This window comes from Anser cygnoides, chromosome 2 (assembly GCF_040182565.1).
Source record: "Anser cygnoides isolate HZ-2024a breed goose chromosome 2, Taihu_goose_T2T_genome, whole genome shotgun sequence".
NCBI lineage: Eukaryota > Metazoa > Chordata > Aves > Anseriformes > Anatidae > Anser > Anser cygnoides.
This window is the reverse complement of record NC_089874.1, coordinates 54,341,673-54,917,251: the sequence shown is the minus strand read 5'-3', so window position 1 is coordinate 54,917,251 and position 575,579 is coordinate 54,341,673. Positions and strand designations below refer to the sequence as shown.

Below are 575,579 nucleotides of genomic sequence, written 5' to 3'. Positions count from 1 at the left end.
TGAGCCTGCCTCCACTGAAGCAGCACTGGCTGGGTGGAGCTAGCAGTTCGGAGAAGAAAGGTCTTTGGTGGCTGGTGGTACTCAGGTCAAGTCCTTGGCATGCAGCAAGAGTTTGGCAAGAAGGGTTATGCCTAGAAAGTCACCACAGAGTTTGGGACAGTGAAGTAGAGTGTTGTCTATTCTATGAAAATTTGGCACCCAAAAAGATTTTTTCAGGATTATTTCAACCAGAAAGAGGGAGCAGGCTCTTGTTTTCTGGTAGCCAGGACATTCTTCAGGGTGTGCTACTTGTGATTTTCACCTAATGACTGCTTCATGTGTCAGGTGCCTGGTTATGGACACCTTCTGAGGGCAGTAGCCACTTACGGGTGATATTCTCACAGGAATGGGCCCAGACCACCTCCAGCAGGGGCAATGAACCCATCTGAGAGGTCCTTGATAACTGCTCTGCTTGCTAGCACGTCATGTAGTCAAGTGCACATTAGCTCCAGTTGTCTGTGAAAAAAAGTGGCAGCCCCTTGCACATTTTAGAATAGCATGGAAGGAGAGTGCATTAAGGGTGAATACTGAGTTGAGACCCTGAAGGATTTCAGATGGACAGGTGTCTCCAGGAAGGAAATACGATGCACAGATCCATGAAGATGCATTTAGTACAGTAACACTGAAGGAACTCATGCAGATCCAGAAACAGCAAGGACTCAAAAAATAGTAAGAACTATGAGTAACAGCTATGGCACTGGGAAGCCTTAACAAATACCTAATTCCCTAGGACACTGACAAGTATTCAGATTTTCAAATGCACACTTGAAATAACTTACCTTTTAATCTTCAATAGCTCTGCTAAATATTAGTTTTATGTTCAATCAGGTATTTTTAATGAGATGTGCTTTTAGTGGAAGTATGATTAGTGGCGTTCAAAATCTTAGATTAATCTTTCGTAATGAGTAGATAGTTTTTCTTCTTCCTTATTCATCCCACTCAAGCCTTCTCCTTGTACCGAGATGATCATTCTAAAATCAACGTAGTCTTTCAATGTCTTAACAGGGACTTTTGGAGAGTAGGATTTCCCAGTTCCTTGATGCACGGTGTACACGGCCCCTGCAGATGGTGTAGTCCAGCACTTTTTCATTGACGGTAAATTTGCGATTGCCAGGGCCTCAGCTGGTTTCTGCCATCTGGTGGATGCATGGAGTCACTACCTCGGTGCCTCTAATTTCCAGTAATCCTCAGTAAGCGATATTCTGATCAGCTAAACTACTGTCACAGACCCACAGACTGGCCGGGGAGGGAAGGGACCTCTGGAGGCCATCTGGTCCACCCTGCTCAGGATGGCCACCTCGAGCAGGCTGCCCAGCACCATGGCTTCTGAGTACCTCCAAGGAGGGAGGCTCCATAACCTCTTTGGGCAACCTGCACCCGTGCTCTGCCTCCCTGGTAGCAAAACATTGCTTCCTGATGTTCAGAGGGAGCCTCCTGTGTTTCACTCCATGCCCCTGGCCCTGCATGAGGCAATGTATTCAGCCTCACCTGTGCTGAGCTGAGGGGAAAGATCACGTCCCTCGATGTGCTGGCAACACGTTGCCCTGCTCTGTGGCAAGGGCACGTTGCTGGCTCACGTTCAGCGTGGTGTCCACCAGGACCCCACGGCCCTTTTTCTGCCAGGCTGGTCTACACGGATGGCCTGGTGCCGAGGGCTGCTCCTCCCCAGGCACAGGACTTGGCACTTCCCCTTGTGGCACTTCATGAGGCTCTGTTTAAGGTTCCGTTTCAGAAAGTATGAGATCTGTGGAAGCTTCTCAGAGGGAAAATGCTTTTTACATTTGAACACAGTTAAAATCTCCTGCTCTTTTTTTATGTATTTTACCGCTGATTCACAGCCTGGTGAATATCTGACCCATGCAGGCTTATAAAAATGAACGGGATAATTACACCAGACACATTTGTTCCATAACAATATATGCACCAAAGGTACTGTTTTCTGTTTTGACAGATTTAGAGCACAAGCACCGTTTTACAGCAGTGCAGAACTGATACAGAACAAGCCGAAATAAGCGGCATATCTTGTGTGAGGGCATGCAGTAACAAGAAGTGACCATTCACTCCTTGCTGGAGTCAGCCATTAAACACACATGATTATTTCTAACTCATGGCATACTTGATTTTTCAGAAAAGGGGCTTTTAACATTTAATTGTACACAAATTCACGTGGGGTAGAACCAGAGCCTTGGATTTGTTTTGTTCATGTAGAATTCCTTTATATTTTTGAAGACAGGTTGCAGAGAACAATCTACTGAAAAAGTATGGCAAATATTTTTCGTGAGGATTGGAGCTGACAGAACATGGTCACAGATTTGTATCCCGTAGCTGACTATGCAAACTGGATAAAAGATGTTTGCATATTTACAACGTCTGTCTCCCATTCCACTTTTCTGGTGTCTAACACTGCATGATCTCATCAGCCTTTTCTCCAGTTGCCAGCAGTTACCTTTATGCCTTCTGCCTTATCTTTTAAAGCCGTGCTCTCTGACCAAGCTCTAAGGTGTGTTCAGGCTGTCAGGCACACAGTGTTACTGCATGAGACTTCCTCCTGGTAGCAAACCAGTCAAAAGTTGTATTTGGGTCTTGCACGTTGCAGGAGTGTGAGCGTTAGTGAGAAGGCCTAGCCACAAGGGAGTTTGCTTTCAGATGTTTAACAGAAGACTCAGGCAGGTAAACCAGCCATCACGCAGCTTGTTCGGGAGGGGGGCAGTCTTTCTAAGTCTTTTAAGTCTTTCTCAAGAACCAAAGGAATTTGTGTAGTAAGGCAGAGCTGTCTCACTGCTTTCTGTTTATCATTAAACCTTTGATACTCGTTTTGTATCACACCTGCAAGGCAGCATGTGGCTTCCTGTCTTTGTGATATGACTTCGTCCCTATTTGAGGCTAGATAAAAACAGAGTCAGTATTTCAGGTCAGAAAGCTCCAGAATGAGATTATTTTATGGAGCAAATTATGATTTCAAGATTAAACAATCCTTCAACAATCCTATTATCACAACAAGTATGCAATGCCCTCTTTTCAGATATGAAGCACATTCAAGTGAAATGTGGAGTGGACCGCTTGTGGAGTTTGTTAACACAGGAGGGACACATCCATGGCCACACAGGGAAACAATGGGAAAAGCAAAAAATAGAATGCAAACCTGATAAACTTGCACCAGGTTATGACCATCTCCCTAAACATAATATCTGGAAAATACAGGTGTACCTAAAAACGAGAATCATGGAAAGCTGGATTCTGTGGTTGTCACTGAAGTCATATGCACGAAATTCCAGGTTTATCTGCTAGCCTGCAGAATAGCCGCTATCCACTGCCCGGTGGATTATGGCAGCAGAAGTGACAATGTTCAACGAGACGGGAGGAGGAGCTACTTGTTCTCTGTTAAGCCTTTGAAGCAGCATTTAAGAAGGGGAAATCATATAGGACCAAGAGTACAATACGGCAAGCTCTGAACAACTTTGTATTTAAACAAGTACATTTTCCTTTTTATTTCATAAGAATTTTACTGTTGAAAAAATGGTATGTACTAAAGCAAACACGTTATACACATAGATTCAACATCAGATAGCAAAACCTTGCGGAATGTGCACTACTGGTTGTTACATTGTACTGGGTTTACAGTCAAAGATACTGAAAAACCCTCAAGGATTAATGTACTTTCAACTTAAATTAGGCACAAAATTTAGCTTGTAACTAGCTCTGCAAGCATCTTACTGTGATTTCACCATTACAAAGTATTACAAGTGATCAAAAACATATGCTGACTTTAAATTTTTAAAATTTTATTGGTACTATGTGCTGAAATAGTACAAATGTATACAATACTCCACCTTTGTTAAAAAAGCATGTACAGTAGGGACTATAAAGTAGAATCAAAGGGCTAAACAGGGCCTTTATTGGGGCTCAACTACTGACATAAATTCCTGGCTTTGCTTCATGGCCATATTTGAAACTAAGTAAGGCTTACAAATGCAGGGAAGAAACAGAAGGATATTTTAATGAATAGGAGCCACAATAGCAACACCTTAAAGGAAGATTATTAGCAAGCAAATTAAGTGGTATCTGATGTATGCCTCTCTCAGTTTTCTGAAGAGGATGCGAGATACAATGTGAAATTTTAAAGAATGGGAGACTGTCTCAAAAACAAAAGAAAAAAGATACCCGAGTATCAAAAAACTTTCAAGTGATCTGCTGCAAGGTTTTAACTTAGATGAGGCTTTAGTTTAGAAAGAATTACTGATTTGCAAGAAATGAGAGGGCAACAGCAAGTCTGTGTGTACCATAATAAAATCTGTCTTCACTGAAAACATAGGGATCTTCTAAATATACATATTAGAAAAGTGTTTGATTAAAATATCACGTTTTTTCATCTTCCATTAGCAAAACGTATGGCTGAAGGTTGTTCTTTTTTGCTTGCTTAAAAAACAAACCAAAAACCCATTATGATTGCCAAAGAATTACGAGGAGCCAGTAGTTCTCTCTAGGGGAACATTTTTACTGCATCGTACCGAAATAGCTTAACAGCTAAAAATAAACGTCATAGAGTCTTAATGCTGTTTTTGATTAGCAAAAACATAAAAAGGAATGCACTGAAGCAATATGATAACAAAGTGTATCATGCAGAATTTCGGCTTTAAGTATTTCAAACCCATGGTGTGCCTGGAGGGTGGGGGCGTTACTGCATTGCATTCACATGACATCATTTAGAATTAAAATAGGAAGTGAAGGCAAACTGTGGAAACCTCAAAAATACTGGGATGCCTAACAAAAGCGTGCCAGATGAGTTATTGTTTCTAGCATGCAGAGCTAATGCTTGAAGGCCTATCACAGCAGTAGCAACTACTGCTGTTCCTAGTTCTTTACATTACTGCTTTGCTTATGCTGGCTATGGTCTGATCATGGTCAGCAAGTGCTGCGTGGTGTTAGGAAATTAACCCACAATCTCTGCAGGTTCAGTGACCAGCTTAGATCCATCCCACGCTGTCTTGAACTGTTCAGGAACCGGAAATTCTTTCTGGTAAGAAAAAAAAGCAACAGCGATGGTTAGATAAACAGTGGATACCTCCTGAAAACTGATGGAATACCAGTTAGTGCTACATGACTGACAAAGCATTGATAGCTCAGACATGCTAGGATTACAGAGAGGCTTTCCTCATTATCCTAGGAAGCTATTTTACAATGCCACACAGGAAAAGGCCTTATTGCTACCCAGTTTCAAATAGCCTTGGGATGGTGCTGCTTTGTCATAAGCCCTCTCATGCCATTATTTGGAACAACTAACTAAATAAACCTCATGCCAGAAATGACCTTAGACTCCATCAGTGACTGACCTGGAAGACAGTAGAAAGGATTTCAACGTGGAGATTTAGTGAGGAGACTAATTTTAAGGAGGAAAACAATAATATGATACAGAAGAAAAATATCTGAAAAAAACATCCTATCATTTTACATGGGATATACTTCAAGAGACACGGCATCCCTTATGGGATACACAACACAAAGCAGAACTTTGAAAAAAGTCTCCGTCCATTCCATGTGTGCAGTGAAAGCAGAAGAGATCCATGGGTCTTCCTCAGATCCCAGTAAACGGAAGTGTGGAGGGAAGGACTTTTTCTTTCAGATCTCATGGTGTTTTGATAGCCAGTAAATTCATATATTACTGGTGTTTTGGGGAGAAACTCATCAAAGAGACCTTTCTTCTATTTAAGAAGTAGGTGAATATGGACCCACTGAAAATTGTTCCCTTAGTTGTCTGAAGACAGGCATCCAATAGTCACTTTTGGAAATGGGGAGCATCCAAATTCTCATCACGTATTTTCTTTTATAAAGCCTAAACTCTTCTACTGTAAATATTCCAGAGTGAAAGATTTGTGAGAAATTCTGTCTACAGCCATTCAGTGCAATTTTAAAACTTCTCTTGTTAAACTATTATGAGTACACTTTACCTCCGTGATCTCTTGCTGGTGTGTGAAGCAACAGAGCATGACTTTATTAGAAATGCTGGAGGGCTGAGGAGGAAAGTCTCACTAGAACAAAGAAGGAGCCTTTGCATCGGCAAATGCAATCCTCATGTTTCAGTGACTTCTGAGAACAACATTTTGAAAAATACTAGAAAAAGTAGGACAGATGCTACCCATATAACAGCTTTAGAAAAAAACGAGTATATAACACTATTATTTCACCTGTAGTAGTAATATATTTAGCTTAGCTTTAGCATCATCCTCTTCAGGCTTGAGTGCTCTCATATTATGTGTGAAGTGAGTTTCTTTCAAAGATTATGTTTAGTTACCAATTTAAAAAATAAAAATAAATGGACAGGAGATGAAGCCATCACCTGTCAAAATGGGAAGAAATAATGTCTAATCTTTGAAATTACTTTGTAACCCAGAAAAAAAAAAAAAGACATTTTCTGCACTAATCACTGAGATATTGGTACATAGAAATTCAATTGTTTTGAACCATTTTTTTTGGTGAGGTTAATACATGAGGTATGTTAGCTCCTGCTTTCCTAGCAGTTTTAGCTACCAAGGCAAGTTGGGTAGGGGGAGAAAATCTTCCAAAATAATCTCACTCACATAATCACCATCTTGGGGGATGAGGATGTTCATCTCAGAGGATTTGGCACTCACAATCTCACAATCTAATGATTCCTCACTGAGGTAGATGTGGCAGCCTTCTGTTTTGTTAATAGAAATGGTCGGCACTTTCCCCATCACCTGCAGAAGGAAATATTAACAAATCTTGAAAAGCAAACACAGATACTATTAATAAAATCCTTACTGCCTGCAGGTCTAGTTTTGGCCACCAGCGTCTCATCTGTATGTCAGCTGCCTGCACGGTGCTTATATTTGAGATGGAAGCTGTCCGTTTGTTAGGCAATGAAATTCCTGGCGGTGGTGACAAAGATCTATATGCAACAGCAAACTTATAATACACAGCAAACTTTTAATATATGGTTGGATGAAAGTGATTTCTCCATTCTCTCTACTTCCAGTGACATTTTTCTGCTGAAGCTTAGGCAGTGTTCACCTCGTTCATCAGTGAGACTGGTAAGAAACCAAACACGTCAACTCCAACCCATTCTGGGCAAATGAAAGATCCCAGCCTACAGCACCACTCACAAGTGTTTTGTGATGCATTCTAAAGACTTCAAAGCTCTTCCAGGTTTTACAGCACACAAAGGGTTTTAGAGCACACAAAGGGTTTTTATCCCCTTCAGGCAAGATTCAGTTCTAAAAAAAGTACCGAGATCAATTTAATTAAATCTTTAAAGATGTTTCTTATGTCACCTTAAAAGCAAGCAAAGGATTTACTTGAGGGGAGAAAGGGAAATAAATCTTCTCTTGTTTACAGTTCTGCAGATTAAAAGATTTCTACCTGGCTAACTGGCTGCCTCACAGTTGTCAGTAAAAATTCCTCCTCCTCCTGCCCTCTCTGGCAGGAGCCAGGCACAGCAATACACTCTGGATAGTGTATCAAAAGGGCAAAGGTTATTTTGAGCCATAAAGCAGAAACAGCATGTGATAGATACATACTTGCAAACAACAAAAAAAAAAGAGTCCCTCATTATTCAAATTAAGAATATAATTTCAGCTTCAGTTCCTTAAATGTGACAGCAAACGAAGAGCAAGTCGTCTGTCCTTTGCATCCCACCTGGATCCCAAGTTCTATGTCTGTTCTATGTTTTAATGCATCCTAAACTGATCTTTCTTTTCTTCAACAGGATGTCATGCAACAGTGAGCAAAGGGAGGGTGTGTTTAATGTAACAGTTTTTGCAAACATCAGGCAAGAAATAAAATGGCACTGGGAAAAAGGGGAGTGAAGCAGAATGGCATTGAAGTTACTATAGCAAAATCTGTAGGGTGAATTTACTGAAATTTGTTGCATTAATGGATCACATATTTGCAATTTATGAGCTCAGGTCTTCAAATACTGAGAAAATTGAGGTTCTGAGCACTTGGCATGCTCAAACCCTGCAAAAGCTGGCTGATTCAAGCAGCTTATAGCCAGACTTTTAAGTGGAACTCCACTCCGCTCTATGGCGTAGAAGCCTTATGCAATATTCATAGAACCTGCTTAATCAAAAGCATTTTTGTTCTTAGAAAAGATATTTCCCCTTTGTTTGAATATTAACAAGCTGTGTTTTTTCTATTCATTACATATGAATTTTTCATCTCTCATGAATAGTTCTGGCGGTAATGATAAAAATTATTTATTTTTTTAAAAACACTCAAATGCGTGGGATCTTTAACAGCCTATGCCATAAGAAGACATGTAGTGATCATGAATAAAACTGCTTGTTACAGTTCAGAAAATGATGCACAGCTGGTAGCAATGTCAATCACTTGCAAGAGTTTCAAAATATGAAAAAAAACACCTTGCTGTTTTTTACCGTGGTGGCTGTGACCAGCATTTGTGAAGCATGGAGTGGGATTGTCTACATTGAAAGTCATACAGCAGGCATAGCCTTGTAAGCAAAAGACCTCACCTTTCATCATGACTGGCAGTTTAATATAATTTAATTCACATTTCATTTCCTTTTCACCTAAAATACATCCCAGTTAAGTGAAATACATCCTAAAGATGTACTTCACTTAATACATCCCAAAGGCCTTTCCTGAGACTAGATTGTGTTGGTTGGACACAGCCCAGTATTAGACCATGTATGGTCAGTCCTCTGGAACTGAATGAGTGAAGTGCCATAAATGTCAGGCAGGCTGCCTGGGAATAAATACCTTAAGTGTGGGAGACAGAGGGATTTGGCCAACCTCTTTTCAGTGGTTTGTGTGGACAGGACAAGGGGTAATGGCCACAAAATGGAGCACAGGAAGTTCCGCACCGACATGCGAAAGAACTTCTTCACGGTGAGGGTGACGGAGCACTGGGACAGGCTGCCCAGGGAGGCTGTGGAGTCTCCTTCTCTGGAGATATTCAAGGCCTGTCTGGACGCCTAGCTGGGCAGCCTGCTCTAGGGAACCTGCTTTGGCAGGGGGGTTGGACCCGATGATCTTTCGAGGTCCCTTCCAACCCCTACAATTCTGTGATTCTGTATTGAATGGGGCAATGTCCCCTACAGAGAGGGCAATAGATGGATTAAAAATATGTGTATTTTCATTTCACAAGAACCACAAAGGAAGATGATCCCTGATGAAGCTTTGCTCACTGGTTGTCAAAGACGAGATCAGTAGAGGTTCACAGCCCATTTCTAGGCAAATGTCTACATTATCTACTCCTGTAATGTGTCATGTTGCTAGCAGGGGAGATTCTCAAAATCCCAGTGCCTACTTTCACTTTCTGTCATTTAGCTGTCCTTTAACAGTCCATTTGAACATTTTCCTTGAGAGAATAAAAAAAAAAGAAAGAAAGAAAGAAAAATAACCAGCTTCTAGGCTTAAAAAGCAATTAGCTAACTGCCAGCATTTGTTCTGTGAAGCACCACTAGACTTTCAAGTGCCAGGAGCTGTTTACCATGAAAGCAACAAAATTAGGGCCAGAAGTAATAACACGTCTAGTGTATAGATCTCTCAGCTTCGCTGGAACCAGAAGGTGCTGGACTAAATGAGGTTTATTCAGTAATGCTCAATAGTTTTCATAGGCACTTTCTAATACCTCGGCAAAATTTAGTGCATATGAAGATAGGTTTAGATGCATCAGTCTCTTATTCTTGGTGTGCTCATTCTTGGTGTGCTCATAGGAGTTTTTAATGATCTCTTGTGGCTACATGTTGGGCTTTTTCTTTCTGCTTGTTCTCTTTCTCTTCCTATCTTTGTTTTTCAAATAGATATTTACCTGAATCTGAATATCCCTGGAATTGATCACTTCCACGATTCCCACAACGTTGTCAAACACAAGGCCAAACTTTTTACAGTTGTCTAAAATAAAAACAATCATAAATAGGAAAGGTGAGATAAAAGCAAACATATGCACACCTGCTGCATCAACTACAAAAATTCCCAGTCTTGTACTGCATAGCTGAGCACTGGTGACCAGTCCATTAAAATGAATGGAATGATTCAGATGCATTATGAATCACATAAGTCAGTTTTTTCAAGATTGGCATTTCAAGCCCAGCTGAGCTATCCACTCACCAATAGTAATTGAATTGATTTTTCCTTTTATCTGAAGAGTAGATTTGTTACACTTAAAAATGTAGGCCACTTGCTTGAGTTCAGTGTTGGTAATGACCAGGTCATTCTTATCCTCTTGATATTCCTATTTCAAAAGAAAGTTTATTTATTTGGTTGCCTTTAACTGACTAACAGTCAGACAGAGTTCAGCACAGCGTATCCTCAAGTCATTGCACCATTACAATAGAATGATATCCTGCCAGTGGCTTAAAAATCGGATCTGCTTGGTGATGGGATATTTCACCTAATTCAGCCTCAGGTGGCACCTGTGTGTATTTTAGAACTGAAGAACTTGGCACAGACCAAGAGAAAAAAACAAACAAACAAGAAAACATTAGTTTTGTAGCAAAGATGTCATGCTGCCAGCGATTTAAAAATGCACTCACGAAACTGTTGCCTGGCTCCCATTAAGCATAGAACTGGCAGCCTGAAGAGCAGACCAAGTTTCCATGCCCCAAAATGTGGTCTACATGGGGTATTGCGAACAGGTGCCATAAACCGTTACCACATAAAATAAGGAGCAATACGTGGAGAAGTTTTCTTTCATTGTGGAGATAAAAGGGACATTTACACTCGATGGATGTGAAGGAAAGCCTAGGGATCCACAAGGAAAGTTCCAGGTGCTATAACCCTAATGTGAAATAACCCCGGCAAATTGTGACTGCACCTTGTGCAAACTTAACTCCGCGGTGATGACTGTGTAAACTTCTGCATGACTACACTGCGTATTGTTCCCTCCCTCTTTTAACCAACACAGCGACGTGACTTTTCACTCAGATGCTTTGGTATAACAAACAAATCAATCTTTTTCCATCTGAAGACTGAGCAAAAGGAAAACACTTCTGTCTGCACTTTTAAGCACGGGAGAGGTCCTTGCATGGAATGGGTGATGAAAACAAATCTGTACTTCCAACAACTCTTTGTTAACAAAGATGGAGAAAGTGCTCTGTGATAATACTGTTCTTTCATAAGAGTGGCCTGCAAGAAGGGATTTTAATTGAATTCTCCACTGGATTTGTTTCTGGGGGACCGTCTGATTTTGACATGGAGCTACTAGAGAGTCCAGCAGAGGGCTACTGAGGTGATTAGGGGCTGGAGCATTCGCCACAAGAGGAGAGACTGGGAGAGCTTGGCCTGTTTAGCTTGGAGAAGAGAGAACAGAGAGGGGATCTTACTGATGTGTATAAATATCTGAAGGGAGAGCGTTGAGAATATGGGGCCAGGCTCCTTTCAGTGGTGCCCAGCAACTGGACGAGAAGCAACAGGCACAAACTGAAGTGCAGGAAGTTCCGGCTGAATATGAGATAACACTTCTTTACTGTTGGGTGACAGAGTACTGAACAGGTTGCCCAGAGAGGTTGTGGAGTCTCCTCTGGAGATACTCAAAACCTGCCTGGATGCCATCCTATGCAGTGTGCTCAAGGTGACCCTCCTTGGCAGGGGGCTTGGACTAGGGGTCTCCAAAGCTCCCTTCCAACCTCAGCCATTCTGTGATTCTGTGACCCTGTGACATTCTCCTGTTCAGACGAATTGTCTCAGATTCTCAGAGGCAGATGAATTAACTTTAGTTTCTAGAGAATACTAATGGCTAAACTGCAGCAAGGCTGAGCAATACAGAATTAGCCCATTTTTAGCTGCAACTTTGATTAGTCGCATCTTGATCATGGACAACCTTTTGCAAGACGTCCACTGCTCAAGCAGGTTTGCAGTGTTCAGGTGCAATACAGAGGTGTGGCTGGAACTCACCACTCTCCATTTCTTTCCCTCTAGCTCCAAGACAGGGGCATGGCTCTGCTGCGGGGAATTCTTGGGGGAGGTGGGACTTGGAGTATGGCTTTTCGTGGGAGAACGAACGGATGGACCTTGGGCACGTAGGCTGGGGTTCTTGTGAGTCTTCTGGTCATCAGAGACATGTCGAAGCCCTTAAAAAAAAAGGTGCTTGTAAAACAGTCTGTTTTCTTGTCCTAAGGGTATTCATATTTAAATAAGAAAGATACTATCTAAATCATTTGCGGTTGGGTTAAATTATCCCATGAATTTACATTTTTGATTTCCTCAAGATTTGCCTAGGTAACCACCTAAAATGTAACTGCACACATATTTTTAGCAATTCACATAAAACCTATTTAAAGCCTGTGGATGGCTCTCTTAAAGCTTTAACAGGAAATGCAGCAATGTCTTCTAGTCCTTCTCCGTCTGTAGAGAGCTCTGTAAGCTTGCTATTGCATAATTTTACATCCATAAAACCGAGATTCGTTTTCTAATCTGACCTATTCGTACCGCATTAAAGGCTGATTTATCAATTGTACGTATTTAAACTCACAGCCATCTGCTTTAATTACAACTGTCCAGTATTAATACAAGAAGCATTATCACACTGCTCTGTGAGCCGTACCTTCTCACTTAACATGGAACACATTTTGTCACAGGTTGGTACACTGACTGTGAATCAGAAATGAGAATACACTCTGATCACAATTGCAGCTTCGAGGTTCACCAGCTGCTGGGGATTGAAGAAGTCTAGCTTGGTTGCCTTAAAATTATATGGAGACTTCTACATAAATGGTGTGAATTTCAGGAATGCTGAACAAGTCTGAGCGCTGTTACTTCTAAAGGAAGTTTTGCTCTGCAGTCTCATCTACCAGGCTCAGTGCAAACCTCGAAAGATCTGAGTTGCCTAAACGTAATTTGAAAACACTGGTGCAGTTTGGGGCGGTACATATAGCAGCTGTTGATGTAGTTTGACTCAAGGGTCAAAATTTGTTTTCTTTTCTCCTGACCTTTGGTAATTGCCTCTCCTTGGTTAAGCTGTGCAAACAGGGCTGAGCGAGATGCCGTTCCTTCATCCTTGGCGGTTTCTGCATCAAAGATGGGAGGAGGTCCAGGTGGTGGCGGCGGCGGTGGAGGTGGTGGAGAGAGGCACGGCCCACTGCTTAGAACGGATCTCAGGGACATGTGTGATGCAACAGGGCCCTGTGTCAGATAGATGGAAATTATTTTTAAACAGCTTTTCAAGGAACATTGTATGATGATAGCTCTTACTTATTAACGTCCGAGGGTAACTGTGGGTTTCAGTGACTCCAGGCAGCCACAGGCTCAGAAGGTCTGGCACCGTCACTGAACTTAATGCTATGAATCTTCCCTGCAGCAATGAAAACAAGGCCGGAAAGGCTGGTAGACCACACTGCTACTCTGCTGCAGAACCCCTGCACCTAAAATGTTTCTACAAAATGCGTGTGAAGACTATTGTTAAATATCTTTAATCATAACGATTCCATGATTTATTATATTTACATACGATAAGTGATACATAAGCACTTACCATATGTAAAAGTGAAAATGTCTCCTTCTTTTCAGATACCATATTCAGTAAACCATAACTTGATGTGCATTCAGAAACATACAGAAAATGTTCTGTCCAACAAATAATTGGGAGGACGATGAGCTGTCAGTTATACATAAGAAAGGTGCTAAAGTGTATAACAGATGTAAAATGCTGTTCTTCAGACTGTTCAAATGATCTGCAAAGATTCAGATTGTAGCAGAGTGCAAAGCTATGGTCATTCAAGTCATTTATTTATGAAATTCAGTATTTTTTTGATTTCTCAAATTCTTTTTTCTTTTTTTCAATTACAGAAGATCACAGCAGCACATGAATTATGAGTGAGGGGCCTCGATAAAGTAAGTAAACCAATCATTCTATTAGTTTGCATAATCAAAAGTACATGTTTTGGTTTGAATTGTAATGCTCATCTATAATATTATCAAACAAACAGGAAATACTGATAATAAGCCGATTAAAATTTTATGCGCCCTACTAATAGAAAAGACAGAATGAATCTGAGAAACTGAAAGTCACTTTTTCCGTCCTGCCACTAAGTGTCACTCTGATTCCAGAAACTGCTCATCTAGACAGCACCTCTGCAGCAGAGCAAAGGCTGTTTTAGAAGAATGGTTGTGAAAAATTAGATTGGTTCTGATGAATTTAGCTACCTATACAGGTGTTGTGCATTGAACTAATACATATTCATTAGGTGGGCAGATGGAAAAATGACAGGGACTTACAGAGTCACAGCTCCTCTAACTGGCTACCTTTGTTAAGAGATACAGCTTGTTAAAAATGCATCCCTGGTAATCAATACTGGAAATAAATATTGCTTAGCTGGACTCAGAGAGTATTATTAATTTTTTATGATGCCACCCCTTTCTGCTTTCCTCTAAACTGAAACATCAAAGTATTCATCCAGTTTATGCATCTCACAGGAGTAAAAACTGTAGCTATTTTTTAAAAAGTAGACTAGTTTTAGCCTGTGATCTCAAACTGATGATGGGAGAGGAGCTGAGTTGCACATGTTTTTTATTCTTCAACGTAATTTAAATAAAAATGCTTGGCACATTTGAGTACCTAACTGCACGCACACCTCTCAGTCAGTATGACCCTAGTTGGAGTAGCACAGAGGGGTAATAATATCATTAATTAATGTCTTATTGTAACCCTTCTCTTGGCACATGGGTCTTCAGGACTTAGGTTGCATTTGAAGGAGCTGCTTACGAAATATATTAGTGATAAATACATTGCAAGATTCTTTGTCACATTAGCGGCATTAAAATTGTACTGTACAAGGAAGACTCGTTGAATTCCTGGTACTCAGGTGAGTGGTGAAGCTGACGTAGTAGCACAGTCTTTTGTTCCTGAATGGATCCGTGATCTCTTAAGGCAATGAGTTCTCTTCTGTGCTATTAAATGTTTTTAACCAAGTGTAAACAAAGGAGAAGAATCCCCTTTAGGAATGGATTATAATTTTTGTCAAGATATACCAGAACCAGATACTGATGTCTCTTAGAGACATGCCATTGTTTTATGGATAAGTTTGAGAATTTCTGCATACATGCCTAGTAATTAAAGGTTATTATTTTAGACTGGGGGCATCTTCCCCACTGGACCCTTGATTTACGGTGCCTGTCTTCCTGCTGGTGCTCATACCAGTAATGTTACCTGCAGCAGAGTCAGCACAACTGTGAATTACTATAGTAAAAAATGAACGTAAGTGGATTTAGCGGCACAATCAGTTATTGCTGCCTGAGGTGCATTAGAGATCTTCCCTGTCTGTTGCCTGCAACCATAGCAACTGTATTCACTATGTCCTGGTTATCCAGAATTATGAACAGTGCATTCGCAGGGCTTTTTAAAATACTTAGCTATCTAGAAATGGCACTCACCTTTCACACTGTAGTGTGAACATGCAGCTGTGAACTCTATATGCTCTATGTGAGTAGATTAATGGTAGTACTGGCAGTAGTGGTTAATAACTTGTGGCTTGAGATAAAAATTTGGACTTCTGATCTCTGAAAGACACTTTATGGCTTCAGTATCATCTGTACTGATGCATAAAGTGATGCACTTTATGCATCAGTACAGTGCTGTGATTTTCCAGAAACTTGTGTGTGAAAGAGTCATTGTTTGAGGAGCAAGTGTCACCTGGAAGCAGAAGCAGCTGATGCTCCTTTGTAATTAACACCAAATAAATTCTGCAAAGGCTGCAAAGACACAGTAGAGAAAAAAAAAAAAGTGGGAATTATCTGGGTATTCTGCACACAGCATGGAATGGTGGGTCACTCTACCAATCTTTTGCTTCAAGTGTCAAGTTAAAGGCCATCACAGATTCATGCAGTAGACTCCAGGCTCAGATGCTGCTGCTGAGCAGTGTATCAATGGACAGCTTCCCAGTTGGCAACAAAAGTATTGGAATGTCTGGTAACAAAAGTGGAAGGAAACTCAGGGAATTTAATTGTGAGGAGTGGATGATCTCTCTCCCAGAACTCTGAGAGAACTATCTAGCGAAAACACAAACAAAATGGAAGGATTTTAAATACATCGATCAAATTCGGATATGATTTTGTGCAACTGGAGAATGCCTCATTTACTTTTCAAGAAGGGGCAGAGAGGGGAAAGGATCTGGGCAATTAGAAGCATGTTTTACTTCTAGAGCAGTACTAGAAGAGTGGCTCGGGGAAGCTCTCACAAGGGCACAGAAGGCACAGGAGTGAACTGGAAATGCAGCAAACAAACGCTTTGCACTTCTTGCATTCCCTGCATGCCAGGGAGATGGCATCTGTGCTGTGCTCAAACGTGCTGATGCAAAGGACAGTTTTAAAACCGGATTAGAGGAGTGGCTCCAGGAACTTTCTTTTTTGATTAGTTTTGACCCCAATTAATGCATAGACCTCCATGTTATCTACCTAAGTCACAGGCAAGTGGTTTTCTTTTCTTAGTCGCCTTTCTAAAACCACTTAGAGCCTCAGGCTCTAGAATATTTCTGAACCAGACTCTTAAACTGTTCTGGTATCTGGCAATACTTGTGTATAGTCCTATCCAATTTCAACTAAAGTGCCCTTCACAAAGTCCATTCATTTCTTTTCTGTATAGGGTGGTGTTTGTGAGAGCTGCTGGGAATAAAATAGCACGTTACATGCCCGCAAAAGTTCATCTTTCCTAAAGCAGCAGGTGCTTACCAGCTTTGCTATTTGCAAACAACTCTTCAGATTAGCTTCAAGCAGATGTTAACAACAGTGCATCTTTATACAATGAGTATTAAGAGCCATTTGGACCAGCAAAGGCGGTTATTTGCAAGCCGCCTTTCTTCCTCTTTTATTTCAGCTGTTTGCCCTGGTAACAGCTGCTGTTCTCAGTGCTGTGGTGTCTGTAGACATCACGTCAAGTTCTGCTGATAGCCGACTGCTCTCATTACCATGTTGGTGTGGTCATTTCTTCATCATTTGCACATAGGCCCCTTGTAAGAGCTCTGTGGGCAGTAGAGAGCTTCAGCCTCGGTTGGTGAAAATGTAACCCAAAACTAAGCCATTAATGTTTAACCTCTTAGCTTTGTATCACAGTGGACTTGATGGGGTATAAATCTTGTTCCCGGGGCTTTCTGAAATGGGAGGAAATGTAATTTTCTGAGTAAGATCCTATCAAGAACAGAAGATGCAGGCCCTACAGCCATGCAGTAATAGCTCTGTAAAGGACAGAATATTCCAGAAATTTTATCTCAGGGAAAAAATTTGTCTTCAGCCTCCTACTAAATGATGATCTAAAGGGGGTGACAGGAAGGGGTTGGGCTTTGCTCCTTGCTGGATGGCCCAGAGCCACCTGCCAGACGTTCAAGGCCCTCCCCTTGACTGTGCCTCAGCGGCTTCCCCTGCAGACAGCGTCTGAAGCTGCCAACAGGCCTGGCTCTGATGAACACGTATTATCACGGTGCAAGGGTGTGCAGGATTGCAGTACCACCTCAAAGCATGTTGTATTTCTACCTGTGTCTTGTAGGACTGGCAGAAGGGTGAGGCACTTCTGTTTTTCACCTTGCTCTCAACCCAGCTGCCTCAATAGCATAAAGAAATGACTGTTTATGTTGAGGCAGGTGGCTAGATAAAATTCACCTGTGTCGAATCCCATTTAATTCCCTTGAAGTTATGGTAGAGATTAATGAAGCCCTTTGCTCTGGGGAGCTGGGCCTTGCTTACTGCACATTTCTCCTCTGGAGCACAGTGCAACAGCCACTCTTGTTAGGGAAACAAAATGAAGTCTGTGCACCATGTGAGTGCTCTGGGTGCCATGCTGTGTAATTTTTGGTGGCCCTATGCAGTTTGTCATGTCTTTAGGTCTAAACCCAGCTACTGAGAGACAGTAAGAATTTCTTTTCATGTCTTATCACAGATGTTAGTATTTCCTGAACGATATTTACTGAGCTATTCCCTGGGTTAGCCTTCTGTATCACTATTGCTGTATTGTATTGGGGGGATGAGAGGGGCTTATGTGCCAGGCCCTCTATGAACAGCGCCAGTGTTTCTCTGGGTTTATCTAGTTTTAGGCTGACACAGTGCAGCAGAGGAAACAGGGGAACAAAGTTCTTGTGGTAGGAACCTACTGTGGAGCATTTGAGTGGACACCCGTCTCTTGTAACTGTAATGGTCATTTTTATGGAGGACAAACAAATTACAAATATCTATACAATGCATATATATGTTAGATATATAATATATATATATATATAGCCTGTACATAACATAAAGTACCTATGTTATTAGTCATTCCTGTGAAGATGCAGGTACCTATTTGTGGCTGAGGCAACAGGTGGCTTAGATAGAGGTATAAAATCCTTTCCTTAATTTCTTGAAAAGCCTCCTTTTCAAGGCAGCAGGTAAGCAGAAATCCTAACAGTGACTGCATTCTCCTTAAAAATAAGGTATCTCTGTTTTCCATCTCTCCCCCTTTTTAGTAATCCTGGTTTCACACCTAAAATGATTACAGCATTCTGTGTTGTTTTTCCTACACATATGCACAGCCAAAGACAAGAATCACGAAGCTCAAAATATCATGTATCAACCTCTGGGAACAGGTGGATTGTGACTTAGGGGCACAGAGCTCTCGTTAAGGTGTGTTTTGTGTAAAAGTAGCTTAGCACGACAGTTCCATTACCTCCCGTATTTAAGCCACCTGTCTGCACGGGGTTATGCTGCCCTCAAATTTACCAGACGAAACAGCTGACTTGCAGGGCCTGTAATCTTTGAGAGTTAGAATACAAAACAACAAAAAACAGACTAGGCTCTTTTTGCTTGTTACTGGGTCTCAGCAGAATTACTTATCTGTTGAGTTTGCAAACTTTGAAGCCCTTTTTAATACACTTCTGCCAGTTGTCACCTGTTCAGGGTTTAAAACGGTGCTTACATCTTCACAGGTACCCAATCAAAACTGTTTTACCCAGCCAAGGTCTTCTAAATTGATAACAGGAGGCTTTTGCTGGCAGGAGTTGGTCTTTTCAGCTTGTTCACCGCAGTACTTAGAGAGGTGATACGTTGCAGGAAAGTATTTTGATAGCACAGGAGAGAGGCTATTTTATAGGAAAATGTGTGGAGGTTATTATTTTAGATAAGCATGAAATGGCCAAGGTCTGTACTGAGACTAGTATAATTGCACTCAGACAGGCTAATGTAGGAATTATGATGGCTCTTCTCAGTGGTTCTGAGCCATTTCTGCAACCTGTGGATAATTTCAACTTTTAAAGAGTGTTTTTAGAATACTATATAATTAGTTGTGAATATATATATATATAAATGGAAGGAAAAAAAGACTTGAAGATACAGTATTGGCTTCAATGAGAACAGGTTATAAATAAATCTCAACTGCTTCAACTGCATCAACTGCTGCACAGATGCAGGTTTCCTCTTAAGAGTTTATTTTGATTTGTAAATGGGGGCGGGGAGGGGGGCATAATATTCATCACTTGAGTGAAATTCTCTATTAAACCAAACACTGTAAAGAAATCCACCTCTATTTTCTTTGTATTTCTTCAAATCCTGCTGGCAAAATTTGTCCTAAATGACAACTTTATGCAAAGAGTGAAAACATACTGCAGCTCTACTTGCAAGTGAGAAGAAAATTTAGGACAATTATCCCTGAGTAAGATTTGTTTCTTAACACTTATTTGATGTGCAGGAAACTACAGCAATCTCTCCTTATTGCTGGTTGTTTTCTTGCTGCATAGTTAACCTACAGAAATAAGAGCAGAAGTTTCACTTCCCCCAGCTTACTCATGCAGTCCTTGTAGCAAACAAACTTTTATGAGGCATTCTTGTGAGCTTATATTACAGCTGTTCATTTCTTTGCACCACCAAAAAAAAAGTAGCAAGGGAAGAAAGAGTTATGCTTCACTAGAATGCCTTCTTTAGGGAAGAAAAAAAAAAAAAAGCACTTGCTATTTATTAGTAACAAACTAAAAAAAGACATAGCTCACTGTTAAAGCTGTAGATTTCAAGTTGAAGTCAGAAAGTTGTAGCAAGCAAACCCAACAGTTGCTGCATGGGAAAAATGCAGCACTGGACATTTAAAACATTTTGTTATAATAACACTTTTTGCATAAACTCATTGACATCTGAGAATGTCGTATCCAGTGGCAAATTAAAACTTGCAAACCTCCATTAGGTTAGTAATTACTATCGTTCCCATTATCAAGATGGCATAATTGAGATAAGTGAGTAGAGTGAACTGCTCCTCACCACAGGGTATATTTGTGGCAGACGGAGGCACATACTTTACAGTCAAAATAATGAACTCCAGAATTACACTTTTAATGAAATCCTGTAGATCCATCTGACATCCACTGACAGGAACGTTTTCCCTGACATATGCACAATCTAGTTAACATTAATTAGAAAGAAAACTTCAGATTATGATGGAAGTATAGAGTGGCACGTTTTATTCCCTGGCATGATCCTACTCACAAACACACACACTCTAAAATGTAATTTCTTCTGAGAGCACAAAGCCAACAAATATCCTACCTGTACCTATGATGTCTAGAAATGCCTATGATTTATGTAGGGTCCAGTTTTGTACTACCATTCTCCACAGGTAGCAGAAGAGGCTCAGGTAGGCAAAGGCCTTATGGCGCTAAGCTCTGATGATTTCTAGGCTTTCTCCTCAGACAGTCCCATGCATTTCAATAGGATGGCCTCAAGGAGTAAGCTATTGGTACACGTCTTGGCAGAATCAGAGCCAAAGTGAATAAGGAGAGAGAACTGTGGCAGATGCAAAAATCTGTAAGCATCTGTTTTTATCACCAATTTATTATAAAGCTAAAAAAAGTACCTGTTATTATCAGAGTTCATTGCTTAGCCATTATTTCAACTTTTTGCACCCATTTTAGTATGTGTCTTGTAATTTATTAAGACATTTCTTTCACTTTCCTCTAAAGTGTCTGCCTGTGTGCTGTTGCCAGAGCCAGGAACACTACTGCGTGCACTAATGAGCTGTTCCAAGGCTGGCTGCAGCCGCCCCGTGCAGCTTGATGGACGGGTACATGGGGGTTGGAAACTGCCCAGCTTTGTGACACGGCCATGCAGCATGGCCAGAAACATGCGTGCCACATTATGCAGCACCTATAGATAAAGGGGCCAACTGCCCATTAGAAACACTCTCCCCTCTATTTTGGGAACCCAAGCTTAATCTGATCAGGCTGATGCTATCAGGGTGATGCTATCAGGGTGTTTCAGTTCAAGTTAGGAGAATACAGCTCTAGGAAATGCAGTTGTTAATGTTCTCCCTGAATCTTTAGTCTCTTTAGAAATACCCAAATATGTCACTTAACAGCTTTTTGTATAATGCTTCCAGCATTGCTTTGTTGACTTCTACAGATATGAAGGCTAAATTACTGGTATAGTGTACTTACAAATGTGTACTTATACTGGCCAAATACTTTTTCTCTTTCCATCTGTAATAAAATAGCTTTTCTGTATCGTCTCCCTTTCATAAATGTACCACTTCCTTAATGCCTTGCCAAACTACTGCTTTTTCCTTTTATGCATATAAGTGGAAGCTGCTGTGTGCCATGATTAACAACTGTGTCTGGAATACTTTTACGGCTCTTATATATCATATTTCTGTCTAGGCCCTGATTCTGCAAACCTTTATGCTTAACTTCACACAGCACAAATCTGTAACTTTCATTCTCACCTTAATATGTATAACAAAAATTAAATTATCACTTTAGTAAGTGATTTCTTTCATTGCTTTCTGGAATGTATTTGTTACCAAGCTTCATAAAAATATTTAAGGAAGCTATTTAAACAACTTGCTAACTTACTGGATTCAAATTTCCATACACTCACATGAAGTAAAACTTGAAAAAATTATACATCCATAAGAAATGTGTTTGTAACTTAATCTTTCTGGCACACATTACATGAATGATAATTTAAATGAGCCATATTTCCAACACAACTTCTTTCAAATCGAAGTGATATCCAAACTGAGTTAAATCAATACTTCAGAGGCAGTAATAGACTCATCACTCAAGATGTAATAAGCACTGTTTGCAGTAAACTATGTTTAATATGAATAAACAAGTCACACCTAAGTGTGTATTCAGCAATTTCCTGAACAGCTAAAGCAAGGGAAATAGAGAGATGTGATGGCTGATATGCTTTTACGACCAGTCAAATATAATCTGCAACAGCTATACATCTGTATGAGATTACCAGTACTCAAAGCACTGAGGTTTCCTCCTATAAGAAATATAACAAATCTCTATAACACTACTTCCATACCTGTAAAGTTCCATTAAAGTGAAGATGTATTCATATACATGTATCTTTCTCTGTATGAACAAAACTAAATTTGTTCCAGATTCTCAGGCTAATTCTGCCAACTGGGTGCTACGATTTCTTTTCCTTTTCTAATAATCATTTAAAAATCATCACTCGTTCTCACATTCTTTAATTAAAATAGAGTAGAATGCAGCAAGTGTGAAATTTAGTACTAAATTAAGAAAGAGAATCATAATTAATATTTTAAACTTTTCCTACAGAAACCTACAGAGTAGCAGATAATTCCAGTCCTTCCATTTATCAGGTTTCAACATTTTTGCATTGCTTCAATCTAAAAGGTACACACAGTTCATAGTTTCTCCTGAGGAAGGTGCAAAGTCCCTTGCTGAGCACAAGTGATAGACATTCTTTCTCATGATTATCCCCTCCACAGAGGGGAGACAAAGTAACTTTTCCAGATACCTTGTTAAAATACAGTCTGTTTCACTTCCTTAAGAGTTGTTACGGTGGTCTGGGAATTAAATTATCTGGTGGTCTACATCAGTCCTCTTAACAGTCCTTCAGTTTTTTAAAATTTTATTTGCCTATAGAGAAGAAATGTAGTCTTGGTGTGAATGACTGTATGTGCAAGTATGTGTGCGCACTGGTAGATTTAGGAAACGACAGCAAAGAGCTTAACATACTCCAGCAATTCTCGTAACTTGGTAATAAACACAAGCGCATTATTCTAATCCCATGTAGAACATCGCATTAGTGTAGACAGTGGACATAAACTCTTACACTTACACCCAACAGAAAATATATTCTTCGTGTTTATACCTCTCTTTAAGAACAATATTGCCATCATCTTGCTATGCATCCCAGATGTAACAGACAGAAGATGTTTATAAAGAGAGCATAAATAGCACACAGTCATATATACTAGCTCTCTGTGTATACATATATGAAGTATGCATTTCAGAAATTATCTGTATGTATAAAATACTAGTTTTATAAAGATGGCTATCTATGGAGTAAGAACTCGGTATGAATTCCTTGTGTTTCTGTTTCCTGTTATTAAACCTCTCTCTTTGTTCAGACTTTTTACATCATCCTTTTCCTTCCCCCATCACACTCACCTAATTTTCCTTCATTCTGATGTGCCCTTTAAATTCTTTGGTTTTGCCTTTGCTCCTACATTTTACCGTATCAGACCCAGAGAACTGTGCCTTTCCTCACCCTCTGCAGCTAGGGATTATGGTTGTAATCATCTCAAATAATTCTTCTCTCTTCCTCAAAACCTGTACCACAGTGGCCTAATACATCTTCTCTACCTACCTATCAGCTGAGTGGGAAGTTCATTGAGCATGACTTCTGTTCCTGGCCTAGATGTGTAGGTAATGACCTACATTAAAAGTCAAATTGGTTACTGGCATTTCATGGTTCTTCATGAACAAGTAAAGGGTACTTACAGTTTTACTCCAGGTGAGACCTGTGGTATGATGCTCTTTGATATAAGCTTGAAGCTCAGACCAGATGTTCAGATATGACTTCACCCAATCAACATGGCGTGCATCACTGTAAAAAGAGACATTATTTATATGAATGGATGTCTGTACGTAAAGCAGAAAGCACTGCTGTTCATGCTTAAAGCAGGTAAAGCCCAGTGTCTGCTCTACAGCCATGGACAAATCATTTAGCAGGCAGCAAGCCAGCCCAGTGCTGAAGACGCTGAGGCCCACTACGCTGGAAAGCTTTTGAGCCCTTGCAGAGAACAAACAAGGGCAAAGGTGCCTCTAGCACGGACTGCTTCTTGCTGGAAGGGTTGTCATCATCCTGCTCAGACTCAAAATCAACTGAAGAAGCACTAAAGCTATTTGGAGCTCTGTAGCAGCTACTCACACTCGGAGTCCTGAATCCTAGAAAGTGAAACACCTGTGGGTTCTGTAAAATATTCTAGCTGCCAAGTTCACATGTAGCCAGCATAATACTGGATCACGTAATAGTCATCTGACTAAAATATTTATACATCAAGTATTTCAAAAGTACAAGTCAAAAGCTGGATCTGGAATGATTCTTTGGGAAGCTTATGTCTTCTAGTGGGGCAGTAAGTGAGAACAAGAAATATGTAAAGAAAGAGAAACTGCTTGTAAGATGTGGTCCTTACTTATGAAGCTCCAAATAAGAATAGTTACTGAACCATGACTGCTATGGACTGGATGCTCACAAGGGCTTGGGTGCTTACCCTCTATTTATTTCCCTTGGAGACTGACGTTTAATACTGATGAGGATCTGGGTCAATGGGTTTAATCCAAAGCCTACTGAAGTCAAAGAGACAGCCTTCCACTGCTTTGGAAGACATTAAGATCTGGTCGAATATTCAGTGAAAAACAGGAAAAGAATTCTTATTAGGAGAGGAACTAATTTTATACCTAACTAATGCAACCTGTTTATACCTTTTTGTGAGACTTTATTTTGCTTCAGAGTAAGTACTTCCAAAGCTACATTGTAAAAATCTTCAGTTACCTCGAGCAGGTAAACTAAGGCTTCAAGAATAATATATAATATGTATTTAATATATATATATATATCTAATAAGATACACATATAAAATAAATAGAAATGTATACATAAGGTTTATATATATTTATATATATATATTTATATAAAGTTTTCCTCACTAAAGAGGAAAAACTCAACTGCAAGTACTATTTTTCATTGAGGATATAAAAATAAAAATCCAAAATCTGGCCTCCAAAAGCACCGCATCAATAGGATTTATACATGCCTTATTTTTAGAGGGCGTAGGAAGTACCTATATTTTTTCTCTTTCTCTGTCAGCTCACAGATCTTGTTCATGGGATTGTTCTATGAATTCCTTGTGCTCTTTAAGAACAATGCAGTGGTAGAGAAAAAAAAAATCACTTTGGGAACTATGGAAGTAGATGCTCAGCTGTATACACCTTGCACCTAAAACACGTATTTTCAAGCAGAGAGCAAGAACAGCAAAAGTATGAGTACATAAGTGAGACAAGGACACATAGAAGCTAGCTGGCCAATTTTCTGGCACCCCAAAAAGTTAAATATAGTCTTGTAAATGGCACAGAGTGAAAACCAGCATTGCTAGTGCTGCTGCCATTCACACTGCAACACACCGCAGGTCAAAGGTGAGGAGCGGAAAATAAACTATTGCAATCAGATCTTGTCAAATGCTCTTTTGTTTACAAAATGCTTTTTGTGGTGGTGTTCTGAACCCTATTATTATAGTTAATGCTCTCATCCTCACTGTGGCTAGTAGACACTGGGGCTTGGCAACATACCTGTGCTTGTAGTCCTTTAATACCCTGTTAGTATAAAAGGTAGCAGCATCATTCATCTCCTTGACATAAGGGCCTGGTTTAGGAGACTAGGACCATCAACCCATGGTAGCAGGAAACAATAGAAGGAGAAAGGAGGTAAAACATTAGTCAGACACCTTCCCTGATATATTAGGTATATTATAAACACCTTCTTGGGTGTAGTAGACTAAAGAGCTATGCAGATGAGACTACAAAGTTCTGCAAGATTTGGACCTATACTGGGCCACACCATCCAGAAGTAGATTTAGAGCCCTCCCGACTGCCCTGGGCATAACTTACCACTGCTATCCAACCAAGTGCAGGTATGCTTTCGCTGACGGCTGAGAGGTGGTTGAACATTTTACTTCCTCTGTTTCTTTCTCTGAAGTTCTGGATTTCCTGAATCTTCTCTGATATTGGCTTGAGAAGCATCGCCACCTCATTCTGAAACAAAAAAAAAGAAAAAAGAAAAGAAAAGGAAAAAGAAGAGACACTGCTGTTAACAATGGACAGTCGAAAAACACCCTGCGGTTTAACATTGTCCTCCCTGCCCATTGTTTTAACACTTGGAAGGAAAGGTCAGCATATTCTCCACATTAAAGTAACAATTTAATTACCCTGCTTTGGTTGTAGCAGCAAAATGCAGTTATTAATAATGTGTTGCAGCAAAAATTGTTCTCAGCACTGGCAGCACATTTACGTGCTGTCCTGGTTAAGACCCACAGAGACCCCGTAACTTGGAGTTAGCAAAATGTTTGCATTTTTCATGTGATCTTCCTGGATTTTTTTTTTTTTAGGAGTCTTTACACTGCCTTGAGTTTTTCATGTTATTAACCAAGCTGTTCTTTCCATAAGAAACAAACTACTTGTTCGGTTCATGGCCTCTTATCATCTGGCAACAAGACTGAGAAAGTAGTACACTGAAGGCAATATCCATTTTAGCTTTCCCTTTTGGTAAGTTTTAATGTTTAAATTTCCTTCGTCCACGAGTAATGTGGGAACGTTTCATGGGAAACATAGTGCCTGCAAGGCATGGCTTGGGGAAATTCCCCTGTGTTAATCAGAAAGGAATGGTATCCAGGGGAATGACTGCTGAGCGGAAGGAATAGTGTCTGGAGTGAAGAGAAAAGCAGAATGAATGTTGAGGCTATCCAAGCTCTTCTCCTCTGCAAAGTGAATGTTAATCGCACTGATCCACTGTTGCAGAAAAACTAATTTAGAGCATTAACTTGCTGGGAAAAATTCTTCCACGCAGAAACAGCACATTGAGGGAAAAGCAGTCATTAGTTTACATGCAGAAGAACTGCTGTATACTGAATGTTGCAACTTTATGAAACGTTTCTGTAAAAACAGACTAATTCTTTATTGCAAAAGTATGCCTGCAGAACCCATGCTATGTCCCACCGAAGAGAGTGCACCAGTCTGATTTTCCCTGCCACTCGGGGTGCACTCGGGGTACTTAAATATTTCCCTGACCATGTGGCAGAACTCCATAGCTTTTACTCACCTTTTCTCAGGCCTACTTGTTCAGTGGAATTAAGTGTTTGCAGGAGAAAAACAGTCCTCATATTCTCAACGACAAATGCTGTCATGACACACACAAAACAATGTGTGTGTATGTGCTACTTGATCTCTGTACAATACTTCTTTCCAGGCTCCCATGAGACCTCGGCTTTACAGAATATTATGTCACGTTAAAATAAGCATGTTTGCTGTGGATCAACATAGCTCAAAAGACACCCTCCAAAACAGGACAAAGATGGGTTCTGAATTTTTAAAAGAATTTTGATCCAGCAATGGAGCCTTAATATTTTAGTGATAATGTAATTTTGAGAAAGGCTTGGGCATCTGACATGCAGGGGATACTTGGTCTTCTCCTGCAACAAAGTGGGCTGGGAGAAAATGAATGTTTACAGTATTACTAGGAGATGAAACTATTTTTTGTTTATGGCTTAATGACCAGCATAAGTCATTACGTCTGAAAAAGCCCTAAAACCTCCAAGATTTGTAGTTCTGAAAAACTGATTTTGTTGCCATAACATGGTATAGTCTGCAGGAACTCTTCCTTCTAATTTCTGCTTGTTTGCAGCATACTGCAGCTGGTTGGTTCTTTCTTATTTTTCAGGGAAATCTTCTAAGTGTGACAGTAGCTAACAAAACTGAAATTTAAGAAAGTGCTCGTTCTGCTTTGATATTATGCCAGTTTTCCTCCTATACCGTCTAAGGGATATTTACAGTCTTTAGCTTACTGTGAATCTTCATGGCCCAGTTCCAGCCAAAGACAATATCAGGGCTAAAAATACAGCTCGGCAGATGCCTGGTGTATCCAGACAGCGCTGGGAGGCAGCATGTTTCTGCGGATAGGGCACACAAGTGGGAGTCCGTAAATGGGGGTTCTGTTTGCAGCTCTTCCGCCAAATTATCGCTCAATTTTAGGAAACCTGTGCTACCTTTGTGTCCTCCAGCTTCCTCTGTATGAAACAACTTTAATGTAGCTGATTTTCTTTGTAGAACACATTGATATCTACAGACAGGAAGGCAAAATCAGGGCCGAACACTTTCCCTGGTGGTAACACAAGACCTGCTCCTCCTCCTACTCCACTTGCATTGGTGGAAAAACTCCCAACCACTTTTGTGAGGGTTTCCTGTTACTGGTACAGGCAGAATTTCTGTCCCTCACAACACAGGACTTAACATGTCCAGTGACTTGACTGTTTGTAAAACTATAGTGAATTTAAGTAATTCCACAAAGTCCACTGTGAGAGCTTTAAAGGTGAAATATATGTTGCTAAGGGAAGTAGCTCAAAGCAGCCATTCACTTGGCACTGTAGTTACACCAAAACAACCCACAAATGGCTTGAGGGTATCTTCCAGTCTATCCTGTCTGCTTTGCACCGTAAGAACTATCTAGCCTGCCTTCCTTCCACTCTGCATCTGTTTTATTCTGCAATAGTTGCTGCTTGTCTGTATGGCTGCACAAAACGTTTGTGAGTGCACACAAACTTCTTGTGATCCCAGCTTCTGTGTCACGGTCAGACACAAAGCAATAGAGGCCTGCAAGGAATCACTTCATTGAGTCTTGTCTCCCTCCCGTAAGTTCTAAATTTTTAGTTAGTGATTAAACTGCGGATGAATTACGGTGTATATGGCATCTGGATATGGAAAGGCTCATTAATTCTGGCACTAATCAGTCTTGTTTGGCTCCACAATACAGAACCAGTTGTGCTGAGAGTTCTAGAAGAATAATCTCTTTATTGCAATGAATATTAAAACAGCTGGTTGTTAATAAAATGATTGTCTATGCTGTATCTCCAAGAAAAAATGAATTCAAGGAGATGAATCAGAGCTGTTGGAAGAATCTTCAGCATGTCTTTGGCATGTGCTAGATAAGATTTCTTGTCATTTAAGACACAGCACAGTTGTTTAACAGAAATTTAACGTCTTTGTATAAACACCATTCCTATTATAATATCAGTTTTGCTGAAATGTTTAAAAATGCAGAAATGACACAACTTAAAAATATCAAAAGTAATTCCCAGTATGCCCTTGTCCTTTTAAAATTATTATTAAAAACAGGTTGTCTTTTTAAATATTAATACCTAAACAACCAGTCAACTCAGATCCATGTCTTACAATTCTTATCCTAAAATCAGGAGTAAGACTACTGCACTGAGGAGCAAAAGCACTCAAAAAAAAAGTTAGAGCATGCAACAAGAACTGCCTTAGGCTTTGGCTTCAGAGATTTAACAGCATAGGCCCAGCTTTATAAAAAGGCCTGGCATACCAGTGTTCCAACAGACCCCATTGAACAGACTTTTCTTTTTCACATTTTTCATAATACTCCCAGGAGAAATTCCCCTGATGACAGGTTTAACAGGACTGGGGCATGTGGATTTAATTCATAGAATGGGCAAACTGTTGAGTGGGTTTTTTTGTGTGATTTGCCTATTAAGGCATGCTAAAATGGAGCAGCTTGCTTAAACTTTGGTGCTTGAGCAAGCAACTACTTGAAAATCTCAGCCTTCATTTGGGAAAACTGTTTTTTTCTCAGGACCACTGTTGTTCAGAAACCTACCAGCAAGGCGCAAAACCCAGCAGGTAAATAAAAATACAGCTTTTAAAGATGTTATGCATTTGAAGCTAATCTTATATGGTTTTGAGGGCTGAAGATTGTTAACTGAAGAATTTTTATGTTGATGGGTGGCAGCACAATTCAGACCTCACTATTAAAGTGTTTAAGCCAACCTGGCCTATTATGAAAAATCACGGCGAGAGAACAAATACACTTTCAAGTTATGCTAAGCGAGGGGGTGGCAACCTTTGGTGTAGGAGCAGTAAAAGAAAACTGAGAGCATTTGGGATCAGCAGCCGCTTTATTTTACTCAGCTGCAGCCAGAACAGCATAACTACAACCTTAATTCCATGTTGTCCCCAATCTACATTTCTGTTATTTTCTTTTCTTCCATCAGTTCAAAATCTCCATCATATTTGCATCGTATTTTTCACAAGCAAGTTTGAAATATAGAGTTGATTTGACTCAGCTGTCTTTGTGTATGTTGGCAAGTATAATGGGAATGGTTCTGCAGTGCAAAATGGTTGGTGCTGAGGACCTGACATTCATACTACACATGTTTGGGGGTACAAACCAAAAAAAAAACTTTGCCTGCCTATGAACTAAACAACTTAATGGAGACACAGTCATTACATCTGCCAACAGCCTGGTGCAGTTCCATCCCACACTTCCAAGGGGTGCAAGATGTCATGGATGGCATCCACCACACTCGGTTCTAACAACTTAAAGGGTGAGCATGCTCTCAGCTGAGACTTAATTCCCTCCACTGTAAATGTAGGAAAAGATGTCCCTGAGGAATTCTTTCCATCTTTAATAGCTGTTACGGTATGAAGACTGCACTCAAAATGTGCTGCCATTAAGTGTAAAGAGAGCCCAGAAAGACACCTTATGCAAGATGCCTGCCTTGGCCGTTAAAGCTGAAGAGCACAGTCCCATTCTGTGTCTGTAGGACTACGATACCGGTAGCTTTATTGACCACCAGTGAGATGCACTTCTATGGGTGGCTCTGATTTTGGGACTAAAATAGGTTTAGATTAACTCTACTTTCCCCTGTTTTGTATTTTGTAGAAGGCAATCTGCAAATAAGTCTTTAAAACTGGAGCTGATCCTTTTTTTTTTTTTTTCTTTCCATAGATGTGGTATAAGAAAGGCTTGTCTTTTTTATTGCAGCTGTGTGTCAATTTGAATGGAATCAGTGTTCAAGTTAGGCTGAGGAATAATCTTTCTATGAAGTATATAGAAAATATTTTTTTTTTCAGATGTGAATCTAAGCTAGTTAGTAACTAAGCTAGTTAGCCTCCAAATCATACTGCTTGTGGTGAAAGTCTGGACTTCTCAGACCCTTACATTTTTTAACTTTCCTTAATTCTCCCACAGTGAAGGACTACCAGTTCTTTGTTGGCAGTTGCCAAACTTCTTTTATCACTGCTCATCTCCATCTCTCCTAGCAGAAGGTGTTTCACATTTGGTAGCAGGGTTTTGCTCTTACAATTGCAGTCTAACCTACTGCACCCTAATGCGACGGTTTCTCTGGAAGCACTAACGGTTGGCAGAGGCCATCAGCGAGATCTTTCTGTATGATGACCACATTCACAACCCTGTAGTATTCTGACATTTCCAGGGTTCAGAGGTCTCCTAACTAACTACAGAGAGACATGAATTTATTCCGTACTGATTTTCTTAGACTGTAAATCTTAACACAGTGGTGTAACAACTATTTGTCAATAGCATGGGTTCGGCCATTTCAACTCACTGCCACGCAACAGCAGGACCATGGCGCAGGGAGACAGATCTGCAGAAATGTCTGGTCAGCTTCATCAACACAGAAGCTTACACACATTTGTGTGCTTCCAAAGTGACTTAATTGGTATTTGGCATTTATTCCTCTTAGACTGCACATAAACTCTCAATCTGATATTAGCTGTAGCAGTTTTGTGCTTGTGAAAAAAATGGGAACCCCAAACCCCACATGACGAATTATTAATTTAGTCATTCACGGGTTTATTTTGAAACACTGATTCTTACAAAGAACAGATGGAGAGGAATTTTCACATTTTCACACACAGCTGCTGACCAGTGGAGAACTCCAGGGCCTGGTACAAACTGCATGCATCAGTTTCCAGCAGTGTCGAATCACACCAATACTTTTGGCCAGGACTGTTTGGCTGTTCTTTAAATGGACTTGAATGCTTTACCTATTGTTTTCCTTTCCGCTACAGCTCCCCACGGGCAGCACATTCAACAAGGAGGGGTTCTCCTGCTTGAGGCACACAAACCTACAAACATCCCTACACCAACAAACCTACACCTCATCAACAAGAATAACTACACAAATGAACTGTTTTCAGCCTTTTGATTTACTCCTCAACTGTTGCTGCTGTGATTGTAGTCCATGCCAGTGCACCCCTGAGTTTGAAGTAACAAAGTTCTGTCAGAAAATGGTGTTCTGTGGAGCCACAAGTGTTTTGTGCACAACTTGTGAGATCTGAGAAGTTTTTGTTAAGGGCATCTAGGTTTCACATGGATATGTCCCAGGACAGGGATGTTAGATGGTGCAGGCTTTCAGCCCTGGACACTCTAGTAGTTCACCTGGGATCTCCCCAGTGAAAAACTGTAAGACTGCTTTCAGTTCAGCAAGAAGCCCTGGAGTGGCTTTGGTCTGATTTAGTCCAAAATAAAAGCAGAAAAATTTGGAATAAACTGTCAACTTGAAAAGCCCTTCTTTTTAGTCAGCTGTAGCCCCAGTGCTTTCCCTTTTAGCAGATCATGCACGGTCCAAAAATCCTGGGAAACAGTTGGGTAGCACAGAGAAAGGAGCATATTGTTTTGGATTTGTGTTTAGCAGAAATAAAGGATATGACGCTTAATGGGAAAAGGAGTGTCCCATCAGTATAGTTCAGTGGGTTCTCACATGGCACAGTTTGAACATGAACATTGCTACAGGGATTGAAAAGTAGTCTGGTGATTTTAGGACATTATTTTAGGGCACCGCAGGACTCCAGTAAGAGCCTATGCAATCCCCAGAACTGCTCAGCAGGTTATGTCAGATGTGTATGCTGGACAACACGTGGAGTGCCATCTTGGATAATGTCTTCCTTACAGGGTGATTCTGTTCTTAGTCCAAGTGTAGGTGTACTGGGCTAAAATAATGCAAGGAGCCCTTGCTTACTGGAGCCTGCTTCTTACACAGACCCTGAAGCACTGGAGAGTCTCTGCCTGGTGGTGCTGATGCGAGCCAGTCTAGACGTGTGTGCTAACGTTCATCTCTGCCTCTGTTTCTCTTCTGCACAGGCTGGGAGATGATCTGGTCCTTCTGTATTCCCTGGATCCTGAGGTGTCTCTGGGCCTTCTTACAACCTAGTGCGCTGCCCTCAGGGCAGAACCCAATCTCAGATGCCTCAACCTTTTCATTGCAGGGGCTATCAACCTGGGAGTTCTGGCAGACACAAATGAGGAAGGAGAAATGGTGCAAGGATACCTACACAATCAGAAAATATCATGAGCCTGAGGCTGGTTAAATGCAATCTAACACCTCTGAGACAAAATTACGAGGTAACAGGTGCCAGGGGGCTATCTAGAGACTGAAATACGCTTCCAATGACGCAGTAATCAAGGACTAAAGTGGACCTGAAACTAGGTAAGAGTTTGCAACAATATCCAAAAATGAGCCTGTGAACAGTGCAAAGCAACAACTGAAAACTGACAGTTGGTCCATCACTGAGGCTGTGACCACGTGTCGCATGCAGTTGTAGGCGTGCTGATAACAAAAATATGTCAACAGTTTGGCAAGATTTCAGAGGGCAGGAGGGGGGAAGGGGTTCCCTTTGGAGCTCAGGATTCTCAGGCTCTGTCCATGTCACTCTTTGGCACCCTCTGTAAATTGGAGACCTGAGGACCTTAAAAGGACTGAACCAAATTCTTCCTTAAGCTATTTCTAGATACAAAGGTGCTGGTTTGCAGCAGTCAACTAACTTAAGTAGCATGGCAGCAAAACTTGTCTCAAATTCTTTTGCATAAGTAATGAGTTAATGAGATAAGGAGTATCCTAGTCTTTATGTTTTTGGAAAACAGTAAGGGTGACTCCAGTAGGTATGAGGAAAAGTAGTGGGAAACGGACTGATGTAAGACAAAAAAAAAAGTCAAGGTAATAAGAAAACAAATCCTGCTAGGATGCAAAATAAGAAATCCCAGGAGTCCTGTTACTGAAGTAATTTTAAAATAGAAGAGAGAAAAAAATGAGCAATCCCAAACTAACAGAGAGTAGGGAACTGTAAATCTCCATCTTTAATTTCTACATAAAAATTCTGAGAATGACTCTCCTCAGAGAAATTACAGAACTATTCCGTTTCTACAATGCATTTTTTGCTTGACTATGAAGAAATCAAAAACTTTAGGATTTGTTCTTATGGTTCTCATTATAATTTCAAAAAGCAGTTTCCTGGGTTTAATTTTTTCCCCTTTTCTAAGTGGAAAAAAAGTGAAAAAGCAAAAGAAAAGCCCTCCCTTATCTCTCACTTTCCTATGTATAGACTCCAGATATTCAAGCAAAGTATTTAATTGGAATGTGTCTGCACAATGTTAGTAATTAAATCCATGCATTCTGTCAGTCATATGAAGTCAGCATTTTAGTTTAATGAGAAATTATATAATAATTTACAGTCTGAAATGCATCTGTAATTTAAATCTCTTTGCAGTACTTGTTATCATGAGTTGCTTTCATTCAGTTTTGCCTACTTACAAGGGCATTTTTCTGTTTGTAGGAAGGCTTAACTTCAAACACACTTAAATACAGCCTCAAGTCAACAATGTCAACAGACATACCATGACTTCATTAACAAAAACCTCACCCTCTTCACGTAACAAGTCTGAGGAATAAAGTGAATGTGAGTAGCTCCTGATAAACACAGCAGCAACTTGACTTATTCTAGCACTATTTATTACTGTGAGCTTTATAATTGGTAACTAATATTAACACACATAATTAATATATAAAATAACATATAAGTACATTTATGTATTACATATAACACTATATAGTTATCAACACATAAAGTTAATAATTAAAATTTTGAACACTTAGAGTGAAATAAAACAACACATAAAGAGATGATATAGAAATCACCATTCACAAGGAATTCAGTGCCGTGCCTTTGAGCAGTGATCTCATATGTTAGTATTCAAGATCATTAAAAAAAAACAACTTGATAAACAGATAAAGTTGTTCAGTAAGACTAATAACTTTTAAATTATTGTGCAATATAATATAATAATTTTTCAGTCCGAGTTGTATTTGACTTAGACTACAGGGAGAAGAAAATTGAGAACCAGACTATATCATATTGTTTTGTGAAGGTTTATGTGAAAGGTTTCTTTAACATGTTATATTCTGAATTGCCCAGGCAATATGCTCTCAAAATGCCTTTTAAACAACTTCTCCCAGAATATAACAATTGTCTAATTTCTTTCCAATTCACCATCTTGTTTCTGCTATCTCTATATAATAAACAACTTATAATTTTTTTAGTTTTAACATTTGAAGTTTGGCGTCAGCAAATAATTTCTTAGAAGTGGATAAACTCAAGAATTCCATCTTGCTGAATGAGCCTGTATCCCTCAGCCATTAGCTGGGACATACACAAACAGGAATATCAAACAGTGGTTTTGTCATGTGATCTCTTCCCCTGCACACACAAATATAGAACATGACCATAAAAAGTAACAGAACATGCTCTCTGCTAAGTAATTTATTGCAGTTGATGCTAGATCGGTATGCCAGCTGGAATTACCTTCTCGGCTCCTACTATTTTCACATATACAGATAATAAAGGCTGTGCACTGCGGCAGATTCCAAGTGAAAAAATATCAGCATTATTATCAAGGAGCAAAACTCTGCAAAAGCAACTTAAACAAGCTTAACTGTTTGAAAATGTTTGCTAGTGAGTCACAGAAGGAGTTAAAGACCTAAATGAATACTAGAGCCTTCAACATTTTCATAGAGGGGAAAAATACTGCTTTTTGTATGATAGGTATTTCTCTTCTCCCTTTGCTAAGCAAAAAAAAAAAAAATCTAAGGATTATTATACATATAGGAGCTTTCTTTGTGTGTGAATTCCTTGTTCATTAGTTTATAAGCTGCAAGAGCTGAGCTAATTTATTTTTCCAGGGCATTTTCCCCACCCTCATTTTTTTTTAAAGGCACCATGTATGACATCCCAACATGACAGGAACTCAGTAAATCCCCTCAGTCTCCACACCGCTGTCTCTGAATGTCTGCAAAGCTACTATGCCATAATCGCAACTCGCTGGCTCATTCACAGCTTTACATTATAAAGCAAACAGTCTAGACAGCTGAATGACAGAATTACTCTCTTTTCTGTTGCATTTATAGATATGCTGTCATCTTCATTTGCTTTTCTCTACTCTGTGCATTCTGATACACTAATGACTAGCTTTCCTGTTTGGATTCCACACTGACTCTGTGGCTCTAGGCTGTAAATACAACCCGAGCCCAGAGGACATCACACCAATAAAATCCTGGGGGGTAAGACCCCCACTGCTTTCTCTCCCTAGGGTTATCTGGTGCTAACTAGCTTTTTCAAAAATGTTAACCAATATGGCTTTGCAAAAGGATCTGTTTTTTTGCCAGTGAGACACAGATATAAAGAGCCTGATGCCTGGAACTGTCACTCTCTGCAGTGGAAAATACTATTCAAATTGCACAAAAAAGGTAGCCTTCAATTAGTTTCAGGTTGTCTATAGTATAGCTGAATGTAAATCTGAACAAAAAAATATGTGCTAAAAAGAATTAACAACCTGTTTTTGGATGCCTATCAAAAAGTATACCTGACAGTCTTTATGCTGAAAAAAAAAAGTAATTGGACTGGGTTTGTTGTCACTGGGGAAGGAACCTTAACCTGTAATATTCCTGGTATTTTAACTTCGGAATGATGTGCACACACTTATATTGTGACACTTCTTCTGTGCTAAAAGATAGTTAAATGAAAGCAGAGAAAATCATACTGATACCACATTATCACAGGAGGCCACATAAATAGCGAGCCGTAGCTTTCTCGGTCACCGGAGCAGGGACACCAACAATTCAGAGCACTGCATTACATTATGGGCCACTGGAAACTGTTCATTGGCAAATATTTTACCTATGAGCATGAAGAGTTTTGTGGGCCGCTGGGTGCAATTGTATTCACAGCCAATATAAATGACTGCTTGAGGCCTGCACCAGTGGGAATTTTGCCTGTTCTCTGTGAGTCATGACCCACTTCTACTCTCCGAGATCAGGGACAGCTGCAAAAACAACTGATCCCTTCTTACTTGGAACTCTATAAATCTGAAGTCTCACCTGAAATATCTGTGGTTTTTCTTTTTCTTTCCTTTTTTTTTTTTTTTTTGGTTTTTCCTTGAATACACTTGCCATTAAAATGTACTGATTGGAAAAACTTTCAATCTGTATCTCAAAGATCCATAATGACAGCGAGGTTTCAATAATTCATACTAGTAGCAGGGAGTTCTGATTTGAAAATACAGATTTTAATAAACTATGGAGCAGGGAGCTGAGAAGAAGACAGAACTGAAGAAGACAGTGAGTCTGTGCAAGTGAAGTCTTGATCCTCTGCACACTCCCAGAAGGAAGGGTCAAGGGTGATCCCACAGAAGGGGCTACCTGGTCACCGTTCCCAGGAATGATACAGTGCTACTGGGCCCTACAGAAACCACAAATGACATTCTATAACAACTCCACAGCTTCCATGAGCTTTCTAGTTGTGAGGGGTTACCACTAAAGTAAATAAACCAACTTGATATAAAATGCTTTTTTCTTTTGTTGACAAAAAGCCTTGTCTCTCTTCCAAAATTAGCCTAACCTGGACCTCAGCCTGGAGAATATTCAGTCTAGGGGCTAGTATTGATTCTTTTTCTCTCAATAGCTTATTCCCTCACTTCAAGGTCTATCACGCAGCAGCCCTGTGGGGCTAGCAAAAAGCCACTGTATTGCATAGCATTTCCAGCTTCTAGAGAAACACTGATCCCACTTATAGCCCTATAAAGAAAACCTCTTTTGGTTTCTGCAATGATCTTATATGTATTGGTACAGGAAAGGTTCTTAACTCTAAACCATGTCTTTCTGATTACAACAGTATCATGCTAATAACACTGAAAGCTAGCCCCTAAGTGCACTACATAAATAAAGTAACAAATAAAAGCAAATTCAGGGACTGATACAAAACATAAAGGAACACCGCCTTTTTAATACAATACTCGAAACCCTAGGTTAATTTTCTTACCTCTTGAGGCTCTTGACACTGAGATGCTAACACCAGGAAAGATCTTTGTGCTTGGAAAGCAGCACGTACCATCTCCGCCTGTAAGAAAAGGAGAAATATACATTAAACCTTAGCCTGTAACCTCCAGTTTTTGGCAGCACAAAGTCAAGTGTAACAGATCAAATCTTTCTTGCTGCTTCTCATCTAAATCACAGCAAAGATGACTGGAAAAGAAATGTATTACAATACTAGCTTAGCTATAATTTTTTTTTGAAATCTAAGGTTAGGTTTCCTATCTTCTTCAGATAGGAAATAAAATGAGTTGGTAGGCAGTCTTTTGACTTAACATGTATAAGATTAGTCATGGGAGGACTTACCTTTAACACATCTAAGCATTTTAACGGCAATATTTATACTCTGAGTGCATGATAACAACTTATTAGTGCTGAGACCTGTAACCTGCAAACTGTTGAACTGTAGGCCAGCCTGTAGTGATGTCTAAGAAGAATTGAACTTAGCATATTTGCTGAGGGACTGTGCTGTAATTCACTCCTTGCCTGTATCTCTGTGAAGACCCAAAGATCAATGACTATGAGGGATGGTGGTTGAAGCTTTTTGGGCAATCTCCTCCCACAGAACTCTAGAATTTGGGTTAAAGCTGCATCTGACAAGCTTTTTTGAACACTACACATTTTCAGTATATTATGAATGATGTATATTGATTTGAATCCAATCAATATTTCAATATCACCTCACTCAAGTGGATGAGTAGTGACTAGAACAAAGCATTAGCGGCACAGAAGAGAACTATTCATGAGTAGTGGATATTGCTAAATAAAACCAAGCCAAACCAAATGCAGTTAAGTTAATCTAATATGAATGGGTATATTTATAACCACTTTGTGAAAGGGTGGGGAAGTTCATGCTGTTTTTCTTTGGGGTTTCTTCAATCTAAAAAGAAAACACAGAAATTTTATATACAGGCCTATGTGGATGCAACTTAAAATACATAAAAGTCAGGAAATTCAAAGTTGCAGCAAAGTAAAACAGCCAAATTGTGTTTATCCATCTTAAAATGTGATGGCATGAATAAAACATTATCTGTTAGGATGAAAATCCCTGCAAGGAAGGATGGTAAAAGAGGCCCAACCTGGACAGTATTTTGGTAGAAGGTGGTGTTATGATCTGACAGGCTGAGATTTGGAAGAGAGCAATCATTTCTATAAATGGATAAAGAAATAAATTATAAGGGAAATTGTATGAGCATAAGAGACGTAACTTCTCCAGACACAGACATAAATATCATCAATAATAGCAAGGTTTAGGTATTTTTAGACATTTCACGAGACTGACTTTTTGGTACAGAAAATTTTAAAATAACATGCAAGGTTATTTTAAGCTTAGTTTTTGTGTGTGAGGAGGATCTTGCAGAACAGCTGACCAAAAAATAATATTCTAGGAGGAAGTGATTATGAATGGATTCAGTTCTTCCTATATTGCAAGGTAGACAAAAATAAATCTATAGATTGGTATTTTAGAATGGCAAGCTTTTAGAAAATAGAAAAATAATTGAATGAAGATGACTGGCCTGAGGAACTTAATGAACTGAATGCAGGAAAGAATGGATTTGCATTAGTAATGGAAATAATCTATGCATGCTGGGCAGGAGGGAGAATTTGTGAGAAATGGCTAGTCTCTGGGTGAATAAATGACTGAAGCAAGATACTAAGAATAAGTATAGAACCTACAAAAAGTGAGAAGAGGCCTTGATTATCAGGGAAAACTTTGTTTTAGGGATTATAAAATAAAGAAGCAAAGGGATGAAAGATAAATTCCTTGTTGAACTACGTCTAGCACAGAGCTGTAAAACAAAGCCCTAGTTTTGTTTGTTTGTTTGTTTGTTTTAAATCTACTGGAATGATAAAGAAATCAAGGGATGAATTGAGGCCATGACAGTGACCTTAAGGATATGTTGGGCATCCTTATGTTATTCTTGATGTCTAACTTACCTATTGTTGAATAAATACTTTTCCCCAATCTTCAAGGAATTTGATGTATGTGCGGATAATTAAAGGATAACTAAGGAGAATGATAGATCAATGGGAATTGCCCCAGTTGAAAGGGAAGTCAAATATATGCAGCTTAGAGTGACAGAATCATAGGGCCCGTATCATCTTTATTCATTACTGCAGATCTTGTTAGATGGAAGCACAAGTAGAAAAGATTTTTAATATGTATCATTTACCGATAGTACCAAGTGACAGAAGTATGCAATGATGGATTGGGCAAATATACCCAAGAAACAGGGAAAAAAGTACTCCAACTGCTTTCATGGGTAGTAGTTTGACTTCAGCACCATGCACATTTAGAACAGATTCAAAACGAGTGATTAAAAACAGAGATGCAAATTAAAAATGGGAGAAGTTGCAATGTGTTATTATCTGTGGTTAAAATCATTACTGTTGGGGATTGTTTTGAGCTGTCAGTTTCTTAGACAAGGATAATAGACCAGATCTAGTATATAAAGATATTACTTAAAATGCTTATTGTTGATCCTCAGGGGAAATCCTTACTTTAGATGGAAATAATGCAAATTAGTATAAAAACTATATGTTAGATAAGAAGCTGGAAAAAATGGAGACAATTTTCTAGTAGGGTATACTATTGAAGGTGTTATTTGAGAGGAGGGAAGTTGCTAGCCATGTTTCTCAGGGATCAGTTTAAAGAACTATCACTACGTTTATTGGTGTTCTAGGAGCAAGAATTAGGTGTACACTCATAAAATTTGGAGGCAACACAAAGTTGGGAAGTTTAATACTATTGAGAATGGCTTATTCATCACTTGAGAAGAGTAAGATAACTTTGTTGTCACAGGTAATATGAACAGGACAAAATTTAGCAGTTCTGTCCTCCTCCTCCCCCTGCAATTTACAACAATGCTACATTTGGGGTGTAAACAAGGAACTGATTGATTAGAAATGCTGAAGACTGGAAAATGTAGGTAGAAAAGCTGGGGAGGTGGCTTTGTGAAAGGAGTTTATGCAGTTCTACAATGTACGTGGCAAAACATTTTCTGGTAGAGCTACAGAAGTGTTAGTACCATTGGAGAGGACCCTGTAAGACCCTCTGTGGAATTCCGTGCCAAGCATCAGTCATTTGTGTTAGATAAAGATGAGCTTAAAGCAGAACTGATACAGAGAAACCCTATTTGGATGTTTAAAGCAATGGAGTAACTATCTTACAAAGCTAAATTTTAAAAGTTTCACTTGCACTTAGTAGCACAGCAGCTGAGGAATCTGTTGTTTCTTTCTCGTATGGCAGGTATTATCAAAGAGAAGGAAGAAAAGGTCTGACCACAGGTCCGTAAACTGGGTGATGAATAATCATAGTCTCAAATTCAAAAGATTTCCAGCTACTCAAAGAGTGAAATTCAGAAGGGTTCTTCCAAATTCCTCAAAGAACCAATGTTATTTTAAGATAGAATTTTGCAAACTGATAAAACAGAGCATAAAACAAGAGCAAAGTGCTCTTCGATAGAGAAAATTAAGCCTGTTTTATGAATTTTACAACATATACTGAGATGGTAGCATCAATGAGATTTAAAAAAAAAAAAAAAAGTGTCTGTCATTTTGCTTACATTGTATTAAATCCATGCTTTTGGATTCCCACTGGTAACTCCTGGAGAATGAGCAGGACTTTTTTCGCCCCTCAGACTACAATGTCACAACTGGTTTCTTGTCAGATTTTTACTTCTTTTCTGCCAAAGCACTGGAATTTGATCATAACTAGAGACAGACTGTTGGAAGATGTACACTGATGTTCCTAAAGGACCGTCATTGCCTGGGTATGCCTCATACACATGCCTTGCTCATCTGACCAATGTAAAACTGTTGTTGGATGTGGCATCAGGATATACTTCTCATCCAGACATGTATCACTCTTTCATATTTATCAGACTGTGATTAAGGCCACTTTCTCAAACTGTCTGGGAAGAGTCTCTAATAAATCTCTTGCTGTTAAGGGCACCCAAGACATTGGTAACACTCCTGAGTTATTCCTCTGTAATAACTACACTAAAATTGTTTCACATTTTTTTATTACCTCCTATTTGTTATAGGACATTGGAAATATTCAGTGGTCAGTGGACTACATACTACTGGGGGATACTGTATCTCCACAGTATATCCAGCCCCAAAGGCATTTAGTTGTATAAAAACCCAAGCACTCACAACTCACACCTTCGAATTTAAATTTTAATGAAAAGATTGTGCTAACACATTTTGTGTGCTTTTACAAGCACAATTTTAGAGGACTTCAGCCACAGTTACCTCCTTCTTTCTTCAACAACATTGAAAATGGGTTTCTGAGTTTTACTATATCCGAGCACGCAGTATTTCTTTCCATGCATCCCACTGAAGTATTAGAAGAGCTTCTTCTCATTATGGATGCAGTAGCTCAGTCTATCGCCATCCCAGTTCTTTCTCTGAGTCTTTGAAGTGTGACACTTCATTGCTACTTCCTTCTATTTAGCAGGCAGGCTGTGTAACTAAGCAGACAGCACTTTTTTTTTTTTTTTTTAATAGGGAGCTGACTCTTTCATTAGACCCCCATATCCATTGAAGACTAATGAGTGAAAATGGATTTCACTCATTTCACTCAAATGGATTTTCAGAGGGGATTTTTCTCAACAGCTTGTGATACTTAGCCAAGAGATTGCCACAGAATAAATCAACTGAAACTCTTTTATAATGAATGATCGTAATGAGGCCCAAGTGTCAAAAATGCACGGGAATCATGAGTAAATTTATCAGAGTAGACTGGAACACAAACTTGCACACATTTATCTGCAGATAGATATGGAATATTTAGGAGCAACAGATACTTGACGTCTAAAAACTTTGCGTAATCTTTTTGGGCTTCTTAGGATTGTGCATGGATATAGCAATCATCAGACAGATTCTGCAGCAGAGGTGAGCATACTGAAGGAAGCAAATTCCTCAAAACATTTCCTACTTTGTTTTAACAGCTTGTGCTAGAGGCTGGAGGAGATGGCTGTGACCGGGCCTGAATGCCAAGGCTATCTGGTATGCCATTCTCCTGCTCAGCTTCCCTGTCAGTAAACTTGGGTATGCTTGGTAGTTGCCTTAGGTTGTTGATATGGTTGGAAGAGAAGAATTTTGACATGTATTCAATGTCAGCCCAGTTCCACTCCTGTTGAAATCTGAGACTGACTACAGTGAGTAGTCACCTCCCCATCCCTATCACAGTCACAGCACAGACAGCCCTCTTTACAGTTAAGCCTGGAGAAGTTAATGGAGGAATCACACATCTCTAGAAACCATCTTTTTAATGACAACACGTTTAACCTACTCCGTCACAGTACGGTGCTAGGTTTTGATATCTCCCAGAAACCACTGCTCAAAAAATTGCCAGAGACTGTGAGAGATGTCCAAGGGCCACAATGCTCCAACCCGTTTAAAGCAGCATGAGGATGGATTCCACCCAAACTTGCAACGTTTCAGACTGTGTTGACATAGCTGCACTGAACCAGAAGCTTCAACTGCTACCAGCCTGGTTTGGGAAAGTTCAGTTCTCCAGAGCAGACATGATCTTAGGATCTGCCTCTTTCGCATTTTAAACATTTTATTCAGTCTAAGTTGCCCATCACTCTGGTATCCAAGCACTAATGAATACAAACATTATTTATGTGACAGCAGTTTGGCAAACTACAAGAGGAAGACTGGCACATGCATTCAGATCTCAAGTTACACGTAAATTCAGTCTTAGGAAAAAAAAATCAAAACTAAATAGAAGTAAGAGAAACAGACCAATGATTTCCTAATGAAATTTAGTCAATAAAATTAACCTATTGACCTGATAATATTAAATTTGACAAAGGTAATTATATTTAATAACATATTTCCTCAGTCATAGCACTGAAAAGAATAATGTAAATATCAGAATCCACTGAACTTCTGTTGTTGGAGAATAATACACATCTGCATATATATCCTCAGATATTAGAATTGATATTTGTTAATCAAAACAAAGATATGTATACATTTTGGATTTCTGAAATACACTTACTGACATTATTCTGAAAGAAAATATTAAACAGGACATGGGGGAAAAGAATGGGGATTTAGTGGTCCAGAGTTTTAATCATAGTTTCTGCAGAAATAATTTTGGGTCCTTTAGGTCTAAGAAGAGACACAATGACTGATGGCAAATAACAGCTACAGACAGAGCTTCACCGCTATGGGCAAATACCCCAATCCTTCTGTAAAGGGAACAGTACTGCCAGAGGAAGAGAAGCAGTTTGCCTTTACGTTCTGCTTCCAACAGCCTCTTCAAAGTGAAGTGGTGAAGTGGCTGGTGGCTTGAAGGGCAAGAAATGGAAAAAGAACGGAGTTTAGATTAAATATGGGGCTGCCATAGAAACTATCCAGGCCAGCTGAAGAGACAGCATTTATTTTGTACAGCTAAGTGGCTGATACGGATTTATTTAAAATTGGGCCAAATGCTGATGAGCCTGTGGCAGTTCTCCAGACAGTGCACTTTATACTGGAAAAGAAAAAGGGAAGAAAGGAAAAAACTGTCACCTTTCTCTTACTGGTCCATATAGAAAACAGGGTTGAAATTGTTGTAAAAATTGAAGTCAGTGGGAGATTTGCCATTGATTTTGATGGAGCCAGCCTCCACCTCAGATATTTTCTATTTTCAGACAGATACATTTGGCTACCACCAATCAGCTGTCCTGCGTTTTTATTTATTTATTTATTTATTTATAGTGTTTTTCAGCCTCCATAGTAATGTCTATATTAGGGAATTTTTGCTAAAATTTCTCAGCATTGCTACTGCCAGTCCAGTACCAATGTAAGGTTAGAGCAGCGCTGGTCTCTCTAACTGTTTCTGTCTGCCAGCGTGTGAAATGCTGTGTCATGTAACTGTGCACGGCACCAGCCAGCATTATTTATTTGTTGTTTCGGAGTAGCATCTGTATCTAGGTTCACTAGTTTGACCTTTCAGTAAGCAGGGCTGTGACATAAAACACTCAGAGCTCTTACAGCTCGTACGTCTGGTGAAGCTCAAGCCATATTGGTCTTAAAGATCTTTCAGTGCTAATGACCTAAGACAGATGGATAGTTACTGTTTGGGCTAAACTGTTACTCACTTGTCATTTTATTTCTCTGTATTACACAAGCTGTAGAGATGTAGGGGAGTCTCACAAAGATCTCAGGGATCTGCATGTCTTGTTGGCATGTGTACAAATGTGCTTTTGCCTGCACTGGCTGCAGGAACCCCAGTTATTTCTCTGGTGGACTGTTTTGCCACTGAGGTCTGCTGCTAAGCATTCCCCCTCTCCATCCCCAGCAGTGGCCTTACAAGCTCTTCTCAGTGGAGGTCCAAATACATGCTGAGGAAATATCTGAAAAGCTATGATTAACACGCTTTAGGATGGCATTCATGTGTCCCCAGTTTAACAAATAAAAGTTCTAGGAACTCCAGATGCTTATCTCTGTAAATTAAAAAGGCTACAGCACTTGTTTAGGCATCACTTCATAAATAATCTTTTAGCAGTGTTCACTGGGTACTCTATCACGGACCTTACTTCTTGACTTTCTGTGTCTGACAAATACTGAATATAAAGACTGGAGATTCATCCATTTCTAAGAAATCCTGTCTTCAGCGAGAGAGCTTGGAGAAACAGGCTCATACTGAAATTGCGTTGTGCATGTTCTGCCTCTCACACACTTCAGGACAACTTCTGACATTATTATCCACTTTTTTCTGCAAGCTGTCCCACAGAGCTCCTTAAAAACACTTCAAAGGCTAAAAATGCCAGAATCCGTCTCCTTGTAACTGCACTTCCATTTGTATTGCCTTGGAAGAATCCCAGACCCAGACCAAAATGTAGTAATATGGAAGGAAGTTCATATATATGAACTACATAAGGAGTTTTATAATATTTAAGGTTTCTTCCCACCTAGAGCATGCTTTGCTTTACAGAGGTGCTAAATACCGAAAGGCCAGATTTACTTGGAGGTTGGGCCTCAGCCTCTCTGAAAGGCAAGGTAGTTATCTACATGCATGTTGATGGGATTGAAAAACAACTCTGACCTAAGGTTGTTCTTTAAACAGAACATGTACTGAAACAACAAAAAATAAACATTTCAGCCTGGAAGAACTACTTCAAGATCCTAAACCAATCTTTTTATTGTAGCTCTGAGCTCTAGAATAAAACACAGTTAAATGTATGAGACAAAATAGCAAAGATTGAACTGTTCTGCAGTTCAGATTAATTGTAGAAATATATAGTTCAATTTATGGGTGTCAGTAGACTAACTGAAGTGAGCAGTGACAGTGACATGGTTTAATTTCTCCCAGTGGACTCTTCAGCATTCAGAAATCTTGCTGTATTGATCATGCAATTCAAATTGTATAAAGAGGCCATACACATCTTTAGCCACATTTTATCCTCATCACTCCTGACAGCACTCCCAGCTTATTTAAAACAACATTCAAACTGTGCATTGGTTTCCCTTGTGGCTTAATTCTCATTATTCACTGAACTCCTTTTTACTAGAAACTGACTGAAGAGCCAGATTCTGAGCTCATTGTTTGTTTTTTTGCTGACTACAATGAACAGCCTTCTCAGTTTCCAATCCCAGCATTTCTAAACACTCATAAACAGTTGCAACCACCAACTAACAAAATAAAAGCAGGTCAGGGATGGGGAGGCAGCATGAGTGAAAAGACTGTGCATGTGCTTTTCGGAAAGAATGGGACCGAAAATTAATAAAAGACTCGCTCGTAGCCTGTAGCAACAAATGACATCAATCAAGCACGGGAGATAAGTGTCACGGTGTGGTACTCAAAACTCAAAAGATGTTTAAAAAAAAATCCATATTTTTCAGCTTGAAAGATATGGGTTTAAATAGTGTTACAGCTCCAACCTGAAAAATCATAATTCCTCATAAAAGAAATAAGAACCATGAGCATTGGTACCAGTAAAGAGTTTTCAGTCATGAGAAAATCATCCTGATATTGAAAGCAGGAATGTTGTCTCTCCGCTTCTCTTAGTTTTCCTGATGGACCGAGATAGTTTCATCTGCCAGTGGTTCACTGGAAATTACTGTTCTAAGTAGTCCAGACCTCACTTTTCAGAGGTTGAATGGCTAAGATGACTGTCACCTATGCTCTAGCAAACCTGGACCACTTCAAATCAGAGGGAAAGGTATAAGTCTGATTATCTTACCAAGGCTTCTGAAGACCTCCTTGTGAACCTGGGATCTCCGCCAACTCCACATCTCACATCATCCCTAACTGAGACACAGTCACACTGTGTTTGTGGCTGTGAGTGCAGCTGGTCTATACCTGTTATTTAGCTAACTAATTTAGTCATGTAATTGTATCACCTCATGATTTTGGGTTAAGCTGAGGCAGTGTTTTTCAACCTGTGGGGCACTTATGCCTCTAGGTCTGTAGACTTCTTGTAAGGAATCCATGGAAAACCACTGAGAAAAACAGGTTTCATGTCAGTAGGTTCAAATTTGCTCATAAAGGGCTTCACTAAAAGATTTTTAGAGGCTAACAAAATTAGCATGAGCTAGAGCATATGAACAGTTCTTATTTAGAGACTTAAAATGGCTGAAAATTAATTGTATGCCTTGGTAAATTGCTCCAATCATTAATTAAATTAATTGGTAAAAGATGCACCTTAAATCTAGTCTGAACACTGGGTATCATTCTGAATCCATATGGGAGATTAAAGAGCCCTTCACTATCAGGTTTTGTTTTTTTTTTCATATGTGCAAGTTATCTTCCAACATGTTCATGGGCAAACATGATGGAGTTTTCTTTTGGTTCCTGTTACATCTAGGGCTTCCCAGTCATATCATTCTGATCCTTTTTTTCTGATTTCTTTTTGAAATCAAAACCTCCTGTTTTACTGGGTAACCACATACAGACATAATCCCTGCTTTAGGGGCCAACAGTTTTAGAGCCTTATCCAAAAAACTGCCCCTGATCGACTCCACTACTTTGAAACAAACATATTTGGATTTAGATAGGAACTATTCCCTGTGCAAAGAAGCAAGCCCCGTGAAAACAGGTTATGAAGACTGTTGACAGCCTTTACTGTTTGTGTTTCTGTTTTCTTATGCTTCTGACTGAGAAAATGCCATATGGACTGTTCTCATTATCTATTCCCACCACCACTACCCTAAATTTACAGGTGCATGTTTCTTGTGCCAGCAGTACACAAATAAAGGCACAGTACTGGCTACCATCACACATTTTTCAGGAGGGTCTGTGAGAATTTTGTGTCTTCCTTGCCTTTTTCAGTAAGAGGAAAAGCAAGTGGCATTTTGTGCAACGTCAGTATCAAGAAACAAACAGCTTGATCCAGTTTTCATCAAAATTAATGGAAAAACTCCCACTCTTTCAGGGGGTGTTGGTCTAGACTAGCCATGGCCAGGTTCTTCATGCTTAAGAGCCATTTTTCTTGCCAGCCAGGTGTCTTAGAGTTAGACGAGCGCAACCAGGTCTGCAAGCCATCGCAGCTGACCCAATAAATCCCGCTTGTTTTAAAGCCAGATCCAACCCTTAGGCCAGGAGTGAAGTCATCCCTTGGAAAAGACCAATCAAAAATTGTAAAGCACCTAAAAATGATACTTGTTCTGGATTAACCACTTGCCTACACTGTGCATATTGTATTTCCAGCTTGCTTGTCATGATAAAGCGAACATTCTTCATTGCTTATGTTATGAAATATCTTGTAGACATGTAAGGTGAGAAATATTACTGAATTATCATTAAAAATCAATACTAATATTGATACATTTCCAAGGTTGCTTTTTTATTGCTGATTATTTGTCGTTGTTCTTTTTTCTCACTTTGGTGGATGGCAGAACTGTTTTCTATGTTTAATCTCTTTCAGCTGATTATTTTGTAGACTGTAAAAAATATTTGTCATTATTCATTTTTTTTTAATTTTGTTTTTCCCAGTCCTATGGTAGCTACTTGGTTTGGTGTTTATTTCATCCACCAGAAAATACCTATCACAGAAATGCAAAGGCAGCCTGACAGTGAGCTTCTCTTTGGGCATGTTGACATCATCCTCTCCTCTGAGCTCTAATTCAACTTTCAACACAATGCCTAAAACCACACAGCCTCTGGGCACAAAAGAACAACATGGAGAGTACACTTGTGCATTCTGTTGCCCTGTAAGCAAATTGCCTTGTTAATGAGGAATCAGCCAAATAATGGGTTTGATAGTCTGTGCTTTGATTAGGTAATATGAAGTGCAAAAGTGTGGTTTTTTTTTTTGTATATCACAGACAGAGCATCCGGTTCAAAGTTCAGGGCTGTGAATGTCATTGACTAATTCTTCAACATCTTTCACAAGCAAAGACAAAATACAGCTATGCCATGTTTAATAAATACTCTTTGGAAGAAATGAGAACGCTATGATTTTTTAACTTTGCTGATGGGACAAACTGGAGCTGCACTTTGCAGAGTGCGAATATAAAGATAACTTATAAAAGATACCTCATTAAAGATAACTCCTGCCTTCAGATGTCTGTGTTCACATGGACTGTGCCTGGAAGGAGTAGAGGAGAATGTCATAGCTTTTGAGTAATAGATTAAGAGAAGAAAACCTTTGTGGGTATGTGCATACAAACAACATTTCCATAGTGTGAACACTTCTTCCTCTGCTCACAATGGTAACAGATCAGTGTGCATGCACACAGAGAACCCCTACAGGTGGGATAACGTGCTGTGTTTTTTAATTGCTGCTCCCCTGATATGTTGTTTGCATGGTCATTAAGGTAAATGAGTTGTATCTTAACTCTCTCCCAGTAAGGAACAAGCTAACCAACAGCCTTTGTATTCCTGAGCGCTCCAATCTATGCTACACAGTGTAGTTGGTTGTCTGTCTGAGCTCTGCATTTCAGCAGCTGGAATTTGATGGTAGAGAGGAGGAAAAAGAAGTCAATATTTCTCTGGTTTTCCTTTCCAAGCTAAATAGCTTGGATGAGAGAAAAGGAAATATAACCGAATCACCCAGTCAATCTGTTCTTTGAACTGCTGGGGTTTGGAGATTAGAGGATTCTTACAAATAAACAATAATAAAAAGGCAAGTATTAGTGCATGTGTTTGACAGGAAGGCTGTAATTCTTCTCTGTTCCACAACACATGAAATATTATAATATGGAAATTTTATGTTATCTGTCTTTTTCTTGTAGAACTAGTACATTCTCTTCTTATCATTATGTCTCATCTGGTACATTGTTCAAACTTGAGCCAAAGTATCCCATCACTTGAGATATCACAAAAACAGAAACAATGTGTAGAAGCTCATCATAAACACATCACAAAAACCTGTTCTTGCTCTTCTGAAATCCTGCTTGCTTTGCTTTGACATGGCAAAAAGCCCATCAAATCTGCCTGCCGAGTGTTCTCACTGGGACACAATCTGAAGGTAGACTGTCTTCCTCAGGCAGTTCTCCATAACCCTCAGCACATTTTCTGTAGTGGTGGATGCATCAGGGCAAATAATGATAGGACTCGCACCTCTGTGGTCTAGCAATCAGCCAGTGCTATCGTATCTGCTGGACATAAGAGAACTGTCTATGCTGTAGGCCCGCAGTCTATGTTTTACTGCTTTTGAATTCCCTCATTTTGAGAGAAGAATGGTCCAGTGTTGGCACACATGGTCCATCAGCTTCAGGGCTGTTCTAACCTTTAATAGTTGGTGACAGCCTCCGAGGCACTGGTATGTCAGGCCAAGGACAGCTGGTTGGCAGCAGTCCTGGCCATGCTCACTATTCACCGACTTCACATGCTCTGTCATTATGACCCAGACAGCATACAGGTCCTTCATAAACTCTATGCCTCTAGGGGTCTTTGTATGCCACAGAAATACCCACATAATCACCAGATTTTTATCCCACAGTGATAGGACAGAAAAAAAATCTCATCCTAGCCATTTAGGATAATTTGTTTTAAATAGACTACGTAAAAAGGCTAGCCATTTTATCTGTCGTTTAAAATGTGGTTAGTTTCTTTAATGCAGTTGACCTCAGAGCTTCAGTATTGTACTGTAATTTGAATGAGAAATATGTTGCTCTCAAGATTGAGTCTAAGCAGAACACTTCTTTGATAAACTAATCTTTGTAAAATCCACTGTGCTGCATGGAGCCAGGAGCTAGCTGTTAGTTTTCTTTTTTATTTTTGTTCCCTTTCAATAGACTATTTCAGCATGCTGAAAGAACAGGCGTGGGGCGCACAACAGATCCTAGTTATGGCTGTGTTCTTCCTTTCATCAGAAACACAAACTGCACAATCCTTACAGCAATCAGCACGAAACACATCATGTTAAATCCCTTATTTCTGTAGCATAATATAAAGTCTCTCTTTCATTCATATTACCATTCTGGTCGGTCAGGTATGTGAGGTTTTCTAGGCAACAGGTGTTTTCTGAAATAAAATACAACCTTCCCTTCAGCTAATTATGTGGCAGAGACAGCAGCTGCAAGTATAATGCTGAGGACACATGGTCTATAAGACACCCAGAAGAAAAATACTCCTTGTTCCACTTGTTAAGGTAAAGCACAGATGTTGCTGCAGTGATAAGTATGAGCATAAGGCAACCACAGTCTGCTTCATGCTGTAAATTCAGGATCTAAGATTTCAGAATACTTAATAGGCTGCAATCAGAATCACCAGTTTCTTTATGTAGAGGAAAGTTGTTTATGTATAATCTTGTAGTCCTAATACATACTCCTTATTATGGTTTACATTACACTATCATCAACAATATGCTGGGGACTATCCACAGACGTGGCAGATAAATTATACACCTTATTTTATATGGACTCAATTATATGTGTCAAATAGTGACAAATGTGCAAATTAATACATTTACTGATTTTAAACATTTATAGATACTGTAAATTACAGAGGGTTTAGTCATTTACAATGTTAAATGCAAACTTTTTCATTGCTTAGTGTTGGGGTGCAGTACTAAGGCTAGTTCTGTATATCAGTTTTACACTGTTGAGAAATCACCTGCAAAATAATGGTGCTTAATGAACTTCATGACCAAAGCTAGAAGAGATCCTTTCCAGGGACCAGTTCTCTGCTCTGTTAGGTGTACAGGGTTTTTTTCCCCAGTTTATTAGTTTTTCCCTTATTTATTTTAAGAGCAAAGTACATATATAGCAGCTTACAGACTAGCTGTTAATGTAAAAAGACTTTTTACATATAATTTCATTTTACAAATAAAAAGGATGTCCAGCATTTCCTTAAAAACACAGGGATCCTCTAGAACCATCCAGTCTCCTTCTAGTTCTTCAGGCCTAACCAGCTCAGAATCTCTACCCTACTCAGAAGAACTTTTAACACCACAGACAAAACACAGTTCAGATAGTTCACAGCTCTTCCTCTGTCAACAAACTGGTTGCTTTGGCTGTCTTGCAAAGTACTTACACTGTCCTTTCAATCCCAGCAGCTTGCAGGGCTGCATGCTTTTCTGGCTACAGTGCTTGTTATGTGGGGCAGCAGCTGCAAGGAACTGGGAAATTATGAACACACATGGAGATGGGTCTGATTGCAGGGATCCACTAGATAACATCAAAAGCTTCACACTCCTTCAGACCTTGCTCAAACTGACCCTGTGTGTATCTTTTGTGGGTGTTTTTTTGGCGAAACCTACACTGGTAAGCTGTGGTAAAAATGAGTCCATATTTGTCCTTCTACCACCAAGTTTACAGAAGGCAGGCTTAAAAAATAAAATAAAAAAAAAAGCTCTGATTACATGGTTACAAAGTAATTTCATCATTTCTTCCTATTGTTTGTTGCTCAATTGCTGACTCTTGTTCTTAACTATGTTCCTGTCCTGCAAAGGAACCTTAGCAGCCAACAGGACAATTCAAATTGCTTGCAACTGAGAATATTGATATATTTTGCATGCTATAATCTTCAACCTTTGGTGCTGTAGTAGAGGAGCAGCCTCTTATGAATCCCAAAGCCCTTCTGCAACTAAATGCCCTCAGTGTGTTATGGCCATGTTACCAAGAACTAATAATTCAGGGAACTGCTGTTAAAATTCTCCTCTGTCACGCAGTTTCCAAGACTTGTACATTTATAATGGGGGTAGAAAATTTGAGTAATACTCACATGTGTCTTCACATCACCTTCAAGAATCTTGCTATGCCTGAGAAACTCAGCAACACTTCCATTCAGCAGCCTATCAAACGCTTCGACATAGGGTGCTATGCCTGCAGAACAAGAGCATTCCATTATAATGGGCTCAAAAAGCACGTAATGTATAGAGCTTCTATATTCTTCCTATGTAGTACATGGAGGAGAAATAGCATAGAATCAGGGAAAATTGCTTTAACTTAATTTCTGCTTTACTCACTGATTTGTGAAATTGGTGAAAAACAGTGAAAAATGATGCATAATTTTTTTTTATAAATAGAAAGAAAGAAAACAAAACAAAACAAAAAAAAACACCTGCTCCTGGTATAACCTGGATAGGAGCATGAAGGGAATTGTCTTTGTATACTGTAACTAAGAAGCCTCTTTTGTATTAAAATAACAGGTGCTATAGTAAATATTTCTCAGCCCTTCAAAGGCCTGCTGGCCCGACAAGGGTGATCATCATAACAAAACTGTATTACTGCACATAAAACAAATACCATCCCCTAAAAAGAATCTGCTCTGTACTGAACAACTATTTTTATACCATCCACCCATTCCTGCAGCTCTCCGTATTGTTTGGCAATCATTAATAAGTAATTCACTTGCCAGCAAGGTAGAGCCTCGAGAATTAACTGACAGTCAATTGATGCAGTGAGATGTGGTAATCTCCTTACTTTGTTGTGTGACCTTACAAAACTGTCCTCGAAGAAAGAAGGCTCAAACAATTCTTCTAGCTAGCACATCCCACTGACTATGTATGTGCTATATATGCTGACGGAAGAATAAAAATGCTGTGTTCTGTATGGTGTACAGGGCAGTTTCCTGATCGAGTGGACAATCAGAAGACTAAGATGAGACTCAGTTTCTTATGTAACTGGCTTTCTAAATGGCTTTATGTGATAAGGTTTAAGATGGCAAAAGTAATCTTTCTTTGGATGCTTTCCAGCCCACTCCTTCCTCCCTGACATATCCTCATGTCTATGCCTCAGAACCTGTACCGGGTCCAGCATGAGCAATGCATGTGTGAATTTATGGCATCTGTAGGATCTGAGAGACCAAGGTTAATATTCTTCCCAGCCTCTCTCCCTCCTTAATGAAGCCTGAAGGCTGTTCTGAAGAGGTACCAGGCTTTCTCCAGAGAGTTTGCTTTAACCTTTTGGCACTATATGACAATTGTGTCCAAATTCATAATCTTGAAAGCCCTCTTTATTTCATAAGAGTCATCTGGCTCCTTGACAGAAAAAAGAAAGGCTTTGGCAATTGGAGTTCGCAATGGCCTGTGTGAAAAAAAAATGTAGTTAGACAGCTAGGCGGGATTTCAAGGCTCCTTTTGTTCCCTTGATGTCACTCACCTTTAATTCTGAGGAATTTCTGGGCTTTCTTCCATATTAAGTGTTTGTGTGTAAACCCCTCGAATGACCTAGTGTACAAAAGGTTTTAGTTGTGGAGATGCTTTCCAAAGCCCATTTGCCTTCTTTGTCAAAATCTGTGTGTGTCTCCAAGAGAATCATTGTAACCTTTTCCTTTAGATCAGACTTCTAAATAGCAGTTCACCAAATGGCAATTGTGCTATGCAAAACTAGAAAGCAACTGTGCTATTTTTTACTATTCAATACAGCTAACTCCCAGGAGAATTTACTATAGTGGGCTGTGCAGAGCCATTGAATGATTTGTTTGCAATCTTGTCATTGTAAGAAACAAGTAAAGGTACATTCCTCCCATGCTCCCCACTATTTTGTTGTTTCCAAAAACGTATTAATAAACAAGGTAAGCTTGCTTTTTGTAATGCTTCCAGTTATGGAATGGTCTTTTAGTGGGAGGGGGCACAGTAGAAGATAGCAACATACCTCCATTTCCTCTAGAAACTTAAAAAATGTCACACTCTTTGGCGTAGCGTCAGTTTTAAAGTAGGAAAAGAAAGAGAGACCTGCTCTGTAAGACTGATGGCTCTGCAATTGCTGTGGAGACTGAGTGAACCTCTCCAGAGACACAGTAACGCAGGCATACAGAATTACGTTTGTGGCAGTCTATGTGCATCCATCACCCAAACTGAAGAACTGCTGCAGTCTTTCCTACCTGCATCAGCAACAGCTAGTTCCCGAGTCCCCAGGTGAGCCAGCTCGGCCTGGAGACATGGTACAGGCTGGGAAGTGCTCTGTGGTGCTGCTCATATCCGTTTCTGCTGCTGTTTCTCCCAGTGGGTGTGTTTTATAATCTCATTCCTACAACATTCATCAGTCGGTTTCTTCTGAGGATCTGCTGGGGATTTAAGGCTCTGCTTCCCTGGGGGGTGGGGGTAGGTGAAGTTCTTCACCTTATTCAGCTCTTACGCTAGGGCAAGGATATAGTAATTTTCATGAGGGCACTCATGGTGAGTTGATCTCTTTTTGTAATAGCGACCCTGGTTCTGCAGTTCTGAGCTCTGGATTAGTACAGAGGTTCACCCAAATGGGTTCATTATAGGATCGCCTACATCTTTAAAAAAATGTGGGCTTCCCTCTGGTGGTTGATTTATTTGTCAGCTCGTACACGGGTCATGTTTCTGCATGAGTTTGCTAAGGTTTACTAGCTCTCTAGATTTTCTCCAGACTGTACACATTTTATTACTGAAGCTTACTCTGACCAGCCAACTCATCTGCTCTGGGAAGCCTGCTGGAAGCTGCTCCCCTCCTGCCACAGAAACACACTGCTTTAAGTCAGCTGCTCCACAGCAACTGCCAGCACACAGGCCTATGGCACACGGAGCTGGGCGAAGGTCCCTCACATGCCTTGCTGGGCGAGGGTTGGCATACAGTTGTGATAAAGCAGCTGACATACAGTAGCTTGCTTCTGCCAATAAAGAAGATGCCTGCCACTTTCTGCTTGTTCTGCAGCGCTCTGTACAGCAGCTGAGCCCAGACTGGGATGCGCTCTGCTCTGGAGAAGGCAGGGAAGGGCTAAGGAATATGGAAAGCGAAGGACATGAAGTTAAGAAAGGGATATATGCAGGGACTGTGGGTAAAAACAAAACAAAACAAAAAACACAAACAAACAGCATCTCTTGAGAAAGGAAAGGGTACCTCTATTCAGTCAACATCGGAACTGCCACATTTATAAGGTTATTTAGCCTGTAAACTGCAGGAACAACAAAAAATTTAGTGAGTGAAAAAATATGATTTGGTGGTATGACGTGAATAAATGAAGACGTTTCTTTCATGTATCTCCAATGCAGCGCTTGGGAGATCCACTTGAGAAGGGACGGCTCAAGAGAGATCAAAGTAAGGCCAAGGATGTGTAGCAGCTCTTGGTGAGCAAATGCTCATGAACAAACTCCTATCTGATTAAGGATGTTACTCGATTGAATGATGCAGGTCTGCACTGTGAAATTCAGAGAGTTGGAAAATAAACTTGGTGTTTGTATCGGTGACTTCAGGAATATTTATGCTGGAAATTTTTGGGATGTCTCATTTCTTCTGCTAACTGGGCTAAAGCAGACATTTTCATCTTGTGAGTTATCTACAATATAAATGCTAAAATGGAAAGAGCAATAACGCTTGAAATATGGACAGTATATTTAAGAGACAAGACAAATCATGCATTTTCTAGGCTATATCAATTTATAATCATGCTTAGAAGAAAAACACCTGCTCTTCTTACAAGTTGATTTTTAACAACAGAAGGAGGCGGTACCTCAAAAAAACAGACTTACTTCCATTGACACCATTAATGGCATCGCACTCCATTCCACCAGATCTATGTGAATCTGAAAATAACGATTCAAGTCGAGTCACTGCCTTCTCCAGTCTCTCCATCAAGCCATGAGTCTCTGCCATTCTGAAAAAATCATTCAGGACAGAAACAGTGTTAGTTCCCTTTGAGGAATACCCATGCTTCATGTTACAGTTCTGCTCATCTGGTGGCTTTACCAGCTTTTATGGCAAAGCTCATGCGTTTTAAATATTGTCTCTCTGGCTTATAAACAGTTGCAGGGAAGCAGCTGACATAGGGGGACTTGCTTCTGTGACAAGAAGGGATATGATCAGCCCTTGGTTTTCGTTGTAAATAGCAGATACAAACCACTGCTGTGTAGCTCTGGGCAGCCTATATTTGGGCAGTTTGTGACAAATATATGTGGATACTTCTAATCAGGTACTGAGATGGCTCTAGTGTTTATAAATGTATTTGGTAGAAAATTATGCCTACAGTGACTTGCAACAGCCATTTACTGAGGCAAAAATACAGACTTAATACTTGACTGAAAGCCAGACTTTAAACGTATACCTCCCGATTTTTCTAAAGGTACATGCTGAAATTTGTCTGGGTCTTTTATGCTTTGTAGTAAGATTTAGCCACTTTATTAAATGACTACACAAGAAGCCATAAAGGTTTTCTGTTTGTTCTTCTGATGTGATTTCCTATCACTTTTTTTTTTTCCTTATGAAAGTACCTGATACGAATCAGTGTTTCTCAAGCTTTTTAAATCGAGCACTAATTAACCTTTGGGGAGAAAAAAAAAAAAAAAAAAAAGCCAGGGCCTACTTATGCAGTGCTGCAACAGTAATTCTTGATGTAAAATGAAATAGAAACGTGGCTAAATTTTGAGCAACTCACATATCATTTCATTGCCCCACAGTGTGATTATCTGTTTTCTTACATGCGAGGAAGTGTAGGCACTGACACTTTTGAACACGGGCCAATGTCTCAGGGAACACAGCGCTCTATACACTACTGACTGAGAAACAGTTACATAAGCTAAGAGAAAGCTATGTTTAACCCGCCCCCCGTCATTTCATATAACGAGCTGAACATCCATGTTCCTCACTTAGGGTTGTGTTTCATTCTGCTGAGTGATGTACAGGAAGGGGGCTGGTGGTGACCCTGATGAACATGATCCTCGTGGGCAGCTCAAGCAGAGCTCCCACATGAAGGCTTGTATCCCCTGCCCTGCGCTCGGGTGGTGTGGAAGTGGGGACCATGGGGGAATCTGCATCCCCAGCCAGGGGAAGCTGGCAAGTAGCAGCTCTGTGGTCCCTGCCCTGTGGCTGTCAGGCACAGGACATCGGTGTGTGGCTTGTAGAGTCAGAAAGGTTAGACAAGCCTGGAATATACGTGTAAATGCATCAGCTGCTAATGAACAGCCTGTTAAAAGTGTCTGTATTCTTGAGATAGCCAAGGGTAATACTGGATTGCAATAACCTGTGCAACGCTGTGCAGCACTAGCAACCAAAGCAAGCAACGCTGCTTCAGTGTCCCCTTACCCTGGGGAGAAAATCTAAATGTTATTATTAAAAGTAGGGTAATATAAAAAGAGGGCTTTTGATTTCCAAATCAGTATTAATAATCCTAAAGAATAAAGATAATCCTTTTTATTTTGAAAATTTAAGTGTGAGAGAAGCTACTAGGATTGTGGAAACACATGCAGAGCTCTCTCAGTGAGTCATGCCCTCTGTCAAACAAGGTGGGACCTTCAGACTTTACCCTATAAATATATGGGGGGGGGATGAGTTTGACCTAAGAGCGAAACAGAAGATTTTACAATGAGAAAGTCTCAGGAGAACCATTCTCATGAGAAAGTTTTGTCTGGAGTTTATGCTTTTTTTTTCTATTTACATTAAATAAAAAAGCAAACCCCCAAAGGGGGATGACATTAAACAGTGTGCGTATAAACACTGTCCAAAATTCAGAGGGGGGTCTCTTCTGCTTATATTGAAAATGTACACTGTTCTGTTTGAAAAATCAATGAATTCTCTAAAAAAAAACACCTTAACTTTTTGTAAGGTTGCAAGTATCTTGGCAGGAGTGATATGAAGGTATCAAGAGAGCTTCCAAAATGTGTAAACTTTCCTGAGACTATTAAACCTTTTCTTAAAACAAAGCACTCTTATTCCTCAAAAGTATTATAGGCATATTCTTTTCACATTGTATCCTACTTTGTAAAGGCTTAAAAACATGCCTGTTTTAAAAGTTATGTTTTAAAGCAGTCTAAAGTCAGGCTGGTCTAATGAAGCATACTAGCAGTCAATTCTTTTCATTAGTATTTTAAAGTATATTTCCAGTATGTTTCCTGTTTGTCTTTACTTGAAGACATGGTCTGTTGGTAACTATATTAGCTTCCATCTGCCCTAAAAGTTTCATTGATGACATGTACAAAACTTCTTTGGAAAAGCTGTTCCTTTTTTGCCTCTTTAGCCTGATTTTGCCTGTCGAAGGATCCAACTCTGATTTGACTACATGCACTTGGACTAATCTTACAAACAAACAGCGATGGATCACACTTGTAATGCTCTACCCAAGAAAGTGCCCTCTGTAAGATGCTAAAAATATGGGTTACGGTGTTAGAAGCTCAAGGGAATGACCTGACTTAATAAACCTGTGGACATTTTTATCCAATACTCTCCAACTGCAAAATAGACTTTTGTTCACTGTATTCTTCACAGCTTTACTCAGTTCCCATCAGCTGTAAAACTACAATGTTGTTCTTCTAAAATCAGATATCAAAAGCGAGACAATTACAAAATGGTATATTGTTCTAGTCTCTTTAGACAGAAGTCAGAACCATTTATACCAAAAAATCAGGGCTGCCAGGTTTTTCCTTGTTTTTATGAGAAATGTTACCCTTAAGAACTCCTCCGTTGCTATGTTTACACTGAACCCATCTTTTTTTCTGCCTACTTTTAGACTCGATTCATGACTATGTGGGATTTGTATCTATACGCATATACATGTGTGCAGGATACATACAGTTATCCTGTGTAGGAATAAAGTATACTTTTGCCATTACTGTATATAACACTTCAAGAGTAAATTGGTCATACATCCAATAACCTTACATTTACACTTTGCTTTACTATCAGTCAGCTAGGTTTCTTACAAACAAGACTGACATTAATGTTACTGATCTGAAGTAAAGGCTCCACTGAGCAATAGCATGACAAATCTCTCGAGCCATTCTCAGTATAAACATTGACATCTTTGCCCATACTTAGGGATTCACGTATCTGACTCATATTAGGACAGCCTTCAGCATTTTCTTGGCCTGTATTCAGAGTCCCTCTTACTAGTTACCATTCCACACTCCACCGTGCGTGGTGAAACCGATACTACAAACCCACAGCTCAAAAGGAGTCAGAACACAAGTGGTACAGCTTGACTTTTGTGAAGATACTGTCTGTGTGATGTAGCATCAGAGCTTATATTATAAATAAATAATAAGATCAGTCTATTTACAGTGCCAAATAAAATCTTTGCATGTTAATAAAAAGTAAAGAGGATGTAAATACATCTGTGGGATGCCTCCACTCCCATAGAGCACATTTTTTACATCAGGACAGATTCTCTATCTTGTTTCCACCAGGATTTTAGTTAAAGCTTTGATCTTGATATGGATTATCAAGGCTAATCATATACCTTTCCCTAGAGTTGATGCTGACTACCTGTAAGGAGTTGAAACAACAGTACTTCAACTCCAGTGTGATCCTGGATCCTTAGTGGAGAAGCACAATGTTCTTCACTGAAAATAAGGTCGACTAAGAGCTAGGAAAGGTGTTAAATCACATCTAATGACAATTACTTAAATGTCGGCAATGCTAACTATCTCTTGAACACAAAAAATAAAGAGGATCCATAGAAATGCCCAGTTTACTGTTGGTGGTATCTTTTTTGGGGGTGCTAAAGGCATGTGACAATACAGCCACCTGTCATTTCTTCTCCCCCAAAAGTGAAGAGGGGCACAATGAAGGCCAAAAAGCAGACTTTTTATAGACAGGCCCTGGGAGAACAGCACTGTTTTTCTCCCTAGTTTGGCATCTGTCTTAAAGCACCATTTATCAGTTATCAAGGGAAAAAACTAGTCAGTAGACTAAATTGCCTGACACATCCATCCCAAATAGCAGACAAACTGGAAGCCAAAACATACAGGTATTATGCTTGTTATCATTGTATGTAACTTACGGCAGAAGACCATATTGCTCTATGTCAAGAAGATACAAGCTGTAATGAGCCCAAAGGGAAAAACAGTGTAGTAGCATAGGAGAAAAAATAAACAAAAGAGATGATGACTTGTCAGGCATGTAAAAATGACAGGTTTGAACACAGGAATGGTGCCACCCTGTAAAGTATGATATTCTGACAAACATCATCAAAAGATAGTATGAGATTTCATTGTTTGTTTTTATTCCTAATATTCTTTCAATTTAGAAGAAAAAGAAGTGATTTGTTCATTTATTTGTTTTTTTTTTTTTCTTAGAACCAGTCCTTTCAAATCCACTTGGCATCTAAAAAATGAAGCCTGACCTGACTCATTCTCATCATCTGAGATGCTACAGGTTAGATTTTGCTTTTCTTCTCTATTCCAAAAAAGGGCAGTTGCCTGTACAGGCAGCAATTTGGTATTTTTATTGTATCTAACGTTCCTACACTGCTTGGAAAAACACAATCTTATTCTTGAAAGTACAGCAGCCCGTACTTGTGCTTTCTCTCATAGTCTTAACAAATTGCTACTGAGATATGCAATAAACAAAATATACAAAACCCCTGACTGCCAGCTGGTACTATCTTGAAGCCAGTTGTGAATATGTTACAGATCCAAAGTGCTGTCTCCTCTGAGTTCTTCTGTACAATATGTTTCAAGGGAGGGGAAATGCATACACATTCCTGAACATCCCCTCAGATAACAAAAGCATCTTACAGCACTTTATTTCTGAAAAAAATAATAACAAATAAATAAAAAATAGGCAGTTTGAGGCACAGCTGGCTAGCTTTCCTGCACTGTCATTCAAATGTGCGTACCAGCTCCAAGCTGAGTTAAGCACGCAGTCTTTTTGCTACCTGGGGCATCAGAGCCAAATTCCTGCTGCACCTCATGCTAGTCCAAATGATGAAAACCTACTGGCTTGGCATCTCAGGGGCTGCCCATTACCAGGAGGAACTCAGACACGGCCTGTTATCAGCTGAGTGGCCAGCGAGGTGCTGCTGAAGCTATCTGGGTTACTACCATAAATGATTTTGGGTGGAGACTGCAGAGCAAGGGAGTATTGGTTAAAAGAAAGTGTGTTGGTAGACAGACAAACATTACCTTGTATGGCTTGTGTTTTGTTTCCCATTAGCTGTATGGGAGGAATGTAAACAGAGGCTTGTCAAAGTGATGTCAAATTGTATTAAACCAGAAGACCTCTCAGAAAAGGCCCGCATGAGGAGAATGATTCAGGGGACAAATCAGAGCTTTTGGTGACCTTTTTTTCTTGTTTTGTCCCTAGATCTGCTACAAGCTCCTTTGGAATGCTCTCAAGTATTGGTTGAATTTCTCTTATTTTTCCCAGTAAAAGATATACTATTGTATATGTAATGGTTCTTAGAATTTTGAAAACTTTTGTTTTTTGGTTAAAATGGACAAGTGTTATAGCTGGAAGAGCAGACAAAAATGGGTGACGTCTGCCTTTTGTGGTTGGTTATGCCATTTTGACTGATAAATTGGTTTGAAGTCTTGGCAGGCTCTAACAAACTCATCACAAAACACTTCTGTCTGTAGCTCAATGTGCATGTTAAAACCATTAACACACTAGAAATGAGTCCTCTGTTGCTATGTGCAAAAGTGTGCTACCTAAATCACCTTGTCTGTAGACTTCTGTCTTTAGCATACCCTTTGTGTTTTTAAAGGATTATTTTTTGTTAGCAAAAAAGACTTTTGTGTAGAAGAGGAAAAAGCATGTGCATTCTGTACCTCTTCCAACTAAGCTTTTCCTTTGTCTGGCTTTATGCTATTGGTACCACAAAACATACTTTTCTGCTTATATTCTGGCTCTTCCCCTGCTTCTCTCTCTCACAGTGATCAAGCTGTTGTCTACAAAAATAAACAGGCAGGAGAGGAATGGAGGCATTTTTGTATCCCACTATTTTAAAAATATTACAGAACTGCTTTGTAAAACAATCTCTATTTTGACAAGTACCCCTAAGACTGTTGACGTATTTTAGATTTCTTATCACAACCCATTTTAGTCCCATAATTATGGGTGAGCAATTGCACATGTCAAGCTGTGTGCTTACAAGTCAATGTAATAATAGCATGGACTGTGGTTAGGCCTCTGATAATTTAATATAAATTCTTTAAAATATGTCATGTGTTCATGTATGTGTTTAGTACCTCCTGGAATATCAGTTCACTTCTAATTATATGTAAGTTCTGTGAAGAGCTCCCATCCCTTGCTGAATAATTCTGGCTGTCTTACCAATTTTGTGATCACAAAGAACAAATACATTATTTAATGATATACTGAAGCAGTCAAGACTTGACAGTCTGTGTAAGCATGATTGACTTAAAATAACCAAGGCAACCCAGTTCCTAAGTACATTCTCCTATTCTTTTTATGCTCCCTTTTTATGTTACCACTGCTCATAGTCCTTTGTCTTGTTTTTATTTTCTTCTTTCCCTCCAATGAAGTGTAATTTTTTGTGTCTCTCCAATCAACAGATACACAGTGTTCTTAGCCACCTCATTTACTATGTATTAGCACAGTGCTTTTCATGTAATCAAGCATCCTAAAGACCTTACAAGCCATTTAATTACCTGTCACAAGTCCAATTACTGTATGTAAGCAGACTGCTTTGCTGAACTGAGAAAACACTGCGTGCAGGCATTGATTTTATTAAAGTGCTTCAGTTCAGTTCATAATAACTGAACAGTAAGATTCTTTACGCTATGGTTCCAACCAAATTGAATTTGCACTGCCCAAAAGGGTAAACTCCACAAAGCACAAAACCTTACATTGTGGTGCAGTACTTCTGAGATGTGGCAGGAGAAAAGTGAATGCAGAAAGTTAAAAGTAAACAGACAGTGTTTCAAACTCTAAAAACACAGATTATGATTTTTTTTTTTTTTCAGAAAAGATGAGACTGCTGAGTTATTCAGTGCCAGGGTTAGTAACAGTTTGCTCTGCTGGCGGCTTGGCCTTTCAGAACACCACCACATCCTAGTTTGCATGCAGATCCATATTGCTCCAAAGCCCGAACTTCTGACTTTCTGATTATCAGGAATTTTCTTCACCATCAATGTTGAAGGATAATCCCTTCTACCCATGCAGGTATTTCTCATTTAAACCTGCAAGAGTAGGTGTGACAAGTCAACTCTGGAACACATCCATTACTTGAGCGCATCTCAGTTTGAATTTGAAAGTCAGAGGAAACATTCCTCTGGCCGTGCAAAGGAAGTCACTCTGATGCAAACAATCACATGAAATGAAACAACAGCAACAAAGAGTACTACACACTGAAATGTCAGTGGACATCTGTCAGATGTCAGAATAGGTGGGCTTAATTTCAGCCAAGTTAGCTACTGTTCTTGGTCCTACCAGAATGTCCTGCTGCAATTATGAGCTCAGGACTCTGTGTCTGATGGCCTCATGGCTCCCTGCTCAGCCTGCAGCCCGTGGCCCTTCTTCCAGCATGGCAGCAGCCCTGAGGGCTGAAGCAAACTTTGTGCCATCTGCATACTCCCTTTGCTCTGCAACTGCTGTGGCTTCATCTGTGATCTTCACTGATCGCAAAAACTCAAGGCCTTGGCCCATCTCCCATTCTAAAATTCAGGCCACTGATTCTGCAATACTGTTAGCAACACAATGGATTGTGCCTTTGCTTCTGATTGAGGATGAAATGGGCCACCTGCTACTAAAAAAGACCTTTCTATTTCCTGCTCTAACCTGGTTACTACTGAGAGGCCCTAAGTATAAGGTCCATGCAACCTTGCTCACTTACAAGAGTCGAGACATTCAGCTATTTATCCCTCCTGTTTAGTGTGAGGTATCCTGAAGCCCAGAAAGATCAAATTGGACCCATCTTAGATGCTTGTGTTAGCCTCTTCTGTGCTGGTTGCTTTAGAGGACCCAAAGCTGTTAGCTGAGTTATTCAACTATTTCTTCTCTGTAAACAATGACAGGTTACACATAGAAATGTAAATCATTCTCTGCATTCCTTCCAGAAAGTAATTAATTATTTAAAATAATAGAAAATACAACTTTAATGCACAGTATCTGAGCACTTCTTCCTGGAAAAATAAGACACTATGCAATTAGGGACTTGACCATTTACCTGTTTTCTTACTATACACCAAAAAAAAAAAAAAGCCTTTGATTCCCAGCATAGTGCTACTGGTGTTTGGGATTTTACAAGCCATTTCTCTACTGTGTTCTTCTCTGAAACATGTGGGTCAGACACAGCAAGTTTCAATGGGACCTTTTTTGGTAATAAAAATACCCTGAGGTTTGACACAGCATACCTGAACCTACACAGGTGAAATAAAGACAACAGTACTAAGAACATGGACTAAGGCCATATGTATGCCATAAAGTCTTGCTATCATGTTGACAAAAGTTGGAGGGGTTTAAAAAAAAACACAAAAACATCATTCCCTTGCTGAACTAGCTGAATCAGCAGAATCTCTGCCATAGATGCAGTTGTGCTCATGTGCGGTTTTGTCATTTCAATGTACACTGCTTAGTGAAGGTGTTGATATTCTGACATAGTTCTAACAGTGACACTCTCCAAGAATATTTGAGCCTTTCAAGTTCAGAGCATTTCTTATTTGGAGAGTCAGTAAACCGCATCTGCCAAAATGACTCATTTTTCAAAAATATGAGAGCAACTGGAGCTTTCTGTATACCTCACGAAAATGACACTGATGACGATTTCCCAATTGCTCTCCCTATTTCAAAAGACATACTAAAAATTTTTGAGAAACAAATTATTATTTTTTATATATTTTGAGAGTGCTTAATCAAGCAAAATCTTTTAACCAGTTCATAATAAAACAGCTGTCTGAATAACTGAAGTGATTTATACCTGATTTATTGGAAGCATTTGTTTTTGCCCAATAAGCATGATAATAAAGAATCTTCTCTTTCATCAAGTCAGATGCTCTAGAAGATAGCAACTGCAACTATTGAGTTTGCTGCTGTTGCACACAATGTTAAAACACATGCAGAACAACAAGGAATATTTTTAAAGATACTCGGTTGTTTGCCATTTTCCTCTCTAATGTTCAAACCTCTCACAATGTTACTGTCCTTGACAGGCTACAGATGGGAACATGGAAAGATTGTGTGACTTGCTCCAGGTAATGTCAGAAGTCAACATCAAGGCTGTGAGCTGAACACAACTCTTCTGCTTCCGGCCCTCCTTGCTGCACTGTACTTCTTTTTCTACTATCTGCTAATTCCAATTCCCATGAATTTTAGTACTATGGGAATATTAATTCTATAGTGGTTTTTTTTTCTAGTTTAGGCTCCCCTTGGTATTTTAAATGGCTAACATAGATTATACACTGAGATTAGAAAACCTAATGATACAGAGTTTTCTCAATATATGTAATCTTAGTATTTTTGCTAAGATTATATCTATCTTGACATACCTCTTTATGGTATATAAGGAATCACTTTTTTCCACTGAGGCAAGCGCCATAGGTGATAAAGAATAATGAAAACATGTCATACAGTTGCTCTACTGTAATAGTAAATAATGCACATCCTCTTTATTTTTATTTAATTGAGAAAACATATTTTATTCATTACATTTGGAGTTGTGCCTCTCCACCTTCCACATCTCAGCAGCATTCGTTTGAGGGGGAAGAAGCAGAGGAATCATAAGAATATTCTGAAGACTAACATTTTTGTTATGACCAAGACCTAAAAGGTCCTATCATTCAATGTAACAGGCTTTGCTACAGAAGGTATATTGCTTTTCTTCTTGTGCAGACTTGCTCAAAATAGAATCAACCGGTGTTATGAAATCCTTGTTTCGAAAATGTATAGAATCAGAAGACAGTTTATAATCATTTGCATAGTAAGCAATTAAAAGGAAATTACAGGATTAAATTTTCATAAAATTGGGAAAGCTAACTATCAGTAAAGTCTTAAAAGGGCAGCTTTGAGAATACTGTATTGAGTTTCAACTCATTCTAACGCTTTTCCTATTCTAAATAATTTTTAAAGTTACATTTCTGAAATAGGCCTAGTTTTCTGACTGCTGTTTCACAGAACAATGAAACACAATAGTCCATCAACCATTGCCACATTTGTCAGACTTAGAAAAAAATAATTAAAATCTGAAGTATTGATCCCACCCTGCTCCTCTGAAAAACAGACTCCTTCAAATTATTTCCCAATGGACTGGCCTCTACGTAGGATTTTTTTTTTCCTGAAAATATTTTCCATCATATGATAATAACCACACTTCGGTAATGCATATAAAGACACCTTTTTTTCCCAGATGGTCTTTGTTTTTAAGATTGCCCCTACTCATTATGAAATCTGAGTTTTACATGATGAAAATCATCACTGTTGATCCCGTAATGCTAAGATACAGATCACTAGCAATCCTCAAAGCAAAAGACAGATTTTACATTTTTAGGTGGGGTCACAACAAGTTCTTCTTGGCTTTGTGCTGGCTGAGCCTCTGGGGGAGTACTCCTTTCAAACGTCAACTTATTGCAAAATGCAGCATCTCAGCTTCACAATTCTTCATTTCTGTCTTCCTCCTGCTCCCCCAGAACGTCCTTCTGTATTTGCAGAATCCCTTATACATATATATATATGAATATAAGTGTATATATATTATTTCTTCGGATCTTTCTCCCTAAGATGCTGTTTAACTCCATGCTTTCCTCAGAGCTAAGCCTGGGTGCTCCTCAGCGGGCTAACTCCCTCGCCACCTCCAACACATACCTCCGGCTTTAGGCGTGCAAGGAGCAAGCACTTCGGAGCCCAGCTCGCCAGCTGCCTCAACCAAAATTAGATCACCTTACGCTGACGAGGAGAGTTCAAGACCGGCATCACTTGACACAGCCGGGTCTACACGAACGAGCAGAGGGGCGTTTCGACAACCTGACAGCGAGCTCGGGGCTCGGGCTGGGGGCTGAGGGGCCGCCACCCGCACCCCTCAGGGAGCCCCCCAAGGCTGCCCAAAGACCAAGGAGTCTGGGCACACCCCCGGAGCGGCACTGCCGTTTGCCTTGCCGTTTTGTCGCCCTGCCATTACTTCGCTGTGCCTGCTCGGGCCCGAGCCGGAGGCACCGCCGAGGCCTCTCCCGCGGGGGCCGAGGGCGCTGCCCCAGCCCCGCGCCCGGCCGCAGCCCCGGGGCGTCCCCTCCTCGCCCCACAAAATGTCCGCCGCCGCCCGGCCCCTCCGCGCCGGGAGCGCACCCACAGCCCCCGGGGAGGCCGGGCTGCTCCCCGCATCCCGCCCCTCCCTGCTCTTCAATTACCTGTTTTGATGACCCGTGCAGCCTCTCTCTCTCTCTCTCTCTCTCTCTCTCTCTCTCTCTCTCTCTCTCTCTCTCTCTCTCTCTCTCTCTCTTTTTTTTTTTTTCCCCCTCCTCTCTGCAATGACAATCCGTGGCCGGCCACTCGCTCCCCCCTCCCTCGCCTCGTCTCGCCTCGCCTCTCCTCGCCGCTGCTCTCCCTCCTCCTCCTCCTCCTCCTCCTTCTTCTCCTCCTCCTTCTCCTCCTCCTCCTCGTCCTCCGCGGGAGCCGGTGTCAGTCAGGCACATCAGCTGCCCGGGCAGGCAACGACAGAAATGCCCAGCGGCTTCCGGGAGTGCCAAATAAAGACAGGTCCAGAGGGAGAGACGGTGACAGAGATGGAGAAAGAAAGCAAAAAGTGGGTGGAGTGTGAAAATGGAGGGAGAGGGAAAAGCAGAGGTGTCTCTCGGCGGCGGCGCAGCGCCTGCGAGGAAATGGCAGCGGTGCAGCATCACGGAGGAGCAGGCACAGACACCCCGGGTAGGGGCACCCCACCTGGGGGCACCCCGGCTAGGGGCACCCACGGCCCCTGGTGCAGCAGCCCCACTTGCCCACCTGGCACAGCTTGGGCAAGCGGGAAGCCCATGCGCCATGCCACGCAGGCCTGGCCAGCACTGGGGAAGGAGAGCGGGGCCAGCATGCGAAGTGCTGTCTGCAGGCAAACCCCTCGCATGGCAAGCCAGGCGTGCACCGAGACAATCCAAACCTGACTAAATTGGGCCAGCCCAAGTGGGGTGACTGCCATCTTCGGTACAGCCACAAAATCAGGGCTTCTCCGTGCCTAGGCCTCATTCGTCAGGCTCTGTGGGCTTCATGCTAGTCCCTACCCCAGCCAAATGGAAGTTGATGGGTTTTGCAATTATGTGGTGCTTATCACCACACCGTCCCAAGGGCCGTCTGATCATCCACCTGAAATCTGCTTCACCTCCAAGTACTGCTGACCTGACTTTCTGCACAGAAGTCTGGGGAGAAGACCATGAATTCACAGGCTTTAAAGAAACTGTTCATTCTTGCAATGGAAAAGGACTCATTAGTCAATAATTTAAAAAAAAGACCACATGCATTTTCCCAAGTCAACCATGTGGCTATGTAAAAATTGGTGGCAATTTTCTCTGTTAAATACATAGTTTATTTTAGAAAAAAGTACGTTTCACTTATGATGACTTGACAACAACACTGTAAAATATGAAATATAAGCATTTGTTCTAATTATGCATCTGTGAAACAGGGAATGAAGAAAATTGTATTTTAACAAGGACACCATAGCCATAGCAATTCACAGACCTCAGTATATCAGTACAGAAATGAGATGAGCAGAAAGTGATAAGCAAAAGCAAGCTGAGGACAAGGATCAATCTAGGATCAAAATTCACTAGTGTGGACAATGTAACTGGCGTTAGAACTTGGAAGAAATTGGTGCTGCAGCCTCTTGCATGCAGTAAAAGGAATTACTTCTCCTTGGCATGTATAGAAATTCAGACAAAATCAACAGAACAGCACAGGAACTGAAGACCTGATTGCAGAAATGCACAGAACACAGAAACTACTTAAGAGAAGCAATAAACAAGCCCAGGGATCTCCTTCTGGAAAGGAAACCCAAAAGGATAAAGAAACACTGGAATGACTGAATTAAAGCCCAAGGTCCGTATTCCGTAGTACTCAGAGAAAAAAAGCATCCCAACACCTGTGTTGTGTCAGTGTCATAAACAGAAAGTTTGGGATGGTAAATGCAGATTTACCATGATTTCTGATTTCTGCAGAATACCAATTTAATTTGAGGAAAATGTAATGTCATTAACTTAAGAAAAGTTTTAGAAGTTCGTATTGTAAGAGCACAGTCAAGCACTCTACATCATTCTTCCACATCACAGGCACATAAAAAGGAGGGGAAAACAACTGGGCATTTTCTTTGCATGGAACTGTTTATGAGGCTACCAAACTGGCAAATGCCCTGCATATTTAAAGTAAATTCCCTGTAGCACATCTTCCCTCCTGACTTCTAGTGCTTTCTTCAAGCATAGGAGCTACACCAAACAATCAAGTTCTTTTGCTCTTTTCACTTCCCCAGGGGAATGCTGGCAAATGTCAAAGGCTAAGACTAAGGTAAAGGGAACATAAGAAGTAATAAATTCAGCAAGAAGGGAAAAGCAGGAGCTTCTGTAATTGTAAAATGACCTCATAATACAGAGGAAACACAGTCGCAAGGAGAGATGTAAGATGTAGATCCTGAAAACATGGTATTAGAGAAGAGAGCGTTGCCCACTTCAATTTCTATATAAATAAGGTCAATCTCAAAAGGCAGTTGTTCTATAAAGAACTTTGTAGTATTAACTCAGGCCTAACAACAGCCCCCTAAAGAGAAGAAAGAAATGAGAGATGTACAAATTTTGGACTTTCCAAAACACTGAATGTGTAAAAATATTGAGTAGATGACATGCTATTGTTCTAAAACATCCAGAAAAAAAAAAAAAAGAAAAAAAAAAGCTTGGACAGCAATAAAAAATCTGTTTTGAAACTGCTTGGTGTTGACATCAAGTACAACACTCAGCAAGGAAAGCCTAGAATATCAGATTCCAGTGCTGAGTACTTTTCTTTCAGTCTAACAATGCATTCGTATAATGGCTTAGATTTATATGTAGAAAATATATTAATGCCAGTATTTGCAACATAAATTGGTAAAGGTTATTATTTGTATACTTCTTTGGCAGGGAAAGGATCACCAACTTCAGGATTGAAACATTCAGTCTTTTAAAAATGTAGACAAAAATGTATTAATCCCAGAAATATACATATATGATACTAATTTATGCCAAACTCCTCCTGAAATTCTAAGGAGCTCTTATACAAAAAGTGTCTATACTAAAAGCCCTCTTGCTGGAAGATATCCAATTGAAATATAGTGTGTCATGGAGTATAGTGTATGGCATTTAATATAACTTTTTTTTCATTTTACTTTTTAACTTTGCTGCTGCAGACAATCTGTGCCAAGGCTGGTATATTTTATTGCCTTTTATAGAAGAATGCATTTCTGAAGTTGCGTGGGGATTCCAAAGTGCTTGTCAGAAGCTGCTGTAGAGATAGGCTATCAAAATCTCTATAGAATGACAGAATTGTAACCTACTTAGAAGAAAATAATCTGGTGCATATTTTATTTACAGGCATGTTTTTACACAGAATAAAACTGTTGAAAGTGCCTACCTTCTCAGTATTTGTTGAAAATGGACTTTGAATATATATGGTTGTTAGATATCCCTGTTGCACCTAAATGATTCATAGATGAGTTTGGAGAAAAACACAAATGTTGTTGCTCATTTCCTTGATTTAATGAGATCTATCTTTGCTGGGGCAATGCAGAAAAAATAATATGAAGTAAAATTGCATAAGGACATATTGAGGTGAAAACAAATTGGAATATTTTGTGGAAATCTTGGTAGTGTCACTTGATAGATCTGCTTAAGTAATATTTGAGTGCATTCAGTACTTCTCAGGATGTCCTTTGCTTACCAAATCTACAGTTTAGTCTTCAGAATTTGAAAAACAGCACACAGTTGATTAACTAAATGGATCAGTGAGGAATGCTTTGTGGGTATCTTGTACAGATCCAGCATCAAGACACGCAGAAAAAAAAAAAAAAAAGAAAAGAAAAGAAAAGAAAGATTCTGCCAAAAAAGTGGACTCTCTCCTCTCTTGCTAGTGTGAAATAAGGCTGAATATGTCATCATCTAATCAGACTACCTAAAAATAAGATTAAGGCAGATTCAAATTACATTTGGCTGATAAGTTGTCACTGTACTGCTTTTGTCTCTTCTTTGTATTCTCTTGTCTTTTATACAGTAAGATCTGGGGGTGTGGACTCTCGTAACTGTACATTAATTAGACAGATGCTTCTCTTTAGGCATGGCAACATAAAAAGTTAAATAAGAAGCACGTGCTTATCACTAAATATGTGAGTAACAGCATCCCTGTGTAGCAGAGCACTTAGGCATTCCAGTTGTTTTTGAGCAGCTTGTAGCACAGGGATGGAATTACTCACTTGTTTATAATTCTGTAAATGTTTAGGGGCTTTGCTGAATCCAAGGGGAAAACGTCCTGATCTCACAAATACTAATCTTTGTGACTATTTTCTCTAATGGCAATTTGATGTTTTAATTCATTTCTATGGAGCTGTTCTATTGGGAAAGCTACTCAGTGAGTATCATAAGCTTGGGCTCCAATTCTGCTACGTATTTACACTGCCCTATCTATTTATTATCATGAGATATAGGCTTCTGTGGTACTGCTTAAAATCCTGTTTTAAACAGTGCTAGGTTTTGATACAGATTTCAAGTGAAGTTTCATGATTTTAATTACAAGCAGAAATTTGTAAGGAATACTTTTTAGGAGGGTGATTTAACTGAGAATCAGAGGAAGGAAAGAGCAGGTGTGTGAATGCAGCATTACATCACCTGCAACTACTCTTTTGTCACATATGAAAACTATGGAAGGAGCATACTGATTGGCAAAGTCTCACTCATTGGTCAATGGTAATTTTCCCATTTTAGAATCACTAGCATTTCTGCTCGAGCTTCTTAGTTGTTTCTTTCCATCTAGGCCTCATGGGATCCTCTGAAAGACCAGCAGTGTCCTCTGGCTATGCATCAGTGCCACTAAACAGAGCGAGGTACTGCGTTAAGCTTTGTAGTTGAATATACGGTTCTGCTTTGGGTTTCAGGACAGCTTCACCATGGTGCTGGGACACCGTGCCAGCCCCAGAAATGAGCTGTGAAGCATCTTGGTAGGATAGTTGCAGCTTGACCTCGTCATTGTCAGTGCTTGGTAATCCAGCCATCTCTGAGGAAAATGCAAGTGCACCCAGATATTGCTGAAAGTCAAAAACTACCAAAAATGTTTCCTGACCTTCTTCGTGCCACAGCTGCTTTGGCTCATCCAAAGTGTCTCAGCATCCTCAGGAGTTCCAGTCCCCTTCAGGACTTGCAAATGGGTCAGGCATGAAAATTTGGTGTTTTAATCTGTTTTCTTGCAGCTGCAGTTTTTTCTTACTAGATCTTTCACATTTGTCTTACTAGTCTTTCACATTTGTCTCCCACTCTGTCTCTTTACTTCACCATGCATATGATAGCACCAATGTTGTGATCAGGCATTGTCTAGACTTGCTGCTTCTACATCATCCGTGAAATGCATTAGTCCTCTTAATGCAGTTTTACTAACAATTTAAATCCCCAATCTAGTGTTTAGTAAGAACTATTTCAGCTTATTGCTGAATATTGCTTATTATCTGCTAGCTTATTTTTTCCGTAGGAAATCCAGATTACAAATACTTTTTTTCAGTCCCTAGAGATAGAAAGCATAGGGCCAGCTCTAAAATTTGTCCTGGAATGATTCCCTGAGATCAATGTTCTTGAATAAGAAAGCCCAGACAGTCTGTATAGTAGAAGTATTAAAAAATCCAGACACAGAAAAAAATTACAGACTTTCTAAAGAGGTGGGGATATTTGAGATTCTTTTTGTTGCTGTTTCTGAGTTTGGAGGAATAACCAAGTCATGAATCCAAGGCCTACTGTATAACCACTGGGCTAGAAACTTAATTTTTATTTGACTTCATTATGTCAAATCACCAGATTCTAGGAAATGATGCTTTAAGTAAAACAGCAAGTCATGCAAAATACGTGGTAAAATCACATGAATTGAGAACTTGGTTATAATTTTTACAAACAGAACACAGGAAATCAAACAGCAATGTGAGCAGGTAACTAGATGTGTATTCTGACAGGTATTATTTAGTGTTGTTCCAAACACTTTACTAGACTGTGTCCTTATTCAGTGAGTAGTTCATAAGAGAGGACGTGTGTGTCAGAGAAGCCCCCTTAGAGACAGAATTCCTTTGTTCTTTATCTCAAATTAACTATAGTTAATTTGCTGCTGAGTAACATTTGCTACTCCCTTCTACCAACAGTGTATTTAGCTGGTTTTGTCCATCTCCAAGCTCCTTTGCTCTGGGTGGGTGAGAAGTGGGGGAAAGTGAGATAGCCACTCAGTCCCCCCATTAGAACAGTTCACTCTGCTAGAAAATAAAGACCTTTACCTCACTATTTACACCATGCTTGGCTTTGTCAAGGCTTAGTATGCTTACTAATCCTAATATAGAAGGTAGAGGCGAAGTTCTGAATGTCAGTCTCTGAAATCTGTGATTTATTCTTGAAAGGTACTGAGGTGTTTTATGCTTTTCCAATACAGAAGTGGAATGCCAGGAGTGACAGCAGTGTGAATTTTCTTCTGCTCCTTCAACCTCTCCCTCAACCACGGACTTGGAAGACTGAGGATATCTCAGTTTTACATCCTCCTGGAAAATGAGACAGCTGGCATGGATCCCTAGGTACAGTACATTACTTATATTAATATGCAGTTTTGTCAGCGTAAATTATTATTTTACAAAAGATGACTGCCTAGATTAGGTACAAGTTGCTGATCAGGCACAGCAGCAAAGTGCCTAGCAGAGTCATTTACCCTACTTTTCACCTTCTCCATGGCAAATGGAGAGCCACCCTTTTATTTTGCAGTACTCTGAGAGCTTCTTGAGAACAGCCACCTTTTCTGAAATCTGTCCTTCTCAATGTATGCTTTTCTTATTCAGCTGTTGCAGAATTATTTCTTCTGTTGAATTTAGAAGGGCTTTTAATTTTATAAGGACCTTAGCCTGATATACTTTGTACAATGGCTGGCTTTTTTCCCTTACTTTTTGAATTACCGTAATCTATGAATTAACTTCTGCTATGAAAATAGAGGAACAAATATAAAGCCAAAAACAATTTTTGCCTTTTTAGCCAGATTGTTTTCCAGTCTACTTATTTTTTATTTTTTTTCCAAGAAGGGAAGGAGGAGCAAAGAAAAGGAAAACAGCATATATAAGTTTGATGCCTAAAATGGATTAGAAAGAACTGTAAATAATTCACACTGCTGGGGTGAAATCCTGTTCCCCCTCAAGTCAGTGAGTGTTTTGCCAGTGACTAACGGGATCAGCACTTCACCCTACATTTCCAGGTTGATGTTTCACTTGAATAAATGTGGGCCAATGATTTAGGTATGAGAAACAATCTTTTTGTTTCAAAACCAGTTATTTATTTCATTTTTATTTTCTTGCTTCACTGTATTTACTTGGGCTCTGTACATACTGCACCATATTTCTAGAAGCTATCATTTTCTTTCAAGAAGAATATTGTTTGCTCTCCTGAATAATTCATCTTGGAGTTCTCTTTTAATCCCCCCATCAAACATGACATTCTTATATCTTCCTAAAGGAAAAGAAAGGAAAACATCACTCTAAAGCTGATTTATGAATTAGATCATGATCATTAAAAATATATAAAGTGTTGGTGTAAATAAGAACTTCAGCTTAGATTCTGGTTCAGTTATATCAGTAACTCTGAAACAATACCGTTGGTTCTATATAAATTTCCACTATTGTAACTTAGAACTGGCCCTGGCTTATCCCTAAGTATGAAAAAATGAGCATGAGAGAAATACAATGAAGATTTGATATTTCAATATCAGCTAATATGGCTGACAGTATACTAAGATTTGAAGGAAAACAAAACTGCTTAGAACACAATATAAATTCAGCAGTAAATAAAATACCATTTATAATATTGTGAAACAACCAAATAATAATAGTTAATAAAAAGATCATTTTATCCAACATCCCACATATCCTTCTAGGATAAAAAGTAAAAATTTTCAATGTAAAAGAAAGAAACCAGAAACATCTTCATAAAGAATCTGTGGCCCAAAAGCACTTTTAAGGTCTTCCATTAGATTTACAGTTATGCATGTGTTGTAAGCAGCTCCAAGTCATTTCCCAGTATAAGATAAACTCAGGCGTTGCAGCTTATGTAGTGTTGTTTCAATGCTGTGTGTCTTGTTGCGCTTATAAAACATTACAGGGTATTAACCAAAACAGTTGTATATCGCCATGAAGGAAGTATTACTTAAAAAGTCAAACCAGCATTAAAGGCGCATATTGACCCCACAGTATATAAAATGTTGTTGCTTGCATCTGAGCTGACCAATCCTGAAATGTCAGCCTCTTCCAGCCACTAGCTTCATTCCACCTGTAATAATCAGCCAAACCTATCAGCTTGATTGAGTGGTTTGACTGTGGCTTCTGTGATCTCCTGTGTATGTACCTCAGGGATAAGAAAAGTTATGAGCCGCACTGGGGGACCTTGGGTTGCATTTTGTCGACAGTTTGTTGAGAGTTCTCTTGTATAGCACTTAACAAAAGGAAAATAAAATACACTGGAGAAACAATAGAGTGAAATCTTTTAGGGAAACAAAAGAGAAGAGGGTTCTCACATTAACATACTTGGAACCATAGGCTGATCTCCATCATCAGTTCTGGTGAGCAACGCATATAATTCCTTCTTCCCAGTCATCCATCAATAGCTATAATGGTTCACCAGTGTTAATGTGGTAACCTTTCAAAAGTTGAAATATTTCTGTAGTGTAGCTTTCCCAGGAATCCTCACTAGCAGATCTTCCTTAAATCTTTTTTGTTTTCAGTGTTATTAAACAAAATTGGAAGAGAAACTGATGTTCCACATAGGGGGTTTGTTCAAGGTTGGTTTGTTGAGTGGTTGTCCTGATTTTTATTGTGATACACGTCCCCAGCCAAAAGGTTGCATATCTTGTGTGGTCCCTGACAAAAAGCAGATTAACAAAAAAAAAAAAAAAAGCAATTAACAAAAGCAGAACAGAAGGGCCTATTATTTGTTTGCTTTCACTAGTTACTTTATTTTTCACTCTCCTGTTGACATTTTGGATATTGGTTCTAGGACATCAATCACTTCCTATTTAATTTCTTCATTTTCAGATATGTAAATATTAATTTTGTAAAGAATACAAACAAAACTTAGATTCATAGTTACAATGCGTATCTGGCTGTTGGCTGAATGCCAAAAAATAAGAGCATGAGAACAATTAGCTTCATGTGTGAGTTAAAGTACGTATCTACATATTCACGTTTCCTAATATTGACCAGGAAGAGGATAACGAATGAAGGCTCAGATCCTCACAGACGTTCAAGTCTCTTACTCTTACAAGAATGCATCTCAGTATAGACACTAAGTAGAAGATTGCCAGTGCCAATGCAGTTTTATCTGTCCTGGGGCTGTTTTTAGAAATTGGAAGTTCATACAGGAACCTTTCTGAGCAAAACACCTGCTGACTTTAGTCCGTTGTTTTTTTTTAAGGGAGAGCTCCAGGTTTAAAGGTCTGTTTGTTCCAGGATGATTGAAGTCAACACAAGTTTAGCCATTGATTTGAAAGAGCAGGTGGCAGTCCTTATGGGCCTACTCCTGTTCCAGCTGAAGTCAGCCGAGCTGCTACCCTTATTTGATAGGAGATAGCTGTAATTCAGCAAATAATTAGCAAAAATGTCAGCAAGAACCTCCTAAAGCCCTTGTGCAGCTGAATCAGCTTACCTCTGAAGAAAGCTCGTCTCCTTCCGATATTGGGGGTATTGACTGGTGCAGCTGCTGTGTGGGTGGGTATGTGTCTTGCCCTGCCACCTCATTCACTGCCTGTGGATTTCACCTCCCACGCTCCACCTGCACAGGGCATGATTATTCAGTTTCTGTATGGCAGCAGAAAGTTCTGCCTGGTGTTAATACTTGGTTGAAAAGCAATCACATTCCCTCTTTTTTTTAAAAAACATTTTTGGGTGCTAGGGGTGCACTTCTAGCTCCCCTTATGCAGTATTGATGGACATCAGACTAGCTGGAGAGGTGTGATTACGTGCAGAATGATAAGAACAAGTGAAGCAGTATTGTATTGCAACTGGTTTGTCATGTATATGACATGTATATGATGCTTCACATATGAGTGATCTGGTTTGTATAAGGATTGCAGTACTAGTAGTCATAATGGTTTCATCTCTGTTGTCGTTATACGCATTGAATTGCAGTGTGTCATTAAAATATCTCTTAGAAATTTCTCTTTTTCTCTTTTACTGTTTTTCTTTGCTAATACTTTTTCAGTTTGGACATCTATTTAAAGCAAATAATCAGTTTAGTTTTTCTTTAACTTCCCTTTATTTACATGATAGACACAATGTAAATTATATAGTGTATATCATATGATATATGATACATAATGTATGTATAAATATCTGTTACTGAATAACAGAATTGGTCATATTGGAAGGGACCTCTGGAGATCATCTAGCCCAACCCCCCTATTTTTGCTTATCTTCTTAATTTCAGCAAGGGAGTCCTTTCATGCAGTTCCTTCTGCCTTATTTAAATCTAATTTTTTTTCCTGATGTAACCTAAAAACATGAAACCAGGGAGCTATATCTAAAAATATATAACATTGATAAAATAAAAGCACATTTTACAAATTTTAACATAATTTCATCAGAAAGTTCAACAGTGCAGCAACTATAGCTCCTTTGAAATTAATAATAATATGATTTATGTCATCTACAGCTCTGTATCTGAGTTATTCTATGATTCTTTAAAATCATTACTCTGAGTTTTTCCTCTTTAAAAACTGGTTTTACCATTCTGTATGTGAGCCACACCCTGAAAAACCGAAAGACTTTGCACACATAATTTAAGATTTAACCTAGTATCAGGGTTAAACCTGTTTCAGTCTGTCATTCCATTGCTTAAAGTGCTGTGGAACTCAAGGGTTTCTATTTGCTTGTTTAGCAAATCAATTTATTATAACCTGTCATGGCTTAGCACTTGCTTCCTGCAGTTGGAGGTGTATAGTGTGCTTTTATTCCACTAAAAATACTTGTTAAAAAAATCACAGACTATTTTTTTTTCTTTTCAAGTGCATTGAATGTGGCAAAGAGAGCTGCTTGATAACACTGTAAGCCACACTCTCTTAGTTATGCTCAGAGCAGACAACAGACAGTCAGACCTCCTCCCATAAACCCCAAAACGTGCAGCCTTTCACCCAAGTGCACCTGCTTTTATGTGCTCTTTCTGAGGCTTTCAGCAATGCTCACAGTTGCTGACCACTGAGAACTGGACTGATACCACTCCTGATCGCTCCTAGACTCCTGAAAAGGTTTTGTGGGAACTAAAAAAATGACTTATTAATTCATTTTGCTTTAGGCTGTCATGATGCTATAGTCTGGAACACCCCTAGCTTTAGAGCTGCAGAATCCCTGGGAAGTTCAGGAACCTGACTCTCTGGTGACCTTTTCTGAAAAAAAGGTCAGCATGCCACATGCAGACTTGCCAAGTCGACTGCTTTTCCCTGTAGCCTAGTGTTTTGTGGTCTTATCCGCAGATCTGTTAGGAAACTTGGCCAAGCTACTTTTTGTTGTTTCAGGCACAATTTGTTTGTTGAATGGAGCTTCAGACTAAATAAGAGTGATTTCAATACAATGGAAGTAAATGTAGAATTGAAAGTGCTTACAATTCATCCTGTGGCTCCCTCTACATTATCTTCAAATTTTTACAATTTTAATGCAGATTTCCTAATTAATTCATAGGACTTAATTCTGTAAAAACTTACTCTCCCATTTCTTCCTTCCCTTCCTTCCCTTCCTTCCCTTCCTTCCCTTCCTTCCCTTCCTTCCCTTCCTTCCCTTCCTTCCCTTCCTTCCCTTCCTTCCCTTCCTTCCCTTCCTTCCCTTCCTTCCCTTCCTTCCCTTCCTTCCCTTCCTTCCCTTCCTTCCCTTCCTTCCCTTCCTTCCCTTCCTTCTTTCTTTTCTTCTCTCAAAGTTGAAAGGGGAGTGGGACTTATTTGGTATATTGGTACATTTTGGTACCTCTTCCAAGTGTTTGAATTAGCTTGGGATCAAAACCCAACCTCATTACTGCCACCTCATTATTGCTACATAATTGTTTCCCGTGCCAAAGATTTTCTGAGCATGTTTTTTACTTCCTTTGTGTCTGGGGGCCATTTTTTTGTGGTACAAAATCTGGACAGGCCACCCACTAGGTATTTTAAATACAATCACAGATTGTTTTGTCAGTTGGGGATGGCTTTGGGTGGCAGTTTTGCTTTGACAGTGGCTTGGGGCTTTTTGATTTTAACTAAAAATTAAATTTGGGCCAGAACAAATGTGTTCTTCCCATCCTCTTCAAACTTCTGTTTGTGAGATAAATCATCGTTAATATTGAAAACACTGCAGAATTTGAAGATAGTACTGTATTAAACTTCTCTGCTATTGTATTTTTCCCTTCTTTCCTTTATCTCTAGATGAGGTTGTTACCTGTTTAGGGCAAGGATTATGTCTTTGGGTAGTATTAATCAGCTAATATATTTTTGGAGACTGTGATATAAATATTTCTCTTAATATTTTTGAAGTAGACTCTTATTTGTAACAATTATTTTTACCTATTAAATGTTTCAGGTCAGATTCTCAGTTCTTCTAGGTCACCAGACCTGTACAGAAAGCTTTAGAGATCAGCTGATTTATAGCTGCTACATGTCTGTCACAGCATTCATGCAATTGTTTGAATTATTTGAAATATAATCTCCAACTAGAAATGTGCACGCTGTTAATGATTTAAAACTTTATTTATGTGACTGTAGCAAAAATATATGACAATCAACAGCGGCTTCTATATTGTATATTGTCAGGTCATTGTCCAGTCATGCCCACAAAGCCTCCCCAGTAGACACACAATTCAGATGCTGGACACAGATGTGCCATTGGGAAGCAGGGGCTCTGAGGCTGTGCTGGTAGGCATCGGTGAGCCATGGACTGATCTGAGTGCAAGATGTTATTCTATTAATTTTTCATTAACCACATAGGAAGCCTCTGTCAAGATACTTACAGCAAAGTCTGAATGTGTCAAATTCCTGCGTGAGTCACAGACCAAATGCTGTGGATCAAAAGCTCAGTTGTTGAACTTTGCATTGGGCTTTATAAGAATAACTTGCACTTGAGAGCCTCAGTCATACCTGTCATGCTGTGGGCTCTGCATTCAGATAGCTTTGCAGTGTTACAGCTCAGCACAAATGGATGTATTTAGAACTTGTTACGTGCTTTATGAAATAACTTGCTATCAAACCTATGTATCAGTAGCTATACAGGTAGTCTATACAGGTAGTGAGTAAAGCTCACATCAATGGTGAAAAAGCAGTGGAATACATGCCAGTTGGCTCTTCAGTTGTTTTATGATAGAGCTGGCTCAACTGGCTCAAATCAAGTTTTATGATACAATTGGCTCTTCACTTGTTTTATGATACTTTTCCCAGTGAGTTCCGTCTGTTTCAGAAGGGTGACGGATCTGAATTTGTGGGCCTCCTGTCCTTTGGTATTATCAAAAGGACATAGTGAGGTATTTTGAGTCTGGCAGCACTACTGGCTATTTTGGCTGGTGGTGTGTGGGATAAAATGGGATTGCCCGTTACCAGCTCCGTGGGTGTGTTGTAGCAGCAAACATTTGGTCGTCTCTATGGGTTGTACCTACTGACAGGACACTTGGGGTGCTGTCCTAAAAAGAGGAAGGAGACTAGTAATGATGCATAGCCTAATGCTCGTATTCACACAAGTGCGGCGTTTGAATAACGGAGGGAATGTTGGACGTTACAGCACGATCCTTGATTCTCAGGCTGTAAAATTCTGGTACAGCTTTATGAAGAACTGAGACTTTCTAACAATCATTTTGTTTATATGCAATAACTTTTAAAACATTTTCCACAACTTTTTAAATAACCCACCTTTGCCATGACTACTGACTTATAAAAAGCCTGCTGCCTTATTTTGTCTGCATAACAGTCATTTAATAGACATTCAGTATTGGTCCACTGTCTTAACTAGGTAAAAATGACCATTAAAACTGCAATAATTCCAGCTCATCACTCAAGTATTTTGAAAGAATTTATATAATCTGTACGTCTCTTAAAACATGAACTAATATCTGTATTTTTCTAGCTTTTTTTCTTTTTTTTTCTTTTTTTTTTTTTTTTACAAGAGCACCCACCACACAATGTCATTGGACAAACTCAGTGAAAGCTACAAAAGGATAAAATATGACCGACTGATACTAAACTTATTTGAAAGTCCCCTCCTCTACACAGTCCTCTGAGGTGTTTGGGTTTGCAGCTTTGTGGTACCACACCTATGTTTGTTCCGTGGTGAGTGCATCTTTTACATTCCATGCGTTGTCTGGCTTTTAACCAACATGCAGATGCATGCACATTTATTCACACTGCAGTGAGCAAAAATCCTCATTAAAGAACTGATAAACTGTGCAACACCTTCACAGAGAGGGTGTTGCACAGTATATCAGCATTGGAATGGGCTGCCCCGGGAAGTGGTGGAGTCCTCATCCCTGGAGGTATTTGAGAGGCGTGTAGACATGGCACTAAGGGTCACAGTTTAGCGATGGGAATTGGTAGGTCAGGTTGATGATTGGACTTGGTGATTTTGAAGGTCTTTTCCAATCTGGATGAGTCCATGATTGTGTAACACAGTAGAAATGTTGTAGGAAATTCTGTGTAGGGAAAGGCTTTTAGACAGCTGTGTTCATTGAAGTGTGCACAAGTGAAAATAGACAATTTTGTCTCAACACTAAAATAATTTGTTGATGAAAAGAAGATACCCAATATGCAAAAAATACTTGTGTTTTATGCATAAAATAAATGTGTTACATATGTGTTTGGTATTCCATAGCATATATGAGATAAAATTCAATATGCAATTATGTGAAATTGTTTACTATATTTGGTTAATTCCTCCCATTCTCTCATACCTTAGTGTTCAATGATAGGGATTCAAGTCTGTGACATCTGTTCTTCACTTACAGTGTGTGACTTTTAGAGTTACAAATGTTCATTTGCAAAAGCAACATGGAAATATGTACCACATGTAATATAAACATTGTACAGCATCTACACAGTGTCAGCTCAGTTAACTAGATGCTGACACTAGATTTATTGGAAGATGAATGTTGAAAACTAATCTAAACAAAAATAATAGTCCTTCCCTCCAAGCCTTTAGAAGACCTTGTGCACTTCATTCACCCTTGTAGATGAACATTTAAATGGACTACATACTTATGCAATTTTGCTGTAAGGATTTTTTTTTTTTCAGAGAAAACATCATTTCAAACAAGGAGAAATGTGGTGGAAGATATTCCTTCCATTTTCATCTCTGCTTAGACAGTTTTTCCTTCTTTAATGAACTATTTACAGGAGATGCCACTCTTTACAAAAGACATATTTTGATAATTTCAATTACAAATTTTCACAAAGTAAATCCATCTTGATCCTTCTGAAATGGAAACTAGTTAAAATGTATCTTGAACATTTTCCTCCAGTGGTTTCAAATGGTCTATTTAAATGCAGGCTATTCTTACTAATATTCCTTACTGACAATCTCTGATATCGTAATCTAAATTTATATCTTTCAGGCTGCAAGAGATTGTTCTGTGAATTAGCAACAGAGTACTATTGCTGCTGATAAAATACATTCGTAATTTATTGTGTTGCTGTATTGCTTTTATGATAGTCTCTATGAACTATCTTCAGGACTTAGTTCAATTTTAATCAGAGATGCAAAATCTGGCAATCCCTGTCTTATATTTCTCTTCAAAAGCAAACAAAAAAACAGTGGAAAACTTTTTACATGTAATAAAACAAAGCTAGAATCACAGAATATCCTGAGTTGGAAGGGACCCACAAGGATCATGAAGTCCAACTCCTGGGTCCCCAGGGGACCACCCCAAAATCTGACCATGTGTCTGAGAGCATTGTCCAAACGCTTCTTGAACTCTGGCAGGCTCGGTGTCATGACCGCTTCCCCGGGGAGCCTGTCCCAGTGCCCAACCACCTCTGGGTGCAGAACCTTTCCCCAACACCCAGCCTGACCCTCCCCTGTCCCAGCCCCATGCCGTTCCCTCGGGTCCTGTCGCTGTCCCCAGAGAGCAGAGCTCAGCGCCTGCCCCTCCGCTCCCCTGGTGAGGGAGCTGCAGGCCGCCATGAGGCCTCCCCTCAGCCTGCTCTGCTCTGGGCCGAACAAACCAAGGGACCTCAGCTGCTCTTCATACATCTTTGCCCTCATGACCCTTCACCATCTTTGTAGCCCTCTCTTGGATGCTCTCTAATAGTTTTATATTCCTTTTATGTTGTGGCACCTGAAACTTTACACAGTACGCGAGGTGAGGCCTCACCAGCATGGAGCAGGATGAAGAATCCCCAGAAGAGAGCTTTATCTTAGCTGAGCTAGTCCCCCTCACCTCCTTTTACAAGCAGCCAGAAGAAGCTCCTTCCACCAGTAACTCAGAGGTTCTACGCGTCTCTTGGCCAGGGAGCAAGATAATTTTCCTAAAATAAAGTCAGGCCTATGGAAATGACTTTGCATTTTCTCTGTTAGACACGATTTCTGCTTTGTACCAGACTACAGTATTCAGCACTCATAAAATACCATATAGAACTGTAGTGTTTGTCATCATCAGAGAGTGCTTGTCTGATGACTGCAGGAATGTGACAATAAGTGGGGGATTTTTTGTTTGTTTGTTTGCTTGTTTTATTTTTGTTTTAAAGAGGGAAAGTATTTGATCCCATTCTTGCCATTTAACTTGATGCAACCCTAGATATAGAAAGTGATTCTGTATTTTGCATACTGAATATATAATCCCATTCTCATTTTTCACTATCAAAGATATCTGGTGATCTCATGTGGAAGGTACAGTGTTGTGTCACAGTCACCATATTTGGTTTCTTTGGAACTAGGCAACCCCATCTTAGTCTAATCCATATAATATTTCTTATTAATAGGGTTCTTTTTTAGAGTATTGATAGTACTTGGCAAGTATGGAGAGCTGCATGTGCTAGATGACTGCCTAGTTAATTGTGGAATTTGATTCTCCTTTATTTCATGAGCCGACTTGCAGATTCTTTCAAGAGCATTAGAGAAGCTTTTTTGAAGCACCAGAAACCAAACTGGGGAGGAACTTGGGTAACAATCATGTGTGTTCTGAAGAGCCCAAAGCTGCCCTGACTTCATCCACACTCATGCTTGTTGGAAAATGTTTGTTAATGCATTTTATTAAAATCATCTAATCTGAAGGCAAGACCACAAGAACTGATGCAAAGTTCTTTGAAGGTATCTGAAGAACTTTAAGTTATTTCCCTGGACAGTGGAGATGGCCACTGTGGCAGGGGAACAGTTTTTAGGCAGTGTGAAAATGTCTATGATTCTCTTTAAAACCTTTCTTCCAGCCCCTCTTCTACTTTATCCTGCCAATTTTATGCTTGCTCCTATCCTGACCACTGTAGTGACCAAATCAGTTCTTAAAGTGCAAGCTGCTCTTGATGTTTTTCAAAGCCTCAATGCACAATTCTTTTTTCATTCTAGCGATTCAGAGCAAGCACATCCAGGAGTCCTTTTTTCCTCTCCCTGTTCCAGGAGTTTCAGAGGAAAAGAAAAGAGGATGAGGAGGGGAGCCATCCTCCACAGTGGCAGAGGAGGGTTTCTTCCTTAGGCAGTTTCAAACAGGTGCTCCTTTCTGCAGACTGTTTATAAATGAGATTTTTCTAAGTTTGTGACCTATTTCAATGTAAGTGCTGGATGCTGACACATTTTGCTTTTGCTCAGCTGTGGACAGTGCACGCTTGTTGCTGAGAACGTGCTTCACCCAGTCCACTCCAGTGGGTAAATCAGCTTCTATCTGGATTTTTAAAAAAGGGTCTTGAAGAAAAAGGAAAAGTTCTGGGTAAATCAGATAAAAACTTACAAGATATGCAGATAAGATCTTTTGCTTTGTTTTGCTTTGTTTTTTACAATTCTTCCCTGAACCTTCAAGCATGGTTATTCAAATGACATTGTTGAAAGGGAGCTTGTAGAAGACCGATTCCATGATGTTTAAGTACCTCCCCCTGGCCAGATTTTCATTTGACTTTTGCCAAAGTTAGGAAGAAAAGGAAGTCTAATAACTTTGAATTTAGTTTTGAATAAATTTAATTAGGTTTCCTATAGCCATGTAGGTTTGGTATAAACTTTTGCAAAGCCAAGATAAAATGAAAGCATTACCCAGTTCTTAAAGTGCAAAACAGTGCATGAGAATAACCACCGAATGTGTGTCTAAACAGTCATTTACACGGTGTCTACAGTTTACTTCTTGACCATGAAAGTCAAAGAATTCACATATACTGAAGTATGTTTCTTAAACATACATAAAGCCTTTTCTGTGTCAGTTCCAGAGACTGCAGTCTACAAAAGCAATGTAACAATCAGGACACCATTGAGCAAGTGATTCTGAACTGTAAGTTGAAATTTCTTCTAAATTTCAGAACCTTTGCACACACTGTAGGAGCTTGGGCACTATTTAGAGGACAGAGAGCAAGATACATGAGATCTGTGAAAGGGTAAGAGGTGAGATTCGACTATCTGATCATTGACCGTTGTATTTTTACCACCTTGGGGATTTAGCAGCATGATGTCCTCCTGTCCCCTTCCCAGCATTCACCAATAGCCACAAGAAATGATCGGTTTGGTGCAAATCTTGAGAGGATTCGTATGAGATTCCTATTAGAGCAAAAAGAGGCTTTGGAAATCTGCTGTCAACCCACTAGCCCCCAGAAACACTCCAAAGTGACGTATTCTAGGGGAGAGAGAGAATGAAAAATATCTAGAGCACCAAATGTGGCAGCTGGAAATGATTTAAAAAAAATACACAAGATGAGTAGGCCAGTAATGTGAGGGGTAAGAGAGGCAGCTGGGAGATTTAAAAGGGAAGGCCTGAGAGCAGCTGAAAGATGCCAGCAGTCTGTTAAAGAGAATGTTGGAGAGCTAAGTGGCTGTGTGTGTGAAGAGAAAGCATGCCACACTGATAAGAAAAACAGCTGGAGAAAAACAAAATCTCAAAGCCTCTGAAACAGGAATCGATATGCAAATTCTCTTAATGCTATTGAAAGAATGAATGAATGATTTTTTTTTTTGTCTGCTGCCGTACTTTCCTTGCTTTCTCAAATGAACCTTTCCTCTAGAATCCCCAGGAGTCCTTTGCTGCTGCCTCCTCCTCCAATTGATCTTTGGGTTTTTCGTTGTTTCCTCCACAGAAAATAGGTCGCTCTGAAAACTCCTGTTTACTTGTTAATAGTCTCTTAAACTACTATTTTAACAGTTTATCTTTTCACTTCCCAACCTTATCAAGACTTTCCCTGCCTATTATTCAGAATGTGGAATCCCTTCAGAGGAATACCATTCTCTGTGAAGAAAATGTGCTGGTAGCAGTTGATTTGAATAGTTCAAAATCTCATTCTGGGTAGGACCTATTAGATTTAGATGGCTTTGTATTCCAGAGAGCTAGCTGGAGGAGGCAATTTTGGCAGGCTTGAATGGTCTGACAAACAGTCTCTAGAATTTGGCAGGGTCTAAAACAGGCTTGTAATAAGAACTTGGTGACTTTGAAAAATAAGCTATAAAAATGCACAATGGGGCAGATTTTCAAGGCTTTATGCATTACAATTGCACATGTATTTTATTATACATACAGCTTATAATTTAATTCCATACATAAATAATAAAGCACCTGGTCACATACTTGAATTCAATTTGGGCGTTTGTATCAGTGATGTAAAGGCATCTGCCAATGTCTGTATAGAGTAGCATGTTCTTTACCTTTGAAATTGTGGCTCTGCTGTTTCTCAGCTGTGAAAGCAAGAAGCAGTATGTGTATACTTTTTTTTTCCTAGATCATAAGGAGCAAAGAGCTTATGTGAAATGAAGAGTACTGGAGTAGATCTTAATACATTCTGTCCCATCAAAAACTGAAATACAGCAACATGAAAAAAGCAAACATGCTGTCTAGCCTCTCTGAAGCTGTTTGCTAATGACCTCCAATGAACTAGAAAATGTTAGAGAGCGTAGTCTCAGCTTGAAGCCTGAGAGGGGGAAAATAGCAGGCAAAGAGAAGGATGGAGAGAAAGTGAAAGAGGGAACAGAGGTAGTCAGTAATTATTTGTCAACAACAACAAAACCCTGATCAGGCAGCAAATTTTTGATAGCTTCCGTGCTGCCTGACCAGACCTGCTATGTCCAGACCAACAGAAAAAAGAGCAGCAACAGCAGTTTTGGAGGGCATGAAAGTAGAGTCACAGAATAAGAAAATAGTAGAGCAAATTGAAAGAGGTAGAGGCTATAAAATGCATAAAAATATATTAGAAAATGCATAAAATATATTAGAATGATCATTTTATGGAAGACGCCTGAATGATTACCATTTATTATTGGTGAAATATAACTCATAATACAGCATATACTAAATATTTTAAATAAGGAAAATAATAGGTTCATGTCAGATGTCTTACAATCCAATCTGATAAAATACCGAATGAGACACAGAGAAATAGAACTTTTGGCAGGGAAAGTTATGTATGTCTGGCACAAGGAAATGTACTTGGAATGAGTGTGAAGAAATATTCAGGGTGCAGATTAATTGTTTTTAAAGAAAGTATTTACATGAACTTTTCAGATACCTGAAAGCCTTTGACTGTGTATTTTAAAAGTGAATCTTTTGTTTTAGAAACCCTTGACATTACATTCCCCTAACAGGAGCAATTAACAAAAGCATAAACTTATGAGAAATTTTACATATATTCTAATGTTGCACTTTTTATGATTAAGTAAATTTTTCTCTTGCAATAAGAAATTTCAGCTTCTGTGTGTGATGAACTCCTTATTTTCTCCATGATTAGTAGGAAACTGGGCAATTTATTATTTCACATTCTGGTGTAAATATAGATGGCCTCTATTTTTTTAAAAAATGAGTTTATGAGAAATGAGTGCAGGTGCACTTATCTGAAAAGAAGTGAGATAGTGTATTTGAGAAATAATGGAGGAGGCACTGTCTGTCTGTTTTTTTCAATGCATCGCCTTTGATAGTTGAAATAACTCTGCCTTTTAAATGCCCTGTTTTCCAGCCTGTAGGTTAAGAAGATCTTTGCCAGTGGCTTTGCACCACCTGGTGACTTTGGAGAATTTCCCCTCAAGGAGGCTACCCAGGTTTATGTCCCCATGGTGCTTGAGAGAGAGGGGGGATTTCAGTTTTGGAGAGAAAAACAGTTCAGTCAGTTATATTTTTAATTGAAATGGGGCAATGATGGAGAGGCTGAATTTGCAGAACCTCCTACAGCAGCAGGATGAACCTGTAAATCTAGACAAGCTGCCATGAAGTCTACAAACTAGAGATGTGCCTAGGTGTCTGAGTTAAATGGATTGCAATCCTCCAATTCCATCGTTGGCACGGTTCCCCCACATGCTGCCCTTTGAGTGATTTTACTCCTTCTCGTTTCTCAGAAGATCCCTAGGTGGGGTGCTTCCTACCACTTCTCAGGAATGAGAACACTGTGAGAAATTTCAGTGCGCAATTTTTCTTAGACTCTGGGGAATAACCTGAGCATCACTTTGACATTTCTTTTTCCCCTCCACACCAAGTCGTTATCAGAAGGGGACCCAAAGCTCATCACAAACATTAACATGTACCTACCCATCCCATCCTTCCTGCATATCACACTGAACAGCAGAATTATCCTACCGCTATACACAAGCAAATGTTGGAGTGCAATGCCATAGGATAGATTTTGGAGCAAGTCAGTGCCTAGCAGAGCAAAGTACTGATTGTAGGATTTACCTGCAACTTGCTCTGTTCAACAAAGACTTTGTGAATAGGTCTCTGGAGTTGCCAAATATTCTTGCAAAGATGAGTGATCTCCTAAATAGCAGGGTCTGTGAACAATGAAGAAAAATAGTTCTTTTTTTGAGATCCTTGCTGATATAGGAATTAAAAGCACGTTAGTACCATTAAGTCTTTTACCAGGGCGACTGGCAGAACTTGAGCCTTTGCAGGTAACCCTGCCTAGATTTAATAACATCCCACTGAAGAACAATTTGTTCTCATGTTGGCATGTTTGTCTTTGGGAGCCACCAAATGGGGAATAACTACCCTCATTCTCAGCCAGTAAAGACCTGGAAAATCTGCTTTCAGTTTTAAAACTCTGAGCAATTGTACCATCCTCATAAGCACATTAAATACCATAGTAAATGTCAGGAATCCATGTAAATCTTTTCAAATTTGCAAGCAATAGCACTTTCACTGCCACTGAGCAGCCTGTACTCCTGACCCCTTTAAAGCAAACCTCTCAGGCCTCCAGCAGTTCTCTCAGGGTGATTCACGCAGATCTGCTCGCAGTCTGGGCCTTGGCTGCAGTTCCTGGTTATCAAGCTTAGCTCCATTGTGCCCAAAGCTTGCTATTCTGTCCTCTCTGCAGACGCATCTGTGGTAATTAGGAGCCAAGCAGTCTTTCTGAAACAAAATACTGTTAATACAGTGCAGCTGCATTTCAAATAAACCCGATCTTACATGCTATAGAAGACACAGCGCCTGCTTCTCCCTAATACTGCCATTCCCTGAGTTTAGGAAAGCTAGATTCCTTGAGGCTCCTCCGCAGACACTGTCTCTCTGCCAACCTGTATTCTTAGCAAACTGCTGGCAAGCGCCACTGCCATCATCGGAATCAGACCAAGGCGCTGCATACGGTCTGCATTATACAGAAGACGTGATTCAACGTCTCTGAAGCCAGCTTGGTTCTTTGAAGTTCCAGTGGGCACCAAGATTTTCTTCCCCAGAAAGGTACTACGGGGCTGCTTTGTTTGCCCTTTGCTTAGCTTCTATTAAGCTAAACCAATGCATGCACACAAGAAAGCCTTTCAACTGCCAGGTGCCCTTCTCAGGCCCTCAGCTGAGCTACAGCAGCCTCGTGAGGGCGAGCTCCCTTCGGACAGAAGCCCTCTAAAGGCTGAAGGACACGCTTCTGTTTTCAAACTCTGCCACTGCTCTTGGAGCTTTACTTTAGATTCTGATTTCTTCTGGCAAGATCCCAGGTGCTGTTAGACAGGAAAATTGCTGTTCTTGATAAGGTCAGAGGAAAACCAGTTTCAGGATACAGTAGTGTAAGTGGAACTGGTGACATTTGCAGAAAAATAAAGCCTGGAGATCTTTGTACTCTCTCTTACATTAAAAACATTCTGAATTATGATGGCGCTTTGGTTAGTGAAAGGGTGCTCTTTACAGAATATGTGAAAAGAGTATATATATTTACTTGATAAAAGAGTTCACTGATGGAAAAACGCCAATATTGATGAAAATCAGGAAAGAATAATGCTTAAACTTGCATATTGTAATTACCTAGTATTTGGTTTATGAAGACCACATTTTCTGTAAATAGTGTTCATAACATATATTCATGCCAAGGAATGTGCACTACTTCGTAACCATGCATTGAAAAACAGAATGTGGATGTCCCTTACTGCGCTGATGTGTTACTTACCATCTTCCAAAAGTAGGAAGAAAGCATACTGGACAGAGAGATCAGCCCATTTTTGAGGTTCTTTATCATTAGCATGATAAAGAAATTATATTATAATTGAGACTGACCGTCATTTTAAAAGGTTTTGAACACACCTTCAAGAAAAGCTTGTGTTTCAATTTGGTTATGTTTGTGGTTTTTCCCTTGCCAGTGTTTACTTATCTGCATAAAATATTGTCAAATTGCCTGACTATCATAAGTAGTTCTAATGGAGTTGCATTCTTGTGCAAATAAGCTTTGCCTCTAGACTTTCTTTCCTTCTGTCTTCATTCAGAAATATCGCTAGTGATCAAATTAGAAGATGAATTCCAGTGGTTTGAGCAAATAGCCAGGGAATCCCAATTTTTGGCAACAATATGTCATCCACAGCCTTGAGCAAGTAATCAGGCCTCCCTTTGAAACAGCTGGAAAATATACTGATGCAGTATTCTTTTGGAAACTATTCAATTGTAATAGTTCATGTCAGCAAAAAATCAGAACATTCAACTCTGATAATTTCTAAATGCAGGGATATTTTGTTTTTAAACAATTAATAATTTTTAAAACTTTTTAATGAACAAAACACAATATTTAAAGAAAACTTTTTTTTTTTTTTTCTGGGAGGGAATTGTGTTTAAGCTTTAGCTTATTTTTGTCATTACTAAAAATCAGGACCCCCCAAAAAAACCAAACCAAAACAAGTTTTTGGTAAAATCCTTTATCTGCATTGCTGGGTAAAAACATTTCATGTTTTTCAAATGTGTCATAAAGATTGATTTGTGCCCTTTGCAAATGCAGTGACAAAGCTTTTTTAACAAATGAATGGCAAGCAGTGAAATCACTGAGCTTTCCTTATGACCTTTACCTTTGTCAGTTTGGGCATTTTGTCATCTTTTTCTCTGGTCTCAGATGAAGTAAGTGGATTCAGAAGAAGGTGAATTGTGGATAGGAAGGGTTCTTTTGTAAAGATTTTTTTCCAGATTTCATGACGTTCAGATAAATTTGAGGTAGAAGACTATAGGCTTTTCCTAATGTGACTGAAATGATTCATCCACTCCTAAGCAGGAGATGAGCAGGCACCTGCAAGAGCCCTTGCCCTGTACAGAAGTGCAGAGCTCTTGACCCACAACAGCCACATCTAGAGAGGGGAGAACAAGCAGGCACACCTATGGAGCCTGATCTAAGGATTTAAAATGACTGTACTGAGCTAAAAAGAGCGTATCTATCGCAGAGAGCTCTCACCAATTAATTTGGATTTCTGTATCTCTTGACTTTCAGATGCTTGGTGATGAAGCAGACTTTGGGGGGTTCCTCCCTAATCCAAGAGTGATTAGGTCAAAAATAATGATACTGTAAGCTAGCCCAAATTCATGGCTTATCACAGCAGAATTGGCATGTAGAACTGGGAAAAGTTTCAGAGCTAGTTTTCTTCATGTTGAGAAAAGCTGATAATTGTCCTGTGTGCATATCTGCATGTTTGAATGCAGTCATAGTTGGAGCTTTTCCTTACTCTTTGACACTATGTCAAGCTTATTTGTTCTCACAATTTTTGACTGGGCTTTGGAGGGAAAAAACAAACAAACACAGCAAACCCCCAAGGCCCAATCATTGGTCATAGTAAGCAAAATGTAGATTCACTTACAACTGTACTATTTTCAAAGCTCTTAAAAACCCTTAGTTGCTGCTACTCTAAGATATTTTCTTGGCTTTACTAAATGTAGTATATAACAATATAACAAATCTGTGCCTTGGGATTCTTATGCCTAGTAATATGGTGGTGTGAAAGTAATAAACTAGTTTAAAAGAGCATTTCCTTATTGTTTTCAGAATGTAGTTGGAACAGTTGGATGTAAGCTTGTAGCATGCATTTTTTATAGACTTGCTAGTCAATAGGGTGTAATATATACTCTTCTTGGTAATAGTAAATGTAGTGTCATGCTGGGTGTTTATTTTTTTCTTTTCTTACATTATCTTATTCTTCCTACTGTATCACAGGACTGGATATTTAATGAAAGTTACAAAATTCCATCATAATCTTCAGTTTACCCATAATTTTTTTCATAAAAAAATTTCCTATAGGTCTGAGCTTTTTACAGTTAGACTTTGCCCAGAGCCTGTTTTATTGCTAGTAGTTTGAGGAAGTATCACCTAAAGGTTTGAAATTCAAACACACAGGAAAAAAAAAAATGAAGTTACATACCTGGCAATTGGAATACAATGCCTAGAGGTTTATGTATACTAAAAAATGGAAAATAAATTGAAATTGAACTGAAAACAATTTAAATCAAGTGTGCAAGCAGTTTGAAACTTAAAATGTAGGTGCAGAATAGAATGCTTTTTCTTACAAAGTTTTGAGCAGAAGTAGGGAATTGTTTAGTTTGAAGAGGCTCAGCATCTGAATAGCAAGACTAAAGGATGCTTTGAATGGTTGCATCGTGTTTTAATCCTAGTATTTTCATTTCACTTGTTTGAAAAAATCCCATAAAAATTAGGTGCAATGAACTCTAGTAATGCCAAATTATGTTCATTAGTTATTAGGTAAATGCAGACATTCAGAAAAATGGCAATTCTAGCAGCTTCAGCTTATCAATGCAACCTTTCAAGGTATGACACCTCTTTGATCTACACATTCCTGAACGAAGGTGTTCCTGATTTCAGCTTCTCTCCTCCCTCTGCAAGAAGCTTGGCACCAGTCACTTTTCCATGTAAAATGTGTGTTGAAGGTTTTGGAAACACAACTGAAAATTGAAAACAACACAATTGCAACTTGTTACTTACATATATGCCATCTCTCAAGTAAAATGCTAACATTTTTGATGAGTATTCACATTTCAAAATTAAGTACTGCTGTTTCTCAGTTATTTTATATTGGTCTTGGTCTATGAACTATTTGCATTTCATGTATGTGGGGTGTTATTGAGATATACTTTATACACAGAAGTCTGTTCAGCTACACATTTAGCAAGAATAAGGTAGTGTTCATGTTGCATGTCCAAAGCTAGCTTTGCTAGTGGAACTTGCACATTTGCATTTCCACTGAGGTTATTTAAATTGTCAAGTTACAGAGCCAGCATGCAGTTGACCTTTATAAACTGAATCATAAACTTACTCTGTTCCTGTTGTGGCTTATCTCAACGCAACCCCGCTCCAGGGCAGAGAGCATTCCCCATCACACCACACCCTGGGGTGTCTGTCACCTCCATGTGGAAGCAGGGGAGGGTCCCAGGACACTGGCAGGGGTGTATCCATGTAGGATGAAGATGTTCTTTATCCTAGATCAAATAATAGGTTAACATGCCACACATTTTCCTGAGCCGTCTGTGCCCTCCATCTTCCAGTCAGAGAGACATCTGCTTTTAATTACTACTTGATACCATGTCCTGTAGACAGAACTTCTATGGTGAAGATCAGGAAGGGGAAATGGCAGAAGAGAGTATAAAAGAGCATTTATTAAGGGTTTTCTGCTCACCTCCCAGATGGGCTGCAGCCAAGGGTACTAAGAAAGCTGGCTCCTGTCCCTGTGAGGCTGCTTACTATCATCTTTGAAAGGATATGGAGATCAGGAGAGGTTTTCCATTACAGGAGAAAGGCAAATGATGCACCCATCTCCAGAGAGGGCAAGAAGGACGATACAGGGAACTGCAGACAGCCAGTCTCTGGGACAATCGTGGTGCAAACATCTTAGAAGTCATTTCTGAGCACATGAAAGAGACAGCGGTGTCTGGGAAGAGCCAGCACAGATTTTCAAGTGTAAATCATGCCAGATGAACCTGATTACCTCCTGTGATGAATTGACTTCATCTGTGGATGAGGGGAAAGCAGAGGTTGTTGTCTACCTTGAGTTTAACAAGGCTTTTAGTGCAATATTGCACAGAATCCTCACACTCATTTCTGGGTGTTGCAGCCTAAATGGGAAAATCCTGACCGGGGTGTTATTTAAATGGGCTCACACTCTGTCTGGAAGCTGGTTACAAACTGAATTCCTCAGGGGTCTGTCCTCCCTGATATCTTTATCAGTGACCTGGAGTAAGAGACGGGATGCAGTATTATCAGGCTGTGGACTGATGATACTAAATGGATGGCATAAGTTGGTATGCTCAAGACCAGGCCTGCCACTCAGAGGGATTCACACTTGCTGGAGGACAGGGCCAACAGGACCCTCATGAAATTCTGTGGGGACAAATGCAGCATCCTCCATCTTGGAGTGACTGGCCCCCTGTGTAGGCTGGGGCTTGACTGGCTTGGCAACAGCTCTGCTGAAACACACGGGAGGCCTCGGGGTGGGCTGAACCCTGTCAGTGCAAACCCTGGCAGTAGCGAAAGGACGCTAGACTGTATCAAGAGAAGCACAGGTGGTAGATCAAGTGAATTGATAATTCCCTTTCACTCAGCACTCACTAGACCACATCTGGCAGAATGAATCCAGTCTGGAGTCTCCCAGTGCATGAAAGCAGTTGATAAACCTGAATTAATCCATCGGAGGGCCTACAAGATGGCTTGGGGCTGAAGCATGAGACTTAGAGGCTCAGGCAAGGGGGCTTGTTCAGCCTACAGAAGAGAACAGCAACTTTCCAGTTCCTAGAGAGGAGGTTGCTGAGAAGATAGGGCTGGGCTCTCTGCCAAAGAATGAGCAGCGAAGATCATAAACGAACACGGGAGGCTTGGGCTAGATATAAGGAAAAAAAAATGATACCATGTGGACAAATAGGCAGCGGAACAGATCACCCAGAGGGGTTGTGCTGTCTGCCTGGAGGATTTTAAGACCCAGCTGGACAAAGGTATAAGCAACCTGAGCTGGATTAGATGACCTCCTAAAGTCCCCTGCACTCTCGATTACTTTATGATGACTCTTAGGGTGGATGTTCTCTGTAGAATTTCCTCCGTTTAGTACAGTTTACATCTATCTTTGCATTTAAAGTCATTGCATATGTTTCCTCCATGCACCAGGAAAATTACATAAAAGGTTGCCCCCCTAATTTTAGCTGGACAAGATCTAAGACAACTTAAGCAAAAAACTTCAACAGACAGGATGCGACAATTTTTTTTATTGTTTTTAATACGAGTGAATAGATTAAAAGATCTGAAATGTTTTAAAGCAATATACATACTGAATAAATAATATGCACAGGAGAGTCATGTCTACATTATAACACTGGCTAGTATTCAGAATACTTAAAATAAATCCAGTGACATTGGATAAAGTCCATAAAAATGCTATCCTGTCTTCCCTTGTATGAAATTGTTCAAGTATAAAAAAATCCAATACAGTGTAAAATACTAAATTCCATTTCGGTCAAGAATAAAAATTGCAAGTATTGTAGTTTCACAGGACAATGTAAAGCAGCATTTCCTAGCAAAGGGAAAAATAGTCAGTCTACATACAGATGAGTGAGAAAACTGCGCTAATGTATTTGAGAGGTCTACATGGACATCTATCAGAGGGAAAAAGAATGAACTAGCAATATTTTATGTAAAAACCTAAAAAAGTGTTAATTTAAGAGTACCCTCATACAGTGCACTTACTGAATTTAAATAAATCCAAGTCAAAATCCTTAGTTAATTAGGTTAATATTTAATATGCTACATCTAACCCTACTAAATAATTTATGCCATGAGATGAATACATAATTTTACAGTGTCACATCTAAAGTTGCTTTCTTTAGAGCGCAGCATAGTAAAACTTTCAAAATAAATATTTCTTTTTAAATAGCATAACAATTAAGGCACAGTATAAATCACATACCATTAACCCTTCAAGAACTGCAGTCTTGATAACAAAAGTTGCCTTGTGTACTGTATGTTCACTAATAAATATTTTAAATATAATCCTGAAATAGATATTAAAATTGTACAAATGGTTTCAGAAAAGAAAATTCCCTTAAAACAGTTCTTAAAGGTTTTAATTCATTAAGCTTCATCCTGCCTTTATTCACAAGTTACGAACAGATGCAATAAATAGAAAGAGAAGGCTGTTGTAGTAAAGGGCTGATCCTATTTTAGAATCAGAATAGCTGACACCAGCAGTTAAAGTTTCCCAAAAGTGAAACAGGATGGGGCGAGGGATTAGGATGTGACAAGCTCATCACATGAGCACGAGTGATGTGTTCTGTCCAGAACTGTCTGTGTTATTGATTGTCTCTACAGCTGTTGCACCCCTTACTTCCACATCACTTGCTCCATAGTTCCACTCATCCAGAGGACAGATAAGAAAATAACTTTGGTGCCTGTCCGCCATCTTACTAGCAGGCCATCTTCCTCGGATTGTTCGATGCCCATTAGTGAAACAGTGGGAAGATGCTATCTCACGAAGACAGCTTCTGAAAGCTACAAAGGACGATCAGTGCTTTAAGCTTGTTTCCTCTTAAAATGGATAAAGGTTACATATTGCTGACTCAGTTTTTTCCCCTGGTTCAAACTTTTTGAGTACCATATTCTCACTTATAAAAGGCAGTTTTGCTTCCCTGATACTGTAAAAAATACACCTTTGCTTTTTTGGTTCTCGTTTCTTTGTTTGTTTGTTTTAAAATACGAAGTCCCATTGCTACTCTGCCACTCTTTCATGACAGTACAGTATTTTTTTTTTGCCATTTTCTTCGGGATTGCTACTTGAAACTAGACATGCCACGCTACCCCTCCCCTCTAACAACATGATTTGGATGCATACTGTATGAAGACAGTGGAACAAAATTCTTTAGTTTCGCAATAGCATCGCTTTCCTTAAAGCTCCTTAGTTAACATCAATTGTCTCTGAACAACTACTTATACTGGAAGGCCGAAAAGAGGAAGAGAAAGAGCGAGCTTCCTTCAGGAGTCCATCTGCTATTGCATACGGTCTGCCTGCAGCTGTTGGGGTTGGTACTGGCCAAAAGCCGCAGCGGCCGCAGCGGCCGTCCCCGGTGCTGCTGCGGTGATGGGCTGCTGCACCGCATAGCCGTAGCCCCCCGCCGCCACGTACCCGGCGGCAGCTGGCGAGGCGGCGTACGGGTACTGCTCATAGGCGGCCGCGGCGGCCGAGTACTGGGCGTACGCAGCTCCGGTGTAGTCGATGTAGGGTGTAGTGGAAGCAGCGGCTGCTGCGGGCTGCACGTGGGGAATTACCACTCCGGGCTGCACAAAAGCCTGTGGATAGACATAGTGAGCAGGGATCCTGTTGAAAGATGGGAGAGGGAGTCAGAGGTGGTAGGCGAGTCAGCGCCTAAGCGTCACATCCATACTCCGAACTAAAACAAACTCAATTTAGTTGTTGTTATGTGCATAGGGTTGCCACAATAACAGGGCTGAACGGACCAATTATCTGATCGCTGGCCCAAAGAGGTGTGTTGCTCCAAAGCACAGCATTCTAGCTGACAAACAGGAGTGTTTAATGTCGCTTGAGGATAATACAAGTAATGCTATTAAAACCTTTAGAAGGACCAGGATTGCTGATGTCACTTTTAAGGCAACTCTAAAGGAGTAAGCTTGATTGCAGTATGTTTTTCAAAACACCTACAAGCGTGTTTTTTTTTTTATGCTGCTCCTCACTGAACTACTTGACTCTTAGTGAAATTATTTCCTGTGAGTACTCTTATTATTAGTAACTGAGCAGTTTGACAGCGTCACCGTAATGAGTTTGACAATAGCCAATAAGGCAACAAAACGGTTTAACCCTGATTTTATGTAAAGTCTTCTCGGGGGGGCAGGAAAGACAAGTGTATTGTGGCAACCCTACTTAAGTTGCTATGCAGACTCAGCACACATTAATTTCTCTGCAACCTCAGTCACCCTTATTAAAAATAAGAAAAAAAAAAACAACACAGGCGACAAAGGAGTTTAAATAAAGTTCACAAGTGTGGTAAACACAGCAAGAATCACACTTTCCAAACGAACTATAGTGCAGCTCACTCCGTCACAAGAGGCCATTGAGGGGAAGCTACATAGATGCTATTAAAATCCATAACAGTGACTCCTAAGTACATGTGCATCACACTTCTATAAAGTTCATAAGGACACAAGGGTCAAACCTGTTTGATTATCAGGCCACTGATGTTCTGTTTTGTGCCAGCTTGTTTATTTCTATGCAAGACATACAGCATAGAGTTTTTTGGGAGGTGGGCATAGGATTAAGTCTAAATAGATCTGGTGCTTAACAAAAGCAAAAACAAAAACAAAAACACAGATTTATGGCTTAAGCAATAACCATTCTGAACAGATCAGTACACACACTTTCCCGTCTTCTCCAAGTCACAAAACTTGCTTCCTTGGCTTGTTTACTTAGCCCTTCAGTTTTGAAAACTGGTCATATCATTGTTTTAGCATACAAGAATACATATAAATTCATCTCATAGTCGTGTATTATCATATAATACAATTTTTAGAAATAACACATCTAACATAATTTTCATTTTACATTCATAGTCCTGTCTCACATCTGAATTTCCACAGGGAAGTCCTTCATGCATGGAACTCAGTGCCAGAGAGTGAATCTTTATAAGTCCATGAAAAACTGCTTGTGCAAATTTACTGCTATTTGATACTGAATTTTTTTTTTATTTACCTTTACACAGAACTCGAAAGACTGCATAAAACTTTTAGTGCACTGTAAGCACAGATGCAAATTGCAATGGTACAATCTGTCCTCCAAATGCAAGTTTTAATTGAAAGGTTTTTGTTTGTTTAATTTTTAAATTAACTTCAAGAACTACTTAAATGGTCAACAAGGAAACATTTCCATCAGAAGGGACACTGACAACTAGATTCGCAGCAAACCACAGTTAAAAATACGTGATAACCAGACTTCGGAACAGCCCCGTTTTCTTTTTAGGAGAAAAAGAGCTCAGTGGAGTGAATAAGAGCGCTAGCAGAGAGGAGTTTGCAGTTGCCGTGTTTCAGAACATGACACCACAACATGAACACCACAATCATAAAAACCCAACATGTCAACGGAATTCATGTCCTACTGTGTGAAGGGAGAAATGAAAAAAATGAGAGTGACAAATAGGGGGTGGGGAGGGAAAGAAAACATAAAACAAAACAGTAAGTTGGGTTTTTAAAACTCACCTCATTTATGAAGTGATTAGCCAGAAGTGCATTTGAAGCATACTTAAGCTGGCTCTGTGCATTTAAATATACATCATTACCTGAGCTCTCCATCCGAAATGGATGAGCAAAAACAAGCATTTTGCATTGGTCACCAGCCAAGCACAATCCTAACAAATAAAACACCATGTTTCTTAAGTATTAAGTAAAGAGGAACAAGAACAAATTTTAAGTCAGTGAGAGCCTTTTCTGCATCATGTAAGAGTCCATTTAACATCACATCACAGTACTTGTTACATACGGCATTGATGAGACAGAATAATTCCAACAGAAGGGATACAATAAGAGAGCTTATCTAGGTGCTTGTGTTGTCTCGAATTGATGTTACTAAGATTTTCTTAGGACATTAGGACACTCTACCGTATCCTTGAACAAGACGGAAAGATACATGTGCTCCCACTTAAACTCTTGTGACTTGTTTTATTAAGCCAAGAAAATAACAGGTGTTGAAGTTATGAAACATTATCTGTTTGCCACGTCTTACCCTACAATAAACATAAACCCTGTGCAGGCTCCTCACCACCATGCCATTTCACACATGGTGATTGACAGCGTAAGCTGCAGTGGGGCTATTTTTGATCATCTGTCATGCTGCAACTGTTTTGAGTCGAGTAAAACGGCTTTATATGGCCAAAGTAAATTTCTACCTTCTGCAGAGGCCAGCACATGTAGACCTCAGCCATTCAGAACCTCACTGCTTTTAATGCTCTGCCAGGTCAAAAGTTGAAAAAGCAATTTCCAATTAGGCTGGATATCCTTAGACTCATTAATTTTAAATAAAAGCTGCTGCTTTGTTCTTGAAATTAAGTGTGTGAGAATTGTATGTGGTTTAAGCATTCTTTCCTGGCTGTAGTTTTTATTTTGCAACATATATTTGTTGTTTTAAGCTTTTGCACTAAAAGCAAAGGAAAGCCACATTTAACTTTAGCAGTAACTGTAGCTTTGGGATATTCAAAATGAAATGGCATACGCTCCTGCCACATGCCTTAAGACTTTCATTGTTGTTTTAACAGGTTTGTGTTTTACTAAGACCTCCGAATACAATCCTGTAAGTGATAATAAAATGACAGCTAATTGTTTCAAAGGAAAGAAAGGACTTTCTAGACTAATGCAGAAAGCTGTGTCATACAGAAATTCATCGGTAGTAACACATAAGTGACTCTCAACATTACATTCTTGAGAAAGAAAAAAAAAGTATTTAACTTGGACAGAAATGTTTTGCTCTGGACCATCATCAGGTTTTGTAAGCATAGAGAGTAGATTTTAGTCAATGAACAGGTTTCCTGAGTGCAGGAATAGGATACAGAAGCATCAAGAGATACAAGACCCTTGACATCCTTCCTTTTAAATTTGTGTCTGGTAACAGTAAGAGGACATTTAGCATTCTGCAGGTTAACTTTTGACTGTTGTGGCTTCATTCCCTAGCTCCAGATTATCAGTAGTCTAATATTATACAGATCTTTTGATCACAAACTCAAGAGAAGGCATTTCCTTCTCTCTTAAGGAAGGCTGAATTGCCTAATTCATAGAAGGCAGGTAGTATCAGCTAACCATTTGATAATAAATTTATTAACTTGGGATTTAACTTGGGTCTGAACTAAAAACTAAGAGAATGTTCTCATTTTGAGTGAGATACACGTTTTAGACAATAAAAAGAGGGGAAAAAAATTTCCAACAGGACAAGTCATCACCTGCACCAGTGCCTCTGCATAACCTTGTATTTTTCCATCAATGTTAAAGTAAAAATTACAAAAGCAAAATGAGAAAAACTATTTTAGGAGGCAAAGTCATCCTCCCCCTCCATAAATTCCTATTGAATTCAGAGATAGTATTTTAATAAACAATCCTGAAAACAGAGCTGTATAGATAACCAGTCCTGTGATCAAACAGCTTCCTAGGAAACACACCAACAATAAGATAGATGCTGAATTTAAAGAGCAGGGTGAAATGTTAATTGGTGGATGAGTTGGTCTCTGCAGTACTGAATAAAGAAGAATTCCCAGAATTTAAATGCTTCGTGCATTGAAGCTAATCTAGTTGCTGGCTCCCTCCACCTCAATAATGTTGTACTTAATTCAGAATATTGTCCTTACTGTATCTTCTCAGTAAAATAATGTAACATAATCCAATTATCTTCAGTTTCTTGCTTGGTAGGTAGGAAATCGTAACAAAACACTGCTGACCATGCCAGAGCATGGCTGCACCTCACTAACTTGCACTCTGGTAGGAAAAAAATAAAAACAAAATGTTTGGTGCTTTTATGTATGGATTAGCAGAGTGTTGGTAGTGATTCATCACTACAACCTGTTTAACACAGCGTATTAGTAAAGTGTACTTTTTCAAAGTGCAACTGCACAGGAAGAAGAAAGGCTTTAAGGTGACTACATATTTCAGTGCAATCCATGCAACATCCTCTACGAGTGAACTCTTAGATGAAATAGATGAAAGTAAGCACCGAAACAACCCCACTTTATTCTCAAGGAAAAAATAGAATGAAGGTGTTAATTCATCCTAACAAATGCTGTTCTTCCTAATCCAAACTGTATTCTTTAGAAAAGACACAGGTTACTGGAAATTTTGAGGGGGAAGCAGGGTTAATAATCTCCTTTGTTTGCACATAGCAAAAGAATGGCAGAACCCAAGAATTAAAAATGACCAATTTGATATACACACTACCATGGGACTAATGTTCCTTTTCTTCAGATTTATATACATTGCATTAGAAATAAAACCTTATTCAGCGTGCTGGAAGAATTTCCCTGACCTGAACAAGATTTAAGTGACCTTAAAGGCTCAGGGTAAGTAAAGCAAGAAGGAGCCCTATATTTGCACAGCCCTTGAAGCAAGGGAGTGCACAGGGTCTCCTTCTTTTTGCTGTGCTCAGAAAATAGCCTCTCCACGGCTGATCCCCGGGCAGTCCACTGGGTCTTCTGAGCACCAGTGCTTGAGCAGCTCTGCAGACAGCACACTCCACCTCCTGCCTACCTTAGTGCAGGCATCATAAACTGATCGCTGCATATACACTGTTGGTTCCTCACGCTTCAAAGCAGTCAAACAAAATACAGCAGAGGAAAATTATAGGAAGATGAAGAAGAAGAAAAAAAAAATACAAAGTTTTCCACAACCTCTCCAAGTGTCTCCGAAGAACAAACATTCTCTTTTAAGAGTACATAAAGTATTCAGGAAAACTTCTTCCTACAGTTTTGAGGACAGGAACTTTACCTATAGATGAACTGAGAAGCTGTTCTTGCTTAGTAACAGCTAGGTGCACTATTCTAGCTTTTCTAGTCAAATAAACAAAATACATTTGTGACGCATTTTCCCTACTTTATTGTTAGCTTACTCATTAATTAGCAAAATGCATTATTTTGCGATGTGCCTCTCAGCCAGTGTGCATTAGTGAAGTGACACTGTATGGGAAGTTTAAAGCAGACCTCACCTCCTAATTATATGCCTATAAGAAGCAAGAGTTAGAAATACTTAGGGATAGTATATTCGAGTAAAGGAGAAATATGCTATTTATTAAAGTCAGAGTGAAGAAAAAAAAATCTCCAATTAGACAGCCCAAATGGACGCACATTGTTAATAAGGAGCTCCACACCCCTCCCAAGAACAAAACCCCCAAAATTATGAACATGCAAGCAATATGTTGATTTACTTAAAAATCAAGAAGTCACACGATTTAGCACTCACTACAAAATAAGGTTAAAAAAGTCACAAGCTACAGCTTGAAAGCAAGGAAACAAAAAAAGGCCCTTTGCTCCCCATGGCAAAGTCACTCCTCAACAACAAAAACAAAATTAAAAAGACCCCCCCAAAAAACTTTCACTACAGCTCTTTCAAGTAAATAAAAGCACACAGTTTAGCTATCAACACCACTTCATTACTGTAATAAATAAATAAAAAAGCACACGGAGGTCTATTGACTATATGAAAAAAACATACATGCATCGTTAATCACCATTTTAGCTTGTTTGTGTTTGAGTCTACTGGTTACAGAGTTTAATTCCAAACAGAACTATTCCACCTCTTATCATCATATCCTTCTGATCAGTTATCTTAACTGTAAACGATCCCTGTCAGATTAGAAAGAGATAAATAACATTGAGTCAAGCTGAAAAACGAGAAACGGGGCACAGCAATCTTGCATAAAGTCATACCTCCTTGTTTTATCATAGGGTCATACGGGACTGGACTGCTTAGGTGGAAGGGACACGTCCCACACAACTTGACTCGGCTACCGCATTCAGAACATTACCAACACGGTGAGCACATCTACGGGCATACGTTTGCAAGTCTGAGAGCTTCAGTATTGCTGGTGAGTTTATAAGGCTGCTACTGCAAGAGGCCTTCAAGGATCATACTTTTTCTTTCTATTTTTTTAAAAAAAGATTTTTCCTCCCCTGTTTGAGGTCCCATTGAACAGACTTACCCAAAAGGCCTCTGTATAAGAGCTGGATGAAGCTGCTGAACACCAAAGGCAAAACCTACCAACAAAAACACATCACATTCTCTGTATGAGTGTTCTTCTGCTACTTGTTTATGCTGTACACGCACACGCACACAAACACAGAGTAACAGCCTTCACCAACAACCTCCACTGACGATGCCTGTAAGGCTGTAGAACCACAGATTAGAAAGCAAAATATATCAACCCATACACACAAACACACACATGCATACAGAAATTAAAACAGTGATGTGCATTTTCATAGAGATGTTCAGAAGAATGACTTTGGCTAAACAATGAGCACAGAGTTTTCATTAACTTCTTACTTTGTGCTCCAGCCTGGTCCTTAATGCCAGCCCCCACAGGATGATACAGTATTTGTGTACTTTCAACAGAATCAAATTTGAGCCCTCTCTGCACATGACGACTGAACATGGGGGTCAAATCCTAACTTCATTTCTCTTCTTCAAATGCTGCCCAAGCATAATGAACTCCCCCCTTTCCTTTGTGGGCACTAAATTACTCACAAGAGTGTTCCTCGGGCTAAGCACGCAGGAATTCAGAGCAGCTTCCTTTAGAGCAACAGTGTGCACACACTCTGCGTTCCCAGCTCTCTCGGTGCGAAGTTTGGGAACTGGACAGGACATCACACTGGCTCAGATGTGGGCTTAGGAAGAGCCGTTTCATTTTAAACTTTGCCTAACAGCTCCCATCTGCCTCGGGACTTTGCTTTAAGTTACTGTTTGTATTAATAAGACCGCACACATTGGAAGCGATTCATCCCTAGGCCGATCGTTCCCTGCAGCGATACTGTAAATGGTCAGCGCCACCACATTCCCTGCAGTGGGAATAACCACTGAAGTGTCCGAGCTGTGGAAATCTTCCTGGAGAACTTCAGATATGTCAGTCCTGATTGCTTTTGGCGTTTAAACAGGGCTTGTGTAGCGAATAGCCAGCAAAGTGCCTACACGCTGCCTTCAAAAACCGAAACCAAAGCACACCCGAGGGACATGCAGGACGGCACGACCTTTTAAAAGCTTCACTGCCTGCAGAAACCTCAGGCGCACACAGACAAGCCGTGGGGGGCCACATCCTCACCTGGCTGCATTATCCTCGGCTTGGCGCCCAGGTACGCCAGGTTGACATTGGCTTTCCTGCCGTCGATGATGGGGTTGGGGTCCTTGCAGGCTCTCTCTGCAGCGGCTCTGTCAGCCATGGTGACCTGGGGAGGGGTGGGTGCGTGGGTTATGTGCACGGTGGGTGGTAGTGGGGCAGCCCCCAACCCTCGGCAGCCCCCGGCCACCCTTAGGGGAGTGGGCTGAGGGGCTGAGGGGTGGAGGGCACGGGCCGGGCGCCGCTGGCGGCAGCCCGCCGGGCAGATAACCCCCGGAGCGGCCGTATCGGGGAGCAGCAGGCGCCCCGGCGGGGCAGCCAGGAGCCAGGAGATTCCCCAAGCTTCACGCCTCGGCCGGGAGGGAAAAAGAAAGAAAATGAAAGAAAAAGAGAAGGAGGAAGAAAGAGAGAAAGAAAGAGAGAAAAAAGAGAGAAAGAGAGAAAGAGAGGGAGAGAGAAAGAGAGAGGGAGAGAGAAAGAGAGAGGGAGAGAGAAAGAGAGAGGGAGAGAGAAAGAGAGAGAGAAAGAAGAGAAAAAAGAAGAAAACTAACAGAGGAGGGGGAAGCAAAGCCCCCCGCAGCTGTGGCCCCGCTCCCCGTTGCCCCCCCGCAGCCCGGCACTTACAAAGCCGTATCCCCGGGACTTGCCGGTCTGCCGGTCGGTGATGACCACCGCCTCCTCGATGTCGCCGAAGACCTCGAAGTACTTGCGCAGGCTGGAGTCGGTGGTGTGGTAGGGCAGCCCCCCGACGAAGATCTTGGTGTAAGTGGTGTCCTTCTGCGTCGTGTGCATCTTCCGCCCGGCCCCGCGGGGCGCCGCGCTCCGCACCCACGGGTGGCCGCCGGGGCGAGCCCCCTGCTTGCCGGTGAGCCCCTCTCCTCCGCGCCCCCTGCTCCCGGCTCGTCGGCCCCCTCTCTCCCGGCCCTCCCGGCTCCCCCCGGCACCCGGCTACGGGGCCAGTCCCTCTCGCAGCTTCCTCCTCCCTCCGGATCGCAGTCCCGCAGCCTCCGGGGCTCCCGGGGTCGGCAGCGGGAGGAAAAAGAGGAGGAGGAGGAGGAGGAAGAGGAGGAGGAGGAGGAGAGGCACCGGGAGCCGGCAGGAGCAGCGGCTGGCAGGGCAGAGCAGCGCACAGCACAGCAGCACGGCAGCGCGGGGCCTCCCCCCCCTAAAAGCCACCGGGTCGGGCACTCTCGGTTCCTCCTCCTCCTCCTCCTCCTCCTCCTCGCAGGGGCGGGGACGGCGGCAGGCCGGCCCTCCCGGGGCTGGCACACAGCTGGCGGCAACAGCTGGATGCCCCCCGCACGCCGGGACCCCCGGGCGAGGGGCTGCTCCGGGAAGGGGGCGCCCCAGGGGGGGCTGCGAGCCGCCCGAGCGCGGCTTGGCTTCGCCCCGGGCTCGGGTGGCTGAGGGGGGTCCGGGGGGGTCACCGCTGCGAGCATCGCGTGGTTGCACCCCAAGCTGCAGGCAGGGCTGAGACCCCAGCCCCTCGGCCCTGTGCCCCCAGGGGGGCAAAGCTTGGGCGCTGGGGCGGTGGTGGTCGCTCTTTGTTGCTCCGGGCACAGGGCGAGAGAAATTGGTGAAGCTGCTCCCCTCGTCTTTCCCTCCTCTGGCTGCCCCTGCCCTGTGCAGCGGCTGGGAAGGACACAGAGGAACAAAAACTGGGAAGGGCACAGAGGAACAAAAGAGAGGAGGCCTGTGTGACATGGAGGACTGTGGGAGCTGGGGGGGAGGGAGGCTCACAGGGAGGCAGGAAGGATGGGAGGAAGGTTAAGGATTGGAGAAAACAGATGTGTACATGTGTATAGGCTTCTGGGCCATTCCCTTGTGGTCACAGAGTCTTGATAAGTGCTCGTGTCTCTTTTTCCTCCTTCTCCTAGTGCTTCTGGCTGTTGGACTTTTTCCTGTGGAGTCCCTTGTAAAAAAGAGTGCACCAGTTTGCAGAAGGGGCTTTGACAAAACTTTTCAGCCCCTCCAGTACCAAACCTTAACCACAATGACAACACTTACCCCTAGACTCGGGCCCTGCTTGCCCCATTTCTAACCTTGGCCCATCTGATTTTTTTCAGCAGCCTTTGTCCTAGTTCTAAGGCCTGTACAATACCTAGGCCATGCTGTCACTAAAACTAGCCCCAGACCCTACCTGAGCCTTCAGATTATCCAGATTAAATCATTGGGGTTAGTATGTTAACACTAACTGAGATTCAAGCCTAGCAACGCTAGCAGGATCTTGAGATATAAAAGGCTGAAAGAGCTGGGATGTTTCAGCCTCAAAATGAGGAGGCTCAGAGGGAATTTATCAATGTGCATAAATACCCGATGGGAGGATGCAATGAAGACACAGCCAGGCTCTTTTCAGTGATACTCGGTGCCAGGACAAGAGGCCAGGGGCACAAAATGGAGCACAGGAGGTTCTGTCTAAACACCAGGCAGCACTTCTGTGCTGTGTGAGTGATGGAGCGCTGGCACAGGTTGCCCAGAGAGGCTGTGGGGTCTCCCTTCTCGGAGATCTTCAAAAGATGCCTGGACATTGTCCTGGGCAACCTGCTCTGGGTGGCCCTGCTTGAGCAGAGGTCTTGGACCAGATGACCTCCAGAGGTCCCTTCCAACCCTAACCATTCTGTGGTTCTGTGGTCCAGATGTAAATGTTGCTTTTCGGTTCCTGCAATGCCAAGCCCTTAACCTTGGCCTGAATCCAGTTAGGCCAGCTAACTCTGCCCAAAAACTTCTCCCAGCATAGTTCTCATATTGGTCTGGAACATTGTGTTAAACCTGACACTCTAGCCACTTCTGCTCCGAGGGCTAATCGTAACCTTAAACTCTGTCCCAGTGACCTGAACTTAAACAGTAGCCCAACTAAAGGTGTCCGTACTCCCCAGAGCACTACAGCACACACCACTTACGAGTACAATTAACTTCTCAGCCCCTTGTGGGCCCAAAGGATGAACTTTGCCTAAAACCAAGCACAGCCCATCACATTCCCTGTTCCTTTCTGTGCCCAGCACTCCTGCTTGTCTTGTGGTGTCTGCAGGAAAGGTGAATAAACCTCGTTTTGCAGTCATTACACAAACTCCTGCATTTAGGCCAGAAAAGCAACTCTTGGCTATCCCAGAACTGCATTGCAGCTGTATAGAGGAATTTGCCTCTTTCATCCCAAACACATTTTTATTCTCTTGCCCAGCAATCCTCACTTGCCATAGCTTGATCTCTTATGGCTAACTACATCAGCCGTTTACCAAATATCATCTGCCTTCTACAGTCACCTAATGCTAGCAGATCTTCAGCCACAAAGTTTCCTTCTGGCACAAAACACATCATCATATCTTGTCCAATAGAGTGGCTTTCAGAAATCAATTCTCAGATTAACTTGCCCCTGGAATCCAGTAACAAATACAGTTTGTTTACCGTAATTTATGAATGACTTCATACTGTCAATGGTAAGATGCTCATACGAGACCTGCAGACTTTATGGATTCCAGGGATAAACAGAACATCTGAACTGCCTTAATATCTTTAATCTTGGATCCCACATTGACAGCTAAGTCCTCTTCCCATCCCCCGTGTCCAAGTTCCCTCTCCAAACCCACAGCTGCCTGCTGTAAAACTCAGTAACCTATGCCTACCTCTAGCATAGTCATTCAAGAAATTCTTCCCTGCCCACAGTTTTAAGTGTGATGCATCTACCCAGGCTGGTGGTAGTCCTCTTCCCAGTCTTCTAGCCCATAGATCCTGCGGCAATAGATAGAGCTGATCAGTCCCACCAGTTCCAAATTGTATCCACAGACCAATAAAAAATTGAGCCTAAGTGGAAGATTGGTGGTTTTGACTGACCCAACCTAAAACAGTCTGTCTTCCAGGATGCAGAAACAAAACTTAACTTTTCATATCTATATCCCAATAAAGGGTGTACTTCTTACATTTAGCTAGGGTTCATCAGGCAGACCTTACACTAGCCTGAATCCTTATGTTGCAAATCAAAACACAGCCGCAGTTACATCATTAACTTGAGGTCCAGGAAGCATGTTTTAATGAAAAAAACACAGCTGATTTCCCTCAGATGTCACCAATCTTCTTACAATTTTGGCAGCTTTACAGGTTCCTGTAATGAACAAGCCTTCTCTGGTCCTTCTCTCCTAAGGCGCAGATGTGATTCCAACCAACCAACCACAGCCTTCAACAAAGAAGGGTAGCCCCCACGGCAATTGACTTATACTGCCCTACAACTCTACTGCTGCAGACCTACAGACTCCACAAGAAAAAAAATACATCTTCAGCCTGTTGTGTCCCACACCTGTTTTAATCATGACTTTAAAATTTAGTCAAGCAAAGCTTTCTTGATTTTTTTCACAGCCAGTACTGTTTCTGCTTTCTCTACTCCATCGTCTTTTCTACTCCATCTATCTTCCTAATAGCTGAATCTCTTCTTTCTTCCTGATCATACCTTAAATCCTAGGCTAATTATCCTCATTTTCCTATTCTCATCCTTGGTCTGTTTACCTAGAGTGCAGCGATCCTTTTCTAGACCCATACAGCCTTTGCAGGAGCTGTCTCCCAGCCAACAGTAAACCTAGCTCCTCAAGCCTCTGCTTTTCTGCACAGTAGCTGTAATTCTCCTCCATTCTTGATTCTGTTACCTAGCTTAATCCTGCGCAGAGTTCACAAGGATGAATACCAACAGGGGCTGTTGATCAGAGCTCGGTTAGGGTTAAGGAGAACTGGGGATGGCTTTCTGGCTGTCCCTTGGAAGAGTCAGGGTGTGTGGAAGGGCACAAATACTTTCAGGAGTGATTAGGGTATGGGCACTCTTGTCTGGGCAGAAGTGATGGGCCTGACCATAATTTTGGGTATTAGGGTTCTGGGCAACAGGTGTTAATAAGCTAATCAGCATCAATACGAAGAGTGGTGCTGTAATGAGTTTAAGATATTTTTGTGGCAGACAGGACACTAAGGGTTTGGTCAGGGTTAGCTTTTGGTGGCTCTTGCAGACAGAAGAAATGACAACAGATCTTCAACTGCTTGTGTCCTAGAAAGTAGCTATCACCCATTCCATATAACCTCTTCCTTTCAAGAACAACAATCAACTTAGTTTATAGTTCCCACAGAATTCTGAAATAAACTCAGTGCTCCAACACCTGCTCTGTCGACTCTCAATCCTAACACTAGCCTTGACTCAGGAGAGTCAGCACAACCATCCAAGACCAAGCTGTTGCCCATTAGATTTTCCTGTGGACTAGCCTCATCCTATATCAGTGGCTCCTGCAGGATTCATATACAATATCAGCAGTCCTTGCTTTTCCTTTTTCTAACCTTAAACTGAAACTACCAACAGGACCACAGCCTTTGCAACCCAGTGGTTGTAGAATGACAGTTCTGTAAACTCATTTCTCACACACCTTAATCCCAATCTTCAATCTAGCCACAGTTTAATTTAAAAGTGTCCAATTTTACTAGTACCATCCCCCTTCTTGTTTGATATTTCATAAAGGATTAAGATGGTCATAATTCTCCATCCAGTTCTCCCTCAAACCTTAGCTTGCCCCTAAAATGAACACTAACCTTAGCCTTAACACAAGAATTATTACTGCTGTGATCCAAAGCAGGTTTTTTTCCGACTCTGTCAGGCTAACACATTCTCTTTTCTAAAACTAGGAGAGGTGTTAACCCTGGCCATTAACAGATCAAAATGTATCCTGTTAAGCTCTACTATAGCCATTTTACTACTGTATTAGCATCCTCAATTTAGGATGGCAATTCCAGTAAAATTCAGAAATAAATACAATACTCCAGAACATTCTTTCCTCTAACTGTATCACTAACACAAACACGAGAGGAGAACCCCTACTATCAAGGGGCAACCCCTCAAAACTCAGTTTTACCCTTTCAGCCCTGTCTGCATCAAACCTCTTCCTACTTTGGTGGTCCTCACAGAATGTAGGGTGCAATTTTCAGCCTTAGGATACCTCAGGAATTCTAACCCAAATTCCAGAGAGGTGATCCCTGCCATTCTGCAGCAAACTCGAGTCCATTCAGTATTGTCAACCTTTATTTTATGTCAGTCTTTATTTTTACATACCCTATGAAAAAGAAACACAGACCTCCAGCTCTCAGCTGGATGGTCCTTACTATCCTGTGACCAAAAGAGGGCTGATGTGGCACTACAGCACCCGCCTATATCTTATTCTTTCCAATTCTTTCTCAGTCTTAATTATCACTTTGACTCTACTCTCATCCAAAGGGAGGCGATCTCTACTGTCTGGATGTGAATACAGGACCGTTATGAACGCTTTGGTGCCCAGGAATAAATTGTATGCTGCTCTCCTAAACCGTACCCTAACCCAAATATTAGGCTAGCCTTAACGCAAGGGAGGTGACCACAAAGACCCCAGAAGGGTAGTTCCTTCAGATTATACCCACCTCAGGTATGTTCTGGCCTGATTAGGGCTTGTGGTTTTGCGCTCTGGGTCAGGGTTCAGCACAGTGAAGCCTGAAGGGCGAAGTTCATCTGTGGAGCCTGGAGGTGCCACAGGAAACTGAAGAAGCCAGATGAATCCTGAGATGAGGATATATGACTAAGTTTGCAGTTAGACTGTTGGGTTTGGAGATTTAAAGGCAAGGACTCTACAGCTTTTATTGCCCTGCAGTGAGTTCTGTGGGCAAGTACACCACAGTGATTATCTCAGGTGCTTGTGATAATATTTGTTTTGTGTTTTGGAAGGGGTCACTGGGTTGAATCACTGCTAGGGATCAGGTTGTGGCTTTGGAATGCAAGTGTGGAAGAAAGATACTTATTCCTATGTCCTCCAAATGTTGCAGTAGTGATGCCACTCGTGGAAGTCTGACAATTCAGGCAAGCAGTGAGAACATGTGGAAAGAGGGGTGTATATGTAGAGCATTCCTGGGAGAGATGACAAACTAAGCCCATAAAGAGACTTGGAAACTGAAGCTGGGTCAGCCATGCTCCAGTAAACACCACGAACAGTAGACCACTGTAAAACCTGAGAGAAGTATTGGTCCAGTAGGTGGCTACTATGCTAGTTTCAGGATCTCAGTTCTGAATCTAAGTAAAATGTAGGCACCTAGGTCCCGCTTCATTCTTTGATGTAAGTGTGAATTTCTACCAGGTATGTAGTTAATTGCTGTTAAATGCTACTGTGGCTGACGATTGCCTTCTACGTAAGTTTAATGGCTGTTATAAATATATCTGAAGCTGTATGTTAAAAGCTGATCTAATTGTTATTTTGGAACCTAGTAACGTGACTTCATTGGAGGAAGCCCCAAAAGCTATCAGTTACAATTAATTGTTTTTACTCAGAGATTTCTGTGTTCTTACTGTCAAGGCAAGATAGAGCAGACAACTTGCCAGCTTACCAAATGTTGCCACTCACTGGTATCAACGTAACTGTATCATTGGGCTTTTTATTTATTTATGAACACCATATGCCTGTCATGTCAGAAACCAGTGGACGTCATGTGTTCATTCATTAGGTTTCTGAAAACAACAAAGACCCCTGATTATATTACACACCATTCATTCTTGCTGGTGCTTTATTTCGATGAATAATAAAGGCCCTCAGAACATTCCGTACACCATCACGTAAATGCAGTTGGAATTTCTCTATATATTTACATATACATTTATACACACACTTGATTTGCTACTGCTATTATCAGAATGCTTAGGGCCTAAAATTCCATGTTTTTTAGGTAGGGCTGAAAAGAGAAGTAATTATTTTTCTGTTAAACTAGTAAGACAATCAGTTTGGTCAGTGAGACTTACGTTTCTGCTGAAGTTCCATAATGCCATAGCTCCGTGAAAGCATTCAGCTAATAACATCAGACACGGCTTTGTCTTCTAATCTACCAGCCACATCCCGTTACAGCGAGGAGCAGAATGTCTAACCAGTGCTCTGCTCAGTGTACGCATTACTTGGGCAATAGTTTGACTGCATCTGGGAAGGCATACTCTACAGTAAGTAGTAGGTAGTAGACTCTCATGTTCTTGAACAGATCACAGCATGAGAAACTTAGAAACCTTACCATCCTCATCATCTTGTCATTATTGCTGATGTACGCTCTTTATCTATGATTAGTTCTTGAATTGTCAATTTCTGCTAAAAAATTCTTAATTGGGAAAGCTCCTACCACTGCTCTTCTGACAGTGTGTTCCTGTTCTAACAGATTTCATCACAGATTTTTTTTCCCCAAAACCTATTAATCTTACTGTTTTCCGAAGTCCCTTTTGCTGTGGTATCTGGGCACTGATCAGCATGATGACTACTGTAACCTCACTATTCTCAATTAAATCACCAAATGTAGATCACCAAGGGTAGTTTCAATCTGATGTGGACATTATTCCTTTAAAAGGGCAGTGGAGGAGCTAACACAAAATTTCAGTGATTCAGCAAACAAAATTCAAAGCTTGTGAAACTGTGGATAAAAGACATATTGCCTGTATATAGGGAAGTAATAGGTATGTCAGATGAAGCAGGCGTGAATGATAGCTGTACACAGAAGGTTGAATGCATCCATAAAGGGTACTGTGAGGACATGCTGTTGGTAGGGGAACGTGTGGGAAGGGTAGTAGAAAAAAGAATGGAAAGGGCCTATGAATACCAAATGATGAATGCCATACTGAATAGCACTTCCCAGTGCTAGAACAGGTCAGAAGAAGGTAGAATGAGGCTAGTGCCTGGCATGAACTGAATTTGTCCCACGATGGTGTAATGGAGGGAGTGCTGACACTCAAGGCTGAACCTGCAAAATCTCAAAGCACCCACACTTGCCACGTGACACACATAGAGTCATGAAAACAACGATTCATAATGTTAACAACAAGCAAGGCAATTGTGCAGGGGAAGGAATAAATGTGGATTTGCAGGCTAGTTGAAGCTCAGAAGTTGGAGTGTTAAAGACCAGACTCATGTGTCCCGGTCACAGGCAACTAAGAGACAGACATCTAATAAATGTGCAAAATCCCACTGATGTTGATTTGTGCGGCATAATGGCTGGATAACTCCAGGAGAAGCACAGCCCTCTCTATCCAACTCCTGCACATCTTTAAAGTGTTTTACACCCACCCCCATCTTGACACTTGGTGGAAGAACCAGTGGTCAGAGCTGCCTGCTAAGCCATATACTTGTAGCCTGGACTGATAGACCCACATGAATCATTGCTTGCTTATATTTTGGATGTAAAACAAAAAGTCCTGGTCCAAAGAATATCACCGTGCAAAAACTCTCAGCCAGTCTAAATTGGTGGAGCGCTGCTAAAGGCAATGAATCTAAGCCCAGTTACATCAGGTTGCATCTGGATTTCAGTCAAGATAAGCAGGAAAAAAAAAGAAGCAGAAATACTGGGATTCTGATGAAAGACTAAAGCCACTAAACCCTAAGTAGTTATTATTACATGGGATTAAACTGACAGTTGACAAGCAGTATGCCAGACATTAGCCTCATTAGTGCTCATCTGTTAGTGGGCTAGTAGAAAGGAAAAAAAAAAAAAACAAAAACAGAACAAAACAAAACAAAACAAAAAACCTGGATAAGTGGAGAGAAACGCAGAGAAAAGCTCATTCAAACACACTTCAGGTCCCTCTAGTTCTTAGCCATGTTGGAGGAATGTTACTGGGGAAAGTCCTTAGTGAGCAACTAATTACCTGTCACACGAACATCCCAGTACTGCAGCTCTGGATCCAGGAATTGGCTTCTGTGTGGCCTCGTATACTCTCAGTCCTCCAGAGAAGTGACTTGCACATTCTTGTCGGGGAGCTGAAAGGCTCTGATTTACGGCCTGGAGATACCACATCCTCATTTGCCAAGTTCAAGCCAACACTTCTTTTAAAAGGATTTAGTTCCTCTTGCACTGCTTGTCCTGGGGAAACTGAGTTTGCAAGCAACCTAGCTTTCATCGAACCACTGAGGCAATCAAACAGGCTCCAAAATGTGCCCTTACCTACTTTACATGAAGAGAAAAAGGGAGGTTTTAGTGTTTCTCAGTCCTTGCCCAGCGACGTGACTGATAATCCCAGTGCGAAGAGAGAAAGGGAGGATGAACTGCTCCACAGAACTGCCCTTCCCTTTCCCTTGAAGGCATCCGGGGCAAGAAGGAGGAAGAGGGGATGGAGTAAATTTGTGCTCTGTCTTCTTCACCCAGTCTTGAGCTGTCAAAGTGGAGGAGTCCCTCATAGACTGCCTCGGACACTCAGACTAGGGCTTGGCAAGGGCTGGAAGAGAGAGTTTAGGAGAGCACATGGACTTTACCCACAGGTCATCCTATTTACACGCTGTCCTCTCTCAGGATAGACAACGTTGCTAGCCTCACCCATACCGCTCTGGTGAGGTGTGTTGTAGGAGTACATAGCTTGTTTACTAGCTCAGCCATGTTTTCCAATCCAAGGTATCAAATGTTGCTGTCAAGTATTTTTAGTCTGAGCTTCTTACTATCCAGTTTACTTTACGTGGTTTCCTTGACTAAAATTAGCGCTAACACAACAATAGCTTTTAGGTGACTCTACTCCGGGATGATTTGTTTAAAAAAGTAGCAACGTTTGATGGAAGTTTGGTGCTTCCATTCCAGGAGGATCTTACAGAGATTTACTGCCCTGTGCTGGGTCTCACTCCTGCTGCGGTGGTACGGTTGTTCTCCACTGTGACACAGCATTCCCCTTCTTCAAGGGCTGTCACAGCAGGCTATCTTTTCTGTTTCAGAGAGAGGCTTTTTTTTTGTTTTGTTTTGTTTTTCTGGGTGGGATTTTTTTTGTTATCATCATCATCATCATTATTTTTTAATACTTTTTGGTAGGTAGAATCAGCTAGGCTAGGATTTGGCCAGAACACTGGAGTGGAACAAGCTTTGTGGTGAGAAAGACCGCAGAGGTTTTCTTCATTCTCCCACAAAATGTCAGGATCTTTGCAGCACGCTCTATGCTGTGCCAGGACGGTGACACCTGCAGGTCTCCTGCCTGTCTTCCTGCCACATCTGAGCAGTGACTCAGAAGGGAGGAGCTCTGCCTGCACTGAATCACCACTGCTTTCTATATTTGTGCTACAAATTTGAAAGTCAGATTTTTGTCAAATATTCTGTTTAACCTGTAAGATCCTAGCCCTGAGGGCTACAGCTTCAAAATATGCAGTAAGTTGTTGCCCTTTTTTTTTTTTTTTTTTTTTTACAGTACCAGTGGAAATTTGAGCATGTTAACACTTTATTGGTGTAGCATCTACATACTCATTGCTGCAACCCAGAAAGATAATGTGGGGATTTCAAGCATTCCTGTAGCCTTCATTGCCCTCAGTTGGAAAAGGCATGACTTTTGTCTTTAAAAAGAAGAAGCAAAAAACCCTTCGGACTTTGTAATGAGAATAAAAATAGTACTGTTTGGCTGGCTTGTGATGTTAGTCCCCTAGTCTTAATTTTCACAGGTCATCTAAGGTGTGAGGTTATGAAGTAGGACACAGAAAACGTGTCATGCTCTAATGCCTCCATTTTCCCCTCTGGAAAGGACCTTTGCTAAGATGCTGCAGCTGTGAGTGTGTTAACAGTGCTGCAGAAGAGCTATCACATTGCCCTTTGGTTAGCCATGTATAAGGATCAACTCGGATTTAATTCCTCCGAATAATTTTCACAGCTTTGAAAAACAGACCCTGTCAACACGAAACAATTTAAATTTCCTGTTAATTGCTTATAAGGCTCAGGTACAGTGCTTGGATTTTCTAAGACACAAAATGTAGACTCTCTTCTGTCCTAAGACATCTAGTCTACCCAGTTAGCATTGGTCAAGGTCTGTTAATTTACACTGTTTACCAATTCAATACTTTTTGAAATCACAGTCTGAGCAAGAATTTTTCTGCGATTTGATCATTTTACCAAGATCTGCTAGGGAGTTTAGCATGGTCAAGTAAGCAAGAATCAGTCTGCTCTCTGACCTGATCTCACACATAGTCATTTCTACAGGGAACTGTAGGTATGTTGTGTTGCAGGGTCTCTCTAGGGAATTTAGGAATAGGCATGAAATGCAAGAGTGTATCTGGGACCTCGGTGAGGTGTGTGCAAAACTGACCTGCTGCTGATCTGTACATATTCTGCCACAGTTCAAAGCACAATAGTAATTTAGGGGCCTAGACACCAATATCACTAAATCAGTATTATGAGAGTAGATTGGATTCCTGCACACTGAAAAACAGGATTTTGCTGCTCTGGCTCTCTAGCTACTGTCATGCGCAGACTGTCATACATTTCATATTATTAGTTGTATTAAATGAAATAATGAGATAACAAAAACTTCATATTAAAGCATATATTTTTTTACATCCCTGGGAAAACACATGGTCATTTTAGCCTATCAGCTATTTCTGTGGTATTTATTTTTCTCTGTTCATCTTTGAAACTCAGTAAGGAAATAAAATACCAACATAAATAAATGAAGAAGAAGGTTTCTCAACGCTAATAAGCTAGACAAAAGAAACAGAACACTAGATAATGTTTACTTATTCATGATATCTTCATGAATGCCATACTTCGGAGGGAAGGGGAGATTTTTGTTCATGCTCGTCTCTCAAGCATGTTAATCATGTTTTATTAAAATGGGGGTGGAAGAAGCTAGCTTGAAAAAGCTAGAGAAGCTAAATGCAACCCAGATTAGAAGTTCATGTGAAATACTGGAGAGTAAGAGTAATTGTTTAAAGTTGGTATTATATGCAAGGGGATAGGAAAATATTTTCCTATTCTTATTTAAGGAGAGGAAATGTTTTTGAAAGGATGCATGCGTGTGTGGTGGGAGTAGAGATTCTGTTCTTGGGGGCACTTGGTTCAGTTCCCTGTTCTGTAAAAATGTCCTGTGTCAGCTTTAGTGGGTTTGTCTGTGCTGTCAGCCTGTGTAATACATATCTTCAACATGTGAGAAGGACCCTAGAAAATAACTGAATTCTTTATAGTGAGTTAACTATGTGTGTAAGTGTTTTTGAGATTTCAGAGTATCTCTGCAGTTCAGATCCATGCCATCTGCCTCTCGCTGCGTCTCTTTTGCATTAGCACGTAGCACTGGGAGTCCTTGCTTGGGGTTTCTCGGTGCCACCGTGACCCTGGAAGTGTCAGGAAAACATTCCTGAAAGTGAACGCTAGGCACCATGCAACAGTTTTCTTGCCTAATTCAAATTTGAGAGAAAAGTACGAAAAGAGAGACACGGGGAAAAGCAACCCCCTGCACCAGCAAGGGATCAGCTGAAATGTCAGATCAGCCCCAGTCAGATGAAACTTCTCAGAGCCCTGTCCCTGCAGCACACCGCGTAGCTTCTCTTAGCACAGATGTCCTAGGGAGTCAGGTTGTGTTTGGCTGTCTTAAAGGCTACGTGTAGCAAAAACACGCGGCACCTCGTAGGAATAGATTCAAGCATACAGCCACTAGAGATGTTTGTACCACCCAGCTAATGTCAGTGCAAGTTATCTGATAGCAGCTCTTAAAACAATGGCAGTTTCCATGCTGTTAGGCAAATGAGGCTTAGAAGAATTAACATATATATATGGTCAATACCACAATATGGAGCAATAGGTGTTTATTTTTCATGGAATGGTTTTGTTGATTTCTTGTGTCCCCAGGATTCCTTTGCATTTATTTATGTTTTCATTACTCTTTTTTAAACAACGTGTGCATTATAAAGCAAAATGTCAGATAACCTTACATTGTAGCTGTCACCCCATTAACAAACAGCTGGTAGTGCCTTTCAGTTCCCTGTCCTACTAAGCTGTCCGACCTTAAAAGACTTCAGATTTTTATGAACCTCTTACTGGCACATGGAAGAAGCTCCTTCTTCAATATAGGACAGGTCTGGTAGCATTTAATTTTACTAGAAATACTTGCGTTTTAAAGGCTGTAAAATAAAGATAATCTATTGCCAAGAGCCTAGCCGTGAGCTCGGAAACCAGCAGGGGCTGATGTGCTGGTCCTGCTGCCGTGGGGCCGATGTGGGTGAGAGGTCACAAGTTTCCTTTGCTCTCTCTGCTGTCCCCAGAAGGTGACTTGGGTCAGGAGGGGCTTGAAAGCTGAAGATCAGAGGGAGGGTAGTCCTGGCAGCTCCAGCATTTTGCTACTCATTTTCTAAGCACCTTATTTCAATAGCTCTTTTGCTAGCCTGAGTTTCTTCCAATAGATTAAAAAATGAAAGAAACCACCACCAAAACCCACACACGCGAAAAACAAACAAACAAACCCCAAAGCTCAACCGTGAATGCAGTGAGTTTGCAAATCAGAGACTAACCATGCGTTTCCTTTCCTCTGGCATCTCCGTCTGGCTCTGCTGCAGTTTTGGTCACGTGAAAGGTGTGCCTTCAGGTTTACAAACCTAACGCATCTCTTGCCTAAACAGGTTCCTCTTTTATTCTCCAAAATGTCACAGAGTAATTGTAATAGGCAGATAAATAAATATACTTGGAGTGGGATCTCTGTCTAAAACCACATATTTGAATAGACATCAGAAACTGTGAAAAGGCATTTAAATGTGAACATTAACCATTTCGTTGCCCATGTAAGACTGGCAATGTCAGGCACAGGGGGTTCTGAAGGCTGATTTCATACAGACTCCTCTCTTCCAACTGATTGATACCAGTGCCTAAAAAAGGCATTATAAGCACATGTACTTTTCCACCGCCTACCCCAGCCCCGATGCGGATTCTTGTCTAACAAGACAGCGATCTAACTTTCCTAACAGTCAGGGCACAGCAAGGATCTCTTTTCCCTACCAGCAATCTGTTTTCATGAAATTTGTACAACCTTAACGGTGGGAACTGACCTCCTCTGCTGCATTTGGTTGACACTGACCAATGGATTTATCTAGTGATTAAAGGGAGGGAAAGAAGTATCTGGACAGACAGACACTCTGACAATATAGCTCTGAGGCTGCTATTTAAAAGAACAGGAAAGTAAAAGCAGAGGGAAACCATGGGCCTGCCCTGGACGTGCCCTCTCATTTGGCAATGGGCAAGACTGGTGTTTGTTTGAAACCATTTTTAAAATGTTGGTTTATCTACTCAAGAAAAGAAATGAAGTGAAAAGAAAGGAAGCTCATACAACCCCGTGTTATCTTTGAGCGCCACCAAAGTGCAGACAAGCTCAGGAAACCTTCTAAGATATCTGCAGCCCACCAAAGACTCTCAATCCACACAGCATGGCATTCGCAAAACTCCAAGGAGGTTGTGGACGCTTTTGGCAAGTTCAATGACTACGCGCAGACATGACTTGGATATTTCTACCGTGTACTGCACGTAGGGTCTCATTTTTGTGATTGACATGGCCAGGAGTGTACTTTGCAGATGGGGCCTGGCAAAGTGTCAGCACCTTTTTATTTTCTATTTTTGCCTAGTGTGGACACAACGGTCAGCCAAGACTGCCTGTTGAAAATATGAGGGTGTTTTGTGCTGTCATTTTTTCTAGTCATGCTCTCAGAGGTGAAGGGGTCACTTTAGTAACAAAATGCAGAGTCAGAGCCCATGGATCCTCGCAGTGTAGCAGAGCCTTTCACCACACCAGTGGAAGATAGGAAGGGGCAAGAAGATGGGAAAATCACGGATCCCAGTTTCAAATTCCTAATAATTTTAAAACCAGCATGAAATACTACTGGAAAGGAATCTTTGTCTAAAATACTCAGACATCACATTTATTGTCTTAATCTGTAGGAACGCATTCAATACAAAACAAACAAAAGAAGCCCAACAACTTTTGCCATCGTTAGGAATGTGGGGAGGCCATTGCTGATTAGCAGCAAAACTACATCCAGGAAATATTTGTTGCCATAGCGACCATACTAAGTTGATTCCTTTTTCTGCTGTACAGAGTTGATTTAATTAATTCAGATATTTATAAATAGCTTCCCGTGGGGCCAAAACTAATGGCTGCAAAGTGAAGTTGTGAAGACTTTGGATGTGCAGCTCTGTGCAGACAGATGGAGACCCTACTTCAGCAAAGCAGTCAGTGTGAGCACGCAGCTTTTAGCGTTATTCTGCATTCAACAGAGTTGTGTGCGCTTAGACTCACACATGTGCTGAAATAGTTTGCTGCAGCTGACAGCAGATCGTGAGCATTTCTGCATTAAAGAGCGTTTTGTTCTGATCTCATTTTCACAGACTCCAGTGGAAGTAAGTTATTAAGTTGTTAAACCATTAGTCATATTTAGGAGTGGCCAGTTGCTTATTTTGCAGTTGCAGTGAACATTACAGAAAATGTGGGCATGCACACCTTTCATGGTTTCATGTTTCTTCCAGTAATCCCCAGCCTCCGTAAGTTGTTCTCTGCAGTCCTTTCTTCCTTTTTTTCTTTTTATATGTATATTTTTTGTTGATGCTAGAGCTAGTGAAATTGTTGAAACACATGCAGTTTATAATGTCCTAAAGCAGTTTTTTAATCTCTTTTTTTTTTTTTCTCCCCTGGAAGTATGCAAATTAAGCATGCAGGATGTATAATTTACAGCATTGCAGTTCCCTTCTGCAGGAAATTCTCTTGAAAGCTTCACCATAGAAAGGTGCCAAAGGTCTTTCAGCTACACAGCATCATTTGCAGAGAATATGAGTTCCACACCCATTGGCTCTGTGTTGTCCCAAGTTTTAGTTCTGCCTTGTAAACACAGTCACACTGTCAGGTTGGGAGAAGGAGTCAAGAGGAAAAGGTTAAGGCATTTACTATTCCTGCTGCTCTTCTGAGGTTTCATCCCCTCCAGTAGAGCATGGCCTATGCAAATGGTTCTCTACACATTTGGCACATCAGGGAGCATTAGCCTGTTATCCAGCGTCAAGGTAGCAAGGGAGAGCTGAAACTGGAGGAACAGAAAGAGAAAAGTCCAGAAGCATCTCAGAAATGACAATGACACAAATGGCGATCTGCAAAGACTAACCAGAAAACTGGTTGTTTCTTTAGCACCTTTAGCATCATCATCCATACTCCTCTCACATTTCTTCAGACCATACTTTGTATCACATATTCGACACCTTTTTTGGCCTTCTTCACTGTCTTTTTTTTTTTTTAATATGGCTTTTGCATTGCAAATTTTTATTTATTTATTTTTTTAATATATAACAGACAGAATCCAGGTGGTACCTCTAAAAGAAAAAGATGATGTGTCTTTTTATTTATTTATTTATTTAAATTAATTTCTTATGCACCTTAGCTTCTCTGAGGTGCAGTTCTCCCTTTCTCCACCCAGAAATTACGTGGTCTTTGCCATTTTCTTAGGCTTACAGAGCCCCAGGCTCTGGGTGCCTCAGATGCATACAGAATGGGAGGACAAGGGAGCTGATCTTCAGAGTTCACTCTGTCACCTGCACTGGGAATCCACAGGTAACACTTAAGACATCCTCAGACTGTTTCTGCAAACTTCCTGTGGCAAAGTCTATGCTATTTGGGCCCCTTATTTCTTTTCACCAAGGCAACACCGGGTGAGGGAGGCTGCTGGTGCAGAACGTCCCCCTTGAAGCTGTGCTGCCGGGGGAGTAGGCCCAGTCAGCTAAGAGACTAAGGCCTCTTCCTGCAGCATTTACTGTGGAATATCCACCAGGTCTGGAGGCCTGGTATCTACTTCCCTTACTTTTCTGTGTCTGTGGGCAACTTCTCTTCATTTTCATGTGCCCAAGTGTTCTGGGAAGGGTTGCAGGGCTCCTCGTGCACAGAGGGGTTTTTCAGTGAGCAGCAGCAGACTCCCCCAGCGCTAGAGTGAAGGCTAGGCAAGGAGGGGCGCCAGGTCTGTCTCTGTCCTCTTCCTCATCCTGTCCCAGGGGAACAAGCACAACAGTGTCTCTCCCAGCAGGAGCCTTTCGGGATGGTCATTTGATAATTCTGAGCTTTTCTGTTCTGTAGTCCTCACTGTAGTTTCCTCTGAGTACAGTTGCATTGAACTTAGTGGGAGATTGTTCAAATAAATAAGTGTCTCAGCTTTTAACCCAGTAAGTTCATGTCTTAAGAGCAGCAATGTCATGACAACTAGCTGCTTCTGTTGTTGGTGCTGTATTTGTCAGGGATTTGGAACTTCTACACCCCAAAATACTGCAATAGGCATGGAAAGCAAGTCCTCCTCTCCACATCTCATCACACCTCTGGGTGAGGAGGGCCTTTTTGTGTCAGAAGCCAAACCAGGCAAAATCAGATGAAGGAGGCAGGGGCAGGCTTTCCTCTGCCTTGGCAAAGCCAGAAAAGGACATGTTGGAGAACCCCTCAGAGGAGGGCCCAGACAATCCCAGAAGGATTAAACGGTGATATACTGTACAGAGTAACCAGAGCCGAACCTGGAAGCATGCAGCCCCACGAAGCGTGGCTCCAGCGCTCTGCGTGCACGAGGCTGTTGTCCATCAGCTCCAGCATGACCCCGTGCACGCTGTTATGACAGCTGTTGGAAACTGTTATGTCAGTGTACCCTTTCGGTCTCTTCAGGAATAGAAGATGCTGTGCTCTTTGGGATTTTTTAATGCCCTGCTTAGTCTGGATCACAAGCTAGTGAGACATTGATAATTTTAACCACATACTGCACAGGCCTATTTGTTTATATTGCTGGCACATGCTCTCGCATTTTGGCAACGGCTTCCAGAGGAAGCCTATGCTGAAAGTGACTGGAATAACTTCTCCTTATTTACACCTTTATCTTCCCTTCTTCTGAAGAACATTACTGAATTATCACTGTTTTCTTTCAAACAAAATTTCTCTCTCTGAAGTTTCCTTTTGGAACTGTGTTATTTCTTCCCAGTGCGTTTGTAAAGAACTTTTGTAATTTCATAACAAATGCATTAAAAGCTGTTTCAGCTCCCAAACCTGCACAAATCTACAGCGATGACAATTTTACGATTGCATTCCGTGCTTTTCTACCCCTGTTGCTGTTTGATTTTCAGAGAGAAAGGGAGAAGCTAAATATTTATACAAGGGAAGCTGAATTTACATGATAAATAAACAGAAAAAGCAAAGAAATAATTCCCCCTCTGCTCTTTAAGTTTCAGTAACACTGTGTGTATGCTGTTTCAAAAAGAAGTGTGCCTCCTACCCTTGTCCCAGCTTCAGCAGACATCCCTTTAACTGCTCCTACTCCGTTTAAGTCCTTTGCATAAAAGAAAAAACTCCCATTGTGTTTCAGAAATTCAATATAATATGGAAGCCAGATAGGCTGTATTTTTTTCTTTAAAAAAAAAAAAGAGAGAAAAAAAAGAAAAAAAAAAAGAGAGATGTCTCCTGGTTAACTTTAGTATGGCACGGAAATTTGATTATCACTTGTTGACAGGCATGCAGGTCATGTCAAGTGTTTCTGATGTGTCTATTTTAAGTTAAACTAGAATTTGTATTTTGATTAAGAGCGAGTAAAAATACTTGGACAATAGATAAGTCTTCGTCTGTGAATGAAAATTGGAATATTCAAGTTATGGTCAGGCAGGCTTCTATTAGGGATGTGAGGCTTTGGTTGAGTCACTGCCCACATGTCCTAATTTTGTTTTAAAAAAAAGAAACGAAAGAACCCACACTATCCTCCCTCCTGTTACTTTGAAAGAGAGAAACATGATCACAGCAACACAGTAGAATTAATGTGAAGTTACTTGTGAAAGATAACTGGAGATTTTCTCCTTGCGCAATTTTAATCCAGCGGCAAAGTATCCACCTCCTTCTATGTAACCTTCTCTGTTTTCTATTCCACAAGCCTGCATTTCTGAGCCATCGTACCATGGCGTAAGCTTCAACTGTTAACTACACCACAGGTCGTGGCTCCTTCAGCTTGCATCAGGAACTAATTCAACCGGAGTCAACAGCTGAGACCCAGAATGGAGCTGATGTGTGGTCACGAGCAGCTCTCAGGTGAGCTTTCGTCATGCCTTCAGGCCTTCAGCAGCAGCAGGAGCATGGCGCAGCCCTTGTGAGCCTCCAGCAGCTGGCTGAAGCTCCACATCCCTTGGTCTGAAACTAGGAGTTTCGTCCCTGCATAGGGTTTGTAAGGTTAGGAGCGAAGTACAGAGCACAGTTAGAAGCCATTTTTCCGTGCCGATATTTGGGGTCAAGGGCTCACCAGAAGTGGAGTCCCAGTCTGAAATGGGGTCATGACCAGAAAACATTTGAAAATGGCTAACAAGGATGCTAGGTTTGAGAGTCATCCTTGGTAGAAGAAATGTTAAGTGTTGCTTTCCAAGCAATTGACATGTGAAGTCTGGAGGCACGGATTGCGTTGGTCAGTATTCAGCTCGCTCCTTTTGGAAGCAGGCTGGTTGCTGGAAGAAAAAAAATCGTCTGAAGATCTGAATGTTTCTGAAGAGGGGGATGCTGAGACTTTGCTGGATTCAGTGCCTGTTTAGTCTGCACCCAGCTCTGAGCTGAAAGGCAACACTTGTGACAATACGTTTTCTTCACCGCGGAGACAAATGCACCTCCTGAGGGAAAAACAGTTGCTTTGACATTTCAGGCTGGGAAACCTGTCCTTGACACATGCACAGGCCCTGATACATGATGTCTTGGCATCGCGTACTCATGGCTGTCTGGGAGGCTGGCACCGTCCCTGCTCAAAGGCAGTGGCATGCCAGCAGTGCAGTGGAGCAGGTCCCCAGAGGAGATGTTTGCACTGGGAAGGCAGCAGAGCCCTGCAAATGCTCTCTCTGTCATAGGAGATCTGTTCTCTGTGTTAGCCGGGGTGCTGTGCACTTGCTTACACACGGTAACATATTTATGTTAGGAAAAGCCCCAATGGAGCAGGAAAAGAAGAAACCGAGCTTATGTTATGTTGCGGCTGCCAGCAGTCACAAACTGCACCGTGGCAGGAAGCTGAGTGTGAGAATCAACTGTTTTCAGACTTCTTCTAGGAGCTGCAGTCTTGATTTGTAGAGCTGCCAAAGACCTGCAGCTCTCCTACTTTCAGCTGGATGGGGGAGTAGCCATTCTGGAAACACATCCAGAGGATTTAAAATCAAGGCCCTGGCTAGTAACAGCACCGCACAACTAAATATCGGTGCCCAAAGGACTAGGGAGCAGGAAGCGCAGAAAAAAGTGACTGGCCAGAGAGCTTACTATGCTGGAACATAAATCATTAATATGAGTGACAATGTGAAACACAAAAAAGGGAACATTCCCGTTTTACAATCTTACTATGGTGGTTCTGCATCCATAGTCACCGTTTCATAACACTGCCTGGCCAAGACTACGTTAAAACTCAATCCCAAGAAATGTACTCTTGGCTCAGTGGAGGCGATGAGGCTCTGATAGTTACAGGGAATTCAATACAGCCAGCTCTACTGCCTGTTTGTGCATCTTCACCCTTAGTAATTCTCCTTCAGCAAAATAAGTGCTTATTCACTAGCTGATCACAGAGCTGAGAGGTTATAGGCCCATAAAACCAGAGGACACTAAGAGATGATCTGCACATGTGACAGACGAACAATCATGTCCAAACACAAGCTATGCCATTAGTATTGCTTACTTTTAAAGCGCTATTCTCCCTGCATTGTTCTCTCTCCTTAACAATTAGTCATTCAGGCTCTTGAGAACTTTAGTACAATAATCCGTACAAGCTCATCAAGCAGATCTCACACAATCACAGTGTTACATACAAGATTTATAAGACAGGACTGGTTGGATGTGAATGTGGGAGTAATGGTCCATAAGCAAATGTGACATGAAAAGAAGTCAGCCAGGGAAGCAGTCTACTGAACTCAGAAAGCCTAGCTGTAGTGGCAGATGCTGTTATTTCAAAATGGCTTTCATCTTTTGAGGGGAAATTGAGTCATTTTGTCATAGGAGAAATAACTGCATAACATCCATGGTGTTTACATGGTAGTCAGTGAAATACAGCCCCTGGTTTTGAAATCATGTAGCTATATGCGTTTTCCATTTGAATGTGGTGTTAAGGGAGCCTGTGCTCCTCTGTTCCCTCCCCCTTCTTTCCCTTCTCCTTTTCAGCAGAGAGAGACCTCACCGACAAAGAGAAAATAGATTGAAAGCTCTTGCATGCAGACTCTTTCAAGCAAAGCTTGAGAGAGACTTTGGCACATAATGTCTCTGACATTATGTTTACTGCCCTTAGAAAGCAATAACCAAATACATTCTGCTGGCAGTTAGCAAGTGCAGTGATTTCAACGCAGATGAGAGAAGAGAGGACAAAGAAAGAATATGCTTAGAGCATCCTTTTCACTATGAACCTATGGGCCAGCTGGAGTGTTTACAAAGCTCTAAGGCCAGCCAGCAGGGAGTTGCAATAATCTAATTTTAATTATGTGACAAAAGCATGAAGAATCATTTCAAGGGCTAACAGAGGAAAATGGTTGCAGCCTGCCAATATTCCTTAGATGGTAAAAGAAGACAAGTTAACCCACAGAATTTAGTTGTTTCTCAAAAGACTAAATGGATCTATCAAAACTCCCAGTCTGTTGTTGTTAGAGAACAAGTTGGTTGCCAGAAAACGGCTTTAGATGTTAAAGAAAGTTCCCAAGAGTCATCTAGGCAGAACAGCAATACCTGTGCTCCTCTTCTGAAATAAAAAATATGCTCCAGTGGTGAGAAAACAAAGTCCCATAATCATATTAAACTAGCTAATATGAAATGCAGAGTGTACATGTTGCTAGGTACAAACTGACGGAGCTTCAGCCTGCGTTCTCCAGCATCACAGCCTTCTGGCAGGATCACAATAGTACAACAGCTGTTTTGCTCTCCCTAAGCAAAGCAGAGTTTAAAAAGAAAAAAGAAGAAGAAAAGAAAAGAGAAGCAAAGCTCAAATCCTCCTGCTTTGCACACGCCACCGCCCTTTGGGAGAAAAGCACTGTTGTCTCCTGACAATTATAGGACAGAGCTGACAGCAATCGGCCAAATCATTTTGACTCCATTGAGTAGATGGCCATAGTGAAAACATATGGAAATAAGTTACATTTCATGTTATCAGAAAATGAATCCATGGGTTATTTTAGTATATTCTTATTCCAAGATACACTGAATCTGTACTTTTAATACAAGATCATCATTACTTCGTTGTTCAGCAGTGTTTTATTCTGTCTTGTGGCTCTCTCTCACCTGCTGTTGCATGGGGATTTTGTACTTTGGTTTTATTATTGCTTGAGGAGGAGGAGTGGACAAAATTTCACACTTTTTGCAGTGGCATTATTGGAAATACTGCATTTTTAACCAATTCACATTTGACAATTATACAGTCGCTGGGGCTTCATGGAAACTTTCATGTAATGGCATAGATTGTTTCAAAGCTTGGTGATGTGCATGAGCTATCCCTCTTGCCACAGCATCACTTTGATGACAGCACTACAAAGGATGCCAGAAAGTGCAAGCAGCCTGGTTTTGCTTCTACTCTTTGTTATTCCACCAAGTGAAATAACACATTGCTAAATAAGTGCATGGCTTTCAAGTTCAAGAAATGTTAAACTTGTTCTTCATGTAGAAAAGCTTTAGTTAAAGTACCTTACCATAATTCAGAGCATCGCCATTTGAAATAGGAGCACACTACAACAATGTGTGTGTTAAGCAAACACAGAATGTGGTGTATGTTGTCACTGCGTTAGCATAATCCTGTTTCCATCTGGGTCTGCAATTTTGCAGACAAGTGATATCATGGAAAATGGATTCGTCTCCTGTATAGCCAATGGAAAAGTGGGTGAAAGTGGTTTGGTATTTATTGTGCATGTCCACAAAATTTGTGCAGTTCTTTCCATAAAATCAGCTAGGTCTTTCTGTAGCGAGACTTTGACGAAAGCCTCTATACAAATACAAATGATTATTAATGTGTTCTACAAATCATTATTAAAATAGTAACAAACTTAAAACTTCTCTGCTAACATCCTGTACTCCTCTCTTCTTTAGAATGCTCTCAGTGATTACCATTACTAAATTCAACCTCAGAGTAATTATCCTCAAAAACGCTACCAGTGTTCATTACCACCTGCAAGTTACTTTTCCCCATTATGTGACAGTGATGTTTCCATTCTTGATCAACACTGATGTTCAGATTTGTATAACTTGAGGTCTTTTTCTGTGAATCTAACCACTTCTGCATGGGATTTCCTTCCAACACCAAGTGCTTTTGGCGCTCAGGTTAATAGTGCTTTTTGGCATGTATCTGGAGTAGGATTTAAGGTGTGATGTTAGCATTCCTTTGCATATTTTCAAACCTCCCCTGGCTAGGTTTTAGCATGGATACATTGCATATACTACGAAAATATGTCTGCTGTCACGTTAGCATATACCGCCATCACACCTCAGTTCAGGGCCATCTTATGGGTACAGATAGAGAAGTCTATCTGTCTCAGCTAGTTTGTCCTCCTCAGTGCCCGTCTGTGGTACCTGTGCTGGATGAGCTATCTGACCGCTATATGCTGCCTGAGCATCACTTCTGCTGCTGTTGTTAGCCGTGACCACAATGGTCAGGGCAAGAATGCGAACAAGGTGAATGAGGCAGTAATTATTGTTAGGGCTGGGAATGACAATGTTAGGGCAAGGAATGCTTCCTTGCTGCAGAAATCACTGACACATCTCTTGAAAGATGCTGCTGGGGCTGGGGAGAGATGTAGCATGATGCTACATTGGGTCTTAAAATATAAAATAAATTGTTTCTGCAATCAGACAACAGCCATTAGCCTGCTGATGCTTAAATTTAGTTAACGAACAGCTTTACATGCATAAATGAAACATTTTTTCAAGTCCTCCTAAGCAAGCTGTAATCCTTTCCTGCCTCTTGGGAGCATGCACTAGGCATAAACTAAGACCGATGGATTCTAAGTTCATTGGATGAATTTAGGAAGCACGTTAGAAAAAGGGAAGAGTAAGGAAAAAAAACTAGGAGAAGAATTCGGGGTTGCCATCAGCTTTCTGATAATATAAATTTTTGTATATAAGTCTATACCCACCTGCTGACATGAGTAATTCTTCAAATTATCTCTTAAATAATTTTTTTATACTCTATCATTGTTTCCTTAGTAATCTAGCAAGGAACATCTTTAGTCTCTGGAAAACTAAAACCATTTGCCATGAATTTGGCAAACTAGGGTGCTACCAATTTTGATAAATAGTCTATAGGGGAAAAAGTGAGAAAGGGTAGGAACTGATAAGTGTAGTTTAGAAACAAACTAGTTTAACTTTTCATTTTAAAAGTGACCCTCTTTCATTTTTACAATGAGGTTTAAAATCTAGGGTCTTGAAGCTAAATTGAATAATTCCTTATCCAACCCACATGATCTTTTTTCATTTATCTGATGCAGACCCTGAAGCGAAAAGTCCATTATTCAGTCAGCTCCAAAGGGTGTTAGCTTGAGAAGCCAGAACAGGGAACAGAGGTGGGAGAGCAGGGCACAGTGGAAGGAGTGATAAGCTCAGTACTAGCTGTTGGTTGACATTACAAAGATTGTTTTTGTCAAGGGAAGAGGTGGAAATATCCTCTCTCCTTTTCTATTTTTTGTTCTTTAAAGAAAGCCAAATTTCACAGTGGCATTCACAAATGATTAAAAGCTATATACATCAGTCCTCACTCTCCCTCCAAGTTACCTTAAGAATCATGAGGCTGTTATCTAACAATATACTTTTTCCCCTCCAACAAGGTAACTTTTTCTCCAGCTGGAGAAATGCCTGGAACTCAAAACAGGTGCCTTAAGAAAATTTCCCACTGCCCTGTACACATTTTGAGTTTTCTAAAGTGTGTTTTTCAAATGGAAATCTTCAAACAAAAGGGAGGCCCAGAATCTCTGTAGATCACCAGCTATGACAAAGCTGCAATATTTCTATAAGGCAAACAAGGTGTGATGTACCGTTGTTAAACAAAAATGTCTTCTTTTGTTTATGTTGACTGAAGCTTCAGCAGTCTAATGACGTTGGAATTATAGATTTTTAGCGAAAATCTTGAAAAGGAGTATACCTTGGTTAACACTGTTAGGCAAAGAAGTAGGTACAAACATCTAAGAATGTGGCCTCCAGTTATTTATCAGCAGTAATTGTACTGAATCCAAAATGCCTTGTAACACAGCCTAATAGTTTCAGATGGGAGCCCTACAGAAGGCATGCCTGCACCTTTACAAAATACTGATCTGGAGTTAGCTTGACAGCTCAAATTCCATGTGAGCTATCTGGTAACTTCATGGGTTGAATATAAGCAATGAAAGAGTCCAGAAGTTTGACCGCTGCTCCATCTAGTGCTTGTATCTTATAGGATCATGAAGTATCTTTTTCTTCTGAACTCTAATATCCTAGGAGAGGCATGGATATGGCAAGGAGCAGCTTAACTGCTAGGGAGCACTTCTTTTCCACTGGCTTCCTTGCTCATGAGGGCTATCTGTTAGAAAGCTTTCTCTTTTACCAGCCTCTCTTCTGCCTGCCAACCTGCTGCAGCGAACAAGTGTTCCCAAAGGCAGGCTGAACTGCCTTTGCAAAGGGGTGATCCTTCAGGAACATTTAGGGGAAAAGGAATAAAAAGCATGAGACATATCGATCGCTAGGATTGTGGTGATGAAAGCACAGTATTTATGTCAAGACTTTTGGATCCAGTTTAAGGAATTTTGTATTTAATATGACTATTTTTAAACTAAAATAGCTTATTTATACCCAGTAAGTGTCAAATCATGGAATAATTAAGTCTCTTGGCAGTGTACTCAAAGGGACATGATGTGGAGGATAGAAGATGGAATATCGCAGTGGTCAGAAATGTGGGGAAAACATAGTTTCACATAGTGTCCACTCTAGAATTTTAAACAGTGGCAAGGAAGGTTTCTGAATATAAACTGAATTGTCAGAAATTACTTTGTCAGAATTGTCTCTGTTAGTTTTCACTTTGGCCGACTATCACTTCCCAGGCAGCTCCCAATCACAATTCAGAAGATATTCTGGATCAAGGACCACTCCCATGTACAGATGCACACGTGTTTTGGTGAAGAGAGAATTTAATAAGATGGTTGCTGGTGTTCCTTTCCATTTGGCCCAGGCATAGTTTTCCCAAAGTGTAGATGAAGCCACAGTGTGATGCTGTGTTACTGAGAATTTTGATCCCTTGCAGTCCTAGCCTGAGAGCTTTGGCTCTGTAACTCCTACTGTAATAGTTCTTGTTTCTAGCTCTAGGCATCCAGGCAGTGTAACAGGAAAGGTGATGGCTCTCACAACCACGTGAGAGTTCAACGTCAGAAAGAAATTTTTAGTGTCTTATATTACTTTCTACATTTTGCAATTCTGCAGCTGGATCTATACATTTGATTTTTAAGTATGACTCTAGTCTAAGTAGCTCATAGAGATGTCATTGCTAATAATCATCAACTTCTATATCACTAGCTGGCCTTACTATCTTCCAAAATATAAATAGGATCAAAACAAAGGGAGCAGTCATATCAGCATACTATAGTAGCCAGGCACTACGTGTTGCCACAACACACTAAATACTCTCACCTGGAACGGAGACATTTTTCTCTATTCTGTCTTTGTAAAACTCTTTCTGAATTTATTTGTTTATCTTCCTCGTTTTCTTTCTCTCACTTTACTCTCACCCAAAACAAAAGCAATTCTTGCCCTAAAACTGCCAGAGAGGAAGAATGGACCTAGCACCTGCCAGAGATGTCAAGTATTGAGAATAAGAAATGGCCTGTTAAAGACAAAACCCTGAAGAAACAAGAGAAAACAAAGTGGAGTGGGAAAGTGCTTGTAGAGAGGAAGCCCATTCTGCTGCTTGTATATCCGTCAGGTCTTTATTTCAGAACAAATCACTCCACAAAATAAAATCCCAGGCAGAAGCGTTAATGGGGTAGCCGTGAGTGAGGGCACTTGTGGGTCACGCAGCCGGGTAGGACATTCATACCCTGCTCTGTCCTCACCGTCCCCGAGATAGCCTCTATCAACTTGTTTGGAAACACATCTCCGGAGCTAGCTGCTTCATGGCAACAGGGAGGCTGGAACCGGAGCTTATGTACGCTATCTCGGCAGGAGAGCTCCATTAATATCCCTGACAAGATCTCTTTATCCTGTGCCTTCCTAATCTGCAAGACAACAGGGAAAGAGAGGGAATTCTCTGAGCTAAATTGAGTCCCTGCTGCGTGTGATTGTTACCGTTTTTACTTTGTAAAAGTTGTGTCTTTGTTTTATCAAATGCTTTGATTTTTTTCAAAAGGAGAAGGAGGGAAATATTTTTGTTATTCCTATTCTGGGAGGGGTTGCGCAGCAGAGACTTCTATGTCCTAAAGCATTCCAGTATCCAGCCCTCCCTCCTCATGAATCCTGCCCTCTCCGTTTTCCCTCTGCCCCCAGATTTCCCCTTATGCATTAAGACCTGGGAGTCTTCTACCACTTGGGATTTCTTCAGTAGCTGCTTATGCAATCACTAACGTCTCTTCTCAGTAGTTGCTGGGCCAGTGCTGGGAAGAGAAACGATGGTTTCTCTTCACGAGCTGCCTGAAATTAGAACTTACTGGCTCCTCAAAGGGAAACAACACTTCTGACAGCACTTGAAAAGCAGCCAAGTTGTTTTGAAATGTCAAATAAACGTAGAAAAAAGAAGAGAGGTTGAAGGGCCCTGATTCAAATTTTTCATTTAGATCCCTCTGTACCCTTAGTACTACCCTCAGTAACTAAATGCAATGTTCTGTATATGTAGGAGGTCAGATGACATTATTTAATGGCCCTTCCTGGCATTGAGATGTCTGAATTCATGCCAAAGCATCATGTTTTGTAGTACAATTTTACCCCCACCATGTAATAATTTGGCTTGGTCTTAGGTACATTTAAAGAGGCAGACAGCTACAACAAAGCCTGTATAAAACTTTAAGGACTGACTTTAGTTTCATCATTCCAGGTGGCATTAGAAGTGTGCATGGAGCAAATTAGGAAACAGCGCAGCTTCACAAGAGACAGCTTCTGAGCGCTGCTGCGGCATGCTGGCTGAGCACTACAGGCTGTTTACAAAGCAGAGGCTTATGCAAGATGCTACGGTTTGGATGTCGAGTTCAAACACTGCAAAATCGGAATCATCTCAGTTCCTGCCAGCTCCTCCTGTCTACTGAACACGAAGGGTTTATTTCAGATTGCCCCTCTTGGTCCAGGTGTGTATTTCCTTTCTCCCTGGAGTCATAGGGTGTAGTGGTCGGCTGTGCCTTCCCTTTTGTGAGAAAGCTGTTTGCCCCAGATGTTCGCACACCACCTTGAAATGGGAGAATTTTGGTGGTCCAGCAGAAAGGATCAGTATTTTAAACATAACATTCTCCTCCAGCATATAGAGAATTGCAGTGCAGCAGGGACAAGGTAAAGACTTGTGACTCTGTATGCTGGAGGGAAAGAGAACTGGGTCAGAGAGAAGAACAGCGCCCGAGGAACATGAGGAAGGCAAGATAAAGGTACAAAATCCTATGCTAGGGGAAAAGAAACATAGCCATGGAGGGAGCAGATCTGACCACATCAAAAAAGGAACTACAGCAGCACTCTTACCTGCCCAGGAATGAACTCGCCAGACAAACACAGGTGTCAGTCTCCAAAGGACCTGACTGTGCATTCACATGAACACAAACACATGTTATTTCCTTCCCCTCAGACAGATGCAAACCCCTGTCAGAGCAAAACCTGGCTGTTAGAGAAATGGCTAGTGTGGCTTCCTGTGGCAAAGAGAAAAAGCTAACTGGTAATATACCCATAATTTTATTTCCCTTTAATTTCTCTTCCTGATATTCTCATTCTTCCTTGTGACTGTGTAAAGGAATCCACATCTTTCTTTTAGCTAAGTATCTTAGGAAACTGTGACTGAAAGGGCCATTCATTTCAATATTGAAATTGATTGGTACGTTTTCCTGTTCAGAAATTCTTGGGAAAAACAACAACAACAACAAACAAAACAACAAAAAAAAGCACGGACAAATACATAAGTAAACACCTGATCTCTCCGCTGGCGATGCCGAGGCACCTGCTTAGCTCCCTTGCTCGGGGGCAGGCGGCCGGCAGGCTGCAAACGCCGCCCATGGCCGTGGCGCGGGGCAGGGTGACACCTGCTGGGGACGGAGGAGGGCGGTGAAATGGCGGCGCCTCAGGCAGGAAGGGCGAGCGCGTAGCCCGCATGGCGGCCTGCGGCTGCCTCACGAGGGGAGCGGAGGGGCAGGCGCTGGGCTCTGCTCTCTGGGGACAGCGACAGGACCCGAGGGAACGGCATGGAGCTGGGACAGGGTGGGTGTTAGGGAAAAGTTCTGCACCCAGAGGGTGGTCGGGCACTGGGACAGGTTCCCAGTCACTGAGTCAGCTGGAGTTGAAGAAGCATTTGGACAATTCTGTCAGACATATGGCTGGATTTTTAGGTAGTCCTGTGTGGAGCCAGGAGTTGGACTCGATGATGCCTGTGGGTCCCATCCAACTCAGGATATTCAGTGATTCTGTGATACGAAGGGCCAAATTTTAGTCCCTGCTGAGGCAGTGCATGGAGCCACCAACCTGCACACATGGCTTGGTTGGTCCACAAGAGCTGAGACTTGGCAAAAGGGACAAACCTGTCCACATGGCAGGCTGTGCTACCCTCTGTGCTTCCTCTGCCAGCCAGCATGCTGGCCAGCTGCCTTTCCTGCTGGAAGTCCAGTACAACCCTGGGGAAAACGCCTGGCACAGGGGCAGGCCTGGGCAGCAGGTGTGTTGCACAGGGTGGGCATGCTCACCCATTTCGGTTCCATTTTCTTGCCCCCCTGTAGTTACTCTCATGTCGTGTTGGTCTCATGACACCAAAACCTTCCCCCACATGCATTAGATGCAGGTAGCTCATCGCTGTGACATGCAGATCAGCTGTAGCTACCTCAGAGAGACCTGGAGCAGCAGAGGAGCTGCTGGGCTGTGCAGGGCTTAGCATATGCTCCCCATGGAGCCCTGCATGCAGAGGAGTTTGACTACGTGTTGCAGCTTCCTACTCTGACCGTTTATTGTGTGAGCCGGAGGCTCCAAATGCCTCCCTGCACATATTGCGTGAGACAAAGGATCATAACCTCTCACAGAGACATCTTGAGGGGTTTAGAGCAGAGATGTAGAGGTCCCTGAATGCCAAGGATAGGAATCATCCAGTTGCTCAGCCAGTTCAATCTTAGTTTCACAAAACGTCTTGCCCTCTGGAGAAGCTCAAGAGAAAAGTTCATCCTAGGGAAGACTCAGGATGTTACTCGTGCTGGTCTATCAGGGTGAGCCAGACAACACAACCACCTCTTGACAAAGCATATACCAGGCTGCCTACTGCTGTGCTTCTCTGTCTGTATCACAAGGCCTTCTAGGACTTTGTGCTGCAGGGAGCTAAATCCTCACCTGGGAAATAGTAGAAGAAATGGCATTGGCTGGGGACAGGCAGTAGTTTGACCTTCTGAAGCTGTGGGAAGGCTTTGGGTGACCATTAGTAATTCAGTAACTTAGTCTTTACATTCACTACAAAAGGAGGTAAATTAGCTTGGTAGAAGAGTCTGTATGGGTAATATATGCACATAGACAAGTTTTTATTCCAAGCCTGGCTAGGTAGCCTTAGCTTAAAGTACCTGAGACAAAAATCAGCAAACAGCCTGGGTTAACTGTGTGGTAAGAACATATCCTGAGATGTCTTACTTCTCCCATCTATCAGATTGTTAGATAATTTCAAGTCAGGTGAGCAAAGTTCTGTTTTCTAAATATTTCTTGCTTTTTCCTCTGTATTTTTACTGTTCTTTCCAGGCAGTACAGGATAATTTTCAGCTCCATTTTTGTTTGTTAAAGTGTCACTTTTTTTTTTTTTTTCCATAAAAACAACCAGCTTGGCCAGACCTGGAGCTAAACTGAAGTACTAGTCCCTTTCTGATGGGTTTCCTCACTCAGCTTCTTAGGTGGGATCCCAGCTGGTTAAGAGCTGAGCTCTTGCTCCTCCCCGTAGTGATTTAGCACGAGTCTAATAAGAGAAAAGAAAACAGAAAAACCTCTTTCTTCTAGTGAGTGATAGGGAGAACTACCATGAGACTGTACAAATTAAGGGCTACCTTCTCCTGTTCTACAGTACCTGGCCTGTGATTTAAGAGAAGAGAGGTCCTGTACTGCAGCTGAACTTCATGGCTTGGAAGGTGGAAAGGAAGATGTGGTATCTGTAGCTGGAGGTAAAATAAAAAAGCCAGCTTCAGAGCAGAGGTGAGCGTGGTGTGGGATTGATGAGGGAGGGAAGTGGGTACAGTCTCTGGCACAAATGGAAGTGGGGACTGGGCATATTTAGAGACAAACCAGAAGGGGGTGGTAGGGCTGGTAACAGGTAGAACACAAATGCCACCATTGTTTTACTTCCAGCTTTTGGAAGAGCTGGCTACAGTAAATGTTGTGTGCATGTTGGAGGTCGGGCGTGGGGCATTCAAAAGACTGACCAACTGCATTGCTCTGTTATGAAAATAGGCATCTTCTTCCTATACATAGTGATAACTCACGTGTACACTGTATATCTCAACCAATTAATTGTTTTCTCCATTGTATTTCCAGTACTTGTTCTGTCCTTTCCTTGTAAGCATAGACATTCCTGTGGCTTGTTGTTGCCTTGCTATCTGAAGCTCTCACCTCTCTGCCAGCTGCCCTGCACAGTGAGTTAAAACTCATTGTTTTTATGCTTAGGGTCCCATCATGTTCTTCTACCCCAAATCCTTGCAGCTGTTCACTTTTTTTTTTTCTTTTCCCCATACATGTCTGCCTTTCTGAGTGATTACAATGCATTTCCAACCTCCGGTTCTCTGCTGCCTAGGAAAAGGGGATCTTTCTATGTGGCCATCCAAGAAGTGAGCTAAACTTAATAAATTTAATAGAACCATGGTAATGTGTATGTGCTCAAACTTAGAGACTTAAAGAGCAAACAGGCTGGTCATTAATTTATCTCTTCCTTGATTTTCTTATTTGTTTTTTCTTTCAACTAGTGTGTAAGAACTTGAAATTAGATTCAGTTTCCCCAGATGAAATAGGTGGTAGCAGGGCTCAGCTGTCCCCTCGAGATAAATTGTCTACTTATGCTCCGGGAAAAGACAGTTGTAGGGAGCATAGAGGTTCCCTTTTTTCAAGACAGCTTAGATCCAGATTGTTTCATTGATGCAGTTGTAACTTATATCAGACTCGATGGTAGAGCCCTCAGTGTAATCATTTGTGGCTTCTCCTGCAGTTATTTCCATTATCAGTACACCAGGCTCCTCATCTAAAGGTGAGGGTTGAGGGTTGTCTGTCCTTCCATGACTTCCGCAACTTGTGCAGTCCTTCTCAGTCTGTTCACCTGTAGTTTGGTGGGCAGTTGCTGGGAATAATGCAGTGTGTTGTGCTGTATTGCTCAGTTCCTCTTCCCTAATCTAAAACAAAACAGAGAGACCCCATTGCTTTGTAAAGAGGGATGGAAGTACATGGAAGATGGCATGAAACACGTGCAATAGTATTTTATTTTTTTTTAACCCAAATGTGATCAGAATACTACTCCAGTTAGCACTGAACTTAGCCAATTTATTTTGGTGTCCATAGAAGATACATCGCTTTATTACAGGAAAAACTGCTCCAGAGGCTCCTCTCCTATGCATAGTTTTAGGATAATCTTTCAGCTTTCAGAAAAAGTAAACTATCTATATGGCCTTTTGACACCTATTAGATAAATACAGGATCCACTGTGCTGCCACTGGTCAGATTTTGGTAGTACCTTGCACGTAAACTGTCTGCATTAAGTCAGTTTATAAAAAGCAGAGGATTTTAGGTGGTGAAGCAAATGCTGGAGAATACGTAGCAGAATCAGATGACCTGTTTTTCTGTTCATTAAAATTTTCATGTCCTTTTCTGTAAAATCATCTACTTGTTTTCAAACCAAATTTTTTCTAGCCTAGCTGGTGGCTTCTTCAATGTCTCTTCCAGGGCATCTTTCTGTAGAGACATAGAAAGCTTTCAGCAGAGTGGATTTTGATGTTGGAATGACACTTTGCTGCTTACCTTCTGCTTTCTTTTCCCCTGCACAGAGGTGATGTACTCTGATACCAAAAGAAGCCTGGAAATAATGTGCTAATATCCTCAGTGTTCACTCATGAGTGAGTGTTTGCAGTGAGAATTCCCATTTTCTAGTGAGTGATGCGTCTGAAGCCTGCAATGTTGCTGTATGCCCACCAGATGTGGGAATTTGGTAATGAGGCCATGGGTGTTTAGGGAAGTTACTTTACTACTAATGAAGAGATTTAAGAATGATTTTGGTAGAGCTTCATAATCATGATACTGCTGGCCTCTACTGCATGCAAATGAGCAGCCCACTCCTAGATCTCTGCTGAGAGGGCAGCACTTACTGCTGGAAAGGTGCGGTGATTATTTGACCATCCAAGAAGCTGAAGTCTACTGCTGTCCGTATGATAAACAGTTTTAGTAGTGTTGAACTCAAACCAAGGACCTATGGTGAAATACTCACTGTCCTGTTTATAAGTCTCCTGAGTTACCTGCTCCCCAGACTTCTGCTGCCATAAATAACCCTAGAAGTCAGGCCTCACTGCCAGAAGTGTTAAGTGCTGCAAATAGTGTAGAGGATGACTCATTTAGTGAGATGAAGGCAGAGCATGAATCAGTAGGAAGAAACCTGATATACAAAGAAGACATTTTGGATGCAGATGACACACCAAAAAATCTGAACAAAGTAATGTTCAATCATCATAAAAAAGAAACAAAAGACTTCTTTTTTTTTCTTCCCCTTTGGGGAAAAAAAAAAAAGAAAAAAAAACACCACCTCTTTTCTAATGACAAAGGGCACTCTAATGAAAGCCCAAAGTGGGAAGGTATCGAATACTGAGCTTGTCATTTTCTTACCCAAGATAAAAAAGTGGACTGTACAGAAAGAAATATATTGAGAATTCTTCCCTATATGTCCAAACTAAACAGGGTATTTAGCAAACAGGCTGCTTTCTGGGTTGTTCTGTGTCTACATAAGCTGAGCAAATAACTTATCTTTGAGCTCAATAGTTGTGGGAGATCAAGGAACCCACACTGAAAGCTGACAGCAATGGAAAAGCTAGAATAACCTTTGTACATCTTTTGTAAATGCTAACTCATGGTAAGTGGATCAAATTCCTGTAGACTGCTCTATTTGAAACTAGCTTTGGGTCCTTTTGGTTACCCTCTAGCTTATACACATAGGTAGACTTGGAAAAAAGGTACTTGATAGATTATATGCCACAACTACTGGTACACTAATGAATTAAGTGTCCAGTGTTTATTAAAAGCTTAATCTGACATCAGCTAAAATCTTTTTGAAGCACTGGAAGAAAAATAGCAGTTACTGTGAAAAATAATTAAAAAAAAAAAGGACAAAACATAATAATTCAAAGAAACCTAGCCATCTATATTTTAGGTTGAAGTCTGGCTCTACTGGAAATTTTATTAAGAGCTACTGTTAAAATTGTAGAGGCTAGTTTATCCTGTGATGTGTACAGCTCTTCCTGGCTCAGTTAGACTGGACCGATAAAATGTTGCTCTCAGAAGTTCTGGTCCTTTAGAGCAGTGATGTGTAGAAACAGGCATCTTAGCCTATGCTGCTCGGAGTTCCTTTGTTCAGGACGAAGTGAAGGACAGTCAAAAGACTGAAGGCTGAAAAACTGTTTCACAGTTTTGGCAGCAGTAGGAAATCCTGAGAAGATGGGTAATGCTACCATGGCTTAAGGGATGCAAATACTTCTATGGAACAGAACTGCAAACAGGAAGGGAAAACTCCTGCAAGGATATCTCAATCTCCAATATTACTGTAAAAACAATCTCAAACCTGGTTGTACTAGTCTCTGGTAGTGTGGTGAAGTCTGAGTGTTTTTCTTCATTGGAGCTAGTGCTGGACTGAAATTCAGCACAAAGCCATTCATGCTTATACATGGTCAATTTTAAAATTTCAGGTGTCACTTTACCCATGTGTTAATGCTCAAAATTCATAGCTGCGTGTTGTAATTTGGGATATGTTAGGCTATAACTCTTTTCTACTGTGTCTGTATTCAGTACATTTAGCCCCTCTATTCATAGGTAATCTGCTGGATTTTTAGTTCTAATGTAATAAATTATTCTTACAGGAGGCAGCACAGGCCAAATTTTCTATTGCTACTAAGGGAGAGCTAACAGTTAGCACCTAGTGACAGATTTATGTTTTCACTTGTAGGCTGCCCAGCAGTGGGCCCAGCTTGAATGTAAAATATTTCTTGGAAAAGTTGGCTTTGTTAGTGAAAAAGTACAAGGCTCATTTTTTTTAAAGCTGTATTGATTTTTTTTTTAATATTAAAGAGAAAAAAACACAACCCTCCTTCTGCTGAGGGGAGGGATATAGAAACTCTCCAAGGAAAAATAGCTCAGACTGAGCTTCTGTCAATAAAATTGTGTAATTTAATACTAGACAGCTTTTTAATACAGGAGGAAAAAGGAACAGACACTCTCCTGTCTCAGAAGGGGAAAAATACAAAAACCTGCCTGCAGTATGTTACCTAAATCTAGCCGCAGAGGGGATAATCCCTTCAGGCACTCGAAAAATCTGTGGGGAAATAAGGCTACGGAGAAGCTGTACTCAGATATCCTCCAGCCCCATTTTCCAAAGTGATGGCAATAGGAGATGTGTTGTGCAGCACCAGTGGCCAGACAGCAAGGTGGCATTTGCTTGTTTAGTCCTTTTTATGAAGGCTTCCATGTTACCTTAATGTAAGTGGCCAATGTTAGAGATGTGTAAATAGGTTGCCTCAAACTGCAAAGCTACTCAAAATCATCCTTGGTTAGAGCTGGAATTGTTTCTGTGTTCACTGTGTCCAGGTAGTGCTAAGATCATACTTAGGACACATCCACAAATGGCATTAAACTTCTTGCAAACTCCTTATAGACCTCCTCCCTCCTGCTGTCTGTACTTGAAACCCTATCTGTAAGAAGCAACTGACCTTTAACACAAAGCTTGACAACAAAGAATAAGCTTGAATTCGGAAGCCAGAATAAATCTTAGGTTATTACTCAGAATAGTTTCTTAATCAAATACTTATTCTATAAAATGATTACAAAACGTTTTTTTTTTTTTTTAATGGTTTCTGAGTCTGAGATCAAATGCAAATTGCAAATTTCTCAGAAATGTGAATATTTAGGATTTCCGAGTTCTTCACTTAAGTGTAATTGTAAGTCCTGGAAGTGATATTTCTCCTAGTTTTGCAGGCTTGAGAAACAAGTTTATGGCTTGTAATTTCCCAGGGAGTCCTTTAATACTGTCACAGTCTCCACTGTACCCATTTGAAACAAGCCTGGAAGCTGTAAACAGCTAAAAGAAAACTGCTGCCAACTTCTGTTGTATTAACATCCCCGTAATACAGTTCTCTGTTGTTAAACAACTTGCCAATGAAATCTTAGAGGAGGTATGCCTGGATGCTTTGCATGTGCAGAAGGTCAGTCTCAGGGAGCTCACAGAAGGGTCAGAGCTCTGTAGCAGAGGTCCTGTGTTATACAATGATGCTTACCTTGTTTTCATACACCTCTTCAGTCCTGGCAGTAGTGCTTTGGCTCCTGATTATCCCCTGCATCCTCAGCTCCTCAAGAATGTCTGATGATTTTTGTCTGTCTATTTCTTGTAAGGGCCGTGATTGACTGATGAACTCACTGGTGAGCAGTGCATCTTCAAGAAGTGAAAACATTAGAATTTATTACATGTAGAGCACTTAGATCACAAAGATTTGTTTGAACGCTATTTCCAGTGCCAGAGGTTTAATTGAAGAGGTTGCATACTGAGAACATCAGTGGAGAAGGCCTGCTTGAGGCTCTCTTCACAGCTTAAACATTGCAGTAAGCTTTTTAGTGGTTGGAAAAATGGAGTTCAGTTTTGCACTGTGGCCAATTACACCTGGAGGGCCGTATGCAGGAAAGCATGGAAGCATGTGCCGAAGGCTTGTCAAGGCAATTCCTAAGCATGTTCCCAAACAGGGGCCATGGAGAGCGCTTTACAATTCAAGTTCTCTAATGTTCGGTGAGCTGATTAGAGAAAGACAATGTAGGATTGATAATACAAGCCTATTCATAGGCCATCTTGTAAGGATCACCGTGCTCTTCTGTTAAACAAGTGCTAACTTTCATATGCTTTCATTGTCTATGATTTTTGTCACAAAAGGACTGCGTATGATCATACTTAAATGCAACAATACAACAATTATATTTTTATAAACAGCAATTAAGAATAAAAACCAAGTTATTTTGGTAACCCTTCTGAGTGGCTGTTCAGTTTCCCCATATTAGATATGAATAAACAATGAATAACTTACTGCCAAGACACATCAGATCTTTCAACCCTCAGTTGACAGTTATACCATCTGCCCAACCTCTACTGGCAGAAAATAGAGCTTTTGTATGAAGAATACTTGGACTAAATCAAAGTCAGTTATCTGACATCTGCCACTCTTTATAAGCAGAGTGGGTATGGCAACATTGGCTCTTTTATATCGGGTAGTAAAACAAAAATGCAGAACGTCTACCACCTTGTATAAGTTGACTCTGTACCTCTCCTAAAATAACCAAAAAGCACTGGGGCTCAGCTGTCAGTCAGCACATGTAGATGTCAGAAGCCAGTATACACCAAAACATACCTTGGCAAAAAAATAAAAACTCACGATGAGTAGGCAGCATTGACAAGAGATGTGAAATTGTATTGGTTTCACTAATACATGCATTCAGAAAAAAAAAATGAAGTTGATATATCTTGGTTTTCTTGTCTTGAAACAGAAGCTTTAAGCATGATTTCAAAAACTTTGTTTAGAAGCTTCCTGTGAAGTTGTCTTTTAGCAAGGAGGAAGAAAAGGAACTCTAAATGAAACGCTTTCAGAGCAAGCAAATCATTTTTTTCAATCTGAAATGAAATCCTTTCATCACGTCCTTCTGTGGCACTGGGAGTTAAGTCCTCTGTAATGAATAGCAAACACCAGTAATTATTCCTTTTTTGTTCAATTTGGAATATTTTATTGCAACCCTTCTTTATGATAAAGAGCAAACAGCCACTTTAGATATTTGATTTAGTGTTTGAAATGTAAGCTGTTCGTAGCACTTGAAAAATAGAGTTAAACTACGAAACTGGGGACTTCATAGTCACCAAAGACTATGTTGCTTTTCCATTTTCCGTCCTCTTACTACATCAGTATCCTAAGGTTAGAGAAGAGTTTGGGTTTAAATGTTCCCTTGTTCTTAAGAAATTTAGAAAAGTTCTTGGCAGATCTCTGTTTATTACTGTGACAACTTCTGGGATTTTTATTATTTTTTCTGTATAATAACTTGCCCTGAAACTTTTGGTTGTAAACTTAAGGAGTAATGTGGCATTTACTTACTGTCTACACCTGATGCTAGTCAGGAGAATTGTATTCACTATTTTGTTGTTTAAGACAAACAACCCCCTCCACGTGATGGCAGCAGACCAACAGCACTAGCGTGGGCAGTGTGCGCTCCTGGTGCGCCCTAATCCCTGTTAGCGAGGGTGACCTGTGGGGACAAGGCTGAGCGAGTTTGTTCTCTTGGTCTGCTCCAAGAGTCTGCCAAGAAAAGTGTATATACCCTGCCGCCTGTGCTCATAGTGAGGGCTGAGTCGTGCTGCAGAACATAACCGGTGGTTAGGAAATACTTTCCACTACTATTGCATGGCTTTAAAGTAGTGCTAGGAGCTCAACCCTTGTGGTGTCGCAGGATGAACGTTACTGTGGATTGAAGCTGGCTGTAGCAATAGACTCTCATGATGATTCATTCCTGGGTCCCTGTGGAGCTGGTGTGACCTTCAGGTACTATTTACCTGTGCTTTGCACATTGCTTCTTTTTTGAGAAGGCGTAAATCTTTCTGCAAATTCCTCAGGGGAGTCTCCTTCTCTGGCCTTGTCTTCAACTTTGCTTCCTCTCTCTGAAGTGCCCACTGGCCAAGCTGCCCCATCCCATGAGGTGACAGCCCCTGTTCTAGCAATGCTGGCACTTGTAGTCTACAAGAAAATGAAAAAAGAAATGAGAGAAGTCCTTGAGGATTCATAAACGTTTAAGGAGAAGGCAATGTCTAAAATAGTCCCAGAGATTCCACAGGTTCAAAGTGGAGTGGAAGATAGTGGTTCCTGATACTTATCCGTGTTTTGTCACAGGTTGATGTTCATGGTGATGAAGGGTCTCTTATAGCATTTTGGAAAGGAAGCAACGACCTTAAGCCTGGATGTGTCCATAATCTGGTATGGCTGTATTGGGGTGTTGTTTCAGTACTTGTAAGTGCCATCTGTATGTGGGTCAGCGGTTAGGAATTTAAACTCCGAGAGTTTTAAATTAGCACATGGTAAGGTCTTAACCTACGTACCTTCTAAACAAGAGCTTTGAACCTACAAAGAATGCAGGATTAGAGCCTAGATGTACTTCTGTCTCTTCTCTGCGTGTTTGGACTTGATCCAGCTCAACTATGCAAACCACACAAAGTGGTCGTGCACATGTACCGTGGAGTATTTGCATATATACAAGTCCCCTGCCTCATAATAACATTTTATGGCAAAACCCACCTTGCTGAAGTGTTGTAATTCCACACTGGTGTGGGAGATAAGTGCCTCTAATTGCCTCTCTCATGAGGTAAGTGACAGAGACCGTGAAAGGCAGCTTTTCCAGTGCTATAAAATCAGGTCGTGCGTGTGACCAAATGGTGGGTCTACTTCCCCTGTAGTGTAAGAGTTGGATTAAGCCAAGTGATAACCCTTCTCTTAAAGAGCTCCCTGAAAGCATCTGAGCTACGGTTACGTCAGCAAAAACATGTCTCTGGATACACACATCCTTATATGCTCGCGTGCTAAGACATCTAGTAACATACTTTATAGAGAGTCTGGAAGAAGTCACTACCTGGCTTTTGGCTTCTTGGTTCTTCTCTAGTTCCTCAGAAGGCAGCTGTGCTACAGCGACCCTGTTAGAAGTATTGCAGCCCATGGCGAAACTGTGACCATCTGCTTCTCCTTGCTGCAGGTCCAGGGAGTAGGAATGCCCTCATCTCTTCCTTAGGAGCTTGGTTATTCATTATCACCATGGAGTCCAACTGTTGCCAGGGCCTGTTGCTATAATAAATAACACCACAGAAGGCTTTCTTCTTGTGTCCTGGCATACAGACGTCACCATCTTTGTCCAAGCACCCTCATCTGAAGTTGAGAGGGAGTGTGTTTCTTCTGTGCCAGCTGGGGATGTGGGTCTGGAAGCAGCAAATCTCTGCAGGTCACTGAGAGGAGTAGGGAACCTCCTGTGGGAACTCAGCTGAAGGCACTTGAGTGTCTTCAGCTTTTTTGCTTTTTTTTTTTTTTTATAGGAACAGGATACTGTCAGGTAAAATAAGTACTCACATTGGTGTCTGGTTGGATTTCTTAAGTATTCTTCATTAGCATTAGAAATTGGAAAAGATAAGCACTGGATCTGCAATTCCAAACAGCAAGGCAACCTTTAAATGAGAGTAAAAGTAGTCAGGAGACAAGGACTGGCTGTGGTTAGGGAAAATGTTTTAAATGTCCTCCAAAATCATTGTACGCTTTCTTGATTATCACTTGCTTCTGTGTGTGTCCTTTGAGGTAGATGTTTGTAGGAGACGGGGGATTGGAGATTTGCTTCCAAGAAGTTTTATAAAAGATAGCAGAGTTAATGGAGTGCTGTCAGTTGAAGATCATAACCGGTCGTGTCTCAGGTTACTTTGGCTGAGATCATCAATTGTTATAATTAAAAGAAATAAATTTTAGTTTTGCAAATGTTGACAGAAACAGACACTTTGTGTGAAATCAAAGTATTCAAAATACCTCATGCTTATGAGAAATTTTGTGTCCTGAGATCCTCGTAACAGATAAATGTCAGCTTGTGACTGTACTCCATATCAGAAAACTTACTGTAAAATTTGTCCATTTTTTTTCCGTGTTTGTGAAACTGAGATGTTTACATGACAAATGCATACTTCATGTAGTAAGGTTGATGAGCTTTCAGCATCAAATGAACCCCAGTGCTCGGAGAGAATGGCTCCAGCCTAGGAGATCATTCTGTAGGCATGGCTGCAGGCAGCCCTCTGCGTTCCTCTTGTCTGCAGCCCAAACTTGTCAGCTGGTCTGGCTGGAAATCCACACAAACTCATTTGCATGGCAGTGAGCCTGAAGTGATCTTCCCCACCTCAGCATGCCTTTTTTTGACTGTGCAAAACACTGCACTAAGGTTATTATACGACTTCCAGGATGCAGCTAGCATCTCTAGCCACGTGTATGCCTGTTCAAACCTAACTGTGCTGGCATCCTAGAGGTGCCAGGAACTCTCAAATGTGAATGTACTGTCTCTTGAGAAACAAGTGTCAAGAAATGTTGTTGCTTGTTCTCCCCCCACACCCCATCTCTACAAATAACCAACAGGGACCTGATACTTATGTCCTCTTTGAACTTGCACAGAATTCACGTCAACCTTTTGGTGCGCTGGTTTGTTGTTGTTTCTGTTCTGTTGCTCCTCCCCTCTTAGATGTTTGGTCGTATGTGGTAATGCTGAAATGTGATTGTTACTTGGTGCATGCCAGGATGTGATGCACAGGCTGAGTTTCTTGCTTGAATTCCTGATTAAACACTTGCAGTGATAGTGCAGTTCTAAAACTTGTTTATAAGTAAGCAATAGTGAAATTTTAGTCGCTGCTAAAAGGTGACTTTTGTTTGTTCCTTCAAACATAAGGGAATAAAATACTGAAACTGAAATTCAGTTTCTAAAGTAAGGAAATGGATTGAATATAAAATCACAGGTTGTAGCCTAATCAGAAACCAGGAAAGCTTTGATTCATATTTTACAAATTAATTATTGGTACAGCAATCGGTTGCCTTCCTTTTTAGGAGATATACAGGATCTAACAAGTAGCATGAGAAATGCACATGTTCATATTTATGGAATGAAAAGGACCTTCTTAGATCTCACAGTTTGTACGCTTAGAGCCTGACCCTTGAATCTCTTGTGCGTGTGGTTAAATTGACATGGTGACCATTGTTTTCAAGCAATAGGAGCTACAAGCTTTCAAGAGCAGACTGCTCTCATGCTGATGCTGACCGAGAATAATGGAAAGTCTTCCTCATTTTAGTAGCTTTTCATCAATCTGTAAAATTAAGAATAGGCATGTTTTACTACTAGCAATGCACCAGGACATGTGTTAGTTCCCAATGCATACAAATATAGGATATTTTCCTTCAAGAAAACCCACGGGATATAGCATATGTGAAGCGCAACACTGTAATTGGAGAGAGAGGAGCTGTGAAAAAGCTAATAGTGGTGGGAAGGGAAAAAGTGCAGGTCTCTGTGCCTTGTCTTGTGAGAATGAAAACCAAAAGCCAGTCACACGGATGTGCATGTTGGGAAAAATCACTATGAAATCAGAAACAGCTGTTTCCATAATTGCTTGTGTTACACGGAGGAAGTTGAAATGTATGTATATTTTAAAATGACCAGAGCTGTTTTTGGATCTTAAATCCAAAACTATTCGGTGGCTTGCAGGATGATTTGGAGAACTGAATGGCAGGCAAGGCCTCTCAGTGTCTGCAGCCTTATCAGCTGTCTCCTCTTTAAGCTCTTAAATTAGTGAGCAGCAGCGAAGGTGAGAAAAGGACTATCCACATAATGGCATTCCTGATACAGAGCGACTTTTTGTTGGTCTCGGTAAGTGGAAGTTTCTCATGTAGTATCACCAGCCTGATATGTACTGGGATAAAGAACACTTTCCTAGTGCTTGAAGGCTGGCTCAAGTTATTAACAAAACTAAACTTGGCAGATATGAAGGGGGAGAGGCAAATTTCTGAAATTTTTAGTCTGACAACATCCCTATTATGTTCAAACAGTAGGAAGCTACAGGGTGGATTTTTCAGGAACTTTTAGCATTGATGCTTCTCTTTGAAAATAGGCTGGAATAGTTAGGCAGCTGCGGAGGAAGTGCCCTGACTACTGGTGAACAAAAATAGCTGTTTGGGAGAGAGCTTGAGGCCAGAAGGATTCTGAAAGACTGCAGCCCATGACACGCCCGTGCCGGGAGAGAGAGACTCCCATTTTTCCTGTGCTCTTGTGATGCTGCTGCAGTCCTGAGGAAGAAGCTGGCTGCTAGAGACAAGGACCATGGAGCAGAGGGGAAAGATCCCCTGAAGGAGGGAGGTGGGGCTGCAGCTGAGGTTGAGGGGGCAGAAGACAGAAAACAAGCTGAGCTGTGGAGTGGGCAGAAGGAAGGGATAGGGAGAGATGATAGGCTGAGAAAGAGGAGATGGGCATCGCTGCATGAGGTGGCTAGAAACCAGAAACACTGGATGCAGACCGAAACAGAGAAATTTTGCAAATGAAGTCAAAGCCTCTGGAAACCACGTGAGAGCTGCTGTGCTTCAAAAACTGGTGGCTTAGCTGAATCCAAGGGGATTTTCACAGCCAGGGGCTATATAATGTTTCTTTCCCTGTAGTGTTCTGTTCCCAAGTTGAAATCTTACCTGGATGGAAGCAGATGAACTTGTCAGGGCTTCTGCCTTACGGGTGGGCCCAACTACAGGACTGGCAAAGAGCAGCCCTGTGTGAAGTGCTGGACTTCTGTACCACGTGTGCGCTGCACTTTCCCCATGTTCGTGCAATGGGTTTGACACCTGCCAAGAAATTCTTGCCCTGTTGCCTCCATGGAGCGTGTGCTGTGGAGGCACTTGAGGCAAACACTGGTCTCCTGCTGAATTTTGACCTAGAGCAATGGGACACGAGAGCTTTCCAAACAATGTCTAAAAACACATACGGATGGTGATGGTCATGGGGAAGTTTCAGCCCAAACAAGTCAGCTGCTTTCAGTAAGACAAGAGGAAAATCAGGTGACTTGTTTGGGCTGAAACTTTCCTCCAGAAGGGCATTGCATCAGTAAAAGTTTACCCCAGTGGTTAGGGTCATGCTCTAAGCACCTCCCAGATGGGCTGAACACCTTGCAGAGCTGGGTTTCCGTGTGGAGCCTGAGTTTTGGCATAAAGCTTAATATTTGGAAGACTGGGAAGGGGAAGATGGAGAAGGAGACCAACTGACTGGGTAGTCACCAGAGAACCGCCTGTTGGCGGTGTATCGCTAAGCCAGCTCCGTGGCTGGCTTTCTGGCCTGTGTTGTATTTCAGTGCTGCATGTGGTCCAAACGCCGTGCGTAATCTCTCCATGGTGACTGCACAGCATTTGTTTCTATTTAAGGAGAGAAAGAGGTTTGGGTTTTCTGCCAGAATTCCCACTCAGGTAATTACACTTCTGCCTGCAGAATTTCCCCAGAGCTTCAATTGTAGTAGCTGTTCTTCACTCCCACTCCTAAAAAGCGCCAGCACAGACCTGCTGCAGAGTTTCGGGAACACAGCAGCGGCTGCTCTGCCGAGGCAAGCAAAGCGACCCTGCCATGTGTTGCTTTTGCTTGATGTGCCCCTCGTAAAGCTTGCTGCATCCAATCGTGCTGCTCTGTAGCTCTCCTCTTTCTGTGCCTGACTTCAGCATAACAAGTTGGTCTTGCTAGTGATACTGCTAGATGATAGTGAGACAGCCAGCTGGAAGCCAATGAAAAGATGATTAAAAGCCAAGAGAAAACCATATGGAGAGAGCGGAATTTCTCTTTACAGAGTTATAAGTAAAAGTGTTTGTCTTTGGATCCTACTAGCTGTTTTTTCCCTTCTTTCCATCAGTTTTATGGGTGGGAAGTAGTTACAGTTGATTAGCAAATTCTTCCAAATCACTTTAGCTAGAACAAATGTTGTAAACAGGAGAGATTTCAGGCAGCTCCGTCAATATTCAACAGGCCAACCTTTTAATGGAAATAAATATTCCATAGCTATTAGGCTAACGTTAACTACAATACTGCACACAATACCAAAATTATATAAATCCAAGTTTTACAAAAGATAGGATAAATTAAATGAAGGATCTCTTGTCTCAAATTTAGCTGTTGTGGAGATTTTTCTGAACTTATGACAGCAGAGCTAATAAAGTCCAGCACAGTCTGGAAAACACTTCCACAGATGCTCCATTCCCTTTGAAGTCAAATAAATGCACACCTTGTTCACTTGGCCTTATGCAGAGATTTAACATGGATGGTGTCCAACGTTAATAAAATATTAATAAGTTAATACTCGGCAAACACCCTGTAGTAAACAGAACGAGGACAATTGAAACAAATTATCGATTCATGGAATTTAGTCTCTCTTCACAGACTGTTCACATGCAGATTGTGTTGCCATTGAATATATTTCTTATTCAGATTTACTAAATGAAAGTTATGGTGAGAGTGTGGGTTTCAGAAAAAAAATTCTGTTAACTAATTCTGTATAGTTCACATCCTCAAGTCTCAAGCTGCTTCGCATATGTTATTGTTTCAATTTCCCCAACTGACTGAATGCTATTCAGCTATAATAGCACCAAATCCCTCCTTGAGCCTGTATTAGGAGGAGGTGTACTCCAAGTGTCTCTTTGGGACTGCAACTTTCTCATGAACGTGTGACAGTTCAAGGAAATAGGAATAATAAGTAGGAAGTGAGAGTTTTGGACAAAACTGGGTGTCTTCCTTTCTCGTAAGAGAAAGTTTCTGCCTATTCCTGTTCCTAGAAGACTCAGGTATGGTGCTACTTAATAGATGAGAGCAGGTTATGCTAGGCTGTGTTTCTCTTGATACAGTGTTCACGGTGGCTTTTGCATAGTGCTTTTTTTTTTTTTAAATAAAAATTCAGGCTGGCCTTAAATGGGGTTTTATCTGTATTAGGGTGTGATACTAATTGTGTGTATCAGAGATGTTTTTGTCCAAATGCAGCAGCCTTTTCCGTCTTTCCAGAAATTGCCGGTGAAAGTTCCAGGTGTATCTGTTGGTCTCGGTAGGATCTGTGTTGTCACATTGGGAATTGGTGGGTATTTTGGTCTTCTGAGGAACCTTGTGTTTATGCCACAGTCCTTGCATATTATAGGGTAGGAAAGAGTCTCGTTCCCAGCATTAAGTAATTAAGCATTAAGTATTAAGTGTTTTTTGATCTGCATTGAACATTTGTAGTAAATGTTGGTGGAAGGCAGCCTCTGGGTCAGGTGGGCCGGGAACAGGTCAGAGGCACCACCTCAGTTTGCTGGGCTGAGCCTGCCTTCTCTTCAGACCCCTTTAGACCTGTACCTGCTCGGCTGGAGTAATGCCACGTCTTGTTTGGACTCTTTCCTTTAGATTTTGGGGGCTAAGCCAGAACTCGCTTTGCCAAGGGAGTACAGGAACCTGGGAGTGCGTACCCTTGTGCTGGGGTAAACCAGAATAGGGCAGCCTTTGTGTGTGTGTGGCAGGAAGGGTGAGCATAAATCAGGAGCTCCTGGCAATGCCTCCCCGTGCCTGGGAACAAGCTACGCGAGGTGCCGGTGGAGGAGGAGGTGTGGATGTGTACAGACAGCCCCACCTTGAGCCTTTGCTCACCACCGGGGTAAGACTGCAGTTAGGGGAAGTCACCCTGCAGAGGTGGGAAGCGGGCCCACGATCCCATGCACTTATAACTGCTGGGGCAGGCAGGGAAAATTCCAGGCGTCGGCCTCACATGTGAAGCAATGCTACAGCTCCTTTCCACGGGACAGGACGACTCCACTCCCGAAAGACAGCTGTCCCAAGGGAGCCCCAGCTGGCTCCAAAATGCTGTTGTCTGAAATCTAGGTGTCTGGCAGAAATGTAGAGGCTCTGCCTGACTTGACTGCAGCTTTCCTATGTTAGAGGTGAGGGAGATTTGTGAAGCTGGTTGGACTTCAGATTTGAACTGTCCTTGTGGGCATTCTGCTTTCAGCTTGTCTGCATGTAAAGCTGCTGCGCTTTGGGCTCAGGATGCTCCCGAAATGAGAAATGGGGCATGTAATAGCTGTTTTCCAGGGAAAGCCTTGCAGACTCTGTTTCATCTCTTTGCCTTCTGGATTAAATTGGAGTATTCATGTATTAGCTTTTATTTTTTTAAAATAGTTAGCTGCGATGAGGCCTGCGCTGTTAATTAGAGCTCCGCTGCTGTCTGCAGAATTCAGGGTGTGCTGAGCAAAGCTTTTCAAGAGCTATTTTTCTGAACTCCAACAGGCAAACACAAAGCAGCGGCCTCTCATGCTCCCTTGGCAGGCAGCAGGGGTGAGGTAGGGAACTGCTTGTTCCTAGTGGCATTTCTCTTCTGCTGGGAGGCTGGCCGTGCCACGAGGTGAAGCCGGCGCTGCTCATCTCCTTCGACTGCCAAACGCACTCCATCACTGCTGCGAGCATCTCGTCGTAAGCATGTTTCTTGCACAGTGACCGAATGCCGCTTTGGCAGGTGTTTAATACAAAATTGTTAGAGCTTCTAAAGAAGCTGTGCCACAGCTTTGCTCCTCTGCTTGTTGGCAACTTCCCTCAAACTCCCAGCCACTTCTAACCGTAGCTGGATCATGGTCATGTATTTGTGTGTTAACCTTTTGCAATCGCTGCTTCCACTGCTTCATTCAGCAGGCCCTTTCCCTTTATCGGGGAGTATCCCTCCGCTTCTGTCCCTCTTCCCTTCTACTGAGCAAGGGCATTCAGGCTGGGTCTGTCCTTGCCCAGGGCTGGTTCTGTTTCATCTATTGTCTTGGTTTGTTGTGGGATGTGGGCTGTAGCTTGCTTTGTTTGCATAAGTCTGCATAAATTGAGTGGTGGCCTGCTATGAGTTTTAGACATTCTTGTGGTGGAAAGTAGTATGTGGGAACAAACTTCATGTATCTGTAGTCGAAGAATTAGCTAAATAGTTCTTATTTAACTCTGGTTTGTGCTCAGTTCCTGAAGTCCTCTGCTATACTTTTATGCAGAGTCCTAATGCAAAAGCTGTTCAGAAATAGATCGATTCAACTGCTCAGTCTTAACGGGGAATGGTCTACGTTCACGTGACAGCTGAGATCAGAAACCTGTTTGCTTTTATTTAAAGTGTTTAAAAAACAAAAACAAAAACACAGGAATACCCAAAGAGGTTCCAAAATTGCTTCCAAAACATTTTTCACTCTTGTATGTTTCAGAGAAGATTAGTAAAAATGTGGAGCTGCTTCAGCAGTTGTGGAGATAGAAATTAAAAAAAAAAAAAAAAGTTTAAATACAACAGCTCAAGAGGGGAAAATAAAATGAGCTGAAGAGTGTTTTCTAGACACATACTATCTGCGTGGCTGGAATAACTTCTAGATTGGGGAAATACTACAAGTCTGTTCATTTTATGTATGGACAAGCGGTGATATACCAGAGTGCTGTATATCATGTGTATACACTGAGTGTAGAAGTGCCTTGCTCCTGGGAAGCCTCCATCTCTGGAATGGAGGCAGCAGCTATTTTTAGTGGTGTGCTGCGACATTACACAGGAGAGCACAGGATGGTGCCCTTTCCCAGCTCACTTCATAGATTAATTTTCTAATTTACTAAGGAGGGGTCAGATGACAAAGCAATACCAGCAGGTGAGCATGGACACAGCTTCATCCTTTTTTTTTTTTTTTTTTGAAAGAAGCTAGCAAGGCTGTGCTGCAGAACAGTCAAAAATAGATAAATAAAACACACACACACACACACAACAATAAAATAAAATTAAAAAAAAAAAGCTGCAATGAAGAAGAGCTCTTTAAGCTATGTACTGGACCTGTAAGCACTTGGAATATCAGCTGTAGAAGTGTGCAGTGCCTGGGCTGTTTCTGTTGTGTGCCCAGAGCAGTGGGTGCTGAGGTGTAAGAAGTTGGTAGGTCCTGTGTCAGGGCTGGAAATGTCCCCTGTGTAAAGGGACAGCAGGAGCCTTGATTCTTGCTTGAGTGCTCTTCAAACCCCATTTGATGAAGATTTAGCCGATTCTCGGACTAGGTACCGTCCTCTGTGTGCACGAGGCTTGTCATTGCACGTGAAAGCAGAATATCAATCCCATGTTTTTCTGACACGAATAGTCGATCTGAGGTGAAATTCTAATGTGAAATCTTACAATAAAAGTTTGCAGTACTGCTGTGGGTGTATGGAGACTTTGGTGAGCCTTGCCAGATTGCGAGAGTTTCTAAGTCAACATTTTGCTTGGGTGATGATAATAGGACCATAACATTTACTCTTCTGTTGACAGCTGCTCTGCTGATTTCCCTCTGCAAATGACTTTGGGTTTTGCAAGTATAACTGGTGAAGAGCCATGTGAGTGCGACAGAACAGCCTTTTACTGCAGTAAATGGAAAAAGCGAAATGCAAACACAGTCAAAATCTTGCCTCTTGTATCCTAATTGCTCGCTTTTCAAACTGGTGTGGTTGGTGTTTGGTGGAGTTATTTTATGCTGTCTCTTTTCCTGGTGTGCATTTGTGTGATTCTTCCCCACCCCAGACTAGACTTATTTTAACATAAAGGTTATTGTGTGCTGTCGTTGGGGTTGGTAACGCATAAAATTCGGTAAGGTATCTACTAAAGGATGCTATTTTGGCAGTCATCAGAGAATATATGTGCAAAATGTAGGACTGTCTAAATCAGCAAGCGCACACAGGATCTGGATTTTTCTGCTTAGCAGAAGTGGTAGAGTTATTGTAATAGCAAAGCATAATTGCAGGTTACTCTGTTTTGATGACTTTCTTCAGGAAAACTGAAATATTCACATGAAATCATGATTGAAAGTGACGGATTTCAATGCAGTTTAAAGACCTGTGAGGATCCCACCTTTATGCCTTTAGAAAGCTTGCAAGAATGTTTTAATAACTTGTCCTGCTGTCTTTATAACGATGCAAGGTGCTGATACTGGGAGGGGAGATGACATCTTGTTGTGTGTGTTGTGAGCAGACACCTTCAGCTGCAATCACAATATAAATATGAAAAATACATTTAAAATCATTTGGCCATGTTCTGAGCTCTGGAACCTGAGTTGCTGTAAAGGAAGATGGCAAATGGGTCTGAAATCCATTTGGGACTGTGACTTGGTTTGTGAACCTGTCACCAAAGATCTTTAATGCTGTATGTAGTTTAACATATGACCAACATAATGGTACTAGTAATGTTTTTCTTTAGTGTAAATTAAGCAAATGTTCAGCCTTCAAACATCCATGATAATTTCTCCTGTTGTTTACAAGCGACTCCCATTGAGGCCATCAAAGAAAAACGTATGGGCTTATTGATATAATGTCAGCTTCTCAAAGTACTTCAAGCTGTGCCTGTTCCAGAACTGATGGGTATTTGACATGCACTCTGCAGCACTGGGAAAGGAAAATATCCTTAGATGTCAAAAACAGTTCCCAGGTGGGAGCCTCACAGCCAGAAGGATTAAGGTGTCCCCTGGCTTTCAGCCATCAATTGCCCCCCTGCCCTATGCTCTTCTTCTCAGGCATGTTGACTTAGATTTAGCTTCCTCCAAAAGGAATTTCTAGCTTTCAGTGCTCCTTGTTCTGTTATGCAAACCTTTACAACATAATTTGCCCTAAGTTGTAGGGTGTCTGTGCTGAGTGGTGACAGACTGAGCACTTTGTCCTTCATAAAATTTATTTTAGCCTTTAAAATAATAGCGCTACAGTAAGTTTCACAATGTGGCATTAATAGTTTTCTCTGAGAGCTCTGACAGCTACGACCTGGCAGGTTTTGCTGTGATATCTCAGAGCATTGTGTTTTTGCGTACAGCCAGCACCTTGTCTTAGACTGCCTGTGAAGACTACATCTGAGAACGGTATTTTGCTGCTCCTGGTGCAGGAGCAGTAACTTCTGGCTGAAAGCAAGGTGAAGAAGGAAAGCTAACAGAGCTTGGATTTACCATTGCTAAATTCAGCAGTGCCTGTTTGAGTGTTTTAAGTTTCTTGGTGAGTTATTGATGAATTTTTGTTTTGTTACAGTTTCCAAATTCTGAGCATAATTTGGGATTTGCTTGCACAAAGGAGAGTTTTGCTGCTGAAGCCTGGGGAGTTGCTGTTTAAGACTGGTCTGAGACTAGAATCAGTTTAATAAAATCCATACTGCTGTAGATAACGGATAATGTCCCAGGGCTTTAATTACTGAGCTGTAGAGATCTTTTCTTGTTGTCACTGACCATATTAAAAAAAAAAAAAAAAGGAGAAGATTCATGCTCTATTTTTATTTGCACAGGTATTCTGGTGTCAAAGCTGCTGCTTCGTGCGAGGTAGGATCTCTGTGTAGTTGGTTCAAACACAAAACCAGACTGGTCTGCCAGGGGTGCGTGTATCATGGCACAGACAATGCAAACTGGATCAAAGAGCAGCCGTGGCTTAACCACAGAGCTGAAGTCACGTCAGCAGGTGTCAACCACCTGTTTTAATCGGGCTGAGTCTGGCACAGGAACATAGGGTGGGCTTGGCAGAAAGGCTGCATTTTGGGTCAGAGGGGCCCCATCGCGTAGTGTGTCTGGCAGCCCAGTCGCGCAGGGGTAAGCCTGCTTAGCCTTTTGGACTGGGTGTTCAGTGAAGTCAGCCTGACGTCAGGGTTCAGATGTTTCACTGACTGAAAGCTTTTTGGATTGGGAAATGAAACAGGTGGGCCTCGTGGATCTACATCCTGACTTACAAATTCACGGGACTCAGAACGGCACAAAGGTACCAGCCTGGCCTTGCCTGAGCAGTGCTCTGCACAAGGTAGAAGCAGTGTTTTCCAGAAGCACTGGCTCTTCCTTAAACCCAAGCAATTTTTTTCATTGTAGAGCATCTGCAGTGCACCTTTCTTGGGGCTGGCCCTTTAAAACTGTCAGACCTGGCTTAGCTGGAGCTTTTAAGCGATGGTCTGGCAAGTGTCTGCTGCTTCTCCTCTTCTTATACCTCGTGAGAATTTAACTCTATTTCAGCACGGTCCCAGCATCTCTTCAGAACATCACCAGAGAAAAAAGCTTAGCCTCTGATTTTGCAAAATGCCAGCTTCCATCTTCACTCCTCTGCTATGACTCAAGTCTGCTCTGGAAGGACAGTGTCTAGGGCTAGGGAAATAGTCTGGCTTGTCCTATCTTCAAAATGTTCATTCTTGAAATACCCCTGTAGGTAGGGAACTGCTGCATCTCTAGCAAAGAGTTGGGCAGCTAATCACATAGGAAGTCTGTGACAGATAGGACTCAAACCTGCATTTCTCCAGGGCAAAGCTGGCCCCTTGCATGGCACTGGCTGTTGTGGCTTTGCTTGTTCTTGCTGAAACTGCCATTTGGCCGCTGAGGAGGGGAAATGCTCACTTTTGGAAAGCCCTGCTCGCAGCCCTACTCTGAACATCCACTTCAAAGTGCTTTTTTTCTTGCTTAGTGTGTCTCCCTCCTGACTGTTCAGAGATAATGTTAATACTAACACCTCTCATCAAACGTTAATCTGTATGTCGTTTTTTGCCAATTGAAGCATGAGTAGGTTGCACAGATCTGTTCAGCAAACAAGTGTTCCTTTCAATTGCTGCCTAGGCTCTGGTCTCGCTGTTAGCAGCTGGCTGTTCGGGTTGTGTTTTTGTTAAGTAGAGATCCTATTTATAGGTGGCACAACACATGCACGTCCTTGTCTGTGCTACTGCAGATCCTGGTTAATCTCCTCTGCTACAAAAGCCTAGCCTACCAGCTAGCATACTGTGTATTAAAATTAGCGTGGGAGAGCCGTAGAGGGTTTTTTCTTCCTCCCCCTCTTTCCATCACTATCTTGAAGCTTTGGAGCAGACTGATAACGCAGAGACAGGCTGCTTGTCTAAAAGCTGGGGGCAAATGTTTCCCTTGTAGCTGGCCTCGTCCAGGTTACGGAGGAAGCAATCTGTGACAGTGTCACGAAATGTCATTAGTTTGCAAGCACTCTTGTGTCAAAGGATCTGATTTGCAGTGAGGTATTTAATAAGCCTGCGCTACACCCCGTGCTTTACCCAGAGGAGGGCAGAGTTGGATTTTGTTTGCTTCTCGAAAACGAGATGGCAGGCGAGCTATCTGTGGTGACAGGAGCCTGGCAGCTGCCTCATTCCTGCTCAGGGGCTGGGGGAGAAGAGGGTGTTGGTTAACACCCCGCAGAGGAAAACCTATCTGTATCTGCACACTGGGTGCTGCCGGTGAGATGGGGAGACGACCTAGTGCCTTTATAGTGCCTCTAGACACCCGAGGAGCCTGTCTGTGGCACTGTGCTATTTAGAGGCGCTGCTTGCTCAAGTCACTCGTGGCGCCGCTCGTGCTTAAAATGAAAGCACTGATCCTAGCACAGCGCAGAATGAAGTTCTTAATTGCAGAAGGGAAAACAAAGGTAAAAAGAAATGATTACAGCACAATTCCAGATGATGCTTAATGGCAGGTTTTTCTTCTTAATTACTTCAGTGGCTCTGATGTTTAAGGGATTATGAGGGGTTATGGAGGAGAGTAGGGAACCAGACCCCCCCCCCCCCTTTCTGTACTTGTTTCTTGCAGGGTTCACACAGCTCTGGGCTGCTTTTCTCTCCTTTTGTTTGAGAAAGAATTTCCCCGATCTCGCACATCTACATCTTCTTCACTGCTCTCTTCCTGACTCACGCTGTTATGTTTCACATGTAGAGTGTCATCATCTCCCATTGCTCCTGGCCCTAGCAGCTTCTCTGCTTTTATAGTCACGCTGTAATTCTTATTCAGCACTTTCTACACCGCTGGTTACAATATTTTCAAGGAGTGTTGCAGCATTTTAGGAATCCCACACCAAATGAAGCCTTTGGCGACAATTAAACCTTATTGAATGCCAAATCTCTGGCCTTTTCTAGACTGCAAAGACTGTCCTCTGATGCATGGCCTGAAACTGGGACAAGTGTGGTGCTTCTCCCACCTGTGCACAAGAGCTTTCTGCCCACGGAAGCCAAGTGTGAGTGTATGGGGGAGCTGGAATACGTCTGGATGTTACCCTGTCATGGCTAATATACGAGCACAGGCCCAACAGCTGAGCATCACTCTAGGCTACACTAGAAATGCAGCCATGGGCCCATAGCTGAAGAAGTTGTAATACAGGCTAGACACTTGGCATTTAGAGGGTTTTCATTATGTCCTCCACCTGTTTAACAGGTTATTTCTGTTACCTGGTCAGCATATGCTAAACAGGGAGCACTGGGCAGTTGCATCAGCCTATATTGGTGAACCTTGAGGTTCCAGGTTCTGAATGGACAAACTGTGGAATCTGAAAGAGTTCCTCCGTGTAGCCCTGAGGTCTGTGTCCTTGCTGGGGGCAGGCTCCAAGGGATCTTTCTCTTGCTCAAGTGATAGAGTTTGATTTGTGGCCCTGACATGTCTGGGTATTCATTTTGAAGTACAAAAGAGAGATTCCTGTAGTGGGAAGAGATCTGCTTTTGTTTGTGAACAGGGTACAAATTAGCTGGGTAATTAATAAATGTGCAACTGTACTTTGCTTGCCCAACTCAAAATGATTTCATCCACAAATGCTTAGGATGACAAGAAAAAAAGCTGGCAGTGTATCACTGTACTTCAGAAAAAGTGACTCGTTACTGCATGAGTTGTCAGGGGTATTTCTCGGGGTACTTTTCCGATCTCCTAGCCGAGCTGTGGGTGTGGGGCACGTGTGGGTGTGAAGTCTCTGCTCCTGTGTGTTGTCCAGGAACTGCCTTCCCTCTGGGAGGAGTGGCTGTCTTTTCCCACAAGAAGATTCTGGCTCTATCTCCAGCAGCAACCCACCCAGTCCCTGAACAGAACTTGCATTATGGTATTCCTGTGCTGAACAGGTAGGAGCTGAGATGTTACAGACATGAGCTTTTTAAGGAACTTTTTAGGGAAGGAGCATTTCTATACTGTTAGCCAAATCTTAGATAAATTCTTAGATAAATGTCTGAATGAAAGGCTGCTGTCTTTTAAGCCAAAAAATATTGCTGAATAATGTGCCCTAATAGAGGGAAAGAGAGAGATGTTCTGTCTGGCTGTCCCGCCCCTGAGAACAGTGCTGCTAGCTGTTCAGACAGAAAGCACATGGATGCTTTGGGAATACCTAGGGAGCAACAATGCTTTGGTAAGAGGATAAAGGAAAGAAATCTACTGGAGAGAATGGTGTCCAGAGAAATCCAATTATTAACCAGCTTTAGATAGTCTGGCTGTTCCAAACAGGACCTGAAGACAGCAAACAAACTGTTGGAACAGAAGAATCACTCTTTTCTATATTCTAAGTGTTTTTTTTCTGAAGTTAGGAGACGCTTCTGTGATGCACGTGTCAGAAGTAACAATGATGGTTCACATTGTTTGACATTCATGGGTATGTCTGTTTTAATTCCGTCCCAGAAGCTATGCTATGTGGCTGGGAAAAGAAAAAGACAGTTGTTGTTCTGCATTGTGCAGAACAACCTGGTTTCTGTCCCTTCGTTCTCAAGCAGTCTTTTGTCACACAACTTCCTGCTATATAGAGTTTAAAAATAGGCTCAATATGTGCTTGTGCTGGGAGATGTGTGTAAATTTCCAATTGTTTCAGCCACTTATACACAGTATGTACTTCTGTAAATATTACGTAACATCAGTCTGCATTTCATGCTCGGGCATGCATGGTGTCAGGTGTAAGTGTTGATATACTAGTTCAAACTTAAATGAATGACATCCATGACATCCAAGATTCGCCTACAGAATGCTAGATAATGCCCAGTGGGTATTGTACCATGAAGATCCCATTCGTACCCCTGGGGTATGTTCTGCACTGACCAGCAAGTGGTTGCTAGCAAAGGATGCAAAATAACGTGGGCTCTGGTGCTTTCTGCAGGACACCGTGCCAGTGTGATACAGGTGTTGAGAAGAGCTACACAGGTACTCGACACCTCTCTGCAAATCCTCCCTGGTCTGTCACAAGGGCACCTCATTTAAATAAAAAATTAAATAAAAGGGATGCAGTTGAATTGTTGCCGGTCACAAGGAAGGTCCAAAGACTGACTCTGCCTGCCTGCCCAGTTGTACTAGGCTGTTGAGGCTATGAAGCACATGCTTGTGTCTGGGAAGGCATATAACTCGTGGCCCATGAACTTCTGAAGGTCTGAGATGATTTCTGAAGGATCTGATAAATGGAAATAAGAACAGCAAGACTCTTGTCTTAGGGCTTAAATCTACTATGCAGAAGTCAGCATTGCTGTTAGAAAATGCTGAGGTTTGTGAGTGTGTAAGCGATCTGACTGGAATTTTTTCACTTTTTGAGAACTTGAAGGAATGCTCTAAGGTCTCTGGCATTTGGTGCCAAGACAGCTCTGCCTTCTCTATGTCAGAACCAACATCTGTGGGACCTGGCTTTGGTTAGTAAAAGGCCCACCACTCTGTTGGCTCATGTATTATCTCCTTCCCCAGTTCTTTCCTGATGGAGTTCTTCCTGCTGGGAGTTGATCAAGCTGCTGTCATTTTATTTTTTTTTTCTTGTGTTAGGCCATTAGAGTTAGAGACTGCTAGCAAACTCCAAAATGAAGAGCATATCTTCTTGCCTGGATCAGTTCATCTGAACAGCATTTGTTTGATTCTGCACTTTGGGAGGACCCTCTTGCTATGTTAGGCACGTGGGCAGCGCTCAGCAGAAAGCATGCAGAGTAAATCAGAATTGGGACATGACATATCACAGGTATTCTTAAACAGGTTGAATCAAACTGTGGATTTTCAAGTTGTACACAGGCAGTTTTTCAGTGCACCTTCCTTGGGAAGACCTTGAAAGCAGGAGATGAGATGGGTTTGTTGCAAAGTGTTTAGGTAGTAAGCTGTGCAAAATGGGGGTTGCAACTTCAGTGGTGAAAGCGTGAAATGTAGCCTGAAACCTGTGGCCTCGCAGCCATAAGGTGGCTCCCCAGTGCTCCTGGCTCTCCTGTAGGGAGAAACAGACCCAAGCTCCTTTAGATCAGGTTACAGAGGGGTTGCGTGAGCAGCTTGACTTGACATGGTTGTGGCCATGAAAAAGCACTGTTTTAATGAGAAAAATTAAGCTAAAGCAGAAAGATGAGCTCTTTCTAAGAAATCTGTCCTCTTCCTGAGTGAAATAAATACAGAGCTCTCTCAGGTATTCCAAGTGTGTCCTCGGATCTCGGGCCTGGGGAAGCGAGGCTTGGTCGGACAGCGATGCCGGCTGAACAGGAGGCAGAAACTGTCTGGTGTCGGCAGCTCTCTCTGGTGCTCAAAGGGGACCTGCATTTATTTTCTCTCTCCGTGCAGGGCTGATAACAAGTGACTTTTTGCTCAGCTAAGTGACCTCCAGTTTGGAGGTTGGGTTGGAATTTGGAAATCACTAGAAGTTTGTTTTTGTATTGTTTTATTCCCCTGCCCTTGAATTTCTTGTAGGAAGTTGATATTGTGGAGCTGTCTCTAGAGTAACCAGAGGACATTCTGTGAGGCTTGTGCTTGTTCAGACAGCTAAACTAAATTGAGGGGAAGCTATGCTCTGACATATTGGGGTGATGATGATGTTCAAATCTTATTGGTGGGCTCACGCCTCCACTCCTATGGGAGTCAATACAGAAAACAGCCAGGTAGCTAGTTCACAGACTGGCGTGCAGTGTGACTTGGGGGTGGGAGAAACACCTTTGGCACCAAACTGACCAAATTCCCTTACCATGGGCCCATGCAGGCAGTTCACGACCATGGGTTTTGAGGAAGAAACCAAGCAGTGGTTGGTCTTGGTGAGGAGGAATTGCAGGCAGGTGTGGGAGCACTCCCAGAACAGAAGAGAGCACCCAATGGCTTTCAAATCAGCCTGAGCTGAATTTCAATGATCAGAAGATATAAATTAAAATTAGAGCTGAAACTTCAGATTGAAATGTTCACTTTGACTATCTGGTTTTAACTTAAATGACTTGAATTTTCCTAGTGTTTTGATATTGTCAAAATCACTTTACGGCAACAGGTCCCAGCAGATTATAGTAACACCTTGTAATATTTTGTCTATTAAATTAAAGCTTTACGGTAGCAGGATATGGTTTGAAAAACTCTTTCAGGAGTTTGGGAGCAGGGAGGAGTAAGTGGGCTGTTGGTTCCTGGGGGGAAAGGAAAGGCAGGTAATGTCGTCGGTGCGGCAGGCTTGCTGGGAAGCTGCTGTGTGTCGTAGTGTTTCCTTCTGCAAGCCGTGGTGGAAGTGCAGAACAGCAGAGTCCTGCCGGTGCAATTTCTGCAATTTCCAAGAAGAAATTTCCAAGAAGAAATCGATGCCGCCTTCCCAAATGGTGCGAATGAAGCCATCCCAGTCTCACTTCCCTGCTTCCCCCTGCAGCACCTTTCCCAGATAACAATTTCCATGCTTTCTTCTGCTTCTCAGCCCTGCTGTCTGGCCCCAGCCTTACCCCTCTCACTGTTGTCAGGGTTTGTCTGCAGTCGGGGAAGGCCCAGCCAGAATGAGGCCTCGCCTGCCCCTCTGGTGGGTTTTTGGGAGGGGGTTAGTGAGTTGTTTGCTCAGAGTTGCACTGCAGCATGTCTGCTCTGAGTTGCCTTTTGTGGTAGGAGTAAACTCGGTCCTTTTATAAATGTTTAACTCTTTTATTATCTTGTTTATCCCTGATAAGCTCCGCATTTGCTCTCCACCCCGTCGGGACAGACGGGATGGTGGCTGAGGCAGCCGGGCCCCCGCAGCCTGCCCCAGGAGACGCCACCAGCCGAGATGGGTCGCAGCCACCAGAGGATGTGCTGCCGCTGCTGCCACCTGGGGCTGCGCTTGAGCCTCCCCACAGGGTGCCCAAGCGATGCGAGTGATGTCCTGAACTCAATTCCACCAAAAGGTAGCCCTCTTGTATTTTATTTTTAACTTTATTTTTCCGTGTGCTTGCTTCTTCCCTCCATCCGCTTGGGTCAGCACCCCTGGACATGCCCAAATGCTGGCTGGCATGGGTGGGCTCCTGCCTAGAGGCTGTGCTGCATCTTGCTCGGACTCCAGGATCCAGCAGGAGGAAGAAACAACTGCACTCACTAATGCAGCCTTTTGGGTGAAACAGGGGTTTGCTTTATACTGGCTGGTGCACACAGATAGCGTTACCTGTTTGTGCAGCTGAAATGCTCAAGAGGCCAGCTCTCTAAATAGTAGAAATAAGGACCTGGATAATAATTGCCAATTTGACATCTATCCAAGCTGTGAAGCACTGCTGAAGTGCAAGACCAGAGTGCCCTTCAGGAAGTCATTTAGTAGTACCTCACGCAGTTTTTAAGCAGGATCTGTACATAAACTCTCCCAACAGATGAGTTTCTAACCTAAAACCATGCAGTGAGAAGGATGCCAGGACCCCCTGAGTAGCCCATTCTACTGTTTAATTATACCTACTGTTAGAAAGGTTTTCCCCCTAATGTTTAACTAAATCCTCTTTACTGCAAATTATGCTCAAGGTAGTGCGTGAATAAAGTCATGTAAAGTCTTTTGTTTAAAAAAAAAAAGAAAACAACAACAAAAAACCCACCCCCGAACCCCTTTTATTTCTTGGAAATGTTGTCATCCCTCCTTGCTTCTTTCTCCAACTAAAACAATTGTTTTAATCTTTCCTTTTCATTAATGGTTTTTAAACCCTGTCAGCACCATTGCCCATTTCTGTATTTCCTCCAATTTATCTACGTTTCATAGTTTGCTGCACCAAAGTGGATACAAGTACCATGCAGTTGCCAGCATGACATGTAGTGATTATATCTACTCTGAATGCCTGCAGCACATGCTTATGAAATCATTGGGAGGATTTCTACATTTATTTACAGCTTAGTTCTTTCAGGCTGGCATCCTTACAGCAACATTTTAAATTGGAGGAAAAAATAGCAGTGCTTTTATCCCTAGATAAAACCTCTTCCTCAATCACCTTATTTCAAGTAACTATCCTAATAAAATTGAAGTGAATCTACATCCCTCGTGTGCTGTAAAGCATTGCTTAGGGCTTGAACAAGGCTGTCACTGTGCAATTAGTCTCTAACATGTTAAAAAGGAAATCCTGATGTACTTTTTTCCTTCTGCATTGATAGATTAAGCAAAATTTCTCTTAGCAAAGCTTACAACTGTGTGTACCTTTTATGTGACACTTGTGGGCAAAATTACTCTCTGCTTCTGGTGAGTGCTTCATGATGATCTCGTCCCGCCACTGTCCGGGCTGAGCATTCAGAATAGCACTTAGAGATTCCTCAGTCGATACGATCGATTGTGCATCTCGTGTGAAACAGGAGCGTCTGTATGCAGCAAGGGGAAGTAAGCTCCGTTGCTCACGGGCAGCAGATGTCAAGTTGGTGTGTCTACCGTGTACAGGGGCGGTGGGTGGGGATGTTAACTGGGTTGTAATTGGACTTGAGGATGGTGTGACAAGTCAGTGCTGCTGCTCTCTTTGGACGGAACAACCAGTCTGTGTACATCTGTTAATGTGCCAGTGCTGAGAAGGAGAAGCTGGCAGCTCTGAATGATGATCTGTCTCTTCTCAGTCCCTCCTGCCCACAGCTGCCCTGCAGGGCTCTCGGTGTGAGAAGGTGGAACTCATTTGCTGGCTGCTCCCTTCAGCTCAGGCTGAGCCTTTTGATCCCTGAGGGGCTCTTAAGGGCGTACAGTATGGAAAGAAGTCGGCAATAGGTTGCTGCTGAAACCAGAGGAAATAGGAGACAGAGTAAGCAGCCCAACCTACAGATCCCAGTCAGAGTTAAATGTTTTGTGGGACAACTGAAAATGGGCTTTTGTGGGCTGTCCCCTGGATGTGTAACTGGTATTTTGTTGTCCAGTCCCGTGGTTGTGAGAATGTTACAGCAGGCACAGAACAAAGCGCTATGCGTGATTGACCCTGCTGTGTCTACACACACACTTAAGAGATCGCACAGGAACAAACACTAATACCATACTTGTGCTTCAGCTATGGGTCATCTGCTGGCATTTTAGGCTGCTTCTGCCACCTCCGCTGTCCCTGTTCTGGTGTGCAGAGCAGGACTGCAGAATGGGAGCCGTGCGTCTGAACCAGGTCTTACGCAAGAGGACATAGGCAGCATCTCTGCCTTTGGCCCTCAGACTGAAGAGCCCACTTCAGTCTGCCAGCTATTCATGTGCAGAACTGAGCTATTTTCCCCTCTATTTGAAATATCTATGTACATATATACATCTTGGAATTTTACTTGGCTTGTCCTCTTGTCATCTGCTAAGTCCTGTGTTGAAGTTTTTAGCATCCTAGCCATTTAGATAGTTATTTCTTTTTCCTGTTGGCCTGTTGCTGTGAAACCCATCAGGCCCAACATTTAATCTTTAATTTTATCTGCAGGTTAAAAATCTTGTATTTCTGTATAGACTCTTTTAGATTAGCATCTGCCTGTTACATTCTTGTTGTGTAACATCCTTTACTTTGTGCTTTATTCTGGGTTTTGGTAATGTATTTTAGCAAATACAATTTCTGTAACATGGAAATGTCCTGTTATTACTTCTGTATTTTGTTCAGATACTGCTTTCTGGGACATTCTCCACTGCAACTGGCTTTTAAAACTTCGAATTCAGTTAATGTAAACTTGTAGTTTCCGGTTAAAATAGTTTTGATCCTCGTTGGTCTTCCATTTCTGAAATGACAGCAGATACAGGGTTAAGACCAACTAGTGTTAAACGTGGACTTGCTAAGTGACTACCTACATGGGTCAGATGCATTCAGCTTGAGACGTCTTTCAGCAGCCTTTGTTATATGGTCTCTAAGCTTTAAAGGAGCTATATGAGCCCCAGGGGAATCTTACCATCCACCAAATTCATACTTCAGCGTTAGGTTTGGTAGGCTTCAATTCTGCAGCCAAAGCAGTTGAATACACTGAACTCTCTTCTGTAAAGAGTGAGATTACCAATTAGGAACACTTTGAAATTAAAAGAATGGTAATAATCATCTCTCCTGACACATTCTTACTTTTCTCCTTTTGCCAGAATTTTTTGTAGAGGAATGTTATCAGTTTGTTAATAGTTTCTAAGTGTTTTGATTGAAATTTTAAAATACAATAAAGAAGAATTTACCTTTCAGAATGGTTTTGCTATGTCTATACTTTTTTATATTATCCCTATAGAAGAATAAGTATCAGAGAGTGTAACAGCAGTCCTCTCCTACTTAATTTGGAGCATTTATGAATAAAAATGCAAAAATTCTTCTGACGTACTAACTTTCTTGTTAGCTCTCTAAAGCATAAACTTTAAAACTCAGTTTGCTCAAAGTCATGTAAATCTATAATCCACGTTGGACATGAGGCTTTGAACAGCCATTATTTCAAGCAGTTCTAGAAAACACAGGGATCAATCATCACATCTAACCTCTAAAACGAGATTAGAGAATCACGAAAATGCTTAGGTTGAGACATCTGTCATATAGTCTAACCCATGCTCAAAGCAGGGCAACCTAGAACAGATTGTCCAAGGCAATATCCAGTTAGCTTTTTCCAGGGATATCTTCAGGGCTGGAGATTCTACTACCTCTCTGAGCAACCTGTCCCCTTGTTTGACCGCCCTCTGATTTTTTGCCTTTTTTTTTTTTTTTTGAAGTTTTGTGTTCAGATGCTGTCTTCTGTGTTTCAATTTCTGCTCATTGCCTCTTGTACAGTTGCTGGGTTCTACTGAGAAGAGGCTGGCTCCCTCCTCTTCATTCCCTTCTTCCAGTATTTATACACATAGATACAATCCCCCTGAGCCGTCTCTCTTCCAGGCTGGCCAGTCCCAGCTCTCTCCTTCTCTCATAGGAGAGTTTCTATATCCAGTCCCTTTATCATCCAGTCCTACACTATACTCATGCTAGAAATTCCTTACCTTTTTTTTTTTTTTTTCTTGTACTGGAGAGCTCAGAACTGGGCACACACTGCAGGTACAGCCTCACCAGTGGTGTGTAGACAGCAAGGATCACCTCCCTCAGCCTGCTGACAGTGCTTTTCCTGATGCAGCCCAGGGTGCTGTTGGCCTTTTTTGCCACAAAGGTGCGTTGCTGGCTCGTGGTCAGCTTGCTGTCCAGCAGGACCTCCAAGTCCTTCTTGGCAAAGCTACATTCCAGTTTGGTGGCCCCAGGTGTGCACTGGTGCCTGCTTTGAGATGCAGGGCCTTGCATTTCCTGGTGCTGAGCTCCACAGGAATTCTCCAGACCAAGGTCCTTCTGAAGGGCAGGGCAGCCCCCTGGTGTATCAGTCACTCCTCTCAGCTTTGTATTATCTGTGAAGTTGTTGAGGGTGTGCTCTGTCCAAATTTGCATGTCATTAATGAAGATATTAGCCAGTGTCAGCCCAAGTATCAACCCTTGGAATATAATACTGGTGCCTTGCCTCTAGCTGAATTTTGTGCCACCGATGCCAGGGCTGTCACAGTCAGTCAGCCAATTTGCAGTCCACCTCACTATACCCTTATCTAGCCTATACTTTGTCAGCTTATCTGTGATGATGCTATGGGATCTGCCTTTTGGGCTGTCTTGAAGACAAGTGGCATTTGCTGTCTTCCTCTCTTCAGGACCCCCTCCCAGTCACTGTGACCATTCACAGATAATTAAGAGTGGCCTCACAGTGATGTTAGCCAGATCCCTCAGCACACGTGGTCACAGCCCATCAGGCCCATGGATTTGTTCATGCCCAGTTTAAATGCTCTCTCTAAGCTGGTCCTTCTCCACCAAGGATGAGTTTTCCTTGTTCCAGGCTTTCTTTTTGATTTCAGGGAACGAGGACTGCTGAAGAGTGATAGTTACCGTATATAATAAAATTGCTTTCTCTTCTGTAGGCACAGAGTCATAAGAGGTGCTCTGAAGACAGCTTCTCCTAACTTACTTTAGCTATCCATTTCCTATACCCTTGCAATATGGACACTCCCGTGAACTTGGAGTTCCTCTATTACGTGAGTTAGAGTTGAAATCAAAGCGAACTCTGTAAATGCTATAATGTCACATAGCGTGCCAAAAGGGCAACGCGCTCTCTCTAAACCGTTCCAGAGAAACCTCAGCCTCCATTCACAGCTTCTTGGTGTACGTAATTAGCAGCTTATGAGGCTTTCAAAATAAAGGAATCAAAGGTGTGGCACGTTCTTTCCAATGTGCAAAGGTGCAAATTTCTCCTCTGTCCAAAAGACTCTGTGAACAACATCACAGAACTGTTTTACACAATCCGGTGTTTCAAAAAGATGGCAAAAAGTAGGAGCATAGTTTCTTATTGCGCCAAAGTCAGCCTTTGAAGGACAGTGCTGCACAGTAGATGGGAGGCTGAAAGATGTATATGGAAGACAAATTGTCTGCCTGTCCACATTCATTACCAATTTTGAGGTAAAGCTACTGGGATTGCTGTGATGATGAATGATTGTGCTACAGGTGTAAGTGCTTAGCTTATGATTTTGCACACAAATATAGGCAGTGCGTTAAATATACTGTTTTTTAAAAAGTAACATCAAATTAGATGTAATTACCTTGCTTCTATTGAAAGCTACAGTCAGGCTTCCAATGTATTGCTTTTTTTAAAAAAAATAACTCATTACAATGTTTCCTGGCATTCATTGACACTTCTAAATTACAAGGAAGAATGTGATTAATCATTCACTTCCTTATGCTTCCTACCAGACATACAGAGATCATTGCAGGCAAGTTGAAATAAGCCATTTCCAATTTTCAAAACATGCTGCAACTAGTGGAAATGTAGGGGTAAGCGCCCGTTTAAACAGTCTATCAACAGATTGCAGTACAAAAGGTAACTCAGTATCTGAGTGTAGCAGAGGATCTGATGACTAATGGTTGATGAGTTATCTTTGTGGAAGGATTTCTCCGTCACTGAAGTCAATAAAAATCCCGGGTAGGAGTTAATGGAATTCATTCTGAGTCCAGCAAAAATGCATCTCAAAGCAACTGAGAAACCAGAGTTCAAGTGTCAAAAGCCCCGAACTCTGAGCCAAACCTCGAGAGCTGACAGTCCCATGTTTGCATTGGGATTTATTTGAGTTTGCTGGATTAAATCAGAATTCATATAACGTAAAAGTTCTGTTCAGGCCAAAAAGAAACCGTAAACCAAGTAGACAAGTTCAAACTACAAAGATCAGAGTTTTCATCTTTATCCTACAAATATGGAACATTTGGAAACTGAACTTCTGTTGGATTTTCAGAAATAGTTACCATCCAGTGTGTCTGCGTTATATCTATTTACTCAGTTTTTGGAAATGAGAGCTTACCCCTGAACTGCAGCCTATAGGCACAGAAAATGTCTCCTCAAACACTTTGTCAACAAAAGCCTAAATTGGCTCCTGTCTCTGTCCATCCATGCTACTTTACAAACTTGCATCACCCCTCGAACGAAAGCACCCCCAGCAGTCAACAAGCAGCAGCCAGATGTGTTTAACGTGCTGCCCCACGAGGAGGAGAGGGAGCGTTCTGGCCAAGAAACTCAGGCAAGTGTGTAGCCTGATTTCTTCTGAAAGAAAGAAATGCTCCTTTTACGCCCTCATAGGAAAGTAATGTTTTTCTGTTCTCCCTCTGCAGTCTCCATTTCTAGAAACGAGTTCTAAGGAGTATAGTGCAGCATCACAACTGGACCTCCAAGATTTACAGCTGTGGCTATATGACTATTTTTGAGGTATTGTTTAGATGAACAACAATAATAAAAGCCACTCACTTTTTTTTTTAATTAAAAAAAAGCCTTGAGTCTTTGTCAGTTAAACATTATTATTATGAATAGTTATGTCACTGGTTTTAACATGGCAATCAGCTACCGTGTTTCACCCTTAATGCTGTGCTGTAAGAAATCCATGCTGAAATGTACATGCATTTGCCTCAGCAAAGGCTTCCAACTGAACACAAGTTACAGGATTCCTTTTAAGTTGGATGTGAGCTTTTTTCCCCTCTCCCTTTTCTCTCTACCTCTGAAGTTCTGGAAGCCTGGCTGCTGGTTAGGAACATGAATAATAAAGTCTCTTTACCATTTGTGTTTAAACAATGTCTTCTGAGCTGCTGCCACTTACATGAAGGGGTGTATTTGCTGAACCCTTCCTGAAGACCTGTTTTCTCACAGTTAAACGTGGGTTGGCATTAATACTTACAGACTAACAATAGCTTTCTTTTTTTGGGTGTGTGTGACTAGTTCGTTCTCATTAGTGCTTGATTATCCAATCTCATTAGGTCTCGGAGGTAAAACCTGCCATTCTAATGGAAGTGAAACCAACCAGAGGAGGGAGAGTGTCTGTCCTCACCTGGTAACTGACTGACTGGGGAAGTGTTTCAGGCTGCTTCAGGCTATGGGACTTCGACTCAGCTTGTCGGAGGCATTTGGCCCAAGCCAGTCACACCTGCACTGTGAAGGCTGGCTGTGGAGCCTTGGCAGGGCAATAACAGGGCACGTAGGTTCCTTGTTTAGTCCTGTTAGAGCCCAAGTACATTATTTTTCTTAGCCTGCACCCTTTAGAGTTAAATCTTCTTCCTTTATATACCTGATAATAAAGGAAGTTAAGTGCTTTAAGTGCTGCAAGAGTCCTAGAAATAGATCCAAGTGAATTTCCATATGGGGGAATTCCAACGAATTGGGTCCCATGGGCTTTTTATTTTTTTATTGAAAAAAAAGAAGAAAAAAAAAGTAATTGCTGTGTTGGCCATGATTCCTGTCCATGGAGGGCTGACTGTTGCTGGAGGGTTGCCTATCGGACAGAGCAAACTTGTAATCTGTTTGTAGTGGCAAAGGTAAAATAAACTGAGGCAAATTCCATGTTTGGCTCGTTGCGATACCTTAGTCTGGGATAATTATAGAAGAAAGACAGGAATGAGAACTTCTCTCAGAAAATCCAATTCAAAGGAAAGCAGAGTGTAATTCAGTATCTCTTCTTCTGTCCCATGCTTCGGCTGCTGGAAGCACCACACCCTCATTCACCCAGCGCGGTATGTGGAAGGTCCTATCACAACAATCAGATGAAAGCAGCCTATTGTTGGATGCCGTGCGGTGTTAGGTATGGTTTGGGGTGATAAACGCTACTGAGATATTCCAGCGTTGCTTATTCTCAGATCACTCTGATACTGATGCATTCCCTTGCATGTTCTGCTTGTGACCTATTTTTGATGAGTTTCACATCTGCTTTAGCAGCTCTGACAACCAGAAAACAGAGCTGTTTACTGAGTTCACAGCTGCTGCTAATATTGATGCAACTAGCCAGAAATGAGTGTTTTCTTGGTTAGCTCATCCTGTTGAATGAACCTCTCCGCAGGGTTTGTTGCAAGTTTGTTTCAACTGGAATGCTGTCAAAAGTCCCCACATCTGTGAAATTTTCATACTTCAGCCTTCCTAGAAACCCAGAAACATATACACCCTTGCTAATTCCAGTAACTTTCTTGTATTTCCCATGGCTTGACTACATCGGCTTTTCACAGGTAGTGAAAATGCGACAGCCTGCCATAAATAGGACAAAATTCCTAGTGGTGTTAGTTAATGCTAATGAAACCGACAGCTTCCCTCTTGGAAGTATGAAGGAAGTCGGTCTCCTGATCTAGGTTAAGGGCTTCGTTACTTGGTGTTTTACATTGCAGTGCTTTATTAGGGTAGCTGAAGTACCTTATTGTTCTTACTGTCTTTGTGTGCAGATGAGGGTTAAACTGGTAGGAACATAAAATGCTTCAGTGAAATGTGTTTCCTTGCCTCGTCTTCGGTGTTCTTGGTGACTGGTTTGCTCGTGTTGCATAATTCCTCAGTGAGGCTACGTCCTTTAAGGCTGAATTCCTGGCCCTGCTATGGGCTGAGTGTTTGTGGGCAGTTGGGTACTCCTGCACTTCATTCCTCTATGCGTTAGTTGCTCGTGGAACGCTTGTTCCTACAAATCAAAGAGATTATCAGACCTCTGGGGTTTAGGTGGAAGAAGTTGCAGCTGTGTGAAGGCTGGACACGTGTGTTTTTTTTGTTTCACATTTAGGCACTGATTAATAGCCCAGTACTGCAGGGAGTCTGTGTGCACTGCTGGAAACAACCAGAGGTTCCAGGCTCCACGAAGCAATGAGCTTGTGGGCACGTTGCTTCACTTTCAGCTACACGGGCTCGTGCCTGGAGGCTGTCCTTCCTGATGGTGAAATAGTGGTTGGAGGCATTATTGATAATCTCCCAAGTATGCTTGCTTTTTGTAACTGTAATTCTCGAGCCTCTCCTTGAATCTCAAAAAACATTTAAGCTTTTCTGTATCTTTGTAGGATAAATGTTGCAGGTTGTAACCTGAATTACAGATGTGGAAACAAAGGCACAGAGGTTATAAAAGATTTGCTGGAGTCAAGTCTGTGCATAACAGACAAAATCAGCCCCAGAGCTTTCTGACTCTAACTGGTGTCCTACTCTTCCAGCAAATTTCATGTTTAGTTCAATTTGGGAGCTTCTGCTGTCACAGTACCTCACAGGTAGTTTTTATTTCTTAATGGCTTTTTTTTTGTTTTTCCATTTCACTTTCAGCTGCTAATGAAACATATCTTGAATTTTCTTTGGTCCACTCTGAAGGTTGTGATGGTGACTCTGAAGTATTTTGTGATCCATACCTGCATTTTCTGAGATGATGGTGGAAAACGTGGTGACCATCCTTTGTCATTTCATTTTCATGAATGTCATTTCATTTTGTCATTTACAACCAAAAGCAGATATCAGAATATTTGTTTGCACTGTCCTTAGACTCAAGCATTTAATTGATGATCTGCTTTTTAGTTTGCATTGTTTCAGGCCAGAAGAAAAGTGTTGTGTGATAGCGTAAAAACATCAATTGGGACGGAAAACTCTACATGCTCATTTACACCATGACAGCAAGGGGAGACACTAACAAAGTGAGTTCCCATTGTAGGAAGTGCTGTTCCAAAAAAAACCTGTAATCTTACCAGAATGCCTTTTAATCATTTTTGGTACCTAAAATTCGCGTGTCTAGGTTGCCTTTAATACCAGTGGAGAACAACGCTCTTTAGCGCTCTGTTTATTCTACCTGTCTGAAATACTTATCCTGGGGAGTGAAGTCTTGTTCTTAGGAGATGTCTGTTTCATTGATTTTTTGTAAGGGGAGCCCAGATGAATAGCTGATGCTAAGCTTCTAAATTTTAGGTGGCTAAGTCTGTCCAGCACAAATCCCACCTGACTATAAGGCAAAACGTAACGGTGGTAGAACAAACGGATGTGGAGTTGCAAATGGACAGAGGTGCCTTATGTTGTCATTACACAAGTCTCAGAATGTCTTATTGAGAGGTATGAAGAACTCGAAATGAGTCCAGTCAAGATAGCTGTCTGTGGACCTACACATTCCTCACCAACACATTGCTGCTCTGAAATCTGAGAGCACCCGCTCATCTTTTTGTACTGAGCCGTTCTGCACCAAAACACAACTTTGTTCCATTATCTTTCTTCCTCTCTGTGAAACGCTTTCAGGCTGTGGAGATGGAAGATTTTCATCAGGACAGCTCTCTGACTCTTACCCAGGTAGATTGGATAAACTGTTAGCACCCTTCCATATAGTCAGGAGAGTATTTTTAAAGGTTTCTTAGGGCTTTGCTGTCGTATCATTCCCCAGCTACAATAGGGCGATATATCAATTGGTAAGCTGACACCTGCAAACCTGACCTGTATGCATTAATTAGGGTCCCGAGGTGTTTGTTGGAGGTGTCCGTGGAACCATGCAGGAAGAACAAATGCTACAATAGAGCAGCCATCTCCTTCCATGGTGAAATTCAGTCACAGAATGGCAGAGTGGGACGAAACCACATGAAATCGTCTAGTCCATCCCTACTGCTCAAAGCAGGCTTGCCCAGAGCAGATTGCCCAGGACCTTGTCTAACCATGTTCTGAGTTTCTCCAAGGATGGGGACTCCACAACCTCTCTAGGTAACCTGTGCCACTGTCTAATTATCCTCAGAGTTTAAAAAAAAAAAAGTTTTCTCTAACATTTAAGTGGTGTTTCATGTGTTTCAATTTGTCTCTGTTGCACTAGGAGAGGAAGAGGCAGCTCTAGGTGTGTTCCAGCAAAGCTAGGAGGAAGGAAATAAAGTACAAGCTTGCAATAAAGCAGGGAATTCAGAAGCAAAAATGCTGAATTTCCATGGTACAGTACAAATCAGCAGATCCTACAGACTGGAACAGGGGAATCCTTCCAGCCCCAACTGAGATAAATGAGGTAGTTCACACCTTTCAGAACTGCAATTTAAGGCAGCCTGAAAAGCGATGGAGAGAGCTCTCTGTCAGCATATGCTCGGTGCATGCTCTCAATTTTATCTGTATGTGTGAGAGCAAGACAATTGCCTTATTTTTTTAGAGGCATGCTGGGTTTCTCCAGCACAATTCTGTGGCAGTGGGTGAATTCCACAGGAAAGCTTTACAGCCACAGAACATACAGAGTCTGGAACATGGATAAACTGGTTGGGATAAAATAGAAACCAGCAAAACCTCTGCCAAGATCTGAAGTGAAATGAATAGAGGTTCAAAAAGAGTTCATTCAGTACGCCCGGCTCCTTGTTTCCATCATTTAGGAATAATTATATTTTTGTCACTAACATTGTTTTTAAATGTCAATAGAAACCAGACAACTAGATTTGTAAACCCTGCCCTGTCATATTGAATGTATTAGGTTTTCCAATAACAGTCCCTTTTAAGTAAGGGTGAGGAAGCATTAAAAGCTAACTAACTCTCAAGTGTGAGGAAGCTATTGAAACAGCTCGTTAGGCTTTATGACAAGTAAGCTGAAATATAATAGGCCTAGAGCTTTGTGAGGGAGCCGGCGAGCCGTGGTTGAAGAGAGGACAGTGCCCGAGAGTTTGAAGGCCAGATGATTTGTGCAAAGGGGATGTTGGAAGGTTCACAGCAAAATAATCAAATGGGCCTGCCCACAGGCACAGTGTTCAGCTGAGACCAAAATGCTTCCTTTGCTTGGTTTCTAAACATAAGTTTAGAGTTTGTCTAACCAAAGAAGGCGTTTTCACTTAGCATTTCTTCCTTTCCATACTCGAGCCAAAGAGCCATTTTCTGTTACCTAATTCACCACATTTGTTCTGAACCCAACTTTCCTTAGCCTTGTAACTAGTGAGACTGTGGTCTTTCTGTTAATCCAGAACAGCATGTGATTCTTTTCTTGCTTTCCTAGATGCAATCTGTTAACTTTGTCCTACCCTACTGTTTCTGTTCTCATCCCTCTGCTTAAATATGCCTCCTTCTTGGCACCTGCCATTCGTTTCATCAGAATTCAGAAGATTTGAGGTTCTGATGTCTTCTGCTAGACCAGCCTTGGGTACCTAGGAAAAATGTAAGTTCACTTCTGGCAACACAGATCCAACTAACAAACATTTTTCATGTCCTTAGATAAACCACTGTGGCTTTAGCAACAGGATAAATAAATAGATAAAAGCCTGTTCCTAGCATTTGTAGCTTTGAAGGCAGATATGAGTATGCGAGTTGACTGTTACCAGATACAGTGGTACTTCTGTGGCTTTTGCACACATCCTTGAACTGTAGCTTAGAGGTGTGTGACCAGTCTCATTCACACTAGCTGAGGACTGAGAGCTCCCCAGGAATTTTCCTTAAAACAACAACAAAAAAATCCAACACTGTCTTCAATGGAGAGATGCATTGTAAGGAAAATGTAACTCTAAAGAGACAGCTTGGACTTGTATTAATCACTGCATTCAGTTACTGGGGTTTAACTGCATATAATTCATGGACCTGTCAAAATGCAACAGAGCTTAAGTTATCTACCACTTAAAACCTAAGTTCTAGAGGCCTTGAGCACAGGTATCATCATTAGCATATGTCAGCTCGAGAAAGAGTCCCTCGAAAAGTACATCAGGAAGCTGTTACAGCTAAGGAGTTGTTATAGCTGTTGACGGCTAGCTAGAGAATATTACATTACGCTAACTCAAATTTTCCCAAAGGACAGGAATATTTTACGCTTATTTCCTTTTTCACAGATATGACAGATCTGGGATGTGTAAAACAGAAGAGAATAGGGAAGCAGAAACATTTTGAAGATCAGTGTTTTGAAATCCTAGCTTTCTAATACCTTCTTAAATTATATATTTATTCTCTCTTTCTTTTACATAACATAGCAGGCTGCAAAGGAATCATCTTCCGTGTTAAGGTTATAGATTACCAGCATTTGTTACTGAACTGTCCAGATCATCCGTATCAACATAAAATTACTGCAGTACCTTAAGCGCATCACCAGGCATTCACCAAAAAAAAAAAAGGTTAGTGGAAACACTATGTCTCTCAGCCCCTGCAGACATTCTTCACGTAATCCCACAGTCCCTGAGCAGTTCAGAATAGGCCGACTCGTTCCAGTCCCACCAACATATTCCTAGCTGAGTCAGGGAGGACATAGAGCCTTTATGTAACCCTGCTAATGTGCAGAAATGTCACTGTCCATGAACAATACCAAATGACAGTCAACAGATCTTCATGTGAGAAAGTCACAATAAGGCAGGAAAGCAGTGTTGTCACCAGCCTTTATGGAAACTAGTCTGATCTGCCTGCTTTGTTGCACCACATAAAGCTCAGTCTGAAGAATGAAAGGGATTCATGGAAGAAAAAAACAAACAAACAAAAAGAACAAAACTAAAATGTAACAAGCTTTGTCCAGCATTCAAGCAACCTGAAAAAATGCCTGTTAGTCAAACCTACATTCCTCCAAAGCCTCATACTGTGCAGCCTAAAGAACCATCCTAAGCAGCAGCATGGCTCCAGTACAACACAGGGATAGATTTCTTTACTTCATGTTCATATACACCATACTTCTTTGCATGTTTTCTTTTTACTGAGCACTTTAGCTAGAAAGTTGTTGTGCTGCTTCATTATGTGCTCATGGAACAGACAAGAGTCCCAACTTCAGAAACTACATTGTTGAACTTGCTAAGCATCGTATTCTCCCATCTTATGGCTCAGGAATTCATGTTCTGATACTGAGCCACTCACTGGCTTTTCTGTAATCACAGTTCTGCTATAGTAAGTAGAAGTCTGTGAAAATCTCAAACTGTCTTTATATTTTCTTTTTCACATGACATATTTCCTGGGGCTTCTTTGAGAATTGTATTTGCAGATAGTGAAGCAGTCTCAGAATAGCATCTTACTTGCTGATTGCATTGTAATCATTGTATGCCCATCACAAACTGCATAATCCTCACTTTACTAATATTCTCTTAGAACAGAAGTTGGAGTCAGGGAAAACTCCAGTGTAGCTAAACTTGGCAGTATCCAATGTGTCCAACAGATGCCAAGTGGAATGTTCTGTAATAAATCATCTCTAGCTACATCTTTTCTAATATAGCAAGTAAAATACATGAATATGTCATTATGTTAGCAAATGCATACTGTGCAAACCTAATTATGGTTTCTAGCCTCTAAAAATGCAGGTGGTGTATGTTAGTGCTGAAGGGAATGATTTGAGAAAGAAAGAATTTAAAACTGAAAGTATTGTAAATTCAGGTTGCTTAGTGTAAATACCTGAAACTGCTGTTTGTGAGAACATTTTCATGATTCTTTTTTTCTTTTTTCTTTTTTCTTTTTTCCTTTTTTTTAATCAGTCTGCTGCAGACCTATTTCTTCCTCTTTTTACTGCCGCTCATCTGTGGGGAGAACAAGGTCTTGATAAACCAGGAAAGGAACTTGTATTTCTGTAGAACTTTGTCTAGCTCTCCTTGGCACATAACTTGTAGCCTTAAATACACACATAAAAAGAGAACTCTTTTTCAGGAGGTAATGGGGCTTAGATTAATCAATGTTACTGCACGTGTTCAAATCAATTACTCAAAGGAAATATAAAAAAAATATTTTTAACTCTTTAGAGTACCCAAATATAGTGTAAATAAAGCACCGATCTCCAAAACTTGGGAAAGTATTTCTCTCAGCAGTATTAAGTGAGTTCATTTGATTTTCTTTGAAGGACACAAAACTAGCATTCTGGCCCTTTTCTAATCTTTTTCAGGGTATGATTTTCAAGATGCAATTTGTTCTTTATAAAAAGAAAAAAAAATGAATGGACTCGCAACTAAAGATTAAAGTAATTTTCTTTATTTGACGTGCAATGATTTGTTTATTTTTCACACAGATAAATTTTGAGGTAAAATGATATATCTGCTTCCAGTTTCTCTTTTTAGGGATATTCAACAGTAGAAAGTGGATCAGAAAGAACTTAAGGAAGGCTGGGGAGGATGGGAGGGAAAATGAAGTGAACTTTAAGGTCAGTGTCATAAAGATACCAATCTAACCTGATTATTGTCTGTCCTCTGGAGAGGGGAAAATCTTACAGAACTGCATTAAAGTTGAGAAAAATGAGAAGCTGAAAAGAAGAGGAAATTGTAGTACTCTCTGAGGTAGATTATGTTGTACAGTTAATAAATGATTACCACTTAAATTCCTTAAAAAAAAAAAAAAGCATGAGTTGTTGATGTCGTGTAACTGAATAAGAAAAGGCAAATACAAAAAATCTTGCATTACATCCAAGAAAGTGAGGTGGATGATTACTTAATGTGCAACTGGTTTCTCTTTCATGGAGAACCAACCAAAGGTCCTACACTAACAGGAATGCATTACTTACAAGTTTGGAATGGTTAGTTCCATATCCTAATGGCTGCTCAGTGATCTTTTTATGGTGATGGCATCGTAAAATCTTGATTGTGCCCCACTGGTCATTTTCAGTGACTCTAGAGCTTCACCTCCCTGAGCACCCAAGGTTATTTCTAGGCTTACATCCAGCTCAACAAAGAGAAAATCTTGGGGAACTGAAGAGCAGGTCTGTGTTTCTGCCATGCTGTGTATCTGGCATCATTCACCTGAGCCCCAGGGCTGCGTCATCTGGGGGAAAGAGCACTGGGGACAGATGCTGCTGTGCTGCACATTTTGAGTCTGGCTGGCTGGTTCGTGCCCTGGATGCTCAGTCTGTCTCTCCCTTGCTGTTGGGCAGTGCCTGGGTATTTTCTCTTGGAGAACGGTTGTTTGTGGTGCTGAGACATGGAAGAGTCAAAGGAGGGCTCCTTCACCTGATCTCTGTCACAGGGGCCGGGTGCAAAGGAACCTTAAATTTTCAATGGGAAGCAGGCTGACTTTTTTCCTGCAGTATGCTGGAAAAATTGTTACAAGTTGAAATACTCTTACCAGCCCTGTTGAAACGTGCATACTAACAGCACTTAAATTCCTCATCTGTTGCAATTTAAAATAAATGCATTTAAATTACCAGTTGTTGGTGCACTAACTACACTGTTTTGTCTTTCACCTGTGCTTGGATTTGAAATCCAAAACTGTAGATGACAATGCTATTTTTGCGTCCTTTATTTGTGAAGTAGCATGTGCATTTCTGGTATTTACCTTAAATGTTATGCATAATATTTAGGGCATCTTTTTGCCTTAATTCTTAGAGGGACAGGGTGAGAAAGATACTGGACTCAGTACCAAGGTTGCCAACTGCCTTGATTGGGCGCATTGATGGGCTAATAATAATACTTTCGGATTTCTTGAAAGTTTTTGGTGCAGGCTGCTTGAAAATGATTAAGTAGAAATGTTACTGTGCAAGCCAATGTCATCTCTTAGCCAAGCCTGATGTGAAGAAAAATGACTTACTTGCTGCTATGCTGCTTTGAAATGTGAGAACTTAAAATACAGGCATGAGTTTACTTTTCCTTTTGTTAGCCTGAGAGCTTTAGAAATGTGCAGAGCTGAGAACACAGACTTTTTTTTCCCCGTAACAACTTAAGGTTTCAAGCTTCTGCCGACGCAGAAGGAAATACCATTAGATAGATACAAGAAAAGCCAATATTCCACGTTATTCGTGCAGACAACTAACATTTGAAACTTGCATGAACTGCTTCCACTTAAAAGCTGTCAGTCACATTGGTTATAAAAAGCCCAGAGCACTTAGGGGCTGTCAGTCATTTCTAGAAGAGAGAGCTGACATCTTAACATTTACTTTGCCAGTATTTACCAGATGCAGAAAACCAAAGGGTGAAAATGCAAACGAAAACATACATTCTCATTGATCGCATGATACAAGGGAAACATTTGGATCAGTTGTTGTAGTTGCTCACCTAGGAGCCTCCAATCCTGAGAAGATTTTTCTCTTTTGCTCAGTGAATCGAACTGTTGCAGGCTGGCTCTGTGTCGCTGAAGGGAGAAAGGCTCTTGCAGGCAGTGGCTGTGGAGTCTGCAGTAGCGTTGTTGGGCAAGGAAATAGGTTGGCTGGCCTCTTATGGCTAGGGGAGCAGCAAGAATCGTGCAGAAGACTTAAGAAGGGCACCTTGAAGGGCATCCACCTTTTTTTTTTTTCTTCTTATGCTAATAAGGATGTGGGTGTTGTGATTACTGTAGACTGATGATATTTCCTCTTGCAAGAAGGGGATTGGCAGGGAAGGGTATAGGTGGGACTAGTTAATTCAAATATGTCTTCTACTCTTTACATGTAGGTTTCTAGATGTAGTTATCCCTGGACTGCTCTGAGAAATGGTCCTGGTGCTTCGGTGGGACTGCAGTTGTTGAAGCACTGCTCAGCAGCTGGGTCCTCCAGTCACGACCACTGCAGAAGGTCTTGCTGCAATGGTAAGCGAGGTGCAGAGCTGCTGTGTACACTTATCACAGGCCCAAGCGCACTGCACTGCTCAACTGCCAAGCCCTGTCTCATGCGATACCATTCTGAGGTGTACACGTGAAAGTAAAAGTGATGTTGTCCTTGAGGCTGCATCCAGAAATTCAGTGAGGTCTTTTACTGGACCTGAGCAGCAACTGTCATATTCCCAAAACACGTGCTTGAAGCGGTCCATATGTGACTGCTAGCTGTTTTTCTGATCAGACTGTCAGTCTATTACCTAGCTCAGCCAAACACAGCAACTAAGGAAATGCTGAGGAACTTTGCTTTAAATACTTACTCACATGAGTGCCTCTTAGAGTCTTCTGGAAGGTCCAGTCCAGCAATGAGCAACTTCCCGCATTTACTCTTCTTGGACTGGTGCAGCCAACATCTGCAGCATGTCATTCACTGGTGAGTCCGGAGGTTTCATTCTCTGTGCACATCCAAATGTTAATGGTCTCATAATCCTGACACAGCCTCTGGCTCAGCGAGTAATCTTCCATGCAGGGTTCCTCAGATAAGGGATATATTACCATTTGGAATGGAATTGTGCCCCAGATTAAAACCCTTAATTGAGGTTTCTGGAGACAAGTGTAGATACTTGTGTATAAATTCATAGAACCACAGAGTCATGTTCCCATTCAGATTCCCACTGTAGTCAATGAAAGTCCAGTCCATGCAGATGTTGGAACTAAATGCTTTAATTTACCTTGGAGTAGACACCTCTCAGATATCAGCCAAATAGTTCTATAAGCATCACTGACTATATGGAGTAGGTTTCCCGTGGCCATTATAGGAATTCAGATAATTACTGCATATTAAGTTGCTTAATCTGCAACCAAATTCCACCCTGGGAGCCAGCTAGTGACTGATCTCTGGGGGACTTCTGCACTAGGTTTATAGCCTGGACTTGAAACTCATGTTCCCACATGTATGGAGCTACCTTATTTTCTTTAGTAGTAGGGCTGTCTGATGTGGAATATGCACGCTTTAACCTTCCGGCATCTTTAGCATGGATATAGGTAGTCCTACAGCTCCAGCAGCCAGGAGTTCATTTTGGATAAGTAGACCAAGTATTTAGCAATTATTTTTGATCTCCGTGTGTGTGCGTATGTATGTATCAGATTTGTATATTAAGCAGCAGTATGGAAAATATCAATTTAGGTTACGGATATGGATAAAACAATTATGTGTCAGTTGGGAAGATCTTGCTGCTGAGTGCACATAAGTGCCTACATGCACCTGTGCTCAAGGAAGCTGTTACATGTCACAAGCAGATTACAGTAGGGTTCAGGCAGTACAACAAGATCAAAGGATGGATACCAAGGAAAAAGCTTTTTTCCACCATTTCTTCCATGCCATGTCCATCTATCACTTTATAAATGCATCAGTACTATATTCTCCAGTACTTTATTTTCATATTAGGAATTTCTTTCTTCCCTTAGGGAGACTCTTTCTCTTCCTTTCAAGGGTAAATAAAAAATGCTCTTCACCATAATATATGTAAAAAAAGGAACAGAAAACAACATGTCCCTGTATACAGCTTGAATAGTTGATAGATGATTACATCAATTCTCTGCTTAGATCTTAGAGCCAAAAAAAAAAAAAAAAAAGAAAAGCCATGTTTAGCATGGATCAGAGGTTGAGGCTAAGGGAAAGTTCAATAGTTTAATATAAGAAAATTTAAAGTGAATGGAAATTGACAGTTTTCCTAATAGAGACATCTACTAGTATGGGTAATAGTCTCCTACAGTCCATATATATGTGAAGAACACAGGGCAAAAGAGAGCTGCTGTTCCAGCCTCTTCTTCTCTCCTTTGCACCCTGTGGTCCACACCTTGGGGCCCTCTGTTGTGCTACAGTTAAGGTGCATGGCTCACAGGGTCAGGAAAACAGGTCACGTCTGTATGCACTGATTATCCCTTTGTTCCTCTCTGTTGATACAAAAACCTAGAAAACTCTTGAAGTTGCAACTTGGAGCACTACCAAACAAAGAGATGATTGTGGCTGAGAGTGTCTAGACTTATCTGCCTCCAGCCTGCTGCGTAGGTGTGGGCACCATGTGTCTTTTCCCCGGAGGGCCGATTCCTTGTCCCCAGATCATGAGCTGGAGACTTGTCTAGCTGCTGCATAAGTTACCGTTACTGGTTGAATGCCAGTGCGTAGTACGGGGGATCCTGGGGAGTTTCTTCCATGAATTAAACACAAATTCCATTCGTTCCTTCTTATCAGAGAATTTAAGGGTTAACTTGTTATGTGCCTTAATTTGTAAAAGTCCAGTCTAAGGCAGTTGGAAGAGACCTAACAAACTCAAGTCCCATCACCTCAAATTTGGGCTGTTCATGGTAAACTTCAGATCGTGTCATCAGTTCCTTTGGAAAAGCGGATTATTCTAACCTGGTGGAACAGCTTCCCTATTTTTATCTTATGATCATAACTAAAATACAAGAGGAACCCCACCAAAATTATCCAAGTAAAGGAGAAGAGTTACTGACCTAAAATATTAACTTAATTGTGGGAAAATCATCAGCTGCCAATGGCTGCATGTACTTAAGACTGCTTCTGTCTCTGAACAGCATCCAAGCATTTAGATATGATCTTAAAAAATATATTGAAATGACTTCTGAAATTGTCATTGTGATTTGATGTTTTTTGAGACTTAACAGATTTTTGTAACATACCTTTTGGAAGGCCTTTTTCCTTAGAGCTCTGGACGTTATAGGAAAATTTACTGCAATTCTTGTGTGCCAGTAGTAAAAAGGGTTAAACTATGAAAAAAATCTACTGTAAAAAGCTGTTTTTGTCTTAAAATGGCTAATGGTATGGAATTCTAATACGCATGGGGATTTGAGAAAACCAGACATTGAACATATTACCAAGTATCTTTGGAGCAGGACACAAGGCAAATGCAGGTGTTCCTTTTGCAAATTTCAAGCGACTTCCTGGACTGTTGCAATAAGGCAGAGCTGAGTACTGCTAGTGTCAAGCATTTGCGAGTTAGGTCCTGAAATGTCATGAGTCTGGTTTGGAGGACAAAGAAAAAAAAAAGTTGCAGTAATTTCTGGCTTAATTTTATTTGTCTTTTGATGTATTTGTGCCCTCCCCACCTTTTTTTTTAATCTTCAGGTTTTCCACTTTCTAGTTTTTCCACCACAGCAAAGCTCTAACGTATGTTTTTTTCAGTAAAAGCTGAGATGACTATAGAACTAAATGACTTGAGAAAAAAGGTCTTCAAGACAAACACTGAATACTGTGAGATTTATAATGAAGCTTTAGGTTTTGGCAGCATAAAAGGAGGGGGTATTTGCAAAGGCTCCCCAGAGAGCAGTGAATAAAGGGAGAGGGAGCTCCGGAGGGCCACCCGAATAGTTCAGCCAGGCTTCTCCTCTGGATCACCTTCTTCTCTACTGGAGCTGCTTCTCCGCCGACTGTAGAGAAAGCCGTGATCTCACTAGGCTGAAGGTAGCTTTTGTGAATAGCTCTTCAAGTGCCACACGAAGAGAGGCTTTTAATGTAAGGAGCTGCACTTCTAATCCCACGTGACTGTGCTGATTTCCAAAGACACGGGGGCTGTAATTCTGCCCTGAATTACATGCAGCGGTCCAGCCTACCGGAGAGGTAGCGTTTGCGTGTGCACGTATCTGTACTGAGCAGTTGCTGCTGGATACCTGCCTGAGTTTGGGAAAGGGGTGATAAACAGGTTTGTGACAGACCGTTTGATATGCTGTGACGCTAATAGCCTGAGAGAGCACTCGGTAGGTAGAGAACCGCTGTGCAGGATTAGTCAGTCACCAATATGCTCACAGCGCCGCGCTAGTAGTGGGCTGTGAATTTGAGCCAGACAGTTGGTGCGCTCTCCTGTAGGCATCCAGACAAGCCTGCTCGGAGATGACATTTGCTTCTCTACAGATATGTCACGGATCATTTTTCACAGCCCTGTTGAAGTGGCTTATTTATTATCATCTGTTCTGGTGTTATATCCTGGACATGGGAGAACTGTTTACTGTGCCGCGGTGCCAGGAATTCCTCGTTACTGTGCAATCCAACTCCGGGAGAGCGCTCAGGGTAAGGCTGGATGCTTTCCTCAAGGCTGATGCCGCTAAGGCCGGGCACTCCAGTTTGAGCTGACGAGGCATTACAGCAGAAGTTAGTGGTTTGGTACGTAAGTGACCTCTAAGTGAGGAGGTACCAGATTTGTCACACTTCCACGAGCCCCGGCTGTAGAAATCAAATCCAAAATTGTAGTCAGCAGAACAGCTTGACCTTGGATTTAGGCAGCCCTGTCATTAGCCCGTGCAGGATCTGTTGAAGTCGCATTATCAAGAGCACTGGTTCTCAGCTGTGCTCCCCAGGTCCTGCAAAGCCATGCTGCCTTAAAAGGTTAATGTTTTAAGGCATTGGGATAGCCCACAGTGCATTCAAAAAGCTGACAGTGATCCATGAACAGAGTGCTGGGGAATTACTGCCATTGCTGCCCTAGAGCAAGAAGTTTTCAGTGTTGCTGTTAACAGGAAAATGAGCTAATCTGTTTCAGGAATGGCAGCAGAACCTGGCTGCTGCGTTTTCCAGGCTTACTGAATCATTCTTACGATTTTCTTTCCTTGCCCTGTATCAAAATAACTCTGACGGTGCTTGAATGTTTTAAAACCACGTTTTTAGGAGAGCCGCTCACCTTTCTCTGGGTCTGCTCTTCTGATTGGATTTGTGTTGCTATGCTAGAATAATACTTCCCCAAATCTGTATCAGTATGATCAATTAAATTAGTGGCTAAAATCTGTCATCCAAGATGACTCTCTGTTGTTATTAGGAAGGAATCAGATTGATTTTCGTTGGAACCAGGCTAGTGCAAAATGTCAATTACCATGGGAAAAAGTGTCCTGCTGTATGTGCTGCAGGAAATAAAGCTGAGTCCATGGGGGAACACTTGTGATCAGTGTATATAGGTTTTAAAGTGATCCCGCATAAGAACACCTTTGTTTCTAATTGTTTTTGTTGTCTGTACAGGGGTAGAACCGGGCAGTGTCGTGGCCCTGTTGTGCCTTGCACAACCACATGCCTGCAATTGGAAGAATTTGAATGAAACAGCAGATAAAAGCAGTCCTTTCTTTAGCCTGCAGCTAGGAGGCAGGACTGATGGATTACACGTGTTTACATGGAGGGGAACCGATGCCTGTTCTCCTTGGGCCAACAATTACAGCCATTTCACCCTTCTGCTCCCCCCACTGGGCCCAGTAGAGCCCAGTATAGCAACTGGGACACCACAGGCTGGGACCCTTCAGGGAGAAGGGCTCACTGCCTCCTGTGACTGGCTTCCAGCTGGTGACACGAAAGCCCATCACTCCACCTGATGAAGGACAGACGGACAGAAGGGCAGACAGGGGAGGCCCATAATGCTTTTTTTTTTTTTTTTTTTTAACCTGAGGTTGCGTTTTGTTCTTGCAGTGGCAATAACAGGAGGCTTTCTGTCAGAGTAATCAATGGCGGGGTAAGAGCAAGAGTTCAGCTAGTTAGCTAGAATAAATGACATGGGGATTGAAGCAATGAAGGGCTATGAAGTGTTAAAAAAATGGGCTGAAGACTATCTAAAAAAGTGTTGTCACTTTCTGAGAAGGTTGCTTTGCCAGCTAGTCTAAGTCCAAACATTAATGTTGTTAGGATTTTTTTTAAGAAACTGTAGCATGAATGGAAAATTTATGGAAGATTTTGAGGCTTCTCTATTTTTAAATAAAATGGAGCCTTGTTACTTCATCAGGGCATGCAAAGTGGCTAGAAAGAAAACTAAAATTAATCTGTTATAATCCAATAGCATACAAAAGTGAGCATAAAACAATGATAGAAAAAATGAACCCAGATTTGCTGCTAAATTATAATAAAATAAATGTAACAAGTAACAAAGCTCGTTTTACTTGTTTTTGTGAAGTTTGCTGGATTAGCAATGTTCTGTGAAAATACTGTACCTCAGGCAACAGAGTGCAGGTTTTTCCAGAATGTGTTTAAATGTTCTTATTTCCCGTGTGCTACTAAAAAGGGAAAATTATAACACACAGTGCTCTGAATTCTAACCTGATGTTTTAATTTGCCAAACACAAGCGTGGAGTTTGTTCAAAGATTTAATCTCTGCTTTCCCTGTCATTCCACAAAAACGTGCAGTTACCTGACAGAGAACCGCAGGAGTTAGGTGACCTTTGTGCCAGCCTGGTTGGACACTCTGCATTAGCCTCCATCGCCACCAAAGCTGGCTGATGAATCAGAGCAATTCTGGGCTTGCAGCTGTATAACCAGGAGCAAAAGTTGGCCTGTTGGTTCTTAACTGAGCTGAAGCGTGTTTATCTGTTAGGCAGGCTTCCTAATGAAAAAAAGAGTCATTATGCATTAGGACAGGCTGTATTAATTATTAATCTCTCCTCCCACATGATGCAACCAGTCTTTTATGAACGCGTGGTCTGTTTCAACCAAATTTTGACACTGGCCTGGGATGTATTAAGTGTCTGTGAAGTTCTCAGAAGGAGGTGGCTGGGAAGGAGTGAGGAACTGCTTAGGTTTGCAGGCTGCAGGACCCAGAACTTGGTGGTTATTAGACATCAGAGCATCTGTGCCAGAACAAAACCCCGAGACAGGTGCTCATGGGATCTGCTGCTTGTGGAGCTATTTCTCTGCAAGGAAGAGAAAAAACACTTATTGGTCCAGACGGATTCTGCTTCTGCTCAGGGTTCTAAATAATTTTGTGTTTTTAAAATAGGTACAGCTTTGTCTGAGAGAGAGAGAAAGCCTAGGATTTTGCATACTCCAGCAGTACAGTTCTTGAAGTATCGGAGCCGATTTAACAGCATGCTATCTGCAACAGGGGATGTCCCCACTCCCTGCCTTCCATCTGTTACTTTCCATTACCTCTGCCTCAGCTGCGCCAGGCTCCTTTTCTGTGATCTCCAGTCCCCATCACCTTTCCAACCTCTTCCATTTAGCTGGGCTTGTTTTCTGCCAGGTTACTGAGTTGAATAAGCACACAGAGATGGAAGGAGACAGCCCCTACTTACCCAATTTTATGGAGGCAGACTGCAGCCCAGCTTGGTAAAAAAACTTGGATGCTCACCCAGGTCTCTCTACTGGTCTGGAGCCACCTGCTGGAAATGAGAAGCAGAAACAAGGTGTTGGGCCTGTACTAGGGCCTGACAGCAGCGGTGTCTCATGGTAGTTTGATGAGCATTTGGCTGAGAAAACCAATGGGAGTGTTTCCTTCTCTACCTGCTTTTCCTCTTACAACATTTGCTAGAGTCTGCCACACTCTGGGAAGTGAGCTAAAACCTGAGTTGGCGGAAAATCCTCAGCTCCTCCCCTGGCCTCTGGAGTGTTACAGGTACTAACGGGTGCTGACAGCCGAAGTGGTTACGCTACCATCGGAAACAGAAGCAATAAAAGACACAGCAAAAGTGCCCTGAGTTGCCACGTGCTCTGTGGCCAAAAAAGCATCTCAACACGGTTATAAGATGCTGAATTTAGTAAAAGTGCTATCTGCTGTGACCCTGCAGTGATTCTCATTTCATCAAGCAAAACCCAAATGTACGCATTTCGTTGTTTGTGTGGCATTTGTGTGCATGGTGGTATCTCTGCAAACCAAAACCCACTCTGATTAAACCTGTTGCTTGCAGATTCAATGGTTTTAGCTAATTTCCTTTGTGCATTAAATTGCAATACCTTTCTCTTGTATTCAGGGAGCAATATACTGCTTGTGGCTAATTTTAACGTCTCTGTTCCTGTGCACAGGAAGCTAAAAGATTCTGCTTTCTTGGCAGAAAACAGTGGTGAGTTCAGATCCTATTAAATTTGAGTCAGTATGGTGATTTCTTTTGCAAGAGGAGAAACACTTAGAGGAGACGATCACACAAAGTCCACACAAAAAAGATTATCTGTTAAGAAAATCCTGACTAGCTGATGTACCATGGTCTCATTTTCAAAAGCTACTTAACCTCCTGGGTGTCCAGCAAACCTCAGACACCTTCAAGTGAGGTCTTGTGGTGTGGAGCTCCCAGTAGCTTTGGGATGAGTCTAGAGCTGCCATTCAGCCCTTCAGCTCCATACGTAGGGATACCAAAGCCGTGGTCCTTGGGCCAGATCTGCAGTCTGTACCCTCCTGCTGTCTTTCTCGAGGGTCCCACAGGTCTGTCAGGGCCTGATGGTGATCCATGTTGGTCCTGGCGACCCAGCTACAGGCTTTTCCTGTGGCACCTGCATTTCTGACCACTTCCCCCCTGTTCTGCCATCTTCCCAAGAGGCTGCCCACCATGTAGCTCACTGACACAAAAAGCTGCAATATCAAGTGCTGCAAGCACGTGCTAAGTGAGCACCTGGATTCTCTAAGGCAGGTTCTTGGATGAGGTACACTGACAGCCCCAAGACCAGCCACCACAGCTGAAGCTCATGCACTTTGATTTTTTATGTTTTTCTGACATTAGTTTTACACAAGGTTGTTCTCATAGCCCTGCCTCGAAGTTTGTGTTTACTTCACAGGGCAGGGAAGCGTATCACAAGCTCATACTGACAAAAATGGGGGCGGTGTGTGTGTGTACAAATTCTCGTGTCATTTCTGCTTGCTCTGCTGCTATTTTATTTTACTTACTCTTCCCGGTTTCTATTTTCATCATATTCCCTGTCTTCTTACTCTTTGCTTTTCTACTTGGTCCACCTTTCCTAAATATCCATATTAATCCAATCAACAAGTAAAATATTAAATGAGGAATCCTGCAGTTTGAATACAAAACTCTGATTCATACAGGAAGTGGTTTTTTCTTTGTTTTAATGAAAACAGGCTCAGCAGCTCACAGACAAAAAAAATGCACATGGAAAATGTTTGTAATCTATTTGTGCTTCAGCTTTGAGGAAAATGTTTATGTTGTGCCTTGGTTAATACAAATTAAATTATTGTTAAATTCCCAAATGATTTTTTTGTTGTTTGACAGTGGGATAGGCCCATGCCTTTTTTTTATTTGTAGGAACAAGCAGAAAACAGAAAATGGTCTTACTGAAATGATTTGTTCTTTTGGTTTACAACCATGAAAGGGAATGGCATCTGCTGGGCTGTATGTGTCCCTGGCTGTGGGCAGCACACATTTCTATGGTTAGGATGTAAGATTATTCCTAGAAAAAAATACCGAGTTGTCCTCCAGCCTGACTTAAGTCAGGCTTTTATGTCATACATGTATGAAAGTGGCTAATGTGTGCCTACAATAAGCTTCACTCTTCCAAAAACTGATAATCATAAGCACACTTCGTTACATTTCCACAGAACCTCCAGCTCTCTTTTCCTTAAAGCTTCTGAAATTTGCATCAAATTTATGAATGAACCAAATACGAATGATATGCAAGTTAGAGGACGGTCTACCTATGCTACTTCCAAAGCTATTAGTGTTGCTTAAAAGAGTAGCAGTTTTCAGATGTAAAATATTGACAGAGGTTAGAACATAAATGCACTGTTTTTTCCCCTCTTTGCTTTGTGGATCTCAGATTCAATTATGCTTTCTTTGAGGCTGTGTAAAGTTGCATTTAAAATTCAAAAGTTCAAGTACAATTTATTAGGGACAACTAGTTTCTGTTCAGGAAACATGGATACCTTTTCAAGGCGCTATTTTTATCTTCTTTGTAACTACTAGATTCACTGTGGCTTTGGAAGGAAAATGTTAAGAGCAGTTTCAATATAAAAAATGGAGGAATTGCCATTTTTCAAGAAGAGAATAATCTAGGCTCCTTACTTTTTCCTACCTCTGCCATCCGTCCGCAATGGGCTAGAAGGAATTATTGGTGATACGGAGAATTGAAATGCCTTTTTCATTTACAGGGCATATAGAGACCAAGCTGAGGGTCGAGGTGTCTTTTAGATAAATAAAGCAATGAAGAAAACAAAGAACTACTGCTCTGTATAAAATCATAAATACTTAACCAAAGGTGAAAGCAAGCCATACCACAATACTTATTTTTTGCTGGAGATCCTTCCACTCCTGCAAGTCATACTGGGTAAATAGGGAGGCTTTGTAGCATGACCCACAGGGTCTTTGGGACCAGTGTGGAATATTAGTTCCAAAGTCATGAAAGAATATTTCTCTTTAGAGCAATTTCTAGGACTTCTCTGTTCTTCATTTTGTAGCAATGTTTGTCAATCAAAAACTCAAAAATAACAAGTCTCTTTTCCTCTGCTAAAATCCTGAGATTTTTTTTGCATGCTATAGACTTTTTTTTTTTTTCCCCTCATTACTTCTGGCTCTCTCTCTTTCTCTTCAGTTGCACAACTAATCAAAATTTCCTTTTCAGTAAGGTCACTGAAATTTTCCAGTTAATGTGGTACCTTACGATCTTAAGAAAAATTAGTTATGCAAAAAAAGGTTTCACAGGAAACCAGCTCCTTAAACTTTGGGGTTTATTGTCATCAGAAAAATATCTAAAATTCAATTAGTGTTTGGGAAATACATCCTATAGTAATAGGGATTTTTTTTTAATTTTATTATGAAAAAAGATAATTCTGAGAAGGCAGGATTTTATGGGGTAATAACTTGAGAAATTAACTTAATCTTCATTGCAATGAGAAGTTTAAAATCATCAAGTACAGGATGAGCATACAGATTAAGCAACACCAGGGAAGATATGAAAGGCTTACAGTTTTAGCTCTATATTTGCTACTGTACATATGGAACTAGGAGACTGCAAATCACATGGGTTAATGAATCCAGTCCTTGCTTCTGACCTGCAATTCTCAAAAAAATGTGCTTTTGTCTTAGAGAAGCCTCTGTGGGATGTACTAGAATATATTAATTTGCTTGCAAAGTTGGAGCCATGTGTTATATTCAGGATTTTCTTTCAATTTTTTTTTTCTATTCTAGTTTTCTGGAAATTTCAAATTTGCCTTTACATGTTTATTTAAAAATGTATTGAAAATAGCCTTTTACCAGAATGTCATCTCTTTTTAGCATTTTAAGGAAACTTCAATGTTCTTGTTGGGTGTGATTATTTTTCTTCTTTTTCTGGACTCAGGTAGTGTTTTATAAAATGAGAGAGAGGTTGTTTTCATTTCTTTTGTCTTCCTCTCTCTCTTCTTTCTGTCTATACCCTCCCTTGAAATTCAGCTAGCAGAACCAAGATTTTTGTCTCTATAATCATACATTGTCAACAATGACAAGAGGTGTAATTACCTTCATAATCAGATTATATCATGAATCGCAATCTCTCAAATGTTTAATTTCATTGGCTGTGAGTCCAGACAGCTACCCACCACTGCCAAGTACATAAATGTTTGCCAGTCTGTTATTTGTTTCCATAAACTCAAGTAAAACTACCTTGTAAGAAGTATTAGTCTCCTGTTCAGGTTTTAAATAACCATTTTTCTATAGCAAAGATTCAGTCGCTCTGAAGTCATCACATGTACGTGTATCAGCCTTGGATTTCAACAGGGAAGAAGTTTTATTTTTTAAACATGGTTTGGGTTAAATTCTTGCTATAAGCAAAGTTAAAAGTACTGCCACTTAGAGGACAAGGGAGCATGAGAGAACGCAGCTTGCTGGATTCGTCTGGACCAGACTGAGAGGATTGGATAAAGCCTAATGAATTAAACAGGCTTTTGAAAAATCACTGGTATTTTAAATAGCAACTTTGGACTTGTTCAATTGCTCCAGAGGCTTAAAATGGTGTGGTAGGTCACTGTCAGAGACTTCAGCTTAAGAATAAGGGTCAAACCTTGGTGCTGTGGAAATGAACAACAAAAGTCCCTTAGATCCCAGAAAGGGGTCGTGATTTAACCCAGAGTCCAGCTTTTTCCCCGTGCCAAAGCAGACGCTGAAACACAAAACAATTGCCGGAGAGAGCAAAGGAGAAGAGAGAATTTTCCATTCTCAAACAGGCATTAATCAAACAAGCCATTTTATAAAGGAAGACATAATAAAGAAGGCTTACTCACAGTTAAGAGAATTTTTATGTCCCGGGGTTTGTCCAGCTTTGCCAAGCTAAGTCGAAAACAAGGCGGGAGGGGGAAGAAGGCCATAGAAAGAAGTATCTTGGCTACTCTGAGACTGTGCAGAGAATGAAGCACCTCAAGTTCTTGAGCTATTTTTAAAGCATACGTCCAAAGAAGAACATCAGAAAAAGGCCCAGAACTGTAGTGAAACTATAAGTGGACCTAGATCAACGGGAAGTTAGCTGTGATTCTGACAAGCTTTAATTTGCCAAAATTGTGCTTGTACTGCAGTAGTTTCCCTATATCCCCACGGTGCAGATGTTTTCAGGAGTAGGAGGGTTGCTCCTCCCATTCCAGTTTCCTAGAAATGGATGAAAGCTTAAAGATTTCTACATGCAGCATTATTTTTTCCCACCAGCAGACCTATTTCTCAATTGGAATTTTTCATTTCCCTCTCTATGCAAAAGTCTTTTACAGTTCCTTGCCGCTGGGGGCAATCTAATACAGATATTGACTTGGCCAGCACTGCTGGTTCTTTGCAACCACAGTCCTGTGGAGTTCATTATAGTTCAACCATCTAACTTAAAGGAAAGAAATGGTACAGCAAGGCCAGATTTAAAAAAAAAAAATGCATCTACTCTGTTTCACTAGAAAATGAGGAGATGTTTATCTCTGGGTAAGAAGGAAAGATGATAGCAACTTTAAGATTTAAATTGATCCAAGTATATGATGCTAAAGATCCTAAATGGTTTCAAATTGCGGAAGATTATCTTGTAATTTGTATATATTGCTTCTGTAGGCTGCTGAGGAAGCTAATTGCGATACATCCTGTGGTTAAGTTATCATCTTTCTCAATGACTGAAGATCATAATTTTATCTTTAGGTGAGTTTAATGCTCTCCGTCTGTTACGTTCATTTGTATGCTGGAGCAGTGCTGACAAGCCTCCTGTTGTTCCATGTAGCATTTGTGTCAGCCAACCAGGTTAGTGGAAGATTCACCTCTATGAAATTACAACACTGGAAACAAGCTCAGCCTCCAGAGAACAGCTTTTCTTTTTTTTTTAAATGTGGCCAGTGAATAGCATCTGAGGCTGGAAAGAGGCTCTTGGTCTGTGTTCACGTAGATCCTGACTGACCTGACTGCTCGTCTGCAAATAACAAAGTATGTGATATCAAAGCAGGTAGAGATGAGAGATACCAGCGGTAGGGAAAGCTGGTTGTTGTGATGAACAGCATTCCCCTTGCTGCGTGATGACTATGATAAGAGCAGCCTACACAGGGTAACTGCCAGGAAAACGGGAGATCTGATCGCCTCCATTTGCTCTCACCTCAGCAGCAGGAGCACTGGCCCCCAGAGGAACAGCTGCATTCACCAGCTTTGTTCCAGTGTTGTATTTTATTCTTTAGCTAACATAGTAGATATTGGCCAGGTCAGAGACACTGCCAGGGAAACTTTTGTTTCCTTAAGCAGAAGGGTAAATGAAACACTGGAAGGGTTTCTTAATTCTCAAATGTTTTTTTATACAGGCAGGGGCGCTGTGAGAGACCATGCTAATTCTGTCCCTGTAGCATCCAGCTGGATAGCTGGGGAGTTGTGGTAGAGCTCAATATATTCTTCTGCTGCCACGTTTTCTTCTTTTGAAATGCTCTCATAGCTCTTCTATAGCACAGATTTGGATCTTTTGCATGTGAGACTCTTTTCTTAGCTTGCTAAAGTGAAAAGTGCGTGGGGAATGACAAAAGGAAGATGCATGTAACCACAAAGTAAGGGCAGGAGCAAATTATTTCCAACTATCTTAAAAAGACATGTAGGTTTGAAAAAAAAATCTAGGAGTGTATGGCTGGTTTTTGTAAGTACTCACACTTCAGTGATTTATTTCTGACAAGCCCCAAATGAGACAACAAGGTAATCCTGGCAATTCTGGTCATAGGAAGGATGCCTCTGTAATGGAGCGAAGTCTGAGGAAAAAAAGGTAGGATAAAGAGAAGAAAATAGCTTAGCAGTCTTGTGTGCAGAATTAGTTTAGGGTAGATGTGAAATCATCCCTCCTGGATCTGAGTACAGCCTCCAAAAATGTTTAGGACTATTTGGTTTGGATTTAGGCCTTACTTTGGGAGACAACCTGGAGTTTCATCCAATGTGAAGTTTGCCATTATTCATGCTAATTAAAGGATAGAAGTCAGGGCTTGTTTTTTCTATTCAGCAACAGAAGATGAAGTGAAGGAAACCCTTCTCAATGTTCTCTTTAAAGTCAATAATTAGATCTGATGTCAACACGCTTGAGTAAGCATTGTATTTAGAGACTAGGGCAGGAATGTTGCTGGGCATCGGGTTGTGGGGATGGGGATGGTTAAGAGGCGGTTTCCAGCAGAGGTGGCCAAACATGTGGGCTGCTGGAGGATGAGGTGTGGGCTGGAGATAGATGTGGGATAAGGAGATGGGAGATGGCCGAGAGGTGCTAGCTCTTGGTACGGTTACTGGCATTGCTTGGCATCACTGTTGGACAATTTGTTGATGGGAATCATGAACCATTTGGGGAGAAAAGACATCATGTAGAAAACTGCCCTTGAGTTTCTGAGCCTCTGAAAAGGTTTGGGTTCTGTATGAATGTTGATATGACTTAGTTGGTTGTAGATGTCAGCAACAATTCCTGCCTTCTGAACACTGAAATTTAAGACTGTTGTATTCTGCTAACTCTCCCTATGTTAAGTAACCTTTACAAATAACTGACATTTACAAACAAATACGTGTGCTAACATCTGTGTGAAAGGCAACTTTCCACACTGACCAAACCGCCATCTGGCTGCAGGTGGGAGGGAGGCATAGGAGACTCTGTCAGCCCTCATGGGTGGGATTCCGCTGACGTATGGGGGTGACCCTGGCAGAGGTATGGCTAAAACTTTGGAAGCCACCTCTGCAATCCAAGTGTCAAGGTTAATCCTGTAAAATGGCACTATCTGTCAAAATAGAAGTGAGCTATTTCTCAGCTGTGTTCTAGCAGAGTTCAGATCCTGGAGTCGATGAGATAGCTGGAGACAGATTTTGAACTGGTTGAGAAGGTTGGCTGAGCTCTTGCATGCCAGCTCTGTTTGGCCTGCCGTGCTGAGAAGTGTTTTCCTACACACACAGCTGTGTGGCTGCCCCCAAGAAGCGAGTGGAAGCACCTGTGTTGGTTAAAGCCAAGGAGCCAAGCGCATGCCCGACACAAGAGAGAAAGAAAAAAAATGGCCGGTAGGTCTCCGAACCAATTCGCGACTAGCACTTGCGAAGGGTTGAGCGAATCCTTGCCGTACAACGTACCGGAGTGGCAGGAACGTGCAGCTTTTCCATTCTAGGGTGAAAACATGTTCGGTGTGACCATCTTGCTTACTCCTCTCAGTGAGGAGCACGTTATTAGCTGCCCTTTTGGCTGTGATCTGCCGTTTAGGTTGTGACATGCCTCGGCGGTGGTTGGAGGGGAAAGAAGCAGCGCGATATGTCTTTGACTTTACACCACATGTTTCAGAACGCTGTAGTTCACTCTCACATTTTACAAAATCAATTTCCATTCTGTCATGGTATTTCACACATTCGCATTCTGAATAAGTTAGAGAATATTCTACAACTTACTAAAATAACTTTAGTTTTAATTTTTCCTATTACATGAAGAAACCTATCCATACTTTATCTGTTACAGATGGAAAAACTACATATGGAGAAGTCAGATCTATTAATTAGTTTATAAGCACAAAGTCCCCTAAAGAGTGCCACAGATCCATGTGTTATTCTTAAGAGCTGTCTGAAGTACTTGCACTGAATAATTTATTTCAATTTAGCCCTGTTTCTGCTGTTAATTATCTAAGATCAGACTTTGCTTTTTGGGACTTTTTTTTTTTAACCATTCTACACATTACCTAAATTCACTGAAATGCTCTCTGAACATATTTCAGCCTGCTGATGTATTCAAACCATCAACACTCATTGACTGTTCTCTGTTGTCTTTAAGGAATGATAGGATGATTACTAACTTCTGTTGTTTTTAATCCTTCAGTCATTAAATCCTAGGAGGAAGGGAGGGGGGAAATGGGGGTAGGAGAATTGGATGATCAACCTCCTGGGAACTCCAAACAGCGTTATTTTTTATTTCATCTTTGAGGACTGTTTTGAGGCCCTAGCTAAGGATCTGGCTCTGTTGTGCTAGGCCAAGTAGCATCTTCCCAATGTTGTGTAGCTCTTTTGTGTTGGAGAGAGTTAGGGTCAGCCAGGTAACAAGCGCGTAGGAACAGGGAGCACAGGTTCCCATGTTCCCTCTTGGTAACTTTACTGAGCTGAGCAGCTTCAGGCTCCACTATGGGACACTTCCAGTGTATGAAACGAGAAGGACCATAGCAGTAGGTTTGGAAAGAGTTGGACTGACAGGGGTGAGGTAGAAAAGTGGCTGTAATCTGAAAATTGTGGTTTTGTTTGTGGACTATTTTACTATAGGCTTGCATTGGCCTATTTATGAAATAAAACCAGAAAAACGTTTGATGTAGGTAAGCCTCTGTACAGCAATGTGGCAGGGTAATGTAATCTGCACCCTCACTGAATTACTGCAAATTTAGTCTGCTAAATTATTATTATTCACCTTCTGTAAAGTAAATGCTGAAAAAGCGTTTTGGGGTGTATCTGCTATTGTGTAGAATAGTTCCGCCATAAATACTACTGAAACTATCTGGTAAAATTAAACTAAGTTCTGCTAAAATCTGTGGGTCTTTACCACTGTATGTTTTACTCTTCTAGTATCACCCTGTGAAACATTGCCACCCCTATGCTGAGCAATGTACAAATTGTGTTGGACATGCTATCCCAGAGTGTAGGGTCAGATCTGGTGAAGATCTGTAGGCACTTCGAGATAGGGGGTATTTGCTGTCATTCTCAAGGGCAAAGCAAAGTGACTGATGGGATTGCCAGGAACACTGGTTACAGCTTCAGCTATCAGAATACCTTTTAAAATCTGTCCCTTATCCAAAATAGACCAGAAAAGCAAAAAGAACTGGAGAAAAATGTCTGCAACCCTGTTTTTTCCCAGAGGGCCTCAAAGGAGAAAGTGACTTTCCCAGAATTAGATAGAGAATCTGAAGCAGTGCTGGACTTTGAACCCAGGTCTCCCAGTATGTTGCCATAAATACAGGACACAGAAACGCTTTTGGACAATGAACAGGAAAATGGGTCAAAAATAAAATTCAAGGTAATTTTCAGGTGTGTATGAGAAAATACTTGCAGATGTGTCCTTTCGTTCATTCCTCTCTGTCAGTACTATGTGTTGCATTTGCAGCTCTGTAATAGCTGAAAGATTTAAATAGCTATATATGATTTATTAATTTATTTAGGTAACTCCCTCTGGTACAATTCATGTAGTTGTGCATTTTTATATTCCAGTAAGTCAGCGAAATGCAATGTGTTGATGCTCAACTCGAATGTAAGCAAATAAACATTGTGTAGAGACCCACTTCTTTTGATTAGGTCACGCTTTAATTAAGTTTTCTGTATGTCTTCGTACCTCTCCCTGGACGTTATGGCCGGCAGCAGGCTTTTAATACTGCCGCGATTTGGCACTGAGACTCCTGGGCCACCGCCAGTCCTTGTGCACAAAGGCTGCGTTGATAGACTTGTGATAAGGACTCAGCAGGAGATAAGGGTTATGCTTTGGCCCAATGGCTCGACCTTGCTCTCGTTGAGCGAGCAGCAAGAGCCTTATTGATCACAAAGAGAGCGGGACGCGTTAATGCCTTTTCATTCTCCAGCGCTGCGTGGAGGCAGATGGGAGGGACTGCTTGTGGTGCTGCTGAGTGCAGTTTGTTGATATACAGGTGCCTGTTCTTGCGAGAATCAGGCCTTCTTTTGGCACGGCAGCTTTATGTATCCATGTTTTGTGTGTGAACGCAATGTTTGTCAGGCACTAGTTTGGCAGTGCTGGAGACAGCAGCTCTCCGTGCACTGGGTGTCTGGCTTGGTGGTGCTGAATCGATGAGCTACGTTGCGATGCGTGCCAGTGTATCAGAAGGCAGGTCTGAGACATTGGTGAGTGTTCACCAAGCCTGTTAATCCTCTCAGGCTGTAGCCACACAGTTGAGTTTGGTATTCTCATCACCTAAATTCCTAAATGTACTTCTGAGGCACATTCCCTTCTAACGCAAGCTGCCCAAACATCTGTGGCGAGACTAAGGAAAACATGGAGAAAAAGACCCGAAGATGAATATTTCAGCAGAAACGTGGGAAGGAATGCAATGTAGCTCACGCAAAACCTTCTGTAGTGTATGCCATAAATTAACACAATATAAATTTATACATATTTACACCACATAGACTAAAATATATAAATCCTCAATACTCAGCCTTCTGTAGTAGGTGTAAGCAAGCAGTCCATATGCTTAGCTGATTTCTGGGGAGCTCTAGGGAACAAAATGTATCTTTGTGGAACTTATGATATTAAGGAGATTATAAACTAGGGTAATCAGTGAGGCTCACAAAATGGGTTGTCTTTTCTGCAGGCTGAAAACAAGCAGCAAATTCCCAATTTGCTATCTAAGGTTCTAACTCAGCCAGGTGCTAAAATACACATGTAACGTTTAAACGCATGAATAGTCCTATTGATGTTGAAGGCCTAAAGATCAATCCATTGCTCGCTGGATTTTCCTGGCTTCAGGCTCTATGAGTCTATTTTCCTCTCGAATTTGTGTACTTTCATTGCAAAATACAAGCTTGTAACATCTCATTAGGTACCAGATGTTTCCTTTTCCACCACTTCACACCAGCTATTCTAAACCAGTAACATGTATCCCTCTTTTGTACAGCTTTGCAGTGAAGAATCTGATCTCTAACATTTGTTCTGTTGCTGCTGTTTTTAAATGAGAGAGAAAAAAATTTGGTATGTGTTTAAAGTATGGGACCTGTAGTCCAAATGTCATGATTCTCTTTCAGCAATACCATATTTTCTAGGGATTAGGGGAATTGCATGATTCATGAGCAATCTCATATGATTTTTGTCTGAAATGCTGGAAAAACTTCTACTTCACAGAGGTGCTAAGAGAGGGAAGGTGAGGGTAACAGGAGAGTAAAATGGAGGAATTGTTTGTAAGCTTTATGACAAACTGTCCTGCCACATGCTGTTTTGCACAGGGACGGTGGGTTTATTTGCACCCTCTGATTTTGGCCACCTGTCACAGGAGGAGTCTAGATAGCCTTTGGAGAGGGAAGGAAGCCCTTCCAAAGCACTGTAGGGTTTTCTGGTGCTATTGTATCAGTACACCCTCTTCTTCACGTCAAGGTCCTAATCCCCCAGCCATTTGCAAATGGCTCCAGAAGTACCTCATCAGGCCCAAACCCACAAGCCACACCACTGAGGTGATGCACCCCAAAGAGACGCTTAATGTGCTTAATCAGCACAGAGGGGTGCAGCCAAGGTTCAGTGGGCACTGAGGTCTTAATGTGTATATGCAAGGACTGTACCTTGCTCTGTGGCTCTACTCCTGGGAGAAACTCCTAGCAAAAATATGAGGAGATAGCAGCAAAAGCTAGAAGAGGCTGGGTTAATGTCAGCCACTCTATGGTGAAATTTCATTAAATATATGGGCACAGAACCTGTAACTGATCATTTTTGTTTTCCCAACTTCTTGTGGACATAAGTGCTTGGCTGCAGCTGGGAAGGAATCAACTGGAGGGGTCAGGAGACAGAGCAATCTGGTCTTTTGATCACTTAGGTCACCGTATCGACAAATTCATATTGGGTCAGTGTTGTGCTATCTGAGCAGTCCTGGGGTGGTGTCATCAGCCTTTGACCTCCGGTGGAATTGCTAGCAAAAATGGTCACAGACTTGGAGGTTCTTGCAGGACAGAGATATTATCCTTGTCAGTTGAACTAACAAGTTGTTTTTTTTTTAATGTCAGTGCTTGAATGAGGTGTCTCTGGTAACGCGTTTTGGTCAGACTGACCACTAGAGATCAATTTACAAGTACCCTTACAAATAAAGTGATAGGAGTGGACAAGTTTGATGCATTGTGTGCGTTGTGTCTAACTGTGAATGCAAACTTCCTCGAAGGAAAGTAAACAGCACCCAATGAAAATGCAAGAAAATACTAAGGTGGTACATCTTTTAAGTATATTATGGCAAAGCAGTTATTGCTTATTAAAAAAAAAAAAAAAAGGAATTATCTTTGATGTCACTTCAGGGGTATTAATGGATTCCAGGAGGGATGAATTGCAACTCTGCAGTCTTGGGGTTGGGCTTCCAGCTGGCTGAATACAGACAGGTACTCAGTCTGAGTGTTCTCCTTACTGGAACAAACTCCCCTTGGAGTGATTCCCATCTGGCCCATAGGGAGAATCTAACATGGAAAGGCATTCCCATAAATGACCCAGCATTAAGCGTCAAAGGATAAGACCTGGCAAAATTCAGAAACTCTCCCTTCCTCCTCCTGTCCACTACTTCCCTTCTCCTGTCCACTACTTCCCTTCTGGTCCCCATCCCTTGCCAAAACCCACTCAGAAGTGTTTCAGCATGACTTCTCTCTTACCTGTGTTTTGTTAAGATTTGCTCTTCTGTCCTGAGGGAAACAGGTGAACAGTGTGAGTTGACATGGAAGTGTTTTTTACAATTTTCCTTCAGTTGAGTTCCTCCCCTTTGTTTTGCTCTGTACAATTATTACCGTATGATTTAATTGCAGTGCCCTTTTTTATCCATCAGTGCAGGCCAGGCGTGCTGGAAATGAAAGGCAGCGTGTATCTTTCTGAAATCACTAATTGTAGTACTACAGGTGAGCTGAATAACAGGCTATTGTAAATTTTGGTCTGAAGTTCTTTGCTGTTTAAATTGGACAACAGCAGGAGAGAGAACAAAAGCTATTTCCTACCTGATGTTCTTGGAAACCTGTTCCCAATTCTTTGTGGAGGACTGCTGCTGTACTTGAATATATTAAAATAGGGGCACAGGAATGACATTGATACTCTGCAGTGGAAATAGCTGTGCCTTTTGTATTCTCTTTCCCATTGCATGAGAGTTATGATAATCTGCTTCTTTCTCTAAATGGAAACCCTCCAGGGAAGTTTTGTGTACTCTAAATAGCATCTCTGTATGATCAGAGGTTTGGCTTCATGTGCATGTAATGCATAATAGATAAAGATACAAGAATATAAATGCAGATCAGAGGTTATTCAGTCAAGGCGAGCCTGTTTAGTGGAGGGGCATAGTATAAAAATGCCAAACAATAAATTAGTGCTGCTACCATTTCTGGCAAATCTCCCTGTTTTTGCCAAAACTTTGATATAATTCTGAACAGCAAATGGGATCTTTCTCATAAGTACCTATGTCTAAACCATTTACTCTCCTTGTATGTATACTCAGCAGATAATCACATTCACTTTTCTCTCTCTATTGCATTGAATTTCATATAGCAATTTTAAAGCGATCTTAGTGCTGAAAATAGTCTGCCAATAGGGATGAATACAGACTTTCAGAAGAATACTTACATCTTCAAAACAATGCATGAACATTAATTGATCAAGCCCATTAGCAGCACTGGGATACAAATAAGTAGCATTAATCTGTTTTCTGTGTTCACTTTGATGGAGAAAAGGGCCCCAGCTTAGCCTCAGCACAAAGAGATTCTTCTCAGCTTTGATTTTAGCAGGGCCAGTGGCTTCTTAGTTGGGTAAGTATGTTCTTTTTTTTTTCCTATTTGTCGAGAGATGATCAGAGAATTTTCTTTGCGTTTGTCTTTGCAAGCTGGCGTGCATGACGCTCAGATGAAAGCTGATAGTACATTAGCCGTGTGGACTAATTCTTTGTGTACGTGCTCTGACAATTCCCTTTTTACTGGCAAGATGATGACCCAAAACTGACTCTCCTACAGAAGCATCTGTCATCTTATTGCTACTTCTGTCTTTTTTGTTTATATAGAGAGTTTTCTTTTTGTTTCCGTAGACCATATAATAGAAGAACCATTGATGTTCTTTCATTTACAATATGTTCAGGGCCATACAATTATGGAGGAGTAATGGTCATTCCCTCTGGTAAAGTGAAAAGTATGGTACAGTTATTCAAGAAATAAGTAAGAGGAGAGAGGCTTGGTTGTCACTGTCCTTAAACACTTTTCTCCTGACCCAGTTGACGTTTCAGAGGGAAACAGTGGTTACAGCAAGGAGCTATTTACTATTTCTGGATGAGAGACTCTGTCTATAATAGAAAAATAAGTCCTTTTATGACCAATTGCAAGGCAATACACATCTGTTCCTGCAGCAACAGTAGATGGAAACATTTTATTTGACCCTGAGTATATGATACAGAATCAGGCAAGCAGTGAACGTGAAAGTATTGCCCAGGGACACTGCACACTGAGCTCCTGTTCCTAAGGCTGCAAAAGTGCAAGTCCTGGAGTTAAGCATCACCAGGGATCTGCCTGTAAGTGCGCAGTGGGCTGGCTGTAGAGAGCTATGTAAGTTGCTTTGAGTTTTCTTTGTTTAAAAAAAACCTTAACTTTTGTAGTTTGTAATCTCATGAAAACCTGTCATTTTTCAGTTGAAGTTCTTTCTCGTTTTGTGGGAAAGCTTGCAGAAGATGACCTAGGCATATCCACCCCAAAGCTTTGTCCCAACCATAATCTCATCACAGAGACCTGAGTTCAGATTTTCCTTCTTTCTGTAAGAAGCTTTAAATTCTGTTTTCTGTTTTGTTTTTGTTGTTTGCTTGTTTGTTTTACTAGTGCTACCAAGCTATTAGGCATTGCTGGCTGAAGGGGCATGTTCATTATATTTTCTGAATTTGGTGGAGAGAGAATAAGAACACCCAACCTGATGGTTAGGGCTCTGAAAGCGGGAAGCACCTAGGTTCCTGTGCTAGTGAATGCTTATTTGTGCAAAGTAAAGAGGAGACTCTGAGAGTATCCCACACAGTGGGAACAGCTGGTAGGACAGTGGTGAAAAGATGCTCCCAAATGTGGGATCTGATCTCCTTAATCAAAAAAATGAATTGTCCTAGTTGCTTGGATAGTTGATAAATAGGGTGGTTACCAGTAACAGTTCTGTGAATAGTTTACTGAAATAGAATATACATTGCTAGTTGGAACTAGCTCATGAACTCAGTGTACATTTGCAAATTCTTTGGAATAACAAAAGCTGTATCCATTGTTGAATTTGCTACTTGCTGAATTCCCTGCCTACTTCAAGTCTCATTGCACTTTATGGGTGATTTTGTGCATGGCAAGTTTTTGCCTTCTCTGTCAAAGCAGTTTAAAAATTAAAGAGAGAATCCAGAATGGCCATTAAAGCTCTTTGTAGCTGCAGAGACTGTTGCCAACACATCTAGGAGGCCAAACTCTGCCTTTAGACACAGTTCTTTCTGCCCTCTTTAGGAGACTATGACTTGTACCTTAGAGAAGAATTTACTAGTGAATAACCACCTCAGTCATCCTCCTTGAGGTTACAGCAGATTTGGGCACCAGAAATCGTGCGTTTGTAGAAAACCAGGAGCAGACATGAACGCTAGCTGGATTTACCATCCAAAGCAGCAGACAAGAGTAAGTAGGGTAAGTTCCAGTTAAGAGGCTCTTAGCCCCAGCACAGTCTTGAATGATGAAGTCAATTACGGAAGCAAAGGTTTATTCATGAGGGTGTAATCACCGTGTGCTTAAATCAGTTTTGAAGGTGGAACTTCAGCTTCTAGGTCTCATTGTAAATCTTCAAAAGAACCTACCTCTCTAAGCTACTGCCAGTTTTCCTATTGTGTACATATATAAAAATCTCATTTTGAATCTCGATAAGCTCTTGGCTTTAATAATGTCTCAAGACTGCAAGTTTCATAGCTTATTTATCATGCACTCAATAAAAAAATTCCTTTTGTAGTTGGTAAATTCACTGCCTTTCAGCTTCCTTGAGTATCAGCTTGCTTTGTATTGTCTGAGGAGATAAAGGGGAACACCCCACTTAACCTCTCAACATCATTCTGTACTCCCTTTTCAAGTAATTTTCATATGCCTGTAATACTGTGTACCTTTTATAAATGCTACCTTTTAAGAGAAAATAATGCCATCTCTCAGTATCCATATAATGAACTATCTCTGTTACATTCCACTGCCTAATAGCATTGTGGTTTTTCCATTGAGGGATGCCTTATTCGATCGTTCTGACAAACTGCTGTTTTCTTGTAGCAAAATTGTTCAACATAGTGTTTTTACTGTTTTGTCAATAAGCAAAGGAAATAAAAACCTTATGGGATTTGAGCAAGAACATTCACACTCCGTATGTGAGCAGCGTTTGAATTGGAGCGTGGTGGGGAAGCAGAGTATAGTACGCAACCTGTTTACTGAAGTGCCTGCCAACAAAGTGAGATTTTATTCCCATTTGCTAGGATCTGACTTTGGGCCCATTTGCTCTCTCCTTTCCTTTCCATCTCCCCCCTGCCTCCCGCCCCCCAATATCTGATCCTAGCAGCTTTTTCCCTCGTTGCTTATTGCTGGTTTGGGGCTCAATTCTTATTTCTTCTAAAATCTCCATCCTAACAGTGGAACTACAAGATGAAATTATGCGGTATGTGCTGTAGCAAAACGTTTCCAGTAAGAACTGCAGATCCTTTGGGCATTATCAGGCAATTGGGAGCTCCGCCGAGGGGAAGAAGTAGATCTCTCTCTCTGAGCAGAGTACTAGGAATCTTTCTGAATTTAGGCCATGTCCGCAACTAAATTTCAGCTTTTTGATGATGAATTAATGAATGGTATGGAAACCTGAACTGAATGGAGCTATTCATTTTTCTAATTGTACGAGGCAAAGATTGAATGCTGGAGATTTGAAGTTGTTTCAAGCGAAGCAGTCTTATATAATACGTGCTAAACCTGTGGAGCACATTGCCATGAGCCATCCGCAGCTGCTTCTAAGGACAAAAAGATTATCCAGAACTGCTTTTGATATGATTTAAAATATTTGAGAGGACTGTGAGCTCAAAATGGAGCGAGCCTCTCATTGATTAGCTTCTGTCCCTATGCGCCGTTCATATTCATTAGCTGACCACTTCAGGGAGCATTACACAGGGGTTTCTGGCCACTTGTTAGAAGCACAGTGAATTAAATGAATTCTGTGCCAATTCTCTGATATAATGTTTACATTTCCTGTGCTTACTACCAATTGTGAGTTTAGACAGGTTCAAATTATGTTAATTAGTCTATTTTGATGTCTGTGTTGCCTATCTGTGGAGACTGACACAGCTCCACCCACCTATTAATGAATATGTTAATTAACCCCTATGAGGCACCTAAATATGGCTTCAGAGCCAGGCAAATTGTGACAGCCGATGGCCCTTCAGGGCATAAATAGTTTCTCACTACGATCAATATTCTCCACTGCTGAAAGCGCTTCTTACTTTTTTGGACTTCCACTCACTTAACTCTCCCTCAGGCGGTTGTTTACAGTACTGAAGTGCAAGCCAGAGTTCAGATAGGGTAGCCTTAAAAGCTGCCTTAATGACATCTATAGAAAAATCATCTAACTCAGCTTTCTTCTTCAGACAGAAGGTCAGAGTTCACGGATTTTGTTCTTAGGCAGTTTCCATTTCGACCCCCTTCCCCACCTCACTATCTAGCCGGTGGGTTAAAAAGGTTGCTTAAAATATCCGGTTTCTTTCTTGATGCATCTGGAGTCCCAGATACTCTGGGGATCAAGAAAAGCACAAAAACAATGTTTCAGCTCTCTTATTTCCAGATGGCCCTGTTTTCTGATGCTGTTTATTTCAACTTCATGGATGGAACAAATCCTATTCCAAAGCAGTATCTGTGCTTAGCTTCGAGAGGGACAGTCAGGGCTTGGGGTCAGCGTGGTGCCATCAGAGTCTTCTGGGTGGGCTTCGGAGTAGCATGCCACAGGCTCTCCCATAACCATTGAAAGGTGGGCTATGTTTTGGGTTGCCTCGTCTCCAGGAGGAGAAATGTCCCATTTCTTCCCTCTTTCACCTAAATCACACAAGTCACTATAGCCAGGGCAGGGTTGGCATCCTTCTGACCAGAATCTGTGCATGGGAGTCTTAGATCATTGCCTCTCTTTGGTGATCTCACTGAAAAGTTTCCAACATATTCATGTGATTCAGCTGCAGAATTTCTGTTTTTAGAGATGACCTAGGCACACTGGAACTGAAGCCTCAAAGACAGAAAAAGGTAGGCTAAATTTTTATCCCTGTTACTACAGTAGATCTGATTTTTCAAGAATGCTGCACGCTCGATAAGTAGCTCCAGGTAACTTCAGCTCCAGGGATCGCTGTGTAGAGTTGTGCATATGTCACGTGTAGCAAACCAGCTGTAGCTCACAGACTTCTGGGTCTTCTCTCTGCTTTGTGCTTCCTTCATGCACTCAGTTTTTAATACCTGTTAAGACTCTAAATTCAGAAACCCTTGGTAAAGCTGTGGAAAAGTCTATGGGGCTTTCTCATAACACAAACCTGTGTTGCTGTATGATTGGGATATTCTGGCATAATTGTGGTGCATTCCTTCAAAATGGTATCTGTAGGAGGTACAAAATAGTTTTCCTGGATGTTCCTACATAGGAAAGTCATAGGACTGGCAGTAGTGAAGTTATTTACTCACTACAAGCTACACTACTTGACTGTATTTAGTGTTGGTCAGTGTTAGCCTGGACCAACCACTGTCATGGGAGAAGAGGTGTTAATTCATTTTCTGTGCCACAGCAGCCCAGGCTTTGAACAAAGACACTGTGTACACTGAACCATGGAAACTTACAGGCTTGTAATTAGATGTTATACCTTTGACAATGTTTTTTTTTTTTTTTTTGGGGGGGGGGGGGGAAGGTACCAGGTTCAGGTGAAATGAACTTCTTGCTCTGTAATTGTAAAAGTTAGTTGGTCACTGAGAAAAGGATCCAGATGCATGCATTTTTGAAGTGTTTCTGTGAACCTGATGGGCCCAGGAGTTTTGGTCATTTTGTGCAGGGCTGACCTTATGTCTGAACTGACAGCTAAAGGTGAAGGAGCTGCAGATCCATAACGACTCAGAAGTGAAATAAGATGATTCATTCAGGACAGCTGGAAGCCAAGAAGTGCCAGTGAAAGGAGCCAGGCTTTCTTGGCTGATATGGGTGCATTAATCGAGGAAGACATGTTTGCTTTAGGGCATGACTAGTTAAACTTCAAGCTACACACGATTTCTCATTTGGAGGAGAGAAGGGAGTGTATTACATGTTTTCACAGAGGACAATGGAAACCTTGTACCTGTGACAGACTACTGTTGTATTGTTTAGAGCAGAGAAACATAAAGACCTGGTTGTCTTCCATGTACTGTTGATGTTAATCTCTGGGACGTTCTGTGTGGGAGATACCTTTAGTGCTAAGGAGCAGACAGTGATTTCAAGAGTTTTGGCCAAGTGGACCTATCTGGGCAAAGACAACAAAAAAGGACATAGCATGAGATGGTGGTGGTACTGGGAGGGAGGGAGGGAGGAAGGAAGGGAGGGATGGAGCCTGGGGAGTCCTCTGTGAATTGCAACAGAGGTAGAGCTTTAATAATCCAGCAAATGTGTGGGCAGACTATTTACAGCAGCAGTTATTTCTCCTTTGGTGCTTCCAGCAAAAAATACTGTACGGTTAAAACAGCAAAGCAGAATGGAAGAAAACTGCATTTTGCTCTTTGGAGAAACTGATAGGATATCATCATTTTCTTACCTACTGGTCAGTTCTTTCTCACATTCAGTGTTTGCTTTAAGATGCCAGCACTTAGAGCAAAAAACATTGGTAAGGCTGCAGTGTTAGGTCAAGAAAGATGCACCGGTGTGAGTACCAGAACAAGGACACACCAATGTTTGACCTTTTCTTCAGGAGAGGAAGAGAGTGAGTGAGTATAGATCAGGTGGTCGGCAGCAGCCGAGCATTGCCAAAGCCAAACTATACACAGTGCGGATCTATCTGATAGAGAAAGACAGTGGAGCATTATTTGCATGTAGAAAAGAATCTAACAAAGGCAAATGTTAATTCACTTGGCTATTTATTTTTTTTATTATGACTAAGAAGTTCCAGACCAGATGATGGCTTTGTTCATAGAGTTTGACAATACCTCTGACCACATTTAAAGTTTTTTGAAGGAATGCACATAAAATCCTAAAGACATGTCTCATCATTACATTATTCATGTGGGGTATGTTGTAAAGCCACATGAGGGTGAGATCGTTAAGAAGTTCCAAACTGAATAATGAGCCTAGATGTAAAAATATTCTGAAAATGATCTGTATTAACTCAGAATGCCAGAAGTTTCGTTTCCATCTATAACAAAATGTGTGTTACTCTTGATACACAGTTCTGTGTGCCCTGTTGAATCAGCTGTGTATGCAGTTATATCTTGGAGAGATTTTGTTATCTGTAATGCGTTTATTTGCAGCTGATCTTATATCCTTAATGAAGTCTTCCAAAGAGGGGGGAAAGAATTTGTGCACAAGTCAAAAAGCTGCTCAGCCCGAAAGCATGTAATAGTCCTTTCTGTATAAGAATATGTAAGAGGGCATACTCTATGTGTGTGGCTCGTTCTGCAAAATAGGACTGTTGTAAAAACTCTTTGCATCAGATAAACTAATCCACCTATTCTGAAGAGTTACTGTGAGATGTTTAATAGAGATAGTGGTGTGAGTCTTGAAAAGAAAATTCAGGCGAAAGATCTGATGCTGAGGGTGCTCATGTTGAAAACAAAACCTGTATTTTGTGTATGTTTCTTCTGGCTTTCACTGAAAGCTTGGATTCATGCAGATCTGAAGGTTTTTCATGTGTTTAATGTCTTGGATCTTGCATCTTCTTTTCAGCAAAAAGCCAGATTTATACGCACACAGAGATAGGTCGCAGTCGTTTCTGTTACTTCTTTGGAGTCAGTCTGGGAAGCAGGGTGGTCGGGCTCTCCAAAGTGCTTAAAGAAGTATTTATTAGTAAGGAAAGCAACAACTCCAAACAGAATGAGTTATGCTCCGTTTTTCTTTGTCTCCAGTAAACCACTTCCTTTCCTGAAAGCATCAAAACCGCCAAAAGGCACTAGTGACCAAACAACATAATTGCAAGTAGAAATAATTACAGAAATTAGAAAGCCTTCTGAGACTTGTAGACATGGGGAATATTGTTGAAGCGAAGGTCCATATTCCCCATGTTCGGATATGTTTGACATTCTGGTTTTGGCATAGGCCTGTCCTACTTCTAACTAGCCAGTTTGCTACTATTTTCTTTGGATATTTTTCCTGAGTGGGCTTTTTCACTCTGACTCATTCAGGATAAAGCAACTAGCTTGGAGTGTGTGAAGGCAGACTTCCGGGACAGTACCAAGAAAAATTATATAAATCCTAAGCATACTAAAGGTCTGTTGTCTTTTAAAACCCATATAGCCGTTCTCCAGATGGAGCAATGCCTACAACTTACAACTGATATTTTTTTGTGCTCCAGTTAGAGAATATATTGCAAGTTGCAAAGAACAGCTGCTATTAGTGCTGCTCGCAAAAGAACAGAGAGAAACACAATTCAGTGGCTAAACAAGAAGTAAATTAGGAAGGTGGGAAAACTGGGAGTTTTTAAAAAAATCCCATTGAAGTGATTTTGTATTTTTTCAGCTAGCAGGGGAAATTTATTATGGCACATAGAGTAACCCCACAACTGAACATTTTAGTGCTGGGCAAGGTGGAGAATTGAGTAATTTCATTAGCTTTTGATGCCTGAGCTGATTTTGTGCTATTCTAAATGGTGAATGCTATATTAAAATTTCATTTCATGCCTTTTCATTGTTAGATAGTGACCAGATATGCCTCTCAGTTGTTTCGTCAAGAAAATATTACTGATTTTTACCTCGTCATTTACAATTTACATAGCTACTAGTCTCCAAACCTGCTGCAAGCATCTCTTAAATTTACTAACAAAATGTTAAAACACAATATTGAATTACATTTATGGAATGGGGTTTTGGAAAAGAAAAATGTGTTTACTTTTATTAATAACCTACTGACATATTTTTTATAGCCTAGCAAAGGCTGTCGAAAACATTGGTCATTTTATCCTACTGCACTAGAACTTCAAGTCCCCCATGGCATAGTCATTAGGCTATGACATTTTCCTTTTTTTAAAAAATATGCTGTGCCCCTCTCTCTGTGCATAGGATAATCACAAGTGTCATGGCTTCTGCATTTGTTAGTATTCTCATAATTTTGGGAAGCCCCCTTCTGGCTACCTGAATGTCATCGAGCAGTGCATGTTCACTGCATGACAGTCCTTGGAGTCTTTGTTGTATTCACCTTAAAGTTCATACAACTGGGGATTGTGTGACTGGGGGTGGGGAAAGCAATGATTTTAGAAGTTTGTTCTTTTTTTTTTTTTTTTTAAAGGATGTTTCTAGGCCTCATAATTCTGTTGAAAAAGCCCTGAAATGTAATGTCCCTAAAGCCTCAAAATGAAAGCAGCAAAAGTCAAGAACTCAAAAAACAAAAAAACAAAAACAAAAAACCAAACCTCTCCTAATTTAAACCAGTCTCATTATTTGAGGCACAGAGTAACTCATGCTTGTTGAGTGCTCAAGATTGCTGGCTCTGAGGTTTTCTAGGTTGTATTTTTGGGTTGTATTTATGCAGTGAATTACTTTACAGCTTGTTGGGGGTTTTGGAGGTGGGAGAGTTGTGTTGTTTACATGCTGTGGATTGATTGGGAACAGTTTCCCAGAGAATATTCAATATCCGAAATTTCAGCTGGGTTGATTAGCTGTGAATGCTTGCATATGCCGTGTGGCGTTGTTCCAGTTCCTGGATTGAATGAGTGTAACAACTTCAGCAGTCCGGATTTTGAAAAGCATTGATGGTGTCTGGAAGGCGCTGGGTTCCCTCAGCTCCCTTTGGCAAAGACAGAGGGACAGATCACACTTAGGGACCTGGGCAGACCAGCAGGTAGGAAAGCTGGTGACACTTCACTCTTCTTTTCTTGGGTGGCTGTACAGCTCTCCCAAATGCCGGTTCTTTTATGGCACGGGGAACACCCTGAGCAGCAAAAGTGGGAGCTGCCCCCGCACTGCCTTTTTCCAGGGCTCACTCAGCTGTCAGAGGTGAAGCTCGAAGAGTGAACTTTAGACAGGAGCAACAGTGGAAGGGTGGAACTAGAGAGGGAAGTGATGCTGAACACCATACGTTTCTGCATAAATGACAAAGATTATACTTCAAACCCTTTAAACATGCATTATACTTTGAATGTAGAAGGCTGTATTTGTTTGAATTTTTTACTGTCACGCTTTGGTGTGATTGGCAGCATATCTGTTGAGGAGAGACAGAATAACAGCCAGGGAGAGGTTTGGCAGGTCAGAAGAGTAAGCAAGCAAAGCTGTCCAGCATATGGAAGTCTGCAGCATCGCAGCAGGCAGCCGGGGACAGGCGCTGCTCTCTTAACTTCCCAGAAATCCAGAAATCGCTGGAATTCCTTCAGTCTACCAGAACAGAAATTTGGCCCAAATGGGTGGGACCTAGCCATTGCAATCAGACTAGTTGTGGATGTATTTTCTTTTTTGGGGGGTTACAAACATACATGTGGAGAGAGGTTCTCAGTGGTGGCATGGAAATGTTCTCTGAAATGGGGCAACCAAGAGCCTCTTACTAGAAGCAGCGATGTACTCCTTGTTTCAGCGCAGAGCTAGTTGCATTTTCTTTTGTTCTTTCAACAGGTTAGTAATTACTGTTGCAGTAATTAGGCTTGATGGAGAGTATATAAGACGATAAATGGTTATTCTGTGCAGTAGTGGGGGGATATTTGGTGCCAAGCTTATTATTTTCAGTCAAAGCTAATTATCTCTATTATAATACATGACTCTCTTTCTTGAATTATGAGTGGGAAACTGCTGAATAGATTTTTTTCAAAGTGCCCTGAACCATGCAGAGAAATGAAAATTAAAAACAATGAAAAGCTTGTTAGACAATGAGAAGACTCATCTGTAAAGCTATTTCTGACAGATTTTTTCTTTCTCTCTCTCTCTCTCTCTCTCTCATCTCCACTTATATAAATATCAAATGCTTATCAGGAAAGAAATGGTTGCGTTAGCCGCGATGCGGGTGCGGAAGTGCGGGTGCTCAGACGCCGGGGGAACCAGGCGGGATGCGGCGCGGTGGCCCTGCCGTGCAGCTGTGCTGCCCGGGGCCTGGCTGACCCCTGCATTGCCGGGCTGAGCAGGGGATTCGCAGATGTCCCTGCCGAGAACCTTTGCAGAATATTGGTTGCCAGGAATAGCCATCTGTTTTGCTCGTATTTACGGCTTGCCCTGGAAATCTGGACCGGGAAGCTGAGACCAATGTCATGCGGGATTATGCCCGCTGGCTGGTTTACCTCCGGCAATAAGGTCAGCGGAGGGAGCGAGATTCTGATCCCGCAGGGTTTGCCTATGCTACGGATGCCACCTGGCCATTCGTGCATGATGCAGTTGTCCCCTCCTCCATTTACATCGCGGTTCCCATTTGTAACGGCGACGGGGTGATCACCTTTCCAGCCTTATCCCGCTTGCAGCTTCGCCCCAAACCACGCGGTAACCTGACGCGCTGACTGGTGAAACCTGTAGTAGTGCAGCCACCCGGCTCTGCTCTCCTCTTGGCCACCGGTTCCCCAGCCCCATGTCCCCTGTGCCTGAATTCCCTTCATGTGGCATTTTGGGGCGCACAGCCCTGCTCGGTCGGACGGAGCACCTGCGGGCTCCCTGCTTGCGGAGGGGTCGCTGGAAGGTGCTCGTCAGGCCGAGTACGGAGATTGATGGGGCCGTGGAGAAGGCAGCTGCTTGCCATTGAATGGAAATACTCCTCTGTTTAGAAAGGCACAGGGGAGAAAAAAAAGTTTCTATAGCTTCCTGCTTTCTATATATACTTTTTCCTAATTTTTAAAAGCTGTTATTTAAGTTGAATTCAATTCCCTACAGAAGAGAATCAGCAAAGCTTTCCTGTGTGCTTACAAGGCAGCTTTCCCTAGAAATCCTGTAGCGTGCTTTTCCATGTTCTACACAGCAGATGTTGGAAGCCGATCGGTGTCATGTGTTGCCTTCTGCAGTACTTTAACGTGCGCTTTTCAGAGACAAGCAGCACAAAGAGGAACCGACTTACTAAGATGGATAAAATTTTCACAGCACTAGTATTTGCCTGTCTTCGGTTATTGCCAGGAAAACCACATCAGACTCACGCGGCGGTGCTCATCTGCAGTCCCTGCTAGGAGCTGCTCGGCTCCCCTTGGAAATTCCGTCCTTCGCACTGATTTTTCCAGTAGTCCACCATGCCTCACAAAAGCTCTGTTTATTGAGCATATAGGTTTTATACCTCACATAAACTCCAAATCAGACTCTTTTCATTCTTTTGTATTACTGCCATTCTTGCACAGAGCTGGTGCAAGCTGCTTTGATGCTGTAGATATTATTTACTTAAATTCCTGCTGCAATACAAACCATCTTTCTCAGGTTGAGCCTGGTTGTGTGAACTCTGCACAGGGAACATACCCTGGCGATTTCTATGGCCGATGTTCAGTGTATTGTTTTACTGTCTCAAATCTGAGTTCAGGTTAGCGACAGCTTTCAAGAGCCACCTCTTATGGATGAATGAGCAGAGCCATAGCAAAGATATGTTACCAGTTCAAAGAGCCAGTGTCGCTGAAAGTCCAGTTTGATGAAAGTGAAAGGTGCTAACAGATCCTGCCAGACACTCAGTAAGAGTGGCAAGGAACTAAAAAACAGTAATAAAAGCAGATGCTATTCAAAGATGTTGTTTCAATTATTTTTGCAATGTTAGTATCAATTTAAGTAGTCACTGTGGGAGGTAGAGTTCACATATGTTATCATTTGATAATGGTTATTTGCATGAAAGTGGGTCGTAAAATAGGGCCCTGGACTGGCTGTAGAGCTAATGGAAACTCTGTATGGGCTACCAAGGAAGCAGTAATGTGTAAAGTTAGGACAAGATAGTCAGCTATGCTTTAAATTGCATGTAAATCGGGATATTAAAATATCCATCTAAAATGCAGAGGAAACATATGCCTCTTGACTTTCACAAGGCAAATATCTGTATAGCACAAACAGATAAAAATAGGGACAGTTTTTGCATAAATCAAACGTGTGACGCTCCCTACTTCATCCTCAGGTCAAAGGATCAGGAATTTAGTAGCTAACAAGAAAAGATTGTAAAACATAGTATTAGTTGATTAGATCTGTCAAGAAGCAGAGCTCCAGACTAGGAACTTGCAGTACCAGCATGCAGGAAAATCCATTAAACCGTACATACCAGTAACTCATAACTGTAATCTTGTATAGATGTGTCTGTAAACTATAACTCAAAAAGCCAAACTAACCCATTTACAGCTGCAGGCATCTCAGCAGAATAGCTTGAGATGCTGTTAGCCTATTTTTGTTTTATGTCTCTCTTTTGTAGCTGCAACTTAACTGTTTTAAAATACATCTCTGCGGGAATTGATGGGTTTTATTATGTACATTTCTGTACTATAAGAACAAGAGTGATCGATTTTTGTTTGTGCTGGTTGTTGTTTGTTTGGCTGCATGACAAGGTTGCTATCAACAGAAGGGATGAAGCATGAGGTAATGACTACAACTTAAATGAGGACACTCGTCATACCTGCTTTTTGCTTGGACTGGCCCGCAAGTACAGGGCATAGTCAAATGTCATGTGTGTATGTGCTTTCATGTTTACAAACGGGCAAGCTTAACGGAAGGTAACCTTAGACATTTCTTAACAGTTTTCCTTACCTCTGAAATCAAAGCTACTCGTATTGCGCTAAGACACTATGGATCTACTGAGAGTTATAGAAAAATGCCACGTGAACTAAGTACAGCGAACAATTGTTACAAAGGGATTTTAAATGTTTTTATTTATTTATAAGCTGTAAGGAATTAAAGTTCAGCCATCCAAGTATTGCTTTTTAAGAAAAAGCGTGTATCTGCTATCTTTACACATTCCTGTTCTCAGAAATGCTGGCAAATAACCCTGGGCCTGATTTGCATGAGCAAGCTGATCTGTTTTCAGCCCTAGCATAGAACAGATGATACTGCATGAAGTTGCTTATACTGCTAGGGCAATCCCATGAGGGAAAGGAAGAAGCTGTAGTGATGATAAAGAATATTTATATTAGTCCAGTGCTGTGGGTACATGTTCTCTCTTGCATATTGCCTAGCCAGCCAAAAAGGTTACTACCAATAGCGCTTCTTCTACCTGAGGACTTTATTACCCACACCAGAGGTTACTGACCTCTCTAACCTATGGCTCAGCATCATGGGGACCACTCATAAACCTACTGTAGTCAGGATAAATTGGCTGTGCAAAGAGTAAATGTTTAAGCATCTTGAGTTCACTCGTTTTGCCTGAAACACACTCGCTCTAGCAGGTCAGCTTGCTGTAACCTCTGGCAAGGGGGAGAAGTATCTGGAAAGATCATCTTCTTCAGCTGGCATAGCTAGAGCTGAAAAAGGACTTCTATCTCTGGCCTTGTTCCATTGTAGACATACTCTGCACATGACTAATTCAGTTTTTAAAAGAAACCCACAGAACGTTTACCCGAAGAATTCTGCTGCTGCAGCATTCCTGCTAAGAGGAAGAATGACCTGCAACTTTGTCTTGGTCTGGGAGGTGAGAAATCAGTTCTGTCTAAACATCGGGAAGCACTTCTTTACTGTTCAGGTGATGGAGCACCGGCACAGGTTGCCCAGAGTGGCCCTGGAGTCTCCCTTCTTGGAGTTCTTCAAAAGCTGCCTGGATGTGGTCCTGGGAAGCCTGCTCAGGGTGGCCCTGCTTGGGCAGGGGCTTGGACCAGATGACCTCCAAAGGTCCCTTCCCACCTCAACCATCCTGTGATTCTCTGTGATTCTGTATCTGCAATTACTGGACTTGGAGTGGAGTGGCCTGGTAAGAGTGGCACAAAGCGTGAGAGAAAGCACGAGAGAAATGCAGCTCAGAAATGAGGACTGCAACATATACTGGGCACTAACTTGTATCCCTGAACCTCCCTCGTTGCGGAATGGAAACCTGAGGAAGAGAAAACATTTGAAGGAAGCAGACGATAAAAAAGAGAAAGGAGATACTGAATACACTGGAGTCTGTCAGAGGCAAACAGCAGAGGACAAATGCTTTGTGAAAAGGCCTTAAGTTGTTGCTCTTCACTTTGGCCAACAAGAGATTTTAATAAGGTGCCATTGTGACTTAAGAACTTTGTTCCTGGGCGCTCATGGACCATAAGTGCTTTTTGTTTTTTTTTTTTTTCTTTTTGACTAGCTGCAATTTGATGTCAGTTGCCTGAAGTTCTTCTAAAGTTTATTTAAGCCTTAATTCAGGAAAGACTTTTGGCTCCCTTTGGGGGACCATGTTATAAGCAAGGCTGGTGGAACCAGACTCTGAGCTGCTGGAGGGCTCCTCCTCATGCCAAGGCAACACCTGGCACTGCTGCACCAAAGGCTGGAAGGACAGAGGCTTCCCCAGGAGTCTGCAACATCTAGGGTAAAGGGCAGGAGTGCTGGCAGAAACGCAAGACAAATTGCATGCGCTCTTATTGCCACAGATGAGCAAAAAAACACTCAGGTATGCTTAAGCTTTCCATTCTGGGCAAACGTGCACATCCAAACGTTGGGGTGGAAACAAACCCTTCAGCCTTCCATGACTGTGACAAATACTGGGCATGTTCTGACATCCCCACAGCCACGCTTACCTCTGTGCTGGATCATGGCATTGGACCACGAATACCGTGGATCTCAGTCATTTGCTTGCAGGTTTACCATTGCTCTCCCGCTGCTGTGACCCTCACATCTCACAAGACTGAGTGTTTTTTCAGGATTTCCTGAAATTCTGTTCTCTTGGTCAAGTAATGGTATGTTTGTTTTATAAACGAGCAACTGCGTCTTTATTCCACAAAATCAAACATACAGAATGGTAGCAGCAGGTGAAGAGGTGCAGAAATCAGGTTTTAGAGTTGAAAGTCACCTTTTAATAGGCTCATGTGGTGGTAGTGTTAAACTACTTCAGTTATTAAAAGCACACATTCTATAATAATAAAAAATAGGCATAAAAATTCTCATATGAACCCAAGGGTTAATGCTTATATAAATTAAAAAATAAAGAAAGAAGCAATAAGTATTAAGAACTCCTAATAACTCAAACAACAGAGTTGTGCATTTCTGGATGTGCTGGAGATTTTCCACAGATACTTCCTATGGAAAGAATTTATGAATCAAAGTACAAGAGTTGTCCAGGGAAGATTGGTCCCACATGGATACTGTTGCTGTTTTAACTCATCCAGATTTTGAAAACTATTCACTATGAACGAACAGATTGTATTCATAAGTACAGGAAGCATTTGCATTTAGTGTAGCTAAATTAGCTGAAGCAGAAATTAACACACTCCAGATAATGTTTAACCAGAAAATAGAATAGTTGTATGGTCAGAATAAGACATTTAGAGGGAAAAGATACAGCAAGCCAAGTTTTGTTCTTGGTCGGCATTGCCATAAAATTGCAGCAACATAGTTCAGAGCAAAACAAGGCCATATTAATTTACTTTCTACTTGCATTGGCTTTCTTGTGAATTATTATTTCCTATTTATGAAGAAAGAGGATCTGAAACCTGCATTTTTAGCAACATGGAAAATGGCCAAGACTATTTATTCTGTATGGAATTAGTATACATTTGAGGGAGGCGTTAGATGCCATTTATCAATTTTTATTTTTTTTTCCAAATCATGCTACCTGGGTACCAGCATATTTCCATTCTCCCTTTCCTCTCCAAGAAGTCAAAAGCAGTTACCATCCTCAGAACAACTTTTGACCTGAGACTGTGAGGTTGTGACCAGCCTTAACTATTCTAGAAGTAAATAGGGTTAGAAGGGTTTGTGGATACCTTTGCATTCTCAGGCACATTTATCAGTTCACATCACTGAAACTCAAGATTAAAAACAAAACTTGGAGTTCTCTTTTAATTATCTTCCTTGGCATAAAAATTTGCAACCAGCTTATCTGTACTAGAAAGGTTGTACCTGCTTACATTTATTAGATAACACACCTACGTTTGCAAGAAGATTAAGGATGGGCAGAGATGCTACCCATGTTTCATCATGTTTATGCAAGTACTTTTTATCCAGAAATATCCTGAGTACCAGGATACGATTGTTTCTATTGTTTCTCAGCTACATCCTGGACAGGTTCAGTGAAGTGCGTCATATTTATGAATCAAAACTTTGGAAAAGTAAATACATTCCAGATTAGAATTTTAGGAATTAAGCTGCTTGTTTAACCGGTGTTCCCGTCATTACCAAGTACGCTGTTCAGAGTTGTAAAGTGGTGTGGAAAATGAGGCTGAGTGGGTCAAGAGAAAAGAGTTCTGGGATGGACTGAAGATTCCTTGCCGTCATGGGAGTGGGGGAATTCAGCTCTGCTGCACTTCAGGTCCTCAGACACCGTGGAGTTGATCCCGAATGGCCCTCTTGCTGATCTGCCCGAGGAAGCAAATTTGTATCTGTTGTCTCAAGGGCTTCATCATTTTAATTCAATGGGATATCCACAAACTTGTTACCATAGCCTGAAGAACTTCTTTTCCATTGACTTCTGGGAATACTAAGCAGAGGCTGTGTATGATATTTCTATTTTGAAACTTTCCTGGGGTAGAAGCAAATGCATTTCTCCAGCAGTGCCTGGCTCTGAGCAGCGTGCCTGTCTAATTTTCAGTGCCCTTTGTCCAACACTGGGCATTTTCAGTCAGGACAGAGTGTGCCACAAACTTTTACTTTAGATCTAAACTGGGATATCTAGAATGCTTTGGAGCTACGTGGACACAAGCATATACTAACTTAATATTAAGGGAAGTCACAGGGGTACATCCTTCCCTTCCAAGGTCCCCTCTGTGATTTTCACACCCGCCCTGCGTGCTAGAAGACAGCAGCAGTGCACAGTTCTCTTGTGCTCTGGAAAACAAGGCGACTGGTGTTCAAAGGACCACTGCAACATGTGCTTGCACAGTCCCCCAGCTCACACTCAGCATATCTTGTCAAAACTGGGTTCTTGCATGCTGGTACAGCACTATGAAGTGTGTGCTGCCAGTTGCAGTATGTTCCCCGAGACTTATGGAATATTTCAGTTCTTCAGGTTTCTCACTCCAGCATCCATCAAAGAAGAAAAATTGAAAGCCTGATCTGGTCATATTTAACTATTCTTACCACACAAGATACAAGTAAAGCATCTACCTTTAATCATGGGTGTTTTAAAACTGTAGACTCGTCCGCATTTGCTAACAGTTGGGGAAGAAAGTTGATCTTTCCTGAAAATACTGAAGCAGATGGGAGCAGTGTGAATGCCAGAATATCCCTACAAATTCTCCTAACATGAAACAGTTTTGGACAGTTGAGGACATCTGGAGTGAATATGGGAGAGGGAAATGAAAAATTTCTTGAATGTACTTAAAGGCTGAAATAGAATCACAGTGGCGTAGAGATGCAGAAACCCTGAATGAAATACACACATGGACACGGCAGAATGCTTAAGAGGAAGTCAGCCTGCTAGGAGCAGAACTATTTTTAGTCTTTTAATGAAGAAAGCAGCTGTATTTGAGAAAGCCAGTCACTCGCTACTTGGAAAATCAGCTGGAACTCTTTCTGGGTCCTGATGTTCTTGGTTGCAAGAGGAAAATCTTATGTGTAAGCTCTTTCAGCCCTAGAGAGCCTTAAATGGCAGTCATCGTGGGTTTTGAAGCACAGTTGGGAGCTTCTTGGGAACAGACTCCCAGACTTCTGTTGGAGCCCATGGTCACTCCGCGGTGTTCAACCACTCTTGGAATGAGCGTTTCTGTAGGATGCAGGGAGGATCCAGCGAAGTCCTCTGAGATGTGCGTTGAATGCAACACTGAACCGTGCCTTTCTGTGCTCAGTGCTGTGCTGCTTGCTGTACAACTTTTATTTCTGTTCTTAATTTACCAAAAGCTTTAGTGTGGAGCAGCAGTCTGTCCAGTTCATTGTAAATCCTGGCTTTTCTGATCTGCAAAGTGTTTGTGTTAGGTATGGGGATGGGGCACAGCCACTTCGTTTTGCTGCTCCGGTGAAACTGGAGCAGAACTGTGAAAACTTGCTCTTCTTTGTTATGTACCTTCTTTGTAAGGAATGGGCCCTTTAGTAAAAGTTTTTTTGGTGTAAAATACAGAGATGTCTTTTTCTGTCACATTGCTGAGTTGAACAAATGCTCAAAGAGAATCATGTGTATTCTGGCTGTGACAGGAATGGACAATAGTTATCACAAGGTCAAATCCATTGAATGTGCTTGCAGAAAGCAAAGGAGACAGCTTGAATTTCGGCTGGGTTGAGAAATAATTTCTGAACTAGTTAAAGTAGATGCATCACAAAAGGCTGAATCCAGAGGAAAGGGATTTTAGTTCCAACCAAGTGTCAGGAAAGCGTGACCGAAGTCATTTGTCCGAGGTGGCCTGGCATTTTCAATGAGAGGATGGGATTAGTGAGGAGGAGGAAGTGGTTTTGAAAACCTACTTCTGTGGATGATCTGTCAGTTTCCATCAGTGGCCACTGGCCAGGACCTTCAGGAACTGGACAAGATTTAAAGGCAAGGTGAAGTCGGGGTATTCGAGAAGAGCTGTGGAGAGGCCTCCAGGACCAGCAGGTATCCCTGCAATTTTGACCAATTCCTTCAGTTGCTTCTAGCTCCCAGCCTTGCGTTTGATTTGTTTAGAAATACATCCTTTGCTTGCTTGTCATAAGATTTCATACATGAAGTGTTTTATACAGCAGGAACCACCTCATACGTAGGTACTTAAATGTTAGAAAGCAGGCAGGAAGGGGCTGTAAGTTACTGGAAGAATGGTGTGATCTCTCCTTTTTTAGTAAGACTACTAAGGATGCTCTCAGCCTCCTTATTTCCTCATCACCCACCGTATGCCTGCAAAGGGCTGTCCTGCTTCAGATCTCCTGGCACAGTTTCCTTGTCTGATCAGCCCCTAAATCTGTTTCTGCTTAAGCAATGTAGTTGTAAAAAATAACCTCTGATACAAGTATCGAAGATGGGGAAGGAAGATCATCCGAACTGAATTGCACACGGGGCAGGTAGGTGCGTATTCACCCTGGCAGGCACACGTCGGACAGGGACAAGCAGCCCGTGGGGGCTCAAGGTGCAGGAGTCTCTTTGCCTGACCCCGGGACAGGCAGAGCAGCACGCCTGACCCCAGCCTTTGTTTTCTGCCGCAAGTACCTGGAGTTTTTAGCTGGTTTCAGTAGAGCCTGTTTTGCATAAACCACTTCTGTTTTCCCATTACTCATACGTCCCTTTGTTAATAACATAATGTAAATAATTCTGGGCTGGATTTGGCATTCATTTAAACAGGTGTAACACTAAAGCAGTTGTAATTGGTTTCAGCGTTCCCAGCCTTCTCTCTGGCTGCGCTTTCTAAAGGAGTTTACTGGGTTTTGCTTTTGAAGGCTTGTTACCATAATTCACCCATCAGTCTGCTGCTTTTAATGTTAATTCAGTTTCAGAGCTCGGTAGGAGGCAGGATGAAATGTTTCAGGCTGCGTCCTAAGGTTATTCTTCGAGTGGACAGTGTTTTAACTGGATGTGACGGGCATTGGCAAAAAGATGTTTGTGATATTTATAGTCCTCAGGAATCTGTATGAAAGGGAAAAAATGATTATCTGGATTCTGTATAAATACCACATCCAAAGCACACCTGTCTTCTGCCATGTGGGCCAGCTAATTGGTTTTTGATCTATTTTTACTGTTCTTAGCTGAAAGGCAATTTTTTTGTTAAGTTTCACAGAAAGCTCTAGAGCTGTTTTAGGGTTTTGTAGCTGTGAAAAATAGCCACGGTTCTGTTTTTTAAAAAGCATTCTCAAGGAATAATTACAATGATTGAGCGTGCTGCTTAAAAAAAAAAAACAGAAGCGTGTACATTTTTCATAGCTACACAACTCTAAAACGGCTTTGTGGGTTTCTTCACATATTCAGGAAACTTAAAAATAAAAAGGAGCAAATCTAGCTCTGAGCTTGGCAACAGCTGAAGTTTATATTTCACAAGTATCTGAAAATGGGTTCCTCCCCATTTGCAGACGCAGATGCCAAACTTTTAAACTGACAGTGCAAAGTTTATATTGCAAGCTTTGTAAAGGAGCAAAGCAGCATTTTTTTTTCCTGCTCTGCGCCAGTCCTGCAGTTCTGCATGGCTAGTTGGAGAGTTATTATTATTGTTTATGAATTCCTTGCCTTGCGGTCGTGCATAACAGCAAGTCGGCATTGTTGAATCGGGAACTGTAGACATGCAAATAGCAGAAAGGTTGCCCCTGCTGCTTAACTTTTGGCAGTATTTTGTATTCTGTTCCTGTCTGTATTAAAACACAGAATGCATTGAATGGGCCAAGCCCTGAAATCCTTATTTGGTTATTAAGAGGAGAGAGAAAGGGCTGTGATTCATTAGGAAGGGGATGAATAAGAGGCGGCGGAGAAGGTCTGTGGAAGGTAGTTTGGGAGCTGCCGTTGCCTTGTCTCATGACCCAGCGACACGGGGGTCATCTGGGCACGGCGAGGTGGCTCCTTCAAAAGTGATGCATGAGATGTTCCTCACGCTGGGGCAGACACAGGAGCAGCGTGAGGAGGTGGCTGCTGCTTACGTGGTGTATCCAATGCGTGTGCAGGGTTAATGGCCTCCTGGTAAATGCTCGCCCCGGCAAAGGCGACTTGGGTAGAAGTCATTGCATGGGATGCTCCTGAAACCAGCTGTGGAGAAAGATTATCTTTTTAATCTCCTTTTTAATGAAAGGCCAGGGTTTCTGGGGTTATATATTAGCTCAGACAAAAGGGGTGCGGGAAGGGGAACAAAACCTGCTGTTTGAGCATTAGACCAGGTCACTAATCCCGCTGCAGTATTTCGCCTGGAGCAGCAGGAGTTACAGATGTTTGTTTGCATCATCCCAGGATAGTCTCTGATGATGGTGGTTTGGGTTGCTGTAATCCCACAGAAATTATACTTTGGCTTCAATACTTTGGCTTGCCCGGGCATGACTGATCATTATCTGCTCTTCGAGATTAGCTGAAAGTGCCTGGCTAAACGCTGTGAACTTTGTGGTAGAGGAGGGTGAATCTGGGGGCTGGGCCTCCAAGAATATTACATTAAAAAGCTGGTACGTTTGTTCCCCCGTGGCCACCAGCGCAAAAGAAAGCAGAGGAGAGCCGAGCACAGCTAGGCTGGTTTGCTGGGGATATATTCAGGTGCTTAACTCACTGCACAGGCCACCACGGCCCTGGTAGGCAGCGTTTCAGCAAAGGCCAGTGAGTGCTGCAAACGACGTCGGGAGGAGAGTTCGTTCCCTTCTGCCTGCTTTTTAGGTTAAAAAGGAGATGATGCTGGAGGGGTAGCGTCCGCGTGGTGCTCCCCACACCTCGCGTCCTGCAGACCTCCAGGATAATTTTAGCGCGAGCCTCCCCGAGCACCGTCCAGCTCGTCTGTTTACAGAGTCACAAAGTCTCTTCTCATTATTTTGCAGGGATCAGAGGGGACAAAAGTTTAAATATTAGCTCAGCTATTTAAACCCTGTGCAATGCCAGTCTGCTTGGCACACAGTGTTGAATCTAGTGATAAGATATTCAGCCGACTGATGGCCCTCACGGCATTGAAAGAAGAAATATGCTGATAAATTTCGATGTGAGGGGTAGGAGGAGCAAAACCACTGAGAAGTTTTATGACAATTGCAAATCACAGAATCTGCCAAAAACCTGTGCTTAGAATACGTTGTTGCTCTCCAGTAAGCTCTGATTTCCCAGAAACTTCTGGAGGATTCCTAGATAAGTGGTATTGCAGATGAAGTATGGAAAAAAAAAAACTCCAGCAAAAGCTTCGTGTGTGAAAATATTTTCTGTTGTATAGTTGCGTTTTTGTCCACTAGATGGCTTTTCCCCCCTGCCTGCGACCTGATAGGGTTACAATTGTTTGGTTCAGATTGCTCTGTCTAAAGCAATGTTATCTGTGGCTTAATTCAGACACTGGTAACTGGTAAATTTTGGTCAAAAATTTCTAATTAAATACTGCATGCAGGGTTTATGTATCCCGTGATGTAGATTTTCCTACTTGGAGCAAAGTCTCCTGTACATTGGCACGGAGGAAAATTCAAGTTAAGATGTTTTTAGCAAAAATGTTTGCCAGAAAACAGTGTTTGCTGATGATACGAAATTAATAAAGACCACAGAGCACATTCTGTGGTTATTAAGTCTTCAACACTGACATTGAAAAATAATGTAAAATCTTCCAGACCATGTTTTGGTTTGGCTGGGGGTTTTTAGGAATTGGAAATAGAGGAGTTCCTCCCCTTACCCACCCAGCCTGTAGTATAATATTAATTAATGATGTTTGGAAGCAAATTTAGGTTCTGCAATTATTGTAATTAAGTGGGACAGATGGGACAGAATTCTGCATTATGTGGCTTAAGCCAAATCAAATAGAATCAAAAAAAAAAAAGGATTAATTTACATTATTTACATTGAGGAAAGTCTCTGAATGATTGTGGGAGTCCCAGTGACTGCTGAGATACCAGCAGGGCTATGCCTGTCCTGTTGACTAAGGTGAATAAAAAATAGACAGTGGTCAAGAGAAGAGCAAGTAGAGCACCCTGATTTAGTCAAATGTGTGGTATCCAGGATATGAAAAAAAAATAATATAACAATGCATCCCAACAATCAATTTTCTATTCTTTTATAACACTTGTTTTCATTGAAAAAGCATAACATGGCAGAACAATCACCAAGCTGATGTTCACTGTTTCACTGGACAAGTATATGGGAATTGGTGCAATTTTAGATCTGTAAAAAGTTCTCAAGAAATGTAGTTATACCTGCAAGACTGATTTAGGTACCCCCACTCAAGGAAGGCAGAACAACCTCTGTCACAAGCTGTTATTAGCATCCTCCTGAAAAGCTCAGCCCCTTGCTCCTACCAGCTCTTGGGGTTTGGGGGATTCCTGCAAGGAAGTGACTGCACGGCCCTGCTTGGAGATACAGTTATTCAGTTCATTTTATAGCCAGCGTGTGCCTGTTCAGGGTGAAGCTCCCATTTGTAGCTGTTGAACCAGAGCAGGCTTTTCTTTTCCTGTCAACTTCCTGGTAGCCACGGGGGGAAAAAAAAGTGTGTTCTCATTTCAGCATCCCTCGCCCTCCTCCTTGCTTCTCTGAAGAGGAAGCCAGCAAGCTATTTCTGTTACTCATCCTTTCCTCCAGCCTCCTTTCTTCAGGATCGTTATCTCTCGTGAATCATTCCAGTGCCCGTTCCTGGCCCCGGTTCTAGCTTTTACAAGCTTCAGCATGAAGTCAGGGGGCTGCTGGACTTCCCTGCGTGGCGTGGGGGGCCCGCAGGAGACTGGGACGATGCCTTGGTCATCTCACTCGGCGGGTGCTGGCTGGCAGCACGGGGATGGAGGAGCAGCACAAGCACGGGAGCTGTTTCTCTGCAGATTCAGGAAGCCAATGTTCTATCAGTTTGCATCAGTTTCAAGCTTGGAAAGGTTATTTTTGCTGCCATAAATCTTAATTTTCTTCTTCTTTTTTTTTTTTTTTTCTCAACGAAAACTTAGATTCTGTGGGAATTCATGACTGAGACCAGTGTCCACACTTGCCAGGGAAATCTTGCAACTGAAAAGCATCTGCGCCAATTTTTAAGCCCCATTTGACTAATACCAGAAGGATTAGCATGTAATTTTGTTCAGTGCCAGCACAAGAAAACCTCATGTGCTTTAAACTGAAGGGTACATACACCTGGGCAGTGCTAGGTTGAGGTGAAGAGGATCATGATGTAAAAAGTCCAGGTACACTCATGGCCCTGAGGCATGGAGCACTTCAGGCTGAGCCAGCCATTGTGCTACCTGTCTCCCGAATGAATGGGATGGAGGGACATGCTCTTTTGGCTCATGAGTGGGATGACATAATTTGACATTCTGAGTGTAGGAGGTGTAAAACACCAAACTAAGGCTGCTAATCTGGTGGTCGGCTAAGCAAGTTGGTCAGAAATGTCAGTGGACATTTAGGAATTGGAAACAGAGGACTCTAAAAGCCTCTTAGCTACCTTCTGCTCTGAGTTACATCTGTATAAATCCACTGACTTCCCTGGACTTCCCACATCAGGCCTATTCCAATGCTCCCAGAGGCAGAATGGAGAGGACAGAAGAGAGGAGAAAGGTGAATGGAACAAGGACGCATCCTGCAATTTTACTGTGTACACTGGATGCTCCCTTTCATGTGTTTCAATCATTTGGCCTGGAAGAGGGTGCTCCTTCTGGCCAACAGGAACTGTGAAGCCACAAGAAATAAGCAGTAACACCTAAGACTTCTGCAGTAGCATCAGTGCAATTGAGGTGTTGTTAGGGAAAACCTTCTCTTGGATGGAAATGCGTGTGCTGCAGAACACGCAGTGGTGACAGTCCTGGTTTTTATATCTTCTCCTGTGTAGCTATCTGCTGGTCATAGACAGAAGAGACTATGTGAAGTCCTCCAACTTCAACTAGAGTGTTCCAGAAATAATAGCTTTGAAAAAAAAGTTGAGTTTTTAAACAGGAGCAAAGCCTTAGCACAATTTAAAAATCACCTGGGAGGTGATGTATGGGGTTTCTTTCCCTGATGCCACACGTATTTGGCATACTGTGAAGCCTGAGCTTTTACTAAGTGCAAAGGTAGTTGGGAAGAGCCAGGTCATGCTACTCTTTGAACTTACTGTAGCAGCAGATCCAAAAGGCAGTAAATAATAGCTTAGCACTCAGTCCTTACCTGTGCTGATCTCATGAAATTCAGCATAAGGAAGCAAAGGTTGAACTAAGCCACCTTTAATCCATCTTCAGTCTCAGTGTTGGCCAAAGATCTCCTTTAACCAGTGCCAGTTCATTAAAGTACTGCAGCTCTTGCTCCAAAAATCTCAAGCTCGCTCACAGCAAGTCCTCAGCTGGAGGTGGGCAGGACACGTACAGACCAGCGATGTTCATTCACTGTTCTCCTGTGCCACCGCACACCTCCGTAAAGGCTGTGCTGAAGTCCCTTCGCCTCTGCCAGCACTGTGCATTCCCCTCTCTAGGTCAAAGAAAAATGCTTTTTACCACGCGGAAAACTGTCATAGAAACATGACTAACCCAAACAAAATTCTGCAAAGGAAATATAAATTCAGTTCCTTTTGTGCATCTGAGATACTGCTGCCAAACCTGTGCTATGAAAGGTCAGGGACAACAAGCAGTGAGAGAACAAAAAATATCCAGTAACGCCAGAGCAAGATGTGCACGTCCCAGGATATAAATTTGGCGCTGGACTGAACAGAAAATGATTTGCCAACATTTTTGTCTGTCTTTTCAGCTGAGACACGGGTTTACAACATTGAAAGCAGCTGTCCGGGTTTGAGCTGGGGTTGACACAGGTGAGGAGCGGCTCTGCTGACCTGACCAGGCACACGAACTCCGTCAGGCCTCTGGACTGGGCTGGTCGTCCTCTCAGCAACCTCGGAGGCCCTCCCCAGCCTCGACACCACGATATGGCAGACACAGCACACGCTGTGGCATCCCACCAGCTTCATGAGCACAGCACCGCCTTGCTGGGGTCTGTCTCCCTTTAACACCATGGAAAGACTACAGCATTTCTTCTCAGGGTTTGATGGGATCCAGTTTTGCTTACATCCTAATGACCAACCATGGAAAAAAATGAGTGACACGTACCTGTTAGGAATTAGCGTGTGCTGTTAGTTAAGCCTTTGAATGTGTATTTAATTTTCAGGTGGATGCATAATTACTCTGTGACCTGTTTAGCATTTCAGACTCATTCCTTTCAAAGACTGGAAAAAAAAAGAAAAAGAGGTTACATCCAAGCTGAAAAGAAAAAGAACACAAAAGATTTTTTTTCTGTATCATTTTAAAAAGGTTTTTGACCAAATTTGTTTCCGAAGTAGTTTGCTCTCAGTCCTAAGAAGACAACTGCCAGCAGCTGGCTGGGAAAATGCTAAAGTTAGTCTGCAAAATAATAAAACTCACATGATGTGAAACTGTACAAAACCGAGCCCGTTCTAACCACAGCTAGATTTCATTGTCATTTTGGAAAAAAAAACCTGTGAAGTGTCTGGGGGTTTTCTTTGTTGTGATTTTTCTTAAAGGGATTTTCTTTTGGGAAGGCAATGGCAGAAGGGATTTTTGTGGGTTAATTTTCTGTCAAAGCTTTGTGATAACGGGCAAGCAATATGATTTTGGCAGGAAATTATCGTGTTCTGCATTAGAGAATGAGTTGTTCCCTTGATTATGTACCAAGAGGTAGCCCTTTCTGGATTTATGGATTTTTCTATATATTTGCATAGGAAGTCATTACAGCACCTTTTTACCTGATAAAAACTAGCACCTTGTTGCATGTTTCTGCATGTCTCACAACTCCCTGGACAAGCTATTGATCAGGTAAGTCGCTCCTAAGGAAGGAGAAAGTCATTCTGTGCACTCTTGGATGGGAGATAAGCTTTGTTGCTACTCCACAACGAGCTGTCTCTCTCCTCTCTCTTTGCACAGAGCACGATAACTTTAGAAATCACTTGCTGCTTTCCATTTAAGACTTCCAGCCTACTGCATTACAGGGGAAGAAAGAAAAGAAGGAAAAAGCACAACTTTTCAAACGGAGGAAAGTCAGTCCTTTTCCTTGTCAGATTCAAAAAAAGCAAATGCTTGCCCAGCTCTGCTGTTTCACTGTTGATTTCAGTGCTAAAAATGATGCACATGTGTTATATTAGAGTTATTCAGGGTGTGCATATTCATTCAGATTCATATAACTATTGACCAGAAGCAAGGTTAAATGGAGCCTGGTTAAAAATTAACCTTTTTTTTTTTTTTTTCCTTAAATTGCATAATGCTGTAACACACTCTTCAGGCAATCCTTCAGCTTTCTAGCGTTAAGTCATCTCTGATGATGTGCAGGCTGTGCTTAAAGGCAAGGCAACACATTGCTAACAGCTCCAATGCCCGAGAAGTTTCGTGCTTTTGCTTTAAACTGGTGATTCTCTGACGATCTTTTTATCATTACAGTGTGGGAACAAGTATGCATACTCATTTTTGCATTTATTTTCCTGAACATCACCTTTCAAAATGTACCTTTCAACATGCCCGCTTCTAATCCTGTGCCCCTAAAACAGCTCGAGCAAGGGATACAGGAAAATGCAGGAAAATTAAAGTGCTTTAGGAGTCCTTTCTGCAAAGAATACATCTGCCTTTGAGCCTGCATTTTGTCTGTCAACGCAGGGGAAGGTGAGGGGAGCGTGTTAGGAAGCAATAATCCAAGGCTCGTGGTAAATTTAAGTCCCGTAATTCTGAATTAGCTGCGATTCCTGCTGTCAGGAACACAGAGCTAAGTAAAGGTTAGATTTCCTCTCCCACTGTATTTTCATTCAGATTAATATTTAAGCCGCGCTGGTGGTGTGTCCAGGAGAACAGTCGGTCCTTTTACAGCTCTAAACGGTAAGAGGCTGGGTCTGTTCGAGCTCGCCCGCCGGCTGTTTGAACAAGGCGAGCACCTTGCTGCAGCTGGCCGCAGACCCCGCGCTTTCATAGCTCTCACGCTCCCCGTTTGCACCAGCCCGCTCATTGGCCACAGCTATCGCCCTCCTTGCAGTGCCTGCTGCTGACAGTGTATCTCTCCTCAGCTGAGATTACTGCGTATGACCTACTTTGAAAATGGTGTGAACCAAGGTTCACAAATTGTCTTGGAAGGATGCCACGAGGCTGGTGTGCAAACATGCGCGGGCTGGGAGGCTGCTGTCAGAGCAAAACCGGCTGTCTCCACGTCCTCCCAGATGCAGCGCGCGTTCTTTCGCCAGCCCCGGCTTCACAATTCATCTTTGTGCTCTCGAGTGCAGCATACTGATTTCCCGGGCAGGCCCGCGAGGTTAGAGAGCCTCTGGCCAATCAGCCCTCCGTGCCTTTTTGCTCCCCGAGCAGCTGAAGTAGTAACAGAGATGAATAAAGGGTTTCAGGCGGAGCTGTCAGCTGAAGCCTCGCTGTAGTAGTAGTAGTTGTAGTAAAAGCAGCAGTAGTGGTATCAGAATACAAGTCACAAAGGAGGGCTAGGCGGTGGTGCTTTATTTACACAGTTCATCTGTTTACTATAATCTGCCTGTTTATAGTGTAATGTAAACTTGCAATTACCAAACCTGCTTTCCATGCCAGACGAATGGTTTAACCTGTATGTCATTCCAAAATACTGATAGAAGAGAGAATTCAACAGAAAGGAGCTGCCTGGAGAGCTGCAGCCTGAAACCTGTACGGGTTTGGTTTTTTTCTTCTTTCCCTTCCTTACATAAGCTCTGTACTGCAGAGGAAAGTTTCCACAGACTCAGAAGATCATATGCAGTTTCAAATCTACTTGAAAGATAAGTCTTTTTTTTTTTTTTTCTCCCCAAGGCTAATATATTACATACCTACTTAGCAAGGGCTGCCTGTTATCTGATAAGATAATTAGCATCAGACACTAGGAAAAGCATATGTACTTTTAAAAAGCAGCATTGCTGAGCGTTCACAGAGAGAGTTAAAGAGCATGCTTATCAGAGCTGTTCCACGCAGAAGACTTGCGCTAGCATTTGACTTTGGGTCAAGAAGTCCTTTATTAAATTAGCAATGCAAATGTGTTTTACTTTATACATGTGGAATTTAAGTGTGTCGGACAGCCTCCCTCTTGAGCACTTTGGGGCTTTTTACAGATTTACTGTGGGCCAAGAGTTCCAACTTGGGCTCTGAGTATTTCTTTTTGTTTGTTTTATCCTCTGTAAAGACATCTGTTCTACATGGCTCTCCACCTTGGCTGCAGTTCAATTTCCACTGACTTCCATGAACTCCATTATGAAACCCAAGTGCAAGCCTGCCTTTGCACCAGGACCAGCCCGTGACTCCTGAGCACAGACTTGCAGCTTACGGATGCTTTCGGCCACCTCTCCTGAAGCACGTGGCTACAGGGAGCAACGACCACCTTGAGGAAAGTGCACCTCATCCTCGAGCTTGTCCCTCCCCTGCTGACTGACAGCCATGAGGCTGCAAAGCCACGGTAGAGTAGTTTAAAAATAGGGAAAGCTGAGACAAAGACCTTTATCAGCTCTAAAAGCAGGACAACACTGATGCTTACCATGCCTGATATGGTCTTTGCCAGTTGCTGAACGGCAGCAGTGATCCAGGGTGGTCAAAGGGGAAGAGGGCAGGCCGTGAAACAAGAACTTGACATCTGACACTTGCCAGTCCTGTTCGTGCAGCGGCTGGCCCATAGGCAGGAGCTCCTGTCTGAGCACGCTGGCCGGATCCTCTGCAGTGAGCCCTTCTGGCCTGGCAGTCATGATAATAAATACCGTAACCAGGCTGACATTTTGGCCAGGCAGGATCTTTCATAAGTCTCAGCTGGGAGTGATTGCTTTAATGAAAAATGTTAATAGACAAATAGCTTCCCCATGAGTTGTTATTTCTGGTGTTGAAGGCACTGAGTTGTTTTTAGTGGTGGCTGTTTTCTTTTAATAGCATACACAGGGCTTTCTGGGGCATGTGGTATCTCCCCATTTAAAAGGTGGGAGCAGGACTCTGAAAAACGCACGGTGTCCTTGTCACTTGCATTGTTCCCTGTGACCATGCAAGATGTGATGGCAACTGGGGGGACTGAAGCCAATGGAGCGTTCCCAGTGCTAGTCCCTGTTACAGGGCTGCGAGTGGAGGAGTTCTGGGCCTACGTGGTGTACCCATGTTATGGACGGTAACATCAACTGCGCAGCAAATATTTCTCCTCAAGACATTTTTGCAACTATTTGCATTGGAAGAACCAGCCACTGATGCAGGGAGGTGGCAAATCCTTCCCCTCCCTGATAAGCCCTCTTAGTCTGACTGACTGACCTGATGCATCAGCTTCTCGAAGCAATCAGCAGTGAATGAGCAGATCACAAAGAGGGGATGTGGTTGGAGCAGCACAAAACCAGCCAGCCCAACGTTTCTTTTCTGTTGCCTCTGGTTTTAGAAAGCACTTTGGAGCAACAAAACATAGTGAGGAGAGGGAGATGCAAGTACTGCTAGGCATGCTTAGCCACCAGCTCCTGCTCTTCTCTCTGCCCTCAGCCCCTCTGAGAAATGAGGGAAGACTTGAGCAGAAGAGGAAGACATCCCATGAGTGCTGGTGGCAGAAATGTTGCCTGACACAGGCATGGACACAAAGTACTGCCACAGAACTTGCCCCTGCCAGCTGCCTAATTCTCTGACGTTACAGAAGGACCCTAGTGTTGCTTTATAAACCTCAGTTGACGCTACTCATCTTGTCACATCTCCTGTGTGAGGTGTCTTATTGCACACCCTCTACTGAAAAATCCCAAGTGCTTAATATAAATCAGAAGAAGGAATGTAACGCTGTCTTTCCGGATTTGGGCAAATAGGTATAGAAGCAAGGTATTTGGGGCATATGCAAATGGAGATGATGTCCTCCCGCTTCGATTTGAATCTTCCATCACAGTTAGTATCTGCTCTGGTAAGATTCAGTCGTACAGCCGTCTTTCAAAGAGTGAGATCCTGCAAGCTACCACCCAAACCCTAACTGTCCTCTGCTAATCAAGTTGACAAAAATTAATCTCTAACATCAGCTGTGAGGCAGCCAGTAACTTGATCAGGTTTCAGGATAGCACAGCGTACTGAGACTGTCCTTGTAACTTTGGCCAGTGAGAACGATTTTGAGTGCACAATTACTTGTTGGATCACTCCTGATATTCGATACTGTTGATCATCAAATGCTGCTAACCTGTGTGAAGAAGCTATGCGTATCAGTGGAAGCTCCATGAAATCATTCTGGTCTTTCTCCTACGATGGAGCCAGATGAGACACAAGGAGTTGCTTTCCTCTTTCCAAACTCCTCCTCTCTGGAAGCTGACAAGGCTTGTACCGTATGTATGTGGAACCATTTGAGAGCTGGGGAGGGGATCACATGGTGAGCTAAAGGGCCTGCCTTTATACAGATGATATCTAGGTTTTCATATTCCTTATTGCAAGCATAAGTACTGCCATCCCCTGTCTCAGTGACTGCGTGAAGTTGGCACTGCACTGCAGAGCAAGTGGCCAGAAGTAAACCAGGCAAGTCTAAGGTCTCAGTTGTACTAAACAGCTGCATTACTGAGCATCGCACGTAAAACAAATGGATCGCGCCAGCTTAAGACCAGTTTGGTTGCAAGCACCATATCAGCTCCTCAACTGACTTACCCTTAAACCAAAACAGGCACGATTTAACATTGAAGCATGAAAATGTCCACTCTGTCTCTCTTGTCAGTTCAACTAAAATGGATTTTAAGTGATGACTCTAGAGAAACTCATGTAAATTTTCCTAGGAGTTTAGACCTGGGTGATGACTGTAACAGTAGAGGGGTACTTTGAAATTTTGACTTCTGTAGATATTCCAGATGCAGAGGGCCTCTGAAGTTTGTTGCACCTCTGTGAACTTTTGGGCTTTAGTATCTGTCCACAGAGTACACACAGAAACAGGGAAGATCCATCTGTTTTGCAGGGACCAGACTGTTCTCTATGCTCTCCTGGGTGCAGTGCAGCTGTGACGGTCCACGTAAAATGCGATAACTGCATTTAAAATCACATGCTTAGAAAACTGGAACAAATGGGAGCAGTCTGCCAGTTTACCATGCATGTTGCCATAGGCCTGTTGTTTATGAATAACATAGGCCTGGTGTTTACGAATGTTTCCCCAATTTCTTCTCTCTGCTCTGCATGGAGACTCTGCTCCACTATGTGGAGTCCGGGGTGAGTTTTCAGTTTTGACCCTGGAAGGCTTCCAAGGAAGTGGCCTTCGCTGTTTCTGAGGTTGGGCGTTCCTTTATGACCATGATCGCACGCAAGTACACTTCACAGGAGCAATGAAACTGTCAAGCTAGAGAAGGAAGCTTCTGGAAACACAGCTTTCCCAGAAGTTGTATCTAGACAAGGTAATGTATTTCTGCAATGAATAAGATGTCTGTAGACTTCATCGCTTTCAGAAAGTGTCAAACTCCACCTGCAAGTTATAGAAACACCCAAGTGCGCGTGTAATCCCTACAGAATTGATCAAGCTCTTTCTCCTATGGGGTGGTAAGGAAGGAAAAGTGGGAGAGATCATTGTTGCTATTTTTACACGCTTGGGAGCAGCTAAGCGATTGTAATAATGGAAGTCATAAATTACTTCGCCACTTCACAGTGAACTGACTCCTTGGAGAAATACAGGATAGGTATTCTGAATGGCAGACGCTGCAGAGGAGAGGACTCGCTCACATGGGAGAGGGAGATTGTATGGATGAAACTGGAGATCTCTTCTGCTCCCCCACTTAAATTCCTTTGCAGCACAAGCAAAGCAGGCACTGCATTTGCAGTCTGGAAGAATTTGGTGAAGGCATCACACCTGCTACCTGAAGGATGGTTCAGCAAAAGGAATTCAAAAGTTTATTCAGTGGATTTCTTTTTCCTTTTGCAGTTACCAAAAAAGAAGCTCATTCATATGCACTTGACAGCGAGAGGTAAATTTTCAGTGCAGCGCAAGGTGACTTAACCACATGATTCCCAGGAACAGCAGTGGGAATGCTGCAGCAAAATCTTCGTGCCCGAGTATGTGAAAATATCTATAGTTAAATCCTATGCCCTGTGACAGTGGGAATCCTGGTCAATGAATTTTGTGCTGAGTGCTGAAACAAATAAAATCCATGCCACAAATCTCCTGTCTGCAGCACTGTGATTCTCTCTATTTTAGATTCTGTGCAGACTTCTTCCTGGTGCATTGCATTAATATTAAATTAACAACACACTACTCACATGGAACTTACATTCTAAAAAAAGCTCACATTATGCTGTAAGCCTTTTATTACAAAATAATAGCAGTCGTGAGGTTAAAGTTTGTTCATACAGTTTTCTATAGAACATCTGTACATTTTTTATGGAGGATAAAAGCTACGTTCCATGTGTAGCTTAGTCATATGAATATAGATAATGAGTAGTTTATTGAATTTCCTTTTAGATTTTACCATTTGCTTATATTCATATAAAGTTCTTCCATGCAAAACATACCAGATTTTTGTAAGTGGTGCTTTCTTTTCAGAAACACTAATTTCTCTGTCAGTGTTCTGCAGAGGATGTGTCCTGATAGGAAAAGGACCTATTCCTCTAGGATTTAGCTTGTAGCTAGAGGCATAAATCAGAGATTCTCCGAAGTGGATTGTAATCCACACTGGAGAGAATAAAGAGAAATCGCTAGGTCCATATGGAGTGGGACCTTGAAAAGCTTTATGAGGACCACATTCACTGGAACCATTACCCAGTATCCAAACTATGGGAGCCCACGAAAGCTTCAAAACCAAAATATTTCAAGGCTTTTGTGGCCTTCCATGATGCGGAAGCTGGACAGAATTTTTATTGAATCTGGCCCTAAGTAAGCAAAAGAATTTTGTAATCAGTGCCTGGTTTAACAGGAAGCCAGAGAAATTCTTTTAATATTGGAGTGATATGGTGGGAAAGCTTAGCCCTAGATACAGTCCTGGCTGCTGAGCTCAAGAGAAATTTGCCTGCAAGCAAAACTAGCTGCAAGTACAGGAAACTAGTAATTAACCTGAAGTGGAAAAAAGGTATGTATTGGAATCTCAGTTTTTTACTGTGTATATGTAAACCATACCTTACTTTTCAAGTGCTGCCCCTTCACCCCACAAAAATGTTTTTAATGCTATAAAGATGCAATCGTTGAACACTAATCCCTCTCTCCTTCTTCCTATCTCGTAGAAGCAGTTTCAGTTGCTGGTTGGGAAGCTCTGCACACAGAGCCAGAACTCCTTAATGCCATTCCAGGTGTCAAACAGCAGGGACTATTAGAAAGCAATATGTAGACATTCTCAGCCCTGATGGTATTTCAGCATTAAGCCTAGATCCTGGAACAGTTGCTTGCTGTATTGCCAAATGTCTTCCACATTAAAGCTTTGATATTATTGATATGAAAAACGCAAATGGGTGACCAATGCATAATGGCCTAGAGTCCAAAAGGAGTACATCAAATTATGCCTTGAACTTCAGATCATTTTGGTGCTCTGAAGTGAGCCTTGTGCCATGGCAAAGTTACAGGGAGGGGCAGATATTTTAACTGCACTTGTGTTCTCAACGTGAAGTTTTGTTTCCATGTTTTAGATGCAGAGATTTGGGTAGTATGAAAAAATGTCCAAAGGGGCATTAACCAAAACTCAGAGAGTTCTGGAGATCCAGACAATTGGACAGGGCTCATTTGGGGTCTAAATGAGTGGGTCTGAGCTCATCCTTTTAGCTTCAGAGTATACCTGTAAGTGATGATGATTTCACCCAGAGCAATATATAAGCATTTCAATAAACAGGGTGTGCATTGTGTAGCAAAATCAAAGCTATGCAGTAATAACTACCCTGCAGCTAAATGGATGCTTTTTCCACAGCTGAATCCTTAGAGGGATGATGTAGTGTTTAGTCATTCATCGCCATGTGACTTATTAAAACAATTAACAGGCAAAAAAAGTGGTTATTTTGAGTGGCTTGGCTAAGGCTATACAAAATGAAGTTCAAGCAGAGTGAGTTTCTACCTCTGTTGGTAGCAGAGTGAAGTGGCCAAGGCTGCGGTTCTCCTCTTAGCTCTCCTTCTAGCTCGCTGTTTGACCTTGGAAAAGTCCCCTAACCATCTTGGGTTTGCGTTTCATTATGAGCTTGAAACGTGAATCAGCTTCTCTGAAAGATTTGCAGGCTCTCAGGGCAAACCTGGGCCCAGCTTTGGGGTTCAGCCTGATGGGTTTATAATTTGAGCCCTGTGTACACGAGGTTTGAGGTTTTGACTTGTAACCAGATGAAACATAATGGTTTCAATTGAGTTTTGCTTTGAATTTTTGGGTTCAGCTGCACTCCTCACTTAAAGGGAAGGCCTGAAAGTGGTGAAGCTAGCTGAAGAAACTATCCACTGAGGGCTTCTAGGGGAAAACCAGATAGTTTCACTCAGTCTGATTCAAAATTAAAGGCCTGGCTGTATGGCTTACTGTGGTTTTTATACTCAGTGCAACTCCCTGTGCTCTGTTCCAGGAGGAGAATATAAGAGAGGCAGGTGTGTAATGCTAAACACCTGCAAGGTGGCTTGGACAGAAGATGTCTGCACACAAACCTGGAAACCATGTGAGTGATGATGCAATTTTTCCCTTTTTGAGTTTCCTTGCCCTTCCTCCATTTCTTCCTTCCCAACACTCCTTCATCCAAACAGTGTTGTGCAAACAAAACTCGCAGTGATTTTAACTGCGATGTATCCCAGGAGGTACAGGACTTGTCTTTTAGTTTTCCTACCACCTGGCAAAGAGATACCAGGTTAGTCTGCATGCACCTCATGTCCGCTGTCCAGGTTGCTGTGTTTGGGTCCTACTTTGCTAGACCTACGTGTCTCTGTCTGGACTTTTAGCGATGCTCTGGATGTGCAAGTCTTTCTGAAGCTTGAAAAGCCAGCGGAGCTTGAAATCAGCTCTAGTTTGTCAATGATTGAAACTCTTTTCCATGCTCTAGTGCTGCGGACACTGCAGCTTATAGTGCACGCCTTCACACTCAGTTAAGGTAGATAGCTAAATAATATGGGCTTAGCAGAAGAGGTTTCTACAGGCAGTTGTGGTTCTCCTCAGCAAGGGCATGAAGGCTGGGTGAGTGCCTCAGCTCTGGGCTGCAGTCTGCTCGAGGTATACCTGCACCCTGTGCTCGGGACCGATTGCTGGTGCGGGTTTCAGCCAGCCTGCGTGGGCTGGGCCCCGGCATGGAGAGGGCTGGGACCTTCCCCACTCCCTGGCCAGCTGCAGGGACCCTCGGGGCTGGCCTGGCTCGGTCCAGAGCCATGGCTTGGGTTTCCCTGGCCCGTCCAGCCTCAATGGGAGCACCCAGCCCCGCTCTCGGAGGGGAGCCGTAGAGGGCAGAGTCTGGCACCGGGCTGCATAACTTTATTTTAAAGAACTAACTGTGATTTTTATATGGAGCGTTTGCGTGCCAGAAGTACAGCTCTTTTTATTTAGTGAAATATCCTTTGGAAAACTGTAAAATCATGACAGGTTTTCATATTTATTTTACATTCAGTTCAGGATTATACACGATCAGCTTTAGGGCCTTGTAGGAGCCAAGAGAATATAAAGGTTGTCAGAAAATTGGAAGCTTTACACCAGGCTGTTCTGATTTAACTGGCAGACCATTTAAAGTTGCTGAGATGTGGGGAGAAGCAGAGCTTTTCAGAAACGTCAGTCTTCTAAGGAGGGTGCTGCTGCTTCTGGCTGGCACCCATTCTCCAAAGGACTGACCCCGGCACCGGCAGAATGGCAGCAGCATCTTGAAGCTATATTTTGTTGTCATTGTTCAGAAGTTTCTCCCTCTCTGAATAGATAAGTTTCCCCCGGAGATGTAGTAGCATCTGGGCTTTCTTGCAGCTGAGTTTAAAGCCGCCTGGTTCCCCGAAATGAAGTGACAGCTTTTAGTCTTCCACAGGAACGTGTGAATGTATTCAGGTTCATTTATAACACAGAGAGAAGAAAATTGATATTAGAGGGGGGAGAAAAAAAAAACCACAAGGAAAGAGAAAAAATCTTTGAGGGCTTCATTTGCCCAGGCCAGGAAGTAGTGTCATAGTAGTATAATGCATCCACAAACTTGAGCCCACGTGAGCAGAGTAGCAACGAGGAACACGCACACACATGCACACGCGCACACACGCACGCAGGCTGGGATCCTTTTCAAGCAGTCAAATCATTCCTTCGGTCGAAGGTATTTTTCTCAGTTCTAATAATAAACGCTGAAATCTGGGGCTAGTGCAACATACAAAGATAGCCTTTAATATACACAACGCGGATTACGTCAAACTGTGTCCAGTATACAATGACCACATTGTTTCCCTTCTTTTTTTCCACAAAAGTATAAAAGAGCATCATGCTACAGACAGCACATTTTACTCTGAAGTGGAACTGGCAGAGGATTTCAATGGAAAGTTGATTTATTTCAAGGGATTATGGGAGTCCAGGGATAAAGCTGGCACCCGGCCACAGGGAGAGCCCTTGACCCAGAAGCAGGAACAGTTTTCAAAGCTGTGCATGTACATAACTGAGCAGAACACTTTAATTTAGCGCACAGCATAACCTGAATTCCTTCTCTGAGGGAAGATGAAAGAAACAAATTTTACTTCTTAGTAGGACGTTGGAAGCTCTTTGCCTATTTCACATCTTATTCGGCAGCATTGCAGGAAGCGATTGTTTGTGACAAAAGGCCACTTTCTTTCCTTCTTAACTAGGGAAGTAAATTGAGCTGCCACTCATAAAGCCAACTGGATACAGAATTAATTTGCTTTTCCTGATAGATGAAGCAAGTTAACAGGCCACTGCAGGTTACTCTCTGAATCAACATATGAAACATAATTTCATTGTCTTTGCTCCCCTCTTCCTCCAGGCCTCGAGCTGTAATTATAAAGACTTCAAATCTCCCTAGTGACATCAGCTGGTTAAAAAAATTTGGATCACAGGAATAATGTAACCCAGAGTCTGCTTTCAGCAGCACTGTTCAGACTCCGGAGAAAGTAATTCTATATAAAATACTCTTCTGTAACTATGCTCTATTAATTTTAGTGGTAGTTTTCAGTAAGCTTCACATCGAGATCCAACTAGCCTGTTCCTTAGTTGGAAGGTACAAAGCATAACAGCAACAGAAAAAGTCTTTAAAATGATATTTTGGAGCATTTCACAGAGACCATGTGTTATATCAAACATGCCGTAATAATTACATGTGCTAAAACTTCCTAAGCAGTAATAGGCTTCCAACTCAGCTGCCCTTGAAATCAATCGTAAACTTCAGCCGCATAATTAAGTGCTTTATTCTGCAGCTCTTAGTCCGGCCAAACTTCCGCGGGCATCTGCAGGTATCTGACCTGAATCAAGGACTCTGGGTTTGAGCCCTGTGTTTCCAGACAGTGCGTCTGACTGATAGAGTAAAACCGCAAAATGCCAGATGGTTTCAACATATTACATAGCTCCCTGTATGGGCATCCACCAACAGCGTGTGCCTTCCTGTAAAATTTCACACGCTGAAACAACTTCTTGCAGTGTGGAGAAAACACGGCGTCTGAAAACAAAGATTTAACAGCATCGGCGCTGCTCAGCCTCTTGTCAACTTCTGGTCTGGGAAAAAAAAAAATCAGCTGTTCTAAAATTAGAAGATAATGTAATGCTGGCTAGAATAGGGCATAGTCTGGGCAGGCTTCTTCATTATCAGCTTCCTTGTTGAACTTTAATCCCTGCTTTATGACCCTTTTGCTGTTTTGGGTTTAGCTTGCATCATGGGCGCAAACACCAGTCACGTTCGATTTGCATGGTGAATTTGCCACGTGCATTAAAATGAGACTAACGGGTTCACCTCGCTTGTCAGCTCCAAGGAGCGGGGACTAAGGGACCTTCCTGCCCTGCGGTGTCCCTGGGGGGGGCACAAGCACGTGGCAGCTACGTGGAGGCTCCGCGAATGGATGCCAGGTGGGGGTGCTTGGCAGTTTGGGGGGGCCAGGAAGCAGCCAGGGAAAGGGGTCCTTTCACTGTGTTACCTAAAGCAATCTCACTGCGGTCTCCTAGCAGGCTAGCTGGGCTGCTGGTTTCCTCATAACTTGCACACAAGTACCCTGGTTCTGTAGAGAAATGGGAAAAGGCCACTGAGCCAGCTGCATGCAGCTGGAGAAGCCCCATTCCTCGGTGTACACAGAAACCCTTTTGTCAGGCTCCAGAGGGCAGGTCCTGGCCCTTTGTGTTTCCTGAGCTAAGTATTTCACTGCTGGGAGGTTCTTCAGGCACCTGAGCTGGGTGTGCCCCAAACTAGCCCAGTACTGACAAGGCTACTGGGGCTGGTGCCTGCATCGCCGCTCAGTCGGGCGAGGAGGAAGAAGGTAAATTAGTCTCCCAGAGGAGAGCTGTTCGGTTAGTCCTGCTTCCTTAACACGTACAGTCAAGACCTAGGAAGGGCAACTTCAACTGTCTACATCCCAGTGTAGTCCTCCCTCAGCTTTGTGCCCATTTGCTTGGTGCTGGCACTGGAGTCTTTCCTTGGATCTAGCACCGGGTGCTGCAGGAGATGCGGGCAGTGTAAGCACGTGGGCTAAAACCTGGCTGCCTTTGTCGTGCAGAGGACTTTGAGAGTCCTGCCTCGGGCAGGAACCACCATGCTATGCAGCAGCCGTGTCCAGCGGGTTTGTACCAGGGTTTCTGTGAGGTGCCACCACCTCTCCTGTCCTTCCCTGCTGTGGCTCAGCCCCGCGCCTCACCAGGAGTCAGCGCCGGTGTGAGTGCAGGGCTGCACTGACGCACCAAGCTGTCATCGCAGCAGATGGTGCTGATAGTAGGACTGCATTCTCCTCTCCCTTCCCCTCGTGAATTCAGTGTCCTTAAGTCTAGACCTGCACTCAGTCCAAAAGTAACCAGTGTTTTTTTGCTTATATTAACACATACAAGACCTAATTATGGGCTTATGCCCCAATGCTAGGCGTTGCATAGACCCCCCTGCTCATGTTCTCTGCCTGCCTTCCACCTCTTTTCTGAAGAAGACTTAGGTTTGAAATGCTACAAGTTCTCCAGCTGTTCCTGCAGACCTTGTAACCTAGGGTACTCGCCCAACACACCTTTCTGGAGAACTTTGCATTGGGATTTCATGAAGAGATAGAAAGGACCAAAGGAATGCATCTTGTTTAAAGGTTAAAAAAAAAATCATCTTTGTGTGTTGAATGCCTTCTGCAGCCACGTTACCAGGGACACTCTGTGAGGAAAGCTGCGCTTGAACTCATTTTCAGCTTATGTTGTAACTCCCCTTCTTGGCACTGGCACCAGTAAGTTTGTAATCAAGTACATAGCAGCAGCACCAGTGGGCCAACAAGGTCACTTTTGATTCGTGGCTCTGTATGTGGTTTGGTGGGGAAAACATAATTATCAAATCCCTTGGGAAATGGCTGTCTTGATGTGGCCAGGCATCCTACCAGAAGTATTTACACAGCATCTCTTCTACCAATATGAATTAGTAAAACAGAAGAATAGAAACACTTTCTGTTGCTTTTACACAGCAAGAAAACTGATTTTACTCTGTGTTGCTCATAATCACTGTTTCGTATCTACTAATTACAGCAAAGAACAGGCGAACTCTAATGACAGTAGTGTTAACCAAATAAAATTTTAGCTACTTTAGCTTTAGTGAATAATTTGTCTTCCTCAACTTGATTTGCTAATACCTTAGTTGACAAGGCTCCCCATTCTGAGTCTTCATTTTGTAGTTAGAGGGATTGTTTATAATTTACAGTTTAAGTCTGAGCGCTTTTATTTTGCACTGTCAAATAGCATCTGTTACAGTAGCTAGCTCATCATATGTCAGTGCCACAAAAAATAAAGCAAACCAGCCACAGTACCAGCCAGTTTTATGAGCACCTTGCAATGTTCAATGGTGTAAAGGGAAATTTCTCTAGAAAGGACAGAAAATGGGTTTGCATAATTGAACTCTGCGGGGTCATTTGCAGTTGTGTGAGCTTGTGTTACCTGTGTAAGACTCATTGCACAGGTTGTGTGATCCAGGTTCAACACAGTGGTTCCCTGAGTGGGATAAAATCCAGGTTAAAATTTGCCTCAGGACTTTCGATTGTCTCTATCACCCAACAATCACTATAGGCATGCCAGGAGCTTTCCAGAAGATAGCCTATGTACTTTCAGCTTGTCCAGTACAAGTTACAAGTAGACTGCAATTAGAAGATCTGAATTAGATATAACCATGTGCAGGCAAACTCTGGCATAGTTGTCTTTGCCAGTACAGACAGGAACAAGCCATTTCAAAGCAGGCTGGAATTAATGTTGTTTACCTTGTGACAAAAAACCAAACCCCTTCAATAAACCCTAGCAAGAAACCTGTCATTTTTTAGGGCTGGTTATGAACCTTTATTTCTTTTATGCTTGGTTATGAGGCTTTATTTCTCCTTGTTTGTTTGTTTTCCTGCAGAGCACAGTAAAAACAGTAGTTAATGAGGCTCCTCTTCATTCTGCCTTGGTGGAGGAGGAAACCAAGGGCTCAGAGCAGTGCAGCTGCCACCAGGCCACTTGCATCTCATTTGCCCAAACGGTACTGCCCAAGCTTGTACTGCTTCTGGCAAGGCAAGACCACCCATTTTCAGTCGTGCTACAGCTTTAAACTCATAGCATTGTACCACCGCTATGATTATTATGCTTCTTTCTGCAGAAACGTTACTTGCATCCTCATAGATCAAACCAAATCATGCGCTGACATAGAGGTGGTTAACTGTGTTCTGCGTGGGCTTCCTATGCAGCTAAAATTGTAGCCTAGCAAGCCTTGACAGAGCTTTTTTTTTTTTCTTTTTTTTTCCTCCCAGAGTAAAGCTGATCATCTACAGCCCAGAATACTAGCAGCTCACAAGCTCACATTTATCACAGCTGTGGTTGTGGATTCTCATCATTTTGAAAAATCAGGCCTTGTGTTACCTGTTAAAGACCACACAGCTAGTCAGTGATGTGTGTTGTACTTTTTCCAGCTATTCATGGCCTCACAAAAGTATAAGAACATGAAAAAAATGTCTTTAAATATCATAAAGTTTAAATAACAAAGCATTTCACATTGCTAGTTACATCAAGCATTTATTGTTCCATTCTACCCTCCATTTCCCTTGATCTATTTTTAAGTCATCGCAAACTTTGTTAAAATCCAAATTCTGGAATCTCCCCCTCAAAAGTATTCTTTTGACCTAGACTTGCATTTTGAGGAGCCTATCTTTTGTATTACTAAAATGCCAAGATTTTAATGGAATGCTTTATTAGGTTTCCAAATGCTTTTAGCCAATAACAAGCAAAGTTCAGCTCAGTAGTTTTAATCTCAGAAACATCAAATCTGTTTTCCCCGCATGTGAGAAGAGCCATGCGGCTCTTAAGAAGATTAAAGCTATAAATTCTAACATCACAGGGGCCAATGCTTTCACAGTCCAGATCAGGCCAGGTTATTTTATGCAAGTTTTTCCTCATGTGAATATCCAAGACTATTGATAGCCTTCAGGTTTCCCTGGGCTTTTTTTTTTTTCCTTCTTCTCGGGTATGCCATTTATAGAAGGTGAATACATTGCTTTTTCTTCTGTTCTGCCTCTCTGCTTTATTTTAATGTTAAGTGGCAAATTATATCATTTTCATTATCAGTGCAGCTCAGAAAACCATCTGTTACTCAAAGACATCGGGATCAGCAGTCAGCCACCCTCAAAATAAGCAGCTGTAAATCTAGAGTGCCTATACTTTCTAAACGGAGAGAGGCTTTTACATTAATCTCCTGGACTTGCTGAGTAGCTGGTACGGTGCCCAAACACAAGTAAGTAAACTCAATTAGTAAAAATAGACATGATGTGGCAGTTCAATATATGGCATTTAAGCATGTGTCCTACAAACCAGAAGTGTGAGGTTCAGGTCCCAGAGATTCTGTTGCATGCGTACGATTCAGTAATTTTCCTCGCTGCCAAATACCTTGTGAAAAATAACAGCAATATTTTATTTCCACGGAGATGCAAAGGTACTGTCGCTTCCACAGGTGTAAATCTGGAGGCACTCGGCTGACTTTTGTTGGGACTCCAAATGTTCAGCAACTGTGAAAAATAACATTTTTCAACTGGCACTCGAAAGATGGCATGCAAACCGGCTTCAGCATCCGTGTGTTTTACATCTGGAGAATTACAAGGAATGTACACTTCTAAGCAGATAAGAAGTGTTTGCAACAGACACTTTTGGGAGCTTTGTTCTGCCTAACAGGACAAGCCTGGGTACATTAATTTGCAGCTTAAGCCTTATGGGAAAGTCTCATTCTTTACCCCCATTAGCAACGTAGCAGGCTACACCTCTTTTTTCATGGCAAGCTGATCAAAGGGAAGTTATTCAAGTGCAAGTTCTGCAGGATCCCGGTGCTCGGCTGTGCAGCAGAAGGGCTCGGGCTCGGGCGTGGTGTGCTTGACCTTCTGGGCTTTTGTCTTTCGGCCCCTTTTGCTTCCTGCGTCTGCCCGGTTGCAGGCAGGAGCGTGATGCAGAGAGGCCCTGTTTGTTTTCCGTGCGCCTTATGATAGGCTGCCATTGTGTAACAGCGTGCAGCGTGCGGGGTAAAGCGCCCTGCTTATTATAGTGTAGTTAAAAGGCCCGTCAGTATTTCCATTTCAGATTCCTATTTTCAGGAGTAGTTTACTACTGAGCCGTAACAAATTGCAGGCAGGAAACTTGGCAGTCACATTCCCAGCCTAAGAGCAAATTCTTTTACCGGCTTTAAATAAATAAATTAATTAATATTAATGGCATGTGCTCCCTGCATGCAAAACAGAGGAGGTTTTGTTATTGTTTGGTTTTGTTTTATCCTTGAGACAAAAGATGAAGATTAAGGGGAGTATTTACATACCAAGTGTCTGCGTAGAGGAGTTTGAGGAACAGACCAGGAGCACTGTCACCAAGGGATGGAGGTTACGCTCGCATTCCTGACGAGGGTGAGCTAATGCTCCGAACAGGAATATCAGCATAGAAGGGCTATTGATCGATGTGTACCGGAGATAAGGAGCCTAGAAGAGCAGAAGAGAGTGTTGCACATCATGAATAGTTGCACGGCTGGCAAATTACAGCTTGATAACCACGATGGGTGAGAGTGAAATTCTTTGGGGTTAGTTTAAAAGGAACAAAAATCAAAACAAAACAAAATAGTAACACCGCACAGTTTGAAGAGTGTGAAGTGCAATAACTAATAGCTGAAACATTTCCATGGTAAATGTATTTTCAATACATTTTAACAGTCTAGACTTTAATTATACAGCCAGGGTTTTAAGTCCTGAAATAAAGGACATATCCCCCCCCCCTTTTTTTATTTTTTTTTCTGGTCTGTTGTCCAGATAGTGGAGATTTCAAGCTGGTAAGTGCTGCCAGCTTACCTTTCTGTTCAGTGAAGTTTTGAGCTATAAGGAACATAGGAACTGTTGACTGTAAACTACATGAATTCAACATGCTATTCAAGGAAAGTACAGATACAAGAATAGATTCAGAGGAAGGAACTTAAGAAACTTGATGAACATTTTGTCTGGTAAAAAAGCATTAAAAATGCTAACGTGTAAGAAGATAGGTGAATCCTAAGAAAGCACAGTACGTAAGGAATATCAGGTTCTTCAGCGGATGAACAAAAGAGGATTCATTGCTGTTCCTGGGATTTCTTCGTTTGTTTTCAGGAAATCGTAATTTTATATGTTAAAATAACATCGCTATTTCACCACTGGAGAAATCTGCCTTTTTGCCCCACTGATCATATGCCATTTCTGAAAAATCAGCTGTTCTAAAAAGTCCAATCTTTTCTCAAGACAGAACTGTTCCAAGAGGTATGCCAAATAATGGAGTGTTTGACTGTGTCATTCACTGCAGGCAACATAACCTGTGTGCCTGTACTGTCAGCTGCCTGGGGAGGAAGCTTGGCCTCATACAACAGATTTGAGCACCTAGTTAAAACAGGAAAGGGGCGTTGATCCTCATTTATAGATCTGAGGGATTATTTGAATATAAACAATGATCTTAGGAAATCACAGAAGGAGTAACTTCCATGAAAAGGCTTTCATTTCAAGCTACAGAAATTGTGCAGATTTTGTGATCGCACTGGAGAGACCTTAAATGTGTGAAAGGTTGTGATAAATATGTCTCAGTTCAGATAACAGTTTTTGGAGGCCAAACCGTGACTCCTGTACAAGTTGAGCTTTTTAGGGACTCTTCCAGAGCCTGCAAGCTCTCCCCGTGCAGTTTTCAGGATGATCGCTACAGGCGGCTCCGAGGAACCGATCAACTTGGCAGTGACTCAGGCTGAGCTAAAAGCTTCTGGGAGCATTCCTGGGAACCTCTGATACTCTGAAGAGACTCTAGTGAGAGACAACACTGGGGCTGGGACGCTTGCCCAGATTGTAAACTGTGCAGGAATTTCTGTACAGCTGATAAGCTCTGCCCAGGACCCTGTGAGGAACACATGTTTTGTGAAAACACCTACAGGCTCTCGGAAGCATCTTTGGGGTGTACGCGGGTGTACAGTAGCGGTGAGCGCTGCCCCCGCTGCCCCCTCCTGCCACATTGGGCACACACAGTTTGGATGCGTGAATTATCTGAGGAATTGCTTGCTGTTTCCCACACTCCCTACCCACCCCCCTTTACATTTTTAACCAGCAGAGGGAAACAGAGGGGTTCAAAAATCAGAGGACTTGGATATGAAAAATGATGAAAGCTCTGCAAAGACTATACCAGGCTACATAAACATAAAAAAGGGCTGGAGCCATAATACAGCAAGGGAGGCAAAGCCTAGCAAATAGGACTTCAGTTTGCAAGATTATAACAGTGTATTAAACAAAGCGTGCCTGCAGGTGGGTCACTTTGGAGGTGAGGGCAGTGGCAGTTCCTGTCCATATGCAGCTATCTTGGTTACTTCTGGGCATGGTATTACTGCTGGGGAGCAACTGACAAAAGGAGCAGTGCTAGAGAACAGCAGCCAAAGTGCTTGTGGGGCGGCAGAGGGGACCTCGGCTGGGACTGTCTCTGGGCTAACCTACACTGCTTTTACTGGCAGGCAAAGGGTGTTTATCCCTGCAATTATTGCAGAGTAGCTGGTGTCCTGTAAATCCACACCCTTGATTGCCTCACCTTAACTTGCTCACAAAGGCATACCCTCAAGCACATAGCTAACTTTATATGTGTGATTCAGAATCATTGAGGCAATGGGACAACTTGTGCGCCTTAAAGCAGACACCACGTTTACACACCTAGCTGACGATGGTCCAAACAAGGGAGAGAAATGACGTGATGCTTCTGTCCTAACAAATGGGATTTATCATGGAAAGAAAGGGGAGACAGATTAAATGGCAGGAAAACCACCACGTAATCCAACTTCTGTAGCATTTCAGATTTTTCAGACCTGATCTGCATATCAGTGTGTGAAATAATCTCCTGAGGTTGGTGGGAGATGTCCTATCACTTCAGATTTTTAATACCAGAGTAGGTTGGTTGACAGGGGTAGTTTATGAAAAGGAAAGGGTTTTAGCCTGTGTTGCTACATAAGTATGAAAAAAATGTAGATGGTATCATGGTTTTATTTTTGTTTACATTAATACTGTTTTGTTTTGTCCTTGATACGTGGAATTGTTGCTTTTCTAAGTCCTTGGCTAAGCCTTGGGAAAAGGGAGTATTCTATATTGCTTTAGTAGTAATAATACTTGTACTCTACTGTATCATCACTGTTTTGCAAGATAAAAGGTTAATTTTTACTATTCCTTTTCTACAGGCAGAAGAATGGAGTCAGTGAGCATGTGACAGGACTAAGACCAAGACAGAGGGAGTCAAAACCAGGTTAGATTTGCGGCAGAAGCACTGAAGTCTTTAACAGAGCAGTTTGTGTTACAGTGGCATAGGCTAGACCTTTTCCTTCTTGGAAGGACAGTTTAGGGGGAATATGAGAGATATCTGCGAAGTTCTGGGTAGCGTGGAGTGTATGGGTAGAGACTGGCCACTGACTCAGTGCAAGAACCAGGAACATTGGATGAAGCAGATAGAAAGAGACAAATCTTGCACCAAGGACTCGACCTGGGCAATGTGACGTAAGAGATAGTGGATATGTGAAGTTTATACGTGCTCAGGGGAAGACTGCATGTCTTGAGAGAGAAATCCACTGAGGGTTACTAAGCAGGAAGAAACCACATCCTGCTCAAGATGTCCCTTGAGTTGAAAATAGCAAGAGGCTGGAGAGTATGTGGAGGAAGTAGTATATGGGTGCCCATGCCTCCTGAAGCATCTCTTTATGACCACTGTTGCCTTATAGCCTCTGTATAGCCATTCTTAGGTCCTTCTGTGCCAAGAAAATGAGAATATGAGCTGTGATAAATCTATAGTGAGGAACCATTTCAGAACTAGCATCTCTTGTGTGGAAATAGCTTGCAAAGAGATGGTCCTGCCCTCAGGTGTCCACACCACTCTCGCAGCTGTTCTTGACCCCATATGGCAGAACAATCCTTGTAAGAGCAAGTCTGTCCCTGTGATAGTATGTACACTTCACAAGGGCTTTAATTTTTTTTGATTTTGGGAGAAGCCCCATGGCAAAAGACACAAACTTTGAGGTAAGGCTGAAGATGTGCTTTCAGCAGGCAGGTGTTTCTCCTGTACTGGGATGTCCAACTCAGTTTCTTTTGAGAAAACTGCTTTCACACTGCTGTATTTTTCTTGTAATTGCTATGTGCCAGGATCTCTAGAGCTTTGCATAGGTATCTTTCACTACCTTAAGTGTAAATAAATAAATGATGTCATATGAGGACAATATGAGAGCAGATGCAAGGTAGGAAGGCAGGTGGAAAATCTCCTGTGGAAAAAGTAGGCAGGGAGAAAGAGAGAGACATGCTAAGGCATTTCATCCAAGATGGAAACAATTATTGACATTAGTAGAAAGGCATGCGCTGAACGGTACAGAAGGAACAGGGGGATCTGGAAGATCTCTGAGGGCAAGATGTTGCCCTCAGACTATAAGAAGTCAAAGCAATGCCGGTCTAGTTTTGAACCAGTCTACATACACTGAAATAAATCTGATTTAATGTGCTATCCTACCACAGCCTTTCCAGGACAATTTTTTAATTTTTTTTTTAATTATGAAGTTTCAGGCTTCTTAGGATACACATCTCCATGACCCTGCAGAACAAACACGTAAAATACTCCTTGTAGTTGGATGAAAAATAAGTTTACTATGTTGTTTGTCAAAGGCTTGCAGGCCGAAAACTTCCTACTCTCCAGAAAATTCTCTGTCCTGTCATGTCTGCAGTCCTTCTCTGCCTGAAGATTTTCCTGTTGACCATGACTATGGATCAAATCTAAGGGGGTATAGCAATTCATTCATCCTCAATTTATCCCACTTAAATCTTTGATGTTTATGCGCTGTTCAAAGTCTCCATTTGTGGCATACAATACCTTTTCAAAAAAACCAAACATATGAAGAAACAACATCCTTTGCTGTGTACAAGGTACTAATATTTTGGAACTATCGCTCTACTTCTGGTTACTACTATATTAGTTATTAGTTCTCCTTTTGACAGTGCAGTGGGAAGATAGGTACAAAATAACTCTAGTCTTGGATGTACAGCAACTTACACTTATCACTGTCTTGAAACCAAGGTAGAAGCCCAGATCTGCCAATATTGGCTAAATTTGGTAAACTTCAGTTCCAAATTTTCATGAGGGCTTTGAGGCCAAGGCCCTTGTGTGTTATATTTTGTGAAGAGGTAGAGGCAGTGAGGGCAGAAAATAGCTGTTATTCATATGCTACACCTTTTCTCAATAAAAGATGTCATAAAGATTTTTAGCGCGTGGACAAAATGTGCAGGCTTGGCAGCAGGATTGAGCTTATTGGCTCTGAAGGTCTGTTAGGTCAATGATCCATGAGGTAGGAAGGATTTGTTCAATAGACTGGAACAGCTCTGTTGGGGCCATTAAAGTACTGAGGTGTCAAAAACCCATGTTTTCAATTCTTAGGTCTGTTCAAACAGGTAGCTCATTCTAGCCCCTTCTTCTCCTCCCATGAAAACTCATTGTGCTTATCAATATACGTATAGCATTGATCAGCTAGTCAGGTAAGACACTTAAGAAAGTTCAAGAGTTACTTCCCAATCCAGTGTTAACATGATAGATGCTAATCTAATCTGTCTAGGCCATAACGCCTGTAACAGACAAAAAAAAATGGCAAGTGAACTCCCAGATAAGTCTCTGTGTCAGGTATGGTTTAAAGGGACAACCCATGTGGACTCTGGCTGCTCCCTGCCAGAAGCCAAGAGCCGTCTCCCAGAAAGTGGCTGGTGAATTCTCATTAGTTCGTCACCGTCATTTTGGTTGAATGTTAATCCTCGTTAACAGCGCTGCCTTGACAGCCCTGGAAGCCAAGAATTTTCCACGCGATGGAGCCTCCCCTCTGTTCTCTGCCGGTGTACTTTGACCCCAATATGAAGCGATCACTTCTAGGAATAAGACGGCAGCTGAGTTTCCATTCCCACTTGGCCCTTCTGCGCATGCCACCTGTAGGGGTAAGTGCAGTGCCAGAGGAATTATGTGGAGGCCAGGACATGGATGGAGGCCCCAGACATCTTGACACCATAGACTACAAAGCACCTAACAACTCATAACAGTTATTACTTGAGAGGTGTGTAGGCCAACTAAGCACCTCTAGAGAAGGGCTTAGCACTTTTATTTTTCACTGGTCATAGCTGGAACAACTTCTGGGGCTAGGTGTGGCTGTGGTCCATCCCAGGGCTGCCACTGGTAGGTTAGCTGCTTTTCCTTCCAGGTCAGTGGCCTGATGGACAACATATTCAAAACACTAAGTCAGTCAGTCCTGATTTTAAGACTTTATAGGAGTCTTTTTTTTTTTTTTTTTTAATCCCTTGATGAATTGCTTTCCTTGTTTAAAACAAACAAACTAAAAAAAAACTTATTTCAGATCTGCATCTAAGGAGCTATTGTTATTTTAAAGTTATTGAAGCCATTGTTATTTAAAGAGCAACTCAAGTACTTATTTTTAAAAAACAAGACAATGATGAGGTACACGTTTTTTTTTACGTAAATACCCCATTACCTATATGATAAGGAACAGCAAACTATGGTTTGTTCAGTGACCCTCCAACCCATACCTAGGCACAGTGTGGTAAAATAAAGAAATTAACAGCAGCCTTTCCTTTGAATTCACTTGCAAAGGACCTCAGCATATTAGACCATAGAGTTGTCTTGAGTCGCAGTGTAGTACTACATACTTGCTTAGTCTTCATGAATGCTTTGCTCTCATTTCACTAAATGTTAATTTGCATGAGATATTTGTGGCTTTAAAGAGACAGCATTGGTTCTCCGTGCCTACCACTCTAATTTCCTTCCATCTGAAAACAATCACAGTTAAGAATTCTGGAGAACATCATCAACATCCCTGTTCTGACAGGGTATACACTAATTTCTAAGTGAATTCACAAAAAATAAAGATGTTAGTCATGTCTTATTATGTTCGCACAAGTGGCACTTCAAGTTAAAGAATACATTCTAAATATGTTATTGTTCAGATCGTGTACATGTTTAACTTCTCGGAGGAAAGCGTACCTTAATTAGCCAGCTGTAATCCAAATTATAGTTTCCCATTTGCTAAAGCTGTTAAAATACCTTAAATCAACTGCCTGTGTCTGAAATAATAATGAAAATAACTGCATTAGCAAAAATTATCTGAATGCTAGCAGGCTATAAATAGATAGGAGGTGGATTGGACAGTCGGCAGATTCTGAGTTGGAATAAAAACATCTTACTTAAGCCAAAAACATGGCAACCAATATTTTCTGTTATAAAAATATTTGAGATGAATTTAGTTTTTATGAAAGCTGTCTGAAACTGAAATGAAATGCAGTAGTTCTCTGTTTATTTACAAGCCAGTATTAATACCTGAAGCATAAAGCAAGGCACCTTAAGAGCAATGCCAGCAAACCTTTGACTGTATTGAAAAAATCCTTTTTGCCATGGGATGGGAATGATGGCACGTTTGTGCTCTTTCAGAGAAATCTCCACCTTGATAACGCTTGTCATCTGAGCAAACTGTATGACAGGTCTGTGAAGTGGATTACTACTGTCCACTAGAGGCTGTAATGAGACCAACAATGTCATTTTATGACAAACTGAAGACTTAGACTGTAATAATCGATAATTGTAAAATTACTTTTCACACGCAATACATCATCAATCACCGGATTTCCCTGATTGTGAACGTTAAAAAAATCCACATTCTTATGCCTCTTATTCTCCCGTTTTTCACAGATACTGTTAACTGCATAATACATGCATGTAGATGACACTACAACTGGTGTATTGAAAGATGGTTTCTTCTAGACAGTGTGCAACTTGCATGTCATATTGATGACTATCTTTTGGTCAAGAGGGTATTCAGCTGGGAGTCATACCAGTCTCAGCAGGGCACCGGCAGTAGATAAAAACACTCGGGTGGCAGGGCTTCTTGTGGCCCACTCACCACCGAGGTGTTGGAGCCCCTCTCCGTACTGCCTCTCTCCATTCATGCTGTCTGAACTGCCCTGGTCTGTAATCACGTCTCATTTCCGCTGCAGATGACTTTTCCTTCTGGCTTAGTTCTGCACTTCTTGGTCAATAGGCTGCACTGCCTTAATGGACAATAAGGGACTTTGTGCTGGCTGTTCAGCAAAGATCACATTCAGGTGCTGTTTCTCAGCTTCTGTGCCTTCACCAGCGCTTCCAAATTTTGTGGTATTCACCATGGAGGGACTATTTTGAGCCTCAGTGTCTGCCCTCAGTAGGGGAACTGCAGAGGCACAGTGACACCTTGAGACATGGTAGCACATCCTGGGTGTCGGGCAATGTCGGTGGAGGTACAGTCTCCTTATCTCTACCGCCTGTTATGCAACCAACATCCATCAAGTCGAAAGGGAGGCGAGCAATGGCTCACAAACCTGATGTGGCTTGGCTGCAGTTATGGCATTTCCCAAAGCCATGGGTGAAGGCTGCCTGCTGGCTCAGGAAAATGAATATTGCTTCAATTTACAATTGACTTACATTTTAGGGGGTCCCTTTTCAACTCTGAAGCAGAAATATGGGCAGAGATTTGAAAGCCTGGAGCATGGCAAAAAATGTGGGTCCTGTGGCTTACACCGTAGCCACAGGCCGGAGGAATACACAAGCCTCTTACATGAGTCTGCTGTAGAAGGGAAAGTTGCCCAAAGCTTGCTTCAGCATGAATGTGGCTTCTCTTTCTCCGCGCGTGCCACACCTCTTGGCAAGGTGAAGGTTTGAGAAGGAAAGATTCCTTTCTCCTGAGGTAACAGGAGTACAACTGGAATAAAAAAGGTGGCAGTCGGGAGAATGCCGCGTAAGCAGAATCGAATCCCGAGGATGGGGTTGCAGCTTCTCCAGGGCCTTCACTTGATTTTCAGCAATCTCCAGCCTCTGTCTCTCTCCCGTGGTTCCTTTTATTAAATCAATGAACCTTGCATTAGCTGGGTGAAGATCATTTGCTGTCTGCTACGCTGCTGTAGATGTGCTGTCTCGTAGTGCTGAGTGGCACGTTTGTCCAGACATCTTGGCCTGCTGCTGCTTCTGTCCCCAGACCACTCCTAAGGTGGCAAATGATGTTGGATTTCATAGTGAACCTGAACTAAAGACGTAGATGTTGCAGTGGTAAAAGATCCGTAAGCTTCATAAAGCCAGTCTATATTACAGTATCAACACTAAATCAAGAGCTCTGCAGCTTACAGTGTTGTTATTAAATTCTCTGGCAATTACGGAGAGCTAGCACAGCCCTTTAGAGAAGGGACTACTCTGCTTGTCTGCACACTGGCAGAGCGCTAGCGTATTTTGCATCTAGATGCTAACGCTAGAACTAATGCTAAAATCCGGTGCTAATATCTATCGACACATGAGAGATGTATCCGCACTGGAGATCTGGTGGCTTGGAGCTCACTGTGGTGGTGGGGGCGAATGGGCCCAAGCTGCAGCGAGCAGCCTGGCCTAGATGGCCACGTGGCAGGGAGCATGCCGATGGCACTCCTGGAGCCTTTCTGAGGCCTGTGAGCTGGGGCCGGTGACCACACAGCACCCAGCTCCCTGTGGCTGGTACCTCAGGGCCTTTGGTATGTATGCAACTTTGTTTGCAGTGCCTTCGGGGTGGGGAGAGGGTTTCTCAGTGCTGCACCTCCCTTCCTGATGCAAAAGCAGAGCGAATGCTTACTTGCAGACCACTGTCAGGTTGCATGCAAGCAGAGCAGCCCGCTATCCTTTGGCTGTATTCCTCCCATTCATTTGTCCATAACTTATTTCCTCAAGGTGTACCTGTCTCGGTAATTTGGCATTTTGTCATTTCTTCTAAGACTCAAAGGCCTGACCGAGCCAGTCCAGAAGGCGGGCGGTATTTTCTCTGATCAACACTTTGCATCCGTGCTCGTTGCTTGCCCGCCGGTCGCTGCAGCTGATGGCACGGCAGAGACGCATGTTGAGAGAAGCAAGAGGGTAAGGAGCTGGCACTGGGGCATCGGTGAAGCGTAAGTTGCCCTGCCGGGGGAGCGTTTGGGGGAGGCTCGCAGTGGTCTGCGTATAGCTGGGAGAGACGCGAGGGGATTTTGATGAAATGCGTGCTGAGGAATCCAGAGGGAGTTAGTACCCAAACATGCGTGGTTCAGCCCTGCCTGTCTTGTAGTTCAGTGATGGTATGAGTCAGAGTCTCTTTGGTCTGAATGAAGTGGAAGGTACTCTCTACAAAGCAACTCAAGCATATGCCAAGGATCCGGATAAATAAAACTAATTCAGAAAACGGGAGTGGGATGCGGGCTCTTGCTCTACAACGCTTCGCAGTTCTCCACAGTGAAATGCAATATGGCATCTTAAATAAAATCACCCTCTTCTGACTCTCACAGAGGCTGCTTCAGAGCATTCCCTGGCTTCCAGCACAGTTTTATTTCCTCCCCTAGAGAGGCAGACCGACCTCGACCGAGCAACCGATTTCCACGCATCCCTCAAACCAGCGTTCCCTGCCATTTCTGAAGGACGGCACGCTTTGCTAGCCATCTCTCCCCTCCCCGTTAAACAATATAGCGTTGTGTTTTCTGTTTTCCTTTTTTTTTTTTGTCTCCCCAGCTCATTTACTTCACCCTGCAAACTGCTGCCAGGTCCCTGCCATGCAGCGTGCCCAAGGCAGCGGCGGCGGAGGGCAGCCGGCCGGCCTCACCCGGGGGCTGCGGGCCGGGGGTAGCCGGGGGGGGACACCCCCTCGGAGCCCCCCAAACCCCGGATCCCCCCACCCCGGGTCCCCACCGCCCCCGGGGCGGCCTCGCAAAGGGTTAAGGCCGGCTGGGCCCGGCGGTGCTGCGCGTATGCAATAAGCTGTGCGGCTCGCTTGGCCGCCTGCCAGAGTGTTGCCTTGCCTCCTCCTCCTCCTCCTCCTCCTCCTCCTCCTCCTCCTCCCTTCCCCCCCCTCTTTTGCATGAAGTCGGATCCTTGAGCTGTTGCAGAGGCAGCCAACTGCTCCATATTTGGCTGCTCTTACACATTTACATACTGGAGAGCGGAGAGGGAGCGGGCGCTGCACCGCAGACATCATTTCTACTACAGCGCCGGAGACATCCCGGACCCGTGTCACTGCAGGGGGAAGGAGCAAAACAAACAACACCCCCACCACCACCCCCCCAAAAAAAAAAAATCAGCCCCAAGCCCCGTGAGCCGCTAGGAAGACATTTGTGTGCGAGCCTGTCTGACCCCCCCGCCAACCCCACCTCCACTGACACTTTACAGTAAGTGCCTTTTTCTTCCTCCTCTGCTTTCTGCCTGCCCCCCCCCCCCCCCCCCCCCCGGGGTTCCTTCCCTTGTTTAGGCTGCAAAAACCGCCGGCGATTTCCAGCTGGAAAAACACAGGGCCGGGGTTTTTGGGGTGCTGCTGTGCGGGGGGGGGCAGCTCGCTGCGGCCGGCCCCGGGCGGGGGCCGCGAAATGGCCGAGGGGCGGCGGGGGGGGGGGGGGGTCCTCCTCTTCCTCCTCCCTCTCCTCCTCCTCTTCCTCCTCAGGCCGCCCGGGGGGTGAGGAAGCAGGAGGAGGAAGAGGAGGAGGAGGATTGCGGAGGGGTGCCGGTGGCCGCGGGGAGGGTGGACATTTTGCGAGCGGCGGCCTCGGGGTGTGTGTTTGTGTGAGTGTGTGTGTGTGTGTGTGTGGTGGTGGGGGTGACACGGTGTGTGTGTGTGTGTGTGTGTGTGTGTGTGAGACACGGGGTGCGGTGCGTGACGGGGCGGCGACACTGCCTGTGTGTGTGTGTGTGTGTGTGTGTGTACGAGTGTGTCAGGGGCACGCACACACACACACACACACACACCGCAGGGGGTGGCCGTGCGGGCCCGGCGGGCGGGCCGGGTGCCGGCAGGGCCGGCGGCCGCCTCCCGGCGTACGTAGTACGGGGCTGGGCGGCTGCCGGAGGGTGAATGAAGCGAGGAGGCGGCCGAGGAGGAGGAGGAGGAGGAGGAGGAGGAGGAGGAGGCGGCGCTGGGCCGGGGATGTGCCCGGCGGCAGCCCCGAGCCGCTTCGCCCCGGGCCCAGGCCGGCCGCTGGACGCCACCCGGTACCGCCGGCCGGGGGGAGCGGGGCGGGGGGGCCGGCGGGGACGTGGGGACATGGGGACAGGGGGACAGGGGGACACGGGGACAGGGGGACACGGGGGCAGGGGCATGGGGAGGCCGCCCCCCCTCCGCTCCCTGCCCGCAGGAGCCGGCGGCGGTCCCGGGCTCGGTCTCGTCCCCGCCGCCGCGTTGGGTCTGGCGGTGGGTTTTGGTGGCATCTCTCCGTTTCGTTTTTATTATTTTTTAAGCCTAAAGGGGTGGTAGTTTGCCGGCAGAAGAGGAATAAATGACCCCCCGCCCCCCCCCCCCCTTCCGTACGTGTTGTGGGTGCTGGGTCCGTGAATGCGATTCCTCGGGAGATTAAAGTCTAAATTAAAGCGTGCTGGAAAACGCTGGCTCCCGCCGTAATAGTAATAGCGATAATAATAAAATGACAGAATTGGGAGCGATTTGCGTGCTATTGAAGAGGAGGAATTGCTGAAGAGTAATAATAGAAAAGAAAACAAGTCGGAAGCCCGTTATATAATGCACTGTGTAGATAACAAGAACGACGGGCTATTTTTATTTTGTTTACCGTATGCCGTGTAATAGGGACTCCTCCAAGCAGCATCTCTCTCCCCCGAGCCCAAGCTCCGGCTAGGATCGGGCAAAATTCAGATCGTTCCTCCTGTGCCCAGCTGGAGAAACTGGGGTTTGTAAAACGTTCACCCTCGCAAACGTTTTCTTTGTGCGGATGGGGAATTGTGCAGGTACATGACCTTTGCTTGGAGACCTTCTCCGTTTCATATGGTAAAGAAATTCATATTTTGCAAGGCAGGTTACACTTTAACCTTTAATGCTCACGGTTATGTGTTTTATGCAGTAAGGGTTACTTTACGTGTCAGATGTGGTCAGGCGTAGTGAGTTGCTTTGCTTACATACTGGGAAGTCAAGGACTTTTAATTTCAGTTTCGAACGAAGCCTTCCACTACAGGAAAATCCAGGCTTCGCCTCCATCCCTTTCTGCTCGGCTGGTGCAGGCAGTTCAGTTCCCTGGCGAGGGCTATGAATGGGGAAGAGGGAAATTGAGGATGGCCGGGGAAGGCGCAGTCATTTTGGAGATGCTGCGGGGTAATAGTAAGTTGTAATCGTGTGCTGTCGCCCCTGATGTGTCGGTACAAGCCGTCCAGTCGTCGCAGGCAGCTGCTCTTTCCGAAGGGCGGCTTTCCCCGTCCCCTCTTACATGCCGCAGAGGCTGAGAGCTGCTCCTCCGCGCCCGCCGGTCCGTCTGTCTGTCTGTCTCGTCATGCAGCTACATGTCAGCGGTGTAGGCTTGCAGCGCTTACTCCAGCCCTGATCAGTCATGTAATTAGATCAGGCTGCCATGGTAACAGACAGGATTCCTCGTCCATTCAGGTGTGCGTGCGTGGCGTGTGCCCGGGCTACCTCGAGCCCTGCGTGCGCCGTGTTTGTGCTGCGCGGCCGCCTCGGCCGCTGGCTTGCTCTTGCAGAAAATTGAAGGATGCCGGTGATCATTTCCCGATGGCTGAACTTCTCGGGAAGGGTGTTCTCCGCGTACCCGGTGGTATCGGGCGGATCAGGCGGCGTGTGGCGTGCTTATCAAGTTAGCTAAATCCTCAGCTCCGCTTGCTTGCCTTCGCTGCTAGCAAATTAACAAAGGTGTGGTGCTCTGTAAGAATGCACCTCGCTTATAAAAGCTCGCATAAAACTTTCCTCGGAGTTTCCCTTTCTCCGCGGCTGGCTCTTTTAACCGTTCGGTGGCTGCAGTCGGTCGGAAGTTTGTGGCAGCTCCCATCCAGGCGCTGGGATTTTAGGCCACAGCCTTGGAGTTCTCCGCTCACGTGCAAGGTGCTGAGCACGTTCTGGCCAGTGAAATTAAAACTGGTAATATCGGCTGCCTCTATCGGCACTCACAGCTGCTAAGTCTCTCTGTGGTTCTCAGAGAGCACAGGGCCCTTTTATGTTTTAGGTGAAATATCATTTTTCTCGTGATTAAAAATCCCAAGGAGTATACAGTATTAAAACCAATTTTCTTATCAACAAATAATTCATTTCCGATATTCTGATTTTTTTTTTTTGCCTTTTTTTTCCATTTGTGCTCATCTAAATATTATAGCAGTAGAACAGGAGACTTTCTGCCCCGAAGTTTGTAATGCCTTGAAAAAATATGCAGTCTAATTAGCTTAGAGCTGGGTACTGCTCTTAAAAATGTGTTTAACCGAGGAATGTCTGTCTCTCTTCGTTCTCAGTGCTAGGGCACCACTAACTTGTGCCACCCTTGCACAAATGCAGGTATAATTTTTTTAAGGCACCAAATTTGGCGCTCTGCTCTAATGCCGTAAGCCTGGAGCGACTCCAGTGGACTGGCTTGTGAGCCACTTACACGGGTGTATATCTAGAATAACTCCATTTATTGGACTTAATCCAGGCATGTAGTAGAGTAACAGAGCTCAGAAAGTGATCTGCTGCGTATAGCCATAATTTTCTCTCTCTCTTTTTACGGCAAAAAGCACTGTGGGCTTTAATAGGATTTTTGCCTGATGAAGGAGCTGCTTCAGCCACGTGCCGAAGCGGCAAACACCTCTCTCCCAGCCACTAATCTCGTGTGCATTTACGCTGCTATGGAGCTTGGCCCGGAGGATTTCGTGTCTCAATGATGAGAAATCACCGGCGCCCGCAGCTCGTAGTACCAGGCAGGAGCGTAATGCTGCCCAGAACCGTCTCAGCGAAACAGGTATTTTTAACAGCGCTGGGCTTGCAGCGGCGCACTTGGAGGACGAAGGAGGAACGCCCGCCAGCGGCTCGGCTCCTGCGGTGGCCGGCAGTCCCGGTGCAGCGAGCTGGCAGGTCTCAGCCCGGAGGCATTTCTCCTCAGAGGGGCGAGAGCATGGATAGGCAGTTTCATACACCGAAGAACAGCCTTGACTAACTCGCTCTCCGTGCTAGGAAGGAATATCCTCCCCTCTGCACGGCCGCCTCCGCTATGGGCCACCGTGCCGAGGGGGTGGCTGGAAATAGAAGAGCCTGCTAGGGGGACCGGCTGCAGAAAGTGAAATGATTGCACGCAGCACGGCTCCTGTAGAGTGAGCCGCTGCCTGCCTCGTGCTGCTTATACATATTTTATTGTAAGACAAATTACCTGTGTGACTAAGAGCATTAGAAAGTAATTATTTTCAAAAAGGCCATATATACAGAGTTAAAAGACTTTTTGAAAATAAACAGTGAAACTCTTCTCTCTTGCCCTTCTGGCCTGATTTGATTTATTCAGAAAGGCTGAAAAAACTAGTCTTATTTTAAGATACTCTTACAAGAGACCTGGAATTTCATTTAACAATTTTTTTTATGTAATAGATCCAGTGGCCTAGTTTCGTGTTAATTAAGAAAATAGGCATTAAATGCAGTCACCTGAAAAGCAACTAATGATTTAAACATCAGAATTTGAAAATAATTGTTTTAACACCATAGCTAGTAAAGCAAAATAAAGGCCTAATTTTCCCCTCGCTGAAGTTGAGCGGCCCGTCTTGGTACATGGCAGCCAGGATTGTCATTGTCATTGCTCATGCAGTGTAGTTGCTTTTGTTGTGGTGTACTAATTGAAGGGGAAATGCAATGAAGAAGTGTCGCAGGGCTTAAAGGAAATGCGTGTCAGAATTGCATAGATGGCCTGAAGCGTTCGCTGGTTGCAGACCTGCTCCAGTGTGGGAGGCGGCTCGCGCTGGTGCGCCGTGAGAGGAGTCGGGCGGTGGGGCAGTCTCAGGCCAGGCACACAGGTTCGGAGTGAGTTCCGATCTGGGAGACTGTACAGGCACACTGTGTACAAGTCACAGAGTTCAGATAACAGATTTAAATGGAGGTCCCTTTGGAGGCTACCGTAACCACCTCTGCTTTAGCAAATAAAAATATAATTAGCACAAGGAATAGAAGTACGACAGGCTTGGCACAGGTAAATAGTTCAGTTCAAAGAACTGGCCTGCTATATTATTATATTTTATATATAATATATGTTATATATTATATTATATTCCAGTGACTTCTGGGCAGGAACTTGTATACTTTTCAAAGCCTAAGCTTTGCAAGCTGAAAATCCTGACCTCCTCATTTTGTTGTACTTTTATACAGGTCTCTTAAGTGAGATAAATAAATAAGTAGGTATTTGGACAAAGGCACTGTATTTTGGAATCTGAGGTCATATGCACGTCTTGTACAGTGGTTCACGTTCTTTATAAGTTGAGGATTTTAGCTTGGTTTTGGCTTAGCTGATACATGACTCATGTTTTTAAATGTAAGAAACTTTGCAGACTCCAGACTTCTGTGAAAAGATGAAAACTGAATCGATGACCTTAGTTCCTTTTTGATCTCAGCACATACATTGAGAGTGTAGTGCTTGATGCTCCCCCCACCCCGAGCTGTAGTCTGGGACGGCTCTAAAACACATGCAAATCTGTGTGCGTGTATCAGTCCCAGTCTGCAAAGTTACTTCAGTACATGTCCCAGCGAGGGTTTTGCTGAATGAGGATTGATTAAAGAACCTATCTGGAGTTAAGTATGTGTGTAAATCCTTCCATAAATAGGAACGAGTAAGTATGCTCATAAACTGAAACAACAAAAATGCTTCTCAGTGAGGGAGAAACGGTCTCACTAAATCCTTTTATTGTCCCAAGAGTGATAAAAATACTTGGTGAGATTCCAAGTGAAAAAAACAAAACGTATTTTGTTTAATATGTGATGTCAGCAGAAATTCAATGCCGGCTCTTTGTAATTTTACTGAAGAAAAATTCAGAAATAGAAGAAAAAATCACACTGGTAGTGTTTTCCTTTAATCATATTATTTGGGCACTTGGGGTAAAATGCATCGCCTCTAGCATGCCAGTGTTACCTTGACAAAACAGGGCGCAAGGTAATGCTACATTCCCAAAGCTGATTGTTTTTCATCTGATTTTAGTAGTCGCAGGAGTAGGTTTTCTGGATGATGCCCCTCCTCAAACAAAATATGTTTTGTTGGCAGCAATGACAGTCATCTCAACTTGCTTATGATTCTTCACCTCATTAAGATCACATTTAGGAAAAGAGCACTCAGTCTGACTAAATGGGCTACGTTCTCTCCTGTATGTGCTCTGGCTGCGGGATTAAATCCATAGTTTTATTCGTGCTTGAGTAATAGTAAAAGCAGCCTTTCTCAGTCTTAGTTGGGGTGATTTAGCATCTCGTAAATTGCTTGATTCTTAATTGTGTTTTTGTTTCTTTTCATGTTGGTTCCCATCTCCTCAGCTTCTGGATCAAGAGTCACATCGCAGGCCAAGCCAGACGGGAAAGCAATACAAGCTGTGAATTTATTGTTGACCCCTGTAGCACAGTGACCACCTTTGCTTTTGTTTTCGCCGTACAGAGATGCACTGTCGATAAGGTGAGAAAATAACGCCTTTTATTTCCTCTAACAAGCGTACACTGTCTGCTCTGGGTTCTGGTCAACACGGACACCTGAACGGTGTGGTGTCTGTGATTACCTTCCCACGAAATGTTTGTACTTCCCTTGCCTGGCAGTAGAGGTCCTTGAGAAACTCTCGTCAGAAAAATTCCATTAACTGGTGACTCAGTTTGGTGACTTACAGGACACTGGGTTCCAGATGAGTGGTTTCATGTTCACCTCAGGTCAGAGTATGCTCAGTTGCTAAAAGATTGTAGTATGAATGGAAAAGTTTACAGTCTTTGATTTTTTTGTTGTAAAATGCCACGCATGTAATTATATAAATCCTTCCTGCGCTTTTATGAACATTTTTAGTGGTTCTTGTTGCTTGCAGCCTGTTGGACTTTTCCAGCGTCCTGGTTTTCTCATGTGCTAAACTGTGTATGGCATGAGGATACTTGCCAGGATAGCCAGTCACTACTGACATGCCCGGGTGTCTTTTACACTAGTTTGAGGTATGTTTGCAATTTTTCTGATTTTGTTGCCCTGAAATTCTGGAACCAGACAGGATGTAACCGTGCACATCTATCAGTCTCTGCTCCCTCTCCTCTTCCTTTCCTCTCCCCCTCCTTCCCATATGGCTGGGGAGAATACCTTGAAAGAACCAAGTCTCAAGGCTCAACAATCATACTGCCAATAAAAAGAACATAAATTTTTATTTTATTTCTTTAATCTGATTGTCATTAAGCCAGCCTGATTTTTTTGGACCTGTTTTATGATTTTTGAGTGCTTGGGATTGGCAATACTGCTAATGCTTAAAAAAAAAAAAGAGATATAAGGTCATAAGAAAATTGCTGGTGTCTTTAAATAAAAGAAAATTAAATGTAGTGGTTACTTGCAGAAATTCTGGGTCTTTTTTTTTTTTCCCTATGCGCAGCCAGAAAATTCAATTACTATAGCATTCTATTTGTGAGGGGCTGACCAGAAAGTCTTCATTGTAGAATAACTTTTCAATGTATACAGCATGTCATAGAGAAGTGTGTGGCACATAATTTACATTTTATTGTGGCTGTGGGGCAGGGTGCTGTGCTCCAAAGGGAAGTTGTCTAAGCAAGCAGTTACATGTAAAGACATGCCTCTTAGGGTTTACAAATGAGCTTGAACGGTGGGGGTGGATTGTAACCAATATACCTCTTTGGAGCGATACAAATTTCTGGAGACTGAAAAGCCAGACAAAGTGCCCGTGCGCTGACACATTTCATCTTTCGGTTTTGGAAGAAAACTGACTTGGTAGCAGCTCTTGGCTTGGGAGATCAAATAGAAGGAAGCTTTTTGTTATGACATGAACATTTCCACAAAGCATTTCATTTTTTTTTTCAGAATTGGCTTAGGTTGTATGAAATTGTATTTATTTACAGGAACAATTACTACAGGAAAGGCTTCTGTCTGTTAACTAGAAGTAATCACTTGTAGTATATTGGTCAAATCCTGTGAATAATCACATTGTGCTACCCACAACCTATCGCTAAGTCACCTCAAGTATTTTAGCGTCTGGCGTTTCCTGTGATTGCATAAAAACGAATATATGTTACGAACATTTTGCATTTAGAAAAAAAATAACCTAGTTAAGGCTGCTGTAGTTGGCTCAGCTACAGGCACGACAGGAATACGGACTATACTGCTTTTTTTTTTCCTGTACCGGTGCAGTTTGAAGTATAGGGTTGTTTTTGTGGACCTTAGAACAGGTTTATTTCTGCTGCTTTTCTTGTTCTTGGACATGCCGTTTTAGTCACTGAGTTTGGGGTACCTCTCTGTTGGCCTCGTTAGTTCTTGTTTTCTCTAGGGAATGATCAAAATCAGGCCCACTGTATAAATAAGTAAAGTAGAAGTTACTGAGATAGCAACTGCCTGCTTGCAAGCGTTATCTCTGTCACTTGATTTAACAGAAGGGAGCTCAAAGTAGTAACACGTGAAAAAAACGTGACCCGGAGCAGCACAGTGAGCAGCCACAAATAGGTTTCACAGATCGAGATCGAGCACTGTATGCTACAGCACAGCATCTTTTCCGGCGCTCGCATTTGTTTCAGGGGTAAAGGTGACAGCAGCCCACTCCATTTCATGCAGACCTGAGTTATTACCACAGCATCTGTCAGAGGGCCTGAGCATTGGGCACGTTTCACTGATCACGTCCAGTATCAGACCTTGGAAATATTGCTTTGGTCCTGGTGTCCCCAGATGTGTATTTCATAGCTTTACTCACACAAGGAGTCGCCTGCCTGCTGGGAGTAAAGCTGCTTTGGTGTGCAAGCTTCAGGTGTGCCCACCACTCCAGCTCCAGCAGCTTCGTTGCAGAGTCTGCTGTGCTTTTTGCCTATTTGAGGACATTGGGCTTAGTAAAACGAAGATTGCATACATTGAGATATGGCTTTTTTTTTTTTTTTTTCAATCCTGACTTCAGTTAATTTTAGCCTGAGCTAAAAACCATAGAGTTATTGTTATTTGTTTGGAGCATGCACTGCCTCCTTCCATCCTTCCATGCAGGCAAATAAGTCAATGCCTTCTTTTAAACGGTTGTGTTGAGAGGATTTTGCATGAGACACTGGACATCTTAACAGCTAAAGAGTTCTTTTTAATCTTTTCCACTCTCGAGTCACTTGATATCTATGAATCATATTATAGTATCGGCTTGAATTTACAGCCACAGCCTGTTTGTAATAATTTTTTTTTGCTGAATTTTCCAGAAGTATAGCTGTGCACTACTTCATATGGCTTATTTTTTACATAAGGCTTAAGTTCTGCTTTATGTAGGCTCCTGGCTGCTGTTCTCTGTAAATGAACCACAATCTATCCTTTTAAAATATTTTGTAGTGAATGTAAAGAGAGGTAATCTGTCTCTATAGTAGTGCGTCCGAAGGCAATTTTTTGATTGCCCTATCGTTGTTGTTTTATCATAGCTGATCTTATTTCTTCCCTCTTACACTGTTTGTCAAGGCCTACAATGGCTGTAGGGCTAAAAGAAGGCAGGTGGTGGAGATTTTGAACATATTAAGAGCACAAGTGAAACGAAGATGTGAACTAGGTATAATTGGAGAGTAATTAGAAATCATTTTAATTTTTTTTTAATTGTTTGTTTTGTGTGTGAGTGAATAACGCTTTGGTAAATTAAATGAAAAGATGTGAATGCAGAGTACGATCTCAGAAATGAGTCTTTGCTGCCTCCTCAGCCCTGCCCCGTCACCTCAGCGGTGACCTTTCATGGTTCTGCTCTGTTGTTCCCTGGGCAGATGCTGCTAGCCTGATGTCAGATTGATTGAAGGTTTTGCAACATGGTCTGAAGTCTAAATGGAGCTGAGCGTAGTGATCTGCCTAGATAAAAGCAGTAGGCTCACGTACGTAACATGATATAAGCCGAGACCCGAGGTTTGATTCACCTTCCAGCGTGTGCTTTTAAAAAGCTGTGCCTGCAGCTGGAATAAGGGACTGTGGAGGATCTGTCCCGCGTTGTGGCTTGCCGGCATTACCTCAGCGTGGTCTTCTGGGTGCTGGAGTAGGTGTTGGAGAGACAGTGCACTTTGAAGGGCTGAGGGCCACAAGGTTGAGATTACCATCACTGATCGGTAGTTTTGTGTGTGCCTCAGTGTCTGTGCACGCCCTCCTCCTTCCCTCTCCCTTGGCTGTGTGAGCTGGGCAGGGGCTGCCCGCTGGATTTTGCCATGCCTTGATACCAGGGGTATGCTTTTGGTTGAAAGCTAGTCCAGATCCAGGCAGCATCTGGTTTTGAATCTGTTAGCTGGGAGGCTTCTTGTGGTGAGGTACTGTGATGGAGGCAAACCCCCAATTTGATAATTCCTTCTTTATTTTCTAGTGATCAGCCCGTTTTGAGACTAACTGAAACTCCGACTTGAGGATTTATTGAGTCACTCTTCAGTCTATAAAAAGGACAAAAGTTTAAGTGTTTCTCACTCGTATTGGAGTGTGGTTGTGACTGTTACCACCTTTTTTGTTTGTCAGGTACCCACACATGAAGGCCCTTGTAGTTTTGCAAGTTTCACATTGCTGTGAGACTAGCTACTTGAAAGAAAATCAGGCTTTAATGGAGAAGGATAATTACAAAAAGCAGGCTTAATCCTTCCTTATTGCACTCAGAATTTTTGTGCCAGAGAGTATTTCCTCATTGGTGCCGTTCCTTTTCAGCATCACGTGTAGCAGCTGAGTAGGGAGTGCCTTTTCTAGTTACTATGATAGTAAAAGCATTGGTCCTCTTCCTTAGCCCCTGAGCACATCAACTCTGGTACTAGGCTGCATCCATAGCTTTCCTCAGGTGGTCTGACAGCAAAGTGGTCCAGAACGGTTTGAAAATTCATTGTGTGCAAGAGAAAAAAATCTTGGTGCCTTATCACACTGGAAAAAGTTGCGAGTTAATCCCTCACGTACCACTAGTGGTTAAAAACCCATAGCACTAATCATATGTAATGCATTTATATTTACAGATTAGTAGGCTCTACTCTGACATATGACTAACAGGGAAGCCCCTCCCTTTAACAGTTGTATGTCATCTGCTTCAGAGAACTAATTACTTGGCAATTCCCATTTGATAATTCCCTCTTTATTTTCTGATGAGTTACTTAACAGTGATGAGCTTGTTGAGCAGAATACCATGCTTAATCTGTGCTTCAGAAACTACAGTGCGGGCCTGGGGATATCATTGTTTTCTAAATGCTGTTTAGCCTTGCCATAGGAACATTGAAACCGCACTAAGACATGTTAACAGTTCACAGTTAACGGTAAGCTTAACGTGAGTGATGCAGTTATATGCCAAAAAATAAACGGGGGATGTAGATTACTGGTGCGGTTGCATTTTAAAATTGTGTCCGGAATAGAACAGTCTGCAAACAGGATGTTAAGTATATCATTTCTCCAAAAATCAAAACAAAACCTAACACAGACATAAGGAAATAAGACCTTGTGTCAGATGTATCTCCTGTGTATCATTTTACCTCTCCACTGAAATAACCCATTTTAAAGGAAATATATATATATATTTTTTTAAATCACAATTTTCCTGTAATACCTGTTTGACAGTTCAGTTGGTAATGGTAGTTGTTGCCTTGTTTTAATATGAGATACTTAAATAAAATATCACTATGTTTTCTTGCTGTTACCTGTTTTTCTTTATCCTTCCCCAACCCCTTTCCACATTCTTTTGCTCTAGTTCCACAGCAACACTTGTTTCTGGCTGGGGAATGCATTACAAGCCTCACTGCTAATTACCGTGTTACAGTGTTTTTAGAGGGTACCTGAGTTCAGCGGCGCTTAGCTACAGCACCAGGCGAGGGGATTTATGGGGTGAAGTAACATCAGTCTGTTCATGGCAGTCTCGGTAAGGTCAAAGTGAGTCTATCCTGCAGATCGGGGTCCCTTTCAGACCCAATGGCTCTGAAATTCAACCGTGTGAAACCATGCCATTGAATTTGATTAACGTTTTATCGTTGACTTCAGTAGAGGAAGGTTTGTGGATCAACAGCAGTCCCTTTGGCTAGCTGGCAGCGTTGTCCCACAGATACTGTTACCTAAAGAATTGGATTTTAGGCACTCATGTGCTGTAAGCTGAGAATTGGGCTGTTTTTTCTTGTAGAAGGAGAAGCGTAGTATTTTGTGTATTAGCTCACATGACATTGCATCATCGGGCTTGCTGATTTATTAGATATTCACAGTGATATCTCTTGGCCAGGTACTGGAAACTCTGTCACAGGCTTATTTTATCAATGAGAAAAATGCATTTGTATGTAGTTACATGTGTTTTTTGTAAGATTAATCAGAAGAACAGTAATTTTATGAAATGTACAATTCAGAGCAGATTAATCTACTTTAATTGTGTTCATGAAGTACACCAGCTATAAAATTTTTGAAAGGGATGTTAATCAAGTTGATCAAAGGTGGCTTGAAGTACAGAATTCAAATACTAACACAATTACATTCTGTCTGTTTGTATGTTTGCTGTAACTTGGGTGATGATTTCTCTTATTTTTAAGACAAAAATAAGTTCATTTTTTTTCTTCCCGAGCCTCGGTGTCAGAATCATTTTACAGGGGCAGCCAAAGAGTTATGGGTTGATAATTTGGGATGATCTTCATCTGCCTGCTCAGAGGCAAAAGGTTGCAGTGGTGATTATCCACCCATGAGTTGTCCAAGCCAGTCTCCATTCATCTTCCTCTTCAGGCTAACCAGTACTGCTTTAAAGACTGAGCTTCTACTTAGGCAGCATTGCCTGTGATTTCAGAAGAGATTGCTGCTAAGGACTACAGATTTGGTCAATGGTATTTTCTTCCCTCAGCAAGGGGAGGCAGTGTTCCTTGTCATTAAAATTGAACTTTTACTTAAAATATTTCACCCCAGACATGCCAATAGGGGTTATTCTATCAATATTTGTGCAAGTAAAACACTACTGTCTGTGAACATGACCCTTCAACTGCTACAAGATCTTAATTTCACAGAATCATAGAATCACAGAATGGTTTGGGTTGGAAGGGACCTTGAAGACCACCCAGTGCCAACCCCCCTGCCATGGGCAGGGACACCAGACCAGGCTGCCCAAAGTCCCATCCAGCCTGGCCTTGAACACCTCCTGGGATGGGGCATCCACAGCTTCTCTGGGCAACCTGTGCCAGTGCCTCACTATGCCTTCAGTAAAAAATTTCTTCCTTATATCTAATTTAAATTTTCCCTCTTTTAGTTTAAAGCCATTCCCCCTTGTCCTATCACTGCACCCGCTGACAAAGAGTCCCTCCCCAGCTTTCCTGCAGGCCCCCTTTAGGTACTGGCAGGCCGCTGTAAGGTCTCCCTGGAGCCTCTTCTTCTCTGATCTGAACAACCCCAGCTCCCTCAGCCTCTCCTCGTGGGAGAGTTGCTCCAGCCCCTAGATCGTATTTGCGGCTGTCCTCTGGACTGGTTCTAATACTTACATGTCCTTCTTGTGCTGGGGGCCCCAGAGCTGAGCGCAGGGCTCCAGGTGGGGTCTCACGAGAGCAGAGCAGAGGGGGAGAATCACCTCCCTCGCCCTGCTGGCCACACTTCTTTTGATGTAGCCCAGGATATGGTTGGCTTTCTGGGCTGCAAGCGCACATTGCCAACTCATGTTGAGCTTCTCATCAACCAACACCCCCAGGTCCTTCTTCTCAAGGCTACTCTCAATCCATTCTCTGCCCAGCCTGTATTTGTGCTTGGGATTGCCCCAACCCAGGTGCAGGACCTTGCACTTAGCCTTGTTGAACTTCATGAGGTTTGCGCAGGCCCACCTCTCAAGCCTGTCCAGGTCCCTCTGGATGGCAGCCCTTTCTTCCAGCATGTTGACTGCACCACACAGCTTGGTGTCATCAGCAAACTTGCTGAGGGTGCACTCAATTTCATCGTCCACATCACTGACTAAGGTGTTAAATAGTGCCAGTCCCAATACAGATCCCTGAGGAACACTGCTTGTCGCACCCCTCGTCACTGATCTCCACCTGGACACTGAGCTGTTGACTGCAACATATTTAGCATGACCATCCAACCAATTCCTTACCCACCAAGTGATCCATCCGTCAAATCCATGCCTCTCCAATTTAGAGACAAGGATGTCATGTGGGACAGTGCCAGATGCTTTGCACAAGTCCAGGTAGATGACGTCAGTTGCTCTATCCACCAGTGTTGTAACCCCATCGTAGAAGGCCATCTTGTTGGTCAGGCAAAAAGTCATATTAATGCCATTTGTCAGGCATACTGATTTCATACTATTGTTTTAAGATTCGAGCATCCAGTTTTAATGAAACAGAACAAAACAAACGCATCTTGTTAACATGTTTTGTTCTGTTTAAGAACATTTTTGTTCTGTTTATGGAAAGGCCAAAGGCAAACAGGTGGATCTGGGCAAGCACTTTACCTTTGCATCTCCTGGTTTGCAGAACTGGAAAGCTGCTTTACCTTTCCAGTTAAGTCTTGTCTGTCTCTTCTTTCAATCAAGAATGAGTTTTAGGTTTCTGCTATCAATCTTGCTAAATTTTCTTGGATGTTCGCTGTGATCTGGCCTGATACGTGTTGTTGATACAGCCCTGGAAGTCATTTGAGGTTTGCTTTTTGAACGTGACGGTTAATTAAATTGTGGGGTGATAGCTGACACAGCAATACAGTCTCTGTAATGTGTTTCAAGGTCTGCATTGTATTTGATGGGGAAAGAGGGGGATGGTGGGTGTCGTGGGCCAATAACCTATAGTTTAAAATTGCACTGTGTCTTTTTTCTGGGTAGTGCACAAGTACGTTATAGAGGGACTTAAAATATATGTGATACTACGATACTGGAAGGACTGAATAAAAAATACAAGTCTTTATTTTGTCCCATGTTTGCGCAAGCTGAAGGAATTACTCAGTCCTTGTGCCTGGTTTCTTCAGGTATGAGACTGCCACAAACCAGCTTGGGTATGTCCTAGAATGTGTTGGTCACCTTGAGGTTATTTTGCTTGCAGCTGTGTGGCAGATTCAGGGGAAATACAGTGTGCGGCGACTGAGTGAATTAAAGTAATGATAATAAACTTCATGAGTGGCATTTGTTACATGACACTGCTATCCAGATGTTGTTATCTGTTAGAGTACAGCCAAAAAGGGCCCTAAGGAAAATGAAGATGGATAGAAGGTACATAGTAAGCATCTGCAACACATTAAACAGCAGCAATCAAACACGCCAGTTACCTAAGGACTTGAACTTGCTGAACGTCACGTTGGTTGAAAGGAATGGAAGAAATGCAAACTAAGACACACTTCTGCTCCGTTTGCAGCGGTACTATGAGGTCCGTTTGCCTGAGCTGTCAGCGGGCTGGCTGCAGCGTTTGGGGCTGTTTATACAGCGCCTTACTTAGCTGGCGTGTCTCTGTGAAACCAGCAGTGCTGTGCAGCCCGAGCGGCCGCCCCCAGGCTCTTGCTGTCCTCGCCTTGGGCAGCATGAACTCTGCGCGTCCTTTATCGCACCGAGGTGCTCAGTCAGGGCCAGCAGCGGATTGAGGGGTCTGGTTCCCACCTCCATTGCTTGCTTTGGTGGTTGAAGCAGAACCACAAGCACGTAAACGCAGTGTGTCAGAGCATGGCATCTGGCTTGGCTTCTCTGGGGGCAGCCAAGGCCTCATGAAGTTGGAGCTGCTGGTGGCAGGTCAGCTTTGCTGACAGGACGCTGTTTGGTTGGTGCTGCCGTAGTCGAGTGTTAGCTTGGCTTTTCCTTCATGGGAAGAAGGAATGAGAACTTCCTCAGTCAGGTGTCATCAGTTGTCTTTCCAGTCTTTAGATGGACGTGTTGGTGAATTAGACTAATCTTTCTTTATAAAGCCAAGCAATGTTTTGCCCCTTCATCCTTCTGTCCTGTTGTAGCCTTTTCCAGATTTTATTGTTTTGTGGCTGGCCAATTAATCTTTCTCCTCAGCCCCTTCCTTCTCTGCTGAGTTTCTCCTGTGCTCAGCATTTCTTGCTGCTGCCTGGCCTACTTGTATGGCTGCCTCACCAGCTTCGCTACCTGCCTGCTGCTTTGGTTGCCTGCTAGCCCTTTCTTGGGCTTGATTTCTGTGTGTATTTCTGTGTCTCTAACATCCATTTCTACTTAGAGGGTTTCAATACCTCAATAATTTTCTGCAGAACTGCGCATTTGAATGTCGTTTCATCTACCTCTCTTCCTTCCTCGTTAGTCATAGCTGGTTTCTGAGCTTTGCAACCCTGACGATCTGTCCGGACAAGCCTTTCACTCCATACGGCCCTCCCCTTCTCCTCATGGGAAAAAAACCTTTATATCTTCTCTGAAGCTTCACTGTGGGTGCCCGTTTCACTGGCTGAACATTGGATTTTCAGTCCTGCCTGCCCCTGCCAGTCTTCCCTGGCTTCCAGCTGCAGTTGTCTCTTCAGCTGGTGTCTTGCTTTTCAGGCTGATCAGCTGGTTGCTAGCAAATTAGTTGCATTTATCTGTTTGTATAATATTACATGCTGGCAGTTTAAAAATAACTCAGCTGTTTTCTCTGTACCTGAGCATGAGTCGGGAGCCACCCTCTTTGGGTCATTTGTTCATAAGATAAAGGGGTCACTGTTACTTTCCTATCATATCATGTGGTCTGCTAGTCAGAGGATTCTTTTATTGTGTTAATAGCAGCAGTTTAAATCGGTAACATTAGTAAGCTTTAAAAATATATTTTTACATACTATACTGATGGCACAAAAGCAATAGCTTGGACTGTTTTTCTTGGTTTCCAGGCATTTTCATACTGGCAAAATGCTGTGGTAATAGGTTACAAAACTTTTGAGATAAATTGTAAACTAAGCCAGAAAAGAATGTTTGAAAAGCACTTAATTCAGAAAAAGAATAGAAAAAAAAAAAAAAGAAATTGAACGTGCTGTGCATTCTGAGTGAGGCTCTTCACTGAGGGAAAAATTCCTTGACTGCTGTGGAGAAGTACAGGAATGAAGTACCCACTGAATGAGTGAAGTTCACAGAAGGTATGAAGTGAAAAAATGTGAGGGTTGCTTCTTTCCCCCACAGTTGGTTGTTGTTTTTTTTTTTTTATATCATTACAAGTGCTTTTGCCAAGATCTGACTATTGGCACAATAGTATGGTTATAGTAGATTGAAAAAACAATAAGTATTTTGGTTGATAAGTTTTGGAGATGTTTTCACAAAAAAACAAAACAAAACAAAAAAACAAACCTGTGCTTTTGACTGAAAGGAAAGCTGTCAAAAATAATGCCTTTATCTAAAAATTGATACCTATTCTTGTTATAGATAATACCAAAAGAGATGCAAACGGAAGGAAATTGTTGGAAAATATGCATTATCCAAATGGATTTACTCAGCGTATTTGACAAGAGATTGCAAGTAGTTTCACTTTTCCTGTATATAGGCAGTCTCCCAAGGTGAGAGAAGTATCTGAAAAAAAGCAACGACATGCTTATAAGATGAGATAAATTGGTACAGTGAGTTCAGAGATATGAGTTAGTACTTTTTAAATCTCCATTAAAAACAAGACTAGACTCCATATTGATAGAGTCCTTTTAAAGGCAATGCCCTTTTAATCAGCAAACAGGTCCTCTGTGCATCAAATAATTAAAAATAGAGCAAAGTTTCTGAACAAGGCGTCTGGCAGAAGCGTCTGTACTTCCATCTGTGCATGATTAGCAGAATGTTTCATGATATTTAAATAGCACAAGCTTTGCTCTCTTTTTTATTATTTGTTGTGCTGAAGACCTGTTTGCTTGTTAAGTGGTCTTTTTTGAATAGTTACTGGCAAGGAATCAGGAAAGTGTATGAAGACATCTTGTACACACTGCAAATACCAAATTGTCCCTTTTTTTTTCAGAGTCACTGCCCTTACTATTTTTTGATACGAATTTTACCATATCTTTCATTTGGTTTTTAAAATTTCTTACAGACCAGTTCATTTCAAAGAGAGTGTTGTGGTCATTGGCCGTGGACTACAGTCTTGTTGATATGCTATTATTTTTATCATAGTAGAGCTCAGAGGCACGTTACATTGCTCGTGCGCGCCGGGGTATAGTTGCAGAGTGTGTGTGGTGGTTCAGATCTGCAGCTCCTGCTAGCTGTACTGGGAGCCGTGCGTCTAATCTGCTCTGCACACTACTCTGAAATCTTACCCTTTCAGCAGAGACGTAATCAGCCAAGTAACAGCTTTCCAAGTGTTTTTGAGGCCTTAAACTGGGACTCCTCCTTGCTGGCAGTTGTTCAGCATTGGATTGTGTGCTCTCCGTCTCTGGCTAGCAACACAGCGCTTTGCAGTTGTAGCCACTGATTTCCCTTCTCACTAGTAAAATTTCCGTGTGTGTTTTTTTACAGTGACCCGTTCAAGTAGGTGTGCAATTAACACAAGATCCTGTCTAGATGCTAAGTGCATCGCTGGACCTGGTGGGGAACCACGAGCATTTGGGCAGTTGTGTAATGTGCAAGCGCCTTGTAGTTCGGAGCTGGCAGGCTGGCAGGGAGCTCGATGCTCTGATGGGCTTGGAGTCCTTTCTGAAGAGCTGGTATTCAGCCTTTGGACAATTTGCGTTTGGGGATGGGCGTGGAAAATAAAGAGTTTTTGTGGTGTGTGTGAGCAGGGTTTGCTCTGTAGCTGAGCTTTTTGTTGTTGGTTTTTTTTTTCATGTATTTGAGAGAGGTTGTGGTGTGTAATGTATGAGTATTGACCTGGGTCATCTCTTTACTTCTGCTCAGGACTTGAAAAGAATTTGTGGTTACTACTGAGAGCAAATCTGTTCACCTGCCAACACAAGTACATCAACTGTGTGTGTTTGTACTTCAGACAAAACACTGAGAAGCTTCTGCACCAGAGATTGAACCCACTGCTGGCCTTCATGTAGAGTTCACCTCACTTAGCTAGTGCCATGTTACTGGTGTCTGTCATGCTGTCTCTGTCTCACCTTCTGCAGAGTGGGGTGCTCTGGGGTCTCAGCAAGTTCTCTTCAGCAGAATTACATCTTATGCAGGTGAGCAGAGCAGCTGGAAATTCTGGGGGGCTGTGGCAGGATCATTTTGCACATGCCTGTCCATCTTGCTGTTCTGCTTCCAGGCATCCAGGAACGCCTGAGCGTGAGTTGGTAGATATCAGGAGTCCTGGAAGGACAAGAGAAGGGAGGACCATATTTTACTGTGGAAGTCTGGGGCAACACGTTCCTTCAGCTAGGCTTCTCAACTAGACCATAAAGTGTTTCCACTCAAATTTTATTGCATCACTGCTGAAAACTGTTAATATTGCCCCTCTTAACTTAACAACCGATTTCTGCAGAAAGGAGGAGAATTACTTCTAGAACTGATTGTTGACTAATGCAGTGTGGTGGGCCTGATACTGACGTCCCTCCAGGAGCAGGAAGGAGAAGATAGACTTGGACTCCTTTCGGAAATATGTATAATGGTGCGTCAGTAGATTGGTTAAACTAAGCCAAGTTCTGCGTTTTGCTCCTAGTACTTGTTCTCAGAATATATCATAATGTTTTTTTTGGAACGGCTTCAGCTTATGTTGTGAATGTGAATTAATTAACATTAGTATGAATTGCATATTGTAGAATGGAATTTGTTTTTCTATGTCTTCTGTCATGCTCTTCTGTCAAGGTACTTCAAACATTTTAAAATAATGAGTTCAGTTATAATACTGCCGTGGGTCTGTAGACTAACATCACTGTCTTCCTGGGTGCAGCAGGGGATCAAATGTAAGGCTGGTTTCACTGGTTGGGGTGGGAAGAATACTGGCTGTGATATTAGCACTACCCCTGGTATATTTAATAAGCATTTCTGACAGGCTCCTTGTATTGGCAGACTGGATCTTGCTGTATATTACTTCATTTATAACTCTCAGTTCAGTGTAAACAGAATGATGAGGAATTGCAGGGCATATTATTCATTAACTGTTGTTCAGGCCTCCTTGTTGTATTCCTAGCCCTGATTATTTCACGTCATGGCGTACTACATGAAAAAGCCGGTAGCCCTTGATTTCCTGCAACAAAACTGAAGCTTCCTTTTACAACCCTGCAACAGCACAGTGTAGCAAAGCAGGTAAACTAGCTTTCACCCCAGGGTCCTGTTAATTTGTGTGGAAAATGAGGGCTCCATTAGTTGTCTGCTGGTCTCTGGAGGGGAGGGAGGTGCCTTGTATCACTCAAAAACAATTCCTTTCAGCTGGCTAGAGAGGAGTATGGATAGGATCCAGCATACAAATGTCCCCAAGTACAAGAATTATAATGGAAATGTTGATGACCAGTCAGTATAGAGATATTAGCAAGCATTTATATAGCTCGAGAGTTGTTGACTACTGTAGACATGTTGTTTTAGGCCCTATTCCCACTGGCGTTCCTTCTGTTGGCTTTCGGAGGGTTGTGATCAGACCCCTTTGGCTCAAATGTGCAGAGAAGTTAATTAAGACTGAAAGAAGCATGCACGTTTTGTAATCTTCTTGAAGTTTCAGAGAGGAGAACAGTGGAAATAACTGACCTCTGTAATGATACCGAAGTACTTTGTGGTATCTCCAAGCTGTACACTGAAAGTAGAGCTTCCCTTGAGTTATTTGGGACATTTAATTTGACCTTTACCTTGTAAAGTTGTCTGTTAATGGAAGGCTAGACATAATTTTTGTCCATTCCTCATAAAGCTGTTCTTTGACAAGGAGAAAAACCTCTCTCTGTAATTAACATACACCTTTCTGAACACAGGAATAAACATTTGTTGTTTTCAGTTTGTACTAGTATATGAAAGCTTCTCCAAAACTTTGGCAGCTTGGTAGGAAGGAGTGGCAGGTTAGTGCATTCTCAGCTGTGCTGCTCTAACGTATGTTACTTCTAAAGACACCTACATGTTATAATAAAAATACCTCTTATAGCCAAAGATATGTAACCACAGCTTAGCTAATTATGAAAGAAAAAGATTCAACTAAGTACTGAAATGGGGGGGAAAAAAGGCAAAAATGAAAGGTTTTTTTTTTTTTTTAAGAGCAGCAGAATTAACATAGGAAACGATTACCTTTCCATAAATATTTATAAAAAAAAAAAACTGATGGTTCACCCTATGTTAAATTTGTTATCAGTTGTGGAATATATATGGGCCAAAAGTCTGAAATAGTAAGAGCTGTAAATTCGATTGATATTCAGACCTTGGCTGCACTCCAGAAAAGAGAATAAATATGTAGCTCTGCTAAAAACAACAAAAGTCAATTTGGGGAAATGTATGAGTACTGCTAGAAAAGCTGAACAATACATCTCTATATAAAATTGCATGTGACTGGTGTAAGTGCTGTTCTGTCACAGTCAGGGCTGTTGATACTGTAAGCAGGTAGCAAAAATTTACTGTTTAATATTTCACGGATAATAATTGTTCTGAATGCTTTAAATAGTACAGGAAATGTAGTGTCACAAACTTGACATTTTAATATTAATATTGATACTGAAACAGTCTCACCACAAAGAATGCCAGGACTGCAGGAGGAAAGACAGCGTTTTCATCAGATAAGAACAGAAGTTTTAAAGCCCTTCAGATATGTTGAAAAATGCCGTATGAAAACTGGGGCAAAACTGTCTTTCAGGTTTGGACATTTTATATCCAGTTTTTGGAATCCCTCTCTAGAGGTAAGGTTAGAAGCAGAGAGGTGTTTTTCTGTCATTTTCTCCAATCTCCCCCTAGTTCCCCCACCCCAAATTTCTATTGATGAAGACTGTCTCAGAATGGTCAATAGCACAGGGCTACTAAGTGGTTTGGATTCACAGGTCCAAATACAAAAGTGTGTGTAGGTACAGAAAAGATGCAAAGGAATGTGTTGGCTTTACTGTCCAGCCTCAAAGTCGCTTGAAATTTGTTAAACGTTATCTTCTGTAGCATCCAGATGTGGCTACAGAGTACTTATTAAGGAGGGAGCTTTCTTTTCTGAGAATAAAGTAGGGCTGGCTTTCTCTTTTCCTTTATTTTTTTTAACAAGGAAGCAAGCCTTCTGTCCTCACGTCTGTGTGCAGATGAGTGTGTTTGCACACCCTCTTACTTGTAAGTTCATTATGGCTTGCCTTGTTCTTATAAAAATGTGTGGTGGTAGCAGGGTAGGTGGAGGGTGCAGTGTTTCATGTACAAGTATGCAAGAAGTGGCAGCCTACATACATGTTGGAGCCCAAGGACTGCTGCCTCTTTGCATTCACAGAATAACAAATTTCTCCCAGAAAGGATGCAAAATAAAGATGGAGACTGGTGAAAATCACTACTGATATTGTACATTGCAAAGAGAGGAGGCCAGCCAAAGCCAAGCCCACATGAGGAACAGGAATATTTCTGTTTATGTTCTGTCGCTGTGTGTAGTGCAGTGTTGTTATGGATGGTGCCCCACTGTTGATAAGACTTTGATAACTTTTGGCAATTATGTTGTTACGTAGATGATTTGGTAAGTCACTTACCTATCAGTGCTATCACCAGCTACATTGCTTTCCAAAATTCCCTATAACAGAGTATGTAGGAACATGCTTTTGGCTTTATACTGTTGGTATAGGTTGCCCCAGTTCGTATCTAGCTCTTTAGGTATCTGTGTGCAAGCTAGTTAAAGTTTTCTTTTGGGGGGTGAGCAGGAAGAAATGGTTTGTCAGCCTCCCTTCTGAAAGCACTTTGGTACTTGTGACTTCTTTTTCCCTTCAAAAATATATCTTGAACTTTCAGAATCTTGTTTTCAGATGTGATTAATGGTAACTTTTATCTTTAGAATGCAAATGTAATTTTAGCATACTTGTGCACAGTATAATGCTTTTCTCTGCACAAATGGCTTATCAGACAATTAAAAAAGGTAGGTACATATTTAAATATGTATATATAGTTTATCTTCTGAAATGTTTACTACTTTTAGCTACTTCAACATATTTATGACAAAGATGTGCTTTTCTGCATTTTGAAGTGCGAGCAGCCTCATTTTTGCTGTGTGTCACCCACTATAACTAGGAAGAGAAATTGGCCAAGTCACTAGAACTGTTGCAGTGCCTTTATGTCTCAGTGCTAGTAACCTACACAGAAACCACCCGTTTCCCAACAGGGATGTTAGGGAATACTGAATCCTTGAAGGTTGTCAGCTTTCCTGTCCGAAGGTTGGAACAACAGCACTTCTGTTAAGTAATGCAAATCCCCCACTGCCGCCATGCAGACACAAAGCGGGAAGGCTCTTGACCCCAAGCTGATGCTGGTGGTGTTGTAGCCGGCCCGAGTTGCTGAATGTGGTAGGGACAACTTCACTTTTGCTAAGGAGATCTGGGCAAAATAGTAACACATGGGAAATCTCTCCAGGGCTGCCCTGTTTGTTAGGTGATTCACAGCCTTTACAGAGTGGATGGAAAACATTGTTCTGGAAGTGTTCCAGTTTGTTATTATTTTGAAGTCATTTTGCACAGACTCAAATACTGATGGTGGTATGGGGAGTCTCTAGAGCGAGAAGGGGTGGAAGGTGAATCTCCCACATCTTAGGTCAGGTCTTAACCAGTAAATGACATTTTATCTTGTGGCCAGTTATCCACCTGACTATCCACTCTGTTCTAAATTAAAACCAAGAAAGCAAAATAATCAGGAGATTTTGGCCTGTTTACAAGATGGGTTGCTGTTGCAGATGATTATATAGATGTGTTTTACTGCCTGTTCCTAACAGCAAGATTTAGAAAAGCATCTTGATTTTGAGCACAGCCAAAAATGGGAGTAATCATGCTGGAACAAATTACTTTTTTTTACATCCTATACTTGCTCTATTTCTTCAACTGTTTCCCTAAGTATCAGCTGCATCTACGATCAGTGGCAGAATAATAGGTTAAATGAATATATATTTTTTTATCTAGTATAGCTGCTCTTAGGGAGACAGAAATAAATTGTTAAGATAACATTAATCTTCTCATTTAGAGCATGAACCTACTCCTTTGATATTGGTGCAAATTAATGGAATTAGGATCATATCTTTAAATAATAATAATAAAAACTAAACACCAACTGTAGTATCTTAGAGTTGACCAAGTTAAAAATCTGAATGAATAATTGTGACATATGCCTAATCCTCAGCTAATGTTCATGGTAAGAGAATAATCTTCCATGGAGCTGTGAGCGGCCAACGTGTTATAGTGCATCAGGGCCCTATTAATCCATAGATTACTGACAGAGAATATGGTAACAGCTCTAAAGCGTGCCATAGGCAGCATGCTTTTATCTTTGCATTGTTGTTTAAAACTGCATTCTAATGTGTCATTGGGGATATATGTAGTCCTGGAAAAACTGTTCCCACTGTGGTATTTGCTAGCAGTACGGTATGTGGCCAGGATGTACACTAGATATTCAAATTATGTATGCTGCAGAATTTGTAAATTTGCATTTTAAAATACTTGTCATTTCTGGAAATACCCTGAGGTGTAACTGTCCACAACTTCCCTTTACTAAGTAATTATTAAATATTTGCTTTCAAGGCTGAATCATTAGCCAGCTGGAGAGTGGGTTTCCCAGCTAGTGATTTTAAAACCTTGAAGTCAGGACTGTAACCCAGAAAGTTTTCTTCCATCGTTGCTGTCTCGTTCATTAATACGTGTGAAGCACTGAAACCAGCTAGCCGAATGCCCTGCCTCCGAGGGTGCAGCCCATTGCCCTGCCTTTCAGAAAAAGTGCTGGACAGCTAGTGCTACATCAGAGACTAATTTCATTGAATCTGGAGAAGTTACATGTATTGCATCTCTTAACCTTCAGGAGTAGGGGTTTAAATGATGGAACTGTGGACTGACAGCCATCTGTCCTTCCTGGAGCGGCGGTTAGGAGACTGGGGAGTAGGTTACTGCAGCGTTAGGTATCTTTTGCTTGAAACCACGAAAGCTGAGGCCTTGTCTACATGCATGCTGTTGAGGAACTGGGAACTGCCCGGAGGTGGGCGACCAGGTTCTCTTTTTTCTTGCCTGCCTCTGCCCACCCTTTTCTGTTGCACTTCAGTGTGGCAGGTTTATTTTGTGTACAGCACCTGAACTTCTGTGGGATCTTTGTTTAATAAAGGGCCTTAAATAAACAAATGCATTGTTACACTTGTATCTTGCAGGTATCCCACTCTCTTCACCTCTCATCTTTCACCTCAGGCAAGCCTGTGACACTTCAGGTGTGGAGGCAAGCTGCGCCCTGTTCGCAGCCAGGGCCTGCTAGCCCTCACACAGTGCTAATTGCGAACTCCCCCTTGTGCAGGAGGGGGACATCTCAGTGGCAGGACCAGCTGAGGTTTTCCTGAAGCCTCAGGGACCAGAGAGGCCCTATGCTTGCTCCTGGCCACGGAGCTTGTGGCTGGGCAAAAGCACCTGCGCTGTCCTTCGTTAATGGCGCTCCTGTGGGGATGCGACGGTGCTGCACCGTGTAGGCCTTTGGGAGAGCATACGTCATTGCAGTCTTGGCTGGAGGTTGCGGGCTGTAAAGCATCACTGGTTACGTTGGTTAATTGGTTTGTAATGCAGCGGTGGCTTCTAGTTTGTGCTCTGTGGTGGTGGCAGTGACCAGTGGCTGTGGTCTGTGGACCTGCTGACTGTGAGCTGCTTCTCCAGGGGAGCAACTCGCAAACTGACAAAGATCAAAGAAAGCCTGCTCAGTCTTCCCATAGGCCAAAGGAGATCATAAAGTTATCTTTTCAATGTCCTGATTACGTTGTAGATGATTAATTAAATTTCTTTCATTTTCACGTCATTTCTCCTGCTTCTTTCATGTAGGTTTGCAATAGATTGACACCTCTGTCTTTCTCTGTGAATATATCTGCAGTTTTTTGATATCCAGAATTCTCTGCTGTTTGAATAAAGTAATTAATCTCAGTAACTTTGTAATCTTTAAAATACAATGTCTTCTGTGAAGTTACCAAACATTCTGCTAGTAGCAGTGTAGTAGTTATGGCTGTTTTCAGAGACCTCAAGAGTTTGCTGGAAAATCATCCTTCAGAGTGAAATATTTTCTGCTTGTTTTCATTATGAAAGGCAATAAACTGTTGCTGTCAGTGTGTGGGAATCCATTCCTTCATCTGACCTTGTAGTACATGATCATACTCCACTGGCCATTTTTTAGATACCGAAGCGTGGAAGTGAAAAAGCCTGCATTACATTATTTAGATATTATGCAAATAATCTTTTTCTTTTCCTTTTTTTTTTCAATGTCTCTGAAAGCTTTTTAAAAAATTCCACTGCACCCCTTTTAGATGGGCCCACAACAGAAGAACTAGTCTTGAAAGTTCAGCGTAGTTCATAACTGAATGTGCATCCTCTGTTGCTTCATCACAAATTCACATCAGCCCACTGGCACGATAACATGAAACGAGCTGTGGAATCATCCACAATTTTGCTTAATCTTGAACAGGAAGACTGGCAAGTCAGTGGAAAATGCCCATCAGTAGGAGGCTCAATGTTTAGAAAAGCCTTACGTGGAGAACAGTGTTGTGCAACATAGGGGAGTAAGGTCTTGCTCTGAAGGGGATGGAGAATTTGTGAGTAGGACTTTTGGCCCTTGCAGGGTTCATGTCAGACCTAAAAATGACTGCAGGAGTGTTGTTGGTGTATGTGGCTATGCAGTCTGGAGCTCCTGATGCCCTGGAAAAATAACCAGCAAGGTGTGGCCTTGCTCCTGTCCTTCACCTTTTGGTGCAATGATGCAGGACAACAGAGGAGGAGCAGCAGGCAGAAAAGCTGTGGTTCCCAGCTGTGTTCCCCTAATGTTTTCGTGGGACTCGCCCACATGTGGTGGCAGGGAGGCACCCACCAGGGGCTTTGCCCAAGCAATATTCTTTGTTCTAGGACACCTAGGATTTGTGGAGCCTTGCTGGAGTTCACGGTGAACTATATAATTAGTATGATTTTAGCTTCCAGTGAGCTGTAATAGTACCAGGAGGCTGTTTCTGCTTTGCATAGCTTACTAGAAAAGATATTTTTAATTTTCTACACGTACACCTTAAATAGAAGAACATGTGCTGTGGCTTTTTGTCAGGAGACAGCATGAACTGTGTTTTCCAGTGTCACGATCAGCAAGTGTGCATCAAAACGCTTTTCTCAGGCATCCATTAGGCCAGCTAGGGAGGAGTACTGCTGGATGTGCAGCATGCTCATACCTGAGCACAAGGCAAATGGCCAATCTAATTCCGAGTGGGGTCCAGAAGTTTTTCCATTAAGTTTATTTGTAGTTGAACTGGGGAAGTGATCTGAGAAATCTTCCAGCTTGAAGAATGTGAAGTAAGAATGAATGGGAGGAACCTTAAGTGGCAAGAGGGAAGCAGTAGGCTAGGAGAAAGACGGGGTCTGATAAAATCAAATAACAAAACACACACAAAACTGTACGATTTGGTTTGAAAGAGTAGCTCCATGCTTACAAGCTTGGCACAACTGTCATCTTTGATTCATTTCCTTGCCTCAGGCCCCCTCCTCCTTGAGAGGTGGGCTGTGTTCCTACCCTCTGCAGTGGGAGAGTACCTGCTCTGGTGAGAGTGGTGGTTGCAGAGCCAGGGGAGATAACCAGGTCTTTGTGCACATTCCCTGTTGTGGTCACTGCCCCTGGGTGCCTGTGCTTGGCTTGTCTTCCAGACCTTAGACTTCAGGCAGCAGGGCGTTAAAAACATTATAGGCTATTAAATATATTGTTGGAGTGTTTGGCTGGACTGTTGCTTTTAATAGAGTTCAGATGTGAGATTTGGGGGTCTGAGAGGGTTTGGATGTAAACTTTGTTCATTTGGTTTTGAAAAAGGAAGTACTTTCATGCTTTGAAGGGGGAAAAAAATACGAAGACAGTACTGCAAGTCTCTTCCTTAAATCAAAGTTTTGTGTTTGAAATGGGAACAACTCAGCAGAACAGTTTAAGTAAACATTGCCATAACTGCTTATCTGAGACACTGGCATCCTCTCTTTTTACTGCGCTACTTTTTTTTTTTTTTGTGGTATCCTGGAGTCTCACAGTCACTGATGTGTTTGTTCTCACAGCACTGCTTTCAGAGGCATATGCTTTTATGTCCGTTTGCTAGTTGCCACCAAGTTTTGAGACTTCATCTGAGGAGCCCACTCTCGCAGTGTAGGTTTGCTGGATTCCCTCCATAGCTGAGATTTTTGAATTGCTGGCTGAAAGGTCCTTCTCCCTCTGCCCACAGTTTTCTTTCTACCCCTGTCATGGCTTCCTCGTTATGGGGAAAAACCAGAGGAAACTATTCCTGAGTCATTTCAAGTTAGTGTTTAGCACAGAAGAGGGTAAAATCTGGGCCAGAAACAGCAAGTGACTGATGCTGTCCGGTTGCAGCCTATGCGGGTGTCAGTGAGTACAGTATAAACTCCAGGAGAACTGCTGAAAATCACGCGTGTATGTGAGGGGCAAGGACTTAGGTACTGTCCTCTAATGCCAGCGCCAGAGCACGGGGTCATATTTCTTTACTAGGTAGAAAAATTGCACCGTATCGTGCAAATGGCTTATTTAAAGCTTGGTTGGTTTTGCCTATGTGTTAAAGTACTGTAGGCTCACACTGGGTCTCTTATCTAAAGAGCACTGATACATATAAGTAACTTCCGTGCGCTTAAGTGGATAAGAGGAATAAAATCAATTAGAAAAGGATAAAGAGAAAACTGTGCCTCTCTAACTACCAGTTCTGTCATGCTTCAGACAATACTGCAGCAGGACATGGGAAGTGATCTCAGGTGCACTTTTAGTCATATTTTAAAAAACAGTATTTCTTGGTGAAATAGTCTCCCAAATTAAAAAATTAGCACACATGCAAATGTAAGTATATTAGTCTGCCTGTGTCAGTCTAGCACATATAAAGAGCTTCACAACTGTTTGGATCCGTTCTTCTTTCATAATGGGTTGCAACTTGTTTACTAATGCTTGAAAGCATGTACACATCAAATAAATCTCTGGTATTTGGGCCATAGTGTACCAGCATTATGCAAAGGGAAGATTAACCACACTCTATATTGAGCTATGATCCACTTTACTCTTGATTCCTAGCTATGCTAAAGCAGCCAAACCATCAAAGAACAAAATTAGTGGAAGGATTCCTCAGACAATAGATGTATTTCCATATTTATTTGCATTATTGTTAAGAAAAGGGCAATCAGAAGAGCAAATCTCCTTGGGACTCAGGCTATTATACATTAATCATAATACCTGAAGTAAGTTTTTGGGTGCAGAAAACCAGGAACAGAGGCAAATACTGTAGAGCTGCATGGTATATGGTGTGCTATGTTGAGAGACCATACACTCATTTTGACTGCTGGTGCTGTTAATAGATAGTCTTTACCAAGCATTATATTGGCAAATCTGACACAGACTGAATTTGCAGCCGTGACTCAAATGACTTTCCTAACATGAAGCATCTTTATTGCATATCATTTTAGCTCTTTCCTGTTTTTACTCTGCTCTCTTTCAGCGAAAAGGTCAAGAAAAGCAGTAGCTCAGTGGCTGAATTTTTCAGAAGTGCTTTACAGCAGGGAAAGTGGGGAAACCTCTTAAAGTGGTGTCTTAATTCAGTAAGTTAAGCCTTTTTGTTCTTTTTCTCTATCTTTTTGTTGTTGAATTTTATCTATCAGATTAATTAAAGTGACTTTTAAGGTAGCTCCAGGCTGGCGCAGAGCTCCTCACCCCCGCTGCATCTTTCCCCACCCCCAGAGGTAGCCTTTGCCTTGTGAAACCTGCCAGCCCATCTTGCTAGACATGGTGGTGTTGAATCAACTCTGTATTTTCACAACATGACTGTCCATCTGCACTGTCTGTGGTTGGGTTGCCATATTCAGAAAATTATCATACAGTGTGCGTGCCTCTTTCTTCACTTTCCCTGCACGCGTGTGTGTATGCACCCACATACTTGAATGATGCTCTTCCTTCTTCACTGCTCTGTAACTCACTGTGCTGTGAAAGCTGTCTGCTGCATGAATGAGAGATTTTCAAAGCCCAAGAGAGGACTTTTTGGGCCCTCCCTAAAGCAGTAAGGTGCGTGTGTTTGATATCGCTGTTAGCATCAACATAAGGGATTAAAAAAACCAGACAATATCCTTTACTTTACAGTAGCAGATGAAATGGAGGTTTTAGCCAGCTTTAAGGGTGCTGAGTATTGCCAGCTGAGGCCAAAAGGGCTTTCAGCTGGCCAGTAATTCTTATGAATTCTTGTGGGCCTGTTACTACTTACTATAATTTTATTGCACACCTGATGTTGCTGCATTTTTCGCAGGTATGAGTTTCTTTGCTCATATCTTTTCATGCCTTATTTGCTAACTCTTCTATTCTGCAAAACTGGCAGGATGACAGCAGGCAACTCCCTCATCCTTTTGTGTTGGGACTAATCCTTGGGGTTCTTTCTAATGTGTCTCCAGAAATATGTATTCAACTTAGGCTAAATGCTGACTTGATTTGTAATACTAAAATGTGGACAGTGCAGATAACTGAATATTTTCTCTCTCAGAAAGAAATCATTGTAGAGGAATATGTGAATACTTCCAGAGTTTTAAGCTCTCTGTCACATTAAAAACATTCTTAAAATACAGATGTACTTTAGCACGTGCCTAAATACTTTGCTGAATCCCTACGTTTGGCTTCATTTAGCAAACTTGGAGTTTGACAAATAACAATTAGATGACCATTCAGTTAACAGGTTATGATATTTTAGTGCTCTGAATTGTGCTTTTTCTGCTTTGGCATGAGTGACAGATTTTTATTTTGATTTTGGTTTATGTGGATTGGTTTTACTTCAGTGTTTTTTTACTTAACATATGATTTAATTAAAACTTTGTTACAGTGATTGATAGTTGCTTTATTTGATACCTGTTTATAGGCATTTATTCATTACTTTTTCTGTGTACTGATATTTGTCAGAAGAGAACGATATTATTTCTTTTGTCAATGAAATGAGGTTATAAATGACTGTAATTTTGGGATACGTTGCTGGTATGAGCAAACAGTATTCCCGTGGTGAGTTTTCCGCCATGGAAAAGTGGGTTATGCATAATACATTTCAGAAGGGACCTGTATTCTTCTGAAGAATAGCATTGTGCAACTCCTGGAAACTATAGGAAAAATGCAAATCCAAAGTATTCCTCAGCATCTTGCAGTCTTGTTCCTTCTGGTTCAAGCAGGTGACTGGAAATGGCTGCCAGGGGGTTTTCTTCCTGATTTTTGCCCCAGTATTGCAGGACGTGAGGTGAACGATCCAGCTCCGTGTACCTCAGTGCAGCCACCAGAACACCTGTGGGCGGTGCAGCAGCGTGAGGTCCTGAGCTGGTGGTACCCACAGTTGCCAAAGATCGAAAGGAAAGCAGCACAGATGTGTTACTTAGCGTTTTCCTGACAACGACAACAGAGTTTGGAAAAATTACGACTCGGAGTAAGCTGTGGGAGGAGAATATGTTCTTCCCCGCTAAAATCACAGCATTCACATTCTTGGCAGTGTCATTGAGCTCGGCTGTAACTTCTGGTTTACATTTTAGAAATATACTAAATAGCATATAATGTTTAATTCCGGGTTGCATTACGCAACGGAAGGCGATTGCCTCAGTAAAACACATCTGCGTTGCGAGAGTGAGCTCTCCTGGGAAACAAGCGCATCTTCCGCAGAAGTCGCAGCGAGGCGTGGGCAGGGCATTGCTATTTCGGCAAGCAGAGGGAGCCAGCTTTGGAAAGCTGCCTCACCTTTCACTTTCCATGGAACTTACCCTTTCTCCTTGTTTCAGGCACCAGCCGCTGCCACTTGCTTCTGGTTCTGGTGTGGCGCTGGGGATGCTTTTAGTGGCTGATGAAACCGTACTTCTGGGTTCTGGGAGACGTGATCTTTGGTGTCTAGCATGTGTATGGTCCATGAGCAGGGTAGGCTGTTAGGGATGCTATCAGTAGAACATCTGGAAGAGCTAAGAAAGTGTTTTGTTTGTTTGTTTGGTTTTGTGGGTTTTGTGTGTGCTTTTTTTTAAGCTACCTGTGTGATTGAATCTTCTTTTACTGATAGCAGCAGTTGATGGCAGGTACGAAATTCCTGTCATTTTTATACTGGGTTTCAGTTTGCTTCTTCCAAGCCTCTCTCTTGCTGGAAGCCAAGTCAGGCTCCTGCTGTCTCTCTCAGTTGAGCTGCAGTTCTTCCTGCCATCCTAAAGCTTGGTTGTCATCACTCCTATTCCTCTTATTACCAGCGTGCTATATATTTTTACGGCAGTACTTAACACAGACTTTCCAACAGTGCTTGTGACAATGTAATTGAACTTCTGATGGAAGTGAAATTGTTTTACCTTTAATGGGGCGCTTTGGGTGCTTTCTAACGTGGTGCTCTCTTAAGCAGCTTGTGGAGCTAGTCGGTCAGTCTGTAATGTGGGTGCAGAGAATTTCACCAGGCACTATTCAAAGTAGTTATTCAGTTTGCTGTTAAACTGCAAGACTGGAGTGAGTGAGATTCCCCAGGGATCTGTCCCGGCTTTGGTAATACTCATTGTTTTCATTATTGAAATGATTGATGGAGCAGTGAGAGCAGTTATTAAATTTACATAGGATAGGAAGCACGGAGGGGGGCTGCAGGCTCCTCAGAGGGCAAGACTGAAGTTCAGAGTGGCCCTGACTAACTGGACGAATGGTTTGGGGGAAAAAAACAACAAGAAGGGACAAACATAAGCACTGTGCATGGGTAGAAATACCCAGCTGCACGGCACGGGATGGGGAATAGCTGACTCAACAGTGGTCCTGCAGCGGAAGGTCTGCGAGTTGGAGCTGGGCCGTGCTGCAGGCAGTTTGGCCTGGTTTAGTTGAATAGGGTGTTAAAAATCACAGCTGGCTCCCAGACCACCAGAGGAAACCAGCCTGTGGCATGTCCTGCTCTCTTGTCCCCTGGGAGATGTGCTGCCAGTGCTCTGCTGAGCAGGCAGCTTTTCCCTTCCCTTCCCTTCCCTTCCCTTCCCTTCCCTTCCCTTCCCTTCCCTTCCCTTCCCTTCCCTTCCCTTCCCTTCCCTTCCCTTCCCTTCCCTTCCCTTCCCTTCCCTTCCCTTCCCTTCCCTTCCCTTCCCTTCCCTTCCCTTCCCTTCCCTTCCCTTCCCTTCCCTTCCCTTCCCTTCCCTTCCCTTCCCTTCCCTTCCCTTCCCTTCCCTTCCCTTCCCTTCCCTTCCCTTCCCTTCCCTTCCCTTCCCTTCCCTTCCCTTCCCTTCCCTTCCCTTCCCTTCCCTTCCCTTCCCTTCCCTTCCCTTCCCTTCCCTTCCCTTCCCCAGACAAGCATTGTTCTGGGATGTGTAAAGAAAACCCACAAAATACCCCATCCGCTCGGTGCTGGAAGCGGCCCAACACCCGGTTTGGGGTACAGCCTAGTAGAGAGCCACTTGGACGACGTCCAGAGAGAGCAGGCAGTGAAAATGATCAAAGACTTGGAAAACACCACCTGGGAAAGAAGATGAAAGAATTAGGATTGTTTAGTCTACATGGGAGAAGGCCAGTAACAGCCGTGATAGCAGTGTGCAAATATGTGGAAGGCTGTTGTGGGGAGGGAGGGAACAGGCTGAACTGCAGGACTGCTAGGGTTAGGATGGGAAGAAACGGGCTTAATTTGGAGGTGGCAAGGCGTAGGTAAGCATTTAAGAAAGCTCTCAAGTGATAAGGGTATTTTGGTGCTGCAGTCGTTTGCCTTTGAGAGAGCTGTGGAAGCATCATCGCTGGAGGTTTTTGTAAAACAGACAAACCTCCTCCAGGAGTATTTTGGGCATTGCCTTGGGGAAGGAGGTGGAATACATGCCTCTGAAGGTCGTTTCCCAGGAAATAATGAGGAATGTTTTTTGTGCGCGAATGTGTGATCCCGTGAACTTAGGTAAACTGTAATAACAACAACTAACTCAAAAGATAGTGGCAATTCATTATTGCAACACATCAGCGGTAAATAGCCGACTGATTTATGCACAAAACCCGATGATGATATTATCCTTCTGCTCTCTGTTCTAGTTTAAAAAAAAAAAAAATCTGTGAGTAAGCTAATTTTACTGGAACGTTTCAAAAGGCTGTTCCTGTAAATATATTACTCGTATACAGAAATAGAGGAAGTGATGTTGGTTGGCTCTGCTTGTTGAAATATTGTGCAAACACAATCAGTACCCGCTAATGCATAGCGTGGCCGTAGTAAAGCCAGCAGTACTCCGTGAGGCACGGCAGCTTTGCGCTGAAGTGTGATGTTGTATTTGCAACCTAGGTGTTGCTGCACTCGTGTATTTGCTTTGTGTGGAGTCGGGGAGCAGGCTGAGCAGAATTAGGCTTTAATTACCTCATTGCTGTCTGTGTGAGTTGTTCTCCTCCATTGTCTCCTTACGTTAAGCGCATGAGACAGCAATCGAAGAGCAAACCTCAAACTCGCCCTTTGCTGCTTAAGCCAAAAAAGCTTTTGGCAGCTCGTGCAGCCTCCGTGAATGCACCTCCCCGTGCACTTGGCGTTCAGTACATGGGGGTGGTGCGGGGGAAAAGGAGATGCTCTTCTGCAGAGTGTAACTTCCTGCCTTGAGAAATGGCTGATGCTTTCCCAGTGGATACTCTCCTCCTTTCATTCTTGCTGGAGGATCACCTCTGTGATTTCGCCAGTTTCTGCAAGTTCCCTGGATCCTTTTAACTCAGTTTCTGCCACAAGAGAAAAAAGGCTTTTTTTTTTTTTTCTTTTTCTTTCTGGAACAGAGTTTCTCCCCTCCTCACAGCAGGGCAGGGCAGGGCAGAGGAGATCTGTGCTGCCATAGCAAGTGGGAACAGTCAGCGGTGCTGCAGGATGCCACCAGGAAGCACTTCTTTACTGCGTGGGTGACAGAGCACTGGCACATGTTGCCCAGACAGGCTCCCTTCTTGGAGCTTCCTGAACATGATCCTGGGCAGCCTGCTCGAGGTGGCCCTGCCTGAGCAGGAGGTTGGGCCAGGTGACCTCCAGAGGTCCCTTCCCACCTCAACCATTCTGTGAGACTCCTGAGAAGGTAGGACCATGCCGTTTGAGTCTGGTGAGAGCAGCTAGGCTCCTTTGCTCCTGCTCAGCGTGGCTCCCAATTTGACAGCCCTGAGGGCTGTTTTGTCACTGTCATCCTGGGACTAGGAGCACTGGCGGAGGACAGCGCAGAGTCACTGTGTGCCCAGCACGGATTTAGCAAGGCTTATCATAATCCTGGCAGGATCCACGCTAACCCAGAGCGGTCAGACATCACCACGTGGTCATGTCCCCAGCCATGCAGCTCTGGCCACGCAGTGCTGTGCTTACTCAGAGAAACTAGCTGCTGTGCCAGTCCTCGCTTTTTTTGCATCTGGGAGAACTGCCCTGAATGCTCGAGAGCTGCTGGCCCTTACCTCTGGGCAAAAGCTTCCTTCTTCTAGTCTGCTGCTATTCAGATCTGTGATCTAGTGTGATAAGAAAATGAGGGCGTACATTCACACGTGCACATATGTGCATATATTTTACCTCCTGCCTTTTTTAAATTTAAAATACTAGTGTGCATTTGTCTCTGTCCCAGTGCATCTGCCATGCATCAGTAAAGTAACACTCTTCTTCATGATCTTCAGTGTCCCATCTCATGAGAAATGAATCAGCACTGCTCCTGCCCTGGGGGGTTATTCGGTGGGATTTAAATGCTGATTTCAGTCGTGACTAAAATCTGCAAGCAGGAAACCTTTATTAAAACAATCAGCTTCTAAATCTTGATTTGCATTTACTCTTTTTATGTATTGTCCTTAAAGAAGGGGATGCTTTCAGTACTTCAAATAATTTCATATCTTTTCCAACTTAGACAATGTTATATTTCTACAGATGTTCCATCAGTGAGATAGTCCAACGCATATTTCTAGGGGCCTCAAGAGTTTTCTACTTCTTCTTACAATCACTGGTGTGTTATCAGTTCCCTGTTTATAAGATTATATTTTTGCATGTGACTTGTATCAAGCTACATTCAAATGAAAATAAATGTTCAGCAAAAGCTCGCAAAAAGGAGATTATGAAACATTTCTGTCACATAACCAAAATGCTTACTTAAAATAGGAGCTGGGAAATAGAGGGGGAAAAAAGAAGAAAAAAAAAAAGAAAAAAAAGCTTGTTCTGCATTAAAATTAAGCCACTGCAATTAATTACAGTCATTAAACCACTTTTTTTGTGTGTGTGTGTGTGATCACAGCATTTTAGAGAGTTTTGTGAATTGTAGATCCTGAACTGTTGCACATCACTTCTATTAAGAAAGTATTTGAACTCCTATTTTCTTTTACAACTTCCAGTTCCTTTCTCTTATTTGAGGTAAGTGTTTAGCTTGGGCTGTTGAATGCATTGAAATAAAGAAGATACTCTCTCTGGCCTTGTAGAAGAAACACCACAGCTACTGAAAGCTGATGTAGGATTCAGTCAGGCCTGATTTTAAGAAGTGTGGTCAATAACTTCTGTCAGTTTCAAGGTTTGTTTTTCTTCAAGACTTAGCAGTAAGACCATAATTCCCTGAATTCAGATGGTGTCAATTGATACAGTATTTGAATGTAATGTGGATCACCACAGCCTAATTTTAAAATGCATGTGTTAATTTACATATATAAAAGCATTTTTTTTAAAAAAAACAACCCGTACCATGTGTTTGTGCATCTGTATAGGAATAAGTTTAGTATGTTTGAACCATCAGGCCCACCCATCCCTCCTCGTAGGGCGTGAGGCTCCCCCTGCTCAGCCCCTGGCCCTGCTCCTCCACACTGTGCTGGGCAGCCAGGCCTGCAGGGACAAGAGCTCCAGCATGGGGATGAATGCACCACAGAGCATGAGCCTGCTGAAGTGCAGGTCTTTGGGGGGTACCCTTTCGGCCTCTTTTTCTTAATTTAAGAAAGTTACTCAGTAGCCAAGAGAAATATTTAGAATTTTAGGCGCTTTTTTTCTGCTTATTTGTCTTTTCCCAGGGCCAGTCACTCACAATGCAGATTTTGCATACCTGAAATTAACCTCTAATGTTTAAAAAGTTTGTGTGTGTGTACATAGGAGTGAGCAAGTGAGAAATCATTTATTATTCAGCATGTAGATAGCAGTAATCTAGGTCCACATTGGTCAGTGTAAGAGAATAACTCTCTGCAGCGGATAGAGGAGTGGAACAGGATTTGGGGCTTTTCCAGTGAGTTCCCAGTCATGTTCTTGGGTCTCATGGAAGTGACTCTGTGTTTCAAATTTACCCAGTTGTAAACCAGCAAGTGAGACTGAGCACTACTTAGAGATTTTAGGAATAAAGTTTGCAATTTTGTCTTCTGACGCGCTACAGCTACATAATCTCTCCCAGAAAAAGGCAAGCAAAATGCTACTTACTGGTTTACGCCACTGTCCCTTCAGGACTGCAGCGATGGCTGTTGGTCCCATGGAGGGCAGCAAGCTCACAGGCACATGTGGATCAAGTGTGATAACACCGATCGCTTGTGGAGTCTGGTGCTTTTCTTCTCAGAGGGCTTTGCAAACATCAGCTGAATGTAAAGATACAAGGCAGGCTCATTTTCGTCCTTTACTGTGTGCTTGAACTGCCAGTTCTTGGAAACTGGTAAAGGAATTAAGGATGTGGTGCTGAGATAAATCTTCAGAGAGGTGCTCTGGCTGAGGATCAGGTAGTTTCCCCTATTCCATCTCTTTTAGCCATGACTTCCTCTGCTGCGCACGCTCTGGCATTGCTCCCGATCACAGTTCACCCAGGATGGAAGTTATTGCTCCTGGCACGTACTGTGCTGGTTAACTCTCAGCAACGCGAACCCTGTGCTCTGTCACTTGCACCTTTGCCTTCTGCTGTCCTAGCTCAGCGCCTGTCTGTCCTCAGCCACCTTTGATGCAGGGTGTCACCCTTGCCTGGCTGTGTCTTGCATCTTGTGTTGGATGGCTGAGTGCATCCGATGACCCTTTTTGAAAGGGGTTGTGCAGAAGTGTGTGTATTACCAGGGGGCTGTGGCTGAGAGACGTATGAACCTTTTTTGCAGAGCTATCAGTACTGGTTTGTCATCGATTTGTCACTGCTTAGCAGCCTCCGTGCTGAAGAGTTTTGTCGGTGCAGCACTTTCTCCAGGCTGAGGACACGGGAGTCCTCTCTGAGCTTGTGCCTGAGCTGCGATCATAATTTGTCACTAATTGTCATCAGGTTAGCAGGCACTGTTATGTCCATGTGCAAATTATGCAGTGCATTTCTGGAATCGCCTGCAGAATACACGGAAGCACTCACATCAGGAGTTCAAAGGATATCAAAGAGCCCACTGAGTGAGAAAACCAGCAGTAAAAGGAGCGTAATGGGGTTTCTGGATGGCTAGACCCTTTGAAGGGTAAGGGAAAGATGTGAGACCGTGGAAAAAAAAGTCATGCATCAACTTCCATGAATCCTGTGCGCTTTCCTCTTTTAACCAGCACGCCAGTGGAAGCTCTAATCAGACGTGTGCTTGTTTGTACAGCTCCGAGGGGCAGACCAGCACAGTGATTTGTGGTTGCAGGCTGATTCACTGTCGCTGCAGCCAGTGAATGGTGGGCAGGGTGGGGTGGATTTCAGGAGCACCAGAGACGGCAGCGAGCGGGGACCTTCTGCCAGCGAGCATGCAGAGCGGTTCCTCTGCAGGCAGGCCGTAAAATGGAAGTGGCAGCGAGCAAAGCCTCCAGACGAGATTAAAACCGACAGGAAATGAAAACTAACTTCGCCGTTTCTCTTGCATGCTGACCGCCCTCCCCCTTCGCTAATGGTTGCGATGTCCGTAGGAGAGCGGTTCCTCTACCTACTGCCGGGAGCCTGCGCACGCGGCCTAGGGCAGTGCGTGACCAGGCCGCAGAGCCAAGCGCCGCCATCTCGGGGCTCCTATGGGCCCTGGCTCCCGGTCCGGCTCCCTTAGACGGGCTGTTACTGTCATTATCTCCGCGAAGCCGCTTCTGAGAGCAAGGACATGTGTAGAGGAGGAAAGTGTGTCTCTTTCCTGTCTCTCTCTCTCTGCCTGTTAATCTGTTACAACAGATCTGTTGCTTTGCAGCCCGTGTGAGGCTCAGCAACTGCTCTTCCTTGGCAAACCCGCCAGCTTTTGAAAGCTATAAATAGGGATGTTTTGGGGCGGGGGGTGGGATAGGCACACCTTCTAACTCCATTGAAATACTTGGACACAATGTGCTTATTTTGGCAGGATGGATTAGGAAAAATGAAATACGTGTGCGAGTGTATATGTATAATATTCTATATTCCTAGAATATAGGGACTCTCTCCCAAATAGAAACAGCTGGCATGTATATGTGGCTAAAGCAGAGCTGCTTAGATTTATGCTAGTCATGCTACGAGCTGCACTAAAAGAAAATGAAACAAGTCATCTTTCATCCCCCTCAAGTGCAGACCTTTTGCCAAGGGTTGTTTCTTAGAAATTAGATGAACCTGAAGAAGCAGGATCTTGTGTCTAAAAATAGAGCATTTTACTTTCCGTCTTACCCCCTTGCAGGCAGGGTATAAATTTACCTCAGCCAAGAAGCAAGATGAAAGGCGATTTGAGCTTCAACTCCTGTCTCTGTCCTCCCCTGAGCTGTGACAGGGGGCCCTGGTCTTTTCTGACCGGGTTCAAAGCGCCAGTCTCCTCCCCGCGAAGAACCGCCATTGCAAGTTGTTTCTGTGGTCAGGGTGGCAAGTTGCATTTTTGCAGCTAATGTGGGCTTGGGTATGATCGTATGGTTTTTCTACCCAAGAAAACGGTGTTTGGGCTCTTGGGGTTAAAAGCTCTGCTCTCACAGCAAAGCAGGGCTTGCAATCCTGTGCAGAAAGAGCTTTCAAACCCAGCAGTTTCACAGAGCTGTCCGAGCTGCAGGCAAAGCGGAGCACAGCTCGGCGAGCAGCCCCAGCTGCCCTTTCGGCTTCTCGAGACGCAGATGAGCCGTGCTGCTGCGGCTGCCTCCCGGCTGGGGAGGCAGAAAGTGGCCGGGGAGACCGGCGTGCTGCAGCCGCCGGCTGGGAAGGCAGTGTGAGCAGCAGGAGCAGCAGAGCTGGCCGGCGGCCAGCTTGAATGCCATGAGCCCGGTGACAGCTTCCTTCCCCCCATCCCTTCCTCCCCACCCCGCTGTCTGAGCAGGGTTGAGGGGTGTGTGTGTGTGTGTTGGGGGGGGTGTTCGCTTTGCTTTCCTGTGCCTTTTTGCCTGCGGATCTGTCTGCACCTGTTTGCCTGCTGCTTTTCTAACCTCTGTGCGCGGGCTGCTTTGATTCATGGGATCACGAGTGTACGCGCCAGCGCGCGGCAGCTTGGCACGGACGCTGCATTAGAGCAAAGGAGGCCTGTGTCCTGCAGGGCTGTTTTAGTAAAGACACGTCCCATCTGCTGCTTCTTATCACCCTTTTTATCTGCGCTGCTGACTCATGCAGTGTGGTCTGCTCAGTTCTCCATTGCAGTCACATCACACTTAGAGTTACCTTTACTATGACTCACGCTTGTTTTTTCTCTCAGCGAGTGTCAAGCCAAAAACAACCCAGTCTCGTCCCTCTCATCTGTGCTGTCCTGTCCTACCCTTTACCCCCAAAGCCTTACCCCTCTGTCATAATCTCATCCTCCCCCACAAGTAAACCACCTGTAACTGAGTTTTAACCTGTGTAATTTTTTCTTTGGGAGCATCTCTGAACCATGTACCTGAGGCTAGTGAGCTATCATCCTAAAATACCTTACTCCCTCTTAGTTGCCTTCACAAATGTGTTTGGTGGAGAATAACTCTTTTCTTTTTTTTAAGTTATTTAAAGTAAAAGCGTGTTTATTAATATTTTGGTGTGAAATTTTGTGTTGGGACAATGTATTTCATTATCTTGCTATCTAGTATACACGTGCAGAACCAAAACCTCTTGACTTCAGCGTTTGCCTGCGTGTTGGGCTAATGAGACCATAGTTTCAGACAACTCATGCTGAGGTTTCCCTTGCTTGCTTTTGGCCTGCATGTCTAGAATCGGTCCTAGCCCAAGACAAGCATCCATGTGGGCAGTCTGTTGTTGGTGTACTGGGATTGAACCCCCTACGTGAAGTGCTGTTTTATAGCTTTCAGGTTAAAGAGAATGAGTTGTGAAGTTACGGCATTTCTCTCCTTTGGGTGAGGGGAATTTTGCCAGTGACTTCTGTGTGGATGGATTTTGTCCCTTTGGCCCTTTCCGGTGCTCAGATCCCTAAACCCTTCTTAAAGGAGAGCTTGGTGTATGCTTCACCAAGGACAGATGGTTGGTGAAGGTTGCTCTGTGGTTAACTTGACTGCTGAGGTCTGCTTCTTATTGTCCTGAGCCCTTGGTCACATCGAACTTCTGTTAAAACTGGCGGTCTGATTAAAGTCATTTTGCTTTGAATAAATCTTGTAGAATTGGGCTTGTATATTGCTGTTGTGATAACTACCTTGATGTCATTGAAAATGGCCTAGAAATCAAGGTCAGAAAATGCAGGAAGAAGTTTTAGAACAAGTGGGACAGAAGTTTTTACTCACGCTCTTCTAGCAAAAGACAAGACACATTTACATTGCTGTGTCAATTCTCTTTTCTTAGGAACAAAATCAAACTCTTTTTTTATCAGGGGCCCAAACAAATGATGTGAATGCTGCCTCTCGTAGACTTGTGTAGAAACCCCTTCCTAATGTTAAACATGTAACTTTTTTTTAGACCAAACTGCTTAAAACTTTTCCAAAGGATATGTGCATTATAGATCTGTTTGTGTGCTCAGACATAGCCTTTGAAGCAGCACCACCTGATCCACCAGGCTCTCCAGGCCTGTCTCAGCTTTCTGGGATGGAGAAAAATGCCTTTCTGTGCCCCTCTGCAGCAGGTCACATTGGTCAGAGGTTTGGTAGCTTCCTCTGGAAGGCACCAGACTGCATTTCAGCATTTCCCTGATGGTGTATGTGCTGATCAAAGAATTGGTTTGGATGGACTGGGCCTTTTGCTGCTCACAGTTTGGCCTGAAAATGTTCGGGGATTTGTTTCTGTCCCTGGGCAGGTGTGTCGCATCCTTTCCTGTTCCATCGCTCCTTCCAGTTCAGCTTGAAAGCTTTACAGTTCTGTGAATTGCAGTTGCTGTGTGTCCCCTGGGATGCCTTACCAAGCTTTGCTGGTCCCTGGTGTAAATAAATGGGGCTAATCATGGTCGTAAGCAAAATATCCCATTGTTTCTGAGAAGTGTCTTGTTTTCTGGTAAGCATAAATATGTTCCATAGCCCCAGACCACAAGCATACGGCCGTCCTGCTGGCCGGGTGGTGGTGCGGGTAGGCTGCAACGGGGCTTGCTGCTTCGAGCCCTCGACCCTTTGGAGGTTGTGGAGTTGCCTCTGCGAGAATGCAACCCCAGGCTGTATATGGGGTCCTGTGCCGTGGCTGTGCCCGCAGGCAGACGGTGGCATGGGGAGACTTCCCCATTCCTGCTTTCGCTCGGGGAGCGAGGGAGGAAGCGAGGGCGGCGGCGGTGCCGTGCCCTCCTGCGTGGCAAAGCCAGGCAGCGCGCCTCCCGCCTCGGGACACGGGGCGAGATCAGCGCGGGCTTAGGTTTACCCCGTGGCTCGTTTTACCCGTATGCAAAATAGATGTGTAATGCTACCGGCCTTTGTTGTGGAATTGAGGCTTAATTAATTAATTAATTGATGTTTGCTAAATGCCTTGGGATCCGGGAGCTCGCCGCGTGTGCCCCAGAGCTGCAGCAACGCTTTGAGGTTGGAGTCATCTCCTCTCAGATGGTGAGATTTCCCAAAAGCCGAGGCTCCGGCCCCTCCCTCGCCGCCTTCCCTCCCGTTCTCGAAGGGAGCAGCGCCGTGTCGCACGTTACTTCTACGGCTTGCTCCCTTTGACTTCTGCCTAAACAAATAAATAAATAAACAATGTGCTTAATGCAGTCAGCACGTAGGGCACTTGCCAAAAGAATTTCACAAAGCAGCATAGCTGGGTTGCCAAATGTCGCGTCTTTTATATAAAGCATTCTTCAGGAAGCAAAGTTGCACAGGGAAAAAAAAAAGAAAATGAAAAGAAGAAAATGTTATAAAAACTATCACTGCAGTAAGAAACATTTTTTCCCCCCACAGGGAGAATGTCTGGGCCATGTCATGGTAAGATCAAGGGAGTCTATTTTTATTTCATCTTAAAGGCCCCTCTCTCATTTCTTTTCTGCACTCCCCCTCCCAAAGTGCAGCTCTTCACTGTGCTGGCTCGGAGAGCTCAGTTTAGATTAGCGTTCAAAGGCAGGGCTGTGGGATGGTCTTCTTGTATGTGAAAATATTTGCCAGTGGATTTTGGGTGGAGAGAAGGCTGTTTAAACAGTGTTGTTGCCAGAATGTTTATTAGTCTAATATGATTAATGATTGAGGAAAGTGAACGGAGATTTCTTTGCGGGGAGTGTGGGGGAGGCAACAAAACTTTGGCGTCAGAAAATAGAGCTGTATGTTGTAAGCGTGTGTTTTTGTTGAAAGAGCTTGTATATAAGTCCACGTAAACTTACAAACTGTGTATGTGTTTAGTGTGCATTCTGGTATCTCAGCGATCACGAGCTGCAGTGGTTCGACTCCGGCTCATCCCCGACAGGTGCGGTGTGCCCACAGGAGCTGCTGCGTTTAGCACCCCGCCACCTGCCCGTGGCTGGTGGGAGCCAAGGCAAGGGGGCTTTTTCCTCTAATCTAAGCTGTGTTTTGGCAGCATGGTGTCTTGAAGTGGCCATTTGCTCCTTACGGCGTCCTCGGTGCTGTGTGCTGGCCTGGTGTGTGCTTACAGTGTAAAGGCTAACATGGTTCATGGAGCTGGTATCTATAGTGGAGGATTGGGGCTATATCAAGTTACAGGACAGTGGTGAAGTTGGTTTTATGAACTTCACGCCATTACTAGTATTTAATAGCATAACATAAGCTCATTTCAGCCTCACAACGTGCGTGTGCTATAGCTGCCATCTTGACTGAATACAAATGTAAGCTATATATAATACCATCTCGGTCCATATCCGTCACAATTCGTCTGAGCTTCCGTCAGGGTTACTACATGGCACCACAGAATAATTAACACAGTATGTATTAGCAGTATGTTCATTTGTCCTATATTTTGTCAAGAAGGAATCGCTAGCAGTAATCTGATGGCAGGAACAGCTTCTGCTTTGGATTCTTAATGCCTATGTTGGAACAACCTGATAACTCACTGGCAATGGGTATTTTTAAGTTAGTAATGTTTGATCATCCAAAAATGTTATGAAAAAAGACTTTTTTCCTTCTTCCAGGAGGGAAATTTGAATTGTCTGCAGTGCAAAGTCCCCGTCTCTGGATGTGGTGTCGGTGGGGGAACTCCTCACCATACAGCTCATTGTGATAAGTGCTGGAGTTTCTTCAGGGTTGTGCTGTTTCAGAAACAGGGATCCTTTAATAACACTTCTTCTTCTTTGTGATTACACAGTTATGAAGTCTGCTCCCCTCCTTGGGTTGTAAGCACTGAGATTTTCACTGCTTCTGGTAAGAGGCCTGATACATGGCTTGTGTTGTACGTTGTGCTAATGAGCAAGGAAGGAAAGCCAATTAATGGGGTAGTGCTGAAACTCAGGTGTATATGATGTCTTTTTAGAGTGCAAGTCATTTAACATAAGTCCCAGGTTGGAAGAAATTGATCAACGATTTCTGCTGTATGTTCTTATGACCAGTGCAATGATGGTATTCCTCAGCAGTTTGCTGGACAGAAATGATGAATCAATATGGTGTCTATTGTATAAGCATCATTTTAGATTAATTTCTGAATCAATAAGTCACATAGTCCTTTAAATATATGAATGTGAAAATGGTATTTGCACAAAGAAAGAAAACGTGATTGGGAACCCTTCCATTTTTATTTAAGCACAGATGGTGCGGCGATGAGCACGGGAAGAACCTGAATCGGTCAGAGTTACACTAGCATTAAGTTTGCCATGTGCTCTTTCCCTCTCACATTCCCTCTTAGTTTCTTCTTAGGGTGGTTTTTTTTTCCTTTTTTTTTTTTTTCATTATAGACTTCTTTTTTTTTTTTTTTCTCAGCATTTTGCTTACATTGTCAATACTGCAATGTTTGTTCAGCTCAGACTGGGAAAGGTATTCGATTTTGCAGCTGACATTTATTTACAGGGTCACCTTTTAGTCTCCGTGTTAGGCTGCCATTCCTTGTGAACCGTATATCGCAAGCAATGTAACCTGCTAGCTAAGAGGTCTCAGAGAAAACCATTGCTTTCTTGAGCCCCCAGTAGCAGTCAGATGGAAGCATATATTAGGTATTAGGTTATCGTTACTTTTTCTGGAGCTTCTATCAGTTGGTTGAGGCATAAGAAAACTTCAGCACCTCATCTGGTTGAAGATTTTCTAGTCGTGCATTGTACTACTGTTGCAAAGTGTGTAGCTTCACTGGTTTGGATGGTTTTGAATCTCCAAGAAAGTTTTTACTGGTATTTTTCTCCATTGCAAAGATCTCCTTTGTATGCTGCCAGTAGTTATTCCTTTACTACTAGGAGCAGAGGGTACTGTGTCTTTGAATGTTTTGACATTCATTGCTTTAGTTCTTGAGTCATGTCTTATGTAAGTCTCTTGAGTAGGTTTCAGGTTGCTATTTAGAGGTGATGATGTGCTTTGTGTGTAGAGATCATGGAGGCAAGGAGCTCTAGGCATCGATTGTCTTGCTTTCTTTGTCCTGATTATGTTTTCTCATGATTTTTCGATACTTTGTTGTTCGTATGAACAGCCATGAAAGGCAAAAGGTGAGAAAATGGATTCTTGGAGGATAGGATGTGTGCCCTTAAATGCAGCTTGTAGGCATGTAAGTAGTTAGATTTTAAATTTTGCTGGTTGTCTAAGTGATTTAAAGAAAACAAGCAAATTGCTAGTTATTTCCAGGTGACCTGCCCCTTGAATATTAGCCCATTCCTGTTAAGGAGCTCCAATATGAATGTAGGAATGTAAGTCCAGGTGTTCAGGTTTGAACACTTTACGTAACATCAAAAGAAGGAAGTGGAAAGGGGAAGAGTTGAGAGGTAAGGAACAGGTAATACATGGCTTGTGGGGAAGCCTCTGGCATTCAAAAACAGTTACTCTAGGCTTGAACATTTTCAGCTTCTTAAAATACCAACTTCTTGCACCACTCCATTTGACTGTTTTATCATGATCTTTAGGCTTCTCCTTTACTTTTTATTACAATTCTGTGAGCTAACAATTTAAAGGGGGAGAGCAAGAGAGAGTGCGTGTGACTTAGATTCTCACATTATCAAGAACGGTGAGGGTTGGGAGAAAAGGTCAAATTTGTGAATAATACCATGAAAAAAAGTTCAGAACCTGGAACCACTCCAAGCCATGGGAGATGCTGTAAAGTTTTATGCCTTGTTTGTATAAGGTGGTCAGAAGGTTATTTTCTTCTTTCCTCAGAAAAAAAAAAAAAAAAACTGACTCCAGACCTACTTGAAATCTTGCAGGATTTGCTAAAAATCATCGGAATTGGTATCAAAAGTCTAGGGTGAATGCAGCAGTTGACTCTAGATAGATGATTGTTTTGGCTCTCTGTCTTCATACTTCTAAACTTCTTCTATTAAAGTGTTTGTTATTGAAGTTGTAAGATGCCTTTAGAGTCTTTGTAAGTTTTCTTGAAATTGTCTGCAGAAAAAATGATACGGGACTGTGTTCTTCATGAAAATCTTTAAGAACTTAGACTGCGTTTTCTACAGAATCATCAAGAACGCAAAACACTTCCCATTACAAGCGCTTTGCTTGTTTGGTAGGTTTATTGTCAAACAGGGATGCAGATTTGGGGCTTATTGTGACTTCCTCTTGGTATTTTGTACTTGTAGTTGTGTACCTGTAGGATGCTTATTTGACTTTTGAGTAAAATGCTGTGTAGGGTTCAAGGGGGAGCTAGGTTCAGAGTCGTAAGTGTACATGTGAGTTTGAACAGTACAGCACCCAGTTGGTACCTGATCTGTAACGTGTGGTCTCTTACTGATGTCTGTCAGGGGGGCATTGCTGTATGGCACTAGAAGAACTTGCAGTCTTCTGATAGTAGTAGGGATCTTTGCCTGCCTTGTTAGAAATATGCTGAGTGGGCGTTTCAGGGATGAGATTTATTGCTTACTTTAGCAAGATCTGCAAACAATATCTGACTTAATAATTTTGCTTTCTGCTTGTAATTACACGTTATTTCTTTTTGGTAATGCCTTCAGAACTTCTCAGTTCGTTATCAACTCTCAGAACATAATTTAAGGAATAATGTGTATCCTGACTGGTCATAACGAGGCTGAAATTCCATCTTGGGCTTCTGGTGTCATCACAGAACCGGGATGGAATTACAGCTTTAATTTATGTACTATGGGGGATACATTATTTATTACTATGCATTAGAAAATGATTAATCTCTGCTTGTGTTGCAAGACTATCCTACTGCTAAAAGTCCCCAGGAAGTGCTGAGACATTGTAGAACTTCTTGTGCAGATTACAGCTTCATGAAGCTGCCAAAAAGGCCACTGCATTATTCAAAAACTGCTAGAGGTGATGAAAATTTACAAAGCCACTATGGGGTTTTTCCTAACTAGTAGAATTCCTACAAGGTTTTCATTTGCTAAACCTGAGTGTTTCCCTACCTTTAGTCCCTTTTAAGTGTTACATTTCACATAAAGTCCTGATCAGATGAACCAAGTTGAGCAGCCCCGTGTTTTGAGGACCCTGATTCAACAAAATACTTTAACCATAGTCAAGCTCCACTGGAGACAACGGAAATTGGTTTGATGAATCAGTTCTTTAATTTCTACTTCTTTGCTTGTTCATAAAACCTATTTCTTAGTCCTTCACTTCCCAAAATTGTGCGTGTGTGTGCATGCATGCATCCATGAGTATGGGGAAGCAGCACTGGAGCAGTATGAATGGGTAGAAAATTGCAATAAAATCAACTGATTCATCCAGTTTTCATTCCAGTAAGCACATTTTTAATGTGTTATGCTCTGATAACGTTCCATTTTTGTGAGCTTTTTCTGTACTAGAAAAGTCAGTAATCAGGTTCTGGTACGTAATTAATAATGCTGTGTGACTAGTGGTAGTGTCCACAGCTCTGGCTGTTGACCTTGAGTCACCGCATTCCCCCACAGCTGGTTTTCAGTGGGGTTTAGCCTTTCTGCTGGAGCAGAGAATTTGTCGCTTTTCCTTTTACAGTCTGTGGACATGAGTTTGTACAGAGACCTAATACCAGCCACTACGCCGAGCAGCTGTTACCAAGTAACACAACTAATCCCTGCCTCTTCATAAAATGAATTTGAGACTTGGAGGGGGGGGGTGGTGGTGGTGCAAATTTGCTTTTGCAAGTGCTGTGCCCTGGTTTGGAAAAAAAAAAAAAAGAGGAAAAAAAACCCCCCGAACCCTAAAGGTTTGTAGGAATTCTAATTAATAAGCCCAGCAAAATGTCTTCAAAGTGCTCGGCATTATTAGATCTGAAGAAGAGAACTAGATATTTGTAAAAGATCAAACAGATACAAATACCTTAAAAAAAGAAGTCACTGATGTAAATTAAGTGAATACTTTATACTAGTACAAAAGTATTATAAAAAATTAAATACTCCCACTTTCTAAGGCAGCATTTTTATCTAAGGCTCTGATGACATGTATAAACCACTCAAGTTTCAGTCTTGTGGGTTACATTGTCACCAGAAGCTCTGACTAATAATACAGTAAAGTCTTACAAATGACAGTTGGATATAGTATGACTCTAAATGGCATTTTTTGTTGTTTTATCATTTCATATGTTTAAGAAAAAAAGAGAAACTATCAGTGCCTACTGACTAATTGGACCGAACAGAGGGGAGTGTTATCCTCGATCTAATTTGGGTGGCCATATTGTAAATCACAGATGTGGAATGTAACACCCAGTGACAAAGTGGATAATCCTTACATCCTTCGGGTGTAAGAATCTTGAAGCTGGTGTATAGAAAGACGTACAAAGCACGCCGGCAGCTCTCCCCCACGCAAAATTAAAATAATTGTCATTTTTGCAGGGAACACCATGGGAATCAGAATTAGAGACAACCAGCCTCTTCAGTGTGAGAGCTGAAGAGATGGCTGCAGTTTCTAGGCAGAGTTTCAGCCCGCTAGAGCTGTATAAATAGATCACTGGTGCCATGCAGATCTGCTCGGGACCAATCGCTGTTCCCTTCCACATCACGAGGAGATGCAGAAGAGCAGTCCTCTGCGGCTACCTGTGCTGCGCCTCTCACGCTGAACAGATAGGCTGGGGCTTCTGAGGGCAGAAAGGCTCGCTCGGATGATGCTCTCCCCTCACAAGCAGCCTGGCACAAGGCTTCTGCAGTTACAAGCCTGTGTTTTAAAGCCTCATTTAGACCTTAAATTGGACGTGGCATTTGTGATAGCTTTCTGAATGAGTTGCAGCCTTGGGAATCCGGTATCGTGTGAATCGAGATAGTATGTCACATCACTAGAGAGGAAACTAGCTGTTAACCATTGGGGGAATTGGTTAATTGTGGTATGGCAGAGGCATGAGATCGGAGCGTCTTCCTAAATCCCGAGCATGAATTTTACACGTACAGCTGCGTTTCTTTTCTGCCTGCTGGTTCGCTACGGGTATTATTGTCAGTGTTGCGTGGGGAGGGGCTTTTAAGTTTGCGATGAGACGCAGAAATGAGGAAGAATGCAGATATTTAAGGGTAGGTTTCTCAAGGTCCTTAAGCTCATTGCCTCTGCTGTTGGCTGTGGGGTTAATTGTGTTGAGCCAACACGGTCCAGAAGCGTTGGATCCTGCTGCTGGAGGCCAGGAGTGACACCCTGGATGTGCGCTTCTGCGCAGATGTGTGGGACTGAATCCTCAGTGTTTGTGAGAAGCATCATGTTAAAAGCAAGCTGGAGGAAAGAGAAAGAATGACAGTAGGTTTTAACATAGGATTAGGGTCTGATAACTTCTTGGCACAGATGCCCGACTCTGGGAAATGAGCCTTCAGGTTGCATTGTTGTACTCGCAGGAAAGTGTGCCAGCAGCACTGCGAGCACTGCCCTCTTTCCGTGCCTGCGGAGGTAAAGCAGAGAGATGCGGCTCCGTTCACCCTGGCCACAGGGCTAGAGCCGGTCCTGGCTTTGTTCTTCAGGGCGTGAGCTATTGTACTGCCCGAGTTTTCTTTTTCGATGGGTAACAATCGGATAATCCGGCTGCGCTGTGCCGGCACTTGGGGCTGGGTTGTGCTTGCCTTGGTGCACTGCGTGAGCTCCCAAAGTTGTGTAATTGCAAGTTTACTGTCATACTGCGGATGACTGATGGCATAATTTGTATTTTCAAAATACATGAAGGAGCTCAGCCTAATCAGGTGGTGTGGTAAATATTTCCCGGAGATAAAAACAGAGTATTAGGGCAGGGAACGGAGTTATAAACTTCCTTTAATGAGCTGCATATTGTTTGATCATGTTTTTTCATATACATGAGCTTCTGCATGCCAAATTCTAGTAATAATTGGCAGCTACTTCACAGTCCTAGAGAAATGATACTATAAATACTGGAAACAGTCAAAACGAGTAGATGTGTCAGTTTGCCTTTCAGACTAATGTGACTAACAGGTGATTAGCACAAACAGTAGAAGGCCCATTTGTTCTTCTCCTTGCTCCTGGAAATACAGGGAGAGGGGGAGCTGGAGGAGCGGAGAGGAGCGCTTGGCTCCCTGGACGACTAGCAGAGGTACCGCTGGCTGGCTTGGGTTACAGGTCTGGCTGGGCAGGCGTTTGACTTCCAAATCCGAGCAGTCCTGCTCACTTCTTGAAGTCCCTGACGTTAAGCACGTAAATGGATAGGTTTGGGGCTTGAAGGAGCCTCCTGGGCTTATTCGGGAGAATTTCCAGCAAAACCCGATGATGGAGGAAAACCCCCAAATTACAAGTGTTTTCTCACTTCCAGTGGGTAGCTCGTGGTGTTGATGGCATGTAAAGTGGAGGGAATCCGCGTCCATTTGTTCATACATGCTAGTAATCTTAAGTGTTCCAAAAAAGATGCAGCAAATGAAAATATCTCATGCCTTGCATGCTGATCAACTGCCATTATTTTTCAGAGACAGAGATTTTAAATAGCAAATGTTAATTTGAGGAGGCTTTTAAGATACATGGAAAGCACTTCTGAAAAAAATATTCAAATGACAGTGAAGGATTTTTGTTTTCTGTTTAGCTTTTTTCTACAGTACGAATGTGCCTATACTCGGTGAAACTCACATTCATAGGGATTTGGCTGTGCGGGAAGGTATCCCTCCTTCACAATGTTTTATTGCAGATCAGCTTGTTTTTAATGATAGGGAGAAGATCCCAGTAATAACTGTGAAGAGGCCTAGGTATGATCATGGGTGGATGATTTTTTTTTTATAGAGTTTGGATGTCTCTCTGAAAATGCTACACTGCAGCTTTTGGGGCTGGATAATGCTCACAAGCAATGGAAGGGTGATTCCCACTTTTGAAGGGATTTTAGGCTGAGATTGTATGGTCTCTCGTATGGATTAGCATAAATCTAAAGGCACTTAATGGTCTTTGCTGATTTTTAAAATCTCTTACTTTGTGCTTAAAGCCTAAATTGGTTAATGTGGTTTATATTACATTTGAATATATACCCGGTCATCGAGGCATGTGCATTTTAGCATAAAATACGAGTCCAGGGACTAGCACAAGGAGGGGTTTTGTAGCTTTTCGGACACTGCAGTATTTCTTTTGAAGTGATTATGTGGTGATCATTAGCTCTATTTAGTAACATTCCCCTTGCTGAAAGCTGGATGTTGTTTTTTCCACCCCTTGGAAGGGAACTTGTGCAGTTAGTTTCCTCGCAAACCTCGGTGATTCTGCAGAGACTGGCTGCAGGGTTACTTTCATTTTGTGCGGGACGGTGACGGTGGGAGAGTTACGTGGTGCTGCAGTCACTGGCTGTAGACACCAAAAAGAAACCCTGGGTGTGAGATCGAGGAATGTGTAAAGGACGGTGTGAGCTGAAGGTGTGCTCTGGTTGGCACTGGAAAATGAAGCTGTGTTGAGTTCTAGCTTTGGGATGACAGATGTTTGCAGGCTGAAAGCAGTTTTGTCCCAGGTCTGAATAATTGCTGAAGAGATTAGACTGCTCTCCAGCCCAAGCATCCTACATAAGTTGGAGGTTTGGTGTTTTTACTGTTTACAAACTGTTCACCAAAGCAAATAAAGCGTACATAATAATATGCACCATTGTGAATTTTCCACAAACTTAGCTTTGTTCCTGATGTTGTCATTATCTATCTTATATTATGAATCACATTAAAGGAAAATACCTTGTTTCAATTCTCCAGGGGAAAAACCCTTTTTCTACCTCACCTCCCTCTAAAAACCCCAGACACCTACTTGTCCTGTGTCATCTGAAGCGGATTTGAATCTGTTATCAGTACCTAAATCTACATATACACTTTTCCTGTCTTGCATAGGAACAAAATGTTGTCCCACTTTCTGTATTTGCAGTTGAGTGGTATCACAAACAAGTTACAGTAGTAAACTGAATGCGTTAAAGAAGTGGAACAGAGGAAAGATTACAATTTAATTCCCCAGAAAACATACCTAATATTATTCATGAGCAGAATGCAACTCACAGTAAGTAAAAGTAAAGCTGTGTTTCAAACCAGCATAAGTAAAATAGATCTCTCTGGGCAAGACTATGCTTGGATTTAGTGCTAATTAATCTCGCAGAATTGGCACTACAGTTTTGAATTTTAATATCAGGTCCGGTTGTTTACCTTTCTTGCCAATCCAACATTGCTTTTCATGGGCCAAGACTGATATTTTAGCTTGTTTTCTTTCCGGAGCATGCTATCTTTCTCTTAGTCTCCCTGTAATGACTTTGGAATCCGCTGGCCAGTTTCAGCTAAATTTAACAGAAAGGTTGAGATCACAAAGACCTTGAATTCCTAGCAGTTTTATGAAACAGACAGTTGGATGTAGGGCAGCGACAGAAATCGGTGACCTTTCTGAAGGAAAGGCTCGCCCATGTTGTTGCAGATGGGAGAGGGCTCCCAGGGCAGAGCTAGCTTTACTCAGATCGTGCCTCTTACCGTGCCAGAGGCAAAGGCACCAGAAACCAGCCTTCATGAACTCCACCACTACTCGGTCTTTTAAGGAGGGAGAGTATCTTTTGCTACACTGGCCCAATAAATGTCGTATTTTTAGGTTTCCAGCTTCCCTCTGTGTTCTGAGCCAGCAGCATGCTCCTTTCCCATGTTCTGCAGGTAGCAAATGGAACCAGAGGGAGACAAAGTGACGTGGCCGAGGCTGGATGGGAGGCGTAATGCAGTGCTGACCCCTGCATCTGGGCTTGGAGCTTAGAGCCCAGCCTGTGGGACCACTCACCTCTTCTGTCCTGTATTCAGAGTCCCTCATGAATGTGGTTTCAACACTCAGACCAGTTGTTAAAGGTCCAAAACCACCTCAGGTGGCTCTTGGAAATGCAAGGTGAGGGGTTAGGCACAAAGCTGCACTCTTAAAAATAAGCCCCACTAGAAAGCACGTGTCTCACTCGTGGAAACAATTGTCTTTGAGGGATACAAACAGACTGACGATGATTTTAAGAGAGGGGACACACAGCATGTTGGCAGTCGTGACAGGGCCAGGCTTCCCCCGCTGTCCTTGTCCTTTTCATTCATGAAAACGGACAGTGGTGGTGAAGTGAGATTGTGGATTTTACACATACTTCCTCCAGGTTTTGGCTTCCGGCTCGCAGTGAGCTCAGAGTTGTCTCGTGTGCGGAGGGTCAGTGGAAGGCACGTGAAGGAAGAGAGAAGCTTTCAAGAAGTATTCGGGTGCAAGGAAGGCGTTTCACTTGGCCTCGGCCAGGTCCTCAGCAGAGTGCTCAGTGTCATTCCTTGTCTGGAATTTGCTGTCAGGTCCAGAAAAGTTTAACAAAACCTGAGCAGAGGGAGCAACCAGCTTTAGTTTGTTTCCTGCACCAGGAATGCAAGGAGCTTTCCACCACCAGGTATTTCTCAGCAACTCCCAGTGAAACGCTTGTGTATTATGCTTTTGTTATTGCTAGGGGAAAAACGGCTTGTGAGGTAAAGATGCCTTTTTGCTTCTCGATAATGTTTTCAACAGATGTGGTGGACTGTGTGGATGTGTGGCTTCAGGGTGGTGGCCTGCAAACCTCCGGGGGTGGAAAAGGTAACTGAGAAAGTTAGACATCATGTCACAGGATCCTTAGCTTTCCTGCACTGAAAAAAGGTGGGATGACCGTCTTACTACTTAAATCAATTTTGAGGAATTTCAAGATTTTGGGGGTCTTTTTAATGACATTTGGAAAGAGCACGTAAGATCCACCATGAGAAAAATATCAGAGGATATTTGACTTAAGGTGGGATGTCAACGCAGTCACCTTACAAAAGCATTACTACCTGAAATTTTCTGCTGGCTGTTTTTGCAACTAGTGCCTAAAGTTTACCATTTTCATGGAGTTCAGTGGGGGAAAGGTAGTATTTTTTTCTTTCATATCTGTTTTGTTTTACTTTTTCCTTTCTATAACGATTCTTTACTGTATAGTTGGAAGAAGATGAGAAAGTATTTTAAAGGTAAAGTAGGATTAATTTTATAACTCCAGAAATTGTTAGTTATTGTAGCTCAAACTACTTTGTTCTCTCTTCTATCTCCATTATTCACTTTAAGATGCTATTGTTCCTGTCACTATTACACAGTTGTAATGTTAAATTAGAATATAATACTGTGTTCTTATTTTTCTGGTGGCATAATGATGCATGACAGCAAAATACTTTTTTTTTTTTTTAATGGTTATGACAACATTTGTAAGCGGCATGGAGTAAGTGGGGAAGATCTGTATGGCGGAGAATTTGATGCTGGGATCCTCAGGTTCACATCAGACAAATTTCAGGGTTGCTTTTACTTCTAAACAGTCAGGTCCCACTGACTGCATGCCCATTTGTAGCTTTAGTTGTGCTCCAGGAGAACATGTTGCTTCTAGTTTAGTTCCTCCCAAGAGGGATTCAGTTCATGTGCTCCAGGACCACCCCACAATGCAAGCAAAAGCTCAGGCAGGAGGGATCATCCGGAGGCTTGCTTCAAAAGCCATAGCCCTGAGCGGAGCAAAAGCAGAAATGTGGATGTGCCCTACAAAGAACCTGTGGGATAAAGGGATAGAAAGAAAGGTGTATTTCAGCAATCTGATCTCGTAGTTGTACCAGTTAGTAAAACACATTTCATAATTTTTCTTTCTTAATGTTCTTCCCTTTTTTTCGTAGTTATTACTGAAAGGGGAAGGTTGGTGTGAGTAGGCCTCAGAAAAGGAAGGTTGTTTTGAGAAGTTAGAAAGAAGAAATCTTCTACCGAAAGAGGGATCATATCTTCTTTTAGGAGCTTATACAATGGCAAGTGCACGTTAGATGCTTAACAAATAATGACCTATCCCTAACAGAGCACTCACATTTGTGTTTGACTTGCTGACGTTAGCATTAGCCACAGCAGACAGTGCTCACATCCTTAAATGAAAGAGGGTGCTCAGATCCTGCACTGAACCGAGGTTATCAGTCATTATAGGACGCTGGCTAGGCATCCGTAATTTAAAGGTGGGCTCTTTTTGGTGTGTGTCCTGAGGCAGGGAAGGAACATACGGTGTGGTGAGATGTAATGTCATATTATTGCTAGCATGACTTTGGAAAATATATGATGTTACCTTAGAGAGTAGGTGTGAGAGCCAGTCTGGCAGATGTGACAGTCCTGCTTTCTGGATCTGACAGTTGGCAGCCCGAAGAGCTTACTACCAAACCTGTAATTTATTGAAGTACTCGTATTACGATTTGTGCTGAAGAAAAGGAAGTAGAAGTAGAGATGACAGAGGCAGTAGCACAGTGCTTTAAGGAAAGGAAACAAAAAAAAAAGCCTGGGCAAGTAGGCTTATGTAAAAGCTTCATCTATTTCAGCGTCTTGTCTCTCCTTGATTAAAAGAGTAGATTTGGCTGCAATAGCCAACCATGCTTTGTAGCCAACCAACTCACTTAACCCAGGCAGAGGACAACATTTGTTCTTTGCCTGGAAGATTTTATTTGCTGGCCAGGCTGCCAGCATAGTCTTGCTAATCTTAAAATGTGAGACCATTTGTTAACTACAGTGGTGCTGAGCTGGTTGTGGCTTAGTCAAATTTCTGTTCTAAAAAAAGCTTGTGGTCAAACCTCCAAAGTTTCCTGCAACAAAGGTCGCCACAGGTTTCTACTGAAGCGTCCTGTTTTCTCTGTGGCACTGGAGATATTTAAATGTATACGGAATATGGATTGTGTAATCTCCGTATGTACCAGCAAATGAACGCATCTCAAAATCCAACCTCGTATAGCTAGAAGGAAGGCGAGCTGGTGTAAGTAAAGCAGAAATAGTAGGAAAAATACCAGATTCATCTCTCCCAAAGAACGTGTTTCTTCTTTGTTCTACAGCCCTTGAATTTGAAGAGCTCAGAATGTACCTGGATACTGCAGATCATGTCATACTTCATTTTCTTAACATCTCTTTCGAAACTATACGTGGTGTTTAGCAGAGAGAGACACTAACTTGTTGCTTTTCGGGGGCAGAGCACTGAAGTTTTACAAAAGGTACTGCTTTCCAGGCCAGGTCATCCTGCGAGGCTGTGAGCAGGTGGTGTTCAGGTGTTTGTATCTTGGCACTGTTGGCTTTCAGAAGAAGTGAGAGGAGGAGGTTTGCACCTCGGTGAGTGCAGGTGGTTGTACGGCAGGTCCGCTTGTGGCAGGATGAGTCTCAGATGCATTTCTCCCAAATGTTGGCGCTGTACTCAGATCCTGGGATAATGAGGTACTTACAAAGGTGCCCAGGAGAGTCTGAGGTCAGTGTGTGGGGAGGCAAGGCTGATTATGACCTGGAAAGAAGACCTAACATCCTTCTGGGTAAGCGGGAGAGCATGGCTCTCTATCACCTTTTCTGCAGATGTGGGGACAAGAATCCTCCCATTGATGGGACAGGAAGTATGCAATGAGCCTGGTGCTGCCGTTTCCCCATCCTTCATAGCTTGTCCCAATATTCAGCGTACCCCAAATCCAAAAATGTGGCTAGGAGAATCACCTTCCCCTCCCCATCCACAGGAAACATAAGCTGAGTCTTTTTCTGTAGCTCGTCCTGGGGTTTAATTTCTTTCTTTTCTCGATTCTTTGTTTCCACTGCCTTGGTTTTTCATTGGTTTTGATCATAGTCAAGTCATGCTAAAATAATTAATGTGCCAGTTGACTGGAATGGAAAATCAGCTCAGTCCATGCAGAGCTTTGAGAAAAGCACAAGTGCAAAATGAGGGAAGGCTGGGGTGAGAGGGGGGTCCCGCTGATGGCATTTTGCCAGGTTGCAACTCTTGGGAGGTTTTCTTAACGTCTCTGTCTGCCAAAGCAAGGTGGATTGTCTGTCTCAGCTCGCATTAAAAAGCAAAATATTTCTGCTTTGTAGCTGCAGAACAGCACAGCACCTGTTGCATTCCTCTGGCTCTGGAGGCAGAGGGAAATACCTTGAGATTTTTGTCTGGCCTCAGAGCTTGTGAGGGAAGTAGCACGTTTGGGGGAGATACGTGCTGATTGATCATCACTGAATTTCCGGGGTACTGTAGCAGTACAGCATGCTGTAGGTTTGATGCAACGCTGTTTTTAGGGAACTGTGGCCAAATTCAGCTTCTTTGCAGCTGGTAGGGTCAATGCCATGTGTGCGGGAGGAGGCAAGGGGATCCGTACTTCAGAATAAGTCTGAAGTCTGTAATAACGGTGCACTACCTCATTTATCACACCGAGAAGAATGAAAGGAGCTGACAAAATACTCGTCTAATTTGCTTGAAGCTGCATCCATTTCTCCAGAAGGGGGAGAGTGGAGTAGTCGGATGCTGGGAGGAATGTGCCTGATGCAGGACTGTCCTTCCTCCCTGCCTCGAGCTGAGGCACGGTGCAGGAAAATCAAGGCATTTAGAACTGGGCTGTCAAATCTACTTGCACGTGTTTTTGCAAAGTCCATCACATCTGACTGTTGAGTGTGCGACCGAATCGTTCCGCGTTAAGATTTTACTGTTGTTTTTAATAGCGTTCAGTTAATGTGATCAAATGTCATAAATGCACAGAGGTGCGAGCCGCGAGCAGCTGGTCGCTGCAGGAAGAGCACACGTGCACATGGCAGGCCTGCCACTGTCTTCTGAGCTTGAAATTTGGCTCACAGTATCGTGATGTGGCAAAAAGAAAAAAAAAAAAATGGAGGGCAAGATCAGTTTAAAGTTTTTTTGCTACACTGAATTTTTAGCGTTTTATCCTTGGTTGCATAAACTGTATGTAACCCCCTTTTTTTTTTTTTTGAAAACCAAAAAAATCCTTCCATCACATTTAAACCACTTTCTGTTTGGCAAACCCAGATTTGTTGCTCCTTTTTCTGTAAAGATCAGATGGGTAATGGGAGCTGCACAGCAAATTAATGTATGCTACTCGAGATAGTAAAATGCAGGGCTACAATAGGCCTTTTCTCAGCAGCTGTAAAGCTGTTGTGTGACTACAGTGGATCCATTCAGTCTCCCCCACGCTCGCCGGCAGCACCCAAGAGAAGGGAGTCGTACGAGCAGAATGAATGTCCAGCAACACAGCTCCAGAGAGGGACGGACTGATGCCCGACTCCTCGTTTTGGCTTACAGGGTCGTTTTCTGGGGACGTGAAGTTTCAGTTTCAGATGAGTTAAGAGGTACCTGTAAGCTTGTCCGTGTTACCACGTTATCCACTAATTCAGCAGGGCTGTCGTGTCTCTTGCAGCGAACCGCTGAGCTGGGGGAGCGCTGTTATCTTCACCGTGGAGAAAGGGGAAACTGAGGCACAGGAAAATGGGGGTTAAGCGATGATGTGCATTAGGAGCCAAACTCTGGTACTTAAAAGGCGCTGGAGAAGCTCAAGTGTCATTTACAGCTATTTCAGCCCTTCAGGAAGCGTCACGTATCATTTGCCCGTAGGTCACGCAAAAAGTCTGGAGGGTAGCTGGGAATCTGTCCCTCAACCAAGAGTATTTGTCTCTGTAACAGAACATTAAAAATGTAAGTGTGTACGTGAGAGGAGGAGGATTTTACACTGATTTCGATCTTAATATAGAGTCCCCAGCCACCATGTACTTGAATCGGGGAAAAAATGAGAGGCAGAAGCTGCTTGATTCAGTGGGGTGACACTCCGTAAAATAGTCCTTCTAACACTTTTTCTTAAATTAAGAATCGTTTCTAGGTGGCATGAGTCATGGACAGATTGTCCTCGTTTCACTTTGAACTTCCAGCCTTCGCTGGATTTGTGTCACAGCTTCAGAGGGCTTTGTCCTCTTCCTACAAGTCTGTAGGCTCGGCTGCTGCAGCCTTTACTCATGTCGAGTGAGAGGAGGCTCCTTGGAGAAAGCAGAAACACAACATAAGAGAGAAGAAACACGGTGGAGCGGGGCAGCAGGGTAACTTAAACAGAGTATTTTGGGGTTTGTTCGTAGTGTAAGCAGCTTTGGGGAATGGTGAAGTAGGTGCAGCCCCTGTGCAGGTATTAAGGGAAGTCCCCTTTGCCCCTTCTTTGTGCATTGGTCTTTGTTCTGAGTTTGGGGTTGTTTGCTGGGGGCAGGGACGGAAAAGAAGCCATGAGGAAAGCTTTACTTTTTGAATTTCTGACCACTTTTGGGAAAGTTGTATTTTCTGAAGTATGTACAACAACAGAGGGCTGTGGATAGTGTCTCCATTTCTTAATTAAAAGCAATGGAAAAAATTATTCAGAGCTGTCTGTCTGTCACAGCTGAGGGGGGGAAAAAAGCAAAATTTTGGCTTAAATTCACACAAGGTGAGACTCTCTTCTTTGTCACGTTGTGAAAGTTTGTTGGCTTCAATGGGGATAGTCACAGGTGTAGCCGCGGGAATGGTTTGCCGCTCAGGGCTGTTGCAGCGCCAGGCTGAATATCGTTGGCGGAGCTAAAAATGGTGGGGAGGGAATAACTCGGATGCCTCTGATCCAGAGGGGCCATGCAAATGCAGGAGCACGCTCTCCAAGGGAAAGTGAACTCTGCACTGGCTGGCAGCGTCTGCTGCTCGTAGCCAAGGGATTTTCCTGCTGACAGAGCCCAGTTTGGTGGCTTACAGCTGCTGGGCTGTGTCACTGCAGGTACGGGAGAGGGAGGGAGAAGGGCAGATCTGCGGGGCAGGGGGCAGAAAGCGTGCTGGTGCAGCACAGCAGCACGCCTGTCACCTCCAGACCCATTCAGACCTTTTTTGGCGATGGTGGAGAATGTCAAAATTGCTCGTGTTAGGGACCTGCCAGTTTCTCTTACTCATTTGCTTCGTCGCTCCTCCTCCTCCCTTCCTTCCTCCCTCTCTTCGGCCGGGCTGGGTCGTGTAGTGCAAACTCTGCGCAGGTTCTCCAGCACGGCCGCTGCTTCCCCACGCCCGTACTGCAAACATATGCAGGAACTGGATGTAGGGAGCTGGACGTCTACACAGCATTAGTAGTAATAACATTACTAGTCATAACCATAATAATAATAAAACCGATGATTACTCGCCCGTCTAACAGTTCGATACTTTACATAATGATATTTTTTTTTCATGATTTGCATCTCTGGGCTTTCTTCCCTTTTTTCCTTCATTATTTTGTGGAGTCTGGTTATATACCAGATCATATGTTAAATGAGTACTTTGTAGCATGCTACCATACAGATTTCAAAAATAACATGGTTTTGAGTGGTCTCAAATAGCTGTTTTTTTTGTGTTTTGTTTTTTTTTTTATTATTTATTTTTAAGTACAGCCCACAGGAGAGTGCTTCTGCTGTGGGGAGTTATCACACTTGCTTTAGATAATGAAATATACATTGGAGAAAGGTCAGGGATTTCCCCTGAGCCACCCACCAATCACTTGAAATGACATTTTCATTCTGAGTGTTTCTTGGTTTGTTTTTGTTTAAGATCCTGGAGCCCGGGGAAGAGTTTTAAAGCAAAACATCAGATAAAAAGGCTGCAACATCTCACGTGAGAGAGGGGATAGAAGAAAAGAGACTTACAATAGCATCCTGAAACACTCATATGGTTTGAGGTGAGTGATTGGAGGGTCTTGCCATAGTTACAGTTAGTTTGTAATTAAGTTACTCATTGTTTACCTCAGAGTGTCATGATATGTCTGTCTGTGGCAATAAAAACAGCTGAGAGAGGGAAGCAGAGAAATTTAATGGCAAATCCAGAAACAGCAGTCAAAATATATAATGCACTTATCTTTTTGAAAATGGGCCCCATGAGTTCCAATCCTGCAAACAGTCGATTGTTGTAACATTTGTCAGGGTCGAACCCTGTTTAAATCAATGAGGCTATTCTCCCTGAAAGTTAGGCATGTGCCTAAGTATTTCCAAGTTTGGCATCTATATAACATGGAAACTCTGCAGAAGAAAGCTACTGAATGAAATACAATGCACAGACAAAAATGCATATACAGATATCTTACTGTTGGTGATAATGTCATGAGCAATCTGATTTTACAGCATTCTTAAATGATACATTTGTATTATATACATAGTTCTCATTTTTCTGTTTAAGCACCTTGTTGGTGCTTACCAAACTTCTTAACAGAGCCTTTAAGTTCACCACCAGCTTTAATAATATGTCCACCCTAATTGCTTCATCAGTGTGACTTTGAACAAGTTGAGTTAAAAGTATGAAGAAAATAATGTTGCTTTTCATAACTAGAGTTGCAAATTGCACTTGGATGTTTGAATAGCAGCAGAACTAAGAGTTCCCTGACTGAGGCTGAATTGTGTTGTCTTGAGTTATTAACTATCTTTAGTAAAGACAACTAACTATGAATTGCGATGAAAAGCCCACCTTTTCCCTCTGGTCTTTGCTGTGTTTTTTCTTCATTTCTCTCATTAGAAAAGAATGACCTCTGAGTCTTTTTTTGATTTTGTTTTTGTTCAGCAAAGAGCAAATGTTACAGTTGTAAAACCAGCCACTTAAATGTTGCCTAAATGAAAACAGAAAAAGAAAAAGAAAAAAAATTAAAATTCAAGTTATTTATTCCCTTCTGCCCCATGAGTATGCTGAAGAAGACGAAATTGCTGTAAGAAACCCGCAGAGTGAAAAGGACCAACATAACATGGAAGAAGCAGAGGATATAGCCTCACCACTGTGCAGAATATCGAAACCCTTTGGCTTGTGGCATTTGCAGACATTTGTTGCTTACCAGGTTGCAGAAGAGAGGAGAACATAGCTGGCCCCTGGTGATTGCTCTGTATTTGCTTTGTAGGAATAGAGCTATTAAATTTCTTTTGAAATCAACAGGCTCTCTGCAGGGAGCTAAATATTTCCTTTCTGGTCAGTGGACTAGAGCCATTGCTTGGGAAATTGTACTAGTCCTGTAGGCATTTGTACTGATTTATCCAAAAAGTTAGAAACTTTTGCAAATCAGTGTAGACAACCCCTTTTTATATGCAGTGCTTGCGTTAGGGACTGTGAACCCAAACAGAAATACACGACTCTTTCAGTAGGAGTCTGAGGCAATTTTTGTAGTTGTGAGATGAGGTATTAATGCAAATATATTTGCAACTGCTGCAGTATGACATTTAAGAGCTGTGGTTCTTACCCTCCCCACCTTTCTTTTCTCCTCTCTCCTCCTGTCCCTGCAGCTCAGGTGGGAAAACACTTGCTCTCTGGAGCTCACCCTTTTTCAGGCACAGGATGGCAACTGTGGCCAGCCTGAGCTGGTGAGAGTGGGAGGGTGAGCCACAGCGGACCATGTGTGCTATCTCTGAGCCCACCTTGCTTTCTCTCAGTCCCCCTTTCCTAGTGGCAAGCATTCCTTCTTAGCTCTGTTGTGCACGAGTCACCACACTTTTATTCCTGTCTTTTTCATTCATGTCAGACCAGGATAAAACATGTGATTTTCCTTTCACAGCAGCGTTCTTGCTGCTCTCTGAGGAAGCTCACGTTGAAGTTCAGGGGAAGGTATCTTCACAGCATCTGCGTAGCCTTTATAATCATTCGATCAGCTCTCGGTTGCAGTCACAAAATTGTTGAGTCTTGTTTAGTTTTTGTTGTGTTCGGGAGTGGAGGAGCTTGTTGGCAGAGTATTAAAGAAAGAGAGGTTCTTTGGTGGCAAGAGATGCATTTTAAGATATATTAAATTGTACTGCTACTCCTGCCCTTTCTTGATGCTTGTTTTCAGCATGTGAAGAAATAATGCCCCCATCTGCGTGCCCAGAGAAGGTCCTGTGATGCGTGCCAGGGAGTTGTGTGGGTGCAGAGCAGGCGGAGGGACCGACTTTCTCCTGCCTTGTGCTTTTCTCTGGGACCAAATATGGGGGACTGAGCCTGCCCAAATTAAACACATGCCTGTTTTGTTTTGCCTTTCTTTGCTCTTCTTTCAGCTGTCAGTGTGCCATGTTCAGATGGCTGTGATCAGTCGCAAATTGTCCCCCGTCCATGCTCCTCAGCTCTCCTAAACCATTAGTTTAGTGGAGCTCTTCAACAAAGATGGCACCAGTTCGATTTTTTTTTTCCCTAGCTAATGGAAAAAGAGGTTGTTTGTTTGTTTGTTTGTGTTTTTCCCCTCAAGTCAGCTGCATTTGTTCCCAAAGCAACTTGTGTTAAGTGGAAATGAGGCTTTGATAATATGTGTGCTTGCTGGAGACTTGCTTAGATTTTTTCCCTGTATATGGATCTTTTCAATGGGGCGCCTCTATTGTGCAGCAGAAAGAAAGTGCACGGGCTGCCAGGCACATAATGGAATTGTTCATTTGTTTATGTAAGTGTGTGTAAGCCTTTGTGAAGAGGAGGTGGTGGGGACAGAGAATGGAGACCTTCACTGCGGGGAGCTGCGAGTGTCGTGGCACAGCCCAGGGCCCCTGTTCAGCAGGACACGGCCATATCTGTGATGCTACTGGTGCACGTGTTGTGTTTAATACTGCTGGGCATCACCTGGGATTTTCGCTTCTGAGCCTGTCACACAAAAAGGGGTGAAGCCAATGCGGCCGTTGACTATGCTGGCTCTAAACCACATAAGGCAAAATATTCAAAAGCTGTAATATTTCCAACGCTTTCCTTTAAACCATGTGCACTGGCTTTCAAACGGGTAATGTAAATATGAAACATGCCAATACTGTGCTTCCTCACTGTGAGGCTATTTATTATAAAGGATGCATGGTTTAAGTCATTTTAGCATGGATTAGATAAGAGCTTGAACCAGGCCTTGGCTCCAGGCCCACCAGCAGCTTTGCAAAAGGCAGGGTCCCAAGCTAAAGCCAGTGGTTCAGGCAGTTCCTACTAGAGCCTGATTTTAGTCCGTAAAATGGGAGTTGCCAGAAGTTTTAAACTGAGGCTTTTAAACAAGTTCTTGACTTCTCTTTCCTCACCCACCGCTCTTCTCCAGCTGACTGCGAAAGCGCACCCGCCGCCTTCTCCAAGCCACTGGGGCCAGGACACATCAGCGCAGGGAGCGGAGAGGGGGCCTCTTTGGTGACTGCTGTTACACAGCCATGTGCTTTTTGTCCACAGCAGTTTTTCTGCTGATTTAGGCCTTCCCTTCTGGGAGCACAGTGGAGGTGTTGGAGGTAGGACCCTGAAGTTTCCCAGAAATCAAGAAACAGTCGATCGGTCTGGTGCGGAGCAAACCAGGCCACAGTGACTGGGCTCCCCACCTCTCATAGCCCTCTCTTGTGAGGGCTATTACCACAGCTTAATTACAGATACAAAAAAAAATGTAAAAAAAAAATAATTGTAAAAAAGAAATTCATAAAGCCCAAACTTCTCTTTACTTTCTAGATCCAGGACTCTGTTCTTATCCATCCCCTTCTCCTTTGCCCTTGGACATGACATTTTAGGACTTTTCAGTCTCTAGCTGCACAGTTACTGGAGAGATGTTTGGTTACGTGTTATTTTACACATCTGTTATGTACGTCAGAGAGTCGAGTCCTGCACCCAGAGACTTTATGTGGATTTGCAGCACTCCCTGTGGGACTTTGAATCCATAAACCAACGAATGGCTTATGAGGATACAAAAATATAGTCTTTCAACCTACTGCATATATTCCTGCTATAGTCATCTTTGTGTTTGGCAGAGAAAAGCTGGTATGTGGAAGACTAGAAGCACTGGTGAACTGGGAAGTATTATGATATGACAGTTAATTTGCTCCCTCCTAAAAGCATTGTCTTTCTGGTTGGCAGTAAGAAAATAGTTTTCATGGTGATTCAAATATCTCAGAGAGAGGCTGCCTAAAGAGCTGATGTTGCATATTTCAAGCGTAGCTTTAGAGTTGCGGCACTGTGGGGAGATGCTGAGTACCTGTAGCAGCACTGGTAGCTGAAGCAAAGCTGAGGCTTTGCAGTTTGGACCAGAGAATCTGTACTGTTTGCAGCCTGTAGAGGAAACGTGTTAGAATTTAGGTATCTTTCAATTGAACAGTGTTTCCTCCTCTGCTAACCTCACTGTTCAGACTTCTGCATTTCTTCTCCTCTGTATGCTAGTTCTGCAAGTGCATAAAGCTTCAAGAAACTGTTTGGCTGCTTAGCCAGTTGTTTTTGTTTTTTTCACGATCCATGTAGAAACCAAATTTTATAGAAGTTATTTCTATGAATGACGAACTAGAACTACCAGTTAGTGTGCCATGCATGCCAGTCAGCAGACGGGCTGAGTTGTGACTTGGTTGTGGCTGGTGGGACTGTGCTGGCAGTCCTTGGGCAGAGCACTGGGGAAGAACGTCGCCCGTAAACTTGTGTGCACGTTGCCTCCTGTTTCGGTGATGTATAGCGGAGTGACTGCTTGCCATCTCAGGAGGGGAGTCGAACGGGTCGTAATGGCAGTACATGTCATCCGATGCTTGGGACCCTCCTGCTAATCTCCTCTTAAAAAAACATTGGTAGAGGGTTAGAGGCAGCTGGGTAAGGCAGCACTGAGGAGCTGGAATGGGAGGATTTGCAAGACTGCAAAAACTGTTTTCCCCTGCCAGACGGCTCAGCAGCTGGAGCCCATGTGGGAGCACCCTGCTGCCGAGCAGGGGTCTCTGTGCTCCGGTGCAGGGGAGCCGTGGACGTGAGGTGAAGATGTCCCACCCCACGGGCTGGGAGTCCTTCGGCAGCCAGCTGCCCTCTCCTTGCTGGCTCTGTTACGTGCCCAGAACATGGTTGCAGCGGACAGGGTGCTGCAGCTGCTTTGTTTGAAATGATAATATTTTCTGCTGTTACTGGGGAATACTGCAGTATTTTTTGTAATTACGGGCTGCGTGCCAGTAATGTACAATAACATTTTGCTCTTCCTGTCCGGTTGCTACTGTAGGCATTCATTCCAACTTGGGCTGCGTTTGCAGTACATGGTATTTTTTCTAGACTCTGCTCATTATCTATTGTGGATATTTTTGGATTATTCATTTCTACCCACGTCTGTCCATACAAATCTATCTCAGAAAGCACTTCAGAGAGTGACAGTCTCCATTGAACAAGCAATTGTTGTGGCTTTCACAGAATTACGTTCTTGTGAAAGTATGAGGCAAGAACGAGATGAAAATGAAGATGAATATTGCTTTGTAAGTTTAAAAACGGTTATGGCTTTAAAAATGTTTGAGGCAGAGATGAGGCTAGCCTTCCTTTGACTGATCACAAGCATATTTAGCATTAAAGACCTGGTCTGCACCGAGCTGTAGGTGGCTGAAACCTCTGGGACGGCAGAATCTGCGAGACATCTACCATTGTTGGAGCCTGTAATGATTCTCCACAGCTTTGGTTTTAAGTATTTTTCTTATTTCCAGAGGAAAGTAATCGTAACTTGGAATACAGTTAGTGGCATTCATGCCAGCGATTGTTTATTAAGGTTGTCATGGTCTGGAGATGAAATTTTTGTGAAAGGGAAATTAAAGTCCTAGACATCAGAGTTCACAGCTAGTCAGCCTGCACGCAGCTTGTTTCTGGAAGGTAGAGGTTGAGTCCAAGAAGAGGAGAAGGAGGCAAAGCACGAAGGAGACAATTAATTTGTTTTCTGGTAAATTTGGAATAAAATAGTGTGTGTTATACAGAAAGGATTGTGCTATTTTTCATGTGTAATTTTAGTGTCCTTGTACTGTGCTGACTCACCAAACTACTTCAGTTTCAGTCTGCATTTGGTTTAAATTACCTTAGAGGCCTGCATTTGCATGCTGCTCTGTGAAGTGCTCCTCGTCTGCAGTCCAGATCGCTTTTTTTCTTTCTTTCTTCTTTTTTTTTTTCTTCAGCATTTCAACTGACTTGCCTTTTTTCGTTCTCCAGGTCTCTGTTTCACTAGCATTTGCAGCCAATCACTGTGTGCCTTCTTGGGCCCTGTGATAGGCAAAAAACATGTTGCAGTAACAGATAGAACAAGGAGTGAATCACTGCTTTCTGCCTTTCAATTAGATTACCTAAACCACTACGCAGGAGCATTCCTTTTTGTATGATATAGCAGCATGATTATCTCACTGCCTTGACGGAGCAGTGGTGGAAGTGAATATAATTCTTCTCCTATTACATCTTTAATGAGCTACAATTAAAAATAGTGTGTTGGCGTGCCAGTGTAGATGTGTTATTCGCAGAACTTTATTGAAGCCACTTCTGATGTTATATTTGGTCGACATCATGGTTTTCTGAAAACCTTAAGAATTAAACAGCAGAAAAATCTGTTTTGCTAGCTGAAAGCTAATTGGACAGTAAAATATATCAACTAAAAAGCTACAAGGTCTGTACTGAGTCTTTTAGGGCAAATCTTGTACTCTATAGTAAATTTTTTTAAAAAAATCTCCCAATGCAACAGGTTTCTACAGAGCTCCAGCTGGGTACTAGGTCTCTTGACACCTGTGGCAGTAAGTCTGAGTCACAGATAGCACAAAGCTGTGAATCCTAATACTCTCAGTATTCAAAAGCACACCTACGTAGGAGTTTAATTTCAAGTGCTTCTTTTAGCTCTATTTTTTTTCATCCCCAAAAACTAACAAAATTTAAGAGTCATTCTTAGAATTTTGTAGAGAAAATTTTCTCAGCACTTGTGGCTTTGTGAAGGATTGACATCACTTAGGGATTAGAAAATAGTGCTGTCAATTTTAGCTTGACGGCATTCCATTCTGTGCTCCAAAAACCTGATGAATAACAATGGATGAGTCAAAGATTTCTTGGAATTTTCTCTCTCTCTTTTTTTTTTTCTCTTGTGCAATTCCATTGCCATTTTTAGCATGGAGGGCAGTTCTCCAAAGAATGTCTGTGTGCTTGAACTGTGATTTCTTGAAAATTCAGAACGAAATCGACCTGAGTGTCAGACAATAAAAAAAGGTTGTATGTATTTTGGTAACATTATGTGAGCTTGATTGAGGAATTCGCTGGAAAAGGCAGGATGTGTTTTCTGGAAACTTGTTGCATCCCTGCTTGAGCAGTGTGGCTATCTGCCTATCATGCTGCTTCATTATGTTGTGATGAGATACTGCTTAATTATTTTCTGTGTCTTCTCAGATGTGGTCAGGGAAGTTGCCTGACAAAACAAATTATCTGTGGATTTGGGAGACTTTAATTCAATTTTTTGCTGCACTGCAAGTCCACTGTATGATCTTGGACAAACTTCTTAAACTATACAGTTTGTGGTCATTAAAGTACTCTGAGTGTGGGCTGCTCCATTTTTATTTTTATTTTGTGAAAAGCTAGTTCTCAGGCAGGTGAGTCCATGTTATTGCTTAGTTTATCAGGAATGATGTTTCCGCCATAAGGGAGAAGTCAGAAACACTGGGAAACAGAGGTAGACAAAATAGTATTGCCCCTCTTGGTCAACACTTGGATCAGCTTAAAGCAGCTGTTGAAGTACAGCATCCTTCTGTCTTCGCCTCAGTTTGAATCCTAGTGTGAAAAATGAGGATTATGTCACTTCTGTGTTTTAGCAGGATGCTGAGAGTAGCAGTGCTAAGGACTGAGAATTGTGTAGATACTACTGGTACGTCAGTGATGTAGTGTGTTAAAGTTAGGCAATATTGTCAGCTGATTCTGGCAAAATAATTGGGATTACCATGAGTGAAATTATTAACTCTGCATATTTGTTTTTCAAACTGCAGAAGTGGCCTGTACCAGGTGTATTGTGACATGTCAGAACGAATGGGTGAAGTACGAAGCCTTCAGAAGAATGAAATTTCTGAAAAGAAATCGAAGGGGAAAACAGGTTAAAATGATTGCAAAGGGAGGATCCATAGGTTTTTCTTCTTTACAATAGATAGCTTGTATTTTACTTAAAAATTGAGAAAAAAAAAAGCAAAAAAAAAGCAAGTGTCCCCTTAAGAGCTACTGTGTCAAATTTGAAGAATGATTTGAATTCAGTCATTAAAGTGTGAAATGGAAGGATTTTAGTTCTGCTTTAAATTATGCATCTCAAATTAACCTTAGCTGCAGAGTCTCTGCTGACGCCCCCGTAATGACACATTATTGGTACTAATGGCTTCTTTGTGACTCGAGATACAAACAGACGTTCTAGACAGAAACATTTAGGCTTCGAACTAAATAAGATGCAAGGCATGCATTTCCACCTTGGTTTTCTAGTGACGAAGTCCTGCTCTCCTGGTGGCTGGTGGGCTGGTGCTCATGAGCTGTTCTTCCCAGTTTCTAGGCTCTGCTCATCATCCTGGAAGTCGCGGGCAGCTGAGTAAAAACCTTCTTCTCAAGCTTGGAAGAGCAGGAGAGCCATAAATTTGAAATGAGCGTGGAGCCCAGCCAGAAATCAAGTGTTGTAGAGAAGCAGGACAAAGCCTGGAATGTGGGCACGGGATGCAGAGGGAACTTCTAGCAGATGATCATCTTGGGAGGAAAAGGACCCAAAATTGTGAGGGAAATGGAGAAGAGAAGCCAGGATTTAAGAAGAAAGTTGCTAAATAAGGGAGGGGTGAGATTAATAGATAATATAAAGAGCGGTGGTTTGTTAACCCGTTGTGTGCCCTGCTGACGTGACAAGGAACCCTATTTTTGGAGCTCTGTACGCTTCAGCTTCTCTGAGGCTCACAGGCATCATGTGAAGAACTCCACCTGTACCTGGAATTTCACCCACAGGTTTTACAGTTTCCAGTGTGCTGCTGCTGTCTCTCTCTCCAAGAATTATAGTTACTACCTGCACAGAGCTACTGGGTGGGCAGCCGGAACAAGTGAGTGGCTGAGCCAGGGGATCTGCATACAGAACACATGCAGAGTTGTACGTGGTGATGAAAGAGGAGTGACTTGGCAAGAGAGGGCCAAAACTTAGAGCCTAGCTTTAGACCATCCCAAGGATGATTCTTTAGTTGGTGGTTTTGATCCGTTATGGATGTGCCTGCCCTGGCTGCATGGTGCTGCGTGACTTACCATGGGGTCAGCTCTCAGCACAGAGTGCTGGGGAGTAATCATGCAGTATTCTGGATCCTAGGTGGGGTTGCATTTAACTATGTAAAATCAAATACAAGTAAGTATTCAAATGCCTCCTTGTATTTCTGAAAGGAAACATGTTCCTGAACTGGGGCCCATGACTTTTTTTTAAAAAATGGGAATGCTAATATGTCACATTTCCTAATGCATAAGAGATATCTGTATGAATATTTGAAACACCAGCTAGGATTGCCAGAGTAATAGAACAGAAAGTGTTTTGTTATTTTTCTTTTCTGTGCATTTTTGTTGATTAATAAATTTATTGATTTCATCCATTAATTTAGAGTAGGTATCCTAAACATTATTGCAAATTATAAAGGCTCTGCTTTACATTTATAAGCTCTTGAGAGTGCTGATGGAGTGAAAAGAAGTCAGAATTCAATAACAAAGGCTTGAATAATACCTAGTATTTTTTATCAAATACGTTTGTAAAATATTAGTGCTTTTGTTTTTCCTGATTGCTAATTCAAGAAATACTCACTTGCTATTCATTATGAATGGCCTAGTAGCACATGCTTTTATTTTCCATCTTTTCCAATAATCTACCTCATATTTTCCATTCTATTTGTAGTTACCTTAAGCTGGCTGGAGACAGTGGGAATATATTATGTGAGTGGGAGAGAAGAACTTCACTGTTAAAGAGATAGCAGTCCTTCTGAAACCATGAGTGAAAAAAACACAAAAGTTCTGAAATGGAGATCTTAACAGCACAAACAGATGTAATCCAAGAGATCTGAAGTAGGAATTGTATTAAATTTCACACACATGCACACACAAAGAATCTTTTTCATTTCTAAGCTCAAATTTCTTCTGATTTTTTAAATTTTCCATATGATTTACTTTTAATTCATTAACGTCTTTTCCCATTTTTTTTCCTACCTTCAGAAATAATGTGGTTTATGAATATGCTAGAATGCAAATTTGAACACTAAAATTGTTAGGCCAGTGTTGTCATAATGCTTTTTAGGGCCATGTTTCTCTGTTTTCCAGCTATGATGAACAATTTGTCATGACACTTGAATTAGTATCATGTGTTTTGTTTGGTGCTATTGTTCTAGCCATGCTTGAAATATGTATTTTCTTTTGGATGCAATAGTATGATGACTGGGGATAAATGATATTTAATCTATTGAGTTATGTTATCTTCTGGGTGTTTGTGACATGTCACATCTGATGGCATATGCGACCTTCTTCTCCATCTCTGGTTGGCTGTGTAATCTGTGCTTAGTTGTCATTTTACACATTATTAACATCACAGGAACTGTAACTGATGACGAAAAGGAACATAAAATACAATGGGTGCCCAGGATGCATTTACTTTTTGTCTTTTATTGTTTGGTTTGGATGTGGTTTGGGCTGGATGGTGTGTTAATTTTTATTTATTTATTTTAAGCTGTGTGTTTTTTCTTCTCCAGTGAACAATGGGAGTGTAGCAGTGCTGTCAACCAAGGCCTCTCCGTTCATCCACATACGAGCAATAAAAGCCTCTTATGTAGCGTTTTTCTAATACTTTACAAATAGGAGCTTATCCTTCGCAGTGTCAAGCAACTCTTCTGCATGTGTGCTGACCCCCGAACAACGTTTTGTTCGCAACAGGAGTCAGCCCTGTGTGTGTGTATCTGGTGCTGTTGGCAGCCTCCGTTGTGAGGTGGAGTTGTGTTTTTGAAGGCACCTTCCTCTGCCTGCTGGCTACAGGCATTGCCAAATCTTTACTGGTGAGAAAGAGTTACTCTGGCTATAGATGTGGCCGCTCACTGGTCTAGGTTTTAGCTCTGGTTCTAGGAAACAGTTACCTCTCTGGGCTTACTTCAAGGTGCCTTACTCTGGTGCCATCCCACAAAGTGAGCTGTGGAAATTGCTGCACAGAGGGATGTAGCATAGCTGTCTCAATATGAAAAGTGCTCTATGAAATTGTTCCACTTACTGTTGCTACATGTAACACCTACAATGACTATAAATGAAGGATATTGGAGGGAAAAATCATATTACTTCAGTTAGTTTACTTTGTGCATATTTGACAGCCCTCTGTGTAGTCAGTTACATAATTTCCTGGGATAGTCAGATTTCTCTTTATTTGTGTGGCTCTTTCTCTCAGCAATAAGGGAAAGAAAATACATTAAGAATAAGAAAATGTGACTGTAAGGCCAGGAAAAATTGTCAGCAGCCTCTAGAAGAGATCTAAGTATGTGGAGCTGCTCTTGACTCATCTTCCAAAAGCAACTCAATTCCGGAATAACAGTGCCCTTTCAGGCTTTATTTCAAGATGGTGTGGTTGTACTTAGGCAGGAATTACAAGGATCGATAACAAGCCCAACACATCTTTTCTTTTCGTGACAGGTTCACTCATTGCCATCAGAGAACGTTGGTCAGCATAAATGCAAGAAGCAGTAATCAGCACGGATGGGTTTTTGTCTCCATTGTAGCATGCATTTCAGGTTTCACCGTTCGATGTGGTGGGTTTGCACCCGTTGTCCATTGGGAAGGTTGAGATGTTTTCCCCATTCGCCTTCCTCTCTTGCTTTTATACTTCCACTCTGAGGTGGGGATGGGCTGCCTGGTGTCTGTCCAAGGACTGAGCAAGGCAGGGAGAGCAAGCCTAGCCTAAAAGATGAGAGAATGGTTGTCTGAGATACCAGTGTTTTACGAGGTGCATTTTTGCTGCGTATCCTGCTTAGGAGCTAGCGAGCAGGATTTTCCCTGCCCGAGTGTCAGGAGCTCTGGTGCGCTGGGGCTGAATGTGGGGTTTCTTTTCCTGGAGGGAATGTCCCCTGCTTTCCCTGCATTTCGACAGTGTCGGTAACCGGTGCGTGCGCTGTTGTGTTTTTGTCATCTGCCTTCCTTGGTTAACTGCGGCTCTGTGACTTTTTAACCTGTTGTCCATAGGCCCTTGTTTTACAAGCTCATTAAGGTGGCCAGGATGGCAAAAGCAGCCGTCCTGCCCCCCTCCCGCCCCCTTGGGTGCTCGTTAGATCGCTTCCTTGTGCTGACATAAGCGTTGTGTAGTCGTGCTCCGAGCCAGGCCTGGGAAACGATCCAAGTTAAAAATAATCCCTCAAGAAAAAGAAAAAAAAATCAGCAGGATCTGTTCCCGGATCCAGCTCATCGGTGTGTAGTGTCTGCCCGAGGAAGCCGGGCTCTCCTCAGAAAGCTGCTTATCCTTCCTTGTGTCTGTCAGCCCCGGATGCACTGTTGGTAATTTCCAAAGCTGGGAGGCAGTTGGAGCCAAATTTACCTGAAAGGCACCATTTTTGAAGGTGTGAAGATCCCTTGAGTTTAGTGAAAGGGTAGACCCCAGTCAACTCTCCCCAGTGACAGAAAGCTGTCAGCAGGAGCTCAGCCACTGTCCTTGGGCCTCCTTATGAGGCACGGTCCTGGCGTCCCTGTCAGGGGTGAAGTGCATCCATTTTGGGGCGCCTGTTGCACCACCGACAGGAGAGTGCGGTGCTCTCTGGGGATGACTGTTCATTTCCAGGGTCAGGAACAGTTCGCCTCCTAGATCCTGAGCATCCCGGGAGGCTACACCTCCAAGTGTGGGGTAGGTTTTTTGGTTTTATGTTTTTATTACATGCTTTATTTTTTCATGCCCTCTAGGCAATTGATATTTCCAGAAGCTGGGTGAGTTCTGAGGTGAGACTCCCTTCATTTTATGTCTGGGCAGCCCAGCTATTAAACCCTGAAGCCAAACAAGTCTTTCTAGCCCCACCTCTATATGCCCCAAATGTTAGGTAGCACCTCTGTGCCCTCTTGGCTTTGGGCTCCCACCCCACGGGGCCGTGCCCTCTCTGGCCACGGTGCCCACATTTCACCTGCACGGCCTTCCCCGCTGCTTGGGGAGCCCCGCTCCGCTGTGCTCCGCCACGGAGGAGCTCGTATGAAGACACACATTGTGGTTTCCTGCTGTTTTGCTTTGTAACCAGTCCACTGGTAAATATAGCTTGCGTGTGGTTATAAATTCATTCTCTCATTATGGGCGGTTGTTGTGCAATAATTATGTAGAAATTACGGCCGAGGATTGTTGTGGATGATTTTTGTTTGGTTGGTTTTGTTTGTTTTGTTTATATATTTGTTTATTTAGTGCTTGATGTGCCCTTCAGTGGACAAGTAGGCTTTGGTGTCTCTCCTAACTATGAGCAGGGCCGCAAGCAGGTGTCTGTCGGGATTCGGGGTGTGCACAGGCACCATCTCGCGGGCTGCTGACTTCGTGTGACTCCCTTTATGATGCTGCCTGGGCACTGCAAGGCAAACCTGGCCCTGCCTTACTCAGACACCTTCTTCTTCATCCTCTTCCTCCTCAGGCAGACATTGTGTGCCATCTTACAGGTTCTGTACAGGGTCTCTGGCTCAGGCTCTGGTTGGATGTGGAATGAAAATAGGGGTGTGTTTTTTCTTTTTTCTTTTTTCCTTTTCCTTTATTTAAAATTCCAGTCAAGCAGATCCAGAACAACACTGCTTGTCCCTGCTGTGTTCTCATTTTCCTCCCATCCCTCCTTTAATTTTAAATTATCCCCTGCGCTGTGTTTGCAGGCCATATGTGTCCTTTGAACTCTGAAGAAGCTGTGCCAAAAGGAAGCCTTCCTCTTCTCCCCTCCTCCCATCATGGAGCCGCTCTTAGATAATTGCAATTAGTGTACAATGTGGAGCAAACCCGGGAGTGAAGTTCGTGGGTGAGTGTGTGCAAATTTCTTGAGAACTTCAGGAATGCTTGCACTTGGTCTTTGCTTTTTAAACCTGCTGAAATCCTTCAAGAGCTAAGCGACCGCTGCTGCTCGGGGAGGTGTTTATAACCCGAATTCGCCTACCGCGCCCCTCGCAAGGCGCAGCAAAGGCTGGAGCCGCTGGCAGGAAGCCACAGCTCCGTCGGGGCCGCTGAGCGGAGGAAGGTGGAGCTGCCTTTCATTGTGTTACCATGCTCGGCAGAAATCGGGCAGGAGAATAAGTGGCTTTACAAGCACGCTGCAGTGCCATAGCCCTCCAGCTATGTTCCAGGGGAGAGGAAGGGAGGTTGCGTGCTGCAGACTTAGGGGAGTGGGAAAGGTAACCTCGTGCTGCTACACAAAAGGCAGGGGAGTACCTGGCTTTGTTTGCAAACTGGGGAGAAGAGGGGTGCCTTGCTCTGCCAACCTACAGGTGGTTACCATCAGTGCCAACTCAGCGGGAGGGAACAGCTCCTAAACGGGGTTCACTTTTGTATTAGTCTTCAGTTTTCAAAGGGGATGTCCCCCTTGGAGAAGTGTGGCAGGAAGCAGATGCCTTTTGGGTCCCCTAGAGAAGTGTCTTGTACATTCCGCCAGGTTTCTGACCTCATTTCTCAAAGGAGTTTTAAATGGGGAGAAACAAGAGTATTAATTAGTGCCTCATTAAGTACTTGTAGTCAACTATGATAATTTTCTTGAAAGGATAATGTATTAGATGAATAAAAATACTCTCCATTTAAAAATGAATACAAAGTCATTTTAAACCACAAAGATTATTGTACATCCCTGAAAAATTAATATGATTAAAGCAAAATATATTTAATAAATTAAAAAGACCCTCTTAGGCTGTTTAACTTGTTGGTCTCTAATTAATTATTCCCATATCTAGTACTTTAGGACTTAAACCTTACCTGCAGGACCAGGAAATAATTGCCCAACCCCCAACCCCCCAGTTCATTTTTTGGCTTGTAATTACCTTTTTTTTTCTTTTTTTTTTTTTTTGTTATTTTCTGTTGTCTTTCTCAAAGATTGGCCACAATGAAAGACCAGACTCTAGACAGGGTAGATCCCAAATAATACAAAGATTTCTTTGATGGTTTTGGTTAATGTGACCTACCTATGTGCCAATTCCCAGATTAGGAGCTGAAAATGAACATTTTCAAGGATGGTTTTCCTTCTGTCACCTTTGTCTGTGTTGTGGTGTAAGGATGTGTCCGCTAAGATCACATAGGCTTCTTTCTGTTACTTCATATGACTTCAAGTTAAATATGGTTTTTTGTTTGTTTGTTTGTTTTCCCCACACACAGTTTGCCTCCAGGATTAGTTTTGGATTAGGTATTTCCTCTCCCCTAAATTCCTTCACATTGAACTACTTATTTAAAATTGCTCTATGTCTTGTGGAAGGCAATGAAGTAAATGGTTGGAGCTAGAGACCATGGTCATGGATTCAGTTAATGTATGTGTTTAGGGAGGACATACACAGTGTTAAGAAAGCTTGATGGAAAATGGAGCAGGTACTGACTTTACAGCCGCCTATTTAAAAAACTTTATAGTGTCATTAGGAATGAAGGCACCTCCTCACCGATCTCAGCACAAACAGTGCATGTGCTTGGCACATGCCCTTTTGCAACTGCAGGGCAGGTGTCTGCTGCCCAAGTTCCCTCAGACACTTGTTCCTTGCAGTCAGCAGTACAGATTTGGAGAACAGTAGCCATTGGTTCTCAAGGTTTACCATTTGGTTATGGTTTAGGTACCCAGGATCCGTATGAACATTTGAAAATGTTAAAAATTGTCCAACAGACTGAAAAATATTTTCTGGTTCTTCAGGTACTCTATCAGGCTCTCCCAGGCGCTTTCTAAACTCTCAGGCTGTTTGCTCATGATGACTGCCAGCTTTGCTTCATCAAGATGTGTCTTTAAGTATTCTCTGTGGTTAAGTGGAGAGCCTTCGCTCCTGATTATCCACCCTGGTAGTTTCCTTTCAGCTTTGCTCTTCTGTGCTTTGCAGCTTGGCCAGGCTTAGGCAATTGAGATGATAGCTGCTGCCTTCTAGTCCTAGCAGCCTTGCTTTCTGTTGTGTCTCAAAATGCTTTTCTCTACAGAGCCATAACAGACATGGTGCCCTGATCAGGCACCTTGTTTGGGCACTGTATGTGTGAGATTTCCTTTGTCTTTGGGACACTTGCAGAGCCTGCAACAAATGGATAATAGCCTATTGAAGCCTTTGAGGCATCTGTCCTTTTGTTGGGAAGGTGCTGGTAGCCAGGACTTTCTTGGTTCTGTATGAAAATAGCTACTGGTAGGTAGCTCCAGAGTTCAAGGAACTTGTCTGTGTTGAGCAGTGCTCTTGTACATTTACGTGAGCTCTGTTGTTACTATACAAAGTGCCTCCCAAGATGAATGGTCTGCGCTGCCGTAATGTTCCAGTGTATGATTAATAGTCTTTTCTGGTCTTAAATGAGACCAAATCTATCCGTTGACTTACCTTGAAAATCCTCTTAGGGCAAATGATCTTATTTTCAAAACCGCCTCCTACGGTTACAACTCTAATGCAAGCACCCAACTGGCTGCAGTTGTGCCTACACCCCAGCTGCTGTCGTCACACCCCCAGGTGTAGCCAGGTGAGCATGCATGTGCAAAATGCGATTTGCACAATTCCCAGTATGCCAGTGAGCTTCCCTTGCTCTTTGTGTATACTTTCTCCAACTCTAGCAGAGAACACAATCAGGTATTGTTGTTTTTATTTTAAGTGGGACATTGCAACTATAAATCCATAAAAATAGCAAGGGCATAACAAAAAGAAGATTTGACCGATGGCAGTGGTAACTTAATGTATCCCTGAAATGCTGGCTGACATCGTCCCTTAGTACAAATACTTAATTTGCAAGGAGCTCTGTTTAAGCTAGCAAATTATTGTAGCAACGTGTGAGACTAAGCGTGCGGGAGAATAAAGAATAGTGCAGCATTTAAGATGATAAAATAATTTCAGGTCATGTCTTTTTTTTCTTTGTGTAGTTTTTCTTTTATTGCTGGCACTAAAATGGCTCTTGCAGTGCAAGTGAGAAAACCAGACTGAACCTCCTGTTTTTTTGTTGGGCTCCCAGCTGGAAACCCCTCCCTCGATTTTCCATTGATAAAGTGTCACAAAGGGAATCTGGAGCAGAGGAATAGGAGGAAGTAGAACAATATGAAGTCTTGGACTTAAATCACAAAACGCGTTAACTGATGTAGATGCAGCGTTGAATGAGCTGCTGCTCCTTTCATGACCAGGTTCATTTAGCTGTGGTCTTAGCATTCGTGGCTGTCCCGAAGTCATGTAACAAATCAGCTATTTAGTGCCTTTTTACTGCAGAGGCTCTTTAAAGGAATATCGCAAAACATTTTCTTCTCTCCCCTTCTGTAGACTGTTTTATCTGACCTTCAGGAATTCAGAGTCACAAGGGGGGCCAAAAAACCTTGCATACAAGAATGCTTTTATTGTGAATATATAAAATGTGGCTTTCACTAATATAATAAAGGTGTGACATTTATAGAGCTCTACCAACGAATGCAGCAGTAGGAAAGGCCCCCATCTCACACTGTTCAAGTTAAGGGCAGTTGATTTCGATGAGGGGAGAGAGAAACAGGCTGTTCAATTAGCAGGTTATGGCATGCACTCGTTCCCATGATGCTTGAAAAACTCGCAGGAGTATTTTGCAAGTACTGAGAAGTAACTTCTTGTTAAGGACTTAAGTTACTGAGGGTACCTATCTCTTCCTCAGAGTGTTTGGAGGGGGAAGTTTACTTGTGCTTAATTCCCATTACATGCTCAGTGTATGTTTTTTCTGAGACTTTCTTAACATTGCATCACTAAACCAGCAGCTTCCCTACCACTGCTGTGTTTGACATCCACATCGTGGTGGAAGAGCCACACACAAGACCACACACAATTACTTGAAACGTGGGATGATAATATAACAGGAATCTGTTGGGTAAAGAGCAAGCTAAGTTGGCCTATTGGTGTCTTATGGTGAGGGTGTAAGGAAAATCTGCAAAGTAGTAAATGATCAAGAAGAAAGACTGGAAGGAGTGTTCAGATCTTTGATCTCTTCATCTGATCCTATAAATCAGAGCTATTGTACTTCTTGCTGACTTTCTCATTAAATTTTTATTGGGCCAGCCTTCCTTTAAGGAAAAAAAGGAAGTGCAAGAGGCAAAATACTTTTAGTTGAAAAACAACTACTAAAAATAAATCACGACGTGCTCCCTAAATAACACTTTGCAGTGAAACAGACCAAGACATAGGAGGAATAACTGGCAGCATGAAATGGTAGAATTTGTCTAGCATTTTGACTCCACAGGATTTTTTTCTCTTGTCAGTATAGGGAAATAAATGTTGGTAAAGCACCTACGTTTCTTGGGTTTCTTATTGCCACTGCTTGGCCCAACATGTTATTTCCATGCAGAGAAGAGGACTCTTCATGCTTTTGCCTTACTTGTCATAATGACATGAGAGGCAAGATGTGTCCTTGCCCAAGATACGTACTCAGAGTATGAGTAAACACGACAACACAGGCCATTTATTTTGATAGCTGTTTTGGATGACGTATAGTAACTGCCTGCAAATACCATGTACAGCAGGGGAAAATGGTATAAAGCAATTCTTAGTAGATTGAATGAGATAGTGGTAGGTGAATGATTAAAAATAAGGCTGCTATGCATTATCCTTAAAAGCCTCAGATTAGCGAAAGGTGTGTTATCTGCGGTGGTGGGCAGAGCATCCACTCAGAGCGTTTTGCTCTAAGAAAGGGCTGCCAGACACTGCAGGAAATGGAGACAGTATTGTTTTTTAATGCTCTTGTTGTTAAAGAAGGATAAGGTAGCAGAGAGATAACACTTTGAAGGTGTGTTTTTTTTTTTTTCTGTTACATAAAAGAAATCAGACATTTATCAGAAATTATGGCAATTTAGTTGAGCTGTGATGCTTTGGACAATTGTAACGCTAATAGGATGGAAGCAGTCTAAGCAGGAGCTACAATTATAGCTGCAGTTACTAAGAGAAATCCATGCTCTGTTATTTGAGTGCGGCATTAACCGTCTGCATGAAAGGCAGCACTATCTTAAAGAGGCAGGGGAGGAAGGTTTTCCCCTCTGCTTGTTTGATTGTCCACCTGCGTTGATTTTTCTGAGAAAGCTTGTTTGTGTGATTCTCCTGAGAGGTCAAATCCAGTCTTTCACAAACCAGGCAACTGTTACATTGGTAACAGGAGTTTCAAAAAAAGAGCAAGTGCACATTGAGAGACATACCTTTTTTTTTTTTTTTTTAACGTATCTGTATGAGAGCAAAACGGAACTGTTGAGTTGGTATTCTTTGTAGCCTGCTAAAATTTACAGGTCATGCATAAATCATTCAAAGGGTAATTTCCCTTACATTTGTCATCAGGTTTCTTAGTATTGGGAGCCATTATTTGCTTCCTTTCAGTGATGCGTCAACAAACAGTACTTTTCTTTGTGGATGCAATTGGGTTTTATTCATTAAAGAGATTATTACATGCAAACAGAACCCTTTAAAGTACTGGCATTTAAACTGTAAGGAAAGTGCTTATACTTTAGATAGAGATCACTTTAATCTTTTTTTTTTTTTTTTGTCAAATTTTGACTTGTTTCAGTCAAGCTAGGGCTGAAGTTGTGTGAATCTTGACTTTCCACTCACTTCATGAATTCTGGCAGTTTATCATGCATGGCGGGCACCTCAGTCATTGCAGTTTCCAAACGTAAACAGGTGGTGTGCTCAGGGACGCCAGGGCGTAAAAAGCTATTATTAAGACTGGTTTTGCATACTGTATCTTCTAAATGAAAGGGGCAGGTGTATGGCTGGTGTAAATTGACATCCTCCCATCACGCAAGGTTACGCCAGTAAAGATGGAATGAGAATCTGCCCTCACGGCGTGTATTTTTTAAGAAAATGTCGGAAGCTGCTTGCGTAGTTGTGTCTTTATGTGTGTTTCTTTTATTCTCTTAGGCTCTCTCTGTAGCTCAGTGTTCTCTACTCATCTTTTTTTTTTTTTTTTTTTTTCCCAGGTAGCCACACTTTTCCAGTACCTCTGACCTTCTCTCCTGTCTCAGGACATAGTTACATTTTTTTCAATTACTTATTTTCAATTCGAAAGTAACTTCTCCCACTGCTATGCTTCCCATTAGAGCAGCAGGACAGGATGTCTTTACTTTTCTCCCTTCCTGCCCTTCCGTATCCATCCTTCTGGATTCACACATCCTGGGAAGCTGCTTGAGCTCCAGCTCAAATTATGACCTCATTCACATGATGCAAAAAGCCCAGCAAAGTCCTATGGCCTTGTGAGTTGAAAAGCGTTACATTTTTATAGTGCGGAGTGTGGGGGAAAAGTTCAGCGCAGGTTGTGCTAGGGTTTGCTGTATTTCGCGTGTTCTCCGTGCGACTAGCTAGATGCTTTGCAAATCCTGCTCTGCAAACTTGCAGTGTATTTCTCTCTGTACTTCCCAGCGGGTAACATTGCACCAAACTGGATGAGCTATTCCCATTCAAAATGTCAAATTTGTGTCGCTTAATTTCCAATGAGGATGTAATGTGATAGAAAAATTGTTCTGTAAAGGGTCATACACTGTTTTACTGTCAGTTTCTGAGGCTCAGACAGAAGGAAATGATCAAAACCACTCGATGCTCATTATTTATTAATTGAGTTCTGGCAGAGCTTTTCCACATTCTGGCTTTTTGTTTGTTTGTTTCTTTGTTTACAAACAAAAAAAGAAAAGCACAGTTCACAAAAAATGAAAAGGGAAATTTGTTAACAAAGATTTCTGACAATTAAGAAATGGCATTTTGTGGGGTTTAAGAAGAGGTGCCTTGCAGTACAGGGAGGGCAGTTTGGCATTCCAGTGTCACTCTCTCTGCGTGTTGACCCTGAAAAGGGAGAAAGAATACTTCGGAGAACAGCAGACCATGAATCTTAGATACAGTCATGCTGTGTTACCAGAAAATATTTGTCCTGCTAAGTTCTGTGCTTGGGATATTTTAACTGCCTGTGCTTTGCAGCTAGTATGGATTTACTTTCTTCGAACAAAATCAAACAGAAAGTCCAAACCTTTCTCTGTGTTTCTGTGTCTCTTCCTTGTTCCTGTTCGTATTCAGGTAAGGAACGGTATATTGAGATAACTGCATCTTTATTTGCTAACTATGGCTTCTTGATTTAAAAAGTCCCAAAGCTGTTCAGAACTCAGTCTTTTGTTCTGCAGCAAATCCCGTGAGGACAGACCCTTTCAGAGATGCCATGGCCCGTATGGAGCTGTGCTGAAGCCTGAGGCATGAAGTTTACACTGGTGAAAAGTCTGAAGGCCAGATGATGATTTTTTTGTTTTGTTTTCCCAGGGATTTTAAATTGACCATATGTAGGTGGTTTTTTCAGAGGAATAGCTTAAAACACATCTCTGATCAGCATAACCTTTTTGCCAAATTTTCAAGCTTGCTCCAGAGCCTGAAGCCATTTTTATATCTCAATAAATCAGTAAGAACGACAGCAGCAGAAGTAAATTTAATACAGTCGAAGCTACTGATATATGTCTACTGTCTTTCTGCAAAAGATCTCAACCTTCTTTTGCTGAAACTTTCCTCAAAAAAATCAATCTGAGGCAGACGCTTGAATGGAAGATTCTAACTAAAATACCTGTAAAAGAGTTATAATCACCTAAAACCAAGGCTTTGGAAGCAGATAGTTGGACAGTCTTAAGTGTCTTTACTGTATGGTTGCTAAGGGGATCGCCTTCTTTGAGCTGCTGGTCAAAGGTGTTGTCTTCACGTGGAAGCAGCTGCAGGGCTGTACCTCCCCAAGATACCCATTTCTCTGCCTTTCACTTTTCGTCTCATGATACTCTGTTGAGTGGTAGAAAAAAATGGTCCAGGAGATGCCTCTTTTCAGGTCACTTAGATCTTCCTGTTTCAGCTCTTCTTTCCTTGTCTGCTTCTTTTACTTCACAAATGTTTCTCTCCTCCCTTTAAATAAGAGATGGAACTTAAAAAAGCAAAATACACCGTGAGGACTGTCGGACTTCTTCATGTTCTGGCCTTGTCCTCGTCAGTTGTGTCCCAAGGGTTCTTCAGTGTTGCCCCTCCCAGAAAATACGAAGCTGCTGACAGTTGCTGAAGCTCCTGCTTTGCTCTGCTTTTACCCTATCAGTGGCCAGAATTGCTTTTTGGACGATGGTAGAGGTGGCAATACCCAGCGGGGGATGCTTGCAGTTCCTCTTGCCCAGCTAAATGTCTGCAGTGGTTTATCTTAGACAAAGCCGAAACCAGGGAGCCTTCAGCTTTCCAGGTTATGAGTCGAGGTGCTGGCTCTGCTTGGTTCCACACACAACCCTGATTCGGGACAAAACCCTAAAGTTTGGTGTCAGCGGGGAGGGAGCTCCAGCAGGGGGATGGGGAAGGAGCTGGTATGTCCCAGCCGGGCCTCTCGGGCCTGGAAGGTGCCGCAGGGTGCACCCGTGTCCGCACACTGCCTTGTTGATTTTGGCAGTGGAACCAGTCAGGGCAGAGAAAATGTTTGCTCGTTGGGGTCCCCTGAGGAGAAGGAGCAGGGCTTCAGTTTCGGGCTCTGATTTACAGCACAGCTAGGAAGTCGGTGAGGACGGGGCCATCAACAGCACTTGCAGACATGCAAGTGTCCCTGGCTTTGAGCTGTCTCCTTTAAATGCTACTGAAAATCCCCCTCGCAGCTCTGCTGTGCTCAGTCTTCTCCGGTTGAAGCTGGGAGTAGTATTTGCATACCTCCTTGGTTGTTCAGTCTAAATTAATATTTGTAGAGCACACTGTGTTCCCCTTGTTGAAAGGACTACATGAACGCTGCTGTTTCTAGGCAGTTACATCCTATTCTTAAATGTTGTAAAATGTACTTAACCAGGACAGACAAGACTCATTGCGTTTGTTTAGAAAAACCCTGCCAGTCCCTCGGTATATAGGCGAATGCATTTTTCACATAGGTGTAGTATTTATAGTAAAGAGGAAGCTCTTATCTGTTGGAAGAGTTCTGTCTCAAAGGTTGCTTTTTGCGTTCAAGCGTCATTTGTTATTCTGCTTGCCGCTGCACAGTGCGCTTGGAGGGGGGAATATATGGAGCTTTTTCAGGCTTTTTCCTCGCTTATAGAAGCCTTCTAATGCATGCATAAATCCTCTCACAATGCTTTTACTTAAGCTGAGAACATAAATACAGTAGATAATTGTCTGGCAAAGCTGATTGGTATTCCCTAAATCTTGATCTTCTCCCTTGCTTATTCACACATCATCTGCACGGAAGATATTTCTGCCGTCTTCTGAACTCTTGTTTCACACAGTCCAGTGAGACGTTAAAAAATAATAATTATAAATCTTGGCAAAACCAAATTAGAGCATTAAATGAAATCTGAAGAAAGAAAAAAATTAGATCTGAAAAAATAATTAATTCAAGCTATTGAACGCTCTTCTGCTCAGAGATTGTCAAAATTCTCCTGAAGTGCGTGAAGGAGGGAGATTTCTTCCAAGGGTTCTGCTCGCAGAGCATCTGCTGGAGATTACAGCATCGTGAAAAATAGAAGCAGCGACGGCGTCAGCGCCGATGCACAGCTAACATCGGGGTCCGCGAGAGCACGGCGGCACGCTCCCTTGCAGGAAACCTGGGCTTGCAGCTCTTCGTGGCCTGGATTCTGCCTGTTGTGTCACGCTGCCGTAAATCCTTAGCAGTTCCACTGGAGCGGAGGGAATTACTCCAGATTTATGCCAGTTTCAATGAAAAGAGGCTTTCTGCTGAATGGATCTGGGCAGCCACTCGCCAGGTGGAAGGGAAAGAAGTGACTCAGCGTTCGGCAGTTGTTGCTGATCGCTGGCTTTTGCCAAGTGCGGAGTCACAGGTTTTTATTTCTTTTTCTCCTCCCCCCCTCCCGCCCTGTCTCTTTCTTTTCATCCTGGGTGAGCGGCTGCTTTGTGCACCCTGCAGAGAAGAGGAATGCATTCCCGATGGGGGAAGGAATGCCTTGTGGACCGGCCTGGGTGCTTGTTCTGAGCAAGGAGCTTGAGGGGGGAGCCAGACCACCCTTGTCAGCCCTTGTTCTCAGTGAGCGTGGTATTGAGTGCTCCTCCTTACCCCGAGGAGATAACATTTCTGTGTAACTGGTCTCACTCACACGACCGATGTTGGCAGTGGTTCCTCCCCGGAACATCAGCAAGGGAGCAAAGCGGCAGTGCAGCAGAGCGAGGTGCAGCTCGGTGATGCCCAAGCTGCATCCCCCTGCTGCCCTGCTCTGCATCCTCACCTCCACCCTCCTCCTGGCCAGGTCGTGCTGTTGTCCTGCATTCTCCCGAATCCCTCGGGTGGCTGCGGGCCAGCACATAGCTGGAAGGAGGGCTTCCCCTGGGGCAGACAGCGCTCCCCAGCATTTGGGATGCGCTGCCTGTAGCAGGTGCTGGCCCTTACCTCCTGCTGACAGCCTTCTGCTGGTGTCTGTGATGCAGGGAGGGACAGGAGGTGAGGAAGGGTAGCCTGAGATGAAGCATTACCTGTGAAATTTGAGGTCTTGCCTTGCGGGATGTACTGGGGAGGACCAGCCAGCGCGTGTGGCTATAATAGCGTGCTTGCCTGTTGCCGCTGGTTAGCAAATGTTGTAGGGTGAATGCGTTCAGCCAGATGAGATCTGAAGGCTGCGTGCCAGGGCACTCTAGCAAATGTGTGTAGCTGCACCTGACAACGAGACAAAGAAAAGGGGAGGGAAAAAACGTAGCTGGGTTCTAGGACAGTGTGCCCTTTGAGTAAATATTTTGGAATACCCGACAAGGGGACTCCAAGTTTAGAAATGGTGCTAAATTATTGGAAGGAAAAATGGGATTTTAAAACTCTAAATGAGGAAGACAATAGCTTACTGGAGATTTTTGAAAAACATGGGCTGATGAACTGAAGCTCCCTGAATGTTTCAGCCCATCTGTCTTGTTAGTTTCTGTGTCTTAATCACGGATTTCATGAAGTGTCTAATTTTCTTATTTTAGCTTCCTGTCTTCCTCTTGTACAAAAGTTAAGGCAGGGAAATCATCTGAGCTGGATTTACTTTTGCATCAGAGGGAAAAGCAGTCTATAAAAAGAAGTGAGTGGTGTGTGTGTGTGTGTGCTGGGAAAGCAAGTTTGCCTGCTTTGGGTTTTCGGGGCAAAATTTTCCCACCCTGACTTATGCTGCTGTGGTGGTTATTGGGATGGCTTGGCAGTGTAGGTATAAACGCGTACCCGGTAGCTGACAGTGTTTTTAATTGCCTGGCTCCGGTCTAAACAGCGTGGACTGAAACGCCAGCTCTGCTGAAGTCAACTGCAAGATTCCCTTGCTGTCCCTCCCACTGCTGCGCCTGTTCCCGGCAGCTGTCAGGATGTACTGAAAACTCCCTGCTCCCTCTTCTTGCACTTTGCGAAGCCTGCAACAGCTCTTCTGAACCAGACAATGACTTCCCATTTGTGGCCGGGCTGGTGGTAGGGAAAGCTCGAGCAAACCAACAGAAGCATTCCCCCAGAGTCAGACCATTTTAATGGCTCCTCAGGAGGGTGGTGTGTCTCCAGGCTGGTCCTGTGCAGATCCATCACCATTCGTGGAGCCCAGTCGGTTTTTAGCAACAGTGGAAATTTTTGCCAAAAAAAACACAACCCAGCACAGATAAGGCCATGCATATTTGCAGTGTGTACTATGCAGGAGACACTGATTGACATTAATTAGGAGTGGGTGGTGTGAAAGTGTAAAAATAAAATTCCTTTCTGCCGGGTTTACTATTAGCAGTGAAGTACATGATGTAACACGCAGCGCGTGTGAGCGTGTGTGCGAGTGTGCGTGGCGAGGAGGGTGTCTATTCAGCATTCAGAACAATAGTGGGAGTGAAGCATTACAGGCTTGAATGTCAATAAAAGTCTGGAATTGCAGCCTTTTCCTTGTGAGCTCTGCACTAAAATGTGCTTCAGAATTGTTTCTTTTCAGTTTTGAGTTCAAAATGTCGTGATAAAAAACATGTTGTGCTGCAGACTGCAACTTGTCTCAGCTTCTCTGCCTCAGCCTTGTGCTATTGGACAGACTATTTTGAGAAGTGATCAGGAGAGACAATTCTTTCGGTAAGTTTTAGCAGCAGCAACATTTGGAAATGAAATAGATCGCTGTTTAGCAAGTTGGTATTGCTCTGATTGACAATATTTCGTAATTCCTTCTCCGTATGTGTTCTGAGAATAAGAAGCAGTAAGTGAATTCCACCATGTTAGTGATTTGTGAAGTGTGTTATCAGATGTGGCTGGCCTTCTCTTATGAAATAAATGGACAATCACCTGTGTCACTTAAAAAACAAACAAAACAACAACAAAAAACAAACACCACCATATTCTTTGGATTTCAACTGCATTGTGGTATCAGAGCTCCAGGACTATTGTCTATGAAATTTCGTCAGAATCTGTTTTATGTGGGTGATACTGCCAGCGGATTATCTATGGAGCTTTTAACAGCTATCTGTCTCTGTCTGCTCTACCTGGCTGGTTATATTTATCCTTTATACAAGGAAGTCCAACACATGGCCACATTCTCAGCTAGTACTGACCAGCCTAATTTCCCTGGTCATTAAACTGAGTTACACCCGTGAGATGCATTCCTCAGTGTTCAAAGCCTTTCAGTCCAAACTGCAAGTTTGCATTCGGCCTTCATCGATCATAACTAAAGGACAAATCTCCTCTTTCTTAAAATTCTGTAACGTCTCTGGAATTACATATATTAACCTAATTTATGCTTATTTAGGTGAAATCTGAACCTGACCTCCTGCATTGGAACCCCTATTGCAATCATTGCCCAGTGATTTAATGGAAATGAGTAGTTAGTCTCTAATATTTCCTAGCAGAAAAAATTCCCTTGACTAAGTGAGTATTTGCCAGGGGGAGAGGGTGAGAGTGGCAACTGGGCTGTCTTCTCCGACCCTGTAAGGTGCTGGTTGCACATGTTCCAGGCACCCCGAGCTGCAGGTGCTTGTGCTGTGCCTGGGATCAAGATACAAAGCTGTTACTTAGGACTTCTGGTTAAGTGTCCTTTTTTAGTACAGCATTACTTGAAGTGGATTGAGTGTGTTGGATATTTGATCTGCTAGTTAAGGGCTTCTCCTCCTCCTAGCAGAAAAGCACCGAAGCTGATGCTCTGGCTTGCACCAGGTCTGACTAGCAATGGTAGTGGTGCTTTAGCATAACAGTAAGTCAAAACCAGTTCCAAAAAAAGGTGTTTTACTGATGCTGATCCTTCCTCTGGCAGGCTCATATTTTTGGGTGCTGGGTCACGTGTTGCTGAGAAGGAGCTCATGGCTTCAGCCGTGAGAGGTTGCTGGCCACGGGAATGTGGAGCTAACGATAATGATGGCAGCTATTTTCCAGGCAGCTTGGGTGTTGGGCATACAGCATAGATATGATAATGCACTATGTGTACCGTGTCACAGAGATGGGAATTCACAGCTTTCTCCAAATGCCTACCAAAGGCCGCCCCTTTTTAACCTACCTGTGTGTGCGTGTTGAGTGGTTTGTGTGTGGATGCTTAGGCTCACGGGCAGGACGCTCACTATGCTGACCCTCAGCGAGCTATTGGTGTGTCTGACATCTGGCAGCCTGCTTGATGTGGACCAGGAAAATGTTTGAATTAACTGCAGAAGTGTAAAAAGCAGTTAACAGGTACACAAACACTGAGGTTTCCCCTGCATGGGACAAGATTCTGTAGTTTAGTTAAGGAAACCACAAGGAGGTTGATTTATGGTTTTTGGTTTTGTTTTATTTGTGACCCAAGAGCCTTGTAGCCCCAAGGGTCATTTTGGGGACTACAACAACTGCAGCCAAAACTGGGAGTATAGCTAAGGTTTTCACATCAGTAGTACAAAAAGTACAAGTCCTACATCTTGATTTTCTTACACATAAAGGTCACTTTACACTCTTGAGGCAAGTAAAAAGATCATGAACAAGGCATAAACCATCTAATTAATTTACCCTTTGGGTCCTTTTCACACTGATTGATATATTAGGCTATCTAAACATAAAATAAATCAGTAAAATGGTGTGGGAAAATACTGTGTAGGTACAGTTATTTCAATGATTGGGTAGCTATTTGTGAGCTTGAATTAATTAGTTGGGCTGACATGTGTAATTTTTTCAGTTTTGTGGGGGTTGAACAGTTTGTGGGTAAGCAGGAGGGAAATCCTCCCAGTAAATACTTTCTAGGGATGCGTGGTTAGAGAACATGGTCATATTAAAATTTGTGGGGAGAAAAAAGGAAAATACCATTAGAAAATCATTTCATGATCCTCTACACCATGAACATCCTTTAAAACCAGAGCCTGTGTTTCACATTATGTTTCTTCAGTTGTCATCTTGTTTTTCAGTTCCCTGTTATAAAACAGAACATTAAATTATTTTTAACACAATGTATAGGGACATTGCTTAAAATAGTTTTTAATCAGCTAGACTGAGTCAAGACTGCATTGGTAGGTGCTTTCCTATTAGTGTTTGTAGAACAAAACACTGTTTGCACAGCTCAGATGCTTTTCATGTCAGTGCTCATCACGTTTGTTTGCAGCCTGAGAAAATGTAACATCAGATTTCATCTTAAAACTATTCTCCTTTCTAATGATCATTGATTGTATTTCAGAAACATGGCGATACTGCAAATGTTAAGGTAACTACTGCTGTAAAATTAAAACAGAGCTGCTATTATTATTTTTGAAGTGTGCGTGAAACAGTGTTTTTTCAAGTGTAGTTTTTGCCAGAATTTCATTGTCTATGTTAAATTCGAAGTTAGCCGCTTCCTTCATCTTCCACCTCCAGTTCTAGTTGTCTGTTTCTCAAAGAGCAGAGTACAGCAATGCAGGATTCGCTTTCCAAGGACTGCCTAGGAAGTCTGTGTGCAGCACATCAGCACCCTCCTGAGCATCTTGGCCTTTCCTGGGCCTGACCCCCAGTGCTTCCCTCAGATGGGGACGTGGTGGTGTCTCCATCACTCAGGCAGCAGAATCAAACCCAAAGGTATGCTGATGTGCTGGCCCAACCTGGCAGGGAGCCGAGGCTGCATCTCCCCAGTCCCATCCCCGGGCCCTCAGCACTGCCTCATCCTTTCTCTGTTCTGCAGGGTGAGGACTTGGCATGGGTTTAAAACTGAGCAAAAGCTGTAGGCGTGCTCCTTGATGCCATCAGCTCGCAGTGAAACTTCTTCCATCGTGAGAGGATCCTGTGGAGTTGCTGACACAATTCGTCCAGGAATTTTTCTTTGCTGGAGTGTTAAACCGGTGATATTGTTTCCCCTTTGTGGGGATGTTTTTCACTGTGTGCAGCAGTGATGCTGTGGTGGGCGTGTTGATTTTTTTCAGGCTGGGATTCTGAGCTATGCTTTTCATTTTTCACTCGCCCTTAAATAGTAAACCAGTGTTTTGTAACACCAGTATTTTCAAATCCTGTGATCACTGAGGTTGCCAAATGATTATTTACTGGGAGTAGAGGTTTTTCGTCGTATAATCTTTGTGCTAAATCAGAAGGAATGGTGCCTCAGGATTTTTTTTAAATAGAAAAAAATGTTAATTTCTTGAAATTCCAAGGCACACGTAAACTGTTGAAAGTCAAATGACCATTCGCTTCAAGGCAGTGCATAATGATCTCATTCGTTATTATGTGGTCTGCACAGGCTACTCTCAAGACGTGTAGGATTTCTTCCTCTCTAATGTTTCAGTGTAATAGATCTGAATACTCCATAGATATTTGGCCATCTGGTTCTCTTAATTCCACTGAATTTACCAGCAGAAAAAGTAATCTGTTATGCCTTCTAAATATAGTCCTTTTTCCGTGAGTGAAAATTGAATCACTTATTCTGTGGAAGACTGATATTCCCTAGTTTTCATTTGTTGCATTTTGAGTGTTCTTAGGAAAAGTAAATCCTTGATTTCTTAGTGCAGGTACATATATTTTTAATTTCTCTTCTTTCGTTGTCATTTTGGGATCCAGATGTTCTCCAGTCCGCAGAACAAGTAAAGGTATTAGCAACCCCTTTTTTTCTCCTGATTATAGTAAAAGTGAAGGCCTTGAAATGCCGTAGGTGGAGAGGAAGGCGGTGCAAAAAGAAAGCTAGCCTGCTGGGAGGAATGATTTAAAATAGAAATTTGAGGCGCTTCCGTCATAAATCCCAAATGTAGTAAAGCTCCTTGTGATTGGCTTTTGATCGCGAAATTGGATTTCTAGTCTGGAGGCTTCCACCAGCGCGGTGTCCTGCATCTCAGGATCAGCCTGAGCAGCTTTGGTTGCCTTTCCAGGGTAGTGGAGGCTTGCGTGGGTGATTCAGACCTGGCAGCGAGTCTGACCGGGGCTCTCAGCAAGGGAATGTCAGTGCCACCACTTCCTCGGTGCCATTCGGGAAAAGAGTGATAGTAATAACAAGAAGAGGGCCTGGCGCTGGATGTGCCGACCATTTCTGGTTTTGCCAGCCCAATAAATACGTCAAGAGGGCACCCTGAATGTCTGTGGCGAGCAGAGGGCTGTGAGGAGCTTTTCCCAGGCACTGAGCTGCGATAGGGCTGAGCCACAGGCTGAGACTGGTAGTATTTCTCAACAGAATGGAAAAGCTTAAATCCTGTTGGAGTCCAGCCCGTGGGGTGGCTCAGCCGAACTGTCAGCACGATGCCAGCAAAGCCCCGCCAGAGACAGCGATGGCGACGTGCTGCACGACCTGCCTGAGGCACCGCTGCCTGCGGTGGGCCCGTGAGGTGGTGGGCCCCGCGGGGTGGTGGGCCCGCGAGGCGACGGACCTGCAGATTGTGGGCCCCAGGGGTGGTGGGCCCACGAGGTGAGGGTGAAGGAAAAGGCAAGGGTGAGGGGAGTGCTAGCCCGCACCGTCCGCCTGGAGGAGTGGAGTCCCTGAGGTGAATTTCCCTGGTGGGATGCAGGTTGGGGAGGGGAGACGCAACCCATTTGTCTCAGCCCTCGTTTCGCTTCTTGTTGGTGCCAGCAGCCCCGCAGGTGGCACGTGAGCTGCTGCCGGGGGCTGCTTGTGGCAGGGGGAGCAGAGCGGGGCCGCCTGTGCTGCTCGAGATGCTTTCTCTGCGTGTGCGTGGAGCAGCACGAGCAGGCTTCTAGGTCGGCTCTGTCTTTGCCAAACTGAAGGTTACTACAGCGCAGTGTCATTCACGGGGAAGTAAAGGGAAATAAAAGGCGAAAATGTTCACAGGATGGCAGAACTGTTGACTCTTGCAGACCCCTGTGGGGGTAAATGGTTAAAGAAATTCACAGCTGTTTCAGCTGGGGATTTCTACTCTGAGATAAAATCTGAAATAGAAGGACATCAAATTGCAAACAATTCAGAGGTTTTTCTTCCACCATCACAATTTTCTTTTTTGTTTTCTGTCCTCTCATGTCAGTATCTAAAAGCTAGCTGTGGTAAGCCTGGGAGTCAGAGAGCTTGTTTGTGGCACGAGGAGAACAAGCAGGCAACGTTTCTCCGGGTTCAGTGAGCTCGGCGGAAGGAAAGAAGTCAACCTTGCTGCTGCAAAATATTGCTGGAAAGTTACTTCATAAAGCCTTACCTAAGTAAGGTCCCATGAACATGAAAAACTTTCTGTATGACTGAATTAACCATGCTAAGGTTGTGTGTGTGCTGGGATTGTGCAGTCTGGCAGGGCTGTACCAGAGGCTCTGACCATGACTGTAAAATTACCTTGTTTGTGCAGTGAAATTCATCACGCTTTATAAACCTGTCATGACATTATTGTGTCATGATATGACACTCTCTGCAGTGGAGGCAGGAGCTAAAGCAGAACCTCACTCAAAAAATCTCCCTTCTGGGGAGGGAGGTGATGAGTTTGAAATGATTTTTGACTGACGGTTGTAGTGCGATTTGCATCCGTATTTTCAACGTCTATGAAACGTGTTACAATGATGATTCTTAAAAAAACAACAAATCTTATTCCTCATAGTACACAGACACTGCCCTAGAATTTTCCTTGTTATCTGTTTTTGGATCCTGTTGTGTTGGCAGTATGGTACAAGCTATAGCTGGCACCCACATCATACAGTGCTAGGCTTTGTGTAAAAATACATGAGAGTGAATGTGGGCAGGGCCGTAGCCTCTGCAGTTGCTCTATTTGTAGCACAGCTCCTTCATCTTTTCGTTTATGGTATTTGGACAGATTTTAGCAAACCTGGCTTAGGGTCTGAAGTGCCAACCAGCATTGTATCAAAGCACTTAGTATATTATGAAAGGAACTTGCTTACGCAGCACAAGTTATGTATAGCTAGCTATTTTGTTTGACTGACATAAGGAAAAGGTAGTCAGAAAGCACTTGAAAAATCCACAGATTTCCATGTCAAAATGTGGTATTTCTAAATCTCACTGTGAAGCTTGTATCCATAAAATCATACATCTCCTCTCTTTTAGGGGGTACCTGTAACCTGAGGGCCAGTATGACCAGTTGTTTTCACTCTGTGTAGACATTGGAGGACAAAAGACTGTTCACGGGTATGGTCTTTTCACTCGTATTTAGTGCAGAGGGACCACTGTTAGCAGTGTGTTGAAGTTCTTCAGGGAAGAGTGATAGAACGTTTCATTGGATGGGTGAAACCCATAGAGAGTCACCAACCCCAACTCTTGCGGACTAGGACAAAAATGTTTTAAGAAATAATCTGGGTTTTATCCTACCTAAACACTTGACTTGAAATACCAGAGAAAATAGAAGTGGATTTTCTCCCTCCTAAACGCAAAAGAGCTATTGGAAATGTTTTTAAACAGGCAAACTACAGATTCAAGAATACATATAGCTAATTTATAACAGACAAGACATGCTTATTTCCTTGCTCCTTTGCTTTAGAGACATTGTAGTTAGTTTGTTTTCCGAGGCCATAAGACACGTAGACACTAAACAGAGAACAGTGGAAAGTAGAGGACTAATAGCACTGGTGGCAGAAACACCACTTAGCTTCTTATTAAATAAAAACTGTTTGGCTTCCAGAGCCTTAACTTGCTACGGTTATTTAATCTAGTTTGCCCAACCTTTGTCCTTAAAACATTTGTTTTTCTGAAAGATGCAAAGAATTTTTTTTACTTATTTTTTTTGCCAGAGCACTTTATTGGTTTGGATAATAACCCTTTTTTTCCATCATTTTTGTTCAAGACATGAAATAAAACTGTTTCAGACTGAGGCTTGGCCCTCATTAATTGGAGTTATAGGAAGCAGAAAAAGGGAGTGCTAACAGATTGCCTTCAAATAAATCACAATTAATTGCACGTAGAAATGCACTGAGCTCATTTGAATATGCTTAACAAGCCTTTACTGACTACCACCAGTTTCTGCCATTAGAGAGTAAAACTGAGAGTAAGTGTGGCGTCAATACTGATTTGAATACAGGCTTGGTCCTGCTTTCACTGCTAGAAAGCACAAGCAGTAGTTCTGCTGAAGTCTGCTGTGAGCAGCAGGAAAGAGCCATCAGTGAGAGCAGACTGCATCCCGAAACAGGGCAGCTTCTGTACCCAACGCAGGCATGTATTCTGCTTTATTCACCTTCATTTCCCCACGGAGTGCATTTTTCCCCGTGCTCTCCTTGAGAACAGGCCTTTTTCAGTCCCCTAACCATTGCACCAAAGACCTTCACAGTGGTATTTGGCCATATTTGAGTTTTTCGTTGCCATCAGTGCAGCCTGCATGGTACGCCTTTCTGTGCGGTTGAGCACATTTATTATAGTTTTTCTGTCTGTGCCGTCACACTTGGGACTTTGGGGTGGCCTGGCCATTTTGCAAGGCAAATTCTTGCTCACAGCAGCCACTGTGCAGTTCTGCTTTCTCCAGGGCCTTTCTTTTTTCCAGAAAGTCACTCTCACCGCAACGGCAAGCAGAAGGCACTCGTTTGGAGAGCCGGGGGTAATAAAAGGGTGAAGAGAATAATTTCCGTGCTCCAAGCTGCTATCACCAAGCGAACGTTACCACACCTGCTGCATCGGCCATCAGTTAAGCTTTACTCTTCATCGCCTTCATCAGGGTGTTCCGCGTTGGGAGGTGAAGGCTGACCTGAGTGAGGAGGTTGCAACTTGCTGAGGTGCACTAGGGTGAAACCCTCACTAAAGAGTGGCTGCCAGAGGAGCACAGCTCCCTGACCGCATTAGAGAAAAGTGTCCCCAGAGGACAGTTTCTCTGGCTTTGGTGTGCTGTGTAGTATCACAGTATCACAGATTTCTAGGTTGGAAGAGACCTCAAGATCATCGAGTCCAACCTCTGACCTAACACTAAGTACTCCACTAAACCATATCCCTAAGCTCTACATCTAAATGTCTTTTAAAGACCTCCAGGGATGGTGACTCCACCACCTCCCTGGGCAGCCCGTTCCAATGCTTAATAACCCTTTCGGTAAAGAAGTACTTCCTAACATCCAACCTAAACCTCCCCTGGCACAACTTTAGCCCATTCCCCCTCGTCCTGTCACCAGGCACGTGGGAGAACAGACCAACCCCCACCTCTCTACAGCCTCCTTTAAGGTAACTGTAGAGAGCGATGAGGTCGCCCCTGAGTCTCCTCTTCTCCAGGCTGAACAATCCCAGCTCCCTCAGCCGCTCCTCGTAAGACTTGTTCTCCAGACCCCTCACCAGCTTGGTCGCCCTTCTCTGGACTCGCTCGAGCACGTCCATGTCCTTCCTGTAGCGAGGGGCCCAAAACTGAACACAGTACTCAAGGTGCGGCCTCACCAGAGCCGAGTACAAGGGCACAATCAACTCCCTAGCCCTGCTGGCCACACTGCTTCTTATATAGGCCAGGATACTGTTGGCCTTCTTGGCCACCTGGGCACACTGCTGGCTCATATTCAGCCAACTATCAACCAATACTCCCAGGTCCTTCTCGGCCAGGCAGTAGGGTCTTTCTTTAACCAAGGTCTGTGGTTAAGACAGCCTTCTTCTACAGCTGTGCCATACTTCACAGCTAAGGAAGAAGAGCTTTCCTCTAGCAGTTTGATGTAGCCAGGGTCCAAGGAGCCCTGAAAATTCTCTGTACTTGTGTTGCTGCCAACTCGCAGTCTCATTTGGGGGCATTACACTTAACCACTCTGTGCTTCTTTTTCTCTTATGCTGCAGGGTTTGCCCCCCCCTTCCCTTACATATGGGAAGGTTCTCCTGGGAGTCAGCTGGGTGGTATTTTCCATGCTCCATTTTGAAGCAGTGCAGCCTGAAGATCTGGTTTTATGCTGATGGAGGTGCCTTCTTTTCTGAAATCATGTAATAGCAAGGTCCTGTGAGCCTGACGCTTATCTTGGCAAGAAGGGGTGTCAACCCATCTGTCCTGAATACTGATTCCAGTTAGTTTTTATAAATTTCATCTCTGCCTTTGACTATGACATTTTTTATGTTCTGCCTTCTAAAAGAAAGGCAAAGGTGATGCTTTATTCTATTATAAGCTCCTTAGATACCTGTCACCTTTTTTTCTGAGTTTTTGGTGTTAGTTAAAAGCAAGCAAACAAACAAAAGAAAAAACACACCAAAACCAGGGCCTGTTATTAAAAACAGATTATCAGCAGAGAAACAGAACAGTGGGATGGATAACCACAGCGTCTGGGAGAGAAGCTGGAAAGCCATGTAACTTGGGAAGGAGCTACAGGTTGAGGGATGGGCTGGGAGGATAAAGGAGATGGGAGCAAGTACTGCAGGAGGGGGAGAGGGGGTACAAGACGGCTGAAAAAGTCGGGTAGGAAGGAACAAGAGAGGAGAGAGTGGAAAGTAAGTATACCAGGAGGTACTGGCAGTGTGTTGAGGAACAGGAGGCTCCTTAGTTGTGTATAATACTTGAGCAGTGTAGAAGATTGGAGTTTATTTTTGTAAACAGGCTAGTAAGAGCTTGGGCTTTTATACCTTACCTCTGTGGGAGCTGGGTGGCTGCAGAGCAAAGAGTTCTGCCAGAGGAGACATAAACCAGTTGTTGGAAAGCCCTTGTCTTCTTTCCCTCTTACGCAGTCGAGCAATTGCAAAGCAATGGGAACATTCAGCAACGTACGCAATTCCTGTCCCAACCGTTGTCCCACCCCATCCTGTTCAGTTTTCTTAACCTTAACTAGCTACTGCTCCAGCAGTAAAATACAAATACTGTCATCCTTGCTGCTGGGAAGAGTGATGGCATTTTAGAGAGTTTTTTAAAGAAATGCCCTGGTGAGGTGCTTCAGGGTGAGCGTTGGATTTTTAGTTTGGTCCTTACTTAGATTTCTTTTAATTCCTCCTCCCCAGTCATGTTTATGCAGATTGTCTTCTTTAGGTGAACACAATCTTGGTTAAAAAGAATAGCCAATTCTTTTGCTCTTTCATTTTCTTCAATTATCAAATTGGCTTACTAGGGGCACATTTTAAAAGGAAAAGGTCTTTTTTTCTTAGATTTTTTGGTGGTATCTGAGACTAAGGTATCTCACTAGCAATTAAGAAATAGCTTATTTTTTCTTAACTCTGTTGTGCTTCTTTTTGTGTTGTACTCACATCTCCTTTCAGCCCTTCTCACCTAACAAGTTTTCATGAAATCCAGCTTAATTTAATTTTAGCTGCAAGTTTTTGCGTTGCTGTTCTAATCTTAGTCCTTTCTAAAAGAAAGGCAAATTACAGAAACAACACTTGTGAGATACAAACTTCTAGATGATGATACCAATTTGCTTTTCACAGTTAGGCACAATAAATTACTTCTCATTGCAGGTAAAATTTGCTGCACTGACATGTTTTCTCCTCCACAGAACACAGCTGGGTTCTGAGACAGCGATAAAGAGCTAGCAGTCATGTAACTGAAGTAGCATTTAACTTTTTATTTAACTTCATATTTACCCGCTTGATGAACTACATGGTAAGCTGTATAGATGGGTTATTTTCATCTTGTATCTTAATTTCCTCTTACCTGTGAGGAATGTGCACTTAGCTTTGTGCTGAGCTTTCCCATGGAGCATGATATAATAGCCAAAAATAAAAATAAAATAAAAAAAGACCCCAGAATCCTACAGGCCTTGCTTTTTCAAAATTCCTCATGTGGAAAAACTAGAAGAGCTTTTCTGTGTAGAGAATGTGGAAGGAAATCTCTTGAGTTGACTACATTTTTAACAAAGCAGATTTTATTTTTTTGTGGCCTGTTTCAGTATTAGATTACTGCAGTCTCATTCCATCTTAATTTCATCAATCAATGGAGTTATTTCAGCATAAAACTGGCACAGGAGATGGTAGAGTTAGCCTCTCTGTGTGTAATTATTCTCTAGTCTGGAAAGGTAAAAAGTATCTTCTGGAGCAGCACTTCCCTATTAAATCAGCTGTAAATGTGACCTGAGTAAGGCATTGAACACTTTGAACTTGAAGTACTTTAACAAACAAACAAACAACTCTGAAAGTAATTTTTTGTTATTGCAAATACACCAAGGATTTATAACAACAGAAAGGGACTAATGCCCTTACCCTGTAATGAGCCCCACCGAGGCAGACCTTGCATTGCTAATTACTCCAAAGGATGCGAGTTTTCCCGCCTCTTGGTGAGAAGCATACAGGAGTGGGTCCTACCAGGAAAATACAGCTATCATGAACTACCTTGCCCTAATCTGATGCAAAAAAAACCTTTATCTGAGATGTGCTGCTTGTGGTTGCCTTTTTGACGCTATGATTTTTCTGCTCTCGTTAAAGATGACCAATGTGTGTCTGTTTGTGTATAGGGAGAAGACTGAGTGATGTGCAGCAAATATATCCACTGTGTGTATGTGACAGTAAAATTCTGCCTGAGGACAAGAAGGTGATCTGTCCTTCAGGTTATGGAGTTACACTCTGCAAAATCAAGTGTTTTAAAAGTCAGCATTTAAAATGGCCTTGCCCTTAGAGACATCTCAGGACACGCAGCTACAGCATATGTATTTGTAAGATTCAGCATCTGATCTGTGCTTTAGAAACCTCATATAATTTCCATGCTAGTGCTAGGGTCTCGTCTGCATTTCACAACCGTGTCTGTTAAGGTCAGAGGCATTGAATCTGGTTAGTCCTGGCCTGATTTCCAGAGCATGCAAGTCATCTGCAACCCTTCACGTTACCTTAATGGGCCTCTGGGTGCACGCAGCACTACTGTGAAGGAGGCCAGCTATGTAGGTCCCGAAGTATGGATTGGTACCTAATTTAATGTATCCAGGGGTGAAAATGTCGGCTTGGTGTTCTCTCTCCCTGGGACTCCTATTCCAAGTATTGCTCTTTGTATTTGAGACAGGAACCGTCATTTGCTGTATGCCTGTACAGGAGCCAAGTAGGTCAGTGCCTCTAGGTATTGCTGTACATTATCTCTTCCCCCATGTGTGAGTTACCACCTTTTATTGAATCTTACTATAGGTGTCTTTGCCGAAGCATTTTAGTGGGGCTTCGCTCGGTCTACCCTTGTCCTAAGTGCTGTTCAAAACCCTGGATGAGCAAAGGTGGGTAGAGCAAGCTCCAGCTCTCTAACAGTTTCCTGTAAGCGGGAATCAAGGAGTTTCCCCTTCCAGAAGACCTCGGCCAGAAGAGGCACCATTGCAAATGCACCCAAGAGACCGACTCTGGGCCTAAGCTATACATAGACCCGCTGTGACCTAGGCTGATTCGTGGTTCAGTCTAGCTCTCATTTTGCTCAATTTCACTCTTAAGTGGCTCATCTTTATCCTCTTTTTCCCAGACCTTCTGCTGAATTGATCTCTTCCACTCTGAATGTGTCGTCTCACGTTACGCTCCCAAACCAGCTGTAGGGGAGGGAACGACCCAGCGGCTGTCCATTTGCACATCTTCCACTGGGACGCCTTAGCTTGCCGTCTGCGTCTGCCAGGTCTGTTTCAAGGCAAAGGAAACTAAAATAGCTTAAAACACTTATCACTGTTGGAGGTGAACACGTGACTGCGCCTCAAACTGAACCGCCACCAAAGGCTTACTGAAATAACATGTGGTCTGCTGCCATCTGCTTACAACTCTTGCTCCCACCCTCCGTTGCTCTTGTCACTTCAGGCTGCTGCAAGCTCTTCAAACCAAAGGCTGTTGTGTCTTTGCAAAGGGTATGCTGCTGTGGCACCTCCTCCACCCCATCTTGCTTAGCACTCAGTTCCCACTGTGATACAAATGATAGTGATAGAGTTGATAGTTTTATAATGTAGTCTTAATGGGGATGTGGGTTGGACCGAACAGGAGTGTCATTTTTGTGGTATCTGCCCAGTTGTAACTCATCCCTAACATGAATTTGTTGACAATCCTCGGATCTCAGGTATTGATCGATGATGTAAGTGCCCTATACTAGGACAGATGATGTAATTCTTACCAAGTTACTAAAGACAGTGACCTTGAGACAGATCAGATGGTTGAGCAGCATAGATGGGTCACTGATTACAGACTGTCCTTGTTTTAAAGCTGAACTGTCATCTGTTAATTATTAGGGAGGAATAACTATCACGAAATGCCACTGTGTCACAAAAGATGCAGAGTTTATTGACTTTTACCGGTATTTACATACTCTTGTTTTGACAGGTGACTTTTGATAGTTCTGCTGCCTTGTTACTTTGGCTGTCATTACAATTTAAGTTGGAGTAGCCTAAAAGCTGACTTTTGTGAGTCCAAGCAAATTGTTTCTGATAACAAGTCACATTTAAAAAAAAAAAAAAAAGTAAAACAGAAGTTGCTGTGATATGAAAAAAAAAATTAGTAAATGGGAAAAACAGGTACGGCACAGCTTTGCCAATGGGGAAACCTCCATCTTCCCTGCCCCCCAACTACAATTGGCTTGCATATACGTTAGAATAAGAGGTAGCATCACTTTTCATTTGAATACTTGATAAAATAAAAAATGTGATAAGCATCAACCAGCTTTTGCTTTTAGATAAACAGTAGGCAGAACTCGAGAAAGGTCATGGAGGAAAAAGAATTAAAACCACTTGCTATGATTGCTAATAACATGGTTGAGAAAAAGGCATATTTTTATCTCAGTGGAAACAAGCTCTGAGACACCCCAGAGCAAGCATAAGAAACAGTCAGTTATGACAAGCATGGATCCCGAAAAGAAGGAATAGAGAGGTTTGAAAAGACAAATGATTGAAGAGCTATTTTTAGTTCTACTGTTGGTATTTTCTTCCTAACAACTAGTGCATTTCTGGCCTAGCATTTGCTGTTTAGTATCAGGATTTGGGTTGGGTTTTTTTGTTCCTCTCTTCTTAGTATACTGGCACATTTGCAAGATTAGTATGAAACTGAGGAACGTGCCGAAGACTTGTCCTTAAGCAGATCTGTACTGAAAGCAGTGGTAGAAGTTAATCATTTGTATGAATTTGTGGTCTAATAAAGACTATGAAAGACTGATAAGATCAATTAATTGCTGCAATGAATTGATCTTAGGAAATCATAGACTTATAGACACCTCGGTACGATTCTGTATTTTCCACTTCTTTTTGTGGCAGAAGTTTCTCTGGTAGCTTGTGTTTGAAACTAATGAATAATATGGACTAGAATTTCTCTTTCTGAGTTCTGGGAATGTGTGCTTTGTATTGTTGAAATACATTTCACTATTTTGTGGACTTTTCAGGTCTTCTCCTACAGTGTTTGCCTATGGATATTGCTGCATAATGCCTGGGGACTCCTAATGTGCAAGATCCTAGAGACTGTTAAAAGCAGTTAAGATGTAAAAAACTGTCCAGTTCTTTATGTGCAAAGGGCATTGAAATCCTTCGGTCTGTGTCTTAGTGAGAATTTCAGGTTTCAGTGGGATGAAATAAGAACTTTTATGGACGTGTTCCCTTCAACAATATTTCTTAAGTGTGCAATAAATCTAGATGTGTATAATTGAAATTGTGGGAAAATCTTGAAAACAAGGAAATTATTTTAATCAGTTAGTGCCAAAGTAAACACAAAATCTGTCTCTCTGAGTCTCTGGCCCAGAGATTAAGCATGTGGCTTCATTTTTAAGCAAGTGGTGCAACCACTTCAAAAATTAAGTTTCTTTGGGAGGTGGAGGCTCCTGTTGAGTAGAGAAGCATTCTTCACTGAGCTGTGAGCCTGACGTCTGAGTGCTCTGCTCTTCTTTATGTTTTTATTCCCATATCTGCATATGAGTTAGGCAACTGGTGTTATCCCTCTTTTGTAGTTGTACAGAAGGGCTAAAGGACAAGCTCAGCAGTACGTAAGAGCTTGGTGATGTCATGCTTTGACTTCAGTTTCCCAAATCCTAAGCAGCTATTCTGTTCTCTAGATCACACTTTAAATCCTTCCCCCATGCTTTTTTTTTGTACCAATGTCACTCAGTTGCTCTTTCCACTCCCATTTTTCCAGAGTGATCACAGCTCAGTTATCTCAGCTGTCTTGCATCCCGGACTAGCAGGATTTATGCACTCTGAGACAGTGACATGTCACTGAGCAGTTTCTGCTTCTAAATTACTGCTTCAGAGAGAGAGTGAAGTTTGCCCCAGGGCTGTGGAACAGACTTCGGTCTGTGTATCAACTCATAAAGTCCAGTCCTCTAACTTGCAGCTTACCCCTTGGGTTTCTTTTCTGCACTTGGTAGAATTGTTTTGTTATTTAAAAAAAAAAAAAAAGAAAAATAAAAGAAAAATGAAAAAAGAAAAAGAAAGATCAACAGTGCTTGTTCGTGATGCTTACATTTATACAAATTCCTTTTTATTTTCTCCTTCTGTCAATCGCTGACTCACCTTCCAAATTTAAATATTGGTTGTAAAAAGACTCAGACCTTCAGATGGCCCTTTACATGAACTATTTCTTCCAGGGATTTCATACAAAAAACCACAAAACCTGAAGTAAAAATATGTGTAACAAACACAAGCCATTTGTCCCAGATTTCTGTCTTCTCTGTACAGTTTTCAGAACTGCTTTACAGCGTGGAGGCCAGAGGCTAAACCCAGGGCGGTCTTCTGTGATCAGGGAGTTGTGAACACCTTTGTGTTCCACGTATGAAAGGTGATGCCATTCGCCTCCTTCAGACCTGCTCTGTGTTAGCTGGAGGAGTGGAAGAGCCCAGACCTGTTCTGTACCACAGTGAGCATGATCTCAAACTCACGAGTGCTTTTCTCAGATGCTCACCCTCACTCCAGAAAACCTCCCTTTTTTTCAGAGCTCTTTGATCTCCTGTCCTGTGGCTGTCTCAGAGCTTCTGGGTAGGCTGCCCATTGAGAAATATTCTAGGGTATCTGTTGTGAAAAGTCAGTAACCATCTGAACCTTAAATAACAGTGTTCCATGAGATGCAGTGAGGCACATTCTCTCTGATGTAAGTTGATGTAGCTCCATCAACCTAGAAAAGCTCAAATGAATTTGTTCCAGAGTGCTTGCTTTTGAATGATGCTGATGGTAATCTTCCTCACACCTCAATTTCTTTCATGCTACACTTAAAAAGTTGGGTATTTAAAATCAAAGCATGTCCTCTGCTTCTTAACAGTCTTCATCATAAAGCTGTGAGGAGACCTGGGCACAGTCCAGGTACTTCTGGGTTATTTTCTTGCCCTGAATTTCTTCAGTAGTCAGTGAGGTTTTTTCCACATTTGTTTACAGCTCTGCTAGCCAAAATGGATCGTTATGGAGCCTTGCGGTGTAGTCTAGAGATGGATGAATTGTCAAGATGAGAGATCCATATATCTGATTTTCCTGGAAGACTTAAGGGAAAATCAGGATGATACTAATGACAAGGAGGGTGAGTTGTTATTACTTACCTGCCTCAACCAGTGACATTTCTGAAGTGCCTGACACTGAGATGGTGTAGAAGTTATCAGGTAGCGTATCCAAAACCCATGTAAATAAACATTAACTCCGGTACACCCCATGAAATAAAAGTCAGGCCATCCACATGTATGTCTTGTGATCTGAACAGCTAGTCTTTTTTCAGAAAATAAACATCTCTCTGGACTTGGTTTGCTCTTCCTTGTAACAGTTCTGATTGGAAGTGAAAGGATTTGGGTGGATTCCCACTGTGAGTCTGTTTGCTGGATCGCTCTTGGTTTGGCTTGGATTCATTCATCTCTAGTTGGAGGAAGGTTTCCTTCCTCCTTGCTTCTTCTTCGATCTTGCCTGAGTCGTTAGGGTTACCAGGAAAGCCTGGCCTGCACTGCATGTGTTCTGGTTCTTCCCAATGTTTATTTACCTGGCCAGTGGAGGAAAAAGTTCAGATCGGTCTACATAACAGACCCATATAATGGGGGAATGCAGAAAACAAGGCATTATTGTTTGCAGAACTTGTTTGTTTGACTCAGATGGGTGAGAGCCAGCAGTCAGTAACGTTAGATCTGTGTCTGGATGGGGTAACAAAATGCACAGGCTTTCTTTGTGCTCAAGCTCTCATTGCAGTTACACAAGTATGGCAGCTACACCTCTTGTTCTCCCAGTGTGGATGTAGTCCATTGTATCACAGATGACCATCACAGGATGGTTGAGGTTGCAAGGGACCTCTGGAGATCATCTGGTCCAATCCCCTGCTCAAGTAGGGTCACCTAGAGCACGTTGCACAGGATGGCATCCGGGCAGGTTTGGATATCTCCAGAGAAGGAGACTCTACAACCAGTCTCTTGGCAACCTGTTCAGCGCTTTGTCACCCTCACAGTAAAGAAATTTTTCCTTACATTCAGCTGGAACTTCCTGTGTTTCCGTTTATGTCTGCTGCTTCTCATCCTTTCTTTGGGCACCACCAAAAAGAGTCCAGCCCCAGTGTCTTGACACCCTCCCTTAAGATACTTGTGTACGTTGGTGAGATCCCTTCTCAGCCTTCTCTAGGCTAAACATGCCCAGCTCTCTCAGCCTTTCCTCATAAGAGAGATGTTTCAGTCCCCTAATCATCTTCATAGCCCTCTGCTGGACTCTCCGGGATGTCCATGTCCCTCTTGTACTGGGGAGCCCAGAACTGGACACAAGACTCCAGGTGTGACCTCACCAGGGCTGAGCAGAAGGGCAGGATCACCTCCCTTGACCTGCTGGCAACACTCTTCCGAATGCAGCCCAGGACACCGTTGGCCTTCTTGGCCACAAGGGCACATTGCTGGCTCATGGCTTACTAATACAATTAGTAAGATAGGCCTTTTGTTGTATTTCAGAAGCCTTACATGAGGAGAAAGTGCCTTTACAACTGCTCTGTCGCATCATGGAAGTCCCCTGTGGGGGAAAAGAAGTTTCATACCTCATTGCTCTCCTCGTCTGTGGCTCAGCAGCAGTGGTGGTCCCTTCTACAGGAGGTTCAGGAGTGCAACTCACACCCTAGCAGATGAAAAACACTTAAGTCATTTACATAGCAGATCAGAATACAGCCTACCCAGCTACCGGAGCAAAGACCACAAACTTTCACATTTGAGTCATCTGCTGAAAAGCTACATGTTTTTATAAAGAAAGACCTAAATGTTTATTTTAAAGTAATTTTATTTGCTTTCTGGCAGCTGAATCATCTGACTCGTGTATGGCGAAGGCTATGTATCAAAAGGATTTTCTTGCTGTCTTTCTGTCGGATTGCTGAACTATGATGATCAGAGTTCGACCTTGCTTCCAGTGATGAGAATAATTGTTTGATTCTAGTGTGAATATCAATGTTTGTGTCTATAGAAACCAATCAACACTTCCTCCTAATTTTTGTAAAAAGGCTGTGACTGGGACACTTGGATTTCCTGTCTCTTGCATATCTGAATCAAAAAATTTCTTCAGACAGTGATGACTTGGTTTCTGTATTCACCATCTATTGCTTCGTTACTAGGCATCATTTTTATTAGAGCCTGCATTTCTCTTTGTCGAGATATGTCCAGGCACCACTGGAGCTTATGATCTTTCAATTTTATTCTGCATCATGGATTTGTTTAGGGGCCTTTCTCAGTCATAACTGTAGGAAATAGCAGGTAATGTAAGAAAAGCTGGTTGAACTGCCTCCAATCAGCACTGCACAACATTTAGTATTTTTCCAGGATAACCTTTTGAAGTGACATTTTTCCAAACTCAGTGGCTGTTTCAAGTTGATTTTTTACATTTCAGCATGAATGATTCAGGTTGTCTTGAGAACAAGATACAGAAAATCACTTTTTGTACCCTTTTTAAAAATAGGCCAGATGTTTCATTGAGTAGCTGTGTAGCACCTTTACCCTTGGGGATGTGTATTTGAAATTTGGCTGTGGAGGTGCCCTGGTGTTAGGGATCTGCCTCTCATTTGCAGGAAAAGGTTTCTCTAATAAGTCAGTTTATAAACTCAGAAATGTGCCTTGTGGCTATGCAGCAGGGGATCATTAGGCAGCGCTGCACCGAGCATGCTGTGTTTTAAAGCTGAAGGGCTTGGTTTGATAATGTGGCGTCTGTCTCCTGAGGAGTGAGTGCTGTGGTCCTCAGCACAGGATGTGAGACGAAGGAGATTGTCCCCTCGTGTTTTCAGCAAAGCTGTTGGTTGCCCAGAAAGGGTGGAGCAGAAGGAAGGGATGCAGAGAGAACAAAGTCTATGGAGGGCATGTTCAGGAGAAGGGGTGGAGGACATTGAGGAGTGGAGGACGTCTGAACAAAGAGGTGGGGGCAGTTATGGCTGCAAGAACCAAGCGTGGGGACAGCGTTTTGGAGTTGGTGCAGCTGTCAGGGATGGATTGATTGGGATTAAGGTGAGGATCCAGGAGGAAACAGGTAAAAAGTCTGAGGAGGGAAGCAGTGGGACTGAAAGCACAGAAGAGAAGGTCAGAAGGAAATCTGTATTCTGGGAGGATGGAGTTTCTGATTACTGGAGTTGGGATGAAGTTTCTGATTACTGAAGCTGGAGTTGGATGCTGTGTGTCCTACTTGGTGAAAAGATACAGGACTGTTCCACCTCCACTTGTTTTTTTACAGCCCAAGTGCTTGATACAGTCCCATACTGAGACAGCAGAATGAATTATGCAAGTGCTGCCCCTCTGCATCAGAGCAAAAACCCTGGCGTGAAACCACAGTTCAGTTTAAACTGCTGCTAGGTCTGTTTAGAGTGTCTAACTCTGCTTGGAAGTGGATGAGGAACATTCAAGCCGTTTGTTCCAGCACCTCTGTGGTGGTGAAATAACCTCCAAGAGGATACCAGAAGTATCTGTCTGGCAGAAATATCTTGTATGGACACATCTATTTCCACCTGTTCCTACCTCGTAGTCTTGCTGTCCCTGTGCTGTCAGCACATATCTGTGGATGCAAATGATGTGTCAACCCTGCAGCATTAGTTCACGTGAAGCCCTGTCCTCCGTTCCTGCTTGCAGTTACTCCAGTGCCTCCCGTGGAAGAGGTCTGCTTGCTGCATTTGAAAGGTTCAGTCCTGCAATGATACTGACCTGTAGGTAGGTATAGCTACAGAACCACAGAATGGTTCGGGTTGGAAGGGACCTTAAAGACCGTCCAGTTCAACCCCCCTGCCGTGGGCAGGGATGCCACCCACTAGACCAGGTTGCCCAGGGCTTCATCCAACCTGGCGTTGAACACCTCCAGGGATGGGGCATCCTGGTTGTGCCCATGTGGCACAAGCTCCCATGTGCTCCCTGCACCTCCCCTTGGAAATGAACCTCTTGGGCCTGCCCTGGGGAGGTGAATGCTCCCCTGCCGGGTGGAGGCAAAACTGGGGTAGCATAGGAGAGCGTAAAGAGTAGTTTGTAGCCTCTTCAGTTTATTTTCACCATAAGGGATTGCAAAACGCTTTTATACCAGACTGCTAGCGCTTCTGAAGGGAGACAGTCATCACAGGAAGAGGGGCAGCTGGTGCCGAGCATGTGTGTGGGAGGAAAACCTCTTCAAATGGCATAGCTGGGTTTGGAAGGGACCTTTGTCCACAACCTCAATCTCTTGGAGTCTGTGCAATGGGGAAGAAAAAAATCTTCTCACAGGGGTGTTGTGAACAAGGACTAATTTTAGTATATCAAGCAGTTAGATAATATGGTGACAGCCAGAAAATAACCTATGAGGGAATTGCTTGTTCTGTCTTTAAAGCATGGTTTGAAGTAGAGATATAAAAAAGGCTTGGGACCATTTTTAATAGTGAGAATGAAGCAAAACGCCGAGTACTGCTTATTCAGTAACACCAGCCCTACTATACAATGAATGGCACCATTTCCTGTGGAAAAAAATACTGCGATTGTAAAATTAAACAAGATGAAATGTTGCGTAATTGGCCATTTTCCTGGTATTTCCTTGTCTCTTAGTTCTTAATTTTGCAAACATAGCATTTTTGACGGGTCTGTGTATCTTTGTGTGTGTAATGAACTGTTTGTGACCAAGCCTGCAGTTGCTCAGTGCTTTCTGTCCAAAGACGTTAGAGCACTTTCATGAGGGTTTAAAGGACACTAAAGCGCCTTACACTTCTGTCTGCACGCTTCTTTAAACACATTTCTGTCTCCAAAAGCGCTTACCTCTGGTTGTTAAAAATGACTGCAACTTTAGCCAAAGGAGATAAGAGGGAAAATGTTTTTTCTAACTTATTCTCTGCCAATCTTGGCAGAAATTTGAAGTATTGTATTTGTAAGCCCTTGCACAGCAACAGGTGAGCAAAAGATGCAAGAAAATACGGCCATGAAACCAGAGATGTTATCAGCGAGGAAATAGAGCCAGGTGAGCTCTCATAACTAGGTTTAAATCATTTTGAAAACGTCGATACGTGAAACGATCTGTGTCTCTTACTTCCACCGAGCTTGTTCAAGGAGTTGGGTGTCTTATTGTGTGGCAGAGGAAACGGATACACCGGTAAGTGAAAATTGAAAACGACCAGAAGGCCTGCTGGCAGCTTCCCGAGGTGCTGAGCGTGCATTGCCCCAGCTGATTTCATCTGGAGTTCGGAGTATTCAGCAACTCTGACAACCAAACACGCAGAGTCTGAGGCACAGAAGTAAACTGGCATGTGAGAAAGCGCCGATCTTCGCACGTTCACCACAGAATAAACTGCGTGTGAACTCTCAGCGTGACAGCAGCCCCTCGGTGCCTGTCCTTGCATGCGCCCTTGTGCCAGGGCGCCTTGTGGTGAGGCAGAGGCGGCTCAAGCACCCCGCCTGCAAGGAGGTGCTGGCTCGGGGCTGAGATGCAGGGCACGGGCAGCCGCTGCAGCGTGTCGCCTTCGTCAGCCCCGCTGTAGCTCTGTCTTCACAAGATCTGTCTGTGGTTGTAGTAAAACGAGAAGCAGCACGGTGATGGGAAGCTGCTTTGGGCTGTCCTTGTGCAGGCATCATGGTGTTTCTGCTGCTGGGACCGGGGTGTTCAGGAGCCGTTTCATTCAGCCGGGGGCATATCACAGATCTGTTTTCGATCAGACGGTGCTGCTGTACTATGGTAATTCAGAGGCAGCGTTCGTACTCGGTTGTGTGAGGCGCCTGTCGTACACGTGCTTCTTGCCCTTACGTTACCTTAGGTACGGCTTACTCCGCAGAAAATGTGAACTGCGTGGAGCAGGTGCTGCCTCCTAAAGTGTGTTTGCACAGAGCCTAGCGCAGCAGGGCCTCGGTTTCGTCACGGTTTTTGGACATGCTGTAATGTAAGTAAGGGTACTCAGTCTTGCTGAGTAATTGGAATAGTTCGCACTGGCTGCGCTTGCACGGTTTCCTGAGTGCGGGCTGGTGAGGAAAGGGATTTTTCTTTCCCGGTTGAGAGGGGGCTCTGCAAATGTTCTCAAAGCCCCAGCCCCAGCTGGCTGCTTGGATGCTGGACAAAGGAACAATTCTGAAATGGCTCCAGCGCGGGGAGGTGGCCCTTCGCGTACCCGCGCTCCCCAATGAGTCAAGTGGGGGAAGTTCGCACCTCTCTCGGTGCCGGTGCCGTTGTTTCAGTCTGCCAGGCTGCAGCCTCAGCGAGAGTGCAGCATGCAGGTTTTCATAGCGAGAGCTTTTGTCGCTCCCAGAAGTGCTAGAAACTTAATTGCTTTCAAAGGCAAGCCCGGAATCTGGAGGACCCAGTACAACCTGCTGAGAGATTGTAAATCATGAGATACTATCGGGTTTCTCTGCTGGGGCTTGTGCGGATTGAGTTTGCTTTGTGAGCGAATGCCTTTGGAATACACTGGTATGTGTTTTTTTTGTTGATTCTTAGACATAGCAGTAATTGTTGCTGGCTTTGTTAACAGGCATCTATGTCCTGCTCTGTAGTCACTGTACATGTTTTCTAAAAAGTCTTCAGACAAAAAGAAATATTTGTTCTGCCTTGGAATCGTGAAAGCGTTCCTGCGTTTAAATGTGTGGACAGCTTTGATCCAGGTGGTCCCCAGCCATCGTCCCTTCAAAGAGGCACGGAGACAGAGCTGAGCTGGCTGGTTGAAGTTTGACCATTGCTGTTTATCTTCGCTTCAAGTGCTTAAAGTGACAGTGTTTACTTGTGTCTTTTTTGCGCTAGCATGCCAGCCACTTTTGTTTCTAGACAAATGAACCATGATGGAAACTGAGGAAAAAAATCCTTTTGTAGATAAGGAACAACGTTTTCAAATGTGCTGTATGGAGTAGGTCCCTAACTCTTATTTTCCAAAGTAGCTCTTGTGAAAATGTGTGGAGCTAATCCTTAAATTAGCCTGGGGGGTTTCTGATGTTTTTTTACCTACAACCCAGTTTTAAGTGTAGTTTTCCTCATTTCCATTCATGCTTAGTTTACAGGGTCTCCATTGATAGGCATCCTCTTTTGATGTATTTTGCATGGAAACTAAAGCAGGAAAAGTTTTTAAGGCAAGGCAGCCAAATAATCTAGGGTCTTTTGATCAGTTTCCATTAGCATTAAACCAGTAATCTGTCCTGTTAGATTTTATTTGAAAGGCAGTTCAGTGTTTAAAGAAGATAAACATACCAGCTGACATCCGATACGTCTGCTCGAGTCCCCAGTGGAAAGCTCGCTGAACCATGTTGGCAGAGGTGCTTTCTGCACAGGGTTCCTGAAAACGTCTGCTAGACTATTGGGTTAGTTACTGAAATGCTCTGGCACTGCACTGGGTCCGATGCCAGCGCTGGACGCTTGGTCCACCTCCAGTTGGAGCTGAACAAGGGCTGAGTTTTAAGACCTCTAGGATGCATTTGCGGCCAGAAGGAGCCGAGCGCTGGAATGATGTGTCATCCAAACTGCGGCTGATTCCAAGAAATTGGTGAATATGCTATTTTAATTTGGGGTCTTATGTAGCTAAAGTTTTTGAGATATTAGCAGTCAGAAACCAGAGATCTGCAGCTCTGAAGATTGTCTGGTACCCAGACAGGCAGAGATCTAAATTGCTCTGAGGTGCTGACAGTTATCACGGCTTTGTGCAGACACACCTTTGCTAATACTGACAAAACACAAATACCGGTTTCACGTCACTGTTCTCTGTGGCTGGTGTGTAGCTCAGAACCGTACTATGCCTTCACAACTTCAGCACAGAAAATGGAAACAAGTGGTCAACAGCAAAAGCAGCCTCTTATCAAATGCTAGATTTTAAATGCTTTGAGTAAAGACAATATTTTAACAAGAAATCTGATCTAGTATTTGAAAATTGGACATTTAATTTCATTGGAGTCCCCATCCCCAGGGGTGTTCAAGGAAGGGTTGGACGTGGTGCTTAGGGATGTGGTTTAGTGGGTGACATTGGTGGTAGGGGGATGGTTGGACCAGATGATCTTGGAGATTTTGTCCAACCCTAATGATTCTATGACTGTGATTTCTTAGAAGGCAAGCGTGTTACATCATTCCCTCTTTGGTCCCAGGCCATGCTGCTGAACTGGCACTGGATGCGAGAGCAGAATTTGGCCCGTGGTGAAGGATAGTAATAGATGAAGGAAAAATACTCTTTTCTTTCTGCAACTGCGAGTTCCTCCAAACATCATAGGTAACTGAAGAGTCTGTTTCCAAAGCAGCTCTGACACTATGTGCAAATAAAATTTCTGTGATTTCAGCTTTTGCTAGAAATCACATCTATTATGTGTCTTTGTGACAAAGCACTAGTGTGTTAATACCAAGCGCTTCCAAAAGAGACTCATTTGAAATCAAGGATAATAATCCCAGAAGGCTGGGACTCCCCCTAATCCACATTGCAGAACCAGCACGTATTTCAGTAACATTGTCAGTAATAGCTTGAGTGTCTGTAAAATACCTGAGGAGAAGTGGTTCACATTGAAATGGTGTGTGGACAGATCTCAATGTTTTTAGACCGGTCAAAGTGTGGATTCACATCGTGGTGGCCACCTCTGTGAGTCCCTGTCTGCAGCTGTGGGGTTAGAAATGAACGAGTGAACTCTGCCTGATTGCCCTGTAAATGCAGTGGGGACATATTCACTTTACTAATTTGTCAAAGAGTCACCATTTGGCACTCCAGTGGCAAAGCAGTGTTCCCAGCTGCTGTTAGCACTGGTGAGGGTGAACATTAAAAATCACGGTGGCCGTGCTCCGCGTGCGCTGCCGTGGCCAGCGGAGGAGCAGCGCTGACCGAAGTCTCTGCTGCAGATGCAGCTCCGCAGCCTCGACTCGCTGCGTTGGACGTTACCCCTCCGCCTGCCCCGTGTCACAGCAGCCAGGCGGGCCCTGCGGCAGTGGTACAGCGCAACCCAGACCTTTGCCAGCCGGAGCATGTTCTTCTCACCAGACTGTGACCCGCGTTCGTACCGCTGTTGGCTCCGAGCGGCTTTGTCAGGTCTGGGTTGCTTTGCGGTTCGGCAGGGACAGGCTGCTGTTTCCCACCTCTCTGTAAAGCACTGAGCGCTCAGGCATTGTTCAGTACGTACCTTCAATGAAAAGGTAAGCTCGCCTTGCCGCTGTTTCAATTCTCAGCCTTTGGAAAAGCCAGCAGGTGGGGTGTGTGCAATTCCAACGCAAAATCACTGCCCTTCTTCTCAACCCAGAGATCCGACTTTCATTTTTATGTGTTTATTGCAGAGAGCCTCTTCCCTCTCAGGGGTGACCCTGCATGGGATTCACAAGTTCTGAGCTTGAAGCACCCAAAATTCTCAATTGATTCTTGTGCATGCAACAGAGCACAATCTAACGTGGACCTTGCAACACAGTTAGGTCTTTGAAATCTGGATGTGAATTTTGTATCGGAGGCTGGTTTTTAAAAAGAAACTAGTCTTGGGTTGGGAAAGTACTGGATAACTGAAAAGAAGCTGGGATGCCGCAGACTTCTGCTTAACCTGAGGTTGCAGGAGTAGGTGTAGATGCCATGGGGCCAACTATGAAACACACTTCCTTTTTTGTGTCTCCAAGCCCAGGATGAAAGAGTAACTGTCTGTTTGTATGCATAATTCTGTTGATTATACATATGAAAATTAGATTTGCTAGCAGTGTAAATGAGATCATTTTGCTGTTATTAATAGTTTTTTCAAAGCAATAATGATAATACAGATGGTAGAAAGAGTCGCTTGTCACATCCCGGGCTGGATTTCACGCCTGTAGGGCAGTTAGGGCAGACTTGCAATAGGAAGGAATCTCAAAAAGGAGATTAGTGGATTTGGGAGAGGTGCTTCTCGGGGTTACCTTCCTCTGGGGAGTTTAGAGCTGGGGCATGAACCAACAAGGAAGTTAGTTGGTCGAAGGTCACTTACGCCATTCAAAATGAAACTCTTCAGGGACTGAGTCCTGTTAGGTAGGTCCCAGCTGCTTACACCTGACTTGCGGTGGAGAAACCTTCAAATGGTTTGGTAATAATTAGCCAAGGGAACGCTGCTGAAACAGGATCCGTGTCTGACATGTATGCACATAAGGAGAGAGTATCTTGCCAAGAAATAAGTTAAAATTAGATCACTATATCAGAATTCAGTTATCTTCTGAAAAGTAGCATGAATGCTGATGGCCAAAGTCTACAGCTGAAGTTTCCCAAGAGATCAGGAGAAGAAACAACGTACATCAACACATACACTCTCTTCCAAGCTATTAATGCTATTGCAGGGATGTAAAATGCTTCAAATAGCAGAGCAGCCTCAATTAATTCCAACGAAAAGTTTAATAGCAGAGTGTGGCAGAGACCTGCAGGCCCCACTTCTGCTCGTGCCTGCGAGGAAGGAGACAAACGACACGACTGTCACCCAGCGCTGCCTGTTGGATGAGAACCACAGCAGAAATGGTTTAATCTGGTGTGGTGAAGGGGTGCCCAAAACACTCCAGGAACTTAGCAGTTGCACAAACGATTCAATTTCTTAGCAGTCTAATTTTGTAGTATAACACAACCTCCGTTTTCCCCCGTCTTTAATGTGCAGTTCTGCTGAGCGTGCAGTTCACATTGGCCGCCTCAGGCTGACTGCAGGTCAGCTTTTGATTGTAGGAGAATTCATGAAATTTAAGTATTTTGTGTACTGTTAACGGCAGTTGTGCAAGTACAAAGACTTTGCTTTATCAGCAGATGTGGTCTAGGTTTAAATTTACGGCCACATTAAATCCTTACGTTTATTGCAGTCGGGGGAAAAAATCAGGAGCTCATTGCAGTATTTAACAATCTGCTTTGATAGCTGGCCAATCCACTTACCCTTGCACGAAGCACATGCCACGGTAGTTCTTTCTTCCATTAACTCCTTGATGCTGGGAAACGGGAGTGATTCACATGACGTGGAAAAAAAAAAAAAAAGTGCAAGGCTAGCAAAAACTTTGTACTCACCTTGCGGCAAGCCAGGAAGAGATCTGCGTGCTGTGGGAACGATCTGATGGGGCTGTTTGCCGGACCGGTGCGGCAGGCACGTGGCACCCGAGAGCCCGATCCGGCCCTGCTGAATTCTGCAGGGGCAGCGGGCGGAGGGCAGCGTCCTCGCGGGGAAACGGGGATGGGGTTGGGCGCTGGCTGGTTACTCAAAACTGCCGCCGGCCGTTGTTTGCTGTAGCTCAGCTGTTTCCCGTGTGACGCGACGGTGTTTCCTCACCTCTTGCACGAGCCGGTGGCCGGAGTTTGGAACAGGAGGCGCTTTGCCAGCAGTGCTCCTGTCTGGTTAGGTCTGCTGGAGGGGAAGGGACGGGGAGGAATCATATCCACGTGTGGGGAAGTGGTGATGGGTCTTAAGCTAGAGGTGCAGGAGCATGTGAGAGGAGCGTAGAGGGGAGGCCAAGTCTCCCCGCTTCCTCGGTGCAGAAATAACCTGTGCCAACATGGGAGCACGTTTGTAGCACCTCAGCCTGGCCCAGCCAAGCGCCCTTCACGCAGTGAGCAAAGAGTGGGGTGGGACTTCCCTTAGCAAGCAACCGATGCAACCTCGCATGCTGCGAGGGGGAGTCATTCGTGAGCAACAGGAGAGTTTTTCACTGGGGTTAAACACGGTGCTGTCCTCCTTTAGACGAGAGAAACGAGAGTCCAGGAGAAGGATATGAAAAACAGATTAGCTTAAATTGAAACCTGGCATCTGGAACACCTCGAACTTTGGCAGACCTCAAGATAATACTTCAAAGTTGTTCAGCCCCACGAGGTACGGTATAATTTTCTGTTTGGGGAGAGTGTTACGCAGGGGCCTGAGTCAGTCTTGGGACTTCTTTGTGCTGGGCACTGTCACACTAGCTAGAAGGTAGGACCTCGCTGAGGCTTGCAGTGACTCTATCTTACTCTCAGCCAGCACTCTGAATTGCTTTACATGCTTGTTTGCCATCTCCCCCAACTATTTAGCAGTAAACATTTACCCTGAATTGGGTTAACTACATTGAGCAATGGGCTGTGAACACACCCAGGTCTTACTGAACTAACTGTCTTTACTCTCCTGAAATTATCCTGTGTATTTTAAAATCATTAAAGCCAAATCAACATAAATACTCTTTCATGACGGTGTGAAAGGAGCGTGGCCTTCTAATTACCCTAAAATTCAAATATCTGCAGGGAGACGGAAAGTGCTGGGCTTCCTCAGCTCCCTGCTCTGCAGGTATCTCTCTCCTTGCTTGATAGTGTCTGGGCAGTAAAGAGAAATGTAGCATGTTGGTTTATCTATGAATTTACCATTCTGGCATTGATTGGAGCGATTCCCTGGCTCAGGGGCAGGGAACATCTTTGCAAGGGCACTGAACACCCATCACTCTCACCATAGTACATGGACTCACTTTCTTTTCTGGCTGCGCGCAAGAGATAAAGCAATTCATCCTAGTTCACTATTTTTGGCCACGTGTGCCTGAAGCTCATTGTGAAATGCGATTAATACATGCCTGCACGTAGGTAGGGTTTTAGGTTGTAAGATTACTAATTGGTTTCAATGGTGCTTGCTGCTTGAGTGTGGTTGGTTTTTGTTTTTTTTTTTTTAATCTGAGGTAAAAAGGACACCGTTATTTTTAGCGTATAACAAAGAAAAACACATTTTCTCTTAAATGTCTTGATATGAAGTAATTTAAACTAAATTTCTGCAGAAATCATTTCCAAGAGATTGGCTGTCATGTATGATAAAAAAAAATCTGCACTTTTGCAGGGACCCAATGAGACTTTGCAAATTCAGATTTATTCACAATGTTAAATGTGGTTGAAGATGTCATTTTTTTAAACGGCACTTTTAGAAGTAGTTAGCTTAAAAGTATAGCAATTCAAAGCACAGAGGGAATGATTTTGAAGTGTAAAGTCTTGAAACACAACGCAGAGGTTGACAGTTTCACTACAATTAGAAGCAAGGCAGGCACAACTCCCACTTCTGAAAACTTTCCTATCTCACTGCTTCCTCTCTTGGCCTAGAAAACCTCAAAAAAACTTTGAGTGGCTTTGCTTATTGACTTAACATAGTTATGCTCAACAGCATTAGGAGACAGAGCAGAAAGGGCTGCCAAATCTGTCTGTAAAGAATAATCTTTACAGAAAGCTTCCCAGAAGTATTTTTTCAAATGCTTTCAGTCTCCTGAGAATGCTGCTTTTTTGAGGAAAGCAAGGTTTAGGAGGTTTTTTTCTCCTTTATTTTTTAACAAGGCTTGTTTTGTTAGGAAACCACTCCCTTCTGCTTCTGCATTTAGACTCGCTGCTAATTGCCTTTTGGTCGATGACATTTTCCATGAATTGCCACATTCTCCCACATTGTTACAACTTCACGCCGATTATGTTATCCAGCACTTCTGCCTGCTGCCTTTGGGAGGAGCGGCTGAGCGCCGGCTGCGCTGTCCCCGGGAAGATGCGATCCGTTTCCTTTGGGTAGAAATTTGCCGGAGCCGAGGCTTCTCAGGTGCTAGGGGCTCTGGCACGGCCAAGGCTGCTCTTCCCAGCCTAAGACAGGTGGCCAAGGTAGGTGGCATCAAGAGCGCACCGTGCTGGTGTCGGTTTAAGCACTGCTTTGCTGCGCGCTGGTTCTTACAATTTTGCCTAAGAAGCCACGAGAAGGCAGCGTCCAGCGGGTGGCAGGACCAGAGACATTAACCTCTCCTGAGAGGCAGTCATCTGTGCAGAAGGCAGAGCCTTCCTGCCACTGTAAAATGCACTGAAAAAATATGAACAAGGAGACCGGACCACTGAAAATAACGTGGACGGTGAAGAGCGCTATTTATTGGCGTTCGGAGAAAATGCGCTGTTCTGTGCAGCTGTGACCATCCTCACCGAAACACCTTTTAGTGCCATTTTTTATCCTAGTCGCAAACTGCAGTGGCAAGCCAACCCAGAACCCTGGTGCTAGAGAAGGGGGACACTCTGCAGACACTTCTGGCTCACTGAGCCCCTCGGGATGCCCACCCAGCCCGAGCTGCAAGCCCGTCTTTCCACCGAGGCCTGGGGACAGCTCGCGTTTGTCCTCAGTCAGCTGCAGCAAAACCTCTCGGGGCAGCTGAATGTGAGATCACTGCAGACCAAAGCCCGAGTGCTGCGGACACGAGAAGTGGCCGGAGCAGAGCCGTTCAGCACAGCTAATCCACTTAAACCGCCGAGCTCATCTGCCGATCTGCAGGGGCGAGAGCGCTCTGAGGCGAGGTAGCCGAAGAGGCTTTGGCTTGAGCTGACGCTTCAGTGCAATCAAAACCTGCAGCTCGGGCTGAGGATCTGGTTACACCACGTTGGCCCTGACCCAACTAAACGTGGTTAAAAGTGAGAGGTTAGGTGAGATAAACCCCTCCGTTGGAGCCTTGTCTTAGCTCGGGAGCCGATCAACACGTTCAAACGCTTTTCCAGGCTAACCGCTTTGATCAAAGGTAGGGCTTATTTGGTTTGTGAACTGAGATGAGCTTTGCCAGTAAAAGCCCCCTTTTCAAAAAAAAAAAAAAATCTGGGACAATTACATCCACACAGCTAGCAGGTGAGGTGACTGCTTTGCTCGTGTTGCTGCTCATGAGGGTGCAGATCTTTTTCAGGTAGAAAAACCGTGAGTTCTGACATCGCAAGTGCACTTGGATCCCACCTACGCCATGGCTATTCGTGGCAGTGCAGATGAACAGCTGGTGTTGTAACAGGATCTCTGACTGCATGGTACTCTTGTCCAGCCCGTGACACTGGGGCTTTCACCTCAACAGTGGTTAAAACACTGCATGCCAAAGGGAGCGACCAAGCAGGCTGCTGCGGCCTCGGCTGTGGTGAACCCAGATGTGAGCCGTCAGAGAGTTTTACTGTGGTGTTCACGTGGCTCCCGTATGAAGCCGAGTGACATCCAGGATAAAACCTTTGGTTGTTCAATCTGAGCCATTTTTTGCAGTTACAGGGAAGGGAGAGGGAATACATGCAGTATACATCCGTGGCTAAGTCCCACTCTGTCCTTGCTCCAGGACGAGAAGGCATCCACAGAGACTGAGACATTGAGTGAAGGAGCTCAGAATGTTCCTGCAGACCAAATTCTTCTCTGTAGCTCCTCCCTGCTGGCCACAGGGAGGTGGAAACAGGAGGGCTGCCGCTGCCATCGATGCTGCTGCTCCACAAGGCGATACAGCCTGGGACCACTCTCACGCTCCCCACGTGCAGCTCGTGCCCTTGGGTGCAGGGAGCTGCTCCCTCACTTCCTTCAGCTGCAGAGAGAGGCAGAAGTGAAGGCAGGAGTCTGACTCACTGAAAGTTTCAGGAAGGGCTGAAACCGGTCTGTTGGAATAAGCGGAGGACCAGGAAACGGGAGCACCTGTGTTGCATAGCTTTGGGCAGGTCAATTATCCCTTCTCCAGTGAAATTCCCCTTTGCATAAGGCATGAATAATACTCAGCTTACCTTGCAGGGGTGTTACGGCGTGAGTGTGCTGTTATTTTTTTTTTTACGGTGTTTGTAATATGTAGAAGCCTGAACGAGTGCTAAGTATTATTGCGATTTAATTTTATTGAGGGTTAAATGCTGGTGACGTGCCCAGCCGAGCATTTCGCTGGCAGTGAGCTCGGCAAGTGACCAGCAGCGAGCACATTTGGCAGCAAGCAATGGACAAAAAAGGAGAAGGGGGCGAACTTCTTCCAGTCCTACATTGTTGGTTTTTTCCTCTGTTACCACCGCACCTCTCCCATGAAGCAGATGGAGGTGATCAAAGCATCTAATTGGAACTGTATATTTTAATATGCTTGCATTTTGCCGCATAAAAGGCAAGTAAAGGTTAATGGCATGAAAATGCATCCTGTAGGAGGGCGAGGGAGCGGAAGTGCCTCCAAGCGTGCCCCGCACGGTCTGTAAATGATAGCTTTTGAAAGCAGATCCTACCTGAGCAGTCGGCTGGTGCGTTTTTCACTGGGGAGGTAGCGTGCCAAGGGCACTGGTTTGCACGCGGGCCATGCTACTGCCGGTGAGGGTTGTGCACGGCCGAAACGGGACTGAAATCCTGGGGGAAAATCCCTTGGACAAGGCTGGTGCTGAGCGCACACGCTCGTGCCAGGGGAGCTCCTCAGTGTGAGCTGTGAGCCAGTGCCAGGCTCCAACGTGTTTGCATGAGAGCCACAGAGATGGCACCTATGATCTCCCCCCAGATCACTCTAATTTGGGGTGAAACGGGGGCTTTCCAGTGGTGGGGCTACTCTGAGCGCGATCGTACCAGCAGGTTTGGAGTAGCGCCTCGGCGTGCTCGCATGTTTCGTGCCTTTTGTTACTGCCTGCTCGCTCTTGTCCGTTTTTATTAGGTGTGAAATCCAAAGGCTTGTCCTAATTACCACTGGTAGATGATATTCCAACTGAATAACAATCTTTCAATAATCAGGGCTAACTTCTGCCCTTGGATAATTATGTACCAGGCCCACTGAAGCCAGCGTATTCCTGGTAGGGAGGAAGGATTTGGCTCGTGCTTTCTCTGCATGTGTTAATTCGCCGTCATTGATCTGTGATAGTTTCCTGAGGGACGGATCCAAAGGCCAGTGAAGTGGATGAGGGTCTTTTGGGGGTCTTTTTCCAAGCTCCGGGCCAAAACCTGCATTCTGCCCTTGTTTTCAGTGCATTTGAAAACTTCGCCTGGCCCTGGATTTCCTTGAGGTTTTCTTTTGTCCCCAGGTCTGAAAGCTGTGACAGTAACATACCCAAACAGTGACGGCCTCAGCTCCACCACTAACTTCAAGTATAGCTGCATTTCTGAAACTACCAATTGGAGCAAGAAAATAAATGGTAGAGATAAAGCATATGTTGCATACAGTAATAACTTCATTGCTTTATAGTTTTTTATGTTACAGTGTAAAAGTTAGGGGGGCAAGTCTCAAATCCCATGAAATCCATGGCTCAGTGCCAGCGTATCTGAAAGAACCTTACATTTGTCCCTAAATCTTGTAAGTCGTTAACTACAATTTCCTTTCTCACATGACAGTCACCTTTAAGATGATGCTCCTTTTTTGGCATTATTAATTATCGTTATTGTTGTTGCTGTTATTATTCCAGGAGATCTGTATGGGAGGAACGCTGAAATCGGGATTAAAAATAGCATTTTCATGTCCTCCCACTCACTGTACTTTGTGCACAGAATGCCTTTTATAAATGCAGACTTGCTGCTTGGCTAGATAAAAGAAGCTGTCACTTCATTTCCATAACGAAGTCATTCCCAGGAGAATTTCATTGTTTTAGCAATAAAATTTTTCTAAAAGGCCTTTTATTTTGCCTGAGAAAGGTATCAGGAATGAACTTCTGAGCGGTTACTCTACAAAACAATTAGGGGAAGGCAAGACTGTCTTGATTTAATGTAAGGAGATTTGTATGTGCGTGAATTCTTTCGTGTAAAAGGAGAACCAATTCCTAACTGAGAGCCAAGTTAGAAACCCCCCCACCCCCAAAACCTTACACAAAGTCTTTTTTTATTTTTGCCTTACTCGCAGAGATTTCACACGTTTTTATCAGTGCTCTTCAGAACAAATTCGGTCGTATGCTTAACTTCAGCCCTATTTGAAAAGGCACCTAGGTGGCTTTTCTGATTCAGCTGCTTCCCTGAATTAAAGGCAGTCGTGGGTTATCACTGCCAATTATTGCAGTGCGTTAATTTTGTCACCAGGTGTGTTCTCATGAAGCAGCCACGGCTGCGTGCTGCACCCAGGCTGCGAGCTCCTGGCAGCGGGACCTCGCTTTCGCTCCCTGTGGACGCGGTACCCGCTGTGCTGCCACGGCCTCTCCTGAAACATTAATGCTCCAGCGCCCCTGCTGAGGCATTTCTTGTCCTGGTCTCCGCTGTCTCTGTCCCACAGCAGCATAACGTTCCTCTTACCTGAATGCTGAACGTGCTAAAGCATGTCACAAGTAGGGTGTCAAAGAAGCGCTCATAGGCAAGGCAAATACGGCAAGTAGAAGGTCTATGCTTTGGGCTTGGTTCTCTCTTACTACTTTTTTTGGGGGTGATAGCTCTCATTTGTCACACATTTGGTGCCACGTTTGAGTTTTGCTAAGTATGATTAACGTAATTACCGCTGCAGTCACCTCAGACAGCTTACTGCTATAGGTAGATGGATGCGATCAAGAACAAAAGGGATGAGGAGAAAAACGTGTTCTTTGTAGTCAGGAGAGCTTCTGTAGCTTCAGCATCACACTTCAAGTTGCATTGTATTAAAGAAATACAACAATTGCCGAAATTATTATTTATAGGCAGGTTTGTGAATTCAGGATGTGATATTATGACTCACCCGACAGCAAACATGTTTGCACTCCGACTGGGATGACTCACGCTGGCATTTGTCTTAAGTGTGGCAATTGTTTGAGCCCTCTGCTCCGCGCACAATGAATGAAACGGCGGAGGTCCCCTGTTGCAGATTTACTACGTGCAGCTACCCTGGTAAATCGCAGACTCAGCTGTGGAGTATTTCCTGTAAGGCAGACACACACATGCACACACATGCACACACACACACACACACACACCACCCCACCGTAATAGTGCAGATTTAAATATACTAGGTTCATAGAAAGGAAATGCATAATTACGGTGCTGGCTTTTGCACCACATAAAGCAGCCCACATCAAAAGGTGTTTGCCATTAATGTTTCAACAGGTAATCTCTGGATTTATTGCCAAGCGGTGTTCCTGTTACTTAGCGTTCGGTGTTGAAATCACTGAAATCTCTGCTGTAAGCCCGTGTAGTCATCGTAATCCTGAAAAAAAAAAAACCCTAGTCAATAGTGCCTTTGTTTTATAATGCTGTGTTTCACGTTGCATCAGAAGCACAAAAGATGTGGCTGCGCTGGAAATGGGGAGAAGGTTAAGGGTGGGTTCTGGGCTGGCTTCCTAAGGAAGCGAGCCTCACGTGATGGCATTGTTTGTGCGCGCGGCCGTCTGTCCGTGCGGCCCCGGCTCACCACGCGTGCTCTTCTGGCCGCCCTCAGCCAAGCCTGCTACGTGAAGCTGCACCCCCTGAGAGCCCTGAGCAGGTTGGCAGCCAAATAGCTTTGGGAACCTGCTGCTGACCAAAAGCCCTGGCCCCAGCTCAAACCTCGCCCGCACCAAGGCATCGGTAGGGCGGACAACCCCTGGGGCTGGTCCTGCCACCAGAAAAGTCTCTGCCGAGGGTCCAGCCTTTCTGCTGGCGTTCGGTGAGGCTGCTGCCCGCAGAGCTGTCTTCTCAGGTGGTTTATCCTTGACTTGTTGCATATACACAGAACCTCGGCACCCGGTTTTGGCACTGCTGAGCTTCGGGACTCACAGCTTTGGGGCCCCTTCTTCAACTCTGTGTTTGCAGAAGTGCCGTGGCCATCACCTGTGGGCGGACATCTGTATGTTGAACGGAGGCGCAGCCCTTGATCTTGTTGTCATCTGCAAGAAGTTAGCAGTGAGCTCTGGTTCCTCAGATATGGCCGAGGCTCGTTGTCTCTCCTCGTGGCTAAGCTGCGTTTTTTGCATAATAGCTTCCGCAAAAGAAAAATATCTGTGCCGTGGAACAGAAGCATCCAGAGAGGTTACTTTTATTACTTGTATCTGTTGAACATTACTGGCTCTGAGCCTGAATTATTATGGATCATTTGCATTTTTTTTTCCAATTTCTTGCGCTCGGAAGACCTGTAGGACTGACTGTTACAAAGATGCAGGCAATAGAGTTGTTTTCACTTAAAACCTCTGTGTGAGAAAGAGGAAAGTTGGCAGTCTAAGAGAAGTGTAAATCAGTGTTGAAATCTTCCCCCTTCCCCGCTATTCCTGTTTTACTAGCCATGAGAGAGTGGCAAAAAGGGGATGTTGATGTTAATGGGATGATGGCTTTTTACTAAAAATACGTCACTTACATCTGATCGGACGTATTTGTGTGGTATTTTTCGTCTTTGAGTTCTGTACTGTTTTTTCTTAGACAAAACAGCCTAGACATGCTCTTGTTAGTTTTCTTTTCACCTGATGGCATCGTGTGGTGCACCCATGGCCCACCTCTTTGCTTGCTCTTTTACTCCCTTACACTGCGCTCTCTTCATGGGGAAAATCTCGGAGAGCTCAGGGACAAGGCACAGTAAGTGAAGCACAGGGCTAACCGCAGTTTAACCTCAAGTCTTATTGGAAAAACTGGATATTGCTGAAATACAGATAATGAGTATGGTTGTGCTTGCTGTTGTTTGTGCAAAGGTAATGTCTCAGAGGTCCTCGTCAGGTTTGTGTTTGCGGTGTTATTAGGCATCGCGTGAACAGACAGTGCAAGTTGGAGCAGGCTCACCTATCTTTGTATTTAAAACTGCCCCCGTGTTGGTGAACCCTCATCAGTCTTCTGATCACTTGTAGGTCTTACAAAGCCTGTTCCTGGTCTGCTTGCATAATGTGAAGCTAAAGTCAGTGGTGCTTTAGCTGAGCATTAAGTCGGGAAAAATTCCTACAATAGATGAGGTAATGACGAGTAATGCCTTTCTTTAGGCAAGCTCTTGGGGCACTGGTGTCTGTATGACTAACAGTTACGCTACTTGATCAGAATCACCGGTCTCTTCAGTGTTGGCTACCGCACTGGAGGATGTGAGACACAGCCGTACCCCGGCAGCCCCACACCCTGCTCCTCTCTGTCTGCTGTTTGCAGATGGATGCTCCCATCCTGCAGCACTTCATTTCTCCAGTAAGTACTTGCACTGGAAACAGAGTACACACAGAGGAAAGGTGCGTGGGGCTGGAGCAGCCTGTGGATGTGTTCATGGTACATGTTCTGCCCCCCACTACACATTGTGGGGCAGGATGGATTGCTTTGTTGTCTGAGCCCCGTGATCTGAATGCTGCTTTTCTGGTTTAGAACGTGCAGGATATGCAAAGTGCTGACAGCCCGATTTACTATTCCCTTACACCCAGACGGGGTTATTCACCTTGCACAAACTGGGGATACGGCATGGTGAAGTTGGGCATTTCACTGTGGACCACGTGCAAAATCATGGGAAGTGCTGGTTTACATGACAAAGCTGCAGAGAATCGAGCTCCAGATATTCTTGGCTTGAGATGAGGAACAGACATTAATCAGAAGCTTGTGTGATGCCTGACTCTTACGCAGACTAAGCCTCTTTTATGCTAAGGTGATAGTACTTTGCTGTAAGCCTTGAAGGTAGGTATAGTTGTACTTTAAGTCTTTTTTAAACTAGCGGAACAATTAATGTACAGATGACTCAGCCCCTTCAGAAGCAGCCTTTGTACACTATACAAAATGTCAGCAGGTTCTCAGATGGGTAAAGTTTGGCATGACTTATGTAGAGAAGCTTTTATTAACTTGAAATCTGAAATTGGAAGGATAGTTAATTCCTGTATTTGTGGGTTCTTTTTTTTTTCCCTTTTCCATTAAAATCTTTCCTATGTGTGTAAAATCAGCTAGACCTGTTGAAAATCATTTAGAAGTTGTTTCCTGACATGATAGATGATATGCGCATTGGGTAATTGAAATTGCATACACTCCAGGAAGATAGAGCCTCGCCTTTCCCATTTGTGGTGGGGCAGGATTGAACCTGTCTAAAACTATTTCATGCAGTGGGAGAATAAAGGAGGAAATGAATTACGGTTTTATTTGAGTTGAAGGATTAGTTGTGGGATAATAGCAAACAACGAAACAACTCAGACAGGAACAATGCTGCTGTCTCTTAAACAGTTTTATTAGCTTATGCTGATTTGTGAATTAGGAAAACCAAATTACATGAGGCAAGAGAGCAAGGAATGACAATTAAAAACCTACAGGAAAGGACTGGAAAAACGGTGATGTCTCACTGCCTGCTCTTCAAAGCAAGATGGAGAGCATGACCTTTTCTTGGAATAAATACAGAGTGTTGCACAGAGCTGCTTTTTGAACTTTGGTTTTGCCAATTTGCGATTGCTTGCTTGTACTGTGGTTCTTATTTGTTGATTGCCCTGGGGTCCAATTTTAGTGTCTAAATACTCCCCAAAAGTATTTCCTCGTTCTTGGGTTTGAGGTCTGTTTGTCTCTCAGTTTCACTTCTAATCTGTCAACTCAGTGTCCTTTTCAGTGCTCAAAGGCAGGGCTATGCTGCTACATTTGAATAACCAGAATACTGTGGGACCACGAGATACAGCTTCCTTGTGTAACACTTCCCCTTCAGAGCAGCGCTGTGATCAGTAACCATATACGTGGTATGGTTATGAACCATATGAATATACTTCAACCATAATATATGTAAGGTTCATATATTTGTTAGTGATTTGCTGAACCTTTTGAAACTTTGGTGGAAAAGCATGGTTGAAATTCAGTTTGTCCTGCAAACCAGAACCCCGTTATACATGTGTCCATACCTCCCGCACCTTCAGAGGAGTTGCTCTGGACATAGAGCAGGGTGAAAGACAGCAGCACAGGGCCATTTCTTCGGGAGAACAGAGGATGTGAAATATGCCTGATGGTGCCCACTGCCTTCCTTGATGGTCCCTCCAAGCTAGGACTCATTCACATGCTCCACAAAGAGCATGCCTTAGCAGACTGCTGGATACTGCATAGCTAAAAGATTGTCCCAATTCCTGAAGGACTGCTCTGCTCCACAGGAGAGGACTGTGCTTCAAGAGGCAGAGCATCTCCTTGCATGTCCTGAAGTGTGTGCCATGCTGTCTTTAAATCTGAAGCGTAAAAATGGCTGGGAACATCTATAGGCAACTTGCAACTTGCCTCTTGCAGAAACAAGCGCCTAAGGGTAAGGTCAAGTGAGCACGTTGTTGCAGATTAAACTAGCTTATGAATTTACAATACATCATCTGCTCCGTAATAACTGGCTGTGTGCGTGGTGCATGTGTATGTACCCGGTGGTAAATACAAGCTCTCTCAGCCTTCTTCCCCTGAGGTGGGGGTTACCTTGCTTCATGCCATCTTTCCCATGAAATAAGAGTGCACATACAAGGATTTTTGCTGTAGATCACCGATGCACAGCGTGACACGGGTGCTTCTTGTGACATGTTCTTGTGTCCACATGGTGGAAGTGGTCTGCAACACAATCCCAGACTTGTAGCAACATAACTGCGTAGTTAGCATGCAGCGGTATTATTCCATGATCTGAGTCTTGCTGTAGGTGGTGATGGACTTGTACAAATTGAAATCAAAATCCTCATCCAGCCTTCTGAAGTTAGTGGAAAGACATGCAGTGACCGCAGTGAGTTTTTCAGCCCAGTGGTCGGTGTAGCTTACTCTCCAGGGAGACTCAGAGGAATAGATGCAAGCAGGAACTGCAGAATTTGTTATGGGAGACAAGGTATGCCTGGAGTAAAATTCCCTGCCTTTATTAAAAGTAATTGGAAGCCACCTAACTTTTGCAGAAATGCTAAATATTTTCTAGTAGTACTTTGGAGTCCGTTTTCAGGTTCAGCTCAATGTTGAATGACAAGAGATACCTGTTGGGTGAATTTTTGAGGGTGTTAATGAAGATCAAAAATGGATTTTTTAGGAGGTTTTTAGAATGCCAAATTATTGGGGAAAAAACGGAAGAATTGATCTTGAAAATGCTGAAATGTTTCAATTTAATGCTTAGGAACAAAATGTTTAGAGTATTTTGAGTTTTTTGTTGTTTTGTTTTGTTTTTTTTAATCTTGAGATTCACCTAATTTAAGGAAAAAATAAATAGCTTGAATATAAATTGCTTGGGGTTAAACAAAATGTTGAGGCTTGACTTAAAAGTTGTATTTTACTTCTTTTGGTTGGATTTCTAAAGTTACAAAGCTTATGAGATAATGTCTGACTGCGTGCTTCTCTGTGCACACAGAATAGCAGCAGGGTCCCGTTTACCGGAGAAGTTTGTAGACCTAGGTCCTGGAAATTTAGCCTGGATATCTGAAGGGTCTTAAGGCCGCAGTGTCTGTGTCACTGAGGAGCTGTACTTCCAGCTCAGGGTTTCTTAACCTTTGAAGGCTTTTGAAACAGGTGTATTGCATTGCTATGATCCGTCAGGGAGAGGGCAGAAACCATCTGATGATTGTAGTCGTCATCATCATCATTACCAGTGTGCGAGGGAGAGTCCCAACCAGCTGGAGGAGATGGCGAACATGGTTCCTCTGCGAGGACCTAGCCCTAGCCTTACACCAAAGCTGGCTGGATCACCTGGGGAAACAGTGGTTTGGGTTTAGGAGGGTTTTGCTGTTGTTTGTTCAACTAAAATGGACCGTCTTAGGGCTGTAACTTCAGTTAGTTTCCCCTGCCTACTGCCATTGCGTTGTCTTCCCTTTACTCTTCACCCATGAACTGCTCTTGTCCGTCTGTCTGACTTGTTTCCTGCCTTCACTTCACATAGGGCGAGATTCATCTGCATTCGTCTGTAGCCATCTAGTCTGAGCTAAGCGTCTAGACTCACTATATGGAGGGAAAGAAACAAACCTTTCTAGAGAGTGATTCATTCTGTCCTGAAGTAGATGCTTCAGATAGGTCAAATTTAATTATTTTCTAGGTTGCCTAGTTTTCTCCACTGAATGTAAAGAGAGCTGGGACTGTCTCAGGTGTAGACCTTCGTTTTGCACATGCTTTCAGTTAGGGAACATGGATTCCACCTGGAATGACATATGAAATGTATGAGGAGACTTGTGTCAAGGAAATAGGAAGAGCTTGTGGCAGGACATGACACTAAGAATTTGGGAAGTGCAGGTAGCCCATGGGAACCTGACTGAAGGAAAGAAATGTTCAGTTTGGGCCCTATGGAAATACACACTCTATTTTAAGTCTTCAGTGTGGGGTTCAAGTGAAAATGTAGCAAAACAGTTTTCTCAGACCCTTTTAAAAAGACTGAGGATAGCCTGGTATCTTGTATGCAACATATCAAAAAATAAAATAGAATTATGCGCTGGCTCATGAAGAAAAGCTGTCAAATAAGTATGGAAGAACCACACAATCTTAAAAATCTCGGATGTGAAACATACTAAATACTGAACAGTAGCAATTCTGCATGTACACAGTTTGGGTTTCAGTACTCCTCTGTTGCAATATTACAGTTAACTGCAGAAATGGTTAGGTGTTCGTGTCCCCTGAGAGGAGCTCACTGAGAACAAAAATCTTCCTGTATGGATCTCTTTGCGCATCCTGAGCTTTACTTGCAGACACTATCCAAAACAACCCAGAGTAGTTTTTTCTTCCCCTTTTTATGGCAACAGAATTATCCAAGAACTGCTTTAATTATGTTTCAGCAACTCCAAGCTGGGTTTTTAATTGTTGGTAATAAGAAGTGCAGAGTAAATGACTCCTCCTGTTCTAGATCAGCATTTGACATGCACGCTACACAGGAATCTCCATCCTGGGAGCCCATTAAAAATGCATTTGCTTCAAGGAAATGTATGAATCAGTTGTTCATTTGCTAAAGAGCTCTATGGATTTTCCTCCTTTTATTCCTTGCTTTTCCTTTCTTAGTTTGTTTTGCTTATCTTTTACAGCTCTATCTCACCTTATTTGAAAGAGGAAAGCCAGTGAAGCCCTGTGAGCAATCCAGCAACTTCTGAAAAATCTTCATGCTACAGGATAATCCAGAATTCCCTGAAGAAGAACATAGTGAATGTTGTGAGTTTATGTCACCAAATGTATATTTGCAATTGTGTCTTCTCTGTGGGGGTATCTGCGTTGTAGCTTTTGTTCCAGTCCCTGTGATGTATTGAGCATCTTTTTGCTGTGCTGGAACCAAAGAGTAGCTGTGTTTGGGTTAGGCTGCAAAGCCAGACTTTTAATTGCTCTCCCTCTCACTCCTTTTTTGTTGTTAGTGGGTTTTTTTTAATGATTTCAAGGGCAGAATGGTGATATCTGAGGAAAGATGCTGTGTTTCTTCTCCTCGGACCATTACAGTTATTTAATGTATTACTATTGTTTTTTAGCTAAATATATTATCTGTCTTTGAAGGTCCTGTGATGGCGTAGCCTAACAAAAATGAAAAATATTGTGGATAACAGTTCAGCAATATGCAGTTCAGATTCAGGAGTTTTATACATGCTCATACATTGATTAAAATCATTTGGCTACTTCCAAATTAGAGGAATGCAAATGCGGTTATTTGCATCTGGTATTCCAAATTCCTATTCCTTTGATCAGTTTGTTTTATTTTTATGGTCATTGTTTTTCTTACGAAGCTCAGTGCATTTCTGGGTTGAAATGGGCAGATGTACAGATCAGATGTAAGCATCCTTAAAAACAGAGGAAAACAAGAATTCTCTGCCTGCCAGGTCTGAGAATAATCCTTCTTTTGGTCATAAAAAAGCAAATTCAAGATTAGGTAAGTTGGTAGTTGAAGTATTAAGTTTATATTGGTATTAAGTTTGGTAATTATGCCCAAAGCATGCACTAGTCAGGATGTCAGCAGTGGTAAGGCAGGTGCAGATTCTTCCAGTTTGAGTAAATTAGTTGTTGCATTTACCATAAATTTAGTAAATATAAGTATTTTTGCTGACTCCTGGGCATGCCTTCTAGCTCCCTGGAAGTTGGACACCCTCCTTTGCTCTGCTTTTCCCTTTGGGTTGCAGGCTTTGGGAAGCAGACTAAGACAGAACTTAAGTGATGCTGGTTTCCGAAAGGCTGCTTGCAAAATAAATGCTGCAAAAGACACAGAAAAATCTCTCCCCTTTCCTGCATGCCATGATCTACCACGAAATAGTTAACAAAGCTGACATTGGGAATCGTTAGTAACTAGTAGCTCTAAGTTGCCAAGTTAATAACTCATTAAGATGAATAAGGGGCCTCTGAGACCTGGAGCTTCTCACTGTCTGTGTATCCAAGCAGACGTGGCCGTATCAGCTTATTCCCACACTTTGAAAGCCTTCTTTGAAACCACAAGGGCTTACTTTGCACGCTGACTTCCTAGGGCAGAGGAGGGCAGCCTTAACTAATAATAATAATAATAAAAAAAAACTGTCCTAGCATGCAAAGCTGTGGGGATAGCAGGAGATGTTTGTTTAAAATGTTGCAATCACCTCCACTGATTGCAACAGCAGCACCACCTCATGCCGAGGAGAGTGCTCTCCGGGTCCCGTACTGTATGCGGTGTTCAAGATGGGCCAGATAAACTGCACGGGGGAGGGAGGGAGGTGATCATCGGCCGTTGCAGGGGATGGAGTATCTGTGCAAGATGCCGTCAGTGTGATTATTGCGTTCTGCCCTGTCCTGAACGGTTTAAAAGGAGCCCACTTCAGGCGCAGCACGGCGGCCTGCTATTGAGGTGACAAACCCCCAAATTACACTCCCGAGGCCTGGGCTTGCAAGGAGGGAGTAGCACTCTTCTCACCAGGTACAGATGGGAAGAAAGCACTCTCAGAAACGGCTCTCCCCCTGGCATCAAGGACACGGTTCTTGAGGAGGGGTCATTCATAGGCGATGGAGAGCTCTTCGGAAGTTCCTTGAGAGTTACTCGCTTCAGCGTGGAGGACAGTGCTGTAGCAAGGAGGCGGCCGGCCAGGCTCCTCCTCTCCCCTCCCCTCTTTCCTTTACCCTCTCCGGGAGACAGGAATACCAGAAGCGAGGAGGGGTGGTATTTCTGCCCTTTCTGCTGAAAGGAAATACCAGCGCACAATGATTTTACTGAAAAAATCCCGTTCTCTTTTCCCTGGGTGTTTGCAGGGTGTTGTCGCGCTGAGATGTACGGGAAGCACAGACCTTTCACACGGCGGGCACTAGCTGTGCTCGTCCCTTCCGCCTCCTCGTTCTGCCACCGAGGCAAATTTCAGAGCAGGGGGGGTGGGCAGTAAATTGGGACCAGCATCTTGTATCCACCTAGAAACTGCCTGTTTACTAAACAGCACAAATTTCTTGCTTCCTCTCTCCTGCTCTCCTCATTTGGATGAAGCGCATTTCTGGAATAGCAGAGCTTGTACAAATCAAGTCCATATTTTGCTTTTACAGAGAGAAAGGGAGATGTCAGGAGGATTTGTTAAGGAGGACTGTTATTTCACTTAGTGAGGGGTCAAAACGAAGAGAGGTGAGGCTGCTGTGCTCTTGCAGAAGGGTACCTTGTGAATGCCAGCATACAATTTGGTATTGTCTGGTGGGATTTAGGTATCCTGAGGTTTTTTCCATCCTGAAAACATATGCCGCAGCTTTTTTGGAGTGCTAGCCACACAAGCACAAACACATTCTGACAGGAGCAATGAATAAACTCTTCGTGTTCCTCACTCGCTGGCATTTCTTCACTTTTTTTTTTTTTTTGCACTTGTGCTAAAACCTCTGGCACAGTTTGTGGGAAACGGAAAATAAATCTCTAACTCCAGCATGTGTCAATAACTGAAACGTCTTCAGTTGATCTCATATCTATAGCTGTTATTTTGGGCAAACTGCAGATGGCAGGATAGTAAACATCCCTGTTCCTCGCTCTGACAGCCTTTCAGCGCGTGACTTCGGTGGGAAGCAGCCTGCGTAAGGGCTGGGTACAGTCCCAGAGAGCATCTCGGGGGCTGAGTTTAGCCCCGGCCCATTTCTCAGCTGCCTCCTCCTCTCTCCACTCCTCGCCCTGCTTGCTCCCCTCGCCCTGGTCCCATCTCATTGACGCTCCTCCTCCGGCAGCCCTCGCTGCGGGCTGTTTTTCCTGGCGCCCCGACCGCTGGAGCTGATGTCAGTGCCGCTTCCTGAGCTGCCCGGCGAGGGGCAAACAGCCCGGGCGCACCCTTTCCCTCGAGCATCACCTTCTTCGCCTGCTCAGGCCCCCGGCACGGCCGCCTCTCGCCGGGGAAACCTAAAGACGTGGTTAAAATTGTGCAGCGAGCGGCCATCTCCCGCATCCTGAGCCTCGACGCCAGGGTTGTGCCACGGTTGGAAGTGATACGCGGTGTCTGCTCGCACCGTGGCGGGCCGCACACACCTTGGGAAAGCGATGGGAAGTTTTGACACTTGCAGCCTCACTGTTTCTGAATGTGTTGGCTTTTGGGTTGCTTCTGCATCCATGTGCTGGACTGCTGCACGGTTTTCTACGGAAATGACCAGGCTGCCGTCAAAAGAGCGAGCTGCGTGCGTCTGTTCTCCCAAACAACTGCCCAATACGTGCCACTTCGTATTTATAGGAGAGGGAAAAGAGGAAGAATCACTGTCATTTGAGAAATGTCTCTCAGAAACAGCGGTAATTTATTCCCAGGCATTATTCTTCATTAAGAGCTACAGACAGCTGCAGCTTCCCTTTAAATAGAAATTGCACTCTGTAGGCATGCTATACATAAGGCCTCAGGTTTCTGACATTTCTCTGCCAACAATCAGAACTATTTCTCACCAAATACATGTTTATTCAGAAAGTCTTATTTCCTGGCTTTTATTTCATATCACATGCTTCCGACGGACGGACCAGAATGGCTCAAGGCTGACATTTGGGAGAGGAAGTTGAAATAGTTCGGGTCTCTTGCAGTGCTGAAAAAAGAAAAAAAAAAAAAGAAAACAACTCCAACCATACCTCGAGGCCTTAGGTTTGGCAGCTTATTGTAACTGATGAATAGTGGGTGAAAATGGATGTTGCAGAAACGCAGCAGAGCTCCTGCGCCTGGGCAGAAGCAAAATGGGCTGTGGGAGGTGTTGCTGCACGCCAGGTTGGCTCGCCGTCTCCAAAGCCACTACTCTGAGCATGCATGGTGTGAGCCCGTCCTGCTGGCACAGCGACTGAGCTGCCTCTGGTGGGACATCTCCCCTGGGGGCAGCGTGTGGGCACCCCTGCACCTGATGTTTAAGGTCAAATGCCTTTTTGTTCACGTGCATACAGCTTCTCCAGATTGCTTCTTTCTTCCCGGCATTCCTGCTGGCTCCTCCTGAGCTGCCTTTTCCAACCTGGATCGCTGAACTTCCCCTTCCTTTGTCTCCGTCGCTTATCTGCGGGATCCATACTTCGATCTGGAGTGCCAGCCCCTACCGCTTCAGTACTGTGCTGTTGCCGCAGCCCCGTTGGTTGCCTTTTGTAACCTGTGGGTATCCCGTTCCTGTCAAACACGAGGTGTCCTCCCCCTGCCCTTCTTCCCCCAGCTCTCCCCGCACCCCAGGCACCTCCGCATTTATTGCTTGCAGTATGCAATCCATGTATTAAAATAATTATTGGTTAGGTCATTCGTTACTCTCTTGCTTTCTTCTCGGCCGATAGAGCTTCCAGAGAACTGAGAAGTTGTAATTTCTCCAGGGCTAAAATCCAAGTCTTTGATAGGCAGGCATGATGCCTGGGGCCACTACATGTTGCTACCGGTTGTCAGCTCTGTAAAACTTACCCTGCAGAGCAAAGAAATCTGGGCACAAAGATTGTTCTCTTCTCTTACTGTGGCAAGCTGCAGTTTCCCAGCCTGTTCCGCCTTCCCTTCATTGTCTTCCAAGCAAATGGCTGTAAGATTATGACTCCCATGTTTGGACTGAGAACAGCTTTTGCCTGAGCAAACAGATTTCTCTTTGGCAGGCTCTTTAACTGCTGCCCCAGCTTTTCGCTGTCAGCTTTGTTTCGTGATTTGCCGTTAGGGAAGTCCAGGCAGTGCTCGTGCGTTGGAGCGAGGAAGCCGAGGAAGGAAGGCAGGTGAACGCTTCTGTTAATGATTGCAGAGCCAGGGTGGCTGCGCTGTGCTCCGCGAGAAAAAAGCATCTCTTGTAGTTCGACAGCGTGGCTTATGGCTGTTCTTATTTTTAATTTGGTGAGAGCGGCTGGAGAGGCTTCAGGTCCTTGCTGGCAGCACTGCTTGGTCCAAGAGGCTTCGGCGTAAACCAAGAAGTATTGGGAGTGAATGGGGATGATAGCATGGCATAGAGCTGCTCGGGGATTTGCAGGTGGTGTCTGGGGTGCAGCTGACAAAAACACAGGTGTCCCGTGGCTGCCAGAATTTTTCTTTTACTGCTCTTCTGCTTCACTGCTGCTTTTTTCTTTTTTTTTGTGCTGCTGTGTTAGTGAGCTGTTTTTCTGCGCCCACAATGACCCCAGCGGTATCTAGTAGCCTGCTGATGCTCCTCTCAGTGCTAATAACGTTGGTGGCAGCAGCAGGAAGAGAACATAAATTAAGCTCTTCTAGAAGGGAGGGTTTTGTGGTGTTTTTTGTTTGTTTTTTTTTTTTGAATTTGCTGTTTGGAGTGCCTGTTTAAAAGGAAAGGCTGCTGTAAACTGGTAGGTTAATTTAAAGGGATCACGAGCCCCCCATCCCATAGCAGAACACTATCCTGCACAACTTGCTCATTCGTATTTATTCCAGGTTTGTTTGCAGCCTGCCAGGCACCTTGACCCTGGATGCTTATGTTGGGAAGGAATATTAGATACTCTTAGAGAAACTGGCAACGTTGATGCTATCTGTGTTCCTTTTCAGTGAGCTTTATGTTTCTGGTTGTTAATCAGCATTGGCGCTTCCAGCCACAGGCACTGATCAATGTTTCAGAGGCACCTGATGGCACAAAGGTCAAGAGGAAGATAAAGAAGCAGGTTGCCAGGGTTGCTCTGAGCTTCTTTCCCTGTTGAGGTGTCAGAACTAGGGACAGGCTAATGAAACCTGGGGCGCTGTAGTCTTTTTTTTTTTATTTCTAGTGGATTTTCCTGTCAGCTCTTTAAATAATAAAGAAACCCTCCCTGCTATGGCAAATCAAGTTTAGCGTGCTCAGTAGCGATAGGAGAAATCTGTTTGGGGATTGAAGGTTGTGTTAGATGAGGAGAGGAAGGTTGTTTGTGGCTTTCTGGGGCTGGTAACCTTCAGTCAGACTTGGGGTGGTGGTTTATAAATTCTCTTTGTCTCACTTTCAACTTCTGGAGTGCACTAAGTCCTGCTAAAGCATTACAAAAGCTCTGACAGCTGAAAGAAGCTGAGCAAAATGGGGTTTGGCTTCCCTGACGAGTGGACGCTTGTCCAGAGCTACGGAGATTCCTTGCAGAGGAGAGACCAGCATAATGGAGGCAGCGGGCAAACTGGGCTTTAAGCCTTCATCTGCCAGGAGCTCGTCTCTCTAGCAGATCAAACCTCTCTTCTCAGCAGCCTCACTTAGCATTGCTGATGCTCATAGTTTAAAAAAAAGAGACTCCAGGTAACACGGACCTCCAGTGCAGTAAAAGGCAGTTTGACACTGGGTAGAGCAACAGGAAGAGCACTGAGGAGCTAACACTTCTCAGGTGTGCAGCTCACGTGTTTTGGGTCTATTTTGGATTTTTCGAAATGAGTGTTGGTTGTTTTCTTGTAAAAGCATGCACTGCAAGTGACTTTGTTAAAGTCAGCTTTCTGTGAGGAAAAAAAAAAGGCAAAATGATATCCCTTTGTCACTCAGTCTGTGCCACGTACCACTGCTGTTTGAGGCGGGAGAGGTCCTCCGAACCTACTGCTGAGTTCAGACATACCCGTTAGATCCACAGTGGGAATCACCAGGCTGCTTTTTACTTCTGCTAGATCCATTAACACGTTAGTATAACTGTCTTTATTCAACCCGAGGGATAGCCTGCAGAGTGATCGAGGAGATAAAAGTACAAGCTTTTCCTTCTTGTTATCATTGACCAGTCAAACCAGTTCAACTGGAGGGATTTGGCTTAGTGAGCAGCCCTACTGCTCCTGATGACATTTGGAGAAAGGGTGAATGAGCTGCAGAGCTTCATGTGTCTTCATTACAGGGCAAAGCCTCTTCTTAAATTAAATGAAGCAGGCAGTCTTCATTAGCTCCAGGTTTTGTTGTTGTTATTATTATTCTAATGTAATTATCACTTTTCTTCAGTCAGCCTTATGCTTTCCTACTTACAAATAAACTCCTTCCATCTGGAGAGTATTTTGAGACGGGAAAGGCACAGTGAAGTAGTGAAAGGATTGTGTAGCAGCATGTTCCTACCCTCTAAGTACATATAATGCCATAGAATTAAATTTAAAAAAAATACATGAGACACGGAATAGGATCCCCCTCTCTCAAAAAAGACTATGCCAAGGAAGACTGTCGAGTTACCTACGTAAGCACGTGCAACGCAGAAGCATCACACATTGAGCTGCAAGACTCCTGCAGATCTTTGCTTCAAAAAAAAAAAAAAAAAGGCCTGAAGGACTGAGGAATTGCCCCACGCTGCTCTCAGCTGGCAAGGCATGCTGCTTCGACAGCGCCTAGTTCTTGGCCACAGTGAAATAGCTGCTGACTGCAGGGAGCACGAAAGGCCCAGTCACAACGGGTACATCGAGTTATGCATCATGAGCCCTGTGCAGAGATTCCCAAGCTGACAAGGTGCTTTGCTCAGGCTAATTAGTGCTGCTTCTCCCCTTACATCTTCCCTGATTATGCTAATTAGACGGAGCAGGGTGCTGCCTGACACTGGTTTTCTGCTGGTGAGAGTCAGAGGAGTGTGTCTGCACAGCCCTGCCCTGCAACGTCTCCCTGAAAATGTCTGAACCCACTCAGCACGAGCCCACGAGTCTGGTACCATGAGGTGTATCCCAGAGCTTCATTATACGAGCTCTCAAGGATCACTCAGCCTTGGGTGACTCGCTGGGGATTGCAGTGAATGCACTTGGCTTCAGGGAAGATTCTGAGCTGCTTGTAGCCTCCGTGCTCCCAAAACAACACGTGCTGCTCAGTGTCATCAGCTCCTGCTCATCTTGCTGCGAGTGAACAACTTGCCTGGCTCTGGAGGTGGTGGTCTCGAGCTCCACGGGAGACGAAAGGCTGCTGAGGGGACAGAAGTACCCAGGTAGACAATCAGAAATGGTGGAATTGAGGAATAACAGTGCAAAGAACTCAGACCTTCTGCTTTTCATCCTATTTACATGTGCGAGAGTGGCAGAAGAATGGGTTGGCAGGTTAAATTAGATTGTGAAACCTCGCTAATTAGCTGTGCATTCCCCACTCCACCTCTCCCTTCTTTGTCCTTCCCAAGTGGAATTCCTGCAGAATGAAGTGAGTGCAGGGAGAGGTAGCTTTCACAATGTGGTTTTTTAACGTTCAATTCCAATGGTAGCTATTACAATATAGGTAGGTTTGCAGTCAAATTTTGTTTTAAAGGCATGGAGTGGCCTTACAGAAGCCAGGTTTTAGAAGTTAATGCTGGAACATTTTTGAGCTCTTTTAAAAGAAACCAAACCAGACCAATAAAAAACTTAAAAACAAACAAACACAAACAGAATGACAAGAAATAAAACTAGTTTTGCTCATTGTATTAAAAATGGCATTTACAGTCCTGACTGCTCTTCCTCTGACTAGCACCTTCCTGAGAAATGCAGGGATGAATGGGTATGTATACACACATGCACACATGCGTGTCTATGTATATATTGACCTTAGCGAGCCCGAGAATGTAAAACCAAGTGCAAAAACGTATGCCGGTTTTGGCAAGTTGTTTGTTGTAGTTGCACAGTTTCACAATTTTCTTCACTTAAAAGTGCATTAATGTTCTGTGTATGAAGGCTGACGTGTGATAGTTAGAGCCCTTGTCATAAGATGGATGTCCATGTTTCATTCCATATTGCGAAATGGTAGTCCTCAAAATATCACGTCAAGCCACCAGCATGAATAAATAGCTGTGCTGCATTATTTTTGGGACTAGCAGTTTCCAAGACAGTCAGTACGATCACAGCCATTAAGTGAGTAGAAAGTGTTTTGAAAGAGTGGAAGGAGCTTTGTTGACTGAAATGGCTGGGTCAGAACAGAAAAGGAAGGGTTTGCTGTTTTAAAACATAGCAGACATTTTAGACATTCTTATCGAGATGCTTCAGTCACACAGTTGTGTGAAAGGCTGATAAAGTAGCGTGCGATAGCAGCCCTCATAACTTAAAGTGCCCGAACTTGGCACGCTCAGTAGTAATGTAAAATAGTAATAAATATAAAGCTCCTGTGCTGGAATTCCCGGGTCTGGTTATTAGCAGCTCCCTATGTAAACACTGGCTCGGTGCATCTAATGCTGGGAGGACGTGTTTTGTTCTCTCGAGGGGAGGGCTGCTGGCTCTGCACCCCCAGCGCGTGAATAAGACGGGCTAGCTTCAGACAGCTCTACTGCTTGGTCTCTAGAGGAAGCCTCCTTAGTATAAACCACGCACCAAAATAATAATATGTGGATAATTTTTCACTGTAATGCAAATATTTCACAGATTTTACATGTTGAATATCTGTTACTTGTTCCACTCGAGCTGCCTAACAGCAGCCTGGACGGAGCACCTTAACAGGAACATTCGGTCAGAACTGCAGGTTTAGCGTTGCTCTGCGGTCAGGTTGGGACTGGCAGCTTCCAGTTCACTCCCAGATCTCCCATCGCTCCCGGGTGCGCCCACTAAGTGCTCAAGGATGGTCTGAAAGGAGCGGGAAGAGCTCTGATAACTTTAACAGCTGCATTGGGATTGGAAGCGGAGAGTTGCAGATGAAAGTTCACCGGGCTGCTGGTGGAAGAGGAAGAATCCCAGCGTTTGTTTGCAACCCCTGGCCCCGGTGGGGCGTACAATAGCTGATTTTTTTGGTTACAAACTTGAGCCCTGAGCCTTCTTGTTGACCTGTGCATGCTCGTAAAGCTTCCTGGCATGCCTGGGCTGGAGCCTCGAAGCAACGGAGAGCGGTGTTTATCCGTGGTCAGAGAGGGAAACCACCATACCAACACAAAGCCTGTTGTCTGATGAGGCCAGTGCTAAAGGTAACGTGTAAAGCAGTGGCTATTATTCCTTCAGGAAAGTGAATGTAAGCAGGGTAGATGCTCCTTAATTACATTATGGTTGTTATTTTAAGGCTTATGGCATGAAACATTTAAGGCTCAGTGAAGGTATTTCTCTTTAAACGTTCCTTCAGGACTTCAAAATGTTGCAAACAAAGCTATCTGATAGTAGCTGCGCAAAGCTGGTATCAGTGTAGCTGAAACTGAAATTGCACTCTCATGAGTTCAGTCACAGTGCCTGTATCTTATTGGAAAACCCAAGTGCTTGGGTATAGAAAAGATTGGTCGTGGTTAAAGCATCTCTTCTTGCTTCTGTGTTTTTTTTGTCTTTCTGTTTTTGCTTTGGTAAATCTGGTGTGGGGGACGAGGAGTTGTGGATGATGATTGTTTGTCTGTAAACTGTCCTACTGGAACGGAGACTGTAGGAGGCTTTCTCGTAAATCTTAATCAGACTAGTGCCTTATCTGAACAGTATTTGACCCTTGAAGATGCTACAGGTGGCTTTCATCCAGCCTACCTAAGCCCACTGTGTGATCATGCTTGCAACAAAGTGAGAGGCGCACTCACTTGAGGGAGCATCCTCATGTATCAAACCACCGTGCTCTTGAAAGGCCTTCCTCTCTGATAACATGCTTTCACTTGATGTATTTTATAGCAGTTCAAAGGAGTACCAGGAAGGACAATTTGATACCTTGATGAGGGAAGTCACAAAATGATGGCAACGCCATGTCATGGCATCACCATATGGTGTGGGTTTTTTTTTGATGTTGCATGAATACAGTAACTTACAGTGGTAGCAATGCAACAGCTCAAACCAAGCGCTGCAATGACTTTGATCTCAGACAGTGTTTGTCAATACAGATGTAATTATCTGTGTGGACCATCAGTCTCAAAACAGTGTGGGAGGGCATATGTTAGCCAGGCTGAGGCATTTCTACCGCCCTGATGTCAAAATCGTTGGGAGCAGGTGGGAGGCTGATGGCAGTGGTCAAGTCTCACCACGTTAGACGAAGGCCTCATTACCTGCCTTCTCTTTTATGGTGGAGCATGGGAGAAATTATACCCTTGATCTTTACCTGAAAACAGAAAGGAAGAGATACAAGGGAGGAGTATGCAATTCTTAATTACAGGGAAATAAAATGGCAATTCATGCTGCTTTTTCATAGAATTTATGATATTAAAAAGTAAATTCGATAATTCCTGTCTTCTTTCTATTTTTCTTTAGGTTCAACTTAATAAAGATAGAAACATTCTTCCCTTGGTAAGAAACTATTCTGATATGAAAAATTTGAAACCTAAGGGATAAGGCAAGGGAAATTGCTTTCCACTGATCATTGTTTTCTTAGGTAAGGGATCATTTAAATGATTCCTGACTGAATACTTTATCATTTTCACACCCAATAGGAATAAAGAAAAAGAGTAAAAAATTTGCCTTGGTAAGATTTGGTCAAATAGTGCTAAGCATGGCAATAGAAACATGATGGGTCTCTGAGAGTGGGTTCTCCAGGTTTTTGAGAAGAGTGTGTAAAGCTAAAATTTAATTCAGGCTAAGGTCTGATGGTGTTTGGATCAAACCGTTCAGCTAGGATCATGATACAGGTATGGTAGACACCAAATCAGAAAGCTAGCGTTCAGATCCCACCATCTCCCTCGCTCAGATTTTTGGGGTTTCTGTTTTGGTTCTGGCTTGTTTCTTACTTTAAGCAATCACTTCTGTGCTCTGTGGTAATTGAAGTTAGTCTTGCCCTATATTGCCTTTTTATGAAGTGCATCTACAACACCTAGTGCGTTGAACGTGCTGGAGGCAGGTATTGCCTTTTAGAATACATTTCTTGGTTTCTCGGTTTCTATCATACCTTTAACATTATTTCCTTCCCTTCCTGTCTGCAAAGAGCATTTAGATACTCACATATTGACTCCTGCAGCTCCCTTCTCTTGCAGCCTGTGGTTTGGGATGGCTCCACTGTGGGGCATCAGCTTGGAACAGGGAAACAGTTGGCAGAGCCAGAAGTAAAAGCTGTCTGATGGGTGACTTGAGGCATGTCATGACCAGTCAGTGCTTCAGCCATAAAGCGGAGATAATGGTACTGATATCGCTCCTTGGTAAGGTGTTATGAAATCTTTTCATGAGTATTTCTGCTTCAGAGCCGGGGTGCTTTTTAGCCAGGATTCCAAGGAACTGAGGTGTGTGTGCTGGTGATGATGTCTGTCTGTCCCCATTCCCTCCCTAACACAGCCTTGTGGCTGGTTCCCACCAAATCCAGCAGGGAGTAGAAGTCTCAAAGCTGCTGGAGGCTGCCAGAGGGAAGACAGAGCAGAGAGGGGTGAGCGTGGAGGGGTGCAGGGGCATGGACCACAAATCTGTAGGAAACAAGTGCACTTTTTGCTTTCTAGTGGCACAGCCTGTGTTACTAGAAAGGCTCCAACTCAATTTGCTATTGGAAATGCTGGGGGTGGCTTTGTTCCTGGCTGCCCTGAACATGCCTCCCTCATCCTCTCGAATGTTTTCACTCTCTTTTTGCACAGAGCATCTGCAAGGAGCTTTGCATCCTTCCTGGCACCTTTGGCAAAGCTCTCCGGCTCTTCCCTTCCCCTCCATGCTACTCACGTTTTACTTGTGCAGTAAATGCGAATTTAGAGCCTTTTCCTTTCCCTGCAACTTTGGGGCTTCTCCCCGTGTATTCCGAGTGGGAGAGCCTTCCCACTCGTATGAAGAAACTTCCCTCCTTATCCTGGATACACAAATTTAACGTCTGGCAGAAACCGTTTTCGGTGACTGCTGAGTTTCTTTCTTGCACAGCTCTGTTTGTGTTTCCAGAGCGCTGGCCTTTTTCTGCACAGGGCCTCTTGCTTCCTTGGCATGGGTCTCCTGTTTTGTATTGCTCTGTACATTGAAGGCAGCTACACGGTAGCAGTAGTAATTACAGGGATGCAAATTTATTATCTCATGTTTAGTAACTCAGTAGGAGCACATGTTTATCTTGTACACTTGAGTGCTGTTTTTAAAAAGTGCTGTATATACAATAGGTGGTTTTAAAGTTGACTAACCAAGAAAACATCCTCAAGGCTGAAAGAACAAGCATGAAAGATATGCAAGAGTTGCAGCCTGGTTTTTCGCACTACTTTATGTCTAGCTTGCTGACGTACGTGGCTGAAACAGTTAGATGTCTCATTTATGTGCCCAGATAAAGCCAACATAGTTTAAAGTGGTCAGATTCATCTTGTGTCTTGGAAGAGTGATTTTAAACTTTGCAGGAGAGAACTGATGTGTGAATTGAATTTACTTTTAAAAAAGAAAGGGAGGGGGAGTATTAGAGTAAGCATCCTTTCACTGGGAGCAAGGGACAAGTAAACAAATAGCCAGCTGACCACAGGCTCTGTGGTTTCTATGGAAGTAATTGTACGAAGACCAAGACTCCTGAATTACCTTCAGGTCAGTTGTTTTCAAATATGTTAGTATAGGTCAGTTTGAAGTTCTTCCAGAGAGGAGGAATCATGACTGTAAAGGAACATGACTTAAAAACACCAATCATAGAAAAATTCTTTACCCTGTAGTCAGCTTTGAAATCTCTTCAGTCTTTTTATTGAATTTGTAGACCTTAGGTCAAGCATTTGATACCAAAAGGCAAGAGCAGATGTGTCTCTGAAATTATTTTCTAGAAATTATTTATATGCGTGATGTGTACTTTGCAATTTTAATAAGAATCTCTGATATCAAACTTATTACTATTATGGCATTAGGTTTGTAGTCTTGGTCAAGGTCCATTTTCGCTAGCCTTTTAAATACATAGATGGTAATGAAAAGACTCTCCAAACCAGAGAGTTCCTGTAGTGCCTGTGTGTGTTTTTGTTTTATATTCATGTACCTCCTGTTTGCATTGAAATAAGAGGTGCAGAAGACTTGCTAATATAGATCATGCTGTCCATTTTCCTGACAAAACAGGACAGTTCCCTGCAGTGCCTTTTTAAGCGTTTTGCCCTATGAAGTCTCAAGCATCCACACCTCATAGCTTCTTTTACTTCCCTTACATAGTTGTTAATAACTTCTGTATCATCCTCAGCCTAACTTCCACTTTTTAAAATTTCCCATTAGTCTTACACTGCCCAAGACACCATCTGTCATAATTCTGTCCTACTCAAGTTGTTGGGACATAGCAACAGCACTGATGGGGTACTGCAGGTCATCTACACTGGAAGTCTCCTGAGAAGCTGTCCAAGTGGTATGTCGAAGCCCATGTCTTGTCCAGAGGAGAGTGAATATGCTGTGGACAGGCATCAAAACTTGGAGCTGCTTATGGTTGTCTAAAGCAAAGCAAATGAACCTTTTTGTGCTGGCTGATTGAAGTTGTGTTGCTCCACTTGAAAATTTCTGAAGGCCTCATTTCATCACTCTGCCTTTCATTTCCTTCTACTACTCAGCTTGCTTTCTCATTTTCCTTTCAGCCCGATATGCTCTCTCAACACTAAGTTTTCATTTCTTCCTTTTTTATTTCCACAGTAGATGGTGGAGTCACATCCCACATGGCTCTGCCATCTGGAACAGCTTCCCTGACTCATTCCTTTTGAGCTTCGTCTTTATCCTTGGCCTCTATGTGTTAATGTTCTTTCTAATAAAACAATCAAATCTTATGCCCAGAGGCTTACAGTTTTTCTCTGCTCAGTCATTCTCTCCAAGACACAAAGCTTTTCTTACCCTTTGATACACAAGGTTATGTTGTGATCTCTGCTTGTTATTAGACACAGAAGACCTATTTTAGAGACACCTAATCACATTTTTAAGTCTCATTCCTATTCAGGACAACACTTCAGGACATATTTTCCTTTTTAGCACCCCCTTTCTGATTTCAGCAGGCTTCACTGATTTAAAGTTAGGCATACGTTTAAGTACTGTGAAACTGATGAAGCCTCAGCTGTAGAGCATGTTTTTCATATTGAAAAAAAAAAAAAAATCAAACCAAAGCATACTACACAGTCTGAAAGTAATGGAAGCTTCAAGCAGAGAAGTAAGATTTCAAATCTGATACTACATCTCCTTAAATCTCTTCTTGAGAATGTCAAACATGTTGTAAAATCAAAAAAAAAAAAATCCAAGCAGCCTTGCTTTGCTTTTCATTCTGTTGACTCAAAACATTTTCTGCTGTACACGGAGATTTTCAGTAGTTGACATAGTATGCAGTTGTTCGTGCTAAATTAAGAATGTCTCATGCTTTCTGGGATCCCATAGTAGAACTGCTGAGTTGCAATACTTACTTAAAAAAATTGAGGTTAGTTTATTGAGCAGTTGGACACAGCGTACAGTGCTCCTGCTTTTCTCTTAGTGGCTCCCTTAAAACTTCCATGAGATGGGGGAAAAATCCAGCTAATAGCAAGCTGTGCCCGGGCACCACACAGTCCGGGCTTTGTGCAGAGCATGGCCTTGGCATCTGGAGTGGGAGCTCAGTGCGCATTTGCAGCAGTTCGTTCACTGACATAAATCGCTGTCAGAGCAGCGGGGCAGCACAGCTGTGTGTTTTGGGAGCGCTGGATGCGGTCGATCACACACTCACCGTGAGATCATGGAAGATCTGCTCAAACTTGTGTCTCAGACTTTGTAAGTCTGGGGTGTGGGGCGCTGCAGTAGGATAACCAGTCATCACTTCTGAAATAAACACAGGCTCAGCTGCAGGGCTCCTGCCCAATTTTCTCCATTCTTGCCTCTTTCATGCTATCTCCTCCATCCTTCCAGGCTGAAGATCTGCCCAGAGAGAACGTGTGTAGGAACACACAACCTTCCTAATTCATAAAAAGTGGGGAGGGGGAGCAACGCCTGGCCTCAGAGCAGCCCTTTAGAGTCCAGCCAGTGTTGAAATCAGCTGTCCTCGGGGAGAGCGAGTCGCCTTCAGTGTGTTTCCCACCAAAACCAAGAAGGGGACATGGATTCCCCTTTGTCCACAGGAGTAAAACTGCCCTGGCGTGTCTAAGCTGCCCCTTAGAAAGTCTCTGGCGTTCTCAGGAAGAGATTTAAGAAGGTGCAGTATCAGATTTGAAATCTTCTCTGCTGGAAGCTTCTAGTATGCCCTTCGGAGGAGAAGGGCCAGGGAAGATGCAGTCAGAGCAGAGTGGTTCCGATTGCTCTTGCAGCCCACAAAAGGAAAGCTACCAATGAACTTATGTGGAAACTGCATGGTACCACTGTGACCCGACCTCGGGCAGATCGGTACAGACTAGTACTGTAGGTTGCAGAGTGTTTTCTTAGATTTGTCGAAGCATGGTGTGTTTTTTTTGTTTTGTTTTGTTTTGTTTTTTCCTGCTTGGTTTGCTGTTCCTACCTGAGCATCCAGCTCATTTTTTTGCAGTCACAACCATCTTCTTCTTGCCCCAGATCACTAGGTAGTGGTGCAGTGACTTCTTGTTTGCTCCTGGGGTGATGACACAAAGCAACAGAGTAGCATGAGAATATTTCTCAAGCTTGAGCGTGGGTGTACGATTGTCGAAGTCTGGGGTTTTAAGCATAGAGTTTGAGCCACAGTGCTCCGTTAATGAGAGGTTTGCCTTTGTCCTCCTTAAAATGGGAAAAGTAACTGAAGTCTATATAATGCTTGGTTCCTTGTGAATCATGGGGATTACATGGCTAGAAGTGTATTTGCTAAAGACCTTTTAAAAATGCATTGCTTTTGAGCCTGTCAGATAGTTTCCTGACCAGACCCACATGAAGCTCTGTTTTTTTCCCTCTCTTAGATGCTCAGTGGACATGAAAAACCTTCCTGTGTATGGAAATAGAGATGCAAATGCAATTCAAAAAGATTAATGTGTTCCTTTTCCTCTCCACCACAGTTCTTGTAGATTTTTGTGGAAGATTCACAACCCAAGGACCAAATTAAGATTCCTTCTTCCCAATCTATTGCGATTACTTGGGATTAAAGCAGCCTGAAGTAGTGTTTTAGGGAATTTCTGATAAGTCCTTTCTCCCCAGTGAAATCTGTTTTTACTTTGCTTCCTGCTCTACCGAAAGCTTATTCCTGACACCAGCGCTGCCATCCTCGTCAGTTCAGCAAATGTTTCCTTGGCATTGCACTTGCTGTTTTTGAACCACGAAAGGCTTTTAGGTAAAGTTATCATAATATAAACTGAAAATTGACAGGCTGAATAGTTGTGGTTAGTATGTGCTATAGTGGTGATGACATGGGAAAATATGTTGTTTTTCTCCAGATGACTGTTTGAGGTTAGTTCTAGACCATTTTGTTCATGATGTGCCAGCTAAAATTGTGAGAGCATGACTTTGAAGTAAGCAGGTTAGTTTGATTTTTATTTTTTTTTAAAGCCTGATAAAGGCTTGTTGTCAAAGAATGGATGTTGTTGTTCTTGGGGGAATTAAAAAGGATGGAGCCAACTGTGTAAAGGGACTGAAAGGTTTAGAGGACCGAATTCCCCCTTCTGAGTTCATCTGACTGCATAATCTAACCAAGGGTAGCTTACTCATGGGACTAGCATGAGTAAAGCATGGCCCAAAGGGCAAAAGCCAGGTAACTGAGAGGCCTCTTCTTCACCAGAAGGTGGTGGGGTGGAAAGGGGGTGGGTAACAGCAAGCAAAGCCAGCCTTTTCTGCTGGCAGAAGAAGCGTTGTGCTGTGGGCCTGTTCCTCGTGCTCTTGTCCTGAGTTCAAGACAGGAGCAGTGCTACGTCCTGCGAGGATGGCAGCGCAGCGGAGCCTTGGGTGGCATCTTACACGCTCCAGCAGTTACAGGATGATCTGAAGGCACCAAAAAATGTCACGGTGCTGAGTCAAACAAATAGTGCTCTAAAGGACCACAGAAACATGTGCCCTGTTCATAAGGTAGAAGCAAGAAAAGAAGGCATGAGACAGGAGGTGATGTTTGATGTCTTCATATCTAATGATAAAAACAAAAGTGACTCAAATGTCACTTTCTTCCAAAACAGGAGCCTTTTTGGTGTGGGCTGCCAGTGTGTGTTAGGAGCGATATGCAAAATACACAGGACTTGTGTGTGGCTAAAAGATGGTTTCTTTTTCTTTCATCCGTTTCATTTTGTGCTGCAAAGATGCACTTGCATGTAAAAGGCTTGACATACTTAACAGGACCTTGAAACAGCTCCGCTGAACTGCAGCACAAAGAGCAGCGGAGGAACATGGAAGGATAGCAGAAGACATTACCCCAACTTGAATTTTCAAATAAAACCCTGCAGTTCTGGAGAAGTTCTTACTCCACCTGCTGTAGCACTGTGTGATTTTGGGGTTTAAATCTGTTCCAAGATCTTTGTGGTGTTTGGGCACAGAGAGGCAAGTCAGCTGTGGAGAAGCAGCCTTAAATGTGAGTTTGCCTTCACCCCTCCTGAACTGCTCTGCTGACATGAGATTGTTAGCACAGCCCACTCAAGTGAGTATTTTTCTGGTGTTTCCATGTTTTCTCTACTTGTATGGGCTAATCTCATCTCTTCTTGTGGTGGGGGAAGAAAAGGGTGTGGGATGTGTTGCTGACACCTCACCTGCCCAGAACTGAGGAGCCTCTCAAGCTTCTCGAAAGTTAGACCATGCTGACGTTTGGGTGTTGCCCTCTAGCCTCAGCAAACACGAAGAGCGTATGGATGGATTGTTCTTTCCTAAAACATCAGTGAAGAGCCAGGGGGAGAGATGGTCTTCTACTTCTGATATTCTCCTAATTCTGACAGTCTTCCAGTGACTCCCAGAGGATCATTCCTTTTCTCAGCACTTTCTTCTTCACTCTTTCGCATGTCTCATGTCAGCACAGCCATACTAGGGAGAGTTTAATTTTAAGGCCCTAACTCATAAAAGCTCCTGTTTTCTCTACTTCTGATTAAATATTTTAAAATACTTGAATCTAGCATATTGATCGATATAGTATTGATAATATCATCTGACCAATGCAATTGTTTAATTAGGTTATGTCTGAAAAAGCGTAGATGGATATAGGTAAAAACACCAACTTATCCAAGGGTGGTGAGCGGTTATGTTCGCCCAAATGCTGACCTTTAATGGTTGGCATTTGTATGTCCAGAAATGAAGGCAGGTGGAACTGTCAGCTACTTTGCTCAGGCAAATATCCTTTAAAGTTCACTACAAGGAAAAACTGAATCGTTACACATTGTGCGTATAAACTAAAAGGTGAGATTCTGACAATTCACCAATTCAGTTAGTGACACAGATCTCTCTTTCCTGGAGCCAGGATCTCTCCCTGCATGTTTTTGCACTTACTGGATGATGACGGTCCTGTTTGTAAAATAGGAGCAAGAAAAGGCAACGTTAGGTAGGAGGGGTTGTTTATGGCTCTGTATTTAATGATAAAACCAAAAGTGACTGAAATGTCACTTTCTTCCCAAATAAGAGATTTTTTGGTGTGAGCTGCCAGTGTGTTAGGATGCAGTGGCTGAATGCCCCTGCTTCACTTCGGTAAGACTAATGGGCTTTTAATTTCTGTGGCCTTGCTCCCAGTCTCTGGGGAGCGCTTCCCTGAAAGTTTGCAGGGACAGGGCTTTTGCCTCGAAATTCGGCTGGGAGGACAGTCGTGCGTGCACGGTGGGATCCCGAGCACACTGGGATCCTTATCCTGGCTGAGGCCTCTGGGCACAATGCTGTCATAAATTTTAAGTAACAATAATAACACTGTAAAAAGTTAAATAAATGTGTCAAGTTAATTTTATACTCCCCTCCCCTCAGGCAGATTAGCATAAATTGAATTTTCTAATAATTAGCCCAGGCAATTACCGTTGACTAGGTGTACCTGATTTCACCGAGCGGTGGCAATACCCAGAGGACGGAGCCTGCCAAGAGCAGAGAGGTTCCCAGACGGACCCGGCAGGAGCAGGTCCAGCTGCCCACCAGTTTTGGAGGTGCTGTGTGAGTGTGTGCCGACCCCTGCCATGGTTTGGGCTGCATGTGTATCGCCACCGTGCAGTCCAGATCTTAGCGACTTCCATTCGGAGTCGTAGAAAATAAGGCACTGCACTGCCTGCGCTCGGCTTATTAAACTGTCACAGTAAAACACGTTACGCTCCCGGGCTGCCCTTCCCAAATGCATCGTAGAGGCTGTTAACAAACACCTGTCAGGCTCAACTGCAGCGTCTGAGCGGCCTGATCCACAGCATCTGCTGCCACGCCGGAGAGCAGGGGTTGCACGCTGTGCCAGCGCTTTGCAGCGCGCTCCAAGAGCAGGCGTTTGGGAGCAGGGTGGCTTCAAGGGGCTCTTGGCTTGCCTTTGAATCTGCTGACGCTTGGTCGTTAGTAGTGAGGAAAAAGGAAGGAAAAAAGGGTTTGTGTAAGGCAAACGGTCACTCTGTGCTCCCTCACCCGGCGTTGACAGAAGTCTCAGAACGTTTTAAGCATTTATTTCTTCTTTTTCTTTTTTTTTTTTTTTAATTTCAAGTTAAGATATAAAAGTATAAACAGGTCTCTGCCACCGTTGCTGACTTGAATGAAGGCTGGTCCTGTTACACGTGTGGAAATGGCTTGGCCAGGAGAAACCTGCCGTTTATTGTATCGTAGCCCTGCAGAAAAAGCCCAAACTCCCTAGCTGCTTGCCTTGACAGAGGACACTGCTTGTACATGTTCAATTCCAGAGAATGAACTTACAATGGAGGAGAGGGGGGAAATTAGCCCAGTAGCATCTCAGAAATGTTTGTGGAGGGGTTTTTTTGTGTTCAGGGATTTTTTTTTTCTTTATTTTTTTTTTTGAAATCGTGAGCTCAGAATCCAAGGAGGCTCAGCAATCAGCGTGCTTGAACGCCAGCCAAGACACTGAACTGGCAGCCATCCATTCTGATATCAATGTGAGTGAAATGTGTACTCAGTAACTGGATTCAGGCCCTTCATAGTTTGCAAGCAAATATTTCTGCTTTTGCAGATCAGATAAAAAATAGAAAAAGCTGTGCGGCTCTCGAGCGTGTGAGAGAGAGGGTTCTGCACCTTTGCAAAGGGGCCTTGGTATTTCTGTGTCCCAAAGTCCTGTGCCTTGTGTCATCATCTCAAAGGCTATGTTCTATTTCCAAAATGTATTTAATTATGTCTTCTAATGTTTTAACTGCTCAATCTGCCTTGTATAAAAGCTGTAAATATCTCACACTGGCAATAAGCTGTAGGAAAAGGAAGTAAATTGGCATTTTGTGAAAAGGTTGTACAAAACCAATGGAAAGCTATGCAAATAAGCTATGATACAGCCAAATTTGCATTTTCTCTTGGGTTTAGTGATGATATGCACAGCATGACTTTGGCAGACTTGCCTCTTGGGATGATGCACGTACTGGTGGTATGGCCCTGTAGGGTCAATTTAACAAGTGTAACACTGCGATTTTCCATGCAGTTTCTCAGAACCACTGAGCAACGTGCAGCAATAAATAGCGACAGAGGAAATCGATTTTTTAGAGTAAATACATTTAGTAGGAGGGAAAAGTGTTATACAAATCTTTCACCTTGCCAAAATAAGGTTAGCAGTTTTGCTTCGTGATGCTGCTCAACTTTCCAAAGTGACTGCCTTCTGCCGTCTTGCGTTGACTTTTACTCTTTGGTTTAGAAAACATCAGGACAAGGAGACAGCACAGAGTTCTTGTGCTCTGGGTGCTCAGATCAGTCGAGCAACAGACTGGAGGTGACATGTTACAACCAGCTGACAGTGCAGTTTCGCAGTCTTTGAGTTCATTGAACCGGTGGCAGCTCTTCAAACTTGTTCTTTTGCCCAGCTGAGAGGGAAGGTGGAAGCATGCTCGTGTCTGGTGATAGTAATGCTATTATAGGGAGGATGACGTGGGAACTCGCTCTCGGAGCCCTTTACAATCTGTGTTATTTTTGAGAGACACGTATGCTTTTTAAGTGTTGCTGGAACCTCTGAAATTACTTTACCTGCGTTTTTCTCATGTACGTTTTGTTTCTTCAGGAATTCATTCAGCATTTTAAGTTGAAATCATCAAATAAAAATAGATCATTGAGTTAGAGGTTATTGGCATTCACATGCTACATGTTCCTGCAAGCCAGCTATTTCAACCCAAATTTGTTTTCTTTTCTACTGTGAAAGTGGTCCAAATGCAAATTTCAGTATGTGCTTTCCTTGTCACAAGGGTGAATTTACTCCAGCATCCCTTCCCAAGCCCTCATGCAGAAAGCCTGCCGGCACTGCAGGACCGCTCCATCCCACGGGGTGCAGAGCACTTGAACAAGGTGCTGGGTGTTCTGTCCCATGCCTTGGTCCTGCATCCCTCAGAGTGAGCAAAATGTCAGGCACTAATCCACAGTAGGCTTTGGGTTGGAGTCCTACAAGGACCGCTCAAGAACAGCCTCAGCAAAGCATCCCTCTTTAAGGCAGTATTTAAACGGAATTTCTTCTAAGGCAGTACTTAGGCAGGAATTTGGTAGCTGTAGGACCGAACACCTGGTACAATGCTGTCCCGAATTTAAGCACAAGCTTAAGTGCTCTCTTCCTGTGACCTCAGCACACCCAGTGCTCTGTTCCTTTGCCTTACAGAAGCAGAAGGGAGTTTGGCTGCTTTCAAGTGAAGCCTGCCAAAAAAAAAAAAAAAAAAAAAACAACTCAGCAAGCATCTTTTTTTTTTTTTTCTTTCCCTTGGCTTCTCTATAAATAGTCAAACATTTTTTTCCGAGCAAGTTCAGTTAATGTTCTGTGGTGGTGAGTGAGCACTGTGATGCTCTGGTATGTTTTGTGCTCCTGAATCTCATCGTAAGATGCTTGAGTAGAATTTAATTCAGGTTTTTAAATAAGACGAAGAAAGACCGCTATTAAATCTTGTCTGAATTTTGTCACTGACTTCATCAGAAGCCGTCTGAGTACAACTGGGAACAGTTTGGCTTCTCGTTTCGCTGTATCACTGGACGCATGTTGAAAGTTTTCCCTTATTATCCTTACCACACAGACAATCACGTCATTCTTGAAATGAATGCTCCTTTTGCTGCTCATATGCAATACATTATGCGAACATCTGTGTGAGTTGCAACGTACAACAGGACAAATTATTGGTGGCAGGACGCAGAGTCCAGTGTTTAGCCCCTGTCTGCAGAGGGTCTCTGCAGCCTTCGGCTTGTGCTGCTACCTCCTGATGCTTGTTGGCCTCGTATTCACTAGCAACAACTAGTAGGGTTTTGCCTTTTTTTTATTTATTTATTTCTTCTTCTTTTTTTTTTCTCTCTTTTTTTTTTTTCAGAACCAAATGTATAGTTTCACTCCGGCAGCTGGTTTTATCAAGAAAATGGTATCAGAATTGTGTGGGATTTTGTGAGTCATTACCAGAAATACTGCAGTGGGTGGATTAGCCCCTTCAAAGCGGCTGCTCTGAGTGTTTCCAGGGTAGTAAGGTGCAGTGAAAATAGGGTTGTGCCTGCAATTATAGTCTGCATGCCTCAGCATACCCTGGGCGAGGGAGATATTCTTGTTCTGCTGGCAGCCCCCTGCGATTTCCTATCGGCACCGACACGAAATGGAGTGCAGTTCCTCGGGCTCCCTGCAGGCAGGGTGCCTGTTTCTCGAGGCCGTGGCCGTGTGGCAGGACGTGGTGGCACGAAGCCGGCCCTTCAGCAGCGGCCTGTGGCATGAGGGTTGGGGGCTGCTCACACTTGCGGCCCAAACAGCGTCGCTGTTGTGTCTGCGTGCCGTGCCTTCCGGCAGCGGGGCCTCCTCAGCTGCCTCAGGTCCTGACACAGCTGATGGGGCATAGCTTTTTGGAAGTGCCTTCACTTCTCTGAAATACTCGTTGTAATCGGCTTCTTGTGGGCTGTGTCTGGATAATCTCCTGCATATCGCTCTCTCCTTTGCCAGGCTGAAACAATTCTTGAGCTGGCTTGTCAAGGCCCCTGCTTTTCAGCTTCTTGTGCCGCACTCGATAGCTGTGCTCCTCCACAGGCCTGGGGCATGCTGCTTTCAAGCCTTGCAGGAGTTATTTCACTTGCAGGCACCAACGCTTCTTCGTAAAGGCTTGCCACCTCACCATCTGCAAAAGGCACAGTGTTTTCACCCCAGGCCTGGTGGGGTGGCACTTTCCCTAGAGCTGCTGGTAGATCCAACCAGCCATTCCCCTCGCTTCCAGCACCATGGCCTAGCCTCACATGGCAGGGCGCTCGCCATCAGGAGACCAGCTGAATTTCCACTGAAGAAACCACTGGGGACTTTGTCAGGGTCCTGCCCTCTCCCAGACAAAATCACAACAGCCAGGAGCTGCCGTGCCCCACAGCACACAGGTTTGTGTTTGCACATCCCAGCCTGGCACAGGGGTCGCCACCATGTTTTCTCTCTGAGGCAGGGCCGAGCAGATAGGCACACACGCGTGGGCTCGCCTGCTTCGTCTGAGCATTCGGCACCTCGGACTTTCTCACCAGAAGCACATTTGTTTTGGGTAGAGACTTTCCTGTTAGGCCTTAAAGGGCTATATTGTCCTGTGCACTGAAAGGAAAACATTTCCCCTTCCAAGAGATAACCAGAGCAACACAAGGAGACTGTTTTGACGAAGTCAGGATGGGGGTGGAGAGGAGGTGTCCAGCTAACCCTCATCATGAAGCTCAAAACCAGCTCTGATCAGTGACGGCTTGCTGTGCCCGATGCCCTCCCAAGCATAATTTATGACAAACAAATATGCGATGACGTTCCCTGCTTTTTCCTTCTGCTCTGCTTCTTTTTTTTTTTTTTTTTGCTCAGTTTGGGAGCGCCAAAGGAAAACCAGCGGTGGTGTAATTTCTGGCCTGCTCCAGAGGAATGTAGTGGCAGTGGGGTCATTTGCTGGGTGCACCACTCAGGTACCACAGCCCCTGCTGTGTCTGGGGTCAGCTTTCCCTCCAGCCACGTCGCCTTTCCTTCCCTGCTTGCAGTGGGAGAAGTTTGGGAATGACAGCAAAGGGAAATGGGTGGCACGGCGAAGCGAAGTGCAGCTTCTTGGTGATGCTGCAGGCAGGGCAGGGCCAGGGGTGGCCACGGACCTGGTCCTGGTCCTGGTCTTGGTCCCGGTCCTGGTTCTTGTGGGAGCCAGACCTTCCTGGAGAGGTAGCAGGACTGGGTCTATCCTCTGTTGTTTCATGAGCCTAATGTAGAACTGCCATAAATAAGCTTCTGGATTTCCCCAGGCATATATTTTTTTTTCTTTTTCTGGCCTAAAGGTTTTGCCTGCTTGGAATCTGAGGCCTTAAAAAAAAAAAAAAGAAAGAAAATAGAAGTAATAACAGTGGTGATAATATTTTTGCCTTTGTCCTGAGGTTTTTGTGCCTCTGGTGGCTCAGTTGGAGCCCTAATGCAGTGTGTGAAACTCTGTGGGTTTAGGTGTGGAAATACCAGCCTTTGCCCTGCACAGGTACAAACTAACTGCGTGTAGTGTGTAAACCGTAAGCCTGGCTTGTGCGTTTTTTTATAAATCCAAAGCATAGATGTGATTCTGCACATCGACAACATACGCACAGAGGAGCATGCACTTACCTGGCAAGTCCCAGATGGAAATAGGGCAGCCCCACAGCAGTGCCTTCCCATTGCCACAGTGGGTAGCATTCTTTCCTGAGCCCTGGGATGAATCAGCCTCTCTCCATCTCACAGCATGACATCCCTGGTTCAGGACAGCATTTTACGTACGTGCAGACGTGCGTTGTCATGTTGCCTTTTGAGCCTGTGCCCTGTTGTAGGGTGGGATATTGCTCCTGTGTTTGAATATTATTCTTTATGGGCTAGTCAGTTGCATCGTTCACAGAAGCACAAGTGCACGCTTAAAAGATTTGCAGAGGCAGGTGGTAGCCTGTATTTTTCTTCTGTTTGTAGTTTTTAAATTAAAAAAAAATCTTTTCAAGCTCTACTCTGTCAAGAATGTGGGTGTCTGGCTGAATGAGAGAAAAATAAAATAAACTTGCATAATAAATACACTAGTAAATTTTCAGTTTCCCTAAACTCTCTGGGGGTTAGTTTGGTTGGTTGCTTATCCAAGGAAGAGGAGCAACTTTTGAAGAAAGTTTCCCTGAATGCATTTCCTTACTACAATTATGTTAATTGTTAGCAATGTACATATTCCAGTCGCAGCATGAAATGCTGCTTTCTGACAAATTCAGATCTGCTTTCTTTTACATCACGTCATGTGTCGAGTATGGAACGAGAATCCAAAGGCCTTGGATATATCCGTATGTGTAATATATATACTTGTGTGTGTGCATATTTAATAGTACTATTTTATTCTTTTTCAGCATTTTAAAAGTCGACTGCCTAGAGGTAGGCACCTGGATTTATATTTAGGGACTGAAGTAAGCGGGATGGTTTTCAAAGGTCCCGTGTACCTGCAGCTCTCAGAGAATTAATTAAAAGCAGATGTTCTTTTTGGCAAGTTTGGCAGAAACAAATAGGAGATGCTGGGTGCCCAGCACCTTTGAAACACTAGCTGCTTGTTCGGATGCCTAAACATGGAGTTTGGTGTTTAAATTTAGGCACCCAAGTTGGAACATTTTGGCCCTGTAATCATAACAATCGGTGTCCCCTCTGTCCTGAAGCGCTGCAGCACAGATTCCTCTGAGGAGCCGGGGGTTGGCGTGTGGGAGTGAGCGGGGACAGGGGACGTGTTTCTCTGCGGTGGCAGCGAGCTCGGCTGCCTGCCTTATAGCACATGCAAATGAGGGTCAGATGGCTTGACAGTTGGTTATGAAACTAAATAGAAATTATGCAAAATGGGATTGATTTTGCACATATTTTTAGATTTTGTCTTTTAGTAGCTTGAATCTTTAATTAAAATACCAGGGAGGAAAAAAAAAAGTACAAGTGGCAACTGTTATGCTTCACATACATACTGGATGTAAAGTAATAGCCTGCTATGCTCTTTTTAGGGATCATTTTTATCCTATTGCAACTGAGAATATAAAGCCATCTTACAACTTGCCAGAAGTGACACCTGCTTTCATACTTCCTAATAATTACTTTAGCTTTGACAGAAAGTACTTGGCAGGGTGCATACAAATTATGACTCGCTTCAGGGTACAAATAATGTCATAATGACTTTAAGAGTTTCTCTTTATGCTCAAGATATTTGCATGTACATGCTTTGTTGGTATGAAACGAGCAAGCGAAGAAGAGTTTTGGTTGACTTCTTTTAACTTCTGAATAAAAATGCCTCTTGGATATTGTAAGCGTACAAATAGACTAGGAAAGTGAAATAAGTAGTAAGGTTTTCAGTGGCTATTTGAGCATGTCTGCCTATTCTATTTATTTTTTTTACAACTCTGTTGCTATGAAACTGCCCTGGACATTTACTAGGACATTACTTCTGATGCTAGATATTCACAGTCATCTTGCTAGAGCAGAGAACTTGCCTGTGGGTAAGTGGCATCAACCTGCAAGGGATTTTTTTTCCTCTGCCCTGCCTTGCAGTGAACAAGTTTTCAGTATAAAGTGCATTTGGATGTGGCATGTGCTCTTTTCCCCCATTTTTTGCTGTTCTTGCTGCAATTAAATAGAGCTTGAGGTTGCATGTATTTATCTGTCTGCAAAATCAAGGTCCTTATTATATATCTGACCCCAAACTATAGCTGGGAAGTTCATCTTCCACAATAGTTGGTAGTCACTGATTACCTTTTAGCCTTTAAAGTGTTAAGGGTTTAACATGTAGAGTATACATTGTACAGGAGAGCCTGTACAGTTTTGGGAAAAGGTGGCTGCTGCACAGAGACCAGTGATACACTTGCCCAAGATCATCCCCCAGTCTGTGGTGGAGCAAGGATGCAATTCCACATCAGGGTGGCAGAAGTTTTACCCAGGGGTAGGGTCACATCCTTCTCTGCTGTATTTTGTCATCCAGCTGCAGTCTGAACTTACAAAATGCTAGAGAAGGACGGTGGTGAATGAGGTTTCCTTATTCATATCTTTCCTTATTCATATCTGTGAGCTATCTCCCTACCCAGTTTTCTTAGAAAAAAAGGAGAAAAAAGAAGCTGAAGGAGAGCGCGAGGGACAGGTAGAAGGTGTCCTTAAGCAGCTCACTGAACCATTTCTGAAGACAAGTTGAACGGTTTCTGAAAACCAGAACATGAGATTTCCACATGAGCTTCCTTAGAGACCTGGAAGAGGAAGGCATCAATAAATACATTGCTTTTGCAAGACGGAATGAGCACTAGTGGAAAGCAGCTGGGAGCCCGTTTCTTATCTGAAACAAATACAATGTGTTACCTTTCCACCGCTGTTAGGGGACTTCAAAAGACAAATGTCTTTTACTTCCTGCCTGAGAGAAGCTAAGCTCTTTCTATAAAAAGAGTGAATTTGGAAAACGTCTGGCGTGCTTCTGTGTATGTGCGTACTGGTCCACGTCTTTATCAGGCAGAGTTTTAGGAGATACAAAGTTCATGTGTGTGTGTGTGTGAGTCTTCCGTTACCACAAAGACTTTGGCAAATTGCAGAGAATTCAGACAGCTGCAACAAAAGTGATTAATGGATTAGAGATGAGAAAAAATATTAAGAATTAAATACGAATGGTTTGTCTGAATGAGAGAGCAGAGCGCGAAGAAAGAGCGTGATGGTAAAGCTACCAGCCCTGTACTAAAGGGGTATAAATATCCAGGTCTTTTGGGTGGTCCAGGCAGTGTGACTATGGGATTAAACCGAGCCCAGAAAACGCAGGCTGAAATCCAAAAGTACTTCCAGCTAGCGAGATCTGCTAGATTGTGGGCTAATCCCCGGCGGGTGAAGCTGCATCACTTGAGTCATGTAAACGAGCCCCAACAGAGGCACAGCACCCCAGGATACGGCCGGGAGGGGACCAGAGCATCACCTTCCAGGTGATTTTCCCCCCTTGCTGTGCTGTCTGTGGGAGGTACAAACACTGACAGTGGCTGGAAATGGCATGGGGCTTTCTGAGAGCTGTATTTTAGCATGTATTTGAATAGGGATTTCCTCGCGGAAAGCAAAAATCCCTCGCTGCTCAGGTTTTTGCCCTGAAACTGCCTCTGCTTGCTGTACTTGTTGGAAACGTTGTGAAAGAGAGCCCGAGTTACCGTCCTGTAAAACTACCTGGTGATAAACTTTTCATGCTCGGCTTGGAACAGGCCGATAGGGCTGCTCTCAGCGTCCGAGGAAAAACTGCTGGCGGGCTGCCTACAGCCACCGCCGGCGAGAGGGACGGAGCAAAGGGGCCTGGTTCGCTCAGTCACTGCCCTGCTCAATCTCAGCAAGCCCCGAGGTGTGAACCTGTGCTTTTCCTGTACGGCTTTGGTCTCTTAGGACTCTGTTTCTGTTTGGGCATAAAGCTAGTTTTCCAGTCTGTGTGTAGAAAGACAGAACATATAAGATGAAAAACAGGGATTTTTTAATTTTTTTTTTAATAAGCCTATAGGGTTTTGTTATGTTACCTATATTTGCGGCACCATAATTCTTCCGTAGTGCTAGGCTCTCTTTAAAAGAAAGGAGGCGTTTACCTTTCCCTCCAGGCTCTGAGGCTTTGGGTGGCTGATGCTGCCTTCTCTTTGCCACTCCACAGATAAACTGAGGAGACAAAGCCATCGCCTCCTTCCTTTTACATCCTTCGGGTCCATGCTCGGAAACTCAAGAGGGAAGATCGCTGCTGGCACAGCTGTTCACACAGAGCTCCCAGGATCTGCATCTGCTGATGCTTTGCACTGGGGATGTAGGAGACCAGGTGCACACGCTGCCCTGCAGGCTTCCTGGTGCCGAGCTCCATCACGGCGTGCAGACCAGACTGTCTTGCATACGAAGCTGCCTGTGTTTTAGTATGGTGTTTTCTCTCTCTGAGAGCCCCCCAAGCAGGCAACAGGATTTGCAGGGCTTAGATGTCCCAGCTGGGTTTTATATGGTGTTCAGGTTCACTGAAAATCAAGGTTAACGCCTTCCTGCTGCCACCTGAGTACCAGGACGTGGACAGGGGACTGGAGAGAAATAGATGTCGAGGTGTTGTCAAAACATTTATTTCCTTAGCAGGAAGTATCGATCCTGCAAACTATATTCCATTACAATGGCTTTATTTCTCCAATATTAAATGACTGATGCAGACTATATTTAATCAATTTGTGTGATGGATGTTGGTGAACGAAAGTAGCAGTTGGTCACCACGCACATCTCAGCCTGCTGCTGGCTGGTCGACTGCTTTTAACAACCCCAAAATAGGGCCTGGCCTGAAAATCAAAGTTTTAAAGGCTGATTTTACCCCTTAGTAATATGCTGGGTTTTGGTTGCCTGATTTACTCGTTTTTTATCAACTTGTACTGACATTGAGTAATGCTTGTAAATAATGAAATGTGCTTCTGCTTTTGAACGTGCTTTTGTTCTCATTGTCTGTACACCGGTTTTGAAGGAGCAGCCGTGGTCAGCTCTCAGGTAGCGTCGTGCCTCCCTAAGTGTATACTAATGGAAGACAAAAGTGGTTCAAAAATGTTTTTGAACCTATTGAATGAAAGCGCACGTTTCAGATCTGGGAGGAAAGCAGTGATTTTTTTCAGCCGTGTTTGTGAGGTTTGCTTTCTGAATTCATAATACAGTCAAGATTAAGCGGAATTGCAAAAAGGGATACCGACTGGAGCTGTGTTCCTGTTAAATTCTTCAGATAATACAATCCTTTTGATACTTAGAGCTTTTCTGTAAATAGTCCTGTTAGGCTTAAATTCTGGGATAGGTTTTAAATGGACCTGTCTTGTTGTTACAGTTAGAACCTAAAGGAATAATCTGTGAAATAGCAGTCTCCCCCAGCCTTTGGCGAACTAACCGAACATAAGCATAAGGAAGACATGGACCTGTTAGAGCAGGTCCAGAGGAGGGCCACGAGGATGATCAGAGGGCTGGAGCATCTCTCCTATGAAGACTGACTGAGGGGGTTGGGGTTGTTCAGCCTGGAGAAGAGAAGGCTCCAGGGAGACCTTACAGCGGCCTTACAGTGCCTAAAGGGGGGCCTATGGGAAAGCTGGGGAGGGACTCTTTGTCAGGGAGTGGAGTGATAGGACAAGGCGGAATGGCTTTAAACTAGAAGTGGATAGGTTTGGATTAGATACAAGGAAGAAATTCTTCACTCAGAGGGTGGTGAGGCACTGGCACAGGCTGCCCAGAGCAGCTGTGGATGCCCCATCCCTGGAGGTGTTCAAGGCCAGGCTGGATGGGGCTTTGGGCAGCCTGCTCTGGTGGGAGGTGTCCCTGCCCATGGCAGGGGGGTGGCACTGGGTGGTCTTTAAGGTCCTTTCCCACCCAAACCATTCTGTGATTCTGTGGTAACGAATCAACTGCAGTGCTAATTTGCTCGGCAGCCATTACAGAGGGCAGGACGTGAATTTCTGTGGCACACACTTAGTTTTCTGCTTAGAATCCATCCTGTTCATCTCTGAACATGTGAATACTTTAGAGTATGGCAGTACTTCTCTTTGTTCAGCGAAACTGCTTTCCATCATTTAACCGGTAAGGGTGATTTTGGAGGCTTTTGGGATGGTAGCTTCCCATTGCTGCTGCTCTTGCTCCTGTAGTGCCATCTCTCCCTGAGAAACTAGATGAGGATTTTAGTGTTTGGCACCACTGACATCAGAACTGGGAGGTCGAGATCAGGGCTGGGGTGACTGCTTGGGGTGGCTGCTGGGAAGGCTCCACCAGGCTCTTGTCAGCAGCAGAGGTGTTTGTATTTCCTGCAGCTCCTTTGCCAAAGCCTTCCTGCTCATGCTCACTTCTCTTCATCCTCTGCAGAGGTATGGGACTGTGTGGAAATGGAGAGTGCCCTCTTCACCCGTGTGAATTGTCCCTCTAGGTCGGGGATTTGAGCCCTGGTCCTTCGAAGGGATTTGCGTGGGTAGGTTTCTGTCTGGTACCTGCCCAGCGCATCGTTTTGGTGAACAGGGACTTTTCAGTGACTAACGCATGCTGAAAGAGGATGCAGTTTCTTACAGTATGGAGCTTGCCTTAGCTTTTAATAGAGGAAGGGAGTTGTGCTTGGCTCTTCTCCCTGAAATACTCTGGTCTCCAGAGCTGTCAGTCTGACATTGTTCTCAGCTGAAAGTTGCTTAAAATAGAGAGGAATAAAGGAGCAGGGAAGGTGCTTGAAGAAAAATTGCCCATGTTTCACTACGAACTGTAATGTGCAAAGTGCTGTTCTGCAGCTCAGGGTAAACACACATAAATTAAGAAGCACCAGAAAAATTGCAGCGGGTCAGCAGAACAGTCTCTTGCAGATTCCCTTGCAGATTTGAGAGGCAGAGGAAGTGAGCAACAGACAACTCAGAGCTCGGCCTGACATTTGTGGACGGTGTATCAGTGAGCCTGGGTTGTGTCGGTAAAGGTAAGTGGGACACCGATACGGACGAGGTGGCACTAAGTGCACAGCGGATCGGCCTCACATGGCAGCGGCTCCCTTTAGGACTCGTGAGCTGTGCCACGTGTGAGACTAGCATCTTGGATGAGATATAAGTGGTTCGGCAGTAACTGCATCTCAGGAGGAAAGAGCAGCCACCGAAAGGCTACAGGAGAAGCAGGCAGAAATGTAAGAAGCCAGGGGATGATCACAAGGAGGGGGGTTATTCAGCAGAGGGAAAACCCCATGCGCCAGTCTTGTGATGAGCAAAAATACATGTTTCAGTGTATCACAAACAGTCTTTTCCTTTTACACACAGACATGGTAACACGGCTGCAATTACCAGCAGGCTCACCTCAGAGGAGAGGGTGTTACTCTTACTTTCCCCTTACATTTAAATATTCAGATCTTTGAGAAGAGCTGAGGAGTTGTCCTTTATTTCCTGGCACAGCTGAATACTCACGGCTGCTCTGTCCTCTCTGCCATGTTTCCACCTCCCAGAAGTGTTCCTGGGATTTCTGCACAGACCTGGGGACAAACTTCTTGCCCTGTTCTGTATGCACGACTTTTCTAGTAGAAAAGTTAGCACATGTGAGGGTGTGCTTATGTGGCTGTGTAAGGGTGTACAAGTGCGGGAAGAATTGTCAACCTTGAAAATTTATTTTCATTTCTTTCCCGTTTCTCAAAGAGTTTCAGAATTAATTTTTAAAGCTTCAGTGCACATTGGAAAGACACTAAAAGAAGTAAAAACTTCTGGGTTTCAGATGTGGCATTTTTTTCTTTCTTGCTGTAACCAAGAGAAAGAAAAGTACTGCATCTTATTTTTCTAAAGGGAAAAAAAAAACCAAAACCACCTAGATCCTGTATTTACAGTGAGCACAGCCTTCCAGAAAAGAAACAAATACTTCTCAACGTGGCGTGTGCAGTTCCTTTTGTCACTTTGAAAGGCTGCTTTTTTCAGCATTTGAAAAGCTAGAGGTGAAGTGATTAATGTAGGCCCAGTCCGGCATCTGCAAACCTCTGCTCTCCTTTCTGCATTGCTGGAGCCTACTTGACACGGTTTCAAGAGGAGAGTAGCACCATGCAAGTGATTTTTGCACACATGGAGGTGATCATTGGCGTTCACCCCCGCTCTGCCCTGCACGAGTCCATCAGCAGAGGAAATAAGCAGTGTTTGGTGTAGGGTTGCTTTCTGGGCCTGATCCTGGGTTTGCTGCCAGATGGTTTCTATTGCTTTGAGTGGAGCTGCTCCCTGATACAGGAGAGGGGGGAGAAGCCTGCTCACCCTCACTTGCACTGCCAAACCAGGGAGAAGTGGCCATCCCTCGGTGTACTGTGGAAGGCTGAACTGGACCAGACAGCGTCTCTCTGCCTCCACAGCTGTGACAGCACAACAAAATGTGGTCAGAAAAAATCTGACCCTGTCTTTTCTCACGCTGGAGCACAGTCCAGAGCCTCCTGATCCCAAAGGAGAAGCACCACCTAGTTCAGCAGAGCCAGTGCCAGCAAGCATGAGCTAGCTGTGGGGTTAGGAAAAGTGAGAGGAGGGAGTGTGTTGTGCCCCTGAATGGGATTTAAAATATTTTGTCTTTGGCTCAAACATAAGCTGACTAATCCTCATGGTTTGGCCACCTGTCCTGCAGTGTGTGTCTGTCTGTCGGGGTGGAAATTTGCTCTCTCTTTGCATTTAGCAGTGCACAGGGTGACTGCCTGGCAGGGTTTTACTGCCCGGTGCAGTCTGTGCAACCCAGACCCATGTGCCCGGGGCTGGCCCCAGCGCCGTAGGCACGAGTCCATTGCACGGCTTCTCATGGTACAGTGGGGAAAGGAGGGGAGCAGAGAAGTGCAATCCCACTGCTGGTTCAAAGCAAAACCGAGTATTTGATTGCGTTTCCTGACAAGCTCTATCTTGGGCAGTTTCGTGTGTAGTAGCTGCATGCCACGGAGATAGCGTACCCTTTAGGCGCGTTGGACTGAGTTTCACTCTTCCCCTTTGTGCAGCGTTGCCGGTTTGTTAGATGCAGATTACAGACAAAAGCTTTCACAATTCGTATTTTAATGGCAGAGCAGAGGAGTGACATTATGACCTGCTTACAAATGTGCCCGAGATTGTCTGGAGTCCAGCCCACGCTGGGGAGTGAAATCCTGCTTCCTGGGGATTAGTCCAGAAAACCAACCCCTGTTATCAGTTCTCACAGTTTCACAAGCCCAAGCGAGCATACTCGAGTGTTTCCAGGTACTCGAGAAGCGCTCGCCTTTGCCTTGTCCAGTTACAGAAATTCCAGGCAGCGGGGAGACGTCCTCGGAGCCCGATGCAGCTCAGCTCTCCTAAACGCGGTATTTCCAAGCGCTCCTGCTCGAGGATTGGAGGAAGGAGCTTCTTTCCAAGAAAAATGTAGGCTGGGTAATCTGACATCATTCGGAGTCACATCACCCTACACCCACCAGCGTTCAAAGATAGAATGGAAATGGCATAATCTGTTCTCACGGTAACACTAATAGTACTTCTCTTGCAGCTCATTGTGTGTTGTCCCCACCCCACCATCGCCACAATTAACATTTCTTGCAGTGACTTTGAAAAGTGTTGCCATAACAAGGTTGCGGATCGGCAACTACAAAAATCCTAACGAGGTACCTAATGGAGCTTTTTGTTTCCATTATTTCTGCCTAATATATTCTGAAAAAGTCAGGAGGTTTTAACCTTGCCTTCAGCTGCAGTACCCGGGCATGTTTAACAGAATACCACTTCATTTGTACTGGAGCTAACGTACACTAAAAGGGCTTGGAGACCCCTCTAATGTAGTCAGTCAAATTGGTGCCTGAAGCCAAAGAAAACGTATAGCCAAACACATGTTTTCGGTCTTGAGCTAAAAAAATGCACTTCATGTTGAATAGCCTCCTCCAAGTGCCGCAGTTAATAAGCCATGTTGTGTTTTTACTGGAAAAGTATGCTTCTAGCCAAGCATTCTTTGCATTTTTCCCAGGATTTAGTCATAAAATCACTTTAGACATATTGCAAGTATGAAATGTGTGCACATCAGATAAAGGGCAGCAATTCTTGTTTTGCTGTAAAGCTCCATGGAAACATTTTTATCACCGTCAAATGCATTATCCCGAGAAGTCTGGCCCCTTTCTTTGCTGCTAGCATCCAGTCGGATAAGAAAACACCGAAGGACAGAGCCTACACGAGCAAACGTGAGGTGAGGGTGGTTTGGCGAGCGAACACATGACCCCATCCCCGTGAGTTTGGTGTCCCCGGAATCCGATTGCGTTTTGCCCGCGGTCCCAGCCACAAGTATCAGCCGCTGTGCCGCGCTGGGCGTTCGATCCCGGATGCATAATTCTGCACGCATAAAAAAAAAAAAAAAAGTGAGAAACCTGGAGACTTGCTGAACTATTTTAAGCGTTATTATTTCAAGAAATGATTTACGCAAGCGAGAAAAGCCTCTAGCACAGTAGGCAGGCTCAGCCCTTGGAGGCAGCGGCATCTCACAGCACACTCTCGCAGCCCCCTCTGGCTGATGCTCGCAGCATCGTGGCTCTGCTCGGGAGCCAGCTGCCAAGTCCTCCTGCTGGCTGGCGACAAGCCTTCCTGGGGGAGAAGGGGGCAGAGGGGAGCGAGATTCCGGGAGGGAACCACTGCTAAAGTCAGCAGCAGCAAGGTTTTAAAAGAACAAGCGTATACTCGTTTTCATGTATCGGAATAGAGGGAGCTAGCTATCAAACATATGTTCACACATACACAGTATACAGAGTAATGTGTATATACCACCTCGCCGAGCCAAGCTGTGTTCTGAATAAGAAAGATATTTAAAGCAGCTCTGCAAACTTTATAGCGCTGCGCTTGTCTCTGAGGGGACTTGCAGGAAAGCTGGTCTGATCTGCACTTCTTTGTGTGTACAATTCGAGTGTGTATTCGCGGGTAGCTACCTCAGCGCTAAGAAGCAGGCACGTAGATTAGGAATACAGACGAAGGGGAGAAGTCCAAGGAACAAAGAGGGGCTACCCAGCCCGAAATTTCATCCAAACCCCATGCAAGCATCATGGAGCGATGAGGTCTGGAAGGTGGGCAGCTAAAAGCCATCCCCATGGGTGAAGGCAGCACTGGGAGCACTGAATCGCCACTTCACCTCTTCCCTGGGAGCAGCATCCTTCTGCTCACCTACCGTGGCAGGCAGCTACCGCCTCAGGCTGCTGAGCTGCCTTCACTCGAGGCACCCCGTGCCCTGTTCACAGACCACGCAGGAGCCAGGAGAAAGGCAGGACCCACCTGTGCAACGCTTGGGCTTTGCGCGGGGAGGCAAGCGGAGGGCGCGGGGTGCCAGCTACCTGTTTGTCAGCGAGGAGTCAGGAAGCCGTCCCGTGCAGGGCGCTCACCACCCGCCCGTGGTGAGTCATGCTTTTTGGTAGATGAGTAAAACATCAGTGCTGTGATACTCAGTCTGAAGCACACTGCGAAAAGATTAGCCGATACTTTGGGGGCCTTCTGCGAGCAGCACGTTTGCCGGTGAAATTTTTGCTGTGCTGTTTTGTGCCAGGGCACGTTTTGGAGATGAGCCTGGATCCAGATCAGATTTTGACTGCAGTCCTTACCTGCTGCGGAGGTTTTTGATGGGAGAGCTGAAAAGGTGTTTGTGAGTAAGCGGCGTTGCCATACGCGGTGTGCAACAGAAGCATCGTCCCAGCCCCTTCCTTCCACCCTGGGAAGGAGCTCCCTGTGCTTTCACAGGCTTGCGGGTCCGTGCGTGTTCCACCAGAGCTATCACACTGCATTCCTCCTGGGCCAGACCAGGGTGAGGATTTTCCCGCTACAAGCAGGTCTCTGAATGTACTTGCTAGCTCAGTCCCTGGAATATTTGATCACTTTGCCTTTTTTGACAAGTTGGCATTTTTCACTTGCTTGCGCGGTAGCAGCTTTCATAGGGGAGGAACTTTATTCTGCTGCTGCCTTTCTAAATGCCTTTTTTTTTATTGTACCTCATCAATCTTGCCGTGTTACTAAGAGCAACATCCCTGCTGGCCAGTCAAGAAGCTGGAAGCCTTACATGGCCTGGTGCGCACCCAACACAAAGCTCCCTTTCATACATTCGGCGGCTGAATTACCAGCGATGCCGAGATCACAGCACTGATAAAACAGTGTTGAAAGCACCGAGCATTTCAGACTTCGTGCTCTCCGCCTAAAGGATAATTTTAGAATACTCTTCCCCTCGATAATAGTAATTTTACAGCAATGTAACTGTTGAATTTTAAGAGTTAGATCGGTGTAAATGAAGGCAGATTCAGCTCCTTTCTTCTAAGGCAAAGAACAAAATTCTTTGTATCAGCAGTTATAAATGTATAAAAAATCCAAATGTGCATACACACACAGAAACCTACCTCCTCTTAAGGCAAGACCGTAAATAATTAATGTAATAACCTGCTTACAAATTCAATCTAGTTGTAATAAGTTTGTCAAGACGTTTCAGATTAGTTCTGTCCTTTTGTATTTTCTCTCGTTTCCTCTACCCCCGTGAGTGCAGGTAGCTTCCACCTGCATTAAAAGCAAGCAAGCATATTCTTTCTATTTGGAGAGCTGCCTTTTCAAAAGGGGCTCTTACCTTGCTTCAAGGTTTTTATGGTATTTTTTTGATGTTTTTTTTTGTATTCAGGTTTTTCTGTTTCTCCAAAAAATAAAATGCTGCACATTAAATCCACTTTCCTGTGGGCAATTCTTGCAGCTTTTTGCAAACAAAGTGCTTAAAGACTACTTGCAAGGTGATTGTACTAAACAAATGTAGTAAATAATCCCGAAATTGCAATGCATCTCATTTGCATCTGAATGGAATTACTTAGATGTGGGATGCCGGTCGTACAAGTGACTCCAGGAATGCTGCTTCAGGTTTTGTGTTCGCTAATACAGGCAGCTTTACTGCTTGTAGGTAGAAAAGCGTGACCCTTTGCAAAGGATGCGAATCTTACTTTGCTCTTCTCTAGGAGGCTAAAGTTAGGCACCCAAATAAAGCTGGCCTGATCCTCAAAGGTGCTGAACAACTGTGCCTTCTGTGTAAGTAAAAAGGCAACGCAGCTGCTCAGCCTGTCTATAAAGCAAGTGTTTTTTAAAGTTCCTAAAAACGGATTTAGAAGCCTAATTTAAGAATATGAGGTTCAAGATACTGGTCCTCACAAAGTTCATTTTCAGTGGGTGGAGATAGGCTCCGATGCTTGCGCAGAGCCGTCCCTCATTGCTGCATTGAGTGGTGCCTCCATGGAGCGGTGGGGACATAAAAAGCCTTCCTTCAGAATAGCGTGTTCACAGAGTTACAGAAGTCGGTGAGGGGATTTGAGCACCTGCAGTACCCCAAATCATTTTCAGGGTGATTTTTCTTCTTGCAGATAGTGCTGACAAGGTCAAAGCCCCGAGTTCTGGTCTTTGAGGGCTTACCAGAAGCACCTTTGTTTCCGCAGAACGCTTGCCTCCTATTAACACCCTTTTGCATCCCAGCTTTGCTACAGTCACAGGGGTGGTCGCACCTGGAGGCAGAAGGTGCTCATTCCTGCCGCCCTGGGGTAAAGAAGCCAGCCTGAACTCGGCCTCCTGTGCCGCGACCTGGATGCAGGTTCCAGACCACCCTTGCCCCAGCTTACTCTGGCTGCAGAGGCTTGGCAATTTTGCAGTAGTTCTTTTTTTTCAGTGGACGAGGGTACAGTGATTCAGTGCCCTACAGCTTCCCCTGTGTGGGCAATTCAGTGTGCGTCTCAGAGGGCCCTGTGTGTATTTGGATGCGAGTGGTGGCAGTAACACCTCTCTCCACCAGAGACAAGGTGAGCCAGCTCTCAGACGGTCTTGCTGATCTAGAGATGGGTTAGAGGAGCTGGTGGCATGCTGGTGATGTCCACCTAGCTCCTTGCTGCTGCCAGAGGCTTGCCGTGGGCTGGGAGGCCGTTCCATATGCATGAGGGCAGGAGCGCTGAGTCCTCCAAAAAGTAAGTTTGCTACACACTATTTACATTTAAAGGGGAAAGAACAGGGATTCCTGCTCACAGCTACTTGCCAGCCAGCCCTTTGAACCTATGTTACATGATTTATCTGAGCTGCAAGCAGTCCCTACAAACAAATAACAGCAGCATGCACGTCCCTTTTGCACAGCAGCGGAGTATGAGACGACAGGACCTTTAAATTAGCGTTCAGCTCGTTGATAGGTAAGGACAGATGCTGTAGTGCATAGCAAACCCTCCCTGCATCTGGTGCTTTGTGCGATCGTGTGCGCAGCATTCGGATAGGGCTGAGCGACCTGCGAGCTCATACCGCACACGTTCAGTCAGTGGCAGTGGATTAGCCTGCCATTCCTGCGGGCGTGTGTCACGCTGGACAATATTTCCACGTGGAGTTCAGCAGGCTTGGATCCGGCCGGTACAGATGGGGACTTGGGGGATGAGTGTACGCCACTGACTGATTTCAGGGGAGAGGTCCTCTGAGGACGGAGCAATAACCACGTGCTTAGCAGATCGCTGTTAGGACTGGCGCATCCGTGAATAATTGAAGGGATGTGCTCGTGGTCGTGCAGCAGGACAGGTTGTCGTGCACCTCGTGCCGGTGCGTTGACACGGCTAAGTTATCATAGCTGGGCTGGCACTGACTGACGAGCTCGCATTGCGGCTGCAGTCTTCTTGCCTCAGTGCTACTACCACAGAGTGGACGTAGCCCCTTTTTGGGCTTTTACCCTTCCTCTGTCCTTTTCGAAATCCATGCCCGCTCACACAGGTAGGTTTAAATAGGATGAAATGTCATCAGATCACAGTTTACAGGGAAGAAATAAATGCAAAGTTGCATGCATAGCTTAGTTTTATTTTAGGAGAAGAGTTTGGAAGATCTGAGAGGAAAATTTAGCACAAAATGTTTAGATTAAAAAATACATACATTCTTCGCCTGACTTGCCTTTAAGCATTTTCTTAAAAGTACTAAAAGAACTCTTTTAATGAAGCATAAAAATTGATTGTTTCTTGCCAGGAGGGATCTTCTTCAATCTTCAGATATTAAAGGCTTCATGAGAACCACAGGAAGAATATCTTCTTGAATCATTTACATTTTTCCCCTTTTGCAGGCTTATGTAACCATGCAGAAAATCTAATAATAAGTGTGCTATTAGTATCCAGTGTGGCACCTTCTGCAAGCTGAGGTGTCATATTATTACAAATAATGGTGCAGAAATGTTGTAGATGCGGAGGGCTTCCATACATGGATTATTTGAGTAACCTTTACCAAAAAGATCTTAGGCTAATTGAGTCAGTCTTTGCTTCTGTTTTACTATTCTGTTTTATTGTCTGAGAGAGGAAGAGCCTTGCTGCTTGCTTTTGTTTCTGTGAAGTCTGGCGTGCTATTAATGGCGTTGAAAGGAATGGGTTTGTAGCAGTACTCAGAACCAGGTGTCTTGTGGTCTTTTATTTTTACATACACGCCCACCCCGCCTTTGTTCACCCACCCACAGGCTCTTTAGGATCAAACCTGACCTACAAGCATCCCTTTTCGGTTCTGGTCTCAAGTCCCTTGTGCAGGGATTGGCAGCCTTACGACACGCACTCGTGCTGGCCAGGCTGCCAGACCTGCAGACCTGCTACCAGACCAGGGAAACCAGCAGGGTCTTTCCTATTGGAAGCCACTCCTAATTTTTATTTTTATTTTTTGGCTGTTCTTCCACCCATGCTCAGAACGTCACCTCCCTTCGCAGGTGACCGCAGCATCCTCCCTCTCCGGATGGTTCCCTTCTTTCTGGCGTCTCTTCCTGCTGTTTTGTGCGAGTTGTGCACTTCTTTGTTGTCCAGGTGAACGTGTGGAGGACAAGTCCTCTCCTTGCGGTCAGTACCATGTGCTTGAAAACATGGGGAAAAAAATAAATCAAAAGTGATGCTACTTTTGGAAAAATGACATTGCTAAACATTCCTGGTAGCTGTCCCCAAAAGAAGGGAGCACATGAAAATGCCTCAAATGGCATCTCCCTACTCCTTTAGTGCCAGCACACTTTTCTTGCCAAAAATGGTTTAGAAATTGCTTTAGTCACTAAAAGAAACTGCTGAAACCTCAGGGTATGTCAAAACAGGCTGCCTGTGAAGATTTAACTTCACTCTCTCCTCTGTATGTGCAGGGATGCGGTCTCCCCAAAGGTCCATCCCATCTTTGCACCACCCCTGTCTGCCTGTAGCGTCATCCTTCGGCGCCCCAGCCTTGCTCACCCTGCAGCCTGTCTCGCTCGGCACCAAGCCTTTCCTCCTAAAAAGCTGACAGTCCAGGAACGTAGGTTTAAAAACGCGTTTAAGTGTGAACATGGCCTAAGGCACAAGGGAAATAGCTGTAACTTCATCATCTGGCCCCAGCGCAGCAGTTTGGAGTAGATGATGCTGTGGGCTTTGTGGATGCTGATGGAGAGATTTGGGTAGGGTAGGGTAGGGTAGGGTAGGATAGGATAGGAAAGGGAACTGGGATAGGAGGTAAACTAACCATTGCCATTGATAACCGTCTCTTGTTTTCAGAAGCAATAAGCCACATATGGTGACTGAAAAAAAGGGTAACCAGCTACCCTGAAATGCACACCAAAGAGCCTGCTTGTCTGGTGTAATCTCACAGGACACAGCTAGGGAAAATGGTGCGTTTCTCCAAAACCTTCAGTACCCCCATCCCTGTAGTAATTCCAGTCTGGGGTATTGGATGTTGTCATCGTTGTTACAGCTGATCCAGTTGCATATATGCAAAAGACCGTGCACAGTGTAACTCTACAGGGTTGTTTTTACTGTTGTTTGTAATTTCCTGGACAACTTGGCGCTGGGTGACAGGGACCTAATCCTGCAAGTTACTGAGCACCATGAAATCCCATTAAAGTCAGTGCATTCAGCTTCTTGAAGGATTGTAACTTCATTTGATGCAGGTTGTGGTGCTGCTTTGGCAATAGAAATAAAGCTATTTTTGAAGGTCGTTGTGTTGTAAGCTTTTATAAAGCTGTACTCCCACAATGGATCTCTCTTAAATCTGTACTTCTCCCTGCTAATCCTGGAGACTTATTTCTTTCTCCTTTGGTGTTCTTGCTTTGATTTTTTTTTAATAACATGTTTTCTTACATGGCCTCTCCTAGCTCCTTAGCTTTGCAGCCCTTCTCCTACTTGGGTGGGTCTTTTTATTCCTTTCTTAGCTGGGGATCGTCTCCTAGCAGTGGTAACTATGGGACTCCTGAGGTCTCTGTCGCTTGAAGCGCTCATTCAAAACCAGATTGGATAATTTCCTGGCTTATTTCCCTCCTGTTTTACTTTGAAACATGCTATAAGTTAGTTTATGGGAGCCGCGGTGGTTGGTGCCAACTTCAAGAGGGGCTGTGCTCCTGGGGAAGAGCTGACCTGGCCGTGCTCCTGTCGTGCTCGCTGCAACGAAACCCAGTCTGCCAACTGCGAACCCTTCCTGGAAGAGCCTGGGTTTTGCTCTTCACAAGTCCCTTAGCATATGCATCTTTTCAATTTGTTTTTATTATAAGGAGAGTGACTTACTTCAAAACTATCCTTCGGCTGTCATGTAGATCCTCTGCCAGGTCGATTTTTTTGAGAAAAAATGGATTGTGAAACTGAGGCAATAAAAATGTTTTGCTGAACTGGTAAAAGCCATTCTTCAATGCCCGGCCCTTGTAAAACAATCCTTCATAAGGAAATCTCTAGACTATCTAGGGACAGCAGTGCAGATCACTTCAGTAGTTGCAAATGGAGAGCTTTATGTTAGCTCCGAGGCTGTGCAGCCAGCATTTTGGCAGGGCTGTACGGTAGCACTTCTACAGGGGAAGAGTCAGCCCCTTGCCCACCTGAGGGAACGGGTTGTACTCTGCTGTACTTTTTCTGTCCTTGTTTTTTTTTTTTTCCCTTTTGCTTCTTGGTTAGGCTTTACTAGCAAGAGAAGAGTGAGGTCAAGACCGTGCTGTTTATTTTGCTTCTCAGCTAACCGAAAATACAGCCTTCCCTAGCTGCAGCCTTCCAGGGACCAACCCAGCGGTCAGTGCTGTGATTTAAACAACGCCGGCCACTTTGTGATGGTGTAAAGGGTAAGGTGGCTCGGCCCTGCCGTCCAGGGCTTTGCCCTCACCCCGCTGCTCACACAGCACGCAGCAGCAGGCAGACACACCACGCGGTGCCGGTGTTGCTGAGGATGAGGCCTCAAGGGTGGCCCAGGGCTTAGCTGCAGGCCCATGCCTGCTACAGGAACCTCCCATCGGAGAGAGGAGCTGTTTTCAAGTCTTCCTGAGACTTCTCCGAGGACTTTGTGTTTTCCGAAGGTCCTTCTCCTCTCTCTGAGGTGTGTGGCCTGTGTCTGGTGCTTCTGAGGGCAGGAGGGCCTGTCCGTGTGGCTCTGGCAAAGGCAGAGGGCTCTGGGTTAGGTTCAGTCTTGCTTTTCAGAAAACACAAGCATGAGGGCCTTGGTCATACATCCCAAACCAGAGGCATCCGAATGAATAAGGTGTCAGAAAGCTCTCATCTTTTAACCCACTTGCACGTCTGCATCGTGAGGGTTATGTGAGATGGCGTGGTGAAAGGTACTCTCTAAGCAGGGGGCTCGGTGTCGTCATTAGAAAGCTGCAGGGAGGAGAAGCGGGCTCCTGCCTTTCACTGATTTCACGAACGGGAGCTTTTCTTGTACTCAGTGATCATCACATGTCTTCTCCGGTGACAGGGAAGGAGGCTGCTCCCCTTTCAGCCTCTCCCACTCGTAAGCTGTTTATTCACATTAAGTGGTGAAGAGGCTGGATCATCCATACTGCTCCAGTGTCCTTAGTTAACACAGGGTTCTGGCAATTGTGTCTCTGATTATTCTCTCACCGTCCCTACCTTTTAAAAATATTTCTCTTTAATTGCTGCTTTGTCAGCTGTGTAATATTGTACTTGGATCCAAAGGTGCTTGTTAAATAAGGGATTTGAGGCTGCAGGGGATTGAGCTGATCGTTATGAGTCTGAGAATGGGACCTGTGAAGCATGTTATCTGAGGCCTCTGTGGATAGTTAAATTAAATGAATGCCTTTGTGATAAACAGTTTTTTCAAACTAATCAATTGTGTAAAAGCGGGGAGTAAGCCTTAGCAAGCTGACGGGAAGGGCTGGAGAGCCACAGCTGCTACCTGTTTCCATTGCTATGCCTTTAATGAGCAGTGAAAGACTATAGACCATCCAGTGGTTTTAGATCCTTTCCTTTTTTTCTTTGCCCTTGCTTGAAGGTGGCCCAGAAAAGATGCTGGTAGACAGAAGGCAACAGGAAAATGGAGCAGGAGAGCAGCGCTCTGCAGTCGTCCCAAGATGTCGTGGGGCTGCCATAAGCCTTGCTGAGATACTTGGTGGAGGTGGTCCGTGAGGGAAGGGAGCTGCAGGAAAGGGGTGGAGAGTGACAAGGCTGCAGTATGAATTGTGGCTCCTGCCAAAAAGCTGTGTAACAGCTGTCATGGCTGCAAAAGACCATTTGCTTTGAGCATCTTTTCTCTCTCCTCTCTGTAGGGGATGGCTCGATCAGATAGGCATGGGTGTGATGCTTCAGCCTACCAGCTGGGCTCATCGGGGCCGTGCCTTCACCACGTATTACACTCTGCATCTTCCTGTGGGGAGCACATACAGTCCCTGCTTGTGCATCAGCATGCTGCTGCATTGCCACGGGCTGGGACAGTACATCCAGGGCCCGTCGACCACACTGCTTCCATGGCAGGCCCTGACGAGAGGCAGGGCAGGCAGCCTGCGGGTGCAGAGGCAGGGAGCCCTGCCCCAGCAAAACTGCCTGCCTGCCTTGTTTCCTCTAGTAGCTATTTTTTCCAAGACCTAGAAAAGTCAAGTTCTCTTTTATTTTTTCTCAATCAATATCTGTGCTTTAGAAAAGAAAAAAAAATGGTTTAGTGCCACCTCGAGGAAGGAGTAGCTTGAGCTGTGCTCTCCCAGGTGTGCATTGGCCCCTACAGCCCCTCCTGGCCAGTGTCGGTGCAGCAGGGTGGGCATGTTCATAGCCTTGCCTTCTACCAGATTTGGGGAAATATGTTGTGGGTGGGAAACAGGTGAGATGGAGGCAAATCTGGAAGAGGTCTGGTGGAGAAGAAAGCAAGCATGAGATGCAGTCTGTCTTTCACTGCAGACTGGTCAGTAGGAGCAGCAGGAGCTCAAGAGAAGACGACGTGGCTAGGACACACAAAAAATGAGATGGGATTTGGGGGATCACCATGAGAGTACGAAGGTGGTCTCATCAGCCAAGGGCAGCCAGTTGCTTGTACACAGGTCCAATTACACTCACGGGTTGCATCAGGGCTGGTGGCATTCGCGTTGTGTCCCCAGCTGGAGGGGATGTAGCCAGGCTTCTTGCCTCGCTTGCCCAAAGCGCTGTGAGCTATCGCTGTGCACAGCCAAGGGAGGGGGGGAACGGGCAGGGGTGCAGGAACGCCCTCTCCACCAGAGCCCCGTGCAGAGAAAATGCTGCCCGTGTGAGGTCTGGGCTCCCCGGTGCCTGCAAAGGATGTCACGGGTGGTAACACTTCCTACATGCAGTCGCTGCTGCTAATGGCCATGGTTTCACCACGCACAGGCACTTTGGGGCAATAAAAAGCTAGTCTTCCTTCCTCTAAGCTGTTAGCAAAGTTCTTTCTTTCTTTCTTTCTTTCTTTCTTTCTTTCTTTCTTTCTTTCTTTCTTTTTTTTTTTTTTGGTTTGCTTTATCATTGTTTTCTCCATGGATGGAGAGAATGCAAGCGTCCTCCTTGCTATGACCCGTGCACTCTGGTCGCCGTATACTTGGGGTGTGTGTGGCGTGTACACTGCTGATAATCTCTTTTGCATCAGTGATTTGGAGAAGGTATAGATTTGTAGCACAGCTATGTGAATTCAGGGAAAAAAAAACAGTGCTAGCTGCCTCGTGTTTTCCGTTTTCGTTCTGCACCACTCAGCCAGCTCTTTCATGTGGCAGGAGCAGTGGAGTCTGATCAATGAAAACATGAGCTGATAAGATCACAGGGAAGTTTGAATCTACGCCTTTCTCACCTTCTAGAGATCTTCCAGCCGTGAGGGAGAGGTTTCAGGGCCACCATTTCCTCTATCTGCATATATAACTAGGAGGTCTGACATAAGTGAGCACAGAGCTCTTTAGTTTCACCAGCTCTCCCCTTTTTTCATCCGTTGTGAGCATGCATGGCTTGGATGCAGCAGCTGTGTGCTCAGGCTAGGAGCTGGAAGGGAACGGCAGGTAACCTGATTTCTGTCCACGGGTTCAGGATCAGTGCTTCTTCTTGCTCGCTGCAACAGTAGGCCTTATTGTTCTGCTGTGCGTGGCTCCAGAGCTATCCAGAGGCAAAATACAGATGCTGGGACATGTCGCCCCTCTGCTGAGAGCTCCACGGGCTATGTCTTTGGTACGGTGGCCACAGAGCTGATGCTGAGCAGTGGGGCTGATTGACTGTATTTCTCCTCTTTTCCCTTCCCAGAAAATGAGTTTGACTTGCCACGTCATATTTTTACATCTGAAACAATAAACAGCTCCTGCGCTGTGCTTAACAGTGTGGGGAGCAAGCAGCTGGTCCATGCAGCAATGCAGGAGGAGGCTGTCGACGGCAGGATTACTTCAGCCAGGCTGTCTGGAGGCAGCGTGATTTATCTGTTTTCTTCCCTGATCCGTGAACCCTGCAGGTCACTGGAGCACTGAAACCTTCAGCCGGACGCTGTGCTGATTCGGCACTCGCACGTCTCGCTGTGGCTGGCTGGCCCTGGAGCTCCAGCCCTCCTTTAGCCTACGTGGGTGCGGTTTTGTGCCTAGGCTGAATGCCCTGCCTTCCCCAGCAACCTTCCTGTAGCTGCAAGGTGATGACTGCAGGCCCAGGAGCTCCGTAATTTATGCTCCCCACGCAAACAAACATGCATATGCCATTCACACTCGCGGTGTATTAATAGTGGCAGAGCAACATGTGTTTTCCGCAAGAGCAGTGCACCTGTTGAGGTTGTTCGGGGTCGCCAGGCGCTGCGGCGATGCCGGGCTGCTTTCTGCAGCGTTGTCGATGAGGGAGAGAAGGGATTTTGCTAGGCCCAGAGGAGCTGGGGTGGTGCTGGGGAACCATGAGGACATTTGACCCTCAGGTCTGTGTGTCTGCCAGTCTGAAGCCACCGTTAAAACCGCTCTCTCCCATTTCACAGGCCAGAAGTGGGTTTTGATTAAAGCTCCTCGCAGATCGGTTAAGAGTGATCAGGTCCTCAGGGACCGGGCAAGTAGCTCGAAGACATGGGAGCGGTAATTGTCTCTAGGATCTACAAATTGCCTGAGAGGCACAAGCTTTTCCTGGTATTTTGGGGCTTCTGCTGAAGGGTTGAGAGCTTTTGGAGCCCTCCACATCTCTGACTAGGCTCTCCTGTAAGTTGTTGCTTATTTGTTGGACATTCTTTTTTTTTTTTTTGTACTTAATTTTGTTTTCCTGGGAGAGGCAAGGTTTGGCCTACAGAAATGCCACTGTTTCAAGGTAACCGTCCAGGTCGTGCAGAAGATTTTGGTGACAGGGTTCAGCAGTTTATAAATGTAGGCCATCTTTTAGTTCCTCGCATACCCAATTATACAAATTAAAACTTTACTGCTAAGCAAAATGGAAACTAACCAGATAAAACCATGAGGAAACATCAGTAAACAGACAAAGGAAATTACATTCTTTGTCATTTCTATTTTTAATTCATACTAGAGTGGACACAATACGTTGTATAAATCCCCACATTTTCAGCCTAAAGTTGCATAGAAAAAGAGTGGCTATGCACACAGTATGCGCCATGTATCCCTCATTATAGTCTCTATTGTGGCAATCCCTGACGGTGTTTTCTGTTCCAGAGTTTTATCAATCAGAGCAAGTCTGTTCCCAAGGCTTTGCTGAAAGGCAAAAGGGTGAAAGAACGTTATGTCTACAAAAATGTCAGAAGAAGTGCTTTCTTACGTGCTGTGGATCATTAATTTGCCTTCAAAGAAGTGTTTTATACTTGGGGATTTTACTGAACAGCTACATGAAGGATTTTTCACTATTGGACAGGGCACGTTCCCCACAAGGTAACCTTGTAAAGCATTTTATCCACTAACAGGATTGCAGACAAATAGTTTCTTGCGTTTCTCCTCCTGTTTTATCTCTGCTCTCCTCAAGAACTCCTCTCGATTCCTGTTTCTTTGGGGTGACATGAGGACAGCGTACCAGAAGTAGAAGATGAGAGAAGCGCAGTGTTAAAACAAACCAAAGCTGGGATGATTTACTAGGGCTGGGGAGATAATCCATGTGATCAGGGTCATTTTGCAAACATCAGGGGACAAGGTTCAAGAGTAAAATCTGTTATTAATGAATCTGAAAAATAGCATTGCCCTGAAAGTACCGAGTAGATCAGAAACTGCCAAGGGTTTTCTGCTGAATGGGTTTTAGGTGGCATCATCAACATTATTATGAGAAAACAGAGTTTCAGCATTTATCTTTCAGTTTCAGGGCTTTAGAGTACCCAGCTTCCTTTTTAAAGTCAATTAAACAGTGGAATGAAATGATGTGCAAAGGAACCTCCTTTCTTTGAAATAAATTACCATTTTCGATGATTGATCAAATGTAACTCTGCTGCTTCAAGTGAAGGTGTTGTGGTTTTTTTTTGTTGTTGTTTTCTCTTTTTTTTTCTTTTCTTTTTTTTTCTGTCTAGCCCAAGCGCTTGCACTTAAAAGCTTGCAGGAACACTAGAGTAGTGGTGAGGGCATTGACTGAAATTCAGTGCTGGTAACTGAAATGGCAGCAGCCTCCAGCTGCCCACACCCCACCTCCCCCCTCTCCTCTCAGCCCATTTTGCTGTGTTTTGGGCAGGATGTGTGCCTTTCCCTCACCACCGCAGTTTTCAGCGTGACCTTTTGACGCAACCTGCTGCCAGTTCCAGTTTACAGCATCCCCTGACAAGCTCAACGTGTTTTGTTCCAGTCTCTGAAGTGGAAGTAATAAGAGTTCTCACTCCGCTGGGATGCGATGAGGTTGTGCCATTAACATTTGTAATAGGTTCCTTGTGATTTAAGATACAGACATATATCATTAGCCAGGGAACAAATGGAGAGCTGGAAACAGGATCTGAGAGCCCAGCTTCTAGCCACTGAGCCATTCCTTCCAAAGAGAAAGTATTTCAAGTGTAGGGATTACATTTAAAACAAAACATGCGTGACCACATAAATATAAATAGCAAATACCAGCAAATAAAACAAAAACTATCCCCTACTTAGGGCCGTCAAGGTTCCGTAAACCCTTCTGGTCATTTCTGCCCTTTCTCTGCTCCGTAAAACCCAATCTGGAGCGCTGTGTTGTGCCAAGTGGTGCTAAGGAACAGGCATATTTCTTGCATATGTTTTTTCACTTAAAAAAAATAAGTGTGCCCTTTCCAGAAAGTTTACAGCATGCATCAGTCACAACTTCACTTGTTTCCCAGGAAACAGTTCTATCCCTCTCCTGTCCTACTAACGCACAACACATGGAAGCTGGGCTCCGGCTCTAATGAGGTCTTTCGTGGTGGGAAGAGCACGTTGCTGGGTCACCTTCTGATAAAACTCCACATCGTGTTGAAGCTGCTTACTATGGAAAGCAGTGGACTCATGCTCTCCATCCGCTTATATGGGATTTTTGCCTCCACGTCCGGCCGTGCCCAGCACAGCGACGAGCACATTTGGAGCCTCGGTGGCCCAGCTGAGCGCAGAACTGCCTGCCCCCGAAGCCAAGTCACTGCCTGCTCTCAGTGCCGTGACTGGCAGCAGGCTGGTTCCCCGAGGTCTCAAGTTAATAGGTGCTCAAAGCATGTGCTGGGTCAGGACCTAGAGGAACACCAGCTTTGATGTCTGCTCGAACGAGTTAAAGTCACTCAGGCAGCTGTAGTCTGCGCGAAGATATCCAGTGACAGATCTATATTAGAAACATTGTGTTTAGGTCTGGGCAAAGGTCTCTGCTAGGGAAAAAATCATTACTAGATAAGGAAAAGATCTCAAAATTAAAATTGAGAATTATTTTGTTTATACTCTAAGGACCGGTATTTACTTTTATAGATTTGTTTATACAAGTTTGAGGACAACTGCATTTTTATCTTATGAATCTACCGAACTCCCAGCAAACTCCCCTGGACAAATTCCTAAGAGTTTTGCTTAGGGCTATTAAAAAAAAAAAAAAAGATGGAGAAGAAGAAAAAAATCCACAAGTTCAAGAGGTGGAATGAGCATGCAAAATTGAGTTCTCTTTTATACCAAAGCTTCTACCATACACTGCTCTGGTGAGCCATGTCAGTGGCCAAGCAGCCTGCAATGTCTTGATGCCGTGCCAAAAAAAACATTTAGGGGAGGAAAAGTTCCCAGTGTATCACTGGACAACTCCCATGTTCACAGCAATTTTGACAGCAGTAGGCCAGATGGCGGGTGGCAAAATCCTGAAACTGACAAACTTCGCAGAGGTTTTACCTTTTGTTCCTCTGGAGCTGCGATTTCGTCCATGCTTCCAAATTCCGCAGAGGTGTGTGGCCAGCGGAGGACAGGAGCTCAGTCAGGGAGGATGGCTGCACACCTGGTGGTCTTCCAGTGCGTACCAGGTCTTGATTGCAAACAGGGCTAAATGGAAAAAGTCCGAACTGGGGTCTCCAACCCACTGTTCACAAGCATTACGCATTCAGCGGGGCAAGACAAGTGATTCCCCAAAAATGACAGTTGTAAAAAGAAGATCGTGAGCGGGAATGATTTCCCTTCCCTCACCAAGCGCCGTACAAACATTATGCACCACACACGTGTGGCGTTCACTCTAAAACCGTGTGTGCTAGAGTAGCTGCCACTCCTTTCAGCCATGCAACCCAGTGCTCAAGAGAGGAAACTGTAGAGGTCAGACGAATTATATTTCTCTGTTGCTTTACGGCGTTCATGGCTGCCTAGTCACATTATTATTATCGCTTTCATAATTTTTGCCTTTCTGTGAGGGAGTGGGCGTTTGCCACTGCCAGAAGCCTGGGAGGCCAGATGTGGTACTGTTGTGGTGGTGCTTATGAATTGACCTCGAATGCATTTGCTTTGCTGTGCTAGAGGCATTGCAGAGCGAGTGACAGATAATCTTCTCACATGGCGTTTACGGCCTGAGTGGATACAATATCAAATGGAAACCAAGACTGATGCAGCATAAAATTGCAAGGAAAATATGGTAGGCTCATAAAATCACAGTCCAACATCTCCTTTGGTCTTCAAAGAATGTTCTTTATAGAATAGGTAAAAAAGCTGCTTGTTTTGGTGTTTCTTCATTTAAAATCAGAAAATGGAAGTAGACGACAGGTGCTGAAGATTTCGTCTTCATTTCATTCATTCATATATTTTCATTTGTTTCTTCTTGTATCTCCTTAGTTTTTAAATTTAGTTTTATTATTTCTAATAACTTCTTTAAAAAAGAACAGTGCTAAGGAGAGTTTGTGCCACTAGGTCATGATCATAACAAGTATTTGGTCATTTCTCTGCCATTGCTGAAAAACTGAATTCATCATCTCTGCAAAGTTACTTTGGAAAAATAGCGGTGGTTAGTGGTGTGTTGTCAAGGACATGTTTAAATGGTGACCTACCACAAGGTTGTTACGATCTGAGAAGAAATATCATCAGGAATCCAAATGCACCATCAAAGTAAAATGCAGGCAGAGTTAGCAGGAGAAGACAGAGCTCTTGAAGTAGCCAGGTGGGTGGAAGGAGGATGGTTTCTTTTCCTGTGTTAATTAGATGAGGAAGCTTTTGGTGGGAAATGTGTTAGGTAACTGTGATGTAACCATAATGGTTTCCAACCTGAACCTCCCCTGGCACAACTTGAGGCCATTCCCGCTAGTCCTATCGCTAGTTACCTGTGAGAAGAGGCCGACCCCCAGCTCCCTACCACTTCCTTTCAGGTAGTTGTAGAGGGCAATAAGGCCTTCCCTGAGCCTGAGAAGAGGAGTCTTCTCCAGACTAAACAATCCCAGTTCCCTCAGCCGCTCCTCACAGGACTTGTGTTCCAGGCCCTTCCCCAGCTTCGTGGCCCTTCTCTGGACACATTCCTCCACATACTTCTTATACTGAGGGGCCCAAATCAGGTGACAATGAAAATGGAAAAGGCTGTGGTTAGACTGGCCTGGTCCTCTCCTAGCTTCCTGATGAAGGAGTGTGGTCCGAGCGTCCGTGCTGCGAGGTCCCCGTGCGCTTACCAGCATCCACCACTTGTACACGGAAGGGGGAAACATGAGGTGATTCAGTTCGCATCCGGGCCCGTAAGCGGTGCATCTAAGGGTGCGATCTTGCTTCCTCCCGCTTCCTGCATCTCTCCCACTCCAGCTGTGACAGCCATCCCCAGTGGCTTGTCAGCACTTCTGGGGAGAAGCCCGTCCTTCATTTTGTCCCGCAAAATGTTACGTCCAACGTGGGACATGGGACATGGTTAAGTAAAACCACAATGCCCCCCACACCTCTCCAGTCATCTTCCCCTTCCTCCCTGGCCAGGGAGGGGTGAGATGGAGCGAGGGCAGAGCCGCGGGCGCCAGCAGCCAGCCGTGACACCAGGCGTGTCACCAGCCCGTCCTCGCTGGCCTCGTTTCTGAAGGCAGCCCCGCATCCGGAGGACGCCGGGAAAGGGAGCGCTGCAGTTTTACGGCGGATGGATGGTGGGGCTGTGAACAAAGACCGTCAGCTCCATCTCACCAGCTGGTTCTCTCAGCAGTTTTCACAGGAAGTGTGAAGAGAACACATTTTATGGGAGATATTTATCATTACCCTGTACTACTTAAATATAGCCTGTGTAGCAGGTTAGAGCTTGTTAGGCTTTTATCTTCTCGAGTTGGAGGATGATGTATTAATCCATGAGTGTTGCAGCCTCGAGTGAATTACAGAAAGTCATCTCCAGTGAGTAAAGATAAATGACATTTCGAAATTAACCCATTACATAGTCTCTTCCAATAAAGTGCTTACTAAAATATTAAATCGTAAATGAAGATGCTTCAGGTTTCAGTGGAATGTCAGAAAGACACTTACAAAAAATTCCAGTGCTGTCTTTCTTCTTTTTTCTTGGAAATTTCATTTCTCCTGAAAGGTTTGGGACTGACAGCCCCAGAGGACAAAGTCTATTAATCCACTGAGCAGGCACAGGAGCTACGATGCAGGCTGCTCTGGCCTGTTAATGTGCTGCTGCCTTTGCTGAGAGAGGGGCAGTCCCAAGGGATGCAGTGTTACCTTAGATTTTGCATCATCTAACCTCAAAAAAATAAAAAAAAAAGGTTGTTCAGCTCATTATCAACCTGCACCTGCATTAATTCAGCTAGCTTTAACCATTCATTTACCTGCATATAAGGTGAGCTACTGGGCAGTGCAGACCTGCTATAAACTTTGTAGGTCTTCCAGATCCAGCTTGGCCCAGGATGCACCATGAAGCTGGGCATTGCTCCAATATTTTAGGAGTGAATGCAACAACAATGCTGAGATTCACATTCAGCTTTCAGGCTTGGCAGTGCTGGTGGCCTCCAGGTTTGTTGCCCCACACCAATGTAACAGGATTGCACAGAGGTAAAACCAACCCTGTTATTCCAAGGCAAGCCACCCTGGTTTTAAAATAGGGTAAGGGGCACCTGTGCAAGTTTCATGCGGTTACTGCTGGTGAGGTTTCCTTGAGAGTAAGTATTCCTGTATAAATATCCTTGTTCCAGGCTAACATCTGCATGCATGGTAACGAAAAGCAGGAGACCGAATGTTTTCAGCAGTTCCTTCCTCCAGCACACCCCGTTGCTGTGGTGGTGGTTTTTATTCTCTAAACAAGGAACTGGCACAAGCTTGACAACATCAGCTCACTTCAGAGAGGCTACCCAGCAGTGATGCCTTTCACTTCCAACCTGAGCTGGCTTCAAACCAGTGACCCAGAGGGCAGAGCCTCTCTATCCCATTATCTATCCTGTAAGTCATCAAGGCTGATTTCCCATTTTCTTTAGTGCTTCCAGCTTGATGATAACAGAGAATTATTAAAGCTGTATAATATTAAATATGATGATAATTAGATAATCTCCTTTAACTGCCAAACTGTGATCTTTAAAGACTGTTGTTTATCAGTGGTTTTTTCTTCTCTTGATGCTGAAGGACAGACTTTGTCTCCTCTGTTTTGCAAGCACTGCCACTGTATGAATATACCCTATGGTTGTGGAGGGAATTTGTTTCTGCTCGTTTAATTGCTTTCAACCCCAAACCAGTTATGATTTTACTGCAAGGCTCTCGGCTACCCTCACGTGGAGGGTGTTTCGAAGACCAGTTATGGCCTGTAGAGAGGGGCTTGGTGTTGCACAGCGTCACATGGGGTTCTGGGGCTGCCAGTAAGAGAGGGGTCACGGGTTTGGTTTTGCAGTTGGCTCAGGATGTCCTTTTGAACAAGCCTGATACAATTACATACCCAAATAAATTTGGGGCTGGAGGTTCCTGGGTGTCATAGAGGTGTTATGGAAGCAAAATTAGGCTGGCACTTATGGAAATTTTTGGCTTATCGTTGTAGAAGGAATGTTTCTGAAAGCCTGATGTGCTCTTAACAGCTGTTTTCATAGGGGCATCGCCGGTGTGCTGCTGCTGTGGTTTGGTTTATTGATAAATTCCTGGTATAAGGAAGGCCTGATCTTGTTCCCATTGCAATAAATGACTACTAGCTTGCAGAAGGGAGCAAGACTTAAGGTAGTAACTCTCAAAAGGTGTTTTATTAGTTTTATTTTCTGATCAGAATCACCTGGTGGCAGCAACTCCTCTGCATCCAATGGCCACGTCCTGCAGGTAGGGAATGAAGAGGAGAGGCTGCCTTACATCAGCTGTTCTTTAAAGGTTATACTAGATGCTATTAAGTCTAAAGCAAATGGCATTTCATATGCGTGTTAAACATTGTTTAATCCCTGTTTGAGATCAGCATTTGTGTTTTTTTCAGAATTTTGTCCTTACCTGCCTATGCAGTGAGGATACTTTGCACTGAACGTGAACAGACTACCCACTATTCCTGCACATGTGCAAGAAAGCACTGTCAGGAGGGCCCTTTCATCACATTTCTAAGTGGTTAAAATGGGAGTAATGCAAAAAGTCAACCTCAAGAAGATATTGAAGATGAGAATTAATGTCCTGATGTGCCTGCCAACCTTCTCAGTGTGTTTTCCACAGGCTTAAGTTGGTGGTGGTGGTAGTGGGGAAGAGACAGAACAGAGCAAAACTTTTTTACAGGCATTGACACGATGAACACCAGATAGCAATTGTAGACATTGTTAATGGAAGACTGTACTGATGCACTTCTGCTGTTCCGGGCAATAGGGAGAGGGATGTTAGCCACAGTACTTTTCTGGTTTTAGCGATTTTCTCCCAGAGTCAGAAATGAGTATTTGTAGTCTCCTTTCTGACTCAGTCTCATGCTGTTAGTTAGTGATAGTGGCATTTCAACTGCTATTGAAGCAAAGACAGACACTAACATTTAAGACCAAGCAAGAATGACCGAAATTATAAAGTGAGGAGAATAAAGAAGGCAAATGCTAAAACAGTAGTTCAATACGGAACAGAGTGTGGGGGGAAATAATTTTAGACCAGAACTGTAGAAAAACTACTTGGCCATAGACTGAAAATTAGGAAGGCCACCATTTCTCGTCAGACCAGCCAGATTTTGCGTCTAAGCTGCTGAGCAGCAATTTTCCTCTAGTCTGATCCTGTGTCTTTTAATTAACTGGGGTTGTCATCCACATCTTTGAGATTTTGATGTGAGTGGGAGCTCATTTCTGTTGATTTGTTCAACACTTTGCATACAGAAGGCAGCAGCTGCTGCCGGTGATCCCAGGGCTGATTTGTCTGCAGCTTCCATTGGAAATGTTTCTTTAAATGCAGTAAACTGTGCGAGGAGGCACCTAGGCTAATCGGAGCGTTAGGTCCATGCAGTAGGTGGTACGCAAGTGTTTTCTGGTGGTTTTCTGTCAGCTTGTAGTTCGTCTGAGACACATGTGGGGCTTTGATGTGTGCAGGTAGCGCAACTACCCTGAAGAAGCATTATGCTTGGGTGCTCAGTGTGGATGGGCTGCAGGTTACGGTGTTCCCAGGGTGCTCAGCTCCCCCTGGGCTCTCACATGCCCTACACTTCAGGTAGCAGCTACCATGGACTTCAGCAGAGGTCCTGGGCAGGATCTTGACCTAGGTGGTACAGCTGAGTCACCATTTGTGTTACCCCCACGCTCCTTAGGAGAGTGCTTTCAGCACAATTGTGCTGACTGGTGTCAGAAAGTGCAGCTGTCAAAATCACTTGTTAAAGTCTGTCGTTTTTGAGAGTCTTCAACATTTTCAGGGAATAAGTGTAACGAGCGTATTCCCGTCCTTGCCAGCAGCCTGCTGGTGCACTGAAATTGTGGTAGCAACGGTGCTTGCTACGAGGTTTTGCTTGTAAAGCTTGTAGTGACACAGTCCGTGTGAGTTCGGACTTCCAGAAGATCTCCTCATTAACCCATTTCTCCAAACACCAAAAAGCCGAGGGAGCCTCAGCCTGACAGCCCAGAAATCCTGCCGTGTGCCCCTTCTGTTAGCCATGCCTACAGCTTTCAGCAGCAGCTCAGGCAGTGTACATACAGATGTGTCTTCTCTCTCCCTTCTTCCACGCTGAATGGGACAGACCGGCAACTATGGGTTCTGCTGAGATGCTACAGCCCCTTCAGCCCCGTTTCATCACACAGCAGTTCCCTTCCCTCTATTTCTCCTTTTCCCCCGCATTAAACCAGCGCGGTAGCTGTCATCGCAACCCGGCTGTACATCAGAGAAGATATAGTGCTGTTTCAGCAGCAATCCGAGCCAAAAGGAAGGATTTTGCAGGCAGAGTTTAACCCATGGGCAGTGAGTTGAACAGTGCCACCACAGAAGAAGAAAGACTCCTTTTCCACTGCAGCTGATGGTTTTTGCCAGCCGGGAGCAAGGATGTGAATTTTCATATGCATGGGTAATCAACATGGCAATGTTTCAAAATGCTTCGGTAGGTCTTGCCCCAGCTAGGAAAGATTTAAATCTAATTAGAAATCAGAGCTAGGAGGAAGTAATATTTCTGCCCGTGAGAATTTCCAAGTTCTCAAAAAAAAAAAAAAAGAAAAAAAAAGAAAGCCTCATGCTTTAATGGGAGGAAAACTTGATAAAAATGAGATAAAGTGAAAATCAGATAATAGGTTGACATTTTTTATAGCTGTAAAGCTGTACAACTAGTCCTGTAGCTCTGTATACTAGCTGGAAGATGGTTTCAATTCACACCAAATTTCTCTCGCTGCTGTGGCATACTTTTTAATTGTGTCTTTATTAAAAGCATGAAAAAAACTTTATTTTGAGCCCAGAAATTGATTTTTTTAATATTACTGAGAAAATATTTTTGAAAAGAAATCCAGCAGTTTTCTCCAACTATAAATGTATTCAAGCATCTTTCCCTCCAACATACTCCAGTTTGAAAACAAGCATTTCCTAATACAAGTTTTCCTTGAAAAATTCCTGCCATTTCTATTAGAAACCATTCGTTCTTAGTTCATTTTGACCTAAGGGCACCAGTGACTGTGCAGCTTATTTCAGTTTTAGTTTCAGTAGCCGCACAACAGAGTGTGGTCAAGATTTTTCCTCTTCAGCAGTCAAAGAAGTTGTGACCAATGGCGTTGTTTGAGTCACCCTGGTTGTATGATCTAGTGGTTATTCTGTATTTTTCTAACGTGTCTATTGTACCAAAGAGATTATGCATCATCTCTTGCAGTAGTTATTTCTCATTTCTAAGAAAACATAACTTCAATTTGTAAACACAAAACAGAGAAGAAGAAACAACATATTTCATATCTAGCGTAAGGAGTCTCCAAGTCAAAAACCACATGTGAAAAAGAAACCAGACCAAACCAGCTTAACAGATGTAAAATCATTATGCATTATGCATTCGGAAGAAAAGATCAGAGGAGGCAGACAGTGGCAAACAAATCAGATGCTGAAGAATCCCTCAGTCCAGGGCTAAATGAGTGTAAATAATACCAGAAAAAAATCTCTTTTCCTTTTCACCATAGGGATGGCAGTGGTGCGTAATGTTCCCATGGCCGTGGGTGAATGGCAGAGCAGTGGGACATATCACATCTATCACTTCGCTATCACTGCCGAAGTTGGTGAGTTAGACCCGCAGTGTGTCTAGGAGCACACTGGAGTGACTGTCAGTGTTCCCTGCTCATCCTTTTTGGAGCTGGCCTCTTGGTGAGATAAGGCAGTTTTTGCAAGGGATTCCCCAGAGAGCTTTCTTCTCCCAAGAAATTCTCTCTTGTGGGTTCTGCTCTGCAATGGGAGGATCTGAGCCTATTTTAACTATTTTCTTCTCTGGGAGAGCAGCACTTAAATGCTGGTTTGAAGAGCAATGCACAAAGGTTTTGAGCACTCAGACCCCCAGCTGAATCTCATTCCCTTCCCTTGATTTAGTTAGAGTGCTTCTGAAAGGTCCTTAGCTGATGCAGAAACTGAGATCCTGTCATTAGCGAGGTATCGTTGGTTGGAGAACAGGCTTCGCACTAGGTGTTGCCTTAGCCCCAGTCTGGGGGGAGCACTTCAAAGCCCTGTAGGCAGTAACCACTGAAACGTGTTGGCAAACTGCAATCAGACGTGTCTGTCACGATAAAAGGGCTAATGCACTTTTGCTGGGCGCTGTGCAAAAAGCTGCCCGAGCTTATAGGAAAGCCTTGTCAATAGAGGATGCGCAGTCGTGAGCGGGATTCATTGGCATGGGTCCGAAGAGTGCCAGTAAAGCCTGGACCTCCACCGCCATATGCTGGTGCGCAATGGGAGCTGTACAGCAAGTTGTACCTGATGTGTATAATGGGATACAATGAATTCAGAAGGTCAAGCTCGCAGTCCACTGGTATTAGAAATAAAACTCTGGAAAGGTGAATTTCTGTGTTGAGGAGGCTCTGAAGTCCCCATTTGTAGCTGAATCTAGGGAAAATAGGTTTTAAAGGCACCCCTAACTTCTGATTGCCTCTGCCCCACTTTATAGTTCAGCCCAGTGGATGCCGCTAAAGCCATCAGCTTTGAAGAAGGAATCAACATTTCTGTTTCAGACTGTTTGTATAAATAAGCAGCTGCTTGAAGATGCTGAAGTGTGAGGAATGTGAGCAGAGAACGGTAGAAGTGAGTGGAAATCTCTAAGAAATACCACTGAATACATTGGACTACAGTTCAGCATTTTTTACGGGCATCATTTGCATTTATACTGTCAGCACAGGGTGGATGAATGGAGGCACAATAAATGATACGTACAATTTGAATTTTTCAGTGTGTGCTTGAGACTCGATTCTGTTTCTCCAGCAGAAAAAGATGATTTTTTTTCCATCGTTTCAGGGATTAGGTAAATCCCATGAGTGATGACAACAGACAGAACTGGGGCTTGCAAAGATACAGAAGGGAAAATATACTTGACACTTGTGAGAAGTGAACTCTGAGCTGGCGGTGCGGTTAGACACGCCAGCCTCATTTCAGAATGCTGAAATACTGCCTTCTCATTCTCCTACCTTGAATCACGAAACCCCACGTTCTTCTAATGCTTCTTTCAGAGGGAGAAGTGAAATGATTCATATGAAGAACCAGAATGGCTCAAACCACATCCCTTTTATTTATCTAGACTGCACCAGAACCTCTGCCAAACTTTGGATCATTTGGGATAAACTAATTGTAGCATCCCTACGCTGTTTTTGTTTTCTTACACCGTTGTATACATGTCCTTCTTCTGGTGTTTGGCTTTAAAACTCATATAGATACTTCTGGTGTCAGAAGTGACCCCTCGCTGGATGCTCCTGTGTATGCAGAAGAGAACCAGAAAATGGAATCTCACCATGCTGTGGTGCCTTGATGGAGGAAGTTTCTTGAAGGCTTGAGCAGCTGCTTAAGAGGCAGAGAGGAAACTAAGATGAGTAGCATGAGCAGAGGAGAGAAGAGTCACGTTGTCTCTTGAGTGAAGTTGTGTCAGGGAGGCATGTGAGGAGAGGTAAAGTGAAAAGATCAGGAGGAACCTCCAAGCTTTGGACCCTGTTTGGAGAACAATTAGAAATGGGGACAAAGGTAATGAAAGACACAGTGTTTAAGTTCTTGGCTAATGTAGAGGCCCTTAGCTGAAGATGGAACTGCTGCTGAAGGAGGCTGACTTGTGTGTAGAGTACTTTGGCTGATGTCCTACATGCTTTGGAGCGCAGAGGACCAGGGACTAAGGGAAAGAAGAATATCACCTTCAGACACCTTTTCATCTCTTTCTCTTTTGCAATTCTGTTAATTCAGTGGAGGCAGCTGGAATAGGTGTTGTTTTCTAGTTAGTACTGCTGCAATGCACAGCATTTGTTTGCTTTTAGCCTCTCTACCAGGCAATGGCTGATTCCCAAGAAGCTGATACTTAGGACCTCGTCAGTACATATGCCTACAGAGAAATCCAGGGAAGGATCCAAGAGCTGGGGTCAGAATAATGGGTGTTGGTATGGGGCCTTCAGCTTACGCGCTGAAGTGCATCTGAGCTGCAGACTTCTAGCTAAACGTTAGGCTTACCTTCGTCGCTCTTTCCAGAGTCTTTGCTGGCATGTCTGATTTGCTGTTTGTATCACGGGTTGTAGCAGTGGCCTTAGAAGATGTTCCGTGTGATTTTGTCTGAAGAGAGCTAGGGACTTTGACGTTAGCTAGAGAAGGAACAGCTGAACAGTTACTGGGGGGATCTGTGCCCTCCTCCTGTGATAACAGAGACTGGAGGGTTGTGAGGTCTGCTTTGCGCCTCTGGAGGAAGGCGGGGAGCAGAGATGTGCTTGGGGGATGTCATCCAGGTCTGCGTGGCTGAGGGTTTGCACCAGGGTCTACAGTTTTCATTATTACATAACCATAAACAGTATTGTGAAATAGCTGCAGTGCTGCGTGTTTCCATGTTACTGTTACGGGCTTGCTCAGAGCAACCTGCCATCCTGCATTTGCTTACAGAGGGCAGAATGAGATAGGGGGAGAGATGCTGACTGCTTTCACGCTGCTGCTCAGCTTCCGCTGTGGGAAATGTAACACCTCTCCCCTTCCCTTAATGCCCAGCCTGGCTCACTACCTGAAACTCTTCACGGTAAGTCAGCGCTGACTCTCAAGGCCTGCTTTTTGGAATAGTCATAAAGCAGCTTTCTTGTAGCTTGCTGGAAAAAAAAAATGCAGTGAAAGTCATTCTGATGACAGCTAGAGGGAAGAAATAACGTTCCTTGCAAACTTACATGTAAAGGATAAGAAAAACAAGTGCAAGAGCTGTGCAAGGGAGGGGATTCTTATTTGATGCTTGAATGCTAGAGGCTCGTGGGAAGTCTATGTGTGCAGATATGGGGGCCAAACAGAGATTTCCATTACTAATTTCTCTTCGCATTGGTTGTGTGATGCTTCCCTTCTTCCTTTTCTTTTTCTTCATTTTTTGTTAGTTTCCTTAGTCTCTTTTTTGCTTTGTTCCCTTCTGCTTGGATTAAGCTGTGCAACATATGTGGTATGTGCAAAAGAAAGGGTAGGATCCTTACAGCAAAATGAGTTGAGTCGATCCTGCCACGATTCCTATTTTATTCCCCTAAATAACCAAATCAATTAACCAGCCTGTCGCTCTGGGGAAGTACTCTACTCCGCTGCTTGCTGGCTGCACTGACTTTCAGGGCTGCTCTCAATCCCACGCCCTCTGCAGCCAGCATCTGCCCCCAGCGCAGCTCCCGAGCCCTCGGTGCTTTTGGGGAGGTTGTGGCAAAGCTACGTGTGCACCCAGGTCCTGTGCAGACCTCACGCCCCCTCGCACGACGTGACAAATGCCGGGTCACCCTTCTTCTTCCAGCCCCAGTGGCCGCTGCGAGCATGCTCCTTGCATGCATGGCACTGGCTATTTGCCAGGTTTAGTGTAAAAAAAAAAAAATTTTTTTTTTTTGAATGAATGAGTGAATGAATGAATGAATACCTGATTAAGTTAATGAAGCTGAGGCAATGGTGGGAGGGAGTGACTTGGCTGCTGAGTGCGCTAAGAGATCTGGCAGCGCATTAGACTTGCATAACGCTTTACAGTTCCATGCTGCGCTCCGTATGAGCCACAGGAGAGGGCTGCAATAATTACCCGGCTTTTCGATTGAAACCAGCTGCAGGTAGCTAGTCATCCTTTTGTCCATTTCACTGGTGTCGGGGAGTCACTTGTCTTTGCACCTCGGATTTCCAGTGGCAGATGGGTAAGCTGCTTTCACAGAAGTGATTGCAGCGCTGAGAAAGCGTCTTTGTGGCTGCTACAGGAGGTCCCTTCAGACGTCCAGGCTGTGATTCACTGGACCCATATGTCCGATGGAGGAATTCTTTTAGTTCCTGAGTTCAAAACTCCTATATAAATAACCTTTATGGGAGTCGTGTGATTTTTTTTTTTCCTTCTTCAGTTGGCTGGGAGAAGGGGAGCAAAAGGTTTTGTTGTATCTGCTTTTTGTAAGAAAAGGCATTTTTAAATCCTTCCAGTTTTTTTTGTTTGCTGTTTAAAGCAAGTTCTTCCTGGCAGTCCCGGATGGTACATACCTTTGTTTCTCACATACTTAAATTAAGAGTACTGGCACTGCATGTTAGCACACCGCCTTCATTTGTCAGCGTTCCCTGCTTGAGAGCAATGCTGATTTGCATTTGTAGTTGGAATGTTTTTTTTTAATTGCAACTGGAGCCTGTGACTGCGTATCCTGCTATGTCGTTATAAACCCGCATTATTTCATTTTCTTTTAATGGTTTTCTGCTCAGTCTTGTCAGAGAGAACAGTCGGGGCCATCTCACCCTCGCTGCGCTGGCCTCAGTTAAGTGCCACTGGTGATGAATTTGGCTCTCTGTGCCCATTTTATCCGCCTGCCTTTCTGCCCATGGAATGGGAAGGAGTCGTTTCGTGGCAGAAAGTGCCATTCCCAGACTTGCCACAAAGTCGGGAACAACGAACTCCTCACCTGGTGCTGTGGGCTGCCAGTCCAGGACAGGCGTTTTGTGGGAAGAGGGGACACGGAACGGGTCGGTTTGGCTTTTTTTTTGTTTTGCCTGCATGCATTTGTGTGCGCTGTCCCCTCGGATGTTCACATTGCCAGCTTGAGGGTCTGTGCAGGACCAGCGTGGGTGATGCTGCAGGGCATGCCCATGTGGAACTGACTCGGAATTAAGAAGAAAAATGAGCTAATTAAAGAAAAAAAGAACAAATGAACGGGATGTTGAAGTTGCTGTCATCTTCTGTAGCACGCCTCAGGGCAGGGGGTGAGCTGCTGGCATTTAGTTTAGTCAGATGTAATGGTCAGTGATCCTGATTCGGCGAGGCACCGAGTGTGTGCTTGGGCCGTGAGCAAGGACTCGTATAAAATCGCTTGCAGTTACAGCGCTGCTGAATGAAGCCTGAAAGGAGAGGTGCCGGAATCCATTTCAAGGGGAATTTAACACGAATTCATCTTGAGCATTTTACAAGTGGCCTAATTGCAGCTCATTTGCTGGCATACAGAACCTACCCATGGATCCATCTGCAGAGAGGACTCCCCGTGAAGGATGACCTTCCCAATCTGCTCTCAGAGCCGTGCTCTCACACCGCCCCGTTATCAGCCCGGCTCGGTAGCGTGTTCCTCTCCCTCAGCACACATGCTTAGCCGTGAAATGGCTGCTTGGGCTGGCTGGTGCGTGCTGGTGTTGCTGGCCGCATCTTCAAAGGGGTGGGAATGCCCCCGGGACCCATCGTTTTTCGTGGGGATCACAGTCGTCCCTCCTGGAGACGAAGCCGGACGTCTTCCTAATCTGTTCGGCCGCGTACGTGAAAGAGAGATTGTTTCAAGCCACATGGAACGAGACCTGTGTGACATACCCGCGGTGCAAATGTGTTCATACAGGCATGACAGTTTCTGTCACAAGTTAAAACGAGTGGCGAGTGGGTGTTGCTACATTTATAGTCACTCGTGAAATTTTCAATGGAAAATCGTGTAGGCAGCTGCCATTGTAGCTGGGCACATTTCAGATAAATGAAAAACATCAACAAAGTAATTTCTGTATTATACTAGTTTATAAATGAACTCTGCTCACTCATTTAAGCTGCAGAAATGCCTCTGCGGGACTGGTGTAAGAGGAAATGCTTTTCTTGTGCAGTATCAGCCGGGCTGGGCCTTCAAATCTGACGTCCTGCAGCTGGCGGCAGGCGGTGCCGTACGGGGAAATCGAGGCTGTGAGTCGCATCTGTCCGCTTGTGGAGGGGCGTAGGTGGGGTGCACGTCTCCTTCCTGGGGCACGTGGGGCTGGAGGAGCACTTGAAACGCGTGTGCTCAGCCCGTGCCAGCACTGGGGCGTGCGAGGCAGGCGCTGCCTTCCTGCAGATAAGGTGCTCACCGTGGGGTTGGCTGATGTGCTCTTCGTGTACTTTTTAAAAGAGAAAGCCACCTTGTGCACACTTGCACGCGTGGCTCTGCCCCAGGACCCGGGCCCTTTAGCAGCACTGAAATCCTTCTCCTCCTTCCCTCCCGAGCAGCAGAGAGCTGTGGAGCCCAGGGCTTCACCCTCGAAGAAGTTGCTCTATAACCAGCTTCCTCAGGTTGCATCGGTAGCCCCGAGATATCTGACGCCGTTTCACAAAACTCCAGTCCCTGGTGTCAGATGATTAGATGGGAAATCCCACGTTTAGCTAAAAAAGTAAGTTTCTGGTCTTGTGGGTTGCAGGGAGAAGCCAGAGACCTTGAGACCGAAAGGCCTCGCACAGCAGAAGGGCAAGTTAAAAAAAAAAAAATGAAGAAAAGGCAAAAAACCCTCCACCTTTATCATTTTAAGAAATCTGCTGTATGTAAGCCGGTATCGTGTGTCTCAGGGGTGAGGAAGGGGGCCTGACTCACGGTGTTTGAAGCCAGGGCTTGGCCGTACGAGGCAGGGGATTTCTGTGGGGGCAGCGTGCGGACGCAGCTCCCCGGCGGCAGCCCTGCTGCGGGCTCGGCTCGCGGCTCGAGGAGCGAGCGAATGCTTCCTTGCTTCCCGCTGCCATCCCAGCAGCTCGCACTGGGCGCCGGGATGCCAGGCACCTGTGGAGCGTGCTGGAAGAGGAGGACTGACCTCTGCTAATAACTCTTCGGGGAGATGCAGAGAATAAAGTATTATTACTGTTTTTTTCTCCTCTACCCGCTTCCCTCAACTCTTGCATCGTACTTGCATCGTACAGTTTCAAGGGAATGCCAAGCCATTGGCACCTCACGTTCAGTGATCCGCTAGTTGAGGTTTGCTTATATCAATTGTTCTTTATATTGTCTGGAGGGAGAGGAGGGATGTGCAAAATAGCTCTGCTCACTCTGCAAAAACCTGTAGCAATTTGCTGTGGTGGATTCCCAGAAGCACAATAAGCGCTCGCACCGCAGTGGACAATCTGTCTTCCAGATGCAGCGTTGATCAGGAATCCTTTAGTTTTGGGAGGAGAATTTCAAATTTTATTAGAGGTTTTCATGTGTCTTATTAATGGCGCTCTGCAGTTGGCCCTCCTGGGAAATCTGCCAGGGAAGCGTGAAATCGGTGGGATCGGACAATAAACTCCTACAGCTATTGCTGGCGTGCGCTGGGCTGCACATGGCAGGGCTGATGAAATCCGCAGCGGTTACAACCATGAATAGGTAGCTGGCAGAGGATGGGCCGTGGAGCTGGGGGAAGCTGGCAAATAGATCTGAGAGCCGAATGCAGCTGCAGAGCGCTCTGCAATGTGCCTGCCTTCTAATCCCCGGGAATCTGATCCCGCGGATGCCAAGCTCCCCGGAGAGGAGGGGGAGGTGGGATGCAGTGCCTTCCCCCTCCGCCGATACCCGCTGATGCTGAAGGCACCTGCTCAGCGTGTCACGATAGGATGGGCAGGCGACGCGAGGCAGGAGCGTGAGCCTGATTCCCCCTGGTAACACACCGGGCACAGAGCTGCGTGTCAGATGCGATGCAAAGGATTATTTTTTTTGGTGTACGCTTTGAATATTTCATTGATGTAAACTTGCCAGGCGGGGCAGTGCTGCCTGACAGAGAGGAGACCCAGTTTTTTATCGAGTGTGGGAAATTGCTAGTCATACCTGGAGCTGGAAAGCAAAACCTAAACACTGGTAATAATAGTAAGTGTGCTAGCTGCCGAGTGGCAAACGGCTGCGTGAATTCGTTACCACCTGCAGGGAGCTGAGGGACCGGAGGGGATGGGGGACCAGATTCCTGAAGGTGTTTTAGAGACCTAAAAACCAGCCACGTCGTGGGACTGTGAAAAGCGCCTGACGTCTGAGGGCAGTGACAGTGGGACTGGCCCCAGCCTCTTGGCTCAGGTCTGGGTGGTGGGACGCGGCAGGAGGCTACGGCGTGGAGGGAGGCGCTGGTTTTACCTTCGTTGCTGGTTTTACCTGCGTTGCAGCGAGCTCTGGATAGCTAAGGAGGTCAGCCCTTCAGGCTATAACCTAGCATCCTCTCATGAGTTTTAAATTTGTTAGATGAAATAAACAGAAAAATAGCGTTCTGGGAGACGTAGTGAGTTTTAAAGTGCCTTGCAGAGGCACGCTGGAGCTTTGCATGAAAAATGCACATCCTGAGCTCTAGTGAGCAATCCCTTCGGGACCAGAGCAAACCCAGATGGTGACTCCTCCAAGTGATTATTTTTCTGCCTTAAGCCTTTCCAGGAATTCGAGTGTGGGCAGGCTGCCAGTGGACACTGGCTGTCCAGACACTTTAGCAATGTTCCCTGTGTACGAGCTGCCAGAGATACCAAAGTCCAGCTGCTGTCCCTGATCTCTTTGCCCCCTTTGCCTTCCTAGTCGTAATTACACGTGCACACACGCACGCATGTGCTTGTGTGACACGCGCCTACAAAGCGGGCGCAAAAAAAAATCACCCAGTGTTTGCTGCTGTTCTGAGTATCTTGCAAATCGTGATCGACAGCTCTGCAGTTAAAGAGAAAGGAAATCTCCAGACCTGGAAAAATTACTCAGATCAATAAAAAAGAGCATACAAATAATAAACTGTGCCCCGCACCTCGGAAGGCAGGCGTTCATCTTTCTAGGGCAACCAGCAGAGAGCGGTTTAACCATGCCTCGTACCTCTTGCCTTTGAGACACTCCGGCATGTCTGCCTTGCAGTGCTTCCCGAGCAAAATCAGCCCCGCGTTATCTCTGCTGCGGGAACTTGAATTATGCTGAAAACTTATCATTTTGCTTCTAAGTCTTGGAGCAGAAATAGGCTGGTTTTTGCTGCACATTTACATTTCTGCAAATCCAGTCCGATGTCTGCTGGAGTTCAAAGTCTAACCGTGAAGTACTCGGGCTTGGAAAAGTGGGGCAGTCTTCACCGCTCTACTGCTGTCTGCTCCTCTGTCTCCATTAAGCTTGTTCATTCCTCCTGTGCTCTCCGGGAGATTTTGGGTAGCCCTTTTGTTGCCAGTGATGATGCAGAGAGCCATAAGAAATACCAACAAAAGGAAAAAAAAAAAAAAAGAGAGAAAAAGATTTAGCATGTGGTATTTTTGAGGAATGTTAGCTTTGACTTTGGAGGCTACCCAAAACTCAGCGGTTCAATCCTATGTAGCAGAACAAAACCTTCGCTTCAGCTCCCGCAAAGTGAAACCTCACCAGGTTTCGTATGGCAGCACACCGGTAATTTTCATCTGGGGAAGCCGAGTCCGATCGCCTCGGGCTTTTGGAGCGACGGGGTTTGGGGGAGTCCGCTTTCCCCATTGCACCAGCAGGGACTGGCCCTGCCCAGTCCCGCACACAAGCCCCCTTCCAGCTGCGGTGTGTGATGTGTGGGCACTCGCTGTTTTGGGCCAGCACCCTGCCTCCATCCCACATCCCCGTTTTCCCCTCGCAGCGCCCGTGGCCGGTGCGAGGGAGCGGTGCGAGCACCCCGGCCAGCAGCTGCTGGCTTATCTGCCAGAGCCGACCGCCCAGGGCAGAAGACTACAGTGAGCTAAACTTAACTAAGGATGACTGCGCAAATGTGAGCTCGGCGATTTTATTTTTAGTCGGACTTAAAAATAAAAACCCGTAAGTCATGTGTAAGATAATAATTTTAGCTGTTGCCAAGACACGGCGAGCAACTGTGAGGAGGAGGAGGGGGAAGACCCGTGTGGATCGCAGGGCCCCCCCGGTCTCCTGGCTGCCCTTGCCCGGCGGCGCCGGTGGGTCGGGGCCGTGCTTGAGGTGTCGCTGGGCCTTGCTCTTTGGAGGCTGCCCCTGACTTCAGGGAAACCTCCTTTCGTCCTCCCCCTGGCCGAAAAGCCAGAGAATCTGCCCCAAAACATGGGGTCCTTTAAGCAGCTTTGCCCAAAGCTGCAGCTGATGGGTGTGCTGTTTTTTCTCTGCTTAACAGTCCTGCGCTAATTCGTGGCAGCTGTGGAGTTGGTGAAGGAAAAACAACAAACTGTTTTTGTAGGGTCTGCGTGGCTGTTGGTGTTTGGTTACTGTTTATCAGTTTTCAGGGAATGGAATAATTCACTTTAGGCCGATTGTATCAGACCATTAAATGCCTTAGACTTCTGTTGGATTATGGCAGCTTGGAGGACCACAAATGTAAAGAATGCTCTTAAAGACAGGTTTAATCTTTGCTTAATATGTCTTCAAAGCACTGCGTGCACATATAAACATCAGGCTTATTGTTCATTAGAAGTGAGGCAATAGGGAAAGAAATCCCCCAAAGGAATATTACTTGCCATAAGATAACTATCAGTACTGCTGCTCAGCATTCACTTTAAAGTGGCTTGTATCCCGTTTCCATCTTCTTTCCCATCCACTCCTAATTCTTTCTCCCTTTTTCTTTCATGTAACACATGCTTTTCTTGCCGGAATGCCTGTTGTGCGTGAGATGCAGGGTTTGTAAGCACCCACGCTCGCTGATCTTTCGGAACAGCCAGAAGCACGGGGGGAAAGCAGGGGCTGGACAGCGAGTGGGAAAAACTTCACTTTGCATAAAGTTTGTTATGAGGCCGGGCAAGGCGGGAGCTCCTGGTTTCAGGCAGGTTGGGGAGCGTTTTCAGGTTTTCTTTCAAAGCATGATGTGATTCAGTTACAGTATTTTCCTTAGCAGACAGTTAGACAGTTAGGGCCTGGCTTTGTTGCTCCTGTTGACTTGGGACGGCCAAAGTCACCGAGCTAAGCAATGCAGAGCTGAGAGACGGTTTTGCTCCAGCCCCGTACAACATCCTGAGCTTTTACCACGGTAGGGGCTCCTGATTTGGATCAGGAAGACCCAAATGTGCTTTCCCGTTAATGAGGTGTCCCCGGGGCCAAGTTAGCTCAGCATTGGGCCTGCTGGGGAGCAGGGCTTTACCCTCTTCTTCCCCAGAGCATCCCGGTGCTGCCTGCATGCTGCCCACAGCCTCCCTGGTCAGCAGTTGCTGAAAAACCCAGTGGTTGGATCCAGCTGGCGCTGGAAAATGCCATCAGCATCACAGCGGGGCAGCTTGCAGCACCAGGGCATCTCCCCACCGGGGCACCTGGCTGTGAGGTGTCAATGGCAGAGGGATTTCAGATCACCGAGTTAAAAAATGAAAATATAAAGAAGTTAAAAATCTGGCTCAGAGCCGCCTTTGGCTTTGCACTGCTGCTGTAAATAGATGGCATAGCTGCGGCTTGTGGCCGGGCTGCTGCGTGTACCCGTAGCCAGCTGTGGCATGGGGGGACAGTGGGGGGCAGCAGCTGCATCTGCTGCCTCAGACGGTGTGGCACGAAGTCACCCCGCAGGTGACACTGGGGTTAGAGGCTCGGCAGTAACTCACCGTGCCTCCTCTCCACGTACAGCTGCTGGCTGCTAATGCAAATATCGCGTGTGTGTGTGCGTGTGCGGGAGGTCACGCCGCGCTCCTGGGCTTTTTAGGACACGGTGGGGTGAAGGCGACACTGTTGTTGCAGGGGAAGGAGAGGGTGGAAGGAGGGACCTTGGAGACATGAAGGGTTTTCCTCACAGAGGGAAGAAAGCAAGCTCACGAGACATTGTGGGCAAGCCCCTAAGTGCTTGCTGCTAAATCTGACACCTGATGGTCAGAGAGTTTCTGACCTGCCTACGGTTTTAATCGCTTTCATGATATGCTTGTGGACGTGCCCAGGATTTTAGCTGCTGTTTACAGTACAGCTGTCCACTGCTCCTTGACGTGAGAGCAGCAATGCCCGGCTGTTTTTGTTTTTCCAGCATTTTTTTCCTCTTTCTTGGTTGCTGGTTTGGGGTGTCGGCTTGTTTGTTCCTATTTCCCAGCGCTGATGGTGTGATTTCCCCCCTCCCTCGCCCACCCTCTCGTTGCAGAGTCCAGAGGAGCTGTCGGAGGATTGTGCTCACAGGGAGATGATTCCTCATGAAGTCACTGGATCCCTTGCAGAAATCAAATGTGACTTTCCGTTTATCAGACTGAAATCAGAGCCAGCCAGACAGTGAAGCAAGCACAGTGGAGGGGGGACGGCGAAAGATGAAATCCAACCAAGAGCGGAGCAATGAATGCCTGCCGCCCAAGAAGCGAGAGATCCCCGCCACCAGCCTGCCTTCGGAGGTGAAGCCGGTCCTGCCGAACGACAACCACCGCGCGGACAACCTAGCATGGCTCCCCAGCACGCCTGGCGGCCAGAGCGGCCTGGGGGCCAGGCACAGGCCCGGGGGGACGTCGGCGGAGGTGGGCTTGCAGCAGGGTTTGCACAAGCCGCCGCCGGCGGGGCTGGACTATTCCCCGCCGAGCGCGCCCAGGTCCGTGCCGGCCCCCACCACGCTTCCCACCGTGTACTCGCCCGCTCTCTCCCAGTCCGGGACCCCCGTCTCCCCCGTGCAGTACACGCATCTGCAGCACACGTTCCAGTTCGTCGGGCCCCAGTACAGCGGACCATACGCCGGGTTCATCCCCTCGCAGCTGATCTCCCCGACCGCCAATTCGGCAACCGGCGCCGTGGCGGCGGCCACGGCTGTCGCAACCACTCCATCCCAGCGCTCCCAGCTGGAGGCTTATTCCACTTTGCTGGCCAGCATGAGCGGCTTAAGCCAGCAGGGGCACAAAGTCGAGCCACACCTGGTTAGGACGCCCGGGCTGATCGCTGCGGGGTCTCCTCCGCCCACCCAGCAGAACCAGTACGTCCACATCTCCAGCTCTCCCCAGAGCGCGGTCAGAAACGTCTCTCCTCCAACCATCCCGGTCCCCCTGCACCCCCACCAGACAGTGATCCCCCACACGCTCACCCTCGGCCCTTCCTCCCAAGTGGTGGTGCAGTACAGCGACGCCTCGCACTTCGTCACGAGGGACGCCCCCAAGAAGCCCGAGAGCGGCCGGCTGCAGGCGATGCAGGCCAAGGAGGTACTGAACGGCGAGATAGAGAAGAGCCGGAGGTACGGCATTTCGCCCTCTGCCGACATGGGTCTAGTCAAAGCAGGCAATAAACCAGCTCCTCACCATTACGAGACCAGGCACGTGGTGGTGCACTCAAGCCCCGCCGAGTACGGCGCCCGGGATTCCTCAGGGGTCCGAGCCTCCGTCATGGTGGTCCCCAACAGCAGCACGCCGACGGCGGACATGGAGGTGCAGCAGGCCACCAACCGAGAGACCTCTCCCTCAGCCCTCAACGACAAGGGAAGCTTGCACCTAGGAAAGCCGGCCCACCGCTCCTACGCTTTGTCCCCGCAGCAGGCCCTGGGCCACGAGGGGGTGAAGGCGGTGGCCACGCTGTCCCCCCACACCGTCATCCAGACGACCCACAGCGCCTCCGAGCAGCTCCCCGTTGGGCTGCCGGCGACGGCCTTCTACGCCGGGACCCAGCCGCCGGTGATCGGCTACCTGAGCGGCCAGCAGCAAGCGCTGGGGTACCCCGGGGGGCTGCCCCAGCACCTGGTGATCCCCGGCACGCAGCCCCTGCTCATACCGGTCGGCAGCGCCGACGTCGAGCCGTCGGGCGTCACGCCGGCGATAGTCACCTCGTCTCCCCAGTTCGCAGCAGTGCCTCACACATTCGTCACCACCGCCGTCCCCAAGAGCGAGGCTTTCAGCGCCGAGCCCCACACCACCCAGCCCGCCTACCAGGCCACCATGGTGCAGGCGCAGATCCACCTCCCCGTGGTGCAGTCCATCGCCTCCCCCGCTGCGGCTCCCCCCACGCTGCCCCCCTACTTCATGAAGGGGTCGATCATTCAGCTGGCCAACGGGGAGCTGAAGAAAGTAGAGGACTTGAAAACGGAAGACTTCATCCAGAGCGCGGAAATTAGCAATGACCTGAAAATAGACTCCAGCACTGTGGAGAGGATCGAAGACAGCCATAACCCAGGCATTGCTGTGATACAGTTTGCGGTTGGAGAGCATCGCGCACAGGTAATAGCGACATGTGGTAGTGGGGGGCTGCAGGGGACACTTCGGTGCGGTCCGGTCGCTTCGGGTCTGCCTGGGGTTAGTTTCTCATCGTTCACGTCCACCCGTGAGACTGACTTGGGTCCAAGAAACAGCTGTCTGGCAGTGTTGGTGGAGCCAGCAGGGGCACACTGATGACAAATGTAGCCTCCTGGATGTAAAGCGGGTCTTCCTGGGGGACCAGGCTGCCCTCTTTTCTTACATCCAGGTTAAACTGCGACAGGACTGTTCTCAGTGCCCTTATCAGTCCAGGGGAAACATTTATGTACTCATTGGGTATGATTAGCACAGAGCCATGTTGCAGAATTCAAGGCAATACCCCTTTTCCTCACCTGCTCTGTGCTACCACCCCGAGGCCCCAGCCTGTCTGCATGCAGCCCTGTCGAAGCACGCAATGGAAAAATAACAGTCCTGGCATCATGCAAAAGCATCCGAAGACTAGGGGGCAAATGGAGACGCTGGGCAGCAAAGGGATTTGCTGAAGTAAAGTCACACAGTGTGTTATTGTCAGACCCAAGGCAAAGAGCTGGGTCTTCTTCCACCCATTGGCCTAGCCGAAGGTCTTCATTGCCTGGTTAGGATTTTGCATTTTGGAATAAATCCTGCTGTGCTTTATAGCTGGAGAACCCATAGGAGAAATGACATGATCTTCATGCTTTTTTATTCAAATACAAAATGGGTTAAGCTGTACGAGAGGATATATTTTGCATTCTTGTAGGTGATTTTGACCTTCCACCCCAGAAAGCTTGGGCTAGATTCAGCGCAAATCCTACCCTTGAGCAATAGGTAGGCAGCGAGGTTGTGAATTTCCATGGCTTGGAGACAGCTTGGAGCTGTCTGGGAATGCTTCCACTCACACGTAAGTTACTGAAACACTACAGAGTTTTACTGAGGCTTCAGTCGTGAGTGGTTTAAACACTGTGCAGCTCACATAAACTGTCTGTTCAAGGGAAATTTGGAAAGGAAAACCATCTAGGTGGCTGGTCAGGCTGTGCTTCTGACCTTTGTTTCTCACGGTAGGAAAAATCCTGTAACTTTCCAAAGATACTTTTAAGTTAAGACTGTACTGATCATAAAGCATTATCCTATTGCTGTCCATTTTCTAAGCAATTTAGATTCTTCTCTATTGAGGCAGGAGCAGATATACTAGGTAGCAGTGTGGCTCCTACAGGCATTCATTTGAAATAACGTTGTCACAAGTGTTCTCAGTTTGGTTTGAAATACAAGTGCTGCAAACTGTAGCATTTGCAACCACGAGGCAGTACCCTCAGTGATGGAGAACCAGCGGGAGAGAGAGGGAGAGAGGAGCTGGAAGCGTACAGATACAGTGAAGAAACCTAGGCTGACGGTTTGGAGAAGAAAAACAAACAGGTATGGCACAGAGGAGCAGGTCACACAAAAAATTCTTACAGCCTCAGCGGTCTGTGTCCCATCCTTCCCAACCTGCACATAGCTGGCAGTGACTACATGCGACACGTCCTCTTGCTCATGTCAAATGTGCAGATTCCCTGTGTGGTTTTGTCTGCAGATGTGCACGTGCCATCTGCACAACAGACAGATACATGCATACATGCATGCATACATAGATGTTGGGCCCCTGGTGTTTTCAGGAGAAAGACAGGGATTTTTCCCCACCGCTGAATGGTATTTTGGTGCTGTCAGGGACAGCTTGTGCATCGCAGGCCCTGTGATTAGAGAAACCGTGCTTGGGCCAGAACCAGTTACTGTAATTTGCCCCAGTGCCCTGAATAATGAGATTTCAAGAAGTAGCACTCTCCCCTCTGTGATTTTCCCCTGCTCTCCTTTCTCTCTCTGCAGCCAGACCACCGGTCTCTGCACCAGCAGGAGAGGTACAAATTAGCAGGTAGCGTTTGTGTCGCGTCTCGTTCGCGGGTCTGTCAGCACAGCCGAGGTGCTGAGGTGCTGCGTGCTGGGAAGAGCGCCTTTGCAAGGGGTGGAGTGCCATCCTCTGGCAGAAAGCACGCCGAGCCCGAGGCTGCACAAACCCGCACACCGGTCTCATCCAGCCGAGTGTCACCTTATGCAGAAGCCTATCAGGAGCGCGCTGACATCATCGCAGCCGAAATACTCCCCAGCTGTGTTTCCCACAGGGGATGCTTCCAGAACCGAGGGAGAGTCACGTAGAGATATGATTAGCGCGAGGGTTTAATTTAGGTTTCCTGCGGATTCCAGGACTTGGGTCTCTTCCCGGATCAGCTGTGTGCCTGCATGGCAGGGACTGCTCCGCCGGTTTTCCCTCGGCTGCTTAGAGAGAGGGAGATCATTTCTGCGTGGGTGAAGTCACCGCTGACCTCACCCATGGCCCAGCGTGGCTGTATGGAAGCATTTAGCCCTATTAGCGGGCGTGTGGCTGTCTTTACTCGTTAGGAAATTGCCCCTGTGAAGGGGGCTTAGTCTTCCCCTTGAAAGAACGGTATTTTGTCTCAGAGCTTAGGGCAGTGGCTCAGTGGTACCGCTGCACTTGGATACGCAGACTCCCAGGTACAGAGGGAATATACGTGCACGTGTAGCTTGGCCTCACAAAATATTTTACCGTAACTAAGTCCCAGCCGCAGATATGCTTCTGGAAGGAGAGAGCTTCCCGAATGGCACTGCCAAGGGAACGTGAGTTGTAACGAGTTAGTGCCACACAGAAATAGCGCTGTTATCATCAGCTCCAGTTCACTTACATGCTCCTCCCAGTGATCTCTGGGAAGTCATTATAGCATCGATGATTTCATATTTTCAGACTCTATGCAAGCGCTAGCTAATTTCCACACCAACTGGGGGACAAAGGTAGGAGGTTATTTTTAGCTGAGCGTATACAACTCGCACGTAGGGAGGCACCATGCAGCTGCTATTGTGTCACATAACTGCAAGCCCACAGCTGCTCCTCCCCAGCACAGTGCTAAGGCAGAACGAGGTCATCCTCCCACCTTCCCCCCTCTTCCAGTCACCTTGCAAATCCAGCCCTCTTCCAGGCATGTAAAACCAGAAGACAATTAACCCACCTAAAGCTATATTCCTTTTCAGCGAAATAACTGCCCTTAGCCCCTGAGGGAAGCTAGGTTTCCATTTCATGGCATCCCTGCTGTGGATGAGTAAGAAGTGAAACGAGTATCAAATGGATGAGAACCCAAAGTTCAGCGGTTATTCCTCTGAATTCAAGTTGCCTAAAAAAAAACTACGGATCTGAATCTCTTTGCAATTCAACATATTATTCTTGTAATAACACGTACATCGTTATTACCTGTCCTTTCTTTTGCTGCCAGGAACAAGCGGAAGCTGGCAATTCACGTCCATTTCTGTTAAGGTCAAAACCCACAGGAGATGCAAAAGTAGTTCTCTGAAATGCTTGCTTTGATCCCTGAGTTTCAGCTCCCAATAATTTTTAAAGTACAGCTTTAGAAAGAAAGACGAACATGCAGGTTATAACTTTCCTTTTCTTTTAAAAACAGAACCGTAGACATTAGAGATGGAGAAGTTCTGTAAGACCATCTAGTTAGCAGCCATGCCAGTTTAGTGCGTATGTTTTTTAGACTAACATCTAGTTTTCCATTTATATCTCTGCATGCACACAAACCAGTCGCTTGTTATTTTGCTCAGCTCTCTCCTTTTCATTACCTTTGGCACCGTAACAGGCACAGAAAGAGAGATGTTGACTGTGTTCACTGCTGCAGATGGAGATCCCTCCCTGCCTTCCCCTCATGTGATCCCCGTATCTTTGTTCCCTGGCCGTGGGGGCAGTAAGTCCTTACTCCTCTGAATGACAGGGAAGCTGTATTCTGTGTTCAGACGTGTGTTACTGAGTTCTGGGAATGCAGTAAGCAGATAAGGGCTCGTGATAAGCTCGCCAGCCAGTGGTCTGGCAGACAGAGATGGCCGCCCTTGAGAAATGGAGTTTCCCAGTGGTGGGATCATGTAGCTGGGCAGAGCCGTGGCCACTGACCTTGAAGCACCCCTTTTCGCAGTGACAGGGCACTGAAGCTGGGCCAGATGCAGCCCCGGTGGGATGCTGAAGGCTTCATGACAACTCCTGTGTCACCCCACCCATGCCAGGTCCCCGTGGCCAGAGGTGCTGCTGCCTGCAACCCCGTAGTCGTCTCAGAGGAGATGCACTCTTGTGAGGGCAGGTGTTGTTTGGAGTGGTGGGAAAATGAGGAGCTGTCGTCTCTATACAGGTCAGATACATGTCCAGAGCCTTATACTCTTCCTAAGCAAAATTTTCTTCATTGTGGACAGCAAGTGCCATAAATCTCTGAAGCTTCCTCCCTAACTGCCCCGTGTCAGGAGGCATTCATGCCTCAGTGAAGGAGGAAAGGTCACGTACCCTTTCAAACCAGCAGGGTCTCAGACCCCCACACGTCCCTCTGGACAGAGTCAGAGGTGCCTCTGCAGGTCGGTGTTTACCTGCAGCTGCTCGCACCCCTCCTGTTGGGGATGTGCTGTCAGGCAGGGTCTCCTGTCCTGGGTATGTTACCACATATAAAACACGTGAAATACAAGCGCCTCGCCCCTGCCCCTTCCTGTTCTCCCACAAGACGGTCATTGGAGGCCGCTCAGAGCTCCTCAGCCCGGTGGAAGGCCCGGCCACTGTCCTTGGTGACACAGGCTGTCCAGCACTGGCTCTTGATCTCAGTGATTAAACCCTTGAGTAATTGACCAAATGTCTCACCGTGCCTCTTTCCTGCTGCTGACCTCAGTGGGAGGCGCAGAGGAGGAGGGTGCCAAGCAGCACTGGTTTCCCTTCTTGCTTTTCTGTCCCCTACGGTCACAAGAGGTGCTGGAAAAGCAGTCGCAGTACCAGAGGATGTGTTGCAGTAAGAGCCGTGCTGGGCCGGAGAAAGGTTTTGTCTGACCCAGTACTTGAGGGCACCTAATGGTGAGTGCTCAGGGGAAGGCAAAGCACAGGACATGCATGTGCTGGCTCCCTCCCAGCGTGTAAGTTTGTGGCTCCTGGACTTTCCAAGCCAGAGGGCTCATCCTTCTGTTTCAAATGCTTTGATGGGCTTTTATTACGTGAATCTGTCCAGTGGTTTTTTGACTTGAGGAACCTCTTGGCACCCACAACAAGGCCTTCTTCAGCAGCGTGCCACTGCTTCATCCCACATCATTTCCATGAACCACTTCCTATAATTTGTTCTCAACCCACCTCTCACTCCTGGTGTCATCACATTTTAATAATGTCAGAGAGAAAAACACTAATAAGAAAAATGTATGTTTACCTTTGTTAAAATATACTTAACACTACTGCTACTATTAGGCACCTTTTGCTTTAGTGCTCCTCATGTTGGTTGCAGCAGCTCTTCCAGCATGTCATGGGTGTTCCAGCTCCAGCATGCATTTCCTGAGCAATCTGAATTGCCTTCCTTACCTGCTGAGTTTGGCTGAGAAATAAGAAGATAAAGGGATATAGAAAGTTACAGATATTCAGTGACTGCAGTGAGAAGTTTGGGGTGTTTTCATTAGTCATTGTTCAAAAATGGAAATAAAACAGTAACTTTGCAGTAGAGCCCGGTGTGCTTGAAAGGGACTAGCATTTTGGTTTTTGGCTTTATTGTCTTAATAGTTAGAAAGGCACAGAAACAAGTTTCACATTTCTTTGTCTCCTACAACAATCACGCCAAGATACTGAGGCAGGGAGCTTTTAAAATTAACTTTTCTTATTTTAATGCAGTGGTCAGGAGAAAATGTTACAGAGGTGTTTTTACTGAACTTTCACCCTTGAAAGGTCTTTGTCTACTATTGATTGTAGAGAGTGGTTATGTTAAAATCCCAATGTAGCTGAATCCAGAAGCAGCTAGCTAAAGCAGTGCTTGATAATCAGTGAGGGAACCCATTTCAAACTGGTAGACTGTGAGGGTGGTGAGGCACTGGCACAGGCTGCCCAGAGCAGCTGTGGATGCCCCATCCCTGGAGGTGTTCAAGGCCAGGCTGGATGGGGCCTTGGGCAGCCTGCTCTGGTGGGAGGTATCCGGGCCCATGGTGGGGGTGGGGGGAATTGGGTGGTCTTTGAGGCCCCTTCCCACCCAAACCATTCTGTGATTCTGTGTCCATGAACACTGTGATTGGGTCGTGGAAATAATGGCATTTCATTATGGCTATTCATAATCAGCACCAGCAATTTGACTGATTGTTTCAGTGACTGACAGTTCAGGCAAGTGTTTCATATGCCTTATAAAACAAAGGTACGATGTGCTGTGGAAGCGTGTTAACACCACAAGAAACTGTTGTTTCAGTGAGTATAAAGTGCACGAGCATGTGTGATTCCCAAAGGTACTAACAGCTTTTGATGGGGTTGGGAAAGTATAAAAAGAAAGAAAAAAAATTGCAGTAAGCAGGAAGGGAGAAAGGGGCGAGCCACAGCTTTATAAATGAGAAACCCATGTCCACCATATGATCCCTGTCTAGGGAAGAGCCTACAGCTATGTGTAGACAGTAGTTTCCATTTAACTCCTTAAGAGATGCTGCATATCCACTGCTTCTCCTAGTCAGACCCCTTTCCGAGGTGAGTATGTATGGAATAGGACCACAAACTTGGGGCAAGTATTTCTGCAAATCCTGGCACTGGAGGATTTAGAGTGATCCTCCAGCAACATGAAGTGACAGGACTTCTGCAGTTACCTTGCCCCACTTTCTCCATGGTTCATAAACCAGGCCTAGAGCCGTGTCCCTGTCCAGTATTGCTGTGGACGTAATTGGCTGTTGGCAGAGAGATCTGGTCAGAAAAGTTTTAATATGGCAGAAATTGATTTACTGGGGGGAGCAGGAGGATGTTTTTTTGGTGCCTCTAAACTACTGCTTTTGAAATTCCTCATAGAGTGGCTTACTTTGCTGGGCAGCTGGAGTGTCAAAAGAATATATAAAGCGTTATTCATTAGCCTGACCATAAAAGTATGTAGCATACATTTATTGATATTTTAAGGTTGGGGTTTTTTCAGCAGTCTAAGGAGCTGCAGTTGTCTGCTAGGACACGGTGTGGGTTTGACCAGCTGAAAGAGCAGTCAAAATCTGTTGTGAATCTTTGGCTTACTAGTCCTGGAGCCTCTGTCCCTGTGCTGTGGGACATCCCTAATCCAGTCCTCTGGCCCACGGTGGATGTGGAGCCGGTGGGCTTCAAACGGAGCTGCCAGGGCCCTGCTTGCAGCAGCACTGACGGGACGGTGGCAGGGCTCCTGGGTGCTGCTGTACTGCCCACTGCTAACCAGGAGTCCTCAGGATGCCTTGGTATGAAACACACATTGGAAAGGAATCAGTATCCCTATCAGAAAGAAAGGTACTTCCAGAAAGAGCCTTGTGGTGGTCGTTGAGTCCAGCCTCTTCTGCCAGCCAGGCCATGCAACTTCATCCCAAGATTCATGCTGTTAACATCATGAATAAAGGTGTGTTGTGGTTTAACCCGGCTGGCAGCTAAACACCACACAGCCGTTCGCTCACCCTCCCCCCTCCCTCTCTGGGATGGGGGAGAGAAACGGGAAAGTGAAGCCGGTGAGTTGAGATAAAGACAGTTTATTAAGACAGGAATATAATAATATAAGGAATAGAAGGAATATAATAATAACAATAATAATAATAATAGTGATAATGATAATAGTATTAACAATAATAATGTGTAAGAAAACAAGTGATGCACAACGCAATTGCTCACCACCCGCTGACCGATGCCCAGCCTATCCCCGAGCAGCCGGCCCCCCACCCCGGCCAGCCACCCCTATGTATTGTTTAGCATGACGTCAGATGGTATGGAATACCCCTTTGGCCAGTTTGGGTCAGCTGTCCTGGGTCTGTCCCCTCCCAGCTCCTGCTGCACCCCCAGCCTGCTCGCTGGCAGGACAGAGCGAGAAGCCGAAAAGTCCTTGGCCTGGTGTAAACACTGCTCTGCAACAATTAAAACATCAGCATGTTATCAGCGCTCTTCTCATCCTAATCCAAAACATAGCACCCTACCAGCTACTATAAGCTACTTAACTCTGTCCTAACTGGAACCAGGACAAGGTGTTTGAACACAGGAGCCTGTGTCTTCAACCACTTCTATTCCTTAATGTTGAAAGGCTTGATATGACATCATTATTCACTTCCAAGGGCGAGAGAGGGTTTTGCAAGCCTGCTGTGATGTTCCTTTCAAACGAATCCGTGCTGCTACAGAGGGAAGGCTCCCCAGACAGCCGGTATGCTCTGTGCATGCTGAGTGGCTTGGGCAGGAGATGGGCACGTACCGTGTCGTTTGGGTGTGCTCTTGCCCTTTGGCCTCACCAAGTCAGTGTTCAGCGATCTGAGCAGGACCCTGCCCATGCCTGAGATGACCTGCAGAGGACACAGGGCTCTCGGGCACAGAAAGCAGGTATCTGGCTTGAGTGTAAGCCATCCTCTTAGAGATGCAGATCTCACCGGAGCTGCACACAGCATGTTAAAAACATGTGCCAAGTTTTTGAAAGTATTAGTCAGAATTTCCTGCCCTGACAGTGCCGTGGCAGAAGGGCTCGGTACTCTAGGTTGTGAGTCACGAGCCCACATCCACTGTTTGATCCTGCAGGCAGACACTGTGCAGATAAGCTGGTATTTAGGTGCTTGTGGTGTCAGGTCCTCAAGGCCCACCATCAGAGGCTTCTGGAGGTGGGAGAAGGGGACAAACTGCTCGGGGTCACAGGACTGCTCGGGGAAGGTGGGTTCGTGCCTGCTGCTGTGACAGACACAGCTCTGTACGTATCCATGGCCTTCCCCTGTAATTCGACGTCTTCAAACATTTTGTGCTGGTAAGTATCCACTGACACGGGCGGAGGTCAGCAAGGGGAGGTGACGTTCCCGTGGTCATTTGGGAAATCGCGTGTCAGAACTGGGAGCAGAAGCCAGAGCCCCTTCCAGCCTCGGGGAGCCATCCTCTGGCTGCAAAGTGTCTTTAAGTGTGGATGTCAGGCTTGAGGTACCGCAAGGGTACGTCAGGGAGCAGAGTTTGTCAGATGCCAAAGCTGTTTTGCCTGTTGGGTCTCTCTGAGCAGTTGGGTGGAGGTAAAGATCGATTGCTGTTGAGGTTTTGTGCTAAGAAGTGCTGAGCTCAGAGAGTCTGTTAACACCCGTTTGACAAGGACGAGCGTGAAGTCTGGTGCTCGATGCACAGATTTCGCAGGAACCGAATGGCACCTGTACAATTCCTGCTTCACTGCTGTCGCCCGCAGCGACTGCTGGGTGCTGCGCACGTGCCCCAAGGCAAAGGCATCATCTCACTCTCTCTCCTCTCTCCCTCTCTCTCTTTCTGTTATGTCTCTTTCTGCAGGTCAGCGTGGAGGTCCTGGTAGAATACCCTTTTTTTGTATTTGGACAAGGCTGGTCATCCTGCTGCCCCGAGAGAACCAGCCAGCTCTTTGATTTGCCATGCTCCAAACTCTCTGTGGGGGATGTCTGCATATCACTTACGCTCAAGAACCTGAAGAACGGCTCTATTAAAAAGGGCCAGCCCATGGACTCAGCTAGTATCTTGCTGAAGCATTCAAAGAATGACAGTCTAGCTGGAAGTAGACACAGGTATGCGGAGCAGGAAAATGGGATTAATCAGGGAAGTGCACAGATGTTAGCTGAGAATGGTGAACTGAAGTTTCCGGACAAAATAGGATTGCCTGCAGCACCTTTGCTCACCAAAACAGAACCCAGCAAGCCCCCGGCAACGAGGAAGAGGAGGTGGTCAGCCCCCGAAACACGAAAACTAGAGAAATCAGAAGAGGAGCCACCTTTGACTCTTCCCAAGCCTTCTTTTATTCCTCAGGAGGTTAAGATTTGCATTGAAGGTCGATCCAATGTAGGAAAGTAAAAGTTGTTTGGGGAAAGGAAATTAGGCTATCCCTTGTCATTTTTATCCAGATTACTGTACTGTAGACTAAATAACCCAGTATTTACATGTTATCATCTTATTTTAGGTTTATGTTATAACCTTGTTGTTATAGTTGCAGCTGGTATTATGCAGGAGACTGGTGCATATGTTTTTCCACAAGTGTTTGTCAGTGACTAGGTTTCTTGAGAGCTACAGAAGGGGCAGTATCTGCTTCACACACCCTTAGTGGAAATGAATGTGTTGTCATGGCTCCTGTTTTCTAACACCTCGTGTAGGACAGGGTCCAGCTGTGATTTTTTTTCTTTTTGTCGTCGTTATTTTTTGTGGTTTTTTTTTTCCTTGTTTTGGTTCCTGTTCTAGTTTTTTTTGGGGGGGAGGTGAGGAGAAGGGAACTGTAGCAGAGGTGTGTGTCACGCGTGGTGTGTGTGTGCGTGCGCCCGTCCCGAGGAGGGACCGTGAAGAGGTTTTCTGGCCCCAGGTGAATGCTGAGGACACAACCCACAGATGTTACCGAAAAGGATCAGACAGTCTCTGACGTTGTCAACAATAAGCCAACTCTCACTCAAGGCTCTACGGTATATATATATATATATATGTGTGTATATATATATATATATATATATTTGTGTGTGTGTATTTGTATATATATATTTCCCCCCATGGGGTCTGACTGCACTGATTTTTACTCACGAAGCAACTGCCACACCAACATTTCCCTTCTGCTTGCTCGTGCAGTCCGGTGCTGGGAGGCCACACACACACACGGGGCGGCTGTCCTCTGCGCCATTCACCCCGCGGGCTCCTCCCGGCGGCGCGGCGGGCACGCGTGGGTGCGCGTGGGTGTGCGTGGGTGTGCGCAGGGAGCCCTCCAGCTCGCTGGACGTGCCCGGCTCGGGCGCACTCCTGTTTCTGTGCAGTGTTAGACAAATCCATCGGGTTAACGCCATGGACATTTGCTTCCACGAGGGAGACGCATACTGCCCCTTTGAGATCACAGGCATACATCGTTTGCAGTTAGGTTGCAGATCTTTGTCTTTAACTCTAGTACTGTTTTTGGTTCATGATTATGGACAACCCGTGCCACTTTTTTCAAATTTCAGTGTGACACAGGAACCTGATGTTGAAGATGAACGTAGAATGTCTTTAAGCACTTAAAATGCTGTTCACACTTTATTGCTGAGCATCCTGGTCTAACACTCAGTACGTACTGTATCTCACTTTAATCTGCTCGGAAAACAGCAGCAGCAAACAAATTAATCTCTTCAACACTGTAACTACATGCAACTATGTAAAGTTTTCTCACAAGCAAGATGCTGAAAGTTTCAATGTGGTTTCAAAGGGATGAATGTGAATTATTGAACTAGTATGTGACAGTCATTGTCCACAAAGGACTACTTAATAGGAGGCACTTTTTAAACTTTAATGCTTGAGAAAGAGTTAAAGGCATATGCGAGCTGACAGATAATAAAAGAATAAGAGAAAGGAAAAAGGAAAGAGAAAAAAAAAATCATTGTCCAGTGTTTTTGAAAAAAGATGGACTTTAAAGAATCTTGCAATTTGCACATCTTGAGTTTATCATTTGTGTGGTATTCCTGCAGTTTTTACCTAATAATGTTGTGGGTTGGGGGGGGGGTCTGAAAGAGCATAAACAAATGTAGCAATTACTCACTAACCTGCCTACGCTCTAGGCCATTTCATAGGGTTATTGTTCCTTTCAAAGTTCATTTTCGGTCTTTCTACCGTATCTGCCACACAGAACCTAACACAGGTCCTACCGGGACAGCTCTGAGAATTTGTCTTCAGACTTGCTGAGAGAGTTTTCCACAAGAAACATTTCTATACATAAGCAAGGTGTTTGTTTGTTTTTAAAACAAACCTATTGTTATTTTATTATTATTATTATTTGTTATTTTAATTGCATTGTTTTCCATTTGAAAGACTAGATTTAAGAGTTTGGTACAAAACAAGTTCGGGGGGGTATTCACGCCGTTCAGTCTTTTGTTTCCCCAGGTAGGGCCGGATCCTTTGAGGTGCTGTGCACCAAGCCTCCCGAAAAGTCATGGGGAGGTGTGAGTATTAAGTACTTCAGGTCTGAGCTACAAAGCCTCTTGCTGCCAACAGGGATCTCATTGATGACAGTGGGATTTAGCTTGGGCCCTACGCAATCAAGCGTTCACATCGTTACTTTTGGTTGGTGAGTTCGCGTCCTTCAGGTAGTTTTGAAGAAGCTGTACTGATAGGGAGAAAAGGAAATAAAAGTTCTGGATTAGAAATGCAGTACCTAAAGTGAACAAACTTATTTAAAATCTCATTTTCCCTCTCCCCTAAAATACAGTGCTTTTATTTAAGAAAAGAAATGTTAACCCCAAACCCCAGCTTTGACTCTGTTATTTGTTACTTGAAATTTAGCTCACACCAGAACTAATTGTTTTTATACCATATTCTGGGGTGCACCAAAAAGTTTGAATACGTTTAAAATAGCTTGAAACTTTTCTTGAATTTCCTTGAATTTTATTAACCTCTCAGCGGGCTACCAAATAGCTGAGTGGGTTTCTTCTCACAGTCACACTGCTTAGTTAGTGCTTATTTGTTAATATTTCTGCTCAGAGAAGTTGCTTAATCTTCCATATACTCTGCTCAGGGCACTTGCAATTTATTGTTTTGTTTTGTTTCCTGTTTTGTTTTTAAGCTTTGATGGTAAAGGAATAGAAAGAATTACAGATTTTAGTTTGCATTTGTACCACTATTTCCGTAATTCACGTGTGCTCGGAAAAAAAATCTCAAAGAGAACCATACGCATTCACATTCGTGGTTAATAAGGAAGCAGGGGCTATTAAACTGACTGGATCTATTCAACTAACACTAAAAAAAATAAAAAATAATAATAATAAAAAAATAAGTTTGGAGCAATAGGAATGTATTAGTTCTGTGCTTGTATTTCAGACTGAGGAATTCTGAAATAACTGGTTCTTTCCCAACAATCGTCCCTTTCCATGCTTTGGCTTTCGTAGGATGTGCAATACTTTACGTGCCAACGTAGACTCACCCGTGCGGTGTTAGCTAGATCTCATACCCTCTTCTGGTTTCCCCTTTTTGTTCTCTTTGAATAGTTTCTTTCTTCCTTCCTTCCTTCCTTTTTTTCCTATTAATAACCCTCTCCCCCCCAAAATAAAAAAGAAACGTATCGAGGGTGAGGCGTTCCTTGGCCTGGGAAACACCAGCCCTTTTTGTATTCAGTGAGCGTGGTGCGTGAAGCAAAGGCCTGGCTCAGCCTTGCGTATTCGAGAAGCACGACCTTGGCCTCCGCGCTGTAAAAAACAATAAAAATTTAGATCCAGGAAGATAAAAAGCGCCTAATCCAAGTTTTCCCCCGCCACCACCACCACCAAGAGAGGAGTTTCGGGATTCATTACGTCTCCAAGGGGGGGATTTTGCCAATGTGAGCCCTCTTCCCCGCGGGGCCACGCGCGGCCGTGGGGCCGCTCGTTGTTCGCTCCGTGCCCGCCCGATGGGGCCGAGCCGCATCTGGGCATCCACGCGTGGCCTGGCCCGGCTCCCTTTTCTCTTGTTTTCTTTTGGTATCTTTTTTTTGTTTTCTTTCCTTTTTATTTTCCTTTTTTTATTTTTTTTTCTTTTTCTTCCTTTTTGTAGCAGGCCTGTTTAGTTTACAATGAAATGCATACAATCACCAAGAAATTAGTCAGGGCGAAGAAAATAAAACGAGAACCTCTTTATAGGGATTTCTAAAAATATCTATCTATCTGTCTATCTATCTATCTAATCTATCTATATATCTATATATATAAAATGACTGTTCCTTATAGTGTTTAACTTAGGCATTGTTTCAGTTTGTCTGGGCCACATCACGGGGAATTTGAGTTTGATGTCACTTACCTCAAGTCCTGCAGTTGAAACCCAAATTGGAGTTGCTGTTGACCTACTTTAGGATTTTGTACGTTGCTGTTGGGATTTTTTCCCCCGACAAACCAGACCTCGGGGCGGGGGGGAGGGGGGTAGGATGTTCCTCTGATTCCTTCAATTCCTTCGTCCCGCTGTCGCTTTGTTCGACCTGTCGTTCCGTCATTTTCTCGGCCTGGGGAAGTGACATCGCTACTCTCGTTTCCCTAAATCAAGGAACATTTAGAAACTTTTCACACCTTTTACTCAGGGATGGGGCTGGCATATGTGTGGTACACTGATGTGACCAGAAGCAGCACTTTTACTGCTCTGGAGTAGGGATGTACAATGTTACAGACGAGTTTGGATTTCCTGCATCTCATGGTTTAACTCTGTAGATATCACATAGATTGCAATACAAAAGCAGCAGGCTCAGCGTGAACTGTAGCTGTTGGTTATCATGAAAATTCACTCTGTGCAGAGATTTGTTTCACTTAAAGTGTGTTGCCAATATTAAAAAGGAAACGGTGAAATTCTGTTCAGACTTGCAACTGCTAAAAAAAAAAAAAAAGTCTGTATCAAGGAGAGCAAATCCTCTTTATTTTAAACACTAACAGTGTTATTTCAAAGAGGGGTTCTTGGCACAGCGTTCTGTGCGTCCTGGGCCCCAGCTCTGCAAACACTTATGCGCGTGCTCATGGAAAGGTCTGAGCTGGCCGACGAAAGCAGCCGGGAGGCTCGGGAGCTCTCTGTGTAGTACGCGTATAAATCTTTGTGAAACTGAAGCCTGGTTCGGTTAGGGCCAGATTCTGACCTTACTCAGGTGGCTGGAAAACCCTGGGGTTTCATCCAGGTTCACCAGGGTGGGATGTGCCCCGGGGGCGCTGGGGGATGTGGCCTGTTGAAACACTTCTGCTATCCCACAAACGCCAAAATAATGGCGAAATGGGGCATGCACTCATACAGGTAATTTCCATGTCTTCCCTCCACATCATCACAGGTAACAGCAGAGTCCGCTTGGGGCTCTGGCCAGTGCTGATGTGAAAAGCGAGGGGGGTGAACGTGTCGCTGGAGTGCAGCCGGTCATTTTCTTCTCTCTGGTTTATCCACCTCCCCCCCCGCCCCCAAAGTCCTGAAACAATAGAAAAATGAGAATTTGTTGATGCAGATCTGCATACGTGCACACACAGCCAGGCAGAAGTGTCAGTTTGCACATGAATAAATACGTGTGAATTTTGTAAGCCTACACATCCACTTGGTTTCCTGTCCTGAGGACAGTGTCGTGTTTTGTGTCGATAGGGAAATTCCAAACAAGTTGCACACCTCTACTCCAGAGTTCAATTTCTTTTACATAGACGACCTCGCTTCAGATGTGTTACCTTTACTGATAGGATCTTTTCTTGTAGCACTATATCTTGTGGGAATATTTTTTGATGTAAACCTAATTTGAGAAGCTTATTAAAAATAGAAACTTTTTTTGAAGCACTCACATTGAGGAGTACAGGTAATGTTTTAAAAAAAATTGCACAAAAGAAAAATGAATGTTGGAATGATTCATTCAGTGTTTGAAAAAGAGATGGCTCTGTTTGAACAGTGAGTTTCATACCTTGTTTGTAAAAAAAAAAAAAAGTTTTTAAATACAAAAGCAGAGAAAGGTTGAAAGTTACATGTTTTTTGTATATAGAAATTGTCATGTCTAGATGATCTGATTTGTATTGGCTTTGGCCAGGAAGAATTATTACTTAAAAGGCTCTTAAAGAACAACTGTGCTTAATTTTCTGTTCGTATTACATTTCTGGGTCCCGTTTCTGGGGAATGGAGTCATGCTTTCACACTGTTTATTCCTGTGCTGAAAATACACCTTGGAGCAGCAATTCCTGAGTGCAGCTACCAGGCACTTCAAAGGGTGGCTACTGTGCAAACCTAGAGTCTCGCTCTGCAGCTGGGTTTTGGCTTTAGATCTCTCCTGCCTGCGCCGAGGGACGAGGCTGCTTTCGAGGGAGGCCTCGGCGATGCCCGGCCCAGCAGCAGCCCTGCCTTCGGTCGAGAGTCGCTGCCGGCCGCGCACGGCCCGCTCGGCTCCCGCCTGAAGCCTTTTGGCCCCATTTTTTTTCCTCTCCCTGTGATGCTGTTCCACGTTTTTTCAGCACTTCCTGTTCCATACGAAACCCAAAGAGTATAATCCTGAGCAAGAAGTGTTTATAACAAGGGATCCTAGCCTAGGGCCAACAGCAGGGCCCTGCCCGAGGCAAGGCGGCCTTGGAGCCCCTTCCACTGCCCCCTCTCCCCGCGGCCTCCTTCAGAGCTGCCGGGGAGCAGGCACCCGAGGCAGCTTTCCAGTGGCGGTCTTGGTTGCTTGAGAGACCGGTGTTTTCCAGAAGCCAAAAGAGAGGATCCCGAAGCAGTTTGTGAGGAGAGGGTCTTTTTCTAAGTCCAAAGATTGAGCTGGGCAGCTGGGGGCCGGCGGCGGGGCGAAGCGGTGACCCCGGCCTCGGCTCTCATCCAGGTGGCCCCGGGCACCGGGAGGAGCGGCCCCGGTTGTATTACAATGAAGTGCATTCAGCCAATAGGTAGTATTTATACAATAACAGTCTCTAAGGTTTCTGTAGTTTTTTTCTTCTTGTTATCTGAAAGGACTCAAGTCTTCCACTGAGGATTTTATGGAGGCTTCATCCAAGGTTGTTTCTTTTCGGTTTGTTTCTATTTTGAGCAGTCAAAGCTCCTGTGCCCTTTCCCTCGACCATGCAGTAGGCATGCATTGGAAGTGCTGTTTGCAGTAGGCGTTAGTCACTCGTTGAAGCTGTCGTTGCTGTACTACTGGATTGCTGACGTGCAAAAACTTCAGGGCCCGGACTCTCGGCCGGTGTGGGAGCGCGGGGAGGCCCGGCTCTGCCCCGCGACACCGGCCGAGGCGGGGATCCCGCCCTGGGGCTTGCTGTAAGAGCCGAGGACCCGACTGCTCTCCCTTCGAACGCACTCTGCACAACTCCTCTCCGAGCCATGGGGTTGGGATCTGGGTAGCTGAAGACGAAAACGGGCCGGGGGTGGCTACATTGGTGTCTTCTGTCTGGCCATCGGGCTGGCCTCTTAGCGAAGTTACTAATCTGTTAAGGCATAGATACAACTTCTTACGACAGTCAGCTAATGTTGAAACTCACTAATGTATGTATTTGCTCTTTTTTTTTTTTTTTTTGAATAATATATTAACTTGTTGAACACTGTTCTTTTCACAGTGTTAAAGGGGGGGAGGTGGGGGGCGTGGGAGGGGTGGGTTACGGGTGGGGATTTCCCAACCTTTTTCAGTTCGGGTGAGCTACTGAAAATCATTTTGTACTAGCTATGTCACCGTCCCCGGCAGCCGGCAGGCTTGGGCTGGCCGGCTCGCGAAGGCACTCGGTGAGAGGCCTTGCCGGGGTAAGGTTTAGCCATTCTTCAGCAGTAATTTTTTTAAGGTCTTTTTTTTAATTTTATTTTTTTTTCTCATTTGGTATTATTAATGAGGGTTGATGCAAATCACACTTCCAGTGTAGTTCCTAGTGTAGGCCCAGCAAAAGGGACATTGCAGCTTTGTGTTGGGGAGAAATTGAGCTGACATGGCCAGTACAAAGGAGAAATAGGGAGGGAATAACGTTTTGCACCTTATTGAAAAGAGGAGAAGATTTTAAGTGCATACAGACATAGTTAAGAGCTTTTATTGTGACAGGAGAACTTTTTTCCATATGCGTGCATACTCTCTGTAATTCCAGTGTAAAATATTGTACTTGCACTAGCTTTTTTAAAACAAATATTAAAAAAAAATGGAAGAATTCATATTCTATTTTCTAATGGTGGTGTGTCTATTTGTAGGATACACTCGCGTCTGTTTATTGAATTTTATGGTCCCTTTCTTTGATGGTGCTTGCAGGTTTTCTAGGTAGAAATTATTTCATTATTATAATAAAACAATGTTTGATTCAAAATTTGAACAAAATTGTTTTAAAGAAATTGTCTGTATACCAGTACAAGTTTATTGTTTCAGTATACTCGTACTAATAAAATAACAGTGCCAATTGCAAACGCGTGTTTTGTCTTTATGAGTTACAACTGAATGCAAGATAGCTTTCCCCTGGAGGTAACTTGTCCAATTTATTTTTCCTGCCCCTTGGCAACGTGTTTTAGCACATTTGCATTCATTTGCAGCGACGCAGGAATGTACCCGTACACGGTACACGGCACAAAACCCTCTCCAGACCATCAGAGTGAAGCCTTTTATTGCGTAACAAAACTTTCCACTTATAACTTCCGAACGCTTTAAATGGTTGCACCACTTGCGCTGGAGGCGTTGCATACACAGGTTTGCTACAGATGAGGGGAGACAACACTCCTCACCACCACCTCAGCAGTGTGGAGCGGGACAGGAAGACATCTAAGGCTCATTAACTCTTTTTGGCTGATTATGCAGAAGCGCTTTACAATTATCGCAGGCAACACCACGGAGTTTTGGACTCCGAATTACTTAGCCATGTATGAAAACTTCACTAACAGTAAACACCGTGTCAGGTAAATACAGTGTTTAGGGGTGCGGAGCTGCGGCACCATCTGATCTGACCCAGGAATGCTGCAGCTCCTCCGGCCCCTGCCCTCTCCTGCCCTCAGCTCGCTGGGTGCTGCAGAAGGCAAGCTGCTGTTCTCAGGCATTGGCATTTTTTTTTTCTCTCCTACACAAGCAAGGCTAAACCTGGCTTGCTCTTCCTGGCATTGGCTGCAGAAGCCCTCCTGGCTCCAAGAGAGAACTTGTGGTATAAAACTGGTACTGGCCACTAAAAAGCAGCATCCCCGGGCGGAGGGGTTGGGAGGCAATGGTGGACACAGACACTGGACGTACACTGGCAGAAAGCTGTGGCAGCAAGCCTGCTCAAAGTGGTGGAACCACGACGGTATGAACAGGTATGACAGAGGGAGTGCTTGGTTCAGAAAAGGCTTCAAACTCTCCAGCTGTCCATGACTGAAAAACACGAGCCCCTGTACCGACACGGTGGGGCCTGGCTAATTGCTGCCCTTTCTCTATTTCACCCCCCAGTCCTTTCCACCCCCGCAACTGGCTGGCAGAAAGGAAGACACAGGCTCACTTTCATAGGAAAAGCTCCTCCAAATGCAAGCAGAGGCTCTTCCTGCCCCTGCTTACAACACCTCATATTTACAGGGTGGCCCACGTCCTACATTCAACCCCACTCTGAGGCCAGAGGTGAGCAGAAAGAAGCACAGAAGAGCACAGCCCAAGTGCACCCTGTGGGGGCATACGGCTGTCGCTGTGCCAAGCCCTTTGCCCCCAGGTAAGGGGTGCAGCGTGCCCTGCACGGCGGTGACATCCCAGTATGACCGGGAAAGGCTGGGATTTTTTTAGGCGGTCTCGTGTTTCAAGATACCAGCGATGGATGTGCTCAGCTGGGCTTGTCTGAATGGTGTAACAAGGCCCTTTTCGGCATCCCCGCTGACAGGTTTTCGATGTCTTCACTTACAGCACTGCAGTCCTCAGCACTGCCCTTGGGTGCTCAGCTTAGCAAGTGCCCAGCTGGGGAAAGCAGGCATGGGCTTGGCCTGCAGCCCTTACCACACTCACAGTGTTCCTGTAGCGGGGAGACAGGATGGGGCTGGGGTGGCAGGCTTAAAGACCAGGTTGAGCAGAATCACCTGACACTAAGCTCTTACAAATGGGACAGGATGTTCCACGGGACAGCAAATTACAGAAAACCTGGAAAAATGTGCAGGTGAGGTAGATCTGCAAATGGCACATGGCGTTTGCCAGTGTTTCTGGCCTTTGCGTGGTCCATCCTGCCAGGCGCAGCGCACCCTCAGCACCCTCTGCTCCAGTTTCTCGTGAGAGTGGCAGCGGGCTTGAGCAGGGCACAGCTCTGGGGCTAAGAGACAATAAAGGCAAATACTGAGGCACAGGACTGGCTGTAAAACAAGGGCTCAAACTTGACTTTTTTCTGTTTTCCAACCTGTCTGAAAGCTGCACATTTGAGTGTTAGTAGTGAGTGCTGACGTGGTTGAGCATCGTCTCTGAACAAAACCCACATGTAACTACGGGCAAGATGCAGACATGCTATCAGTTTACGTTCCTGCACCTGATTTCTCTCTCCTGCTCATGCTGGATAAAGAGAAAACAAAATAGAACACATGCTGCTTATCAAAATGGTGGTAACAGCTGCTATTGAGAAAAGCAAATACCCTAAGTTCAAGCTTTACCAGTCACCATTCTTAGTGTCAATGTCATCCACATTCAATGTCTGGAGAATTCAGGGCACTTCTTAGAGTCAGCCTATCCCCATCCGTTCAGATTAGCCAGGGGGCAGACAGAAGTATGTGCAAAAGGACAGGGAAGTGGGTGTGAGTGGCCCTAGGCCAGGCTGGCTGTGTAGGTGTGCAGTTTGCCAGGGAGAAGACTCCATGCTTGCCAGTCCCGTGGAGAGGCAGCCCTCCCTTGCCCCCAATGCCTGCCTTTTGGAAAAGAAACTCTTCCAAAGAGATGTCCTGAAGCTGTTCTGTTCAATGTGCATATGATCTTTTTAGAAAAATGTTTACAAATATATATACGTTATATGTATATGTACTTCTTTCGTTTACAAATGTAGCTAAAAAAAGTAGAAAAGCAATAGTGAGAGTAGGTGTGAGACCAGCAGACTGCTGCGCTTCCCACGTGTGAAGGCACGAGTGTGGAGGCACACCTGCGGTCAGGCTGCACCGTGACGTCTGGCACGGGCTGCCCCTGCTCCTCGCGGAGGTGTTCGTTTGCCTTTGTACCCCTGCACTGCACGTCGTGTAAATGAGGGAAGGGTGACCCCCTGCAGCTGTGCAGGTGCAGAGCAGTAACACCGCCTGCGCTCCGGGCTCAGCGAGGGTAAGAGCAGGATTTGGCCCACCGGAGGGTCTGTGGTAAAGAAGCGAGGCAACTTCTTAACATGATGCTTTCAGGCTGGAGGGAGCAGAGATCAGACCCTTTACTCACAGGGCCTGCTTCTCTCTGAGTTCGGGTTCCTTTACGAGATTTGGGCAGGACATATGGTCCTTAAAGCCAGCACAAGCATAACCTGTGCTCACATTAAGGCCTTTATTCACCTCCAAAACAGATGAAAGGGTCACACCACAATTAAGACCTATGTCCTACGAGTTTAATGGAAGACATTTAAAATACGAGGCCATTTAGAAGACCTTCGGTGCCTTTTCTAATGTGCACAACACACTTAAAAGTCATCAGGGATCATTTTGTGGCCTAGATTTGCTCCTCAGAATGGTTGATCGTACCAATCCTTGTGCATGGCTTTTTGGGCAGTCCTGCATATGAGCCTAATTCTAGAGTCTCTTTGCTATTCCTCTTCCTACAGATTACTCATTTGCTTTTCAAAGGAAGCCTACCTCTTTCCACAGATACCTACAGGAGGTGAAAGTAAGCCCCTGAATGAAGTACTGAAGTAACATCAGCTGTACTACAATCTCAGCAGCACTTCAAAGTGGCCAAACATTATTAATTCATTGGTGTTCACTTTTACATCCTTTATCGTAACAAGCTACTGTGGTATTCATGTGGATGCAATGTGTATTTCCAAAGAAGTTTTGTTGTGATTTATCAATTAATTAGTGGGCTGTTGCACTTTATTAAAGTGTTACCCAGAGTCTTAAACATTCATTACTGCCTTTAGAGCAAATGTTTTAACTCAGTCTCAGCCTGGCAGTGTCTTGCAATCAGGCTGTTCTGCTGGAAGCTCCCTTTTGATTTTCATCATGCTAAGGACTGCAAAGGAGTGGTATGAAAAAAGTAAGATGTGAGTTTGATCTCTCCGACCTCATTCACCTGGCCACAGACAGTGCACAGTGCAGCATCTTTACATCTTTGCTAAATGGACAGGAACAGGCAGAAAACTTACGAGGGAGCAGGGAGGGCTGCGGAGAAACCTCCCCTTGGTGGGTTTACTGTTGCTGGGGTTGTATGTCTCGAAAAATTCTGATCACAGAGCACAGGTAAAAGCAGGAACCCAGGTAATTCAGTAACGGCGTGCACAAAGAAGCAGGCAAGCTCTGAGATGTTCTCTCCTGAATGATCTCCATGGATGGAGGCAGGGAGGACAACATGGGTTTGCTACATTCAATGACAACTTCCCTGAAGAGGAAGGTCCTTTGAAATAGGGAGATTTAGTAAAAATGGCAGTACCGACCCTGCGAACTGAGAGTGGAGATCTGGCATTTTATCTTCACAGTAAGAAGCTAGCAGTAGTCAGGCCTCTGACATTCTGCAGGCTGGCAGCCCTGCCACAAACACCGACCCTTTTGCCAGAGGAAAGGTGAAGACAATTTGGGTTTTGATTCCTCCACTCAACCCCTTCCATCTTTTTCTCTCCCAGCCTGCAATTTCTGGAGGGTGCACTGTCAGAAGCAGTGGTAGCTGACAGGTCAGTCTTCAAAGAGGGAATGTGTGTATGCAGGTGCAACAGACATATCTGTACAAGCCAATTCCTTGTTAACTGGGGTTTCAGCAGCTATTTGTCAGAGGGGAAAAAGAGTAGAAGAAATGATTAAAAAATAAAATAGGCACAATAAAAGATGAGGCTATTGCATTTTGAACCAATGGCACTGTGTTAATAGCACAACCTTCCTCATCCAAATCCCAACCATCGTGGCTATGAGATTGCCATCTGCAGAGAGAGGAGAACTTGCCACTAACGCACCAAGGAGGAGAAAGCAAAACAAAACACCAGCCCTTCCTGCTCCTCTCCCCCTGTCCCTCTCTCCAGTTCCCCAGTCCTGGGCTACGAGAAGACCTGGCTGTGCTGCTGGGTGACCCGGATGAACGTTGTTCTCCTGCTCAGTTCCTTGAGTTTGGCAGCTCCCACGTAGGTGCAGGTGGAGCGCAGTCCCCCAAGGATGTCCAGGATGGTGAGCTCCACATCCCCTCTGTACGGCACCTCCACCGTTCTGCCCTCCGAAGCCCTGGAGAAGAGAATGGTTACTGCAATTATGGGCAGATGTAAAATGTAACCGTGTTTACTGGAAATGGTGGAGGTTAATGTTCTGCACACTGCAGTTTATAAGTACTCCCCCAGTTTCATTATGTGCTTGCCTGTTGATCCTCGGTGCTCTAAAGCACTGAAATGCTTCACCTCCAGTCACCAATGCTGTGAACTAGAAGCGGACACGTCTTGCAGATGCCCCAATATCCCATGAGGGTACTTAGAGATCTGCTCCTTCCTCCCCGCCACCATCTGCTGAATGCAAGAGAAACTTCCAGGTTTACTGAAAGGTAAATTTGATCTCTACAGCTTCAAACTTTGAGGTACAAGGAATGGCCGGGTTCAGGCAACTTGTAGGAATGTGGGAACTGGGCCTGAGCAAGCACCGGGCAGCACAGCTCTGCAGGGCTCTCTCCCATGCCCGTGCCCAGACACTGACAGAAATGTTCTGTCTCCTGCTGGCCTACTGTCCAGGGCCCACATAGATGGAATAGGAAACCTGACACAGAAACCTGCTGCAGAGTTGTCTCCCGAAGCTAAAAGGTGAGCTAGCACATCTGAGCCAGGCATACAGGCCAGCAAAAACCAGCAGCGTTGTGAGCACTGTCACGCACAGACACGTGCCAGCAAAGATTTGCACTGTTCCCAAAAGCACATCTGAAGATGGAAGAATCCAGGCAAGTAACTTTCACCCCTTCCACCTCAGCTTTCTCCAGCCTCACACTCAGCAATTCCTCCTCCAGCAGAGTTTCCCAATCACCAGCTGATCTTGCGGGGCTTTAGAGCAAGCCTGTTCTGCACCATGTGCTACCTCCTTTAGAGAGGAAGGCCTCGGGAAGGGGGTCTAATACCTGACAGCAGTTGGCAAACTTTAGTTTGGACTTAAATCCTTACTCTCCATCACATTTAACTTTCTCAGAAATGTTTGAGATTTTTGTGTCACAGACAGAGGACTGACAGCTGAGGACCGGGGCTTTAAACGCTTTTTGGACGGCACTTCAGAATCTGTTTGGGTTTGAAATGTGGAGGGGAGAGGGGATTGCTGTTCTTCTGCCCTACAAAACAGAGTCAGAAGCAATGGCTGGGATCTGTCATTGTTGTAAATGTGGCTTTATTTACTTTTTCCTAAAACAAGTTGTCTAGGGGATAGCGCATGAAAGAAAGGGCATGCCTGTTCAGAGGCTCCATTTGCAAATCATTAACAACAGCACTAGCAGCTATGTGGAGGTACTTGAGTGTGAGCCTGGCTATATTTCATTCTGTTAGTTTAAATGTGAGGTCAGAGCCCTAGGGAGACAATAAAGGAGAAGTGTTAATATGCCATGTGAATAAGGAACCATGATTAATCTCCCTACATCTGATGAGTAATTGACTCTTTCTTGAAACTCTTAAATAAACACTAATAAGCGCCGAGCAGACAGCGTACGTACCACTGCCATCTAGCAGGCTGCGCTGGGGCTCGCTGCTGTGCTGCCGGGGCCGTGCTGCTGGGAGCTGACAGGCCTTTATTTTCAGCTCTAGTGCCAGCAGCAAGAGAAGGCCTGGACCACAAAAGGACACCAAAGTGGCCGCGCCACAATTTTGCAACTCGTTTTCCAGCCGTGCCCACCTCCTCCAGTCGAAGTTGAGAGGTTCGGCTCAGCCTCCTGGGGGCTGTCCGTAGGACCGGGAGCCACGCTGCACGTCTGGGGTTTGGGGAAACCGCTGAGCATTTTATTTACTAGGTCCTGCCATCTGAAAGACCTCGGCTTTGTTCCCAAGACTGTGTGCACTCGGTCGTCCTTTTTTCAGAGCAAAATTACAGAAACACGGGACAGTTACAGCCGCTGCCCTTGGGAGATGCTCCTCGTGGCTCTGGAGACCAAACCCTGCAACAGCGGTGACCACTAACGGCACAGCCCAGGAGCTCCGATAGCTAGGCACGGTTACCAGGCCCCTCTGGTATCAGCTGATAAACTGCAGGGGCGTCAAGAAGCGAGCTGTAAGCACTGTACTGGGGAAAGCACGCTGGAAGACAGGTGTCAGATAGCTCCGAGGAGAATACTGACATTCCAGTTTTATGTTCAGCCTTGGGAAAAAAAAAGCGTCAAGAAGGGCTGAAAATTCTCCATGCTCCCACTCTGTGTGCTGGGACTTACCGATGCTCCTGAGGGGAAAGGAGTATGGGATGGGAGTGGGTCCTGTGAGTTAGGCAACTGCAAGTGCAGCCAAAAGGTCAGAGCTCGGTTAATGTTCTGTCTGCGGAGCAAGCCCCGAGAGACCCAAGCTGACTGGCGTGTCATCTTACTCCCCAAATGGGGAAATGCCCACGCTGCAGCATGTGAGCGCTGAGCGCTCCCGCTGTGGAGCCAGATGAAGCCCTGCAGCTATTGGACTCAAGACCCTGTTGGTGTCTTCAATACTGGTGTCAGTCTTTGCTTGTGTGATCATAATCATTTGCATTTGTGCTCAAGCATAGTGGGTAACCTGAATTGCTGTTACATTCCTGGTTATTCATTTTGAAAGAGCAAGGTGTAAAATTCATAGCAAGCATTCAGATCATTACGATGTTAAGCCAGGTAACCTAGTCCATAGGTTTTGTGAAAGGAGATATATTCAAACTGTTGTTTCTTTCTTGGTTATGTGTTTTGCAAGAACAAAGTGTGAAATCTGTAGTAAGTATGCACTCAGATTGGTATAATATTAACCTCTAATCTTGTCCACAGGGATGAAGAGTGAAGTTTGGGATGAGTGTATATTCAGGCTGTGTTCATGTTAACCCTAATACTCCAGCCTGCAGGGGCAGGGGGTGGAGTTTGTAAAGGTAACAGTGCAGAGGAGTCCTGGTCCCTGGCCCTGCAGGGCAGCAGGTGGAATCTGAGTAAGTGCACGCACCCCTTGTCGCAATATTCAGCTCCGTAGCCTGGTCAGGGGTGGGGTCTGTGACGGGTACGTGCCCAAACCGTGACGCTAGCCCCTGCAACATGACTCCAGGACAGGGTGACATTTTAGTAAGAGTACTGTTACAGTACTAATCCCTGCTGTCTGGTGCACACAGAGGAAGTTTACAACTGATGTATATTAAGATCATGATGAGGCTGAAAGAGTTCATAATGGTTTCACATTCATAGCATTCTTCACGATGTGCTTTGCAGAGGTGAGGGGTGCAATTGATTGGCCATAAATTGCAGGGCTTACTGCAGCCTCACATAAGCACCAAGTTAGGTTGTACGTGAGCACTGAATAAATTCATGCATGAGCACCCAATTAATTTATGCATGAAAGGACAATTAATTTTTGCATAAACACGCAACTAGTTCATGCATGCATGCCCAAATACTTTAGGCCCAAGCACCTGATTAGTATATGCATGAGCAGCCAGTTAATTTACACATGAGCATCCAACTGTTACACACACGGGTGACGCACTGGGCGTAAATGGTAGTTTGGGTAAGAGGGGCTGCCAGGGGGACCTGTGTGGGAGAAGGCCATGATCACGGATGGTTCCCCCTGGCTCCGAAAACAGTGTGAGCCAACTCCTTCCCGTGCCTGAACTCCAGTCAGTCGGTGTTGGTTTAGACGTTTGTGTTAGTTGGCACTAAGTTAAACTAAGTAAAAGCTCCCCAAGCCGAGACTGTTTTGCCAGCACCGAACGTCTGCAGGCAGACTGCACAAGGATTAGAAGGGGTGTCACGGATGCTGGCACACTTGGCAGAGAGCTGTGTAGGCAAGTCAGCAGGAAATGCTGAGGGATTTGCAGCTCTGACATCTGTCCCTGAGTTATGACCTGAAACTAACCCTTTCTCAGAAAAGAAAGGCGAAGGAGGAGCAAGTGGGACTCCCAACAACTGGGAACTGTGTGCTCAGATGCTCTCAGCAGAGACTCTGTGCACTTTGCTAGCCACTGAACAGGGTGAACAGAAAGGGAAAGGGATTTTCTTTAAACGTTTTGAATGGATTTAATCCATGATGTATTCCATAACTCCCATGCTACTGGCATGGAGGGATGAGCAATGTGGGTGGGAATCCTTGCGGGGCGCATGGGGTGAAGTGCATATGATGGTGCTCTGTCAGCCTGGCAAAATGTGGGTCGGGGTAAAGGGGTCAGCCTGCCCTGGCATGAGGCAACCTTATGAGCGGCGCATTTAAGAAATGGCAGGAATCGGGGGCAGCTTTTTCAGGCTATCATTTGGGATACAGAAAAAGACAGCAAGTAGCAGCCACATGCTGATGCTATTCTGTCTCTGTGGCCCAAATTCCACTCGCAGTTAGTGTAAAGTGCCAAAACCAGCTCAGAAGCAGCTGTGAATTGCTGAGTGACCACAGTAGGGCTGCAGCATTCACACAAAACCTGTGAAATCTCAGAAGGGTTAACAAAAGCAAATTGGCTCTAACTGAACAATACTGCAGTCTCTGTCCCTGCCTGCCTTAGTTTTTTTTTCTTCCAAAAAAGAATCTTAATAATTGCCTTTCAGAAATTCCCAGCTCTGATCCATGTTCCTCATGGAAGGAGGTAAAAATGTAAAAATAAACCAATATATAAACGGCATATAAGTAATGAAACAGGATCCACATATTTCATACGAAATTAAATGGGCTCAATTTGACATATTCATTACAACAAAAATTACTCTTGTGACTTTATTTCCTGCTGCAGCTCTCTCACTTTACCTGTCAATTTTAATTTCACTGTTTGCTGGAGGTTCAGGTTCTCCAGCAAAAATGCGCAATTCTGCGAAGACGAAGTTCAGTGACAAGCAGTGCCATTCTGCAGGGGGCCAAGCACATTGATCTCGCCTCAGCTGGGCTTTTTAAACGCGCATAAAGAAGCCCTACTGATTGGACAGGTTTGAGGTATCCAGCATTTAAAATGCTGAGTTAGAACCCTTTGGTTCAAGTTTGCCGTGAGCTAAACTAGCAAGTGATTTCACTTTCTCTAAGTTTTTCCTGCAAGCGTAATTGAAAGAGAAGCCTTGCCCTCTTCCTGATCATTCCCTCAATGCCTGGTGCATATACAGTGCTTGTTAACCAACAGATACTATTTTTAAACTACAGTGACATTCATCGTGCTGGGGCAGGCTGAGCAAGACCGAGACCAAGGCTGGTGAGGACAGCCAGCTCTGAGTTGTGGCTGCAGCTGGAACAAGGTGAGGATCAGCTCCTTCACAGTTAACAGCCAAAGCTGACAGACTCGATGCTTGGAGCTCCTGTAGCCAGGAGCAGACTGGGGAATTTCTGCTGTGTTACCTAGTGGTGGCACAAAAAAGCAGCATCTCAAAAGGGACTGAAAATTTCAGACTGTACTTCTGGTCCCTTGTTGCTGAGGTTTCAGAACTTGATCCCCAGGAGACTGTGTAATACCAGAATGCAAAACAAAATACAGCTATGGATCAAGCAGAACGTGTGTAGTACTGCCCGTAAGGATCTGAAAGTACCTAGTCTAAGCCAAATATAGACTTCTTCTGTACATCCTTTAATCTTACAAGACATAATACTTGCACTTTTTCTCATTTCTAAGGGGGACCAGTGTCAGCTAACTCTCCTGCTGGGGATACCTCTTTCCAGATTACGTGCATGTGTAACTAGGTAGAGCAGAATTTAATAGCTGCCCTAGTCTTTTGTCAGCAAGATTTCCCAAACTCTTCCTACGACTTCCAGCAGCTCTGTGGTAGCCAGGCACTACGTGCCTATGCTGCACTGAGATCCATGCAGCACGTTTCGGCTTCTTCCTGCTCTCTCAGGCAGCTGCCATTAGCCACATGCCTGAACAGCATCAGGACTTTCCCACTCCAGCTGATGCAAGCACAGAGGAGCCAAGGACAGTGAGTTATCATAACCCAGATAAAAGGTTACCAGCACCTCTGTGTAGCTGGCAGCTGCCACTTTTAAATTATGAGATAATTTAGAAAGGGTACACACTTCGCTCAAGAAGGACACATAGGTCCTCCTCAGGCAGACGGTAAAGGTGTCCCTATCCCCTTCTTGTCCTGTCAGATGCAGAAAAACCTTGGCTTGAGAATCTGCCAGGATATAGATGTTCTCCTCAAATTAAAGTACTTTGTATTTCACTCCTGCCCCTGGTAGCAGCTGGACAAATTGGAGCAAAACACCTGACAGAGCACTTGTAGCAGACAAGGCCAATAAAAGCCATCAATCTTCAAAGTCTGGAACAGTAGGAAGAGTCACTGGCTCCGAGACCCTTACAAACAGCACTTTATCAGGTGGGACCAGAGCCTAAATCTACTCCAGCGAAGAAGAAGATTTAAAAGAGATCCCTTCAATCAGCATATCACGTAAGACAGCAAACACTCTCAAAGTATGCAAGAACAATGTTGTCTAAGGGCAGTGTCCTTACCTGCCACTGGTAAGAGAAAAGACATCGGAGGTTCTTCCGAGTCAACTGCTTTTTCAGAAAGTCAAAATTCTCACCAATTTCAGGAGCAAAGTAGCAACAGACAGGATTCCTTTGCAAAGCCTGTCTTCCTTGCATTCCCCAAGCATTCTCTCTGTGGATCTTCTCTCACAATCCAAGCTCCCACATGGTGTGTGCTTCTGGGAGGTGGGTAATGGGCTACTCTGGTGCTCTGTTACCCCCAAAGGGGTGAGAAATGTGTACAGCTGGATTCTGCTGCCTAAGAAGACTGCCCAACAAACCCAGGTGTTAGTCCTGAGCCTGCTGCCTGTGACTGAGAGTGCTTTGATGGTCCTGGCCCCTTGTTAGTGTTACAGCTGTTGCTCCATTCCATACTGTGTAGGACAAACCCCAGCTCAGCTTCATCAATTCACCAGGATCCCACTTTTTGCAAACAGAAGGGAGCATGTGGGCCAGCTGGGAACCTACACACCAACAGGACACACAATCTGGATAAGCAGAGGGCCACAAACCACAGCTTGGCGTGCCATGTTCCCATGTGTAATTCAGACACGTTTAGAGGCCCAAAGGTAAGAATAGTGACTAATGGCTTCCCAGCGTCAGAGCACACTGCACTGGCTGCAACTGAGTGAACGTGGTTGCTCTCGGCTAGCCACCCCAGCCCCTCCTCCCTGTCTCCCCCTTGATGTCATCCCTACCCTAGTTTGCTGCCGTAAGCGTTACTAATGGCTTCTTCCTAAACAAGAAGAGAGGCACGGGCCTGTTTCTAACTGATGTCTGTGGCAGAATTCACCTCCAGAATCTACATGATTGCAATTGCTACAGGAACTCCTACCTGTATTCGGCAACCCCTCCTGCATGCTTCTTCATGGCTGTATCAGAGCTCATCCCGTAGAAGAGTTTCACCTTCTTACCATTCTTTTCCATAATCTCTCCAGCACACTGGTCGTGGCCTGCAAACATTCCTCCAAGCATGACAAAATCAGCACCGGCTCCTGTGATCAGCAGAGTGACATGTAAGGGAATGGAAAGAGGGTGAAAGACAAAGCAAGAACACAGTGGCCTCCAAAAACAATAGCCAGCCCTGAGCACTTTGGTACAGACAGTCCCCTCCTGTATCGCACGCAGCAAACTGAAGAATTGAAACACAGCAAATTCTACTTCTCTGACACTTTAAATGGAAAGAAGCAGCACCTCCTGTGACATTTTGGCATATCTAGTCTTGCTTGGAAAACTGGCTTTTACTCTTAGGAGCGTGAGGTGACCCATCCATGAAACAAAGTATTTTCCTGCCCAGACCCTCTGCTTCTTTCATGTGTCAGAACAGGCCTCCCCTCTGCTCAGCTTCTTCCCAGAACTGGTAAAAGAACATGGATATAAACCTCCCTTCATAGAAAGCAGATGAGCCTGAACTAACCCCACCCCGTTACGAACACGTCCAAACTCTGGGGAGATCCCAGGCTTGGCAAGTCTGGCATTTAGGATTTGGTCTGATCTCTGCCACTACTCAAACAGTATCACCGGACCTTGAGATCTGGAAAGTGAGATCACTATCAAATCTACACAGCCTCTGCCATCCGTTCAAAAGCTCTGTACACAAACCTGAATTTGGGACTATTTTGGTCTTAGAACACACAACAGCTGTGGAGCGTGCTTTGATTTATAAAGCCAGTTCCCTCCCTCCTCCCCTTCTCCAAAAAGCAGACCTAGCAGCACTGCCTGGGAGCAGGGCACCCAGCTGCTCCACTGACCTCACCTCCCTTTGCCTCGTTGTTGTTAGAAAGGAACGGTAAAGGGATTGTAAAGGGATATTCAAAATGAGGCTTATGCAAAAGTGCTGAGCACATCACAAGCAGTATTTATAGGCAGGCATCCATTCAGGTGTCCTGCCTGAGTTCTCTTGTTGTAGACGGCTACTTTAAAGCCTCGGTTTTGTTCCTGCCTGATAGTACTATTAACTTGCCAAAACCAAAGGGAATGCCCACCCTTTAAGACATTCTCAAGTTATTGGTGGGCAGCTCCTGTTGTTACCTGGCACACTCTTGCTCCACATTCAAAAAAAAATAAGTACTCTGGTAAATCAGGTTGGTGTCTCCTTGAAGGATGGAGGAAAACAACGTGATGAAGAAGGGATAGACTTGGGATCAAGGTTTCAAAGAGGGCTTTTAAACAAGTCAAAGGCCTGCCAAAGGACACCAGACTCTACCTTGCCAATACCATCCCCTGATCCCCATTTCATAGAACCACAGAATGGTTTGGGTTGGAAGAGGCCTCAAAGACCACCCAGTTCCATCCCCCCTGCCATGGGCAGGGACACCTCCCACCAGACCAGGTTGCCCAAGGCCCCATCCAGCCTGGCCTTGAACACCTCCAGGGATGGGGCATCCACAGCTGCTCTGGGCAGCCTGTGCCAGTGCCTCACCACCCTCTGAGTACAGAATTTCCTCCTAATATCTAATCTAAACCTAACCTCTTTTAGTTCAAAGCCATTACCCCTTGTCCTATCACTACCCTCCCTGACAAAGAGTCCCTCCCCAGCTTTCCTGTAGGCCCCCTTTAGCTACTGGAAGATTGTTATAAGGTCTCCCTGGAGTCTTCTCTTCTCCAGGCTGAACAACCCCAACTCCCTCAGCCTGTCTTCATGGCCCTCCTCTGGACTCATTCTAACAGGTCCATGTCCTTCTTGTGCTGGGGGCCCAGAGCTGAACACAGGACTCCAGGTAGGGTCTCATGAGTGCACAATGAACACCTTGCACCTTCCTCGCCCTGCTGGCCACACTTCTTTTGATGCAGCCCAGGATATGGCTGGCTTTCTGGGCTACAAGTGCACCTTGCTGGCTCATGTTGAGCTTCTCATCAAACAATGGTGTTATAGGCTCATCAGCCTATATTTCTAGTTGGGATTGCCCTGACCCAGGTGCAGGACCTTGCACTTGACCTTGTTGCTGCTAGAAGGTCTCCCCAGGGCCTTCTCTTCTCCAGGCTGATCAACCCCAACTGCCTCAAGCCTGTCCCGGTCCCTCTGGATGGCAGCCCTTCCCTCCAGCATGTCAATCACACCATGCAGCTTGGTGTTGTTTGCAAATTTGCTGAGGATGCACTCAATCTCACTGTCCACATTGCCAACAAAGATGTTAAATAATACTGGTCCCAGTACACACCCCTGAGGAACACCACATGTCACCAGTTTCCACTTGGACTTCAAGCCACTGACTGCAACTCTTTGACTGCAACCATCCAGCCAATTCCTTACCCACCAAGTGGTCCATCCATCAAATCCATGTCTCTCTAATTTAGAGACAAGGATAACATGGGGGACAGTGCCAAATGCTTTGCACAAATCCAGGCAGATGATGTCAGTTGCTCTTCCCTTATCCACCAATGCTGCAACCCCATCATAAAAGGCTGCCAAATTTGTCAGGCGCAACTTGCCCTTAGTGACACCCTGTTGGCTGTCACCAGTCACCCCTCTGTTCTCCCTCTGCCTTTGCATAGTTTCCAGGAGGATCTGCTCCATGACCTTGCCAAGCACAGAGGTGAGACTGACTGGCCTGTAGTTTCCCAGGTCTTTTTTTTAAAAACAGAGGTTGTATTTCCCCTTTTCCAGTCACTGTAAACTTCACTGGACTGCCACAACGTCTCAAATATAATGGTTAGTAGCTTAGCAAATTAATAATTTCTATTTCTATCTCTGATTGTGGGTCTCACAGCCTCTACATTATTAGTGCCAAAAAGACAAATGAAATCTACACTTCAGGATCACAGAATTCTGCTTCTTGCCCACCTAAGTATCACCTATTGTTCTTCTTTTGACTGTGTATTTTGGGAGGAAAGCAAACATGTTTGAATTACAGGACTGAAACTCTCCCAACTTAAGTAACTCTTTCAAACTGTAATATAATTCAGCAAGTCCTTCCAAGAAAAGACACATTACTACAAATGCAGGCCAGAGCTCTGCCTGGGGAGGACACCCCCATTGAGCCCTATGCTGTACCTGGGGTGATTTTGCTCATTCACATCTCACAGAGCCTTCTCTTTCATGCCATCAGAGAAGAGGTGTGCTGAAGCCAGCCCAGTCTTGCATCACTCACACAATCCTGCTGGAACTTGATGGAGTCCATCAGGTGTCTTCTGCATGCCTGATAATACAAGTTACTGATAACCAGATTAGCTCTGCACAAATTCACGTGGAATCAGCCTAGATCTGTAGCTTGGCCAGCCCTCAGGCAGATACAGTATAACAGTGCCTGGACTACAGCTGGCCCCGGAAAAAACATTCACCTGTGCTCCAGCTGAGGCACTGAGCCTTTGCAACAGCAGGTGTACAGACACAGCTTTCAAAATCAGGGAAAAAAGCCAGCATGATCTGTCAGGTATATTTTGGAACCAGTTTCTTCCCAGCTGACTTTGCCATCTGATTTTTCCTCCCTTTTCATTCTCTGCTGCTATATCCCTTCTCACCACTGCTGAAAGGAACAGCTATAGTATGTTTAAGATGCTGGCGCAGGATTCAAAAAGCACATTCTGTTCCTGGCTGTGTCACAAAAAGATATGTGACCTCAGGCGACTGAATTTAGCATTTCTGTGCTTTGACTTCCCGCCTTTAAAAATGGAGACAGTAGTGCCTCCCTGGGGCATTCTGAGAAATGCATTCACGTTATCAGCCTTTCCAAGGATACAGCTATGCGAGCCATCCTAGAGGTCAACACAAGGTTCTTTCAAGCTTTCAGAACACCTCTTTTTTCCCTGACCAACCTACATCTTTTCCATTACCATCTCCAATACCCAGATCAGTGTCATCTTCAGTTTCCCAAATCCACAAGTGGTTTCTATGCAGAAATTCTGGAATTCCAGCAGTCTTTCCTGAAGCATCTGTAACTCCATGCATTTTTGTCCCCTAACTTCAGTTTCTCTGCTCCTTGCCTTTTTGGCTTCTACCTTGTTTCCCCTGTCAAAATGCCCAATCTACCTTTGATTCCTGTCACCAGTAGATTGTAGAGCTTCTCAGCATCTTCATGTATTTTCACAACTCTTTGGTTGCACTCAGTCCCCTCCACCCGTCCCCTTTTCTCATGGTCTTGCCTCCCTCAGTCACACCTTAAGCCATTGTTCAATGCTACTCTTCACATCTAGGACTTTCTCACACTTTTCGACGTCCAAATGGCTGCCTTGCCACTGCTTTATAATGAGCACCTCAACGGCCCTTCCATGGACTTTACAATGATCCACCAAGAAGAGATGGCATAATCCGTAAGATGGTTAACCAAAAGCCCTCTTTGGGTCTCTTGTCCATCCTTTACCCAGGCCTCCATCCCCAGATGCTTATTTTGCCATCCACCTTTAATAAAAGCCCACCTGGCTCCAGCTAGTTGGATATCCATAGGGTGGCTGCCTCAGTTACACATAACCAGCTATGGTAAGCCTCGGGGTTATCTCCACCAGTTCCAACCCTGTACCTGTGGCACACAGGTCAGACTGATTTGTCTGGCCTACTGTGAGAGTACAACTACTGCCTGTACAATCTTAAGTTTCTAATGCTCTTCCTCTGCCAGGGAAAATCTGTGGTATCATTCAAACATACCGCTGTGAATCCCAGCACCACCTGGCACACAGCAAGGCCAGAATCTATCCTTAAACGGGTTTCAGGCAAGCCTCTGTTCAGTATAGCCCAAAGAGATAAAAGGGACCCTTCAGACTTGCTATAAACATTACAAAGGAAAACATCTAAAAGACTTTGAAGTTGCTTCCTGTTGTTCTGACTCCTGGGAATGCTCTTGTTGAAGACAGACCTTTTCCAAGGCCAGGTTTCTGTGCAGGCAGCTCGGAATGCAGTGAGAATGCAGTGCTGGTTCACGACGTCCTGGCGACACCAGCACGAACCACGACGAGCTGAGGAGCCAGAGGAAGCCAGACCGAACACAGCCCTCGCTGCAGGCAGCAGGATGTCAGAGTGGGCTGGCCTGAGCTGAAGAGAGGCTGAGTGTTTTTTTCACACAGTCTTGTCAGAGGGTGGATGCTGCTGTTCAGTTATGTCAGAATCGCCCAGCTGAAAGTATCGATCCCTATGTCACATCACCCACTGGGTAACACAAGGGTCCTGTGAAATCCTGTGGCAGAGCCAATTCCTTGTTGGTAGCATCCACTCGTGGGTAGTACTTAAAATCCCCTAGTTACATCTTCCTTGTCATCTGACCTGTCTAAAACCAGGAGCTGTCAGCAAACTTTGTGACAGATTTCAGCTTCAAGACTTCCAGGAGGCTCGATTTTTTTTTCTTGGCAGGTTTGTAATTTCAGTTTAGGCCTGACCCTCCTTCCCATGCTTGCAAAGCTTCTTGCTGAGCAGAATTCTGTATCGTAATGTGCTCTGCCTTGTATCGTACCGCCCTGAAATCTCAATGAAAGACTGTGCTGTCCTACTGTATTCCGGGCACTACCCTGCTATGACATCTCCAGAGGGTCTGATTTTTTGGCAGAGTATCTTTAAGTGTCCTGTCAGCCCAGGATGCATTTATTCCCTTGTTCACATGAAGAGCAGAAACAATGTTATGGCTAAGTGACAATCGTGACATTGACCCCCACACTGATGTAACTTTCATACCCAACAGAAAATACAGATTAAATTCTCTGTTCTATCAGCAAAAGCTGGTGCAATTTACTGAAGCTACTGGCATGAGAGCAAAGACTGTTAATTATTAACTTGGATGTTTTAGACATCTGCTCGGCTCTAAGAGATACAGTATAAATAAAATCTCATCTCTTCAAGTGGATAGCTGATCCCAAGAACATCTCTGGGAATCTGGCCTGCCTTTTTCTTTTGTTCTTCTGTCCAACACACATTCCACCATCTCTTCATTCATCCAGGCTCAGGTCAGGCAGATTTGGCAGTGTTACAATCTGCTTTGAACCCTACTCAGAAGAAATCCTTATCAGTTTTCTTTGTATTCCTGTCCCAGTGGCTGTATCTTATGCACACCTGGCAGATAGTTTCTAAATAGGACTTCGACCACTGTATGCTTTTGCTCTGCAGAATTTGGACTGTCTAGTCCAAAGAGCAAATTCATGTCTGGTGTATTAATTTCACTGCAGTCACCCACAGGGACAAATTTAACCTATTGCTGATTACACACACATTCAGGGTCAAACTGACTCCTGCATCGCTGCTGACTGTGCTGGAGTCACGCAGGGTATAGCTGGTGGCCCTAAACATTGTCCTTACCAAACGCTTTGGCGACATCTCCTGGGCAGCTGCATCCTCCATCCTGCAAAAAGAAAAGAAGAAAGGACCCAGTGAGCATTGGCACTCTGTGACCTCCAGCAGAATGGCCCCTCCTCAGGAACACCATGTCGAGCTGACTGCATCATCGGTACACATCATTTTAGCTGAGTTTTTAGGGAATTCATATTACCCTTTCTACCGCTTTCCTCCTTTAAGCTCATTTACTCTACTTGTGTAGTGTACTGATAATACCACTGGAACAGCAGCAATGCAAATTCCTGATAAACATTTCCTAAATCCCAGAAACTGGAAAACAAAAAAACCCTCTGTTATGATCTGAATCATTCCCTGCCATTTTAACGAAAGGATGTGTGATGCAGAGGTACCACAAACCCCTACCATAAACCACCAGACATTTAAAATAACTTTCTCAGCAGTTTACAATACATTAAAAGGTCACAGTAGGAGGAGTGAGGAAATATACCATCAGATATGTTGGATTTTGATCTGATAATCTTTAAGCAAATTGGGTAATCTAATCTTTGGTAAGTGAAAATTAATCTCTCATCATACTTCTCACTGTTTGGTACGGGTTTGGTAAAGAAACAACAGCACAGCACTTGGAGATCTTTAGTATTTTATAGCTACGTGTTTCAGTTTCAGTGCAGAGCAATGTGGCTGATGAGGGTGTTCTGGTTGAGGGGAGGGAAGTTAGGTATGTGTGATAGGGCTGTAAAAAAAGGAAGGCACACAGAAGAGCTCATGTGCTATGGCTCTTTAGGTTTTTGTAAAGGTCTGAGGATCAGATGAAAGATCCTTCTGCCCTACACAGTCACTGGAACAAGAGAGCTCCTCATTTCTTTGAAGATCAGGGTCCTTTGCAGACTGCTGACAGGCTTCCTGCTTTTGAATCTGCTCCCCAGACTGTATGGTTGCCTCACATTGTTTCACCTCCCTGTTGGCAGAAATACATGCCTGTGTATGACCTGTGGCTGTGCACAGCCAGCACCCCCCACCATCAGCCATTTTAGAGCCAACTTTCATGGGTAGCTGGCAGTGGGACTGAGTGTTAGAACCCCTCTGTGCACAGAAAAGGATTCAGACACAAACTGAGCAGGTGGATCTGAAAATGAGTGGCTTTTCAAAGGGCATCCCACTGGAAACAGTGCCTAATAGAGGTTTAAAGGCTTTTATTTCATTTGCTGATAACCTCTAGCACATTATGCTTTTTGTTGAGCTAGACACTTGCTGTCAGCTCCAGAAATGAGTGCTGGGCTGACAGCTGAATCTCTCTCTCTCCTGTTAAGGGCTCTGCTTGTGCAATTCCCTCCTTCTGACAAGTCTGTCAGAGCCTGGAGGAGGGTGTGAGCATGTGTGTGCATGTGTCAGGGGAGGAACAGCAGAGGTAGAAAGAGGGGTCTAATAATCTTCAAAGAACAGTGTCAGAAATTTGCCTGATTCTTACTGTCTGACTGAGACAGGCAGGCTACAAATGCTCCCTGGTAGATGGGTTTCTGTCTGTTCTTGTTGGGTGGCTCAGTGTCTGACTTTTATAATTAACCCAGTAGTGGCAGTGATGGAGGCTTCATGCTTTCACGAGGATATGGTGTCTCGCTGTGTTACCCTTAATCACCGGCTTCCAAAAACTCACTTAGAATATCACTAAATAACAGAATCTGGGCAGATTAAGAAACTTTACCAAAAGCTCAGGTGTTACCATTTAAGATAAAAGTAACTAATGATGAGATTCTTCATCTGTAACATCTCCACTTTCTTCATAAAAACATTAAATGACAGTGTTCCACAGAAACAGAAACAAAAAAGGGACATACTAAGCAGTTATGCCAGAAGATGCTATGTAATAAAGCTATATGCATTAAAACGCTTGATTACATGTGAAAAATCAAGCGCTCTCTTTAGAAAATAAGAGCATGCTTCCGCTGTATTCAATCTGAGAAGGTTCCCCTTGCAGTTCAGCCAGGTCCAGCAGGGGCCTGGGTCTGGACTCAAAATGACTGTAGGACTGCTGGGCTACAGTCATGGGGCTTGTTGCAAGCTCAGCCTCTACCTCAAATCCCCATGTGAATTCAGGAAAACTGGCATTACTCTAAAGCGGGCCTACTGGAAAGGGTTTCCATGGGACCTATACAGGGCATGCTTCTGAGACAACAGGGTGCTGAGCTGAAGGAGAGGGGAAAAGAGCTTTTCAGTCAACAGAATTATTTTAACATGGCTAAAATTATGTTGTTTTCCCCACTTTTGTTCTCAGAACAGACAGACCATTTTACAACACCAAAATTTACCCTGAGGAAAAATAGAGGATGAAAAAAAAGTATGAACTGGTTGAATATAATATGCAACTATATATAATAAGTTTATAAATGACATGTATGTTTGAAGCAACCTTTATTATAAACAGTATAATTAGCTGTTACTGCAGAAATCAGCAGACAGCTATTTATTATGCAGATGATATATAAAGTAAGTGGTATATACAGCAGTAGAAACAATACATATGCTGCTTTATTCTGAACTACACTTGCTGGGCGTATTTCTGTATGGAAAATGTTCTGCGTGGAAGAAGAGATGGTATGGCAGTAGCTGGGTGAAGAACCCCTTAGTCATCCTTTTCCCTTACTGCTGATGACCCATCATCCAGGCAGGGTGAAGGGGAAATTGGGATCCCTATCAAACGATGGCCAGACGAGAGGGAACACATGCAAGGCTGCTTTCCACTCCCCACATTGCTGGCTTACTGGAATACGTGACTGTCCAGACTCTCTGTCCAGCAGAACAGTTCTCTGACCTACAAGAAACAGAAACTTTATCCCAAGTAGGGCGTTTCTGTAGGAGTTTAATGGCCTGTAACTCACTGCTGCACTTTCTCAAAGCCAATGAATTAGTGAGAACAAAAAATGAGACTACTGGCTCCCAAACAAATAGCACAGGACAGAAACAGTGCCTGTATCTTAGGCAGGGTTTCCTCTCCTTTTTCAGTGAGCCATGAAAGATTCATTCCTGAGGAGAGCTTTGAGTCTTAAAGATAATTTAGCATGAGGAAAGTAACTCGTACGATTTCACTTCCCCCTTCTCTGTGTGACTGTAGGCACTCAGACTACCATGTTTGCCTAAAATTGTCACCTTCTTTGTCAACCTATCAGCTCCAAAAAGCATACATGATCACTTCAGTAGTACAAACATGTTTAAAATCCCAGTTTGTGCTGCCATCCCAGCAGAGCTGATGGAGAATGGGCTTCAAGTGCGCTGTGTTCCTTGCGGTGCTCATACTGTGCTCAGCACTGTGGCTGTCTCATTTTGTGAGCGGGACTTCCCTTCATACCTAACATTAAAGAGGAGCAATTTGATGAAGGTAGTGGACATGACAGAAGGAAATGCAAGAAAGCACCCTTGGGGTGCCCTCTTGGAGACTAACACATACCACACCGTCAGCTATAATCCACATGAGGGACAGCTGGTAGGCTTTGAGCCCTGCACATTGTTCCTGACACTTCAATATTAATATAATAATAAAAAAAAAACACACAACAAGAATAGTTGGACATATTTCCTCCTGCCTAATTGATGTAGATGGCTGTGGTAGTACTCTGCCTGTAGAGGTCTCCTTTGGCTCAGACAGGGTGTGCCCCATCCTGAATCTACATAATGGCAGTAGCAAGACATTTTGAGGGATGCCATGTTCGCTTGTTGCCTCTAGCCCCAGTTACATACTTAATTTGCTCCCATTTGGTGTCTCCCCTCAAGAGGGTAACCTCTCTTTTGTAAAACCCTCGCCAGAGTTGTGGTAATGACCGTGCAGTCCAGCCTTCTTTTCCAATAAGCACACTGATGTCTATCTGCACGCTCCATAATTTAGGCATAATACCCTCAACCCTTGCTCCAGTCTCACTGGCTTGGGTGAAAGAGTTGAGTTCCAGTGGTGTTAGAGACTCCAGTTATGGCTGAAGGTAATTCTCTTGAACCAGAAACTGTAGCAGACAGCTATTTAATTGCCCTCCTATATTCCCCGTGTAATGGTTAGGGAGTTATTAAGTGTGGGCTTACTGAAACCTACATAATTCAAGCAGGTGAGGAACTGATCCATCTGCAATGCAAGAAATGAGAGGAGGAAACACACAGAACCATCCGATTTTTCAACACAGTATAAATAAACACTCCGTATCTTCTTGGAAATCGGGATAATAACATTCTTCTGAGAGCTGCTAGCAGAATATTATTGCAAAACCAGGATGTGTTTCTGAGCACTACTACTAGGACGACACATATAGTTATCCAGCCTTTATAGTAATGAGTCAGTCTTTCATGCTCTATTGCACACATATTCAACCGTCTGCTACAGGCATAAACATTTGTAATACTGCCCAACTCATAAAATCACAGACTGCTTTTCTTTTTTTCTGCAAAACTCATATAGGGGAGTCAGGGTGAGGGGGGAATGTACATGCAGCAACAATAAAGAGAAGAGAGATTTGACTGTACCACATACCTGTTTTCCTGCTCCACTATACCCATACCTTCAAGAACAGAGTCAGGCCCTTTGCCCACCCACAGTCAGTTTGCTCTCTCCTCTCCCCTCCTTCCTCAACAACACACACGCTTCCTCACAAGGGCACCAGTCACAACCTGGTCAAACAAATCCAAGCCTTCCAAGTGATTTCACTTGGCAGTACATCTAAAATTCACCATGTGGTCTCTCCTAGGGCCACAGAGGGAGACTGTTGACCATAAGGGTACCTGCGAGCACAGCACGCTGGCTAGCCCGTGCACCTTCCCCATTACCAGCTGTCTTACAGACAGCCTGCAGAGAGACTCTCTGAGCCTGACACAGTCAGGGGCATGCCTGTGGCTGGGCATGCCAAAGCACAAAGGACTTTTGGGTGCTGTAGGCTGCCGCAGTCAGTCTGAGACCATGCTGACAGATTTACTTTTTCCATGTGAGGCAAGTCTGGTCTTGCTGGTAGGCTGGAAGCTGCCATAAGCAGGCAATGCACCTGTACCCTCTTTCTTCTCTACAGGTTCAATATTTCCCCAGGGCTTTGTGAGAACATCAGTAGCAAATGTGCCAGCTGTGCTCACCCAGACCCACCTCTGAAAAGCTCCTGTTTTTGCAAAAAGAGCTCTGTGAAGTTGCTATCTGAATCCATCCAGCTACCAGGGCATAAATGGGCATGTATCATTTCATCTTGTACTCCCCTCTACTGCCTGCCTGTCACTCAGTCCCACTCTCTGGGGAAAGCCACGTTTACATTTCACTCATTTTTCAGAAGTCTCTCATAGGAAGGAGTACTGTTTGCTTCCATATGAGAACACTATCAAGCTTCTTATTCTGTTCACGTAGCAACACATTCCATTCAGGGAGTAAGCAGCCACTTTCCAAAGGCACAAACAGGAGTGAGGTGCCCAAGTTTTGGTAAACATTACAGTGAGTTGTTTCCTTTACATTTAAACCTCCACTGACTACCTAGGGGCTAGTATAGGGGTCAACGGGAGAGGAGAGTAAGATAGCCTTTAACATGCAGGGTACTGGACTGTTTGATTCTCCTATTCCCCAACAGTTTGCACAGTGGGAATCTGAGAGCAGACGTTATTTACTTACAGAGATGATATGTCCTTTCAAGCCATGTGCTGAGTCTGCACACTCAATAACAGCACTTAGCTGGGGATAGCCCACCCCCGTCTTAATCCGAGTGGTACACACAGAACCTAGACGAGAAAACAAGAGGAAAAAACATAGCCGGTTAGGCTGACAGGAAAGAAACAGCTTGTTTTCTTTGTCTTGTGGAAAAAAATGTGGTTCTATCTATATTATTTTTCCCTTCATGAAGTCTCTATTGCAAATTTTAGTTCCTCGTGGATAAAAGGAACACAGAAAATTCATTTTTGAAACGCTCGCACACCAGTTCATGGGATCTCTAATCAAGGTGACTAACACTACCCCTTCTTCTCCAGGGCCCCAATAACCAGTTTAAGTCTCATCCATAATGTTTCCTGCTGAGGGAATTACTGCATCATGGGAAAGAAAATCTGACCGATGTGCCTAAAGAGAAGGGGGGCACAGGGACCAGAGTCTCAGCTTCAGTGAGGCTCAGCAGCAGCTTTTAATATCTGAGTATTTCTTCCAATAAATATTTCTATTTATCTCTTTTCTACATGTTTTAAAAAATAATTGTCACACAAAATCTGTGCTTTTATCTTCTCTCTGTGTGTGGAGATTTTCCAGAAGCGAGAGAAATCCACCTTTAGCTTAACCTTTAAAGCAGAAATATTTGGTTGATCACAGTAGGTGGGAATAGAAGTAAATCAGCACACAGCATTTAAAAAACCAAGATAAATAATAATCAGAAAGCTGTATAGTGTAACATTACAGGAAATTCACTAATTATATTTGATTATTACACTACATTATATATACATATATGGTGCATGTATAGATATATAAGAAGGTATATATATAAAAAAATAAAGGCATATATTCCAAAAACCCCACTTCAAGCACAGCTTAACACAATAACATGGCTATAGACCTTTTGGAATTCCTTCTCCACTTTTCTAGTCAAATTAGAAGTCAAAACAAGGACTACTTTTTGGCAGTCCCAGGTCTTATCATTTAGGATATGGGCCATAAAGGTCTGCATGATAACAAGAAAACAGATTCTAAACTAAATGCAGTGAAATCTCTTCACCGAACTGATATCCAGGTACACTTAAACAATCAGTAAAGTAAAAGTTTCCAATGATCTTTCAAAGAACTGGCAAGGTGTAAACACAGACATATTTCTGCAAAGTAGGATGAAAATTAATTTTAAGATAATCTCCACAGAGTAAGTATGTACTTATATCCCTAATACCTTAAAATAAATAATTACCATACTCCAAAAGGTGGACTGTTATCTGGGAGAGAGTCTCAAGAGCTGATCTTCTGTGAGGAACACCTGCTACCTGTATTTTTGGTTGGTCAATGTGTAAAGATCTGTTCTGGCAGGTCTCCAGGGAGGACTACACAACATTTACTCCTGTTTCTACTGTAAGGCTATAAACTCTATTTTTTCTTTTATATCTGAACTTTCCTGTGACAATTGCACCACAACATCTCTGTTGCTTACTCTTCAGCTATTCTGCAGTAGTTATTGCTGTTTGCTGTCTTCCTAGGCGCAACTGCAACCTTCATGACATCATTTGCTGTGCTCAATTTATCCATTCATGGTCCATAACCATTTGCCAATGTAGAGGAAACAATTCATCTCCACTGCACTGGCTGATCACAGCTATACTGTCAGTGGTACGCGCCAGCCAGTTTAAATCTAGCCCCAGCTGCAGCCCATGAAGAAAATGGCAAGAGAAAAGAGCACATGAACAAATACACAAGGGGAGGAAAGAAGAAAATGAAAGACAATATAGCACTACATACCAGAGATCGGTATTAGCAAAGGGATGGCAGGAAAAAGACTGAAGTTTATGGTCCTCTCATTTATCCATAGGAATATTACAGTGATAGACAACATTAATAGATAGTGACTGAATATCATTAATGAGTATCACAGCTCCTAGGCAATATTAACAGGTAGAGGCAATGTTATCCATACTTCACACTTACTTAATGCCTTTTCATCCTTGAAGACATTGACAATATGTGCAACCTCTGCTTACAGCACAAATCAAAAAGCTATTTAGAAACCTATCTTTCCTTGGTAGAAGCGGGTAACTCTGAACACAGTATCCTTTGAGCTTTAGCTGGGATGACTCATTCTTTTTTCAACAGGTTGGAAAAAGTGTTCCTAAACACAATACATATTACCACTGATTATGTCAGCACCTTAGGCAACTCAGTGCTTCCAACAATAGGTATAATTTCCAGAAAATGTAATATCTAACACATTGTAGTACATAACATTATCATCCTGCCCATGCATTTCTTAAATCAACTACGGGCAAGGGTATTGTTACTTTATTAACCTGAGGGGGTCTAGGAATACTAATGGACAAGCAAGCAGCTGCAGCACTTTACACGGGTTCCATCTGGGCAATTCCTCCATGAACGTTACCATAAATCACCCTTTTTTGACTGGATTTGACTTACCTGGTCCAATACCCACTTTAATAATATCTGCTCCAGAAAGAATTAGTTCTTCTACCATCTCTCCTGTCACCACATTGCCTGCCTAGACAGAAGGAACAATATCACACATATGGGAGATTTTAAGACTAGTGCAGTAAAGACTAATTGTGGTACTGTAAACTGTTATCCAGATCTTTTACTAGTTGAGCTATATAGCCAGGAAGAATATAGTTCACCATATTGTTCACTGTGCATGCTGCTGACATTAAACAGATCATACGTTCTGGAGGCAAATTAATTTCATGATTGGTCCAGTAAGCCTCAATTGTAACGGATGTTTGAAAACCATCTGCTTTGGATTTCAGCTCTGTAGCATGTCTTTGTCTGTCCTGTCTACAGCATGTTCCTAACTAGCAAAAACTGTACAAAATAAACCTACATGAAACACGTGTCCAGTTGCTCATATCACCCATTTAAAGCCTGTATTCAGATGGCAATTCATTTGTAGAGATCAGAATTTAGGATCTAGAGATGCTCAGAAAACATTTCAGAAAAATAAAAAAGATATATTACAATACTTCAGGACTTAGCAAGTGTTTGTAACAGCACTAATATGCAGAGCAGGAGGCAAATCCTAAAATCCTTACTTAATATTTGCGTAGTTTTTACTGAAACAAAACACCTGCTGAAGTCAACAGGAGCTACCCAGGGAATGTTGGTCAATGCCTATGCTCCACTTACTGATTTTTGGCTTCTAATTCACCATTTATTTATTTTTAATGAATTTTACTCCCCCCTTTCATTAACCTGAAACAGCTGGCAATCCACCACCTGAGGCACTTAAAAAAACAATGGTACTTTTAGGCAGCAATTTGTGGTGTATGACACAGGACCACTTAACTTTTCTCCAAACTGCATGATATTGATTTGAAAAAAAAAAAAGAAAGAATAAAAGAGAGCTGTCGGGAAATAAAGAATGTGTAATAGGTACAGCATTTCCAGCTAAGTGCTGCTTCCTTTCTGCTCGGTGGCAATTTGTTATACTAAGTGTTGCACATGCCAAGGTGGGGTGACAAGAGAGCATGCCACTTACATTAGAGAGGCAGGTTACACTGGGAAGGCAGGTGACTACCTGAGCAGTAAAACATGCAGCACACTGTGACTTGGTGAAATATTGGAGTACATGCAACAGATTAATAAGCACGAGCAAACAGGGGCTTCAAGAGATTTAGAATCAAATATATATTTAAGTTAAACAGCAGTGTCTTCTTATTAGCAGAGCACAGCGGGTTGTCAAACTGTCTCTTCAGAAATGCTAACCAGACGTTTAATGTTAAGTTACTGCTAGAGAATGTTGTAACTGCATATGTTGATTCAAAATGCTCATCCTAGCAGGGAAAAAGCACTTATGTCCCCATTACACATTTTTTTCCTGGAATGCATATGCACACACCAGTGGTTTCAGTCTTTTTGAATCTGCAGATCCTTAACAAACTTTCAGGGAAGATGTGGAGCTCTACATAGCAAGCTTCAAGCTGCTGATGACAGGCTTCCTGCTCTTAGATACCTTTTCCAGACCTCGGAGAGGACAAAAAACACTGCCAGAGAGATACAGCTATCTGCATGTGAAAGGACCCTAATATCACAGCTGAAGAGCAGAGAAAGCTGTTTTCTCACATCCAGATGAACTCTGCTTCCGATGAAACCAATAGTTGTTTTACCACTGAGGCCAGCATGACAGCTGAGTAGAGGCAAAACAGCTTTTGAAAGGCTGACCAGCAACGTAAAGCCACACTACTCAAAATGAAAAAAAAAAAAACCAAAAAACTGAGAAGGTGAATATAAAAAGGTTGAGACTAAAGAGATGAAACCTCCTTAAAATTAAACAATAAAAAGTAAAGTAATTGGAACATGTACAAAGAAGTCGCTATGGACAATGTTTTTTGTAGTCTATTTGGGGAAACAGTCAAAGAACGTAGTAATTGGTGGATGTATTGTATTAGCAAAAACCACACTCATCTTAATGTACCAATGCATTACTCATCTGCTGCAGAACTGACTTTCTTGAAAGAGATATACCCTAGTAATTACCCTACTGCTAATCTAACTTTGCCACTCCTGGCAGTAAAATAATAGCATCAGTAGCAACTGAAAAGTCCCTGCAGCTCAGGTTAACCAGCATGCTTTCAATGCGGTCAGTTATTAGGAGCAAACTACCCTGGCTGGGGGCCTGGCCTTACACACTCAGGATGACATTCAGCTGTACCATCCTGCAGTGTGATGTTTCAGTGAGCGTCAGCCCGGCTCATTCCAGCACTACCCAGGATGACCAAACTGGGGGTCAATCCCAAGGGAAGTCCTGGCCTCAGAAAAGTCAAAGGGAGTTTCACTACTGATTTTAAAGGGATCAAGATTTCACCTAACAGGATTATAAAGGCTACAGCTTCTCTGACAGAGATATAAAATTAGCGAACACAGTAGGGTAGTGCCTCTGAATTTCAGTCAGGCATTTGATACTGTGCTTCATAAAAGCCTGCTATAAATATCAACTCACACTGACTAAGACAGGAACACTGCTGCACTGATTGAAGGCTGCTGACAAATGGCAATGGATCAAGCTGGGGAGAAGAGACTGTGACAACAGTTCTCAAACTTTCTTCTTGTTTCCTAGAGGGAAAAGCACAGTCTGTGCCTCCACACTATCAGGAACACTGCCAAAGGACACTTCCCACCCACAGAAGCAAGGGGTGCTTTACAGTAAGATGGAGAGATGATGCCCTTTGCTAGGCTGGCCATCAGGTGGGTGTTTGCACTCAGTATTGCTGTGACTGACCCAAGACAGCCTTGGCAGCATCCCTGCCTTTGCCCCGGGATTCCAGCTGGCCCCTACTCTAGGACTCCAGCCCAGGTGAAAACACCACAACTGGACTGACTCTTGCTTGTTGCAGAGAGAAACTGGGAGGCATCTGCATGGCTTCCTCTGACCAAATTCTGCCTCCAATGAGGCCCTGAGAAGTTACTGACTCCAAAGGGAACAAAGGTTTCTGGCCCCTGCTGTTTCTCTCAGCGCCTGCTTTGTGATTCTGCTTGCCTCCCTCACTGGTCCACATCTTGTGAGTGCTTCTCCTTCTGCAAGCGTGCTCCTGCCCCAGCCTTTTCCTTCCTGTTACACTCTCTGCTCCCTTCAGCATGTTTTTTTTTCTGCATAATGAACAGAGAACACTAGAAAATGGAAAAAAAATCAAGATAAATATTTGGCAAAGCTTGCTGGCACAGACATTTTAGCTTGCTAAACAGACCTCCAGTAAAATGGAAGAACCATACCACCAATAATTACATTCATAGATGTGGACTACACTTACGGTAATATAAAGGCTCTGTCCCTCCATCATGAATGTCAACTGAAATTTTGCTTTAGACTTCAGTGTGAGGCACAGCCCAAACACACGATGCTGTGCTACAGCAGAACACTCCACTGAACCATTACTCATCATTCTGAGGACCAGAGCCACATCTGTGGGGCACTCAGGAGACTTGAGTTCTGCTTCTTCCTCCATCTTCAATCTAATGAGTAATTTAAGGCAAGTCATGCTGTCTTTCTGTGCCCCTGTTTGTGTTCCCTATCCTTTGTGTTTCACAGAGGAATTGATCTTTGTAAAACAGTATGAAAGGCAGGAGTGAAAAGAGCTTCTGTTAGAGCCAGGCAGAAGAAAATAAGGTAATGTGATTATAAAAGCAAGTATTTAAAAAAAGGAAAAAACATGCTCTTGAAAAGCTGTTACACAAGACGCATCCTCCATCTACACTGGAGCATTAGCCCCAGAGAGTAGCACGTTAATCACAGTTGCCTTGCACATCACATTTCAGCCTCAGAGCTGAGCCCATTACATGGCCCCTGGGAGCACAAATTCCCTGAGACCCGGGGTTGGGTTACTGTTTTGTACTGCACTGCAGCTGACTGTGGAATGAATGGTCATGCTGAGGAAAGCAAACAAGACAGCCTGCAAGGTCCTGGAGATCACTTTCAGCTATGAGAAAGCTCCTTTATTTTTATACCTTGTATTTAACTGCTAACCCTTTTGTTTGAAAGCCACAACAGCAGAGAGCATACTGCAGGCGTAGCAAAGAGACATCAAAGCAGCCAGAGAACAGGTAGCAGCAGGACACATCTTCCAGAGTGTCATAAAAAAGAGCCTAGATGAGCTCCTGCATTTCAGCCAGGAATAGCTCCAAAAGGCCATTTTGGTGCAGACTGCGAAGCAACCTTGTTTGGAGGTGGGGTAGAGGTGTGTCTGCCTAGCTGAATCTGAGACTTTCAGGGACTGCACGGACTCTGCAGGCCTTGGAAAACAGGTGGTTTTTGAATGCTCCAAGTTTGTTAGCGTGCTTTTAGGAATGGAAATGTATCCCTGTGTAGGAGATGAAAAACAAGAGCCATACTAAGCCATGTTAAAAGAAAGGAGCCACGGCTGGAGAAGGCAACTGAGCAGGTCAGGGCTGTAGATGTGCTCAAGCAGGTGGTGCTGTCAGGGCAAGACTTGAAGTAAGAATAACCTTAAGTCACAGAAGCAGAGAACCTAAGCAGGTAGTTTAACAGATGTGGGAAATGGATGAGATTGGCTTAAGGACTTTGGACTAAAATTTGGGCTTGATAACTGACTTTGGCACTGACAGCTGTGCCTTTGGGGCAATTCACCTTGGTTGAGTTCCCTCAGCCAGCAAAGTCAGCAGTCTGTGGGGAGATGTAGGAGGGGATGACAATTTTCTCTCTACTCTTGACAGGGAAGGGAAGAGGGTTTTTTTGTTTGTGGTGTGTTTGTTTGTTTGTTTTAATAAACTCTGTCGTTTAAGATCCCTTCCTCCCAGAACACTTCAAGCCAAAAACACTGGAGTAGTGACATAACTAGGGACACTACTTCAGACCCAAAGCAAGGAAAACAGCTCCTTCTCTTACTGCTATGAGCATGAAGCAGCCACCTCAAAATGCCCACAACTATCATTGCAAACTTTCAAAAACTCTCCCCAAAGTCATGGGAAATATGGACGTACCAAAAAGGCTCCCATGTCTGCTGGGAGTTGTTGAAGGATGCCAATTTATTAGCCCACATTAACCCAGAAGCCCCCAGGCATTCCAGACCACTTCCATTCTCCAGTGCCACCACTGTTCAGCAGGCCAGAACACTGCCTTCCTCTGACATTGGAGGAAGGAACATAACCTTCCCTGAGCTGCTTGAACATCCGCTTCCCTATTGAACCTACTCAGACTGCGCACTTAGGACCATTTTTACTCCACATTTATTTTGTGTGTGTGAAGTTTTATGGTTGGCATGAAAGAGTAGGGAAGTGTTGCCTAAGCACATGATTTTTTTTGCTGCACTGGTGTGAAGAAAGTTTGGTAGCCTCATAAAGAATCTGCTTCTTATTCTGCTTCAGAATTTCTGCTATTCCATGGAAACAAATTCAGACTCATTCCTTCAAGAGCCCTGGGAAACAAGCAGGAGAAGTAGGGCTCTAGTGCAAGGAGTCCCATGCTGATGCAAACATCCTACTCTCAGTGCAGAAGGGCTACAGGAAGCATGACATTAGCACTCTGAGAAAGGATAGGAACACCACAGAGGGGGCATGAAGAGCTCTGGCAGTGACTATTTTGCTCCCCCATGACCCCATCCACAATTGCACTATGCCCCTGTGATTCTTATCATAAGCAAGGATTAGCCTATGTTTAGCTACCTTCTAGTGATCTAATAGCTGGGAACAGCGATTGGCCTCAATTGACCAGAAATGTTGGCACATTCCCACAGCAAACCTCAGCTTGGAATCACCAGAATAAACCTACGCGCTTTATCATTAGGGGTTGCATCTGGTGTGGGAAGGAGGATGTGAGCAGCAGAAAAATTGGATCCACCCCGCCTGCCATGCCAACATCAGACTGCTGTATCAGAGCACACACTGAGCATTCCCACAGAAATTATCAGCAATGGAAGACTGACAATGCCAACACGTTATCAAACAGCCGTCATTTGGCTCAGTCAACATCTTGCTGAACTGAAAGGGGAGATGAATAGAGCTGCCCTCTGTATTCTCAGAAGGCTATCAGTCCACATGTATTTGTCTGAAAGACAAAAGGTTTGAGCCAGGCTTTTATCTTTATTTATTTATTTATTTTCTTGTTTTATCTCCCCCCCCCTTTATTTTTAAATGAGGACTCAGAAATTGTTAGAGCTACCATAGAGATTCTGATGCCTACCAGCCAAACTCTGGATCCTGTTCCTGGACAGAATTCACACACACACCCTTCACCCTTTTTACACACTTACCATAATGGTGTGATTTGGGAACAAGGCACGGACAGACTTCACAAACTCCACAAAGTGTTCAGAGTAGCCGTTTGCCACATCCAGGCAGATGTATCTGATAGGTGGGATGGCCTCTAGAATACTTGTTAACTTGTCCAAATCAGCTTTGCCGCTACCTGAGCTTGCTGCTACATGCTGGAAATACAGAGGGAGAACAAAGGGGAACATTAAATTGTAAAAACTGGATTAAATACAGACTTTGTATTTCTTCTTCCACATAGTCTTGTGAGGACTTCAAGGGAAACCTGTGCTGGAAACTAGTGAAGGTCTTACTATATAATATGAAATAAATACCTTCCTGGGAATACCAGGAAGGTAACCATTGTTACCTCTGTAACTGTGAAGTAAAATTAGTGTTTTATGAGCTCTTCATTCACAAGCTCCTTATCATAGTCAAATATAATTTACCTGAAATGGATGAAGGTTCTGCTGTTTTCAGATTAACACAAACACAGAAGACCTAACAAGGTATATGTCCAAGAAAAGAGTGGAAAAATTCAGAGTACTGTCAGAGTAGGATTCAGCTCACCAAACCCTCCCCCCGATCTACAGAAGAACACAACAGTTGAGCTTGGAAGGGACCTTTGGAGATTGCAGTCCGACCCCCTGCTCAAGCAGGGTCAGCTACCACTGAAAACAAGCAGATTGCTTCCTCCTCTGTCTTCACATGAGTTCTTTCCAACAGAAAAATAGTTTCCACAGCTGTTGGTCCACAAAACCTCTGCAGAAATCCAAGGTCACGGAGCAAGTCAGTATTTAATCACTAGGAGAGCCTACTCCAGCGATTACGAACCACAAAGAGCTATCTAAGTGCCAAAGTGTTCAGGCACAGGATATTCCTGGGATCACTTTCTACCCTATAGTGGCAAATAAAGAACCCTGACAAACTTAAGTGATAGGCTGGCTCTCAGACAATCCTGTAATCAATAGCCTTCATAACATAACTCTGAAATGAGGCAAAGGTAAAGATACAATACAGCTGTGTTGTATTCTTTTCTGTACAGGCCACATTTCAGAACTGTGCTGAACACTAAGGAGACGGAGAAATGGTTAGATAACACTCTTCTCCTGACTCTCCTGGTGTAGGGTCCTGCCAGAACGCAGAAGAAATTTGGATATGAAAATGTCTGAACCTACATCAGCGTTTAAATTTAGTAATTGGTGTTCCTCTGTACCGGTTCAGGCTAGGACCCTCTGAACAAGCGGGGCAGCACATCTAGTAGCAACATAGCGTGAGCTCTGGTGCAAGGAGGTAAATGACGGACACGTGTGCTCTGACAACTTCCAAAGCTCGTTCCTGCTTGGGCCCAGCACCCGGGCTACTCCAGCCCACAGGCTGTGGTTCTGCTTTCATACCTGACAGCAAAGACTCTGCCTACCACAAGGGCATGCAGAGCCAGTTCATTGCTGGGTTTCTTGAGGTTATTCATACTTGTGAACTTTGTGAACTTGGCCTTCTCCATCACCAGCGCTACCGCAGCTGCCACCAGAAAAAGGGTAGCAGTTAGACCTCTTCCTTGCTGTATCCTTCTTGTTTGTTCAGGATATTTCTCTGTTTCCTTTCTAGGCATATATAAACTTTGCTTTTTACATCTTAATATTAGCACTTCCATTATGGACTCTCACAGCTTACTTTGTAAACCAGGACAAGCCACTTCCCTGGATGCATTTAAGAACAGCAAATATCTCCATTCCCCAAAACCTCACTTGACAGTATTCCCAAGGGACCCCACTGTATGCGAGTTCAGAACAGAGCAATAAACCGTAATAATTTACAGTACGAAAATGTACCTCAAGGCATTCTGGGTGATTGGCAGCAAACAGCTTCCATTCTTCCAGAGAATAATGCTTGTGAATTGCAGTGAACATTGCATGCTAGCAAAAATAAGAAAACTGATATTAATGTCCAAGTTAGTCACCCTTCCCTCAGCTGTGGCATAACAGAATATCAGAAATTCCCATTTTAAGTATAGGGTCATCTTGCTTGAAAGAAACAGTAACAGTGAAAAATGGTGAGTAAGGGACCAGGCAACTCCAAATGGCTCTTCAAAGGTAGCTTGGCATAATTAGAGAACCTTTCAGGACCAGGTTTCTGACATTTTTTAATAGAGTTGTGGTCAATATTTTGCATGTGTTTATGCACTGCAAGAGATTAAGGTGAGTCTTAAGGCTAGAGGCTTATTACCCAGAGAGTCCTGACTGCTGCAGCTTTATCCAGTAACTAACACTTTCAAAACCCTTCTCAGCTAACAATATTTTTCTGGAATAGAACACAATATACACATGAAAAACTAAGCTCTAGAGGTTAGTGAGCTCTAGCTCACCTGAGGCTGAGCTAGGTCCAAGGTGCGAACTTCCCAGTAAACATCCCCACTAAAATTCTAAAATCTGGATCCCTCTCTCTGGGTAACTGTATTGCTGTTAAAGCACAGCTGCTTTGATGTGAAACCTTCTTGTTCTGCATTTTATAACTCCTCACGCTGTGTTCTTCAATAATCATAGCTAAAAATGAATGAGGCTGTTCACTGTCACCCACTCGGTTCCCAACCATTGCCAAAATGAGAATCAAGACTTACTTTAGCCATAACCACGGCCATTTCAAATGTCCCCACAGTGTCCATGTTTGCCACTATAATGGGAATTCCCGTGTACGTCTGCTTGGAGTTGCGGAAGGTGAAGGTACGCGTGAGGTCAACCTGCAATGGATAGGCACACATTCTTTTCAGTAATTGATTGTAACATAACAAAAGTTTTGCCATTAACTTCAGTGCCAGCAGGTTTGGACACTGATTCTTAATTTTCCTCGAGCTTCCCAGTCCTCCTCCTTTCATTCCACTACTGCTTCACTAAATTTCATTTACTTGTTTTGTTACAACTTCTGTCCTACAAATAACAAAAAAAATACATATATGGAATACTGTTTTCTGTGTTAGAGAGCTCTTGCTGAAGAAAAAGAGGATCAAAATTAAAACAAAACAAAACCAACCAACCAAAAAAACACAAGGCAGAGGGGTTTGTTAGAGACAGATAAGGAAAGGAAAGAAAGGACAATGGGAACTGTGGATGATTTTATACAGAAGTAACATCAGCTGTTTGGGTGGCTGCCTGAGAAATGAGAGGTGAAATCCTAACTCCACAGAAGTCGGAGCTGGAACTCTGCTTGATTCCAGGGCATAGAGGGATTCGTCCCATTCTTTAATGTAAATGACAATATAATAATTCAAAATCAAGCTCTTACTTTTGGATATGGCTGCCAGCTACTTTTGCCAAACAATACAAACAATCATACCCTGGCTTATTAAACCAAAAGGCAGCTAGTTTCTAAGTTAATTTCTTACAACTGTGTGAGCCTTTGTCTTCAAAGTTATTTCTTCTTCAGCATCCTCAAACGACTATGATAACATCAGGCATTTTGTTCATATGCAAGAGGTAATATCAAAGCTGCATCAGTTCCCACTGGTCTACTTAGCATCTCACAAAAGGAAAAAGAAATCTAAGAAATGTGCAACAGTAAGGTATTAGTTTAGTCTCTGAAATAACACAGTGAAAATGAAGGCTCTTTCATAGTTTTGATTGTTCCTCACTTCCTTAACCCAGGAACACTCAGAAACCTGGACTGAACTGAAATCCATCACCAGAAAAGAAACAATATAAACAATATATGACTGATTATATATTCACAGCATATTTTGAGCTTTGTCGTATTGCAGGCCACATTCTGACTGATTAATATGGTGATATTTTTATTACTGATTTGAGAGAAACGAATCAGTGCCTCAGCAACCTATTACAAAACAGATTTTCACTTTGTATAAGCTCATAAGGGAAGGGTCACTTCAGAGGACAGTCCAAGATAAATCTTAATGGAGACTTGCCTTTCTTCCCATTCACTATCAGAGAAGCCCACTTCTCCATCCATCAGCGATGACATAACATTCTTATGGCAATTTCAGCTGCAGTTAGTGAGGAAGGCATTTCATATATTTCATTCACTTTTTAAAAAATAATGTAACTATTAACTAGAAACAAGGGGAGAAAAGTATCATGCAAACAGTCCTACAGAGACAATAGCACCAGAACAATCACCTTACATTAATACAGAGGAAAAAGTCCCTTTCACAGACCTGAAGATGAAAAGTATGCTTAAGAATGAGGCAAGATGCAAAGCTACACAGGAAACACAAGGCCATTACTCTCAGTGATTCTCACTTCCACCTACTATAACTTTTCATATATGACTTCCTTTAACCAACCAGCTAGATGGATCTCATGCAATTATCCACACAAATGATAATACTGTGCAGGCAGGCATCTGTGTGGGATAATTGCAGGGCTTCCACTAATGAGGCTTTTGTTGTACAAGAGCAGGAGAAATGCCACACAGGGATGGAGACATTTATGCGGTGCCCTAATTCTCCACACAGCCAGTACCAGATGTCTGGGATGGGAAAATAAAAACCAAGGCAAGTTTTGAAAGACTCTTTCCTTAGCCTACCTTCCCAGGCCCCAAGAATCTGGTGTTCAGGCACCTTCGAAGCCAAAGTTCTTCTCCAACCCACTGTGCTAAATAGCCACTCACGGACAAAGAACTTGCCCAGTATTTTTGAGTACATTCATACATTTAGCCTCTCTGATATTCTATAGCAATGTTTTCCAAAACTGAATTATACATTACATAAAAAGTGTAACCTTTGCCTCCTAACTATATTCAGTGTTTCCTGTCTAGTTTTGTGAGAAACTATCAGCAACCAGTTCTGTTTCACCTTGTCCATTCCGCTGTTCACTTCATGGACTTCTGGTATATTGCCCACAGCTGCTGCTTCTCCATACTGGATAGCCCTAGATTTTTTTCTTCCCCCATGTTGAAACCAGTCAATACTGCTGATCACCCTTGCTGCTATTCTCTCTAGCTATTCTGGTATTCTATAGCTATTATGATATTCTTGTGAAGGGACCATCAGAGCTGTGTACTCAAGATGAACATACCAAGTATTGCTTAGTTCCTCTAGTAGCATTTTTGACCTCCTCTTTGCCTTTTTGAATGCTGCTGATGCTTTCAGAGATTCACAACTCCAAGATCTCTTTTCTGAGTGGCAACAGCTAATTTATAGCTTATTGTTCTATGCATTAGGAAAAAATAACTTCAGACTCTAGGATTGCTCACCATCATTCAACAACAGTACGTGTTCCTTCAGAAGAAAAATAAATAAGTAAATTAACTCCTACCCAGACCTTCGAAAAGTACTGAGACATTGACTATTCTGTTAAAGCTTCCTGGACTCATTTAAATTTGCAAATTTAAATTAATGACTAGGAGACTAATGAACTAATGACTCTTGTCTGGTGAACTTAAATGGGACAGCTTGCAGAGGCTAAGTCCAAGGGTATATGAGTACCGAGCTGCCACTGACAGACAAGGCTGTACCCATACAGTCTCCCACTCCAATTATTGCTTTAATCAATTTTAGACTTGAATTCAAATTTTAAGATTTCTGGTATCTCTCCAAAAAAGCAGTGATGGAAAATGAAGACAGTGCACAGAACTGCAATCAAGTATCATCATAGCAGACCCAGAAGAAGAGCTGCAAACACCCCAAATTGCCTAAGAAGCTGACTGAATTCCAGCTACTGCACAAAAAGCTAGCCTTGTGCAAAATGAGGCATTCACACCAAAAAAGCAAGTTGCTTGCTGATAAAAGCTTCAAAGCAGCAGCTTGCTGGGTAACAGGCACTGTAGTATGCTGCCTCTGTTCCTCTGCCAGCACTATTTATTTATATTCTTGTTTTGAGGCAGACTGGGGCTGTCCATTTTCAGATCTGGCTCTCACTGTTTATCCCTGTTGCTACAGCCTCAGTGATGGTGTTCCATTTCTTAACCTTCATCAGTTTTCACTGACCCCCCCTCATGACACGCACTTTTTCTCATCTGAAATGCTTTTAACAGCTCATCGCAGCCACCCGCCACAACCCTGCCGTACCAGCTCACATTCCCCCTATCATTTTCCCTTCCCGGCAGCCCTTCTTTCCACAGCCTGCGCGCCGCTAAATATACAAAGCGCTGCGCTGGAAGGAGCCATGTGTCACTCGGTGGAGCACAGCTCCACCTGTTTGCCAGGCCAGCAAACAGGTGACTTTTTATTAAAGAGGGGACGGAGGTGCTGAAAGCAAACGGCCAGAAAGGGCCTACAAGCCTGATACAAGTAACCGCACATGAGGATGAGTTACTCAGCCTGGACGCTGTTCCTTGTAATTTAAAAGGGACTTGGGACTGACCTGAGGTTACATTTCTGTTGAGAGGGTCTCCCTAATCTTACACTTTCACAAGGGTAAGAAAATTTGTTGCCCGCCAGCACGGCCACCCCTGCTTCCCATCCCAGTCTTCTCTTTCCACCCCACCTGATTTGTCTCAGCCTCTCTTACGACTCCGCTTCCCCTGCAGAAAAGCTTAATCCCCCTTCCATCCTGCAGCACAAGGCACAACCCTCATTAGTCAAACTAAATCCTTCCTTAAGCTTGGGGTTACATGAGGTAAACGAGATGGCACTTTTGCGCCTGAGGCGGCCATTTTTTTGTGGAGGCGATCCCCACTGCATTTTTGGGGTCCTTCCTGACCTCTGCTGAGAAGGAGCCGCAGGGGTACCCGGCTATCAGCCACAAGAGCCTGCAGGGACATGGAGTCCTACCCGGGCTAGCAGCAGCAACAGGGGCATGCAGCCCTGAGCCTTGTGAGGGAGAAATCCACCTCACCACCCCAGGCTGGGAACCCTAGCCAGGGGCAGGCAAAGCCACGGGAGGTTCTCCTGCCCATCCTCACTGGTTGCTTGCTTGTTTTGCTGTTAAAAAGGAAAAGGGCTGCCGCTTAACCTGCCACAGCACTGCGGGGCCGCTACCCAGCCCCGCGGGGCTCCCCCCCGGCCCCCGCATAGGCACCTGTCGGCAGCAAGCAGCGCCCCCAGCACCCCCACCCCTACCCCTTTTCTTCCCTTTTTTCCCTCTTTTTCTGCAAAAGAGCGGGTCACGGCGGCGTGGCCCCACAACTCCGGCCCCCTCCTGCCCGGAGCGGCGGCACCCACCCGCAACCATCACCCTCCCGGCACGCAAAGGGCGTTTCGAGCGGGGAGGGCACTGCGACGTTACACCGGGGGATAAAAATAAAGCGGGGAGGGAAAGGAGGAAGGAGGGTTAGAGGGAAGTCAGGGGGCTGAGAGCGGGAGGGAAAGCACGCCGGGTTCAGGAGCCCCCACCTCTGATCTGCTTTTGAGGCTGCTTCTTTTGGGTCTGAGCAGGACGTCTTTAAAGTCCAGCTTGAGGTCTGCGTCCACCCGGGGCATCTTGCTTGGGGGTCAGGCTGCGGCAGCCCCAGCTCTCCTGCCGGCTCGGCACAGCACGGCTCGGCTCGGCTGGGCTGGGCTGCACCGCGCCGCCTGCAGAGCCGCGGCGGCCAAAGCCTGAGGGCCGCGCACGGAGCCTATTTATAGGGCGCTTTATTAGGAGCGCAGCCGGCCGCCCCTTGCCCCTGCTTCTCCGCCGGGCTGGGCGCTGGCCGCGTGTGCGGCGATGGGGACGGGGACGGGGACGCGGTGTCCGCCTGCAGCCGCCCGTGCAGGGTGAGGCGCGGCGCGGGCACCGCCGGCGGCTTAAGGGCAAAGCAAGGGCAGAGCAAATGGCGCCTCCGTGTGCCCGAGCGGCGTACAGCCGGCCGTGGGGGAGCCCGCCGAGGGGCTGTGCCGACATTTTGTTTCCCCTCCCCTTATCCGACACCCGGGGGACGGTTGCGGACCTGTGGCCGCCGCCTCGCCCGGCCCGGGGGCGGCCTTGAGGGGGCTGCGGCCATGTGGGGTGGTGGCGCTCCCCCAGTGTTTTTGGGGCACAAAGTTTGCCTCTACACCTTACAAAGGGGCGGCCTTTGGTCTGCCTGGGTGGTGATGGGAGTCAGGGTTTTCCAGTGTGCTCCCCGTGCTCTGAACCCCAGCTCGCCCTTGGCCCTGCTGTCGTCTGGTGAAGGGGAGCATGGCCCGCTCCAGGAGCCCCCCAAGCTGGTCCCGAATGTGGCAAAGCACTAATGCCTGTTTTCTGTGTTAAAAACCAAAAACATGCAGCTGGCTGGTCACAGGAGAGCAGTCACACTGCCAGCCACCTGGAGCTGCCTCTGCATGTTAATTTCTTATTTTAGTACACGTACAGGAAGCTTCTTTTGCTCCCCGTAACACAGAGAAGCCTGATCTGTGACTTTATATGATTGTTTTCAACACGACAGGAGGTTGCAAAACCCCCGTAGCAACAGAATCTGGCATGCTGGGTCCGGTCCACATCAACTGGCTCAGGGATTGATATGAGGGTACCATATGAGAGGACTTCCACGGGATCTTTGAGCCTTAAAGTCTATTTAATTACGAAGTCAGTTGGTAGTTAGATTTGGGCTTATTTGCAAGAGACGTGCTTGCTAAGAGCACTATCAGTGACTGGAAACTGAAGCAGGGGAAGATCGTTGCTGGCTTCCCTTCCTCAGCCGCACTGCAAGATGAGGTAGTGCTTTCTTCTTTATCTAAAAGTTGCACATGTCCAGTCAACACCCTGCCTCCAGCAAAGCTCTTTTACACCTCTGTGCCCCAGTATCCCAGATAATTTAATAAGACTGAGCACAAGGCCCAGGCTTTACATAGTAGACAGACATTGCTTGCTGTTCTGAATGTCTGGGTTTAGAGGCCTTGAATTAGTCTTCTAAGAAGCCTTGAAGCTTCACAACTCCCCAAGATGCTGCATGAGAGGCTGGCATTGTGGCTGCTTCCCACGGAAATGTGCGGGTGAAACAGGACCCTTTACAATCAGTCTCATCAGTTTAACAAAGGCTGTTCACTTGGTGATTTCTCCACAGTGTTCAGCAATATAGCAGCTAATAAAATGTATCTTTTAGACAGATACCACATCTCCCACCATTTACACATAGAATCACAGAATGGTTTGGATTGGAAGGGACCTTAAAGACCATCCAGTTCCAACTTCTCATGAGACCAGGTTGCCCAAAGCCCCATCCAACCTGGCCTTGAACACTTCCAGGGTTGGGGCATCCACAGCTTCTCTGGGCAACCTGTTCCAGTGCCTCACCACCCTTATAGTTTCTTCCAAATATCTAATCTAAATGTATCCTCTTTTAGTTTAAAGCCATTACCCCTTGTCCTATCACTACCCTCCCTGACAGAGTGTCCCTCCCCAGCTTTCCTGTAGGCCCCCTTTAGCTACTGGAAGATTGTTATAAGGTCTCCCTGGAGTCTTCTCTTCTCCAGGCTGAACAACCCCAACTCCCTCAGCCTGTCTTCATGGCCCTCCTCTGGACTCATTCTAACAGGTCCATGTCCTTCTTGTGCTGGGGGCCCAGAGCTGAACACAGGACTCCAGGTAGGGTCTCATGAGTGCACAATGAACACCTTGCACCTTCCTCGCCCTGCTGGCCACACTTCTTTTGATGCAGCCCAGGATATGGCTGGCTTTCTGGGCTACAAGTGCACCTTGCTGGCTCATGTTGAGCTTCTCATCAAACAATGGTGTTATAGGCTCATCAGCCTATATTTCTAGTTGGGATTGCCCTGACCCAGGTGCAGGACCTTGCACTTGACCTTGTTGAACTTCATGAGGTTTGCAGAGGCCCACCTCTCAAGCCTGTCCAGGTTCCTCTGGATGGTATCCCTTCCCTCCAGCATGTTGACTGCATCACACAGCTTGGTGTCATCAGCAAACTTGCTGAGGGTGCACTCAATCCCATTGTCCATGTCACTGACAACGATAAATAGTGCCGGTCCCAATACTGACCCCTGAGGAATGCCATTCATTACTAGTCTCCACCTGGACATTGAGCCATTGACCACAACTCTTCGAGTGCAACCATCCAACCAATTCCTTATGCACGGAGTGGTCCATCCATCAAATCTACGTCACTCCAATCTAGAGCCAAAGATATCATGCAGAACAAGTGTCAAATGCTTTGCACAAGTCCAAGTAGATGATGTTAGTTGCTCTTCCCTTACTGACCAATGCTGTAACCCCATTGTAGAAGGCCACCAGATTTGTCACGCATGATCAGCCCTTAGTGAAGCCATGTTGTCTGTCACCAGTCGCCTCCTTATTTTCCATGTGCTTTAGCATAGTTTCCGGGAGGATCTGCTCCATGATCTTGCCAGGCACAGAGGTGAGACTGACTAGCCTGTAGTTCCCTGGGACTTCCTTTTATTAATGATAAGAATGGGTCTTGTGAAAGTGGCACACATGTAGTAGAGCACTGAAAATGGAGAAAACACAAATGCTTTCTTTGTCCCTGCCTGCCACCATGTCTTCACACCTCATGGCAGGCATGGGATGCTAAGAAGTGAGAAAGAAGCCACTGGACACACAAAAGGTCAGCACTGTCATGGGGAGTAGGAGTTGGAATTAGCAGGAGCAGTGATACTTGTAAACCCCAGAAAATCCAAGCCTGATGCTGTGTCTCATTTCAGCTATTTTCATTTCAATTTCCCCTCACAGAACTTGCCATGCTATTTTTTGTAGATTACAGTATCTACTAATATGCAGTATTTTCCCCATGTGCACATGCCAACAGACTAGTCTGGTTTCTCAGATCAGCTCTGATCTTGGAAATTTACAAAGTTTGAAATGCACCACTTTCTTATTTGAAAATATATTTTCTGCAATTAAAACTATGTTTTTTGCTGAACCGTCTCTGTCTTTTTCAGTGTCCTTTCTGAAGTCTAGACACCAGAAGGGACATGATCAGTAGTCAAGTTAATTTCAAAAGAAGAAATGATATATGTCTCTTTATATGTCTTTGCTATTCCTCTTTATATCTGCAGTGATCCCATGTTAGCTCTTTGTGCTTGGAAGATAAAGCTGTTCAGCCAGGTTGTATGCAGTTCCGGTATTTATACTGGAAGTATAAATGAGCTACTACTGATGTCAGAGATTAGCATATGTAAATTATTCCAATTACTTTCCTTCAGAGCTGTTCTTTTCTCTACTGGGTTGTTTTACATTTATGCCTAAAAACAGATGGAACAATGAACTCTGAAGACAATGCCGGTGTAACTTCTTAGGTCTTCTGACCGTTTCCTAAATGTGGTGTTTTAGAAGAGGGAGGAGTGAGCATAATACCATGTTTCAAGAGGAAATGCCTATCTGACTTCAGCCTATGATTACCTACAAGTTATTTTTATCCTTGTGATTTTCATGCTGTTACTGTAATTGTAAATGCTGTTGTGTTTCATAATAGAAATGAGTTCACAAACGGGGTCTAGTGACAAAGCACACAGAAGAGGCCGAGGTACTCATTGGCTTCTTCACCTTGGTCTTCCCTGGAAAGACTTGCCTTCAGGAATACCAGGCCTCTGAGACTCACGGGAAAGTTAGCAACAATGAAGACTTACCCTCAGCAGAGCAGAATCGAGTCAGGGAATATTTAAACAGGTTGCGCATATGCAAGTTGATGGAGTCTGATGGGATGCACTCAAGTGCTGGGGGAGCTGGCCAATGCCACTGTGAGACCATTCTAGATTATCTTTGAAAGATCATGGTGTTCAGTGGACAGAGGTTCCTGAGGGCTGTAAAAAGCAAATGGCACTCCTCTCTTCAAGAAGAGCAAGAAGGAGGATGGGGAGGAACAACAGACCAGGCAGCCTCACCTCAGTGCCTAGAAAAGTGGTGGAGCAAATAATCCTGGAAAACATTTCCAAACCTATAAAGGACAAGAAGGTGACTGGAAGTAGTTGGCATGAATTTGCGAAGACGAAATCATGCTCAGCTAATATAATTGCCTTCTATGATGAAATTACTTATTTGGTGGATGAGGGGTGAGCAATGGATGTTGTTTATTTTGACTTTAGCAAGGCTTTTGATAGACTCCCATAACATCTTTAGCAACAAACGGATGAAGTGCAGTCTAGATAAAATGACAATGAAGTAGACTGAAAACTGAGTGAACTTCTAGGCTCCAAGGGTTGTGCTCAGTGACATGCAGTCCAGCTGGAGGTCAGTCTCTCACTTGTGGTGTACCGGGTTATTTGTATATGGCATTAAAAACACCCCTTTTTATCCGTGCTCAGCTTTCTTCTTATTTAAATAAGAGTAACTTCCTCACCACCCCCTTGGTAATGAAACAGCCATTCAGCGATAACCTTAAGGAATGAGGTTGTCATTATTTGTCAAAGGAAACCCATAGCTTGATTGTCACAGCTGACGCACAGCTAACACAACTGAAGCACATGCTGACTTCTTTGCTGTGGTTCCCAGTAAAATGCCATAGCCTCATACAGCTCCATACAACCAGCCTGTGACGGCATGCTTATTTATGGACTGTGGTGAGCAGTAGTGAAAGCATTGCTCAGCTGGCAAGTGCTCCCACAAACTGTGCCACAACTTCCCAACAAAATCCCACATCTGGAAAGAGCAACATGCTGCAGGATGTGTGATGAGGGTGCTTCACTGTTAAGGAGAGTTAGTATGTTTGGGAAATTTAAATCACCTTTATTTTTCTGTTTGAATTTGGGTCTTGGCTACATTGAAAAGCATTTGCCAACAGATGGATTGAGAGACCTAACTCAGCAAACCCTGCAAATGCAAGCAGAAGATTTCTTTTGGATGTGGAGATAAGGGACTTTCTCTGAACTATCACTAGTATTACAGCATCTACACCGTGCCTTTTGCTGGCCTTGATAGTCACCAGAACTGGGAGGAGTGGGGCTGACACCCCTGACCTACATAGCTGTGCCAAGCAGACTTCAGCCACATGCATGAGGATCACTTGTTATAAAGAGAAGAGACTCATGCCATAGGCTTTTTCATTAAAATCAAAGGTCTTAAGGTAGACTACTAATCAGGATCTAAGCCCCAGGCCCAAGCTGAATTCAGTAGAACAACTTCTCATTCAAGGTAGAATTTGCTTCTGAGTAAATGACAGTATCCATACCTTTTGATTTCAACAGGTTTAAAATGCTAATTATAAGTAATCAGATCAATTAATAATTAATGAGACTCTGACCTTCCGTGGCATATGAAATACAATTAGAGTCTGTCTATATTTATAAATAGAACGGACCAAGCCCATTTTCTGTCTTTGCAAGGCCAAGGACAGAGCATAGCTTGCTTGTAGCATCTGTTTATCAGATGCCACATGCGAGCTTCAAGGGGTTTCACTCCTACAGCATATTGGAAGCAGTCTGATGCTATTCCCTGAACTGTGCTCAGACTACCTGGCAGAGTGCTGGCTGGCCTGCTTGTCCAAAGGAGCATGATATTAATTAAAGAGTATGGGCCACGGCATGGTGAAGCTTATGGCCGTGCACCAGTCCAGTTTGGTGTATTAAAGGGCATTAGTGTTATGAAAAAGGTCTGTGGATTTTATATAAGTGGGACAAAACCTGTTGTATACTATCCACTGTGAGTTGATTATATCTGCAGATCACATCCAGCTCCTGTGTACTGTAAAAGAAAGTGAGATTCTTTCTATGGAAATTTTAAGCCATCTCCCAGGATGGAAGAGGGATTATGTTGTTGCATCAGAGCTCTGCATAGGGAGCCAGCCCAGTAGTGCCTACTGACAGAACGAGGCACAAACTGAAATGCACAAAATACCATCTAAGAAAACGCTTTTGATGCCCGTGCTGGGGGTAGAACACTGACAGAGTTTGCCCAGAGAGGTTGTGGAGTCTCTGTCATTGGAGACGTTCAAAACCCAACTGGACATGGTCCTGGACAACCTGCCTTAGCTGAACCTGCCTGGACTAGATGACCTTGAGTGGCCCCTGCTGACCTTTGCCACTTTGTGATTCTGTGGCTCTGTACATTACTTTGCCATTACAGAGTATCTTCTGTTATGAGATCTCAAGAGGCTTTAAATATTCTTGTAATTATATTCTTCATTTGTTGGTCATAACCATCGTTAAAGCTCTGTTTCATAAGAGAAAGGCAAGGAAAGACAAATTGAATAATAAAGTAAGATCACATGCAAGTTACACTTCTGAACTGTGATTATCATCTCGCATTGCCCTTGTAGCAGTAAAACTACTAGCTGCAGTGGAGTTGTCCCTACTTAATACCACTACGGGGTGAAATAAGCCGTGGAGTATACTCTTCAGGGACAAGTGGCACAATGCTGTAGCCTACCTACATGGGTTTGGCATTTATAGCAAGCTGACTTCAGACAGCAAATACTAACTCCCATTAGTATCATTAGGATTAGACCCTATGTATTCTTATTCCTTACAGCTCTGAGAATGTTCCTTGGTGTGACATTCATAGCTCTCCAGGCTCCTTTTGGGAAAGGCGGGCACTTATAAGGCCTCTCCTATATTTTCCTCCCCCAGACTCTTGCTTTGGGCCTGGGCCTCACGTGTGTCCATGTGTTTGCATCTGCTGTCCTCTAAAATTATTTGACAGCCTGGCTATGTGGCCTCCCCATCTCAGACCAGAGGGATGGAGGTCTTTTTGTCTGGGCTGGACCTAAGCTAACTTACCAGGATTTTCTAAAAGTTACTAAACCGTGTTCTCTGTAAGAGGCCAAGCAAGTTAAGTTAGATAGCAAAAATACCTCAGTAAATAACAAATTACATTTTCAAAGTGAATAAAAGTAGTAGTGTACAACTTCAAGAAGCATTTGGGCTGAGAAGAACTTGTCAAACATGAATTTTGAGTGTTGCCTGCATAGCAGCTGATTTCTTCTTGTTAGCAAATCACTTACTGTCATGACAGTGCACGCGAATTTCACTGCGACAAGCTGGACTCTCCTGGGTCTGGCAATCCCCCTTTCTCCCAATGTCTGCATTCAAACTTGAATGTAAGCTTGCTACTGAACTTCATCCATCATTATTAGCCTGGAACCTCCTAAGAACCCACTGTTAATTCAACCTGCTTGTGCAAGGAGAAGATAACACTGGATTCAAGCAGTACTTTTGTGCAAATGCTTTTGTCTCACAAGCAGTTGATTTTACAGTATGTACTAGAGAAGTCAGAGCAGAGCTGGGGCAGCACAAATACTAGCATTGCTGTTTGCCTTTTAACTTTATTTTTATTTTTATTTTTTGATTGGTTTGTTTTGGCTTGGGCTGTTTTTCGTTTGTTTGTTTGTTTGTTTTTTTGTGTGTGTTTTAATTTTTACTGTATCTGTATCACCCTGCTGCTCCCCTTATGTTTTCTATTTCTTGTGGAACTGGTGAGCTCTAGGTTTATCCCTGAGTCTGTGCTACTCAGGATCGAGGTGGTTAACACAGATATTGTTGTGCATTGAAAAGTAAAAATAGTTCTCTTATGCTTGTCACCATTGATTTGGTCAGCCCCTCGGGAGCAAGGCAGACTGAGGTCCTGAAAGTCCATTTCCTGCTTATCAGGAAGGGTCAGGACATTGTCTGTTTTAACCCTGGTAATTGTTTTCTTTGGTCTGGTGCCCAAAGCCTGTTTGAATAAGCACACTGTTGTTGCTATATGAGATAAATGAAAGGCACATCGTTAATAAAAAGGCATTGTATAGCCAAATGGTATTTTCTTTATTTTCTGGGCTTTTCTTGATGTTCCTCTGTTGGGTGGAAATCTTGCTAAAAATTCTGAACAGAAAAAAATGTTTCTAAACTGTGAACATCTGGTAATGCCTAGCTCTTGATCCCAGTTTAATCTTTATTTAAAGAAAATCTTTGAAACTTTGCTGCCCAACTGCACCATCTACAGGCAAAAAAACCCCACATTGTTGATAGTCTTACATTGTGTTTGTTCTGTATTAAGCACTTTCTTTTAATCACTGCAAATAATAAATAAAAGTAGATTTTTCCAGTTTTAATCTGAACTAGTTGTGAGGGTTGTTTTGTGTCTTTTGAACTCCACATTACATTTCCCACAACTTTAAATGCCTTGTACGCTTGGCCAGGGAGTTTTACTTCTGCAGAACACAAAGTAATTTGCCTCTTATCATGGGAAAATAGAAAAGCTGGCTGGATTGGACCTATGCTGCACTTTAAGAGTTTAGGGTGATGTAGATAAAAGCTGCATTCATCAGCCGTCACATGCTGTTTTATTAACACACCTACACAGGGATTATGTTAAACATCAACTATGCTGTCATCGCTGTGCCTTTCTTACCCATAGTTCCTCGCTGACTAATGTTAAAGATATTCTTAAAGTGACCTAGAAAACGCTGCCTCTCTCTCCCACAGCAAATTAAACCTTGCTAAATATTCTGCTATATCACTATGATAAAACGGGAAGGGAAAATTTAATGCACAAGCTTGAAAAAAATACGCACTGGTTTTGCAAGGCTGTTTAAAAAGTGAAGATTATTCGCATGTCAGGCCACACTAGATGCACGTCTGTAGCTGTTGGCTTGTATCTAACACACTGATGGGTGTCTATGATATTTCAGTAAACGCATAGGACAACCGTGTCCTGAAACCCATGGATCAAATCTTGTCGATTGCCCTCCTCCTTTTTAGGAAGAGTGCAGGTCCTCTTTAGCTTTTTTTTTTTTTTTTTTTTTTTTCCTGTGAACAAATATGTTTAAAAATCTATTCCCCGGTGGTAAACGGTAATGAAATAGAGTCCTTAAAAGCGGTAGATAGTTATACACATTCTGTCAAGAAAATACAAATAAATGTGAATAATTATGTTCTTGTAAGAGAACAAGGGGCTAAATTCAAGATCACTTCTTTGCTTGGATTTTATTTAGTCTTGTGCACAATACATTTTCTGGAAAGCTCTGTGGAACAAAAACCTGATTTGTCCCAGAGGGTATGCAGCACCCAGAGCCAGTAAGGCACTCATCCTGATTACAATCTTTTTGCATTAACATAATGAAGACTTCTGGAATACACTGCATCTTGTCAGTCTGTTACCCCACATCCTTGCCCAGCAAATTGTCTGTTACTTTGCATATTGATTTTTGCCCACCTGTCTCTCCCTTTGTCCCAAGCTGCCATGAAGCAGTGCTGTTTCTTGAAGTTAAAAGAGTTGGCATGTTTCACACCATCGTCCCTATTTCAGCAAAGGCAGAAGTCACTTCCATATGTGGTTTGCGGAGTGCTTTGGGATCCTTCAGGATGAAAGGTGTGATATAAATATAAGATACCATTCATTCCATTTTTTCCTCGGCACACACAGTGCTAATAGGTTTTGCTTTCATCTGGAGCTCCCCTGACTAAATTGTCAAACATCTCAGTAATACCATGAACGTTTGCTTCAGGCATACTCATAATCACCGTTCTGTTAGCTCCTCCTTACAAAAGGATGGCTATTCTCCAGGCACACAATCGACTCTCCTACTACCAAATGCCTCTTTATTCTTACCCTCCTCAATAGCTTCTCTTACAATTTCCCTTGAGTTTCCTTGCTTCAGTGTAATCCTCTGGCGCTCATTCAGCTCCCATTTCCCATTTGCCATGTCAGTTCACCTGCAGCACATTGTAAAGTCTGTGCTGATCCCGTATCCCGAGTGAAAAGGACCAGTGTAAGGGTATTTCTTTGGACTTCTGAGTCCTGTGCTTGTCTTTCTTCCTTCCACTGTGCTCGGATGGCAAAAGCTCTTCCTCTTTAGGCAGAGTGCTGTGAGGAGAGCAATAATCAGCTTCTCCAGGCTACCTAAGCAGCAGCTCATTCTCTTCGCAGAAAGAAGGGAAGAAGCAAAACACAATTGCTTTTCTGAGCCTTCTGCCTGGCTCTGTGGGAAAGGGAATAATTAGCCTCATTAAGCTGTGGGGCCAGCAGCCACTTGCCTTCCCTGCAGTCCCCTCGCTTGACCCCACTGCATTAGCGCCAGACTAAGAGCAGCGTAGCAGGCGAGTGGCTGCCAGCTCTGCCCATCTCGCTGCTCCCTGCTCCTTCTGCCAGGCTGCTGCTGTGGCACCCACCCCGGGCTGCACCACTGGCCCTTCGAGGGTGCAAATGGTGAGTGCAGAACGTGGGTGAGGGGAGCATTTCCTCACACTCCCCCTTTTTCACTCCTCATTATTGTAGCTCAGTTATTTTTGCTCCCATGTTTCTGCAGCTTCTTGCATTCAGCTACAAGCTACTTCTCTACTTTTCACCCTGACACGCTGCTGTCGTGTGGTAGTATATCGCTCGCCAGAGCAAGAGCTTGTTGAGAAAATCAGTGAGCTGCAATGTCCCTTTGGGGCCTTGCAAACAAGTTTTGTGAATTTTGGTAAAGGAGATATGGGGGGCTACACTATTGTGTGAGGAAAAGGATAGAAATAAATAAAGGTCTGTAAACATTTGATTTCCTGATCATTGAAGTGGACCCACTCTTGAACCATTGAGTCTGGTGCCAAATTTGGTGAAAAGACATCTTTCTTTACTCCTGATTACTTTCCTAAGCCTTCATTTGGGCAATGGAATAGCAGACTTGTATATTCTATGGAACTGTCTGCCTTACCTTACTTACCCAAGAACAAACTGGGACTAAGCCCATAGAATCCATTGGTGGTGTCATCATGTAAAACTCAGATGCATAAGGCAAAAGAAGTCCGTGTATTTTCTTTTCCCATAACTCAGAACAGAGCTGAGAAATGCAAACCATTTTGATATTTAAAAAGCATTTAATATTTAGTCAGAACAGAAGTGTGGCATGTGAAGAACATGGGCATATATCTGAACTGAGCCTTGGGAAACATTAATAATGAATTATGCTGATAAAGAACAGCTGTATTCTTACAACAGAAACTGTGGGGACAAATAATTAATTTCCTTTCATCAATTTTCCAATTCTTTCCTGGCAAAAAGTCCAGAAATGCTTAGACTACAGATCTAATTGTCATGACAACAGTGGCTGTATGAAGAGATCGTATCAGTTATTGGGTCATCAGATGTTATTAGAAAAGTTAACTTCTATTTCTGCAACGTTAAGCACCCCCCACACCTCCCAGTCTCCTTTTTTTAGTTGGCTACTACCAGGAAGACTGGGGAAAAGACTGTGATAAAATGTTGGTGATAATTTTCGTATTTAATAGAGAGGAGCTGGAGTTTGTTTCTGAATCTCAGCTGAGCAGTGCTGCACACAGCTGTGAGTCAAAAGGGGGGAACAAGGGTACAATGTGAATTCCCTCCTGAATAACAATAATATGGAGGGCTCAGGGTAGGGAAAATACTGTGACACACACGATGCTCGGCTGCCCCTAGGTCCCAATGAACCAACTCACGTTACGGCCCCTCCCTGGAGGGGCCTTGCTGCTGACTTTGCCCAGCGGTGGCCCATGAGAGCACTGCAGGATGCGATGGGATATGCGGTGGTGGGCTTGGCATCCAAGGAAAGTTTTAGAAACTTTCCAGTGTGTCCATGCTGCAGGTGGAGCCTTCTTCCCTTATGTGCCTCTGATGCTGGAGCTTAATGTGGGTTTACATTTGTGTTTAGCATAACAACAAGGACACGGACATACACAGCATATATACATACAAAAGCTATACATCAAAACACTCCTGTTACAGCAAGTCTGCAAACTGAAGAAACAATTAGGAACCAGTAGATATAAAAAGGACAGAGTGTGACTCCAGTTCCTGGGAAATATGGGCTAAATCTCAGCTGGTATTAGACATTCTACTTATATTTGATCAAGTGCTTTTGAATGAGTGAAATTTGATTTCAGTGGCAGGCGGATCAGAAATCTTGTCGTTGTTTTTTTCTGATGAAGCAATCTTGACAAGTACACATGGCTGGTACTTAAAAACTCCTGTTGCGTCGTTGAAACGCTTCCAGGCATCACTTAATCAGGTGAAGGAGATCTTAGCTCATTCCCTGTTCTCATTCAGGTTTGCCAATTATAGCTTGTCTAGAATTTCATCTCCTCTCACTTGCAGACTTCAATTCTTGTGAATTTCTGCAGCTAAACTGAGCGATCAGACCCAACATTTCTGGCATGCACAGTGTGTACTCTCCCTCTGCACCATGCTGGCAACAGTGGCGAGCACTGCGAGTCCTCCAGCCTGGCTGGATATTTTGTTTGGGTCTGGTATTTTGTCTAGTGAGGGTTGGGAGGACTTGAGGGGCAGGATTGCATGGCTGCATCTCACCCCATTACATCCCACTGGTTGAACTGGAGTCCATTTGGGATACCTGCTGCTGTTTTTGTCTTGTGTTGGACTACAAATTCAGGCAATGGAGACACCAGGCTGTCCTGACAGGGAGGTACCCAAGGTGCTTTCTTCCAGGCAACAAGCTGGCTCCTACCCCAGAACAGCTTTATCAGCTAGTGATTTGTCCTCACACTTAATAGAGCCGGCACTATTCCACGTTGGTCGCTCAGTCTAACACCCTCAGTGCAGAGGGCTGGTGTCAGTGCTGGCCCAGCAGCCTCCGACAAGAAAGACCGGTGAGGATTTGAGATGCTGGTTGTTTTCTGACTCACTCATCTTTCGTGCTCTCTCTCTTAAGGGAGATGCAGCAGTGCTGAAAATCCTGCAGTGAAGTCTCCTGATGGTTAAGGGAGAACGCGCCACATTTGTGAATGACAGCATACTACAGCATTGCTGTTCCTGAAGAGGTGACCTTCCAGAGAAGAGGGAACTTGAGGGACATATCACTGCTTTCAACACCTAAGCAGCTGGGTGGGGACATCAGAGAGAAAGCTCAGGTATTCAAAAGACATCTGGACGTGGTCCTGAACAACCAGCTCCAGGTGGCCCTGCTTGAGCAGGAGGGTTGGGCAAGATGATCTCCTGAGGCCCCACGCAACCTAAACCATTTTGTAATTCTGTTATGTAAGCCTGCACACGGACTACACACCTCGACATGGAAGGCCTGGAAGAGGTCTTTCAATATTGCCAAGACCTGCGGACCTAAGAGCATACGGGAATGAATATCTTACCCTCTCCCAGCAATTTAGTAAACAGCCAGCAGGGAAAGCTCACCAAGGTCTGTGACGCATGAGAGTCTTTACATGATCTTCAGGCATCAAATGGGTGGTGATTGACAGCAGCCATCTCCACTTTTACAACAGCACAGCTTGTAATGAGTCTGTCATGTTACATCCAGGGCTTCAAGGGTTTAGGCAGGTGGGTGTTGCTGCTGGAAACATCAAGCTTGTAAGCTTTGTTGTTAAATGACAAGCCTACATGCAGTGTGGCCGCAGCAGTCTACTCCTTACTTGTCCACCCTTCCACCTGTTTCACATGCTCAGGTTTCACAATTGGCTACAGGATTAATCCAACTTGCCTAAATAGTCACCAGCTTTTTCCATCCTTGGCTTCTTCTTTCCTCCATGCTTCCCACACCACTTTTATCGCAGAAGTCCAGCAGTCTGTGCCTCTGCATAGCAACTACATTGGAAGTGCTGCTTAAAAGATAATCTGGCAAAAGAAATTTTATTTATACTGTGACCTGCTTTCACATGTGCCAACATCAACAGCTGGGCCAGAGCTTCACTGGAAAAGACACAGGCACTGGAGCAGAGACATAAGTGCCATGGAGACGTGCATGTGGAAGCATCCGGACAAACTGTGGATTGCAGAAGGGTTCAGATCCTGCTAGAAATGAGTTGGGTTGTGTTAGACAGGTTGGCTGGTTGCAGGCCAGTGAGTGGGAAGGGATTAGTGACTGCCAGAGGACTGTACACTGTGTTTTCCTCAGCCAGGGAGCTGCAAATTGCTCTCAGCCATCAGCAGCAGACCTCAGCCCTCCCTTAGGTGAGGGAGCTTTGGGATCACCTCTGCAGCCAGGAGCGACTGAGCCACTGGCACTGTGGGAGGTACACAAGCCAGAAGGGGGGAGAGCCACTTTCAGTCCATTTGAGAAATGTATTTCTGTGCTTTGGAGGCTCCACACTCCTTTCTTCAGCACCTTGTACTGGGAAGCAAAGGGAAGAAGCACTTGCAGTGAAGCTCCTTCCACCTCTGTCTCTCTCCCCACCACCACCAGCCCACAGACCCTTGCTCATGGGTGCAGGGCATGCGTGGCTTGGGGTTTTCTGTGTCTTTTTTTTTTTTTTTCCCCCCAGTTGAGGCAATCTGTTAGCAACACACAGGAAAACCACTTCATTTCTCCCTGTAGGTGCTGTGGCGTGATTTATTTTGTGTGACAGAGTAACCTGCAGAGGGCAGCTTTACTCTTGCATCGCAGTCCTCAACCGCTTGCTTTGTGTCCTCAGCACCGCACGGAGCACTGCTGGTTTCTTTCTTTCCTGCAAGAGAAAATAACAATTTATGTCGTGTGATTTTTCTCTGTTTCTTTTTCTCTAGCCTGTTTGTGACAGAGAAAGTCAGCCAATCTACTGTAATCTATTCGGCTAAATAACATACAGTTCATTTGCATGTCATGTGATTACAAGGTTCTGGAAGACACTAATTAGGAAGAAAATCTGGGGAGAGAATAGGGATTAGAAAGTATCCATCAGTCAGATGCCTGTCAGCCGGCGGAATAATAATAATTAATCATAATTAACAATACGTTCTGTGTCAGCGATGCATCTTATCTGAGGACTCTGCAAGCATTTTGTGTTTAATCTGTGCAGCTCATTCTGAGGGGAATAGACACGATAAAATATTTAGAACTAAATTTGCAAATGGCATTTCTGAAATGAGGCCCGTAAGGCAGATCTGTACAAGCACCAAAATAAAGTGCCTGATTTTCAAATGTGCCGACCATTTGCAACCCCCTAAGTTCGTGTGTTAGCATCAGCTCAGATGTCTTTTAACACAGACAACGTGAGTACTGCCTGTTTTTTTGGTGAAGGACAACAACAGTCCATGTGATAGCCAGGATGCTCTGGGAAATGCAAGTCTGACCCTGTGGACATGACTGGATTTACTTTTCATCTCTACTGTTAGCATGCAGTCTGCCAGGGAAGAGTCTGATCACACACACAGGACCACGTTCTCACGCATGAGCGGTGCATGGGCGGGATGTGCACGGCCAAGCATGCCACAGGTCTGCTCACCTGCAAACAGTCCAGTTCCAGCTCCTCTTAAGCACACTGTGAATGCTTTGAATGCATCTGGGAGACTGCCAGCAGTGATGAAAAATGTGCTGTTTGCAGGACTCGATATACTTATACATGCTACAACAGCTCTCAAATCATTGCACAGACATTGTCCAAAGCACTAAGAAGCTTTTCTGGTAAACAAAATATCAAGTGGCCTGAAAAGTCAGGCTTCTGAGTCATAACCAAAACAACAGAGATGAGAAAAAAATGCCAGCAGTTTTGTGAAATATCTTTTGTTTTATATCTGCACACTTTTTCAATGTTTTCCTCCTCAGATAGGATCTCAGGATGTGCAATGCTAGTTTTAATAGGATCAGGAAAAACAAAACAATCCAGGTCTTTGAGCTCAAATATCCAATGCCTTGCTGCCATATTTCCCCCCACACAGCCAATTTCTGTCATTTTCATTGTCAGCAACCCTGAAATCAGAAGTGTTACACCCTTAAAGCTCGGCCCGCCCATAGATGCTCACTGGAGAGATACATGCCATTCCAGCTGAAAAGAAAAGTGTTTGTTTTGTCCGACTAATAGCATGGTTAGTCATTTAATTAGATGCTACCCCACTCCCTGCAGACGTATCAATTTTTATTTTTTTTTTTTGCTAACACAAGTTAATTGAGTAAAGGTAAATAAACTTGTGCCACAAATTACTCTCCCCAGCTCCCAGGGTAGATAGCCTTTCTTGGTCTAAGTTCAACCTTTTCTTCTTCTTCTTTTTTTTTTTTTTTCTTTCACAGTCTTAACAAAGATCTGGTGTACTCTGTAGGGAGGGAAGCCTAAATTCTGCCACATGATCTCCCAAGTCCGTAGCACAATGGTAGAAATGCTCCAAATTCTGTAACAAATGCAGATTAGTTAGAAAATCCCTCTTTAGAATTGATTTAAGTATGGAAAGAGAAAATACATCCACTGTTGGAGCTTTAGTAATAATTGAGATCAAAAATTCTTCTCTCTCTTCTAGGCTAGTTCTCAGATTTTCTATTTCTGCTATGCTGCAGTGCTTTTGAGACAGAATAACTTAAACCTCTAGAAAATAATGGATATAGGGCAAAAGGCTAGGAGTTCTGGTGGTGAACCAAGCACTGGATTATAGATCCATAATCGAGTCTCAGAGCTACCACAACTTTGTAAGCAAAAGGGGAAGCTCCATAATCCTCCTACCTGTTATTTTGAGTTGCCTGGGAATACAGGCAGTGTCCTACACTGGTGATAATTTGACCACTGAAGTCAATAATAGTCAATACTATAGGGCCCAACGCATTTCCTCTTTCTTTAAAGACAAAATTCTGTCATTCCATTCAATGCAACACACAAGAAATCTTATTTATAGATTTGGATGTGTGGCTGCACAGGTTTCTGGGGATGTTGAGAGCCCACTGTGACATTTCTCCAATGCTCAGCTGGGGGGATGTAGTTTGAGCTCCTTCAGAAATCTTTCTTTGAATCTTTTGCAGAAGAGTCTTTTTATTCCCACAGGTGTGTCTGCTCAGAGACACAGTCTCAACACTGTCGTGCCTAAGTCCGCTTAAACTATAGTTACTCATGTACTTGCAGAGGGCATTATCACTTGGGGCAGGAAGTGAAAGTTTGCCCTTAGGAAACAGCTTGCCAAGATTTTGCAAGGCGCAGCAGTACCCTGGTAACTGACATATCCATTCCTGTTACATTTCCTAGGTCAGCATGATTCATTCTTAAGGAAGCAAATTTAACCGGGCAACTTGAGAGGACTGTAACCACTGTGCACTCCCTCACCTCGGGCTAGTACAGCTTGAGGAGAGGTTTGTGCTTTCATGGCGCCGGGTACGATGCAGTCCCCATCCCCTCCCCATCCTCTCGGGGTGCTGCACACCCCTGCTCTGCTATAGAAGGCGAGGCCAACAAGGATTCTGGCCACAAGGATCCCCTTGCTGGGATCCCACGGAACATATGTAGAATAAGATGTGAGAACAGAGCAATTTTAGTCTGAGTCTGAGTGGGAAGACTGCTCAAGATGAGAGGCAGCTCTCAAAGGAAGGTGCCAGGAAGAGTGGCAGTGCTGGTATACACCCCCGTCTATCCCTGTGTGGGGACAAGAGCAGGAATCCGTGAACTTGGAAATATTAAGGCTTCCCCACTAGACACATTCAAGGAATGACGCATATAAAAACAATATTCTTTCCCCTCCATATGCCACGAACAATGGCATCAGCAGTTGGCACATGGCCCCCTTTTATCCAGTTGAGCAATACTTTCCTGCAAGTCAACATTGTACAACGTATATTTGACCACGCTGCAGTTTTCTCTTGCTGTTTTCTCCAAAGGTGCTGTGGGGCAGTCTTGGCTGTCATAAAACCTGAAGCTCATGCTCCATAAAGCAAAAAGGCTGCAAGTGGTTTGGGCTGAGAACCAACAGGTTATGACATACGGATTAATGTTCAGTCTTGGTGCAGCAGTTTGTGGGCAGAGTATCTCCAAGCAGGAATAAACCATGAAATTCACAGAACATGTTTTCATCATTTACATGGAATATTCTTTAGCCCACAGTTACCACCGATTAGGAAAACTCTTTTCTCCCAAGATGGATTTCTTTTTTGACCTTTTGTAAGATACTCCACTTCCTTGTGCCTCAGCTTTCACACAAGGGATAAAAATATTCCTTTACCTTGCAGAGATGCTGTGCAGATTAATTAAAGCTCAGCTGCATTTTTAGGCACTCGAGATGAGAAGTGCAATGTATGTGTTTACTTTTTAAATTGCATTTGACTACCTTGCTGAAAGAGACATCATCTGGACCACTGCCAGTGAGAGGCAGGAGGGTTTCTCCATGGGCATGGGAAGCCAGAGCTAAACATATCTCATGCACCCTCAAGCCCTGTTCTTCCATTACTCACTGCAAGACCTGAATATCTGCAAAGTACCTGCTGTATCTCTCTAGGTTTGATTTTGGCTGAATTTTAGCCAGGGAACAAATTGTGACAGCTGCTGTTCAAGCACAGTGGGTCTCCTGTTGACGTCAGTAGTTGTATGACAGACAAATTTGGCTTGCTAGCCCATTTTAATGAGTGCATGAGTGTACGCATCTCCTGTGTGTAACCATCACTGTTAAAGCAGGTCAGGATTCGGTTTAAATTCCTCAGCCTCTGGGGTTCTCTTATTTCCTATTGAAGAAACCAGCTCTTCAGCAAAATGTATGTCACCACGGCAGAGACGGGGGTGCCACCTGCAGATAGAAAGCTGGACTCTGCAAAACTGCGCCTTTGCTTGCAGTGACAGCAAGGCAGCTCTTCACGGAAGCTGCTGAATTTGGGCCCCCATTTGGTCCTCGTTTGTTCTTCCTGAGCAGCTCTCACTGTTTCTCAGGCTGCTGCGCAGGGTAAGATTAATACAGTTTTTATTTTAATCCGCCTGTGCGACAACCCCAGATAGTGTGGACAGGGAAAAGAGACTCTACTGTGCATAGGACAGCAGCCTCCAAAGTGAATTTTTAGGTACGAAGAATGTGTGGGGTGAACGTGGAAACTGGAATTTTCCTAGATCTAAGAGATTTAAATCTTTCGATAGAAAAGAGACTGACCTGCTGTAACAAAGCTGAACAGTTTTTTGGACTGCGTATAAACCCTTGGTTTTGGTGAATAACGGCTGACTGAAGCTGGAAACCATGAGCTGTACATGCAGTCTGTAAGCCTTTTGTCATTCTTAATGTTGGTTCAAGTAATCTTTCTTTGACAGCTCATTTGCATCTAAGCTATCCCCAAAGAGTCTGAGAGTTTGGAAATAATAGAGATGACATTTGGGTAAGTGTTTAAAAATGCACAGCAGCAGCATGCTCGGAGGCTTGCATTAACAAGCAGAAATGAATCCTGAAAGTGAGCTGTTAAAAAGAAGTCGAGAATCTGCCTGAATGAAGGAAGCTTCGCTGGGCATCTGATGACCCAGTAGGAAAGGGTTTGTGTGAGAACCCAGGAAGGTAAGTGTTACTCACAAGACGACAGTGCCAGAAAATAAACTAACACCAATGAGGCTTACGGTTAGGATGCAGTACTGAGCACAGTGTACACCCAACCTCGCTGAAGTGCTCCATTGAGAAAATTGCTTGCAAATCAAGCTGAATGGCAATGAAAAAAACAGGGCAACAGAACGGTTTCAATGAGCCAAAAAAATTATGTGATTTTAAATGTTCCTGTCCTCTAGCACAGGCACAGTGCCAGCAATCTGTTCAAGCAAGCTTTGAGGATTAGGGAGATGCGATTTTGCTGGTTCCCAGGCAGTCGATGTCATGTGCAACTCTGGAGATGTTGCTCAGTACCAGTAGGGTGCATCCTGATAGGAAAAGAGCTGGTGGTGTTGAGTTTGGAAGAAAATCACTTGTGCCAGGATGTGCACGTTAAAACTGAGTAAGAGGAGGTAGCACCATGAAACTGAAGCAACACAGAATTGTAGGTTTCAGTAGCATTAAAAATCCTGAATTGGATTTACCACCGGTGTTTCCATGCTGTGCAAATATTTTAATTTTTACTCTTATTGCTATTGTAATAGCTCATAATGACTACAGTTCAGCTGAGGGCCTGGCTTTACAAATACATAATAAGAGACAGCATTTGCCCGAGAGCTTTTTAGTTCAAATGGGGTGAAATGAATAAACAATTGGAGGAAAGAAAAAAAAAAAGAAAAAAGAAAAAGAAGAAGCAAGATGAGGAAGGAATTGCCCTGAAGTAAAAAGGACAAATAAGGGCAAAGCCAGCACTTCCAAGTTCAGCACCAGGCCCACAACAGCCATGCAGAGCTGCTAAGTGGATACAAACCAAGATCGTATCAGGACCAGCATTTCATACTAATTTCACAAAGCACAATTGCCCTCATAAAGGAATGTGACTTGTCAGGCTCTCTGAAGAAAGAGAATGGAAAAAGTCAGGGATTTAAGCTCTAAAATGAGTATTTTTTCCTGAAATGTCACAAAAATATATTTGCTATCGAAGAGAGCAGATTAAATCCAGGCTATCTACGGATTCATGCCCTTGGTATAAGCACTGGGGCCAGACCCTGCTAGGGGATGCACAGGGATATAGGATTTACGTGGTGTTCACTACAGCCTTGAATCATGGCTCACTCCTCCCAAACTCCTGCCTGCTGCTGTCTCTTCTATAGAAAACACAGCAGGGACAGCTGAGCATTGGAAATAAGTTTAAAAGGTCATTGATTTCAGCCATTTATCCTTTTCCATTTTACACATGCTGGATTTTCTGGTCTTAGCTGGATCTCTTTTAGAGCTTTCTTTGTTTTCTGTGGCATAAAAAGTCAGTCTGTGGTAGGAGCTCCTTTTGTCCACCACTGTCATACTCAAGAGCACACAAAATGCCAGAAACACTCATAAAAATTACCTGCAAAGAAAGATCAAAGGCAATGAGCTGGTGTTGACTGTTCTCATTCGTTTCGGTAAGCAGCTGTCATGCTGCAGCGCTCATGCCGAGCTCACAGAGAGCCTGCCCTATTTCCTTCAGACCTATCACCACAAACAGTGCTTGGCTGTACTGCTGGCTTCCTTTAAATCCAGAGGAAAACCATGAATCATGAGGAGGTGATAGTGTCCAGCTGTAGCATGGCCAAAAGATTTTTTTTTTTTAACCTGTGTTCCTGCCTGAAAAGCCAACTGGCTGACTTGAGACTAGGTGCAGGTGATAAACCAGGAAGCATGGGTGGCCAGGAGTTTGGGCACAGCAGAACTACGATCCCAAGCTAACGCAACAGCACAGAAAAAATCCCCCTGCAAAATCACCTGCTTTTTTGCAGAAGTCAGTTGCCCGTTAGCAGGCATTTTTACAGGGAATCTAATAAATAACTTAGAAGTGAACAGGCTTTTCGTTGTGGTGAAAAACATGGAGATTTTGAAAATGTCTGCTTCCTCTTACCCTGCAACAAAATCTCAAGAGTTTATTTTGTGAAAAAAATGCCTGTTTTCTCCATTTCCCGACAAGGCATTTTCTCCTCTTTCCAGGTGGGCTGTGTGGGAAAACGGCCAGGTGAGGAATCAGCTGCTTGGACACCTGAGTGTGGAAATATGCTGCAACACCTGCCTACTGTTCTGGGATGGGATACAGGTGAAAATGGGATGAAAGATACAGATGAAATTTTCATTCAAAAGAGGGTTTCTTGATAAGTAAATAAATGTTTTTAAAACACCAGCAAGGTCAGTAGAAGAAATAAGCATCTCATTACTGAGAGAATTTGTACAGAGACTGTCAAAACTCTGAAAGCCAAATGATTTGTCAAATGGAAATATCTTTTGTGCTCACCTACTAAGGATAAAACTACTTTCTGTGATCTTTTTTCTGTCCTGCCCAGCTTTTCATGACACATTTCAGAAATTTTGGGGAAAAAACATTGCATGGTAATCTTTATTTTTTTGCTTGCTTGTTTGTTTGTAATATTTCTAATGAATCCAGCCCTTTTCAGAGTCAGCTGTTGTGAGAACACAGAAAAACAAGCAGCAGAGGACCATAGACCTGCTCCTCCACATAGAAACCACTGCTCAGAAATACAGATAGAAGTAGCTGGACAACTTGGGGACAGTCATATTGTTTGTTTTTGTGTGTGTGTGTGTGTTGGAGTGGCAAGCTGGAGAAATATTTCTTTGCAAACCTTGGTTAGGAAATAAAGAGCTAGAGAAACAACCCACTGGATCCTAGACCTGATGAATAAAATCTGTTTGAAATGGCAGCCTGCTGAAGAGTACAGTATTTCTTGAACCAATTCAGTGTATCACTTCTGGGATCACAAAGTTCTTTAAATGCTTTTTCTTCTTCTCAGTGCACCGTTTCCTCCAGGTTCTGGATGCTCCCAAACAGAAGAAAGCAGGTGACTTGCCTGTTCTGGTGGGCTAATGTGAGAAGCAGGCTGTATCTTTATTTTAAGAGAGTGAGGGTGAATGTGTCTCTTTGGTCCACATCCTCTCTAAAAAAGTCCCTGTGCTGTTTGGGAACAGGCAGCTGTGTTAGGGGATTGCAAAAGAAAGCAACATCCCATTCCTTTGACTCTTTTTAACCATAATCCTAAATACTAGAGCAAAGACTTCTCACGAACAGGCTACAGCCTTAAAACACAATAAAATTCACAAAGTCCATTAATATCAAAAGACTACAAGAGGATCTGGAAAGATTCTTGACTGCTTTATTATTAAAGTTATTTCCCTGCTTTTTCTAGATTTTATTCCTCCAATTTACTCCATGGTATTTTCAAATCACTCATGTCACAGATGTTATCTGGGGGAAATAAAGACATCTCCAAAGAGCACAGTCCTTAATCTGAGTCCTTTTATGTTGTTTGCTGTTGTTTCAGATAGGCAAGGTTGAATGATGTGATCTCATACGTGGTTAGTACGGATGGTGAGTAACTTGAAATGTCTTATCTGTGGCTACATCTGCAGTTGCATTTTGATTTGGTACAGTAGCATAATGTTGAAATGAACCCCCAGGTCATTCCCATTTCAAGCACACAGCTGGTTTTCAGAGCAGCTTGGCACATAGGAACTAGGCTCCCTTTGAAAGCAACAACACCAAAAGCACTACTCCAGCTGTGCATCAAATTTAACCCAGCTCCTAACAGAGGTACAAGGCTCTGGGCATATGACCTGTCCATCAGACAACTTCAAACTGCTTCCCTGGGGATGATCAGATGGGATCTTGCACGAAAACATGTGAATTCAAGCTGTAGATGCTCCTTGTGCAGAAGGCAGAAAGGAAAAATAGCAGCCTAGATTGTCAAATTGAGTCAGACAAATGAGGTCAAACGCAATGGTACAGATGACTGTCTTCCCTGGAGAGATTATTTGGCATGTGTCAGTCTTGCTGACTGACTGATTCCCTTTTTCTATGACATTTAGAAAACAAAAATAATTTAGGAATTTATTAGAAACAAGAAAGTGCTGCTAGCACTGTTGCTGATATGCAGGGGGGCCTATGAAATCTGGGCTAAGACCCTAGGAGTTACCCTACTGAAGAGCAAGGCCTGGTCAGCCACGTCCTTTGCCTTTACAAACCACGATGCCAGCCTTGCTTGGGCTGAGTTCCCGATGACAAAGCATTTGTTGTGGCTTGAGCTCTGCTTCCCCTTTTAGAGGCAGTAGTGCCCAGCCTTCTCGTACCCATCGGCACACCCTGGCATTGCCACTTCTTCATCTGAGTGTATTGCAATCTGAATTGTTTGGTACAGATAGCTCTGATTTTGGGGAGTAGGTTGAGTGTAGGCATTTGCTGTCATTGCCTGCCTTGTATTGGATCTCTCTCAGCATGTTAGTGATATATCTTGTCCTGCCTCTTGCAAGTGCTCCAAACCCCAAGAGTTTCATGTGGCCAGAGGGATGCTCATGAGATGAGCACTGTGCCGGGTGTGCTCCAGGTGCTCAGTGTTTCCCTGCACATCCTGCACATTGCTGACACATCAGGCCAAGTGGTCAGGGTGAGCGAGTTTTTGCAGCCTACAGCTAAAGGGATGATAGCACCATGTCGAACTGCTTTTGCTTCACCTCCTAAAGAAGCCAACTATAGTTAGTTCTTATGGGATGAGCATGAGTTTTGAGCCCAATAACTGGTCCTGTAGCAAGAGTCTGGGTTACTTGGCACCAGCAGGCCCTACCGTGGGTGTAGAGTTGCTCCAGATTGCACAAACCTTTAAAATAGCAATTCCTCTGCAAATTAGTACCATCCTTCTTCTACCAGTTCTGGTTGGTTTCTCAAGGAAATGCCTTTTGAGGACTGCCAGTGACACCCATCACTTCTTATACAGTCAAAGCATCCAGGTATCTTTCAGGATAATCTCATTTTCAACCTCTTCTGTTTGTTCTCATAAGAATGCAAATATGACTTCAAACATTCAGGTCTTATTCTTTTTTCATGAGATGACAATCACCCATGAGGGGGTGGGATGCTGGGCTGTGGTGGGTTGTCTGCTGTGGTCTGTTTCTGTAGATAAGATGGCAGATCAAAACCTGCCTGGCCTCCAACCAAAAATCAATGAGCTGGAATCCTATCCATGAAAAATAGACTCCAAGAAAAGGGCAAGAATATAGCTATGATTTTTCTGATCAGTTCTAGTTACAGCATTAGATACAGTGAAATGAATATACAGCATGAATAATTGTTATGGTCATATTTACCTTTCTGCTCTGTGGAAGAATTAAGCTCCCAGAAAATTTTAAGAACAATGTAGTCACCATCCATTGGAAATAATTACAAGGGCAGGGAAACCTGAGATGCAGCATCAAGACTCACCTTTGATTTTTTTTTTCTTCCTTTTTTTTCCTCTGCATTTAGATTTTCTTTACATGTGCTTTGCTGACAGTATTATGTCACATTTTTCTAAGATAACTTTTGTTGTGAATTTTGTAAGGTGTTTTTATCCATTCTTCAAGGCTGGTGATAAGATGAATTACTCAAGGCATCTCTTATTGTTCTGCAGTTCATACCGAACTCATGATTTAATCATTTGACATGGATACATTCTTTGTACATTGATACACTATTTTTTCTCTATATAAATTAAATTGGAATCAAAATAACAAAACGTGGAAACATACACTGTGAGAGGACTGTAAGACAAGGCAAGAGCAGGCTGCCACTAACAAGTATTGATACCTTTATGAAAAGAATCCTCCCTTTCCATCTCAGTGTACAGCTGATTTGAATGTCATTAAGAAATTCATTGCTTGGTGTTGGAAAAAGCCCTCATTAATTATAAATAATCAGTTCTTGATTTTTGCAATGGTTAGCATAAAATTAGGGCACAGATAAACCAACATACATAAAAGCCTTGGGCTTTTGGCTGAGCGTAGCTGAGACTGAGTTGCTACTGATAGGCGGAGATCTGTAAGTGTTGCATTCAGACCTGTCGCAGTCGGTCAATTCAGACAGTGGAGCTCGTTTCCTAAGAGAAGAAAATGGTGTGATTACTAATTGCTTTGTGACTGACGAGCAAAATTCCATTCTTGGGTTAGGCTTCTCCCAGGAACCTCTTTACATATACTTGGTTGTTTGTGTGAACAGCGTCTCTTACATACGGGCAGGAACACAACAAACAAGCAGGAAAAAAAAAAAAAAAAGTAGTGTTTTTCTCCTGTGGGCCTCAAGGAAAGAAAAATAGGGTAGTGCAGCATTGGCATATCCAGGTAAATTTACCATATATGAAAGCAAAAGCCTGCATTCTGATAATGTCCAAACTCTAAGGTCCCACCTAACAATTGTGGTCTGTGTTCAGCCTAAGACCAGCAAAGATTCTCCTTCAGTGCACGTGGAAAGGACTGGTGTCATATCAGGAGCCCATGGGTTCTCTCCAGACACCCACTGCTGGTGGTGCAGCTGTATCTGCAGAGATGCTGTGGCTGTGGGATCGTTGTGGATATAGTGCAGAATGGAGAAGTAACACAGAGAGGCATCATGACAGGTTCGCATATGGCACTGCCTCTTCATCGAGCCAGAGACTGGACACGCAAGGTCACCATGCGTGACTGTTGGCTTCTTCTTCTTCTTCAAAAACCCCAACTGGTGATCACAGTGACTGTTATTTTTGTGGCGATGTTATTAAGCTGAGAGATACGTCAAGTGCTGAGAGAGACACCAGGTGTTTGTGGGTACATGGGTTGAAGGCAAGTAAGAGAAAACAGGAAGCCAGAAGGAGGCAAATCCATACAAAACATGAAAGCATGAAAGCACTCACAGAAGTACATTGTGTGACCCTGCAGCGTTTTCATTTGTTTTTCACCCCACCACAGTATGTGGGAAAATAGGCCTCGTAATGTGCTGAAACACCGGAGGAATGTGGTGGGCTCCTTGGGGGCGTTTGTGTTCCTTGGGGGACTCTAACTTACTGTGTCTGAGACTGCCTTAATTGCTGGGGTTGAAGTGATAATCAAAGAAGGGCTAGAAGATGGATGTTGTAGTTTCCTTATGTCCACAGAAGTGAGAAAAATGCTTCAGGGCAAGGTGGTTTCCCCAGAGATATGTTTGCTCAGTTATCTAACAGGTCTTGCAGTTGGCAACGCCTGTATTTAACTACAGCTTCAGCTTCACAGCAGTGGAAAGCTGTTTTTCAGCTGCCCTCGGACTCTTAAATGTCAGGCTCATCTGGTGCTACTTTTGGAGCCACTAAGGAGCTGGTGCTGCTGGACACACTGTGCATGAACGCCCCTGGAAGCCAACCAAAAGCCACCTCCAGGAAGATCCCAGAGCTGCTCCCGATGGTTCCCCGAGCACCAGGGAGCCACCTAGCTGGGTGTGAGCCCTCACCCTGCTAGAAAGGGCTTAATCCAAGTAGCAGAACAAGAGGCTGACTCGCAGCCCTTTTTATATATATATTTTTTTTTTCTCTTCTTGCAAAGCCATCTGCTTCTCCGACCTATTTCAGAACATGCAAATTCACAAGTGAGGTGAAATTTCCCATCGGCCAGTAGACTGTGAAATATAATTACTGTGCTAATTTTGAATGCCGAGCGGTCAGCACAGGCCAGGAGTGCTCGCTCAGCAAACATGTTAACACAATTATAATGAATATTTAAAACAGCCACGCTGCGATTTGGCAACGGCTTTGGGAAATGACAGGTAACTTTTTGGGGGGTCAGAAAATAAGACAAGAAAATGCCTGATAAATGCTTCTGTTTCCCAGAATGTTGCGCAGATGCATCCTCAGTAAAAACAGTCGAGGGCAAAACTAAATGATACCGAGAGAGTATGGCATCCAGGCTGCTTACCCAGCAGTGCTCAGAAAATGAGACTGTTATGAAGCCTGTATTCCCTTGGGAGGTCTCTGCTACCTTGCATGACCTCTGCCAAGTTATGCGCTCGTTCAGCACTGCAGCCTGTCATATCAGGGCTAACGACACCGAGGCAATAGGATAAATCCATGTGGGATTTATGGCTGTGCAGTGCACAGCAGTTTGAGGTATGCGGTATGCCAATTTGACAGCATCAGTGACAGGGTGAGACTGTGAATCCGTTTCAAAATCTTGGAAATACCCTGCTCATGAGATAATTTTCCCCGATGCTTCACAGTGGAATAGAGGAGCGAGATTTAATGTTACATTTTAATGGAAATCATTTTGCAGATTCCAGTAATACAGCACATTCATCACCTCATACGGCTGATATATATATATTTTTTCCCTTTCAAGGAGCACCTTGGGGATTCGTCTAATATTAGAAAACACGTTTTGATGGTGACAGCAGGTGATGCACTGAGCCAAATTCCGGAGTTGATTGTACCAGCGCGGCCTGACCAAGGCAACCGAGAGCAGTAGCTTTGGCCATCAGCACTGCACGTCTGCCAGAGAAGGATCTGGGGGCAGAACAAGACCTCGGGGTGCTGCGCGGCTGGAAGTGCACGGTGCTGGCACGGTGCAGGTAACGCGTGGGAGAGGATCGCAGCTGCCCTGCAGGCTGAGAGCAGCAATCTGCAGCGTGGATTTATTTTAACAGCCGGCTGGGAACAGCGTGGCTGTGTCACATGGCTGGCATCAGGTGGGAACTTCACGTAAAAGCCGAGTTCAAATCCAGAGAGCTGATGCTTTAAACATAAAGCCCTTGTTCTCCTCTCTCTCCAGCACTAACACGTTCTCCAAGTTGGGGCCATTTGAATGAGGCAGGGTAGGAAGAAAAACAACTGCAACCTAATAAAATACATGTACCTGTATGCATAGATTCAAAGGTATAAGCAAATGCAAGTACTTATATGATTTAGGTGGTACACACATGAAGGATTTCCACAGGCAAGAATTTTTAAGGTGGCAAAATGATATTTTTTTTCTCAGTATCATTCTTAGAATGCTTTGGATGAGGTTTAAAAAAACTTCCGACGATCTGAAACAGACAGGCGACGTGGTAAAATAAATTTTGAGTGATGCAAATTGGCATAGCTATTTGAATTGAGTTCAAGGCAGACATAATAATTGTTCCCACCTGCCTATATTAAAATGTCTCTGCTATACAAAACCTTCCATGAGCTGCAGCTCTCCTTTCTCCTAAATAGTTCTCCAAACTATTTATGGCAAAACAATAGCCAACATTTTGCTGTCATGTTGGGTCACGGGACAAACATCATGACAAACGAATGAAAGAGCACAGGCAAACAAAAAACGGGGGTCAGTGTGTGGATGTCTGACATTATATCTGCCTGGAAATGATTCCAAACATCAACATATGCAAGTAGTTAAATGTGGTTTATATTTTCCCTTTGGTCCAGGGCTTTAACTTTCTTAACGGCAAACACTCCCAAACACACCATCTGTTGTTGGAGAGTGAGCAGTTTAATGAGGAGGATCAGATTCTTTCCATTTCACTTATTCCTTGGTGCCCGCTCCATTTTCTAGGCTGTTGTAGTCGCCAAGTAATACAAGATTTCCTTTGTAGCACCGGCGATAAGAGCCATACATACACATATCGGTGTGCACACAGTCTCTGTTGTCACCTCGCTCTGGCTTTCACCAATCTGTCAGTAAAGCTCCCAGGTGAGGTGGTACTGGTATCTCTGTGCCCTTCTTCATCTGGCCATTTTTTTCCAAGCTTTGGGACCATGGTATGGGACATCTTCCACAGCACATGCCCCACACAGAGCTGGTGCAAATTCACCTGTCGTGGGCCTTTTCCCAAATATCCCGCTTTGCTCTTGCCTCCCCCTGGTGAAAAGGCACCAGGCCCTTCCCAGCCCTCCTCTCCCACTGAAAGAAATCTGCCAGGAGGAAAAGCAAGAAATTTTGCTCCAGGAGACGATGCTCTTCATCCAAGCTTTCCCCAGCTGACAGTTACACTAGCAACCGGTAAGGAGCCCAAGAGCAACGTGAACCTTAATTTTCATAAAACAGAGTGCTTTATTTTTCTGCTCCCATTGCATGACTCCAGAAGCCTGACCATCCTGGGGGAGCAGCAGAGGCTCCCACACTCCATCTCTGCTGGCTGCTCCCTGTGGCTCTTTGGCATTATGCTGCGCTTGTGCCAAGGAAAATGCCAGCAGGAGCCATGTCCAGACAGAGACTTACCTGGATCAATTCGTATGTTTGAGTTGAAGGTCTGATTATGCCACAGTCACTACGAAATAGTGCCTCAGACATGTCCTTTTTGCACAGTCCAGCTGGTTTGGCAGCTGTCTGGAGAAATTAGGAGTCCAGTTGGCCATAGAAGCATTGAGGGCAATGTGTGGCTTGGTGGGATAAGGAAAACCAAGCTCAGAGAGCAACTGATATCTCATCCTGAACCTAATTTGTATCCATGTAAAGACTTGCACACTAATGTGAGACTTATGAAACACCTTTTTTAGCCCTGAGCAAGTCTGGAGAAAATGTTCGTTTTACAGAGAAACAAACACAAGGCAACAAGCAAAGCTAAACCACTCATTACAAGCACTTCTGTTTAAACAGAAAAATCCACATTTGGTAGGAGGGCACAGCATTTTCCAAAGGATGGAAATCCCAGGGTAGTAATTACCTGATTCTTCAACCTACAAACTGGAGGCAAAGCATGAATGTCAGGAGCAGACAGCCCAGGGGGAAGAACGTCTCAGTATTTAACAAAAACAAGAGACGTGCCCAAACAGCGCAATTCAGATGCCGATCCAATCAGCAGTCTCAGTGTTGAACCCCCAAACTGGAGATTTACCTGGTTTCACTGCAGTTCCCCTTACAGAAAAAAAGCCAAGTCCAAAGTCTAGCTTGAATGATGGCTGTGGACTTGGGCCTGTCCCTGTGGCAAATTGTGGTACCTTGTAAGACGATCACCTGGAGGAAATACATGGACCACAACAAAGCTCTAAGGTGGATGGATAAGAACCAAAAACTCCAGTCCAGACTGGAGCCTGCCGCAGGCTAAGTCACTTACAGCACAGAGAAATGAAAGTTTAGGAGGAATGAACAATTAGCAGCTCTCATTTATTGGAGACCGTACAGGGAACATCACTGTAAAGTCTTTCTTGGCTGGGATGAGTTAGCCACACACGTTTCTTCTCAAAACCTCTGTAGATTCAAGAACATTACTAGCAAAATCACAGAATCCCTGACAGTATTTTAGGTCCCTATCTATCTTTTTTCCTCAGAAAGAGCAGTCTTGCCATCTTGGGACTATGTATCTCTTGCAAGGCCAGTTGCCTTCTGCTTCTTTGATGCTCAGTTCATCAGAGATCCAAGTGCCCATGTTTTAAAAAATACGGCAATATCCTTTAGGAAGAAGGCAACAGACCAAGGGGCAGAGATTTGTAGAAAGAACCAGATTATGGCCAACTGCAGGGATTCAGCCTAAAAAAAGAGTAGTGCAAATACTGCTTTGTAGCAACAAACACAGCAGCATGCAGACAGAAGCTGATTTAGAGTAGAGAGAGTTGACATGCTACTGGTGTTGGGTTTAAGGCATCAAGAGTGCAGAGAAGGACAATCTGAGCCAGAGGAGGTGAGCAGGGCAGGGCTTTGTGGAGGGAGGCAGCAAGGAGCTTACAGGTAAAGAAATAGGTGGCTGTGCAGAGCAGAAGACCATGGTGAAGGCAAAGCATTGCATCTTCAGAAACAAGGCAATGCAGTGTGGGATATGAGAGGTAACAAAACACACAGAAGCAGCCACAACTCAGGGGTGAAAAGGTTTATACTGGTTGCTGTGCGGAAGCAGCACGTGAAATTTCAATCTGGTGATCATCCGGTGATAGAGAAAATTATCACTGAATTAGCAGAACAGTTTCAGTTACAGTTCCTTGTTTAACAACTTGAAAAACTTTCTGAAAATGCCTTTTCCTATGACAGAAACTTCATGCTTACACTGAAGCAAAAATTATGAGTGTGCCTGTCTGGATGTCTGAGTCTGTTCTGAAAGTATGTAAAACTAGAAGACATCAGTCTTATGATGATTTTCTTAAGCTGGACAGAGCTAAAAAGAAAAATGTACTTTCACTAAGATACCCAGCTTTTTTCCCTTTGAACATACGTATTTTTCTAGAACAAAACTCCCTCCCAAAGTAAAATTTCACATGCAAATTAGCCTTACTTAGTAGAAATGCATTTTGTTTGGACTGCACTGAAGTGGAAAAGTGAGTTTGCAAGCGTGGAGGAAGGGGAAAAACCTCCCAGGAGACAGACCATACTGCTTTGAGCAGGGATAATACCTCTTATTAGGTGCCCAGTAAGCTGCTGGTGAAGCCACAGGGTGTTTCACATGACAGTACTGTATCCCTCCCACAAATGTGCTGAGCAAGAACAAGCTCCACTGCTCTGGGAAAAAAAATGTGCCCTGGTGAAATCATAAAGAACTTGAATTTTACCAAAAAAATCCAGGGAGACAGCATTTGGCTGACAATTAGCTGGGGGGCTTGCATCTTCAACACCAAAGCAATGTTCTTTCTCTGTGGCTGTGACTGGTATTTGATAAGGAAGGCTTTGGCAGCCCGGGGTTTCTCATTTAATATTTGCATAGCTAAGAGTGAGAAAAGAAGCATATGACACAGTCCCATTTATTATTAAAAACCACAGAAACGTATTTGATTGTTGGATACTTGCCCTTTATCTTCCTGTCACTTGTTCCTTACCCTTGTTACTTCCTCTTCTCAGTCACATGTTCCCCTCTAGCTCAAGGACATGATTTTCAGGACGGGTTACAGCTATGCTGCTGATTTTACATTCAGTAGACTGTGCTCTGGTTTTGGTATTCTTCTTTTTTCCATTGGTACAGAGCTTCCTGCCCCACAGAGAAAATGTTGTTGCAGTAATGGCCCTGGTTTGCGGGACATGACAACTGATTCTGAGGGAAACCCTTTTGGTAGGAACATGACACAAGGAAAAAGTACCTGCACTCGGGCATTTGGGAACCTACTGCCCCAAATCTCGGTCTATTGGGAAACAGCAATCCATTGTGGCAATACCCCTGTGTCTCTGCCTTTCCCTAGAAGGTTTTTTCCACACATGTCATTCCTAGCAGTCTCCTCCAAGAATGTGCTTGCAATTATTCTTAAAAGTAGAAACTGAGCAATTTATTTTATTTTATTTATTTATTTATTTTGAGATTAAAGAAGAAAGACATGGTCCTCTTCTACTTCTTATCACAGCAGAGGGACAGTTCACCCAGGGAATAGAAGAGCTGCGGTCATTTACTTCAACCCCAGGAGAGGTTCAAATGCACATCTCCCCCAGGGTAGGAGAGCCCTGATGATAAGGTGGTGAAGCACCGCTTCCAGTGTACTGAACATAAAGACCCTGCAGCTGCCTCATGCAAGGGCACATGCTGTCCACATGCCCTAGCGCCAAGCGCATTGCCCAGGCAGGCAGGGCATTCTCGGGACACCTCAGTGTTGTTCCACTTTGTAGATCTTGGAAAGGCTGAGGTGGAAGTCAGCTGCTCAAACCACAGCAGAGCTGAAGGTGTTGAAAACATAAAAAAAATGTAGGTCAGGCAGGGGAACAGGCAAACAGTTTTAAGGTCAAACACAAACAGCGGGTGTGTCAGTGTATCTTGAGGGCTTGTTTGCTGCTGGGCATGTGTTTTCTGCACTGCCACTTTGGAACTTGGGCTTCCGAAGCAAGAGGTGGGTCAGCTTGGGAGTGGGAGTCCAATTTTTGGCCATGTCTCTGTGCCTGGATTACTTCAATCATCGATACTGCTTGAATGAGAGTCCTCTATTGACTATTTATAGTTCTAAACAAGGAAAACAAATACTGTCTCTTCAGATGAGCTGCCAATGTCGCTGTAATTCCCACAGTTGTCGTGCTATGATTGGAATTTGGTGCCAGATGCATGGATTCCTCTGACAAACAGCTTTCTGGCAGGAGAGAGGAAGATCTGGCTCCGGCAAGCCTGTTTATGTAAAACGTTGCCACGTTACTGTCTATCATTACCTGCATTGATTTGCTTTGAAGAAGCAGAGAAGCTAGGCACCAACTACTGGATAAAAATAGAGAAGATGAACACCTTTAAATGTATGCACACGCAGTTAATCCCATTCTAACCACTAAGTGACCCTGAAAGGGAAGATACAGACGAACGTTTTTGTCTAGGCATGCCAATGGTAAGAGGAAAGGTTCAGTTCTACTGATTTTTTTCTTGCTGCCACAGGTGGAAATGTGGTGGACGGTGCCCTTTGTGCTCCTGCTGAGGCACAGAAAGAGATTTGTTTGTCTGTGTGACCACTAAACGGTCTTGGCCAAAGAAAGTCAGAATCTTTCCCGGAGTGGAGTTCATAAGGACAGCTGCTGGCAGAAGACTGGCTGACTTCAGAGCCTCGTGACTGAAATCAAAAATCACTGGTGAGAGAACAGAAAAGTCTTGCAGAGTAAGGAATGGTCAGCGAAGAGTGGAGATGTTAAATCAGGTCACTTAGGAGAGGGTCAAAGTGAAGGCAGAGAAAGACATCAGCAGACGGACTCCCCTCCCACTCGTGTCTTGCCCTCCCCCAGGCTCCAAGCAGCTGGAAAGCATTCTGCATTTTCCTTGGCAAGAAATCAGCAAGTGACCTGTGGTTAAGATCTGGGAAAGCCTGTATGGTTTGTTTGCCTGACCTTTTCCTTTCAGGAGCTTGGTGTATGCCTGAGTGCTATGAAAGCTAACCACCGGCCAGCCCCCAAAAGCCCCTGGTCCTGACAGACACAGGCACTCACACTGAACCTCACGCACGACCTGAGCATAGGGGAGCACCAGCCCTTTCCACAGCTCCGGACACCTCCCATCCCACAGCCTCGTGGAGGAATCATGATTCCCACCAAGTTTTCACACTTACTACAGTCTGTGCTTCCTTGCTACTACACCAAACAGTGATTCCTTCAGATTAGGGCTCTGAAAGCCCTTTCTCGGCGTTTCTCCTGGCACCTATTGCTAGATCACACCACCCTTTACAGGAAACAAAAGGACACTGGAACCATGATAGCTTTTACCACTCACTGCTGTTGAACCAACTGTTGAGCAAAGGGGCTCCAGCTGGCTGCTTACACCTTGAAGTCACATCAAACGATGTTACGAGGTCCTTGCAGACTGGGACATTTGGCTGTGGCCTGGCAGGGCCATAAAATGGCAGCAGGTTCCTAGGAAGTGCTGGTACACTTCGTGGAGGAGACAGAAAGATGGATTAAATTCCCATCAGATGCAAGGTATTGCAGCAGATGGGGATGTTTGGGCAACTGCTCTTTTCCCATGCCCATCCAGACACGGTGAGCTTGTCTCTGCCCTCGTGGTGGGTGCTGGTGGCTGTAGGCACCTCACCTGCCTCGGCACGTCTGTTCTCCTGCCCAGCCCTGTCCTGCCTTCCCAGACTGCTGCCCACCCGGCCCCACTCACCCTAGTCTGCATTCCTGGGGGCAGCCCTGGCCCCACAGCAGGAACCCCCCCAGACCCTGCAGCCAGACAGGATCCATCTTGACACAGGTGTCTTCCAGCAATGCCCAAAGCTGTGTTTAGGCCCCACTGTGGAAAATCTTTTCTTTTTCTTCACTTCTTCTCCTCCCTTCTTTCCCCCTTTCCTTTTAAACCTATTTGTCAATTCCCACAGAGACTTACAGTTCCTGCTTTCAGTTTTAACAGGCTCCCAACAGCTGAACCCACGGGCACAAAGGTGACTGAGGTATTTACTCCAGCATGCTTTCTGTGAAAACTGAGGGAAATTCAAGAAGGATCTTTCACCAGGCATTTCTGAAGCTGAGACTTGTCAATTCATGATTTTAACACTCTGCAGAAAGTTTGTTGTTTGAAACCATATAGAGGAAATCTGAGCTGCAATTTTCCCCCATCTTTGATCAACGTGCCAGCATGCTGCTGTGAAGTGAAACAGCGTGGGCTGGCAGATGAGAATTTTCCCCAGGGGCATTCCGTTGGGAACACAACAGCGCTGACTTAACAAGGAAATAAATCTTAAAATATATGAACATTGCTGTGTACATGCTTTTGTGGCACTTAGGGAAAAAAAATCAAAATAATTTAAAAATACAGAAGCCTTTATTCTACAGTTCTTTGGCTTTTTAACATTTCTGTGTATACTGAAATTAGCATCTACATGCTAGAAGACAGAGCTGTGTTTTCATGACAGTTGCATCTTGAAACATCTCCACATCCTGCCTTTGTAGTTCCTTGCGGGTTGAGCTTTCCCTTGAACAGGGCGGATGAAAGCCAGGCAGATACCAGCCGAGGGCTGGGAGTTTCCAGCCATAGTAGCACAGGTGTAGTTATGGCTAAATCCCTAACTTCTTTATTAATAACATTCAAGTGTAACTGCATTTTTGTAAAAACACCTCTCCTGTGGTTGAAACTTATAACTCTCTCCCTGCACAGCTGCTTTTGGCTGCTGTCCTGCCGCCAGGAGGTCCAAGACTCACAGGGCTCCAGGAGTCACCCAGAAACTCATAGAATCTCTAAAGGTGACACTGTTCCCCCCCCCCCCCCCCCCCCCCCTTTAGTTACTTTTAGCAGAAACTGGAGGCTGTAGCTTTTGAAAATGACATTACATGCATATGATGAGATCATAGAAGCCACATGCTGATTTTGGAGATGAAGAACTGAATTTTCTGTGAGGTAACTTTCTTGCCAAGGCTTACTAGCTTTGGGTAGCAAGATCAGCCTAGGGTGTAGGAGCTGACTTCATCAAGGGTGTCTGGTACACGCAAGTATACTAACATAAGTTGGGAGAAGCACCAGATGAAGCTTTGTGATCAGTCCTGCAGCTCCTAGAAACATCAAGGACACCAACTCCAGCTGTTCTATGCACTATTGTGTTGTTTCTCCCCCCCCCCACCATCCATTACCAGACAGACAAAGCTTCTTAGGAGAAACAAGAGAACTCTGGCAACCAACACACTACTCTTTCTGAAGTCCAGCTACATGGCATGAGGAGTTCAGGATTTCCTAGTGTTTTTTTTTTTACACTCTTCATAGTTCATGTGGATCAGGCATAGTCCTCTCATGAAAGGGTGTACTGTAACTGTAAACATTAAGCAATGCATACCCCAGCAGTTCTGGAAAGTTAAGCAAGAGTTTTCAAATGTAGCCTGATCAACATTTAGAGAACAGTTTTTGCAGAAAGCTATCTGTGAACACCAACTTGCTGTTACCATGTTTTGCATCCTATTGAATCTTACATATAAGCCAAGTGAAGCATCCAGAACAGGTTACCTAGTGCTCAATTCCCAGAATAGGTAACTGTTTTGTTAAAACCACCTACTGAAGTTCTGATCCCACCCTTCCCCATTACAAAAGCTGTTAGCCTCCACTTGTGCTCCAGCCTTTTCATCGTGAACACAGGATTAGGTTTTCAACAGCCTCAAATAGAGCCAATACTTGCCAGGCTCCTGTCTGAACCTGCACTTCAGCTTTCCTGTACCTTGGCTTTTCTAACTGAACCTCTGCATAGCTTTTTAGGACAAGGCAGAATATATTTACAAAAAAGTCACAGGCTGTGCCTGAATTCAACCTATACTATTTAACCTGCCAAACCCTCCCTTAATTAGCATTCTAACTACTGGGATTATTTTTATTAGGGATGTCTAGGTACTTCTAATTATATTGGCTGTGTAATTAGAGTTATGCTTGCCTATTTTAACAACTTGATTTTGTTGAATGCTTTAAGTCAGCTGCCTATATTAACATCTATTTAGATTAATTTACAATCCATTTCAGTCAGCTGCCATACTATGATGGATTAGATATTAATGTAATTCTATTGGCACTGAACAAAGTCTTTGGGAAAGGAGGAATATTTGCTTTAGCACCACTGACTAACTACTGTAGTGGTGTACAATCTTCTTTGATGATATATGTGCCCCTATTCTTTCACTTTCCTTCCCTCCCTCAGAGTTCATATATACCTGAGGAAACTTGCCCCCTTAGAAAGATGGCCCACAACATTCAGACTACAAACATGAAGATTCTGTAGTTTCAGTTCAGTAATACTGCAGAAAGACTTCAGAAAAATAAGACTTACAAACAACACAAAATAGATTTTTAAAGTCCTTTATTAATCTGAATATAAAAAGACAGAAGTTGCCTACGGTATAGGACAAAGCTCTTGCTTCATGAGGAAACAAAATTTTCTTTACAAAGTGAAAAAATAAATACCCTCTTAGAGTAAGGTTTATATGCTAATGTGTCATAAAAAAGTAGAGTTTTAATATTTTGACAAAATGTCTGTGCAAAGAAACAGATGCATAAACACACTTACTGCTACATTAAGGCAATATGAAAAGTATAGTCAGAAAGTTTCAGTAAAGTGACAGTGTACTTTTCTAGCTTCAATTAAGCCAGTATTGCACCCAAACATGGTCTCTAGTTCCTCTGTATCCTGGAGATTATGCTAGGAAACTGGAGTCCAAAATGCCCAAGTAGGGGGGTGGAGATTAAAGACATTTTAGCAGGAAATATCCTAGCCAATAAAGACAGTAACTGAAGAAAGCATTTAAAGTTATACTTAACCCTTCTTTTAGAAAATAATGGTATATGGTTAACAGTTTGATACCAGCCTCCAAAAATAAAGCCAACTTAAAGGGCAGCTGACTACAGCACCCAATACTACCAACCAACCAAGTTGGATATGGGAAACCTTACCCATTGAGAGCTCTGAATGAAGTCCTGCAGCAGTGCTTCCATAGGACATCATTACCAACCAGAAGACTTTCCTGACCACCTGTAGCACTGTGAAATTAAATTCTTCTACCCTTCCAAAGCTATACTAACAGAATTGTTTTCTATTTAAAAAAATTGAATGCAGCTGCTTGATAAAGCCTTGTATAGTTTAAGAACCTTTTTTTTTAAAAGAGAAGTTCTCCCTTTTGAGCAGTTTACTAAAAGCATGAACTATGAGCCATACTAAACTGGTATTTGTAAAAGCTAGTTTCACTATTAAAATAAATGGAATGACTGTACTAAAAAGAATTTGAAGAGTAAAATAAAAGGCTGCATTGCTCTTGCTGGGTATATCAATGTGTATACCACATTTCTCCAGGGCTCCCTAGCTTTTTGGCAACACTGCCATGCTACAAACATATACATCATTTTCCTGTTTTAGTAACATGAGTCAGTTAACAGTTCCGCTCCTGAAAGACATCCCAAGCCATCATGGGCATGCTGAGCAAAGATATTTATGTTCAACAATTCAGTATTTTTGCTTTTGATCATGGATTGGTGCCAGAGTGGTTGCCTTCTTCACAAGAAATGGTTGCAATTCATAATAGTGCAGTTTAAGAAGTACGTGATCGGTTTAAGTTGTACATGCAGATCAGATCACAGTCAGATTGAGAAGACTGGTGTGGGTTGGCAAGTACACATGCTGGACATGCTCTACACGAGATCTGCAAACAGGGCATGACTGGAAAGGAAAAACATTAGGAAGTTAGTTTACTTTGTATTTTGAGTGTATACACTTACTGGAGACATCCTTTTCTACAAGAACGAACACCTTCTTTTAAAGTCTCCATATTTAAAACAGTCCACTGCAAGACTCAGCTAAACCTTACGCTTACCACAGGAGAACTTGCACAGCTAAAACTTATCTTTCAAAGTTATCTGAACAGAACATCCTTTGGAACAAGTTTACTGAGAACAGTTTTAAAAATCAGTTTTGCTAGAATCAGTGTACACATTAATCTAATACACTGAAGTATACAGAAAACCCAAGCTTTTACATATTTGCTAACTTAATGGAATTATTACCTGTAATTGGGCAGCACAGGTCTTACAGCATACTGTATGGCCACAGGGACAAAAAGTTGAATTGATTTCTTCTTCACAACACACCATACAAAGCATGGACTCCTTTAGCTTCCGCAGCTTCTCTTGCAGAGCTTTTGTTTGTTGGCAGCTAAGACCCTCACAGTTGTCACAGTTCATGCTACTTTCTGAAGACTTAAGGGGGGAACTCGGTGGGGTTTGGTCACTTCTAGAAACAAGATCCACAATGCCAGCATTATAAAGAGCTCGTCTTGCATGATCATAAACTTCTTTCGATGTTCTTTTAATGTCAAAGACGTATTTTTTCCCAAGATTTATGTTTTCATTCAGGAAAAGAGATGCTAGGTGGCCCTTTAAGTCTCGACTATACTGCATCATGACAGCACTTGTGACAGTGTCACACCTATAAAACGGCAAGACAAAAAATTGAGTTAATACTAATAAGCCTCCCTCTGCAATTAATTGTTCTCAAAGTTGAAATAACAGCATTGAAATCAAAGCGAAAGACAGCCAGAGATGATATTTCTACATCTTCAAAAATGTGAAGTATCAGGTAAAATAGAGTCAGCCTAGAGAAAGGAATTAAAGCATACTATAAACAGTGAACACTTGCTCGATCTACAGTTCTGCTTAGCAACATCTCTTTACATGGCAATGCCAAGATGCTACATTAAATAGTTCTAATAGTCTTTGGCATAATACCTCTCTCTAGATAAGCTTTTTAGTGAAGATTTGGTTAATGGCATTACTTGACACTAAATACTTTATATACTAGCATTGTTAAATCAAGCCATTTCTATTTGCCACAGAGTGCTCCAGCTAGCCTAACCATGCTTGCCATGGATTCCAGTGATATAGCTAAACCTGCAGAAGCCTATTACAGCATTATCACTTCTCTAGACAACGTAGAAAAAGAACAGGCAGAACAAGGACTACAGCCTCACAGGGCCTGAGTCCAAGATCCAAGTTCACGACCAAATCCTATTGCCTAGCTACAATTCTGCTTAAAGTCAAACTGCAAAGGACAGCAGAAATGACAACCAAATATGAAGACCAAACAGTTAAGACTGTCTACAAAGTTATTTAATGCTTTAACTGCCTGGAAAGAAGTATGAAGAGTGCAAAATAAGAGTGCAGGAGGTGATAATCATGGAGGATAACAAGCCAGGCTTAACATCAGGCTCACAAAATAAACAGTGGTTAGCTGCTGATTAGCTAGGCAACTAACTGATGTTAATTACTCTAACTGTATTACAGTGATCTGATTTGAGAAACTGGATGGGGCTTTGCCTAGCATATGTATCTCTGCTCAAGTCCTATTCTTCTTCTAAGTAATTGAGATCAATGTGGCAGTTAATTTAGGGAACACCACTACTGTCTTTGATGGTTAGTTCTACCTGTGTTGGACCTCACACTAGGAGTGAGAAGCAGTTTCAAAAAAAAAAAAATCAGCTATCAGCAGATGATTACAGCAGCCTTGCCTCAAAGAGCAGAAGGATAAAGACAACTGATAGCTCCTGGCATGAAACAAAATCCTAAGCATGTGAGCAAGGACAGGAATTGTAGGAAGATGATTTCTGGCAACAGGAAGAGCCAAATAAAGGCAAGAGTATACATGCATATGGGCTACACCTACATATTTTGAAAAAAACAGGCTTTCTACTCCTTTGCTCTCATCCTGACTCATACACAGGGACAAGTGCATATATTATGAATTAAAGAAAAGAGCAAGTTTTTATTCTGAAGTGCTATTATTCAGAGTAGTATACTGAAAAAAATCTTGCTTACTTTTCTTAAACACCCATCCCACAAAAATTGAAAGCAAAAACCTGTTCAGCTTCTGTTTGGGCCTTAAGGGAAGATCAAAGCTGACTCTAGTGGCAGTACTAACCTGTAAAATGCATGCGTCTCTGTAATTGCTCTGTAGAGTCCACTTGCTGCCCTTGTACTGATCATCTTAAACAGGAGAACAACACTATTACCAGACTCCTTGGTAACCGTCAGATACACGTTCTTCCCAGACTGCGTTGCCATTTGAACAACAGGATAAGCAATCCTAAGAATTAATACAAAAACAAGTTTAGCTCTTAAAGGGCATTTCCCACAACTTACTATGGTACCTTCTGATACTATGACCTCTGAATTGCCCATAAGGCTGGATTGAAAAAGTTCTGCCACAGAAGTACTTAGAAACCAAGAGCCTTAAGATCAGTTGTCTTATAAGGAGGTAGTGCCCTCAGACCCTACATTGCAATAGGTCCTTTAAGTAATTCACAGAACATTTTTGTCTACAGAAATGTGAGGCATGCCCAGTAGTTCTGAAACATGGCAAAAGTAATTCCACAAAACACGTACCTGTTGATAGGACTGAAGTCATCTTTACAGATGGATATGCCTTCAGGTCCAACACCAATAAGGAGCTTTTGCCCTTCACTGTCTCTAACCGAATGCCACTCTACTCCATAGTTCTCCAGTGTTGTTGCAATCTGTAGAACCTGGTATTCAGCAGAAGCTTGACTGAGACCTTCCAGCTGCTTATGCTTTGCAGTAATGCTGTTGATGAAAAAAGATTAAGGATGGGTGAAGTAACTCAAGGATGTGCCATTACTGTTAGCAGCTTGGTATAACATGCTTTTTAGATGACCTGGTTAAACAGGTTGTTCTTGTGCGTCCACGATGACTAGAAGTTTACAGCCAGATAAAACAGGCCAGGAGCATTTAAGAGAATTACCAAAAACATTGAGAATATTTAGGAGGCAATACCGTACATTTACTTAGAAGTAAGAGCTAAATGTAAACAAGGCTTTCTAATTAACCTTCTCCCTCACCCCAAAGTATTTACTTGGATTACCAAAAGGTTCACAGCAAAAATGCACAGAACAGCATTTTAATATCACAAGGTATGCCCTAAACTGTTGATGCAATAGCATAACAAAAATCTTATACTTTTGGCCCCCATATGATTTGATTCAATTTGTTCTTTTTACCTTTCTAGAATGGTAGTGGTGAGCTCTTTTGCACACAACTCTTCGTAATTGTACTTGGCAGTATTCTGATTATAGTCTCCAAACTTCATCTGTGCCAACAACGCGCTAAGTTCAATTGCATGCTCTGAAGAACACTGGAGATTACCAGCCAGAAGATCCTCCTTTATATGCAAGAAAAACATATGCCTGCAATGGAATTAGAAATGTTTGTTATACAAGATGTTAAAACATTAAGGAAGGCAACAAATAACATAGGAAGTATGTTTGGTAATTATTAATATGGTAATCAAGAATTTACAATGAATGTACCAAATGGTCTGGGCACAGGGGGGAAAAGGACCTCCATCTCATCATTCACTTAAAGATGAGGATACAACTGAAGACCATGCCTAGAAGCACAACTAAAAGAAGTGAGCACCTCAGTATCAGTTTGAACAAAAGCTACTTTAGCTCTAAGGCTACTCACTAACTTCAATTCATTCCATAAAATATCCATGAAAAATATCTGGAGTAGTTATCTAAGTTTAATTTTTCTTCGGTTACTATTTACAAGTCACTTTCACAAAGGAAAGTGTGAACAGAAGCACAACACATTATCGTGCAGCTGGAAAAAAACATGCTTCCTCTACACAGATCAAATGGCTGTGGCACCAGTCAAAAGGAAGACTGCACTTTTGCAAGTAACATGATTAAGAAAGTAACTTGAAATAGCTAAAAGGGTATTTCATTGTGAAATAATATAGAGTGTCTATTTTGTAAGCACATTTGTCATTTATGCTTGGGGACTGAGGCAGGTTTGACAGCTAACTGGAAAATTCAAAGCTGTTCTTAATTATCTAATAGGTTCGACAAATCAAGTTTTCCACCAACTCTAATAGCAGCCTGTTAATCCTGTTAATTCCCCCTATAGCTTACCTTAACTTCCTTATCTTCTGTCAGGGTAGATAACATACCTTTCTTTCTACTTGTTCTTAAGATTCAGAGTATTTAGGGAAGTCAGAAGTAGAAATAACTACGTTATCACCGAAAAAGCTTTCAGTAAGTCTAGTACCCACAGGGATATCAGTTTCCATAGTGATAGGACATTTACATTTCACTTCCTTAAAAAAATAAATTACGTTTAATTTTAGACAAAAACTATGTTGAATCACTCAGTGACGTTCAAGATGCTGGTTAGTGATTCACTTTGCTTCCAATAGTCCTTTTGGATATCTTATATAAGTCCTTTTGTAACACTCTACAGTTTCATTGTAGAAGTGAATAGTTCTACCTTGCCAGCACTATGATCGGTTATATAACCTGCACAATTTGTATTCATTTTTAGTTCTATTATGGTAAATGCTGCAGCTCAGAAAATACAAATAATGTTCCCCCTGAAAGACAGCTCATATGCAGAATTTCTGAAAGGAAAATACTATCATCTCCTAAGCTGCCCCACCATACTTTTCACAGCAATGAGCCACAGCTCCAGCACCTCTTGGCAAGCAGCATGCTTACAGCATCACTGCAGTTGCCACTTAAGCGCTCAAACTGCATCACTTAGATGTCTAGACATGGGTCTACACTTCAGCAGTTTAATGGGGGCCGGGGGGAAGCTAACATTCCCCCCTCCGTGCAGGATGTAGATTTAAGAGGTGAGGGAACAAGAGCTTCAGACAGTACAGCTGTCTCCCCTGTGAGCATGCTACTCCTTGTTTGGGCTCCTCTTGGAGCCAGTCCCAAACCCCTGCTCCAATCCCCCTCTCCCACCCTACTAATTCAGAGTTCTTTTGGCTAAGGCCACACAAAGGCATAGCTGCAGCTTTTCGAGTGGAGAGGTTGTACACACATGTGTGGGCTCAATTCATAAAGCCAATCAAATTATTTGATCAATTACTGAAAAGCTATGGCTAAAAACAAACAGTAGGCATCTCCTTAATTCCGATCACCATTTCATAAAATAAAGCTTTTCCATGCACTCCTGATTCCGTCAGTATGAAAACAAGTTCTCTAGTTGTTAGAACTACATGCTGATTAAACCTATGGTATTTTAAAGAAGAATCTGACAATTTTGTTCTCATTTGTTGGCACATACAGCTGCCACAAGTAAATGCTTGTATCTTTGGTTCGCTTACTTTATGCATATGACAGCACTGACTACACAAGGAAAAGTCAGTGTTCTCTTGCTGGGAGGACTGCACGAACATCAAGGGGGAGCTGAATAAACAAGAGATTACTCCTGCAGATACAGACACAGTTACAGTGGAAGCATAACTTGTCACATTCACTGAAGTGCTTGCAATAGCAGAGGTAGACAACCAAGTTTAAGGTGCAACAAAAAAGCAACACCAACTAATGTGCAGTGACCTAAGTGGCTCGTACAGCATAAGAGAAGACATCTCAGACTAAGCTACTGTACATTTTTAGGGGACGAAAAGGAAAAGGGCATGGCATGCATAAGGGACAGTTACTGCAAGCTAACTGAAGCGATGCAAGGGCTTACTGTAGCCAGGATATGATATGTCAGAAGACAAAGCCACCCACATTCCAGGGTCCATCTCAAGTGATTTTACTCCACCTAAAAACAAACCATGGCTGGTTCCAGCCTATTGCTAAGCCACACCCACAACAGCACAGGAACTAATTAAACAGAGAGCCTGCCAGTGAAACTTGTTTTTGAATGACAGTGGTTTCTCTCTCCATACTGACCTGCTGCAGCACTTGCCCTGAACTAAGGTTCAGGTAGCAAATTCATTGTCCCCATGTTCCACCCCCCAGCCCCCCCCCCAATTTTAGATCTGTAATATGTTAGAGGAAGGAATTGCATTGAGAAATTGAAAGATTGTGAAAGAATGAAGGCTGCAAACATCTTATATACATGAAAAATGATTCTGATTAGTGCTGTCTGCCCATCTGGCCTTTTTAAGGGTCTGTTTCTCCAAAAGTACATTAATATCCACTGTAAAATCATCTCCCTTCAAGGTTAAGCACAACACCAGTTAGATTCTCAGATTATAAAAAGATTTTCCATTTTACACAAAATGAAAGCCTTTATCTTTAAACAGAAAGGCAAAAGAATGCACTTCTGTTGCCGAATACGGTCGAGCAAAACAAAAACATGAGGAGCCCTGAGGCAGTTAATCATGTAATTCTGCTAAGTCTAACTGTAAAAAAGATCTGCTACAATCTATTGTAGAAAAGCCGGTCATATTACAGATGCTATTACTTACCACAAAGTATTTAAGTTTCCATAAGTTAAATTCTGACCTAAAATGAGATTTTTAAGGAAGTCTAGCACTTAATTGACTGTTTCACCTCATTGAATCTCTAGATAAGAAAAAAAATCTGGGCTTCCCCCACCACTAAGGATATTCAGGCAGCTTGAAGAACTAACAGAACTTTCCATTGCCCTGACAAAGTCACTTGTGTCCTGAATTCTATACAGGACAGCACCGGTACAAAAGTCAGTGTAACTTACAGCATTAGTACCCACAGCCCAAGCAAACCTCACACTAACTAGAATTGAACACAGGAATATCTAGAGTATTCCCTTTCAATTTGGTATCTGAAAATAGCATATAGAAATACTGATTAGAGGACCAAGCTTCATGTTCATCTAAGTTGTACTTCGTTAGTCACTGCCCAGACAGAACTTCCTCCTTTTCAAAGGAAGAAAAAGCAGCTCTAGACTTGGAACAGTCAAGTGTTTTCCTCAAGCACCCGTTACACTGGTGATTTTATATTCCTTTTGTCTTCTTAATACTGCCCCAGTACTTTTCATACGAAGTTGTGTGTATTAAAACACTCAAAATCAATTGTAAAGCAATCATTAATGTACTTGTTAGTTGCACATAATTTGATACAAATGCTTTGGAAATGGGAGGTTGCAACAAGATTTTTATTGAAGTAGTTCAGATGGCCCATTTTACGAACTACAGCTACCAAGCCTGGGCCACAAACCAAGTGCTTCTTCCCTCTCTCAGAAGCAGTTTATGAAGGCTGACTATATGGATTGCTTCTACCAGAAATACAGGTCAGTACTTCATTATAATTTTATTATTTTTTTTTTAAACAGAAACAGTTTAAAATGAACACATTTAATGAAAATTAAAAACTCTGCAAAAGTGCTATTAGAAGAGTATATGCAACACAAAAGTCATTTGTTTCATAAAAACGTCATTAAAGACAACTATATACATTAGGATTCAAAGTTCTGCACTGAAAACTTTGTTCCTACTACAGTTTAAAAAAATCAAAGGAAAACAGTGCAAATAGAGAAGTCTATATTCAAAGTTAGGTTCTAAACTTCGCTGCCAGAAGAAAAAGTGGCAAAACCCAGTCTGTTACCAATAAAAAGTGTCTGTATGACTAATACTTCCTGAACTAGAAATATAGCCAGGAGAACCCATCCTCTTGCCAGACTCCCGGCAAGAGTCTTCAAATATATCCCAAGGAACTGCCTGTCCTACCTGGGGTATGACAGTCCTTACCACAGGGAAAGAATCTTTCCTACTGTGAAGTAATTTGCAACTGCGTAGTCTAAAAGAATCAAAGAGGCATAATTGTTACCCCTAAAAATATATATTGGTAGTAAAGATCATAGCAATAGCATATTCTATTTTTAGAAGCAGATATAAGCCCTTAGATATGAAAAATAAGCTCTGCAAAGTTACAATTGTATTCATCAGTATGTTTACTCTTATCTGCTCTCAGCAGAGTGGGTGAGAGGTTACTAACTGCAACTCAACTCCAGTTCAGACAAACAGATCCACTAAACTCACCCTGGTGTTTATTACAGCAGGTTTTTATTGCATGGTAACAAATACCTTGACACTGCTGCACTGGCTAGCCAGTACTGCAGGATAATACGATGTTTTTCCTTATTTTCTAACTACTAACCACTCAACTTTTACAAGTCAGCTCCTACTTTTAACTAGTTCATCATTACCAATAGGAAACCACAAGTGAAATCACAACTGAAATCACTGCAAAAGCATTTTGTAAGTGATTCAGATACTTGAGAAGTAGCACACAACCTTTAACAGCTTCAGTGACAGTTACTGATCTCAAAGTTGTCAAAGTGCTGCTTTGCATGCTTCATGAGACCGTGTGGCCTGCTAGAAGCTGACATGTTGCTTTAAATCGCCATGGCTTATATAAGAACACTTGACTTTGTCACATTACACCAGACAGCAGCTTTGCTCTTTCCAAGTACACAGAGGGATGCCTTACGCTGCTCAAGCAGCCATTACATCAACACTCACTCTCGTTGCACGCTGACTTCCCCACACTGGCCCCTCAACAAACCACCACTTCCCCTGGGGTGACCACAGCCACACTCCACTGCTGGGGCTCCTGGCAGACGATGCCCCCAGGTGATCCCACACGCGCCCCAAGCAGGAGGCTCCCCGACAGCCAGAGAGCTGCATCCCAGCTCCCTGCTCGAGTTAGGGAAACCAGGTGGCAACTTTGAGTCACTGCTGAAAACACTGCTTTTTCAGCCATCTGTTGTGTGACCTACCACAAGAGACACTGAAAACCAGCATGACGTACGGCAGAGCTTGTGGTCTGGATCTAGGACCAACACCTATAGCTTTAAGCAAAAAGGGAGATAACAGCCTTTAGCAAGCCAATGTGATTCTCCGTTCAAAAAACATACAGCTATTCAAACTGCTCTTAACAAGCACGCTGTTCGCATTTCAGACTTGTTTAAAACTCCAGTTGACAGCAGCGTATTAAATTTGAATAGCGTTCTTGCACTGAGGCACTTTCATTCCACTGAAAACAATTCTAAACTACAGTGTCCTGTGGTGAAATTCACTACCAGGCAGTCAAATAAAAAATTAGAAATCAAGAACCAAAGAACAATAGAAATAAAGCTTAACCCTGCATAAAAGGAAAGTGTAGTGCAAAGGTTCCCCCTCCCCACACACGACTCTCCCATTCACAAAGCACTTAGCGAAGGTGGCTTGTTGCCATAGTGGTCAAAGATGCAATTATAACCTTGCATTCGCTGGTAAGAAGGCTTCCTTGCATAAGGTATTAAAAATGCATGAGGCTGCAATCTTCTGCTGGATTGCACGCTGATTAAAGATAACAGAAGCACGGGCTGATGATGTTCAGTAGCCAGATCAGCTTTTTACACAGCATGTAGAAACCTGAGTGTTAAAATGCTACAGAAACACACAGCCAAGCTCTAAGTGCAAGACAAGGATCTCTTTAATGAAGCAGCGAAACTGGTGTTGACGAAGCTTCCAAAGTATATGGAAAACCAAAGAACAAGTCAGTCACAGCATTCGCTATTAGTCATAGCAAAGCATTATCAACCAAATGATTTCAGAATTACTTGCAACTCCCCAGACTTCAAACACAGTCTCAACACACATCTCATAAGGAAAATCAGGTTCAGAAGCTAGATGTAAGAGACATGAGACTTCCTCAGCTTTCTTCGCACAAGGACTAGAGCATAACATTCAACATTGGAAATGCCCTCTCTTATTTATCAGCTGGGGACATCACTGTGCTAAAGGAAGCCAGAACAGCCACCACTATTTCTTTGTCAGCTAGTAAACTGACTTTGCAAGTAGAGGTAAGAAATAAGTTGTCAGTTGTAGCTGTACAGCTCATTTTAATCATTTTCTGTGATATACCTATTGATTTAAAGTTCAATGACAGGTTTAACAAGTTTGACTCCCCCTTCATCCCATGGAAACTTACATGCAAACTAAAATATGACTGCATGGCTACACACACATTAAATCCCTAAGCAGACCCAAAAAAAGGAAGCAGCAAATTCACTGTAGCTCAATGTCAACACTACAGAAATATACATTAACCACGGGCACTACAGAATTCCAGGTCTGTTACATGTAGACTAGCGGGTATAGACAACTAAAATGCAGCTAAGGCAAACTATTTCACAACATGGATTTGCCTTTAACAACAATAAAAACATTCAGGACCGAACAGCTTAGCTGAAGCCTCAGGAGCATTCACATTTACAAGACAGTGGCAATAAATACTAGCTTCAATGGCTGTTTCTCTCCAACAGTTTAAGTAATTTCCATCACAGCATAATTTTAATAGATCTCTTGATGACTGATGCTCAAGTGATTTTAAAGTTTGTTAAAGTATTAATTTTAGACCAGTCTTAACTCATACATAAAACTCACACCAGCTACAACCTTTTAAAGTCACCTTAACAGTGGAACATACGTCTTTGGTGTTCACACATACAAGCTCTGTTGCATTCTAGCTACGCAACTTGTCTTTTAGGCCCTTGGGGTATGTTTCACCAGTTCAAGCTCTTGACTTACACAACCTGCCAAGTCTTGCATTGATGGTGTTCAAGGTAGGAAAACACAGGTGTCTGCAAAAGCCTTGTAAAGTGGAACAAACATTCAGCAGCAACAGCAAAAATGCCAATCATTTGTTTTAGGTTTCCTCAGATTCACCCTGATTTGCTCTGAGTGTGGAGACGCATCCAATAGATCCACTGTAACCTCTGCCACCTCATCAGGTATGAGATCACGTTGCTTTTGTTCCACATAATCCTTCATTATTTGTTTTTAAACTCTCTTAATGAGAGCAAGTATAAGAAAACAAGTTTATTTCAGGAAGAATATCCCACAAGAGCCCAAAAGATATACCATGGATATTAGTTTTTTTTCCAAAATAACGTACATCAAAATGTGGATGTTAGAATGTACTTGCTTAACTAAATCTGTTACAATGTTACTTCAAAAAAATATACACACTGCCTTGTCTTAACTCAATGTTTTTCCTGAGATATACACCAAATCAAGCTGTCAGCCTCTGACCAAATTCACTGTACAAACATTCTGTGCAGAACAAGTGTCATAACCATGGTCTTAATTCTGAAAGTACCAAGTCAAGGTGAGCAGTGAAAACATGCTTTGGCATTCCCTTCTAGACACTAGGTTTTTCCTCTGTTTATATTTGATGTACTACCTAAAACTAACCGGAAAAAAAAAAGTGTTGAGACCAGTTTTAAACATACTTGCTCACTTTTCCTTAAAGAGAACCCAACTGCAGTTAATGTGGTAATGCAGTAATCAAACCGATGGAGTGAAAGCAAACATTTGCTACTCATCTGAGAAGACCAAGCCTTAAGCCCGGAGAACAGTATAACAATTTAGTTAAAAGGACAGGCCACAGAAGCAGCAGAACAGCTGTTCTTTTGTAGCCTCAAAGGGCCTATGGCCATCTGAAAGTTACTGTAATATGATCCCAGACAAAAAGGAATTCAGCAAGTTTTTGCTCTGTGGGAGGAATTGTTTCCTGCCTTTCTGTACCAGTGGTTTAGAACGACCTACAGTAACACCACTGAACAGGGGTTACTATCGGACACACAAACACCATATAAATAACTGGTTACTGGTGGCTTAGCCTTTTCCAGCACCAGTTCCTCATGGAATTAGCTGCACACCACTTACTCTTCCCCACATGATACTTACAATAATACCACTTTTTAAAAAAAATGAATAATACATGTAAACAACACTGGAATTTTAAAGCTGTGCTGAAAAGTTGAGCAAAGAATACCAGAAGATGGAAGAAACAGAGCCTCTGCATAATCATTTTCAGAGGTTACTGAAACTGAGAACAATAAGTTTGCTTTACTTACAACCATTTCTACCTTACCTCGTCTGTTCTTGTAAGATAAGATGGGGCTCTACAAAGAACTTGACTCTTAATTTTAGTCGATAAGGAGCTAAACCATCCATCTGCTGGGAAATCCTGTTCCTCAAATTCAGCCACAGATTCTCCCCTTTGCTGCCAGTGAACTGCAGTCCAAAATAATCAACTTCTATAATTCCCAGCCTCCTGCAAACCTGAAAGAAAGAGGTTCTTCATAATGAACCAACAACACAACTGGACAAAAAGTAGTATCAGACTGAAAAACTGTTTGCAGTGTGAGTGGTCTGAAACAAAAGATGGGTTGTTTGTAGGCACCTTTTTACAACAGATTAGTTGATGGATTTTAAATAGGCAGTGTACAAAATGGTACGCTGACAAACATAGCGTGTAAAATGGGAACTTCCCCGCTAGTAAATACCAAGATGGACCTCCACAGCCAAATCCCATCCCCTTCGGTCCTCAAGGCCAGGCACTTAAGATGAGCCGATTTCCAGCAGGGTGCCTGTTATCCAGCAGCACAGCCACCAGCACTTCTGAGGCAGGAGGGGGAGAAGAAGTACATCCCACAAGTTTTATTTAGATGCCACCGACAGACTTGGCAGCTACGCTTGGCTCCCTCCTGCCTCCATTCCCGCAGCAGGCGGGGAAGGGCGGCAGCACCTGGGCGACAGGCTGAGCCCCCAGCGGGGCCATGTCAGGATGGGTCCCCCCGTGTCCCCCCAGCCCTGGGGGGGGGGCTTTGGGGGGCAGCAAGGAGGCCGTGGCCTCCCAAAAGGGGGGGGGGGGAAGGCAGACGGGCCGCGACCGAGAGATGCTGCAACCCCTGCATCCAACATGGAGGAGGGGAAAAAAAGGGGAAGAGAGGAAAATAAATAAATAAAGAAAGGGGAAGGAGCGGGGGGGGAGAACGAGGCCTCCCCGCACCCCCCTTCATGCGGGGGGGGCCCCGCCCGCCATCAACGGGGGGGGGAGCGCGCGCCCCCCTCAGGCCCCAACGGTCACCGGCGCCCAACGGCCGCCCCGCAGCGGGCCTCACCTGGTTGAGGCAGTCCTCGCCGTTGGCTTTGGCCTCAACCTCCACCTCCATCACCACCGCGTCTGGCCTGGTCACGTAGCACAGCATGGTTACGGCCGGGGCCGGCTCCACCACAAGCGCACCGAACGGTGGTCGAGGGGGAGGGCTGCTGCTGCCGCGCGTACACCTCTCCCTCCCCCGTCGCCGCCCGCCCGCCGACTGCTCTCAGCAGCCGCGTCTCGCTCGCTATATAGCCACCCTGCGCCTCCCCGCCGCCCCGCCCCCCGTTGGCGAGGCGCCGCGCGCCGCCGCCGCCTGCCAATCAGCGCCGCCGGCCCCGGGAGCGCGGAGGGGAGGGGGCGCGCGTGGCGGGGGCGCGCGTGTGGTGGGGCGCCCCCTGCCGGCCGGCGGCGGCGGCGGGCCGGGTGGGATGGCAGGAAAATGGGGGGGAAAAACTGCCCTTTTGGGGCTCACCTGGCACCGCCGGCAAAAATCCTACCGTAGCTGGGTGTGGAGAAAAGCCTGCGTTCTCCACTCCTCCTTCTGTTCCCTTTGGAGCGGATGCGGGGAGGAGGTTTTCACTTAGTATCAGTTTTGCTCATATATGTGGCGCTGCTTCTGCACAATTTCTGTCATACTCGGAGGGCTCCCAAAAATAAATTACTTATTTATCCATGTCACTTGTAACTAGGAACCTGTTCACGAGAGGGTTTCCCCTCAAACCCTCTCCTAGGAGAGGGTATAGGGAGAGATGGCTCTTCTCCCAGAGGTCTCACCTCCGTACACATCGATATTCTTTCCGTGCTTTCTTCTTACCTGACGTAACGAAGTTGTTCTTATTCTGTCTGTAAAAGTGCTACCCTGCTTTGAAATCTGATAAACTCTGAGCCCTAAAAATAGCTCACAGTAGTAAATTGCACAGACTGGTTAAGGCCCGTGTAAAGTAAGCGTTGCTTTTCAAGGGTGTCATCTGGACACTGCTGTCACAGAAATACATTCCCTTTTGCAGTCTCCCTGTGATATGTTATTCATGCTGTACAGAAGACAGTAAAGGACCAAAGCCTGCATTAGCACACAGGAGACAACTCCGGTGACGAGTGCCCGTTGCAACCCTTTGGGTTCTGCCTGAGAGAAAAATCTGAAGCCTCTCACAGCCTCCTTCCTGGTCTCTTTGATGAATCAACAACACCCAGTGAAGCACACTGCCAAATGCACGTTCACCCTCTGAGTATGGCAAAAAAATACTGTTTGTTGACATGCTGTCTCAGTGCTGTATGTCACAAAATGCTACCTGCTGCATTCCACAGCAATACCTCCAGGATGGATCAGCCTTTTGCTACTCTATCAATTTGTGTGTAGTAATTCATCTTATTTTCATTCATATAGTTAAAGCTCCTTGCCTAACGCTATTGTTTTTCCTAGTTGAAATACCTATACAAGGTTCATTTTTGGTCACCTCCTACTTCACACAGTAAGCATAAATCATAGTGCATCCTTGCCTGACATTTGAATGGAAAACCTGTGAAAATCAAGTTGTGTGTAAAGGAACAAAGGTAAGTTCCTGACCTTTGAACTTAGATCCTAATACAGCAATATTTACCCTTGTTTCCAATAAAGTTTAATGCCTCTCCTTGTACAGATTTTCATTCACAATGTAGTTGCCTCCGAGCTATTGCCTTGATACTCCATCTTGTGAGGAATCCAGCAGTGTAGCTATGACCTTGATATCCAGATGATCTCTCTTACACGAGATCTTCTCTAAGATCCTTTCTTGTGTTGCTTGTTGCCCACAGTATTGACTCCTGTCAAATTCACAGTACTTCACTGTACAGAATACTATGCTATGACAAAGTATTTTTTAATTCACAGTTTCTACAATAATAACCAGTATGAGGTTGTTGAACATTTCCTTTCATTTTCCTTTCCTTGCACATTGTATATGCTCTCTTCCTGTTCAGATTTATTGCTAGCTCATTTCCTTCGGATTAAATAAAAGATATTAAGTAGATTTAAATAATACGTATTGTTAGTCTATTGACAAATTGGTAGGTTGCCCCCAGGCCCATCGCAGAGCCCATCACACAAACCCAGAGGACCACAGGGGTGTGAAGGCAAGTGAGAGCCCAAATCCAGGACTCGGAGAAGGGAGACTCTGTCTGGTCCCCTCCTGGGGCCATCTCAGCAGAGCCTCAGACCCCGTGTCCGGGTGTGAAACCCATCACCATGAGCCATCAGGAGCAGCTCCCCAGGTCACCTTTTGAACGAACGGGAATTGCTACCTGGGTGTGGGACCTGGGTGTGGTATGATATATTTTCCTCTAACATAAATCCTAAGAGAAAAGCACTGGAAAGCACATACTGCACCATTATGACTTCAGTTCTGCTTATTTTTTTTTTTCTTTCCTAACTGTCTCTTTGTATTCTGTATCAAACAACGAGTAAACTAGAACTAGTTCAGCACAAACGCATTTCAGGATGATGTGAAATGGAGCTGAGTGGGATCACATGATTGGAGTCAGTCTCTTCTACCATGTCCTCCCTGGGTAAAATTGCTTTGTGCATGAACACAACTGCAGTGTCTAGCTTTTTTCTTGTCACTGTCAAGGCTGCTGGTTATGCTGCAAATGCACATCCCTCACACGGGTGGTGATCTATTGACCGAGAAGCATGGAGGAAAGCATAAAATTGAGGAGCCGTTCTGATACTGATGGTTGTTTAAGGGAAACACTGTTACCCATCCATAAACAACAAAAACACTTTATTTTCTATGTGAAAGACCCCCTGAGTGTTCTCTTGTATATCATGCCTCTGTCTTAACTTTTTGAAAAATACTCCTCTGCTCTGCTCTGTCCTTCAGTGGCTTAATCAGCTTCTATGGCAAATGCACGTGCCAGTGATTGACGTTTCCCATTGTCCTGGTTCACTATTGCCAATATAACAAACACAGAATAATGTGCAAAGATCATCCATGCAGCTAACGGGACATAAGTTTACTGTTTTATTAAGCATTATCTAGTGTTCATACCTGAGACTCTTACTACAGGAGAAAAGGGAAAAAAAAACAACAAAACACCATGAAAGAAAAAAAGCTAGGGATGTCAGTTCAGTTTTGGGCTACCTGGTCTGTGACATTTTTAAGAACATAAAAAACAAAAACTATCCCACCGGGTCAGACCAAGGGTTTACATAGCCCCAGTCCAGTTTCTTGGGGATTTAGCACAGGGCTGGACTGCAGGCTTAACAAGCAAGAGGTACTTGTGGATGCTTATATGCTGCAACAGCCAATACCCAGTGCTGTATCGAAGAGTGTAAGAAGACATTCTTATTCTTACCCTCCAGAATCCCCTCCCAGCTTCCACTGATTCACAGCTCCACAACTTCCAGTCTATTTTGGTGTCAGATAAGTAACTTTGTCAGGTAGCATTACACCTCCTACTCAAGAACCTTTGCACTTTCAGGCTAGGCTCATTCTAGAAATCTTCTGGTTGTTGGGACATCTGTCAGCTGCTTGTGAAATCTATTAACTCCTTTTCATAACCAATTTCTTGACAGCAGAAAGAAATCCCTCAGTCTCTGCACTTTTTCAGAAACTCCTAACATCAAATCACCACCAAATATGAGCTTGTTTTCCAGGTCGCCGATTCAATTTCTGAGCATTTTACTTCCTTTAGTGCTCCTAGAATGGAGTCATCATTGATTATTTTCATGTTGTTAAAATGTGCTCTCATGGTCTAGAATCAAAGCTTTCACAAAGGAAATTCTAATTCTAATTCTAATTCTAATTCTAATCCCTAATTTCCTAAAACTAATATTTGTTCCTGCTACTGTCTGTATAAGCTCATATATTGAAGTTGTTTGTCCTTCCCCACACCACTTCCAGAAAAGCCAAGACAATGAGAAAAACAGGTTGGAATTTAAATAGATTAAAGTAGCAAGAAAGGTTTGTTATAATAGCTGTCCTTGTATGTGTCAAGCAATAAATAACCACAATTGAAAACAAAACAAAACAAAACAACAAAACAGGTATCTAGGAAGGTATTACATTGTCATAATAATAAAAGTTAGGTCCACAGAATACACAGTGATCTATTAAAACAAACAAACAAACAAAACCATATGATATATATATATATATATATTTTCATTCTGCACTATCAGAGCTGGCAAACATTGATTTCATAAATCTTTTAGTATAAGCCTTGTGCTTTTACCTCTGTCAGTCAATCAATATAACCCTTTTACTGTACTGTCATTACAAACAGCATCCAATGAAGAGACTGGACAAAATACACATTTCTCTCATTTTTGTTTGATTTGATTTGTGCATTTGACCTAGCTTTGCCTACAATAATTTCTACCATTTCTCTAGTGCAACCCATCAGTTGTTTGTCTGAAGAAAATTCAACACACACTCCATGGTGGAAACGAAGAAAAGGAAAAATAAAATAAAACAGTGCCATCAAGGCTTTTTCTGATAATGGAGACTACAAAATAGCAAAACAAGGTAAATGCTCATAATCAATTCTTCTACTGCTATTTTTTTTCCCCTCAAGGTTGATTTTTA

At 43.6% G+C, this 575,579-nt stretch overlaps 6 protein-coding genes and 4 long non-coding RNA genes across 34 annotated transcripts; 4 read left to right on the top strand and 6 right to left on the bottom strand.

The window, feature by feature from the left end:
• Positions 1 to 3,486: 3,486 nt before the first annotated feature.
• Positions 3,487 to 68,681, bottom strand: CAP2 (cyclase associated actin cytoskeleton regulatory protein 2). Of its 3 annotated transcripts, XM_066992105.1 has the most exons (14): positions 68,465 to 68,482; positions 68,374 to 68,411; positions 56,836 to 56,960; positions 53,121 to 53,221; positions 37,956 to 38,033; positions 25,887 to 26,030; positions 25,569 to 25,654; positions 23,721 to 23,826; positions 12,948 to 13,140; positions 11,914 to 12,089; positions 10,129 to 10,252; positions 9,830 to 9,912; positions 6,615 to 6,755; positions 3,487 to 5,053 (listed from the first exon to the last, which is right to left on the bottom strand). In XM_066992105.1, exons 3-14 carry the CDS (start codon positions 56,957 to 56,959, stop codon positions 4,970 to 4,972), a joined length of 1,440 nt encoding a protein of 479 aa, XP_066848206.1. In that variant the 5' UTR covers position 56,960; positions 68,374 to 68,411; positions 68,465 to 68,482; the 3' UTR covers positions 3,487 to 4,969. The 3 variants fall into 3 exon arrangements, with proteins under 3 accessions (XP_066848206.1, XP_066848205.1, XP_047913838.1); XM_066992104.1 differs by lacking the exons at positions 68,374 to 68,411; positions 68,465 to 68,482 and adding an exon at positions 68,550 to 68,681; XM_048057881.2 differs by lacking the exon at positions 68,465 to 68,482 and having other exon boundaries at positions 68,374 to 68,425.
• Positions 68,682 to 68,784: 103 nt separating this feature from the next.
• On the top strand, positions 68,785 to 82,164 carry LOC106041726 (uncharacterized). Its single transcript, XR_010829315.1, has 3 exons — positions 68,785 to 73,070; positions 74,645 to 74,783; positions 81,011 to 82,164. It is a non-coding gene; the product is annotated as an uncharacterized lncRNA (long non-coding RNA).
• A 14,592-nt stretch (positions 82,165 to 96,756) lies between these two features.
• On the bottom strand, positions 96,757 to 111,109 carry RBM24 (RNA binding motif protein 24). Of its 5 annotated transcripts, none has more exons than XR_010829310.1 (6): positions 107,012 to 111,109; positions 106,350 to 106,473; positions 105,234 to 105,288; positions 104,962 to 105,076; positions 104,747 to 104,877; positions 98,732 to 98,873 (listed from the first exon to the last, which is right to left on the bottom strand). XR_010829310.1 is itself a non-coding variant. In XM_066992107.1 (5 exons), the coding sequence occupies exons 1-4, from the start codon at positions 107,801 to 107,803 to the stop codon at positions 105,001 to 105,003; spliced, it is 1,047 nt and encodes a 348-aa protein (XP_066848208.1). In that variant the 5' UTR covers positions 107,804 to 111,109; the 3' UTR covers positions 98,736 to 98,873; positions 104,962 to 105,000. The 5 variants fall into 5 exon arrangements, 3 of the variants coding, with proteins under 3 accessions (XP_066848207.1, XP_013045764.1, XP_066848208.1); XR_010829309.1 differs by having other exon boundaries at positions 98,734 to 98,873; positions 104,763 to 104,877; XM_066992107.1 differs by lacking the exon at positions 104,747 to 104,877 and having other exon boundaries at positions 98,736 to 98,873.
• A 23,763-nt stretch (positions 111,110 to 134,872) lies between these two features.
• On the top strand, positions 134,873 to 241,186 carry LOC125182079 (uncharacterized). 2 transcript variants are annotated; one of them, XR_007161012.2, is made up of 6 exons: positions 134,873 to 135,353; positions 138,284 to 138,411; positions 138,751 to 138,848; positions 165,620 to 165,832; positions 230,809 to 231,887; positions 234,244 to 241,186. It is a non-coding gene; the product is annotated as an uncharacterized lncRNA (long non-coding RNA). The 2 variants fall into 2 exon arrangements; XR_010829314.1 differs by having other exon boundaries at positions 138,284 to 138,848.
• On the bottom strand, positions 139,131 to 149,333 carry STMND1 (stathmin domain containing 1). The gene is made up of 4 exons (XM_013190306.3): positions 147,097 to 149,333; positions 146,030 to 146,210; positions 143,727 to 143,881; positions 139,131 to 139,595 (listed from the first exon to the last, which is right to left on the bottom strand). The coding sequence occupies exons 1-4, from the start codon at positions 147,178 to 147,180 to the stop codon at positions 139,323 to 139,325; spliced, it is 693 nt and encodes a 230-aa protein (XP_013045760.2). The 5' UTR covers positions 147,181 to 149,333; the 3' UTR covers positions 139,131 to 139,322.
• Positions 185,147 to 196,797, bottom strand: LOC125182078 (uncharacterized). 4 transcript variants are annotated; one of them, XR_007161011.2, is made up of 3 exons: positions 195,488 to 196,797; positions 190,587 to 190,673; positions 185,147 to 190,205 (listed from the first exon to the last, which is right to left on the bottom strand). It is a non-coding gene; the product is annotated as an uncharacterized lncRNA (long non-coding RNA). The 4 variants fall into 4 exon arrangements; XR_010829313.1 differs by having other exon boundaries at positions 190,587 to 190,670; XR_010829311.1 differs by having other exon boundaries at positions 185,147 to 190,673.
• A 6,229-nt stretch (positions 241,187 to 247,415) lies between the features above and the next one.
• On the top strand, positions 247,416 to 259,103 carry LOC136790071 (uncharacterized). Its single transcript, XR_010829308.1, has 3 exons — positions 247,416 to 247,835; positions 251,793 to 251,857; positions 258,403 to 259,103. It is a non-coding gene; the product is annotated as an uncharacterized lncRNA (long non-coding RNA).
• A 404-nt stretch (positions 259,104 to 259,507) lies between these two features.
• ATXN1 (ataxin 1) lies at positions 259,508 to 554,932 on the top strand. 15 transcript variants are annotated; one of them, XM_066992094.1, is made up of 9 exons: positions 259,508 to 259,818; positions 265,899 to 266,034; positions 288,936 to 289,035; positions 320,359 to 320,485; positions 334,324 to 334,463; positions 359,161 to 359,307; positions 388,461 to 388,584; positions 459,049 to 461,083; positions 470,391 to 472,466. In XM_066992094.1, the coding sequence occupies exons 8-9, from the start codon at positions 459,209 to 459,211 to the stop codon at positions 470,919 to 470,921; spliced, it is 2,406 nt and encodes an 801-aa protein (XP_066848195.1). In that variant the 5' UTR covers positions 259,508 to 259,818; positions 265,899 to 266,034; positions 288,936 to 289,035; positions 320,359 to 320,485; positions 334,324 to 334,463; positions 359,161 to 359,307; positions 388,461 to 388,584; positions 459,049 to 459,208; the 3' UTR covers positions 470,922 to 472,466. The 15 variants fall into 15 exon arrangements, with proteins under 15 accessions (XP_066848195.1, XP_066848199.1, XP_066848198.1 ...); XM_066992098.1 differs by lacking the exon at positions 359,161 to 359,307 and adding an exon at positions 330,371 to 334,174; XM_066992097.1 differs by lacking the exon at positions 334,324 to 334,463.
• GMPR (guanosine monophosphate reductase) lies at positions 479,073 to 519,365 on the bottom strand. Its single transcript, XM_013190288.3, has 9 exons — positions 519,066 to 519,365; positions 514,398 to 514,517; positions 513,613 to 513,696; positions 511,783 to 511,956; positions 505,487 to 505,568; positions 503,006 to 503,112; positions 497,392 to 497,434; positions 491,011 to 491,170; positions 479,073 to 483,803 (listed from the first exon to the last, which is right to left on the bottom strand). The coding sequence occupies exons 1-9, from the start codon at positions 519,150 to 519,152 to the stop codon at positions 483,623 to 483,625; spliced, it is 1,038 nt and encodes a 345-aa protein (XP_013045742.1). The 5' UTR covers positions 519,153 to 519,365; the 3' UTR covers positions 479,073 to 483,622.
• Positions 554,933 to 556,644: 1,712 nt separating the features above from the next.
• Positions 556,645 to 571,260, bottom strand: MYLIP (myosin regulatory light chain interacting protein). Its single transcript, XM_048057946.2, has 7 exons — positions 571,037 to 571,260; positions 570,004 to 570,194; positions 561,361 to 561,546; positions 560,729 to 560,926; positions 560,265 to 560,429; positions 558,356 to 558,776; positions 556,645 to 558,011 (listed from the first exon to the last, which is right to left on the bottom strand). The coding sequence occupies exons 1-7, from the start codon at positions 571,121 to 571,123 to the stop codon at positions 557,922 to 557,924; spliced, it is 1,338 nt and encodes a 445-aa protein (XP_047913903.1). The 5' UTR covers positions 571,124 to 571,260; the 3' UTR covers positions 556,645 to 557,921.
• Positions 571,261 to 575,579: the final 4,319 nt, after the last annotated feature.

Excerpts from the sequence above, each read along its gene's own strand:
- CAP2 (XM_066992104.1), bottom strand. The coding sequence starts at position 56,959 with ATGGCAGAGACTCATGGCTTGATGGAGAGACTGGAGAAGGCAGTGACT. Across the intron at positions 53,222-56,835 it reads CATTAATGGTGTCAATGGAA|GCATAGCACCCTATGTCGAA; the intron begins GTAAGTCTGTTT and ends CTTGTTCTGCAG. Across the intron at positions 13,141-23,720 it reads GTCTCACCTGGAGTAAAACT|GGCCCTGTTGCATCACACAT; the intron begins GTAAGTACCCTT and ends TATCTGACACAG.
- RBM24 (XM_066992106.1), bottom strand. The coding sequence starts at position 107,803 with ATGCTCGCAGCGGTGACCCCCCCGGACCCCCCTCAGCCACCCGAGCCC. Across the intron at positions 105,289-106,349 it reads GCCGAGGATAATGCAGCCAG|GTTTTGCCTTTGGTGTTCAG; the intron begins GTGAGGATGTGG and ends TTTTGTTGGTAG. Across the intron at positions 98,874-105,233 it reads CTTATACAGAGGCCTTTTGG|GATCCCTGCTCACTATGTCT; the intron begins GTAAGTCTGTTC and ends ATCTTTCAACAG.
- STMND1 (XM_013190306.3), bottom strand. The coding sequence starts at position 147,180 with ATGGGCTGCAATACTTCTAACAGGGTCGCTGTAGCACAGCTGCCTTCT. Across the intron at positions 146,211-147,096 it reads ACCAAGAAGCCAAAAGCCAG|ACTACAAGTGCCAGCATTGC; the intron begins GTAGTGACTTCT and ends ATTTTCTTGTAG. Across the intron at positions 143,882-146,029 it reads AAGCAATGTGCAAAGCACAG|ATGCACTGCTCACCAGTGAG; the intron begins GTAAATAGTACC and ends CACTTCTTGAAG.
- ATXN1 (XM_066992101.1), top strand. The coding sequence starts at position 459,209 with ATGAAATCCAACCAAGAGCGGAGCAATGAATGCCTGCCGCCCAAGAAG. Across the intron at positions 461,084-470,390 it reads TTGGAGAGCATCGCGCACAG|GTCAGCGTGGAGGTCCTGGT; the intron begins GTAATAGCGACA and ends CTCTTTCTGCAG.
- GMPR (XM_013190288.3), bottom strand. The coding sequence starts at position 519,152 with ATGCCCCGGGTGGACGCAGACCTCAAGCTGGACTTTAAAGACGTCCTG. Across the intron at positions 513,697-514,397 it reads TGGCCGTGGTTATGGCTAAA|CATGCAATGTTCACTGCAAT; the intron begins GTAAGTCTTGAT and ends TATTTTTGCTAG. Across the intron at positions 511,957-513,612 it reads ATCACCCAGAATGCCTTGAG|CATGTAGCAGCAAGCTCAGG; the intron begins GTACATTTTCGT and ends CTGTATTTCCAG.
- MYLIP (XM_048057946.2), bottom strand. The coding sequence starts at position 571,123 with ATGCTGTGCTACGTGACCAGGCCAGACGCGGTGGTGATGGAGGTGGAG. Across the intron at positions 561,547-570,003 it reads ATCTTACAAGAACAGACGAG|GCATATGTTTTTCTTGCATA; the intron begins GTAAGGTAGAAA and ends ATTCCATTGCAG. Across the intron at positions 558,012-558,355 it reads CCTGTGCTGCCCAATTACAG|TCATGCCCTGTTTGCAGATC; the intron begins GTAATAATTCCA and ends TTTCCTTTCCAG.